The 576,716-nt window shown below is 48.4% G+C and overlaps 1 protein-coding gene and 1 long non-coding RNA gene across 9 annotated transcripts in view; both read right to left on the bottom strand.

The window, feature by feature from the left end:
* Positions 1-88,360: 88,360 nt before the first annotated feature.
* On the bottom strand, positions 88,361-429,054 carry SLTM (SAFB like transcription modulator). 8 transcript variants are annotated; one of them, XM_078685169.1, is made up of 21 exons: positions 428,858-429,054; positions 409,683-409,770; positions 399,510-399,565; positions 394,449-394,580; positions 391,613-391,678; positions 375,226-375,262; positions 373,182-373,653; positions 372,646-372,692; positions 332,731-332,840; positions 314,123-314,272; positions 313,524-314,044; positions 313,284-313,435; positions 312,141-312,229; positions 285,379-285,530; positions 281,964-282,132; positions 232,474-232,598; positions 200,711-200,881; positions 176,942-177,283; positions 176,558-176,702; positions 145,348-145,496; positions 88,361-89,059 (listed from the first exon to the last, which is right to left on the bottom strand). In XM_078685169.1, the coding sequence occupies exons 1-21, from the start codon at positions 428,984-428,986 to the stop codon at positions 88,954-88,956; spliced, it is 3,408 nt and encodes a 1,135-aa protein (XP_078541295.1). In that variant the 5' UTR covers positions 428,987-429,054; the 3' UTR covers positions 88,361-88,953. The 8 variants fall into 8 exon arrangements, with proteins under 8 accessions (XP_078541295.1, XP_078541298.1, XP_078541296.1 ...); XM_078685172.1 differs by having other exon boundaries at positions 428,965-429,043; XM_078685170.1 differs by lacking the exon at positions 391,613-391,678 and having other exon boundaries at positions 428,858-429,049.
* A 119,632-nt stretch (positions 429,055-548,686) lies between these two features.
* The window catches only part of LOC144826291 (uncharacterized), a 255,383-nt gene continuing 227,353 nt past the window's right edge, over positions 548,687-576,716 (bottom strand). The window contains exon 4 of the long non-coding RNA XR_013609764.1: positions 548,687-549,270. This is a non-coding gene — a long non-coding RNA (uncharacterized LOC144826291). The remainder of the gene's footprint in view (positions 549,271-576,716) is intronic.

A 576,716-nucleotide genomic window follows, 5' to 3' on the forward strand; every position in this document is an offset into this window, starting at 1 on the left:
CCCCTTATACCCCTTCCCAACGTTGTTTGTCCGCCATTTTCTGTCTTAAACACAAAATGGAGGACTCCTGTAGCGCTGCCGGTACGTGTACCGGGGCGCGCACTGGGAAGCGCTCCCTAAAAATGTTAAAAGTTAATTTACATAAAAACCACTGGAGACACTTTCAGCAAATATAGAATAGCTCATACTACATACCAGTCCCTACCATTTTCCCAAATAAAGTGGAATTCCATTGAGCTATTTGGCCTGTAGCCCTGTCTAAATATCCGGAGGTAAATTACATAACAAAAACACATCTGAAGTGTTAGAATTGACAACCAAGTTAAATGTTACTTTCATTTTCTATTTTTTTTTCCTGACATTTGATTGGTTATGTACATGAATATAAATGAAAAATGAGAGGGAAACACGGCCATTTTGACTACAACTACCTGAGGTACATCTTGAAAGGATTTTCGCATTTTGTCTTCTTCACCTCTCTGTAAAGTAAGTTGATAATTTGTAAGGGGCACTTTAAGTTATTTTTTAAAAACGTTTTCTGATAGTTATTTACTGTCCCTCTGCTATAGTTATAGATAGAGATAGGCTCCTCTGTTATATTTATAAATTGACTTAGGCTTCTCTGCTATAATTAAGAATTTACTTACACTTCTTCACAGGCACTTTTTAATATTTCTACTTCCTGCCTGTTACCATACATTGCCCAAAGTTAACTTCACTATTAAAAAATCAAAACTACCTGTCTGAACTTAAACCCAACAGTGCCATATTTCTACTGACTTTTTTTAATGCAAATTTCAGCACAAAAATGGAAGGAGAACAGAACATTTCCTTTGAAATTGTCCTAGAGATGCCATTGACTTGGAATTCATGGATGAATCACTGGACCATGAACTTCTACAATGTGTAGAATCTGTGGATTTGTTAATTCAATATGAGGACGTTTCTGACAGTCAAATGTTGGAAGTTATGTTCAGTCAAAAAGAAGACATTTCGGACAGTCAAATGTTAGATGTTCTATTAAATTTTGAAAAAGAATCAGAAAAATAAATGTATATTTAATGATCAAAAATTGTTCGAGACATTAGTCATTATTATATGTAATTCATAAACTAGTACCAAATTGATTATAATATAAACTCAGACTTATAGTATACTGTGCAACGTATTTCTGTTACATAATAATTTTGCTCATAGTTACTTCCTTTCTCCCACTATATTATCTCCAATGTGTATTTGACATCTCTTTTTCATCTCCTGCCTCCATGTTGTTTCTGCTTCCCTGACAGACTATGGTATAGATTCCATATACCACAATAACTTCTGTAACAACATGCAAATTATCTACAGAGGAGACGGTGTACATTGACTTTAAGACTCAGCATTGGTACCTACATGTTGGTACTTAAAACACCCAAACAACACAACAACTCTATTCAGAGATACCCTACCTCTAATCACTTTAAATTATTATTTTAGTGTTTCACTTAGTTTTCCCCATGTGTAGACGTGGGGGAGGTGTGTGTGGGGGATGTGCGGGAGTGTCTGTGAGGTGTGTATGTGTGTGTGTGTGTGTGTCTAGGGGGATGAGGTGTATAGGTGTGTGGGGTATATGGATGTGGGTGGGGATATGGGTATGTAAGGTGTGTGTGTGGTTGTGAGTGTGTGGGGTGTTTGAGTGTAGGTGGGAGTGTGGGTGTGTGAGGTGTGTGTGGGATAGGTGTGGGAGGTATGTGTGTAGGATGTGTATGTATGTATGAGATGTGTGGATGTGTCTGTGAGTTGTCTCTGTGTGTGTGTGTGGGGGGGGGAGATGTGTGTGTGGGATGTGTGGGGTGTGTCTGTGAGATATTTGTGTGTATGTGCATGTGTGTGTGTATGTGGTGGAAGGGGGGTGAGGTGTGTGTTTGAGTGCGGGTGTGTGGGATGTGGGTGTGGATGTGTAAGGTGTCGATGTGGGGGTGTGGGGTGTTTGACTGTGGGTGGAAGTGTGCATGTGTGAAGTGTGTGTGGGGAGTGTGTGGGTGTGTGGGTGTGGGGTTGTGTGCATGTGGGTGTGTGTGGGACACTTGTAGGTACCTAAAACAGCCACAGAACCCAAAAGCTCTTTTCAGAGCTACCCTACCTGTAATCACTCAAAATGATTATTTAACACTATTATTTTCACCTGAGTATGCTCCCTGATACGCTGCCCGGTGCGCGTACCGGGCGCTCCCCGCGCGAAAATCGAAAAAAATATTTTATTTTTTTTTGTCCCACGGGACCCTTTTATGGCCCCCACATCAAACCTAGGGGGTCGGGGGGGGTGTACCCTGCCCCCTTTTGCTCATTTCCCCCTTTGATTTTTGCCACCTCTTGTATCTCAATCCTACCGAGACACAAGATGGCGGCCGCTGCTGACTGTTTCGAATGTTTACAGACACCCGAGAACCAATCAGCTTGCCGTGCGCAAGTCGCGTTGCGCGCCCGGAGCGCTTCCCGGTACGCGTACCGGGGCGCGCTTACATATATATACATTTTTTTAAACCTAAATTACTCAAAATCCACTGGAGCACATATCTTGAGACATAGCAAAGGCACATCGGGCTACCAGTCCCTACAATTTTGCCAAGTTTGGTGCAAATCCATTCAGCCGTTCGAGCTAAAACTGCGACAGACAGCCCTATGGAAATCAACATGGGGAAAACACGTTTTGGGACCCCCCTTTTCTCTCAGCCCCCGCTTGACGAATCCCCCCCAAACTTTCAGGGAAGGAGCGGAGAGCCGCGAGGCAAAGTTGCTGAAAAATTCAGCCTGATTGCTCAACCGGCGCCAAAGTTATTCCAAATAGAATGTTACGATTTCCCTATGGAAATCGATCCTAACTATATATACCTACTGGCGACCGCCAGTAGGTAATATATATATATATATATATATATATATATATATATATATATATATATATATATATATATATATATATAAAAATAAGCAATTGCAGCCTAATAACTAATAAACACTAGAGCTGAATCATGCTGTAAAGAATTTCCACTATACATGAATAACATGCATTAGAAACATGAGAAACAACAATAAAGTTTGTTTTGGAACTGTTTTAATGCTCAGAAAACAGTAGAAATTCTTCTAAAACACTGAAAGCATAGGAAGCTCCCAGGCTGCATTGCAAACACACAGTCTAAAAAGACTGAAAAGCTAACCTGTAGCTGCATGCAATAAACTGACACCGTGCCTTTAAGGCACTCCTGACCCCCAGCTTCCCATCATGCCTCAGGGGTGACAGTTAGGTCAGTTCTTTGCGGAGACTGAAAAAACCATGAAACTAAGAGGTTAATAATATCTCCAACTTAAAATAGTCCTTTGCCCGGGGAGGCGGAAGGGTTGCTTATGACTGATGAGGATAACCCTGGAAGAGAACTAGGATTACAGGTAAGTAACTAATCCTTCTCTTATTTATTATTTATTTATTTATTTAAAACATTTATATAGCGCGACTGTCACCTTACAGGCATCCTGGCGCTGAGATGACCCCAGAGGGGGGAGCACGGGGAAGAGGCAGCAGTTCAATGGCCAGCAATTTTAACATTTAGGAAACAGCCAAGTTTTGACACGTTTCCTAAAGGGAAGAAGTTCTTTTGTTTGACGGATATCGAGGGGCATACTATTCCAGAGTTTAGCAGCCGCAACTCTGAAAGCTCTGCCTCCGGTCCAAACTTTTTTTAAATCTCGGCAGTTTACCAGGGATGCTGTTGTGGAGCGAAGTGCTCTGGTTGGAGAGTACCAGTCAAACATGGCTTGCAGAGAGCTGGGCCCGAGTCCATGCAGGGCCTTGAAAATGAGACAGAGGGACTTAAAGGCCACTCGCTGTTTCAACGGGAGCCAGTGGAGTTCGGCCATCGCTGCTGTGGCCGAGGATCTTCTTGGCCAGCCAAGGGCCAGTTTAGCAGCGGCAGATTGTACTCTTTGAAGTCTGTCTAACAGAAAGGCTGGGGACTCGAGTAGCAGCGCATTACAATAGTCCAGGCGACTAAGAATAGTACACCTGACTATTAACGCCCGGGCCTGTAAAGGAAGTAGTGGCAGGATCTTACGTAGGGATCGAGTGAGGGCTGAACAGGTGGACACTATTTTTGCGACCTGGGCTTCCATACTGAGTTTGTTGTTCATCATAACACCCAGGTTGCGAACAGTAGTCACCGGCTGGGGTTTTTCCGAGGATTCTGGGGGCCAAAAATCCATCGGGAAAGGGCGAGGGATCCGACTTCCTGCACAGTACAAGACCTCAGTTTTGCAGGCGTTAAACTGCAGTGAGTTGTTGTGTAGCCAGCCCGCCGTATCACGCAGACAATCATGAAAGGAATCCAAAGGAATCGATTTCTCACCCTCCCAAGAGGATGAGTTGAGTGTCGTCTGCGTAATTGATGGCCTTCAGCCGGTAGGATTTTATCAACGTGATCAAAGGTTTGAGATACACGTTAAATAGAATCGGGCTGCTGGACGATCCTTGAGGCACCTCATGAGATACCGGGGAGAAGGCCGATTGGAACGGAGGAAGGGATACAGCCTGCTTCCTATCACACAGGAAGGAACAAAACCAGTGCAAGGCAATGCCGCCCACCCCGGCTTCCCTCAGTCTCTCCAATAGAATCCCATGGTTAACCGTATCGAATGCGGCAGACAGGTCCAGCAGAATCAAAGCTACTGCCTGACCCCTGTCTGCACGCAATCGAAGGTCCTCCATAGCGTTGAGAAGGGCTGTTTCGGTGCCGTGGGCTGGGCGAAAACCGAATTGTATTTCGCCCAGAAATTGATGCTGCTCCAAATGTTTGGAGAGACATGAGCTCACCCAACGCTCAGCGATTTTTACAGGGAACGGTAGCAGGGAGATGGGTCTGTAATTCTGTAGACACTCTGGATTAAGGGAGGGTTTTTTTTAGGAGTGGCGAGACAAGAGCCTGCTTCCAAGAAGCAGGAACAGTGCCACTGCGCAGAGATTGATTACAGATCCTACAGAGGGTAGGAAAGAGTTCCTCTCCGGAAGCCTTCCAGATTTTATGGGGGATAGGGTCTAGAGGAGATCCAGATGAGATACCGCGAGCCAGTCTGTCGAAGTCCACCTCAGTAATAGGGGGGAGCTCCAGTAGACAATCCGCAGGAAGCCAACCTGGGTTCCCCGCTCCGATGTCTATAATACCTACCCCAAAGTGAGGGGGACAGACCAGAGTAGGGGTAGTACTCAAACTGCGAATAATGGATTCTATCTTCTCATTGAAAAACAGAGCTAGATTATCGCAGAGGGCCTGTGTGGGGAGGGTCGATTTTTTTGAGCAGTCAGGATGGGTAAGGCTGTTCAGAATCTGAAAGATGCTTTTGGAGCTGTTAGCGGCTGTGCATATTGTTGAGCAAACAATATCCTCATCAATAGTCATAAGCATTAGAATAGAATAGCGAGCCTCACCTCATCTCCCTGCGGGCAAAGGAAAAATACAGTAAATATATTTAGTAAGCTTAGTTAAAAACACCAAGCTAGGATAGAGTAAAAAAAACACTATCCAAACAGATTCCTCAAGGAGGCCTGTCCTACTTGAGCATCAGCCCTGGAATCAGACTCTAGGCAGTAGTGCCTCGTAAAAGTATGAACTGATTTCCAGGTTTCAGCCTTGCAAATTTCTGACACAGGAACATCATGCAAGAATGCAACAGTGCCGCTTTCCCCCTGGTGGAATGAGCCTTGCGAGGTAAAGGTAAGGGCCTTTTCGCCAGCTGATAAGCTAAGGTAATGCATAAAACAATCCATCTAGAAATGGATCTCTTAGCGGCTGGGAAGCCATTTCTCATGGCGCCATAATTAACAAACAATTGATCTGTCTTCCTTATCTCTTTTGTACTCTGTAAGTAGAACTGGAGTACTCTTTTAAGATCTAAGGAATGAAGCGACCGCTCAGCTGGAGTCGCCGGATCAAGGAAGAAAGATGGCAGGGAAATGGACTAATTGATGTGAAAATCAGACACCACCTTAGGGAGAAAAGAAGGATGCGCCCTCAAGACTACTCTGTTATGGTGGAAAACAGTGTAAGGCTCATTGGAACAAAGCGCTTGTATCTCGCTTACTCTGCGCGCTGATGTAATCGCTACTAGAAAAGCGGCCTTCCAAGATAGGGGCTGCAAGGAAGCTCTGTGGATGGGCTCAAAGGGAGGGCCCATCAACTTAGATAACACCAGGTTCAACTCCCACGGAGGCGAAGGGTTCTAACAGGGGGATACACTTTCTTTAGCCCCTGTAAGAAGTCCTTAACCACCTGCATTTGGAAAAAGGAGGGGTGACTAGGTGACTTCCTGTAAGCTGTAATGGCAGACAAATGCACTCTGATCGAAGCATACTTAAGACCAGATCTTGCTAGGTACAGAAGGTAAGGGAGAATAACATCCTCCTGTCCCTTCGTGGGATCAAAGTGATGCTCTCTACATCAAAGAAAAAACCTCTTCCATTTAAACGCATATGACGTTCTTGAGGTGGTCTTTTCGCTTCCTTTAAAATATGCATACAATCAGGAGGCAGATTTAAATGTCCGTATTGTAGGACTTCAGGAGCCATGCTGTCAAGCTCAGTGAGGGAAGGTTGGGATGAAGAATCCTCCCTCCCATCTTAGACAGCAGGTCCGGCCTGCAAGGTAGTCTCCTGTGCGGGCGTACTGACAGATGTAGAAGGTCCGGGTACCACCACTACCGTGGCCAGTCCGGAGCTATCAGAATCATGGTCATGTTGGATCCGAGTATCTTGGACACCACCTTCGGGATCAGGGGCAGCGGAGGAAAGGCGTAGGCAAATGTCCCCGACCAGTCCATCAAAAGAGCATTCCCTCTTGTCCCTGGACGGTGGAATCTGGACGCGAAGGCGAGGCATTTTGTGTTTTCGTCATCCGCGAAGAGATCTATTTCCGGACAACCCCAAAGATGGAAAAGGTCTGCCACCACCTCGTCGTGCAGCACCCAGTCTGGCTGATCTTCGAAGTGCCTGCTGAGAGCGTCTGCCTTGACGTTTAGCTCTCCTGGAAGATGCACCGCCACCACCGAGAGGTTCCAGGCGAGCAGCCAGTGCCAGATGGTCTGAGACTCCAGGGAGAGCGGACGTGACAGAGTTACACCTTGCTTGTTCAGGTAGAACATGGTCGTCGTGTTGTCTGTCTGGGCCAGAACTGAATCGGACTCGATCACAGGCAGGAAAGCTTTCAGAGCTAGATGGACTGCCCGGAGTTCCAGCATGTTGATGTGGTAGGTCTGTTCTTTTGCCGACCACCGTCCTTGAATCTGGAGGCATCCCATGTGCACGCCCCAGCCTTGCAGAGATGCGTCTGTCACTACCGATTGCACTGGTAGCGGTTGGTGAAAAGGGACTCCCAGCATCAGATTCCGCTGCTGAGTCCACCATGAGAGTGAGGATCTGGCCGCCTGAGAGAGAGAGATCAGATCCTCCCAGCAACCGGTCGACTGATCCCACTCGCCCTCCAGAGTCTGCTACAGAGGCCGCATCCTCAGCCTGGCGTTGGGAATTAGGAAGATGCAGGACGCCATGGATCCTAGCAGGGATGCCACCTGCCTGACTGTCTGATTCTGCGCTTGGAGCAGAAGCCTGCATCTGTGCTTCATGGAAGACAGTCTCTCCTCCGAAGGATACGCTCTTCCCACGCCTGTGTCCAGAACGGAGCCGAGATAGTGAATGGTCTGGGTGGGCTGCCGCACAGACTTGTCCCTGTTGACATGCAGCCCGAGGTCGTGCAACTGCTGCAGGCAGAACTGGAGGTTGTGACTCACTTGCAGTGGGGAAGGACCTTTTAGCAGCCAGTCGTCCAAGTATGGATATACGAAAAGCCCTTTTCTGTGAAGAAAAGCTGCCACCACTGCCATGCATTTGGTGAAGACTCGCGGAACGGACTTCAGACCAAAGGGCAGAACCTTGTACTGGTAATGTTTGTGACCGACCACAAACTTCAGGTACTTCCGATGTCTTTTTGCGATGGAGATGTGGAAGTACGCATCTTGGAGGTCCACCGAACACATCCACTCTCCTACTTGCAGATGTGGACATATTTGGTGAAGGGCCAACATGCGAAACTTTTCCTTCACTATGACTTTGTTCAGTAGTCGAAGGTCCAGAATTGGTCGAAACTTGCCCTCCTGATCTTTTTTTGGGACAAGAAAGTATCTCCTTTTCCTCTTTGGGAGGGTGGAACCTCCTCTATCGCACAAGTTACTACTTGTGTAACGATATATCTGTAAGAGGCATTAGTTAGTATTAGATTCCTTACCTTAGAATATCCCCAGGCGTCAGACTGGATCCGGAAATTTTTGCGTAGCAGTACCCTTGCGCGTCGGTAGGCGTCGTCTGCGGCTCCGCGTCCGTCGTCGGCGTCGTGGGCACCGTGATGATGTTGTCGGAGTACTTAGACGCCGCCTCCACGTGCTGACGTCAGTTCTTAGACACAGCTTTTCCGCGCCAGAAACGCAGAGCCATGTTAAAAAACCAACACTGGTGCCATTGAAACTAGGGCCCTGAAAGGGGACAACCCTAACCCTAGATATTGGTTCGCAGAACGGGGAGGATGGGTGGGTCGGTAAGGAATCTAATACTAACTAATGTCTCTTACAGATATATCGTTACACAAGTAGTAACTTGTGCATCTGAAAGAGACACGTTAGTATTAGATTCCTTACCTTAGAATAGATACCCCAGCAATACCAACCCCGGTGGTAGGTCTGCGAACCAATAATCACACCAGAAAGTCCTGGAGGACGGAACGGCCAAAGAAGCCATCCCTCCGGACTTGACTGTCCAGGCAGTAGTGTCTTGCAAACGTGTGCAGCGATGCCCACGTAGCTGCCTGACAGATATCCTGTAAGGGCACACCCCGGCCCAGGGCAGTTGTAGTCGCCGTGGCTCGGGTGGAATGAGCCCGTAATCCAACAAGGAGCTCCTTTCTAGCCAAGGAGTAGCATGCCTGGATACACAAGATGATCCACCGGGAGATGGTCCTCTTGTGCACCGCTTTTCCCTTCTTAGCGCCCACGTAACCAACAAAGAGTTGGTCATCCACCCGGAACTGGCGTGTGCGATCCAAGTAAAATGAGAGCGCACGTTTTGGGCCCAGACGGTGGAGCCGCTCTTCCTCTTTAGAGGGATGCGGTGGCGGGAAGAAGGTTGGCAAGGTGATAGACTGCCCGATGTGGAAGGCCGTGACAACCTTGGGCAGGAAAGATGGTTTGGTACGCAGCACCACTTTGTACGGATGGACAGAAAGGAAAGGTGGAGTACAAGAAAGGGCCTGGAGCTCACTCACTCTCCTGGCAGAGGTGATGGCAAACAGGAAAGCAGTCTTCAAGGTCAGAAGGCGAAGAGGACAGTTGTGAAGTGGCTCAAAGGGAGCGCACATCAGAAACGTAAGAACCAGGTTCAAGTCCCACTGAGGCATCACAAACGGAGGAAACGTGTGAGTGATGCCCTTTAGAAATCTATTTACAATAGGGGACTTGAACAAAGAAGGTTGATCAGGCAGCCTCAGAAAGGCCAAAAGGGCAGAAAGGTAGCCCTTGATAGTGCCCAGAGCAGAGCCCTGCTGGGCAAGAGAAAGAAGGAAGAGAAGAACCTCAGTAAGAGGGGCAGCAAGAGGATCCACAGCCTTTGCTGTGCACCATGCCACAAATCTGTTCCACCTGCAGGCGTATACCGACTTTGTGGAGGGACGCCTGGCTGCCAGAATGACGTTACAGACTTCAGGAGGCAAGTCAAATGGCCTTAACTGTCGCCGCTCAATCTCCAAGCATGGAGGTGGAGACTGGACAGGTTCGGGTGGAGGACCGTCCCCTGCTGCTGCGACAGAAGGTCCTCCCGAAGAGGCAGACGAACCGGGGGATCGACTGACATACTGAGTAGCTCTGGATACCAGTACCTTCGTGCCCAGACCGGAGCCACAAGGATGACTTGGGCCCGGTTGCGCTTGATCTTCTTCAGCACTCTGGGCAGAAGTGGTATATGCGGAAAGGCGTACAGTAGACCGCAACTCCACTCGCGACGAAAAGTGTCTCCGAGCGAGTGCCGCCTTGGAAATTCCAACGCGCAGAACTGATGACATTGCGCGTTCTCTTCGGTGGCGAATAGATCTAACCAAGGCTCTCCCCATTGCTGAAAGAGGCCTTGCGCCACGTCCGAGTTCAGACGCCATTCGTGATCCATCATGCACCGACGGCTGAGCTCGTCCGCCCTGGCGTTCAAAGAACCTGCCAGGTGTTGAGCCACCAGGGTCACGCCCTGGCGTTCCAGCCATTGCCAGAGGCGCAGAGCCTCTTGCAAAGGGTCCACGACCCCACCCCTCCCTGTTTGTTTGTTGCAGTACCACATGGCGGTGGTGTTGTCCGTGAACACCTGCACTACACTCCCCCGGACAGAGGGGAGGAATGCCTTCAATGCTAGACGAATCGCCCGTAGCTCCAACAGGTTGATGTGGAGCCGGGCCTCCGTCGGAGACCAGAGTCCTCTGATCTCCGCCTCTCCCATGTGGCCTCCCCAGCCCTGGAGGGACGCGTCGTCACAACTACGTGCTCCGGTTGGGGAAGGGAGAGGGATCTGCCGCTGACCCAATCGCGGTCCGTGAGTCACCACTGCAGCTGTCTCGCAGTGCCCTCCGAGATAAGGACGTGGTCAGACAGGTTGCCCTGATGCTGGGCCCACTGAAACTTCAGGTCCCACTGCAGAGCCCGCATCCGCCACCTGGCGTGATGCACCTAAGGATGCAGGAGGCCATCAGCCCCAGAAGCCGCAGCGTCAACCTGACCGAGACAACGGCTGAAAGATGGGAATGAGAGCCTGAATATCCCGGACCCGCTGCTCGGTTGGAGAAACCCGAAACCGCGCCGAGTCCAGAACCGCTCCGATGAAGAGGAGCCTTCGAAAGGGGCACAGGTGTGACTTTGGCACATTGATGGAGAACCCCAACTGGTGCAGGAGATATGCCGTAGTCTGGAGGTGGCTGACGACTGTCTGGTGCGAGCTAGGGGAAGACTGAAACCCCCAACCTGCGCAGATGAGCTGTGACCACCGCCATCACCTTTGTGAACACCCGTGGGGCGCTGGTAAAGCCGAAGGGGAGCACGGTAAACTGAAAGTGCTCGTGACCAGCCATGAACCGCAGTTAGCGCCGATGGGCCGGCAGGACGGGGATGTGGAAATAAGCGTCCTGCAAGTCCAACGCTACCATTCAGTCTCCTGGGTCCAGGGCAGCCAAGACCTGAGCCAGTGTCAGCAATCTGAACTTCTCTTTCCGGAGGAAGCCGTTGACGTTCCGTAGATCCAAGATAGGGCGTAGGCCCCCCTTGCCCTTCTTGGGTACCAGAAAGTAGTGGGAGTAGCAACCACACCCTACTTCTGGCCCAGGAACGCGCTCGATGGCCCCCTTGGCCAAGAGGGCCATAACTTCCTCCTGCAGAAGTCGCAAATGATCCCCCGATACACGGTGGTTCTGTGGTGGCATGGCTGGAGGAGTCGCCTCGAAGGGGAGGGAGTAGCCCCTTCGGACGATTTGCAGCACCCACCTGTCCGAAGTGACGGTGCGCCAGTGGAGGTGGTGATGGCGAACCCTGCCCCCCACTGGTGTCACATGGGCCTGAAAGCACGGACTAGGAGGGTTTTGAGGTGGATGCTGTGGGGGAAGGTGTGGACTGACCTCGCCGTTGACCCCTACTGCCAGGACGGCGGTTCCCACGGCCGCCACCGCGTTGGGTATTGCCCTGCGGAGCGTGAATGGCAGCACGTGTGGGTACACCCCTTCCGTGGCCACGAAAGGAGTGAAAAGCAGCCGATTGCTGTCGCGGGGCCGAGAGGCCCAATGACTTGGCCGTAGCCCTGGAGTCCTTAAAGCGCTCAAGCGCATGGTCTGCTTTGTCGCCAAAGAGGCGACGGCCATCGAACGGCATGTCCATCAATGTATTCTGGACATCTGCCGAAAAGTTGGCGGACCTCAGCCAGGCGTGGCGTCTGACCGCCACCGTCGTTGCCATCGCTCTACCTAGCGAGTCGGTGGTATCCAGCCCACACCGGAAGGAATATTTGGCTGCATCCCGGCCCTCCACAAGGGCTTGGCCGAGTTTGGCCCATACCTCCAACGGACACTCTGGCAGCACTTCCACGACCGTATCCCACAGAGAGTGGGTGTAACGGCCCAAGAGGCATGCGGTGTTGGAAGACCGCAGACCCAGACTAAGGGATGAGAAGATCTTTTTACCATACTGCTCATACCTCTTGGATTCTCTGTCTGGCGGGGCTGCCGGGAACGCGGTCTGGGAATTGGAGGCCTGGATGACCAGGCTCTCGGGGGTGGGGTGGGTGGACAGGAAACATGGGTCGCCAGGGGCTGGGCGGTGGCGTCTGGCCACGTTCCTATCTACGGGTGAACCCGTAGCGGGCTTGGACCAAGTGCCCAGAAGAACGTCGGTCAAGGCCTCATTAAAGGGCAGCAGAGGCTCGGCCGAGCTTGACTGCGGTTTAAGGACCTCAGTGAGGAGATTAGTCCTTACGGCCGCGACGGGGAGCTCAAGGCCCAAGTCCTTGGCAGCCCTCATCAGCACCACACTGTAGGTTGCCCCCTCCTCCGAAGCCACAGTAGGAGGGGAGACAAAACCAGTGTCTGGAGAGGTGTCCAGGCCATTGGCCTCCCCAAGGTCTCCTGCCCAGTCCTCATGAGACTGACACTCTCTGGTCAGAGGGTCCTCAGACCCCTCCCAGTCCTCTTCATCACCCATTTCCTGAAACTCAGGGTTCTCAACCAATAGGGCCTGTTCATAGAAATGAAACTCTCCAAATGACGTCTGGAGCGGCGCCCATCGGGGCCGTCCCGGCGCATGAACAGGAACGAAGGTGGAACCGGGGACGGCGCCACCCGAGGACGGAGCCGCATGGGTGGTGTCACCCGAACCCCCGGCGGGGGGGAGTCTGAAGAGCGATGACGCCGCTTGGACTTCTTGTGCTTCTTACCTGATGACGACTTCGACCCGGAGGAGTGCGGCCTACTCTCGGAGCTGTGACCTGTCCCTCGACCTCCCATGGGACCGAGACCTCTCGCGGCGCGGGACCGACTGCAGGAGTTCGTGTAGCCTGCGGGACCGCTCCCGCCTGGCTTTCGAAGAGAGGGCCCGGCAGTCGGAGCAGGCCTTGTCGTCGTGATCGACGCCTAGACAAGTTAAACACAGGTGGTGAGGATCCGTGACCGACATCAGGCGGTCGCAATCCTCGCAGTGCTTAAAGCCGGGCATCCCTACGGCACCAATCGGAGTCGAAAGACTTCGAGAAATGATCAAAATCGATCAAAAAAATTAGTCAAAAATGACTAGGGTTACTGCTTTTTCCAGATCTGCGCTTGCTGGCGCGGAAAAAAGAAGAACTGACGTCAGTGTGAGAAGTTGGCCTGATATATAGTGCTCACTATTCTAGTGATCACTTTGTATCATACTAAACAACCCTTATTGATGATTGGTTGTAAGTCAACCTGATAGACCAGCTATCCTAGTAGCATGGACAAGAGCAGTCTTTAGGCTAAACTCTAGAGGGCGTGTTAAGCCAGCTGTTTTACAATCACATTTACCCCTTGAACACCAAGTGAAAGGACACCACACAAGTTGTTATGAAAATAAAGTATATTTATTTATAACAAGACTACCCTGAACTCTTTATGAGTCAGCGAGCTAAGCACAATACAAAACTCTTAAGAAAACACTTTAAGTTGCACAATTTACACAAATGCCTGAGGGGCACGAAAAACCATATACTACAAAAGTGGAATGCGAAATACTAGCAGGTAAGTAACAAGATCCAGAGGCTTCAGGATCGCTAGGACTACACTACTGAACCCTAAGGTTAGGAGCAGGAGGCCTAGGGAGATCGGGTGCAGAGTGTGCACTCTCACGCGGGATGCGGGAAGAAGTCTATGGATGCTAGCGTTTCTAAAGTTACTGTTTCTGCACGAATCCGGCTAGATAGACTGAAAACGAAAAAGGATCTGGACACTTGGATAGTGAACCTGTCCTGGAGCACCGAAATACTCAAGTTACCTAGCCCAGGGGCTGCGGCTGCATAGGGTTCAAAAGACGTCGGGATTCCTCGTTGAAATCTATGGAGCCTGAAAGAAGAAGTTGCTGGCAGGCGACCAGTGAAGAAGTTCGAGGTGATCCAAGCCTGGATCGGAGGTGAAGACGACCTGAAAGCAGAGGGGACTTAGTTCTTAATCACTAGCCAGTGATTATGTGGGCACCAGGATGGCACCGGACGGAGTCACCGCAGTCAGGTGAGTAGGCGACGCTGGACTTGGTAGCCACACGGGCCAGGAGGCGTTGTCGGTGACCAGGCTGGAGGTGCGAGCTGTCCCACGAAGGTGTCGGCGATGCTGGATCCAAGATTGGAGCAACAAGCCTTGGCAAAGGCAAGCCCACGCGGTGGAGTCAAGATGGCGTCTGGAGTGGACCAGGAGGGTCCGGGGTGCTCCTCTTCTGGAAGGGAGCAAGGGCCAGTCTGGAGCAACCAGACCAGCAGTGTAGAACGTCGGGGTGCGTCGTTAGGAGGGCCACTAGCCAACGGGCAAGTGACCGGACAACGCGGTTAGCAGCAAAGAGCAGAAGGGCCCCACGCAGATCTCGTGGATGCTGGGGGGCTGGACTTCGGTGCTGGAGCTGCTCAGGGTTGGGGCTTCTCAAACCCCAGGGCACTCACTTGAGGATCCCTCGGCGGTCGTGCTGGATAAGCGTCGTGCAGGTCTTGATGATAGCCGGTCCCTCAGGTCTCGTCACACCCACGAATCTCAGCTGAGTTGTAGAGGCAGGTAGAGGTCAGAGATGGCGGGGAATCCGGGTCTCATCGAGTTGGGCAGTCTTGATCCGGAGGATAGACGTGCAACAGACCGCAAGCGCTTAGGTGGTGCCTGCTGGTGCAGGGTGGCTACTCCTTAGCCACAAGGGAGAGTCTTCAGAAAAGTCAAGAGTTCCTTTCGTGGAAAGTAGTTCAAGATTTAGAATGATCTAATTTGGGAAGGGGGCCTGCTCCTACCTTTATCCTGCGAAAAGGGGATGGCACGCGACTAGGTCCTGCCCATGGGTGGGACCAGGAGGGGGGTGGTTACACCCCTCTCCTTTGTCCGGTCTCTCCCCAGCTCAGGGGCTGGTGTGCCCCTGGAACTGGTTTGAGCCGGCATACGCACAGTGAGCACCGGGGTGCCACTTGCAGTCACCTTCCTTTCAGCCCTGCCTACCTGGGATACACAAAATCCTGTCTGGGATGGTGCTGGCACCGCCCCTGACAGGAAACCCTTTGTCCAGGCCTCCCTCGCTGAAAGGACATCCCAGCAGCAGGAGGGCAGACTTGTGTCTCGGTGGCAGCATCCATTTTGTGGAGCTGAGGCTGTGTTCAACTTTAACCGGGGTTACAGCTACCAACATGTCTTCTCCCTCTAGAGGGGCGGAATGCTAATCCCCGTCGCCAGAACTGGCGAGGGGGTAGTATTCCAAAGCATATGACACCTTACACGACATGTTTAGATAATGTCAGACCAAAGTTACCATAACCACGAGGATTATAAGGCACTTAAGAGTATATGGTCTGACGCTATCATGGAAACGGCTAAGGGATTGATCCCGAAGGCCGCAGACAGGCTTAGCTCATGCCAGAGCACTATCTCACACGATTCCAAGCACTCTGCCTCCAGGATTGTTAAGGCCTGCCATAGGAGTGACTGATAGGAGATCTGTGTGCCCATTTTAGGTTTAGATATAGGTATACTATATCTAAAGCAAAGGGTGATTACACCACCTTGCTCCCAGCTGTCAAGCAGCCAGTTGTGTCTGTTTAGTTAGTCAGCCCAGGGGTGGCATAATACATGCTGCAGCCCCTGGGAGACCTCTGGGTGCACCTCTGCCCTGGGTACAGGGACTCAAGAGAGGGCCCAGTGCCAATTCAGTACCTGGGTACAATTTGGAACAGAGAGAACAGCTAGGCTGTGGATCTGATTAGAAAGTCGTAAACCAGTGAAGCAAAAATCGGGGTGATCATAGGATTGCAGACCCTGCTCTCCTACATGACCCCCCCCCCAAACTTTGGGACAATAAGCTAACCTTGACCAGGTGAGTCTTCTTGCTCTAAGTGGAAATACCTGGAGAGCCCAGCAGCATTGCCATGATCAGTACCAGGTCTATGCTCCACTGTAAAATCCATCCCCTGTAGGGAAATGGACCACCTAAGTAGTTTGGGGTTTTCACCCTTCATCTGATTTAGCCACAAGAGGGGCTTATGGTCGGTCTGAATCTTGAAGTGAGTGCCAAACAAGTATGACCTCAACTTCTTCAGGGCCCAAACCACAGCAAAGGCCTCCCTCTCAATAGCTGACCAATTTTTCTCTCTGGGGGTCAGCCTCCTGCTAATAAAATTCAGCTGAGATAGAACAGCTCCCACACCCAACTCAGAAGCATCTGTTTGGACAATGAATGTTTTGGAGTAGTCTGGACTCTTTAGGATAGGTGCTGTGCACATGGCCTGCTTTAGGTCATCAAATGCTTTTTGACAGCTTGCTGTCCACTGAACTTTCTTTGGCATTTTTTTACTTGTCAGGTCATTAAGTGGAGTCACAATGGATCCATAATTTCTGACAAATTTCCTGTAATAACCAGTCAGACCCAATAAAGCTCGAACCTGAGTCTGGGTGATTGGAGGAGCCCAGTCCTTGATGGCCTGTATCTTGCTCTCCAATGGCTGAACCTGGCCTCCACCTACAAGGTGGCCCAGGTATACAACCTGTGTCTGCCCTATCTGGCACTTAGTGGCCTTGATAGTGAGACCTGCCTTTTGCAGTGCCTCTAACACTTTCCTCAGGTGGACCAGGTGATCCTCCCAGGTGGAGCTAAAGACAGCTATATCATCAAGATATGCTGCACAGAAGTCATCCAACCCAGTGAGAACTTGATTCACCAGCCTTTGGAAGGTGGCAGGTGCATTTTTCAAACCAAAGGGCATTACCACAAACTGATAATGCCCACCAGGGGTAGAAAATGCTGTTTTGGGCTTGGCCTCCTCAGCTAACCTGATTTGCCAATACCCAGCTGTCAGGTCAAATGTACTTAAGTAGTTGGCAGAAGCCAATCTATCTATAAGTTCATCTGCTCTTGGTATTGGGTGGGCATCAGTCTTAATGACTGCATTGAGGCCTCTGTAGTCTACGCAAAACCTCATCTCTTTCTTACCACCCTGGGTGTGAGGCTTTGGCACTAGAGCTACTGGACTAGCCCAAGGGCTATCTGAGGGCTCAATGACTCCCAGCTCCAACATTTTCTGCACTTCAGTCTTGATGCAGTCTCTGACATGATCAGGCTGTCTGTAGATTTTACTCTTGACAGGCAGACTGTCTCCAGTGTCAACCTCATGGGTACACCAATTGGTTTGACTGGGTGTCAGAGAGAACATATGTCTAAAGGATTGAAGAACCTGTTTACAATCCTTTTGTTGATGTTCAGAGAGACTGCCACAAAAGACAACACCTTCTACTGACCCATCATCAGGGTTCTGAGTGAGCAGGTCTGGGAGAGGGTCACTCTCCTCCTCCTGTCCCTCATCTGTGGCCATGAGCAAGCCCATGTCCTTCCTGTTGACATATGCCTTGAGCCTGTTTACATGGAGTACCCTGAGGGGGGCTCCTGGGAGTTCCAAGGTCCACCAGGTAGGTGACCTCTCCCTTTTGCTCAATGATTGTGTGGGGCCCAGACCATTTGTCTTTGAGTGCTGCTGGGGCCACTGGCTCCAGCACCCACACCTTCTGTCCAGGCTTGTACACAGTCAGGACAGCCTTTTGGTCATGCCAAGCTTTTTGTAATTCTTGGCTTGCCTCAAGGTTTTTAGATGCCTTTTCCATGTACTCAGTCATCCTGGAGCGGAGACCAAGTACATAGTCCACAATGTTTGTTCCAGGCTTTTTGAGAGGTCTCTCCCATCCTTCCTTTACCAAACAAAGGGGTCCTCTTACAGGATGCCCAAACAGAAGTTCAAAAGGGCTGTAGCCAACCCCCTTCTGTGGGACCTCTCTGTAAGCAAACAAGAGGCAGGGTATCATGACATCCCATCTCCGCCTGAGTGGTTCAGGTAGTCCATGAATCATCCCTTTGAGGGTCCTGTTGAATCTCTCAACAAGCCCATTGCACTGTGGGTGATAGGGTGTGGCGAACTTGTAGTTGACACCACATTCCTTCCACATTGCAGTCAGATATCCTGACATGAAGTTTGCACCTCTGTCAGAGACGACCTCCTTAGGGAAGCCCACTCTGGAGAACACTCCAATTAGGGCTCTTGCCACAACAGGTGCTGTAGTGGTCCTAAGGGGTATAGCTTCAGGATACCTGGTGGCATGATCCACTACCACCAGTATAAACTTGTGCCCTGATGCTGTCTGGGGTTCCATTGGACCAACAATGTCAATCCCCACTCTCTCAAAGGGTACCCCCACCACAGGTAGTGGTATGAGGGGGGCCTTTGTTGTGCCACCTGACTTACCACTGGCTTGGCAAGTGACACAGGAGCGACAAAACTCCTTGGTATCTTCATTCATGTGAGGCCAGTGAAAGTGTGTGACAAGCCTGTCCCACGTCTTGTTCTGGCCTAAGTGTCCTGCAAGGGGAATCTCATGGGCCAAGGTAAGAAGGAAACCTCTCTGATACAAGGGGATGACCAGCCTCCTGGTTGCACCAGGCTTGGGGTCTCTTGACTCAGAGTACAGGAGTCCATCATCCCAGTATACCTTGAGGGTACCTGTGGCGTTCCCTGCAGCCTCAGCAGCAGCCTGCTGTCTGAGGGGTTCAAGTGAGGGGCAGTCTAACTGTGCCTTCCCCAGGTCTTCCCTGGAGGGTCCCCCTGAGCCCAGAAACTCAACCTGATCGGGTTCAAGCTCTTTAGGCTCAGTTTCCCTCAGTTCTTTGAGATCAGCCTCCTCAGAGACTTGATCCACAACCTGGGGCAAGGGGGAAGGCAATGCCTTAACCCTGCTGCTCCTCTTCTTGGGAGGTGTCTGGTCCATTGTCCCAGGATCCAGCACCTGTTCAGTGGGGCATCTTTTGGCCTGTGACCTAGTCACAGCAAGGACATGTGCTGGCAAGCCTAACATTTCCATGTGAGTCCTCTGCTCCATTTCTGACCATAGGGATGTTTCCAAATCATTGCCCAACAGACATTCTACTGGGAGGTCTGAACTAACCACAACCTTCTTTGGGCCACTTACCCCTCCCCAGGAGAAATCAACAACTGCCATACTATGATTGGTAGTGACGTTGCTGGCATTGGTCACCAGGTAATCTGCACCTGGCATGATCTGTCCAGGGAACACAAAGTTAGGTGTCACCATTGTGACACTGGCACAAGTGTCCCTGTAAGCCTGAGCCATTTTTCCATTAATTAAAGGTGTCTGCCTGTATTTGCCCAAAGTATTGGGACTGGCATCAGAGGATATATCCACATCCCCTGTACAGACAAGGACAGCCTGGGTGAGTGTGCCAACTAAGTTGTCATACCCCTCAGTTCCCAAGGTTAACCCAACTATTCCCTTGGGAGGTGCACTACCACTACTGACTGTACTAGGGGGTGCAGGTGCCTTAGGGGCTGTAGTGGTAGGAGTTTGCCCTCCTCTCTTGGTGCACTCACTAAACCAGTGAGTCTTACTTTTACAGTATTGGCACCACCTTTTTGACTGGCCTTCTTGAGTCTTCTTTTTCTGCTGTGAAGCCTGGCCCCCACCCTCTTTGGTTTGTTGGGGACCTGTTGAAGACTTCTGGTCATGTTGTTCACTCTTGTTACTACCCTTTTGGTCTGCTTTCTTCTGACCACCCTGGTTCTGAGTCTGGTTCTGCTTGACCCTTGTTCTGACCCATCTGTCTGCCTTCTTTCCCAATTCTTGGGGAGAGGTCAGATCCGAATCAACAAGGTGCTGGTGCAACAACTGGTTCTGACAGTTATTTAACATCTGTTCTCTCATGATAATATTATACAACCCTGTGTAATCAGTAACCTTGCTACCCAGTAACCAGCCTTCCAAAGCCTTAGTAGCACAATCAACAAAGTCAGCCCAATCCTGACACTGAATTTTCTGGGTGTCTCTGAACAGCAACCTGTACTGCTCAGTGGTTAAGCCAAACCCATCAATCAGTGTATTCTTCAGGACTTGGTAGTTGTTAGCATCCTCAACTCTAGTAGTGAGGAGCTTATCTCTACCTTTGCCTTCAAAGGAGAGACACAATATAGCTGCCCACTGACTCTGGGGGATGCACTGGACAGTGTGGACCCTCTCCAAAGCAGTCATCCATTTGTGGATGTCATCCCCTTGTCTAAAGGGGGGCACTTTCTTACTCAGGTGTTTAGTGTCTAAACTCCTTTCTTTATCTCTAGGGATATTGCTGCCACCAGTGGGGACTACCCCACCCAACTGCTGCTCTCTAGCAAAGGCAAGCTTCTCTTTGGCAAGGGCAAGTTCTTCCCTCTGGATCCTCAGATTAGCCTGTTTCATCCTTGCTTCATGTTCTCTTCTCTGAGGAGAAGTCAGTCTCCTCTGGGGAGAAATCATTCTCCTCTGGGAAGAGGCATGAGAGTGCACAGATCTATTGGAGTCCCTAGAAGGAGATCTATCTCTTCTAACTCCAAGGTTAGGCCTCATTAGGGTCAGTAATGGGGGTCCCCCAGATCCTTCCCTAAGTAGGTCTAAGTTGGCCCTAGTAAGGGGTGCCACTTGCAGTCACCTTCCTTTCAGCCCTGCCTACCTGGGATACACAAAATACTGTCTGGGATGGTGCTGGCACCGCCCCTGACAGGAAACCCTTTGTCCAGGCCTCCCTCGCTGAAAGGACATCCCAGCAGCAGGAGGGCAGACTTGTGTCTCGGTGGCAGCATCCATTTTGTGGAGCTGAGGCTGTGTTCAACTTTAACCGGGGTTACAGCTACCAACATGTCTTCTCCCTCTAGAGGGGCGGAATGCTACCCCCGTCGCCAGAACTGGCGAGGGGGTAGTATTCCAAAGCGTATGAAACCTTACACGACATGTTTAGATAATGTCAGACCAAAGTTACCATAACCACGAGGATTATAAGGCACTTAAGAGTATATGGTCTGACGCTATCATGGAAACGGCTAAGGGATTGATCCCGAAGGCCGCAGACAGGCTCAGCTCATGCCAGAGCACTATCTCACACGATTCCAAGCACTCTGCCTCCAGGATTGTTAAGGCCTGCCATAGGAGTGACTGATAGGAGATCTGTGTGCCCATTTTAGGTTTAGATATAGGTATACTATATCTAAAGCAAAGGGTGATTACACCACCTTGCTCCCAGCTGTCAAGCAGCCAGTTGTGTCTGTTTAGTTAGTCAGCCCAGGGGTGGCATAATACATGCTGCAGCCCCTGGGAGACCTCTGGGTGCACCTCTGCCCTGGGTACAGGGACTCAAGAGAGGGCCCAGTGCCAATTCAGTACCTGGGTACAATTTGGAATAGAGAGAACAGCTAGGCTGTGGATCTGATTAGAAAGTCGTAAACCAGTGAAGCAAAAAGCAAAAATCTGGGTGATCATAGGATTGCAGACCCTGCTCTCCTACATGACCCCCCCCCCCCAAACTTTGGGACAATAAGCTAACCTTGACCAGGTGAGTCTTTTGCTCTAAGTGGAAATACCTGGAGAGCCCAGCAGCATTGCCATGATCAGTACCAGGTCTATGCTCCACTGTAAAATCCATCCCCTGTAGGGAAATGGACCACCTAAGTAGTTTGGGGTTTTCACCCTTCATCTGATTTAGCCACAAGAGGGGCTTATGGTCGGTCTGAATCTTGAAGTGAGTGCCAAACAAGTATGACCTCAACTTCTTCAGGGCCCAAACCACAGCAAAGGCCTCCCTCTCAATAGCTGACCAATTTTTCTCTCTGGGGGTCAGCCTCCTGCTAATAAAATTCAGCTGAGATAGAACAGCTCCCACACCCAACTCAGAAGCATCTGTTTGGACAATGAATTTTTTGGAGTAGTCTGGACTCTTTAGGATAGGTGCTGTGCACATGGCCTGCTTTAGGTCATCAAATGCTTTTTGACAGCTTGCTGTCCACTGAACTTTCTTTGGCATTTTTTTACTTGTCAGGTCATTAAGTGGAGTCACAATGGATCCATAATTTCTGACAAATTTCCTGTAATAACCAGTCAGACCCAATAAAGCTCGAACCTGAGTCTGGGTGATTGGAGGAGCCCAGTCCTTGATGGCCTGTATCTTGCTCTCCAATGGCTGAACCTGGCCTCCACCTACAAGGTGGCCCAGGTATACAACCTGTGTCTGCCCTATCTGGCACTTAGTGGCCTTGATAGTGAGACCTGCCTTTTGCAGTGCCTCTAACACTTTCCTCAGGTGGACCAGGTGATCCTCCCAGGTGGAGCTAAAGACAGCTATATCATCAAGATATGCTGCACAGAAGTCATCCAACCCAGTGAGAACTTGATTCACCAGCCTTTGGAAGGTGGCAGGTGCATTTTTCAAACCAAAGGGCATTACCACAAACTGATAATGCCCACCAGGGGTAGAAAATGCTGTTTTGGGCTTGGCCTCCTCAGCTAACCTGATTAGCCAATACCCAGCTGTCAGGTCAAATGTACTTAAGTAGTTGGCAGAAGCCAATCTATCTATAAGTTCATCTGCTCTTGGTATTGGGTGGGCATCAGTCTTAATGACTGCATTGAGGCCTCTGTAGTCTACGCAAAACCTCATCTCTTTCTTACCACCCTGGGTGTGAGGCTTTGGCACTAGAGCTACTGGACTAGCCCAAGGGCTATCTGAGGGCTCAATGACTCCCAGCTCCAACATTTTCTGCACTTCAGTCTTGATGCAGTCTCTGACATGATCAGGCTGTCTGTAGATTTTACTCTTGACAGGCAGACTGTCTCCAGTGTCAACCTCATGGGTACACCAATTGGTTTGACTGGGTGTCAGAGAGAACATATGTCTAAAGGATTGAAGAACCTGTTTACAATCCTTTTGTTGATGTTCAGAGAGACTGCCACAAGAGACAACACCTTCTACTGACCCATCATCAGGGTTCTGAGTGAGCAGGTCTGGGAGAGGGTCACTCTCCTCCTCCTGTCCCTCATCTGTGGCCATGAGCAAACCCATGTCCTTCCTGTTGACATATGCCTTGAGCCTGTTTACATGGAGTACCCTGAGGGGGCTCCTGGGAGTTCCAAGGTCCACCAGGTAGGTGACCTCTCCCTTTTGCTCAATGATTGTGTGGGGCCCAGACCATTTGTCTTTGAGTGCTGCTGGGGCCACTGGCTCCAGCACCCACACCTTCTGTCCAGGCTTGTACACAGTCAGGACAGCCTTTTGGTCATGCCAAGCTTTTTGTAATTCTTGGCTTGCCTCAAGGTTTTTAGATGCCTTTTCCATGTACTCAGCCATCCTGGAGCGGAGACCAAGTACATAGTCCACAATGTTTGTTCCAGGCTTTTTGAGAGGTCTCTCCCATCCTTCCTTTACCAAACAAAGGGGTCCTCTTACAGGATGCCCAAACAGAAGTTCAAAAGGGCTGTAGCCAACCCCCTTCTGTGGGACCTCTCTGTAAGCAAACAAGAGGCAGGGTATCATGACATCCCATCTCCGCCTGAGTGGTTCAGGTAGTCCATGAATCATCCCTTTGAGGGTCCTGTTGAATCTCTCAACAAGCCCATTGCACTGTGGGTGATAGGGTGTGGCGAACTTGTAGTTGACACCACATTCCTTCCACATTGCAGTCAGATATCCTGACATGAAGTTTGCACCTCTGTCAGAGACGACCTCCTTAGGGAAGCCCACTCTGGAGAACACTCCAATTAGGGCTCTTGCCACAACAGGTGCTGTAGTGGTCCTAAGGGGTATAGCTTCAGGATACCTGGTGGCATGATCCACTACCACCAGTATAAACTTGTGCCCTGATGCTGTCTGGGGTTCCATTGGACCAACAATGTCAATCCCCACTCTCTCAAAGGGTACCCCCACCACAGGTAGTGGTATGAGGGGGGCCTTTGTTGTGCCACCTGACTTACCACTGGCTTGGCAAGTGACACAGGAGCGACAAAACTCCTTGGTATCTTCATTCATGTGAGGCCAGTGAAAGTGTGTGACAAGCCTGTCCCACGTCTTGTTCTGGCCTAAGTGTCCTGCAAGGGGAATCTCATGGGCCAAGGTAAGAAGGAAACCTCTCTGATACAAGGGGATGACCAGCCTCCTGGTTGCACCAGGCTTGGGGTCTCTTGACTCAGAGTACAGGAGTCCATCATCCCAGTATACCTTGAGGGTACCTGTGGCGTTCCCTGCAGCCTCAGCAGCAGCCTGCTGTCTGAGGGGTTCAAGTGAGGGGCAGTCTAACTGTGCCTTCCCCAGGTCTTCCCTGGAGGGTCCCCCTGAGCCCAGAAACTCAACCTGATCGGGTTCAAGCTCTTTAGGCTCAGTTTCCCTCAGTTCTTTGAGATCAGCCTCCTCAGAGACTTGATCCACAACCTGGGGCAAGGGGGAAGGCAATGCCTTAACCCTGCTGCTCCTCTTCTTGGGAGGTGTCTGGTCCATTGTCCCAGGATCCAGCACCTGTTCAGTGGGGCATCTTTTGGCCTGTGACCTAGTCACAGCAAGGACATGTGCTGGCAAGCCTAACATTTCCATGTGAGTCCTCTGCTCCATTTCTGACCATAGGGATGTTTCCAAATCATTGCCCAACAGACATTCTACTGGGAGGTCTGAACTAACCACAACCTTCTTTGGGCCACTTACCCCTCCCCAGGAGAAATCAACAACTGCCATACTATGATTGGTAGTGACGTTGCTGGCATTGGTCACCAGGTAATCTGCACCTGGCATGATCTGTCCAGGGAACACAAAGTTAGGTGTCACCATTGTGACACTGGCACAAGTGTCCCTGTAAGCCTGAGCCATTTTTCCATTAATTAAAGGTGTCTGCCTGTATTTGCCCAAAGTATTGGGACTGGCATCAGAGGATATATCCACATCCCCTGTACAGACAAGGACAGCCTGGGTGAGTGTGCCAACTAAGTTGTCATACCCCTCAGTTCCCAAGGTTAACCCAACTATTCCCTTGGGAGGTGCACTACCACTACTGACTGTACTAGGGGGTGCAGGTGCCTTAGGGGCTGTAGTGGTAGGAGTTTGCCCTCCTCTCTTGGTGCACTCACTAAACCAGTGAGTCTTACTTTTACAGTATTGGCACCACCTTTTTGACTGGCCTTCTTGAGTCTTCTTTTTCTGCTGTGAAGCCTGACCCCCACCCTCTTTGGTTTGTTGGGGACCTGTTGAAGACTTCTGGTCATTTTGTTCACTCTTGTTACTACCCTTTTGGTCTGCTTTCTTCTGACCACCCTGGTTCTGAGTCTGGTTCTGCTTGACCCTTGTTCTGACCCATCTGTCTGCCTTCTTTCCCAATTCTTGGGGAGAGGTCAGATCCGAATCAACAAGGTGCTGGTTCTGACAGTTATTTAACATCTGTTCTCTCATGATAATATTATACAACCCTGTGTAATCAGTAACCTTGCTACCCAGTAACCAGCCTTCCAAAGCCTTAGTAGCACAATCAACAAAGTCAGCCCAATCCTGAGACTGAATTTTCTGGGTGTCTCTGAACAGCAACCTGTACTGCTCAGTGGTTAAGCCAAACCCATCAATCAGTGTATTCTTCAGGACTTGGTAGTTGTTAGCATCCTCAACTCTAGTAGTGAGGAGCTTATCTATACCTTTGCCTTCAAAGGAGAGACACAATATAGCTGCCCACTGACTCTGGGGGATGCACTGGACAGTGTGGGCCCTCTCCAAAGCAGTCATCCATTTGTGGATGTCATCCCCTTGTCTAAAGGGGGGCACTTTCTTACTCAGGTGTTTAGTGTCTAAACTCCTTTCTTTATCTCTAGGGATATTGCTGCCACCAGTGGGGACTACCCCACTCAACTGCTGCTCTCTAGCAAAGGCAAGCTTCTCTTTGGCAAGGGCAAGTTCTTCCCTCTGGATCCTCAGATTAGCCTGTTTCATCCTTGCTTCATGTTCTCTTCTCTGAGGAGAAGTCAGTCTCCTCTGGGGAGAAATCATTCTCCTCTGGGAAGAGGCATGAGAGTGCACAGATCTATTGGAGTCCCTAGAAGGAGATCTATCTCTTCTAACTCCAAGGTTAGGCCTCATTAGGGTCAGTAATGGGGGTCCCCCAGATCCTTCCCTAAGTAGGTCTAAGTTGGCCCTAGTAAGTCTGCTGACTAGCTCAGGCCTGTTGTCTGCCTCATCCCCAGAGAGTTCCTCTTCTTCCTCCTCCTCAACTACATTTTCAGTGTCAAGGAGGTCTGGATCACCTAGGGTACCCTCTAAGGCTGGCATGCTCCCATCTGTATGAGAAGCTTTCCTAGCATCATATGTTAGCATCATATGTCTCTAAGAGACCTAACAGAAAGGGAGTGGTGGGGTTAGACCCCTGTTTCAATTTCCTGGAGGTACACAATTGTCTCATCTCCTGGAAACTGAGAGCTGCATATCTTGAGATGACCTGTGGAGGGTCACTAACCACTAGGGGAGTCTCTGAAGACTCTTCATGGGTAGACATGCTTCTAGTGTGGTGTTAGTGATGCACCTACCTACACTATGGGTTTACCTACTGATCCCTTGCTAGAGTTGTAGTTTAGGGCGTGCTAAGCCCTATTACACTACAACAGCTGGTTCAGTAGAACTCAGAGTATTCTAAGTTAAGTTATATGTACCTATGTACCCATGTGATCTTTCAAATGATATTCTTAGGATACGTGTGTGGTAAAACAACAGCAAGCTCAAATCCCAACCGCTGCTCACCAATGTGAGAAGTTGGCCTGACATATAGTGCTCACTATTCTAGTGATCACTTTGTATCATACCAAACAACCCTTATTGATGATTGGCTGTAAGTCAACCTGATAGACCAGCTATCCTAGTAGCATGGACAAGAGCAGTCTTTAGGCTAAACTCTAGAGGGCGTGTTAAGCCAGCTGTTTTACCATCACATTTACCCCTTGAACACCAAGTGAAAGGACACCACACAAGTTGTTATGAAAATAAAGTATATTTATTTATAACAAGACTACCCTGAACTCTTTATGAGTCAGGGAGCTAAGCACAATACAAAACTCTTAAGAAAACACTTTAAGTTGCACAATTTACACAAATGCCCGAGGGGCACGAAAAACCATATACTACAAAAGTGGAATGCGAAATACTAGCAGGTAAGTAACAAGATCCAGAGGCTTCAGGATCGCTAGGACTACACTACTGAACCCTAAGGTTAGGAGCAGGAGGCCTAGGGAGATCGGGTGCAGAGTGTGCACTCTCACGCGGGATGCGGGAAGAAGTCTATGGATGCTAGCGTTTCTAAAGTTACTGTTTCTGCACGAATCCGGCTAGATAGACTGAAAACGAAAAAGGATCTGGACACTTGGATAGTGAACCTGTGCTGGAGCACCAAAATACTCAAGTTACCTAGCCCAGGGGCTGCGGCTGCATAGGGTTCAAAAGACGTCGGGATTCCTCGTTGAAGTCTATGGAGCCTGAAAGAAGAAGTTGCTGGCAGGCGACCAGTGAAGAAGTTCGAGGTGATCCGAGCCTGGATCGGAGGTGAAGACTACCTGAAAGCAGAGGGGACTTAGTTCTTAATCACTAGCCAGTGATTATGTGGGCACCAGGATGGCACCGGACGGAGTCACCGCAGTCAGGTGAGTAGGCGACCCTGGACTTGGAAGCCACACGGGCCAGGAGGCGTTGTCGGCGACCAGGCTGGAGGTGCGAGCTGTCCCACGAAGGTGTCGGCTGTCGGCGATGCTGGATCCAAGATTGGAGCAACAAGCCTTGGCAAAGGCAAGCCCACGCGGTGGAGTCAAGATGGCGTCTGGAGTGGACCAGGAGGGTCCGGGGTGCTCCTCTTCTGGAAGGGAGCAAGGGCCAGTCTGGAGCAACCAGACCAGCAGTGTAGAACGTCGGGGTGCGTCGTTAGGAGGGCCACTAGCCAACGGGCAAGTGACCGGACAACGTGATTAGCAGCAAAGAGCAGAAGGGCCCCACGCAGATCTCGTGGATGCTGGGGGGCTGGACTTCGGTGCTGGAGCTGCTCAGGGTTGGGGCTTCTCAAACCCCAGGGCACTCACTCGAGGATCCCTCGGCGGTCGTGCTGGATAAGCGTTGTGCAGGTCTTGATAGCCGGTCCCTCAGGTCTCGTCACACCCACGAATCTCAGCTGAGCTGTAGAGGCAGGTAGAGGTCAGAGATGGCGGGGAATCCGGGTCTCGTCGAGTTGGGCAGTCTTGATCTGGAGGATAGACGTGCAACAGACCGCAAGCGCTTAGGTGGTGCCTGCTCGTGCAGGGTGGCTACTTTTTAGCCACAAGGGAGAGTCTTCAGAAAAGTCAAGAGTTCCTTTCGTGGAAAGTAGTTCAAGATTTAGAATGATCTAATTTGGGAAGGGGGCCTGCTCCTACCTTTATCCTGAGAAAAGGGGCTGGCACGCGACTAGGTCCTGCCCATGGGTGGGACCAGGAGGGGGGTGGTTACACCCCTCTCCTTTGTCCGGTCTCTCCCCAGCTCAGGGGCTGGTGTGCCCCTGGATCTGGTTTGAGCCGGCATATGCACAGTGAGCACCGGGGTGCCACTTGCAGTCACCTTCCTTTCAGCCCTGCCTACCTGGGATACACAAAATCCTGTCTGGGATGGTGCTGGCACCGCCCCTGACAGGAAACCCTTTGTCCAGGCCTCCCTCGCTGGAAGGACTCCCAGCAGCAAGAGGGCAGACTTGTGTCTCGGTGGCAGCATCCATTTTGTGGAGCTGAGGCTGTGTTCAACTTTAACCGGGGTTACAGCTACCAACATGTCTTCTCCCTCTAGAGGGGTGGAATGCTACCCCCGTCGCCAGAACTGGCGAGGGGGTAGTATTCCAAAGCGTATAACACCTTACACGACATGTTTAGATAATGTCAGACCAAAGTTACCATAACCGCGAGGATTATAAGGCACTTAAGAGTATATGGTCTGACGCTATCATGGAAACGGCTAAGGGATTGATCCCGAAGGCCGCAGACAGGCTCAGCTCATGCCAGAGCACTATCTCACACGATTCCAAGCACTCTGCCTCCAGGATTGTTAAGGCCTGCCATAGGAGTGACTGATAGGAGATCTGTGTGCCCATTTTAGGTTTAGATATAGGTATACTATATCTAAAGCAAAGGGTGATTACACCACCTTGCTCCCAGCTGTTAAGCAGCCAGTTGTGTCTGTTTAGTTAGTCAGCCCAGGGGTGGCATAATACATGCTGCAGCCCCTGGGAGACCTCTGGGTGCACCTCTGCCCTGGGTACAGGGACTCAAGAGAGGGCCCAGTGCCAATTCAGTACCTGGGTACAATTTGGAATAGAGAGAACAGCTAGGCTGTGGGTCTGATTAGCAGGCCCACAGCCAGGGAAAGTCGTAAACCAGTGAAGCAAAAAGCAAAAATCTGGGTAATCATAGGATTGCAGACCCTACTCTCCTACAGTCAGCACGAGGAGGCGGCGTCTAAGTACTCCGACGACGTCATCACGGCGCCCACGACGCCGACGACGGACGCGGAGCCGCAGACGACGCCTACCGACGCGCAAGGGTACTGCTACGCAAAAATTTCCGGATCCAGTCTGACGCCTGGGGATATTCTAAGGTAAGGAATCTAATACTAACGTGTCTCTTTCAGATGCCTGCTTTTGGAGAAGAGCTCTCGCCTCTTTTCGAAGCAGCTGCAATTGATGGGGACGAGACTTTTTTGGTGGAATGTCCTTCGGAAGCGCTCGGAAACGTAGCGCATATCCATTGCTCAGTATATTCAGCACCCAGCGATCTTTTGTGATGCTGGCCCACTCTGCTAGATGTTGAGAAGCACTTCCTCCCACTGTAGTGGGCAACGGAGGCGGAGGAAGCCACTGCTCAGGACTTCCCTCCTCTCGTCGTGGTAGAGGACTGCTGCTGGTGACCACCTCTACCTCTGTTGGACTTTCCTCCACGAAACTGGGTCTTCCCCTGGTTCTTATTTTGAGACCACTGAGGGGTTTGAACCCTCTGTTGAGGCGCTTTGCCACGGTTGGATTTGTAGCGGCGCTTAAATTCTTTTTTCTTCTCCAGCCCAACTGCCTTGACCGTGTCCAACTCGGTCTTCATCCTAGTCATGTCTTCGTCAGCGTGGGAGCCGAAGAGAGAAGAGCCGGAGAACGGGAGGTTCATGATCCGTTGCTGCGCGTCTGGCTTAAGCCCTGTTAGCCGCAACCAGGAGGATCTTCTGGCGCATACACCATGCGCGTAAGAGTGCGCTGATAACACCGCACCATCTGCCGCTGTGCTGATTGCTTGGTTAGCCACTAGAGATCCCTCTGTGACTATCTCTGCGAAATCTTTCTGGTCTTCCTTTAGGAGCTTGGTTTGGAAACGCTACAAAGGGTCCCAAAGAGATCTGTCATACCTGCCAAGCAACGCAGCCGCGCTGGAGACCTTAAGAGAAGCTGCAGCAGAAGTGCAGACCGTGCGACCCCACGAGTCCTGGGTCCTGCTGTCTGTCAGGCGGAACAGAAGAAGTGGCCGAAACAGCATGTGTCTTTTTCGCTGCTGCCACAATGACAGTCTGCAAGAGGGTCTGTCTTGACGAAGACTGCATCTGAGGTAGCCGGCTTGTATTTTTTCCAGAGACGAGCCGGAACCGCCCTAATGGTTGCCGGTGTTAAAACACGTGTCCATGACTGGGTCAAGGATCCCAGGAACCGGTGGCAGCAGAGGTCGAGATTCTGACTTCTTATGAAGAGTTTCGAAAATCACTGTTGTCGTGACTTGCGGGACAGACATCTCAATATTAAGCTTTTGTGCATCTCTTTGTAAAACCTCATGGTAGGTGGCAATATCGTCTATGGGAGAGACCCTGGTAGAGGGGCAGTCCGATAGTGTGGGAGAGTAATCCCTCTTGGAGGATCGGTTGGAGGAAGACGAGGACATAGATGGTGTTCTCCTACGCCGTCGATGCTTAGAAATCCTCACTTCTCTCGATCTCCCAGTGCGGTCCTCGCGTCTCGGAGAGCGAGACCTGTGGCGCCTGGCCTCCGGAGACCTCTCCTGTCTTTGTCTAGGAGGGCTCGCTCTGTCTGCTTCGTCCACTAGTCTCTGCAAAGGAGACCTATGCACAGAGCTGGCATAGTCCTGCATTCGTCTTGTTGCCCCAGAATCCTTTCAGTGACTTGCAGGGAGGTTCCACCTTGGAGACAGCTGAGTCGCAGCAGGGGCTTCCTTGGATCGTGAAGGGGACTTGCGAACGCAGGAAGCAGGTTCCGGAGTGGGCGACTTTGAAGAAGCCCTCCTGGAAGATTGAGGAGACGAATGTCGTGAAGCCGACTGTCAGCAGGACCACTGAGCCTCCAGATCTCTCTGAGGCCTGCCTCGACGTCGAACGCCTTCTGGACGCCGAACTAGGCTTCTGCCGTCCTCTCGACGTCTAGGGTGCGGCGAGACGCAGGTAAGTGCTCTCTCGACGTCGAACGGCGATGAGACACCGACGGAGGATGTCTCTCACTCGACGCCGAATGTCTTCTAGACGGTGGCGGAGGGGTTTGTCTCGCCCTCGACGCCGAACGTATCGACGGAGACTTCAACCTCGACGCCAATCGTCACCCAGTTGACGACGGCAGAGGTGTCCTCGTTCTCGACGTCGGTCGCTGGTGGACTTGCGATGACAGAAGAGAACCTGCCCTCGACGTTGAACGCTTTACCGGCGTCGGCTTATGGCCTTGGTACCTTGACGCCGAACGTCGTCGAGATGACGACTGTGAAGGGTCTCTACTCCTCGACGCCGATCGTCGCCGGGTTGACGACGGCGGAGGGTCTCTGCTCCTCGACGCCGATCGTCGCCGGGTTGACGATGGCGGAGGAGTCCTGTCTCTCGACGCCGATCGCCGCTGGGTTGACGACGGCGGAGGATGAATCTTCGACGTCAACGACATACCTTTTCTCGACGGCGAGCCCGCTGTCGAGGGTCTCTTCTTCGATAAATGACCCATTTGAAGATCTTTTTTCAGCGCAGAGCCTGACGCTGAAGCTGAAGGACGCAAGGACTTACTTCTAGATGTTCTAGCCCTCTTGGAGCCCTTCTTGACTGGTGATCTTCCTCTTGACAGGCCATGAATACGAATTTGCTCTGTATTTCAAAGTTCTGCTGGTGAGAAGCTGACAGTGAGAGCAGGCCTTTGGGTCATGGTCTTCAGGGAGACAGGATACAGACCTCATGAGAGTCTGTTTTGGCCTTCTTATGACCACAAGAAGGACAAGAGTCAAAAAGAGAAGGCATTTTAAGGTTTTAAAAATGCCCTAATCTGTCAAAAAAGACAGTGTCTTACTTCTACAGCTGTAAAACGTCGAAGTAAAGAGAAAAAGTTGTTAAAAGTGAAAAGATTTTTCTGAAGAAATCAGAAAAGAGTGGCGCTGTGTTGCCAGGATCCTTCCAGAAGGAGCCGGAAAGAACAACTGACCTAACTGTCACCCCTGAGGCATGTAGGGAAACTGGGGGTCAGGAGTGCCTTAAAGGCACGGTGTCAGTTTATTGCATGCAGCTACAAGTTAGCTTTTCAGTCTTTTTAGACTGTGTGTTTGCAATGCAGCCTGGGAGCTTCCTATGCTTTCAGTGTTTTAGAAGAATTTCTACTGTTTTCTGAGCATTAAAACAGTTCCAAAACAAACTTTATTGTGGTTTCTCATGTTTCTAATGCATGTTATTCATGTATGGTGGAAATTCTTTACAGCATGATTCAGCTCTAGTGTTTATTAGGCTGCAATTGCATATATATATAGTCCCTATATAACTCAGTATTGCGCAGCACTTATAACTGTATAGCCCATTGTAGATTATACAAAGAAAATTGTATAAAATTAGTACTTACTAAATGTATCTCACTTAGAGATCACATATCAAAGGGGTGTACAAGCGCAAAATAATATATGTCTTATTTGTACATGCACATACTGACCAATAGTAGTAAGAAATTGCTAACAAACTGTGCTTTTGCCGAGATTGAGTAAATGTGAAAAGAAAAATAACTACCAGAACCATAATGCATCATGACAATGCTAGTATGAATCTCCTGGTAAAGATAATTGTAAAAAATACCAGAACCACAATGCATCATTGAAATACAAGTATAAATAAGGAAAGTAAAAAGGGACAAATGTTTTAAACCGTGAGCAAGATCGAAAGATTGAAACGCGTTGGTTGGCATTAAAATCTGCTTAAAAAAGTATCCTGGTGGAGTGCGAGTATTATTTTGCTTGGTGGATTATTAATGACAGGGAACGCCCGTCCCTGACTCTCGCACCAGCTGTGTAAAGTGTGCCCTCGGTAACGGGCTTACATTGGTGACAAGAATAATAATATTGAGGAGCACCCGACGAGCCTTTGGACAATCCATCATCTGGACTGACACGAGTGTAAACAGCGGATCGCCGAGAGACGTGACATCCAGCGTTAACGGGAACCGCAGACTTGTGGAAAAATAACTCCAGAGCTACATGAATCCTTGGAAACAGTCGGCACAAAAAGTGGAAACCGCGGAGACCGGTAAACACGTGTGTGTGATAACGGACTCCGCGGGCTGTGAGCTTGTAGAAAATCTTGCCGTACTTCAAGGTCTCCCGACGTGCTGGGGAAACAATTAAAAGCCGCGGAGGAAAATCTGAACACGGCAATGTGGAAATAATTGAAGTATACTATCCCCCGGGTTGGGAGCGGATTACAGAAATCCAAAGGAAGTGCTCGGCGAATTGAATTAGAGTGGCACACACGACGAAGTAAGACGCAAGCCTACATTGAGGTGAGAGCGCGACGCTTGTATTGTGCCAATGCTTGTTCTGCCTTGCATATAGTCGCAGCGAGTTTTCCTGGGCAAGTGAGGCGAAAGTACAGACTATAAATGACCGCGAGAACTGCCCAGAGGTATATAAACTAACCAGGATACAGCAGAAAACATTTGTGTGAAGACCAAAAGTAAACGTGTTGTCTCTGAGTTAATTTGTACAAGAGAATCCGGCACAAGAAAGTTTTCAGCAAAAACACAATGGAAGAAAGAGCCCTTAAACGTGCGCAGAGAGCAGAAGCAATGTTTATGAAAACGACATCGAATCAAATTGAAGAAAAAAATGGCAATGAGGTATCAAAAACAACTGGGGAAATGACACAGAAACAGTTATTTTCTCAATTAGAAAAGCTTTTAAAAAAAGACATAACAAAAAGCTGGGAAATAATTACAATGGAAAAGTACCTAGAAGAAAAAATGGTGCCAAGGGGATTGAGGATTTTTACTCTCCCCAACCATCCTGACACACGACCTGAAATGCTGATAGACTGGGGGAATAACAATATGCAGTGCTCTTACAACATGATGATGATAATTGTCAAGCACGCAAAAATAGATATTGATGAAATAAAGCAAAAAGTGGAAGATATTGAAGCAAAAATCTTGGAAATTAACAAGGAAGATGAAACAAAAAAATTACGTAAAATAATGGAAACCAATCTAGATAAACATGAGAAAGAGGTGGAGGAGAGAAAGGAAAGAAAATACAGAAGAGATAAACATGACTATGCTTCAGGGACTATCCTCACATTTGCAAAACGCTTTATTAACCTTAAACAGCAACTACAAGCAAACAAGAAATCTCCATCAGTAATGATGAGTGAAACCCCGAGCGAATCAGACACGGATTTTAGTGACAACGAAGCACCGATACCACAAGGGCAAAAACCATCTTTTTTTAGAGGAAATGGAGTTGGTATACTACGACCAACAATTACCACGGGGAAGAGGCCAAGGCAGAGGAAGGGGCTTTGTGAGGGGACGAGGAAGAGGGAATGCATCCCAAGCATTGGGGGTAAAAAACGCAAAACCAGACGAAGTCAAAGGAAGAAACCTAGGATACAACCTGAGAAAAAGAACAACGAACATATAAATGAACCAAAAAGAAAGGAACCGTACTTGATCATTAATCTTTCTAAGCACGTACTTACGAGAGCAGAGGAAACACTTCTAAACAAAGGCTTGGCCTTCTGCCCCGAAAAACATTGGGATCCAGTGGAAACTAAAATAGACTTCTATAAGTATGTGAGAAAGATTAAACTGGCTAAGTATTTCAAAAAGCGAGGGCAACAGAACATGGACTCTACAAGTGAGAACACAGGAAGTAACGAACACTCAGGATGGAGCATACAAGATGCACCATCACTAATAATTGCCCACCAATTAGCGCATGAGATAACGGAAGATAATGTCTCAGGAACACAAATATTAGAGGAAATGGGACAAACAACGAGCAGTCATCCTTGCACAAATTTTAAAAAGCAATCAAAATTTTGTCCCGTGCTATATCCTGGAAACAAAATTGACACTTTCTATGAAATGGTAAATGAGGAATTGGACAAAATGAGTAACAACAACAAGAAACAAAAGGAAAATTTAACAATTGAAGAACGAAAAGCACTGGAAGATCTGATGGCAGCTGAAAATCTTGAAATCAAACCCGCGGACAAAGGCGGAAATATAGTAATTCAAAATAAATCTGATTACATCGAGGAGGCTATGCGCCAATTAATGGATACAAACAACTATAAAAAGCTAAAGGAAAATCCAATGAATGAAATGACATTAGATCTGGAAATGCGACTGAAACATTGGCAGGGCCTAGGTTTATTGAATGAAAATGAAGTGCAGTTCCTCAACAATCAAACCCCAATAACTCCAACAATATACTTTCTTCCGAAAGTCCATAAGACATTAAACAAACCTCCTGGGAGACCAATAATTTCCAGCTGTGGGTCTCTGTATGAGAATGTCGCAATCTACGTTGACCACTTTTTAGCCCCAATTGTGCCTACCTTATCATATATAAGACGGGGGATTTCCTCAGGAATCTGATGAATATTGAATGGATGGATGGTTACCGGCTGGTAACCATTGATGTTGTTTCGCTTTATACCTCCATCAATCACAAACTGGGACTAACAGCAGTACAATATTTTTTGAAACAAAAACCTCTAGATCAATTAAAACATTGTAACATGTTGCTTGAAATGGTAGAGATGTGCCTTACAAATAATGTTTTTCTATCCAATAAGGTACACTATACCCAGATCTGCGGAACAGCGATGGGAGTTTCCTTCTCTCCAAGCTACGCCAACCTAGTAACGGGATGGTGGGAAAAACTGGTAGCTTGGAGAGAGGGCAACGATCAATTTACAGCCAGAGTAGTTCTCTGGCTGCGTTTCATTGACGATTTATTCCTGATATGGAATGGCCCCAAGGAGGAATTTCTGACCTACATGGAAATTTTGAATGAGAACGAGATTGGGTTGAAATTCACTCATAACATAAGTACAAAGGAAGTTGTATTTTTGGATACAAAGGTCTATGTCCATAAAGGTAAATTGGAAACGACTGTCTACAGAAAAATAACCGCTACGAACAGCATGCTACACGGACAAAGTTTTCATCCTGAGGTATTAAAAAAGAATATACTGTATGGCGAATTTATCAGGATGAAGAGGAATTGTTCCAATCAGATTGAAATGAACAAGAAATTCAAGGAAACTGCCAAAAGATTCAGTAATAGAGGATATAGAAAATGTGATATAGACCGAGGAGAATTAAGAGCGAGGAAAAAGGATCGAATTGAGACATTGATACCGCAAAAAGAAAGAAAAACTGAAAATGACCAAAAGGAACCAATCAGAATGATATTGACCTACTCAAAAGAAAGTAAAAAAATACGCAAAACGCTACAGAAATATTGGCATGTCTTGCAAAAAGATCCCGATATAGGAAAAGACCTGGGCCAGTTTCCTAAAATGACATTCAGAAAGGCACCATCATTACATGATAAACTGGTCAACAGCCACTTTGAGGAAAAGAAAAAGACCAAAAATTGGCTGGATGAGAAGCGTCATGTATTCACAAAATGCATGCAATGCAAAGCTTGTAAGGTGGGACGAAACCTGTCCAAAATACAGGATCCGAAAGGCAAAACCTTTACAGTAGAAAGCAAAATCACATGTAAGACAACACATGTGGTATACTTATTGCAATGCTATTGTGGAAAAAGGTATATCGGGAGTACCATCTGTCCCTTACACAAAAGGATTTTGGAACACATCCGGGCCATAGAAAATCATGACTCAAGCTATGCTATGGCCAAACACATGTTAACACGTGCCAAAGAGAAAAAGACTTGGAAGGACATTACATATTCGGGACTAGCAACAATTCCTGTAAAAGAAAGAGGGGGAAATAGACTGATGACTCTACGCAGATTAGAGTCAAGACTAATCATTCGATTCAAGACTAAAATTCCTGGAGGACTAAATGGCGATGAAGAACTTTATGTGCACCTTTAATGAATTCCTACCCGAACAGACAATTTGAACGGGAATTAGAAAGAGGAAGGTCAAACATGTGGAAGATACAAATATGTTTTTTGAATGAGGGCACTTAGTCCCTATATAACTCAGTATTGCGCAGCACTTATAACTGTATAGCCCATTGTAGATTATACAAAGAAAATTGTATAAAATTAGTACTTACTAAATGTATCTCACTTAGAGATCACATATCAAAGGGGTGTACAAGCGCAAAATAATATATGTCTTATTTGTACATGCACATATTGACCAATAGTAGTAAGAAATTGCTAACAAACTGTGCTTTTGCCGAGATTGAGTAAATGTGAAAAGAAAAATAACTACCAGAACCATAATGCATCATGACAATGCTAGTATGAATCTCCTGGTAAAGATAATTGTAAAAAATACCAGAACCACAATGCATCATTGAAATACAAGTATAAATAAGGAAAGTAAAAAGGGACAAATGTTTTAAACCGTGAGCAAGATCGAAAGATTGAAACGCGTTGGTTGGCATTAAAATCTGCTTAAAAAAGTATCCTGGTGGAGTGCGAGTATTATTTTGCTTGGTGGATAATTAATGACAGGGAACGCCCGTCCCTGACTCTCGCACCAGCTGTGTAAAGTGTGCCCTCGGTAACGGGCTTACATTGGTGACAAGAATATATATATAGTTATATATATAGTTATATATGTGGGGCACATATAATATAGTGTTTCCGGGGTCCCGCGCATGGGCGGGAATATTCTAATGCTTATGACTATTGATGAGGATCCCCTGGAAGAGAAGAACAATTGTTACTTACCTGTAAACAGGTGGTTCTCCAGTATTGGTGTCTTTCATAGATTCACATGCTTGAATATTCCGCGTCGAAGTGGGAGTCCCACGGTAAATAAAATAGCAATAATGCTAAATATATGTATATATATATATGAAAACATAGTACATAATAAAAGAAGAGGAAATACAACTGAAAACCTCCAAAATGATTCCTACATAGGAATGCATGGAAAGAGAAAAAACAACTTGTAACACTTTAGTGTCATTATGTTAGTCCAATTTGCAGCCAATCAGGCGCCAGCACCCTCTAGAACCTTCTCAGAAGCTCAAGCCCTCAGATTTTCATAGCACCAAAGTGATCATGAGGAGAAGAGAGCCTCTGAGGGGAGGAGGGTGGGTCGCATGTGAATCTATGAAAGACACCAATACTGGAGGAACCACCTGTTTACAGGTAAGTAACAATTGTTCTTCTCCAGTATTAGGGGTGTCTTTCATAGATTCACATGCTTGAATAGAATAGAAAGCAGTAACCTCCGAGAGCTGAGATTGCTAGGCACATATGGAAAACCAAGACAGTAATAATAATACAGTCATGTAAAACATCATTAGCAATCACAGCAAAAACAGCAAGGGGGGGGGGGGGGGGGAACAGAGGCTCACCTTATTTGAAAAGATGACGAAGCACTGCCTGTCCCACTGCGGTATCCGCTTCATTGATTTTTTTTAAACAAGAATTTTTATTGTTTACATCGTTCAACATACACTTCGTTCCAATAATCCACTACGGACCATTTTCATAAATGGTCTCATATACAACTGAGTGCCAGGATAAATCAGTTCTCAACATTCTTTTCCTAGTATTCCCATCCCCCTCCCTCTCTACCCCCACCCCACCCGTCAGTGTGCCCTTGCCTACTCATTTGGCACGTTTATTTTTAGATACGTCAGAAGGTTCTTGGAAATCAGACTGTTCAACACATTATGACAGCGTCATTCACATGAACAATTGTTGAACTTCACTAAATATTTGTTTATATATGGGTGTTCAGGGAAGTCAGTCTTACGAACACTTACAATGCCATGTATAAAGGTTACGGGAGGAGCAAGGTATTTTATGGTGCAATATGGGAGTTTGAGTACCGGGGGAGGCCCGGTCCGATTGCAGTCACACACATGCTAATTAGATCGCGTTAATGGGAGGTTTGAAGTTAGAGGAGGGGCGGAGGAGGTGTTTAAATGCAAGGCGCGCAGCGCACCAAGGGTCAGTCTCACTATGGCTAGTTAAGAGGTAGACAGTTTTGCAGCAGGTACGTGATTTGGGAAAGCGATGAAAGTATCGGAGGGAGGGAATAATGAATGATTTATGAGTGCTCAGCCGTTCGATTCATAGAGTTTCACCGAGTTTTAGACTTAGACTATTAGTAGTGAGAAACTGTTAAGTAAAGAAAAGTATAAACGATAATGAAATCACCCGTTTGCATGTAACGAAGTGAAATGAAAAGGCGGCAGGTGTGGGTTTTGTTCATCACAGTTGTTTTGGCGATTCTCCCTAACAATAGAGTAGCAGGATAGCATGAAGACCGGTAACGACATCTAGGGGAAGAGAGACGACATGGGAAGTTAGATGAGGTGAATACCTTAGTTTATAAGCGATCATGTGACTGCATGTAATGAGAATTTGCCATAAAATTGATACAAAAGAACAATTTATATTCTATGGATAGAGTGTATAATGCTCATGAATTAGATGTTCGCTGTTCCTAAACTAGTATAACGTGATAATGTGACAATTGTTTAGCTTATCCAGTAGTGTATTATATTTTAATATGTGTTTAAATTAATTTCAGTTACCCCTGACGAAGGGCCCTTGGAGGCCTGAAATGCATTGGGTTTTTAATAAACTGCTTTTGATGAAATACGCCTCCAGTACGTATTTTTGAATGACGAGGCTCGGATGGCCCATCAAGAATATGAGAAATTCAAGTAAATTGGCATTTCCTTGCCCGTGGATGAATCATGATTACTGTCGGGTGAAGAACAGTATTAATGGTATATAACTGATTCAAGTGGAAGAAGAGAAAAAGTTAAAAATAGGTTGCATTATCACTAGCTACAGTGCCATGGTTTGGGACACCGACACAGTGCCCCATCTCAGTGACTTGCCTACTTAGTGCCATCTCACAAATCAAACCTCCCACTGCGCAAAATCATCCAACATAGATGTACCGGATAAGACCGCATAAACGATCTCGAATCTGCAGGGAATGCCAGAGTCCGACCCTGCTTGTCTCGTGCCTCTGCTCTACATTCACAGCTTTTCCTAGCCCAGAACGTGCAGGCTGATTCCTCTAAGTGCGCGCTTGGGTGTCCCCATCTTCATTGTTCTCCTCAGTGTTCCCCATTTCAGCTCCCTCCCTGTGTGTTATTCCTGTGTCACCATTGTCCTATTCCTGTTCATCTACCGGAGCCTGGAGCTCTGCTACTAAGGCACCCCACGACCTCACTGCCTCCATTGCTTTGTCATTAGCAGTACGCCTAGCTAGTTGCAGTTGAAGCGTCCCTTCACTACCCGCCCAATTAAAAAAACTCGCCCTCCATCTCTGGAAACTAGGCCCCGTCCTTGATTTCCAATGCATAGTAGGCTCCCTCTTTGCCATTATCAGCCCCAGGTCGTAGAACTTGCTTGTAAATTTAGTATTGGGAGTGTGCGGGAACCAAAGCAAAAGACAAGTGCCCATTTCCACCTCCAGTGTACGCTCCGTCACCCGGTTCAAACACTTCACCACTTCTGTCCAGTAAGGCCCTAGTCCCGTACAAGACCAAAACATGTGACCGAAATCTGCACCATCTGCGTTACATCTAGGGCAGTGGTTCCCAAACTTTTGACTCCTGAGGACCCCCATTGAGTCACCACTGGAAGCCCGGGACCCCCAAGCAATTTGTAGGATTTAAATTTCAAACATTAACACGTTATTTAATATCTACGTGGCACCCCTAGCTAACATCATGAGATCCCACGGGTTCATTCCAGTATCATACGCGGATGACAGCCAACTCCGCTTCCCTTTCAAAATAATGACTCCCGAGGTGTGTGACTCCTTTGCCCGGGGGATGAAGGAGGTGGCACGTTGGATGGCAGCTAACTTCCTGCAGTGCAACGTCTCCAAGACCGAGGTTATGCTCTTCGGAGAGGCCAAACGCTTATGGACTCCGGACTGGTGGCCCCAAGATCTTGGCCCCGTCCCTGAGCCCAAAACAGTGGTAAAAGATCTGGGAGTGAAACTGGACCATGAGCTTACCCTAACACGACAAACTAATCAAGTGGTGGGCTCATGTTTTCATGTTATTGGGCTTCTCAGGAGAGTATTCCCTCTACTACCGGATACCACCAGGAGAACGTTGGTCCAGTCACTAGTGTTAAGCAGGCTGGACTACTGCAACGGTTTAATGCTGGCTGCCAATGAGGGCATCTTTGCTAGATTGCAGGTTGTGCAAAACACGGCTGCACGACTAGTTCTAAATGTCCCGCCTCGTACTCCCTCAAAACCGTTGCTGGCCAAACTGCACTGGCTTCCAGTAAAGCAGAGGGTGATGTTTAAGATCTGCTGTGTCATCCACAAATGCCTGATTGGAAAAGGTCCTGGTTACCTCACTGAAAAATTCATCCCTTATGTGCCGTCTAGATACCTGAGATCAGGAGATCAGGAATTGCTATGTGTTCCCAGGGCCATGAAGGCAAGAAAGGGGGGAAAGGCCCTATCGGTAGCTGGCCCAAAGTTGTGGAACCAACTCCCGAAGGAAATTAGAGTATGTAGGGAACATTTCCCTTTTAGAAAAAAACTCAAAACGTTCCTCTTTAATTTCTAGTGGGATTCTCGCCTACTTACTAAATTATGACTAGTTTCTGTTCTTTAGTTGCTGCCAAAGGCGCGGAGATACTCCTTCGGGAGTCGATTCACAGCGCCATACAAACATGCAAATAAATAAATAAATAAAATAAAACAGTAATTCGGAAACAAATTAACACACATGTGCACACAAAACAAATACTCAAATTACTAATGATTTTAGGGGCATATTTACAAGCCCCTATTACCATGGGAACATCACTTTTTGAGAAGTTCCCGTGGCGATAGGGGCTTTGCCTTATTTACAAGGCAACGTTAAGCCACTGAACGTGGCTTAACAGTTCCTTATAAATAGGACCCCCTTTAACACAATGCTTAGCGTGAAAGGGGTGGGCAGTGGGTGTTGCGGTGTGCTTTTCCCCTGCAACACCCATTGATTTTGACGCTGCCCCCTATTTACAAGAGCAGCGTAAATGCGAAGCAGCGCCAAAATAAAGACCAGGTAAAAACCTGGTCTTAACTTGGTGAAACAAGAAGAAATGCTTCATTTCTCCTCGTTTTTGCAAAACGCCTTGGATTGTTTATGTTCAGGAAGGCACATCAACAATCTTTAAAACAATACATTTTGTAACTTCCATGTGTGATGCATTAAGCAGCACACATAGAAGTGACAAAATGACATTTCAAGATTGTTTATGTGCTGGAAGGGGGACCTTTCTGTACATAAACAATCTTCCCCTGTGTAGCACCAGCGCAGGGGAAATGCAGGGCTGCACCATATTCTTGTAAATATGGTGCAGCCCTGCGTTTCTGAAGTAGTGGAGTGTGTTGTTGCGCCAAGAAGGCTGGTCTGGAGAAGTACAAACTCAGGATTCAGAACATAACACAGTGGTTAGCATTGACTTTAATAAAAATGTATTTCCACCCAAATAAACTTTTTTAGAAGCAACAGGATACTGAAAGACTGAGAAAAAACATAAGTCACTAACTTGTACCTTGCAGTTTGCAAGCAGCTGTTTGATGACAGTTTTTTTATCACTGTGCTAGATTACGATTGTCACTTATGAACAGCACTGTAACAAAAGAATCTCTGACAAAAGCAGTAACCCACTGACCTATGCATATCAAATACTGTTTTTTAAAATGCATGGTACAGGTTTGTTTAGCGATTTCTAAAGCGCCTGGTGACCCAAGGGCATCCCCGCGCTATGTAACTTGAAGTCCTATTGAGAGGGAAAGCGGTCGAAGGGAGTTATTTGGGAAACAGATGGGTCTTTAGTTTTTTGCGGAAAGCAAGGTAGTTGGATTCCAGTCTGAGGGCGCGAGGGAGTGCGTTCCAGCCCTTAGCCGCCTGAACGGAGAATTGTCGACCTCCTGTGCGGGCTTTTTTGAATCTGGGGATGCAGACTAGATTCTCATTTTGAGATCGTAGTGATCTGGTTGCTGTGTAAGGTGTGATCATTTTACTGAGGATCGCTGGACCAGATCCGTTGTAAAGCTTGTGTGTTGTACACATTGCTTTAAAGTGCACCCTTTGGCGCACGGGGAGCCAATGCAGGGTTTTGAGGGCTGGCTTGGCAGATATTCTGGAGGGGGTGTTGGTAATCAGGCGTGCTGCCGCGTTCTGTGTCCGCTGGAGTTTCGTGATGGTAGCCTCGGGGGCTCCCAGATAGACCAGATTGCTGTAGTCCAGACGGGACAACACTAGACCCTGGATAAGAAGCTTTCTGGACATAGGTGGGAGTAAGGGCAGGATTTTACGGGTCGTGCGCATGAGTCCAAAACATATGCCCGAGGTTTTGGTTGCATGGGTTTTCATCGTAAGCTGTGGCTCAAGCCACACCCCGAGTGTCTTGATTTCAGATTTAGGGGGGGGAATTTCTCCGAACACATCGGGCCATAGTGTAGGAGGGATAGTTGTCCATTGCTTGCCGAGTAGCATTACCTCTGTCTTAGTCCCATTCAATTTCAGTGATGAGTCATTCATCCAGTTGTGGATATCTATGAGGCAGTTAGTTAGATTTTCAGGATGGTCAATCAGCTGGGACAAGGAGACGACTAGTTGGGTGTCGTCAGCGTAACTCACCATTTTGATGTTAAATGGTGTTACCACATCCTCGAGGGGGGCCATATAGACATTAAAAAGCGTCGGGGTTCTTTGCAGTAGGCATATTAACCCTCTGTGCTACATTAGTTCAGTCACAGAAGCCACTGGACACAACTCATGCCTCTCCAGCAGGGAAATTAATCACTGTCGTTATCTTGACACTTTTATTGTTCTTTGAAAACTGCTAATTAAACAAGATACTTTGCAGTGCTTTTAAAACTGCTGCCTGCGGACCCCCTGGGAATGTGTCAGGGACCCCTGGGGGTCCGCGGACCACAGTTTGGGATAACTGATCTAGGGCATCTCGATTGAGTTCCCCCGAAATACTGTAAGATTTTTACCGGTGTTAAATAAGCCCTATGCAAAGTAAAAAATTGGACCAGTTGAAACCTGGCATTGCGCGTACCCTTCCAAGTCCTTATCAACAACTGAGGCCACATGGTCTCCGGTATGGGTTTGCCAAGGTCCTCCTCCCATTTATCTCTCAACGTGGCCTGGGGCGGTAGCCTCTCCGTCGATAATCGCCTATATAAACAGATTATCGCTTTAAACGTGCCCGCCGCCATAGTGACATATTGGCAGCCCAGCGAGGTCGGGGGCTCCGATAGCCCCATCGTTTCTGAATCCCTGCAACAAGGGCAGAGTGTAATAAATAATACCCCCTTGGCAACTCAAAGGCACTCTGCAACTCCCGGAACGGCAAGGGGGCTCCATCCCTGTATAAATCTCCTATCATGTGGACCCCATGGTCCACCCAACCGGCCAACGCTGACCAATCCCCTCCATGCGGGAGGGCCGTGCACATGCCCAGGGGGATCTCCGGGGCATATGGACTAGTAAAACCCGCTCGCTTCTGGCTTTGATTCCAACATAGACGGAGAGTGCGTTCCTCAAGAGTGAGCTGATCCATCCTAATTTTCTGTTGGAGAACTATAAAGGACAATACATGACGGGGAATTACCCTTCCCTGCGGGCTGTCTGGGCCTCTGAATTCCCGAGCTACGGCCTGTGTAAGCCACTGCAACTGTGCTGCTAAGTAGTACCATTCAAAATCAGGAACTGCCAGTCCTCCCTCCTCTCGAGGTCTCATTAGGGTATTCAACGCTACTCTCCTTCTGCCTGAGCCCCAAATAAACCCTGTCGTCAGCGCTCGCAGCGACTTAAAGAAAGACACCGGATCCATACTGGCAATGTACGAAAGAAATAGAGCAACCGTGGGAGCGCCACCATCTACAATAGCGCTACTCCCAGTCACCGATATGGGGAGGGTCCGCCAAAACTCCATACTACCTTTAATCCCCCTCAGCGCTCCTCCTATATTGCCCTCCACCAAGTCGGAATGATCGTGGTATATGCGGACCCCCAAATATGGTAAGCATCTAGGTTCCCACCTTAGGCCTTCCACCGCCAGGGGCTGCCGACAACCCGGCACCAAAGTAAACAGACAAGTCTTACTCCAATTCACCTGAAACCCTGACATACGGTCAAATTCCTGGAGAAGCACTCTGGCGCCCCGCAGGGATTCTCCTGCATCAGCTAGATACAACAACAGATCATCCGCATACAGGGATATGTAATGGATCGCCCCACGTAACACCACTTCTTCATATGATCGTCCCTGTCTAGCATGGGCCGCCAACGGTTCGATCGCTAACGCGAACAATAATGGAGACAACGAACAGCCCTGACGAGTACCCCTTCCCACCTGAAATGCCGCTGAAATGGTGTGTCTCGTGCGAACTCTAGCTGTGGCAGAGCTATATACCAGTGTGGTCCAGCGTATAAAATGTTCGCCTAGACCAAACGCCCGCAGCACCTGAAACAGATAAGGCCATTCCACACTGTCGAATGCTTTCTCTATGTCAACCGACAACACTACCGCTACCAGTGACCCCTCACTCCCGTTTCCCATAATCCAGATCAGCCGGCGAATGCACGTCGCAGTATTCCTGGCGGGAATAAAGCCCGCCTGATCCGAGTGCTCCAAAGTACTCCTATGTTCCAAGAGCCGCGTGGCCAGGATCTTTCTCAGAACCTTGTAGTCAACCGTAAGCATCGAAAGCGGTCGATACGCTGACCTAGAGGAGGGGTCACCACCCCTTTTCAACAGCGGCACTATAATCGCCTCCCTGGTAGAAGGTGGCAGTCTACCCAACTCCCATGCCTCTCTATACACCAAATGCAATTGCGGTGCCAGGAGGTCCATATACATTGCATAAAACTCCACTGGGAGGCCATCTGCCCCAGGTGTCTTCCTCCTGGCCATATGTTTCACCGCCGTCCTTATCTCTCCGAGCAAGATACCTCCTCCCAGCTTATCGGCCTGTTCAGGATCCAATTGTGGCAGCTGTGCTTCTCCTAAGAATTCCAGCAGGCCATCGGCAATTCCTCCATCTTGCTCTGATAGAGCAACGTGTAGTATTCCAGGAATTGATCATTAATCTCTTTCTGCGAGTAGACCAGGACCCCCTCCGCCACAGCTAGCGACTCTATTGGGGAGCCCCTGGCAGCCGGATTGGCCAATCAGGCCAATAGCGACCCCACCTTATCCCTTTCTGCGTGTGCACGTGTCATATATTCTCTATAGTCAAAACAGCGGAGCCGCGCAACCTGAACAGCCACCTTCTCCCGCGCTGCCAGTACATCCCCCTGTCCTTCCGCACTCGAGTGACTAACCCTCTCAGCTTGACACAGGCTAGCCTCCTCCCGTTCCAACTCTTGCAGTAGAGACTTACGAGTTCCTGCAGTGGACGAGATGCACACTCCTCTCACCACTGCTTTCAAAGCATCCCATTCCTGGGTTCAGCTCGTCGCCGTCCCTGAGTTTTCCGAAAAATAATGTTCAATGCCCTCTGCACTGAAAACTGGATCTTCCAATGTCATTAGGTTTAAACGCCATGTCGGGACCACCTGTCTCTGTCTCGACCAAAGCACTGTTATAAGGCAAGGATTGTGGTCTGAGAGTGTCGTCGCCAAGTAGTCACTGTGACGAATAAGCTCCTGAACCCCTGGGGAGCATAAAATACTATCTAGCCGTACGTGCAAGTCATGTGGCACCGAGTAGAACGAGTAATCCCTCTCTGTGGGATGGTGTACCCGCCAGGCATCCACCAAGTCCCAAGCTTCCTGCCATTCCTACCTCACCTTAGCCATCCTATGTACCGCCGACTGCGCCAAAGGGGGGGTGGGATCTATCCAACTCCATATCTGTAACGGAGTTAAAATCTCCCCCCAACAGCACCATACCTGTCAAGAATGAAGCCAGACTCCCCGACAGCCGCGAAAAGAATGCAGTCTGTTCCAAGTTCGGAGCGTACACACTACAAAAGGTCACATCCCTACCATCTAAGCGCCCCATCACTGCCACAAACCTCCCCTCTGAGTCCACCACGGTATGCAAAGGTTGGAAGGGAACTCCTGCCCGTACCCAAATTAAGGCTCCCCTGGCAAATGCTGAATAGGTGGTGTAAAATAATTGCCCTCTCCACCGTCGCTGCAGCGCCCGCCCCTCTGTCTGATCAATGTGCGGTTCCTGTAAAAAGCCCACCTGGATTCCCCTGCGGACTAAATAAGCATGCACTTTATAACGTTTCCTCATGGAATTCAGCCCTCGCACATTCCAGGTAATACATTTCAACTCAAATCGGGTCGCCATAAGAAAGCATACAACCAAATACAACCCCTTTCAGCCTAACAGGCACACTGACAAACCCCCCAAAACCCTGAACATCCCCAACCAACCCCGATCCCACCCCTCCCCAGATAAGGTGCTAAACCACAATTGCCCATCCAAACCCCAATCCCAACTAACGGGATTACTCTGGTAGCAACCAGAGTCTCACAAGTTAGTGTGAGGTAGAAGAGGTGACCTTACACCAAAACAAGCTGGACAACAAGCTCTCCGTACCTACATATGCACAGCCTCCTGTGAACCAGTTCCCCCCTCACCCCCCCCCTCCCTGACTGCGTCTCAGGCCCCACCCGGGCCCCCCTTAATGTGAACCCCCACCCACCAGTTTCACCCCACCTCACCGCAATAAAGAACAAAAACCTCATAACACCTCCATTGAGACCACCGCCATCTCCCCATCTCTACTGGACTTCAGTAGTAGTGCACCCCCTTACTGTACATAGCCTGGAGTCCAATTAAGTCACTCATCCAAGAGGCCGTCGGCCGTCCCAGGGGTAACCGGAGGCAGGCTCCCCGAGTCCACTCCAGAGCTTCCCGATGCCACCTCCTTCGACCCTTGTCGGGATCCTGAATTCATCAGCGGAGCTGCTGCCGCCACACCCGATATGGCGGATACCGCCTGCAAGGCCGCCTGTCTTTCCAGCTCCGTCTGCGAAGTCGGTGGTGTCTGTTTAGCCAGAGTGCGTTTCCTAATGCAACGGCCCCTGCAGGGTTTCGGCCGGGTCTCGATCGTCTTCTCCCAGTCCTTGGCGCCATCCGTACCTGCACGATACTCTGGCATCCAGTGCCATGCATCCTCCGGCGAGTCAAAGAAGGACGTCTTTCCGTCTACCATCACCTTCAAGCGTGCCGGAAACAGGAGAGAATATTGTATGCCTTTCTCACGGAGGGCCCTTTTTGCCGCCAAAAATGAGAAGCGACTACGTTGGACCTCATATGAATAGTCTGGGTAGATAGAAACAGAGTCATTGTCTACTCGGTAGGGGCCCGTTGTGCGGGCATTTTGTAGAATCACGTCGTGGTCCCTGAAGTGCAACAGGCGTGCCACCACCGGCCGGGGCGGTCGACCCATCGCCGGTGGGCGGGCCGGTACTCTATGAGCCCTTTCCAACGTATAGAACTGAGTCAGACCTTCAGGGGCGACCACATCTCGTAACCAGGCTTCTAAATAGGAGACCATACAGTCCCCCTCAACTTTCTCGGGAAGGCCCACCACCCTTATGTTATTGCGCCGATTGCGCCCTTTCGCATCCTCCGCCCTCTTCTCCAGCTGCTGCACCCTACGCAATAGGCCCCCCCATCGTCGCATGTGTCGCTTTTTGGGCCGGTTCTAATAACTCGACTGACAGTTCCGTGGTTTTGACGCGGTCCGCTAGCTTGCCATGGTCTGCGCGCAGTAGCCCCAGACTCGACACCTGCGCTATATCGTGGCGCAATGCCTCTTTTGTGTCTGAGATGGCCTTAAGAATCTGGTCCATTTGTTGTTGCTGTAGTCCCGGGGCCCGGGGTCCGGTCGTGTTCTGGTCCTGACTCTCGGTCGGGTCATCAATGGGGTCAGAGGGCGTCGCCCCAGTCTTCTGCCGCGTCTTCCCCATGGTCCAGCAAACGTCGCTTCCGCTCCTCAGGGGACCAACGTCGATATAGGAGGTCCCCACTGTCCAGCAAGCATTGGTGGGGCGCAAAAGATACACGTTACCACCAACCCGGCGGTACTTAGTCTACGCGCCGTTCCCTGGGCCTGCCTGGAGTAGGCCACCCCTCTCGCACGGACTGCTTGGCCACTATGCTCGCCCCTTCTCCAGCCAGGACAAGTCGGTTCCTGCCCTCGCCGCTGTCCTCCTTGTCGCCACTCTTGACGCGCAGTGGGCGGTCCTGCCGCAGCCCCCGGCCCGCTGAAAGGGGACTCCCCCAACACCACCTCTTAGCAGCAGGGTCCCTCGTCAGGGTGGAGGTCTCTCTCCCCACAGCCACGCTGCACTCCGGGGTTCCCACTGTCCAGGCGTGTATGCGATGAGGTGGGCGAAAGGGGGGTGGTAAATTAGAGCCCCCACAGACCCCCCTCTGCTCACGCACCACCACAGCTGTGCACCAGTGTAAGCTCCGGCGCCTTCCACAACTCCGCGGATGTCTTGCCGCTTCTGTGCGCCACTAATGGACTTTCGGCCCCCAAAGCCATCTCCGCATGTCGGCGCTTTCCTAATCTGCTGCGGCGTCCTGCACCGCCAATACCATGCTGCCGCTCTCCCGGAGGTCCGGCCGGCGTCCATGGCCGATTGCTGCAAGCCCCCAGCAGGCCTCAATTCCAAAATGGCCGATCGCCACCAACAGGAGCGGCCGAGACCCCCGCAACCCGCTCTTGGCTCCCCACCGCTCACACGCGCAGGGGAGGAGGTGGGCGGGGGAAGACACAAGCCGCTGCGCTCCTGCCGTCTGGGCGCAACCACCGCCTCTGTTCTTTACCGGCACTCGGGCCGCCGCCGGATCACCCCCTTCTGTCCAGGCGCGGGTGCTCGCCGCGCCCGTAGCAAGTCCTCACCACCTGTTCTGTGGCTCCCGCGCTGGCCGGCACCTCAGGACTCCGCTAGTGCTGGTGTCCGCCGCCCACGTCGGTGCTCCCGCGCCACTCTCGGGCCCCTGCGTCCCCTTGTGCCGGGGGCTCCAGATTTCAGGGCGCGTCCCCAGTCTCCGTGGCTGCTCGGTGCCGATTGCCCCCACTCGCGGGTCCACTGTGGCTGCCGCACTCCACTGCTCCCCACTGCGGCACTGCACCCAGGGAGCCCAGGCCACTCCTCCCTCGGCAACCCCCCCCCCCCCCCCCCCCGACTACTCGAGGCCGGGGATGCCCGCTTTGCCGCAGGCCTCAGCACAAAGTGGCCGGCCCCCTCCGAGGGGAGCTGCCAAGAACGCCCCGCAGACAGCTTCCAAGGCTCTCCTCTCGTTTCGGCCGGAGCGTGGCCACTCCACGGCCTTGTGGAGCCCCTTCGGGACCGCGAGCATCGCCAGAAGGGTCAATTTGTCAGGATAACTGCCGAGGCTGGCACGGAGCTCTTAGCTCACACGTCCATGCCGGATGGTGGTCAAGCCTGTAGGAGTGGGGTCTGCAATCCCATGGCCACTGCAGATGGTCTCTCCAGGTATTTCCACTTCGAACAGGAAGACTCACCTGGTCAAGGTTAGTTTAATGTCCCTAAGTTTGGGGGGGGGGGGGTTACGTAGCAGAGTGGGGTCTGCAATCCTATGGTCACCCCAGATTTTTGCTTTTTGCTTCACTGATTTACGACTTTCCCTGGCTGTGGGCCTGCTAATCAGACCCACAGCCTAGCTGTTCTCTCTCTAAATTGACAAGCATGTACCTTAGGTGCATTTACCAATTGGTACTGGGCCACCTTATCAGTCCCTGTACAGTATACCTTAGGTATCCAGGGCATAGGTGTACCCAGGGCCTACCAGGGGCTGCAGCATGTATTATGCCACCCCTGGCTGGCCACCCAAATCTGACACAACTGGCTGCACGACAGCTGGGGCAAGGTGGTGTAATCACCCTTTGCTTTAGATATAATATTCCTATATCTAACCCTAAAATGGACACATGTATTCCTATCAGTCACTCCTATGGCAGGCCTTATCAATCCTGAAGGCAGAGTGCTTGGAATTATGTGAGATGGTGCTCTGGCATGAGCTGAGCCCGTTTGCAGCTTGCGGAACCAAGTCCTTATAGCTGTTCCATGATAACGCTATACCATATACTCTTAAGTGCCTTATAATCCTCGCGGTTGTAGGAGAGTAGGGTCTGCAGTCCTATGATCACCCCAGATTTTTGCTTTTTGCTTCACTGGTTTACGACTTTCCCTGGCTGTGGGCCTGCTAATCATACCCACAGCCTAGCTGTTCTCTCTGCTCCAAATTGTACCCAGGTACTGAATTGGCACTGGGCCCTCTCTTGTGTCCCTGTAACCAGGGCAGAGGTGTACCCAGAAGTCTTCCAGGGGCTGCAGCATGTATTATGCCACCCCTGGGTTGACTAACTAAACCAGACACAACTGGGTGCTTGACAGCTGGGGCAAGGTTGTGTACACACCCTTTGCTTTAGATATAGTATTCCTATATCTAACCCTAAAATGGACACATATATTCCTATCAGTCACTCCTATGGCAGGCCTTAACAATCCTGAAGGCAGAGTGCTTGGAATAATGTGAAATGGTGCTCTGGCATGAGCTGAGCCCGTTTGCAGCTTGCGGAACGAAGTCCTAATAGCTGTTCCATGATAACGCTATACCATATACTCTTAAGTGCACTATGTACCTCGCGGTCATATGCTAACTTTGGTATAGCATTATCAAAACATGTCGAGTAAGGTGTCATACGAATTGGAATACTAACCCCTCGCCAATTCTGGCGACGGGGTTAGCATTCCACCCTTCTAGAGGGACACGACATGGATGTAACCTGTAACCCCGGTTAAAGTCAGACATAGCCTCAGCCTCCACAAAATGGATGCTGCCACCGAGACACAAGTCTGCCCTCCTGCTGCTGGGAGTCCTTCCAGCAACGGAGGCCAGGACAAAGGGTTTCCTGTCAGGGGCGGTGCCAGCACCATCCCAGACAGGATTTTGTGTATCCCAGGTAGGCAGGGCTATAGAGGAAGGTGACTGCAAGTGGCACCCCGGTGCTCACTGTGCATAGGCCGGCTCAAACCAGTTCTGGGGGCACACCAGCCCCTGAGCTGGGGGAGACCGGACAAAGGAGAGGGGTGTAACCACCCCCCTCCTTGTCCCACCCATAGGGCAGGACTTAGTCGAGTGCCAGCCCCCTTTTGCAGGATAAAGGTAGGAGCGGGCCCCCTTCCAAATTAGATCATCTTTGAACCCTGAAACTACTTTCCACGAAAGGAACTCAAGACTTCTTCTCAAGATTTCTCCCTTGTGACTAAGGAGTAGTCACCCTGCAGCAGCAGGCACCAACCAAGCATCGCGGTTTGCTGTAAGTCTCTCCTCCGGATCAAGACTGCCCAGCTCGACGAGAACCGGCTTCCCTGGCACCTCTGACCTCAACCTGCATCATCAGCCCAGCTGAGATTCGTGGGTGTGACGAGACCTCGAGGGACCGGCCATCTTCAAGACTGCACAACGCTTGCCCAGCACGACTACTGAGGGATCCTCACGTGAGTGCTTTGGGGTTCGAGAAGCCCCGACCCTGAGCAGCTCCAGCACCGAAGTCCAGCCCCCTTGCATCCACGAGATCTGCGTGGGGCCCTTCTGCTCTTTGCTGCTCACCTCGTTGTCCAGGTCGCTTGCCCGTTGGCTAGTGGCCCTTCTGACGACGAAACATGACGACAACACCGCTGGTCTGGTTGCTTCAGACTGGCCCTTGCTCCCCTCCAACAGAGGAGCACCCCGGACCCTCCTGGTCCACTCCAGACGCCATTTTGAGTCCACCGCGTGGGCTTGCATTTACCAAGAGTTGTTGCCCCAATCCTGGGTCCAGCGACGTCGACAGCAGATACCTCCGTGGGACAGCTCGCACCTCCATCCTGGTCGCCGACAACGCCTCCTGGTCCGAGAGACTGCAGAGCCCAGCGTCGCCCACTCACCTGGTCGAGGGGACTTCGTCCGGTGCCATCCTGGTGCCCACCTAATCACTGGCTAGTGATTCAGAACTTGGTCCCCTCTGCTTACAGGTCTCCTTCTTCCCTGATCCAGGCTTGGATCCCTCCGAATCTCTTCACTGGTCGCCTGCCAGCAACTTCTTCTTTCAGGCTCCATAGACTGCAACAAGGATTCCCGACGTCTTTTCAGACCTATGCAGCCGCAGCCCCTGGGCTAGGTAACCTGAGCATTTCGGTGCTCCAGCATAGCTTAACTATCTAAGTGTCCAGATCCTTTTTCGTTTCAGCTGTATCTAGTCGGATTCGTCCGATAACACTAACTTTGCATTTTACTAGGATCCATAGACTTTGTTCCGCATTACGCGTGAGAGTTCCCACTCTGCACACGACGTCCCTAGGCCTCCTGCTTGTAATCTAAAGGTTCAGTAGAGTAGTCCTAGCATCCCAAAGCCTATGAGAGTAGTACTTATCTGCTAGTAATTTCGCATTCCACTTTTGTAATATATGGTTTTTCGTGCCCCTCGGGCATTTGTGTAAATTGTGCGACTTGAAGTATTTTCTTAAGAGTTTTGTTATGTGCTTAGCTCCCTGACTCATAAAGAGATCAGGGTAGACTTGTTATAAATAAATATCCTTTTATTTTCATAACAACTTGTGTGGTGTCCTTTCACTTGGTGTTCAAGGGGTAAATGTGATGGTAAAACAGCTGGCTTAACACGCCCTCTAGAGTCTAGCCTTAGACTGCTCTTGTCCATGCTACTAGGATAGCTGGTCTATCAGGTTGACTTACAACCAATCATCAATAAGGGTTGTTTGGACTAATACATAGTGATCACTAGAATAGTGAGCACTGCATATCAGGCCAACTTCTCACAGTGGTTAAATGCTAACTTTGGCATAGCATTATCAAAACATGTCGAGTAAGGTGTCATACGAATTGGGATACTAACCCCTCGCCAATTCTGGCGACAGGGTTAGCATTCCACCCTTCTAGAGGGACACGACATGCCTGTAACTGTAAACCCCGGTTAAAGTTAAAGTTAACTCAAGCCTCAGCATCACAAAATGGATGCTGCCACCACAGACACAAGTCTGACCTCTTGCTGCTGGGAGTCCTTCCAGCGAGGGAGATTCAGACAAAGGGTTTCCTGCCTTGGGAGGTGCTAGCACCACCCCAGACAGGATTTTGTGTATTAGGTAGGCTCAGGCTGAAAGGAATGAGACATGCCTGGGGCACACAAGGTGCCCTGTGCATACACCGGTTCCAACCAGTTGCTGGGGCACTCCAGCCCCAGCTCTGGCGGGAAACTGGACAAAGGATAGGGGGTGTAACCACCCCCCTTCCTGGTCCCACCCAGGGGAGGGACCTAGTCGTAGTGCAGCCCCCTTTAGCCGAATAAAGGTAGGAGCTGGTCCCATTCCAAATTAGATTAATCTTGACAACCTTCCACGAAGAAACTCTTGACCTTCGACCTCCTGATATCCAGAAGACTGAAGAATCTCCCCTATGGTCAGGGAGTGACCATCCTGCTTCGCGGGCACCATCAAGCTCCTGTGCGGTTTGCTGCAGAGTCCTTCCATCCCGGAATCCGACGACCCAGCTCGACAAGACCCGGACCTCCAGACCTCTCTGACCTCTACCCACATCATAGCTGGGACCCGTGGGTGCGACGAGCAACGTGGAGACGGCCATCTTGAAGAAACCTGCACAGCGCTTCCTGCACGACCCCTGAGGGTTCCTCAAGTGAGTGCATTGGGGACTGAGAAGCCCCACACCGACGCAGCTCCTGCACCAAAGACCAGCCCCCAGCATCCCCGTGATCTGCGTGGGGCCCTTTTGCCTGGTTGCTGCACTTCCTGTTGTCTGGTCACTTGCCGGCTGGCTTGTGCCCTCCGAGACGACGACCCGAAGATTTCAACACTGCTAGTCTGGTCCCCCAGGCTGGCCCTTGCTTCCTTGTAAAAGAGGAGCACCCCGGACCCTCCTGGTCCACTCAAGACGCCATCTTTGTTTCACCGCGTAGCTTGCATTAGCCAAGGCCTGTTGTCCAGATCGACGATCCGACACCGCCGACAGCAGCAGACTACGTGGGACAGCTCGTGCCTCCAGCCTGGTCGTGAAGAGCAGCTCCTGGTCCACGCAGCTACAGAGAGAAGCGACCCTTCCATCACCTGACTGCGGCGACAGCATCTGGTTCCCTCCTGGTTCCAGCACCGTCACTGGCTAGTGACCGAGACTCTGTCCCCTTCCCTTTCAGGACTTCCTTCCTTTAAGTTCCATCCGTGGAACCACCGGACTCCTCCATCTGGCTGCCTGCCAGCAACTCCTTGTTTCAGGCATCACCGGGATCAATGCAGCAAACCCGACGCAACTTCAGCCCTATGCACCCGCAGCCTGTGGGTTAGGTAGCTAAAGCTTCTAGGTGCTGAAGTCTGTGTCCACTATCCTAGTGTCCAGGTCCACTGTTTTCCCTCCATCCAGCAGGGTTCGTCAGGAATCCGTAACTTTCCAAACTGTACGATCCATAGACGTTGGTACGCATCCCGCGTGAGAGTTCCCACTCTGCACGCGAGTCCCGTGGGCCTCCTGCTCCTTACTTACCTAGTTTGTAGCGTAGTCCCAGCGATCCTCCAACCTCTGGATCTCCTTACAGTATTTTTCTTCCTCACATTCCATTGTTTTGAGTATATGGTTTGTCGTGCCCCTAAGGTAAATATTGTGCAAACTCGTATTTCCTTTGTAGTATTGTCATGTGCTTAGCCCTCTGATCGCATAAAGAGTTCAGAGGTGTTGTTATTAATAAATAGATTGTTTATTTTCATAACAACCTGTGTGGTGTCCTTTCATCTGGTATTCAAGGGGTTATATTGTGGTAAAACAGCTGGCTTCACATGCCAAAAGAGATTAGCCTAAAAGACTGCTTTTGTCCACGCTACTAGAATAGCTGGTCTATACGGTTGACTTTACAACCAATCACCATAAGGGTTGTTTGGACTGATACAAGGTGATCACTAGAACTAGTGAACATCATATATCAGGCCAACTTCTCACAAAGCCACGCCCCCATCCGCTTCATTGATGGCATCCAAACAGTAATGCTTGGTGAAGGTGTGCCTGCTGGACCATGTCGCTGCACGGCAAATCTGATGAAGAGGCACACCAGCAAACAAGGCGGTGGATGAAGACATCGCCCTCGTAGAATGAGCCCTCACTGAAGACTGCAATGGTTTGCCAGCTTGTAGATGGCAGAAGGTAATGGCTGAAGAAAGCCAACGGGCAATTGTTGGTTTGGAAACTGGATGCCCCTTACGCAGTCGTCCGTAAGCAATGAAAAGTTGATCGGACTTGCGAAAAGAGGCAGTTCTGGCAATGTAGAATTTAAGGCATCGTTTGATGTCCAAAGAATGCAAGCGCTGCTCCGCCGGAGAGCTTGGGTCCGGAAAGAAAGTTCGTAGGAACACAGGCTCATTCAGATGAAAATCCGTAGGCACTTTAGGTAGGAACAAGGGGTTGGTGCGAAGCGCCACTCCGTTAGGTTTGAACTGTAGATAAGGCGGCTGGACAGTAAAAGCGTGAAGGTCGCTCAGCCGACGAGATGAAGTCAAAGCCAAAAGCAGCGCAACTTTCCAGGTGAGGAATTTGATATCCGCCTTATGGATAGGCTCAAATGGTGACTTCATAAGTTGAGATAGGACAACATTGAGGTGCCAAGGTGGAGGAGGGCGCCGAACAGGTGGGAACTTGCGGAAGAGCCCTTTGAAGAATTGACGTATGATTCTGGATGAACAGAGGGAAGAAGAGCCATCGTGTCGAAAACGAGAGATTGCAGCTAGGAAAACTCTCAGGGTAGCAAGAGAAAGTCCTGACTGAGCGAGGCTTAAGAAGAACGGAAGAAGCTGCTCCAGAGTGGAATGGATGGGATGGACATTCGCTGCCACGCACCAATGACAGAATCTCTTCCACTTAAAGTTTGTAAGTTTTGATGGTAGACGGAGCCCTAGCCTGAGCAAGGATGTCTCTGCATTCCTGAGATATGTTAAAGTCTGCGAATTCAAGGTGCTCAGGTTCCATGCCGACAATTGTAGCGTGGAGGGGTCCGGATGGCACATTTGGCCCCTGTCCATCGTTAGGAGGTCTGGACGGGGTCGCAGAGGTATGGGCTCGCACTGGGACAGCAGAAGCAGTTCCGAAAACCATGCCTGTCTGGGCCAACAAGGTGCGATCAATATGATGTGGCAGGGCTGTCTCCGCATCTTCCACAGCACCCGCAGTACTGGCGGAATCGGCAGAAAATCGTAAGCGAATAGATCGCACCAATCGATCAAAAGGGCATTCCCGCACGACCCGGGTGGGGATGCCAACTTGCGTAAGACGGGTATTTTCGATTCTCTGGTGTTGCAAAGAGGTCTAGAGCTGGGCGACCCCATCGGTGGAACAAAAAGTCTAGAGTCGGCTAGTGCAGTTCCCATTCGTGTATTGAGGAAGTGGACCTGCTCACAGAGTCCGCCAGGATGTTGGAAACGCCCGGCAGATGGACAGCTGTCAAGGTGATCTGATGACGGAGAGCCCAATCCCAGATCGACTGAGCCAAGCGAGACAGATGTGGAGACTTGGTTCCTCCCTGTTTGTTCACGTAGTGCATGCTCGCGGTGTTGTCCGTTTGGATAAGCACCGATTCCCCGTGAACTACAGGTAGGAATGAGTTGAGCGCTAGGAAGATCGCCATCAACTCTAGCCTGTTGATATGCCACATGCGTTGGGGCGGAGTCCACTTGCCTTTGATGGATAGGCCTTGGAGATGAGCGCCCCACCCCTCCAGAGAGGCGTCCGTTGTGAGTGTGAGATCTGGTGCGTGAACGAAGAACGACGTTCCCGTCTCCAAATTGGTTGGCTGCGCCCACCAAAGCAAGATTTTTCTCATGCGGGCCGTGATAGCAACTAGGTCGTTGAAAGACCCGGAGACCTGACGCCACTGTAAGTCCAGTTCCTCGTGGATGGGACGGGTGCGCAATCTGCAATTTGGGATCAGTGCGATACAAGATGATGCCATCCCCAAAAATGACTTTAACGTCCGAACAGAAACGGACTGTCTTTTTTGAATGAGGGAGACCAGACGAAGGATCTTCTGTCGCCGCTCGTGCGAGACAAACGTTTTTGAAAGTTTGGTGTCTAGGATCGCTCCCAAGAAGTTTCTGCAGAGGCGCAAACTGTGACTTTGACGTTGATGGTCAACCCCAGGGATTGAAACACCTGCTGGCAAAGACTAGTGTCCTGACATACATAATGGTGGGATTGAGACTTGAGGAGGCAATCGTCCAAATATGGAAAGATTTGAACGCCTTGGAGACGCAGGTGAGCCACCACAGGGGCAGTACTTTCGTGAACACACGAGGAGCTGATCGCAGCCCGAAGGGCAGGACCTTGAACTGATAGTGCATTTGTCCCACTTTGAAACGCAGGTACTGGCGATGTTTTTGAATAATTGGGACATGAAAGTACGCGTCCTGAAGGTTTATGGTAGTCATGAAATCCTCGCTGGATAGAAGACGCAGGATTTCCAGTAATGTCAGCATGCGGAAAGATTGGCACTTTAGGAACTGGTTGAGAGCCCTCAAATCCAGAATGGGTTGCTGTGAGAAGTTGGCCTGATGTGCAGTGTTCACTATTCTAGTGATCACTAAATATCAGTCCAAACAACCCTTATTGATGATTGGTTGTAAGTCAACCTTATAGACCAGCTATCCTAGTAGCATGGATACGAGCAGTCTAAGGCTAAGACTCTAGAGGGCGTGTTAAGCCAGCTGTTTTACCATCACATTACCCCTTGAACACCCAGTGAAAGGACACCACACAAGTGTTATGAAAATAAACAATGTATTTATTAGAATCACAACAACCCTGTACTCTTTATGAGGACCGGGTGCTAAGCACACAACAAAACTCTTATGAAAATACTTAAGTTAGCACGTTATACACAAATGCCCGAGGGGCACGAAAAACCATATACTTAAAAAGTGGAATGCGAAATTACTAGCAGGTAAGTACAGTACTAATAGGCTTTGGACTCGCTAGGACTTGACTATAGAATCGTTAGATTACTTCTAGGAGACCTAGGGGACTCGGGTGCAGAGTGTGCACTCTCACGCGGGATGCGGGACAAAGTCTATGGAGGCTAGTAAAGGCAAAGTTAGTGTTCACGGGCGAACCCGACCTGGTAGGGAGAAAACGACAGTGGATCCTGACCCTAGGATAGTGAGGCTATGCTGGGACACCGAAGTGCCGAAGTTACCTAGCCCAGGGGCTGCAGCTGCATAGGTCTGAAAAGACGTCGGGAATCTCGTGCCGGACCAGGAGCCTGGAAGAAGGAAGTTGCTGGCAGGCGACCAGTGAAGAAAAGTTCGATGGATCCAAGCCTGGATCAAGGAAGAAGAAAACCTGAAAGCAGAGGGGACCAAGTTCTTGAATCACTAGCCAGTGATTAAGTGGGCACCAGGATGGCACCGGGCGAAGTCACCTCGACTAGGTGAGTGGGCGACGCTGGCTCTGCAGATCTCACGGACCAGGAGGCGTTGTCGGCGACCAGGATGGAGAGGCGAGCTGTCCCACGATGGATGAAGCTGTCGGCGTCGAAGTTACCCAGGATTGGGCAACAAGCCTTGGCTAATTCAAGCCCACGCGGTGGACTCAAAATGGCGTCTTGAGTGGACCAGGAGGGTCCGGGGTGCTCCTCTTTTGGAAGGGAGCAAGGGCCAGCCTGGAGCAACCAGACCAGCAGCAGAAATGTCGTCGGGCGTCGTTCAGAAGGCCACAAGCCAGCGGGCTAGTAGCCAAACAACGCGGTGAGCAGCAAAAAGCAGAAGGGCCCCACGCAGATCGTGGAGATGCTGGGAGGCTGCACTTCGGTGCTGGAGCTGCTCAGGGTCGGGGCTTCTCGGACCCCAAAGCACTCACCAGGAGATTACTCGGCGGGCTTGCTGGAAAGAAGTCGTGCAGTCTTGAAGATGGCCGGTCCCTCGAGGTCTCGTCACACCCACGAATCTCAGCGTGACTGATGATGTAGGTAGAGGTCAGAGGTGCCAGGGAAGCCGGTTCTCGTCAAGCTGGGCAGTCTTGATCCGGAGGAGAGACTTGCAACAGACCGCAGTGTTCTTAAGATGGTGCCTGCAGATGCAGGGTGACTACTCCTTAGTCACAAGGGAGAAATCTTAGGAAGAAGTCTTGAGTTCCTTTCGTGGAAAGTAGTTTCAGGATTCAAAGATGATCTGATTTGGAAGGGGGCCAGTTCCTACCTTTATCCTGTAAAAAGGGGCTGGCACGCGACTAAGTCCTGCCCTATGGGTGGGACTAGGAGGGGGGTGGTTACACCCACTTCCTTGGCGGGCTTTTCCCCAGCACAGGGTCTGGAGTGACCCTGGAACTGGTTCCAGCCAGCCTATGCACAGTGAGCACCGGGGTGCCACATGCAGTCACCTTCCTCTAAAGCCCTGCCTACCTACAATACACAAAACCCTGTCTGGGACGGTGCTGGCACCGCCCCTGGCAGGAAACCCTTTGTCCTTATCTCCTGCTCTGGGAGGACTCCCAGCAGCAGGAGGGCAGACTTGTGTCTCGGTGGCAGCATCCATTTTGTGGAGCTGAGGCCCTGTTTGACTTTAACCGGGGTTAGGGGTTACATACATGTCGTGTCCCTCTAGAAGGGTGGAATGCTAACCCCGTCGCCAGAATTGGCGAGGGGTTAGTATTCCAATTCGAATGACACCTTACTCGACATGTTTTGATAAAGCGATACCAGAGTTGGCATTTAACCGCGAGGATTATAATGCACTTAAGAGTATATGGTATGCGATATCATGGAAACGGCCAAGGGATGGATCCCGAAAGCCGCAGACAGGCTCAGCTCATGCCAGAGCACCATCTCACACGATTCCAAGCACTCTGCCTTCAGGATTGTTAAGGCCTGCCATAGGAGTGACTGATAGGAGATCTGTGTGTCCATTTTAGGGTTAGATATAGGTATGCTATATCTAAAGCAAAGGGTGAGTACACCACCTTGCCCCAGCTGTCGTGCAGCCAGTTGTGTCAGTTTAGTTAGTCAGCCCAGGGGTGGCATAATACATGCTTCAGCCCCTGGGAGACTTCTGGGTACACCTCAGCCCTGGGTACAGGGACTTGGAGAGGGCCCAGTGCCAATTCAGTACCTGAGTACAATTTGGATAGAGAGAACAGCTAGGCTGTGGGTCTGATTAGCAGGCCCACAGCCAGGGAAAGTCGTAAACCAGTGCAGCAAAAAGCAAAAATCTGGGTGATCATAGGATTGCAGACCCTACTCTCCTACATGACCCCCCCCCAAACTTTGGGACAATAAACTAACCTTGACCAGGTGAGTCTTCTTGCTCTAAGTGGAAATACCTGGAGAGCCCATCAGCATTGCTGTGATCAGTACCAGGTCTATGCTCCACTGTAAAATCCATCTCCTGTAGGGAAATGGACCACCTAAGCAGTTTGGGGTTTTCACCCTTCATCTGATTTAGCCACAAGAGGGGCTTATGGTCTGTCTGAATGGTGAAGTGAGTGCCAAACAAGTAGGCCCTCAGCTTCTTCAGGGCCCAGACCACAGCAAAGGCCTCCCTCTCAATAGCTGACCAATTTTTCTCTCTGGGTGTCAACCTCCTACTAATGAAAGCAATAGGCTGATCATTACCATCAAAATTCAGTTGAGACAGAACAGCCCCCACACCCAACTCAGAAGCATCTGTTTGGACAATGAATGGCTTGGAGTAATCTGGACTCTTTAGGATAGGTGCTGTGCACATGGCCTGCTTTAGGTCATTGAATGCTTTCTGACAGCTTGCTGTCCACTGAACTTTCTTTGGCATCTTTTTGCTTGTCAGGTCATTAAGAGGGGTCACTATGGACCCATAATTTCTGACAAACTTCCTATAGTACCCAGTCAGGCCCAAGAAAGCTCGAACCTGAGTCTGGGTGATTGGAGGAGTCCAGTCCTTGATGGCCTGTATCTTACTCTCCAGTGGCTGAACCTGGCCTCCACCTACAAGGTGGCCCAGGTATACAACCTGTGTCTGCCCTATCTGGCACTTTGTGGCCTTGATAGTGAGGCCTGCCTTTTGCAGGGCCTCTAACACTTTCCTCAGGTGGACCAGGTGATCCTCCCAGGTGGAGCTAAAGACAGCAATATCGTCTAGATATGCTGCACAGAAGTCATCCAGCCCAGTGAGGACTTGATTCACCAACCTTTGGAAGGTGGCAGGTGCATTTTTCAGTCCAAAGGGCATTACCACAAATTGATAATGCCCTCCAGGGGTAGAAAATGCTGTCTTGGGTTTGGCCTCCTCAGCTAACCTGATTTGCCAATACCCAGCTGTCAAATCAAATGTACTTAAGAAGTTGGCAGAAGCCAATTTATCTATATGTTCATCTGCTCTTGGTATTGGGTGGGCATCAGTCTTAGTGACTGCATTGAGGCCTCTGTAGTCTACGCAAAACCTCATCTCTTTCTTACCACCCTGGGTGTGAGGCTTTGGCACTAGAACTACTGGGCTAGCCCAAGGGCTATCTGAGGGCTCAATGACTCCCAACTCCAACATTTTCTGCACTTCAGTTTTGATGCAGTCTCTAACATGATCAGGCTGTCTGTAGATTTTACCCTTGACAGGCAGACTGTCTCCAGTGTCAACATCATGGGTACACCAATCAGTTTGGCTGGGTGTCAGAGAGAACATATGTCTGAAGGATTGCAGAACTTGCCTGCAATCCTGTTGCTGATGTTCAGAGAGGCTGCCACAAAAGACAACACCATCAACTGATCCATCATCAGGATTCTGAGTGAGCAGGTCTGGGAGAGGGTCACTCTCTTCCTCCTGTCCCTCATCTGTGGCCATGAGCAAGCTCATGTCCTTCCTGTCAACATATGCCTTGAGCCTGTTAACATGGAGCACTCTGAGAGGGCTCCTGGGAGTTCCAAGGTCCACCAAGTAGGTAACCTCTCCCTTTTGCTCAATGATGGTGTGGGGCCCAGACCATTTGTCTTTCAGAGCTGCTGGGGCCACTGGCTCCAGCACCCACACCTTCTGTCCTGGCTGGTACACAGTCAGAACAGCCTTTTGGTCATGCCAAGCTTTTTGAAGTTCCTGGCTGGCCTCAAGGTTTTTAGATGCCTTTTCCATGTACTCAGCCATCCTGGAGCGGAGACCAAGTACATAGTCCACTATGTTGGTTGCAGGCTTTTTGAGAGGTCTCTCCCATCCTTCCTTCACCAAACACAGGGGTCCTCTCACAGGATGCCCATACAGAAGCTCAAAAGGGCTGTAGCCAACCCCCTTCTGTGGGACCTCTCTGTAAGCAAACAAGAGGCAGGGGATCAGGACATCCCATCTTCTCCTAAGAGGTTCAGGTAGTCCATGAATCATCCCTTTGAGGGTCCTGTTGAATCTCTCAACAAGCCCATTGCATTGTGGATGATAGGGTGTGGTGAACTTGTAGTTCACACCACACTCTTTCCACATTGCAGTCAGATATCCTGACATGAAGTTTGTACCTCTGTCAGAAACAACCTCCTTTGGAAAACCCACTCTGGAGAACACTCCAACTAGGGCTCTTGCCACCACAGGGGCTGTGGTGGTCCTCAGGGGAATAGCTTCAGGATACCTGGTGGCATGGTCCACCACCACCAGTATAAACTTGTGCCCTGATGCTGTCTGGGGTTCCATTGGACCAACAATGTCAATCCCCACTCTTTCAAAGGGGACCCCCCACCACAGGTAGTGGTATGAGGGGGGCCTTTGTTGTGCCACCTGACTTACCACTGGCTTGGCAAGTGACACAGGAGCGACAAAACTCCTTGGTATTCTCATTCATATGGGGCCAGTGAAAGTGTGAGACAAGCCTGTCCCAAGTCTTTGTCTGACCTAAGTGACCTGCAAGGGGAATCTCATGGGCCAAGGTGAGAAGGAAACCTCTCAGAGACAAGGGGATGACCAGCCTCCTGGTTGCACCAGGCTTGGGGTCTCTTGACTCAGAGTACAGGAGTCCATCTTCCCAGTATACCCTGTGGCCACCTGTGGCATTCCCTGCAGCCTCAGCAGCAGCCTGCTGTCTGAGGGGTTCAAGGGAAGGGCAGCTCAACTGTTCCTTCCCCAGGTCTGCTCTGGAGGGTCCCCCTGAGCCCAGAAACTCAACTTGATCAAGTTCAAGCTCTTTAGGCTCAGTTTCCCTCAGTTCTTCCAGATCAGCCTCCTCAGAGACTTGATCCTCAACCTGGGGCAAGGGGGAAGGCAAAGCCTTACCCTTACTGCTCTTCTTCTTGGAAGGTGTCTGGTCCATCATTTCAGGATCCAGCACCTGTTCAGTGGGGCATTTTCTGGCCTGTGACCTAGTCACAGCAAGCACATGTGCTGGCAAGCCTAACATTTCCATGTGAGTCCTCTGCTCCACTTCTGACCACTGTGATGACTCCAAATCATTGCCCAACAAACAATCAACTGGGAGGTCTGAACTGACTACAACTTTCTTTTGTCCCTTCACTCCACCCCAGGAGAAAGCCACAATTGCCACACTATGACTAGTAGTGACATTGCTGGCATTGGTCACCAGGAAATCAGTACCTGGCATGATCTGTCCAGGGTCCACAAAGTTAGGTGTCACCATGGTGACACTGGCACAAGTGTCCCTATAGGCCTGAGCCATTTTGCCATTAATCAAAGGTGTCTGCCTGTATTTGCCCAAAGTATTGGGACTTATTTCAGGGGACATATCCATATCCCCTGTACAGACAAGGACAGCCTGAGTGAGTGTGCCAACTAAGTTGTCAGACCCCTCAGTACCCAAGGTTAACCCAACTAATGCCTTGGGAGGTACACTACCACTACTGACTGTACTAGGGGGTGCAGTTGCCTTAGGGGCTGTAGTGGCAGGAGTTTGTCCTCCTCTTTTGGTGCACTCACTAAACCAGTGAGATTTACTTTTACAGTACTGGCACCACCTTTTTGACTGGCCTTCTTGAGTCTTCTTCTTCTGGGAAGCCTGACCCCCACCCTCTTTGGTTTGTTGGGGACCTGGTGAAGACTTCTGGTCATTTTGCTCATTCTTAACGTTACCCTTCTGGTCTGCTTTCTTCTGACCACCCTGGTTCTGGTTCTGCTTGATCCTTGTCCTGACCCATTTGTCTGCCTTCTTTCCCAATTCTTGGGGAGAGGTCAGATCTGAATCAACAAGGTGCTGGTGCAGCAACTGGTTCTGACAATTGTTTAAAATTTGTTCTCTCATCATTAGATTATACAATCCTGTGTAATCTGTAACCTTGCTACCCAGCAACCAGCCCTCCAAAGCCTTAGTGGCACAATCCACAAAGTCAGACCAGTCCTGAGACTGAGTTTTCTGGGTTTCTCTGAACAGCAACCTGTACTGCTCAGTGGTTAAACCAAACCCATCAACCAGTGTATTCTTCAGGACCTGGTAATTGTTAGCATCCTCTACTCTTGTAGTGAGGAGCTTATCTCTACCTTTACCATCAAAGGAGAGCCACAGTATAGCTGCCCACTGACTCTGGGGAATGCACTGCACAGTGCAGGCCCTCTCCAGAGCAGCCATCCATTTCTGGATATCATCCCCTTGCTTAAAGGGGGGCACTATTTTAGTCAGGTGTTTAGTATCTAAACCCTTCTCTCTATCTCTTGGGAGATTGCTGCCACCAGTGGGAGCTAACCCACTCATCTGCTGCTCTCTTGCCAGGGCAAGCTTCTCTTTGGCCAGGGCAATTTCTTCCCTTTCAATCCTCAGTTCAGCTTGTCTCATCCTAGCTTCATGCTCCCTTCTCTGAGGGGAAGTAAATCTCCTCTGTGGAGGATTCCTTCTCCCCTGAGAAGAGGCATTAGAGTGCAGAGATCTATTGGAGTCCCTAGAAAGAGATCTATCTCTCCTAACTCCAAGGTTAGGCCCACTTCGGGTTAGTACTGGGGGTCCCCCAGATCCTAGCCCAAGTAAGTCTAAGTTGGCCCTGGTTAGCCTTCTGACTACCTCAAGACCTTTGTCTACCTCATCCCCAGAGAGTTCCTCTTGATCCCCCTCCTCAACTGCAGTAGCAATGTTGGGGAGGTCTGGATCCCCAGAGGTTCCCTCTAAGGCTGGCATGAAGAAGGAAGTTGCTGGCAGGCGACCAGTGAAGAAAAGTTCGATGGATCCAAGCCTGGATCAAGGAAGAAGAAAACCTGAAAGCAGAGGGGACCAAGTTCTTGAATCACTAGCCAGTGATTAAGTGGGCACCAGGATGGCACCGGGCGAAGTCACCTCGACTAGGTGAGTGGGCGACGCTGGCTCTGCAGATCTCACGGACCAGGAGGCGTTGTCGGCGACCAGGATGGAGAGGCGAGCTGTCCCACGATGGATGAAGCTGTCGGCGTCGAAGTTACCCAGGATTGGGCAACAAGCCTTGGCTAATTCAAGCCCACGCGGTGGACTCAAAATGGCGTCTTGAGTGGACCAGGAGGGTCCGGGGTGCTCCTCTTTTGGAAGGGAGCAAGGGCCAGCCTGGAGCAACCAGACCAGCAGCAGAAATGTCGTCGGGCGTCGTTCAGAAGGCCACAAGCCAGCGGGCTAGTAGCCAAACAACGCGGTGAGCAGCAAAAAGCAGAAGGGCCCCACGCAGATCGTGGAGATGCTGGGAGGCTGCACTTCGGTGCTGGAGCTGCTCAGGGTCGGGGCTTCTCGGACCCCAAAGCACTCACCAGGAGATTACTCGGCGGGCTTGCTGGAAAGAAGTCGTGCAGTCTTGAAGATGGCCGGTCCCTCGAGGTCTCGTCACACCCACGAATCTCAGCATGACTGATGATGTAGGTAGAGGTCAGAGGTGCCAGGGAAGCCGGTTCTCGTCAAGCTGGGCAGTCTTGATCCGGAGGAGAGACTTGCAGCAGACCGCAGTGTTCTTAAGATGGTGCCTGCAGATGCAGGGTGACTACTCCTTAGTCACAAGGGAGAAATCTTAGGAAGAAGTCTTGAGTTCCTTTCGTGGAAAGTAGTTTCAGGATTCAAAGATGATCTGATTTGGAAGGGGGCCAGTTCCTACCTTTATCCTGTAAAAAGGGGCTGGCACGCGACTAAGTCCTGCCCTATGGGTGGGACTAGGAGGGGGGTGGTTACACCCACTTCCTTGGCGGGCTTTTCCCCAGCACAGGGTCTGGAGTGACCCTGGAACTGGTTCCAGCCAGCCTATGCACAGTGAGCACCGGGGTGCCACGTGCAGTCACCTTCCTCTAAAGCCCTGCCTACCTACAATACACAAAACCCTGTCTGGGACGGTGCTGGCACCGCCCCTGGCAGGAAACCCTTTGTCCTTATCTCCTGCTCTGGGAGGACTCCCAGCAGCAGGAGGGCAGACTTGTGTCTCGGTGGCAGCATCCATTTTGTGGAGCTGAGGCCCTGTTTGACTTTAACCGGGGTTAGGGGTTACATACATGTCGTGTCCCTCTAGAAGGGTGGAATGCTAACCCCGTCGCCAGAATTGGCGAGGGGTTAGTATTCCAATTCGTATGACACCTTACTCGACATGTTTTGATAAAGCGATACCAGAGTTGGCATTTAACCGCGAGGATTATAATGCACTTAAGAGTATATGATATGCGATATCATGGAAACGGCCAAGGGATGGATCCCGAAAGCCGCAGACAGGCTCAGCTCATGCCAGAGCACCATCTCACACGATTCCAAGCACTCTGCCTTCAGGATTGTTAAGGCCTGCCATAGGAGTGACTGATAGGAGATCTGTGTGTCCATTTTAGGGTTAGATATAGGTATGCTATATCTAAAGCAAAGGGTGAGTACACCACCTTGCCCCAGCTGTCGTGCAGCCAGTTGTGTCAGTTTAGTTTGTCAGCCCAGGGGTGGCATAATACATGCTTCAGCCCCTGGGAGACTTCTGGGTACACCTCAGCCCTGGGTACAGGGACTTGGAGAGGGCCCAGTGCCAATTCAGTACCTGAGTACAATTTGGATAGAGAGAACAGCTAGGCTGTGGGTCTGATTAGCAGGCCCACAGCCAGGGAAAGTCGTAAACCAGTGCAGCAAAAAGCAAAAATCTGGGTGATCATAGGATTGCAGACCCTACTCTCCTACAGTTGCCAATCTCCGGTCTTCTTGAGTATGAGGAAGAATCGAGAGTAAAACCCTTCTCCCCTTTGATGTTTCGGGACCACTTCGACTGCACCCTTTAAAACAAGAAGACGGACTTCATGGTAAAGCTCCTCGAGGTGTGGAGGAGGAGGGCCAAAAGGTGGAGTACGAGGAGGAATCCCGACGAATTCTAAGGTATGACCCGCCGTACAATGTCCAAAACCCAGCGGTTCGAGGTGATGGAGGACCACTGAGAATAAAACAGAGAATCGACCTCCAACACTTTGGGGATGACAAAAGTCATTGGCGCTTAGGAGTGGAGCCGCGATAGGAGGACTTTCCCCTATAGGGTCTGGAGGGCTGCTGACGAGTCTGCTGTGTGGATGTGCAACGCTGGTTGCCCTGATTGTAGGAGCGATATTGTTGCCCTCCTCGAAAATTGGAAGAAGTGCTGCGTCCGCGCGCACCTCAAAAGGACTGCTTCCGGAATTGCAATGAGCCCAAGGACTTTGCCGTATCAGTGTCTTTCTTAATAGACTCCAGGGCGTCATCGATGTGAGAAACGAAGAGTGATTCACCATCATACAGCATATCAAGTATCTTGGATTGGACTTCCTGCCGGAAAGAGGTGGATTTTAACCAACCCTGGCGTCGGGGGGGGGACAGCTGCACTTGCAAGCAGACGGAAACCTGTACTAGCAATATCGACTGCACAGTCGATCATTTCTTCCGAAGCTCTCTGCCCATCTTGAAGAATCTGCTGAGCGTCCGCCTTGGAAGCTTCAGGTATAAGATCTATTAATGCAGATATGTCCGACCACATCTGCCGGTCAAAGCGTCCCAAAATGGCCAAGGCATTGGCCGCATGGACAGAAGTGGAAGCCATGGTTGAAAACTTGCGGCCAATAGCGTCAAGGCGTGGACCCTTTCTCTGGAGGTGCGGTGATTGGAGACGCTGGGTTCCGTGCTCGACGCTGTGCAGCTTGAGTTACTAGTGAGTCTGGCTTTGGGTGAGAAATCAAGATTGCCGGAGAACCAGTTGGGGCCTTGTATTTTTTCTCAAGGCGCGGTATTTGAGCAGGTAACGAGTTTGGATGAGTTTAATTCCTTCCTTCCAAACAAAAATCGATAATCTGAATCGTGTGGACCTGCTTATAAGGCTTATCTTTAAAATCATAGAGGAAACAGTCCTCCTCACGTTGCGATCTAGGCAATTTGAAACGCTGAGCCGCTTTATCCATTAGAAGATGAAAACTGGCGATATCTACAGGAGGTGATTCACCAGAGTGTCCTGGTTGAGGAGAGGGCGTCTGCGCTCGGTAATAGTCCCACTCCGCCATATCCTGCTCGCCTGCATCTTCGTCCGAATTGTCAAGGACCTCTCCGTCCTCACGTTCTGGGACCGCCTCATCATCTGCATCGTGCGGATAAACCGTAGTATGGATTCTGATTGACGTCTGAACCTGAGACGAAGTTGTAGGTGGTAACGTTGGCGGAAGAGACGGTGAAGGCAGTGCAACGGCAGCAGGAGATGGTGCAGGAGTACCTTGTGGCGTTGCTGGGAAACGACGGTTCTAATCATCCAGCATATGTTGGAGATTTGAGATCAAGGTTAACGGTATCGTAGCCATAGGCACTTGGACCAACTGTTCCTCAGGTTGAGACTCTTGGTCTCCGCCATCTCCGTCAGTGTCCGATTCCTGACATTTGATAATCAAGTCAGAGGGGCTATGGGCTGCCCCAAACGTGTCACCTTCATTTTCAGTCAGTTTCGTGCTCGGATGTAGTGGCAAACATTGGAGTAGGTGGTTGCGGCTCTGGAGCGGAGATCTGTTGGCACGGAGCCTTATTGCGATGATGGGAGGAATCAACAGAGGATCCTGAAGTCTTCAAAGGCACTAACGGCAATGAGGCAAAGGAAGCCGGTGCCACCGTCTACGGTATCGTCGACGGTACTGATTTGGCTATCGACGAGGATGATTTTGAAGAACTCTTCGTCGACTGAGTCGTCGTCGGGGTCCCCGTCGACGGACGATCCATCATAGACGAATTAGTCGACGGTGCAGTCGTCGACGGCACGGGTGTCGACGGATCAGTCGTCGACGCAGGTAGAGCCTCCGTAGACTGAGTCTTAGTCGACGGGGTCTTCGTCGACGAGACCTTAGTCGACGGAGTCGTCGACTAAGACTTCTTAGAAACTTTCGTCGACGAGGATTCCTACTTCGTCAACGAGGTGATGGGAATAGTCGACAGGACAGGCTTGGATGGCAAAGAAACTCTCGTCGACGTGTAAGCTGTCGACGAGACCGTCGTCGACGAAGTAAAAGCTGATGCCGTCGTCAGCGTCGTCGTTGAGGATGCAGACAATGCGGTCCCGTCGACGACGGAACTCTAAGAGGCGTGGAAACACCCCGAGAGGCAGTAGAAGATGCCTGAGAGCCAGGTCTCGTGGGCGTAGTGGTAGGAGACACCACAGAAGCCAAAGGCAGGGCTAATTTCTTCCTTTTGAGGACAGGAGATGGAAAATCCTGTACACTCCCACGCTTAGAGGCTGAAGAAGGACCAGATTGAAAACTCTCTGCATCTGACAGGGCAGAATCCTTGTCCTTTAGACGAAGCCAAATGAGAAGCCGGCCTTCTCTGTCCTTAAGAGTCTTAGTAGAAAAAGTTCTACAGAACTTGCAACTGCCAGCCTCATGATCAGGGTATAAACAATAAATACACTTCTGGTGGGGGTCCTTCTCAAAAAGGCGCAGCTTCCCACAAGAAGAGCAAGGTCTGAATAAAGACTTCTTACATGCCATGTTGAGAAAAGACTGGAACTAGAAGATTTGAGGTGAAAAACGAATAGTTTCTTACCTGTCGGTGTAGTTTTGCAGCTTGAAGATCTTTCTGGATTCACTATGCTGTGCATATTCCGCAATCTGGTGGTTGGGTCCGGAATCGTAGTCTTTTCTCTTTTTCTTTTGTCGTAGTCCAGGTGGGCGTCGACGTCCCACCATTTGGTGTCCCTTCGGTGATGTCGGCGTGCTTCCGGCGGGAGCTACCACCCTTGGGCGTCATCTTCGGATTCTTTTTTTCTGTCTTTTTTGTGTTTGTAGTGAATCCATGGCTATGTTTGTTAATCCTTTTTTCAACGTAATTCTTTTCACGTATCTTGTAAGCTTGAACTTGCTTTCTTTTCTAAGTGTTTCTACCTTCTTCTCCAGCCTCATCTTTCTGGCGGAGGCGGGTGGGTTCGCTAGTGAATCCAGAAAGATCTTCAAGCTGCAAAACTACACCGACAGGTAAGAAACTATTAGTTTTGCAGCGTGAATCTTTCTGGATTCACTATGCTGTGTATAGATTTTGTAGCGGTTTTCGTTACTTTTGTGGGGGTTGGGTGGAAGATGAGCGTTGGTTGTTGAATATATGTTGAAGCACCTTTTGTCCTACTTGTGCTTCTTTGTTCATTTGTACATCCACGCAATCGTGCTAAGTGAAAGTGTGCACTGAAGCCCATGTTGCCGCCAGGCATATGTCCTCAATTGGTGTGTTGGCCAGAAAGGCAATTGTTGCTCCTTTCTTCCTGGTGGAGTGGGCCTGTGCCCCTCCTGTTAGCTCCTGGCCAGCTTGTTTGTGGCAGAATTGTATTGACTGTGCGATCCATCGAGCTATGGTGTTCTTAGTCACTGGTTTGCCCATGTAACCTTTTGCGAAGGATACAAAGAACTGTTTTGTTTTCCTGTGTCCCTTCGTCTTTTCAATGTAGTGCATCACAGCCCTTCTTGCGTCCAGGGTGTGGAGAGACCTCTCAGCGCTTGTAGTGGGGTTTTGGAAGAAGCTAGGAATCTGAATACTCTGATTCATGTGGAACCTTGACACCACCTTTGGCACGAAATGTGGGTCTGTTCTCATCACGACCCTGTCACTGTGTATCTGGATGTAGTGTGAGAAGTTGGCCTGATATATGATGTTCACTAGTTCTAGTGACCACCTTGTATCAGTCCAAACAACCCTTATGGTGATTGGTTGTAAGTCAACCTTATAGACCAGCTATCCTAATGGTAGCATGGACAAAGCAGTCTTAGGCTAAACTTTTTGGCATGTGAAGCCAGCTGTTTTACCACAATATAACCCCTTGAATACCAGATGAAAGGACACCACACAGGTTGTTATGAAAATAAACAGTCTATTTCTTAATAACAACACCTCTGAACTCTTTATGAGGTCAGAGGGCTAAGCACATGACAATCTTTTATGAAAAATACGTTAAGTTGCACAAAATCACAATGGTGCCTTAGAGGCACGACAAACCATATACTAAGTAAGTGGAATGTGAGAGTCGATAAAAGGAATGGAGCTGTCCAGAGGCTGTAGGATCGATGGGACCACGCTACACTAACTTCAGGTAAGTAATAGGAGGCCCACGGAACGCGTGTGCAGAGTGTGAACTCACACGCGAGATGCGCAACAAAGTCTATGGTCAGTTCAAGTTAAAGGTGAGTACGGACAATTCTGACTAGATAGGACTAAAACGACTGTGGAACTGGACACTAGGACAGTTAAACTACCCTTGAGCACCGAAGTGCCCTTGTTACCTCACCCACGGGTGCATAGGGTTCAAAGTGCGTCGGATTCTCGCGTTGAAGTCGATGGAGCCTGAAAGAAAAGATGCTGCAGGCGACCAGGAGGAAGATGTCCGGTGCAATCCAAGGGTGGATTGTTGAAGAAGAAGACCTGAAAGCAGAGGGGACAATGTTCACAGTCACTAGCCAGTGACTGGAGTGGAACCAGGAAGGAACCAGATGTCGTCGCGATCAGGTGAAGAGTGGACGCTTGACTCTGCAGCCACGTGGACCAGGAGGTGTCTTCGACGACCAGGATGGAGGCACGAGCTGTCCCACGCAGGCTCTCGCTGTCGGCGGTGTTGGATCCGGAATCGGCGTCAACAGGCCTTGGCAAAGGCAACCCACGCGGTGAGTGGAGAAAACGTCTGGTGCGGACTAGGCGAGTCCGGGGTGCCCCTCTTTTGGAAGGGAGCAAGGGCCAGTCTGGAGCAACCAGACCAGCAGCAAAGATTCGTCGTCTAGGAGACCACTAGCCAGCCGGCAAGTGACCAGACAACGCGTCGAGCAGCAACAAAGCAGAAGGGCCCCCACGCAGATCTCGTGGATGCTGGAGAGCTGATCTTCGGTGCAGGAGCTGCTCGGGGATGGGGCTTCTCAGTCCCCAAAGCACTTGGTCAAGTTTACCTCGGGAGTCGTGCTGGTAGCGAAGTGCAGTTTCTTCCGAGATGGCCGGTCCCACGTGTCTCGTCGCACCCACGGGTCTCAGCTTTGCTGCAGATGTGGGTTGAGGTCGGAGAGGTCTGGGAATCCGGGTCTCGTCGGGCTCTGAAGTCTGGATCCTGGAAGGAAGACGACAAAGGGAAGCCGCTGGACGCTTGATGGTGCCTGCTTGTGCAGGGTGGACACTCCTTGCCCACAAGGGAGATTCTTCAGTCTTCTGTGGAGCAGAACGTCGAAGTCAGAGTTTCTTCTTGTAGAATATGTTCAGGATAATCTGATTTGGAATGGGACCAGCTCCTACCTTTATCCTGCTAAAGGGGGCTGCACTACTGACTAGGTCCCTCCCCTGGGTGGGACCAGGAAGGAGAGTGGTTACACCCCCTATCCTTTGTCCGGTTTCCCGCCAGAGCTGGGGCTGGAGTGTCCCAGCAACTGGTTTGAACCGGTGTATGCACAGGGCACCTTGTGTGCCCCGGGCATGTCTCATTCCTTTCAAGCCTACCCTACCCAATACACAAAGTCCTCTCTGGGGTGGTGCTAGCACCTCCCAAGGCAGGAAACCCTTTGTCCAAGCCATCCTCGCTGGAAGGACTCCCAGCAGCAGGAGGGACTCCCAGCAGCAGGAGGTCAGACTTGTGTCTGTGGTGGCAGCATCCATTTTGTGATGCCAAGGCTCGAGTTAACTTTAACCAGGGTTCACAGTTACATACATGTCGTGTCCCTCTAGAAGGGTGGAATGCTACCCCCGTCGCCAGAATTGGCGAGGGGGTAGTATTCCAATTCGTATGACACCTTACTCGACATGTTTTGATAACGTTATACCAGTTAGCATTTAACCGCGAATATAATGCACTTAAGAGTATATGGTATAGCGTTATCATGGAACAGCTATTAGGACTTGGTTCCGCAAGCTGCAAACGGGCTCAGCTCATGCCAGAGCACCGTCTCCCATAATTCCAAGCACTCTGCCTTCAGGATTGATAAGGCCTTCCATAGGAGTGACTGATAGGAATATATGTGTCCATTTTAGGTTTAGATATAGGTATACTATATCTATAGCAAAGGTTGATTACACCACCTTGCCCCAGCTGTCGTGCAGCCAGTTGTGTCAGTTTTGGATGGCCAGCCAGGGGTGGCATAATACATGCTTCAGCCCCTGGTAGGCCCTGGATACCCAAGGTATACTGTACAGGGACTGATGCACAAGTTACTACTTGTGTAACGATATATCTGTAAGAGACATTAGTTAGTATTAGATTCCTTACCATAGAATATCCCCAGGCGTCAGACTGGATCCGGAAACTTTTGCGTAGCAGTACCCTTGCACGTCGGTAGACGTCGTCTGGGGCTCCGCGTCCGTCGTCGGCGTCGTGATGACGTCGGAGTACTTAGACGCCGCCTCCGCGTGCTGACGTCAGTTCTTAGACACAGCTTTTCTGCGCCAGAAACGCAGAGCCATGTTAAAAACCAACACTGGTGCCATTGAAACTAGGGCCCTGAAAGGGGACAACCCTAACCCTAGATATTGGTTCGCAGAACGGGGAGGATGGGTGGGTCGGTAAGGAATCTAATACTAACTAATGTCTCTTACAGATATATCGTTACACAAGTAGTAACTTGTGCATCTGAATGAGACACGTTAGTATTAGATTCCTTACCTTAGAATAGATACCCCAGCAATACCAACCCCGGTGGTGGGTCTGCGAACCAATAAATCACACCAGAAAGTCCTGGAGGACGGATCGGCCAAAGAAGCCATCCCTCCGGACTTGGCTGTCCAGGCAGTAGTGTCTCGCAAACGTGTGCAGCGATGCCCACATAGCTGCCTGACCGATGTCTTGTAAGGGCACACCCCTGCCCAGGGCAGTGGTAGTCGCCGTGGCTCGGGTGGAATGAGCCCGCAATCCAGCCGGGGGCTCCTTCCTAGCCAAAGAGTAGCATGCCTGGATACACAAGATGATCCACCGGGAGATGGTCCTCTTGTGCACCGCTTTCCCCTTCTTAGCGCCCACGTAACCAACAAAGAGTTGGTCATCCACCCGGAACTGGCGTGTGCGACTCAAATAAAATGAGAGCGCACGTTTTGGGTCCAGACAGTGGAGCCGCTCTTCCTCTTTAGAGGGATGCGGTGGCGGGAAGAAGGTTGGCAAGGTGATAGACTGCCCAATGTGGAAGGCCGTGACAACCTTGGGCAGGAAAGAAGGTTTGGTACGTAGCACCACTTTGTCCGGATGGACAGAAAGGAAAGGTGGAGTACAAGAAAGAGCCTGGAGCTCACTCACTCTCCTGGCAGAGGTGATGGCAACCAGGAAAGCCGTCTTCAAGGTCAGAAGGCGAAGAGGACAGTTGTGAAGTGGCTCAAAGGGAGCGCACATCAGAAAGGTAAGAACCAGGTTCAAGTCCCACTGAGGCATCACAAACGGAACAGGAGGAAATGTGTGTGTGTGTGTGATGCCCTTAAGAAATCTGTTTACAATAGGGGACTTGAACAAAGAAGGCTGATCAGGTAGCCTGAGAAAGGCTGAAAGGGCAGAAAGATAGCCCTTGATAGTGCCCAGAGCAGAGCCCTGCTGGGCAAGAGAAAGAAGGAAGAGAAGAACCTCAGAAAGAGGGGCAGCAAGAGGATCCACAGCCTTTGCTGTGCACCATGCCACAAATCTGTTCCACCTGCAGGCGTATACCGACTTTGTGGAGGGACGCCTGGCTGCCAGAATGACGTTACAGACTTCAGGAGGCAAGTCAAATGGCCTCAACTGTCGCCGCTCAATCTCCAAGAAAGGAGGTGGAGACTGGACAGGCTCGGGTGGAGGACCGTCCCCTGCTGCTGCGACAGAAGGTCCTCCTGAAGAGGCAGACGAACCGGGGGATCGACTGACATATTGAGTAGCTCTGGATACCAGTACCTTCTCGCCCAGTCCGGAGCCACAAGGATGACTTGGGCCCGGTCGCGCTTGATTTTCTCCAGCACTCTGGGCAGAAGTGGTATAGGCGGAAAGGTGTACAACAGACCGCAACTCCACTTGCGACGAAAAGCGTCTCCGAGCGAGTGCCGCCTTGGAAATTCCAACGCGCAGAACTGATGACATTGCGAGTTCTCTTCGGTGGCGAATAGATCTAACCAAGGCTCTCCCCATCGCTGAAAGAGGCCTTGCGCCACGTACGAGTTCAGACGCCATTCGTGATCAATCATGCACCGACAGCTGAGCTCGTCCGCCCTGGCGTTCAGAGAACCTGCCAGGTGTTGAGCCACCAGGGTCACGCCCTGGCGTTCCAGCCATTGCCAAAGGCGAAGAGCCTCCTGGCAAAGGGTCCACGACCCGACCCCGCCCTGTTTGTTGCAGTACCACATGGCGGTGGTGTTGTCCGTGAACACCTGCACTACACTCCCCCGGACAGAGGGGAGGAATGCCTTCAGTGCTAGACGAATCGCCCGTAGCTCCAACAGGTTGATGTGGAGCCGGGCCTCCGCCGGAGACCAAAGGCCTCTGATCTCCGCCTCTCCCAAGTGGCCTCCCCAGCCCTGGAGGGACGCGTCCGTCACAACTACGTGCTCCGGTTGGCGAAGGGAGAGGGATCTGCCGCTGACCCAATCGCGGTCTGTGAGCCATCACTGCAGCTGTCTCGCAGTGCCCTCCGAGATCAGGACGTGGTCGGACAGATTGCCCTGATGCTGGGCCCACTGAAACTTCAGGTCCCACTGCAGAGCCCGCATCCGCCACCTGGCATGATGCACCAGAAGGATGCAGGAGGCCATCAGCCCCAGAAGCCGCAGCGTCAACCTGACCGAGACCCGGGATAACGGCTGAAAGATGGGAATCAGAGCCTGAATATCCCGGACCCGCTGTTCGGGTGGATAAACCCGAAACTGCGCCGAGTCCAGAACCACTCCAATGAAGAGGAGCTTCTGAGAGGGACACAGGTGTGACTTTGGCACATTGATGGAAAACCCCAGCTGGTGCAGGAGATCTGCCGTAGTCTGGAGGTGGCTGACGACTGTCAGGGGCGAGCCCGCCTTCAACAGCCAGTCGTCTAGGTAGGGGAAGACTGAAACCCCGAACCTGCGCAGATGAGCTGCGACCACCGCCATCACCTTTGTGAACACCCGTGGGGCGCTGGTAAGGCCGAAGGGGAGCACGGTAAACTGAAAGTGCTCGTGGCCAACCGTGAACCGCAGGTAGCGTCGGTGGGCCGGCAGGACGGGGATGTGGAAATAAGCGTCCTGCAAGTCCAACGCTACCATCCAGTCTCCTGGGTCCAGGGCAGCTAGGACCTGAGCCAATGTCAGCATCTTGAACTTCTCCTTCCGGAGGAAGCCGTTGACGTTCTGTAGATCCAAGATAGGCCGTAGGCCCCCTTTGCCCTTCTTGGGTACCAGAAAGTAGTGGGAGTAGCAACCACACCCTACTTCTGGCCCAGGAGCGCGCTCTATGGCCCCCTTGGCCAAGAGGGCCGTAACTTCCTCCTGCAGAAGTCGCAAGTTATCCCCCGATACACGGTGGTTCTGCGGTGGCATGGCTGGAGTCGCCTCGAAGGGGAGGGAATAGCCCCTTCGGACGATTTGCGGGCACCCACCTGTCCGAAGTGACAGTGCGCCAGTGGAGGTGCTGATGGCAAACCCTGCCCCCCACTGGCGTCACATGGGCCTGAAAGCACGGACTAGGAGGGTTTTGAGGCGGATGCTGCGGGGGAAGGTGTGGACTGACCTCTCCGCTGCCCCCGACCGCCCAGACGGCGGTTCCCACGGCCGCCACCACGTTGGGTATTGCCCTGCGGAGCGTGGCTGGCGGCACGTGTGGGCGTACCCCTTCCGTGGCCATGAAAGGAGTGAAAGGCAGCCGATTGCTGGCCCGAGAGGCCCAAGGACTTGGCCGTAGCCCTGGAGTCCTTAAAGCGCTCAAGCGCATGGTCTGCCTTGTCGCCAAAGAGGCGACGGCCATCGAACGGCATGTCCATGAATGTGCTCTGGACATCAGCCGAGAAGTTGGCAGACCGTCATTGCCATCGCTCTACCCAGCGAGTCGGTGGTATCCAGCCCACACCTGATGGAATACTTGGCTGCATCCCGGCCCTCCACAAGGGCTTGGCCGAGTTCGACCCATACCTCCAACGGACACTGGCAGCACTTCCGCGACCTTATCCCACACAGAGTGTGTGTAACGTCCCAAGAGGCAGGCAGTGTTGGAAGACCGCAGGCCTAGACTAAGGGATGAGAAGATCTTCTTCCCATACTGGTCATACCTCTTGGATTTCCTGTCCGGCGGGGCCGACGGGAATGCGGTCTGGGAATTGGAGGCCTAGATGACTAGGCTCTCGGGGGTAGGGTGGGAGGACAGGAAACATGGGTCGCCCGGGGCTGGGCGGTGGCGTCTGGCCACGTTCCTATCTACGGGTGAACCCGTAGCGGGCTTGGACCAAGTGCCCAGAAGAACGTCGGTCAAGGCCTCATTAAAGGGCAGCAGAGGCTCGGCCGACCTTGACTGCGGTTTAAGGACCTCAGTGAGGAGGTTAGTCATTACGGCCGCGACGGGGAGCTCAAGGCCCAAGGCCTTGGCAGCCCTCATCAGCACCACACTATAGGTTGCCCCCTCCACCGAAGCCACGTTAGGAGGGGAGACAAAACCAGTGTCTGGAGAGGTGTCCAGGCCACTGGCCTCCCCAAGGTCTCCTGTCCAGTCCTCATGAGACTGACACTCCCTGGTCAGAGGGTCCTCAGACCCCTCCCAGTCCTCTTCATCACCCATCTCCTGAAACTCAGGGTTCTCAACTAATGGGGCCTGTTCATAAAAGTGAAAATCACCCAACGGCGTCTGGAGCGGCGCCCATCGGGGCCGTCCCGACGGCTGAACAGGAACGAAGGTGGAACCGGGGACGGCGCCGCCGGAGGCGACACCTGCGGGTCCGACGCCGGGGAGGTCGTAAGATCCACCGGCGACGAACCAGATCCCGAAGGAGGTCCAGCGGAGTCCTGCGGCGCCGGGACAACTGAACCCCCCCGGCGCCGGGCACGAAGGCGTCGGCGGCATCGGGGCCGAAGCACCCGACGGCGTCTGGGCCGGAGCCGCCGTCCCGCTAGGGGCCCCAGACTTGTCCGCTGGGCCCGAAGGCGCCGCGGAGCCCGCCGGAGGAGAGAGTTTCCTCATAGCCATGAGGAAGCGCTCGATCTCCTCCTGCGACGCGTTCAGCCCAGGGACCGGAGAGTGTGGAGCTGCACGCGGCGCCCGCGACTCCGACGGAGCCGCGTGGGTGGTGTCACCCGAACCCCCGGCCGCATCGTGCGAGCGTCGGGGGGGGGGTGGGAGTCCGAAGAGCGATGACGCCGCTTGGACTTCTTGTGCCTCTTACCTGACGACGACTTCGACCCGGAGGAGTGCGGCCTACCCTCGGAACTGTGGTGGCTCCGAGCCCGCGACCTGTCCCTCGACCTCTCCATGGGATCGGGACCTCTCGCGGCGCGGGACCGACTGCCGGAGTTCGAGTCGCTTGCGGGACCGCTCCCGTCTGGCTTTCGAAGAGAGGGCCCGGCAGTCGGAGCAGGCCTTGTCGTCGTGGTCGACGCCCAGACAAGATAAACCGACGCGGTGAGGATCCGTGACCGACAGCAGGCGGTCGCAATCGTCACAGTGCTTGAAGCAGGGCATCCCTACGGCACCTTCCGGAGTCGAGACTCGAAATACAATCAAAAAGTGATCAAAAAAGTTCGTAAAAAATTGACTAGGGTTACTGCTTTTTCCAGATCTGCGCTTGCTGGCGCGGAAAAAAGAAGAACTGACGTCAGCACGCGGAGGCGGCGTCTAAGTACTCCGACTACGTCATCACGGAACCCACGACGCCGGACGCGGAGCCGCAGACGACGCCTACCGACGCGCAAGGGTACTGCTACGCAAAAGTTTCCGGATCCAGTCTGACGCCTGGGGATATTCTATGGTAAGGAATCTAATACGAACGTGTCTCTTTCAGATAAGGTGACTCAGTATCCAATTAGATATGTACCTAGGGTACATGGAGTCCATTTTAACAGAGAGCAGAGGGCCTGGGGTCCTGAATAGCAGGATCCCAGGCCAACTAAGTCAAAAACCAGCAAAACACCAGGCAAAAAGTTGGGGGTAATCATAGTCAGATATCCACCTTCCTACAGTAGGGTTCCTGCAGTGTGAGTGCCTGCAGTTCGCTCACCCTTCGTAGCGAGGTGATTGCTACCAGAAAGGCCGTCTTCATCGTTAGCATTTGCAGTGATGCTTTGTGGATGGGTTCGAAAGGTGCTTTCATGAGCTCCGTCAGTACCACATTTAGGTTCAAGGCCGGCGGCGGCATTCTCTTTGGTGGCGCTGTTCTTTTAGCCCCTTCTAGGAATCTTTTTACGACTTGGGATATAAAAAAGCTTCTCCCGGTTTCTCCTCTTGTGTATGCCACAATCGCTGGCAGGTGCACCCTCGGCGAGGATGAGCTTAGCTTAGCCTTAATTAGGTGCGTGAGGTATCTTAGCACTGTGGATTCCCTGGTCAGTTTCCTATGGAGTTTTTTCTTGCAACACCATTGAGTGAATCTTTTCCATTTCTCCCCATAGCACTTGCGTGTGCTGGGCCTTCTTGCCTCTCGCAGCACCCGCAGGGTGCTCTTTGGTAGTTTTAGGTGTGCAAACTCCAAGTCCTCAGGAGCAAGGCTGAGAGGTTGAGGCTCTCCGGTTCTGGGTGTAGAACTTCTCCGCTTTCCATGGAGAGTAGGTCTCTTCTTTTTGAAAACTTGTGGGGTGGCCCCTGCACCATCTCCATTATCTGAGAATACCAGGTCTGTCTGGCCCATTGTGGTGCCACCAGGATGAGCGTCATGTTGCTCTTAATGTATTTGTTGAGAACCCTGGGGATCAGTGGTATCGGGGGGAAAAGCGTAGGCAAATGTTTTTGACCAGCTTATCCATAGGGCATTCCCATGTGACAGTGCCTCTGGTTGCCTGGATGCAAAGTATTGGCATTTTGCATTCCGCGTGTTGCAAACAGGTCTATTGTTGGCGTGCCCCATTTCCTGAATAGTCTCTCTGTTTCCTGAATGTTGAGTTCCCACTCGTGGGACGCTGAAGTCTGCCTGCTGAGCCAATCCGCTTCTACATTGTCCTTTCCTGGCAGGTGTATGGCTAGGAGGTCTATTTAGTGGTATAGCCCATTTCCAGATTTCCTGTGCCAAGCTCGACAGAGGGAACTATTGAGTTCCCCCCTGTTTGTTTATGTAAAACATCGTTGTGGTGTTGTCTGTATTAGCACCTTCTGGTTGTACAGGTGTTTCTGAAAAGCCTTGAGGGCTAGCAAAACCGTTTTCAGTTCCAGGTAATTGGTGTGTCTGACTGCATCTGTAGGGCTCCACAGACCCCTCACTCTGAGCCTGTTCATGTGTGCGCCCCACCCCTTCTGGGATGAGTCTGTGGTGATGGTCACTGTTGGGTCCGGTGGTGTTAGAGGTTTCCCTTCTGTTATTCTCTCCTTTGTCCACCACCTTATTTCTTCCTGCACCCTGTGCGTTACAACCACTAGATCCTCCCAACTTCCTGTAGCTTGTGACCATTGCTGTTGCAGCCACTCTTGGAGTGGTCTCATTGGTAGGCGTACATTGGGGACCAGGTGTATGCATGACGCCATCATCCCCAAGATCTTGCTCACAGTCCTCACTGTCAGAGCTCGCCCCTTCTGGCAGTGACGTTTCTCCCTCAGTAGGCTGAGGGTTCTCTTTTCGCTGGGTAACACCCTGCATTGGACGGTGTCGATCTGAGCTCCCAGGAAGCTCTTCACTTGCTCTGGTTCCATCGAGCATTTTCCCCAGTGTATGGAGAAACCCAGGCTTGCCAGCAATCTTGTCACCTGTTCTGCATGATCTTTGCATGTCCTGTAAGAGCTTGCCTTTACTAGCCAGTCGTCGAGGCAGGGGTACACGTGTATCCCCTTTCTTCTTAGATGTGCGGCCACTGCCGCGAGGCATTTGGTGAACACCCTTGGTGCGGACTTTAGGCCGAATGCCAGGGTCGTGAATTGGTAGTGATCCTTGTTCACTGTGAATCTTAGCATGTGCTTGTGCTGCCTGTTCATGGGGATGTGCATGTACGCATCTTTGAGGTCTATGGTTGACAAGAAGTCCCCGGCCTTTATCTGTGGAATGACCTCTTGTAGGGATGTCATCTTGAATTTTTGAGTTTTGACGTATTTGTTTAGGAACCGTAGGTCCAGGATGGGTCTTAGACTTTCGTCCACTTTTGGCACCAGGAAGTAGTTGGAGTAGACTCCCCTGTTTCGTTCTTTGAATGGAACCCTTTCGATGGCCGCTTTGAAAGAGGAGTTCTTGACTTCCTCTTGCAGTAATTGCAGCTCTCTTCCCGAGTGCTGTCTTTTCTTTGGTTTTCTGTTTGGTGGTCTCTTTTCCAACTCTATGCAGTATCCGAACTGCATAACGTTAAGTATCCACTTGTCTTATTTTTTGCCACTCCTGGAGAAAAAATCTCAATCTTCCTCCTACCGGCGTCACATGTTCCTTTGTGTCTTGTCCGTGTAGCCCTCTTTGTTTTCCCGTGCTCCTCCCCGGAGGGTTTGGGTGGGAGAGCACCTTCTTCCGTGTGAAGTCACTTAGAGGGGGTTGTTCACCACCTCTCCTTCTCTGGCCCCGTCCATTTCCTCTTGACCGAAAGAACTGGCCCCTGCTCTGGTAGTTCCAGTTTTGCCTCTGCTGGCCCAGTCACTGTTGCCCCTGGTGGAAACTCTGGTGAGAATCTCCTCGCTGACTTCCACCTCTGCCGTTCGGCCTCCGTGTAGAGTGCCCCTTCTCATCCCCCTGAATTGCACGGCCCCCATGGACCTTGCGGTCTTAGTTGTCCTTCAGTTGGGTGAGCTTATCAAATGGGGCTCCGAACAGTTTCACCGTTGAAGGGTGTGTTCAGGATGTTGTTCTGAACCTCAGCCTTGAAGCCTGAGATCCTGAGCCAGGCTTGCCTTCTCTCTGCGATGCCTATAGCCATCAGTCTGCTGGATGTTTCTGCCCCATCCAAGGCGGTCTTCAGGCACGAGTTGGCGATGTTTTTCCCCTCTTCCACAAGGTGTGATACCCTCTCACGGTATTGTTCCGGGAGGTGCTTCAGCAATTGGCCCATCTCATCCCAGTGCTGGTATTGATGTCTATTCAGGAGGGCATTGGAGTTCGCAATCCGCCAGTGCGTTGCGGCGTTGCTCTCAATTTTCCTGCCCGTTAGATCCATCCTCCTGCATTCCTTGTCAGGTGGCGGTCCAGATGTTGTGGGGACGTTTGCCCTTTTCCTGGCCGTTGCAGCGATTATTGAATCTGCTGTGACGGATCCCTTGATGTAAGCTGGGTCTTGGGAGGAGAATTTGTACTTCTTCTCTGTCCTCGGCGTTACTGATCTGCATGTAGCCGGGTCCTTGAAGGCTTCCTTCCCCTGGTCTGTGATACTCTTGAGCATGGGCAAGAACTGGCTTCTTGTCTGTATGGGGAGCAATGTCTCGAGCAGGAAGTCTGCTTTTGGCTTCTCCTCTGCCAGCTTAACTCCATAAGCTGCTGCCGCCTTCCTGACCACCTCATTGTATGCCCCAATGTCATCCGGTGGCGAAGGCCTCGAGGGGTATGTTTCCACAGCCTCCTCCGAGTTTTCGGCCTCGATGTCCTGCCATTCCTGGTCTTGGGCCGTCGAGGAACCTGAGCCGTAGCTAGACTGCTGCTCCCCATAATCCCCTTCTGTGTAGTAGAGGTCTTCCTGCTCTTCTTGCTCCGAGGGTTCCGGCGTCTCTTTGACGTCGAACTCCTCGAGCTCCTGTACCTCAGCGACGGTCGGTGCCGGCTTCGAGGGGATCTTGTAACTTCTAATTTTTTCATCGAAGTCTTTCTTTCTCTGAAGGATGTTCTCCATTTCGGCCTCGAGCCTTCTTCTCTTTCTCTGCATCTCTGCGGCCTGCTTGTCGTCGAGCGTTTCCGCCGCTCTTTTCGGCGGCGTCGTCGAAGTCGAAACTTTCTTCGGCTCCTTTTCTTTCAAAGTCGAAGGCCCTTTTTTGGGGGCTTGCTTCGATGACCTTTGCTTTTCGCTGGTCTTCGGCCTCCGGGAGTCCTTCTGAGGATCCGCTGGGCTCTTTTTCGGAGGATGCAGCTTCGGTCGTCGATTTTTTCGCCGCCGGTGCTCCTTTCGAGGCTCTGGACTCAGACTTTCGGGAGTTTGCCTCTGGCTTTCGAGACCCTGTGGGTGTTTTCGGGGTCGTAGACTCTCCTACCTTGTCAGGCGTTTTCTTAATCGGTCTCTGCGACCGTGAAGTCATCTGGGCCTTCGGCGATGTTGTCCTAGTCATCGGTGGAGAGGCCCAGTTCATAAAGCGTCGGGGCTTGGCCCTTGCCCTGCATCGTGTGGTGAGCTGTCCTCTGTCTCTCTCGAACTCGGAGTGTCTTCTGCTTGAAGACGGAGCAGGCGTTGCAGTCTCTGCTCTCGTGGTCGATTGGCAGGCAGATGTTGCAGACCAGGTGCTCGTCCTTCTGTGCGAACTTGTGGTGGCAGTTCTTGCAGAATTTAAAGGGTGTCTTGTACATCCCTGCGCTCAGGGGGCCCCCTGTGTGCGCATTCCTCCAAGGACGTCGAAGATTTCGAAGTTTTCTCCTTTCTTCGTCGTCTCTTCTCTAATGGTCCTCTTCTCCCGATCTTCTCAGGTCTTCACCGTTGAAGAGTTGCTGTATTTCCTCCTTTTCTCCTCCAAAACTTCTGGAGCTTCACGCGACGATCCAGACCCAACGGCGGAAAAAAGAATCTGAAGATAGCGCCAAAGGGTGGTAGCTTCCGCCGGAAGCACGCCGACGTCACCGAAGGGACACCAAATGGTGGGACGTCGACGCCCACCTGGGCTACTACAAAAAAAAACAAAAAAAAACCGACTACGATTCCGGACCCAACCACAAGATTGCGGAATATGCACAGCATAGTGAATCCAGAAAGATTCACGCTGCAAAACTGAGCAGAGCTCAGGGAGACTCCCATCACACGACGTGCGGTAGAAAATCTGAGGGCTTGAGCTTTTGAGGAGAAGGTTCTAGAGGGTGCTGGCGCCCGATTGGCTGCAAATTGGACTAACATATTGACACTAATGTGTTACAAGTAGTTTTTTCTCTTTCCATGCATTCCTATGTAGGAATCATTTGAGGTTTTCAGTTGTATTTCCTCTTCTTTTATTATGTACTATGTTTTCATATATATACATATATTTAGCATTATTGCTATTTTATTTACCGTGGGACTCCCACTTCGACGACAGGGAATATTCAAGCATGTGAATCTATGAAAGACACCATTAATACTGGAGAACTATTATTTTCACTCACTTTTTTACGCACTGCTTTGCAGTTCTCAGTCCATGGTTACCTTCCTGAAAACAATCTACACACTGGGGCACCCACTTTATACATCATAAGTGGCTGTAAGAATACTCTCCTTGGTGTGAGGAGGCCCAGATGATGACAAGGGCAGTACCGGACGTTAACTGATGGGTACTTTTCAAAACATGGGAGTATCCGATTGTACTTAAGTCACGTTTTGTTAAATTGTACAATTTAATTTAGAATAGAGCTACACCACAGATACTGTCATGGATTATGTTGTCTAGACCCCCCAGTTACTCTTTGTTGTTCAGATTGCTAGAGCACTACCTGGACTCTGCATAATATACGTTTTTGGTACATCATATAAAAAGGTAGCTTCCTACAACTATTAAACCATATAATACACCCCTTTTCCTCAGTTCCCCATCTCAGTCTTGGGAATGTAGGATTATGCTTTCACTGTATGGTAATATAATCTCATCATGTGCACACGAACAGGCCATGTGCTTCCAAAATGGACTGTTTATATCGGTGCCATGACATCATTTGGTGTGTAACATGCTTATCACATGCCGCATGTATAGACCACACACTTGGGATCTCAGCGCTAGGATCCAAAAATTGACTTGCATTAGTATAAGTTTACATGAGATGGGCAGTAGGCCCCCATTTGTGTGACCACAATGTTGATCACGCTATGCTGTCACTACCGTGTTATAACCATGAACCCATAAGAGGGACAGTAGTCTATTGTCAATATAGAGGAAGTGCTTGGTGCATCGCATGAAGTATAGGACTGGTTCCTGTCAAAGGGAAGGCCTTCCGATGCCTTTGAGCAAATGTTGATTACTGAAAGAACACCAGCTTATCATGCCATCGATCCTCAATCATTGCCATCAATTCAGGATGGCACTAAAAATTGGCCTCTTCCAAAGCAACCACTGCGATAATCAACCCAATAATGGGCATCCACAGTCTTTCAGAACTATATTAATACACACTTAACACTACAATGCATGTGCCTGCTATATGCTTTAATCTGTGGGCACATGTTCTTCGAATGTGAACAAGACATTTTTGTGATGAAATTTATCAAAATTGATATTTCGGGAGGTCAACACTATATGAAGCATGCAGTCCTACACAGTTTGCTTTCAGGAGTATGATTTCTAGAGTGTTAGCAGGTGGCTGGAAGTATTACTTTAAAGCAGAGTGCAGTCTGTGTGAGATTGCGGGAATTGGCATGGATGACTGAGACAAGGTCCATGCTAAAGTGTCACCCGGTGTCTGCTAGATGCGGTTTCTGAAGCTTACGTTTTCTGATCTTACTCCCCTCAATTCTTTTACATGCCTAACCAGGTGATAATAATAATAATCCACATTTGTAAAGCGCACAATCACCCGTAAGGGTCTCTAGGCGCTGGGGGCCGTCGGGAAGATTAAGCGAGCTATTGCCCAGAGTCACATGGTGCTGGGCTAACCTGCCGCCGGAGCCGGGGATCGAACCCCTGATCCCGGCGTCAGTCGCCCTGGCCCGCGGCGCCACACCTCTCCCGATGCCTTCGTCTTACATGCCCTTTGCTTTGGAAGTCCAGATGAAGATTTTTAATTTCCTTTCTTGCTTACAAAGTTTGCGGTTGGTGAGGGTTTTGGAGTACCAGGGTGTCAACCAGTTCCATCTGGCATTTTCACACTTTCAACAGCACCAAATTGCCAATGGTGCTTTGCAGGAAAGTGTTGAAATTGAAGTAAGTGTTCAAAGAACCTGTAACCGTCCAGAAAAGCAACTGAACTGGAACTAATTGATCAAGTGCAGCAGTGGCTAATGGTCAACTGTAAGTGACAAATTCTTTCCTCCCTTCTCTAGACATTTCCCCTTTCTCTGTATTGACCCAGACAGTGGTCTATTACTTCCAAGCATAGTTCATGCTACAGTAATATCAACCCACAAAGTAATATGCAAATCTTAATGCTAAACACCAAACATCTATACTGCAAAGAAAAAATAAAAGTTGCAGCCATCAAGACAAGGCTACAGTTAACTAGAATTAGTGATTTTTAACTTAAAATGTGAAAAACCATCAAATGAAAACTAGATCATATGTACAAATGGTAATTTACCAGTTTTATTGTTTCCCCTACAAAGTTCAAAAACGAGTTAAATAGTCACTGTACAGAAGCTCAAAAAATCAACAAAAAAAAAGGACAATGTGCAAGTACTTCATGTAGCGGCCTTATAAACATTTAGACTAAACTGTCATTCGTATCAGAAAAATGAAAGAATGAATTCTCTAAAATGTACGCAGTTTATTCAAAAGCTTGTCGTTATAACAAACCCATTAAGGTTTGTTTACAAGTAGAGACCTAAAGACAGAAGAGATTGTTAAGTGTGGCTACCAAAATACATCTTGCCTACAACATTGCATTTAGTATCGCAGTATTAAAACAAAATCTCAATGGTGTATAGAGCAGGGCTAGACTTATGCCAACAATACAAAACCAGAGAATACAACATAACCATTAAAATGCCTCTGAACCAAAGAGGAAAAATGATCATCATGTTAAAATATTAAAAAAGCAAAACAAAAGGACAAAGCAGGATTTCCATTCAATTCCTGATGCAGGCATGGAGAGGTGACTAGATTCCAATAAATTATCTTGAAACCCAAGCACAGCTGCTGCTTAGCCTTTTAAAATCTTCGTTGTAGCCCACTCTTAAATGAAGGTTTGAATCCGGAGCCACTTGCTCGCTGCATTGAGTTTGCGACTTGTACAGCTCTATTAAGCGACGAAGTGCTAATAAAAATAGAAAAATAAATGTTACTAAACACTTACTGTAGCAAGTATATACAAAATGAAAATGCACTTCGCAACTTGTATATGATGTGCAGTCCCTATTTATCAAGAACACATCTATTTTTAAAATGGACCACAACTGCTGGATGCGAAACGCTTGTCAATGTGACAATTATTCAATCATACATGAATCTGCATAAGAATGACTAATAAGCAAACAGGAGTATAATAAGTGAGCAGTGCCTAAATCAGGGCCTTATGAATTGGTCACACAAAGTCTAAACTGTCACGCATCAATTTTTAAATAAATTAAATACAGTAACGTCTTAACTTGCATGTATCAGTAGTTTTCATACTCTAAGCTGTTCTAGATTTCACATGCCATGTATTATTCTGCCATAAGTGGCTAGGCTTGCCAAACTTCTTTTTAAATAAAATGGTTACTTACCAGTAGTAGTTTTGCAGGTTGAAGAGTTTTCTGGATTCACATGCTGTGCATTATTCAGCCATCCAGTGGTTGGGTCTGGAATTGTCTCCACCATTTGGTGCTATGTACGTCCCCTGTGTGACGTCAGGTGGCACCCTGGAAGTGGTTGCGTGTAGTAGCCATTTTCACATTTTATTTTGTGTTGTAGTATTATAGTCTATTAGAAGGTACTTCAGAGAATTGTTAGTTATGGCTCCTCACCTGTTAATATTCCTTGTAGGGGAGGCTGGGCGGGTCACATGTGAATCCAGAACACTCTTCAAGCTGCAAAACTACTCTTGGTAAGTAACCATTTTGTTTTGCAGCGTGAATCCTGTTCTGGATTCACATGCTATTCATTAGATTAAGTAGCGGTTTCTCCATTCTTGTGGAGGTTGCGGTAATGGGCTATTAGTTTTGCAGCATGAATCTTTCTGGATTCACTATGCTGTGCATAGACTTTGTAGTGGTTTGTTACGTTTGTGGCGGCTGGGTGGAAGATGAGCGTTGGTTGTTGAATACATGTTGAAGCACTTTGTCCTTCTTGTGCTTCCTTGTTCCTTAGTATATCTACGCAGTAGCGCTTAGTGAACGTGTGCACTGAAGACCATGTTGCTGCCAGGCGCATGTCCTGAATGGGTGTGTTAGCCAGGAAGGCTATCGTTGCTCCTTTTTTTCTGGTGGAGTGGGCTCGTGCCCCCTGTGTTAGTTCTTGACCTGCCTGTTTGTGTCAGAATTGTATCGTTTGTGCGATCCACCGTGCGATGGTGGCCTTAGTAACTGGTCTACCCAGGAAACTGCTTGCGAAGGACACAAAGAACTGCTTTGTTTTCCTGTGCTCTTTAGTTCTTTGCATGTAATGCATTACTGCCCTTCTAGCGTCCGGAGTGTGCAGTTCCCTCTGCGCTTGTGGATGGTTTCTGAAAGAAGCTTGGTATTCCTATCGTCTAGTTCATGTGAAACCTTGACACCACCTTTGGCATAAGTGTGGGTCCGTTGTCATCACCACCCCATCATTGTGTATTTGGATGTAAGATTCTTGCAGCGTTAGTGCTTGCAGTTCGCTTACCCTGCTTAGCAAGGTGATTGCCACTAGAAAGGGGGTCTTCATTGTGAGCATTTGTAGTGAGGCTTAATGGATGGGCTCAAAGGGCGCCTTCATAAGTTCTGTTAGGACTAGATTAAGGTTCCATTCCGGTGGCAGCATCCTCTTTGGCGGTGCAATCCTTTTAGCCCCTTCCAGGAATCTCTTTACTACTTGTGATGTAAAGACGCTCTTTCTGGTCTCTCCTCTCGTGTAGGCTACTATCGCTGCTAGGTGCACCCTCAGTGAGGAGGAACTTAGGTTTGATTTTAGCAGGTGTTTTAAATGCACCGTTGATTCCCTGGTCATCTTGTGCAGTTTCTTCTTGATGCACCATTGTGTGAATCTTTTCCATTTTGCTACATAGCACCTCCGTGTGGTAGGTCTCCTTGCCTATTGTAGCACCCGCAGTGTGCTCTCCGGCAGTTTCAGATGTGCAAACTAGGTCTTCAGGAGCCATGCCGCTAGGCAGAGGCTCTATGGCTGGAGTACCTCTCCATTTTACATGGAGTAAGTCTTTCCTTTCCCCGAACTTGTGAGGTGGCCCCTAAGCCATTTCCACTATTAATGAAAACCATGACTGTGTGGCCCACTGCGGTGCCACCAGAATCAGCGTCAAGTTACTGGTTCTGCATTTGCAGAGTACCCTGTGCATCAGTGGTATCGTGGAGGCGAAAGAAGCGTAGGCACATTTTTTCGACCAGCTTATCCATATGGCATTCCCCTGGGATTGTTCCCCTGGTTGCGAAGTATCAGCATTTTGCATTCTGGTGTGTTGCAAATAGGTCCATTGTTGGTGTCCCCCACTTCTTGAATAGCCTTTGTGTTTCTTGTGCATTGAGCTCCCACTCGTGGGATGCCGATGTCCGTCTGCTGAGCCAGTCCACCTCCACGTTGTCCATTCCGGGTAGGTGTATTGCCAGGAGGTCTATTTCTAGTGGGATTGCCCATCTCCATATGTCCTGCGCTAGGTTGGATAGCGCTACCGATTGTGTTCCTCCCAGTTTGTTGATGTAGAACATCGTTGTGGTGTTGTCGGTTTGTATCAGCACTCTTTGCCCGTACAGTTGTTTCTGGAAGGTTTTTAGTGCGAGGAACACAGTTCTTCAGCTCCAGATTATTGATGTGTTTGATTGCATCTGCTGGGGTCCACAGGCCCCGCACCTTCAGCTGGTTCATGTGGGCTCCCCATCCTTTCTGAGATGAGTCTGTGGTAATGGTCACTGTTGGGTTTCGTGGTGTCAGAGGCTTCCCCTTTGTTATGATCTCCTTGGTCCACCACGCCATCTCCTCCTGTACTGCGTGCGTTACAACCACTTGATCTTCCCAACTCCCTATAGCTTGTGACCATTGTTGTTGCAGCCATTCCTGGAATTGTCTCATGTGGAGCCGTATATTGGAGACTAGGTGTATGCAGGACGCCATCATCCCCATGATCTTGCTCACTGTCAGAACTTGCCCCTTCTGGTACGGACGTGTCTCCCTCAGTAGGGCAAGTGTCCTCTTGTCGCTGGGGAACACTTTGCTCTTTATGGTGTTGATCTGTGCGCCTAGGAAGATCTTCACCTGTTCTGATTCCATCGAGGATTTCCCCCAGTGTATTGAGAATCCCAGTTCTGTTAGCGTCCCTGTGACCCGCTGTGCATGTTCTTTGCATTGTTTGAAGGAACTTGCTTTTATGAGCCAGTCGTCGAGGTAGGGGTATACATGGATCCCTTCCCTCATTAGGTGCGCTGCCACGGCTGCGAGGCACTTGGTGAAGACCCTTGGCACGGATTTCAGTCCGAAGGCCAGGGCAGTGACAAATAATTTCTTACCAGTTGGTGTAGTTTTGCAGCTTGAAGATCTTTCTGGATTCACCATGCTATGCATTATTCCGCAGTCTAGTGGTTGGGTCCGGAATCGTAGTATTTTCTTTGTTTTTTCGTAGCCCAGGTGGTCCTACCTTTTGGTGTCCTTCCTGTGACGTAGGCATGCTTCCTGCGGAAGCTCCCACCCTTGGGCGCCATCTTTGGATTCTTTTTTTCCCATTTGTGTTTTGTTTCCGAATAGTATGGCAATGTTTGAATATTTGTTTCACCACTTTTTTCTTCAAGTATGTTCAAGTCTTTGCCCCGTTTTTACCACCTCTTATTCCAGTTTTATCTTTCTGGCAGAGGTGGGTGGGTTCGCTAGTGAATCCAGAAAGATCTTCAAGCTGCAAAACTACACCAACAGGTAAGAAACTATTCGTTTTGCAGCGTGAATCTTTCTGGATTCACTATGCTGTGCATCGACTTTGTAGCGGTTTGTCATCATTGTGGCAGCTGGGTGGAAGATGAGCTTTGATTTTTGAATATGTGTTGAAGCACCTTCTGTCCTACTTGTGCTTCTTTGTTCATTTGTATGTCCACACAGTAGTGTTTAGTGAACGTGTGCACTGAAGCCCATGTAGCTGCCAGGCATATGTCCTGAATGGGAGTGTTAGCCAGGAAGGCTATTGTTGCTCCCTTTTTCCTGGTTGAATGGGCCCGTGGCCCCTCTGCCAGTTCTTGCCCAGCTTGTTTGTGGCAGAATTGTATTGCTTGCGCGATCCATCGTGCAAATGTCCACATAGTAACTGCTTTTCCCATGAAACTGTCTGCGAATGACACAAAAAAAAAAAAGTGTTTTGTTTTTCTGTGATCCTTAGTTCTCTATGTAGTGCATGACAGCTCGTCTGGCGTCCAGAGAGTGCAGTGCTCTTTCTGCGTTTGTCGTTGGCTTTTGGAAGAAACTAGGTATTTGAATAGTTTGGTTGCTGTGGAACTTAGACACCACCTTTGGCATAAAGTATGGGTCCGTTCTCATCACCACCCTATCGTTGTGAATTTGTATGTAGGGTTCTTGTAGCGTTAACGCCTGTAGCTCGCTCACCCTGCGCAGCGAGGTTATGGCCACAAGGAAGGCTGTCTTCAAGGTTAGCATTTGTAGAGAGGCTTTATGGATCGGTTCAAAGGGCACTTTCATGAGTTCCGTCCGTACTAGGTTGAGGTTCCACGCTGGTGCTGGTAACCTCTTTGGCGGTGCGATCCTTTTTGCCCCTTCCAAGAATCTTTTTACAATTTGTGAAGTAAAAAAGCTTTTCCCGGTCTCTCCTCTAGTGTAAGAGACTATGGCTGCCAGGTGTAGCATTAGCGAGGATGAGCTCAGATTAGCCTCTAGCAGGTGCGTGAGGTATTTAAGCACTGTTGAGTCTCTTGTCATCTTGTTGTGCAGCTTTTCCTCTCTGCACCATAGTGTGAACCTCTTCCATTTGGCCAAGTAGCACTTTCGCGTGCTAGGTCTTTTTGCCTCTCGAAGTACCTTAAGGGTGCTCTCAGGTAATTTAAGGTGTGCGAATTCTATGTCCTCAGGAGCCAGGCTGAGGCTTTCTGGTTCTGGAAGCAACACCTCTCCGTTTTGCATGGAGTAGGTCTTTCCTTCTCCCAAATATGTGTGGTGCACTCGGTCATCTCCATAATCTGCGAGTACCAGGTCTGCCAGGCCCACTGTGGTGCCACCAGTATCAGGGTCATGTTGCTCGTTCTGCACTTGCTGAGTACCTTGTGTATCAAGGGGATAGTCGGAAAAGCGTAAGCAAATGTCTTTGACCAGCTTATCCATAGGGCATTTCCCAGTGACCCCTCCCCTGGTTGCGAAGTGCTGGCACTTTGCATTCTGGTGTGTTGCAAACAGGTCTATTGATGGTGTTCCTCACCTGCTCAACAGTCCTCGTCTCTTGGGCATTGTGCTCCCATTCGTGTGAAGCCGATGTCGGTCTGCTGAGCCAGTCCGCTTCCACGTTGTCCTTCCCGGGCAGTTGAATCTCCAGTAGATCTATTTTTAGTGGGAAGGCCCATTTCCATATTTCCTGCGCTAGTTCTGACAGCGGGGCTGATGGTGTTCCTCCCTGCTTGTTTATGTAGAACCTCGCTGTTGTGTTGTCTGTCTGGATCAACACTGTTTGGTTGTACAGCTTCGTCTGGAATGCCTTTAGTGCGAGGAACCATGTCTTTAGTTCCAGGTAATTGATATGTTTGACCGCATCCGCTGGTGTCCACAGACCCCTCAGATTTTTTTCATGTGTACTCCCCATCCCTTCTGGGATGCGTCTGTAGTGATGGTCACAGTTGGTGTTGGTGGTGTTAGAGGCTTGCCTTTTGTTATGTTTCCTTTGTTCCACCAGGATAGCTCCTCGTGCACTGCGTGCGTTACAACCACTAGATCTTCCCAAACAACCTGTAGCTTGTGACCATTAGTCCTGTAGCGGTCTCATGTGGAGTCGTACATTCTGCACTATGTGTATGCATGAGGCCATCATGCCCATCATCTTGCTCGCCGTCCTCACTGTCAGGATGCCCCTTCTGGTAGAGGCGCGCCTCCTTCACCAGTGCCAGCGTTCTCTTCTCGCTGGGGAACACCTTCTCCTGTACGGTGTTGATCTGCGCACCCAGGAAGATTCTCACTTGTTCTGGGTTCATTGAGGATTTTCCCCAGTGGATGGAGAAACCCAGGGCCATTAGTGTATCTGTCACTCGCCGTGCGTGCCGTTTGCATGTCTTGTATGATCTTGCCTTTACTAGCCAGTCATCCAGGTAAGGGTATACGTGGATCCCTTCCCTCCTTAAGTGTGCTGCGACTGCTGCAAGGCACTTTGTAAATACCCTTGGTGCGGATTTTAGTCCGAATGGCAGTGCCGTGAATTGATAGTGATTTGTGTTGATGACAAATCTTAGCAGATGTTTGTGCCGCCTGTTCATTGGGATGTGCAGGTAGGCATCTTTGAGGTCTATGGTGACCATGAAGTCCCCGCCTTGTATCTGTGGAAGGACCTCTTGCAGGGACGTCATTATGGATTTTTGGGTTTTTATGTATTTGTTGAGGAACCTTAGGTCCAGGACGGGTCTCATTGTTTCGTCTACCTTTGGTACCAGGAAGTACGTGGAGTACACCCCCTTGTTCCTCTCTACGGGAGGTACAGGCTCGATAGCATCCTTCAACATGAGTTCTTGTGCTTCCCTTTGAAGTAGCACTAGTTCCTTCTTTGCTAGTGCTCTTCTTTTTGGTTTTCTGTTTGGTGGTGTTTTTTCCCCACTCTATGCAGTATCCGTACTGTATGGTGTTGAGAATCCATCTGTCTGTAGTTATTTTCTTCCACTCCTGGAAGAAACGGTTCAATCTTCCTCTCACCGGTGTTACGTGCTCTTGCATGTGTAGTCCGAGCCACTCCTCTTTGTTGTATATGTGCTCCACCCCTGGAGTTGAGAGGGTGTGCACTAGTAGTGTGGCAGAGTCACTTGGAGGTGGGTTGTTGTCCACCTCTTCTGTTTCCCCGGCCATTCCCCTTCCAGCGAAAGGACTGGCCCCTCTGTTGGTATTGCCAGTGTTGTTTTTGCTGGCCCTGTTACGTCCGAGTGTTGCCCTGGTGTGACTGGTGGAAGGTCTGGTGCGACGTTCCCGGCTGGTTTCCCCCTCTCCAGTTTGGTCTTTGTTCCTCTGAATTGCAAGGCCCCCATGGATCTTGCGGTGTCGTTGTCCTTTTTCAGCTGGGTGAGCTTTTCGTTCACTGGAGCTCCGAACAGTGTTTCGCCGTTGAACGGGGTGTTCAGGATAGTGTGTTGCACTTCCGGTTTAAAGCCCGATATTCTGAGCCAGGTTGGTCTCCTTTCCGTGATGCCCAGCATCATAAGTCTGCTGGCTGTGTCTGCACCGTCCAGTGCTGTTTTTAGGCAAGAATTTACCACGTTCTTACCCTCCTCTACCAGGTGCGTAGCTCTTTGCTGGTATTCTTGTGGGAGGCGTTTGACTAACTGGCCCAGGATCTGGTGTTGGTGTCTGTTCAGCAGGGCATTGGAATTGGCCATGCGCCAGTGCGTTGCGGCATTTCTCGCGATCTTTCTCCCAGTCCGGTCCATCCTTCTGCTCCCCTTGTCTGGAGGTGGTGACGTTGTCGGGACATTGGTTATTTTCCTTGCTGTTGCCGCAATGATTGAGTATGCAATGACCGTTCCCTGGATGTAGGGTGGGTCCTTGGGCGAGTGCTTGTACTTCTTCTCCGTCCTGGGTGTGACGGGTTTACAAGTCGCAGGCTCTTTGAATGCCTCTCTCCCTTGACCTTTACTGCTTTCGAGCATTGGCAGGTACTGGCTCCTAGTTTGTATTGGGAGCAGTGTTTCCACAAGGAAATCCGCCTTCGGCTGTTCCTCCTCCAGTTTCACTTTGAACGCTGCTGCTGCGTTCTTGACTACTTCATTGTAAAGTACAATGTCGTCGGGCGGCGAGGGCCTCGCCGGATATGTGTCCACTCCCTCTTCTGGACTCTCGGCTGCGAGGTCCTGCCACTCTAGTTCCTGTGTGTCCGAGTATGACGAGCCCTGAAAGGTCCTCTGGACGTCATCTTCATCCTCCTCGTAGTAGGGGGTCTCTTCTCGATATTCCAGATCTTCCTGGCTTTCCGACGGTCCTACGACCTTGAACTCCCCTTCCTCGACCACTGGTGGCTTTGGCTTCGACGGGATTGTATACGCTTTCATCCTTTCATCGAAATCTTTTTCGCTGCAGGATGTTCTCCATCTCTGCCTCGAGTCTGCTCTACTTTCTTTCCATCTCGGCCGCCTGTTCGGCATCGACTGGTTGTGCCGGTCTCTTTGTCTGGCTTGATGGCCCGAGACGGGTTTCGGCGTCGAGACTGGTCTTGCGTCCTTCGTCGACGAGGTCTTCGGCGTCGAGTGTTCCTTTTCTTGGGACGCTTAGACGACATTGGTTGGTCGCCGCCCTTCGGCGCCTGGGAGTCCTGTGAGGATCCGCTGGCTCTGGGTGTTGCTGCGGACGCCGGAGCTTTCAGTGTCGGCGCTTTTGGGGTCTTGCCCTCGTTTTTTCGAGAGTCTTGGGCAGACTGTCAAGAGTCTTTTGGGCCTTTTTGGGGCGTCGAGTCTCCTACCTTTTCTGGAGTCTTCATATTATCGGTCTCTACGACCGCCTAGCCGTCGTCTTCTTCGGCGACGTAATCCTCCTCGTCGGTCGATAGTCCCAGGTCTCGAAGGGACGGAGGTTGGCCCTTGCCCTGCATGGCGAAGTTAGCTCTTCTTTGCCTCTCTCTCACTAGAAGGGTCTTCGGCATGAAGGCGGAGCAGGCGTGGCAGTCCCTGCTTTCGTGGTCGACCGGCAGGCTGAGGTTGCAAACTGGGTGCTGGTCTTTCTGCCCGTACTTGTGGTGGCAGTTCCGGCAGAATTTGAATGGTGTGTTGTTCATCTCTTGCGTTCAGGGGGCCCCCCGATTACGCATTCTCTTCTGGACGTCGAAGTTCCTCGAAGATCTTCTTCCTTAGTCGTCCTTCGATGCTGTAGTCTCGCCGTGTTTTAAGAAGGCACCCTTTGTAAGCATTTCCACAAACGATCAAAATCTGTATTGTGTAGAAATTGAAACTGTGCCCCGGATTACCTATTGGACACCCGATCCGTCACGGCTTGTGCCGCTAGCACGGCGGGGTCTTTCCTCCCACAACAGCTCTTCCGGTAGCCCACTCCGGTCAGCGCTCTAGACTCCCCGGAAGGCGGTCCCGCCCACTCCTGCATATAGCGGAGTGCGTAGAGCGGACTCGCGCAGCGACGCTAGACTTTGACTCCGCAATCAGTTAGACTCTGGATTTCATAGCCCCCAAACACCTAATAAACTGCCTAAAAATGAAATCACCCTGGTTCACTGATGAATTAAAAACTACTAAACAACATACTAGGAAAGCTGAACGACAATGGCGCAAATCAAAAAACACCGACGACAAATTACACTACAAAATCGCACATTAAGAATACATGAGAAAATAGCCACTGCTAAGAAAACCTATCTTGGGGGAAAAATTAAAGCAGCCGGAAATTCACAGAAAGAACTCTATTCTATTGTAAAAGATTTTTCAAACCCCCTGGCCTGCCGAAAGGCCGTTCAGGAATCTCAGGACTGGGCTGATAAATTAGCTATCTATTCCAAAGACAAAATAAATATAATCCATGAATCATTTCCCACAGAAACAGGCACAACTAGTGAAGTATGCCATGCAGACCTCCCTACCATAAACCCCATAAAGCAAAACCTAGCTGACTTTGGAACAATCACTGAGGACGAGGTAACGGACATACTAAAAAAGGCCAAATCAGGATCTCCCAAAGACCCAGCGTCCGCCCAGATTTTTAGCAAAACTAGCACCCGCCCTGGCTCCCACACTGACATCTATTTTTAAAGCATCCCTAACACGTGCCACCTTCCCTACTCCCAGGAAAGAAGCCATTGTGAGCCAATCCTGAAGAAAAATAACGCAGACCCTAAGCAACCGATGAATTACCGCCCTATATCTCTATTACCACTTTTTGGAAAATCAATGGAATCCATTATCAACGCGAATGAATATGCTACTTACCAGTATGCATCTGTTCTTGGCATGTAGGGCTGCTAACATTCATATCTTAGCATTAGATCGCCGCCTAGTGTTGGGCTCGGATGATTGCACATTGTTGTCCTGGAAGAGTCTTCGAAGTATCCTGAGATAGGTGGCTCCTCCCCTGGACTACAGTGCGCATGGGCATCGGCTCCATCCCCAGATTGTTTTTCGCCATTGTGGCAGAAGATGGAGTGAGGATGTCCATGCTAATGAATAAATACAATAGTATATCTGCAGCTGCGACAGGCACCGGGGAGGAGGGCGGGCGATATGAATGTTAGCAGCCCTACATGCCAAGAACAGATGCATACTGGTAAGTAGCATATTCAGTTCGAGGCATGTGGGCTGCTAAATTCATATCTTAGCATAGAATACATAGCAGTCCCTCCATCAGCGGCGGTTGCCCGTGCCAGCTGCAGAAACCTGAAAAAGTGTCTTGAGAACAGCCTGTCCTACAGCTGCTTGCTGCTTGGAATGCACATCAACACAGTAGTGTTTTGTGAAGGTATGTGGTGTGACCCACGTGGCTGCTCTGCAAATATCCTCTAAAGGAATGTTCCCTAGGAAAGCCATGGATGCCCCCAGTTTGCGTGTGGAGTGCGCTCTGGAGGGTATTGTTAAAGTGCGCTTGGCTTTTTGATAACATATCTGGATGCACTTAACAATCCACCTGGCTATCCCTGCTTTGGAAATTGGGTTGCCTTTGTGTTGTGGTGCGAAGGCAACAAAGAGTTGTTTTGTCTTTCTAAAGGGTTGTGTTCTGTCTATGTAGTACATCAACGCCCTCCGTACATCTAAGGTATGGAGCATTCTTTCCGCCACCGTTTGCGGGTTTTGAAAGAATGCTGGTAAGTCAATAGTTTGGTTTAGATGAAACTGTGACACCACCTTCGGAAGGAATTTGGGGTTAGTGCGTAGCACTACCCTATTTGGATGAATTTGAATGAATGGCTCTTGGATTGTGAGCGCCTGCAGCTCACTGACACGCCTCAGAGACGTAATAGCTATAAGGAAAGCTACTTTCCACGTAAGGAACTGGAGTTCACACGAGTGCAGTGGCTCAAATGGTGGTCCCATCAGTCTGGTGAGGACGACATTGAGGTTCCACACTGGAGCTGGTGGTGTCCTTGGGGGAATGACTCTTTTCAGACCTTCAAGGAAGGCTTTAATGGCGGGCACTCTGAAGACAGAGAGGTGCTGCCTGTTCTGAAGATAAGCCGCTATGGCGGATAGATGTATCCGAATGGAAGTGTACGCCAGATTGCACTTGTAAAGATGCAACAGATAGCAGATGATGTTGGGGATAGATGCATCAAGCGGGTTGATGTCATTGGCTGTACAGTAGATGACAAAACGCTTCCACTTTGCAGCATAGCATGCTCTAGTAGTTGGTTTCCTCGCCTCCTTGATGATGCTCATGCATTCTGGAGGCAGGTTAAGGTACCCAAACTCTAGGACCTCAGGAGCCAGATCGCCAGGTTGAGCTGTTGCGGATCTGGATGCTGAATTTCTCCATGGTTCTGCGTCAAAAGACTGGGCGTGAGACGCAGTCTTTGATGCGGCACCACTGAGAGTTCGAGGAACGTGGTGTACCATGCTTGGCGCGCCCACGTTGGAGCAACTAGGATGAGAGTCATCTCGTGCTGCCTTAGCTTTCTTGCCACCAGCGGTATCAGAGGGGCTGGCGGAAAAGCGTACGCAAATTTGCCTGACCAGTTCATCCATATCGCATTCCCCTGCGACTGTGGGTGAGGGAACCTGGCGGCAAAGTGTTGGCATTTTGCGTTCTCTTTTGTGGCAAACAGGTCTATCTCCGGATGACACCACTGCTGGAAGTACGGGTGGAGGACAGATGGGTGTAACTCCCACTCGTGCATTTGATGGCTGTACCTGCTGAGCAGATCCGCCATCTGATTGTCCTTTCCTGGGAGGTGTTCTGCCATGAGGAAAATGTTCCTCTGAATGGCCCACTTCCACATGCTCTGAGCCAGATGAGACAGCTGTGGCGAGTGGGTGCCTCCCTGCTTTTGAATGTAGTACATCGCGGTCATGTTGTCCGTCCGGACTAGCACGACCTTGTTGCACAGATGTACAATGAAGGACTTGAGCGCCATGAAGATTGCCATCAGTTCCAGATAGTTGATGTGCATCTTCTGTTGCTGCGTTGACCATAGTCCCTGCACTGTGTAAGTGAGCACATGAGCTCCCCATCCCTGGAGAGATGCGTCCGTTGTCAGGACAATCTGCGGCACAGGCTCTTGGAACAGTCGGCCCTTGCAAAGGTTGTGTGGAGTCCACCAATGCAGAGAGTCGTATGCCCGACTGGTAACCAACACTAGGTCTGTCAATTGTCCACGAGCCTGTGTCCACTGATTCGCTAAGCACTCCTGGAGCGGGCGCATGTGTAGCCGTGCGTGAGGGACTATGAAGATGCAGGAGGCCATCATGCCTATCAACTGCATGAACACTCTCGCTGGAAGCGAGTGTTGTGGCCTGAACCTTTGGATCAGGGCCTGCATGCTGTCTATCCTGACTTGGTTTGGCTGAGCCATGGCCGTCAGGGTGTTGATCGTTGCACCTAGGAACTGCCGGACATGTGCCGGCTGAAGATGCGATTTTGGGTAGTTTAGGGAGAAACCCAGATCGTGAAGAAGGTGAATTGTAGGTGACATGTCCGCGGCACACTGCTGCTCTGACTTGGCTTGTACGAGCCAGTCGTCTAGGTAGGGGTAGACATGGATGTTCTGCCTCCTGAGGTGCGCCGCTACTGTCGCCAGACACTTGGTGAACACCCTCGGGGCTGTTGTGACTCCGAAGGGTAGGACCTTGAACTGGTAGTGCCTGCCTTGAATAGTGAACCTGAGGTATTTCCTGTGTGACGGGAGTAGTGGAATGTGGAAATACGCATCCTTGAGATCTAAGGTTGCTAAGAAGTCTCCTTGGTTTAGCAAGGGAAGAATCTGTTGCAGTGTAAGCATGTGGAAATGTTCCGATAGTATGTACAGGTTGAGGGGGCGTAGATCTAGAATGGGTCTGAGATCCGTCCTTCTTTGGAATAAGGAAGTACAGGGAATATACCCCTGTGCCTTCCTCTCCCACCGGCACTTGCTCGATTGCTCCCTTTTGCAGCATCACCACTACTTCCTGCTGCAATAAGAGCAAGTGCTCTGCGGACATAGGCCTTTGCCTTGGCGGGATGTTGGGTGGAGTGGACTTTAATTCTAGGCAATAACCATACTGGACTAGTTGTCGCACCCACCTGTCTGTGGTGATGTTTTTCCAGACGGGCAGGAACTGCTGCAGTCTCCCCCCGACAGGTGTTAGGTGGTCGGGGGGGCAGTGACAGAGAGTCACTGTTTGCTTGGAGTAGAGGAGCGGGGGTTGTTGTTTCCTCTGCCGCGACCTCTGTTGCTGTTATTCCTGTAACCTCCCTTGTTCTGTTTCGTGAACGAGGATTGTGCCCCACCTTTTGAGAACTGGGATTGTTGACCCATTTGTCCTCTGGTGACCCCACGTGCACCTGAGCGACGAAAATTGCTGCCACGAAACTGTTGAGACTGCAGGGCCCCCATGGATTTAGCAGTTTCCGTGTCCTTTTTTATTTTCTCTAGGGTGGTGTCAACATCTGGACCAAACAGACTATCAGGATTGACGGGTTGATTAAGAATTGTTGTCTGAATATCCGGTTTAAAGCCTGAGATGCGTAGCCACGCCTGTCGTCTCAGCATAACGCTAGTGTTGACAGCCCTAGCAGCTGTATCTGCAGCGTCATGCGCACACTTGATGGCTGCGTTTGAGATTAGCTTCCCTTCGTTAATGAGCAGTTGTGTAGCTTCTTGGAACTGTGGAGGCAGGTGTTGTACAACCTGTTCTAGGGTGTCGTAGTGTGCCCTATCGATGTTTGAGGACTCCTTTTAGCATTGGAAGTGTCTTTACTGTCCTTTCAGAGACTGAAAAGGTGTCGAAAAGGAAGTCTTCCTCAACCGGGTCGGCATGCATGTCCACATCATGATTGGCTGCCGCCCTTTCAAGTAGTGCATGAAAGCCTGCTGAGTCCTCAGTCGGGGATGCACGTGCATTAAAGAGCTGCGGGTCCTGCCCCACACCCTGGGTGTTCTGGTCACCAGTGTCATCGTATGAATCCGGTTGTGCATCAGGTTCATCGATAGGGAAATTGTACTGCTCGTCCTCATCATACCCCTCACCCGCAGAGTGTTCTGGGGAGGGAGTAGGGCTCCGTCTTGGAGGAGGCTGGATTGGCTCCGTGAGGCCTGAGGCGTCAAGGGGCACCCTCTTCTTTTTCAGTGGGATGACATAGGAGTCCACTGGCTCCGAAGTGATTTTCCTCTTATAGAGGGTCAGCTTGCCTGTGTCAGCGTCGATGAAATGCTCTGAATCGTCTTCTGATTCGAGTACCCGACGTGGAAGCGGGTCAGCCGGCGAAGAAACTTGTTTCGGAGCCGATTTGGTTGAAAACGCTTTCGGCGCCTCCTTAGGTGGCAAAAGAAAGAGAAGTTTCCCAGAAGGCTTTGCTGGAGTGTCCTTTTGCGGCTGCGGCGATGGTATCGGAGCCGACGGGGCAAAGGCCTTCTCCCTGATTCTTTGCAGTGAGTCTGCGATGAGGGACGTCTCACTCACAGTGGGTTTCGTCGCTGACGAGGATGGTCTGATCGGTCCCTCGGATCCGACGTCCTTGTGGGCCTTGTGCGCTTTGGGCGCGGAACCCGTCTTCACCGCCTCCGATTCCTGAGTCCGGGGCGCAGACTTCTTGTGCGTAGCCTCCTTGGAGCCGACTTTGGCGGGCTTGGACGGCGTCGTAGCCGCTGACCCGTGCCGACCATCTTTCTTGGAGGACCCCTCCTCAGGCGTCGGTTTCGATTTTGCAGCATCGGAATCGACGGACTTCTTCGGCTTCTGCGGACCGGAGGTCGACGGAGCCGATGGGGTAGCGGGCACCGTCTTTTTCACCGGCACGGCAGCCATCTTAGGGACACTCGAGTCCTTAAGTTTCGGTTTCGTTTTCGGGTCGGCCATTTTAGGTGTCGTCGATCCCGATGGTTTCAGTTTCGTTTTCGAAACAGTCTGCTCTGCAAGTGAGTCCGTAGCCGGGCCCGAAGGCGGGGCTGTGGCTTGCGGCAACGGGTCTTGGGTAAGGCCGACAGGCGATCCCGTGTCCCGGTCGGTATCTTCGTAACCTTCGGGGCAGAGCTCGTCCCCCGAGCTGTCTGCCGCGGCCCCATAAATCTCATCGTCGTCTCCTACCTCTTCGACGTATTCAAGGCCTTGACCCGCGACTCCGTCGTCGTCTCCCGGATCCGCCTCGACCTCCGTCTCTGGTGGGGAGATTTGTAGATGGTGACCCTGGTCCTCTTCGTCCTGGTCGCCGAAGATGTTCTCCGGATCCGCTTGCTTAGCTTCCAAGCGCACCGCGCGCCGAAGCTTGAGAGTTTTCTTTGAGCGGAACTGCGCACACAATTTGCACTTTCCGTCGTCGTGGTCAGGCGAAAGGCACTTGTTACAGACGGGGTGTAGATCGATGTGTGGGTACTTGGACCCACAGAGCGGGCAGTACTTAAACGGGCTCCGCTCCATGTCCGAAAAGGCTTGCAGTCGTGTCGCGATGAGAAGGCCTCAAAGTTCAGAGAGCGAAGAAAACTCCGCTTATTCCGGCTCCAAGAGACGGAAGACTCGAGACCGTGCGCAGACAATACCGACGCAATAAAATCGAGGCCTTTTGGCCGCTAAAAGTTAGTTTTACTTGGTTCCGACAGTAAGACGTCGAGACCACATCCGAACCCAATGGCGGAAAAAAACAATCTGGGGATGGAGCCGATGCCCATGCGCACTGTAGTCCAGGGGAGGAGCCACCTATCTCAGGATACTTCGAAGACTCTTCCAGGACAACAATGTGCAATCATCCGAGCCCAACACTAGGCGGCGATCTAATGCTAAGATATGAATTTAGCAGCCCACATGCCTCGAACATTGGTCAAATACCTTGAAAGACACACGCTATTGGATTCCTCGCAGTCAGGATTCAGAGCTTCCCATAGCACTGAGACTACACTGATAGAGGTGGTTGACAACATTCGGCTGGCACTAGACTCCAAACAATCGGCTATCATCTTGCTAGATCTTTCGGCGGCCTTCGACACCATATCCCACAGAGTCCTATTAAAGCGACTAGCGGGGATGGGTGTCGAAGGCCAAGCCCTAGGTTGGATCCAGAGCGATCTTGCAGGGCGCAGCTCTAGGGTCAAATCAGGACCTTTTTCCATCTGAGGCGATGGACAACGACAAGAGAGTGCCCCAGGGCTCAATCCTAAGCCCAACCTTATTCAACGTCTACGTATCACCTCTGGCCAAAAAAATTAGGGACTTCTGCACATTGTCGTACGCCGACGATACTCAAATTCTCATAACCCTCGGCTCTGAGCCATCAGAGACAAAAGTGCGATTCAGGAACTGCATGTTCGAGATAAAGGGCTGGATGACTAATAATTTCCTGATGCTCAATGCAGGCAAATCCGAAATAATGCTTTTCGGCGCAGCCAAATCCATCTGGTCTCAAGAGTGGTGGCGGAACTTGGACCCTGCCCATCTCCAAAAAGTACTGTTCAGAATTTGGGCTTCACCCTAGACAAGCTGACCATGGCCCCCCACATAGACAAAGTAGTGCACACCTGCATAGGTCTCATGAGGAGCCTAAGGAAAATTTTCAAATGGCTACCCCTGCTTCACTGTAAACCACTGATACAAGGCCTAATCACCAGCCGCCTTGATTATGGTAACGCACTTCTGGCTGATGCGAATGAAGGCACACTAACTAAACTGCAGACACTCCAAAATGCAGCAGCCAGACTGACTCTCGACCTGCCCCCACGCTCTCCATCTGCCCCGTGCCTGAAGAAACTGCACTGGCTTCCAGTCAGAAAGCGCATAAGGTTTAAGATCTATTGTCTAGTGCATAAAGTATTAAACGGACAAGGCCCCCAAATATCTAAAAAACAAACTTCAGGTATACTGCCCAGGAAGAACACTGCGCTCTTCAAATAAAAATCTCCTAAAAATACCAAGAGTTCGTACTGTCAGAAATGGAGATAGGAGCTTCTCGAAGGTTGGCCCTATGGCATGGAACTCCCTGCCTACGGCCTTAAGATCAAACCCGAATCATAAAATCTTCCGGAGAGAACTCAAAACATTACTATTCAAAGCAACGGCATAAGAACCCTTCTTTTTCGCATCCCCCACACCCTGTCAGCGCTATGAGACCTAATGGTGAAATGTGCGCTTTATAAAAATAAATACATACATACATACATACATACTTAGTCGTCTTAAGTCTTTTCTTCCCAAAAACTTGGTTTTTGGCTTCTCTTTTCTCTAAATCTCTGGAGCCCTCTCGGGAACGATCCAGACCCAACGGCGGAAAAAATAATCTGAAGATGGCGCCCAAGGGTGGGAAGCTTCCGCAGGAAGCATGCCGACATCACAGGAAGGACACCAAAAGGTGGGACGTCGACACCCACCTGGGCTACGCAACAAAACAAAAAAAAGACTACGATTCCGGACCCAACCACTAGACCGCGGAATAATGCACAGCATAGTGAATCCAGAAAGATTCACGCTGCAAAACTGGTAGTGTTCTTTGTCGATGGCAAATCTCAGTAGATGTTTGTGCTGCCTGTTCATGGGAATGTGTAGGTAGGCGTCTTCGGTCTATGGTGGACATAAACTCTCCGTCCCTTATTTGAGGGATGACTTCTTGAAGAGACGTCATTTTGACTTTTTGCATTTTTATGTATTGGTTCAGGAACCGTAGGTCCAGGATGGGTCTTAACGTTCCGTCCACCTTTGGCACGAGAAAGTAGTTGGAGTACACCCCCTTGTTTCTTACTTTGAATGGTACTGTTTCTATGGCCTCTTTTTGGAGAAGTTCCTGTGCTTCCTCTATGAGTATCGCTAGTTCTTTTCCTGAGCGCACTTTATTTTTTGGTTTCCTGTCTGGTGGTTTATGTTCCAGTTCTATGCAGTATCCGAACTGTATGATGTTCGGTATCCATTTGTCTGTTACTTTCTTCCATTCCTGGAAGAAGTGTTTTAGTCTGCCTTCTACTGGTGTTACATGTTTGTTGACCTTTATTCTGTGTAACCCTTTTTTCTTGGCTCTGTTGTGCCCCTCCCATGGAGGTGTTGTGGGGGTGGGCACTCTTGGTGGTGCGGAGTCACTTTGAGGTGGGTTGCTGGACCCCTCTTGTTTGCCCTCGTCCATTCGCCCTACCGCAAAAGGACTGGCCCTGAGGCTGGTATTGACAGGTTTTCTTCTGCTGGCCCTGCTGTGCTTGGCTGTCACCCTGGTAGCTCTGCTGGAATGTCTGATGGGACGTTCCCGGCTGGTTTCCCCCTCTTCCGTTTGGCCTTCGTGTCGGGGTGCCTCTTCATTCCTCTGAATTGCAAGGCCCCCATGGATCTTGCATTTTTATTTTCCTTTTTCAGTTGGGCGAGTTGCTCATCCACTGGTGCTTCGAACAGGGTTTCACCATTGAAGGGGGTGTTCAGGACGTTATTCTGTACTTCTGGCTTGGAGCCCGATATTCTAAGCAAGGCATGCCTTCTCTCTGTGACCCCGATCATCATGAGCCTGCTGGACGTGTCTGCCGCATCCAGGGCTGATTTTAGGCATGAGCTGGCTATATTCTTGCCTCCCTCCACCAGGTGTGTTGCCCTCTGTTGGTATTGCTCAGGTAGGTGTTTGAGCAGTTGTCCGACCTCGTCCCAATGCTGGTAAGTATGCTGGTTGAGGAGGGCATTAGAGTTGGCAATGCGCCAGTGTACTGCTGCATTCCTCTATCTTCCTTACAGTGAGGTCTATCCTCTTACTCTGTCAGGTGGTGGGCCTGAGTTTGTGGGAACGTTGGCCCTTTTTCTGGCTGTTGCTGCAATGGAGTCAGCTGTGACGAATCCCTGGATGTATAGAGGATCCTTAGAGGAGTGTTTGTATTTTTTCTCGGTCCTGGGTGCGACAGACCGGCAGCTTGCTGGTTCTTTGAAGGTCTCGCTCCCCTGGTCCAGAACACTTGGTAGCATGGGGAGGAATTGACACCTGGTTTGAGTGGAGAGCAGAGTCTCTAGGAGGAAGCAGGCTTTTGGTTTTTCTTCCTCCAGTTTCACTCTATAAGCGGTTGCCGCGTTCCTGATGACCATGTTGTAGCACCCAATGTCATCTGGCAGCTAAGGCCTCGAAGGGTACGTCTCCATTGCCTCTTCCAGGCTTTCGGCATAGAGGTCCTGCGCCACCGAGGATGCAGAGTCCATACACGTGCACTGGTCTTCGCCTTCCTCAAAATAGTATAGGCCCTCATCCTCTTGGTGTTCCAGGGGCTTGGAGGTTTCGGTGGCTCTCCGGCATCGAACTCCACCTCGTCTTAGACCTAGACGATATTTGTCGCCACTTCGACGAGGTGGTAAACCTCTTCATCCACTCGTTGAATTCTCTTTCCCTTTGCAGGATGTTATCCATTTTTTCCTCGAGCCTTCGCTTTTTCCTTTCCATCTCAGCGGCCTGTTCGGCGTCGAATGTTTCGGACGATCTCTTCGAGTTCGATTTCGAAGAATTCTTCGGGTCCTTTTCCTTCGGAGTAGAGTGCTCCTTTTCGGGGGCGTGCTTCGACGACCTAGGCTTTCCTTGAGTTTTCGCCACCTGGGAGTCCTTTTCGAAGGATCCGCTGGACTGTTTGTCCCAGGATGCAGCTGTGGCAGTCGAAATTCTCAGCGCCAGTGCTCCTTTCGTGGACTTAGACTGTTTTTCGAGAGTCTGACTCAGGTTTGAGAGTCTTGTCAGGGCTTTAGGGGGTCGACGTCTCGCCTACCTCTTTTGTAGTTTTCTTATCGGTCTCTACGACCGTGAAGTTATCTTGTCCCTCGGCGATGTTGTCCTCTTAGTCACTGGAGAGGCCCAAGGCCCGAAGCGACACGTTGGCCTTTTCCTTGCATGCTGTGGTTGGCTATCTTCCGCCTATCTCTAAACCAGAGAGTCTTCGACGTGAGGACGGAGCAGGCGTTGCAACACTTGCTTTCGTGGTCGACCGGCAGGCAGAGGTTGCAAACCGGATGCTGGTCCTTCTGCGCGTACTTGTGGTGGCAATTGCGGCAGAATTTGAACGAGGTCTTGTCCGTTCCTGCGCTCAGGGGGCCCCCTGTGTGCGCATTCTCAGTTGGACGTCTAAGTATTCAAAGTTATCCTCCTTCAACGCCCCGGCGGTCTTGTTCCTGGATGTATTCTCCAAACTTTCGGTAGATTTTAGCTTTTTCCTTCTTTTCTCCAAAAACTCTGGAACCTCTCGGTGACGATCCAGACCCAATGGCGGAAAAAAATAATCTGAAGATGGCGCCCAAAGGTGGGAGCTTCTGGAGGAAGCGGGCAGACGTCACAGAAAGTACACCAGAAGGTGGGACGTAGACGCCCACCTGGGCCACGAATAAAGAAAAGACTAAGATTCCGGACCCAGCCACTAGACCACGGAATAATGCACAGCATAGTGAATGCAGAAAGATTCCTTCTGCAAAACTGTATTTAATAAACTCCACACAGGCTGGACCTGTTCTTGGGGCAGCAACTTTGAGACCTTTCTAGGAATCTTTATGACAAGTCTGCTGAAGAAGATTTTGCATGATCTTCCTCTGGTTTTAGCTACGATGGCAACGATGTGTACTTTTAGGCTCGAGTACTTGATGTGACTGTCTAGGAGGCCAGCTAGGTATATGATCACTATCTCTTGTTGTGATTGAGTCCATTAGGTTGTTTGCTGTGTACCGCTTTTAAAGCATAGCATTGCGGTTTGCTTTCTTCCTTTTCTTAGGATCATTGTTCTTGGAGTCAAGTTTAGGTGACCAAATAAGACTTATTCAGGTGCCATGCTGCTAGGTGTAGCGTCGCTGGCTCGAGGGTTTGACCTTGTTAGAAGGTCTTTGTCCGCTTTGAGTCAGATTTGTCCCTTGGACAGTTCTAGCAGACTCGAGCACCATGTTTGTCTGGCCCATTGTGGAGCAATGGGGATTAGGTTTGTCCCTGGTTGTCTTCCTTTTTCTAGGAATCTTTGTATTCAAGGTATTGGTGGAAGAGCGTATGCAAATGTCCTAGACCAATCTAGCGACAGGGCATTCACTTTTGACAGGTGGTGATTAAACAGAGGCAAAGAACTGGCAATTCTTGTTCGGTATAGTAGCAAATAGGTCTATCTGTGGGGTCCCCAGAGTTTGAAGATGTATTGCTTTGTCTTGTGCTTAAATTCCCACTTGTGGAAGCAGTTCTGCCTGCTCAGTTGATCTGCTGTGTTGTATATTCCCAGTGGGTGTATTGTTTGGAGATTGATTTCTTGTGAAATTGCCCATTGCCAGATCTGTTGTGCTAACTTGCTTAGTGGGAATGACTTCATACCTCCCTGCTTGTTGAGGTAAAACATTGTGGTGATGTTTGTTTGAAGTTCTCTTGCAAATGTGTTTCTGGAAGGCCTTCAATGCTAGGAGTACGGTTTTCATCTCTAGGTATGAATATGCTACTTACCAGTATGCATCTGTTCTTGGCATGTAGGGCTGCTAACATTCATATCTTAGCATTAGATCGCCGCCTAGTGTTGGGTCCGGATGATCGCACATTGTTGTCCTGGAAGAGTCTTCGAAGTATCCTGAGATGGGTGGCTCCTCCCCTGGACTACAGTGCGCATGGGCATCGGCTCCATCCCCAGATTGTTTTTCGCCATTGTGGCAGAAGATGGAGTGAAAAGTGTAAAGGATGTCCATGCTAATGACTGAATACAATAGTACATCTGCAGCTGCGACAGGCACCGGGGAGGAGGGTGGGCGATATGAATGTTAGCAGCCCTACATGCCAAGAACAGATGAATACTGGTAAGTAGCATATTCAGTTCGAGGCATGTGGGCTGCTAAATTCATATCTTAGCATAGAATACATAGCAGTCCCTCCATCAGCGGCGGTTGCCCGTGCCAGCTGCAGAAACCTGAAAAAGTGTCTTGAGAACAGCCTGCCCTACAGCAGCTTGCTGCTTGGAATGCACCTCAACACAGTAGTGTTTTGTAAAGGTATGTGGTGTAACCCACGTGGCTGCTCTGCAAATGTCCTCTAAAGGAATGTTCCCTAGGAAAGCCATGGATGCCCCCAATTTGCGTGTGGAGTGCGCCCTTGGGGGTATCGTTAAAGTGCGCTTGGCCTTTTGATAACAGATTTGGATGCACTTAACAATCCACCTGGCTATTCCTGCTTTGGAAATAGGGTTGCCTTTGTGTTGTGGTGCGAAGGCAACAAAAAGTTGTTTTGTTTTCCTAAAGGGTTGTGTCCTGTCTATGTAGTACATCAACGCCCTCCGTACATCTAAGGTATGGAGCATTCTTTCCGCCACCGTTTGTGGGTTTTGGAAGAATGCCGGCAAGTCAATAGTTTGGGTGAGATGAAACTGTGACACCACCTTCGGAAGGAATTTGGGGTTAGTGCGTAGCACTACCCTATTTGGATGAATTTGAATGAAAGGCGCTTGGATTGTGAGCGCTTGTAGCTCACTAACACGCCTCAGTGACGTAATAGCTATCAGGAAAGCTACTTTCCAAGTTAGGAACTGGAGTTCACACGAGTGCAGTGGCTCAAATGGTGGTCCCATCAGTCTGGTGAGGACCACATTGAGGTTCCACACCGGAGCTGGTGGTGTTCTTGGGGGAATGACTCGTTTCAGACCTTCAAGGAAAGCTTTAATGGCAGGCACCCTGAAGACAGAGATGCTGCCTGTTCTGAAGATAAGCTGCTATGGCGGATAGATGTATCCGAATGGAAGTGTACGCTAGATTGCACTTGTAAAGATGCAACAGATAGCAAATGATGTTAGGGATAGATGCATCTAGCGGGTTGATGTCATTGGCTGTACAATAAATGACAAAGCGCTTCCATTTTGCAGCATAGCATGCTCTGGTAGTTGGCCTCCTTGCCTCCTTGATGATGTTCATGCATTCTGGAGGCAGGTTAAGGTATCCAAACTCTAGGACTTCAGGAGCCAGATCGCCAGGTTGAGCTGTTGCGGATCTGGATGCTGAATTTCTCCATGGTTCTGCGTCAAAAGTCTGGGCGTGAGGCGCAGTCTCTGATGCGGCACCACTGAGAGTTCGCGGAACGTGGTTGTGAGAAGTTGGCCTGATGTGCAGTGCTCACTATTCTAGTGATCACTATATATCAGTCCAAACAACCCTTATTGATGATTGGTTGTAAGTCAACCTTATAGACCAGCTATCCTAGTAGCATGGATACGAGCAGTCTAAGGCTAAGACTCTAGAGGGCGTGTTAAGCCAGCTGTTTTACCATCACATTACCCCTTGAACACCCAGTGAAAGGACACCACACAAGTGTTATGAAAATAAACAATGTATTTATTAGAATCACAACAACCCTGTACTCTTTATGAGGACAGGGTGCTAGGCACACAACAAAACTCTTACGAAAATACTTTTAAGTTAGCACGTTACACAAATGCCCGAGGGGCACGAAAAACCATATACACTAAAAGTGGAATGCGAATTACTAGCAGGTAAGTAACAGTTCTAATAGGCTTTGGAATCGCTAGGACTGGACTAGGGAATCGTTAGATTACTACTAGGAGGCCCAGGGGACTCGGGTGCAGAGTGTGCACTCTCACGCGGGATGCGGGACAAAGTCTATGGGGGCTAGTAAAGGCAAAGTTAGTGTTCACGGGCGAACCCGACCTGGTAGGAAGAAAACGACAGTGGATCCTGACCCTTGGATAGTGAGGCTATGCTGGGACACCGGAGTGCCGAAGTTACCTAGCCCAGGGGCTGCAGCTGCATAGGCCTGAAAAGACGTCGGGGATCTCGTTGCCGGACCGGGAGCCTGGAAGGAAGAAGTTGCTGGCAGGCGACCAGTGAAGGAAAGTTCTATGGATCCAAGCCTGGATCAAGGAAGAAGAAAACCTGAAAGCAGAGGGGACCAAGTTCTTGAATCACTAGCCAGTGATTAAGTGGGCACCAGGATGGCACCGGGCGAAGTCACCGCAGTCAGGTGAGTGGGCGCTGCTGGGCTCTGCAGTCTCTCGGACCAGGAGGCGTTGTCGGCGACCAGGATGGAGGTGCGAGCTGTCCCACGAAGGATGAAGTCGTTGGCGTCGAAGTTACCCAGGATTGGGCAACAAGCCTTGGCTAATTCAAGCCCACGCGGTGGACTCAAAATGGCGTCTTGAGTGGACCAGGAGGGTCCAGGGTGCTCCTCTTCTGGGAGGGAGCAAGGGCCAGTCTGGAGCAACCAGACCAGCAGCAGAAATGTCGTCGGGCGTCGTCAGGAAGGCCACAAGCCAACGGGCTAGTAGCCAAACAACGCGGTGAGCAGCGGAAAGCAGAAGGGCCCCACGCAGATCGTGGAGATGCTGGGGGGCTGCACTTCGGAGCTGGAGCTGCTCAGAGTCGGGGCTTCTCGGACCCCAAAGCACTCACCAGTGGAATACTCGGCGGGCTTGCTGTGCAGAAGTCGTGCAGTCTTGGCGATGGCCGGTCCCTCGAGGTCTCGTCGCACCCACGGTTCTCAGCTGTGCTGTAGAGGTGGGTAGAGGTCAGAGGTGCCAGGGAAGCCGGGTCTCGTCGAGCTGGGCAGTCGGATTCCGGAGGAAGGACGTGCAGCAGACCGCAGTGTTCTGTAGATGGTGCCTGCGGGTGCAGGGTGACTACTCCTTAGTCACAAGGGAGAAATCTTAGGAAGAAGTCTTGAGTTCCTTTCGCAGAAAGTAGTTTCAGGATTCAAAGATGATCTGATTTGGAAGGGGGCCAGTCTCTACCTTTATCCTGTAAAAAGGGGCTGGCACGCGACTAAGTCCTGCCCTATGGGTGGGACTAGGAGGGGGGTGGTTACACCCACTTCCTTGGCGGGCTTTTCCCCAGCACAGGGTCTGGAGTGACCCTGGAACTGGTTCAAGCCGGCCTATGCACAGTGAGCACCGGGGTGCTACTTGCAGTCACCTTCCTCTAAAGCCCTGCCTACCTACAATACACAAAACCCTGTCTGGGACGGTGCTGGCACCGCCCCTGGCAGGAAACCCTTTGTCCTTATCTCCTGCTCTGGGAGGACTCCCAGCAGCAGGAGGGCAGACTTGTGTCTCGGTGGCAGCATCCATTTTGTGGATGCTAAGGCTCTGTCTGACTTTTAACCGGGTTATAGGTTACAGGCATGTCGTGTCCCTCTAGAAGGGTGGAATGCTAACCCCGTCGCCAGAATTGGCGAGGGGTTAGTATTCCAATTCGTATGACACCTTACTCGACATGTTTTGATAAAGCGATACCAGAGTTGGCACATAACCGCGAGGATTATAATGCACTTAAGAGTATATGGTATGCGATATCATGGAAACGGCTAAGGGATAGATCCCGAAAGCCGCAGACAGGCTCAGCTCATGCCAGAGCACCATCTCACACGATTCCAAGCACTCTGCCTTCAGGATTGTTAAGGCCTGCCATAGGAGTGACTGATAGGAGATCTGTGTGTCCATTTTAGGGTTAGATATAGGTATACTATATCTAAAGCAAAGGGTGAGTACACCACCTTGCCCCAGCTGTCGTGCAGCCAGTTGTGTCAGTTTTAGTTAGTCAATCCAGGGGTGGCATAATACATGCTTCAGCCCCTGGGAGACTTCTGGGTACACCTCAGCCCTGGGTACAGGGACTTGGAGAGGGCCCAGTGCCAATTCAGTACCTGAGTACAATTTGGATAGAGAGAACAGCTAGGCTGTGGGTCTGATTAGCAGGCCCACAGCCAGGGAAAGTCGTAAACCAGTGCAGCAAAAAGCAAAAATCTGGGTGATCATAGGATTGCAGACCCTACTCTCCTACATGACCCCCCCCCAAACTTTGGGACAATAAACTAACCTTGACCAGGTGAGTCTTCTTGCTCTAAGTGGAAATACCTGGAGAGCCCATCAGCATTGCTGTGATCAGTCCCAGGTCTATGCTCCACTGTAAAATCCATCCCCTGTAGGGAAATGGACCACCTAAGCAGTTTGGGGTTTTCACCCTTCATCTGATTTAGCCACAAGAGGGGCTTATGGTCTGTCTGAATGGTGAAGTGAGTGCCAAACAAGTAGGCCCTCAGCTTCTTCAGGGCCCAGACCACAGCAAAGGCCTCCCTCTCAATAGCTGACCAATTTTTCTCTCTGGGTGTCAACCTCCTGCTAATGAAAGCAATAGGCTGATCATTACCATCAAAATTCAGTTGAGACAGAACAGCTCCCACACCCAACTCAGAAGCATCTGTTTGGACAATGAATGGCTTGGAGTAATCTGGACTCTTGAGGATAGGTGCTGTGCACATGGCCTGCTTTAGGTCATTGAATGCTTTCTGACAGCTTGCTGTCCACTGAACTTTCTTTGGCATCTTCTTGCTTGTCAGGTCATTAAGGGGGGTCACTATGGACCCATAATTTCTGACAAACTTCCTATAGTACCCAGTCAGGCCCAAGAAAGCTCGAACCTGAGTCTGGGTGATTGGAGGAGTCCAGTCCTTGATGGCCTGTATCTTACTCTCCAGTGGCTGAACCTGGCCTCCACCTACCAGGTGGCCCAGGTATACAACCTGTGTCTGCCCTATCTGGCACTTTGTGGCCTTGATAGTGAGGCCTGCCTTTTGCAGGGCCTCTAACACTTTCCTCAGGTGGACCAGGTGATCCTCCCAGGTGGAGCTAAAGACAGCAATATCGTCAAGATAAGCTGCACAGAAGTCATCCAGCCCAGTGAGGACTTGATTCACCAACCTTTGGAAGGTGGCAGGTGCATTTTTCAGTCCAAAGGGCATTACCACAAATTGATAATGCCCTCCAGGGGTAGAAAATGCTGTCTTAGGTTTGGCTTCCTCAGCTAACCTGATTTGCCAATACCCAGCTGTCAAATCAAATGTGCTTAAGAAGTTGGCAGAAGCCAATCTATCTATAAGCTCATCTGCTCTTGGTATTGGGTGGGCATCAGTCTTAGTGACTGCATTGAGGCCTCTGTAGTCTACGCAAAACCTCATCTCTCTCTTACCACCCTGGGTGTGAGGCTTTGGCACTAGAACTACTGGGCTAGCCCAAGGGCTATCTGAGGGCTCAATGACTCCCAGTTCCAACATTTTCTGCACTTCAGTTTTGATGCAGTCTCTAACATGATCAGGCTGTCTGTAGATTTTACTCTTGACAGGCAGACTGTCTCCAGTGTCAACATCATGGGTACACCAATCAGTTTGGCTGGGTGTCAGAGAGAACATATGTCGAAAGGATTGCAGAACTTGCCTGCAATCCTGTTGCTGATGTTCAGTGAGGCTGCCACAAAAGACAACACCATCAACTGACCCATCATCAGGATTCTGAGTGAGCAGGTCTGGGAGAGGGTCACTCTCTTCCTCCTGTCCCTCATCTGTGGCCATGAGCAAGCTCATGTCCTTCCTGTCAACATATGCTTTGAGCCTGTTAACATGGAGCACTCTGAGAGGGCTCCTGGGAGTTCCAAGGTCCACCAAGTAGGTAACCTCTCCCTTTTGCTCAATGATGGTGTGGGGCCCAGACCATTTGTCTTTCAGAGCTGCTGGGGCCACTGGCTCCAGCACCCACACCTTCTGTCCTGGCTGGTACACAGTCAGTACAGCCTTTTGGTCATGCCAAGCTTTTTGAAGTTCCTGGCTGGCCTCAAGGTTTTTAGATGCCTTTTCCATATACTCAGCCATCCTGGAGCGGAGACCAAGTACATAGTCCACTATGTTGGTTGCAGGCTTTTTGAGAGGTCTCTCCCATCCTTCCTTCACCAAACACAGGGGTCCCCTTACAGGATGCCCATACAGAAGCTCAAAAGGGCTGTAGCCAACCCCCTTCTGTGGGACCTCTCTGTAAGCAAACAAGAGGCAGGGGATCAGGACATCCCATCTTCTCCTAAGAGGTTCAGGTAGTCCATGAATCATCCCTTTCAGGGTCCTGTTGAATCTCTCAACAAGCCCATTGCATTGTGGATGATAGGGTGTGGTGAACTTGTAGTTCACACCACACTCCTTCCACATGGCAGTCAGATATCCTGACATGAAGTTTGTACCTCTGTCAGAAACGACCTCCTTAGGGAAACCCACTCTGGAGAACACTCCAACTAGGGCTCTTGCCACTACAGGGGCTGTAGTGGTCCTAAGGGGAATAGCCTCAGGATACCTGGTGGCATGGTCCACCACCACCAGTATAAACTTGTGTCCTGATGCTGTCTGGGGTTCCATTGGACCAACAATGTCAATCCCCACTCTTTCAAAGGGAACCCCCACCACAGGTAGTGGTATGAGGGGGGCCTTTGTTGTGCCACCTGACTTGCCACTGGCTTGGCAAGTGACACATGAGCGACAAAACTCCTTGGTATTCTCATTCATATGGGGCCAGTGAAAGTGTGAGACAAGCCTGTCCCAAGTCTTTGTCTGACCTAAATGACCTGCAAGGGGAATCTCATGGGCCAAGGTGAGAAGGAAACCTCTCAGAGACAAGGGGATGACCAGCCTCCTGGTTGCACCAGGCTTGGGGTCTCTTGACTCAGAGTACAGGAGTCCATCTTCCCAGTATACCCTGTGGGCACCTGTGGCATTCCCTGCAGCCTCAGCAGCAGCCTGCTGTCTGAGGGGTTCAAGGGAAGGGCAGCTCAACTGTTCCTTCCCCAGGTCTGCTCTGGAGGGTCCCCCTGAGCCCAGAAACTCAACTTGATCAAGTTCAAGCTCTTTAGGCTCAGTTTCCCTCAGCTCTGCTAGATCAGCCTCCTCAGAGACTTGATCCTCAACCTGGGGCAAGGGGGAAGGCAAAGCCTTACCCTTACTGCTCTTCTTCTTGGGAGGTGTCTGGTCCATAATTTCAGGATCCAGCACCTGTTCAGTGGGGCATCTTCTGGCCTGTGACCTAGTCACAGCAAGCACATGTGCTGGCAAGCCTAACATCTCCATGTGAGTCCTCTGCTCCACTTCTGACCATTGTGATGACTCCAAATCATTGCCCAACAAACAATCAACTGGGAGGTCTGAACTGACTACAACTTTCTTTTGTCCCTTCACTCCACCCCAGGAGAAAGCTACAATTGCCACACTATGACTAGTAGTGACATTGCTGGCATTGGTCACCAGGAAATCAGTACCTGGCATGATCTGTCCAGGGTCCACAAAGTTAGGTGTCACCATGGTGACACTGGCACAAGTGTCCCTATAGGCCTGAGCCATTTTGCCATTAATCAAAGGTGTCTGCCTGTATTTGCCCAAAGTATTGGGACTTATTTCAGGGGACATATCCATATCCCCTGTACAGACAAGGACAGCCTGAGTGAGTGTGCCAACTAAGTTGTCAGACCCCTCAGTACCCAAGGTTAACCCAACTAATGCCTTGGGAGTGACACTACCACTACTGACTGTACTAGGGGGTGCAGTTGCTTTAGGAGCTGTAGTGGCAGGAGTTTGTCCTCCTCCTCTTTTGGTGCACTCACTAAACCAGTGAGATTTACTTTTGCAGTACTGGCACCACCTTTTGGACTGGCCTTCTTGAGTCTTCTTCTTCTGGGAAGCCTGACCCCCACCCTCTTTGGTTTGTTGGGGACCTGGTGAAGACTTCTGGTCATTTTGCTCATTCTTAACATTACCCTTCTGGTCTGCTTTCTTCTGACCACCCTGGTTCTGGTTCTGCTTGATCCTTGTCCTGACCCATTTGTCTGCCTTCTTTCCCAATTCTTGGGGAGAGGTCAGATCTGAATCAACAAGGTGCTGGTGCAGCAACTGGTTCTGACAATTGTTCAAAATTTGTTCTCTCATCATTAGATTATACAATCCTGTGTAATCTGTAACCTTGCTACCCAGCAACCAGCCCTCCAAAGCCTTAGTGGCACAATCCACAAAATCAGACCAGTCCTGAGACTGAGTTTTCTGGGTGTCTCTGAACAGCAACCTGTACTGCTCAGTGGTTAAACCAAACCCATCAACCAGTGTATTCTTCAGGACCTGGTAATTGTTAGCATCCTCCACTCTTGTAGTGAGGAGCTTATCTCTACCTTTACCATCAAAGGAGAGCCACAGTATAGCTGCCCACTGACTCTGGGGAATGTTCTGCACAGTGCAGGCCCTCTCCAGAGCAGCCATCCATTTCTGGATGTCATCCCCTTGCTTAAAGGGGGGCACTATTTTAGTCAGGTGTTTAGTATCTAAACCCTTCTCTCTATCTCTTGGGAGATTGCTGCCACCAGTGGGAGCTAGCCCACTCATCTGCTGCTCTCTTGCCAGGGCAAGCTTCTCTTTGGCCAGGGCAATTTCTTCCCTTTCAATCCTCAGTTCAGCTTGTCTCATCCTAGCTTCATGCTCCTTTCTCTGAGGGGAAGTAAATCTCCTCTGTGGAGGATTCCTTCTCCCCTGAGAAGAGGCATTAGAGTGCAGAGATCTATTGGAGTCCCTAGAAAGAGATCTATCTCTCCTAACTCCAAGGTTAGGCCCACTTCGGGTTAGTACTGGGGGGCCCCCAGATCCTAGCCCAAGTAAGTCTAAGTTGGTCCTAGTTAGCCTTCTGACTACCTCAAGACCCTTGTCTACCTCATCCCCAGAGAGTACCTCCTCATCCTCCTCCTCAACTGCTGAATCAGTGTTGGGGAGGTCTGGATCCCCAGAGGTTCCCTCTAAGGCTGGCATGCTCTCATGTAACTGAGAGAGCTTTCTGGCATCATATGTCTCTAAGAGACCTATCAGAAAGGGTAGGGTGGGGTTAGACCCCTGTTTCAGTTTCCTGGAGACACAGAGTTGCCTCATCTCCTGAAAATTGAGAGCTGCATATCTTGAAGTGACCTGTGGAGGGTCAACACTGACCAGGGGAGTCTCAGCAGAGTCCCCCTGAGTCGACATGCTTTTCTAGTGAGGTGTAAGTGGTGCACTTACCTACACTATATGTTTGCCTACTGATCCCTTGCTAGAGTTGTAGTTTAGGGTGTGCTAGGCCCTAGGAGCTACAACAGCTGGTTCAGTAGAACTCAGAGTATTCTAAGCTAAGTTATATGTACCTTTAGTACTTATGTGATCTTTCACAAGATATTCTTAGGGCATGTGTGGTAAAACAACAGCAAGCTCAAATCCCACCGCTGCTCACCAATGTGAGAAGTTGGCCTGATGTGCAGTGCTCACTATTCTAGTGATCACTATATATCAGTCCAAACAACCCTTATTGATGATTGGTTGTAAGTCAACCTTATAGACCAGCTATCCTAGTAGCATGGATACGAGCAGTCTAAGGCTAAGACTCTAGAGGGCGTGTTAAGCCAGCTGTTTTACCATCACATTACCCCTTGAACACCCAGTGAAAGGACACCACACAAGTGTTATGAAAATAAACAATGTATTTATTAGAATCACAACAACCCTGTACTCTTTATGAGGACAGGGTGCTAGGCACACAACAAAACTCTTACGAAAATACTTTTAAGTTAGCACGTTACACAAATGCCCGAGGGGCACGAAAAACCATATACACTAAAAGTGGAATGTGAATTACTAGCAGGTAAGTAACAGTTCTAATAGGCTTTGGAATCGCTAGGACTGGACTAGGGAATCGTTAGATTACTACTAGGAGGCCCAGGGGACTCGGGTGCAGAGTGTGCACTCTCACGCGGGATGCGGGACAAAGTCTATGGGGGCTAGTAAAGGCAAAGTTAGTGTTCACGGGCGAACCCGACCTGGTAGGAAGAAAACGACAGTGGATCCTGACCCTTGGATAGTGAGGCTATGCTGGGACACCGGAGTGCCGAAGTTACCTAGCCCAGGGGCTGCAGCTGCATAGGCCTGAAAAGACGTCGGGGATCTCGTTGCCGGACCGGGAGCCTGGAAGGAAGAAGTTGCTGGCAGGCGACCAGTGAAGGAAAGTTCGATGGATCCAAGCCTGGATCAAGGAAGAAGAAAACCTGAAAGCAGAGGGGACCAAGTTCTTGAATCACTAGCCAGTGATTAAGTGGGCACCAGGATGGCACCGGGCGAAGTCACCGCAGTCAGGTGAGTGGGCGCTGCTGGGCTCTGCAGTCTCTCGGACCAGGAGGCGTTGTCGGCGACCAGGATGGAGGTGCGAGCTGTCCCACGAAGGATGAAGTCGTTGGCGTCGAAGTTACCCAGGATTGGGCAACAAGCCTTGGCTAATTCAAGCCCACGCGGTGGACTCAAAATGGCGTCTTGAGTGGACCAGGAGGGTCCAGGGTGCTCCTCTTCTGGGAGGGAGCAAGGGCCAGTCTGGAGCAACCAGACCAGCAGCAGAAATGTCGTCGGGCGTCGTCAGGAAGGCCACAAGCCAACGGGCTAGTAGCCAAACAACGCGGTGAGCAGCGGAAAGCAGAAGGGCCCCACGCAGATCGTGGAGATGCTGGGGGGCTGCACTTCGGAGCTGGAGCTGCTCAGAGTCGGGGCTTCTCGGACCCCAAAGCACTCACCAGTGGAATACTCGGCGGGCTTGCTGTGCAGAAGTCGTGCAGTCTTGGCGATGGCCGGTCCCTCGAGGTCTCGTCGCACCCACGGTTCTCAGCTGTGCTGTAGAGGTGGGTAGAGGTCAGAGGTGCCAGGGAAGCCGGGTCTCGTCGAGCTGGGCAGTCGGATTCCGGAGGAAGGACGTGCAGCAGACCGCAGTGTTCTGTAGATGGTGCCTGCGGATGCAGGGTGACTACTCCTTAGTCACAAGGGAGAAATCTTAGGAAGAAGTCTTGAGTTCCTTTCGCAGAAAGTAGTTTCAGGATTCAAAGATGATCTGATTTGGAAGGGGGCCAGTCTCTACCTTTATCCTGTAAAAAGGGGCTGGCACGCGACTAAGTCCTGCCCTATGGGTGGGACTAGGAGGGGGGTGGTTACACCCACTTCCTTGGCGGGCTTTTCCCCAGCACAGGGTCTGGAGTGACCCTGGAACTGGTTCAAGCCGGCCTATGCACAGTGAGCACCGGGGTGCTACTTGCAGTCACCTTCCTCTAAAGCCCTGCCTACCTACAATACACAAAACCCTGTCTGGGACGGTGCTGGCACCGCCCCTGGCAGGAAACCCTTTGTCCTTATCTCCTGCTCTGGGAGGACTCCCAGCAGCAGGAGGGCAGACTTGTGTCTCGGTGGCAGCATCCATTTTGTGGATGCTAAGGCTCTGTCTGACTTTTAACCGGGTTATAGGTTACAGGCATGTCGTGTCCCTCTAGAAGGGTGGAATGCTAACCCCGTCGCCAGAATTGGCGAGGGGTTAGTATTCCAATTCGTATGACACCTTACTCGACATGTTTTGATAAAGCGATACCAGAGTTGGCACATAACCGCGAGGATTATAATGCACTTAAGAGTATATGGTATGCGATATCATGGAAACGGCTAAGGGATAGATCCCGAAAGCCGCAGACAGGCTCAGCTCATGCCAGAGCACCATCTCACACGATTCCAAGCACTCTGCCTTCAGGATTGTTAAGGCCTGCCATAGGAGTGACTGATAGGAGATCTGTGTGTCCATTTTAGGGTTAGATATAGGTATACTATATCTAAAGCTAAGGGTGAGTACACCACCTTGCCCCAGCTGTCGTGCAGCCAGTTGTGTCAGTTTTAGTTAGTCAATCCAGGGGTGGCATAATACATGCTTCAGCCCCTGGGAGACTTCTGGGTACACCTCAGCCCTGGGTACAGGGACTTGGAGAGGGCCCAGTGCCAATTCAGTACCTGAGTACAATTTGGATAGAGAGAACAGCTAGGCTGTGGGTCTGATTAGCAGGCCCACAGCCAGGGAAAGTCGTAAACCAGTGCAGCAAAAAGCAAAACTCTGGGTGATCATAGGATTGCAGACCCTACTCTCCTACAGTGGTGTACCACGCTTGGCGCGCCCACGTTGGAGCAACCAGGATGAGAGTCATCGCGTGCTGCCTTAGCTTTCTTGCCACCAGCGGTATCAGAGGGGCTGGCGGAAAAGCGTACGCAAATTTGCCTGACCAGTTCATCCATATCGCATTCCCCTGCGACTGTGGGTGAGGAAACCTGGCGGCAAAGTGTTGGCATTTTGCGTTTTCTTTTGTGGCAAACAGGTCTATCTCCGGATGACCCCACTGCTGGAAGTACGGGTGGAGTACAGATGGGTGTAACTCCCACTCGTGCATTTGATGGCTGTATCTGCTGAGCAGATCCGCCATCTGATTGTCCTTGCCCGGGAGGTGTTCTGCCATGAGGAAGATGTTCCTCTGAATGGCCCACCGCCACATGCCCTGAGCCAGATGAGACAGCTGTGGCGAGTGGGTGCCCCCCTGCTTTTGAATGTAGTACATCGCGGTCATGTTGTCCGTCCGGACTAACACTACCTTGTTGCACAGATGTACAATGAAGGACTTGAGCGCCATGAAGATTGCCATCAGTTCCAGATAGTTGATGTGCATCTTCTGTTGCTGCGTCGTCCATAGTCCCTGCACTGTGTAAGTGAGCAGATGAGCTCCCCATCCCTGGAGAGATGCGTCCGTTGTCAGGGTAATCTGTGGCACTGGCTCCTGGAACAGTCGGCCCTTGCAAAGGTTGTGTGGAGTCCACCAATGCAGAGAGTCGTATGCCCGACTGGTAACCAACACTAGGTCTGTTAATTGTCCTTGAGCTTGTGTCCACTGATTTGCTAAGCACTCCTGGAGCGGGCGCATATGTAACCGTGCGTGAGGGACTATGAAGATGCAGGAGGCCATCATGCCTATCAACTGCATGAACACTCTCGCTGGAAGCGAGTGTTGTGGTCTGAATTTCTGGATTAGAGCCAGCATGCTGTCTATCCTGACTTGGTTTGGTTGAGCCATGGCCGTCAGGGTATTGATCGTCGCACCTAGAAACTGCCGGACATCTGCCGGCTGAAGATGCGACTTTGGGTAGTTCAACGAGAAACCTAGATTGTGAAGGAGGTGAATGGTAGTCGACATGTCCGCGGCGCACTGTTGTTCCGACTTGGCTTGAACGAGCCAGTCGTCCAGGTAGGGGTAGACATGGATGTTCTGCCTCCTGAGGTGCGCTGCTACTGTCGCCAGACACTTGGTAAACACCCTTGGGGCTGTGGTGACTCCAAAGGGTAGGACCTTGAACTGGTAATGCTTGTCTTGGATAGTGAACCTGAGGTATTTCCTGTGGGACGGGTGTAGTGGAATGTGGAAATAAGCATCCTTGAGATCTAAGGTTGCTAAGAAGTCCCCTTGGTTTAACAAGGGAAGAATCTGTTGCAGTGTAAGCATATGGAAATGTTCTGACAGTATATACAGGTTGAGGGGACGTAGATCTAGAATCGGTCTGAGAGATCCGTCCTTCTTTGGAATAAGGAAGTACAGGGAATATACCCCTGTGCCTTCCTGTCCCACTGGCACGAGCTCGATTGCGCCTTTTTGCAGCATCGCCACGACTTCCTGCTGCAATAAGTGCAAGTGCTCTGCGGACATAGGCCTTTGCCTTGGTGGAATGTTGGGTGGAGTGGATTTCAACTCTAGACAATAACCGTACTGGACTAGTTGTCGCACCCACCTGTCTGTGGTGATGTTTCTCCAGACGGGCAGGAACTGCTGCAGTCTCCCCCCGACAGGTGTCAAGTGGTCGGGGGGTAGTGACAGAGAGTCACTGTTTGCTTGGGGTAGAGGAGCGGGAGTTGTTGTTCCCTCTGCCGCGTCCTCTGGTGCTGTTTCCTCGGTAACCCCCCTTGTTCTGTTTGGTGTACGAGGATTGTGCTCCACCTCTAGAGAATTGCGATTGTTGACCCATCTGTCCTCTGGTGACTCCACGCGCACCTGAGCGACGAAAATTAGTGCCACGAAACTGTTGTGACTGTAGGGCCCCCATTGACTTAGCAGTTTCGGTGTCTTTTTTAATTTTTTCTAGGGTGGTGTCAACATCTGGACCAAACAGTCTATCAGGATTGACTGGCTGATTAAGTATGGTTGTCTGGATATCTGGTTTAAACCCCGATATGCGGAGCCAAGCTTGTCGTCTTAGCATGACGCTAGTGTTGATAGCCCTAGCTGCTGTGTCTGCGGAGTCAAGTGCACACTTGATGGCTGCGTTGGAGATCAGTTTTCCCTCCTCTATAAGCAGTTTGGTGGCCTCTTGAAACTTACGGAGGCATGTGTTGTATAATCTGCTCTAGGGTGTCGTAATGCGCCCTATCGTAACGTGCTAAGAGTGCTTGTGTATTTGCAATACGCCAAAAATTGGCAGCTTGTGCAGCTACTCTTTTGCCTCCTGCCTCTAGCACCTTGGACTCTTTGTCCGGGGGAGGAGCTTCACCCGTCGTCTGGGAGTTGGCCCGTTTCCTGGCATTTGCGACCACAAGAGAGTCCAGTGGCAACTGTCCCCGAATGTATGCAGGGTCTGCAGGTGCTGGTCTGTACTTTTTTTCGATACGTGGATTGACCGCTCTGGTAGGCTCTTTAAAGATGTCCGCAGCATGCTTGAGGACCCCTTTGAGCATAGGCAGCGTCTTCACTGATCTTTCAGAGACTGAAAAAGTGTCAAATAGAAAGTCTTCAACTGGGTCAGCATGCATGTCCACATCATGATTAGCAGCTGCCCTCTCAATGAGTGCATGAAAACCTGCAGAGTCCTCTGTTGGGGATGCACGTGCACTGAAAGGCTGTGGGTCTTGCCCCACACTTTGGGTGCCTTGGTCACCAATGTCATCATATGAATCTGGCTGTGCATCTGGTTCATTGATGGGGAAGGTGTATTGGTCATCCTCATCATATCCCTCACCCTCAGAGTGATCTGGTGAGGGAGTAGGGCTCCTCCTTGGAGGAGGCTGGATAGGTTCTATGAGGCTTGAAGCGTCTTGAGGAAGCCTTTTCTTCTTCAGGGGGATGACATAGGAGTCCACTGGCTCTGAAGTGATCCTCCTCTTGTAAAGGGTCAATTTGCCTGTGTCGGCGTCGATAAAACGCTCAGAATCCTCTTCTGAGTCGAGTACCCGACTTGAAAGTGCCCCTGCCGTTGAAGAATCTGACTTCTTTGGCGTCGATTTCGTTGAAAAGGCCTTCGGCGCCTCTTTTGGTGGCAGAAGGAAAAGAAGTTTACTCGCAGGCTTTGCCGGAGTGTCCCTCTGTGTCTGCGGCGATGGCATCGGAGCCGACGTAGCAGCGGCCTTCTCCCTGATTCTCTGTAGTGAAGAGGCGATGAGGGACGCTTCACTTGCAGTGGCCTTTTGCGCCGACGAGGATGGCTTGACTTTCCCCTCGGATCCGACGTCTTGGCCCTTCTGAGTCTTGGACGAAGATGCTGCCGCCGCCGACCCAGAGTCCTTGGACCGATGCGCAGATGTGCTAGCCTTCGATCCGTGTGCTTGTGTCGCCTCCGTGTCCACCACGCGTCCGACTAACGAAGTCCCAGTCGGAACCGGAGCCGTGCCGCTGGCTTTGGCGTGCTTGGACGGTGTCGCAGCGGTTGACCCGTGCCGACCACCCTTCTTAGAGGATCCCTCCTCTGGCGCCGACTTCGACCCTGTGGAATCGACCGATTTCTTCGACTTCTGTGGACCGGAGGCCGACGGAGTCGATGAAGTAGCCGGTGCGTTAGCTTTCATTGGTACGGCCGCCATCTTAGGGACGCTCGAGTCCATAAGTTTCGGTTTCGTTTTCGGGTCGGCCATTTTAGGTGTTGTCGATACCGTAGGTTTCGGTTTCGAAACGGGCTGCGCAGCAAGTGTGTCCGTGGCCGGGCCTGAAGGCGGGGCCGTGGCTTGCGGTACGGGGTCTTGGGTAAGGCCAACAGGCGATCCCGTGACCCGATCGTGATCTTCGTAACCTTCGGGGCATAGCTCGTCCCCTGAGCTATCTTCCGCGGCCCCATAAATTTCTTCGACGTCCCCTACCTCGTCGACGTATTCAAGGCCTTGACCCACGACTCCGTCGTCGTCTACCGGATCCGCCTCGACCTCCGTCTCGGGCGGGGAGATTTGGAGATGATGACTCTGGTCCTCCTCTTCTTGGTCGCCGAAAATGTTTTCCGGGGCCGCTTGTCTGGCCTCCAGGCACACCGCGCGCCGAAGCTTGAGAGTCTTCTTAGACCTGAATTGTGCGCAGGCCTTGCACTTTCCGTCGTCATGGTCTGGTGAAAGGCATTTGTTACAGACGGGGTGCAAATCTATATGTGGGTATTTGGACCCACAGAGCGGACAGAACTTAAACGGACTCCGCTCCATGTTGGAAAGTTGCAGTCGTGTCGCGATGAGAAGGCCTCGATGTCCGAAGAGTGAAAAAACTCCGCTGAATCCGACTCCAAGAGACGGAAGAACTCGAGACCGTGCGCAAACAATACCGACGCTATGAAAACAAGGCCTTTTGGCCTTAAAAAGTTAGTTTTTCTCGGTTCCGACAGAGAGAGGTCGAGACCGCATCCGAACCCAATGGCGGAAAAAAACAATCTGGGGATGGAGCCGATGCCCATGCGCACTGTAGTCCAGGGGAGGAGCCACCCATCTCAGGATACTTCGAAGACTCTTCCAGGACAACAATGTGCGATCATCCGGACCCAACACTAGGCGGCGATCTAATGCTAAGATATGAATTTAGCAGCCCACATGCCTCGAACATTGTTTTATGGAGTCGAGGTCGTTCCACTGGCCTTGTATCTTCAGCTGTTGGAAGTGCGTTCACCATCCATTGAGGGATGCATCTGTTGCAATTGTCACAGGAGGAGTTAGATTCTTAAAAGGTCTGCCATTGGTTATGTTTTTGGATGCCCACCATTGAATTCCTGATTGCACTTTCTGTATAACAACCACTAGATCCCCCCCCCTCGACCAATTGTTGGACACTCCTCGAAGGGGTACACATGGATGCGGGCATGAAAAATGAATGGGATGCATGATGCCATGCCCATAAGTTTCATGACTACACACTCAGAGAAAGACCCCTCTGGTAGAGAGAAGTTTGATTGATGGCTTGTATCCTCTTGTGTGGGATAAGCTTGTGCGGGTTTTGAGTAGAGTCTTGCACCCAAGAATGTTTGTTTTTCTGGCCATGGTGAGGATTTGTGATTTGAGAATCTCAATCCTTGGAGTGTGTGGATGACAGTCCGACGATGGGTGAGATATTTTTATCTGCCTTTATAAGCCAGTCAATGCTAGGAGTACGGTTTTCATCTCTAGGTAATTGATGTGTTTTATGGAGTCGAGGTCGTTCCACTGGCCTTGTATCTTCAGCTGTTGGAAGTGCGTTCACCATCTATTGAGGGATGCATCTGTTGCAACTGTCACAGAAGGAGTTCGATTCTTTAAAGGTCCGCCATTTATGTTTTTGGATGCCCACCATTGATTTCCCGATTGCACTTTCTGTATAACAACCTATACCATATAGTTCCAAGATAGCCGCCTGGTAGGAGCTCCTGTTAACAGCTCCCAGTGCTTGGGATCCCAGTTAGGGCTTTTATCCCTGCTAGCACCCATCAGTCCTACGGAACGGAAACACTGAAAGTAACTGGAAAAATCTACAAAAGTAACTGGATTGAAAGTAACTGGAAAAGCTACAAAAGTAACTGGATTGCCCGCTTACCTGATCCTGGAACCTGCATAGCCCCGTGATCGGCTACTGGACACTCGCCTTCAGGCTCCCCCATCGCGCTGCTGGACTGTGCAGCTGAAGCCCCGGGAACCTGCTGAGCTGATCCTGGAACCTGCGATCGGCTACTGGACACTCGCCTTCAGGCTCCTCCATCGCGCTGCTGGACTGTGCAGCTGAAGCCCCGGGAGCCTGCCGAGCCTGCACTTCCCCGCGGATCATCGCTGCGACCGGCTCGTGCCATAACTGAAGAGCCCCTGCGGCGTCGGAGGGCTGAGAGAGGCCCCCCTCCCCGCTTCATGGCAGAGGACGCAGGCTGCGATGCCGGGAGCCCGACCGCTCCGCTGCACCGGAGCACATACGAGCTGATACTGTGCTGAGCGGCCGAGGCTTTCCAGGAGCCTGCCTGCAGGTCGCTGGTTGTGTTGCCTGGCCGGGACAAGGCCACGACGACGGACCCTCCCCCCTCCTCCCACCCGCTCCACAGCACCGGAGGGTTGAGAGAGGCCCCCCTCCCGCCCGCTTCAAGGTGCTGGTCGCGGAGTACTTTGCCTGGCCGGGACGAGGCTACAACGACGGACGGACCCCCCCCCCCACCCCCGCATGCTCCACAGCATCGGAGGGCTGAGAGAGGCCCCCCCCTCCCGTCCGCATCAAGGCGCTGGTCGTTCTGTCGGATCGGCCGGGACGAGGCCACGACAGGCGAGGGGAGCTGTAGCGGACCACTGGAGGGTCCCTCGCCTAAAAGCACCGCTGCATACGCCGGTCTGACTGGGTGGTGGTAGACCCGGTGGCCGACTCACGACGGGAGTGATCTCCCTGCCCTGCCGGGTGAGCCGTTTGCCTGGCTGCTCGTCCTCTGCCTGCAGCCACCGTCAGGACACCAGAGGAAGCTGGCGCCTTGCTGTGGGGTGGCTGGTCGTTCCCCCCCCTCTGCAAACGCTGGCAAAGATAGTCTTTGCCCCTGAGGCTGGGACTACAGAACACATACTGAAGCAAAAGCTGAAAAAGGTATTTACTCTGCCCCATGCGTTTTTGCGGGAAAAGGTACGCACTTTGCCCCACTCGTCTTTGTTTTACAAAAACCTCTGCTGCTAAAAATGGCGGGGGTCATAAACTGAGCACCTAATCCCCTCCTGTACCGCCTGAGCCCACGAGGCCCCTCAGCAGCCCCACTTAAGAGAACAAAAAAACTGAGATAAGACTCCCCATGGCATGCAAGATCCTGAGCCAGCCGGAATAGAAACTGAAACTGCTCTTCCCTGCTCTGAAAACAGTAACAACCAAAAGAGGACTAATGATCCCCTCACTTAGCGGCCATATTTAGACCACCCTTTTTCATTGGCGGCCATCATGGACTAGTCTTTCTGACTACTCTTGACTATCGGTACCACAGACTCTACATAGCTCTGTACTTAAATCTTTATGCGATTAAGTGTTTGCCTTTTATTGCAGTATTATATTATTATATTACTATTGGTACTTTACACCTATGTAACTTACGTAACTTTATGTAACTTTTATTGCAGTATTATATTATTATATTACTATTGGTACTTTTACACTTTATGTAACTTACTCCCATTTCCACTTTTCCTCACCGACAGTGCACTGATTGCTACCTCATATTCTACAGGTTGCTTATTAATGTCATATCTGTTTATTGTAGTTACCTGTTTGCACCTATATTGGCTCCAGTAATTCACTAGTCTTTTATTCAAATTTGTATACTGTCTATGTTGTAAGCTGCACCCATCTCACTTTTATCCCTATTATTCAGTGATCGCTACCTCACTCAGTTGTTTCAGTCTGGTGAGCTGCTCCCATCTCACGTTTATCACTATGATGCACTGATTATTAACTCATATTTCGTTAGTCTTGTAAGCTGCACCCAGCCACTTTCTACACCTGGATTACACCGTTGCTACCTCTTACATTATGATGTGTCAATTTGGCTCCACCTATCTGGTTGCTACCTCTTATATATTGTACATGGTGTAAGCTGATTGCTACATCTCATATATTGTACATTGTGTAAGCTGCACCTACGCACTATCTGTTCCTGGATTGCACCGATTGCTACCTCTTATATTTTTGGCCACTCACTAGTGTCACTCCTGTGCCCTGTAACCAACGGCTGACAGTTTTATTGTCGTCTTTCCTCCCACACCCAACGTTACAGCCATCCTAACATGGATCTCATCGGTAAGCACACATATAGAATCAACTACCCTTCCACTCTCACTAAAAAAGCCGCTAAACGCTTTAAACATAACTTCTTGAGGTCGCACCCTGAAACACCCTTTGCCGACACCTACTTCTCATCAGGCAATGGAGCCCTGAACATTGATATCATCTTCCACACCTCACGCAGAGCCCATTGGAGAAAAGCGTTCCTAACCCTACTCACCGTCTCCACCACCAGGCAAACAGCTCATGGCCTAACTCTCTCTATCACACCTTCCCAACTCTTCCCTGGCAGAACCACCATTACTATCTACAACAACGGGATTGTCCTAATTCAATCCACGGACAAGAACCTGGAACTACTAGACAACCTGTTCCCCAAGTTCATAGAGCACCTTTCGAAGCTGCGGACCCCCACCCAGAACTCCACCAGCATTATCACCCCTGACGTCGCAGCCCCCATCCACAACACTTCTAACATAGCTCAGCGTCGGATCCACATGCACCTCACCTCTACCCCCAGCACCCTAGTCAATCGCCCACCTGCTGTTACCGCCCCACACTCCCCAAGCGCAGTCACAAATCTCTCCCCCTCATACACTAGCCGCCCCTCATACACTAGCCGCCCCTCTAACACTACCCCTTTGACCCCCACTCATACCACTCCCATCCCTCTCTCCCCTGACATAACTCCCACCCACAACACCTCCTACCTAGATCAGCATCAGAACGGCACGCACAATGACAAATCCCACCCTTTGTTCCCCCCCACTCAGTCCCCACGTGAGTACACTCCCCCCATACATCCTCGATACACCCACATCCTAGATACCCCCACGCCCCCTTCCCCCCACGAACGCTTCTGAACACACCACCGTCCGGAGTTTATCCCCCCCCCCCCTTCCTTCCCCCCCCGCGGCAGACCCCTCTCCAGCTCCCTCCCCACTCACGACACCCCCACCCTCCCAACCAGTCCCACAGAACATACCGCCTCCCTTACCTTAGCATCCCCCCTCTCTCCCCTCCCATTCTCAGCCCCCACTACCTTCCTGCCACCCCCATTGTCTTCAGCCTTCACTCACTCTTCAACTCACCGGCACCGCCCCCCACTGACGTCACTACCTATGCCTCCCACCCTCCCCCTACCTCACCCACACCCCTCGCCCACAAATCCGCCCACACATCGAATGCCATCCCACTCATTATCACCGTAGAACCTTCCAACAACGCTAGCATATCCCCCCCTCGATAGCCTGCTCGCTTTCCAGCTCACTACTCAACCACTCACCAATGGCTCCCACCACCAACCCCTTCTCCAATCCACCTCTTGACTCGACTTTATCCACCCTCCACAAGTCAAAGAGGATCTCCCACAAGTCAAAAAAGATCTCTTCGCAATCAAAGACCTTCTCTTCTTACAGCCCAGTCTACCTCCCACGACCCTACAAACGACGCACCCTCCCTACATACCCTCGCCTCAAACTACCCCCGCGCTGGCCGACTATCCCCGCTCGCAATAACTCCCACCGCCCCAGTCGTGTCCTCAACTCACTGTCGGACCGCGACCTATGCTCCCTCCTTCGCTCTTATGGCCCAGGTCCGGTAAAACACATATCCAACACACACATCCCCATACCCACAATTCTCTCAAATCCTCTGAGGCTCCCAACCCTTAGCAACAGAGGTTCCGTCCCTAACAACCTCAGAAAAGTCCCCCTCTCTCTAGAAGGCTCGACCACCCTTCTCACTCCCAAACTCAAATGCATCCAACTCAATTGCAGATCGGCCCAGAGACACTCCTCCGACATCGCTGATCTAGTCTCAGCAATGGACCCGGACCTAGCCATTCTGACTGAAACGTGGCTTACTGAAGCCTCTACCCCGATAATGGACATACTAGTCCCCCCCCCCCCCAATTATCTCATCATTAGACTGGACAGGCCTGGCAAGACGGGCGGGGGAATTGCATGCATTTTTAGGAGCAACCTCTCCGTTACTAAAGCCACCTCCCCCTCCCTTACTTCCTGTGAACTCCTCTGCCTCGATATCACCAGCGAGGGCAAACAAGTTTGTGCTTTACATCTCATCTATCACCCGCCTGGTGACAACCTCATTCACCCAACAAACTCATGGACACGATCACATCCAATGCCGGTCGGCAGACCACCCAAGTCTACCTGGGTGACTTTAATCTCCATTGGAACAATCAGAAAGACAGTGGTGAATAGTCTCAAAACTTTCCTTAATGCGCTTGACCTCACCCAAATATGCGATAGACCAACACACGACAAAGGCTCGATACTCGATCTCATCATCGCCAAAGAGGACTCTACCCAACTGGAGGCGATCCAACCCTGCGACTGGTCAGACCACCACATTATCACCTTCTTAATCAACGAAAAAGTTAAACCTAACCCGGCTCAACCCACCAAATCCAAAACCTGGAAATGGGACATGAAGAATCTTAACCCCACTGCCCTGCCTCCCCACATCGGCAGTCTCCTCCTTCCCCCTTCAGGTGCCTCGGATGTTCAATCACTGACCGATCACTACCATGACTATGAATTCAATAGTCAATGAAGTCGCCCCACTGCAACTGAAGAGTCTCCACCAAAATCTCTAACCCTTGGTATGACGGCAGACTCAATGAGGACAGGCGTACTATGCGAATGGCAGAGCGCACCTGGAGATCTGACCCCTCATCACTGCATCTCAAAACGCTTAAGAACAAGAGAAATGCCTACTTTAGGAAAATAAAGCGCGCAAAGTCGGACTTCTTTAGCCGTCAGTTGGACCAAGCAAAAAACAGGCCAAGAAAGCTGTTCGAACTAATCAAGACTCAAACAAAGACACAACCCTTACAATCAAACAGCGCAACAAGCGACACCCCACACTGTGAAGCCTTCTCTGCCTTCTTTAAGCTTAAGACCGACAACATAAGAAATGACCTCATCATGGATGTAAACCGATTCCCCAACCACACCAGAATGTCTAACATTCAACCTAAAAATGAATATGCTACTTACCAGTATGCATCTGTTCTTGGCATGTAGGGCTGCTAACATTCATATCTTTTGCATTAGATCGCCGCCTAGTGTTGGGTCCGGATGATCGCACATTGTTGTCCTGGAAGAGTCTTCGAAGCATCCTGAGATAGGTGGCTCCTCCCCTGGACTACAGTGCGCATGGGCATCGGCTCCATCCCCAGATTGTTTTAAGCCATTGTGGCAGAGATGGAGTGTAAAGTGTAAAGGATGTCCATGCTAATGATTGAATGCAAGAGTATGTCTGCAGCTGCGACAGGCACCGGGGAGGAGGGTGGGCGATATGAATGTTAGCAGCCCTACATGCCAAGAACAGATGCATACTGGTAAGTAGCATATTCAGTTCGAGGCATGTGGGCTGCTAAATTCATATCTTTTGCATAGATTATATAGCAGTCCCTCCATTAGCGGCGGTTGCCCGTGCCAGCTGCAGAAACTTGAAAAAGTGTTTTGAGAACAGCCTGTCCTACAGCTGCTTGCTGCTTGGAATGCACATCAACACAGTAGTGTTTTGTAAAGGTATGTGGTGTAACCCACGTGGCTGCTCTGCAAATGTCCTCTAAAGGAATGTTCCCCAGGAAAGCCATGGATGCCCCCAATTTGCGTGTGAGTGCGCCCTTGGGGGTATTGTTAAGGTACGTTTAGCCTTTTGATAACAGATTTGGATGCACTTAACAATCCACCTGGCTATTCCTGCTTTGGAAATAGGGTTGCCCTTGTGCTGTGGCGAGAAGGCAACAAAAAGTTGTTTTGTTTTCCTAAAGTGTTGTGTCCTGTCAATATAGTACATCAATGCCCTCCTGACATCCAAAGTATGGAGCATTCTTTCCGCCACCGTTTGTGGGTTTTGGAAGAATGCAGGCAAGTCAATAGTTTGGTTGAGATGAAACTGTGACACCACCTTCGGAAGGAATTTGGGGTTAGTACGCAGTACCACCCTATTTGGATGAATCTGAATGAATGGCTCTTGGATTGTGAGCGCTTGCAGCTCACTAACCCGCCTCAGTGACGTAATAGCTATTAGGAAAGCTACTTTCCACGTTAGGAACTGGAGTTCACACGAGTGTAGTGGCTCAAAAGGTGGTCCCATCAGCCTGGTGAGGACCACATTGAGGTTCCACACCGGAGCTGGCGGTGTTCTTGGGGGAATGACTCGTTTCAGACCTTCAAGAAAAGCCTTTATGGCAGTCACTCTGAAGACAGAGAGATGCTGTCTGTTCTGAAGATAAGCTGCTATGGCGGATAGATGTATCCGAATGGAAGTGTACGCTAGATTGCACTTGTAAAGATGCAACAGATAGCAAATGATGTTAGGGATAGATGCATCTAGCGGGTTTATGTTATTGGCCGTACAGTGAAGGACGAAACGCTTCCATTTTGCAGCATAGCATGCTCTGGTAGTCGGCATTCTTGCCTCCTTGATGATGTCCATGCATTCTGGAGGTAGGTGAAGGTATCCAAACTCTAGGACTTCAGAAGCCAGATCGCCAGGTTGAGCTGTTGCGGATCTGGATGCTGAATTTCTCCATGGTTCTGCGTCAAATGCCTGGGCGTGAGGCGCAGCCTTTGATGCGGCACCACCGAGAGTTCCAGAAACGTGGTGTACCATGCTTGGCGCGCCCACGTTGGGAGCAACTAGGATGAGTGTCATCGAGTGCTGCTTTAGTTTTCTTGCCACCAGCGGTATCAGAGGGGCTGGCGGAAAAGCGTACACAAATCTGCCTGACCAGTTCATCCATATCGCATTCCCCTGCGACTGTGGGTGAGGGAACCTGGCGGCAAAGTGTTGGCATTTTGCGTTTTCGTTTGTGGCAAAGAGGTCTATCTCCGGATGACCCCACTGCTGGAAGTACGGGAGGAGTACTGACGGATGTAACTCCCACTCGTGCATTTGATGGCTGTATCTGCTGAGCAGATCCGCCATCTGATTGTCCTTGCCCGGGAGGTGTTCTGCCATGAGGAAAATGTTCCTCTGAATGGCCCACTTCCACATGCTCTGAGCCAGATGAGACAGCTGTGGCGAGTGGGTGCCCCCCTGCTTTTGAATGTAGTACATCGCGGTCATGTTGTCCGTCCGGACTAACACTACCTTGTTGCACAGATGTACATTGAAGGACTTGAGCGCCATGAAGATTGCCATCAGTTCCAGATAGTTGATGTGCATCTTCTGTTGCTGCGTCGTCCATAGTCCCTGCACTGTGTAAGTGAGCAGATGAGCTCCCCATCCCTGGAGAGACGCGTCCGTTGTCAGGATAATCTGTGGCACTGGCTCCTGGAACAGTCGGCCCTTGCAAAGGTTGTGTGGATTCCACCAATGCAGAGAGTCGTACGCCCGACTGGTAACCAACACTAGGTCTGTCAATTGTCCCTGAGCCTGTGTCCACTGATTTGCTAAGCACTCCTGGAGCGGACGCATATGTAAACGTGCGTGAGGGACTATGAAGATGCAGGAGGCCATCATGCCAATCAACTGCATGAACACTCTCGCTGGAAGAGAGTGTTGTGGTCTGAACTTTTGGATTAGAGACTGCATGCTGTCTATCCTGACTTGGTTTGGCTGAGCCATGGCCGTCAGGGTATTGATCGTCGCACCTAGAAACTGCCGGACATGTGCCGGCTGAAGATGCGACTTTGGGTAGTTCAACGAGAAGCCCAGATCGTGAAGGAGGTGAATGGTAGTGGACATGTCCGCGGCGCACTGTTGTTCCGACTTGGCTTGAACGAGCCAGTCGTCTAGGTAGGGGTAGACATGGATGTTCTGCCTTCTGAGGTGCGCCGCTACTGTCGCCAGACACTTGGTAAACACTCTTGGGGCTGTGGTCACCCCGAAGGGCAGGACCTTGAACTGATAATGCTTGCCGTGGATAGTGAACCTGAGGTATTGTCTGTGGGACGGGTGTAGTGGAATGTGGAAATAAGCATCCTTGAGGTCTAAGGTTGCTAAGAAGTCCCCTTGGTTTAACAAGGGAAGAATCTGTTGCAGTGTAAGCATATGGAAATGTTCTGACAGTATATACAGGTTGAGGGGACGCAGATCCAGAATGGGTCTGAGAGATCCGTCCTTCTTTGGAATAAGGAAGTACAGGGAATATACCCCTGTGCCTTCCTCCTCCACTGGCACGAGCTCGATTGCGCCTTTTTGCAGCATCACCACTACTTCTTGCTGCAATAAGTGCAAATGCTCTGCGGACATAGGCCGTTGCCTTGGTGGAATGTTGGGTGGAGTGGACTTTAACTCTAGACAATAACCGTACTGGACAAGTTGTCGTACCCACCTGTCTGTGGTGATGTTTGTCCAGACTGGCAGGAACTGCTGGAGTCTCCCCCCGACAGGTGTTAAGTGGTCGGGGGGGCAGTGACAGAGAGTCACTGTTTGTTTGGGGCAGAGGAACGGGAATTGTTGTTTCCTCTGCCACGTCCTCTGGTGCCGTTTCCTCGATAACCCCCTTTGTTCTGCTGGGGTACGAGGACTGTGCTCCACCTCTAGAGAATTGTGACTGTTGACCCATCTGTCCTCTGGTGACTCCACGTGCACCTGAGCGACGAAAAGTGTTGCCCCGGAACTGTTGTGATTGTAGGGCACCCATAGACTTAGCTGTTTCGTTGTCTTTCTTAATCTTTGAGGGTGGTGTCAACATCAGGACCAAACAGTCTATCAGGATTGACGGGCTGATTGAGTATGGTTGTCTGAATGTCCGGTTTAAACCCCGATATGCGGAGCCACGCTTGTCGTCTCAGCAAGACGCTAGTGTTAATAGCCCTAGCTGCTGTGTCTGCGGCATCAAGTGCACACTTTATGGCTGCATTGGAGATTAGTTTGCCCTCCTCTATAAGCAGTTTGGTACCCTCTTGAAACTGCGGAGGCAGGTGTTGTAAAACTTGCTCTAGGGTGTCGTAATGCGCCCTATCATAATGTGCCAATAGTGCCTGTGTATTCGCAATACGCCAGAAATTGGCAGCCTGCGCAGCTACCCTTTTGCCCCCTGCCTCCAGCACTTTTGACTCCTTGTCCGAGGGGAGGAGCTTCACCCGTCGTTTGGGAGTTCGCCCGTTTGCGGGCATTTGCGACCACAAGGGAGTCAAGTGGCAACTGTCCCCGAATGTATGCAGGGTCTGCAGGTGCTGGTCTGTACTTCTTCTCGATGCGTGGATTGACCACCCTCTCCCTGGTAGGTTCTTTAAAGATGTCCGCAGCATGCTTAAGGACCCCTTTGAGCATAGGCAGTGTCTTTACTGTCCTTTCAGAGACTGAAAAAGTGTCAAATAGAAAGTCTTCTTCTACTGGGTCAGCATGCATGTCCACATCATGATTAGCAGCTGCCCGTTCAATGAGTGCATGAAAACCTGCAGAATCTTCTGTTGGGGATGCACGTGCACTGAAAGGCTGTGGGTCCTGCCCCACATTCTGGGTGCCTTGGTCACCTATGTCGTCATAGGAATCTTGCTGTGCATCGGGTTCATTGATGGGGAAAGTGTATTGGTCATCTTCTCCATATCCCTCACCCTCAGAGTGTTCTGGGGAAGGTGTTGGGCTCCTTCTAGGAGGAAGCTGTATAGGTTCCATCAGGGCTGAAGCGTCCTGAGCAAGCCTTTTCTTCTTCAGTGGGATTACATAGGAGTCCACTGGTTGTGAAGGGATCTTTCTTTTGTAAAGGGTCAATTTGCCCGTGTCTGCGTCGATAAAACGCTCAGAATCTTCTCCTGAGTCGAGTAGTCGACCGGAAAGTGCTTCAGACGTTGATGATTCCGACGTCTTTGGCGCCGTCTTTGGCGTAAAGGCCTTCGGTGCCTCCTTTGGCGGCAGAAGGAAGATAAGTTTACCAGCAGGCTTTGCCGGCAAGTCCATCGGCTTCTGGTGCGACGGCGTCAGAGCCGACGTCACAGAGGCCTTCTCCCGAATTCTCTGTAGTGAAGAGGCGATGGGGGACGCGTCACTCACAGCGGCACTTGGCGCCGACGAGGCCTTCACCTTGCCTTCGGATCCGACGTCTTGTTGGCCCTTCTGAGTCTTAGACGTTGATGCTGCAGCCGTAGACACAGAGTCCTTGGACCGATGTGTTGAGCTTCCAGCTTTCGATCCGTGTGATTTTGCAGGCTCCGTCTCCACCACGCGTCCGACTAACGACGTTCCAGTCGGCACCGGAGTCTTGTCGCTGGCTTTGGCGGGCTTAGACGGCGTCGCACCGGTCGACCTGTGCCGAACTCCCTTCTTAGAGGAAACCTCTTCTGCCGACGATTTCGATACTGTCGAATCGACAGTTTTCTTCGACTTCTGTGGACCGGAGGCCGACGGAGTCGATGAGGCAGCAGGTTTTGGTGTTTTTGGTGGAACGGCCGCCATTTTAGGGACGCTCGAATCCGTAAGTTTCGGTTTCGGGTCGGCCATTTTAGGTGTAGTCGATACCGTTGGTTTCAGTTTCGGTTTCGATACGGGCTGCGCAGCAAGTATGTCCGTGGCCGGGCCTGAAGGCGGGGCCGTGGCTTGCGGTACGGGGTCTTGGGTAAGGCCGACTGGCGATCCCGTGACCCGAGCCTGATCCGCGTAACCTTCGGGGCATAGCTCATCCCCTGAGCTATCTTCCGCGGCCCCATAAACTTCTTAGACGTCCCCTACCTCGTCGACGTATTCAAGGCCTTGACCCACGACTCCGTCGTCGTCTTCCGGATCCGCCTCGATGTCCGTCGCGGGCGGTGAGATTTGAAGATGATGGCTCTGGCCCTCTTCTTCTTGGTTGCCGAAGATGTTTTCCGGATCCAGGGCCGCTTGTCTGGCCTCAAGGCGCACCGCGCGCCGAAGCTGGAGTGTCTTCTTTGACCTGAATCTGGAGCAGGCCATGCAGGTATCCTCGTTATGGTCTGGCGAAAGGCATTTGTTACAGACCGGGTGCACGTCGATATGTGGGTATTTGGACCCACAGAGGGGACAGTATTTAAACGGGCTCCGCTCCATGCTGAAAAGTTGCGGTCGTGTTGCGATGAGAAGGCCTCGATGTCCGAAGAGTGATACGACTCCGTTGATTCCGACTCAAAGAGACGGAAGAACTCGAGACCGTACGCAAACAATACCGACGCAATGAATCCAAGGCCTTTTGGCCGTAAAAAAGCTAGTTTCCTCGGTTCCGACAGACGTCGAGACCGCATCCGAACCCAATGGCGGAAAAAAACAATCTGGGGATGGAGCCGATGCCCATGCGCACTGTAGTCCAGGGGAGGAGCCACCTATCTCAGGATACTTCGAAGACTCTTCCAGGACAACAATGTGCGATCATCCGGACCCAACACTAGGCGGCGATCTAATGCAAAAGATATGAATTTAGCAGCCCACATGCCTCGAACCAAGGCATCCTGGCTGTACTTCGACACCTACTCGGAAGAAGCAATACACAAACTGCTCTGCACCTTGAAGCCCTCTAGTCATCTCACAGACCCCCTACCTGCTAATGCTGTAAAAGACTTCATCCCCCTGCTCCTCCCACTTTGGACCCAAATCATCAACAGCTCCCTTCAACAAGGTCTCATTCCAGACTCCCTCAAGGTGGGGCAAGTCACGCCTATACTCAAGAACCTACAGCTGACCCGTCTGACCTGAACAATTACCGCCCTATCACCAATATCCCCACCCTGGCCAAACTGCTGGAAAAATGTGTCCAACTCCAACTAACAAAACACATTGACCAATTTGACCTCCTCAACCCTCATCAATCAGGCTTCCGAGCGAAACATAGCACGGAAACAGCTATGACACATAATTGATGACGCCCTCCAAATCCTTGATCGCAATGAGTCCTGCCTCCTCATCCTTCTTGACCTCTCTTCAGCATTTGACACGGTCAAACATGAGAACTTACTGGAGCTGCTAAGCACTAGAATGGGTCTATCGGGAACTGTTCTCAAATGGTTTTCTTCCTTCCTTCATAACCGATCTCAGAAGTTCAAGATCAACAATGTGCTATCTACACCTGTGCCTGCAGATCTAGGTGTTCCACAAGGATCCTCCCTCTCCCCCACACTGTTCAACCTCGTCATGGAACCGCTCGCCACCTTGCTCCAAGCATCCAATGTTCAATTCTATATGTACGCCGATGACACACAACTACAATCCCCGGAAGATATCAAACATCTGAATTCCACACATAGTAACACCCAATCTTGGTTGGCCGATAATCACCTCAAACTAAATGCTCTGAAAACTGAGTTCCTACTCATCTGATCTCCGGCGAAAATTTCCACCACCCAAACCTGGTTCAATAACCTAACAGCACTCAATGTCCAACCTACCATCGTGGATTCTGCGAAATCCCTAGGCATCACACTCGACGCCAAGCTCAACATGCAACAGCACGTTAGCAAAGCCACAAAAGGAGCTAATTTCCAAATCAACACACTGAGGAAACTTAAACCCTTCCTCCCTGCCAAAGACTTCCAAACTGCTGTACAAGCTTTAGTCATCCCTCGCATAGACTACGGAATTGTGGCCCTCAGCGGACTCCCGCTATCCACAACAGCACCCCCACGAGCCTCCCTGAACGCTGCCGCGAGACTCATTACTGGCTCAAGAAAACATTCGCATATATCCCCAGACTTAAAGGCTCTAAAATGGCTGCCTTTTGAAGCCAGAATACAGCTAAAAATTGCAGTTATGACACTCGGCCGTGCACCACAAGGCACCCAACTACCTCGCTCAAAAGTTGTCTATATCAGGAGGTTCGAGATCCAATAGAAGTACAAAAAATCTACTCCTGAAACCTCGTAGATTCCGGAAGGAAAAAACTTACAAGCGCTCCTTCTCAGGAATGGCACCCAGGATCTGGAATGCACTCCCTCCTGAAATCAGGCTTATCTCCTCCACTGCACTCTTCAAGAAAGAGGTGAAAACCATCCTTCTGGCCAAGATCTCCTGAACTTAATAGGTGCTGAATCAGAGACTCTGCATCGCTTTGTATCATTGATCACCTTGTCTTTTGGCACTATACTCTTACTTGATTGTGACACTACCATGCTACTCTCTTACTACCGACCAATATATGATACACTCTAGTTTATTGAATAACCCTCCCGATGCCCCCACCCCGTGTTCTCTCTATCCTAAGAAATTGGTATAAGCCATCCACACATCCAAGGTTTACCTGAACCCTACTGTAGTGGGATCAATGACCTGTGCCTTCTTATATTATTTGTTACCTGATTGTATATTGATATGTTTTCTGTACCTTACTGTTATCCTATTATGTTAGTGACTATTATACTGCTCCCATTAACTCTGTTCACTCCTGCTGCCCCTACCCCTGTCTCTGAAGCGCTCGGATATCTGTAAGGATCTTGTTCGCGCTATATAAAACTTTGAATAAATAAAATAAATAAATAACCACTAGATCCCCCGCCCGACCAATTGTTGGCAAGACACTCTTTGAAAGGGCGCATATGGAGGCGGGCATGAAGACTGAGTGGGATGCATGATGCCATGCCCATAAGTTTCATGGCTACACACTCCGAGATGGACCCCTCTGGAAGAGAGAAGTCTCCTCTGGTAGAGAGAAGTCTCTTGATTGATGGCTTGTATCCTCTTGTGAGGGATAAGCTCGTGTGGGTTTTGAGTGGAGTCTTTTACCCAAGTGGCCTTGGTGAGGATTTCTTGTGATTTGAGGATCCCAAACCTTGCAGTGTGTGGATGGCAGTCTGAAGATGGGTGAGATATATTGGGGTTTGTATCTACCTTTATAAGCCAGTCGTCTAGGTAAAGGTAGCAGTGTATTCCATTTTTCCACAGATGTTCCGTAACTGGGGCTATGCACTTGGAGAAACATTCTGATTTTATTCAGAAAGTGAGCACCTTGAACTGGTAGTGTGCTCCTTCGTGCAGAAATCAGATCTTTTCTGTGGCGTTTTTTCATGGGCTTGTGTAAATAGGCGTGCTTAAGATCTATGGTTGCCATGTAATCTCCCTTTTGAATTTGCGGTATTTCTTGGAGAGTAGCCATTTTGAAAAGTTGTCAAAATGAATTTATGAACCTTATGCCCAGGATGGGCCTTAGTTAAGGGTCTTGTTTGGGAACTAGGAAACAAGGGGTTTCTATTGCTGGTTTCAGAAGAAGCTCCTCGATTTCTGAATTTAACTGTCAGTTCTAATTTGAGGAACTTAATCCTTGGGGATGGGGTGGTTTGCTGGTGGTGTCTGTCAGTTCTATGCAATATCCGCAAATTACCAAATTTAATATCCAATTGTCTATAGTGATTTTTTGCCACGGTTGTAGATATCCTGCCTCCCACTGATGAGGTGCGTGGGTCCTTTTCCATGCAGGAGTCAATCTATTTCCTCTTCCTCTGGGGGGCTGGCCTCTGCATCAAAAAAGCCGCTTTGGCTGTTGCCAGTTCTAATATCCTGCCTGCTGACTCGTTTGTTGGCCGTTACATTGTCCCCGTTGCTTACATTTGCTGCCCTTGAGCAGAGGCCCCTCTTCCAGTGGGTTTTCTTCTATTAAACCCTTCTCTTTTGCAGGCACCTCTGTTGCAGGGCTCCCATGGCTCTTGCAGTCTCGTTGTCCTTTTTCATTAGCTGGAGGGATTAGTCTACCTTCTTTCAAAATAGTGAGTCTCGTAAATGGTACGTTAATGATGGATATTTGAACCTCCGGTTTAAATCCGTATATTCGAAGCCAGGCATGCCTTAATAGTGTGGTGCCTGAACACATTTGTCTTCTGGCTGGGTCTGTTGCGTCAAGCGCTGATTCAAGGCATGTATTTGCTAGGTTTTTGCCTTCAGGGCATTTGAGTTTGCGATGTGCTAGCGCGTTGCATTTTTCTGCCCACCATATCCATTTGTTTGCTTTCCTTCTCTGGAGGTGGTCCACTGTTAGAGAGGACATTTGCAGTGACAATAATGGAGTAATGCACTGTATTTCCTTGTATACAATTAGTGTCCTTGGAAGCGGGTTTGAATTTCTTTGACCCTTTGTGTCACTCCCTATGCCGAGGCGGGCTCTTTGAATACTTACTTTCCTTGATCTAGAATGCTTGATAGCATTGGAAGGTATTGTGTGCCCTTGTTGGCAGGGGCAAATGTTTTTAAGAGGAATCAGGTTTCCTCCTTTTCCTCTTCGAAGGCAACCCCAAAAGCATTGGCTGCTCTCTTCACTAGGTCGTTGTAGAAGGCTATGTCATCCAGAGGGGAAGTCTTCTAGGGATAACAGTATATCTCCTCTGGGCTTTGTGTCTAGGTCGTTTTATTGATCCTCAAAGGTTTCAGAGGCTGCTTCTTCTGGTGCCTCGATGTACTCCTCATGGTAGTCAGAGTGATTCGGGGGCTGGATGCGATTCAAGGATCTCTTTGGCATCCTCCGTCACTTTGGTGTGATTGTTGGTGTCTGACGGGAATCGTGGGGATACGAAATCCCTTGAACACTACGTCGAACTGTCCCTTCTGGAGGAGTGCCGCAATTTCTGCCTTGAGGTGTTTTTCTTTTCTACCTCAAGGGCTCTGTCAGATTGGAGATTGAGTACTGGCCTCTGTCTTAGGTTCATTCTCGACCCTCAGTTTTGGAACCCTGAGCGATCTTCCCCACTTGGCATCCCTTGGTAGGGTTTTGTGGGGTTCTTTGGATCGTGGGTGGCCTTCAATCGCCTTTTTCTTCGGGAAGGTTCATTCTGTGCCTGGGACATTGTTGCGTAGTGGGTCTCTTTCGCCATGTCCTGAGGGTCTTTGGCAGGTACACCTCACAGTCCTTGGGCAGGCACAGGTTGCGCACGTGTACTGCGTTGTGCGAATTTGTGGTGGCACTCACTGGGCAGAATTTTGAAGGGTATTTTCCATGGCCCCTACATCGCCATTTGTCCAACAGTGTGCACAATGGAGGTGTTCGGTATTGGATGGGTCGTCCCTGGAGGAAGTGGTGTTCTCCGGTTGAGAGTTTGATGTCCAATGCAGATTTTTTAGATGAAAGCTTAATTTTCTTTATGATTGTTAATCTTCGGAGCATCCCCTTTGGCTTCCAGACCCAACGCAGAAAAAAAAAGGTAAAAAAATAAAATAAAAAAAATCAGGAGATGGCTACTACGCACAACAACCTCCAGGGCACCGTCTGACGTAACTCAGGGGACTTACCTGGCACCAAATGGTGGTCGACGACTCCCAGAAACAGAAGAAAAACAGACTATTCCAGACCCAACCACTGTGTAGCGGAATATTGCCCAGCAAGTGAATTCATGCTGAAAAAGAAAGCTCTATTAACCCTGCACACACCCCAGGCCGTTGGACGTCACAATGGGTGTGTGCAGACGACGGCCGGGGCCACTCAATAAAACCACAGCACGGAAGGGGTTTAAAAAAAAACAAACTGAAATAGTTTCTCAGCTGTATACATGCATGGTGAAGAATTACCCAAGAATATAAAGTTCAGCTGCTGAAGGACTTTCGTGGAGGCCTATCACAGCAAGTTTTACTTAATGCTAGACAAAAATTGAAACACTAGGATAATAGCTTATAATTATAGGCATGTCTTGAAATCTTGAAACTACTGTACCTTGCATGTTGAGGCATCAGACCACTACGACCATCTCCCATTCTCCTTGCATCAGGAAAAACTGCCTGTACTGTTGGTGCATGCCATTCCTTTCTTGGCCCTACAACTTCCTGAGCATGGCGCTCAACAACATGTCTAGCATCAAAATGCTGTGAAGACAAAATGCAATTATTGCAGATTACCAGCTCAATGTCCACAAAATAAAGCTGGATACTGTATTTCATGAATTCACACCCATAACTATGCCAATGAGGGTATACTTTTAAGAGAATAGTCAACATAGTTAATCCAACAAAAAAAAATATATACTCTTTAAATTTACCACTGAAAAAGCTGGTAAACAAAATACAATGGAATATAGTATCAAACGAAATCTCAACTTCAACAGGTATGAATGCAATAATTTTGTTAAGAATGGATAATACTGGCGACCTACAGTCCAGGGCTTAAGGATCGATTAAACTAGTGAAACTGTTTTGAGGTCGAAGATCTACATTCACATGCTGTACATAATCCCATAATCTAGCAACTGGATATTAAAGTATTAGATAAAGCTTTTCCTACTGTTAGTGGGTGTTGATGCAGAGCAGGACATTGACTGTGAGAGCAGAATAACTACTTTTTTTTTTGCAGAGTTTTATATAGCGCGAACTAGAACCGAACCGAATCAGTTAGAGCGCTTTACATAGCACCAGTTACGTTACATGAGGACAGACACATTCATTTTAGGCACGGGGAGATTAAGTGATTTGCCCAGAATCACAGGGGGTTTTTGGCGTAGTTACCGAGACTCGAACCGAGTTCCCCAGGTCCGAGGTCGAGCGCCTTAGCCGTTAGGCCTGAAGCTTGATATGGTAGTCCTCCCCACTTTTCGCTTGGTTTCGATTGTAGTGCACAGGGTCCCTGCCAACCAGATACCCAGTTCCTCTTCCCGAACACCTCTCCACAACTGGGACTTCTGCCCCCTCTAAGTCCCTGGTAAGTGGAACCTGGGCACCTGGGAGCTGAAGAGGGTCACCTACTACCCCACCTCACTAAGATCAGGCCTCTGTTAGGGGAATAGCTACAGTTGACATGGCACCCTGCCTGGGCTGTGAACTCTAGAATACAAGTTCCATGATGGCTTGGTACCAAACGAATCCTTATAATAAAAACAGACTGATACCAGTGAGATATTACACCATGCACTCAGAGGGCATCCTAGAGGTGCCCCTTGAAAACCTATCCACCCTGGTGTGGTTACTGACTTGTGTTAGGCAGCCTGTCATACATGTTTCTGGTCCCCTGGCTGGAGAGCCTCTGCTTTCTGGGACCAGAAACAATGCACTTACGGGGCAGAGGTGTCACACCTTCTCCCCCAGGCGATGGTGTTGTCTGTTAACACCTGCACTACACTCCCCCCGGACAGAGGGGAGGAATGCCTTCAGTGCTAGCCGGATCGCCCGCAGCTCCAAAACGTTGATATGGAGCCGGGACTCCGCTGGAGACCAGAGGCCTCTGATCTCCGCCTCTCCCATGTCGCCTCCCCAACCCTGGAGGGACGCGTCCGTCAATCACGTGCTCCGGTTGGGGTAGGGGGGAGGGATCTGCCGCTGACCCAATCGGGGTCCGTGAGCCACCACTACAACTGTCTTGCAGTGCCCTCCGAGATCAAGACTTGGTCGGACAAGTTGCCCTGATGCTGGGCCCACTGAAACTTAGGTCCCACTGCAGAGCCCGCATCCGCCACCGGGCGTGATGCACTAGAAGGATGCAGGGGGCCATCGCCCCCAGGTCAACCTGACCGAGACTCTGGATAACGGCCCGAAAGATCAGATTCAGAGCCTGAATATCCCGAACCCGCTGTTCGGAAGGATAAACCCGAAACTGCGCCGAGTCTAGAACCGCTCCGATGAAGAGGAGCTTCTGAGAGGGACACAGGTGCGACTACGGCACATTGATGGAGAACCCCAGCAGGTGCAGGAGGTCGGCCGTAGTCTGGAGGTGGCTGACGACTGTCTGGGGCGAGCACGCCTTTAACAACCAGTCGTCGAGGTAGGGGAAGACTGAAACCCCTAACCAGCGCAGATGAGCTGCGACCACCGCCATCACTTTCATGAACACCCGTGGGGCGCTGGTAAGGCCAAAGGGGAGCACGGTAAACTGAAAGTGCTCGTGGCCTACCGTGAACCGCAGGTAACGCCGGTGAGCCGGCAGGACGGGGATGTGGAAATAGGCGTCATGCAAGTCCAACGCTACCATCCAGTCTCCTGGGTCTAGGGCAGCTAAGACCTGAGCCAAAGTCAGCATCTTGAACTTCTCCTTCCGGAGGAAGCCGTTGACGTTCCGTAGGTCCAAGATAGGGTGTAGGCCCCCTTTGCCCTTCTTGGGTACCAGAAAGTAGTGGGAGTATCAACCACACCTTACTTATGGCCCAGGAATGCGCTTGATGGCCCCCTTGGCCAAGAGGGCCGTAACTACCTTTTGTAGAAGTTTCAAGTGATCCCCCGACACGCGGTGGTACTGAGGTGGCATGGCTGGAGGAGCTGCCTCGAAGGGGAGGGAGTAGCACCTTCGGACGATTTGCAGCACCCACCTGTCCGATAGGACAGTGCACCAGTGGAAGAGGTGATGGCGAACCCTGCCCCCCACTGGCGTCACATGGGCCTGAAAACACGGACTAGGAAGGAGGTGTGGACTGGCCTCGCCGTTGTCCCCGACCGCTGCCACGGCGGTTTCCACGGCCGCCACCGCACTGTTGAACATTCTGCGGGGCGTGGCTGGCAGCATGCGTGGGGGCGCCCCTTCTGTGGCCACGAAAATAGCGAAAGGCACCCGATTGCTGGCATGTGGCCGAGAGGCCCAAGGACTTGGCCGTAGCTCAAACGCTAAAGCACATGGTCTGCCTTGTTGCCAAAGAGGCGACGGCCATCGAACGGCATGTCCAGAAGAGTGGCCTGGACATCGGCCGCAAAGTTGGCGGACCTCAACCAGGCGTGGTGTCGAACCGCCACCGTCGTGGAATGCTGGGACAGTCGGTTGGGCCACCCCAAGGCCATGGTACTTAGGGTGAAGGGTGTCTTTAGGCGTCTGGTTTTCTTACCAGCTCCGGTCGGGGGAATCCTCCAGACAGGAGCGGCATGCTTCGCTGGAAGATTCGAGGCAGGTCAGAGATCCCCAGATCTCTGGTCAGGATAGCCAGGTGGTGTTGGGCCACTTGAACTCAGGCCGTGGGCGTCAGGGAGATAATGGTGCAGACTCGTAGATTCAGCAGGAGCCAGAGACTAGTTGAGAAAATCCAGTGCTAACGGGTGACAGTATTTTCTGTGGAAGGCAGGGCAGGTCCTCTGGGTTCTTGAGGTTCCTGTCTGCATGACACACCCGCTTCTGCAGGTTCAAGGTGCAGACAGGCTGGTAGGGCTGTTGCCCAAGTCAGTGGGCGTACTCCTCTTAGCTTCGGCACAGCTCTTCGATCCTTTTCGTGTTCGGTTGTTATCGAAGGCGGCAAGGTTCAGGGTGGCCCATAAATACTAGATTTAGGGGTGTTACAGGTAGGGATCAATGGGCCTCTTCGTTGGGGGTGGGTACACCCCCTATTGTATTGTAATTGCATTTGTATAGCGCTTACTACCCCAGACGAGGCGTCTAAGCGATTTTTCGACAAGTAGCACGCTACTCCGGGACCCATAGATTATTAGCGGGAGGGAGGCATATGCCTCACTCTGGTTGGCTGGGTCCCCCAATATGCAAGATGGCGGGGACTGAGCTGTGCTCCACCTCGCCTCCCCCATCTGAGGGTTGGAGTTCGCAAAGGTGGGCACACCTCACTTTGTTTTCCCACCCAATGTGGGGGTTAGTTACTGGAAGCAGCAAAAGGCCTGTGGAAGCTCGCAAAGGCAGCAAGCATTTGAAGCTTTCCCCTCATGGACCCTGCACATCCTGGGGGAGGAGGCTTGGCACCTCGTCCCAGGATGTGCATCATTTCAGGCCCCCAAGAGCAGCTCGCTCTTGACCTAGGGGTCCCGAAATATGTCTGGTGGTGGCAGTTGAAAGCAGCCACTTAGCCTGGACACTAGTGGTCGGTCGTTATTCAGGGGCATCTCTAAGATGCCCTCTGTGTGCGTTTTGTTTTTATTAAATCCGAAACTGACATTAGTGGGTTTAATGTGCTGAGAACTTTGGTACCAAACCTCAGTTTTCAGTGTAGCCATTATGGTGCTGTGGAGTTCGTAATGACAAACTCCCTGCACCACATACTCTTAATGGCAGCACTGCACTTACAAGGTCTAAGAATGGACTTTGACGCTGTAGGGGTAAAGGGCTTATGCACCTTACCTCATGACTCGAAAGACTTCAAAGATCAACTAGCAAACATTCATGCAAAGTATGTGTGCCTACAGCCACAAATGCCTCATACAGATTATTGCGGTTTTAGGCCATGGTTATAACTGGTGAAGCATGCTATGACACCACACTTCCATGAGGAATGTTTCCGTTCCTTTCAAGTTCTTACCTTTGAGACCTCCGGTTGGTGACCAGAACAGCATGTAGCTGCCTCTATCTTTTTAAACATCTGGTCATTCTGAGGCAAATACTTTAACATTCCCCCATAGGTCACCTTGAAATGTGTTGTCTGCTAACTCTTTCCAAATTTAGTGCTGCTACCCCAAATTAGGAAAGAGCTTAAGTCATTACCTCATGATGCAGCAATAGTCTATCCCTCTAATCGCACGTCGACAGTATCTGACCCTATGCAGTGCTCTGTTGCCTTCTGGCTACTTCACTCTATACTATAGTACATGCATACATTCTTGTATTGACTAGTAGCCAGAAACAGACCTAGTTGTGTTTTCTTTGTAATTGTTATTCCAGATAGGTTACTGAATTTGAGGACATCTTTAGAACTTTGAAGTGAAAACAGAATGTCAACTTGTTTCTCACTATTGCATTAGTCTTCAAAACTCCTCGGTGCACCATTTTCCAATGCTTCCACAGCTGTACCTCAGTCTAACACACAGCAGGCACATGCTAGCACTACCATGGACTGTAAGACAAGGGTTTTCTCTCAGCACAGCTACCAAATCCCAGCCTACTGACACAAAGCAGGGACCTGTTAAAAGTGCTTTATGACCAATTCCTACCATGGGAATGCTTCTAGGGCGATCACTTCAAACATTTCAGCTATATTATTTGTGCATGACTTCACAGTCTAACAGCAGCTGAACTTTACTTTTTAACAAACTATTTGATATACTGTTCTCACCTGTAAAGAATGCCAAATCCCCTGCAACGCTTCTAATAAAACGATTGATATGCACAGTATGCCTTATTTAGTCTGTAAGCGATATTTTACGAGTTTCTCCTACTGCAGGCATGACATGCTTACCTGAAACATTCAGCACGCCATGCACGCTCTCACTTTCCAAGTAGCTTGGGAAAACAGCAGCTGCTTCTTTGAAAAGAACTAGTGCTGGCATTTACAAGAGTTTGAGCTATTGGCATTATAAATGTCAATGCCTTTTATTTATGCGTTAATTATCAAAACAGATAAAAGGCATTGTCATTTACAATGTCAATAGCTTAAAATCTCGTAAATACAAGAGCTATTGCATTGTAAATGCTTTGTGTTTGTGGGTGGGCATAGACGTACCTCCATTTGGTGCACCTTGTGACGTATTCGTGCTTCCTCCAGAAACTCCCCTTTAGTCGCCATCTTCAGATTTTATGTTCTCCCTAATCTTCGGAGGGTGGGTTCGCTATGAATCCAGAAATTCTTCAAGTGGCAAAACTACACCAATAGGTAATAAACTATACGTTTTGCAGTGTGAATCTTTTCTGGATTCACAAGCTGTGCACTGATTTTGTAGCAGGTTTTAATAGTGTTCATCCGATTGGCCACAGTAGGGTTTTGTAAATATGTGCACTGAAGACCATGTTGCTGCCATACAAAGGTCTAGCAGAAGGGTGTTAGCTAAGAAAGCTATAGTGGCTTTCTTCTTTCTGACCAAGTGTGCACCAAGACTCAGTGTCACACCCGCCTGCTTGTGGCACAACTATTGTATGTGCAATCCATCTTGCAATTGATTTCTTTGTGATCGGTCTTCCTAGAAACCTGCTGGCAAATTACATTAAGTTGCTTTGCCTTTCTACAAGGCTTTGTCCTTAATTTAGTACATTATAGTACATTACTACTCACCTTGCGGCTAGGGTGTGTAATGTTCTTTGACTGTGTCCTTGAATTTTGAAAGAAACTTGGTCTCTAAATAGTTTGATGTGAAACCAAGATTCCGTTTGGCAAGAACTGTGGGTAAGTCCTCATGACAATCCTACCCTGGTGTATATAAAATTACAGTTCCAGTAATGTGAATGCTTGCAAGTAGCGGACTCTTCGTAAAGAAGTAATGGCTACTTGAAACGCAGTCTTTAGAGTGAACATTTCTAGGGAGCATTTATGAAATGGTTCAAAGAGTCACCTCATTAATTGTGTAAGTACAATAGATTCAATGCTGGAGCAGGAATCCTCCTTCATGGCGCAATTGTTTTTGCTCCTTCCAAGAACTGCTTGAAAACAAATAGTTTATCTGTGTCTTTTCTGTTTATTTTTTTTCCGTACCTCTGGTGGGCGTCGACGTGGCACCTCTTGGTGTCCTTCCTGTAACGTCGGCACACTTTCTGCAGAAGCTCCCACCTTTGGACGCCATCTTCAGATTCTTTTTTTCTTGTTTGTGTTGTGTTCGTGAATCCTTTTGCGAATTTTAAGTTCTTCCTTGAAAGTAAATTAATTTCCACTTTGTCTCTTAACCCCTTCGGTGCTCATGACTGAACGGTTCCGTCACGAGCCCGTTGGCTCATTAGAACCTTCAGCACAGCGCGAGAATTCACGCCGCGCTGAAGAGGTTAAGGTGTCTGTTTGTATATTGTCCTTGTATTTCCACCTTACTCTCCTGCCTCATCTTTCTGGCGGAGGTGGGTGGGTTCGCTAGTGAATCCAGAAAGATCTTCAAGCTGCAAAACTACACCGACAGGTAAGAAACTATTCATTTTGCAGCATGAATCTATCTGGATTCACTATGCTGTGCATAGACTTTGTAGCGGTTTGTTGCGGCTGAGTGGAAGATGGCCGTTGGTTGTTGAAGCACTTTGTCCTACTCGTGCTTCCTTGTTCATTTGTATATCCACGCAGTAGTGCTTAGTGAAAGTGTGCACTGAAGCCCATGTTGCTGCCAGGCATAGGTCTTGAATGGGTGTGTTAGCCAGGAAGGCTATTGTTGCTCCCTTTTTCCTGGTAGAGTTGGCTTGTGCCCCGTGTTAGTTCTTGACCTGCCTGCTTGTGGCAGAATTGTATCGTTTGTGCGATCCATCGTGCAATGGTGCCATTTGTTACTGGTCTACCCAGGAAACTGCTTGCAAAGGACACAAAGAACTGCTTTGTTTTCCTGTGCTCTTTAGTTCTTTCCATGTAATGCATCACTGCCCTTCTGGCGTCCAGAGTGTGCAGTGCCCTCTCTGCGCTTGTGGATGGTTTCTGAAATAAGCTAGGCACTTGTATTGTCTGGTTCATGTGAAACCTTGACACCACCTTTGGCATAAAGTGTGGGTCCGTTCTCATCACCACCCTGTCATTGTGTATTTGGATGCAAGATTCTTGTAACGTTAGTGCTTTGTTTGCTTACCCTAGTGAGGAGATTGCCGCTGGAAAGGCTGTCTTTACTGTGAGCATTTGTAGTGATGGGTTCGAAGGGCGCCTTCATAAGCTCTGTTAAGACTAAATTAAGGTTCCATGCCGGTGGGATTGTTCCCCTAGTTGCGAAGTATCGGAATTTTGCATTCTGGTGTGTTGCAAATCGGTCCATTGTCGGAGTCCCCCACTTGAATAGCCTTTATGTTTCTTGTGCAATGAACTCCCACTCGTGGGATGCCGATGTCGGTCTGCTGAGCCAGTATGCCTCCATGTTGTCCTTCCCTGGTAGGTGTATAGCTAGGGGGTCTATTTTGAGTGGGATGGCCCATCTCCATATGTCCTGCGCTAGGTTGGATAGTGCGACTGTGTTCCTCCTATTTATGTATAACATAGTTGTGGTGTTGTCGGTTTGTATCAACACTTTGCTCATACAGTTGTTTCTGGAAGGCTTTTAGGGCGAGGAACACAGTCTTTAGTTTCAGATAGTTGATGTGCATGATCGCATCTGTTGGAGTCAAAAGGCCCCGCACCTTGAGTTGGTTCATGTGTGCTCCCCATCCCTTTTGGGATGCTTCTGTGGTGATGGTCACTGTTGGGTTTCGTGGTGTCAAAGGCTTCCCCTTTGTTATGTTCTCCTTGTTTCACCACGCTATCTCCTCTTGCACTGCGTGCGTTATAACCACTAGATCATCCCAACTCTGTTGCTTGTGACCATTGTTGTTGCAGCCTTTCCCTGGAATGGTCTTGTGTAGCTGTATATTGGGGACTAGGTGTATACAGGACGCCACCATCCCCAAGATCTTGCTCGCTGTCCTCACTGTCGGAGCTCGCCCCTTCTGGTACAGACAAGTCTCCTTCAGCAGGGCAAGTGTTCTCTTGTCGCTGGGGAAGACATTGCTCTGTATGGTGTTGATCTGTGCGCCTAAGATGATCTTCACTTGTTCTGGTTCCATTGAGGATTTCCCCCAGTATTGAGAATCCCAGTTCTGTTAGTGTCTTTGTGACCCGCTGTGCATGTTCTTTGCATTGTTTGAAGGAACTTGCTTTTATGAGCCAGTTGTCTAGGGGGATACATGGATCCCTTCCATCCTTAGGTGCGCTGCCACAGCGAGGCACTTGGTGAGGACCCTTGGTGCGGATTTTAGTCCAAAGGCCAGGGCGGTGAACTGGTAGTGTGCTTTCTCGATGGCAAATCTCAGTAGATATTTATGCTGTCTGTTCATGGGAATGTGTAGTAGGGGTCTTTTAGGTCTATGGTGGACGTAAAGTCTCCGTCCCTTATCTGAGGAATGACTTCTTGAAGAGATGTCATCTTGAATGTTTGTGTTCTTATGTATTGGTTTAGGGAACCGTAGGTTGAGGATGGGTCTTAACGTTTCGTCCACCTTTGGTACGAGGAAGTAGAGTACACTCCTTTGCTTCTTTCTTTGAATGGTACTGTTTCTATAGCTTCTTTGTGGAGGAGATCTTGTGCTTCCTCTATGAGTAGCGCTAGTTCTTTCGCTGAGCGCGCTTTACTTTTAATTTCCTTTTTGGCAGTTTCTTTTCCAGTTCTATGCAGTATCCGAACTGTATGATGTTCAGTATCCATTGGTCTGTTATTTTCTTCCATTCCTGGAAGAAGCGTTTTAGTCTGCCTCCTACTGGTGTTACACGTTCGTTGATTTTTAGTCCGTGTAACCCTATTTTGTGGATTCTGTTGTGCCTCTCCCGTAGAGGTATCGTGTGGGTGGGCACGCTTGGTGGTGCGGAGTCACTTTGAGGTGGGTTGCTGCCGCCCCCCTCCCCCTTCTTGTTTGCCCTTGTCCGTTAGCCCTCCCGCGAAAGGACTGGCCCGGAGGCTGGTATTGCCAGTTTTGTTTTTGCTGGCCCTGCTGTGCTTGATTGTCGCCCTGGTAGCCCTGCTGGAATGTCATTTGACGTTCCTGGCTGGTTTCCCCCTCTTCCGTTTGGCCTCCGTGTCGGTGTGCCTCTTCTCATTCCTCTGAATTGCAAGGCCCCACGCACCTTGCAGTTTCATTTTCCTTTTTGAGTTGGGTGAGTTTCTCATCCACTGGTGCTCCGAAACGAATATGCTACTTACCAGTATGCATCTGTTCTTGGCATGTAGGGCTGCTGACATTCATATCTTTAGCATAGATCGCCGCCTAGAGTTGGGTCCGGATGATTGCACATTGTTGTCCTGGAAGAGTCTTCGAAGTATCACGAGATAGGTGGCTCCTCCCCTGGACTACAGTGCGCATGGGCATCGACTCCATACCCAGATTGTTTTTAGCCATTGTGGCGAAGATGGAGTGTAACAGTGTGAGCGATGACCATGCTAAGAGTAAGTGTAAGTGCTGCAGCCGCTACAGGCGCCGGGGAGGAGGGTGGGCGATATGAATGTCAGCAGCCCTACATGCCAAGAACAGATGCATACTGGTAAGTAGCATATTCGGTTCGAGGCATGTGGGCTTTTGAATTCATATATATAGCAGTCCCTCCATTAGCGGCGGCCGCCTGTGCCAGCTGCAGCAGTTTGAAAAATTGTTTTGAGAACAGCCTGCCCTACAGCTGCTTGGAGTGCACATCTACACAGTAGTGTTTTGTAAATGTGTGTGGGGTAGACCATGTGGCTGCTCTACAAATGTCCTCTAAAGGGATATTTCCAAGGAAAGCCATGGAGGCCCCCACCTTGCGGGTGGAGTGGGCTCTTGGTGGGATTGTTAAAGTGCGCTTAGCTTTTTGATAGCAAATTTGAATACACTTAACGATCCACCTGGCTATACCTGCTTTGGAAATGGGGTTGCCTTTGTGTTGGGCAGAAAAGGCAACAAAGAGTTGTTATGTCTTCCTAAAATCTTTGGTCCTATCAATGTAATACATCAAAGCTCTTTTGATGTCAAGAGTGTGGAGCATTCTTTCTGCCACTGTCTCAGGATTTTGGAAGAACACAGGCAGTTCAATAGTCTGATTGATATGGAACTGTGAAACCACCTTTGGAAGAAATTTAGGGTTAGTGCGCAGCACCACCCGGTTGAAGTGAATCTGCTTAAATGGCTCTTGTACAGTTAGTGCCTGGAGCTCACTAACACGTCGCAGTGACGTAATGGCTATCGGGAAAGCCACTTTCCATGTTAAGAACTGAATTTCTCATGAATGTAGACGCTCAAAAGGTGGTCCCATCAGTCAGGTGAGGACCACATTAAGATTCCATTCAGGAGCAGGTGGGGACCTGGGAGGAATGACTCGTTTGAGTCCCTCTAGAAAGGCTTTAATGGCAGGCACTCTGAAAAGGGAGAGATGCTGCCTGTTTTGGAGATAAGCCGCTATGGCGGATAAATGAATTTGAATGGAAGCATACGCTAGATTGCATTTGTAGAGATGTAACAGATAACACATGATGTTGTGCGTGGACGAGTCAAGCGGGTCTATGTCGTGGTCTACGCAATAAATGACAAACCGCTTCCATTTTGCTGCATAGCATGCTCTGGTGGTGGGCTTTCTTGCCTCCCGTATAATATCCATGCAGTCTGGAGGCAAGTTGAGGTAGCAAAACTAAGACCTCAGGATCCACATCGCCAGGTTGAGCTGTTGCAGATCTGGGTGCTGAATGTCTCTGCGTTAAAAGTCTGGGTGTGAGGTGCAGCCTTCAATGCGGTACCACGGCTGGCGTGCCCACGTTGGAGCAACCAGGATGAGTGTCATCGAGTGTTGCTTCAGCTTGCGGGCCACCAGCGGTATTAGAGGTGCTGGGGGAAAAGCGTACGCAAATCTGCCTGACCAGTTCATCCATATCGCATTGCCCTGAGACTGTGGGAACCTGGCGGCAAAGCTTTGGCATTTGGCGTTTTCCCTTGTGGCGAACAGGTCTATCTCTGGATGACCCCACTGCTGGAAGTACAGGTGGAGTACTGATTGATGTAGCTCCCACTCATGCATTTGGTGGCTGTACCTGCTGAGCAAATCCGCCATCTGATTGTCCTTGCCCGGGAGGTGTTCCGCCATGAGGAAGATGTTCCTCTGAATGGCCCACTTCCACATGCTCTGAGCCAGATGAGACAACTGTGGAGAGTGCGTACCTCCCTGCTTCTGAATGTAGTACATTGCTGTCATGTTGTCCGTCCGGATCAACACAACCTTGTTGCATAGATGTACCTTGAATGCCTTCATTGCCATGAAGATTGCCATCAGCTCTAGGAGGTTGATGTGCATCTTCTTTTGCTGCGTTGTCCATAGTCCCTGCACCGTGTAGTGGAGTACATGAGCTCCCCATCCCTGGAGAGATGCGTCCGTTGTTAGGATGATTTGTGGCACAGGCTCCTGGAACCCTTGCAAAGGTTGTGGGGAGTCCACCAATGCAGAGAGTTGTATGCACGACCGGTCACCAACACTAGGTCTTTCAACTGTCCGTGAGCCTGAGTCCACTGATGTGCTAAGCACTCTTGAAGCAGACGCATATGTAGTCTCGCATGTGGGACTATGAAGATGCAGGAGGCCATCATGCCTATCAACTGCATGAAAGCTCGTGCAAGAGTGTTGTGGTCTGAATCTCTGTATTAGCAATTGAATGCTGTTGATTCTCACCGAATTTGGCTGTGCTGTGGCTGCCAGAGTGTTAATCGTTGCGCCCAGATACTCCGATACATGGGCGGGCTGAAGGTGTGATTTTGGGTAATTAAGTGAGAATCCCAGATCGTGAAGAAGGTGAATGGTGTGGGACATGTTGGCGGCGCACTGCTGGGCCGACTTTGCTTGGACAAGCCAGTCGTCCAGATAAGGGTAGACGTGAACGTTTTGTCTCCTGAGGTGTGCAGCCACTGTCGCCAGGCACTTCTTGAACACCCTGGGAGCTGTAGTCACTCCGAAAGGGAGGACTTTGAATTGGTAATGCTGATTCTGAATGGTGAATCGGAGGTATTTTCTGTGTGACGGATGTAGCGGAATGTGAAAATATGCATCCTTTAGATCTAATGTGGCGAGGAAATCCCCTTGATTGTGCAACTGAAGAACCTGCTGCAGTGTGAGCATGTGAAAGTGTTCTGATAGAATGTACTGGTTTAGGGGTCTGAGGTCCAGTATGGGTCTGAGGGACCCGTTCTTTTTTGGGATTAAGAAGTACAGGGAGTAAACTCCTGTGCCTCTTTCTTACACCGGCACGAGCTCGATTGCCCCTTTTTGCAGCAGGACGAGCACCTCTTGCTGCAATAAGTGCAAATGCTCTGTGGACATAGGACGGTATTTTGGGGGTATGTTGGGTGGAGTGGATATTAACTCCAGACAATAACCGTACTGGATAAGCTTTCTGACCCACCTGTCTGTGGTGATGGATTTCCAGACTGGCAGGAACTGCTGGAGTCTCCCCCCGACTGGTGTTGTATGGTCGGGGGGCAGTGACAAGGCGTCACTGTTTGTTGGTGGTGGAGGATCGGGAGCTGTTGTTTCCACGGCCTCTGCCTTTTGCGCTGTTTCCACAATAGCCACCTCTACTCTGCTTGTTGTACGTGGTTTGCGCGCCACTTTCATTGTACTGTGTTTGCTGGGGCAGCTGGCCTCTGGAAACACCTCTATTGCCTGAGCGACGAAAAGTACTACCCCTGAACTGCTGGGACTGGAGAGCCCCCATAGACTTTGCAGTCAGTGTCCTTTTTTATTTTTTCCAGGGTGGTGTTCACCTCTGGTCCAAATAAGTGATCAGGGTTCACAGGCTGATTTAGGATGGTGGTTTGTATCTCCGTCTTGAACCCAGAGATTCTGAGCCAGGCCTGACGCCGCAGCATTACACTTGTGTTGATGGCCCTGGTCGCGGTGTCTGCTGCGTCCAGTGCACACTTAATAGAAGCATTGGAGAGGAGTTTCCCTTCTTGAATGAGCATCTCTGCTGCCTCTTTATATTCATCTGGCAAGTGTTGTAACAGGGTTTCCGGGGTATCGTAATGTGCCCTGTCATATCTGGCCAAGAGTGCCTGAGTGTTAGAAATGCGCCAGATATTGGCTGCCTGAGCAGCCACCCTCCTCCCTGATGCTTCTAGCACTTTAGATTCCTTGTCAGGGGGAGGAGCATCACCAGTAGTCTGAATTTGCCCTCTTCCGGGCATTAGAAACAACTAGAGAGTCCAACGGCAACTGGCCCTTGATGTAGGTAGGGTCGCCAGGCGCAGGCTTGTACTTTTTTTCAATTCTTGGGTTTATAACTCTGGCACGTGTGGGTTCTTTAAAAATGTCTGCAGCATGCTTCAAGACCCCCTTCAACATAGGTAGAGTCTTTACGGTCTTTTCAGAGGTGGAAAAGGTGTCAAATAGAAAGTCCACTTCAATAGGGTCAGCATGGAGCGGGACGTCATGATTTTTGGCTGCCCTCTCAAGCGCATTAAATGCCGCAGAGTCCTCAGTAGGTGAGGTTTTGACAGTATAAACTTGTGTCTGGGGCAGTTTGTGGATCCCCTGGGTCTGCAGCATCTGCCCATGTGTCATGTTGATCTTCAGGATCAGTATCGGCAGGGTAGTTGTACTCATCATAGTCAGCTTCCCCAGCCTCCACATCTGAGTAATTAGGCGAGATCGGGGCAGTGTCCTGACCACGTTGAGTTATTAGTTCAACAAGAACGGGGGAATCCGTGGAATCCTTCTTTAAAGGAATTGTGTAGGACTCCATAGGTTGTGCTGGTGTGATCTTTCGCTTGTAAATGGAAAATTTACCGGTGTCGGCGCGATAAATTGTTGCGACTGCTCCTCCAGCAGGGGTTGTCGATGCTTTGTGCCTACAACTGCAGGGGTAGGCTTTGGCCCTGTGGACACCTTCTTGGACGCCTCAACGACCTTCATAGGCGCGAACGCCTTCAGCGGCATCGACTTTTGCGGTTTGGCAGCAGGCTTCGGCGTGGAAGTATTTTTCGGATCGACAGCGGAAGCCTGGTCTCTGATGCGCTTCAATGAGTCCGACACCTGCTTTGTGAAGGATGCGGACGGCTGCGTCTACTCAACAGGTGCCTTCGAGCCACCACCATGCGCGGACTCTAGGGTCGCAGTACTTTTGGCCTTGTCTGGCCGACGCGCAGGATCGACAACCTTTGTAGGTCAGAGTCCTTTGACTGTGTCGAAGGCCCTGAGCGCCGAAGTCTTCGGGTCGACGACCTTGACAAGCGCTTTCGGTGTCCCAGTCTTCGGCTCGACGCTCTTGAGCGACTTCACCGGCTCGACAACCTTCTTTGGCTTTGTATGCACCGACAGGTCAGAAGACTTGGAGCCGACCAGGGCGACAGGCGCTTTCGGTTTCGACAGCGCCTCTATCACTTTCGGTTTTGTCGAGACCGAAGCGTTCTCTTTCGGTTTCGATTTGACCAATGGCGGCTCCTCAGAAGTGTCCGTAGCCGGGCCCGGAGGAGAGACCGTGGAACTGAGTGCAAGATCTTGGGTAAGGCCATGTGGCGATCCCTCGACCTGAGCCGTAGCAATTGTCTGGACGGGGCATAGCTCCTCGCTTGAGCTATCTTCCGGGGCCGCATAGGCCTCATCGTCGTCTCCTACCTCGTCGACGATGTCTTCTGCATCGAGCATTTCAACGTCTGCGTCGTAGTTGGAGTCGATCTCTGCCGCTGGATGGGAAATCGGCTCTTGATCGTCCTGCACGTTTGCCTCTTCCTCCTCGGTATCGAAAATGTTCACTGGGTCAGGCGCCGTCTGCTGGGCCTCCTGGCGCGCCATGCGCCGAAGTCTAATCGTCTTCTTGGAGCGGAAACGAGAACAAGCCATACAGTTGGCTTCATCGTGATCCTGCAACAGGTACTTGTTGCACACCGGGTGGACGTCGATGTGGGGATACTTTGAGTTGCACATGGGGCACCTTTTGAACGGGCTCTGTTCCATGATGTTTCGCCAAATTAGTCTGGTTGCGTCGACTGGGCCTCGAGCACCGAAGAGCCACGTGACTCCTCTGGACGTCCGACTCAGGAACGGAGCCGGAACAGAGCTGGGCACCGATCGCAAGACAATACAGACGATATAGGAAGGCCCTCGGGCCGAAAAGAAAGTTTCTATTGAATCTGAACTAGAGTGATCCAATATGCATCCTAACCCAATGGCATCTGGTGATGGAGTCGATGCCCATGCGCACTGTAGTCCAGGGGAGGAGCCACCTATCTCGTGATACTTCAAAGACTCTTCCAGGACAACAATGTGCAATCATCCGGACCCAACACTAGGCGGCGATCTATGCTATAGATATGAATTCAGCAGCCCACATGCCTCGAACAGGGTTTCTACATTGAAGGGGGTGTTGAGAAAGTTCTTCTGTACTTCCGGCTTGAAGCCGGAGATCCTCAGCCAGGCATTCCTTCTCTGTGACCCCGATCATCATGAGCCTGCTGGACGTGTCTTCCGCAAACAGGGCGGATTTCAGGCATGAGTTAGCTATATTCTTGCCTTCCCCCACCAGTTGTGTTGCCCTCTGTTGGTATTGCTCAAGGAGATGTTTGAGCAGTTAGACCTCGTCCCAATGCAGGTACGCATGTCTGTTGAGTAGGGCATTAGAGTTGGCAATGCGCCAGTGTACGGCTGCATTCCGCTCTATTTTCCTTCCAGTGAGGTCTATACTCTTACTCTCCTTGTCTGGTGATGGGCCAGAGTTTGTAGGGATGCTGGCCCTTTTTTTGGCTGTTGCTGCAATGATGGAGTCAGCTGTGACAGGTCCCTGGATGTAGGGAGGATCCTTAGAGGAGTGTTTGAATTTCTTCTCTGTCCTATGTGCATCAGACCGCAAGCTTGCTGGTTCTTTGAATGCCTCCCTCCCCTGGTCCAGGACACTTGGTAGCATGGGGAGGAATTGACTCCTGGTTTGAGTGGGGAGCGGGGTCTCTAAGAGGAAGCAGGCTTTTGTTTTTTCTTCCTCCAGTTTCACTCCATAAGCTGTTGCTGTGTTCCTGATGACCATGCTGTAGATACCAATGTCATCTGGCGACGAAGGCCTCGAAGGATATGTCTCCACAGCCTCTTCCGGGCTTTCGGCGTAGAGGTCCTGCGCCACCGAGGATGCCGAGCCTAAACTTGTGAGCTGGTCTTCCTCGTCATAGTATAGGCCCTCTTCCTCTTGGTGTTCTTGGGGCTCGGGGGTTTGGCAGCTCTTCGGTGTCGAATTCCCCTTTGTCCTCTACGATAGACATCACCAGCTTCGACAGGATGGTGAACCTCTTTATCCGCTGGTCAAATTTTTTTTCCTTCGCAGGATGTTATCTATTTCGGCCTCGAGCCTTCTTTTTCCTTTCCATCTTGGCAGCCTGTTTGGCGTGGAGTGTTTTGATGAGGTCTTCGACGTAGACGTCGAAGTCGCCTTCGGTTCCTTTCTTTCGGCGTCGAGCGTGCCTTTTCGGGGACGTGCTTCGACGACCTAGGTTTTTCGCAGTCCTCTTGATGTTTTCTAATCAGTCTCTACGACCGTGGAGGATGTTGTCCTCTTCCTCACTGGAGAGGCCCAAGTCTCGAAGCGACGGAGGTTGACCTTCGCCTTGCATGCTGTAGTTGGCTCTCCTCTGTCTCTCTCTCTCACCCTTGAGGGTCTTCGGGGTTAAGACTGAGCAGGCGTTGCAATCCGTGCTCTCGTGGTCGACCAGCAGGCAGAGGTTGCAAACCGGGTGTTGGTCCTTCTGCGCATGTTTGTGGTGGCAATTGTGGCAGAATTTGAACAGGGTCTTGTCCATTCCTGCACTCAGGGGGGCCCCTGTGTGTGTATTCTCTGTTTGACATCGAAGTCTTCGAAGTTCTCCTCCGTCATCCCAGCTCAGTGGTCTTGTTTCTGGATGTATTCTCCAAACATTTTCAGTAGATTTCAGTCTTTTCCCTCTTTTCTCCAAAAACTCTGGAACCTCTCGGTGACGATCCAGACCCAATGGTGGAAAAAAGAATCTGAAGATGGCGCCCAAAGGTGGGAGCTTCCACAGGAAGGACACCAAGAGGTGCGACGTCTAAGCTCACCTGGGCTATACAAAAAAAAAACAGAAAAGACTACGATTCCTGACCCAACCACTAGACTGCGAATAATGCCCAGCATAGTGAATCTAGAAAGATTCACGCTGCAAAACTGGTGAAGTGAAAAAGCTTCCAATGTGGCCTCTAGCATATGCCGTGATTGCTGCCAAGTGTAACGTTAGTGATGAATAGGTTGGTTTACGTTCTAGCCAGTGTGCTAAGTAACTTAAGGTTGTTTTTCCCTGTATAATCTTTTCAGGAATCCTTATTCAAAGTTTTTTATATAGCGCGAACAAGATCCTTACAGATATCAGAGCGCTTCACATAGACAAGGTAGGGGCAGTAGGAGTGAACAGGGATAATGGGAGCAGTGTAATAGTCATTAACATGATAATAATGAATATGCTACTTACCAGTATGCATCTGTTCTTGGCATGTAGGGCTGCTAACATTCATATCTTAGCATTAGATCGCCGCCTAGTGTTGGGCTCGGATGATTGCACATTGTTGTCCTGGAAGAGTCTTCGAAGTATCCTGAGATAGGTGGCTCCTCCCCTGGACTACAGTGCGCATGGGCATCGGCTCCATCCCCAGATTGTTTTTCGCCATTGTGGCAGGAGATGGAGTGAAAGTGTAAAGGATGTCCATGCTAATGAAATAAATACAATAGTATATCTGCAGCTGCGACAGGCACCGGGGAGGAGGGCGGGCGATATGAATGTTAGCAGCCCTACATGCCAAGAACAGATGCATACTGGTAAGTAGCATATTCAGTTCGAGGCATGTGGGCTGCTAAATTCATATCTTAGCATAGAATACATAGCAGTCCCTCCATCAGCGGCGGTTGCCCGTGCCAGCTGCAGAAACCTGAAAAAGTGTCTTGAGAACAGCCTGTCCTACAGCTGCTTGCTGCTTGGAATGCACATCAACACAGTAGTGTTTTGTGAAGGTATGTGGTGTGACCCACGTGGCTGCTCTGCAAATATCCTCTAAAGGAATGTTCCCTAGGAAAGCCATGGATGCCCCCAGTTTGCGTGTGGAGTGTGCTCTGGGGGGTACTGTTAAAGTGCGTTTGGCTTTTTGATAACATATCTGGATGCACTTAACAATCCACCTGGCTATCCCTGCCTTGGAAATTGGGTTGCCTTTGTGTTGTGGTGCGAAGGCAACAAAGAGTTGTTTTGTCTTTCTAAAGGGTTGTGTTCTGTCTATGTAGTACATCAACGCCCTCCGTACATCTAAGGTATGGAGCATTCTTTCCGCCACCGTTTGCGGGTTTTGAAAGAATGCTGGTAAGTCGATAGTTTGGTTAAGATGAAACTGTGACACCACCTTAGGGAGGAATTTAGGGTTAGTGCGTAGCACTACCCTATTTGGGTGAATTTGAATGAATGGCTCTTGTATGGTGAGCGCTTGCAGCTCACTGACACGCCTCAGAGACGTAATAGCTATCAGAAAGGCCACTTTCCACGTAAGGAATTGGAGCTCACACGAGTGCAGTGGCTCAAATGGTGGCCCCATCAGTCTGGTGAGAACGACGTTGAGGTTCCACACCGGAGCTGGTGGAGTTCTTGGGGGAATGACTCTCTTCAGACCTTCAAGGAAGGCTTTAATGGCGGGCACTCTGAAGACAGAGAGGTGCTGCCTGTTCTGAAGATAAGCCGCTATGGCTGAGAGATGTATCCTAATGGAAGTGTACGCCAGATTGCACTTGTAGAGATGTAACAGATAACAGATGATGTTGGGAATAGATGCATCTAGCGGGTTGATGTCATTGGACGTACAATAGATGACAAAACGCTTCCACTTAGCAGCATAGCATGCTCTAGTAGTAGGTTTCCTCGCCTCCTTGATGATACTCATGCATTCTGGAGGTAGGTTAAGGTATCCAAACTCTAGGACTTCAGGAGCCAGATCGCCAGGTTGAGCTGTCGTGGATCTGGATGCTGAATGTCTCCATGGTTCTGCGTCAAAAGACTGGGCGTGAGGCGCAGTCTTTGATGCGGCACCACTGAGAGTTCGAGGAACGTGGTGTACCAAGCTTGACGTGCCCACGTTGGAGCAACCAGGACGAGAGTCATGGAGTGCTGCCTTAGCTTTCTTGCGACCAGCGGTATTAGAGGGGCTGGCGGAAAAGCGTATGCAAATTTGCCTGACCAGTTCATCCATATCGCATTCCCCTGCGACTGTGGGTGAGGGAACCTGGCGGCAAAGAGTCGGCATTTTGCGTTCTCCTTTGTTGCGAACAGGTCTATCTCCGGATGACCCCACTGCTGGAAGTACGGGTGGAGAACAGAAGGGTGTATCTCCCACTCGTGCATCTGATGGCTGTATCTGCTGAGCAGATCCGCCATCTGATTGTCCTTGCCCGGGAGGTGTTCTGCCATGAGGAAAATGTTCCTCTGAATGGCCCACTTCCACATGCTCTGAGCCAGATGAGACAGCTGTGGCGAGTGGGTGCCCCCCTGTTTCTGAATGTAGTACATCGCGGTCATGTTGTCCGTCCGGACTAGCACGACCTTGTTGCTCAGATGTACAATGAAGGACTTGAGCGCCATGAAGATTGCCATCAGTTCCAGATAGTTGATGTGCATCTTCTGTTGCTGCGTCGTCCATAGTCCCTGCACCGTGTAAGTGAGCACATGTGCTCCCCATCCCTGGAGGGATGCGTCCGTCGTCAGGACAATCTGCGGCACGGGCTCGTGGAACAGTCGGCCCTTGCAAAGGTTGTGTGGAGTCCACCAATGCAGAGAGTCGTATGCCCGACTGGTAACCAACACTAGGTCTGTCAATTGCCCACGAGCCTGTGTCCACTGATTCGCTAAGCACTCCTGGAGCGGGCGCATATGTAACCGTGCGTGAGGGACTATGAAGATGCAGGAGGCCATCATGCCGATCAACTGCATGAACACTCTCGCTGGCAGGGAGTGTCTCGGTCGGAATCGTTGGATCAGTGACTGAATGCTGTCGATTCTGACTTGGTTTGGCTGAGCCATGGCTGTCAGGGTGTTGATCGTAGCACCCAGGAACTGCCGGACATGTGCCGGCTGAAGATGCGATTTTGGGTAATTTAGGGAGAAACCCAGATCGTGAAGAAGGTGAATTGTAGTCGACATGTCTGCGGCGCACTGTTGCTCTGACTTGGCTTGTACGAGCCAGTCGTCTAGGTAGGGGTAGACATGGATATTCTGCCTCCTGAGGTGCGCCGCCACTGTCGCTAGACACTTGGTGAACACCCTCGGGGCCGTAGTGACTCCGAAGGGTAGGACCTTGAACTGGTAGTGCCTGCCTTGAATAGTGAATCTCAGGTATTTCCTGTGTGACGGGTGTAGTGGAATGTGGAAATAAGCATCCTTGAGATCTAAGGTCGCTAAGAAGTCTCCCTGGTTTAGCAAGGGAAGAATCTGCTGCAGTGTAAGCATATGGAAATGCTCTGACAGTATGTACAGGTTGAGGGGACGTAGATCGAGAATGGGCCTGAGAGAACCGTCCTTCTTTGGAATAAGGAAGTACAGGGAGTATACCCCTGTGCCTTCCTCCCCCACCGGCACGAGCTCGATTGCGCCTTTTTGCAGCATCGCCACTACTTCCTGCTGCAATAAGTGCAAATGCTCTGCGGACATAGGCCTTTGCCTCGGTGGGATGTTGGGTGGAGTGGATTTCAGCTCTAGGCAATAACCATTTTGGATCAGTTGACGCACCCACCTGTCTGTGGTGATGTTTCTCCAGACGGGCAGGAACTGCTGCAGTCTCCCCCCGACAGGTGTTAGGTGGTCGGGGGGCAGTGACAGAAAGTCACTGTTTGCTTGGAGTCGAGGTGCGGGAGCTGTTGTTTCCTCTGCCGCGACCTCTGTTGCTGTTATTCCTATAACCTCCCTTGTTCTGCTTAGTGAACGAGGATTGCGCCCCACCTTTGGAGAACTGGGATTGTTGACCCATCTGTCCTCTGGTGACTCCACGTGCACCTGAGCGACGAAAATTGCTGCCACGAAACTGTTGGGACTGCAGGGCCCCCATAGACTTAGCAGTTTCCGTGTCCTTCTTTATCTTCTCTAGGGTGGTGTCAACATCCGGACCAAACAGACTATCAGGATTGACTGGCTGATTCAGAATTGTTGTCTGAATATCCTGCTTGAACCCTGAGATGCGGAGCCAGGCTTGTCTTCTCAGCATAACGCTAGTGTTGATAGCCCTAGCAGCTGTGTCCGCAGCGTCAAGTGCACACTTGATGGCTGCGTTTGATATTAGCTTTCCTTCCTCAATAAGCATTTTGGTGCCTTCTTGGAACTGTGGGGGCAGGTGTTGTATAATCTGTTCTAGGGTGTCGTAGTGCGCCCTATCATAACGCGCCAGGAGCGCCTGTGTATTTGCGATGCGCCAAAAGTTTGCCGCCTGTGCAGCCACTCTTTTGCCTCCTGCCTCAAGCACTTTGGACTCCTTATCCGGGGGAGGAGCTTCACCCGTTGTCTGGGAGTTGGCACGTTTCCTGGCATTGGCAACCACAAGAGAGTCCAGTGGCAATTGTCCCCGGATGTAGACGGGGTCCGCAGGAGCAGGCCTGTACTTCTTTTCAATGCGAGGGTTGACCACTCTAGCCCTCGTAGGCTCCTTAAAAATGTCTCCAGCATGTTTGAGAACACCTTTCAGCATAGGAAGTGTCTTTACTGTCCTTTCAGATATGGCAAAGGTGTCAAAAAGGAAGTCTTCCTCAACCGGGTCGGCATGCATGTCCACATCATGATTGGCCGCCGCCCGTTCAATTAGTGCATGAAATCCTGCTGAGTCCTCAGTCGGGGATGCACGTGCATTAAAGGTCTGCGGGTCTTGGCCCGCACCTTGGGTGTTCTGGTCACCAGTGTCGTCGTATGAATCTGGTTGTACATCAGGTTCATCGATGGGGAAATTGTACTGTTCATCCTCATCATATTCCTCACCCACAGAGTGTTCTGGGGAGGGAGTAGGGCTCCGTCTAGGAGGAGGCTGAATCGGTTCCGTGAGGCCTAAGGCGTCAAGGGGCACCCTCTTCTTCAACGGGATGACGTAGGGGTCCACCGGCTCCGAAGTGATCTTCCGTTTATAGAGTGTCAGCTTGCCGGTGGCAGCATCGATGAAATGCTCTGAATCGTCTTCCGATTCGAGTACACGACGTGGAAGAGGGTCAGGCAGCGAGGAACCCTGTTTCGGAGCCGATTTCGTCGAAAACGCTTTCGGCGCCTCCTTAGGTGGCAAGAGAAAAAGGAGTTTCCCAGAAGGCTTAGCCGGAGCGTCCTTTTGCGGCTGCGGTGATGGCATCGGAGCCGATGGAGCAAAGGCTTTCTCCCTGATTCTCTGCAGTGACTCCGCAATGGGGGACGGGACACTGCCAGTGGGTTTCGTCGCCGACAAGGATGCTTTGAGCGGTCCCTCGGATCCGACGTCCTCGCGGGCCTTGTGCGGTTTGGGCGCGGAAACCTTCTTCGGCTCCTCCGAATCTTGAGGCCGGGGCGCAGACTTCTTGGGCGTAGCCTCTTTGGAGCCGACCTTGGCGGGCTTGGACGGCGCCGGAGCCGCAGATCCGTGCCGACCATCTTTCTTGGGGGCCCCTTCCTCGGGCGTCGGCTTCGATTTCGGAGCATCGGAATCGACAGACTTCCTCGGCTTCTGCGGACCGGAGGTCGACGGAGCCGACGGGGTGACGGGCACCGACTTCTTCACAGGCACGGCAGCCATCTTAGGGACACTCGAGTCCTTTGGTTTCAGTTTCGATTTCGGGTCGGCCATTTTAGGTGTTGACGACCCCGACGGTTTCAGTTTCGGTTTCGAAACATCGTGCCCAGCAAGTGAGTCCGTAGCCGGGCCCGAAGGCGGGGCTGTGGCTTGCGGCAACGGGTCCAGGGTAAGGCCGACAGGCGATCCCGTGTCCCGGTCGGTATCCTCGAAACTTTCGGGGCAGAGCTCGTCCGCAGAGCTGTCCGCCGCGGCCCCATAAATCTCATCGTCGTCTCCTACCTCTTCGACGTATTCGAGGACCTGACCCGCGACTCCGTCGTCGTCTCCCGGATCCGCCTCGACCTCCGTCTGTGATGGGGAGATTTGTAGAAGGTGACCCTGGACCTCTTCTTCCGGGTCGCCGAAGATGTTCTCCGGATCTGGGGCCGCTTGCCTAGCTTCCAAGCGCACCGCGCGCCGAAGCTTGAGAGTTTTCTTGGAGCGGAACTGTGCACAGGCCTTGCACTTGCCGTCGTCGTGGTCCGGTGAAAGGCACTTGTTACACACAGGGTGTAGATCGATGTGTGGGTACTTGGACCCACAGAGCGGGCAGTACTTGAACGGGCTCCGCTCCATGTCCGTAAAGGCTTGCTGTCGTGTCGCGATGAGAAGGCCTCAAAGTTTAGAAAGCGAAGAAAACTCCGCTTATTCCGGCTTCAAGAGACGGAAGACTCGAGACCGAGCGCAGACAATACCGACGCAAGAAAATCGAGGCCTTTTGGCCGGTAAAAGATAGTTTTACTTGGTTCCGACAGTAAGACGTCGAGACCACATCCGAACCCAATGGCGGAAAAAAACAATCTGGGGATGGAGCCGATGCCCATGCGCACTGTAGTCCAGGGGAGGAGCCACCTATCTCAGGATACTTCGAAGACTCTTCCAGGACAACAATGTGCAATCATCCGAGCCCAACACTAGGCGGCGATCTAATGCTAAGATATGAATTTAGCAGCCCACATGCCTCGAACTAATAGCATACATAAAACATGTCAATATACAATCAGGTAAACAAGTAATATAGGACAGCACAAGTCGATCCCAATACAAGGGTGTTCAGGTACACCTTGGGTGTGTGGATGGCTTATACCAGTGTTATAGTATATAGAGAACACTGAGTGAGGGCAACGGGAGAGTGGATCAGTAAACCAGCGTGTATCCTATATTGGTCCGTAGACGAGAGTAGCGTAGTAGTGTCCCCATCAAGTAGAAGTATAGTGCCAAAGGACAATGTGGACAGTGGTACAAAGCCATGCAGAGTCTCTGATCCAGCACCTATGAGGTTCAGGAGATCTTGGCCAGAAGGATGGTTTTCACCTCTTTCTTGAAGAGTGCAGTGGAGGAGATAAGCCTGGTTTCAGGGGGGAGCGCATTCCAGATCCTGGGTGCCATTCCTGAAAAGGAGCGCTTGTATGTTTTCTCTTTCCGGAATCTACGAGGTTTCAGGAGTAGATTTTTTGTACTTCTATTGGATCTCGAACCTCCTGATATAGACAACTTTTGAGCGAGGTAGTTGGGTGCATTGTGGTGTACGGCCGCGTGTGTCATAATTGCAATTTTTAGCTGTATTCTGGCTTCAAAAGGCAGCCATTTCAGAGACTTTAAGTCTGGGGATATATGCGAATGCTTTCTTGATCCAGTAATGAGTCTCGCGGCAGCGTTCAGGGAGGCTCTTAAGGGTGCTGTTGTGGATAGCGGGAGTCCGCTGAGGGCCACAATTCCGTAGTCTATGTGAGGGATGACTAAAGCTTGTACAGCAGTTTGGAAGTCTTCAGCGGGGAGGAAGGGTTTAATTTTCCTCAGTGTGTTGATTTGGAAATTAGCTGCTTTTGTGGCTTTGCTAACATGCTGCTGCATGTTGAGCTTGGCGTCGAGAGTGACACCTAGGGATTTCGCAGAGTCCACGATTGTAGGTTGGACATTGAGTGCTGTTAAGTTATTGAGCCAGGTTTGGGTGATGGAAATTTTCGCCGGGGGTGAGATGAGTAGGAACTCAGTTTTCAGAGCATTTAATTTGAGGTGGTTATCGGCCAGCCAAGATGGAGTGTTAATAAGCGTGGAATTCAGATGTTTGATATCTTCCGGGGATTGTAGTTTTAGGTAAAGTTGTGTGTCGTCGGCATACATATGGAATTGGACATTGGAAGCTTGGAGCAAGGTGGCGAGCGGTTCCATGACGAGGTTGAACAATGTGGGGGAGAGGGAGGATCCTTGTGGAACCCCTAGATCTGCAGGCACAGGTGTAGATAGCACATTGTCGATCTTGAACTTCTGAGACCGGTTGTGAAGGAAGGACGGAAACCATTTGAGAACAGTTCCCGATAGACCCATTCTAGTGCTTAGCAGCTCCAGCAAGTTCTCATGTTTGACCGTGTCAAATGCTGACGAGAGGTCAAGAAGGATGAGGAGGCAGGACTCATTGCGGTCAAGAATTTGGAGGGCATCAATTATGTGTGTCATAGCTGTTTCCGTACTATGTTTCACTCGGAAGCCTGATTGATGAGGGTTGAGGAGGTCAAATTGGTCAATGTGTTTTGTTAGTTGGAGTTGGACACATTTCTCCAGCAGTTTGGCCAGGGTGGGGATATTGGTGATGGGCCGATAATTGTTTAGGTCAGACGGATCAGCTGTAGGTTTCTTGAGTATAGGCGTGACTTGCCCCACCTTGAGGGAGTCTGGAATGAGGCCTTGTTGCAGAGAGCTGTTGACGATTTTGGTCCAGAGAGGGAGGAGCAAGGGGATGAAGTCTTTTACAGCACTAGCAGGTAGAGTGTCTGTGAGGTGATTAGAAGGCTTTAAGGTGCAGAGCAGTTTGTGTATTGCTTCTTCCGAATAGGTATGGAAGTGCATCCAAGTTGCCTTATTTTTAGGTTGAGTGTTAGCCATTCTGGTGTGGTTGGGGAATCGGCTTACATCCATGATCAGGTCATTTCTTATGTTGTCAGTCTTTAGCTTAAAGAAAGCAGAGAAGGCTTCACAGTGTGGGGTGTCGCTTGTTGTGCTGTTTGATTGTAAGGGTTGTGTCTTTGTTTGGGTCTTGATTAGTTCAAACAGCTTTCTTGGCCTGTTTTTTGCTTGGTCCAACTGGCTGCTAAAGAAGTCCGACTTTGTGCGTTTTATTTTCCTGAAGTAGGCATTTCTCTTGTTCTTAAGCCTTTTGAGGTGCAGTGCTGAAGGGTCAGATCTCCAGGTGCGCTCTGCCAATCGCATAGTACGCCTGTAGTCATTGAGTCCATCATCGAACCAGGGGTTAGAAGTTTTGGTGGAGACTCTCTTCAGTTGCAGGGGGGCGACTTCATTGACTATTGTATTCATAGAGTCAAGGTAGTGGTCGATCAGTGATTGAACATCCGAGGCACCTGAAGGGGGATGGAGGAGATTGCCGATGTGGGGAGGCAGGGTAGAGGGGTTAAGATTCTTCATGTCTCTTTTCCAAGTTTTGGATTTGATTGGTTGGGCCGGGTTAGGTTTAACTATTTCATTGATAAAGAAGGTGATAATGTGGTGATCTGACCAATCGCATGGTAGAATCGCCTCCAGTTGTGTAGAGTTCTCTTTGGCAATGATGAGATCGAGCCTTTGTCGTGTGTTGGTCTATCGCATATTTGGGTGAGGTCAAGCGCATTAAGGAGAGTTTTGAGACTATTCACCACTGTGTCTTTCTAATCGTTCCAGCGGAGATTGAAGTCACCCAGGTAGACTTGGGTGGTCTGCCGACCGGCATTGGAAGTGATCATGTCCATGAGTTGTTGGGTGAATATGAGATTGTCACCAGGCGGGTGATAGATGAGATGTAAAGCACAGACTTGTTTGCCTTCGCTGGTGATGTCGAGGCAGAGGAGTTCACAGGAGGAAAGGGAGGGGGCAGTGCCTTTAGTAACGGAGAGGTTGCTCCTAAAGATGCAAGCAATTCCCCCCCCCGCCCGTCTTGCCAGGAGACCTGTCCAGCCTAATGATGTGATAATTGGGGGGGGGACTAGTATGTCCATAATCGGGGTAGACGTTTCAGTAAGCCACGTTTCCGTTAGAAAGGCTAGGTCCAGATCCCTAGCTGAGACGAGATCAGCGATGTCGGAGGAGTGTCTCTGGGCTGATCTGCAGTTGAGTAGGATGCATTTGAGTTTGGGAGAGAGAAGGGTGGTCGAGCTTTCTGGTGTGAGGGGAACTTTTTTGAGGTTGTTAGGGACGGAACTGTTGTTGAGTGTTGGGAGCCTCAGAGGATTTGTAAGAATTGTGGGTATGGGGATGTGTGTGCTGGATATGTGTTTTACCGGACCTGTGCCATAAGAGCGTAGGAGAGAGCATAGGTCGCGGTCCGACAATGGGTTGAGGACACGACGGGGGCGGTGGGAGTTGTTGCGAACGGGGATAGTCGGCCAGCGCGGGTGTCGTCGGAGGCGAGGGTATGTAGGGAGGGTGCGTCGTTTGTAGGGTAGAGGGATGGTGGGAGGTAGGCTGGGCTGTGAGGAGAGAAGGTCTTTGATTGCGTGGATATCTTTTTTGATTTGTAGAATATCCTCTTTGACTTGTTGGAGGGTGGATAAAGTCAGGTCGGGAGGTGCAATGGGGATGGGGTTGGTGGTGAGAGCCATTGGTGAATGATTGAGTAGTGCGCTGGAAAGCGGGCAGGGTATCAAGGGGGGGGATATATTAGCGTTGTTGGAAGGTTCTGCGGTGCCAATGCGTGGTATGGCATGCAAAGTGTGGCCGTGTTTGTGGGCGAGGGGTGTGGGTGAAGTAGGTGAAGCAGGCGGTGGGTGGGAGGCATAGGTAGTGAAGTCAGTGGGAGACGGTGCCGGAGAGTAGAAGAGTGAGTGAAGGCTGAAGACAGTGGGGGAGACGGGAGGGTAGTGAGGGCTGAGAATAGGAGGCGGGAGAGAGGGGGATGCTAAGGTAAGGGAGGCGGTGTGTTCTGTATCTTTTGTTGGAGGGGTGAGAATGTCGTGGATGGGGGTGGGGAGGGAGCTGGGGAGGGAGAGGTGTCTGCCGTGGGGGGGATGGGAGGGGGGGTGGATAAACTCCGAATGGTGGTGTGTTCACATGGTGGCGTGTTGTGGGTGAGAGTTGTTGTGTCAGGTGTGAGAGACTCTAGGGTGGGAGTGGGGAGGGAGAGGGGTCTGCCGTGGGGGGGAAGGGAGGATGGGGTGGATAGACTCCGAGCGGTGGCGTGTTCAGATGGTGGCGTGTTGTGGGTGGGGGTTGTTATGTCAGGGGGGAGAGGGATGAAGGGGGTGTGAGTGGGAGTAAGAGGGGTCATGTTGGAGGGGAGGCTAGTATATGAGGTGGAGATATTTGTGACTGTCCTTGGGGAGTGTGGGGCGTTAACAGCGGGTGGGCCATTTACTGGGGTACTGGGGGTAGAGGTGTTGTAGGTGGGGGCTGCGACGTCAGGGGTGATAGTGCTGGTGGAGTTCTGGGTGGGGGTCCGCAGCTTGGAAAGGTGCTCTTTGAACTTGGGGAACAGGTTGTCTAGTAGTTCCAAGTTCTTGTCCGTGGATTGAATTAGGACAATCCCGTTATTGTAGATGGTAATGGTAGTCCTGCCAGGGAAGAGGTGGGATGGTGAGAGAGGGTTAGGCCATGAGTTGTTTTCCTGGTGGAGGAGAAGGCGAGTAGGGATTGGAACGTTTTTCTCCATTGGGCTCTGCGTGAGGTGTGGAAGATGATATCAGTATTCAGGGCTCCATTGCCCGATGAGAAGTAGGTGTCGGCAAAGGGTGTTTCAGGGTGAATCCTTCCTTCACCACAGTAAATCTCTTCCATTTTACTGAACAACATTTTATAGTTTTAGGTTTGATCACTCCTTGGAGAATGGGCAATTTTTTGGGTAGCTTTAAATAGCCAAACTCTACGTCATCAGGAGTCTGTTATGGTCAATGTATGAGTTGGCTTTATACATTTCCTTACATGTATTATAGGTCTTCTCCACCAAGCTATTTTTCTCTATTTTATGCATGACAACCACCCGGATCTTCCCAACTCCCTGTTGACTGACCATTGATTTTGCAACCATTCCTGAAGTGGTCTCATACAGCCTTGTGTACTGTATTAACAGGATGCCATCATTCCCACCAGCTTCCCCACTGTGAGAGCTTGCTCTTTCTGGTAGAGTTGTGTCTCCTTCAGGGAGCACCTTTACATGTCCCGCTCTGGAAAGTTTTCCAGTTTATAGTATTTAGGCTTGCCCCAGGAAAATCTTTTCTTGTTTTGGTTCTGGTGCAGTGCTCGAAAAAATAAAAATAAAAATCACTTGCATTGTCGACACCCTGTACAAGTTAAAAACGAGCATGTGTAGAGCAGTATCAAATCATCGCACATTCAGAAAGCATTTGATAAATCTAATCAAGAGAATCTAAAAGTGGGACAGTTACTGCTGGTTACATTCCATCTTTCTATTACGCCACAGCTGGTAGATAATCTGTTAACGCCTACATAATGGATGCACAGCATGTGAAGTTAGAGATCCATGCTGCGAAAGAAACCTGTTACATGTAACAATAGGTTAATTACACGAGGCAGGGAGGCTGCTTTAGATCAGATCTAAAGACATCTGCCACCAGTATTAGCTATAGAGTAAACTAGCAGATGATGCTTCAATTTAAGGTGAATTTGTAGCTTCACAGAGCCAGACTGCCTGGCTTTCATGCCTTCATATTCTACTCGTCAAAAGGAACGCTTTTGGAACAAATCACCTTTTATGTGCTCAATTTATTTTTGAGGAAAACTTATAGTAAACCGGTCGGGGTCGTTTTGCAGCTTGAAAAATGTTTGGATTCATGTGCTGTGCATTATTCCTTCTAGTGGTTGGTTCCAGAATCTTCTCTAAAAACTTTTGTCCTACTATTTGTGTTTATTAGTGGGCATCGACGTACCTCTATTTGGGCCACCTTGTGAGGAAGTCGTACTTCCCAAGAAGCTGCCGCCTTTTGACGCCATCTTCAGTTTTCTTTTTTAAAAGAAAGACTGAAATTTTCGTCCGGAGTGAAGGAGTTAGAGGGACGTTACCAAGAGTAGTTCTGGGAGCAGAACAAAGTATTTTAAATCGAACATGGAAAATGAGTGCAAGGGGCACACTGTACTCTGATGGATAAGACACCATAACAGTTATGCAAGAACTGCCATCACAAGTTCGCAAAGAAGGACCAACACCCAGTCTGCAATCTCGGCCTACTGGTGGATCATAGCAGCGACTATTGTAACGCCTGCGCTGTTTGTGTCAAAGTCCCTGGAGGGAAAAACAGCCAGAGTAACCCACCATACCATGCAGGGCCAAAATACACCATCCCTGAGACATTTGGGCTGGTCTAGCAACGAGGAGGAGAACGTTGCAGAGGGCCAGAAGGAGATATCGAAAGAGAAGTCAAAATTGTAGATGCCGTGTAGAAGTCCAAGAAGACTTCAAAAAACGAGGTAAACAGAGCCTTAGACCTCAAAGACTACAGTGGCATCGAAACCCTATGCAACTGCAAGCAAGTCTAAAGAAAGACCATCAGATCCTTCGTAAAGTACACCGCAGCAGTACAGACTCCTGAACGATCCATGATATCCAAGGATGGTAGAGGATAAAAGGCTTCTGTGTCGAAATCAAAACAGCTCAACGAGTGTGATGTCTATTCAAGAGTCGGAGAAATGACAGAGCGAAGAGATAGACAGCCAACACCAAGAGGAGGAGAAAAATGAAGAAAAGGGCTGAGGCCAAAATGGCTATCAGCATACACAAATGTTAGCAATGGTTTAGAAGTAGTATATCAAGTGTTCTATGACCTCACAGTCAAAACTATTTAGATTTTATGACTATCAATTAAGTTCTGCGGGTGGAATTGAAACTGCCAAAGTATAAAATGCAGGTAAGGGAAAGTACCTTACCTGATTACCACTTCCTCGATCTAGCACCATTACGCCTCGTTCCACATCTCTGCTCCCAAACGCAGATGCGCTGCTACGGCTAATCGGAACAGACCTCATGTTGTTTGCATTAACATCTCTTCCTGATCGTTCAGTCCTCTCTCCTCTGTAAAATACATGAGTAAATAAAATAAGTGACCAACTGATCAAAGAAAATAGACCTATTTCACACACACTTGATCACCAATTTGAAGTCTAGTGGTGGCTTAGTGCTCACTTTCATGCGTCGTTTTAATTTTGCTTAAGTCAGATCTAAAAATAGTGCATGTGGTTTCATGGTCAATCGAGCTAGGGGTTTGAAGAGCTGGCAGCCACATGAAATACATATCAGACGCCAAATTTTACCTGAGGTCTCGCTTCTCTACAGAAATGGCAGCTTCAGTCTTCCAACTTTTTCTTTGCTGTTGAGAGGAGCCTGTATCCCTGGGGTGTCTTCCATGAATAGCTGCGCTGTTTATTCTATTGTCACTTCTAGTCACAACAGGTCGATCAAGCACCACGGTTCTCCTTTCGTCTTTGTCTCTCACTTCCCTTCTGTCAGTGTCACGAATATCATTTCTCTGAGGTGCACCATCATTTCTTCTTGAATCAGTGAAGGCTTTGGTATATCGCTCAAATCCAGCCTCCTCTCTTCTGACACTCGAAAGTGTTTTCTTGGGCTCATTTTGAGCAACAAAACGTTCGTGTCTATTAGGGTTCAAACATCGTACAATAAAGAAATTGTATTAGCACAGCATACATTACTCAATTTATAAGAATTGTTGTGGAGGTTCTTGTTGCAGTGCTCCACAACTTTTTAATGCCACTTTGAGGTTTACTGGGTCCTTGCTAACCAGATTCCCTGTACCAGTGTTTCCCCAAAATAGTACCACTATTGCAAGCTCCAGTTCCCATGAGCTACGTACTGAGATATCTTATACTATGGACTTACAGGAACTGAAGAGTCCCCTAGAGACCCCATCAAAGGCCATGCTACTGCAGCTTGCATGCCTTGGTGCAGTGAAAAAAAAGTTGACTAAGCACACTTCCTGTGTGCCATGCTGTTGGAAAGTTGTTTTTTGGTAGGGGCAAATGTAGGTCTGCCACTGGCAATAAGGCCACTAACACAGGATAGGACTCAGCATAGGTCTTAGATAATTATTCCTTTGCTCAACCCTTGGTAACGTGGCTGTGATCAGACAGGCTTAACTTTAAAGACAGGTATGTAAAGCATTTAACCCCTTCCAATGCGATGACGAACCCCAGCCGTCACGCTCCACGGTGCTCATGTGCGGATGACGGCTGGGGTTCGTCACGGCCCCGCCCTGTTCTTTTGTTTACCGCACAGCGGCGGAATCGGCCCAGCATGGAAGGGGTTAAAAACACCATTTCAGTAAATAATTAAGACAACACAAAATAAAAATCCAACACCAATTTATAAAAATAGGTAATATTTTTATCTTTTAAACGACACAAAAACGAAAATAATCCACTGTATGGAACCAGAGATATGAATTTTTAAAGATTAGTCACTTTCTAGTGCTTAGAAACCAACAGTGCCCCTTTAAGTCATTTCGTTTTCTCTGTCCGGGACACACCTTTATAAATTGTTCTGAAGAATTCTCACCACAGTAGTGGGCCGCCTTCTTCAGCAAGCGGGGTTCAGTTAGAACACTTCCCTGGAGTTCTGCTTGCGGGTCCCAAAGTATCCAACACACAATCCAAGGTTCTGGAATCTCCAAGAGGGTCCTTGAAAGTGTGAAAGGAATATGCTACTTACCAGTATGCATCTGTTCTTGGCATGTCGGGCTGCTGATATTCATATCTGTGCATAGATCGCCGCCGTATCTGAGTGGGGCAAAGCTCTCCAGATTTGCTGCTTGAAACTTACTGAAGCAAGAAGTGCACTGCTGAGAAGTTTTGCTGTGCAAAGATTTCTAAGGCCTGACCTCTTAAGACTGCACCAAGTGAAACTGCAGCCCTGTGGACTACCTTGCTGCCAAAGGACTCGAGAGTTGAACTCCCTGCAAGCTACAGGTTAACAGAGCTCACCTGGACAACACCAAAAAGAATTCAAAGCCTGGAGTACCCGTGGATTTGTAAGGGTTTTGTTCAAGTGGTTTCGGAATTGAAGGTTCGAGGCATGTGGGCTACTGAATTCATATCAGTGCATAGATCGCCACCTAGTGTTGGGTCCGGATGATTGCACCTTGTTGTCCTGGAAGAGTCTTCAAAGTATCACGAGATAGGTGACTCGTCTCCTGAACTACAGGGCGCATGGGCATCCTCTCCATCTTCAGATTGTTTTTCGCCGTTGTGGCAAAGATGGAGTATAGAAAAGTAAGAGTTGACCATGTAAATGTATGTAGAAAAGTACTGCAGCTGTCTCAGGCACCGGGGAGGAGGGTGGGCGATATGAATGTCAGCAGCCCTACATGCCAAGAACAGATGCATACTGCTAAGTAGGCATGTGGGCTGCTGAATTCATATCTGTGCATAGACTGTATAGCAGTATCTCCTCTAGCTGTGTTCACCTGTATCAGTTGCAGCAGTTTGAAAAAGTTTTTAGGACAGCCTAGCCTACAGCAGCTTGTTGCTTTGCTTGCACGTCTAGACAGTAGTGTATAGTGAAAGTGTGTATGGTAGACCATGTAGCCGCCTTACACATGTCTTCCAGGGGAATATTTCCTAGGAATGCCATGGATGCCCCCATTTTGGGCGTTGAGTGGGCTTTTGGGGGTACTGTTAAGAGTGCGTTTAGCTTTTTGATTGCATATTTGAATGCATTTAACTATCCATCTGACTATTCCGGATTTTGAAATTCCCTTATGTTGTGGAGTGAAAGCAACAAATAGTTGGTTCTGTCAACGTAATATAGGAGAGCCCTTCTTACATCTAGTGTGTGTAGGGCTCTTTCAGCCACTGACTGCAGGTTTTGAAAGAAAGCTGGCAATTCTATTGACTGATTGATATGGAAAGTGGATATAACTTTTGGCATAAACTTAGGGTTAGTACGAAGCACTACCTTTTTGTGGTGTATGTGCTTGAAAGGTTCTTCAATGGTTAATGCCTGTAGCTCACGCACTCTCCTGAGGGAGGTAATGGCAATCAGAAAGGCCACCTTCCATGTTAAGAATTATAATTCACATGAATGGAGTGGATCGAAAGGTGGCCCCATAAGTCTGGTAAGTACTACATTTAAGTTCCAGACTGGCGAAGGTGGATGTTTTGGAGGGATGATTGTTTTCAGACCTTCCATAAAAGCTGTAATAGGTGTTATCCTGAACAGGGACACATGTTGTCTGTTTTGGAGATATGCTGCTATAGCAGCAAGGTGCAGCCTTATGGAAGAGCATGCGACATTGCATCTTTGAAGATGTAATAAGTAAATGTAATAACAGATTATGTCTTGGATAGAGGCATCTAATGGATTGATTTGGTTTTTATTACAATAAATTACAAATCTTTTCCATTTAGCTGCGTAGCATGCTCTAGTAGTTGGGCGCCTTGCTTCCTTGTTAATGTTCATACAGTCTGGAGGCAAGTTAAGATATTCGAACTCTAAGACCTCAGGAGCCAGATCGCTAGGTTCATCTGATTGGGATCTGGGTGCCTGATTTCGCCATGGTTCTGAGTTAATAGCTGTGGCGATAGGCGCAGTCTTTGATGGGGAACTATTGAGAGTTCTAGGAGCGTCGTGTACCATGGCTGTCTCGCCCATGTGGGAGCAACCAGGATCATTGTGAGAGATTCTTGCCTTGCCTTAGTTTGCGTGCCACTAATGGAATCAGTGGTGTTGGCGGAAAAGCGTACGCAAATCTGCCTGACCAGTTCATCCATATCGCATTGCCTTGTGACAACGGGTGTGGGTACCTGGCGGCAAAGGACTGGCATTTTGAGTTTTCTTTTGAGGCAAACAGATTCATCTCTGGATGTCGCCACTTTTGGAAGAATGGTTGGGGAACTGGAGGGTGAATCTCGCCTTTTGTGAATTTGTTGGCTGTGTGTGCTTAGTAGATCAGCTATTTGATGGTCTTTCCCTGGCTGGTGTTCTGCGAGGAGAAAGATGTTTTTTGGAATTGCCCACCTCCATATGCTCTGTGCTAGGTGGGACAGCTGCGGGGAGTGTGTCCCTCCTTGTTTCTGGATGTAGTACATGGCTGTCATGTTGTCTGTCCGGATCAACACAGCTTTGTTGTTAAAGTATTTCTGGAAAGCTTTCATTGCTAGAAATACTGCTAGCAATTCTAAGTGATTTATATGCAGTGTCTTTTGCTTGACTGTCCAGAGCCCTTGGACTGTGTATTGAAGTAGGTGGGCTCCCCAACCTATCAGTGATGAGTCCGCTGTTAATATTACTTGTGGAACTGGCTCTTGGAAAAGTCTCCCTTTGGAAAGGCTTTGTGGGTTCCACCACTGCAGAGAGTTGTAAGTGCGACTGATGACCAACACTAGGTCTTTCAGCTGTCCTTGAGCTTGGTTCCACTGTTGCGCTAAGCATCTTGTAATGGACGCATATGAAGTCTAGTATGAGGGACAATGAATATGCAGGAGGCCATCATGCCTATAAGCTGCATGAACTCTCGAGCTGGCAAGGAGTGTTGTGGTCGAAATCTTAGAATGAGGGCCTGTATGCTGGCTATCCTGGCTGGATTTGGATATGCCTTCGTCACCAGGGTATTTAATGTTGCTCCCAGATATTGTTGTATGTGGGAGGGTTGCAGATGTGATTTTGGGTAATTTATAGAGAATCCTAGACTGGGCAGCAATGGGATTGTCTGAGACGTATGGTTTGCAAACTGAGCGTATGATTTGGCTTTTATGAGCCAATCGTCCAGGTATGGAAACACGTGGATGTGTTGCCTTCTGAGGTGTGCTGCTACTACTGCTAGGCATTTTGTAAAAACCCTTGGTGCTGTAGTTACCCCGAAGGGGAGAACTTTGAATTGGTAGTGTTGGCCCTCTATTGTAAACCTCAGATATTTCCTGTGTGCTGGGTGTAGGCCAATGTAGGAAGCTGGCTTTTTATTTACTATACCAAAATGAGGTATAGGGGCACAGAGTCCGGTGGAACCCCAAAGGTAAGCAGAGGTTTAAAGTAGATTGCACCTTACTGCTCGCCCACACTACCACAAATGGAGAGTAAGGCATTATCAGGGCATTATCAGGGTGTAATGTTAAGCATTTGTTGTACTCACTCAGGCAAGAAGAACAATTGTTACTTACCTGTAAACAGGTGTCTTTCATAGATTCACATGCTTGAATATTCCCAGTCGTCGAAGTGGGAGTCACACGGTAAATAAAATAGCAATAATGCTAAATATTACAACAAATTACAAAAAATACAACTGAAAACCTCCAAAAGGATTCCTACATAGGAATGTATGGAAAGAGAAAGACTACTTGTAACATTCCTACTTGTAAGATTCCGGAAAGAGAAAACATACAAGCGCTCCTTCTCTGGAATGGCACCCAGGATTTGGAACGCGCTCCCGCCTGAAACTAGGCTGATCTCCTCCACTGCACTCTTCAAGAAAGAGGTGAAAACCATCCTTCTGGCCAAGATCTCCTGAACATGATTGATGCTGGATCAGAGACTCTGCATTGCTTTGTATCACTGTTCACCTTGTCCTCTGGCACTATACTTCTAACTTTATGTTGTCACTACCAATATATGACACACGTTGATTCACTCTCCAGATGCCCCCACTCAGTGTTCTCGCTACACTAAGAATTGGGTATAAGCCATCCACACACCCAAGGTGCACCTGAACACCCCTGTAGTGGGATCAATGACTTGTACCGTCTTATATTATTTGTTTACCTGATTGTATATTGATATGTTTTATGTATGTTACTATTATCCCACCATGTTAGTGACTACTATACTGCTCCCATTATCTCTGTTCACTCCTACTGCCCCTACCCTGTCTTTGTGAAGCGCTCTGATATCTGTACGGATCTTGTTCGCGCTATATAAGACTTTGAATAAATAAATAAATAAATAAACACATTAGTGTCATTATGTTAGTCAAATTTGCAGCCAATCAGGCGCCAGCACCCTCTAGAACCTTCTCCTCAGAAGCTCAAGCCCTCAGATTTTCGTAGCACCAAAGTGACCAAGAGTCCATGAGGAGAAGAGAGCCTCTGAGGGGAGGAGGGTGGGTCGCATGTGAATCTATGAAAGACACCAATACTGGAGGAACCACCTGTTTACAGGTAAGTAACAATTGTTCTTCTCCAGTATTAGGGGTGTCTTTGATAGATTCACATGCTTGAATAGAATAGAAAGCAGTAACCTCCGAGAGCTGAGATTGCTAGGCACATATGGAAAACCAAGACAGTAATAATAATACAGTCATGTAAAACATCATTAGCAATCACAGCAAAAACAGCAAGGAGGGGGGGGGAACAGAGGCTCACCTTATTGGAAAAGATGACGAAGCACTGCGGTATCCGCTTCATTGATGGCATCCAAACAGTAATGCTTGGTGCAGGTGTGCCTGCTGGACCATGTCGCTGCACGGCAAATCTGATGAAGAGGTACACAAGCAAACAAGGCGGTGGATGAAGACATCGCCCTCGTAGAATGAGCCCTTACTGAAGACTGCAATGGTTTGCCAGCTTGTAGATGGCAGAAGGTAATGGCTGAAGAAAGCCAACGGGCAATTGTTGGTTTGGAAACTGGATGCCCCTTACGCAGTCGTCCGTAAGTAATGAACAGTTGATCGGACTTGCGGAAAGAGGCAGTTCTGGCAATGTAGAATTTAAGGCATTGTTTGCTGTCCAAAGAATGCAAGCGCTGCTCCGCCGGAGAGCTTGGGTCCGGAAAGAATGTTCGTAGGAACACAGGCTCATTCAGATGAAAATCAGTTAGCACTTTAGGTAGGAACGAGGGGTTGGTGCGAAGCGCCACTCCGTTAGGTTTGAAGTGTAGATAAGGCGGCTTGACAGTAAAAGCGTGAAGGTCGCTCACGCGACGAGATTAAGTCAAAGCCAAAAGCAGCGCAACTTTCCAGGTGAGGAATTTGATATCCGCCTTATGGATAGGCTCAAATGGTGACTTCATAAGTTGAGATAGGACAACATTGAGGTGCCAAGGTGGAGGAGGGCGCCGAACAGGTGGGAACTTGCGGAAGAGCCCTTTGAAGAATTGACGTATGCTTCTGGATGAACAGAGGGAAGAAGAACCATCGTGTCGAAAACGAGAGATTGCAGCTAGGAAAACTCTCAGGGTAGCATGAGAAAGTCCTGACTGAGCGAGGCTTAAGAAGAACGGAAGAGGCTGCTCCGGAGTGAAATGGATGGGATGGACATTCGCTGCCACGCACCAATGACAGAATCTCTTCCACTTGAGTTTGTAAGTTTTGATGGTAGACGGAGCCCTAGCCTGAGCAAGGATGTCTCTGCATTCCTGAGATATGTTAAAGTCTGCGAATTCAAGGTGCTCAGGTTCCATGCCGACAATTGTAGCGTGGAGGGGTCCGGATGGCACATTTGGCCCCTGTCCATCGTTAGGAGGTCTGGACGGGGTCGCAGAGGTATGGGCTCGCACTGGGACAGCAGAAGCAGTTCCGAAAACCATGCCCGTCTGGGCCAACGAGGTGCGATCAATATGATGTGGCAGGGCTGTCTCCCCATCTTCCACAGCACCCGCGGTACTAGCGGAAAAGCAAAAGCGAATAGATCGCACCAATCGATCAAAAGGGTATTCCCGCACGACCCGGGATGGGGATGCCAACTTGCGTAAGACGGGTATTTTCGATTCTCTGGTGTTGCAAAGAGGTCTAGAGCTGGGCGACCCCATCGGTGGAACACAGTCTAGAGTCGGCTGGTGCTGTTCCCATTTGTGTGTTGAAGAAGAGGACCTGCTCAGAGAGTCCGCCAGGATGTTGGACACGCCGGGCAGATTGACAGCTGTCAAGGTGATCTGATGACGGAGAGCCCAATCCAAAATCGACTGAGCCAAGCGAGACAGATGTGGAGACTTGGTTCCTCCCTGTTTGTTCACGTAGTGCATGCTGGTGGTGTTGTCAGTTTGGATAAGCACTGACTCCCCGTGAACTACAGGTAGGAATGACTTGAGCGCTAGGAAGATCGCCATCAACTCTAGCCTGTTGATATGCCACATGCGGTGGGGCGGAGTCCACTTGCCTTTGATGGATAGGCCTTGGAGATGAGTGCCCCACCCCTCCAGAGAGGCGTCCGTCGTGAGCGTGAGATCTGGTGCGTGAACGAGGAACGACGTTCCCGTCTCCAAATTGGTTGGCTGCGCCCACCAAAGCAAGCTTTTTCTCATGCGGGCCGTGACAGCAACTAGGTCGTTGAAAGACCCGGAGACCGGACACCAATGTAAGTCCAGTTCCTCCTGGATGGGACGGGTGCGCAATCTGCAATTTGGGATCAGTGCGATAAAAGATGATGCCATCCCCAAAAATGACTTTAACGTCCGAACAGAAACGGACTGTCTTTTTCGAATGAGGGAGACCAGACGAAGGATCTTCTGTCGCCGCTCGTGCGAGACGAACGCTTTTGAAAGTTTCGTGTCTAGGATCGCTCCCAAGAAGTTTCTTATTTGCAGAGGCGCAAACTGTGACTTTGACGTTGATGGTCAACCCCAGGATTGAGACTTGGAGGCAATCGTCCAAATATGGAAAGATTTGAACGCCTTGGAGACGCAGGTGAGCCACCACAGGGGCAGTACTTTCGTGAACACACGAGGAGCTGATCGCAGCCCAAAGGGCAGGACCTTGAACTGATAGCGCATTTGTCCCACTTTGAAACGCAGGTACTGGCGATGTTGGATAATTGGGACATGAAAGTACGCGTCCTGAAGGTCTATGGTAGTCATGAAATCCTCGCTGGATACAAGACGCAGGATTTCCAGTGATGTCAGCATGCGGAAAGATTGGCACTTTAGGAACTGGTTGAGAGCCCTCAAATCCATAATGGGTCGCCAATCTCCGGTCTTCTGGAGTATGAGGAAGAATCTAGAGTAAAACCCTTCTCCCCTTTGATGTTTCGGAACCACTTCGACTGCACCCTTTAAAACAAGAAGACGGACTTGATGGTAAAGCTCCTCGAGGTGTGGAGGAGGGCCAAAAGGTGGAGTATGAGGAGGAATCCCGACGAATTCTAAGGTATGACCCGCCGTACAATGTCCAAAACCTAGCGGTTCGAGGTGATGGAGGACCACTGAGAATAAAACAGAGAGAATCGACCTCCAACACTTTGGGGATGACAAAAGTCATAGGCGCTTAGGAGTGGAGCCGCGATAGGAGGACTTTCCCCTATAGCGTCTGGAGGGCTGCGGACGAGTCTGCTGAGTGGATGTGTAACGCTGGTTGCCCTGATTGTAGGAGCGATATTGTTGCCCTCCTCGAAAATTGGAAGAAATGCCGCGTCCGCGAGCACCGTGAAAGGACTGCTTCCGGAACTGCAATGAGCCCAAGGACTTTGCCGTATCAGTGTCTTTCTTAATAGACTCCAGGGCGTCATCGATGTGAGAACCGAAAAAAGATTCACCATCATACGGCATATCAAGTATCTTGGATTGGACTTCCTGCCGGAAAGAGGTGGATTTTAACCAACCCTGGCGTCTGAGGGCAGCTGCACTTGCAAGCAGACGGAAACCTGTACTAGCAATATCGACTGCACAGTCGATCATTTCTTCCGAAGCGCTCTGCCCATCAAGGAATCTGCTGAGCGTCCGCCTTGGAAGCTTCAGGTATAAGATCTATTAATGCTGATATGTCCGACCACACTTGCCAGTCATAGCGTCCCAAAACGGCCAAGGCATTGGCCGCACGGACAGAAGTGGAAGCCATGGTTGAAAACTTGCGGCCAATAGTGTCTAGGCGTCGACACTCTCTATCTGGAGGTGCGGTGATTGGAGACGCTGGGTTCCTGGCTCGACGCTGTGCAGCTTGAGTTACTACGGAGTCCAGCTTAGGGTGAGAAATCAAGCATGCCGGAGAACCAGTTGGGGCCTTGCATTTCTCAAGGCGCGGTATTTGAGCAGATAACGAGTTTGGAGTTTGCATGAGTTTAATTCCTTCCTGCCAAACAAAATCGATGATCGGAATCGTGTGGACCTGCTTATAAGGCTTATCTTTAAAATCAGAGGAAACAGTCCTCCTCACGTTGCGATCTAGGCAATTTGAAATGCTGAGCCGCTTTATCCATTAGAAGATGAAAACTGGCGATATCTACAGGAGGTGATTCACCAGAGTGTCCTGGTTGAGGAGAGGGCGTCTGCGCTCGGTAATAGTCCCACTCCGCCATATCCTGGTCGCCTGCATCTGCAATTGTCAGGCACCTCTCCGTCCTCACGTTCTGGGACCGCCTCATCATCTGCATCGTGCAGATAAACCGTAGTATGGATTCTGATTGACGTCTGAACCTGAGACGAAGTTGTAGGTTGTAACGTTGGCGGAAGAGACGGTGGAGGCAGTGCAACGGCAGCAGGACATGGTACAGGAGTACCTTGTGGCGTTGCTGGGAAACGACGGTTGTAATCATCCAGCATATGTTGGAGATTTGAGATCAAGGTTAACGGTATCATAGCCATAGGCACTTGGAATAAATATTCCTCAGGTTGAGACTCTTGGTCTCCGCCATCGCCGTGTCAGATTCCTGACATTTGATAATCAAGTCAGAGGGGCTATGGGCTGCCCCAAACGTGTCACCTTCATTTTCAGAGTCAGTTTCGTGCTCGGATGTAGTGGCAAACATTGGAGAAGGTGGTTGCGGCTCTGGAGCAGAGATCTGTTGGCACGGAGCCTTATTGCGACGATGGGAGGAATCTGCAGAGGATCCTGAAGTCTTCAAAGGCACCAACGGCAATGAGGCAAAGGAAGCCGGTGCCACCGTCGACGGTACTGATTTGGCTATCGACGAGTATGATTTTTAAGAACTCTTCGTCGACGGAGTCGTCGTTGGGGTCCCCGTCGACGGACAATCCATCGTAGACGAAGTCGTCGACGGTGAAGTCGTCGACGGAACAGTCGTAGACGGCGCGGGTGTCGACGGATCAGTCGACGCAGGTAGAGCCTCCGTAGACTGAGTCTTCGTCGACGGGGCTTTGGTCGACTGAGTCGTCGATGACGACGAAGATTTCTTAGAAACTTTCGTCGACGAGGATTCCTTCTTTGTCGACGAGGTGATGGGAATAGTCTACGGGAAAGGCTTGGATGGCAAAGAAACTCTCGTTGACGTGTAAGCTGTTGACGAGACAGTCGTCGACGAAGTAAAAGCTGATGTCGTCGTCTAGGATGCAGACAATGCGGTTCTCGTCGTCGGAATGCTCGTAGACGGTCCCGTCGACGACGGAACTCTAAGAGGCGTGGAAACACCCCGAGAGGCAGTAGAAGACGCCTGAGAGCCAGGTCTCGTGGGCGTAGTGGTAGGAGACCCCACAGAAGCCAAAGGCAGGGCTAATTTCTTCTTTTTGAGGAAAGGAGATGGAAAATCCTGTACACTACCACGCTTAGAGGGTGGAGAAGGACCAGATTGAAAACTCTCTGCATCTGACAGAGCAGAATCCTTGTCCTTTAGACGCTGAAGCCAAAGGAGAAGACTGCCTTCTCTGTCCTTAAGAGTCTTAGTAGAAAAAGTTCTACAGAACTTGCAAATGCCAGACTCATGATCAGGGTATAAACAATAAATACACTTCTGGTGGGGGTCCTTCTCAAAAAGGCGCAGCTTCCCACAAGAAGAGCAAGGTCTGAATAAAGACTTCTTTCCTTGACATGTTGAGAAAAGACTGGAACTAGAAGATTTGAGGTGAAAAACTGCAGAGCTCAGGGAGACTCCCTTCACACGACGTGCGGTAGAAAATCTGAGGGCTTGAGCTTCTGAGGAGAAGGTTCTAGAGCACAGCTTTCCAAACTTTTAATGTTGGTGACACTTTTTAGACACGCATCTGTTTGCGACACAGTAATTCAGTTTCACTAGCAAATAACGAAATGTATGGGGACGCAACATCTCACGAAAGCCTTTCATTGGTATTTTTTTTAAATATATGATTTGTAAGAACACACACATTGGGTCTGCAGAAATTTGGCAAGCAAAGGGGTAGATACAGATAGGGATGCAATGAGTGTCTCATTAAAAGTATGTGTAAAAGATTCCCAACTATTGCGGTTTTATTTTTTTTAATGTTTCTTTTTAATGTTTTAGTCAGGCCAGAGAGCTTATATTTGTATCTCCACTGTTCAGGGACGCCCCATGCACAGCACTGAACAAGCTGCAATTTTATAAAAGTCAGGCCGGCAGTTCGTTTTATTTATTTTGTATGCATTTTTATATAGTGCAGACTTTACCGAAGGCGTCAGAGCGCTTCACAGTAGGAACAGAACTGATATATGAGGAGAAACATTACACGTGAACAAATTACAAGAGCAAACGTTAAGTTACATGAGGCAAAAATGACAATTGTGAGCAGACAAAATACATGAGGTGGAAAACGGTGCATTACAGGAGGAAAAAGTGACAGGTGCCCCACAATGGTGCAGACATTAGGTACCGCAGTTTACAGGGCTCTCTTAGGGGGGGGGGGGGTCTCCTCTATAGCTCCCGCTCTGTGGGTCACTCCTGCAGCCCAGGCCACGGATCTCTACAGCAGCAGTGCTCTTCCCTCTTCGACCACAGCGACGTGCCCTGTGGTATGGCAGGCGATGGCTGATCATGCCCACACCTCCATCAGGCGCGCAACGCCACTTGGACTCAAAAGGCTTCAGCCCCCCCTCTCCCACTCCCTCCCCCCTCGTGTGTGGAAGACCTTTTGCTAGTTAATGAGGCTTTGATGTCGCCCCCTCCTGCTTAGCGCCCCTGCAGCTCCACTCTGCCTTTTGTTTGAAACTTGACTCTAGTTGCGCCTCTGACCTCCACGCACCATGTGGCGCAGTACGTCCTGCATAATTAGTCTCGTCGTCCTAATTTGAAATAATACAAAAGAATGGACACAAGCGCGACACACCCACACATGGCAAGCGACAGTGGAGTGTCGCGACACATAGTTTGGAAAGCTCTGTTCTAGAGGGTGCTGGCTCCTGATTGGCTGCAAATTGGACTAACATAATGACACTAATGTGTTACAAGTAGTTTTTTCTCTTTCCATACATTCCTATGTAGGAATCATTTTGGAGGTTTTCAGTTGTATTTCCTCTTCTTTTATTATGTACTATGTTTCCATATATATATATATACACATATATTTAGCATTATTGCTATTTTATTTACCATGGGACTCCCACTTCGACTGGGAATATTCAAGCATGTGAATCTATGAAAGACACCCCTAATACTGGAGAAATTGTCTCAAAGAATGATATCAGACCAGTTTGTTTGTATAACAAAATATTTTGTTATTGGATTTCTAGAACCAAGCCAAGCTAGGTACAACAGGTTTAATACTTTGCAAAATCTTATGCAGTGATTTACAGTGGAATGCAGGTACAAAAGCAGTTGGTTGATTTACAGTCAAGTCAACATCTCGAAGTTACTTTGCAGTTACTCTACAGATTACGGAGTACATTACTTTAAGTTACTTTTGCTAATCAGTTTGATATGTCTATATATCACAGATACTTAGACAATTGGTAAGTAATTCCCTTTTAGTACATTTGCAGTTTTTCAATGTTTCCTACAAACTCCACACGAAGAATTGAAAGGAAAACAGTCAATGCAATCCTATCGAAGGAATTAAAGTTGATGGTTTGCAGGTAAGTACTTGTGGAAGTTGGTATTCTGGGGTTAGAACCAGGGTTACCCCAGGGTCGATGATGCACTCTCAGAACAGCAGCACTGGGGCAGCTGGGTGCAGAGTGCGGAGGCCCTCTGTTAACCCATGGGGGACAGGGAGACTCCGGTTGGTGGCTGCAAAGCTCCTGGTGTTAGGCTCAGGGTAAATAGGGATCCGGCTTAGCACACAAGATGCACCCACAGCAGCACAGGGGTGGCGAGGTGCAGGGTGCTGCTTGGACGTCTGGTGCCCTGTTTTCAATGGGAGTTGCCAGTTTTGGATTTTGACTGCAGACTGTCCAGGAAGTATTCTGGGAGGAACCAACAGCTGTGCAGGAAAGTTGGAGGGCGCAGGGACTTAAGTGCACCTCTGGTTCTCTTCTCGAGGGTGCAGGGTAGCTGGATGCAGGGATGCCCTTTGAGGTAGGATTTCACCTTACCGGGCCACACGGTGGTGGGTGCCCATGCGGAGGCTGCAGGAGACGTCCGGGAGTACACCCACGGTGGACTCATACTCTGGAGCGGAGGGGCCCACTGACTCAAGCCGTAGATGTCCGGTGCAGTGGTGGTTCCGGTCATTTCTCTTTTTTGTCCTCAGCAGGTTCAGAGTGTCTTGGGAGATTTTTGAACCGCGCTGCTGTTCACAGGAGATCTGGTCTTTGTTGAAGGCGATCAGTCTTCCCAGGGGTTCTGGAGGTCGCTGGATGCAGGAGAAAGGCAACTTTTAACGACAGGGCTGAGGCCAAGTCACTTCTTCTCTGCAGTCTCCCCTGCTGGGCGTATTTTGCTCTTCGTAGGTTGCAGGAATATGTCTTCTTGGTTCAGGGCTGCCCCCCAAATACTGTATCCGAGGGCGTTTTAGGTGTCTCTAGCCTATTGGCTACCGACCTTAGGCTGACTACACCCATAGTGTTCTCACCCTCGTGAGGAGGGTAAGCACAATCCCTAAGCCCCGATTGGAGTGTGCCTGCCATCTGCAAGATGGCAGACACTAAGAAGTGGGCTTCACCTAGCCTCTCCCATCTGATGGGTGGGGTTGTCAGAGTTGGGAACACCTGGGCTGTGCTAATGTTTCCCGCCAAAAAGGAGGAGACACATGAAGGGGGGCCTGCTCCTGATAGCAGCAGAGGCTGGCGGGTCGCATTACAAAGGCTGCTAGGCATTTGACGCTCCCCTGCCACAGATGGTCCTTCCTGGCCTGGAAGAGGCAAGACCACCTCTGCCCAGGAAAGGCTTTGTTTCAGGGATGAGGGAGCGAAGGCTTCCAACCCAAGGGTCAAGAAGCATCTCATTGTGACAGGTTGGTGTCTATCCGTCAGGGAACCCACCAGAGGCTGGACATTTTTCAGGGGGCATCTCAAACATTGTATTGTAATTGCATTTATATAGCGCTTACTACCCCATACGAGGCGTCAAAGCGCTTTTTCGGCGGGTAGCACACTACTCCGGGACCCATAGAGTATTAGTGTTGAATTAGTATAGTGATATATGCAAGTACATTTTAAGTGGTGGATAGGTTAGTCAGTTATTTGGATTTGGAATGATACCAGAAGGATAGAGGAGGACAAAGGATTGTATTTATTTATCGCTCGCTTGTTGACGCATGCTATTCAGGAAGCCTATAAAGGATTAGTGGTGAATTACTATGGTGAAATATGAGGTAATTTCATTGGTGGATATTAGTCTGTTACTTGGAGTGAGAAGGATAGCGGATGGATAAAAATATAAATCCTGCACTGGCGTCGGTATGGGTTCGATATGCTGAGAAGTTGGATATCAAGCTTTACAGAATTCAGTAAAGCCATTATGGTGAGGTGGAGACCATATACTTTTTATGGCTTTACTGCACTCATTATGTCCGAGAATGGACTTAAACAGTGTAGGGGTACAGAGCTCATGCACTTGTAACCTCACCAGTAGAATAGTGCACCCAACTAGAGGAGTATCTTACTGATACCATATGCAGAGGGTTGCAGGCATGGCACCCAGGTATGTGTGCAATGTCCACTCCAACTTTCTCTGCAACAAAACAAGCAGCCTGTAATGAGTGTGTGTGCTTCGGCCCTTAGAGGCCTTCCCTGATCACAGTGCCCCTGGGACCCATGGTACCTTTAACCCCCAGTTGGCCAGAGAGGTGCCAACTGGGGGGTACATGGTACAGTCCTGGGAAAGTACACAGGCCCTGGGAATCTGATTGGCAGGGGCCCAGTGCACATCAAAAGTGCATCAGAAATCTGGCAAAAAGTGTGGGGGTGGTGGTTACTGCAACAGAAACCAACTTCCTACAGCCAGCTGGCAGAGTCCAGTCAGCCAATACACTAGAATGAATATGCTACTTACCAGTATGCATCTGTTCTTGGCATGTAGGGCTGCTAACATTCATATCTTAGCATTAGATCGCCGCCTAGTGTTGGGCTCGGATGATTGCACATTGTTGTCCTGGAAGAGTCTTCGAAGTATCCTGAGATAGGTGGCTCCTCCCCTGGACTACAGTGCGCATGGGCATCGGCTCCATCCCCAGATTGTTTTTCGCCATTGTGGCAGGAGATGGAGTGAAAGTGTAAAGGATGTCCATGCTAATGAATAAATACAATAGTATGTCTGCAGCCGCGACAGGCACCGGGGAGGAGGGCGGGCGATATGAATGTTAGCAGCCCTACATGCCAAGAACAGATGCATACTGGTAAGTAGCATATTCAGTTCGAGGCATGTGGGCTGCTAAATTCATATCTTAGCATAGAATACATAGCAGTCCCTCCATCAGCGGCGGTTGCCTGTGCCGGCTGCAGAAACCTGAAAAAGTGTCTTGAGAACAGCCTGTCCTACAGCTGCTTGCTGCTTGGAATGCACATCAACACAGTAGTGTTTTGTGAAGGTATGTGGTGTGACCCACGTGGCTGCTCTGCAAATATCCTCTAAAGGAATGTTCCCTAGGAAAGCCATGGATGCCCCCAGTTTGCGTGTGGAGTGCGCTCTGGGGGGTATTGTTAAAGTGCGCTTGGCTTTCTGATAACATATCTGGATGCACTTAACAATCCACCTGGCTATCCCTGCTTTAGAAATTGGGTTGCCTTTGTGTTGTGGTGCGAAGGCAACAAAGAGTTGTTTTGTCTTTCTAAAGGGTTGTGTTCTGTCTATGTAGTACATCAACGCCCTCCGCACATCTAAGGTATGGAGCATTCTTTCCGCCACCGTTTGCGGGTTTTGAAAGAATGCTGGCAAGTCAATAGTTTGATTAAGATGAAACTGTGACACCACCTTAGGAAGGAATTTAGGGTTAGTGCGTAGCACCACCCTATTTGGGTGAATTTGAATGAACGGCTCTTGTATGGTGAGCGCTTGCAGCTCACTGACACGCCTCAGAGACGTAATAGCTATCAGAAAGGCCACTTTCCACGTAAGGAATTGGAGCTCACACGAGTGCAGTGGCTCAAATGGTGGCCCCATCAGTCTGGTGAGAACGACGTTGAGGTTCCACACCGGAGCTGGTGGAGTTCTTGGGGGAATGACTCTCTTCAGACCTTCAAGGAAGGCTTTAATGGCGGGCACCCTGAAGACAGAGAGGTGCTGCCTGTTCTGAAGATAAGCCGCTATGGCCGAGAGATGTATCCTAATGGAAGTGTACGCCAGATTGCACTTGTAGAGATGTAACAGATAACAGATGATGTTGGGAATAGATGCATCTAGCGGGTTGATGTCATTGGACGTACAGTAGATGACAAAACGCTTCCACTTAGCAGCATAGCATGCTCTAGTAGTAGGTTTCCTCGCCTCCTTGATGATACTCATGCATTCTGGAGGTAGGTTAAGGTATCCAAACTCTAGGACTTCAGGAGCCAGATCGCCAGGTTGAGCTGTCGTGGATCTGGATGCTGAATGTCTCCATGGTTCTGCGTCAAAAGACTGGGTGTGAGGCGCAGTCTTTGATGCGGCACCACCGAGAGTTCGAGGAACGTGGTGTACCAAGCTTGGCGCGCCCACGTTGGAGCAACCAGGACGAGAGTCATGGAGTGCTGCCTTAGCTTTCTTGCGACCAGCGGTATTAGAGGGGCTGGCGGAAAAGCGTATGCAAATTTGCCTGACCAGTTCATCCATATCGCATTCCCCTGCGACTGTGGGTGAGGGAACCTGGCGGCAAAGAGTCGGCATTTTGCGTTCTCCTTTGTTGCGAACAGGTCTATCTCCGGATGACCCCACTTTTGGAAGAACGGGTGGAGAACAGAAGGGTGTATCTCCCACTCGTGCATCTGATGGCTGTATCTGCTGAGCAGATCCGCCATCTGATTGTCCTTGCCCGGGAGGTGTTCTGCCATGAGGAAGATGTTCCTCTGAATGGCCCACTTCCACATGCTCTGAGCCAGATGAGACAGCTGTGGCGAGTGGGTGCCTCCCTGCTTTTGAATGTAGTACATCGCGGTCATGTTGTCCGTCCGGACTAGCACGACCTTGTTGCTCAGATGTACAATGAAGGACTTGAGCGCCATGAAGATTGCCATCAGTTCCAGATAGTTGATGTGCATCTTCTGTTGCTGCGTCGTCCATAGTCCCTGCACTGTGTAAGTGAGCACATGAGCTCCCCATCCCTGGAGAGATGCGTCCGTTGTCAGGATAATCTGCGGCACAGGCTCTTGGAACAGTCGGCCCTTGCAAAGGTTGTGTGGAGTCCACCAATGCAGAGAGTCGTATGCCCGACTGGTAACCAACACTAGGTCTGTCAATTGCCCACGAGCCTGTGTCCACTGATTCGCTAAGCACTCCTGGAGCGGGCGCATATGCAACCGTGCGTGAGGGACTATGAAGATGCAGGAGGCCATCATGCCTATCAACTGCATGAACACTCTCGCTGGCAGGGAGTGTTGTGGTCTGAATCGTTGGATCAGCGACTGAATGCTGTCGATTCTGACTTGGTTTGGCTGAGCCATGGCTGTCAGGGTGTTGATCGTAGCACCCAGGAACTGCCGGACATGTGCCGGCTGGAGATGCGATTTTGGGTAGTTCAGGGAGAAACCCAGATCGTGAAGCAGGCGAATTGTAGTCGACATGTCTGCGGCGCACTGTTGCTCTGACTTGGCTTGTACGAGCCAGTCGTCTAGGTAGGGGTAGACATGGATATTCCGCCTCCTGAGGTGCGCCGCCACTGTCGCTAGACACTTGGTGAACACCCTCGGGGCTGTTGTGACTCCGAAGGGTAGGACTTTGAACTGGTAGTGCCTGCCTTGAATAGTGAACCTGAGGTATTTCCTGTGTGACGGGTGTAGTGGAATATGGAAATAAGCATCCTTGAGATCTAAGGTTGCTAAGAAGTCTCCCTGGTTTAGCAAGGGAAGAATCTGCTGCAGTGTAAGCATGTGGAAATGTTCCGATAGTATGTACAGGTTGAGGGGACGTAGATCGAGAATGGGCCTGAGAGAACCGTCCTTTTTTGGAATAAGGAAGTACAGGGAATATACCCCTGTGCCTTCCTCCCCCACCGGCACGAGCTCGATTGCGCCTTTTTGCAGCATCGCCACTACTTCCTGCTGCAATAAGTGCAAGTGCTCTGCGGACATAGGCCTTTGCCTTGGTGGGATGTTGGGTGGAGTGGACTTCAACTCTAGGCAATAACCATACTGAACTAATTGTCGCACCCACCTGTCTGTGGTGATGTTTCTCCAGACGGGCAGGAACTGCTGCAGTCTCCCCCCGACAGGTGTTAGGTGGTCGGGGGGCAGTGACAGAGAGTCACTGTTTGCTCGGAGTAGAGGTGCGGGAGCTGTTGTTTCCTCTGCCGCGACCTCTGTTGCTGTTGTTCCTATAACCTCCCTTGGTCTGCTTAGTGAACGAGGCTTGCGCCCCACCCTTGGAGAACTGGGATTGTTGACCCATCTGTCCTCTGGTGACTCCACGTGCACCTGAGCGACGAAAATTGCCGCCACGAAACTGTTGGGACTGCAGAGCCCCCATAGATTTAGCAGTTTCCGTGTCCTTTTTTATCTTCTCTAAGGTGGTGTCAACATCCGGACCAAACAGACTATCAGGATTGACCGGCTGATTCAGAATCGTCGTCTGAATATCCTGCTTGAACCCTGAGATGCGGAGCCAGGCTTGTCTTCTCAGCATAACGCTAGTGTTGATAGCCCTAGCAGCTGTGTCCGCAGCGTCAAGTGCACACTTGATGGCTGCGTTTGATATTAGCTTCCCTTCCTCAATAAGCATCTTGGTGCCTTCTTGGAACTGTGGGGGCAGGTGTTGTATAATTTGTTCTAGGGTGTCGTAGTGCGCCCTATCATAACGCGCCAGGAGCGCCTGTGTATTTGCGATGCGCCAAAAGTTTGCCGCCTGTGCAGCCACTCTTTTGCCTCCTGCCTCAAGCACTTTGGACTCCTTGTCCGGGGGAGGAGCTTCACCCGTTGTCTGGGAGTTGGCACGTTTCCTGGCATTGGCAACCACAAGAGAGTCCAGTGGCAACTGTCCCCGGATGTAGACGGGGTCCGCAGGAGCAGGCCTGTACTTCTTTTCAATGCGAGGGTTGACCACTCTAGCCCTCGTAGGCTCCTTAAAAATGTCTCCAGCATGTTTGAGAACACCTTTCAGCATAGGAAGTGTTTTTACTGTCCTCTCAGATATGGCAAAGGTGTCAAAAAGGAAGTCTTCCTCAACCGGGTCGGCATGCATGTCCACATCATGATTGGCCGCCGCCCGTTCAATTAGTGCATGAAATCCTGCTGAGTCCTCAGTCGGGGATGCACGTGCATTAAAGGTCTGCGGGTCTTGGCCCGCCCCCTGGGTGTTTTGGTCACCAGAGTCGTCGTATGAATCTGGTTGTACATCAGGGTCATCGATGGGGAAATTGTACTGTTCATCCTCATCATCTTCCTCACCCACAGAGTGTTCTGGGGAGGGAGTAGGGCTCCGTCTTGGAGGAGGCTGAATCGGCTCCGTGAGGCCTACAGCGTCAAGGGGCACCCTCTTCTTCTTCAACGGGATGACGTAGGGGTCCACCGGCTCCGAAGTGATCTTCCGTTTATAGAGGGTCAGCTTGCCGGTGGCAGCATCGATGAAATGCTCTGAATCGTCCACCGATTCGAGTACACGACGTGGAAGAGGGTCTGGCAGTGAGGAAACCTGATTCGGAGCCGATTTCGTCGAAAACGCTTTCGGCGCCTCCTTAGGTGGCAAGAGAAAAAGGAGTTTCCCCGAAGGCTTAGCCGGAGCGTCCTTTTGCGGCTGCGGTGATGGCATCGGAGCCGATGGAGCAAGGGCCTTCTCCCTGATTCTCTGCAGTGACTCCGCAATAGGGGACGGTACACTGCCAGTTGGTTTTGTCGCCGACAAGGATGCTTTGAGCGGTCCCGCGGATCCGACGCCCTCGCGGGCCTTGTGCGGTTTGGGCGCGGAAACCTTCTTCGGGTCCTCCGAATCTTGAGGCCGGGGCGCCGACTTCTTGGGCGTAGCCTCTTTGGAGCCGACCTTGGCGGGCTTGGACGGCGCCGGAGCCGTTGATCCGAGCCGACTATCTTTCTTGGGGGGCCCTCCATCGGGCGTCGGCTTCGATTTCGGAGCGTCGGAATCGACCGACTTCCTCGGCTTCTGCGGACCGGAGGTCGACGGAGCCGACGGGGTGACGGGCACCGACTTCTTCACAGGCACGGCAGCCATCTTAGGATCACTCGAGTCCTTTGGTTTCAGTTTCGATTTCGGGTCGGCCATTTTAGGTGTTGACGACCCCGACGGTTTCAGTTTCGGTTTCGAAACATCGTGCCCAGCAAGTGAGTCCGAAGCCGGGCCTGAAGGCGGGGCTGTGGCTTGCGGCAACGGGTCCAGGGTAAGGCCGACAGGCGATCCCGTGTCCCGGTCGTCCTCGAAACTTTCGGGGCAGAGCTCGTCCGCAGAGCTGTCCGCCGCGGCCCCATAAATTTCATCGTCGTCTCCTACCTCTTCGACGTACTCGAGGACCGGACCCGCGACTCCGTCGTCGTCACCCGGATCCGCCTCGACCTCCGACTGTGAGGGGGAGATTTGTAGAAGGTGACCCTGGACCTCTTCTTCCGGGTCGCCGAAGATGTTCTCCGGATCCGGGGCCGCTTGCCTAGCTTCCAAGCGCACCGCGCGCCGAAGCTTGAGAGTTTTCTTGGAGCGGAACTGTGCACAGGCCTTGCACTTGCCGTCGTCGTGGTCCGGTGAAAGGCACTTGTTACACACAGGGTGTAGATCGATGTGTGGGTACTTAGACCCACAGAGCGGGCAGTACTTGAACGGGCTCCGCTCCATGTCCGTAAAGGCTTGCTGTCGTGTCGCGATGAGAAGGCCTCAAAGTTTAGAAAGCGAAGAAAACTCCGCTTATTCCGGCTTCAAGAGACGGAAGACTCGAGACCGAGCGCAGACAATACCGACGCAAGAAAATCGAGGCCTTTTGGCCGGTAAAAGATAGTTTTACTTGGTTCCGACAGTAAGACGTCGAAACCACATCCGAACCCAATGGCGGAAAAAAACAATCTGGGGATGGAGCCGATGCCCATGCGCACTGTAGTCCAGGGGAGGAGCCACCTATCTCAGGATACTTCGAAGACTCTTCCAGGACAACAATGTGCAATCATCCGAGCCCAACACTAGGCGGCGATCTAATGCTAAGATATGAATTTAGCAGCCCACATGCCTCGAACGCTAGTTTTTCAGGGGGCATCTCTAAGATGCCCTCTGAGTGCATTTAAAATAATGTATCTAACTCTGGCATCAGTGTGGGTTTATTCTTAGAAGTTTATTTATTTATTTATTCAAAGTTTTATATAGCGCGAACAGGATCCTTACAGATATCAGAGCGCTTCACAAAGACAGGGTAGGGGCAGTAGGAGTCAACAGAGATAATGGGAACAGTATAATAGTCAATAGCATGGTAATAACATGGATAATAAAAACATACATAAAACCAATCCATATACAATCAGGTAAGGAGGTAACATAGGACAGCACAAGACATTGATCCCACTACAGAGGTGTTCAGGTGGATCAGTAAACCAGCGTGTATCATTTCTTGGTCGGTAGTAAGAGAGTAGCGTAGTAGTGCCCCCAGCAAGTATAGTATAGTGCCAAGGGATAGGGTGAGCAGTGATACAAAGCAATGCAGAGACTCTGAACCAACATCTATAACGATCAGGAGATCTTGGCCAGAAGGATTGTTTTCACCTCTTTCTTAGTTAGATACTAAACTTCAGTCAAGCCATAATGGAGCTGTGTAGTTTGTGTTGACAAACTCCCAGCCCATACTCAAAATGGCTTCACTGCACTTAGTGTCCAAGAATGGACACACACTGTAGGGGTATATTCCTCATGCAGCTATGCACTCAACTGGGGTAATAGTGCAAACTGCCTTAGGGCTGTAAGGTTTACTAGCGGGATGACTTTCCTATGCCACAGGCAGTGGTGTGCAGGCATGACACCCAGGAATGAGTGCCATGCAGTGTCTAAGTTAGACTACACCATATCCTGCTTTGGCAGTGTATGTGTTGTGAGGAGTTGCTGCAGTTGGTACAATGCATGCAGCAGCCCTCAAAGACCCTCTTTGGTCACAAGGCCATTTGTACCATTAGAACCTTTTACAAGTGACTTATATGGGTTAGAGGTGTGCCAATTATGAAAAACAAAGGTACAGTTTTGGGAAAGCACAGGTACCGAGAACCTGATTAGCAGGGACCTAGTCCACATTCAATAATAGTGCATCAGATATCAGGCAAGTGGGGGTATCCATATAAAAACAGGCACTTCAACAGGCACACCTACTTTACCCTTTCTTGCCACGCTACACTGGCTCCCAATCACCAAACAAATTACCTTTAAAGCTCACCCAAGCACATAGAGCCTTGCACAATATTGGACCCCAGTTATCTGAACAAAAGAATCAAAGACTATCAAACTAGCAGAAACCTACATTCCAGCAAGGCTCACCTAGCAATACTCAGTTTAAAAAAATCCAAGCATGGTGGACTTCCAGAACTGGGCAGTGCATATTGCCAAGGCACAGCCTCCTCCTTCAGCTCGGAATATGAATCTGGCTGAACGGGTACATTTCTGGGCTTTAAGAAAGGCAATAATTAACCCTATCTAGGTCTTCCACACCATGTCACTTATGTTGGCAGCCCCGCACACTCAATTCGGAGTAGCTGTTTGTGCTATACAAATCACATCACTCATTATGGATATGAGATGCATCTACGGTCGCAACCCTGGATGAATGCTATTCTGTATCTATATTTTCAAGGCAAAGACTCAACAATCCCCATATATCCAAACTATCATTCTGCCAGACATAGAAATAAAGTCTTACCATATCACCCCAAAGAGCACTTCAGGGACAACAACTATAGGACACTGCATAAATACCATGCAACTGAAATGAGAATAAAGAAATGTATTCACCTTTCAAAAGCGGTTGTTACAGAGGGTGCGTCTGGATATCTGACCCTCTCTCCTCTGTGATCAAAATCACTAAATCTATTTTGTTGACTGCTGAAGTCAGAGTTGCGGCTGAAGCGGGAATCCGCATCAAGGGCTACTTTCTTGTTTTCACTCCAGAATGGATCCTCACGCCTTTAAAAACAACGTAATGAGAGAAATTTAGAAGTTAAAAAATAAGGTCAACGTGAAGGGCAGGTAGGATTTGTTTTGAAAATTGTTTTGCAGACTGGCTTCTATAATAAAAATAATTTATAAGGAAAAATGCTACTTACCAGTATACATCTGTTCTTGGCATGTAGAGCTGCAGAGTTACACACAGTGCATAGATCGCCACCTAGTGTTGGGCCGGGAGGTTTGCAGTTTGTTGTTGTCCTGAAAAGTTCTTTGGAAGTCACGAGACAGGCGGCGACTCCTTTGGATCACATTGCGCATGGGCATCAGCTCTATCCTCAGATTGTTTTTCGCCATTAGGGAAATGATGGGAGCTTTGCAAGAAAGGGAAGAATGCCCATGTAATCAGTATCCAATTAAGATAATACTGGAACAGACAAGGGTAGCCAGGAAGGCGGGTGGGCGTGTGTAACTCTGCAGCTCTACATGCCAAGAACAGATGCATACTGGTAAGCAGCATTTTCCACTCAAGACATACAAGCTGCAGATTACACACTGTGCATAGATTGTATAGCAGTACCCACTCTTAGCGGCGACCACCCCTATCTGTTGTAATAGTTTGAAATAATGTTTTGAGAACAGCCTGGCCCACATTAGCTTATTGTTTGGTTTGCACATCTACACAATAGTGTTTTGTGAATGTGTGCAGTGTAGGCCATGTAGCTGCTCTGCAGATGTCATCTAGGGGAATGCTCCCTAAAAATGCCATTGAAGCCCTTATTTTTCTTGTAGAATGGGCTTTAGGAGGAACAGATAACGTACGTTTAGCTTTGTGGCAACACATCTGTATGCATTTGACAATCCATCTAGCTATCCCGGATTTTGAAATGGGATTACCCTTGTGTGGTGGTGAGAGACAAAAAGTTGTTTGGTCTTACAAAAGGGTTGTGTTCTCTCGATGTAGTATAGCAATGCTCTTTTGACATCTAGAGTATGAAGAGCTCTTTCTGCTACTGTCTGTGGCTGCACGAAGAAAACTGGCAGTTCCACATATTGATTGAGGAAGGGAGAAATGACTTTGGGCAGGCATTTTGGATTAGTACGTAGAGCAACCTTATTATGATGCATTTGCAAAAAGGGTTCTTGAATGGTTAGTGCTTGTAGTTCACCAACTCTTTGCAGAGAAGTAATAGCTACTAGGAACGCAACCTTCCATGTTAAAAATAGTAGTTCACATTTATGTAATGGTTCGAAGGGAGGTCCCATTAGCCGTGTGAGGACAATGTTTAAATTCCACACAGGTGAAGGTGACACTCTGGGAGGAATTATTCTCTTAAGACCTTCCATAAAGGCGTTAATAGCAGGCACTCTGAACAGAGATAAGATGCTGTCTGTTTTGCAGATATGCTGCTATTGCAGCAAGATGTTGTCTAATAGACGTGTAGGCTAAGTTACATCTTTGGAGGTGCAGTATCTTATGATGTGTTGAATAGACACCACTAAGGGATTAATATTATTGTTGTGACAATATATTACTAAGCGTTTCCACTTGGCTGCATAACATGCTCTAGTGGTTGGGCGTCCATCTTATTTTATGACGTTCATGTAGTCTGGAGGAAGGTTCAGATGTCCAAATTCTAAGACGTCAGGAGCCAAATGGCTAGGTTGAGCGGAGCTGGGTCCGGGTGCCTGATCTCGCCATGGTTCTGTGTTAAAAGGTGTGGAGACAGGTATAATTTACCACAGTACCACAGACAGTTGTAGCAGTGTTGTGTACCACGGCTATCGGGCCCACGTTGGAGCAACTAGGATGAGGGTTAGAGAATTCTGCTGTAGTTTCCGTACTACTAGTGGCATGAGTGGTAGAGGTGGAAAAGCGTACGCAAATCTGTTTGACCAGTTCATCCATACCTTTCAAAAGGTCGTCACAGAGGGTGCATCTGGATATCTGACCCTCTCTCCTCTGATCAAAATCTCTAAATCTATTTTGTTAACTGCTGAAGTCAGATACAGTTGGTACACACTCAGCGGCACAGGGGCAGGCGGGTGCTGAGGTAGTTTGGCCCAATGTTATCCAATGGAGGGGAGGGGGGCCTTCGGTTGGTGGCTGCAAGCAAGCAGGCCACGCGGTTGTGGGAGCTGAGCTCCTGGTTACTTACTCAGGGCAAGTGGGGAAGTATAGTAGGGTAGTAGCTCCACTTCCAGCGGCACTTGGGCGGCTGGGTGCAGGGTGCTTTTGAGCCGTCGGGCGCTCAATGTTATTCAATGGAAAAAGTAAAAAGGGAACAAAGGCTGCAGAATCGGAGATTCTTCAGGTGCCAACACCACTTAGAGAGGTAAGTTGGGATCTTGGATAAGAGGTAGGTACCCCAAAGGAAGGTACAGGGGGCTGCAGGGTGCAGGGGCGTCTTTGGGTGTCGGGAATCTTACCCTCTGCTGGTCGCGATTGGTGGGGTCCCTGGTTCGTCGATGAGGGTCTTTGGGCACTGGACTTCGGGTCCCAGTTGCCAGGGAGACGTCCTCATTGTCTTGGATCACTCAGGCACGGTCCGGGCTAGGCGGGTGCAGAGTGGGTTGGTCTTGTGCTTCCTGGCTGGCACCAGAGGTATGGTTGTTGAAGCAGAGCCTCTGCTTCCGTGAGTCCCAGTCTTTAAGAGGGTCAAGGCAGGCCGGTCCTCCGGGGGTCCCAAGGTTGCTGTCTGCAGGAATTGAGCAGGTTAAACGGATCGACAGGCCAGTAGGGCTGGGGCCAAGTCAGTTGGGGTCGTCATGTTAGCAGCTTCATGGCGGGTCTTCTTGATTTTTTCTTATCGGGATCTGAGGAAGGAAGGTTCAGGGAGCCCCTAAATACTGAATTTAGGGGAGTTACAGGTAGGGCAAGGGCAGGGATCAATAGGTCCCTGTCCTGGGGTGGGTACACCCCCAAGTCTGCTACTCTCCTGTGAGAGGGGATAGGAGCCTAGCTGTGATTGGGCAGGGGTTCCCATCTTAACAAGCATTTGCAATGCAATAGGTCTCGCATTTGCGAAGGTTTGAGCTATTGGCATTGTAAATGACAATGCCTTTTATTTATGCGTTTGAAAACCTGCAAGCTGTGCGTAAACAAGCACGTTGTACTTGTAGTCCATGCTTATGAGAAGGAAGGCTAGCAGTCGTTTACTGCCAGCCTTGCTTCTCGTAAGCAAGGACGACACGTTCATAGTGCATGTCTACGCACCGCTTGCAGGTTTTAAAAACAAATTAATAAAAGGCATTGTCATTTACAATGCCAATAGCTCCAACTCTCGCAAATGTGAGACCTATTGCATTGCAAATGCTTGTTGTTATGGTGTGCATATTATTTTACGAGTTTACAGATGCACCGTCCGGTATTTGATTGAACATATTGTTTGTCAAGGACATATTAACTATTCATGTACATAGTAATGTTTATGTGGGGCATTTTACTCCGTGTATTTTTTTTCATGCGCCTTGAAGTGAATATGCTACTTACCAGTATGCATCTGTTCTTGGCATGTAGGGCTGCTAACATTCATATCTTAGCATTAGATCGCCGCCTAGTGTTGGGCTCGGATGATTGCACATTGTTGTCCTGGAAGAGTCTTCGAAGTATCCTGAGATAGGTGGCTCCTCCCCTGGACTACAGTGCGCATGGGCATCGGCTCCATCCCCAGATTGTTTTTCGCCATTGTGGCAGGAGATGGAGTGAAAGTGTAAAGGATGTCCATGCTAATGAATAAATACAATAGTATGTCTGCAGCTGCGACAGGCACCGGGGAGGAGGGCGGGCGATATGAATGTTAGCAGCCCTACATGCCAAGAACAGATGCATACTGGTAAGTAGCATATTCAGTTCGAGGCATGTGGGCTGCTAAATTCATATCTTAGCATAGAATACATAGCAGTCCCTCCATCAGCGGCGGTTGCCCGTGCCAGCTGCAGAAACCTGAAAAAGTGTCTTGAGAACAGCCTGTCCTACAGCTGCTTGCTGCTTGGAATGCACATCAACACAGTAGTGTTTTGTGAAGGTATGTGGTGTGACCCACGTGGCTGCTCTGCAAATATCCTCTAAAGGAATGTTCCCTAGGAAAGCCATGGATGCCCCCAGTTTGCGTGTGGAGTGCGCTCTGGGGGGTATTGTTAAAGTGCGCTTGGCTTTCTGATAACATATCTGGATGCACTTAACAATCCACCTGGCTATCCCTGCTTTAGAAATTGGGTTGCCTTTGTGTTGTGGTGCGAAGGCAACAAAGAGTTGTTTTGTCTTTCTAAAGGGTTGTGTTCTGTCTATGTAGTACATCAACGCCCTCCGTACATCTAAGGTATGGAGCATTCTTTCCGCCACCGTTTGCGGGTTTTGAAAGAATGCTGGCAAGTCAATAGTTTGATTAAGATGAAACTGTGACACCACCTTAGGAAGGAATTTAGGGTTAGTGCGTAGCACCACCCTATTTGGGTGAATTTGAATGAACGGCTCTTGTATGGTGAGCGCTTGCAGCTCACTGACACGCCTCAGAGACGTAATAGCTATCAGAAAGGCCACTTTCCACGTAAGGAATTGGAGCTCACACGAGTGCAGTGGCTCAAATGGTGGCCCCATCAGTCTGGTGAGAACGACGTTGAGGTTCCACACCGGAGCTGGTGGAGTTCTTGGGGGAATGACTCTCTTCAGACCTTCAAGGAAGGCTTTAATGGCGGGCACCCTGAAGACAGAGAGGTGCTGCCTGTTCTGAAGATAAGCCGCTATGGCCGAGAGATGTATCCTAATGGAAGTGTACGCCAGATTGCACTTGTAGAGATGTAACAGATAACAGATGATGTTGGGAATAGATGCATCTAGCGGGTTGATGTCATTGGACGTACAGTAGATGACAAAACGCTTCCACTTAGCAGCATAGCATGCTCTAGTAGTAGGTTTCCTCGCCTCCTTGATGATACTCATGCATTCTGGAGGTAGGTTAAGGTATCCAAACTCTAGGACTTCAGGAGCCAGATCGCCAGGTTGAGCTGTCGTGGATCTGGATGCTGAATGTCTCCATGGTTCTGCGTCAAAAGACTGGGTGTGAGGCGCAGTCTTTGATGCGGCACCACCGAGAGTTCGAGGAACGTGGTGTACCAAGCTTGGCGCGCCCACGTTGGAGCAACCAGGACGAGAGTCATGGAGTGCTGCCTTAGCTTTCTTGCGACCAGCGGTATTAGAGGGGCTGGCGGAAAAGCGTATGCAAATTTGCCTGACCAGTTCATCCATATCGCATTCCCCTGCGACTGTGGGTGAGGGAACCTGGCGGCAAAGAGTCGGCATTTTGCGTTCTCCTTTGTTGCGAACAGGTCTATCTCCGGATGACCCCACTTTTGGAAGAACGGGTGGAGAACAGAAGGGTGTATCTCCCACTCGTGCATCTGATGGCTGTATCTGCTGAGCAGATCCGCCATCTGATTGTCCTTGCCCGGGAGGTGTTCTGCCATGAGGAAGATGTTCCTCTGAATGGCCCACTTCCACATGCTCTGAGCCAGATGAGACAGCTGTGGCGAGTGGGTGCCTCCCTGCTTTTGAATGTAGTACATCGCGGTCATGTTGTCCGTCCGGACTAGCACGACCTTGTTGCTCAGATGTACAATGAAGGACTTGAGCGCCATGAAGATTGCCATCAGTTCCAGATAGTTGATGTGCATCTTCTGTTGCTGCGTCGTCCATAGTCCCTGCACTGTGTAAGTGAGCACATGAGCTCCCCATCCCTGGAGAGATGCGTCCGTTGTCAGGATAATCTGCGGCACAGGCTCTTGGAACAGTCGGCCCTTGCAAAGGTTGTGTGGAGTCCACCAATGCAGAGAGTCGTATGCCCGACTGGTAACCAACACTAGGTCTGTCAATTGCCCACGAGCCTGTGTCCACTGATTCGCTAAGCACTCCTGGAGCGGGCGCATATGCAACCGTGCGTGAGGGACTATGAAGATGCAGGAGGCCATCATGCCTATCAACTGCATGAACACTCTCGCTGGCAGGGAGTGTTGTGGTCTGAATCGTTGGATCAGCGACTGAATGCTGTCGATTCTGACTTGGTTTGGCTGAGCCATGGCTGTCAGGGTGTTGATCGTAGCACCCAGGAACTGCCGGACATGTGCCGGCTGGAGATGCGATTTTGGGTAGTTCAGGGAGAAACCCAGATCGTGAAGCAGGCGAATTGTAGTCGACATGTCTGCGGCGCACTGTTGCTCCGACTTGGCTTGTACGAGCCAGTCGTCTAGGTAGGGGTAGACATGGATATTCCGCCTCCTGAGGTGCGCCGCCACTGTCGCTAGACACTTGGTGAACACCCTCGGGGCTGTTGTGACTCCGAAGGGTAGGACTTTGAACTGGTAGTGCCTGCCTTGAATAGTGAACCTGAGGTATTTCCTGTGTGACGGGTGTAGTGGAATATGGAAATAAGCATCCTTGAGATCTAAGGTTGCTAAGAAGTCTCCCTGGTTTAGCAAGGGAAGAATCTGCTGCAGTGTAAGCATGTGGAAATGTTCCGATAGTATGTACAGGTTGAGGGGACGTAGATCGAGAATGGGCCTGAGAGAACCGTCCTTCTTTGGAATAAGGAAGTACAGGGAATATACCCCTGTGCCTTCCTCCCCCACCGGCACGAGCTCGATTGCGCCTTTTTGCAGCATCGCCACTACTTCCTGCTGCAATAAGTGCAAGTGCTCTGCGGACATAGGCCTTTGCCTTGGTGGGATGTTGGGTGGAGTGGACTTCAACTCTAGGCAATAACCATACTGAACTAATTGTCGCACCCACCTGTCTGTGGTGATGTTTCTCCAGACGGGCAGGAACTGCTGCAGTCTCCCCCCGACAGGTGTTAGGTGGTCGGGGGGCAGTGACAGAGAGTCACTGTTTGCTCGGAGTAGAGGTGCGGGAGCTGTTGTTTCCTCTGCCGCGACCTCTGTTGCTGTTGTTCCTATAACCTCCCTTGGTCTGCTTAGTGAACGAGGCTTGCGCCCCACCCTTGGAGAACTGGGATTGTTGACCCATCTGTCCTCTGGTGACTCCACGTGCACCTGAGCGACGAAAATTGCCGCCACGAAACTGTTGGGACTGCAGAGCCCCCATAGATTTAGCAGTTTCCGTGTCCTTCTTTATCTTCTCTAAGGTGGTGTCAACATCCGGACCAAACAGACTATCAGGATTGACCGGCTGATTCAGAATCGTCGTCTGAATATCCTGCTGGAACCCTGAGATGCGGAGCCAGGCTTGTCTTCTCAGCATAACGCTAGTGTTGATAGCCCTAGCAGCTGTGTCCGCAGCGTCAAGTGCACACTTGATGGCTGCGTTTGATATTAGCTTCCCTTCCTCAATAAGCATCTTGGTGCCTTCTTGGAACTGTGGGGGCAGGTGTTGTATAATTTGTTCTAGGGTGTCGTAGTGCGCCCTATCATAACGCGCCAGGAGCGCCTGTGTATTTGCGATGCGCCAAAAGTTTGCCGCCTGTGCAGCCACTCTTTTGCCTCCTGCCTCAAGCACTTTGGACTCCTTGTCCGGGGGAGGAGCTTCACCCGTTGTCTGGGAGTTGGCACGTTTCCTGGCATTGGCAACCACAAGAGAGTCCAGTGGCAACTGTCCCCGGATGTAGACGGGGTCCGCAGGAGCAGGCCTGTACTTCTTTTCAATGCGAGGGTTGACCACTCTAGCCCTCGTAGGCTCCTTAAAAATGTCTCCAGCATGTTTGAGAACACCTTTCAGCATAGGAAGTGTTTTTACTGTCCTCTCAGATATGGCAAAGGTGTCAAAAAGGAAGTCTTCCTCAACCGGGTCGGCATGCATGTCCACATCATGATTGGCCGCCGCCCGTTCAATTAGTGCATGAAATCCTGCTGAGTCCTCAGTCGGGGATGCACGTGCATTAAAGGTCTGCGGGTCTTGGCCCGCCCCCTGGGTGTTTTGGTCACCAGAGTCGTCGTATGAATCTGGTTGTACATCAGGGTCATCGATGGGGAAATTGTACTGTTCATCCTCATCATCTTCCTCACCCACAGAGTGTTCTGGGGAGGGAGTAGGGCTCCGTCTTGGAGGAGGCTGAATCGGCTCCGTGAGGCCTACGGCGTCAAGGGGCACCCTCTTCTTCTTCAACGGGATGACGTAGGGGTCCACCGGCTCCGAAGTGATCTTCCGTTTATAGAGGGTCAGCTTGCCGGTGGCAGCATCGATGAAATGCTCTGAATCGTCCACCGATTCGAGTACACGACGTGGAAGAGGGTCTGGCAGTGAGGAAACCTGCTTCGGAGCCGATTTCGTCGAAAACGCTTTCGGCGCCTCCTTAGGTGGCAAGAGAAAAAGGAGTTTCCCCGAAGGCTTAGCCGGAGCGTCCTTTTGCGGCTGCGGTGATGGCATCGGAGCCGATGGAGCAAGGGCCTTCTCCCTGATTCTCTGCAGTGACTCCGCAATAGGGGACGGTACACTGCCAGTTGGTTTTGTCGCCGACAAGGATGCTTTGAGCGGTCCCTCGGATCCGACGCCCTCGCGGGCCTTGTGCGGTTTGGGCGCGGAAACCTTCTTCGGGTCCTCCGAATCTTGAGGCCGGGGCGCCGACTTCTTGGGCGTAGCCTCTTTGGAGCCGACCTTGGCGGGCTTGGACGGCGCCGGAGCCGTTGATCCGAGCCGACTATCTTTCTTGGGGGGCCCTCCATCGGGCGTCGGCTTCGATTTCGGAGCGTCGGAATCGACCGACTTCCTCGGCTTCTGCGGACCGGAGGTCGACGGAGCCGACGGGGTGACGGGCACCGACTTCTTCACAGGCACGGCAGCCATCTTAGGATCACTCGAGTCCTTTGGTTTCAGTTTCGATTTCGGGTCGGCCATTTTAGGTGTTGACGACCCCGACGGTTTCAGTTTCGGTTTCGAAACATCGTGCCCAGCAAGTGAGTCCGAAGCCGGGCCTGAAGGCGGGGCTGTGGCTTGCGGCAACGGGTCCAGGGTAAGGCCGACAGGCGATCCCGTGTCCCGGTCGTCCTCGAAACTTTCGGGGCAGAGCTCGTCCGCAGAGCTGTCCGCCCCGGCCCCATAAATTTCATCGTCGTCTCCTACCTCTTCGACGTACTCGAGGACCGGACCCGCGACTCCGTCGTCGTCACCCGGATCCGCCTCGACCTCCGACTGTGAGGGGGAGATTTGTAGAAGGTGACCCTGGACCTCTTCTTCCGGGTCGCCGAAGATGTTCTCCGGATCCGGGGCCGCTTGCCTAGCTTCCAAGCGCACCGCGCGCCGAAGCTTGAGAGTTTTCTTGGAGCGGAACTGTGCACAGGCCTTGCACTTGCCGTCGTCGTGGTCCGGTGAAAGGCACTTGTTACACACAGGGTGTAGATCGATGTGTGGGTACTTAGACCCACAGAGCGGGCAGTACTTGAACGGGCTCCGCTCCATGTCCGTAAAGGCTTGCTGTCGTGTCGCGATGAGAAGGCCTCAAAGTTTAGAAAGCGAAGAAAACTCCGCTTATTCCGGCTTCAAGAGACGGAAGACTCGAGACCGAGCGCAGACAATACCGACGCAAGAAAATCGAGGCCTTTTGGCCGGTAAAAGATAGTTTTACTTGGTTCCGACAGTAAGACGTCGAAACCACATCCGAACCCAATGGCGGAAAAAAACAATCTGGGGATGGAGCCGATGCCCATGCGCACTGTAGTCCAGGGGAGGAGCCACCTATCTCAGGATACTTCGAAGACTCTTCCAGGACAACAATGTGCAATCATCCGAGCCCAACACTAGGCGGCGATCTAATGCTAAGATATGAATTTAGCAGCCCACATGCCTCGAACCTGGTATTATTGGCACAGTTAAGAAACAAACAAGCACTGAAAGTGTATTACATTTATTTCTCTTCCTTCCATTTGGGAGAGACCATGAATCCTCAAGGTACGTGGAGTTGTAAATTCTCTAAGCTAAGCTATTAAAATGCTGTTCATTTTTATTATGTAACAGAGAGTGCATTAATTAGCTGTTAATGGAACCTCGTTCCCATAAGACTGTCCAAAGATATCGCAGACTATTTCGACTCCAGCTTGTGCAGTAATTTGTAAATAATGCCTTGGTAAGAGAGGGGGGTGTAGCAGGTACCCCTGCTGTTTGTTTTTCATATGGATATCTGACTGCAATATGAAAGAGTAAAGAGGCATAACTGCATCTACCATGCGCACTGTAGTCCAGGGCAGTAGCCACCTATCTCGTGTTACTTCGAAGACTCTTCCAGGACAACAATGTGCAATCATCCGGACCCAACACTAGGCGGCGATCTATGCTATAGATATGAATTCAGCAGCCCACATGCCTCGAACCTGCATCTACTTCATTTACTTTTAGATTGTAATCGCATAGTCATGAATAGGCCACGTTTACTAGCATCACTCAAGACAAACGGCCATATTAGCGGTTGTATGGGTAGGAAGGTCATGTCCTCTAAGATCAGTCAATGAAATGTTAAGTACCGCAGATTAATAAAGCGCACCTCCTCAGGGAGGGGGCCAGGGTTGGATTGAGCATTTTCCAGGACTGCTGTGCCACAGCGACCCCTCCCAGCCCTCTCCTTAAGGAGCCAACCCCCCTGCTCACAACGAAGGGACCCAGCCTACTCCGTGCTTCTTTATCCGCCCTTGCTGCCGGGCCATCTCTTACAATTCAGCCCAGCAGCTCGGAAGCAGGGGGCTCTCTGCCGCAGTAAAAATCTACCCCCGGCATTGAAGCCCGGTGCTACACCCCTCTGACTCACAGGGAGCTGCTCTCACACCCAGCCAAGGATCCCTACGTCTCTGCACCTCCGGTGGAGATAAACGTGGGACACGTTTTTAGGATTTACGTGGGAGGACGTACAACTGCAGGCACGACTGATGCGGTCCTGCGGTTGGTTCCCCAGACTGCGTGGGCGGATGGATGAGCCCTGCGCAGCCGGCGTGGGTAGGAGCAGGGCGCGAGCTTGGGACTGAGCTGGAGGGAGGCAGGTGACGGCGCCCGGTTCATGAATGGCCGCTTCCTGCAGCCAGGGGAGCAACTCGAGGAAATCTGATAACAGGGATTGTATTTAATAAAATATGCACCTCACGCCTAGTCTACGACAAAGATCTCCATTGCTTAAAAAAACCAGAAGCTTCGCCTGTGAGCTAGCGGGGCTCCTGTGCTCCCGGAGAGCCCCGCCTGCTGCCGAGGGAGAGAGGGACACGCCGAAAGAGCCCGGTGAGTGGGTGGGTTGGGGGGGGGGGGGGGGGGGGAGATGTGTGTGTGTGTGTGTGCGAGTGTGTCTGCATTTCATTTCTAATTGAGCGCGTTAACCGAAAGCGCGCCCACACAGCAAGCAGCCAGCAGCAAAAGCGCGCTCACAAGGGCAAAATCTGAGACACAAAAAGCGCGTGGCCGACTCGTATCTCACATTCCCAGAAGTCGGCAACATAAGTGGTCGAGCTTGTGCATGCTTTTCAAGCTCGACCTAAAAATGGCTGCAGCCCGGCGTCGTGCTTCACCTCTCCTCTCCCTGGAGGGTTGGGGTCCTGAATGTCCACTCGATAATCCTATGCGCCGAGACACCTTCGGGTATTTGCGCGCAATACAAATCCAATAAACAAACAAACACAGGCTGGCGGCAGGGTTGACGTAGTGTTTCCTGCCAGAGTGGGGGGGTCAGAACCGGTGGGGGTCAGTTGCTGGGTACAGCAAATGGTCTGGAGAAGCTCAGAGGCGGTAGGCCTTTGAAGCTTCCTCCTGCCCATCCTGGGGGAGGAGACCTAGCACCTTGCCCAGGATGTGCATTGTTGCAGGCCCAGGAGAGCGAGGGGCTCTCCACCCAGGTGTCCAGCAACATATCTGCTGTGGGGCAGCCTAGGCAGCCTCTCAGTCCAGACATGGATTGTAGGTTTAGGTTTCATGTGGCATCTTTAAGATGCCCTGTGGTGCATTTTACATTAAATCTCACACTGGCATCGGTGCGGGTTTACTGTGCTGAGAAGTTTGATACCAAACTTTTCAGTCTTCAGTGGGGCCATCATGGTGCTGTGGAATTTGTAATGTCGACCTCCCAGCACCACTTACTCTTAATGGCAGCACTGCACTCAGTATCCAGGCACGGCCCTGGGTACTGTAGGGGCACAGGGCTCATGCACCTGTGCCCACACCACTGGCATAGGGCACCCAGCTAGAGGGGTGACTGAGGTATGTCCGGGGGCGTGGGTCTGTGGGCATGACACACAGGAAGTGCGCCATGTCGACTTTGTTTAGTTTTGTACTTAACCAATCAACCTGCAAAGGCAGGGTGTGGAATTCAGGGTACAGGGCCCCTAAGGGTGGCACAATAAGTGCTGCAGCCCTTAGAGGTCTTCTCTGCTCACCATGCCCTGGGTACCATTGACTAGGGGCAGACAGGTGGCCAGCGATGGCAATTGGGTTTTAGGTTCAACAGTTTTAGGGAAGGGACACAGGCCCTGGGTACCTGGTTGGCAGGAGCTCAGGGCACAGTCAAAGCACATCAGCAGTTTAGCAAAAAGTGGGGGCATACCAATGCAATAAAGATGGCACTCACACAGACCCAACCACTAGACCGCGGATTAATGCACAGCATAGTGAATCCAGAAAGATTTAGGCTGCAAAACGAATAGTTTCTTACCTGTCGGTGTAGTTTTGCAGCTTGAAGATCTTTCTGGATTCACTATGCTGTGCATATTCCGCAATCTAGTGGTTGGGTCCGGAATCGTAGTCTTTTTTTCTCTCTTTTTTTTTTCCGTAGCCCAGGTGGGCGTCGACGTCCCACCATTTGGTGTCCCTTCGGTGACGTCGGCATGCTTCCGGCCGAAGCTACCACCCTTGGGCGCCATCTTCGGATTCTTTTTTTCTGTCTCTTTTTTTCTTTTCTGTGTTTGTAGTGAATCCATGGCTATGTTTGTTAATCCTTTTTTCAACGTAATTCTTTTCACGTATCTTGTAATCTTGAACTTGCTTTCTTTTCTATGTGTTTCCACCTTCTTCTCCAGCCTCATCTTTCTGGCGGAGGCGGGTGGGTTCGCTAATGAATCCAGAAAGATCTTCAAGCTGCAAAACTACACCGACAGGTAAGAAACTATTCGTTTTGCAGCGTGAATCTTTCTGGATTCACTATGCTGTACATAGATTTTGTAGCGGTTTTCGTTACTTTTGTGGCGGCTGGGTGGAAAATGAGCGTTGGTTGTTGAATATATATTGAAGCACCTTTTGTCCTACTTGTGCTTCTTTTTTCATTTGTACATCCACGCAATAGTGCTTAGTGAACGTGTGCACTGAAGCCCATGTTGCCGCCAGGCATATATCCTCAATTGGTGTGTTGGCCAGAAAGGCAATTGTTGCTCCTTTCTTCCTGGCGGAGTGGGCCTGCGCCCCTCCTGTTAGCTCCTGGCCCGCTTGTTTGTGGCAGAATTGTCTTGTCTGTGCGATCCATCGGGCTATGGTGTTTTTAGTCACTGGTTTGCCCATGTAACTGTTTGCCAAGGATACGAAAAACTGTTTTGTTTTCCTGCGTCCCTTCGTCCTTTCAATGTAGTGCATCACAGCCCTTCTTTCGTCTAGAGTGTGGAGCAACCTCTCAGCGCTTGTAGTGGGGTTTTGGAAGAAGCTAGGGATCTAAATTGAATATGCTACTTATCAGTATGCATCTGTTCTTGGCATGTAGGGCTGCAGACATTCATATCTATAGCATAGATCGCCGCCTAGTGTTGGGTCCGGATGATTGCACATTGTTGTCCGGGAAGAGTCTTCGAAGTATCACGAGATAGGTGGCTCCTCCCCAGGAATACAGTGCGCATGGGCATCGACTCCATCCCCAGATTGTTTTTAGCCATTGTGGCAGAGATGGAGTGTAACAGTGTGAGCGATGGCCATGCTAAGAGTAAGTGTAAAATTCTGCAGCCGCTCCAGACGCCGCGGAGGAGGGCGGGCGATATGAATGTCAGCAGCCCTACATGCCAAGAACAGATGCATACTGGTAAGTAGCATATTCAGTTCGAGGCATGTGGGCTGCTGAATTCATATCTATAGCATAGAATATATAGCAGTCCCTCCATTATTGGCGGCCGCCTGTGCCAGCTGCAGAAGTTTGAAAAAGTGTTTTTTAGAACAGCCTGCCCTACAGCCGCTTGGAGTGCACATCTACACAGTAGTGTTTAGTAAATGTGTGTGGGGTAGACCATGTGGCTGCTCTACAAATGTCTTCCAAAGGGATATTACCCAGGAAAGCCATGGAGGCCCCCAACTTGCGGGTGGAGTGGGCTCTCGGGGGGATCGTTAAAGTGCGCTTAGCCTTTTGATAGCAAATTAGAATACACTTAACGATCCACCTGGCTATACCTGCCTTGGAAATGGGGTTGCCTTTGTGTTGGGCAGAAAAGGCAACAAAGAGTTGTTTCGTCTCCCTAAAATCTTTGGTCCTATCAATGTAGTACATCAAAGCTCGTTTAACGTCAAGAGTGTGGAGCATTCTTTCAGCCACTGTCTCTGGATTTTGAAAGAACACAGGCAGTTCAATAGTCTGATTGACATGGAACTGTGAAACCACCTTAGGAAGAAATTTAGGGTTAGTGCGCAACACCACCCTGTTGGAGTGAACCTATATGAATGGCTCTTGTACCTGACCCGTTTGACTCGCCGCCCGACCTCCGGGTTGAGGGCTAAATGGCTGTGTATCCTATTGTGTTGGGACGTGAACATGCAATTACGCTGTATAAGATGCTACTGCAACTGCTCTGTAAAGTTCTGCAATAAAAACTGTTTTACAAAAAAAAAAAAATGAATGGCTCTTGTACGGTGAGCGCCTGGAGCTCACCAACACGTCGCAGTGACGTAATGGCTATCAGGAAAGCCACTTTCCATGTTAAGAACTGAATCTCGCATGAATGTAGAGGCTCAAAGGGTGGACCCATCAGTCTGGTGAAGACCACATTAAGGTTCCATACAGGAGCTGGCGGGGTTCTGTGAGGAATGACTCCTTCTAGAAAGGCTTTAATGGCAGGCACTCTGGAAACGGAGAGATGCTGCCTGTTTTGGAGATAAGCCGCTATGGTGGATAAGTGTATCCGAATGGAAGCATATGCTAGATTACATTTGTAAAGATGTAACAAATAACAAATGATGTCGTGAGTAGATGCGTCTAGCGGGTTGATGTGGTCTGCACAGTAAAAGACAAAACGCTTCCATTTTGCTGCATAGCATGCTCTGGTGGTGGGCTTTCTTGCCTCCCGTATGATATCCATGCAGTCGGGAGGCAAGTTAAGGTAGCCAAATTCTAAGAATCAGGAGCCAGATCGCCAGGTTGAGCTGTTGCGGATCTGGATGCTGAATGTCGCTATGGCTCTGCGTCAAAAGTCTGGGTGTGAGGTGCAGCCTTTGATGCAGTACCACGGAGAGTTCTAGAAACGTGGTGTACCATGGTTAGCGTGCCCACGTTGGAGCAACCAGGATGAGCGTCAGAGCGTTGCTTTAGCTTTCGTGCCACCAGCGGTATTAGAGGTGCTGGGGGAAAAGCGTACGCAAATTTGCCGGACCAGTTCATCCATATCGCATTGCCCTGCGCCTGTGGGTGCGGGAACCTGGCGGCAAAGCTTCGGCATTTTGAATTTTCCCTTGTGGCGAACAGGTCTATCTCTGGATGACCCCACTGCTGGAAGTACGGGTGGAGTACTGATGGATGTATCTCCCACTCGTGCATTTGGTGGGTGTACCTGCTGAGCAGATCCCCCCCATCTGATTGTCCTTGCCCAACTGTGGAGAGTGCGTACCTCCCTGCTTCTGAATGTAGTACATGGCTGTCATGTTGTCGTCTGGATCAACACGACTGTTGCATAGATGTATTTTGAATGCTTTCATTGCCATGAAGATTGCCATCAGCTCTAGGAGGTTGATGTGCATCTTCTTTTGCTGCGTTGTCCATAGTCCCTGCACTGTGTAGTGGAGTACATGAGCTCCCCAACCCTGGAGAGAAGCGTCCGTTGTTAGGATGATCTGTGGAACAGGGTCCTGGAACGGTCGGTGTAGGAAGGTAGATCCCTGACTATGGTTGCCCCCAACTTTTTGCCTGGTGTTTTGCTGGTTTTCTGACTTAGTTGACCTGGGACCCTGCTATTCAGGGCCCCAGGCCTACTGCTCTCTCTGTAAAATGGATTCCATGTACCTTAGGTACATATCTAAATTGGATACTGAGTCACCTTATCAGTCCCTGTACAGTGTACCTTAGGTACCCAGGGCATAGGTGTACCCAGGGCCTACCAGGGGCTGCAGCATGTATTATGCCACCCCTGGCTGGCCATCCAAATCTGACACAACTGGCTGCTTGACAGCTGGGGCAAGGTGGTGTAATCACCCTTTGCTTTAGATATAGTATACCTATATCTAACCCTAAAAATGGACACACAGATCTCCTATCAGTCACTCCTATGGCAGGCCTTAACAATCCTGAAGGCAGAGTGCTTGGAATCGTGTGAGATGGTGCTCTGGCATGAGCTGAGCCTGTCTGCGGCTTTCGGGATCTATCCCTTAGCCGTTTCCATGATATCGCATACCATATACTCTTAAGTGCATTATAATCCTCGCGGTTATGTGCCAACTCTGGTATCGCTTTATCAAAACATGTCGAGTAAGGTGTCATACGAATTGGAATACTAACCCCTCGCCAATTCTGGCGACGGGGTTAGCATTCCACCCTTCTAGAGGGACACGACATGTATGTAACCCCTAACCCCGGTTAAAGTCAGACAGAGCCTTAGCATCCACAAAATGGATGCTGCCACCGAGACACAAGTCTGCCCTCCTGCTGCTGGGAGTCCTCCCAGAGCAGGAGATAAGGACAAAGGGTTTCCTGCCAGGGGCGGTGCCAGCACCGTCCCAGACAGGGTTTTGTGTATTGTTGGTAGGCAGGGCTTTAGAGGAAGGTGACTGCACGTGGCACCCCGGTGCTCACTGTGCATAGGCTGGCTGGAACCAGTTCCAGGGTCACTCCAGACCCTGTGCTGGGGAAAAGCCCGCCAAGGAAGTGGGTGTAACCACCCCCCTCCTAGTCCCACCCCTAGGGCAGGACTTAGTCGCGTGCCAGCCCCTTTTTACAGGATAAAGGTAGGAACTGGCCCCCTTCCAAATCAGATCATCTTTGAATCCTGAAACTACTTTCCACGAAAGGAACTCAAGACTTCTTCCTAAGATTTCTCCCTTGTGACTAAGGAGTAGTCACCCTGCATCCGCAGGCACCATCTTAAGAACACTGCGGTCTGCTGCAAGTCTCTCCTCCGGATCAAGACTGCCCAGCTCGACGAGAACCGGCTTCCCTGGCACCTCTGACCTCTACCTGCATCATCAGTCACGCTGAGATTCGTGGGTGTGACGAGACCTCGAGGGACCGGCCATCTTCAAGACTGCACGACTTCTTTCCAGCAAGCCCGCCGAGTAATTTCCTGGTGAGTGCTTTGGGGTCCGAGAAGCCCCGACCCTGAGCAGCTCCAGCACCGAAGTGCAGCCCCCCAGCATCTCCACGATCTGTGTGGGGCCCTTCTGCTTTTTACTGCTCATCGCGTTGTTTGGCTACTAGCCCGCTGGCTTGTGGCCCTCCTGACGACGCCCGACGACATTTCTGCTGCTGGTCTGGTTGCTCCAGACTGGCCCTTGCTTCCCTCCATCGGAGAAGTACCCTGGACCCTCCTGGTCCGCCCAAGACGCCATTTTAGGTCCACCGCGTGGGCCTTGCATTTGCCAAGACTTGTTGCCCAATCCTGGGTCCCGCGACGTCGACAGCAAGAACCTTCGTGGGACAGCTCGCACCTCCATCCTGGTCGCCGACAACGCCTCCTGGTCCGAGAGACTGCAGAGCCCAGCAGCGCCCACTCACCTGACTGCGGTGACTTCGCCCGGTGCCATCCTGGTGCCCACTTAATCACTGGCTAGTGATTCAAGAACTTGGTCCCCTCTGCTTTCAGGTTCTCTTCTTCCTTGATCCAGGCTTGGATCCATCGAACTTTCCTTCACTGGTCGCCTGCCAGCAACTTCTTCCTTCCAGGCTCCTGGTCCGGCAACGAGATCCCCGACGTCTTTTCAGACCTATGCAGCTGCAGCCCCTGGGCTAGGTAACTTCGGCACTTCGGTGTCCCAGCATAGCCTCACTATCCTAGGGTCAGGATCCACTGTCGTTTTCTTCCTACCAGGTCGGGTTCGCCCGTGAACACTAACTTTGCCTTTACTAGCCTCCATAGACTTTGTCCCGCATCCCGCGTGAGTGCACACTCTGCACCCGAGTCACCTAGGTCTCCTAGAAGTAATCTAACGATTCCCTAGTTAAGTCCTAGCGATTCCAAAGCCTATTAGAACTGTTACTTACCTGCTAGTAATTCGCATTCCACTTTTTAAGTATATGGTTTTTCGTGCCCCTCGGGCATTTGTGTATAACGTGCTAACTTAAGTATTTTCGTAAGAGTTTTGTTGTGTGCCTAGCACCCTGTCCTCATAAAGAGTACAGGGTTGTTGTGATTCTAATAAATACACTGTTTATTTTCATAACACTTGTGTGGTGTCCTTTCACTGGGTGTTCAAGGGGTAATGTGATGGTAAAACAGCTGGCTTAACACGCCCTCTAGAGTCTTAGCCTTGGACTGCTCGTATCCATGCTACTAGGATAGCTGGTCTATAAGGTTGACTTACAACCAATCATCAATAAGGGTTGTTTGGACTGATATATAGTGATCACTAGAATAGTGAACACTGCACATCAGGCCAACTTCTCACAGTCGGCCCTTGCAAAGGTTGTGTGTATTCCACCAATGCAGAGAGTTGTATGCCCGACCGGTCACCAACACTAGGTCTTTCAACTGTCCGTGAGCCTGAGTCCACTGATGTGCTAAGCACTCTTAAAACGGACGCATATGTAGTCTCGCGTGCGGGACTATGAAGATGCAGGAGGCCATCATGCCTATCAACTGCACGAACACTCGTGCCGGAAGCGAGTGTTGCGGTCTGAATTTCTGTATCAGCGACTGAATGCTGTTGATCCTCACAGAATTTGGCTGAGCTGTGGCTGCCAGAGTATCTATTGTCGCGCCCAGATACTGCCGTACATGGGCTGGCTGAAGGTGCGACTTTGGATAGTTCAGTGAGAATCCCAGACTGTGAAGAAGGTGAATGGTGTGGGACATGTCGGCAGCGCACTGCTTGGCCGACTTGGCTTGGACAAGCCAGTCGTCCAGGTAAGGGTAGACGTGAACGTTTTGTCTCCTGAGGTGCGCAGCTACCGTCGCCAGGCATTTTGTGAACACCCTGGGCGCTGTGGTCACTCCGAAAGGGAGGACTTAGAATTGGTAATGCTGATTCTGAATGGTGAATCTGAGGTATTTTCTGTGTGATGGATGTAGTGGAATGTGAAAATATGCGTCTGAGATCCAACGTTGCGAGGAAATCCCCTTGATTGAGCAACGGAAGAACCTGCTGCAGCGTGAGCATGTGAAAGTGTTCTGAGAGAATGCACTGGTTTAAGGGCCTGAGGTCCAGGATGGGTCTGAGGGACCCGTCCTTTTTTGGGATTAAGAAGTACAGGGAGTACACTCCTGTGCCTCTGTCTTCCACCGGCACGAGCTCGATTGCCCCTTTTTGCAGCATGACGAGCACCTCTTGCTGCAATAAGTGCAAATGCTCTGGTGACATAGGACGGTGCCTTGGTGGGATGTTGGGTGGAGTGGACGTTAACTCCAGACAATAACCGTACTGGATAAGTTTTTTGACCCACCTGTCTGTGGTGATGGATTTCCAGACTGGCAGGAACTGCTGGAGTCTCCCCGACAGGTGTTGTATGGTCGGGGGGCAGTGACAAGGCGTCACTGTTTGTTGGTGGCGGAGGATCTGGAGTTGTTGTTTCCACGACCTCTGCCCTTGGCGCTGTTGCCACGATAGCCTCCTCTACTCTGCTTGTTGTAAGAGGTCTGCGCCCCACCTTTAGTGTACTGTGTTTGCTGGGACATCTGGCCTCTGGAAACACCTCTATTGCTTGAGCGACGAAAAGTACTACCCCTGAACTGCTGGGACTGGAGAGCCCCCATGGACATTGCAGTCTCGGTGTCTTTCTTTATTTTTTCCAGGGTGGTATCCACCTCAGGGCCAAATAAGTGATCAGGGTTTACAGGCTGATTGAGGATGGTGGTTTGTATCTCTGGTTTGAACCCGGAGATTCTGAGCCAGGCCTGACGCCGCAACATCACACTTGTTTTAATGGCCCTGGCCGCTGCGTCCATTGCACATTTAATAGAAGCGTTTGAGATGAGCTTCCCTTCCTGAATGAGCATCTCCGCTGCCTCTTTATACACATCTGGCAAGTGTTGTAACAGGGTCTCAAGTGTATCATGGTGTGCCCTGTCATATCTGGCCAAAAGTGCTTGAGTGTTTGAAATGCACCAGATATTGGCCGCTTGAGCCGCCACCCTCTTCCCTGATGCTTCTAGCACTTTAGATTCCTTGTCAGGGGGAGGAGCATCACCAGTAGTTTGTGAATTTGCCCTCTTCCGGGCATTAGAAACAACGAGAGTCCAACGGCAACTGGCCCTTGATGTAGGTAGGGTCGCCAGGAGCCGGCTTATACTTCTTTTCAATCCTGGGGTTTATAACCCTGGCACGTGTGGGTTCTTTAAAAATGTCTGCAGCATGTTTTAAAACACCCTTCAGCATTGGCAGTGTCATGACAGTCTTTTCAGAGGTGGAAAAGGTATCAAACAAAGTCCACTTCAATGGGGTCAGAATGCAGCTGGACATCGTGATTTTTAGCTGCCCTCTCAATTAGAGCATTAGATGCTGCAGAGTCCTCAGTAGGAGAGGTTTTGACAGTATATAGTTGAGTGTCCAGGGCAGTTTGCGGATCCCCTGGGTCCCCAGCATCTGCCCATGAGTCATGGTGATCCTCAGGATCAGTGTCGGCAGGGCAGTTGTACTCCTCATCGTCCCCTTCTCCAGCCTCCACATCTGAGTAAGTGGGTGAGGTTGGAGCAATGTCCTGAGGCCGTGGAGTAAGTGGTTCAACCAGAACTGGTGATTCCGTAGAAGCCTTTTTCCTCTTTAAAGGAATTGTGTAGGACTCCATAGGCTGTGCCGGCGTAATCTTTCGCTTGTAAAAGGAAAGTTTACCGGTGTCAGCGTCGATAAATTGTTCCGACTGCTCCTCCAGCAGTGGTTGTCGACGTTTAGTGCTCACAACTGCAGGGGTTGGCTTCGGCCCGAGGGCACTTTCGTCGACGTCTCGACGACCGTCCTGGGCGCGAACGCCTTCGGCGCCACTTTCGGCGGCAGCGTGAACTGGATCGGCGACGTTGACTTTGGCAGCGGGCTTCTTGGTGGAAGTATCCTTCGGATCGACCGCGGAAGCCTAGTTTCTGATGCGTTGCAAGGAGTCCGACACCTGCTTTGTGAACGATGCGGACGGTTCATGTCCACCAGCATGTGTTGACTCTAGAGTAACGGTACTCTTGGCCTTTTCAGGCCGACGTGCTGGATCGACAGCTTTTGGAGCTCCGATTCCCTGGTCTGTGTCGACGGCCTTCGGCGCCGACTGTTTCGGGTCGGCGGCCTTGACAATTGGTTTCGGTGTCCCAGCCTTCGGCTCGACGCCCTTGAGCGACTTCGGCTCGACGCCCTTGAGCGACTTCACTGGATCGACTACCTTCTTCGGCTTTGGCTGCCCCGACATGTCCGAAGACGAGGAGGCGACCAAAGCGACAGGCGTCTTCTGCTTCGACGGCGTCTATCACTTTCGGGTTTGTCGAGACCGAAGCTTTCACTTTCGGTTTCGATTTGACCAATGGCGGCTCCGTAGAAGTGTTTGTAGCCGGGCCCGGAGGCGAGACCGTGGATCCAGGTGTAAGATCTTGGGTAAGGCCATGTGGCGATCCCTCGACCTGAGCCTTAGTGATTGTTCGAACGGGGCATAGCTCTTCGCCTGAGCTATCTTCCGTGGCCCCATAGGCCTCATTGTCGTCTCCTACCTAGTCGACGACGTCTTCTGTGTCGAGCATTTCGACGTCTGCGTAGTTGGTAGATTTCTGCCGCTGGAGTTGAAATCGGCTCTCGATCTTCCTGCTCGTCTGCTTCTTCCCCCTCGAAAATGTTCACCAGGTCAGGGGCCGACTGCTGGGCCTCGTGGCGCGCCACGCGCCGAATCGTCTTCTTGGAGCGAAAACGGGAGCAAGCCATACAGTTGGCTTCGTCTTGATCCGGCGACAGGCACTTGTTGCACACCGGGTGGACGTCGATGTGGGGATACTTCGAGTTGCACACGGGGCAACTTTTGAACGGGCTCCGTTCCATGATGTGCCGTCGAATAAGTCTGGTTGCGTTGACTGGGCCTCGAGCACCGAAGAGCCACTCTACTCCTCTGGATGTCCGACTCGGGAACTGAGCCGGAACAGAGCTGGGCACCGAACGCAAGACAATACCGACGCTAAGGGGAAGGCCTTCGGGCCTAAAGGAAAGTTTCTATCGATTCCGATCTTGAGTGTTTTTTTCCGCCATTGGGTTCGGATGCATATTTGATCAATCTGGGGATGGAGTCGATGCCCATGCACACTGTAGTCCAGGGGAGGAGCCACCTATCTCGTGATACTTCGAAGACTCTTCCAGGACAACAATGTGCAACCATCCGGACCCTACACTAGGCGGCGATCTATGCTATAGATATGAATTCAGCAGCCCACATGCCTCGAACACTCTGGTTCATGTGGAACCTCGACACCACCTTTGGCATGAAGTGTCGGTCTGTTCTCATCACGACCCTGTCACCGTGTATCTGGATTTAGGGTTCCTGCAGTGTGAGTGCCTGCAGTTCGCTCACCCTATGTAGCGAGGGGATTGCTACTAGAAAAGCCGTTTTCATTGTTAGCATTTGCAGTGATGCTTTGTGGATGGGTTCGAAAGGTGCTTTCATGAGCTCCGTTAGTACCACATTTAGGTTCCAGGCCGGTGGCGGCATTCTCTTTGGTGGCGCTATTCTTTTTGCCCCTTCCAGGAATCTTTTTACGACTTGGGATGTAAATAAGCTTCTCCCCGTTTCTCCTCTTGTGTATGCCACAATCGCTGCCAGGTGTACCCTCAGCGAGAATGAGCTTAGCTTTAATTAGGTGCGTGAGGTACCTTAGCACCGTAGATTCCCTGGTCAGTTTTCTATGGAGTTTTTTCTTGCAACACCATTGAGTGAATCTTTTCCATTTTTCCCCATAGCACTTGCGTGTGCTGGGCCTTCTTGCCTCACGCAGCACCCGCAGGGTGCTCTCTGGTAGCTTTAGATAGGCGAACTCTAAGTCCTCAGGAGCAAGGCTGAGAGGTTGAGGCTCTCCGGCTCTGGGTGTAGAACTTCTCTGTTTTCCATGGAGAGTAGGTCTCTTCTTTGAGAACTTGTGGGGGGGGGCCCTGCGCCATCTCAATTATCTGAGAGTACCAGGTCTGCTTGGCCCATTGTGGTACCACCAGGATGAGCGTCATGTTGCTAGTCATGCATTTGTTGAGAACCCTGGGGATCAGAGGTATCGGGGGGAAAAGAGTAGGCAAATGTTTTTGACCAGCTTATCCATAGGGCATTCCCCTGTGATAGTGCCTCTGGTTGCCTGGATGCAAAGTATTGGCATTTTGCATTCCGGCGTGTTGCAAACAGGTCTATTGTTGGTGTGCCCCATCTCCTGAATAGTCTGTTTCCTGAATATTGAGTTCCCACTCGTGGGACGCTGAAGTTTGCCTGCTGAGCCAATCCGCTTCCACATTGTCCTCCCCTTGCAGGTGTATGGCTAGCAGGTCTATTTTGAGTGGTATTGCCCATCTCCAGATTTCTTGTGCCAAGCTTGACAGAGGGACTGATTGAGTTTCCCCCCTGTTTGTGATTGAGTTTCCCCCCGGTTTGTTTATGTAAAACATTGTTGTGGTGTTGTCTGTTTGTATCAGCACCTTCTGGCTGTACAGAAAGGCCTTGAGGGCTAGCAACACTGTTTTCAGTTCCAGGTAATTGATGTGTCTGACCGCATCTGTAGGGCTCCACAGACCCCTCACTGAGCCTGTTCATGTGTGCGCCCCATCCCTTCTGGGATGCGTCTGTGGTGATGGTCACTGTTGGGTCCGGTGGTGTTAGAGGCTTCCCTACTGTTGATCTTTCCTTGGTCCACCACCTTATTTCTTCCTGCACCCTGTGCGTTACAACCACTAGATCCTCCCAACTTCCTGTAGCTTGTGACCATTGCTGTTGCAGCCACTCTTGGAGTGGTCTCATCCGTAGGCGTACATTGGGGACCATGTGTATGCATGGCGCCATCACCCCCAAAATCTTGCTCACAGTCCTCACTGTCAGAGCTCGCACCTTGTGGTAGTGACGTTTCTCCCTCAGTAGGCTGAGTGTTCTCTTCTCGCTGGGTAACACCCTGCATTGGACGGTGTCGATTTGAGCTCCCAGGAAGATTTTCACTTGCTCTAGTTCCATTGAGCATTTTCCCCAGTGTATGAAGAATCTCAGGCTTGCTAGCGTTCTTGTCACCTGTTCTGCATGATCTTTGCATGTCCTGTAAGAGCTTGCCTTTACGAGCCAGTCGTCGAGGTAGGGGTACACGTGTATCCACTTTCTTCTTAGATGTGCGGCCACTGCAGCGAGGCATTTGGTGAACACCCTTGGTGCGGACTTTAAGCCGAACGCCAGGGTGGTGAATTGGTAGTGATCCTTGTTTACTGTGAATCTTAGCATGTGCTTGTGCTGCCTGTTCATGGGGATGTGCAGGTACCCATCTTTGAGGTCTATCGTGGACAAGAAGTCCCCGGCCTTTATCTGCGGGATGACCTCTTGTAGGGACGTCGTCTTGAATTTTTGAGTCTTTACGTATTTGTTTAGGAACCGAAGGTCCAGGATGGGTCTTAGACTTTCGTCCACTTTTGGAACCAGGAAGTAGTTGTAGTAGACTCCCCTGTTTCGTTCTTTGAATGGAACCCGCTCGATGGCCGCTTTGAGGTGGAGTTCTTGAGCTTCCTCTTGGAGAAATCGCAGCTCTCTTCCAGAGTGCTCTCTTTTTTTTGGCTTTGTTTGGTGGTCTCTTTTCCAACTATGCAGTATCCGAACTGCATGATGTTGAGTATCCACTTGTCAGTTGTTATTATTCTCCACTCCTGGAGAAAAAATCTCAATCTTCCTCCTACTGGCGTCACATGTTCCTTTGTGTCTTGTCCGTGTAGCCCTCTCCTGTTTGTTTTCCCGTGCTCCTCCCCCAGAGGGTTCGAGTGGGAGAGCACCTTTTTCCGTGTGAAGTCACTTAGAGGGGGGTTGCTCACCGCCTCTCCTTCTCTGGCCCCGTACATTTCCTCTTGATCGAAAGGACTGGCCCCTGCCCTGGTAGTTCCAGTTTTGCCTCGGCTGGCCCTGGTGACTTTGGTTGTCACTCTGTTGTCCCTGGTGGAATGTCTGGTGCGATTGCCCTTGCTGGCTTCCACCCCTGCCGTTAGGCCTCGGTGTAGGAGTGCCCCTTCTCATCCCCCTGAATTGCAGGGCCCTCATGGACCTTGCCGTCTCGTTGTCCTTCAGTTGGGTGAGCTTCTCATCAACTGGGGCTCCGAACAGTGATTCACCGTTGAAGGGTGTGCTCAGGATGTTGTTCTGAACCTCAGCCTTGAAGCCTGAGATCCTGAGCCAGGCTTGCCTTCTCTCTGATGCCTATAGCCATCAGTCTGCTGGCTGTTTCTGCCCCATCCAAGGCTGTCTTGATGCACGAGTTAGCGATGCTTTTCCCCTCTTCCACAAGGTGTGATGCCCTCTCACAGTATTGTTCCGGGAGGTGCTTGAGTAATTGGCTCATCTCATCCCAATGCTGGTATTGATGTCTGTTCAGGAGGGCTTTGGAGTTCGCCATCCACCAGTGCGTTGCGGCGTTCCTCTCTATTTTCCTGCCTGTTAAATCCATCCTCCTGCTTTCTTTGTCAGGTGGAGGTCCAGATGTTGTTGGGACGTTTGCCCTTTTTCTGGCCGTTGCAGCGATTATTGAGTCTGCTGTGACGGATCCCTTGATGTAAGCTGGGTCCTGGGAGGAGAATTTGTACTTCTCCGTCCTCGGCGTTACTGATCTGCATGTAGCCGGTTCCTTGAAGGCTTCCTTCCCTTGGTCTGTGACACTAGAGCATGGGCAAGAACTGGCTTCTTGTCCGTGTGGGGAGCAATGTCTCCAGCAGGAAATCTGCTTTTGGCTTCTCCTCCTTTAGCTTAACTCCATAGGCTGCCGCCGCCTTCCGGACCACCTCATTGTATGCCCCAATGTTGTCCGGTGGCGAAGGCCTCGAGGGGTATGTTTCCACAGCCTCCTCCGGGTTTTCGGCCTCGATGTCCTGCCATTCCTGGTCTTGGGCTGTCGAGGAACCTGAGCCGTAGCTTGACTGCTGCTCCCCGTAATCCCCTTCTGTGTAGTAGAGGTCTTCTTCCTCTTCGTGCTCCGAGGGTTCCGGAGTTTTCGGCGTCGAACTCCTCGTGCTCCTGTACCTCAGCGACGGTCGGTGCCGGCTTCGAGGGGATCCTGTAACTTTTCATTTTTTCGTCGAAGTCCTTTCTCTGAAGGATATTCTCCATTTCGGCCTCGAGCATTCTTTACTTTCTCTGCATCTCTGCGGCCTGCTCGTCGTCGAGCGTTTCGGCTGCTCTTTTCGGCGGCGTCGTCGACGTAGAAACTTTCTTCGCCTTCTTTTCCTTCGAAGTCGAAGTCCCTTTTTCAGGGGCTTGCTTCGATGACCTATGCTTTTCGCTGGTCTTCGGCCTCCGGGAGTCCTTTTCGAAGGATCCGCTGGGCTCTTTTTCGGAGGATGCAGCTTCGGTCGTTGAAGTTTTCGGAGCCGGTGCTCCTTTCGAGGCTCTAGGCTCTGACTTTCAAGAGTCTGCCTCTGGCTTTCGAGACCCTGTGGGGGTTTTCGGGGTCGTAGACTCTCCTACCTTGTCAGGCGTTTTCTTATCGGTCTCTGCGACCGTGAAGTTATCTGGACCTTCGGCGATGTTGTCCTCGTCGGTGGAGAGGGCCAGTTCGTAAAGCGTCGGTGTGAGAAGTTGGCCTGATATGCAGTGCTCACTATTCTAGTGATCACTATGTATCAGTCCAAACAACCCTATTGATGATTGGTTGTAAGTCAACCTTATAGACCAGCTATCCTAGTAGCATGGATACGAGCAGTCTAAGGCTAAGAATCTAGAGGGCGTGTTAAGCCAGCTGTTTTACCATCACATTACCCCTTGAACACCCAGTGAAAGGACACCACACAAGTGTTATGAAAATAAACAGTGTATTTATTAGAATCACAACAACCCTGTACTCTTTATGAGGACAGGGTGCTAGGCACACAACAAAACTTACGAAAATACTTAAGTTAGCACAGTATATACAAATGCCCGAGGGGCACGAAAAACCATATACTCTAAAAGTGGAATGCGAAATTACTAGCAGGTAAGTACAGTACTAATAGGCTTTGGAATCGCTAGGACTTGACTAGGGAATCGTTAGATTACTTCTAGGAGGCCTAGGGGACTCGGGTGCAGAGTGTGCACTCTCACGCGGGATGCGGGACAAAGTCTATGGTAGCTAGTAACGTTAAAGTTAGTGTTCACGGGCGAACCCGACCTGGTAGGGAGAAAACGAAAGTGGATCCTGACCCTTGGATAGTGAGGCTATGCTGGGGCACCGAAATGCCGAAGTTACATAGCCCAGGGGCTGCAGCTGCATATGTCTCAAAAGACGTCGGGAATCCTCGTTGCCGGACCAGGAGCCTGGAAGAAAGATGCTGGCAGGCGACCAGTGAAGATAGTTCGAGTTGATCCAAGCCTGGATCTGGAAGATGGATGACACCTGAAAGCAGAGGGGACCAAGTTCGTGACTACTAGCCAGTAGTCAGTGGGCACCAGGAGGGCACCGGATGGTAGTCACCTCGACTAGGTGAGTGGGCAACGCTGGCTCTGCAGATCTCACGGACCAGGAGGCGTTGTCGGCGACCAGGATGGAGAGGCGAGCTGTCCCACGATGGATGAAGCTGTCGGCGTCGAAGAACCCAGGATTGGGCAACAAAGCCTAGGCTAATTCAAGCCCACGCGGTGGACTCAAAATGGCGTCTTGAGTGGACCAGGAGGGTCCGGGGTGCTCCTCTTCTGGAAGGGAGCAAGGGCCAGTCTGGAGCAACCAGACCAGCAGCAGTGATGTCGTCGGGCGTCGTTCAGAAGGCCACAAGCCAGCGGCTAGTAGCCAAACAACGCGGTGAGCAGCAAAAAGCAGAAGGGCCCCACGCCGATCGTGGAGATGCTGGGGGGCTGCTCTTCGGTGCTGGAGCTGCTCAGGGTCGGGGCTTCTCGGACCCCAAAGCACTCGCCAGGAAATTACTCGGCGGGCTTGCTGTGCAGAAGTCGTGCAGTCTTGGCAATAGTCGGTCCCTTGAGGTCTCGTCGCACTCACGGTTCTCAGCTTTGCTGTAGAGGTGAGTAAAGGTCGGAGGTGCAAGGGAAGCCGGGTCTTGTCGAGCTGGGCAGTCGGATTCCGGAGGAAGGACTTACAGCAGACCGCAGTGTTCTTGCGATGGTGCCTGCGGATGCAGGGTGACTACTCCTTAGTCACAAGGGAGAATCTTGAAGAAGGAAATCTTGAAGTCCTTTCGCAGAAAGTCGTGTCTTGATTCCAAAGATGATCTAATTTGGAAGGGGGCCTGCTCCTACCTTTATCTGGGAAAAGGGGGCTGGCACGCGACTAGGTCCTGCCCTATGGGTGAGACCAGGAGGGGGGTGGTTACACCCACTTCCCTGGCGGGCTTTTCCCCAGCTCAGGGTCTGGAGTGTCCCTGGAACTGGTTCAAGCCGGCCTATGCATAGTGAGCACCGGGGTGCCACTTGCAGTCACCTTCCTCTGAAGCCCTGCCTACCTAGGATACACAAAATCCTGTCTGGAAACCCTTTGTCCTTATCTCCTGCTCTGGGAGGACTCCCAGCAGCAGGAGGGCAGACTTGTGTCTCGGTGGCAGCATCCATTTTGTGGAGCTGAGGCTCTGTTTGACTTTAACCGGGGTTAGGGGTTACATACATGTCGTGTCCCTCTAGAAGGGTGGAATGCTAACCCCGTCGCCAGAATTGGCGAGGGGTTAGTATTCCAATTCGTATGACACCTTACTCGACATGTTTTGATAAAGCGATACCAGAGTTGGCATATAACCGCGAGGATTATAATGCACTTAAGAGTATATGGTATGCGATATCATGGAAACGGCTAAGGGATAGATCCCGAAAGCCGCAGACAGGCTCAGCTCATGCCAGAGCACCATCTCACACGATTCCAAGCACTCTGCCTTCAGGATTGTTAAGGCCTGCCATAGGAGTGACTGATAGGAGATCTGTGTGTCCATTTCAGGGTTAGATATAGGTATACTATATCTAAAGCAAAGGGTGAGTACGCCACCTTGCCCCAGCTGTCTTGCAGCCAGTTGTGTCAGTTTAGTTAGTCAGTCCAGGGGTGGCACAATACATGCTTCAGCCCCTGGGAGACTTCTGGGTGCACCTCAGCCCTGGGTACAGGGACTTGGAGGGCCCAGTGCCAATTCAGTACCTGAGTACAATTTGGATAGAGAGAACAGCTAGGCTGTGGGTCTGATTAGCAGGCCCACAGCCAGGGAAAGTCGTAAACCAGTGCAGCAAAAAGCAAAAATCTGGGTGATCATAGGATTGCAGACCCTACTCTCCTACAGTCGGGACCTGGCCCTTGCCCTGCATCATGTGGTGAGCAGTCCTCTCTCTCGAACACGAAGTGTCTTCGGCTTGAAGACGGAGCAGGCGTTGCAGTCTCTGCTCTCGTGGTCGATTGGCAGGCAGAGGTTGCAGACCGGGTGCTGGTCCTTCTGTGCGAACTTGTGGTGGCATTTTTTGCAGAATTTAAAGGGTGTCTTGTACATCCCTGCGCTCAGGGTGCCCCCTGTGTGCGCATTCCTCCAAGGACGTCGAAGATCTCGAAGTTCTTTCCTTTCTTCGTCGTCTCTTCTCTGATGGTCCTCTTCTCCCGATCTTCTCCGATCTTTACAGAGTTGCTGTATTTCCTTCTCTCCTCCAAAACTTCTGGAGCTTCACGCGACGATCCAGACCCAACGGCGGAAAAAAGAATCTGAAGATGGCGCCCAAGAGTGGTAGCTTCCGCCGGAAGCATGCCGACGTCACCGAAGGGACACCAAATGGTGGGACGTCAACGCCCACCTGGGCTACGGAAAAAAAAAAAAAAGAGAGAAAAAGACTACGATTCCGGACCCAACCACCAGATTGCGGAATATGCACAGCATAGTGAATCCAGAAAGATTCACGCTGCAAAACTCTTAACACTCGTCGCTCCATCCATATGACGGGACCCGTGTAAGTGGCGCGCGCGCTGGCAGAGCATACCGCAATAAATATCCTCAATATGTCACCATCAATGCGTTCTCCGATTCAACAATCCAGTCCGTAAATAGTGACAGATGTTTTAATGCACTAAAACAACTGCTACTATTAACGTACTTGATTGTGGACTCAGAGCGCGTTGATGGCGACATATTGAGGATAGATATACATATATACATACATATATATATATACACATACATATACACACACACAAAGACATACATACATGCTGCGGGGTCCACGTGGGCGGGACTATTCAGGAGTATACCCTGAAGAGAAGAAGAGTTGCTGGACACCAGGACAGTTGATCAGGCACCTCAGGAGCAGCAAGTGCCCTTTTGTGTCTGGTTCTTCTCACCGGTTTCGGTCTAAGTAGGGGGCCCCTACAGGATGAGGATGCTGGTGTGAAGGTCAGTGCAGATCAATCAACGCTGGAACACAGGTATGGCTAGCCGGGGGACCTTGAAGGCGTGTTAGGCCACTCTTGACTCAGGCTTTGGGCGTCGGGTACAGAGTGGTGAGGACTCCAGGATCTGGAGACACGGTTTGGGTTACTGTTTGACAAATCCAGTGTCCACTGGAGATAGGACAGGCCCCTGGGGTTCTTGGAGGCTGATAGCTAAAGGACACACCAGTTTCGGCTCGCAGGGGTTCAGAGCAGGAGACAGGCTAGTAGGGCTGGGGCCAAAGCAGTTTTCTTCTGCAGCACAGCTCTTCAGATTGGACATGACTAGGACTGAAGAGGCAAGATTCAGGGGTACCCTAAATACTAGATTTAGGAGAGTTACAGAAGTGTGCAGGTAAGGACCAATGGGTCCCTTTCCTGGGGTATCTACACCATCTAGTTTGAGAGGGGGCATAAGTCTTCCTGATTTCAACCCTCAGAGGGCTCTCTAGTCACAAGGCACTTGGTACCAGGGGTACTTTTAACAAGTGACTTAAAGTGGCCCAGAGGTGTGCCAATTTTGGATACAAATGTACAGTTTTAGGAAAGAACAGGTTCTGGAGCCTGGTTAGCAGGATCACAGCACACTCAGTCAAGTTGGCAAGTTGGCATCGGGCAAAAATGTTAGGGGGTAAAAGGTAAGAGTGATACCCCTCTGGGAAAAGCCAAAGTCATATGAACATTTTAAAGAATTAGTAACAATAGGTATGCAAACAACTGCACCACCAAGCAAGACCTATAAAAATAAATAAAGCCGCTCCCAAAAAGTATATGGGACATACCTGTGGTCTACATCACGAGGACGTTTTAAAGAATTTCTCTTCGCCTGCTCAAAACGAAGCTGTTCCTGCTGACGGCGAAGTTCTGCACGTTCACGAGCTATACGCTCTGCTTCTTTGCGGCGTTCCTTCAAGAAATTAATAACATTTATCAGATTCTTCAAAGCCTCCGCTATCTAAGCTACCGGTAAATATTTTCAATGCTTTGATATTTACAACAAAGTAGATCTCTTAAGGGGATTATCGCAAAAGTGAATAAACTTGACTTAAAATGCTAAGCAAATTAAAATCCAGTTTCTATAGTTGCCTAGCACTGCATATTTCAAAAGTGTGTGTGTCCAGTAGGTGCCAACTAATTGAGTACATGAACTGGAACACAAAAGCTACAATAATCTTTCTAGCAGACAGATGAGAATCCATTACCACTACCGTGTCTGAACAGCACCTGCTCATTCAGAGGCAGTCCATGACAGGTCCTAGATTGCAGGATAACAACATGTTAAAGTACATCAGCAGTACAGAAAAAAGTGGGGCATAACAGTGCAAGCAAGATGGCACTTTCTAACACAACACCCACCCCCCCTCCCCCCAAAAAAGGTGATGAGACTAACCTTGCCTTTATTGTCTAAGTGGAAGAACCTGGAAAGTCCATCTGCACGGGCAGTCCCTGGTCGGTGTTCCACTTCAAAGTCTATACCCTGTAGGGAGATGGGCCATCTCAATAGTTTTGGATTTTTCCCTTTCATCTGTATTAGCCATCTGAGAGGTCTGCGGTCAAGGGTGAGCATCTTCAACTTCTCTTGTTCCAGAAAAAGATTCAAGATCCTGAGATCCAGATTGGATGTAACCGGCCATCCTTCTTGGGAATCAGGAAATACCGGGAGTAACACCACTGACCACTTTCCTGCTCGGGAACCACCTCTATTGCACCTTTCTTTAATAATGTTAGAACTTCCTTCTGCGGGAGAAGGAAATGTTCTTCCGAGCAAGCCCCTTGGCAAGGAGGGTAATTTGGAAGGAATTCCCGAAAGGGAAGAGCATACCCAATCTCTACAAGATTGAGAACCCAAAGGTCTGGAGTGACAGATTCCCAATCTTGCAGAAAATGAGTAAGCCGACCTGCTACAGGACCAACATGATCCGGAATGGGAATCTAGGACTGCTTTGCTGCGGTGATAGGAGGGGAGGAAGAGGAGGAGGAGGGTTTATCGTCTCGGGGATGACCTCTACTTTTACCTCTATACGATTTGTACAGAGTATTCTGTTGCTGCTGCTGAAGAGGCTGGCCATATGAACGAAAGGACGACCTCCCAAATTCTCTGTACTTTCGGTAAGAGCCTCTAGATTGAGCCTGCAAACCAAGAGATTAAAGTGTTGCCTTTAAATCTCTCTAAAGCAGTGTCCGCTTTCTTACCAAAGAGTCCCAAACCATCAAAAGGTAGGTCCAACAGAGTAGCTTGAACATCTGTTGAAAAATCCGTAGACTTCAACCAAGCACACCTAGTAGCCACTAAATAACCCATGATCCTTGCCACTGAGTCAGCTGTGTCTAGCCCACTCCGAATGACTTTACGTGCAGCAGCCTGTGTATCGTGTAAAACCTCCTCAAAATTCTTCCTGTCTTTCTCAGACAGCTTAGGCAGCAACTGTTTAGATGAGTCCATCAAAGCATGGATGTATCTACAAATCAAACATGTAGCATTCGTAGATTTCAATTCCATGCTTGCAGAGGAGAATGCCTTCTTGACCGAATGATCAATCCTCTTCGATTCCCTGGCAGCAGGAACTTGAGGGAATGCTCCCGAAGATCTCGGAGCATGCAGCCTGAACTATTAAGCTCTTTGGAGAAGGATGAGCCGATAAAAACTCTGGGTCACCCCTAGCCACCCTATATCTTCTGGCTATAGACCTGGAAACTGCAGGCGCAGAATGAGGCTTTCGCCAAACCTCCAGTACAGGCTCAAGGATAGCCTCATTGAAAGGCCAAAGAGGCTAAACTGAGGAAGGTGAATGGAGAACTTCCGTTAATGAATTCGTACGGGCAGGAAGGAAGGTGCTCTGGGACCGAACGGCATTCCGCCAGCCCTATTCAAGGAAAAGATCACAGAATGGGCTATCAACATGCAACCGCTATTTTCGGAAGTCAGACTCTTAAATAAAATCCCAGAATCCTGGAGAGGGTCAACCATTGTCCCTATATTCAAAAAAGGTGACAAAATGGACCCTAACAACTACCGACTACTAGCCCTCCTCGACAATGATGCAAAATACTTTGCGGGAACCCTCTTAGAGGAGATCGTGCTTTGGGCGGATTCAAATCAAATCATACCACTGAACTAGACCGGATTCCGAAAAAATACCGGAACAGCTACCAATATTCTGGCCATCTCTCTAATGATCGATGCAGCAAAAATAAAAAAAAAAGCCGCTGCACATGTGCTACATCGATTTTAGTGCAGCGTTTGATAACATTGAGAGAAGCAGACTTTGGGGGAAACTGGCTCAATGGGGATTACCGCAGCCGATTCTAAGCATGCTGAAGCTTCTACGCTCGGATACCTGGGTGCAGGTGAAGCTAGGAGGCGGCACACATCTGTCATCTAAAGTCCGCACCACCAAAGGCCTCAAGCAAGGGTGCGTGCTTGCCCCGATATTGTTCAATCTGTTCATGGCGGATCTATCAGGTTTACTCAACACATGCAACTCGCATTCCCCGAGGCTGGGAGGGGAAAATCTTGAGCAACCTGTTGTATGCGGATGACGTCGTGTTACTCAGCCAAACTTCCATCGCCCTCCAGCATCTTCTGACCCAAATGAACAGCTATGCTACGGAAAATAAACTTAAAATAAATTTGAGCAAGACACGCACCATGTCGATCAACACCAAGAAGAAGATTCAGAAATCATGGGCCCTAGGCGGCCAAAAAATAGAGTCTGCACTCGTTTACAAATACCTGGGAGTCCTCTTTGATAGATGGCACTTATGCACAGCAAAAGCAGGAAGCGAAAAGGAGAGGGGCGTGCATTGCCGTCACACTAAAAAACATAGCCAATCAATTGATGGGGCCAATCCTAACCCCCTATCTGAGAGCTATTCAGGCTAAGCTACTCCCTTCTATCTGCTATGGCAGTGAGGCGCTTTGTGGGAGAGACTCCAAGAACCTGGACATAATCCAGACAAAAGCTTATAGAATAATGTTTTCGCTCCCGTCCTACACATCGCCTGCCCAACTCAGGCTGGAATTTGGTTTGCAAAAGCAAGTTGTTGCCAGACAGGGAGCATACATCATCTGCTGCCACAAACTTCGCTCGGCTACCACCAACACTCGCTGCTATGGCAAGATATTCAAAACAGGGACACATCTCAGGCAAGATCCTACCTGCAGGAAGCCCTGGGGGCAACCAATCTAACTGCGATCTGGGACATGCAACTTGGGCACAACCAGTTCAAAAAACTAGTCTGGAAAACGGTCAAAACTCTATCCTTACTAGAGGATAAGGCCACATTCGCCAAAAGAAAACACGCTTGGATGACATTAAATTCGTACAAATCGTTGTCATCACAACCATACTTCAGTCAGGGCTATCCTAAGACCACAAAACTGAAATTCTTGAAATACAGACTAGGGGTCTTGCCAAGCAGCGAGCATCTACCACCAAGGCTAAGGAGCAATGGCCACGAGGTTTATCCGCTATGTAACAGACAAGGGCGACATACTCCATCTGACCTGTCTTTGTGAAGAGTTACAGCCAGCCCTTCAACCGCTTTTAAAGGGCCAGTTCAAGCAGCTAGGGATTCACATGAGAAGGCAAGCAGTGCTAGCTTGCCTGAACCCTTTGAACACTAAACTGAATTGTAGATATGTTAAGTTCCTTGCAATAATCGAGCAAAAACTGCCAAAAACAAAAACTTATGATCATTGATATAGGCAACAAACAGGCGGCCTACAGGATGTAAGGGAACACGCTGCCCCGCCACAAGATAAATAATTTGCTCAACCAGACTAGGTTTTCTAGTGGAAGCTCATTTTTTAAGGGAACATGCTGCCCCCACCATAAGACAAATACTTTCGGTCATTCAGACTGGGTTTAGTGCAAGCTCATTATTGATGATTACAATGTACAAATTATGATATTTTAAAGTCATTTTCTACTGTTTTGTATAATGTTTTTGCACTGGTTTTAATTAACTATGCATAATAATAATAAAAATATAAACACTAGCCACCCTATATCTTCTTGCTATAGACCTGGGAACTGCAGGCACAGAATGAGGCTTTCGCCAAACCTCCAGTACAGGCTCAAGAATAGCCTCATTGAAAGGCCAAAGAGGCTAAACTGAGGAAGGTGAATGGAGAACTTCCGTTAATAAATTTGACTTAAACTCAATAGTAGGGAGTTGAATGTCCAATAATTCAGCCGTCTTTACAACCACATGATACGGTGCTACATCTTTTGAAGGGGTACAAAAGGAAGCGGTGATGGACGGAGCATCTGAACCAATCAAAACATTCACACCTAGTCAACAGATCTGGTTTTAATCCATCACTGTTCTTTAGCCCACTCTGCCACCCCAGTTCAGACATGGCCATATGCAAATCAGTCTGACCCTGTGCCTCATGGGAACAGTCAAGCCCGAACTGCCAAGCCATGCCTTCCCTATACCGGTAAGAAGCTTCCTAGGACCGGTTTCTGGCATTTCAGCCGTCTTCAGCCAGGCTTGCTTAACCCCTTCGCTGCTCATGACGAGCTCAGCTCGTCATGCAGTACACTGGTCGTGTGCTTATGACGAGCTGAGCTCGTCATGAACAATGGGATTCCTAAAATATGAGCACAGAGGGGGAATTGCTGTAGCAGTCAAGGTGTTAAACCCAGTGGCATCTTTTGAAGGAGCATCAGAATCAGGAGAGAACTCCCATTCAGGAGAAATGTTCAGGCCGCTGGCCTCTCCCAATTCAGCAAAGCACTCATCTGAATCATGCAGTTCACTTCTTCCCTCACAATATCTTTTCTCTTCTAAAACCCTCTGGGCCTCTCCTGGATCTTATCCGCAGCACAGGTGTCTATGGATCCACAATCTGATTCGGAGCCGGCGTCGTGCATGGATCAGACGGCGCCGCTTGCACCGAACGAGGCCGAACAGAAGGCGCCAGTGAAGATGGAAACGGCGTCAGAACACTCGGCGCCGGGAAACTCCAAGACAGCGCCGTCAGAAGGAACGGCATGAAAGGGGCCAGGGCATAGGCTGAGGAGCCCCCAAATTGAAAGCTAATGGGACCCGCAGGTGCACCAGAGGGGTACATAGCCCTGTGAAAGACTCCATAAATGGCATTAAGGTAATGCTATGGGTCTTGTCCTGAAGCTGGAAATGGAGGGTAAGCTCCCGGGACCTGCTCCGAAGCAGGTGTTCCTGAATTTAGGCCAGCCGGCACCGAAACTTCTTTTGGAGTAACCTGCTCTTCTGGCACAGGGATTTCTTGAGCCAGAGAATGGACCGAATCCGGTGACTGAGCCGGCGTTCGATGTGGAGAGGCTTCAGGCGAAGCCAACTTCTTCGGTGAAGCCGGAATCGATCTGGGCGCCTATTCTTTTTCAAATCGTTGTCTTGAAGAGTGCTTCTTTTTCTTATGTTTCTTCGGCTTCGAGTGTCCAGACGTCGATTTCGAGCCAGACGTCGACTCGGAACGAGACCTTGATCTCCTCCTACCTCTCCTCTCTCATTTTGGCCATAAAGAGCTTCGCCTCTCTCTTTCAACGCCTTTGGATTCATTTTCCTGCAGCATGGACATCCTTCGACGTCGTGATCGGCAGACAAGCACCAAACACAATCTTCGTGCGGGTCAGTGATGGACATCTGTTTACCGCACTCCCAGCAGGGCTTAAAACCAGATTTTTTCACAGACATCTTTGAAGGAAACAAGAGAAACACAGCAAAATAGCTAGATATTGAATATGCTACTTACCAGTAACTGGTGGGGGAAGGCAAGAATATAGCTAAATCATGCCTGAAATCCGCCCTGTTTGCGGAAGACACGTCCAGCAGGCTCACGATGATCGGGGTCACAGAGTAGGAATGCCTGGCTGAGGATCTCCGGCTTCAAGCCGGAAGTACAGAATAACTTTCTCAACACCCCCTTCAATGTAGAAACCCTGTTCGAGGCATGTGGGCTGCTGAATTCATATCTATAGCATAGATCGCCGCCTAGTGTTGGGTCCGGATGATTGCACATTGTTGTCCTCGAAGAGTCTTCGAAGTATCACGAGATAGGTGGCTCCTCCCTTGGACTACAGTGCGCATGGGCATTGACTCCATCCTCAGATTGTTTTTAGCCATTGTGGCAAAGATGGAGTGTAAACAGTGTAAGCGATGGCCATGCTAAGAGTAAGTGTAAAAAGTCTGCAGCCGCTACAGGCGCCGGGGAGGAGGGCGGGCAATATGAATGTCAGCAGCCCTACATGCCAAGAACAGATGCATACTGGCAAGTAGCATATTCAGTTCGAGGCATGTGGGCTGCTGAATTCATATCTATAGCATAGAATACATAGCAGTCCCTCCATTAACGGCGGCCGCCTGTGCCAGCTGCAGAAGTCTGAAAAAGTGTTTTAAGAACAGCCTGCCCTACAGCTGCCTGCTGCTTGGAGTGCACATCTACACAGTAATGTTTAGTAAATGTGTGTGGTGTAGACCATGTGGCTGCTCTACAAATATCTTCCAAAGGGATGTTACCAAGGAAAGCCATAGAGGCCCCTAACTTGCGGGTGGAGTGGGCTCTGGGAGGGACCGTTAAAGTGCGCTTGGCCTTGTGATAGCAAATCTGAATGCACTTAACGATCCACCTGGCTATACCTGCTTTGGAAATGGGGTTGCCTTTGTGCTGGGCTGAAAAGGCAACAAAGAGTTGTTGTGTCTTCCTAAATTCTTTGGTCCTATTGATGTAGTACATCAAAGCTCGTTTGACATCAAGAGTGTGGAGCATCCTTTCTCTGGGTTTTGAAAGAACGCGGGCAGTTCAATGGTCTGATTGACATGGAACTGCGAAACCACTTTAGGAAGAAATTTAGAGTTAGTGCGCAGCACCACCCTGGCTCTTGTACAGTGAGCGCCTGCAGCTCACTAACACATCGTAGAGACGTAATGGCAACGTGAAAAGCCACTTTCCACGTTAAGAACTGAATCCCACATGAATGTAGAGGCTCAAAAGGCGGGCCCATCAACCTGGTGAGGACCACATTGAGGTTCCATACAGGAGCTGGCGGGGTCCTCGGAGGGATGACCCGCTTTAGTCCTTCCAGGAAGGCTTTAATGGCAGGCACTCTGAAAACGGAGAGATGCTGCCTGTTTTGGAGATAAGCCGCTATGGCGGATAAGTGTGTCCGAATGGAAGCATATGCAAGATTGCATTTGTAAAGATGTAACAAATAACATATTATTATTATTATTTAACGATTTATAGAGCGCCTGGTGACCCGGAGGCATCCCCGCGCTGTAAGGACTTGAGTTAGCCGGAAGGGAAAGGAAAAAAAAGCTTATTTGGGAAACAGCAGAGTTTTAATTTGTTTGCGGAAGCGTAAGTATACAGGCTCCAACCGTAGGCAACGGGGGAGCGAGTTCCAGCAGGAGGATGCTTTTACTGAGAAACGGCGGCCTCCGGTGCGTACCCTCCTGAACTTGGGGACGTTAGCTAGTCGTTCATTGTCCGAGCGCAGGGATCTCGAGGCTTTGGAAGGAGTGACCATGTCTCTCAGAATGGAAGGACCTTGTCCATTGAGGAGTTTGTGCGCGATGCACATTGCCTTGAACTCTATCCTTTCTCGTACTGGCAACCAGTGGAGAGCCTTGAGCGCTGGTCTGGCTGAGGCTCTTGAGGGGAGATTCATTAGCATCCGGGCAGCCGCATTTTGAGTTCGTTGTAGCTTGCCCAGGGTGGATACAGGGGCTCCTAAGTAGACGGAGTTGCTATAGTTTAATCGGGCAAGGATAAGTCCTTGCATCAGGAGTTTCCTGGAATGGGGAGGGAGCATCGGCAGGATCTTACGATATGATGTTGGGAATGGATGCATCTAGCGGGTTGATGTGGTGTTCAGTACCGTAAATGACAAACCGCTTCCATTTCGCTGCATAGCAGGCTCTAGTGGTGGGCTTTCTCGCCTCCCGAATGATATCCATGCATTCTGGAGGCAAGTCAAGGTAGCCAAATTCTAAGGCCTCAGGAGCCAGATCGCCAGGTTGAGCTGTTGCGGATCTGGATGCTGAATGTCGCCATGGTTCTGCGTCAAAAGCCTGGGTGTGAGGTGCAGCCGTTGATGCGGTACCACGGAGAGTTCTAGAAACGTGGTGTACCATGGCTGGCGTGCCCACGTTGGAGCAACCAGGATGAGTGTCATCGAGTGTTGCTTTAGCTTTCTTGCCACCAGCGGTATGAGAGGCGCTGGGGGAAAAGCGTACGCAAATCTGCCTGACCAGTTCATCCATATCGCATTGCCTTGCGACTGTGGGTGAGGGAACCTGGCGGCAAAGCTTGGGCATTTTGCGTTTTCCCTTGTGGCGAACAGGTCTATCTCTGGATGACCCCACTGCTGGAAGTACGGGCGGAGTACTGATGGATGTATCTCCCACTCGTGCATTTGGTGGCTGTACCTGCTGAGCAGGTCCGCCATCTGATTGTCCTTGCCCGGGAGGTGTTCCGCCATGAGTAAGATGTTCCTCTGAATGGCCCACTTCCACATGCTCCGAGCCAGATGAGACAACTGTGGAGAGTGTGTACCTCCCTGCTTTTGGATGTAGTACATGGCCGTCATGTTGTCCGACCGGATCAACACGACCTTGTGGCACAGATGTACTTTGAATGCCTTCAACGCCATGAAGATTGCCATCAGTTCTAGGTAGTTGATGTGCATCTTCCTTTGTTGCGTCGTCCATAGTCCCTGCACCGTGTAGTGGAGTACATGAGCTCCCCATCCCTGGAGAGATGCGTCCGTCGTCAGGATAATCTGTGGCACAGGCTCCTGGAACGGTCGGCCCTTGCAAAGGTTGTGTGGATTCCACCAATGCAGAGAGGTGTATGCCCGACCGGTCACCAACACTAGGTCGTTCAACTGTCCTTGAGCCCGAGTCCACTGATGCGCCAAGCATTCTTGGAGCGGACGCATATGTAACCTCGCGTGCGGGACTATGAAGATGCAGGAGGCCATCATGCCTATCAACTGCATGAACACTCTCGCAGGAAGGATTAGTTACTTACCTGTAACGAATAGTTTTCTTACCTGTCGGTGTAGTTTTGCAGCTTGAAGATCTTTCTGGATTCACTATGCTGTGCATTATTCCGCGGTCTTGTGGTTGGGTCCGGATTCGTAGTCTTTTCTTTGTTTTTTTTTTTTTTTCTCTTTGCCCAGGTGGGCGTCGGCGTCACACCCCCTTTGGGTGTATTTCCGGTGACGTCGGCATGCTTCCTGCGGAAGCTCCCACTCTTGGGCGCCATCTTCGGGTTCTTTTTTTCCGTGTTTCTTTCGTTTCCGAAGTAATGGCAATGTTCTTCTTAGTTTGTATTTACCGCTTTGTATTTTCAAAGTCTATTCTTTAGTTAACCACCTCTTCTCTCTCCAGCCTCATCTTTCTGGCGGAGGTGGGTGGGTTCGCTAGTGAATCCAGAAAGATCTTCAAGCTGCAAAACTACACCGACAGGTAAGAAAACTATTCGTTTTGCAGCGTGAATCTTTCTGGATTCACTATGCTGTGCATAGATTTTGTAGCGGTTTCTCATCTCTGTGGCGGCTGGGTGGAAGATGAGCGTTGGGTGTTGAATATGTGCTGTAGCACCTTCTGTCCCACTTGAGCTTCCTTGTTCATTTGTATGTCCACACAGTAGTGCTTCGTGAACGTGTGCACCGAAGCCCATGTTGCCGCCAGGCATATGTCCTCTATGGGTGTGTTAGCCAGGAAGGCTATTGTAGCGCCCTTCTTCCTGGTGGAGTGGGCACGTGTCCCCTCAGCCAGTTCCTGTCCTGCCCGTTTGTGGCAGAGTTGGATTGTTTGTGCGATCCATCGTGCAATGGTCCTTTTGGTTACTGCTTTGCCCATGAAGCTGTTTGCGAAGGACACAAAAAACTGTTTCGTTTTCCTGTGCCCCTTTGTCCTTTCAATGTAGTGCATGACTGCCCTTCTGGCGTCCAGGGTGTGCAGAGCTCTCTCTGCGCTGGTTGTGGGTTTTTGGAAAAAACTCGGTATCTGTATAGACTGGTTCATGTGAAAATTGGATACCACCTTCGGCATGAAGTGTGGGTCAGTCCTCATCACAACTCTATCGTTGTGTATTTGTATGTATGGTTCTTGTAGCGTCAGCGCTTGAAGCTCGCTTACTCTGCGTAAGGACGTTATCGCAACCAGGAAGGCTGTTTTCATAGTTAGCATCTTTAGGGAGGCCTTGTGAAGTGGTTCAAAGGGCTCTTTCATGAGTTCCGTTAGGACTGTGTTCAAGTTCCATGCAGGTGGCGGCACCCGCTTGGGTGGTGCGATCCTTTTCGCTCCTTCTAGGAATCTCTTCACCACCTGTGATGTGAAGAAGCTCCTGCACGTTTCTCCCCTTGTGTAGGCTACTATCGCTGCCAAGTGAACTCTTAACGAGGATGAGCTAAGGTTCTTCTCCAGTAAGTGCGTCAGGTACCTTAGCACTGTGGAGTCCCTCTTCATCTTATTGTGGAGTCTTTCCTGTCTGCACCATATTGTGAATCTTTTCCATTTCGCAACGTAGCACTTTCGAGTGCTGGGCCTTCGTGCCTCCCGAAGTACCCTCAGGGTGCTTTCTGGTAGTCTCAAATGTGCGAACTCTATGTCCTCAGGAGCCACGCTACTAGGCTCATGCTCTCTGGCTCTGGATGCAGTACCTCTCCGTTCTGCATGGACAGTAGATCTTTCCTCCTGCTGAATCTGTGGGGTGCACACTGTGTCATCTCCATGATCTGCGAGTACCAGGTCTGCCTCGCCCACTGCGGTGCGACCAGTATCAGTGTCATGTTGCTCGCTCTGCACTTGCTCAGTACTCTGTGCATCAGTGGTATCGGGGGAAAGGCGTAGGCAAATGTCCTTGACCAATCTATCCATAGGGCATTCCCCAGTGTCCCCTCCTCGGGCTGCCTGGATGCGAAGTTTTGGCATTTTGCATTCTGGCGTGTGGCAAACAGGTCCACCGATGGTGTCCCCCACCTGTCGAACAGGTATCTTGTCTCCTGAGCATTGAGCTCCCACTCGTGGGATGCCGATGTCTGCCTGCTGAGCCAATCGGCTTGTATGTTGTCCTTCCCTGGTAGGTGTATGGCTAGCAGGTCTTTTTTGAGAGGGATGGCCCATCTCCATATCTCCTGCGCCAGCGTTGAAAGCGGTGCGGACTGTGTGCCCCCCTGCTTGTTGATGTAGAACATCGCAGTGGTGTTGTCTGTTTGTATCAATACCCTGTGCTTGTACAGTCTTGTTTGAAAGGCCTTCAGTGCAAGGAAGATTGTCTTCAATTCTAAGTAATTGATGTGCTTTGTGGCATCCGTCGGTGTCCACAGTCCCCTCACCTTGAGCTCCTCCATGTGAGCGCCCCATCCCTTCAGGGATGCGTCTGTGGTGATGGTCACTGTTGGCGTTGGGGGCGTTAGAGGCTTTCCCCTTGCTATGTTCTCCATGGTCCACCATGTCATCTCCTTCTGCACTGCGTGCGTTACAACCACTAGATCCTCCCAACTGCCTGTAGCTTGTGACCATTGCTCCTGTAGCCATTCTTGAATGGGTCTCATGTGGAGTCGTACATTCGGTACCAGGTGGATGCATGATGCCATCATCCCCATGATCTTGCTCGCCGTCCTCACTGTCCGAGCTTGTCCCTTCCGGTAGAGGCGAGTTTCCTTCACCAGCGCCCTCGCCCTCTTCTCGCTGGGGAACACCTTGCCCTGTAAGGTGTTGATCTGTGCTCCCAGGAAGATCTTCACTTGTTCCGGCTCCATTGATGATTTCTTCCAATGGATGGAGAACCCCAGGTTTATGAGCGTGCTGGTCACTGTATGTGCGTGCAGCTTGCATTTCTGGTATGAGTTTGCTTTCACCAGCCAGTCGTCCAGGTAAGGGTATACATGTATTCCCTGCCTTCTTAGGTGCGCTGCGACTGCTGCGAGGCACTTTGTGAAAACTCTTGGTGCCGATTTTAGACCGAAGGCCAGTGTCGTGAACTGGTAGTGGCTTTCTCCGACGGTGAACCTGAGCATGTGCTTGTGCTTCCTGTTCATTGGGATGTGCAGGTATGCGTCTTTGAGGTCTATAGTGACCATGAAGTCCCCGGTCTGCAACTGTGGGAGCACCTCTTGCAGGGAGGTCATTTTGAATTTTTGCGTTCTTATGAATTTGTTCACGAACCGTAAATCGAGAATGGGCCTCATTGTCTCGTCTACTTTTGGTACCAGGAAGTATGTTGAGTATACTCCTGTGTTTCTTTCCTTGAAGGGTACCCTTTCTATGGCCTGCTTCTGCAGGAGTTCTTTTGCTTCTTCCTGAAGGCACTGCAGCTGCTTGCTTGCTAGCGGCTTTCTTCTTGGTTTTCTGTTTGTTGGCCTCGCCTCCAACTCTATGCAGTATCCGAATTGGATAATGTTGAGGATCCATTTGTCTGATGTGATTCCTCTCCACTCCTGGAGGTGGAATCTTAATCTTCCTCCCACTGGTGTCCTGTGGTCGTAGGTGTCTAGTTTGTCTTGACCCATCTGTACGTGCTGCCCCCTGGGATCTTTTTTGTGGGTGGGCACACGGATTTTTTTGAAGTCACTTGGAGGTGGGCTGCTGGCCCCCTCTTCTATTTTGTCCCCGTCCATTTCTCCCTCGAAAGGACTGGCCTCTTTGTTGGTACTGCCAGGGCTGTTTCTGATGGCCCTGCTGACCCTGCGAGTCTGCCTGGTGCGTTTGCTGGAAAGCCTGGTGTGATGTACCTGGCTGGTTTCCGCCTCTTCCGCCGGGCCTCCGTGACGGGGTGCCCCTCTTGTTCCCTCTGAACTGCAATGCTCCCATGGATCTTGCTGTTTCGTTATCCTTCTTAAGTTGGCTGAGTTGCTCATCAACTGTTTGTCCGAAAAGCGTACTGCCGTTGAATGGTGTGTTCAGGATGCTGTGTTGCACCTCCGGTTTGAAACCGGATATCCTGAGCCAGGCGTGTCTCCTTTCCGTGACGCCCATCATCATGAGCCTGCTGGCGGTGTCTGCCCCATCCAGGGCCGTCTTAAGGCAAGAATTTGCAGCATTCTTCCCCTCTTCAATTAGCTTTTCGGCTTTCTGCTTGGCATCCTGGGGCAAGTCCTTCACCAACTGCCCCAGTCCCTCCATGATTTGGTACATGTGTCTGTTTACCAGGGCGTTGGAATTAGCCATGCGCCAGTGGGTCGCGGCATTCCGTTCGATCCTTCTGCCCACCAGATCCATCCTTTTGCTCTCTTTATCCGGTGGCGGGCCCGAGGTAGTGGGTACGTTAGCCCTCCTCCTTGCTGTGGCCGTGATAATGGAGTCTGCGGAGACCGTGCCCTGAATGTAGGCCGGGTCCTTTGCGGCATGCTTGTACTTCTTCTCAGTTCTGGGAGTTACTGCCTTGCATGTTGCGGGCTCCCTGAAAGCTTCCTTCCCCTGAGCCAAGACGCTCTCGAGCATCGGGAGGAACTGGCTCCTCGTTTGTGTTGGGAGCAATGTTTCCAGAAGGAAGTCTGCTTTCTGCTTCTCTTCGTCGAGCTTGAGCTTGAAAGCTGCTGCGGCAGATTGTATCACCGCGTTGTAGGCCCCGATGTCGTCCGGCGGCGAGGGCCTCGAGGGGTAGGTGTCGACCACCTCCTCCGGGCTGTCGGTGTCGACATCGATGTAATCTACCTCCTGAAGGTCATAGGGCGCCGACTCTGTGTCTGTCCTGCCCTCATCTTCCTCCCCATAGCTGTAGCTCTCGTGGGGATTCTCGTACTCCTCCTGGTCGTCGAACACCTCGACGTCCTGGTCTTGCTCGGTGACTTCGGCGACCTCTTCTTCTTCCTCCTCGACCGCCTCCAGCACTGGTGGCTTGGTCTTGTGAGGGATCGTGAAGGCCTTCATCCTTGCGTCGAAATCTTTTTTCCGCTGCATGAAGTTCTCCATTTCTGCCTCGAGGCGCCTTCTTTTCTTTTCCATCTCGGCCGCGTGTTCCGCGTCGGATGGTTCCGCCGCTCTCTTCGACGGATGGCTCGTCGCCGTGCCTCTCGGAGTCGAAGTTTTCGACGTCGAACCGGATATCGGGTCTCTGGTCGTCGTCGACAGTTTCGGGTCTTTCTCCCTCGTCGATCGATCCTTTTCGGGGACGATTTTCGACGTCTTCTGCTGATCAGCAGCTCTCGGCGCCGGGGACTCCTTCTCTGAGGATCCGCTGGGCCTGGGAGTAGTCGCGGACGCCGCCTTTTTTGGCGTCGGCGCTTTCGGGGTCTTGCCCTCGATTTTTCGAGACTCAGAGTCTCTCGGGTTCTTGGGGGCCGAAGAGTCTCCTACCTTGTCAGAAGTCTTCGTGTAATCGGTCTCTACGACCGTGTAGCTGTCGTCTTCGGCGGCAGCGTTGTCTTCTTCCTCGGAGGACATCCCCAGCTCGTAGAGCGACGGGGTCGGGGCCTTCCCCTGCAGGGCGGCGTGTGCTACCCTCTGCCTCTCTCTCACACGAAGGGTCTTCGGGGTGAAGGCGGAACAGGCGTTGCAGTCTCCGCTTTCGTGGTCCACCGGTAGGCAAAGGTTGCATACCGGGTGCTGGTCCTTCTGCGCGTACTTGTGGTGGCAGTTACGGCAGAACTTGAACGGCGTGTTGTCCATCCTCGAGCGTCCAGGGCCTCTCTGGTCGCGTGTTCGTCGACGGTCGTCGAAGATCTGGATGGAAAACGCCTTATCTTTGCTTGTCTTTCGTCGGTGAAGTCCCCTGGAGTCTTCAGATGACTTCTCCTCGTCTTTTCTGTATTTTCTTTCTTCTTTCTCCAAAAATGTCTGGAGCCCAAACGGGAACGATCCAGACCCGACCGCGGAAAAAAAGAATCTGAAGATGGCGCCCAAGAGTGGGAGCTTCCGCAGGAAGCATGCCGACGTCACCGGAAATACACCCAAAGGGGGTGTGACGCCGACGCCCACCTGGGCAAAGAGAAAAAAAAAAAAAAACAAAGAAAAGACTACGAATCCGGACCCAACCACAAGACCGCGGAATAATGCACAGCATAGTGAATCCAGAAAGATTCACGCTGCAAAATCCTAGTTCTCTTCCAGGGGTATCCTCATCAAAGTCATTAGAATATTCCCGCCCATGTGCGGGACCCCGGAAACACTATATTATATGTGCCCCACATATATATATATATATATATATATACACTCATATATAATATATACATATATATATATATATATATATATATATATATATATATATATATATATATATACACACACACACACACATATATATATATACATACATACATACATACATATATATACATATACATATATAAACATGCAATAGCAGCCAAATAAAAACAGCTGAAATATGCTGTAAAGAATTTCCACCATACATGAGTTATAAGCATTATAAACATGAGAAAACAACACAAGGTTTGTTTCAGAAACTGTTTTAATGCTCAGAAAGCAGTAGAAATTCTCATAACTCACTGGAAGCATAGAAAGCTCCCAGGCTGCATTGCAAACACAGTCTAAAAAGACTGAAAAGCTAACCTGTAGCTGCATAGCAATAAACTGACACCGTGCCTTTAAGGCACCCATGACCCCCAGTATCCCATCATGCCTCAGGGGTGACAGTTAGGTCAGTTGTTCTTTTCGGAGACTGAAAATAAACCCAGTAACAAATAGGTTAACAATATCTCCTTATTAAAGAATGTCCTTTGCCCGGGGAGGCGGGAGGGTTGCTTATGACTTTGATGAGGATACCCCTGGAAGAGAACTAGGATTACAGGTAAGTAACTAATCCTTCTCTTCCATGGGATTCTCATCAATAGTCATAAGCATTAGAATAGAATAGCGAGCCTCACCTCATCTCCCTGCGGGCAAAGGAGTAACAATACAGTAATAACCATATGAAGCCTAGTAACTACTAAGCTTGTACAGGCCGTAGGCTACCCAAATAGATTCCTCAAAGAGGCTTGTCCTACTTGAGTATCGGCCCTGGAATCAGACTCGAGACAGTAATGTCTCGTAAAGGTATGAACTGATTTTCCAAGTTGCAGCATTGCAAATCTCCGACATTGGAATGTCGTGCAAGTAGGCTACTGTAGCGGCCTTCCCTCTAGTGGAATGCGCGTTGGGTGACTGCAACAAAGGCTTGCCTGCAAGCTGATAAGCCAATTTAATGCAAGAGACAATCCATCTCGCGATGGACCTCTTGGCCGCTGGAAAACCTGTTCGCATTAAACCATAGTTCACAAACAGTTGATCCGTTTTCCTAATCCCTTTGGTCATTTCCAAATAGAACTTGAGCACTCTCTTAAGATCTAAGGAGTGAAGTGACCGCTCGGCTGGGGTCGTAGGATTTGGAAAAAACGAAGGGAGGGAAATGGACTGATTTATATGAAAATCAGAAATGACTTTAGGCAAGAAAGCTGGATGAGCCCTTAGGACTACCCTATTGTGATGAAAGACAGTATAAGGTTATTTCGCACAGAGAGCTTGAATCTCGCTGACTCTGCGAGCAGAGGTAATAGCCACCAAAAAGGCCACCTTCCAAGAGAGATGTTGCAAAGAGGCCTTGTGGATGGGCTCAAAAGGAGGTGACATTAACCTGGATAGAACCAGGTTCAATTCCCAAGGAGGAGAAGGATTTCGCACAGGGGGATACACTTTTTTCAACCCCTGGAGGAAGTCCTTAACCACTGGAACCTGAAAGAAAGAAACCTGATCAGGTGATTTTCTGTATGCTACTATGGCTGACAAATGCACCCTAATAGAAGCGTATTTTAAACCAGCAGTCGCTAGGGAAAGAAGGTATGGCAAGATGACGTCCTCCTGTCCTTTAGTCGGATCAAGGTGATGATCCCTACACCATAAGAAAAACCTCTTCCACTTGAACGCATAGGACGCTCTCGTGGAAGGTCTCTTAGCCTCTTTTAAAATGTTCATGCACTCAGGAGGCAAGTTCAAATGTCCGTATTGCAGGACCTCAGGAGCCATGCTGTTCGGTTCAGTGAAGGGAGGTTGGGATGCATTATCCTCCCGTTCATCTTGCTCAACAGGTCCGGCCTGTAAGGGAGTCGTCTGTGTGGACACAGACAGATGTAGAAGATCCGGGTACCACCACTGCCGCGGCCAATCCGGAGCTATCAGGATCATTTCCATGTTCGACCTGCAGAGCTTGGAATGAATATGCTACTTACCAGTATGCATCTGTTCTTGGCATGTAGGGCTGCTAACATTCATATCTTAGCATTAGATCGCCGCCTAGTGTTGGGCTCGGATGATTGCACATTGTTGTCCTGGAAGAGTCTTCGAAGTATCCTGAGATAGGTGGCTCCTCCCCTGGACTACAGTGCGCATGGGCATCGGCTCCATCCCCAGATTGTTTTTCGCCATTGTGGCAGAAGATGGAGTGAAAAGTGTAAAGGATGTCCATGCTAATGAATAAATACAATAGTATATCTGCAGCTGCGACGGGCACCGGGGAGGAGGGCGGGCGATATGAATGTTAGCAGCCCTACATGCCAAGAACAGATGCATACTGGTAAGTAGCATATTCAGTTCGAGGCATGTGGGCTGCTAAATTCATATCTTAGCATAGAATACATAGCAGTCCCTCCATGAGCGGCGGTTGCCCGTGCCAGCTGCAGAAACCTGAAAAAGTGTTTTGAGAACAGCCTGTCCTACAGCAGCTTGCTGCTTGGAATGTACATCAACACAGTAGTGTTTTGTAAAGGTATGTGGTGTGACCCACGTGGCTGCTCTGCAAATGTCCTCTAAAGGAATGTTCCCCAGGAAAGCCATGGATGCCCCTAGTTTGCGTGTGGAGTGCGCTCTGGGGGGTATTGTTAAAGTGCGCTTTGCTTTTTGATAACATATCTGGATGCACTTAACAATCCACCTGGCTATCCCTGCCTTGGAAATTGGGTTGCCTTTGTGTTGTGGTGCGAAGGCAACAAAGAGTTGTTTTGTTTTTCGAAAGTGTTGTGTTCTGTCTATGTAGTACATCAACGCCCTCCGTACATCTAAGGTATGGAGCATCCTTTCCGCCACCGTTTGCGGGTTTTGAAAGAATGCTGGTAAGTCAATAGTCTGGTTTAGATGAAACTGTGACACCACCTTAGGAAGGAATTTAGGGTTAGTGCGTAGCACTACCCTATTTGGGTGAATTTGAATGAATGGCTCTTGGATTGTGAGCGCTTGCAGCTCACTGACACGCCTCAGAGACGTAATAGCTATAAGAAAAGCCACTTTCCACGTAAGGAATTGGAGTTCACACGAGTGCAGTGGCTCAAATGGTGGTCCCATCAGTCTGGTGAGAACGACGTTGAGGTTCCACACCGGAGCTGGCGGTGTCCTTGGGGGAATGACTCTTTTCAGACCTTCAAGGAAGGCTTTAATGGCGGGCACTCTGAAGACAGAGAAGTGCTGCCTGTTCTGAAGATAAGCCGCTATGGCGGATAGATGTATCCGAATGGAAGTGTACGCCAGATTGCACTTGTAAAGATGCAACAGATAGCAGATGATGTTGGGGATAGATGCATCTAGTGGGTTGATGTCATTGGATGTACAGTAGATGACAAAACGCTTCCATTTTGCAGCATAGCATGCTCTAGTAGTTGGTTTCCTCGCCTCCTTGATGATGCTCATGCATTCTGGAGGTAGGTTAAGGTACCCAAACTCTAGGACTTCAGGAGCCAGATCGCCAGGTTGAGCTGTTGCGGATCTGGATGCTGAATTTCTCCATGGTTCTGCGTCAAAAGACTGGGCGTGAGGCGCAGTCTTTGATGCGGTACCACTGAGAGTTCGAGGAACGTGGTGTACCAAGCTTGGCGCGCCCACGTTGGAGCAACTAGGATGAGGGTCATCTCGTGTTGCCTTAGCTTTCTTGCGACCAGCGGTATTAGAGGGGCTGGCGGAAAAGCGTACGCAAATTTGCCTGACCAGTTCATCCATATCGCATTCCCCTGCGACTGTGGGTGAGGGAACCTGGCGGCAAAGTGTTGGCATTTTGCGTTTTCGTTTGTGGCAAAGAGGTCTATCTCCGGATGACCCCACTGCTGGAAGTACGGGAGGAGGACAGATGGGTGTAACTCCCACTCGTGCATTTGATGGCTGTACCTGCTGAGCAGATCCGCCATCTGATTGTCCTTTCCTGGGAGGTGTTCTGCCATGAGGAAAATGTTCCTCTGAATGGCCCACTTCCACATGCTCTGAGCCAGATGAGACAGCTGTGGCGAGTGGGTGCCTCCCTGCTTTTGAATGTAGTACATCGCGGTCATGTTGTCCGTCCGGACTAGCACGACCTTGTTGCACAGATGTACAATGAAGGACTTGAGCGCCATGAAGATTGCCATCAGTTCCAGATAGTTGATGTGCATCTTCTGTTGCTGCGTTGTCCATAGTCCCTGCACCGTGTAGTCGAGCACATGAGCTCCCCATCCCTGGAGAGATGCGTCCGTTGTCAGGACAATCTGCGGCACGGGCTCTTGGAACAGTCGGCCCTTGCAAAGGTTGTGTGGAGTCCACCAATGCAGAGAGTCGTATGCCCGACTGGTAACCAACACTAGGTCTGTCAATTGGCCACGAGCCTGTGTCCACTGATTCGCTAAGCACTCCTGGAGCGGGCGCATGTGTAGCCGTGCGTGAGGGACAATGAAGATGCAGGAGGCCATCATGCCTATCAACTGCATGAACACCCTCGCTGGAAGCGAGTGTTGTGGCCTGAACCTTTGGATCAGGGCCTGCATGCTGTCTATCCTGACTTTGTTTGGCTGAGCCATGGCCGTCAGGGTGTTGATCGTTGCACCTAGGAACTGCCGGACATGTGCCGGCTGAAGATGCGATTTTGGGTAGTTTAGTGAGAAACCCAGATCGTGAAGAAGGTGAATTGTAGTTGACATGTCCGCGGCGCACTGCTGCTCTGACTTGGCTTGTACGAGCCAGTCGTCTAGGTAGGGGTAGACATGGATGTTCTGCCTCCTGAGGTGCGCCGCTACTGTCGCCAGACACTTGGTGAACACCCTCGGGGCTGTTGTGACTCCGAAGGGTAGGACCTTGAACTGGTAGTGTCTGCCTTGAATAGTGAACCTGAGGTATTTCCTGTGTGACGGGTGTAGTGGAATGTGGAAATACGCATCCTTGAGATCCAAGGTTGCTAGGAAGTCCCCTTGGTTTAGCAAGGGAAGAATTTGTTGCAGCGTAAGCATGTGGAAATGTTCTGATAGTATGTACAGGTTGAGGGGGCGTAGATCTAGAATGGGTCTGAGAGATCCGTCCTTTGGAATAAGGAAGTACAGGGAATATACCCCTGTGCCTTCCTCTCCCACCGGCACTTGCTCGATTGCTCCCTTTTGCAGCATCACCACTACTTCCTGCTGCAATAAGAGCAAGTGCTCTGCGGACATAGGCCTTTGCCTTGGCGGGATGTTGGGTGGAGTGGACTTCAATTCTAGGCAATAGCCATACTGGACTAGTTGTCGCACCCACCTGTCTGTGGTGATGTTTTTCCAGACGGGCAGGAACTGCTGCAGTCTCCCCCCGACAGGTGTTAGGTGGTCGGGGGGTAGTGACAGAGAGTCACTGTTTGCTTGGAGTAGAGGAGCGGGGGTTGTTGTTACCTCTGCCGCGACCTCTGTTGCTGTTATTCCTGTAACCTCCCTTGTTCTGTTTCGTGAACGAGGATTGTGCCCCACCTTTTGAGAACTGGGACTGTTGACCCATTTGTCCTCTGGTGACCCCACGTGCACCTGAGCGACGAAAATTGCTGCCACGAAACTGTTGTGACTGCAGGGCCCCCATGGATTTAGCAGTTTCCGTGTCCTTTTTTATTTTCTCTAGGGTGGTGTCAACATCTGGACCAAACAGACTATCAGGATTGACCGGCTGATTAAGAATTGTTGTCTGAATATCCGGTTTAAAGCCTGAGATGCGTAGCCACGCCTGTCGTCTCAGCATAACGCTAGTGTTGACAGCCCTAGCAGCTGTATCTGCAGCGTCAAGCGCACATTTGATGGCTGCGTTTGAGATTAGCTTCCCCTCGTTAATGAGCAGTTGTGTGGCTTCTTGGAACTGTGGAGGCAGGTGTTGTACAACCTGTTCTAGGGTGTCGTAGTGCGCCCTATCGTAACGCGCCAAGAGCGCCTGTGTATTGGCGATGCGCCAAAAGTTTGATGCCTGTGCAGCTACTCTTTTGCCCCCTGCCTCTAGCACTTTGGACTCCTTATCCGGGGGAGGAGCTTCACCCGTTGTCTGGGAGTTGGCACGTTTCCTGGCATTGGCGACCACAAGAGAGTCCAGTGGCAATTGTCCCCGGATGTAGGCGGGGTCCGCAGGTGCAGGCCTGTACTTTTTCAATGCGAGGGTTGACCACTCTCGCTCTTGTAGGCTCCTTAAAAATGTCCCCAGCATGTTTGAGGACTCCTTTTAGCATGGGAAGTGTCTTTACTGTCCTTTCAGAGACTGAAAAGGTGTCGAAAAGGAAGTCTTCCTCAACCGGGTCGGCATGCATGTCCACATCATGATTGGCTGTCGCCCTTTCAAGTAGTGCATGAAAGCCTGCTGAGTCCTCAGTCGGGGATGCACGTGCATTAAAGAGCTGCGGGTCCTGGCCCACACCCTGGGTGTTCTGGTCACCAGTGTCATCGTATGAATCCGGTTGTACATCAGGTTCATCGATAGGGAAATTGTACTGCTCGTCCTCATCATACCCCTCACCCGCAGAGTGTTCTGGGGAGGGAGTAGGGCTCCGTCTTGGAGGAGGCTGGAGTGGTTCCGTGAGGCCTGAGGCGTCAAGGGGCACCCTCTTCTTTTTCAGTGGGATGACATAGGAGTCCACTGGCTCCGAAGTGATTTTCCTCTTATAGAGGGTCAGCTTGCCTGTTGCAGCGTCGATGAAATGCTCTGAATCGTCTTCTGATTCGAGTACCCGACGTGGAAGCGGGCCAGCCGGCGAAGAAACCTGTTTCGGAGCCGATTTCGTTGAAAACGCTTTCGGCGCCTCCTTAGGTGGCAAGAGAAAGAGGAGTTTCCCAGAAGGCTTTGCCGGAGTGTCCTTTTGCGGCTGCGGCGATGGTATCGGAGCCGACGGGGCAAAGGCTTTCTCCCTGATTCTGTGCAGTGACTCTGCAATGAGGGACGGCTCAATCCCAGTGGGTTTCGTCGCTGACGAGGATGGTCCGCTCGGTCCCTCGGATCCGACGTCCTTGTGGGCCTTGTGCGCTTCGGCGCCTCCGATTCTTGAGGCCGGGGCGCAGACTTCTTGTGCGTAGCCTCCTTGGAGCCGACCTTGGCGGGCTTGGATGGCGTCGTAGCCGCTGACCTGTGCCGACCATCTTTCTTGAAGGACCCCTCCTCGGGCGTCGGTTTCGATTTTGCAGCATCGGAATCGACAGACTTCTTCGGCTTCTGCGGACCGGAGGTCGACGGAGCCGATGGGGTAGCGGGCACCGTCTTTTTCACCGGCACGGCAGCCATCTTAGGGACACTCGAGTCCTTAGGTTTCAGTTTCGTTTTCGGGTCGGCCATTTTAGGTGTCGTCGATCCCGATGGTTTCAGTTTCGATTTCGAAACAGTGTGCTCAGCAAGTGAGTCCGTAGCCGGGCCTGAAGGCGGGGCTGTGGCTTGCGGCAACGGGTCTTGGGTAAGGCCGACAGGCGATCCCGTGTCCCGGTCGGCATCTTCGTAACCTTCGGGGCAGAGCTCGTCCCCCGAGCTGTCTGCCGCGGCCCCATAAATCTCTTCGTCGTCTCCTACCTCTTCGACGTATTCAAGGCCTTGACCCGCGACTCCGTCGTCGTCTCCCGGATCCGCCTCGACCTCCGTCTCAGGTGGGGAGATTTGTAGATGGTGACCCTGGACCTCTTCGTCCTGGTCGCCGAAGATGTTCTCCGGATCCGGGGCCGCTTGCCTAGCTTCCAAGCGCACCGCGCGCCGAAGCTTGAGAGTTTTCTTTGAGCGGAACTGTGCACAGGCCTTGCACTTGCCGTCGTCGTGGTCAGGCGAAAGGCACTTGTTACAGACGGGGTGTAGATCAATGTGTGGGTACTTGGACCGACAGAGCGGGCAGTACTTAAACGGGCTCCGCTCCATGTCCGAAAAGGCTTGCAGTCGTGTCGCGATGAGAAGGCCTCAAAGTTCAGAGAGCGAAGAAAACTCCGCTTATTCCGACTCCAAGAGACGGAAGACTCGAGACCGTGCGCAGACAATACCGACGCAAGAAAATCGAGGCCTTTTGGCCGCTAAAAGTTAGTCTTTCTTGGTTCCGACAGTAAGACGTCGAGACCACATCCGAACCCAATGGCGGAAAAAAACAATCTGGGGATGGAGCCGATGCCCATGCGCACTGTAGTCCAGGGGAGGAGCCACCTATCTCAGGATACTTCGAAGACTCTTCCAGGACAACAATGTGCAATCATCCGAGCCCAACACTAGGCGGCGATCTAATGCTAAGATATGAATTTAGCAGCCCACATGCCTCGAACACTACTCTCGGAATCAGAGCCAGGGGAGGAAACGCGTAAGCGAACGTCCCTGACCAATCCATCAGTAGAGCATTCCCCTGAGTCCCTGGCCGGTGGAACCTGGACGCGAAGGCGTGGCATTTGGAGTTTGTCGTCTGCAAACAAATCTATGGTTGGACGACCCCAGCAACGAAAAAGCTCTTCTACTACTTCGTCGTTTAGCACCCAGTCTGGCTGATCTTCGAAGTGCCTGCTGAGTGCGTCTGCTTTTACGTTCAACTCGCCTGGAAGGTGTACTGCCACTACCGTAAGGCCTCGAGAGAGGAGCCAAAGCCAGATTGCCTGAGCCTCTCGAGACAGAGGGCGAGACCTTGTGCCTCCTTGTTTGTTCAGATAGAACATGGTGGTCGTATTGTCCGTCTGAACTAGGACTGAGTTGGACTATCGCTGGGAAAAAAGCTTTGAGAGCCAGGAATACCGCTCCGAGTTCCAGCATTGATGTGGTTTATGTCTGCTCCTGCGCAGACCACTGGCCTTGAATTTGAAGCGGACCCATGTGCGCTCCCCAACCTTGCAGAGAGGCATCCGTCACTATAGACTGGGTTGGAAGAGGCTGGTGAAAACGAACCCCCACCATCAAATTCTTTCTCCGTGTCCACCATTTGATGGCATCTTTCGTCGCTTGGGAGAGCTTGATGCGATCCTCCTAAAGACCTGTCGCCTGGTCCCATTGATCCTCCAGAGCCTGCTGTAGAGGACGCATTCTCAGCCTGGCGTTTGGGATGAGAAAGATGCAGGATGCCATGGAACCCAGCAGGGATGCTACTTGTCGGGCTGTTGGAAGCCGAGATTCTAGCAGGATTCCACATTTCTGGTTCATGGAAAAAAGTCTCTCCTCTGAAGGAAACGCTTTTCCCACTTGTGTCCAGAACGCAGCCTAGGTAGTGAATTGACTGTGTAGGCCGCTGGACTGATTTCTCCAGATTCACATGGAGGCCGAGCCTGCGCAACTGGAGTAGACACAGATGTAGATCGTGTTTTACCTGCACTGGAGATGGGCCTTTTAGGAGCCAGTCGTCCAGGTATGGGTAGATGAAGAGCCCCTTCTTGTAAAGAAAAGCCGCCACCACTGCCATGCATTTGGTGAAGACTCGTGGTGCGGACTTGAGACCTAAGGGTAGCATTGTGTACGGATAGTGTTGGTTCCCTACGACAAACCTCAAGTACTTGCGATGTTGTAGAGCAATAGGGATGTGAAAGTACGCATCTTGCAGGTCCACCGAACACATCCAATCCCCGACTTGAAGATGTGGGCATATTTATTGAAGCGCCAACATGCGGAACTTTTCTCTGATGATGACCTTGTTTAGAAGTCGGAGATAGAGTATTGGTCTGAAATTGTCCTCCTGATCTTTTTTGGGGACAAGAAAGTACCTGGAGTAAACTCCCTTTCCTCTTTGAGCGAGAGGAACCTCCTCTATCGCTCTTTTTTGTAGTAAGACTTTGACCTCTCTTCGGAGCAAGCTTAGTTGGTGAGGGTAAGCGCTCTTTGGAGGGATGTTCTTTGGAGGCGCACGGAAACGTAGTTTGTATCCATTGCGCAGTATATTCAGCACCCACTGATCCTTTGTGATGCTGACCCACTCTGCCAGGTGTTGTGAAGCACTTCCTCCCACTGGAGTGGGTAACGGCGCCAGAGGAAGCCACTGCTCAGGCTTTCCCTCCTCTTGTGGTGTTAGAGGATTGTTGATGACCTCCTCTACCTCTGCCAGGTTTACCTCGAAACTGGGGTTTCCCTTGGCTCTTATTTTGGGACCACTGAGGGGTTTGAACCCTCTGTTGAGCCCCTCTCCCCCTGTTGGTCTTGAAGCGGCGCTTGAATTCTCTCTTCTTCTCCAAGCCCACCGCTTTCACTGTGTCCAGCTCCGTCTTCATTCGGGTCATTTGCTAGTCAGCATGCTCCCCGAAGAGAGCGGAACCCGAAAAGGGGAGATTAAGGATGCGATGCTGAGCATCCGGCTTCAGGCCTGTAAGGCGCAACCATGCCGACCTCCTGGCACAAACCCCATGTGAATAGGAATGCGCCGCAAGGACAGCACCATCCGCAGCCGTGCTCATCATCTGATTCGCCACCAGACATCCTTCAGTCACGGTCTCTTCAAAATCCTGCTGGTCTTCTTTTGGCAGCTTGGCTTTGAACCTTTCCATAGAGTCCCATAAGGCTCTGTCGTATCGACCCAGAAGCGCAGCCACACTAGAAACCTTAAGAGTCGAAGCAGCGGAGTTGCAAACTTTGCGACCCCAGGAGTCTTGAGTCTTGCTGTCCTTGTCTGGTGGGACTGAAGAAGAACCGGCAACTGCGTGTGTCTTCCTCGCTGCTGCCACAATTACAGAGTCTGCTGGAGGGTCAGATCGTACAAAAACCGGGTCAGAAGAGGCCGGTTTGTATTTCTTCTGAATGCGGGCTGGCACCGCTCTGATAGCCGCCGGAGTTAGGAATACCTCCTTGACAGGATCCATAATCCCCGGGACTAATGGCAGTAGAGGACGGGAGATCGCTTTTTTGTGTAAAGTCTCAAAAATGACTGTCGTTGTAACCTGGAGGGACAGACATTTCAATGTTCAGCTTCTGAGCTCCTCTTTGCAAGACATCCAGATACGTGCCAATGTCATCCACTGGGGAGGATCTGGACGTAGGACTGTCCGTCAACGTAGGGGAGTAGACCCTCTTGGAGGACTTGGTAGAAGAGGTAGATGAAGTAGACGGAGTTCGTCGACGTCTAAGGTGAACACTGTGCCTCCTCTCTTTTGATCTCTTCGAACGCTCTTCCCGTCTAGGAGAGCGAGACCTGACTCGATCCTCCGGTTCTTTTCTGGGAGATCGGGGCCTTCTGGGAGATCTGGTTGGTGTTCTCACAGGAGATTTGCGCCTGGGAGGACTATGCTTGTCCATCTCCTCTACCAGGTCCTGAAGAGGAGATCTGTGCTGTGAGCTGGCATAGTCCTGCATACGTTTTGCAGCCCCAAAATCTCTCCAATGGTCCAAAGATCTGTACCATCTAGGTGACAGTCTGACTTCATCCGCCCAAGGGTCTGTCCGACGCTCAGGAGATTTGCGCACAGGACTTCTGGACTTCGAAGAAGCAGTTGAGGAGCCAGAGGACCTTGAAGTGGAATGACAGGAAGCGGACTCCGTTACCATAACCACATCTGAACACCTCGACGTCGAGCGATCTTCCCTCGTCGTCGAGTGCTTTTGGGGAGTCGGCGGATCAAACAATCTTGTCTTTGATTGTCTATGCGAGGATGTATGGTCTCTCGACGTCGAGCGGCGATGATCAGCCGCCGACGGAGTCCCCTGTCTCGACGTCGAACGGCGAGTACCGGCCGTCGACGGAAGTCTTTTTCTCGACGTCGAACGGCGAAGTCCAGTCGTCGACGGAAGTCTTTCTCTCGACGTCGAACGACGATGTCCTGTCGTCGACGGAAGTCTTTCTCTCGACGTCGAACGACGATGTCCTGTCGTCGACGGAGTTCTCTGCCTCGACGTCGAATGTCTGTGCGACGACGGCGGAGGGGTATTGGGCACCCTCGACGCCAAGAGCTGCCGAGACACCGACGGAGACTGCCTCCTCGACGCCGATCGACTTTTCCCTGTCGACGGCGGAGGGGTCTTGGTCCTCGTCGCCGAACGCCGTTTCTTTGACGACGGCGGAGGAGTCACACTTCGACGCCGGTCGTCGTCTGGATGACGTCGGCGGAGGGGTGACCTCCCTCGACGCCAGTCGTCGCCTGGTTGACGACGGCAGAGGGGTCTTGGATCTCGACGCCGACCGTCGCCCGGTTGACGGCGGCGGAGTTCCCTTCCTCGACGTCGGACGTCGCCCGGTTGACGCCGGCGGAGGGGATTTCGACGACGGAACTGGATCCTTAGACGTCGTCGACGTACCTGGTCTTCTCTTCGACGGCGAGCCCACCGTCGACGGTAGTTTAGACGATGAATGATCCACCGGTGGTTCTTTTCTCAGCGCCGAGCCCGACGCTGAAGGTGAAGGGTGTGAAGACTTCTTTCTGGAAGATGTAGGAGTCTTCTTGGAGCCCTTCTTCACCGGAGATCTTCCTCTTGATGACCTACGAGCTAGGCCATAAATGCGAATCCTCTCCCTGTCCTTTAGAGTTCTTCCTGACAGGTGTTCACAATGAGGACAGGTGCCTGGATCATGATCTTCAGGCAGACACAGGATACAGACGTCGTGGTTGTCCGATTTGGCCTTCTTGTTGCCACAAGAAGGACATTTGTCAAAGAGTGAAGGCATTCTCAGGAGAAAATGTTCACCAAAAAGACAGTATCTTACTTGACTAGATGTTAAATGTCAAGTAAGAACAAAAAAATTGTTAAAAGTGAAGAGTTTTTCTGTCAAAAAACAGAAAAAATAGTGGAGCTGTGTAACCAGGGTCCTTCTCTGAAGGAGCCGGAAAGAACAACAGACCTAACTGTCACCCCTGAGGCATGATGGGATACTGGGGGTCATGGGTGCCTTAAAGGCACGGTGTCAGTTTATTGCTATGCAGCTACAGGTTAGCTTTTCAGTCTTTTTAGACAGACCCCCCAGGATATTGCGGCATAGATTTGCAAATTTAGCGGCACAAAAATGGAAATTTAGCGGCATTTTTGCAGCCCTTCATTTTACTTGAAATAATTCCTTTTCAGCCTTAAATCAATGCCAACTGATTTAGCAGAGTTTTCCACTGTGAAATAGGCATGTTTAAAATCTTTGTTGCTCTACAGAAGCACAGCTCCAATCTGCACCTCGTGAGAGAGGTCCCTATTTCTCCCTGGGGTGTTCCAGCACCCTTGTATTCACCCCTGCCGAGGCACCGCTGCCTCCTGGACCTTTCCAGAATGTGCTACACCTGTGGGCCAAGAGGAGTGTTTGCCTCAGGGACAGAGTGAGTTTTCTTCTATACCAATCTGCACGTCTCCATCTACACATGACTTAGGTTTGGAATGAAGTCCACAATTAAGTAACAGCAGAGGGGTGTGTGCAGGGTTTTAAGTAGGATGAAAAAACTGGGGGTCTCCCACAGGGGCGTGGCCGATGTAATTAAGGGCCTGGCTTAAAACACTTATGCTAAAAATCTGAACTTAGTATAGTGTGCTGCCCCAAATGGTATTTTGCTGCTTCTGTCCATTCATCCAGATTTATAACACAAAGTGGCCATGTAATTGATGAACTTCATATGTCTGCACTCCAGCGCTCCCTTCTGATAGTTATTCTGCCGCAGAAGGCTCCCATGGCTGGAAACTGACTTGCTCTCTCATTAATCGAAATGGGAATTTGTAATACAAACGTCGCTTGGCCAGAAGGAAGCAGAAATTGGACGGCGGCAAGTAGTGACGTGTGCGCGCACAGCCAATTAAAGGGCATTGTTTGTTTTGCTGTCTCCTGGCAGACACTTTTTTGTAATTATCGCATCCAAAATTGTATATATTGCGGCCATTGTGCTAGTCAGATGATTTCGCAATTTTTGCCTGAATCGTGTAATGTTGGAGGGTCTGATAAATATATGAGAAAGAGGCAACCCGACCATGTGAGCTGTGGTATGCAACCCTGACACCCAGCTCTACCCATGCAGCTGAAAAGTATTCAAGTCGCTCACCCCAACTATGATGGGAAAGGGAGAACCCCTCACCTGTTCCAGTTACAGTGCCAACATCGTCCCCAAAGCAAGGGTTTACGTGGGGGTGGGAGAGAGGTATTTCTCCCTGTGCCTAAAAATGAATGTGTCTTTCTGTAATGCAACATGTGCTCATGTAAAGGGCTTGGATACCTTCGTGTTGAGTTTGCCCTATATAAAATTGCAATAACAAAAAAAAGAGTCAATGAAATTCAAACAAAACAGGAAAAAAATGTTTAGTTGTTATAGATATCCTAGTAATTTAGCTTGCAAGATGCCAATTAATTTTTAAACGCATGGATACTATCCACGTTTTGTTACATAGCCTTTGATAGGGGCATGAATATTCAAGGGCATTTATTAGCAGGTTTGAGAAGTCACATCAAACGAACTTATGAACTATTTAGCATTCATCTTTTTTGGCTCTACTGATTTATTTGGTTTGACTTGAAGTATACGTTTTTGTGCACGTGAAAAAGTGCAGCTGCCAAAATATTAACCAGCTGAGGACTAGTATCAGCGTTAATTTCACTCTAATAAACGACTCCCCGATGCTCTTTAGAAGTCTGTAATCTAGAAAGGGAGCTGATGACCTATGACGGATAGAACAGGATTGTGTTTGCAAGCATGGACTATAACTGCCAAATTAATTTTCTGCAGGTCAGATGACCGGATTAGTTAAAGGCCGCAATGTGGGAGAGAATCGAGACAGGGGAGTGACAGCTTAGAGCGGTTTCTAAGAACTCCAGTGGCCTATGTAGGTGAATCAGCAGGATGGCTGCGCCACCGCCCCCATTACCCCCGCAGTTCAAGAGTTTAAAACATCGTCACCTACGGACAGCGCAGGAACACGAGAAGCGCGACCCGGTGTTAGCCTATTACGGTCGTCGCCGATAACCTCCAAAGCAGCAGGGATCGAAAAAGTACACATTTTTCATGTTGGCAACATTATTTACAGGTGTAAAGAATTGTTAATATCCCCTTTCAGCACTGACAAAATAAAATTAATAATTCTGTTAAAAAAAAAAAAAAAAAAAAAAAAAAAGGGGCCGCAATGTGGTTTCAATAAAAATAGCTTCAGAAGGGCCCACTGACAAGACTGTATTTTCCGCGTATTCCCTAATGCCGGCCGCAGTAAGAAGCAGGCAAGCATTACAGTGTAGGAGCCACGTAGTGACGTATGCGCTATGCAGCGTACAGCCAATAAGATGTTATCATTTCTTTTGCTGTCTGTCGGAGACCTTTTTCGCGGCCAAAAGGGTAAATATCGCGGGAATCGCGCTCCTCTGCTGATTTCGCGATTATTTTGCAAATCGCGAAATGCTGGAGGGTCTGTTTAGACTGTTTGCAATGCAGCCTGGGAGCTTTCTATGCTTCCAGTGAGTTATGAGAATTTCTACTGCTTTCTGAGCATTAAAACAGTTTCTGAAACAAACCTTGTGTTGTTTTCTCATGTTTATATTGCTTATAACTCATGTATGGTGGAAATTCTTTACAGCGTATTTCAGCTCTGTTTTTATTTGGCTGCTATTGTGTGTATTATATATATATATATATATATATATATATATATATATATATATATATATATATAGGGCACATATAATTGAATATGCTACTTACCAGTATGCATCTGTTCTTGGCATGTAGGGCTGCTAACATTCATATCTTTTGCATTAGATCGCCGCCTAGTGTTGGGTCCGGATGATCGCACATTGTTGTCCTGGAAGAGTCTTCGAAGTATCCTGAGATAGGTGGCTCCTCCCCTGGACTACAGTGCGCATGGGCATCGGCTCCATCCCCAGATTGTTTTGAGCCATTGTGGCAGAGATGGAGTGTAAAGTGTAAAGGATGTCCATGCTAATGATTGAATGCAAGAGTATGTCTGCAGCTGCGACAGGCACCGGGGAGGAGGGTGGGCGATATGAATGTTAGCAGCCCTACATGCCAAAAACAGATGCATACTGGTAAGTAGCATATTCAGTTCGAGGCATGTGGGCTGCTAAATTCATATCTTTTGCATAGAATATATAGCAGTCCCTCCGTTAGCGGCGGTTGCCCGTGCCAGCTGCAGAAACTTGAAAGTGTTTTGAGAACAGCCTGTCCTACAGCTGCTTGCTGCTTGGAATGCACATCAACACAGTAGTGTTTTGTAAAGGTATGTGGTGTAACCCACGTGGCTGCTCTGCAAATGTCTTCTAAAGGAATGTTCCCCAGGAAAGCCATAGATGCCCCCAATTTGCGTGTGGAGTGCGCCCTTGGGGGTATTGTCAAGGTACGTTTAGCCTTTTGATAACAGATTTGGATGCACTTAACAATCCACCTGGCTATTCCTGCTGTGGAAATAGGGTTGCCCTTGTGCTGTGGCGAGAAGGCAACAAAAAGTTGTTTTGTTTTCCTAAAGTGTTGTGTCCTGTCAATATAGTACATCAACGCCCTCCTGACATCCAAAGTATGCAGCATTCTTTCCGCCACCGTTTGTGGGTTTTGGAAGAATGCAGGCAAGTCAATAGTTTGGTTGAGATGAAAGTGTGACACCACCTTCGGAAGGAATTTGGGGTTAGTACGCAGTACCACCCTATTTGGATGAATCTGAAGGAATGGCTCTTGGATTGTGAGCGCTTGCAGCTCACTAACCCGCCTCAGTGACGTAATAGCTATTAGGAAAGCTACTTTCCACGTTAGGAACTGGAGTTCACACGAGTGTAGTGGCTCAAAAGGTGGTCCCATCAGCCTGGTGAGGACCACATTGAGGTTCCACACCGGAGCTGGCGGTGTTCTTGGGGGAATGACTAGTTTCAGACCTTCAAGAAAAGCCTTAATGGCAGGCACTCTGAAGACAGAGAGATGCTGTCTGTTCTGAAGATAAGCTGCTATGGCGGATAGATGTATCCGAATGGAAGTGTACGCTAGATTGCACTTGTAAAGATGTAATAGATAGCAAATGATGTTAGGGATAGATGCATCTAGCGGGTTGATGTTATTGGCCGTACAGTAAATGACAAAACGCTTCCATTTTGCAGCATAGCATGCCCTGGTAGTAGGCTTTCTTGCCTCCTTGATGATGTCCATGCATTCTGGAGGTAGGTGAAGGTATCCAAACTCTAGGACTTCAGGAGCCAGATCGCCAGGTTGAGCTGTTGCGGATCTGGATGCTGAATGTCTCCATGGTTCTGCGTCAAAAGCCTGGGCGTGAGGCGCAGCCTTTGATGCGGCACCACCGAGAGTTCCAGAAACGTGGTGTACCATGCTTGGCGCGCCCACGTTGGAGCAACTAGGATGAGTGTCATCGAGTGCTGCCTTAGTTTTCTTGCCACCAGCGGTATCAGGGGGGCTGGCGGAAAAGCGTACGCAAATCTGCCTGACCAGTTCATCCATATCGCATTCCCCTGCGACTGCGGGTGTGGGAACCTGGCGGCAAAGTGTTGGCATTTTGCGTTTTCGTTTGTGGCAAACAGGTCTATCTCCGGATGACCCCACTGCTGGAAGTACGGGCGGAGTACTGATGGGTGTAACTCCCACTCGTGCATTTGATGGCTGTATCTGCTGAGCAGATCTGCCATCTGATTGTCCTTGCCCGGGAGGTGTTCTGCCATGAGGAAAATGTTCCTCTGAATGGCCCACTTCCACATGCTCTGAGCAAGATGAGACAGCTGTGGCGAGTGGGTGCCCCCCTGCTTTTGAATGTAGTACATCGCGGTCATGTTGTCCGTCCGGACTAACACTACCTTGTTGCACAGATGTACATTGAAGGACTTGAGCGCCATGAAGATTGCCATCAGTTCCAGATAGTTGATGTGCATCTTCTGTTGCTGCGTCGTCCATAGTCCCTGCACTGTGTAAGTGAGCAGATGAGCTCCCCATCCCTGGAGAGACGCGTCCGTTGTCAGGATAATCTGTGGCACTGGCTCCTGGAACAGTCGGCCCTTGCAAAGGTTGTGTGGATTCCACCAATGCAGAGAGTTGTACGCCCGACTGGTAACCAACACTAGGTCTGTCAATTGTCCCTGAGCCTGTGTCCACTGATTTGCTAAGCACTCCTGGAGCGGACGCATATGTAAACGTGCGTGAGGGACTATGAAGATGCAGGAGGCCATCATGCCAATCAACTGCATGAACACTCGCTGGAAGCGAGTGTTGTGGTCTGAACTTTTGGATCAGAGACTGCATGCTGTCTATCCTGACTTGGTTTGGCTGAGCCATGGCCGTCAGTGTATTGATCGTCGCACCTAGAAACTGCCGGACATGTGCCGGCTGAAGATGCGACTTTTGGTAGTTCAACGAGAAGCCCAGGTCGTGAAGGAGGTGAATGGTAGTCGACATGTCCGCGGCGCACTGTTGTTCCGACTTGGCTTGAACGAGCCAGTCGTCTAGGTAGGGGTAGACATGGATGTTCTGCCTCCTGAGGTGCGCCGCTACTGTCGCCAGACACTTGGTAAACACTCTTGGGGCTGTGGTCACTCCGAAGGGCAGGACCTTGAACTGATAATGCTTGCCTTGGATAGTGAACCTGAGGTATTTTCTGTGGGACGGGTGTAGTGGAATGTGGAAATAAGCATCCTTGAGGTCTAAGGTTGCTAAGAAGTACCCTTTGTTCAACAAGGGAAGAATCTGTTGCAGTGTAAGCATATGGAAATGTTCTGACAGTATGTACAGGTTGAGGGGACGCAGATCCAGAATGGGTCTGAGAGATCCGTCCTTCTTTGGAATAAGGAAGTACAGGGAATATACCCCTGTTCCTTCCTCCTCCACTGGCACGAGCTCGATTGCGCCTTTTTGCAGCATCACCACTACTTCTTGCTGCAATAAGTGCAAATGCTCTGCGGACATAGGCCGTTGCCTTGGTGGAATGTTGGGTGGAGTGGACTTTAACTCTAGACAATAACCGTACTGGACAAGTTTTCGTACCCACCTGTCTGTGGTGATGTTTGTCCAGACTGGCAGGAACTGCTGGAGTCTCCCCCCGACAGGTGTTAAATGGTCGGGGGGCAGTGACAGAGAGTCACTGTTTGTTCGGGGCAGAGGAACGGGAATTGTTGTTTCCTCTGCCACGTCCTCTGGTGTTTCCTCGATTACCCCCTTTGTTCTGCTTGGGGTACGAGGACTGTGCTCCACCTCTAGAGAACTGCGACTGTTGACCCATCTGTCCTCTGGTGACTCCACGCGCACCTGAGCGACGAAAAGTGTTGCCCCGGAACTGTTGTGATTGTAGGGCCCCCATAGACTTAGCTGTTTCGTTGTCTTTCTTAATCTTTGAGGGTGGTGTCAACATCAGGACCAAACAGTCTATCAGGATTGACTGGCTGATTGAGTATGGTTGTCTGAATGTCCGGTTTAAACCCCGATATGCGGAGCCACGCTTGTCGTCTCAGCATAACGCTAGTGTTAATAGCCCTAGCTGCTGTGTCTGCGGCATCAAGTGCACACTTTATGGCTGCATTGGAGATTAGTTTGCCCTCTTCTATAAGCAGTTTGGTACCCTCTTGAAACTGCGGAGGCAGGTGTTGTAAAACTTGCTCTAGGGTGTCGTAATGCGCCCTATCATAACGTGCCAATAGTGCCTGTGTATTTGCAATACGCCAGAAATTGGCAGCCTGCGCAGCTACCCTTTTGCCCCCTGCCTCTAGCACTTTTGACTCCTTGTCCGGGGGAGGAGCTTCACCCGTCGTTTGGGAGTTCCCTTTTGCGGGCATTTGCAACCACAAGGGAGTCAAGTGGCAATTGTCCCCGAATGTATGCAGGGTCTGCAGGTGCTGGTCTGTACTTTTTTTCGATGCGTGGATTGACCACCCTCGCCCTGGTAGGTTCTTTAAAGATGTCCGCAGCATGCTTAAGGACCCCTTTGAGCATAGGCAGTGTCTTTACTGTCCTTTCAGAGACTGAAAAAGTGTCAAATAGAAAGTCTTCTTCTACTGGGTCAGCATGCATGTCCACATCATGATTAGCAGCTGCCCGTTCAATGAGTGCATGAAAACCTGCAGAATCTTCTGTTGGGGATGCACGTGCACTGAAAGGCTGTGGGTCCTGCCCCACATTCTGGGTGCCTTGGTCACCTATGTCGTCATAGGAATCTTGCTGTGCATCGGGTTCATTGATGGGGAAAGTGTATTGGTCATCTTCTCCATATCCCTCACCCTCAGAGTGTTCTGGGGAAGGTGTTGGGCTCCTTCTAGGAGGAAGCTGTATAGGTTCCATCAGGGCTGAAGCGTCCTGAGCAAGCCTTTTCTTCTTCAGTGGGATTACATAGGAGTCCACTGGTTGTGAAGGGATCTTTCTTTTGTAAAGGGTCAATTTGCCCGTGTCTGCGTCGATAAAACGCTCAGAATCTTCTCCTGAGTCGAGTAGTCGACCGGAAAGTGCTTCAGACGTTGATGATTCCGACGTCTTTGGCGCCGTCTTTGGCGTAAAGGCCTTCGGTGCCTCCTTTGGCGGCAGAAGGAAGATAAGTTTACCAGCAGGCTTTGCCGGCAAGTCCATCGGCTTCTGGTGCGACGGCGTCAGAGCCGACGTCACAGAGGCCTTCTCCCGAATTCTCTGTAGTGAAGAGACGATGGGGGACGCGTCACTCACAGCGGCACTTGGCGCCGCCGAGGAGGCCTTCACCCTGCCTTCGGATCCGACGTCTTGTTGGCCCTTTTGAGTCTTAGACGTTGATGCTGCAGCCGTGGACACAGAGTCCTTGGACCGATGTGTTGAGCTTTCCGCTTTCGATCCGTGTGATTTTGCAGTCGGCACCGGAGTGTTGTCGCTGGGTTTGGCGGGCTTAGACGGCGTCCCACCGGTCGACCCGTGCCGAACTCCCTTCTTAGAGGAAACCTCCTCCGCCGACGATTTCGACACGGTCAAATCGACAGTTTTCTTCGACTTCGGTGGACCGGAGGCCGACGGAGTCGATGAGGCAGCAGGCTTTGGTGTTTTTGGTGGAGCGGCCGCCATCTTAGGGACGCTTGAGTCCGTAAGTTTCGGTTCGGCCATTTTAGGTGTAGTCGATACCGTTTGTTTCAGTTTCGGTTTCGATACGGGCTGCGCAGCAAGTATGTCCGTGGCCGGGCCTGAAGGCGGGGCCGTGGCTTCCGGTGCGGGGTCTTGGGTAAGGCCGACTGGCGATCCCGTGACCCGAGCCTGATCCGTGTAACCTTCGGGGCATAGCTCATCCCCTGAGCTATCTTCCGCGCCCCATAAACTTCTTAGACGTCCCCTACCTCGTCGACGTATTCAAGGCCTTGACCCACGACTCCGTCGTCTTCTTCCGGATCCGCCTCGATGTCCGTCGCGGGCGGTGAAATTTGAAGATGATGGCTCTGGCCCTCCTCTCCTTGGTCGCCGAAGATGTTTTCTGGATCCGGGGCCGCTTGTCTGGCCTCAAGGCGCACCGCGCGCCGAAGTTTGAGTGTCTTTTTTGACCTGAATCTGGAGCAGGCCATGCAGTTGTCCTTGTTGTGGTCCGGCGAGAGGCACTTGTTACAGACCGGGTGCACATCGATATGTGGGTATTTTGACCCACAGACGGGACAGTATTTAAACGGGCTCCGCTCCATGCTAAGAAGTTGCGGTCGTGTTGCGATGAGAAGGCCTCGATGTCCGAAGAGTGATACGACTCTGTAGATTCCGACTCAAAGAGACGGAAGAACTCGAGACCGTACGCAAACAATACCGGCGCAATGAATTTAAGGGCTTTTGGCCTGAAAAAAGCTAGTTTTCTCGGTTCCGACAGACGTCGAGACCGCATCCGAACCCAATGGCGGAAAAAAACAATCTGGGGATGGAGCCGATGCCCATGCGCACTGTAGTCCAGGGGAGGAGCCACCTATCTCAGGATACTTCGAAGACTCTTCCAGGACAACAATGTGCGATCATCCGGACCCAACACTAGGCTGCGATCTAATGCAAAAGATATGAATTTAGCAGCCCACATGCCTCGAACATAGTGTTTCCGGGGTCCCGCACATGGGCGGGAATATTCTAATGCTTATGACTATTGATGAGGATCCCCTGGAAGAGAAGCGAGTGTTGCTGTCTGAACTTTTGGATTAGCAACTGGATGTTGTTGATACTCACTGAATTTGGCTGAGCCGTGGCCGCCAGGGTATCTATCGTCGTGCCCAGATACTGCCGCACATGGGCCGGCTGAAGGTGCGACTTCGGATAGTTTATTGAGAAGCCCAGACCGTGAAGAAGGTGAATGGTGTGGGACATATCGGAGGCGCACTGCTGGGCTGACTTTGCCTGAACCAGCCAGTCGTCCAGATCAGGGTAGACATGTACGTTCTGTCTCCTGAGGTGCGCCGCCACTGTCGCCAGACATTTGGTGAACACTCTGGGGGCCGTGGTCACTCCGAAAGGAAGGACCCTGAATTGATAATGGCGATTTTGAATGGTGAATCTGAGGTATTTCCTGTGTGATGGATGGAGTGGAATGTGGAAGTAAGCATCCTTGAGGTCCAAGGTTGCAAGGAAGTCTCCCTGATTGAGCAACGGAAGAACTTGCTGCAGCGTTAGCATGTGGAAGTGTTCTGAGAGAATGTACTGGTTTAGGGGCCTGAGGTCCAGAATAGGTCTGAGGGACCCGTCCTTCAGGATTAAGTACAGGGAGTACACTCCTGTGCCTTCCTCCTCCACTGGCACGAGCTCTATAGCGCCTTTTTGCAGCATGACAAGAACCTCCTGCTGCAATAAGTGCAAATGCTCTGTGGACATAGGACGGTGTTTTGGTGGTATGTTGAGGTGAGTGGATGTGACCTCCAAACAATAGCCGCACTGGATAAGTTTCCTGACCCACCTGTCTGTGGTGATGGATTTCCAGACTGGCAGGAACTGCTGGAGTCTCCCCCCGACAGCTGTGGAATGGGGCAGTGACAGGGCGTCACTGTTTGTTGGAGGAACGGGAGTTGTTGTTGCCCCTGCCCCTGCCTCTGCCTCTGCCCTTGGTGCTGTTGCTCCGGTAACCTCCTCTACTTTGCTTGGTGTAAGAGGATTGCGCCCCACCTTTATTGAATTGTGTTTGCTGGGACATCTGGCAACTGGAAACACCCCTACTGCCTGAGCGACGAAAAGTGCTCCCTCTAAACTGTTGGGACTGGAGAGCTCCCATGGACTTAGCAGTCTCGGTATCCTTTATTTTTTCCAGGGTGGTATCCACCTCAGGACCAAATAATCTGTCAGGGTTTACCGGCTGGTTGAGGATGGTAGTTTGCATCTCCGGCTTAAACCCGGAGATTCTGAGCCATGCCTGACGTCTCAACATCACACTGGTGTTAATCACCCTGGCTGCAGTGTCCGCAACGTCTAGTGCACACTTAATGGAAGCGTTGGAGATGAGCTTCCCTTCTTGGATAAGCATCTCCGCTGCCTCTTTATATTGGTCTGGTAGATGTTGCAACAGGGTCTCTAATGTGTCGTAGTGTGCCCTGTCGTATCTAGCCAGGAGTGCCTGCGTGTTAGAAATACGCCAGATATTGGCCGCCTGAGCTGCTACTCTCTTTCCTGATGCCTCCAGCACTTTGGATTCTTTGTCCCGGGGAGGAGCTTCACCAGTGGTCTGTGAATTCGCCCGTTTGCGGGCATTAGAAACGACCAGAGAGTCCAATGGCAACTGGCCCTTGATGTAGGTTGGATCGCCAGGTGCCGGTCTGTATTTTTTTTCAATTCTAGGGTTGACTACCCTTGACCGCTTGGGTTCCTTAAAGATGTCCGCAGCATGTTTCAGGACCCCCTTTAGCATTGGGAGAGTTTTCACAGTTTTTTCAGCTGCCGAAAGTGTCAAAGAGGAAGTCCACCTCAACAGGGTCAGCTTGCAGCTCAACGTCGTGGTTTTTTGCCGCCCTCTCAATCAAGGCATTGAAAGCCGCAGAATCCTCAGTGGGAGAGGTCTTGACGTTGTAGACCTGAGGGTCATGGACGGGTTGCTGATCCCCTTGGTCTCCTGCCTCAACCCAAGAGTCCTGTTCATCAGGATCTGTGTTGGCAGGAAAGTTGTATTCCTCGTCCTCATCCCCAGCATCCTCCACATCTGAATAAGTTGGTGAGGGTGTGGCGATTCTTGGAGTCCGAGAAGTCAGTGGCTCGACCAAGACTGGTGAATCCGAAGCAGGCTTCTTGCGCTTTAGAGGAATTGTGTATGACTCCAAAGGCTTTGTCGCCGTAATTTTCCTTTTGTAAAGAGTAAGCTTCCCGGTGTCGGCATCGATGAAGCGTTCCGACTGCTCCTCTACCAATGGTGGTCGATGCTTCAGGCCCCCAGCCGGGTGAGTAGGCTTCGACCCCGCAAGTTTGCTTCGGGCACCGACCGTGGTGCGAAGGCCTTTGGCGCCACATTCGGCGGCAACGTGAAGAGGATTGGCGTCGTTGACTTTGACGTCGGGACAGATAGCTTCGGGGCGGAGGGTGCCTTGGGATCTTCCGCCTAAGCCTTGTCCCCGATACGTTTTAGGGAGTCCGAGACCTGCTTCGTAAAGGAAGTGGACGGCTTCGTCGACACGACAGACGATCTCGGTCCACCACCGTGTGAAGACTCGAGCGTCGATGACTTGGGCTGTTCCGGCCGAGGCTTAGGAGCATTCTTCTTAGGCATGCTACGCCCTCCTTCCGCGACAGCCGACGTAGACGCCGACTGTTTCGGGTCGGCGGCCTGGGTAACTGTTTTTGGGGCCCCAGTCTTAGGCTCGACGCCCTTCTTGGACTTCGGCTCGACGCCTTTGCTTGACTCCGGCTCGACGCCCTTCTTGGACTTCGGCTCGACGTCCTTGGTCAACTTTGGCTAGACGCTTTTGCCCGACTTCACTGGGTCAACAGCTTTCTTTGGCCTGGGTCGTCCCGACACCTCCGACAGGGGAGGAGAAGTCTTCGGTTTCGATGGCGTTTCAACCACTTTCGGTTGTGTCGATACCGAAGGTTTCACTTTCGGTTTCATTATCGACAATGGCGGCTCTACCGAAGTGTCCGTAGCCGGGCCTGGAGGCGGGGCCGTGGATCCTGGAAGAAGGTCTTGGGTAAGGCAGAGTGGCGATCCCTCGACCTGAGCCTTTGTAATTGTTCGAACGGGGCATAGCTCTTCCTCTGAGCTATCTTCCATGGCCCCATAGGTCTCATTGTCGTCTCCTACCTAGTCGACGACTTCTACGTCTAGGCCTTCGACATCCGCTTGATAGTCGTAGTCGATTTCCTCCGCCGGAGGTGAAATCTGCAACTGAACGTCGTGTTCGTCTGCTTCTTCGCTGTTGAAGATGTCCACCGGTGCCGGGGCCGACTGCCGGGCCTCCATGCGCGCCACGCGCCGAAGCCGAATCGCGATCACCGAAGAGTCACGCGACTCCCTGGATGTCCAACTCGGGAACCGAGTCGGAACGGAACTGGGCACCGCACGCAAAACAATACCGACGGTTCGAAAAAGGCCTTTTGGCCTCGAAAAAGTGTAGGTTGATTCCGAACAGGAGATAACAAAATTACATCCGAACCCAATGGCGGAAAAAAACTGAGGATGGAGTCGATGCCCATGCGCACTGTAGTCCAGGGGAGGAGCCACCTATCTCGTGATACTTCGAAGACTCTTCCAGGACAACAATGTGCAATCATCCGGACCCAACACTAGGCGGCGATCTATGCTATAGATATGAATTCAGCAGCCCACATGCCTCGAACACAAAGTAACTACTGAGAGTCCCAAAAAACCGTTGGCGTCGACGGCATGGAAAAAAGTGTACTGACGTCATCACGTAGACGAGGCCCCATTATGGATCCAGTGACGTCAGCGGGGTGGTGAACGGAGTCGTACCCTCTGTGACGTCGGCCATGACCCAGTCGGCGTAGAGAGCTACAAAATATTTCCGAATGGCTGCTGCGCAGGGGATATTCACAAGGTGAGGAATCCACTGGCAGATGTATCCATCAGAAAAGTAGGGACTCCGCTTCTTCAGGGACCAAACCACAGCAAAGGGCTCCCTCTCAATAACACTCCAACGCTGCTCTCTGGGGAGTAGACTCCTGCTTATGAATGCACCGGTTGGTCTTGGCCTTTCTCATTGATCTGGGAGAGGACTGCTCCTATCCCCAGCTGAGGCATCAGTCTGCACTATGATGAACTGCTTGGAGTAGTCTGGTGCTTTTAGAATGGGTGCTGAGCCCATTGCTTCTGTCCGGGTGTCAAAAGCCTTTTGGCAGCTAACAGTCCAGATTACTTTCTTGGGCATTTTATTGGATGTGAGTTCTGTGAGGGGAATCAATGGACCCATACCCCTTCACAAACTTCCTGTAGCATCCAGTCAAGCCAAGGAATGCACCGAGTTGGGTCTGGGTGGTTGGAGCTGCCCAGTCCAGGATGCTCTGTATCTTGGGCTGTAAGGGTTGGACCAGGCCTCCACCAACAAGGTGGCCCAAGTACTCCACAGTGCCCTGCCCTATCTGGCATTTGGATGCCTCGATAGTCCTGCAGATTGCAGGGCTTGTAGAACATTCCCAAGGTGGATCAGGTGAGGCTAAAGACCGCAATATCATCAAGATAAGCTGTACTTAAGGACTCCAATCCAGTCAGGACTTGGTTCACCAACCTCTGGAAGGTGGCAGGGGCATTCTTTAACCAAAGGCATTATAGTGAACTGATCGTGTCCATCAGGGTTGGAGAATGTTGTCTTTTCTTTGGCTCCTGGGGCGTTGCCAATCTGCCAGTACCCTGCAGTTAAGTTAAAGGTACTGAGGAACTTGGCTGCTCCTAGCTTGTCTATCAACTCATCTGCTCTTGGAATGGGGCGAGCATCTGTCTTGGTGACAGAGTTGAGCCCTCTATAGTCCACACAGAAGCTCATCTCTCTTTCCACCCAGTTGATGAGGTTTGGTGACCAGAACCACTGGGCTAGCCTAGGGGCTCTCAGTGGGTTCAATCACCCCTAGCTCCAGCATCTTGCTGACGTCAGCTTTGATGCTTTCCTTGTCTTGGTCGGATTGTCGATAGATTTTGTTTTTTACAGGGTTACTGTCACAAGTGTTGTGAGAAGTTGGCCTGATATGCAGTGCTCACTATTCTAGTGATCACTATGTATCAGTCCAAACAACCCTTATTGATGATTGGTTGTAAGCCAACCTTATAGACCAGCTATCCTAGTAGCATGGATACGAGCAGTCTAAGGCTAAGACTCTAGAGGGCGTGTTAAGCCAGCTGTTTTACCATCACATTACCCCTTGAACACCCAGTGAAAGGACACCACACAAGTGTTGTGAAAATAAACAATGTATTTATTAGAATCACAACAACCCTGTACTCTTTATGAGGACAGGGTGCTAAGCTCACAACAAAACTCTTATGAAAATACTTAAGTTAGCACGTTATACACAAATGCCCGAGGGGCACGAAAAACCATATACTCTAAGAGTGGAATGCGAATTACTAGCAGGTAAGTAACAGTACTAATAGGCTTTGGAATCGCTAGGACTTGACTACTGAACCTTTAGATTACTAGCAGGAGGCCTAGGGAACTCGGGTGCAGAGTGTGCACTCTCACGCGGGATGCGGGACAAAGTCTATGGAAGCTAGAATTCACAAAGTTAGTGTTCACGGGCGAACCCGACCTGGTAGGGAGAAAATGACAGTGGATCCTGACCCTTGGATAGTGAGGCTATGCTGGGACACCGAAGTGCCGAAGTTACCTAGCCCAGGGGCTGCAGCTGCATAGGTCTGAAAAGACGTCGGGAATCCTCGTGCCGGACCAGGAGCCTGGAAGGAAGAAGTTGCTGGCAGGCGACCAGTGAAGAAAAGTTCGAAGGATCCAAGCCTGGATCAAGGAAGAAGGAAACCTGAAAGCAGAGGGGACCAAGTTCTTGAATCACTAGCCAGTGATTAAGTGGGCACCAGGATGGCACCGGGCGAAGTCACCGCAGTCAGGTGAGTGGGCGCTGCTGGGCTCTGCAGTCTCTCGGACCAGCAGGCGTTGTCGGCGACCAGGATGGAGGTGCGAGCTGTCCCACGAAGTTTCTTGCTGTCGACGTCGCGGGACCCAGGATTGGGCAACAAGTCTTGGCAAATGCAAGGCCCACGCGGTGGACCTAAAATGGCGTCTCAGCCGGACCAGGAGGGTCCAGGGTACTTCTCCGATGGAGGGAAGCAAGGGCCAGTCTGGAGCAACCAGACCAGCAGCAGTGTTGTCGTCGGGCGTCGTTCGGAAGGCCACAAGCCAGCGGGCTAGTAGCCAAACAACGCGGTGAGCAGCAAAAAGCAGAAGGGCCCCACGCCGATCGTGGAGATGCTGGGGGGCTACTCTTCGGTGCTGGAGCTGCTCAGGGTTGGGGCTTCTCGGACCCCAAAGCACTCACCAGGAAATTACTCGGTGGGCTTGCTGTGCAGAAGTCGTGCAGTCTTGGCGATGGCCGGTCCCTCGAGGTCTCGTCGCACCCACGGTTCTCAGCTGTGCTGTAGAGGTGGGTAGAGGTCAGATGTGCCAGGGAAGCCGGGTCTCGTCGAGCTGGGCAGTCGGGTTCCGGAGGAAGGACGTGCAGCAGACCGCAGTGTTCTTAGATGGTGCCTGCGGATGCAGGGTGACTACTCCTTAGCCACAAGGGAGAATCTTGAGGAAGAAATCGTGAAGTCCTTTCGGGGAAGGTGGTATCTTGATTCCAAAGATGATCTGATTTGGAAGGGGGCCAGTCTCTACCTTTATCTGGGAAAAGGGGGCTGGCACGCGACTAAGTCCTGCCCTAGGGGTGGGACCAGGAGGGGGGTGGTTACACCCACTTCCTTGGCGGGCTTTTCCCCAGCACAGGGTCTGGAGTGTCCCTGGAACTGGTTCAAGCCAGCCTATGCACAGTGAGCACCGGGGTGCCACGTGCAGTCACCTTCCTCTGAAGCCCTGCCTACCTACAATACACAAAATCCTGTCTGGGACGGTGCTGGCACCGCCCCTGGCAGGAAACCCTTTGTCCTTATCTCCTGCTCTGGGAGGACTCCCAGCAGCAGGAGGGCAGACTTGTGTCTCGGTGGCAGCTTCCATTTTGTGGATGCTAAGGCTCTGTCTGACTTTTAACCGGGTTATAGGTTACATGCATGTCGTGTCCCTCTAGAAGGGTGGAATGCTAACCCCGTCGCCAGAATTGGCGAGGGGTTAGTATTCCAATTCGTATGACACCTTACTCGACATGTTTTGATAAAGCGATACCAGAGTTGGCATTTAACCGCGAGGATTATAATGCACTTAAGAGTATATGGTATGCGATATCGTGGAAACGGCTAAGGGATGGATCCCGAAAGCCGCAGACAGGCTCAGCTCATGCCAGAGCACCATCTCACACGATTCCAAGCACTCTGCCTTCAGGATTGTTAAGGCCTGCCATAGGAGTGACTGATAGGAGATCTGGGTGTCCATTTTAGGGTTAGATATAGGTATACTATATCTAAAGCAAAGGGTGATTACACCACCTTGCCCCAGCTGTCAAGCAGCCAGTTGTGTCAGATTTGGATAGCCATCCAGGGGTGGCAGAATACATGCTGCAGCCCCTGGTAGGCCCTGAGTGCACCTATGCCCTGGGTACCTAAGGTACACTGTACAGGGACTGATAAGGTGACTCAGTATCCAATTAGATATGTACCTAGGGTACATGGAATCCATTTTACAGAGAGAGCAGTAGGCCTGGGGTCCTGAATAGCAGGGCCCCAGGTCAACTAAGTCAGAAAACCAGCAAAACACCAGGCAAAAAGTTGGGGGCAACCATAGTCAGGGATCTACCTTCCTACAAGTGTCCACCTCATGGGTACACCAGCTGGTCAGAGCACGGGTCAAAAAAAAGAAGCTAGCAAACTGTTGCAAGACTTGCTTGCAGTCAGTCTGCTGTTGGGGAGAGAGGGTGTCTGAAAAGACTACTCCATCCACGGATCCATCTTTTGGGCTGGAAGAGAGGAGGTCAGGGAGAGGTTCACTCTGCTTCCTGTTCCTCATTAGTCACCATCAGCATGGTGAGGTCAGCCCTGTCATTGTAGATCTTAAGGCGGTTCACATGGATAACCCTTTTGGGTGTCCTGCTGGTGCCTAGTGGTGCTGGTGAGGTCACTAAGTGACCTCACTTTTTCTCCAGGATAGGGTAAGGGCCACTCCATCTGTCTTGGAGAGCCCTTGGTGTCACTGGCTCCAAAACCCACACCTGTTGTCCAAGTTGAAATTCAACCATGGCAGCTTTTTGGTCATACCAGTGCTTCTGCAGCTCCTGGCTGGCCTCAAGATTCTTGGATGCCATATCCGTGTGGCAAGAGGTCTAGGCGAGAGGCTCAAAGGTTGCTGGAAGAGCAGAAGTATCGAGCAGAGGAAATGGAGGAAGGAGAGTTGCAAGATACCGATAACTTGTTTGATGAGCTTAAAGAAACAAGTGGCTTGGAGTTCTCTCCGGAGTGGCAGCTTTGCTCTGCTCCTGATGTTCCATCAAAGGATGTAGCAACATATCACATGGTTATTAGAAAAGCTGCAGAATTTTTAGACTTGGAACTGCCGACTGCGGAGTTTAACTTTAACATTTTACCGGAGGTTCTCCATTCTCCCTCTTCAGTGGTGGTGCCTATGCTACCTTTTAATGAGGCAATCACAGAGCCAATGATGGAAGTGTGGCGTAAGCCTTTATCGTCTCCTGCAGTTTCAAGGGCAGTTCTTGCGGATACGCAAGATGCTGCTGGCCAGGTGATCCAGAGCGGATTGGATACGGCAGACTGTGGCAAGAGTCCTGGGGTCATCTGTTGCCACTAGGAGGGCTGCTTGGCTGAAAACATCTGAATTTTTACCTGATGTACAGGCTACTTTAATCTATCTCGCTTTCGATGGTTCCAGCCTTTTTGGAAAGAAGGCGGATGCAGCCTTGGAAAGGTTCAAGTAGAGTAAGGCGACGGCTAGGTCTCTAGGCCTACAATCTAGAGGTTCCTCGAACAAAAGATTGAGAGAGATTGAGAGCGATTGAGAGGTTTTGGAAGATCGTCCTTTCGTTCGTACAAGCAGCCACAGCAACAGAATACCTGGTTTAAATCTTCCAGGGGCAGAAACAGTGTAAGAGGCCGTCAAGTCTCCTCCTCTTCCTCTTCCCACCCTCCTCCTGCCACAGCAAAGCAGCCCTAGACTATGTTGGTCCTGTAGGGGGTCGGCTTACTCATTTTCTACAAGATTGGGAATCGGTACATCAGACCTTTGGGTTCTCAATCTTGTAGAAAATGGGTATGCTCTTCCCTTTCGGGAATTTCCCCCAAGGATCCTGCAACAAAGACCACCTACTTCTCCTGCAGGAGGAAGCCCTGACGTTACTGAGAAAAGGTGCGATAGAGGTGGTCCCGGAGCAGGAAAGGGGTCAGGATGCTACTCCCGGGATTTCTTGATACCCAAGAAGGATGGCAGGCTTCGTCTGATCCTGGACCTCAGGATCTTGAACCTCTTTTTGAAACAAGAGAAGTTCAAGATGCTCACCCATGCGCAGGTTTTTAAAGCGCTGCAACAAGTGGACTGGAAGGTGTCGATCGACTTCCAGGATGCGTATTTCCACATCCCAATCTTGAAGTCGCACAGGAAGTATCTCTATTTTAGGGTAGGGTCGCAACATTACCAGTTTGCGGTTCTTCCGTTTGGTCTTACTACTGCACCTCGAGTCTTCACCAAGGTGATGGCGGTGGTGGAAGCCCATCTCAGAAGGTCAGGGATACCAGTATTCCCTTATCTGGACGACTGGCTGATCAAAGCAGAGTCTCCAGAGAAGCTGCTCGATCAGCTGCAGGTTACAACTCAGTTGTTGTACAGGTTGGGTTTCTCGATAAACGTGCCTAAGTCTTACCTGGTGCCCTCTCAGCGCAACCGGTTCATAGTTGCGGTACTGGATACCGCTGTGTCGGGCATTCCCTCCTCCACAAAGGATTCTCGACATACAGGTAATGATTCCTTTATTTTACAATGGAGCGGCCGTTCCTGTCCTGAAGGTCCTTCGTCTGCTTGGTCTGATGGCTTCCTGTATTCTGTTGGTCAACCATGCATGCTGGCACATGAGGACACTCCAGTGGTGTCTCCGGGAGTCAGTGAGGATCTCCAGAGAAGCTGCGGCGGATCTATCTTGGTGGAGCGTGGAAGGCAATCTGTCTCAAGGAAAGCCCTTTCATCTGCCTCCATCGGTGGCCACAGTGATAACGGATGCATCCACCTTAGGGTGGGGTGCTCATCTGGGGGACCTGGAGATCAAGGGTCCTTGGTCTCTAGAGGAAAGGTTGCTTCACATCGACATTCTAGAGTTGCAGGCGATACGTTTAGCGCTCAAAGCCTTCGTCCCTTCCCGGTCAGTCGGTTCAAGTCCTAACGGACAACACTACCGCTATGTGGTATGTCAACAAACGGGGAAGAGTGGGGTCGCATTGTCTGACGGCAAATCATTTGGATCACCTCCCTCACCGGCAGAACCGATAGAGACCGCCTCCCCCTGTTCCGATCCAAAGCCACTGCGATCACCTGCGACGTACCCCAAGTATCATCCTTCAGCCAGACCCTTTTCAACATCTACATGGCACCGCTCGCCAGCACCGTCCGAGTACACCACCTCAACATCATCTCATAAGCCGACACCCAGCTGATCCTCTCCCTCACCAAGGACCCAGCCACCACCAAATCCAACCTCCACGAAGGAATGAAGGTAGTCGCAGATTGGATGAAGACCAGCTGACTGAAACTGGACTCCGACAAGACGGAGGTCCTCATCCTCGGCTCCACACCCTCCACACCCACTAACCATGCACGCAATCTGGGGTTCATCCTGGACTCAACGCCCTCTATGACCCAGCAGGTCAACACCATTTCCTCCTGCTTCAACACCCTCCGCATGCTCTGCAGAATCTACAGATGGAACCCCACCGAAACCAGGAAAACGGTCACCCAAGCACTTGTCAGCAGCAGGCTGGACTACGGCAACGCCCTCTACGCAGGAACCACGGCTACACTCCAGAAGAGACTCCAACGCATACAAAACGCCTCCGCACACCTCATCCTCGGGCTCCCTCGCCACAGCCGGATCACCTTCAAACTCCTCACCCACAAAGCACTCCAACGCCAGACCAGCATACAAACGACTGTCCTTCTACACCCCGAACCGCCAGCTTCGCTCTGCCGATCTTTCCCTCGCCACCGTCCCGAGCATCCGAACTACCACCGGCGACAGATAATTCTCCCACCCCGCCACAAAGGCATGAAACACCCTCCCCTGCCACCTGCGACCCAAGACCTGCTGACCTTCAGGAGACTCCTCAAGACTTGGCTGTTCGACCAGTAGCTGCCCCCCACGCCCCCAAGCATCTTGAGGCCCTCATGGGTGATTAGTGCGCTCCACAAATGCTTGATTGAGGACACTCAAGAGGACTAGTTTCCAGACTATATACCAAGGATGGCTTTACTGGGCACTAATATTATGGAATAGACCCCAATACTGTAGGAGCACATATGCTCATGCATATATGCCCACACCTGGAATATAGTGCACCCTGCCTTAGGGCTGGTAAAGCCTGCTAGAGTGGCGGCTTACATATATCTTAGGCAGTGCTAGCTGGTGTGGCACACAGGCAGTTTGCAATGTCGACTTATTAAACTTTTCCATCTCACAGGGGCATGCCAGATGCATGGGCAGTGGCATGGTCCACGTGAGGGGGGGTCCCAGGGGACCCTCTTCAGCCTCCAGACCCTAGATACCTAAGGTAGCACTTGTTAGGGTCTTGAAGGAGGGTAGCGGCTAGGGCGACTGACTCCAGAATCTGGGGATCACGGTTCGATCCCTGGCACTGGCGGTAGATTAGCCCAGCACCATGTGACTCTGGGCAATAACTTACTTAATCTTCCCGATGGCCCCAAGCGCCTAGAGACCCTTAAGGGTGATTGTGCGCTTTACAAATGTGGATTATTATTATTATTATTATAGTAGTACCAATTGTGGACAGGTTTCTAAGGAAAAACACTGGTACTGGGAATCTGGACAGCAGAACCCAGTACTCTACAAAGTAGCATCAAAATGTAGGCAAAAAGTGCAAGGAAGGGGGTACTGCAACAGAATCCCATTTTCTGAGTGTGCTTTTGCAAGTGTCGCACTCAAGGCGGCTTAACCACACTACCCCAACAGCACTTTGGGATTGTAAATCGCCATATACAAGCAGAGATATTGTACTGTTTATGGAAACAAAGTAACAAGATTCATACCTGTTCAATACGAATACGTTCACGTTCTAAGCGCTCTCGTTCCATTCGTTCCCTCTCCAATTTTTGTCTTTCTATCTCAAGTCGTTCTCTCTCTCTCTGCAAGTGGGCATGGATTTCTTGCTCACGCATTATTCGCTCACGTCGCTCTCGCTCAGCCATCTCTCTACGCCTGTTAAAAGAAATATTCAGATTAAACAAATTGACACAACAGAGGTCTTATGAATAAAGAAATTTCAAATGATTTAACACATATGTAACCGTAGTCGGTCATCTCTAATCAGAAGACACCTTACAAGTGTATTTTTAATGAGTAGTTGTCCAGCTTAGACAATTGTCGAAAAAGGGATAACTTTGCTAGATCAGACCAACGTCAACAATTTGACTCCTTCAAATCAGTCTCTTCCACTGAACCAGATACTGTTAACATGGGACAGAGACATAGCTGTTTGAACAAGCGTAGGAAGCTGGATCTGTAAATACTATTCCAACGTAAGGTATACTGTGCACAGAGTCCATTGGATCCCCAGAAGTAAGGCAGAGGCTACAGTAGATAACTTACTCTTGTGTGGTTGAGCAGTCAGGCTTATCGGAGGGTAGTTTTAAGCATTTGTTGTACACAGGCAAGAAATGTCGCACACAGACGGAATCCAGACCAATTGTTTGATTAAAAAGTTGTTATTTGTTATTCCTAGAACCAAGATTTACTTAGTAGCAGATAAGTGATACTCTCCAAATAATACTTTTCAAAATACGGTGTGCATCGATTGGTTTTGTATAAGTAGTTACTTTGGAGTTTAGGAAACACTTAGCAAACTTTTGAATACTGGTAATTACATCAGCTTACTTTCTGGAATAATTTGTGAGTACATTTTCAATACTGTTCAGTTACTTTCACAGTGCAAGCTTAAAAATGGTACTGCAATACTTTGGGGGAGGCAATATAATACTTTTGCACAAATTCATGCACTTTAGATATGCAAGGTAAGTAACAGTGACACTTTGCACTTTAGCAGAAAAAGCATTCAATACAATCCTATGGATGAAAAGGCAGTGTTAAGTCTGCAGGTAAATAAACTGTTTCAGTAACAGAGTTTGGGAGGCTAGAAGCTAGGTTCCCCAAGGTTCAGGTTAGCACTGCAGGTGCATCACCAGCAGCATTAGGGCAGCTGGGTACAGATAGAATGGTGCCAAGGTTAGCCAAGGGGATTGGTGCACCTTGGTTGGTGGCTGCTCAGACGGGCCACTGTTTTGGGAGACCAGTTCCTAGGGTTAAGGTGGGGGCAAACAGGTCTCAGGTTAGCACCAAAACTACACCACCAGCATCACAGGAGGTGCAGGGTGCATAAACTGTCGGGAGCTCAAGCAATCCTATGGTGGTTGTCTTTGGATTTCGGCTGCAGGGTGGTCCCAGGAAGTCAGCCAGGAGGAGCCAACCGCTGGGCAGGTAAGTAGAGATGTCCCTTGACATCAGGACACTTCGGGATCGGGTCACCAGGATGCAGGGGTGCCCATCTACTTCAGGAATCCCCTTACCGGTCCTGTCACGGTGGAGGGGATCCTGGTGTGGAGGTTGCAAGCATCGCCACAGGGGCTTGGAGTGGTCACCCCTTGTCAGATTAGAGCTCAGGGGCACTGGTGGTGGTGGGTTTGAAGTTCCCCTGCTACAGATTGCTCTTACTGACCGCCTAGAAAAGGCTTTATTTCTGGCAGTGAAGGCTCCCAATCCCAGGGGTCCAGAAACCAGTTTTGGGGTGGCAGGCTGATGTTCAGTCAGGAACCCGCCAGTGGTTGGTTAGGTTCAAGGGTCCCAGCAAGAAGGTACAGTTTTAGTGGATGGAATAAAATCAGACACTGGAATCAGTGCGGGCTTATTATTCCGAGATGTTTTATACCAAAATATCTCAGGATTCAGCAAAGCCATTATGGTACTAGGAAACTTTTACTGGCTAGTTTCTAGACCATAAAACTCAGGCTGGCTTTCCCGGGCACTTGACAAGAATGGCATTAGACATTATAGGGACCCATCTGTTCATGCAGTTGGGTCCACACATGCGGTATAGGGCAACCTGCCTTAAGGGTGACTTACCTAGGCCTCATGCAGTGAAGCACAGGCATGGCACACAGATGTGTGCCGTGTTGACTTTACTTTTAGCTGCATCACAACACGCAGGATGCAATGGCAGCTGTGCATGTTTGTGGTGAGAGGTCTCTGTGGTGGCACAATACATGCTGCAGCCTTCAGAGGCTCTTCCCTGGCCTTAATGCCATTGGTACCATAGGTACCCCTTACAAGGGACCTGCAGGTAGACCACAGTTGTGCCAATTGTAGAAAAATGTTGGGCCTTCATATACTAACGAATACACTGTTCCCATCAGCGCATACCTTTCCCACTAGATAGAGGCCTGCTCCCACTAGTCCAGCGGTAGGCACAGGCAGAGCGACCTTGACAAAGAGATAGTGTTTTCGGTCTCAGGATCAAAACGTATCCTTCTGAACCTTCTTTGTGTAGTTGCCTCCATCTGGAAATTTCCAGTCTGGTCGTGCCTTCATTGGTTCTGAATCGTACGTAATGTATCACCATTTTTGCTGATGTCAGTCCCTGTTCAATAATCCATCAAATGGGCTCAGCTGTAACGTATCTTAATATACTTGGTTTGTATTCGCCTGACCAACTATTTTTATGGAAGGCTGAGAGGTGGTCACGAGTGACCCGGGTGGCCCTAATCTGGTCACTTCCTTCAACCTGTCCCAAGATCAAAAGCATCTTGGCATAAGACGCTTGATTATTTCTCAAATGTTTATTTTCCACCCGTCCTTCCCTGATAGGAGCTATCTGGGCCAGGACTCCTGACCTGGATTGAGATTGGCACCACTTCTTTTGTTCAGGGATTTACAGTTCGGCTATCTCCTTCCTAATGACACTTGATGTGTTAGTGGCCATTTGTCAAGACAGTCAGGTTTGCTGTAGAGACTTCTGCTAATCCATATTAGATGGTACGAGCAGTATGATTTGAAGCGAGTACTCACTCTTCAAGGGTTGCATACTGTCATAATTAGCAAAACCTAAAAGGCTTTGTGAAAAGTACTGAATCGGTAGCAAATCTCCAGGTTTGTATGGGAGGGTGTAGGAAAAAAGAATGGATATCAGCACATAAATGTGGCACTTATAGGAGTCTGTCTCATTTTTGGAGGCGGAAAAGTCACAGGAGTCCCGATGGCACCACCAGACGCTGTGCAGGAGTTATTTCAACATTTTTCAGATCAAGGCGAATACCTAAGGAGAATCACATGGTGATGAATGTGCTTTTCACAAGTAACATCATTGGCAACTTTGACTATTTGGAATGCCATAAATCGAGTACCTACACAAAGCTCAGACAAAAATAAAATCGAAATGTGCGTTCAGAAACATACCTTCTCAGTTCTACAGCACGGCGAAGTCTATCAACACGGTCCAAGTGTTCTCTGATACGATATGCTTTCAGCCTTTCAAATGGCATGATCATTTTTTTACCTTGGTACTCGTACTTCATATTGCTTGAATAGGACTTATTCCTAATTGGCTCCTAGGGAGAAAAAAGACATTTGTAAAAGACCACTAAATGAAAATTATTCGCCGAAGAGTACATTGGTGAATACATCTGTAGTTCTAGGTTACCCTTCGTCCTTAAATACATGACTGGCATTTGCACCTCCTTGTGCTAAAAATGGAAACTGCTATATACGCAGCAGCATTACTTAACAGTGAAGATTCACAACTGATTTACAAGAGGGCAATGACCAACAATAGGGACCAAGTCTTGGCTACCATAGACAGCTGAGCAGGATAGACTTGTGTCACAACCTACAGCCCCATGTCAAATAAGCAATGGAAAATCATAAATGCGAACTGGGGAGATTCCACAAGAAGGAAGCCTTAGTCTAAAAAACAAATTTTTTTTTAATTTAAAACCACCTATGGATTCATTTAAGAATGCCAGAAACAGATATCCTGGTCCATACCAACCAAACTCAACCGGAAAAAAAACCCGTGTTCAAGAAAATAACAGATGGACCTGGGTCTCAAAAACAAGGCTGCAACTCAAAAAATGTGATCTAGGTGATCATATGCTCCTGCAACTTTAAATATGTACGGGTGACAAATGCGCTGACGAGAATTACAGAACATTAAATCGTCATTGGATGCCAATGAGAAACCATTGTATTAACCAAACACTATTGCGAGAGAGCACAGATCGGGACTTGGTGTGGCATGGTATGGAGAAACTGAAGACTTTCCACAATGATATGACAAAACCAGTTACATTTAACAATATTGGGTGCATAAACTCAGATCTGATGCCACAGGATTAAATAATTATATTCCCTGGGGCAATATTAATACTTAAATACACCACTGAAATTATCTCCTCTATTCTCAACAAGGACAATAGGCTCAGCATCACTTTACAGTTCACTTTGAGCAATATATCCAAATGACTAATATACACAAGGCCAGTGTAAGCACATTTAATCTGTTGAAGGATACTATAAGGGTACATCGACATTATTACTATTTCTGTACGTAGATGGCAAGTTAGACACATACCAGCGGCTAGGTCTAGAAGCACGGTTGGGTGTACCAGTGTGGTTAGGACCCCATGCAATGCATTATTTTAAGGTAAGGGTCTCAGGTGGGGTAAGAAGGAACTGTAGAAAGCAGCACACTCGGGCCTTGTGGAGAAAACATACTGCACCAATTGTTTTTCGGACTGCACTTCATATATTTGAGAGTCCATCAAGACGTATGATGCTTTTTGGAATGTTGGCTATTTTTAAACATCAGTCTCTTACTAGAAATATTAGCATACTTAGTTGGTAACATGCAACAGTTAGTGACATGCAATGGGTACCATTAGTCTGTGGTATCATTGCTGCAGGAGAGTGCCCCTTTTGGACATGGTCACCCCTACTTTGACTAGTAATGGATACCATTTTGACAAATGGATTCCTGCTATCCAGGTACCCAGTGCCAGATCTTTCCCTAATACTGTACAATTGTTCCCCCAATAGGCAATACCTTTAGCACCTCCTGCAAGTCCCTAGTAAATCAGCACCACTGGTAACCACTGCTGATAGACTAAAGAGCAAGTATAGTGCCACATTTAGGGAACTCTTCACCACACTTATGTAAACTGCCATTGCAGGCTGCGTTGGAAGGTGCAAACAAAAGTGAAGACACGACATGGCACACCTTGTGTGCCATGGCTATAGACATTGCATACAATATATGTAAGTCACCCATACAGCACTAAGGCAGGGTGCATTATATTACATGTCTACAAGAGCAGATATGCTCTGATGTCGATTCTTGGACATTGCCAGTAAACAGGGAAGCCATCTTGAGTATATGCATTGGGTACTGGGGATTACAAGTTCCCCAGCTACATGATTGCTTCACTCAAACCAAAGATGTTGGATATCAAACATCTCGTATTAAGCTCACACAGATTCCATTAGTGTATTTATTAATATGTGCACCCAGTGGGTACCTTAGAAGTACCCCCTGACAACCTACCAACCTCTATTGTGCAGGCGGACTGCCATCACAAACTAGGTCCTGACAGACCATCCACCCCTGAGGGTGAGAGCCAATGAAAAGAGGGCATAAACACTGGCTGCTCCAGCCAGAGGTGATGTGTTCACGAAGCAGGGTGGCTAATGCGAGAAAGTGTATTTTAGCATTTAGCCCCCACTTTGCCTAGTTTTGATGTGGCTTCGATTGTAGTGCACAGGGTCCAGTCATCCAGGTAGCTTGTGCAAGGCTTCTTCCTTAAAAACATACACAATTGGTATTTATGCCCCCTGTAAGTCCCCAGTAAGTTGTACCCTGGGTATCTAGGGCAAGGGAGCTAAAGAGGGGCCCCCTCGGATCCAGTTACTGGGACCATGCCACTGCCCTTGCATGCCCCTGTGAGGAGAAAAATTACAATCGACTTGGCACCCGGGCTGGGTGTCATGCCACCTAGCACTCCTCTAGGAGGGCTTACGGTCTTAAGGCAGGGTGCACTATACTGGGTAAATGAGCAGCTATGCCTCTACAATATTAGGGTCCATTCCTTAATATTGTAAGTGCCAGTGAGCCATGAGAGTATATGGGTTTGGAAACTCGACAACTTGAGTTTCACAGCGTTTCACTGAACAAACGTGTTTGGTACCAAGCTCCTCCTCAATACAACCACACTGATGCCAGTGTGGGATTTATTGTACCATGTACTCAAAGGGCACACCAGAGGTGCCCCCTGAAAAGCTACCAACCCTGGTGTGATCTCACCTGTTGTAGGCAGCAACACCAGGCCGGTTTCTGGACCCCTGGGTGGAGAGCCCCTGCTTTCTGGGACTAGAAACAATGCACACTCTTGGCAGAGCCGTCATGCCTCCTGCCCCAGGAAGGGCCAATACTCGAAGAGGGAAGCTTCAAGGGGCTCACACCTTTGTAATGTGACCCTCCGCCTCAGGTGCAAGCAGAAGATAGAAGCCCCTGGTTTACACCCCCACTTTAGGCAGGAAAACTAGTTGGAAAAACTTAGAATAGATGGTGTCTACCTCTGCCAACTGAGGTGAAGCACATCTTTCAGTCCCCGCCAACTTGAAGATGAGACCTCTCCAATCAGGGTTAGGTCTATGCCCCCCCCCTCCCACATGATGGTGGCACAATAGTGGGTGTAGTCACCAAGGTAAGGTGTCTATTGGCCCACCTACTCCTCCCCTAAAACGCTCCCTGAATTTAGAAGGCTCCCACAGAGCTAAAATCTAGATCTGTGACAACCCTCGAAGAAAGAAGACAAACTGCAGCAGAAGTCAACTGCCTTGTCTCCAACCCGACCAGCCTGTCTCCAGCTTGGACTAAACCTACGACCCATCTCCAAAACCCCTGGGAGGACGGTTGCTTCTGATAAAGACTAATATCCCGGGACAGCGGACCTGACCAGAAGAAAACTACTCCAAAGACTCTGGATCCAGGACAATCTGCGACCCCAGCCCACTTTGCACCAAACGCCCGCGGCCAGTCTCTGTGGTTCACCTATGCGGTGAAGGTTCCCCGGCAATCCTGACCAAGTTTCCAGCGTTGGCTGACCTCTTCTGCCCTCCATGACAGCGCCTGAAGTGAACCCAGAGTCTCCACCCGACTGAGACATGCTCCGGTAATAAGAATGCGATATACTAAAGGCACCCCGACATCCAAAACCCCTGGGCCTTGGTGAGCTGAAGGATTAGTTACTTACCTGTAATCCTAGTTCTCATCCCGGGGTATACAAAAGTCATAATCTATGAATAATACCCACCTATGTGTGGGATCCCGGAGCCATATAGAAAATACACACACACACACACATATATATATATATATATATATATATATATACACACACACATACACCCACCCACCCACATATACACATATATACACACACACACATATACACATATATATATATATACATATACATATACATACATATACATATACATATATACACACATACAGGCATACTTACGATACATATACAGACAGATACATATACACCAACGTGTGGCCTGCACCCGTGAACTGCCCATATGCCTCCCAAAAAAATCACAGACTATGTTCACATTTGTGTGCATGGCTGAGTGTGTGATTGTGTGGACATGCACTTGGGTGTTTTTGTATTAGAGCATGTGATACAATGTGTGCATGTGTTTGTGCAGGCAGATGTTGTGCGCGTGATGGTGTGTGCATGTATTTGAGTGTTTTTATATTAGAGCATGGGACTGTATGTGTGCTCATGCGTGTGGATGTTTCTGTATGTGTGCGCCCTCTGTTCGCGTATGAGAGTGAGCGCACATCTGTGTGTGCGTGTGCATTTCTGTGCGTGTGATGGTATGTGTGTGTGCATGTACCCGTGTGTACGTCCTTGGATATTTTTGTTCTGGAGCATGTGATTGTATGTGTGCTTGTGTTTTTTTTGGGTAGTTGCTATATGTGTGCGCGTCTGTGCGTGTATGAGTGTGAGCGCATTTGTGTGTGCTTGTGCATGTGATGGTGTTTGCGTGTGCATGTACGTGGGTGCTTTTGTACCCCTTTGTTCTTTAAATGCTTTTCTTGATACTTGTGTAACTTTTAACTGATGTAAAGTGCAACATTATTGAACCTCATGTAAAGCGCTGTTTCCTTCGGGTCTAGCCAGCGCTATATAATAACTCATTAATTAAATATATTCCCATTTAGTGCTCTCTCTCTCTTTGTCTACTTCCCTAGCTCCTATTACCTCTCCCCTGAATCTCTCCCCTACCTGCTACTCTGCCTAGCCCCCTGTCCTTTGTGCCCTTTGACTAAGCACTCCTTCTCCCCTTGTTGGGGAAAGATCCAGTATTTATACTCTGGAGTCTCAATAAACCCGCTGAGAGAGTCCACTGCGCCAAGTGAGCCACTCAAAGCGGAGGTATGGTATGGCACCCCCTGCCAAAGCACTCCCTCTCCCCATTTTGGGGAAGGATCCAGTATATAGGCCTTGGAGTCTCAGACCCCTCTGAGAGAGTCCACTGCGTAAAGGGAGTCTCCCGCAACAGACAGAGAAGTGATACCACTTCCCCTGGGATCACAGCTTACTGGACTTTGGACGTTGCTTTGACTCGTCTACCGGTTTGTGTCCCAGTCGCCCTTCCCCTCCTCCTTCCATGCTGTGTCCTTCACCCTCCCTTTTCCCGCCTTCCATTACCTGTCTACTTCCCCAGCGCCTCCCTCCTTCCCCTGAATCTTTCTCCTTGCCTGCTTTTCCCCTTACGTATTTGTGCTAATTGTTTCTCGACCTTACCAGTATCTATGTTGCCATGCTCTAATAACTGTGTAACCTTTGTAACAATGTAACCTGTAACTATTGATCTGATGTTCATGTAAAGCGCTCTGATACCTCCGGGTCTAGCCAGCGCTATATAAAACCTTTAAAATAAAGTAAATAAAACAGATATATATATATATATATATATATATATATATACACACACACACACATAGATACATATACATATACACACAGATACACATACAAACAGATACATATACACAGATACATATACGCACACAGATACATATACGCACAGATACATATACGCACACAGATACATATACGCACACAGATACATATACGCACACAGATACATATACGCACACACAGAGATACATATACACACACACACAGATACATATACACACACACACAGATACATATACACACACACACAGATACATATATGTGAAAACATTTGCAGCCTAAAACATTTCCCAACTGGCAAATCTGCCGCAAAATTACATGAATTAGCATACACACAGTAGTACTCTCCCAACCCCTAAGGAAGCAAGAGAGCAGTAAACATTTGCATACAACAATGCTTTATTGCCATAGGAAAACCTGTAATTGCAGGCATTTGCCAGTAGGCTACAGTAGAGTATAAAGAAACAAAGAAAGACGGACACCTTGCCTTTAAGGCTTTAGAGTAGGGGTACCATGCCTTTAAGACCTGAAGGAGACCCCCTGCTCCCATGATGCACCATAGGTGGCAGTTGGGTCAGTTCTTTTTGGAGGTGCAAGACACCCGAGTAGATCCGTAGTAACTTTCCATAACATTATGATCATGCTCGTCCGGGGAGGAGGGCGGGAGCTTATGACTTTGATGAGTATACCTCTGGATGAGAACTAGGATTACAGGTAAGTAACTAATCATGCTCATCCAGGGGATACTCATCAATAGTCATAATCTATGAATAGATTAGCAAGCTCATACCCAAAGTTTCGCGGACGAGCAAATAAGTATGCATAGATACATTAGTAAACTTACATTTCACATACAACTTATGCAAATAAATTTCTCAAGGAGGCCTGTCCCACTCATGCATCGGCCTGTGTATCTGAATCCAGGCAATAATGGCGGGTAAAGGTATGCACCGACCGCCATGTAGCAGCCTTGCAAATTTCAGAGATTGGAACATTACAAAGGAGAGCCGTAGTAGAAGCTTTCACTAGTAGAGTGTGCATGAGGTCTACCCTGTAAAGTCTTGTTAGCTAATTGATAAGAGAGCTTAACAGGAGACAATCCAGCGAGAAATCTACCTTTTTGAGGCTGACAGACCACTATTAGTGCTGTAGGAGAGTAGGGTCTGCAATCCTATGATCACCCCAGATTTTTGCTTTTTGCTTCACTGGTTTACGACTTTCCCTGGCTGTGGGCCTGCTAATCAGACCCACAGCCTAGCTGTTCTCTCTACTCCAAATTGTACCCAGGTACTGAATTGGCACTGGGCCCTCTCTTGTGTCCCTGTAACCAGGGCAGAGGTGTACCCAGAAGTCTCCCAGGGGCTGCAGCATGTATTATGCCACCCCTGGGTTGACTAACTAAATCAGACACAACTGGCTGCTTGACAGCTGGGGCAAGGGAGTGTACAGACCCTTTGCTTTAGATATAGTATTCCTATATCTAACCCTAAAATGGACACATATATTCCTATCAGTCACTCCTATGGCAGGCCTTAACAATCCTGAAGGCAGAGTGCTTGGAATAATGTGAAATGGTGCTCTGGCATGAGCTGAGCCCGTTTGCAGCTTGCGGAACGAAGTCCTAATAGCTGTTCCATGATAACGCTATACCATATACTCTTAAGTGCACTATGTACCTCGCGGTCATATGCTAACTTTGGTATAACATTATCAAAACATGTAGAGTAAGGTGTCATACGAATTGGAATACGAACCCCTCGCCAAGTCTGGCGACGGGGTTAGCATTCCACCCTTCTAGAGGGACACGACATGTTGGTAACCTGTAACCCCGGTTAAAATCAGACATAGCCTCAGCTCCACAAGATGGATGCTGCCACCGAGACACAAGTGAGTCCTCCCAGCGCGGGAGGCAAGGACAAAGGGTTTCCTGCCAGGGGCGGTGCCAGCACCGTCCCAGACAGGATTTTGTGTATCCTAGGTAGGCAGGGCTTTAGAGGAAGGTGACTGCAAGTGGCACCCCGGTGCTCACTGTGCATATGCCGGCTAGAACCAGTTCCAGTGGCACACCAGCCCCTGAGCTGGGGAAAGCCCGGCATGGGAGAGGGGTGTAACCACCCCCCTTCCTAGTCCCACCCATAGGGCAGGACTTAGTCGCGTGCCAGCCCCCTTTTGCAGGATAAAGGTAGGAGCAGGCCCCCTTCCAAATTAGATCATCTTTGAATCCTGAACCAACTTTCCACGAAAGGAACTCAAGACTCTTCTCAAGCTTTCTCCCTTGTGACTAAGGAGTAGTCACCCTGCAGCAGCAGGCACCATCCAAGCATCGCGGTCTGCTGTAAGTCTCTCCTCCGGATCAAGACTGCCCAGCTCGACGAGAACCGGCTTCCCTGGCACCTCTGACCTCTACCTACATCATCAGCCCAGCTGAGACCCGTGGGTGCGACGAGACCGAGGGACCGGCCATCTTTAAGACTGCACGACGCTTGCCCAGCACGACTACTGAGGGATCCTCACGTGAGTGCTTTGGGGTCCGAGAAGCCCCAACCCGGAGCAGCTCCAGCACCGAAGTGCAGCCCCCTTGCATCCACGAGATCTGCGTGGGGCCCTTCTGCTCTTTGCTACTCACCGCGTTGTCCAGGTCGCTTGCCCGTTGGCTAGTGGCCCTCCTGACGACGAACTACGACGACAACACCGCCGGTCTGGTTGCTCCAGACTGGCCCTTGCTCCCCTCCAACAGAGGAGCACCCCGGACCCTCCTGGTCCACTCAAGACGCCATTTTTAAGTCCACCGCGTGGGCTTGCATTTGCCAAGACTTGTTGCCCCAATCCTGGGTCCAGCGACGTCGACAGCAGATATCTTCGTGGGACAGCTCGCACCTCCATCCTGGTCGCCGACAACGCCTCCTGGTCCGAGAGACTGTAGAGCCCAGAAGCGCCCACTCACCTGGTCGAGGTGACTTCGTCCGGTGCCATCCTGGTGCCCACCTAATCACTGGCTAGTGATTCAGAACTTGGTCCCCTCTGCTTACAGGTCTCCTTCATCGATCCAGGCTTGGATCACCACGAACTTCTTCACTGGTCGCCTGCCAGCAACTTCTTCCTTCAGGCTCCTGGTTCATCAACGAAGAAACCCGACGACATTTGAACCCTATGCAGCCGCAGCCCCTGGCCTAGGTAAACCGAGTACTCCGGTGCTCCAGCGTAGACCAACTCTTTAAGTGTCTAGATCCACTTTCGTTTTTGACCTACCTAGTCGGGTTCGCCCGAAAACACTAACTTTGCTTTTACTAGCCTCCATAGACTTTTTCCCGCCTTACGCGTGAGAGTTCCCACTCTGCACACGACGTCCCTAGGCCTCCTGCTTGTAATCTAAAGTTTCAGTAGTCCAGTCCTAGCGATCCTAAAGCCTATGAAAATAGTTACTTACCTGCTAGTAATTCGCATTCCACTTTTGTAATATATGGCTTTTCGTGCCCCTCGGGCATTTGTTTAAATTGTGCGACTTTAAGTATTTTCTTAAGAGTTTTGTTGTGTGCTTAGCTCCCTGGCTCATAAAGAGTTCAGGGTAGTCTTGTTATAAATAAATACACTGTTTATTTTCATAACAACTTGTGTGGTGTCCTTTCACTGGGTGTTCAAGGGGTAATGTGATGGTAAAACAGCTGGCTTAACACGCCCTCTAGAGTCTTAGCCTTAGACTGCTCGTATCCATGCTACTAGGATAGCTGGTCTATAAGGTTGACTTACAACCAATCATCAATAAGGGTTGTCTGGACTGATACATAGTGATCACTAGAATAGTGAGCACTGCATATCAGGCCAACTTCCCACAGTACGTTAGCCCTCTTCCTTGCTGTGGCCGTGATAATGGAGTCTGCGGAGACCGTGCCCTGAATGTAGGCTGGGTACTTTGAGGAATGTTTGTACTTCTCTGTTCTGGGAGTTACTGCCTTGCATGTTGCGGGTTCCATGAATGCTTCCTTCCCCTGAGCCAAGACGCTGTCGAGCATTGGAAGGAACTGGCTCCTTGTTTGTGTTGGGAGCAAAGTCTCTAGAAGGAAGTCTGCTTTCTGCTTCTCTTCGTCGAGCTTGAGCTTGAATGCTGCTGCGGCAGATTGTATCACCGAGTTGTAGGCCCCGATGTCGTCCGGCGGCGAGGGCCTCGAGGGGTATGTGTCGACCACCTCCTCCGGGCTGTCGGTGTCGACATCTATGTAATCTACCTCCTGTAGGTCAGAGGGTGCCGACTCTGCGTCCGTCCTGCTGTCCTCTTCCTCCCCATAGTTGTAACTATCGTAGGGATTGTCGTACTTTTAGGAAGGTAGATCCCCGACTATGGTTGCCCCCAACTTTTTGCCTGGTGTTTTGCTGGTTTTCTGACTTAGTTGACCTGGGGCCCTGCTATTCAGGACCCCAGGCCCACTGCTCTCTGTTAAAATGGATTCCATGTACCCTAGGTACATATCTGATTGGATACTGAGTCACCTTATCAGTCCCTGTACAGTGTACCTTAGGTACCCAGGGCATAGGTGTACCCAGGGCCTACCAGGGGCTGAAGCATGTATTATGCCACCCCTGGCTGGCCATCCAAAACTGACACAACTGGCTGCTTGACAGCTGGGAGCAAGGTGGTGTAACCACCCTTTGCTTTAGATATAGCATACCTATATCTAACCCTAAAATGGACACATATATTCCTATCAGTCACTCCTATGGCAGGCCTTATCAATCCTGAAGGCAGAGTGCTTGGAATAATGTGAAATGGTGCTCTGGCATGAGCTGAGCCAGTTTGCAGCTTGCGGAACCAAGTCCTAATAGCTGTTCCATGATAACGCTATACCATATACTGTTAAGTGCATTATGTACCCCGCGGTCAAATGCTAACTTTGGTATAACATTGTCAAAACATGTCGAGTAAGGTGTCATACGAATTGGAATACTAACCCCTCGCCAATTCTGGCGACGGGGTTAGCATTCCACCCTTCTAGAGGGACACGACATGTTGGTAACCTGTAACCCCGGTTAAAGTCAGACATAGCCTCAGCCTCCACAAAATGGATGCTGCCACCGAGACACAAGTCTGCCCTCCTGCTGCTGGGAGTCCTTCCAGCAACGGCGGCCAGGACAAAGGGTTTCCTGTCAGGGGCGGTGCCAGCACAATCCCAGACAGGATTTTGTGTATCCCAGGTAGGCAGGGCTTTAGAGGAAGGTGACTGCAAGTGGCACCCCGGTGCTCACTGCATAGGCTGGCTCAAACCAGTTCTGGGGGCACACCAGCCCCTGAGCTGGGGAGAGACCGGACAAAGGAGAGGGGTGTAACCACCCCCCTCCTAGTCCCACCCATAGGGCAGGACTTAGTCGCGTGCCAGCCCCCTTTTGCAGGATAAAGGTAGGAGCAGGCCCCCTTCCAAATTAGATCATCTTTGAATCCTGAAACTACTTTCCACGAAAGGAACTCAAGACTCTTCTCAAGATTTCTCCCTTGTGACTAAGGAGTAGTCACCCTGCAAGATGGCGCCCAAGAGTGGGAGCTTCTGCAGGAAGCATGCCGACGTCACCGGAAATACACCCAAGGGGTGTGACGCCGACGCCCACCTGGGCTACAAAAAAACAAAGAAAAGACTACGAATCCGGACCCAACCACAAGACCGCGGAATAATGCACAGCATAGTGAATCCAGAAAGATTCACGCTGCAAAATTAATTTTATGTGTGCTTGCCCGTGAGTTCCATGTTAGGAGTGGAGGTGTAGGTGGGTGAAGGAGGTTGTGTGGGTAGGAGTAGGTAAAGAGCTATGGTAAGGGAGAGAAGGTGTGGGTGTTTAGGCTGAAAAGTGTGCATGAAGGATTAGACAATGTGACTAGTCTAAAATGGGCGCTTCATTAGGCAGGGTAAGGTAGAGAGAATTGACTAGTCTAAGATGACCGCCAAGATGGGGAGGTAGAGAAAAGTATTGTAGTCCTTCTTTGATGTTTTGAGACCAGTTTCACTTTCTAATTCAGGGCAGACAGAGGAAGACCAGTTTCAAGCTTGCTGAGTGGGGAGTCCTGTGTCTGTTTTGATCGTCTCAGAGACAGACAAAGATTTAAGCTTAGCGAGAGTCAGGTGAAAATGGAGGCCGATTTATTGTAGCAGGTTTATGACCCCAGCCATTTTAGGCAACAGATTTAAGAGGGGTAAATTGTAGGAAATCTGAAATAAAAGTAGATCAAAGACAATACCTTGCCAGAGTCTTGTGAATCAGATGGGTTGGTAATCTCGGCAGTTTTCTACATTTATCATGGGAGGCAACGTCGTGTGCAGCGTCTTCTGGAGCGATTAGCAGGTCTGCTAACGATCTCAGGAGCTGCAGGGGGGCCTCGTGAAAGCCACGCGGAGAAGGAGAGGAACAGGAGCGGAAGAATAATTAGCGAGCGACCTGTGTTTCGAGCATCAGGATCATAGATACAGGCGATCGGTGCAGGCGACACGGTCTTTGTCGATGTGGGGCAGGAGCTGCCGTGTAATCACCGGCGGGAGCAGGGGCCGCCGTACGGTAGTCAGGAGGGTACGCTGGGACAGGAGCACAGCTCGCCTCGGTGGCTGCCGTCGTGTGCTGCTTTAGGATGCTCCGTGGGGCACCACGGGGCGCCGTGCAACATCCAGGGGAACAGGTGAACAGGTCGGGAGCCCAACCGATGTCGGGAGCCCAACCGATGCCGCGAGCAAACTTGATCACTCGCTCCGTGACGAGCTGCCTAGTCTGCCCCCGGGCTCCACATCAGCCGCACTGCTCCGGGCGTGGATGCAGTCCTCAGCAGTACGTGGGGGCAGTCGCAAACGAGCCAGACACCTTCGATGGCTGGAGCAGATCACCGGAATACACTCCTAGCAGGATGTCCTTCGCGGTCTCCACTGGAATCAGGTAAGATTACGATCCGGTTACTTGTTGATGTTCAGTTTCTTACAAGAGTCGGTGCCAACAGGGATTAATCCAGAATTGGGATCCCAAGAACTAGGAGTTCTTAACAGGAGCCCCCTACCCTGCGGCCATCTTGATATTGTACAGATAGAACAAAGTTGTGGTGTTGTCCGTCTGAACTTTGAGGTAGTTGGTGCGCAGAGAAGGATAAAGAGATTTGAGCGCCAGATAAACGGTTTGCAGCGCTAGGAAGTGGATGTGGTAGCCTTGCTCTACTTCAGACCAGAGGCCTTGGACTTGAAGCTGGTCCATATGAGCACCCCAGCCTTGAAGAGCGGCATCCGTGACCACTGACAGATGGAGGAGGGCGATGGAAAGGAACTCCCCGGAGAAGATTGGCAAGTTTCCTCCACCATCTGATTGAGTCTCTGGCACCTTGATGAAGCGAAACACGGTCCTCCCAGTGACCTGACCTCTGAGAGCATTGGTCCTCGAGAGCCTGCTGCAGAGGCCTCATGTGAAGGCGTACATGGTTATGTTATGTTAAAAGCACTTTTATAGCGCACAGCTGCCCCAGCCAAGGGGCGTCCCGGCGCTTCATAGAGAATAACAAACACAGCAGCTACGGATAAAAGTGCACAGAAAGGAGGATAAGCTGAATGAGGGAAGAGATGAGTTTTAATAGCCCTCCTAAACTTCAGGAGCTCATCCATTTCACGGATATGGAGCGGAAGTGAATTCCACAATTTTGCGTCCAACACCCCGAAGGACCGACCTCTAGCTCTGCACAACCTAAACCGAGGAACAGCTACCAGATTCTGTCCCATGGATCTCAAGGTTCGGGCAGGCACAGAAGGCACCAAAAGATTGTAAAGATTCTGGGGGGAGGCCAGCTTGAGGATCTTTAAAGAGAGGCACAGGGTCTTAAGTGAATCCTCTGTGCCATAGGCAACCAGTGCAGCGAACGGATGGTACTTTCCGCAGAGCAGAATCTAGGTAAGCCCACCAGGGCTCTGGCTGCGGCGTTCGACACATTGCAACCGAGCAATCTTTGCCTGATTGGCTCCCAATAGGAGCGAGCTGGCATAATCAAGCCGAGATAAAATGGAAGCCTGTATGACCAGCTGCCTGTTGGAAGGATCAAAGAACCTCAGAATAGGTCTTAACCCTCGTAAGATGCCAAAACAGGTGGCCGCCACTTTTTTAGTGTGACCACAAAAACTAAGGGCAAGATCAAACCATACCCCCAAGTTTTTTTTAACTCCAGGATAGGCATGGGAGTCACACCCAACTCAGGGGGCCACCATATATCACCCCAGAGGTCAGTCCGCTTGCCCACAATCATGACCTCAGTTTTTTGGGCATTTAACTGGAGACAGTTGGCATTCATCCAGCTGGCCACTGCAGAGTCCATTCCGGAATCTGGGGGCGTCAAGGTCGGAGTCACCACTCAGGACGACCGCCAGCTGAGTGTCGTCAGCATACGAGACCATAGTGATGCCCCATTGCTTGACGACACCCGCCAGCGGTCTCACATGAAGATTAAATAATGTGGGACTCAACGACGAACCCTGCGGCACACCCAGCTGCAACGGATGGGACTTGGACTTTAAAGGTCCGGTCAGCAAGAAAGGATCTGAACCAGTCGAATGCAGTTCCCGATACACCTGCCTCAACAAGACGTTGAAGTAAAATCCTATGTGGGACCGCGGCACTCAGATCCAGTAGGATCAGTGGCGCAGTCTGACCAGAATCAAGTACGGAACGAAGGTGTTCTGTCATAGAGAGTAGTGCAGTCTCAGTGCTGTGACCAGCACGGAAACCGTTCTGGATGGATCCAGAATACCTGCCCTGGTAAGATGTTCAGACAGCACCCCGTTCACAAAGGCCTCAGTGATTTTAGCAGCCCAGGGAAGAAGTGAAATCGGGCGGTAGCTCTCATGTTTGAGAGGGTCCAAGGTGGCCTTCTTCAGTATAGGTGTCGCCACAGCCCGTTTCCATTTAATAGGAACGACACCAGAGGCAAGGGAAAGATTTATAAGGTGGCGCAAAGGAGGAAGACAGATCCGCAGAGCCTTTGAACTGAGCTGGACGCAGAGGGTCAGTAGGCGAGCCAGATTTTACCTTGCTGACCAGCGTAAGAAATGTCTCAGAGGATAGATTAGGAAGGGAGACTAGGACATGACCACTGGTCGGTAGAAGTTAGTGGGCTCAACAACCGGCTCTGTGCTAGGGAAAGCACGGTAAATAGCTTGGACCTTTTCATTAAAGAACACGGCCAAGTCTTCGCAGTGGGCCGCTGAGCAAATTTCTGCCACAGCGGCTCTATTGCCGTCAGGTCCTTAGGGACCTTAAAAATAAGTTTGGACGGGTTGGAACTGTTACTAAATTCCTGAGCGTAGTAGGCAGCACGAGCTCTACACACTGCTCTGTGGTAGATTGGCATTGGGCATGATGTAGCTGCACAAGGCCATCGATCCCAGGAAAAAGGACACTTGCCTGGCTGTGGGATTGTGACTGTCCAGGAGAAGACGACCCTTTAGGAGCATGGATTACAACCTCTCCTCCGAAGGACACACGCTTGCCTGCACTGAGTCCAGGGAAGCGCCCAGGTAATGAATCCGTTGGGAAGGAGTGAGTACTGAGTTTTTGAAGTTGACCTGCAACCCCAATGAGCTCATCAGTTTGAGACAGAACGAAAGAAGGTTCTGAAGCAGAGCCGGAATTGAGCTTTTTAACAGCCAATCGTCTAGATAGGGATAGACAAAGACCTTTCTCCTGCGGAGAAAAGCAGCCACCACCACCATGCACTTGGAGAACTTCCGTGGTGCAGATTTCAGGTCTAACGGAAGCACTCTATACTGGTAGTGATGGCGTCCGATCTGAAACCTGAGAAACTTTCGGTGCTTTACTGAGACGGGTATGTGAAAGTAAGCGTCCTGCAGGTCGATCGCACACATCCAGTCTCCTTGATGAAGATGCGGGAAGATCTGGCACAGGCCAAGCATGCAGAATTTTTCTTTTTGATGAATCTGTTCAGCAGTCGTAGGTCTAGAATAGGCCTGTAATCTGACTGGGCCTTTTTTTGCACCAGAAAAGAGCGGGAGTAGACTCCTTGATTTTTCTGCATGAAGGGAACCTCCTCTAAGGCCTTCTTTTTGAGGAGAACAGAGACCTAGTCCTGCAGCAGTGGACTGTGGAATCGGGGCAGGCGCTTTGTTGGAAGGTAGACTTGCGGAGGGGGGGACTTGAACCTCAGCAAGTAACCATGCTGCACAATATTCAGCACCCATCTGTCCTTTGTTATGGATCTCCACTCTTCCAGATGATGAGAAAAACTCCCTCCCACCACCGGAGTGGCGAACAGTTGCGGAGGAAGCAACAGCTCAGTGCTTGGGAGGCTGCTTCGAGGTAGACTGTTTGTTATTGTTCCCTCTGCCAGGGCGTCTCTGCTGGAACTGGGTTTTCTGCTGTGGCTGGGATGACCATTGAGGGGTTAGAACCCTCTGCTGGCAAGACCGCTTGTCCCCCTGGTGAAAGCGTTTTTAAAATTCTTTACGCTTCTGCAAACCCACAGCTTTAACAGTGTCTGTTGGAAAGTGGGTTATTGGTAGGGGCAAATGTAGGTCTGCCACTGGCAATAAGGCCACTAACACATGATAGGACTCAGCATAGGTCTTAGAAAATTATTCCTTTGCTCAACCCTTGGTAACGTGGCTGCGAGCAGACCGGCTTAACTTCAAAGACAGGTATGTAAAGCATTCAAAAACACCATTTCAGTAAATAATTAAGACAACACAAAGTAAAAATCCAACACCAATTTATAAAAATAAGTAATATTTTTATCTTTTAAATGACACCAAAACGAAAATAATCCACTGTAGTAAACCAGAGATGATTTTTTTTTAAAGATTAGTCACTTTCTAGTGCTTAGAAACCAACAGTGCCCCTTAAGTCATTTTGTTTTCTCTATCAGGAACACACCTTTATAAATTGTTCTGAAGAATTCTCACCACTGTAGTGGGCCGCCTTCTTCAGCAAGCAGGGTCCAGTTAGAACACCTTCCTGGCGTTCTGCTTGCGGGTCCCAAAGTATCCAACACGCAATCCAAAGTTCTGGAATCTCCAAGAGGGTCCTTAAAGTGTGAAACTTCAATTCCGCAATCCACTTGAACAAAACCCTTACAAATCCACTGGTACTCCAGGCTTTAAATTCTTTGTGGGGCTGTCCAGGTGAGGTCTGTTAGCCTGTAGCTTGCAGGGAGTTTCCACTCTTGAGTCTTTTGCCAGCAAGGTAATCCACAGGGCTGTAGTTTCAGATGATGCAGTCTTCATAGGTCAGGCCTTAGAGTTCCTTGCACCCAGCAAAATCTTCAGCAGGGCACTTCTTGCTTCATTCAGTTTCAAGCAGCAGATCTGGAGGGCTCTGCCCCTCTCAGATACTTATTCAAAATTCTCTGGGTCAAGCACCAGGTCAATGCTGACCAATGAGAGCAGGGAAACTCCTCATAGTTATGACCACATCCTGTGGAGTGTGGCATTAGTTTGTCCCAGAGTGCATCATCCTTCCAAATCCATAACGGCTGATTTTCCAGCAAGGAGGTAGAGCTGGCTAAACACACGCCCTGGGATATCTCATATCCATGGACCATCCCCGTACCATCTATGATATGAATATCAGCAGCCCTACATGCCAAGAACAGATGCATACTGGTAAGTAGCATATTCCGTTCGAGGCATGTGGGCTGCTGAATTCATATCTGTGTATTGAATGTATAGCAGTATCTCCCCTAGCAGTGGCTACCTGTGTCAGCTGCAGCAGTCTGGAAAAGAGTTTTGAGAACAGCCTGTCCTACAGCAGCTTGCTGTTTGGAATGTACATCTACACAATAGTGTTTTGTAAATGTATGTGTGGTTGACCATGTGGCTGCTCTACAAATTTCATGTAAAGGAATATTTTAAAGGAAAGCCATGGATGCCCCTAGCTTGCGTGTGGAATGCGCCCTAGGGGGAACTGTTAAGGTGCGTTTTGCTTTTAAATAACATATCTGGATGCACTTAACGATCCATCTGGCTATACCCGAGTTTGAGATAGGGTTGCCTTTCTGTTGTGGTGAGAAAGCAACAAACAACTGTTTTGTCTTTCGAAATGCCTTAGTTCTATCTATATAATATAGCAGAGCTCTCTTGACATCTAGAGTATGCAAGGCCCTTTCAGCTACTGTTTGTGGGTTTTGAAAGAACACTGGCAGTTCTATGGTTTGATTTATATGGAAATGGGATACCACCTTTGGCATGAATTTAGTGTTTGTTCTGAGAACTACTCTATTTGCATGTACTTGAATGAATGGCTCTTGAATAGTTAGGGCTTGCAGCTCGCTAACTCTTCGAAGTGAAGTAATGGCAATAAGAAAAGCCACCTTCCAAGTAAGAAATATCGCATGTGTAGTGGTTCAAAAGGTGGTCCCATAAGTCTGGTTAAAACAATGTTCAGATTCCAGACTGGTGAAGGTGGGTGTCTTGGAGCAATTATGTGTTTAAGTCCTTCCATAAACGCTTTAATTGCTGGCACCCTAAATAGTGAAAGGTGTTGCCTGTTTTGAAGATATGCTGCTAACGCATCCAAATGTATCCTGATGGATGAGTAGGCTAAATTGCAACGTTGTAGGTGCAAAAGATAGAAAATGATGTCTTGAGTAGAAGCATCAAGTGGGTTTATATTGTTGTTACTACAGTAAATGACGAAACGTTTCCACTTAGCTGCATAGCATGCTCTGGTAGTGGGTTTTCTTGCCTCTTTGATAATATTCATGCAGTCTGGGGGCAAGTTTAGGTATCCAAACTCTAGGATTTCAGGAGCCAGATCGCGCCAGGTTCAGCTGTTGCGGGTCTGGGTGTTGGATTTCTCCATGGCTCTGAGTTAGAAGATTGGGTGTGAGTCGCAGTCTTGGATGAGGCACCACTGATAGTTCTAGGAACGTTGTGTACCATGGTTGCCTCGCCCAAGTGGGAGCAACTAGGATCAGCGTCAGCGAATGTTGGGGCATTTTGCGTGCCACTAGCGGTATTAATGGAGCTGGGGGGGAAAGCGTATGCAAATTTGCCTGACCAGTTCATCCATATCGCATTGCCCTGCGACTGCGGATGTGGGAAACTGGAGGCAAAGTACTGGCATTTTGCGTTTTCGCTTGTGGCAAACAGATCTCCGGGTGTCCCCACTTCCGGAAGAATGGTTGGAGCACTTTGGGGTGAATTTCTCATTCGTGCATTTGCTGGCTGTGCCTGCTGAGCAGGTCGGCTTCTTGATTGTCCTTGCCGGGGAGGTGCTCTGCCATGAGAAACATGTTCCTCTGAATGGCCCATTTCCACATTGTTTGAGCTAGGTGCGACAGCTGTGGTGAGTGTGTTCCTCCCAGTTTTTGAATGTAATAAATGCGGTCATGTTGTCCGCCTGGATCAACACAGCTTTGTTGCATAAGTGTGTCTTGAACGCTTTTAGGGCTAGAAAGATTGCCATCAACTCCAGAAGGTTGATGTGCATCCTCTTTTGTTGTACAGTCCAGAGTCCCTGTACTGTGTAATTTAGGACATGGGCTCCCCATCCTAGCAGGGATGCGTCCGCGGTTAACACTATTTGTAGGACAGGCTCTTGGAACAGTCGCCCTTTGCAAAGGTTTTGTGGATTCCACCAATGCAGAGAGTTGTATGCACGACTGGTCAGTCTTTTAATTGTCCTTGAGCCTGGTTCCACTGCCCTGCTAGGCACTCCTGGAGTGGACGCATGTGTAGCCTGGCATGAGGGACTATGAATATGCACAAGGCCATCATGCCTATTAGTTGCATAAACACTCGAGCTGGTAATGAGTGTTGGGGTCTGAACTTTTGGATCAATGTTTGCATTCCGTTGATCCGTGCTGCGTTGGGATATGCTTTCGCTGCCAGTGTATCTATGGTTGCTCCCAGGCACTGTTGGACGTGGGAGGGTTGCAGATGTGATTTTGGGTAGTTTAGCGAGAAACCTAAACTGTGCAGGAGATGGATGGTCTTTGACATGTGGCTGGCACATTGTTGGGCTGATGGCACGTGTATTAGCCAATCGTCCAGATATGGGTACACATGGATGTGTTTCCTCCTGAGATGTGCCGCCACTGTAGCTAGCCTTTTTTTTTTGTAGAGTTTTATATAGCGCGAACTAGACCCGAACCGAATCAGGTATCAGAGCGCTTTACATAGCACAAGTTACGTTTTTACATGAGAACACACGCTTTCATTTATGAGAACACACGCTTTCATTTTTAGGCACGGGGAGATTAAGTGATTTGCCCAGAATCACAGGAGGTTTTGGCGTCGTTACCGAGTCTCGAACCCAGATCCCCAGGTCCGAGGTCGAGCGCCTTAGCAGTTAGGCCAACTCCTCTCCCAGGCATTTGGTGAACACTCGTGGAGCTGTTGTGACACCAAATGGTAGGACTTTGAACTGGTAATGCTGTCCTTGAATGGTGAACCTTAGATACTTTCTGTGAGCAGGGTGAATTGGTATATGAAAGTATGCGTCCTTGAGGTCTAGAGTTGCTAGGAAGTCTCCCTGGCGAAGCAAAGGCAAGACTTGCTGGAGAGTGAGCATATGAAAATGCTCCGACAAAATGTACAGGTTGAGGGGCCTGAGGTCCAATATTGGTCTGAGAGACCCGTCCTTTGGAATAAGGAAGTATAGGGAGTATACACCTGTTCCTTGATGTTGTAGTGGGACTGGTTCTATGGCCCCCTTTTGCAGCATACTGATGACCTCTTGCTGTAGTAGCGTTATATGTTCCTGTGACATTGGACGGTGCACGGGTGGTATGTTGGGTGGTGTTGAGGTGAGTTCTAGGCAATAGCCATGTTGGATAATTTGCCTGACCCACTTGTCTGTATGTAGTGATGTTTAACCAGACTGGCAGGAACTGTTGTGGTCTTCCCCCAGACCGGTGTTATATGGTCTGGGGGTAGTGCCAAGAAGTCACTGTTTGGTGTTAGTGGAGGATCTATTTGCATTGCCTCCACGACCTCTTCCCTTGGTATTATTACCTCTGTATCCACCCCTGTTTGTGTTCTCGTTGTATGTGGATTGCGTGTTACTTTTGTAGGAGGATTGCTGTGATGTACTACTTTGCGCTCCTCCTCTATAATTGGAGCGACGAAAGGAACCCCGGTGTTGTTGGGACTGTAGAGCTCCCATGGACTTCGCTGTTTCAGCATCCTTTTTCATTTTGTCCAGAATTGAGTCAACTGCTGGACCAAACAGAAAGTCTGGGTTTATGGGCTGATTAAGAATAGTAGATTGTACTTCATTCTTAAAGCCTGACATGCAAAGCCATGCGTGTCGCCTCAGCAGCACGCTTGTGTTGATGGATCTGGCAGCTGTGTCCGAGGCATCTAGGGCACATTTAATTGAGGCACAATGAGCTTTCCCTCTTGTATAAGTACATCTGCCTGATTTTTGTATGGCTCAGGTAAGTGTTGGAGAATTTCCTCTAAACGGTCATAGTGCGCCCGGTCATATCTGGCCAGCAAGGCCTGTGTATTGGCTATTCTCCATGTGTTTGCTGCATGAGCTGCTACTCTCTTGCCTGATGCCTCAAAGATCTTTTGACTCCTTGTCTGGAGGAGCAGCCTCTCCAGTAGTATGTGAATTTGCACGCTTTCGTGCGTTTGATACCACTAGGGAGTCTAGGGGTAGTTGCCCCCTGATGTATGTGGGATCTATAGGTGCAGCCCTATATTTCTTTTCAATTCTAGGGTTTATGACACGTGACCTAGCAGTGTCCTTAAAAATGTCACTTGCGTGCTTTAAGGCGCCCTTCAACATGGGGAGTGTTTTTACATGTCTTTCCGATGTTAATGTATCAAAGAGAAAGTCCTCTTCAATAGCATCAGAATGCATATCTACATTATGGTAGCTTGCTGCTCTATCTAGTAGAGAGTTAAAGGCTACTGTATCTTCTGTGGGTGATGGCTTGGTTGGGTATACTGCAGGGTCTGTAATGGGCAGAGTCCCTTCATTGTCTGGTTCACCTCCCCCACCGCATGGTTGTGAGTTGGGGTCTCCATACGGGTTTTGAAGGTAACCAAACCCCACATCTGCATCCTGATCTTCAACTGGGTTGTAGTCAGAGCGTGCAGGTTGAGTTTGTGGGATGTGCAGTGGTAGGCATAGCTGGAGTGATAGGCTCAAAAAGTATTAGAGAGGTAGCACAGTCTTTCTTGAGTGGAATTCTAGAATAGTCTTCCGTAGGCAAAGGTCTTTTCTTTTTTGTGTAAACAGTCACTAAAGGGCGTACCTTATAAATAACTGACCCCCCACCCCTGGGATAACTAGGGGTGACCCTGGGGGTCCCTAATATGCAAAAACATGGTAGGTTTTTCATTTTTAAGTGTCCCTACCCCCAAAGTAGAGTGTGGGCACAATGAGGTTTAAAAGCTGTCCTGGCCACCAGTTCTGCTTTTAAACTGACCACAGGCTTCAGCAGTGCACACATGCAAGTGCAGAAAATCTGCTTAAGATCTTCTGAGCATCCGGCTTGAGGCCTGTAAGGCGGAGCCAAGCCAAACGCCATGAGCAGATTCCATGGGAGTAGCCATGGGCCGCGAGATCAGAAGCATCCGCTGCGGCACTGATGACCTGGTTGGCAATGAGCCCTCCCTCCTGCAGGATTTCGACAAAGTCCTGACGATGTTCCTTAAGCAGCTTTTCTGTGAAGCGAGTGAGGGAGTCCCAAAGGGACCTATCATATCTTCCGAGTAGGGCAGAGGCACTGGCCGCCTTCATATAGGAAGCCGAGGTGTTGCATACCTTTCTGCCAAACGAATCCATTAGCTTGCTGTCCTTTTCTGGGGTACCAAGGATGAGGTAGAAGCCGAATGGGACTTTATGGCAGACGCCACGATAATGGTGTCAGCTGGTGGACCGGCTCTGAGGAACAAGGGGTCCTCAGTGGGAGCCTTGTACTTCCTGGCGATTCTAGATGGAACAGAACCTACCACCGCAGGTGTGAGAAAGGTTGCCATAGATGGTTCAATGAAGCCAGGCACCAGAGGTAGTAGGGGTCTGGGCGATGTCAGATGAAGGGTATCAAAAATCACAGAGGTGGATACCACGGGGTTATGCAGAGAGATATTAAGTTTCTTTGCTCCCCTGCCCAGCACGTCTGTAAACGTTGCGATGTCAATCTGTGAGACTCGAGAGGGAGGAGTAGAAGAGAAGGTCGGAGAATAGTCTCGGACCGTAGACCTCGTGGAAGATGACCAAGATGGAGATCTTGTGCGTCGTCTTATGGGGCCTGTCGCGATGATGGCTGTGCCGACCCCTGGATCTAGACCGATGCCTAGACGGAGATCTTGGTCTAGGGGGAGATCTTGGCCTGGCAGGTGTTCTTGGCCGTGCTGGAGAGCGTGATCTGGCAGGAGATCCCGGTCTGGGTGAGGGCCGATGCCTCCGAGGTGGAGACTTAGATGGTCTGGCCGGAGTACTTGTCCTTGGAGCAGACGGTGAGAATGTGCAGGAGTAATCAGAGCCCGGACTACTGCGACCGCCCGATACAGCCCCCTGAGGACGGTGAGATGACCCACTGCATGATCGGTCTGCAGATCTGGGGGAAGCCTCCGGAGAGATTTCCACAATGTTCAACCCAGGAGATGACGATCTGTCTCCTGATGACCTGGATCCAGATGACTCCACAATGACCGTGACCTGTTCCCTCGACGGCGAAAGCTTCGACGTCGAAGAAGTCTATGTGACAAATGGCGTCGAGCGAGGTCTTGATGCTCTCGACGTCGATCACCCACGCCGTGGGTACCTCGACTGCGATAGTCGGCATCGAGCTGGTGACCTCGACGTGGAGTTGGAGGTTTCATGACGTCGTGGCGACGACGACCTCCTTAGACGTCATGTCGACGGTGACCCTTCCTGACGTCGCCTCGACGTCAACCTCCTAGACGTCGAATGGTGGGATCTTTAATGCCCTCTCGACGGTGGCACGCCAGCCGGCGGCGATCTGGAAGCAGTCATAGCTCTGGACACTGACCCCCTCGGGGGCGGCGGAGAGTTGTCTAGAAGTCGACGGAAGCCTCGACGTCGACTTGGACATGCAAGCAGCCACAGACTTCGAGCCCGAAGTGTGGCGTCTCGACGCAGACTTACGTGGATGCGGCGGAGACTCTCGACATCGCAACGGTGATCCAGAAGAGCGCCTGGGCCTCTTCGACTGCAGCTTCGACAGAGATCTTCCTTCTTCTTTCTGGGGGCAGGAGTGGCGGAACGTCGCAGTTTTTGGCCCTGCTTGCTTGAAGAAGACGACTTGGGACGCCATGGCCACCCACCCGATGACTTTTGTCTTTCTCCAATATGGCATGAAGTCTGATCCGTTCTCTGTCACAAAGAGTCCGCCTTGAGAACTTCTGACAGTGGTAGCACTGGTCTGGGTTGTCAGTGCCATCTTCTTGTCACAAGGACACTTCCGGCATAAAGCAGGCATTCCGACAGGAAATTTCCATGGAATACCACAAAAAAAACCTAAGTAGAAGCCTTAATAAGCCAGAATGTCGAATTTTCTGAAGAAATTCACTCAAAGTAACAGTTTCAGTCAAAAACTGAAGAGCTCAAGCTCCAGGATCCAAACTTAATGCTGCGGTCCTTTGTCTTCCTCCTGCAACCTCCGGTACCACGCCTGCAGCCTCTTAGCCATCAGGAAAATCTGCATTGAAAAGCATTGGGCGCCTGAAGTCTGATTTGCACCCTGCACCCAGTCGCATCTGTTCTTCTGGTGAGGTATGCTTGGTGCTGCTTTGTGCCACCTCAGCCCCGACCCCCTGTGCTAGTGCCACCTCAGCCCCGACCTCCTGTGCTAGTGCTAACCCCTAAAGCTTAACCCCTGCAACAAATTTACTTACCTGCAAGCAGTGTTGCTCCAGGCACCAATGATCTCCAAGCATTGAGTCGAACTCCAATTTGAACCTCTGCTACCAGATGGTTTGGTACCGCTGGTGGGGCAGTTTTGATACCTACCTGAACCTTGGCCCTTCCCAATGTCGCTCAAAAGACTGAAATTGTAAATTCGATACTCACCTGTTATACCACAAAAAAAATTTCCCCATAGGAACACACTGGACAATGTGAAAAAGTTACTAAGTGTCAATTTTTGAAAGTGAAAAGTTTGAAGTTTTAATTACAAAGACCTGGGTTTTAAAATAAAGTACAAAGTATAATTTTATAAAATTGGTCTGATCTCGTTGAGTCGTGTGTCTTATTTATCATGTATGTGCAATAAATGTCTTACACTCCTCTATATTAGGACTAAGGCTGCTTGCCCACACTACTACTAATAGAGCACTTTGGGTATTGCACTGAGCCCTGTATACTTTTGGGGAACCCCTCGTCTCTGTGAAAGTATCACCACCTAGTGGCAATATATAAAGAGCTAGCTTCCTACTGTACTAAAATGAGGTGCACTATGCGGAGTCCGGGTATCCATTACTAGTGCACAGAAGCTTGCTTTAATAATGCCATGGCACTCAATTTGTGGTTGTGCCGGAGACTGCTCGACCACACAGTCAAAAAACTCAATAAAGAAATCTGACACAAAATTCGATAACCATTTTTAATTTAAATGTATACACCAAGATCTATGAGACTAAGTACTAGTTCCTGATTTTCAGGAAAGATAGCCGTCAGATTTAAGGTATGAGTCTCAAACGTGGTTATGTCCTCCTATGGGAGAAACGTACACTGTATAGGGTCATTGTGTGCATTTACAATTGTCTTGCACTCCACTGTGTTAAGTCTAAGGCTGCTTGGCCACTCTACCCGCTAATAGAACACTTTAGAATTGAATAGCAATCCTCTGTCCATTCCTAAGGAACCCCTGGACTCTTCAAACAGTTAATCAACCTATTGATATACAATATTAAGAGCTAGCTTCCTACAGTACCCATGCCCTGGGTACCATGGCTACCAATTAGTAGGAACTTCTATGGGTGCTAAAGTACTTGCCAATTGGGTTAAAATTCGACTTGGGTTATTGAAAAGCACTGGCTCAGAGATCTGGTTAGCAGGCCTCAGTGCACGGTCAGTCGAACACCAGCATCTAGCAGTTCTAACAGGAGCAGAGTGGGGGCCAGCTGAAACGAAATTCCAATTTTTTACAACAAGTTCTGACCAGCTGTTTGTCCCCTTTGGCCATCCAGAAGAGACCTAGCCCTGCCTAAACATGAAATCGCGCTCTGGCTGGAAGCCTGAATCACCTTCATCATGCAGCTAATCAGAGAGCTATGTTGGCCTATAGGAGTAAGAGGGCTCAACTCACTGGTCAAATTTCATATTGTTTGAAATAAGATGGATGGATGTGCTATTTATGTTGAGGCCTATGCCCATTTTCAATACCTTAATGCTATTTAACATTAGCACTCAAAGGATGGTGCAAACCTTAATATTTAGTCTGCGTCATGGGGTAAGGCCTGTCCAGTAACATTTTGTTATGATGGCACTTGCAGCCCAGGCATTTACACCTTTGACAAGTTAATTCTGCATCACTATGATGCAAATATTTACATCTCACTTGTAGGTTTAACAGTAAGTTTAATTCTAGCAAAAATGGAGTTTAGCCAAATTATAGACACAGGACCAACTTACTTACACCCATAGCTTTCACATTTTGCGAATCACCACCACAACGGTCTACAGTGCATATTGCTTTTGTAAAAGGTTTCTCAATGAAATGTTACTGATGCTTACTTCGTACTGCCCGGTGAATGCATGAACATTTACAAAACTACCACAATCTTGAAAAAATGTGTTTAAACCAGCAAAAGGTTTTTTATCTGCATGGAGTAGTGAAGGGCTTGAAAAGGTGAAAGCAGCTATAAGTCAATGTTGACTTTGTCAAATATCAAAAAAAGTTGTATTGCTGTCTAAAAACTATGCTTTTAAAGTCAGTCTGAAATGTCTGCTTTAAACTATACAACAATGTTGGGATGCCTACAAAGGGCGAAAAGTACGTAGGTTGTGAAGAGCTGTAATGTTCTGTACTTGGTGAGCAGGAAATGTAGCCTAATGAAAAAGTTAGTGACTAGGTGAATTTATACTGTGTAACCTTGAGCCCTTCACATTTTCGTTCATCCTCAAAAGGCATCCTAACTCTTTGAAAGTGCAGTACAATCCCATTTACTGAACAGCCCATTTTTGTACGCCCCAAATAAAAGTCCAACTGCCTCATGATTTAAAGGAACTAACCCGTTCAAATCGTCGTCTTGTTGGTCTCTTCACAGGCTTCTCTCTTCTTGTTTGGTCTATAATAACCAACTCTTCAGGAGTAAGAGTATCTGGAAAAAAGAAAGGCTCTTAGCTACTTCAAGTAACTGAAATATAGCAGCAGACAAAACTAATAGAATGATTTTTTGTTGGTTCCAGTTGAGAAGTCATTTTTTTCTAACTGGTTTAGAATTTTCTACTGCCACAGGTAGGGTTTAAAAAAGAAATCACCAAAATACTAGCTCATTTCCAAATACATTTGGCCACTACACCCAGGTTCTACATCAGTAGAAGTATATGCTAATAAAGGATGGATGAGTGGTTCCAAAGATGCGACCGCAAGGACCAATATCTGAATCCATTAGGAAGCAGATTCTACAATCAATTAACTGGAGAAAAGATACAGCATGCGTCAGCAACAGGCAAAAAGAATAGTAGACGGTTTGTGCCGGAATGAGCACACTTGGCACACTCATGGAATAGTATTTAAAAAACAAGCCTGATAAAAATCCCCATGCTTCTGCCCTACCAATTTTTATCAAGTTTATTTCGAGTCACATGCCCATTAAACTTGCATGGAACGGTTTACAGTGAATTGAAGATGCTTAATACAGAAATATATTTTGGGGCCAGGCACAATCTTGTATTAAACTCAAACAATTATCCGCTTCTAACTGAAAAGATGGTGATGGGCTAATGCCTGAAATAATCTCACTGTTAATCAATTGCCCTGCCCCTATGACCAACCATTGCTTTTATGCCCACTTTGCATGAGGCAAGTCCTTGTGTGGAGGAGCAATCAACCTTTTTTCTGCCCCAATAACTACCAAGCCACATACATTCTGAACATGATCAAAAGCAACTCTAGCCCATTCCCAGACTTAAGGACGCAACAGTGAAGTGCACCAAAAGTTCTAATTCCAAGCAAGCAGAGGACCCACGTCTGGGCATCATTAAAACTCAGGAAATCTCACTGAGTAAACGAAAGTGATGGTGTAATCTTTGAAGTGATCTCACTCACTTTTAATCACTTGAACTTATCTTATGTTGGGGCACGACGATGTCTAATTTGAATATGGCAAAGACAGAAGTCCATGGTTACTACACCCATTATATTTCACATACTTCTTCGCTTTCTTTCTTCGTTCTTTGACCCTTCAGTAGTAGCACTAGATGTCCCTTCTTTTTGTTCCTTAAGATCAGTTTTCTTTTCTTTGCCTTCTTTTTCAGATTTGTCGGACTTGTTAATTTCCTCTTTTTTGGTTGAAGTTTGATCTCTTGAAAGAAAAACAAAAAAAGTATTAACCTCTAATGCTTTCAATTCACATGAAAACATCCTTGAAATAAATGCACAAGAACAATTACCCATCTGTCTTATCGTTGGGCTTCTTGTCACTGTTAGTAGTCTTCTTGAAAGCCCTGGCAGGCTTCTTTTCAACCTTGTCACCCCCAGCAGCCTTCTTGTCAGCCCTGGCAGGCTTTTTTTCCACCTTGTCCCCTCCGGCAGGCTTCTTGTCAGCCCCTGCAGTTTTCTTTTCCACCTTGTTTCCCCCGGCCACCTTCTTGTCAGCCCCAACAGGCTTCTTTTCCACCTTGTTGCCCCCGGCAGCCTTCTTGTCAGTCCCAGCAGGCTTTTTCTCCACCTTATTGCTCCCGGCAGCCTTCTTGTCAACCCCAGTGGGCTTCTTTTCCACCTTGTCGCCCCCAGCAGCCTTCTGGTCAGCCCCAGGAGACTTCTTTTCCACCTTGTCGCCGGCGGCAGCCTTCTTGTCTCCACCCGCAGCCTTCTTGTCTCCACCCACAGCCTTCTTGTCTCTCACAAATCTGCTTGAACCAACCCTTTCATCAACTTGACTCTTTATATTTCTGAAAGTGTCATTTTTCAACTGTCAAAAGAAAAAAAAAAAGTTATAGAAAGGAAAGACAAAAATCACTCGCACACATTTCTTAAAAAGTAAACTTGCCTTTTCAACTGAAATCTGTTGACCATGCAATTCTGTGTGATGAAGGTGTGAGATGCACCTAGGCACATCTCCACTGGACAACATGGTAACTATTCCGTAACATTTTGCTCCAGGGCTTCGCGCACTTGTAACTATCTTCGCAATAAGAACCTGCAAAAAAAGTTAAAATTAAAATGTTTAGAAACCTGCAGAAAGTGTAAATGTGACAGATGCTTACAGCTATGTAATGCAATACTGAAGCTTAAGCCAACAATGAGCAGATTCCTTGCAAGTTAATCATTGCAAATATCTCCATAGGCTCTGTACATTTTAGGCTCTAGATAACCGCGAACATCTCAAAAAACATTTGAGGCTTTTCTTTTGCGGTTCTATGGTTACTAGCCAGCAACTTGGGAGGGGGCGAAGATGGGAGGGGGCGAAGATGCGAATTAAACTGGTGTTAAACCCCATCAAAATTAGTGTACTGAAATAGGATAACAAAGTTACTCTTTGGTCCCTAGATTCTCCATGGTGAGTGAAGTAGAGCAGAATAGGTTTAATGTAGAACACTGGGTCTTGCCCTTTAGTCTGGTAGGGTACACGCAAAGCGCACAAAGAACTACAGCTCAATTTATTTTTTATACATCATCAAGTTGATGTTGCTATTTGATCATATTAGGACGTGCCTGACTGCAGACATCAAGCATGTAAATGTCAAGTCCTTACTGGCGTGAACCATCAAATAAATAACCAAAACATGCAACCTTAATCTTTATACTTCAAGAACTGCACTATAAGTTTGCATGATGCACACTGAAAAGTCCTTTCCCTCTAGGAGAGAGGCCATGGATGAGTTTTGTATTACTAGTCCATCATTAAACATTGTTCAGTATCAACAGCATGTGGATAGATCTGGTCTAGTCTTTAAAGTTATAAAACACTTGTTTTAGGACAACATTTCTTATCCTTCAAATATAGGGCAATGATACGACCCTGGCAAGTCTAGGCACAGACAAACCGGTCAACCATGTGGAAGCCAATCCAAATAAGATACATCAGGACTTTGTAGACATGACTGTGGCCCCAGGTCTCGACTGCATTTTGCCCATTTAAATGGTTGCAAGAAACTGCAAACAATGTAGGTCATAATTAATAACGTTAACCCAGCTCTGAACTATGGAATAGCTGTGAAGCAAGAATTAAAACAAATGAAAGTTTAGCATTAAAAATACATCTACATATTACTCTTCAGGAATGTGACACCTACTTATTTCAAAAGTCATTTTTATGTAGAGTACCAAAATGAGATACACTCTGCAGAAAGTCCATACGACCGTTATTGGTTTATAGTGCTTTATTTAATAATCGCAAATGCGCTCTTCTATGGTAGTGTTGGCAAGCAGTTTATGTTCAAAGGGTAGTGTTAAGCATTTATTGCACACAATCAAATGACTCAGGTTTTAGAGGATCTTCCTTTCAGTGTCGACCTGGAGACGGGGAAAAAAACAGGAAATCAGGGCTGCTCAGTGCGGACCTTGGATGCTCACGTCCTGCGTCAGCTGGTTTATCTTGGCAGCGTTTGAGTTCAGATTGGACCACAAACAAACCTTGACTGCTGCAAGGTGTCCGGTACCCCAGGTATTGGTCCTGGATGGCTCCTGGCTTCGCCAAACTTGGTGGGGAGATAGATCCCACCTCCTGGAGTACAGCCACTTCCTCCGGAGTGGCTGCTGCGCCAGACAAGTTGGTCAGCAGAACGGTGAGCATGACATTGCGGTGCGGTCGTTGGGATGGGACTTCTCCACTTTAAGAGATGCTGGCTGGTTGAGAAAGTGCTGGCAGCCCTCCAAGGCATTTGAAGGATAAACAGCTGCAGGACTAGACTGGTTGGAATATTGTCGAGAAAGGAACAAGCAGGTTTGGCGCAAAAGTCCAGTTAGTCCACAGTTTGCTTCTTTGGCTCTTTGTCCTTTAGTCAGGCAAATGAGGGGGGCAGTCAGGCATTTAAATACTGAATTTAGGGGCGTTAAGCAGATTGAAGGACAAGTGGCCCATTGGCTAATACCCTTAGGGTCACTGCACTCCCTATGAGGATTTCCTGTAGTGAGTTAGCATAACTGCCCCAGAGTTTCTAATTCCATCAAAATCAAGATAGAGCCCTTTCATGAAGCAATTCAGGCAGCCCACCTTAGGGGCTTGACTAGCCTGGTGGTACAACACCTTGCATAGTTAATTTGCTGCTTGTCCTGGTGCCAAATGGCCCTCAGGGCAGCTGTTGGCATCTTCTAGGTCTGAGGGAAGCCAGGGCTGCATCTCAAAGGTAGCAGGGGATTTGAAGCCCCCGGCCTTTATATGCTAAATCACTAGCCATAATGCTGGAGGTGTGAGCACCTTTCTCCGGAGCAGGCATTGTTTCAGGCCTCATAGTATGGGGCTCATACCTACAGGGTTCAGAAACTGGTATGGTAGGTATTCAGGGGGGAACCTTAAGTGCCCTCTGGGTACATGTTGTAATAAATCCACTTAAAGGTATCAGTATGGATTTATTAAGATAAGGTGTTCAATATCAAAAACACCATAGATTTCAGTAGAGCCATCACATAGCTGGGGAACTAGCAATGAGCAGTACCCAGTAAATATACTTAAGATGGTTTCCCTGTTCACTTGTAGCATCTAGTAATTTAACTAGACAGAACAGGGACTATCTACTCAGGCATATCTGTCTTCATACCTAATATAATGCACCCGGCATATAAGGCCTGCAGTAGGGGGTGACTTACAAATATTGCATGCTGTGTCTGTGGACAGAAGGATTAGTAACTTACCTGTAATCCTAGTTCTCCTCCAGGGGTATCCTCATCTAATTCATAAGCACTAGAACATTCCCGCCCATGCATGGGACCCGCTAGGCTGTTTGTCTCTGGATGCAGCTGCGGCCGTCGAGATTTGGCGCCAGTGCTCCTTTCGTGGACTTAGACAAAACCCAAAGCGGAAGGTGCACTCAAATCAAAGTCAGTAAGGCAGATAAAGTTTTTAGATGGTTATTTCTTCTTTATTCAGTTCAAACAGGTATTTTCATAGAGCACAGGCACAGCCAACGCGTTTCGTTCCCTACGTGCCGTGGGAACTTCATGAGGGCATCAATCGAAATTACAACAAATAGGATGGCTGGAATAGCAAATGGCGACGTTGTGGGAGTTTAAGAAAATGCTAGAAAGGACATCCCACGTGCCAAGGAGTGTAAATCCGTTGCGACGTATCAGGTGGACCCAAATGCGAGCAGAAATATACAGAAAGCTGAATTTGTGAGGATACAATTTAAATTCTAAAACTGCGTGCCCCAAAACCGCTCTATTACAAGCTCGTATCAATGTAAGTGATACGTGAGAAGTAACATCAAAGTATATTAAGAATTAAGCAAGACGTATCAAGGGTCCAAGTGCAATCAATTCCTTGTGTAAGCCAAAGGTACGGCACCTATATTAGGGCACCCAGTACGGAAAAAAACAGCGAGTCGGAGCAGCAACTGCTTTCGTGGACTTAGACTGTTTTTCGAGAGTGACTCAGGCTTTCGAGAGTGTCGGGTTTTAGGGGTCGACGTCTCTCCTACCTCTTTTGTAGTTTTCTTATCGGTCTCTACGACCGTGAAGTCATCTGGTCCCTCTGCGATGTTGTCCTCTTCATCACTGGAGAGGCCCAAGTCACGAAGCGACAGAGGTTGGCCTTTTCCTTGCATGCTGTGGTTGGCTATCCTCTGCATCTCTAATCCAGAGAGTCTTCGGGGTGAAGACAGAGCAGACGTTGCAATCCTTGCTTTCGTGGTCGACTGGCAGGCAGAGGGTGCAAACCGGGTGCTGGTTCTTCTGAACGTACTTGTGGTGCCATTTGCGGCAGAATTTGAGCGGACTCTTGTCCATTCCTGCGCTCAGGGGGGTCCGCTGTGTGCGCATTCTCCGTTGGACGTCGAAGTATTCGAAGACCTCCTCCTTAGTCGTCCTGGCGGTCTTGTTCCTGGATGTATTCTCCAAACTTTCGGTAGATTTCAGCTTTTTCCTTCTTTTCTCCAAAAATTCTGGATCCCCTCGGTGACGATCCAGACCCAACGGCGGAAAAAAGAATCTGAAGATGGCGCCCAAAGGTGGGTGCTTCCGCAGGAAGCGTGCCGACGTCACAGAATTACACCAGAAGGTTGGTCGTGGACGCCCACATGGGCTACGAATTTTTTTTTTTTAAAAGCAAGAAAAGACCACGATTCCACACCCAACACCTAGACCGCGGAATAATGCACAGCATAGTAAATCCAGAAAGATTCACGCAGCAATACTGTTCTGTTACAACAGACGGCAACAGCAGGCAATTTTAGTAAAAAGGTTTCAGAATGCCTAAAGTCGAAATGCCTCCATAGTTTCTCCAGTACCTTAATTTATCAGCCAAGAAATTAAGAGTCCTGCAAGGATCAATTTTATCAACAATCATGTATAATCTATTATACTTTAGCACAGCTGATAAAATCGTTCAACGTCAAACTGCTTACATATGCTGGTGACAGCAAACTACTCCTTAAAGAAGATTACAATCCTGATTGAGAATATCAAGAACTGCCTTAAAGCAGTTGTATGTGTCAGAATAAGTTAAAACTGTGCAGTACTGTACTACTAATAGACCTTTGCGATAATAATGGTTGACGACACTCCAGGTAAGGAGTGTAACGGTCCTTACATGTTAATACCTTGTTACGCCTCTAAATATATTTTGGTGGTTGCCCCCAGATTCTGAAATTAAATTGACAACCTACTAAAAGTCATACAGCAGCGAAGAGAGCAACTTACTTGGAGACTGCCCGTGACTGCGCCCTGCCCGGTACGTTTTTCCAACATCCAAGGACACCCTTGCACCCGAAGTCCCTGGCTTTAGGAGTTCAACCTCTGGTGTGCCCATGTCTCCTAGCATCTATACTTGTCAGCTTTGGGTTTATCGCCCGGCCGGATCATGCAGCCTTCTCTTAAAGACCAATCTCTTCCATTGGTCAACATAGGGAGTCCAACACGGTTGGCACTGCAACCAACCGCTGCTGAGGATGTGCTCCCCGTACTCAACTCCAGAATATTGACCCATGAAACTGCTTTCCTCACCTGTGAGCAGGGCAACATTACTCTATCTCCATTGGTTAATATTGGGCACCCAACTTCTAATTTGACCTCTGCACCTGGCTGCTGCAAAGCCACTGCACTGTTGGAATGGATTTGAACCCTGCCTGGCGTTGACCAAAGTCCCAGAAGACTGACAGTAAATCAAGTACTTGGCTGCAAATCCTGCATTCTGGTTTTACTCCCATGGGTTAACATTGCAAAGCTCGAAAATTGTACCAAGTACTCACTTTTTAAATATAAAGTATTTTGCAACGTCTTACAGTCCTCTGTATAAGGCCAAAGGCTGCTCGCTCACACTACCATAAAAAGAGCACTTTGGGGTAACATTGAGCCCTTTATACTCGGGCGGAACCCTATTTTCGCACAGGCTACAATGGGATCACTCACAAGGCTAAGTCTGTCTTGCGTACGCAAGAGTATCAAAGAGACCAAAAAGTGTTCCGGATATGCAACCTCTACCACCTCCAGAAAACCAGAGAATTATCTCCCGATCCATAGTTTCTATAATCCTATCTACCGCTAATTTCCCTAAAGAATGGTCAATTCCAGTCTTGGGCATTAATTACGGCTAGATATGGCACTAGGTAAATAATGCCTTATATATCCACACTGGCACCCCTCCCCCCCCCCACATCACTTGTGCATGCGTGCATTGAATAATTTTTTTTATGTCACTTGTGTCACTGTTTTTACAATGTTGATTTCAATGTGGAGAATGAATATGCTACTTACCAGTATGCATCTGTTCTTGGCATGTAGGGCTGCTGACATTCATATCTATAGCATAGATCGCCGCCTAGTGTTGGGTCCGGATGATTGCACATTGTTGTCCGGGAAGAGTCTTCGAAGTATCACGAGATAGGTGGCTCCTCCCCTGGACTACAGTGCGCATGGGCATCGACTCCTTCCTCAAAATTATTTTTAGCCATTGTGGCAAAGATGGAGTGTAATAGTGCAAGCGATGGCCATGCCTAAGAGTAAATGCAAGAAAAGTCTGCAGCCGCTACAGGCGCCGGGGAGGAGGGCGGGCGATATGAATGTCAGCAGCCCTACATGCCAAGAACAGATGCATACTGGTAAGTAGCATATTCAGTTCGAGGCATGTGGGCTGCTGAATTCATATCTATAGCATAGAATGAATATGCTACTTACCAGTATGCATCTGTTCTTGGCATGTAGGGCTGCTAATATTCATATCTATTGCATAGATCGCCGCCTAGTGTTGGGTCCGGATGATTGCACATTGTTGTCCTGGAAGAGTCTTCGAAGTATCACGAGATAGGTGGCTCCTCCCCTGGACTACAGTGCGCATGGGCATCGACTCCATCCCCAGATTGTTTTTAGCCATTGTGGCAGAGATGGAGTGAAATAGTGTAAAGGATGTCCATGCTAATGATTGAATGCAAGAGAGTATCTGCAGCTGCTACGGGCACCGGGGAGGAGGGTGGGCGATATGAATGTTAGCAGCCCTACATGCCAAGAACAGATGCATACTGGTAAGTAGCATATTCAGTTCGAGGCATGTGGGCTGCTAAATTCATATCTATTGCATAGAATACATAGCAGTCCCTCCATTAACGGCGGTTGCCTGTGCCAGCTGCAGAAGTCTGAAAAAGTGTCTTGAGAACAGCCTGTCCTACAGCTGCTTGCTGCTTGGAATGCACATCGACACAGTAATGTTTGGTAAATGTGTGCGGTGTAGCCCACGTGGCTGCTCTACAAATGTCTTCCAAAGGAATGTTCCCCAGGAAAGCCATGGAGGCCCCCAACTTGCGTGTGGAGTGCGCCCTTGGGGGTATTGTTAAGGTACGTTTAGCTTTTTGATAACAGATTTGAATGCACTTAACAATCCATCTGGCTATTCCTGCTTTGGAAATAGGGTTGCCTTTGTGCTGTGCTGAGAAGGCAACAAAAAGTTGTTGTGTTTTCCTAAAGTGTTGTGTTCTGTCAATGTAGTACATCAACGCCCTCCTAACGTCCAATGTATGGAGCATTCTTTCCGCTACGGTTTGTGGGTTTTGAAGGAATGCGGGCAGGTCAATAGTTCGGTTGATATGAAACTGTGACACCACCTTCGGAAGGAATTTTGGGTTAGTGCGTAGTACTACCCTGTTTGAATGAATTTGTATGAATGGCTCTTGGATTGTGAGCGCTTGCAGCTCACTAACACGCCTGAGCGATGTAATAGCAATGAGAAAAGCCACTTTCCATGTCAGGAACTGAATTTCGCAGGAGTGCAGTGGCTCAAACGGTGGGCCCATCAGCCTAGTGAGGACCACATTGAGGTTCCACACTGGAGCTGGTGGTGTTCTCGGAGGAATGACTCGTTTCAGTCCCTCCAGGAAGGCTTTAATGGCAGGCACTCTGAAGACAGAGATGTTGCCTGTTCTGGAGATAAGCCGCTATGGCGGATAAGTGTATCCGAATGGAAGCGTACGCTAGATTGCATTTGTAAAGATGTAACAAATAGCAGATGTTAGGAATGGATGCATCTAGCGGGTTGATATTGTTATCTGTACAGTAAATGACAAATCGCTTCCATTTTGCTGCATAGCAAGCTCTGGTAGTGGGCTTCCTTGCCTCCCGTATGATATCCATGCATTCAGGAGGCAGGTTGAGGTAGCCAAACTCTAGGACCTCAGGAGCCAGATCTCCAGGTTGAGCTGTTGCGGATCTGGATGCTGAATGTCGCCATGGTTCTGCGTCAAGAGGCTTGGAGATAGATGCAGCCTCTGATGCGGTACCACGGAAAGTTCTAGAAACGTGGTGTACCATGGTTGGCGTGCCCACGTTGGAGCAACCAGGATGAGTGTCATCGAGTGTTGCTTTAGCTTTCTTGCCACCAGCGGGATGAGAGGCGCTGGGGGAAACGCGTACGCAAATCTGCCTGACCAGTTCATCCATATCGCATTCCCCTGCGATTCCGGGTGAGGGAACCTGGCGGCAAAGCTTTGGCATTTTGCGTTTTCCCTTGTGGCAAAGAGGTCTATCTCCGGATGACCCCACCGTTGGAAGTACGGGTGGAGTACTGATAGATGTATCTCCCACTCGTGCATTTGATGGCTGTACCTGCTGAGCAGATCCGCCATCTGATTGTCCTTGCCTGGGAGGTGTTCCGCCATGAGGAAGATGTTCCTCTGAATGGCCCACTTCCACATGCTCTGAGCCAGATGAGACAGCTCAGCTGTGGAGTGTGAGTACCTCCCTGCTTCTGGATGTAGTACATGGCTGTCATGTTGTCCGTCCGGATCAACACGACCTTGTTGCACAGATGTACTTTGAAGGACTTGAGCGCCATGAAGATTGCCATCAATTCTAGGTAGTTGATGTGCAACCTCTGTTGCTGCGTTGACCACAGTCCCTGCACCGTGTAGTGGAGCACATGAGCTCCCCACCCTTGGAGAGATGCGTCCGTTGTTAGGGTAATATGTGGCACAGGCTCCTGGAACGGTCGTTCCTTGCAATGGTTGTGTGGAGTCCACCAATGCAGAGAGTTGTATGCCCGACCGGTCACCAACACTAGGTCTGTCAGTTGTCCCTGAGCCTGTGTCCACTGATTTGCCAAGCATTCTTGGAGCGGGCACATGTGCAACCTTGCGTGCGGGACTATGAAGATGCAGGAGGCCATCATGCCTATTAACTGCATGAACACTCTCGCTGGTAGTGAGTGTTGCGGCCTGAACTTCTGGATCAGCGACTGGATGTTGTCGATCCTGACCGGGTTTGGCTGAGCCATAGCGGTCAGGGTATTTATTGTCGCGCCCAGGTACTGCCGCACATGGGCTGGTTGAAGGTGCGACTTTGGGTAGTTTAGCGAGAACCCCAGACTGTGAAGGAGGCGAATGGTGTGGGACATGTCTGCGGCGCACTATTGTTCTGACTTTGCTTGAACGAGCCAGTCGTCTAGGTAAGGGTAGACATGTATGTTCTGCCTCCTGAGGTGTTGCCGCAACTGTCGCCAGACACTTTGTAAACACCCTGGGGGCAGTGGTTACTCCGAAGGGTAGGACTTTGAACTGATAGTGCCTGTTTTGGATGGTGAACCGGAGGTATTTTTTGTGGGATGGGTGGAGTGGTATGTGAAAATAAGCCTCCTTGAGGTCCAAGGTTGCTAGGAAGTCCCCTTGGTTCAGCAGGGGAAGAATCTGCTGCAGTGTAAGCATGTGAAAGTGTTCTGACAGGATATACAGGTTGAGGGGGCGTAGATCCAGAATGGGTCTGAGGGATCCGTCCTTCTTTGGGATAAGGAAGTACAGGGAATAGACCCCTGTGCCTTCCTCCTCCACTGGCACGAGCTCGATTGCGCCTTTTTGCAGCATTACCACTACTTCCTGCTGCAATAAGTGCAAGTGCTCTGCTGACATAGGACGTTGTTTTGGGGGAATGTTGGGTGGAGTGGATGTTAACTCCAAACAATAACCGTACTGGATAAGCGGTCTTACCCACCTGTCTGTGGTGATGGATGTCCAGACTGGCAGGAACTGCTGGAGTCTCCCCCCGACAGGTGTTGTATGGTCGGGGGGCAGTGACAGTCACTGTTTGTTGGTGGCAGAGGAACGGGAGTTGTTGTTTCCTCTGCCTCTGCCCTTGGCACTATTACCTCTGTAACCCCCTCTACCCTGCTTGGGGTAGGAGGATTGTGCGCCACCCTTTGTGAATTGTGTCTGTTGACCCAAGTGTCCTCTGGTAACACCACGTGCACCTGAGCGACGAAAAGTGCTCCCCCTGAATTGTTGAGACTGAAGCGCCCCCATGGACTTAGCTGTCTCATTGTCCTTTTTAATTTTCTCGAGGGTGGTGTCAACATCTGGGCCAAACAGTCTGTCAAGATTAACGGGCTGGTTGAGTATTATTGTCTGAATGTCAGGTTTAAACCCAGATATGCGAAGCCACGCTTGTCACCTTAACATGACGCTAGTGTTAATCGCCCTAGCCGCTGTATCAGCCACATCAAGTGCACACTTTATTGCAGCGTTTCAGATGAGCTTTCCCTCTTGTATGAGCATTTCGGCTCCCTCCTTAAACTGATCAGGTAGGTGTTGAAGGAGCTGTTCTAGGGTGTCATAATGCGCCCTATCATATCGTGCCAATAGTGCCTGTGTGTTTGATATACGCCAGATATTGGCAGCCTGCGCAGCCACCCTTTAGCCCGATGCCTCAAGCACTTTCGACTCCTTGTCTGGGGGAGGAGCTTCACCCGTTGTTTGGGAGTTCGCCCTCTTTCGGGCATTGGCGACGACCAACGAGTCCAGAGGCAACTGTCCCCGAATATATGCAGGGTCCCCAGGTGCTGGTCTGTATTTTTTTCCGATACGTGGGTTCACCACTCTCGCCCTGGTCTGTTCCTTAAAGATCTCTGGGGCATGCTTAAGGACACCTTTCAGCATAGGAAGTATCTTAACTGTTCTTTCTGAGACAGAGAAAGTGTCAAACAAGAAATCTTCTTCCACTGGGTCAGCATGCATGTCCACATCATGATTTGCAGCTGCCCGCTCTATTAAGGCATTGAATGCCGCAGAATCTTCAGTTGGGGATGTACGTGCACCAAAAACCTGTGGGTCCTGTACCCCCTGATGTCCTCCCTGGTCACCAGTGTCGTCATATGACTCCTGTTGTACATCAGGGTCATTGTTGTCTGGGAAATTGTACTGGTCATCCTGGTTATCATCCTCTCCCCCTGACTGGTTGGGGGAAGGTGACGGACTCCCCCTTGGTGTAGGTTGAATAGGTTCCACAAGGGCAGGAATGTCATGTGCTGGCCTTTTCTTTTTTAGTGGAATGACATAGGATTGCAATGGTTGGGAAGTGATCTTTCTTTTATAGAGGGTCAATTTCCCCGTTTCTGCATCGATGTAATGCTCAGATTGTTCTTCTGAGGCTTGATGTCGATCCAATCGGCCACTTTGCGTCGAAGGTTCTGACGTTTCAGATCTCGTCGGCCCCGATTTGGGTGCAAATGCCTTCGGTGCCACCTTCGGCGGCAGTGTGTACAGAAGCTTGGTGGAAGTCTTGGCAGGTGCGTCCAGTTGTTTGACCCGACGGCGTAAGAGTCGTCGACGCGGAAGCCTTCTCCCGAATACGTTTGAGGGAGTCAGCGACCTGCTTTGGGAAGGAAGCGGAGGGTTTGGTAACCGATGCTTCTTGTCTGGCACCATCGGAGGCCTTTGGCGTTGAAGCGGAGGCCGCCGACGAATCTTTGGTAGCGACGGTCCGTGCTTCCGGTACAGGCTTAGGCGCCGATGCCGTTGCTTTAGATGTTTTGTCTTTGTGCCGATGCGTAGTGCCTCCGGACTCTGTCGAGGGCCTGTGCAGACTTTGGAGCGACGGCTTTAGTGGATATTGCCGGTGTAATCGTGCCCGACCCATGATGGACGACCGTCTTCGAGGACATGTCCTTGGGCACCTTCTGCGGCGCCGTTGACTCAACAGCCTTTTTCGACTTCAGATGGCCCGAGGGCGACGGAGTCTATGGTGGAGCAGGTTTTGTGATTTTTGATGGGACGTCGGCCATTTTAGGCATTGTCAAAGCCGTAGGTTTCGGTTTCGATGGGACGTCGGCCATCTTAGGTGTTGTCGATTCCGAAGGTTTCGGTTTCGATACGCGCAATGGCGTCTCCGCTGTTGTGGGCGGGGCCGGGGATAGCGGGGCAGGGTCGTGGGTAAGGCCGAGTGGCGATCCCGTGACCTGAGCCTGAATCATGTAACTTTTGGGGCATAGCTCTTCCTCCGAGCTATCTTCCGCGGCCCCATAAACTTCTTTGTCGTCCCCTACCTCCTCGACGTATTCAAGGTCTTGGCCCAGTCCTTCGACATCTTCCTCGGGATCGGCCTCGACCTCCGTCGACGGTGGTGAAATCTGAAGATGATGGCTGCGGCCTTCTTCTGCGGGGTCGTCGAATATGTCGTCGAGTGCCGGAGCTGCTCGCCGGGCCTCGAGGCGCGCCGAAGCTTGAGCGTTTTCTTGGACCTGAATTTTGAGCAGGCCATGCAGTTGTCCTCGTTGTGGTCCGGCGAGAGGCATCTGTTACAGACTGGATGCACGTCGATATGTGGGTACTTGGACCCACAGACGGGGCAGAACTTGAACGGACTCCGTTCCATTTTAAGATCGTCGGGGTCTTGCTGCGATGAGAGGGCCTCGATGTCCGAAGAGTTACTCGACTCCACAGAATTCCGACTCGAAGAGTGGGATGATGCTCGAGACCGCACGCTAACAATACCGACGCAGGTAACGAAGGCCTTTTGGAACAGCCTGCCCTACAACTGCCTGGAGTGCACATCTACACAGTAATGTTTAGTAAAGGTATGTGGTGTAGACCATGTGGCTGCTCTACAAATATCTTCCAAAGGGATATTACCAAGGAAAGCCATAGAGGCCCCCAACTTGCGGGTGGAGTGGGCTCCAAACAATAGCCGAACTGGATAAGTTTCCTGACCCACCTGTCTGTGGTGATGGATTTCCAGACTGGCAGGAACCGCTGGAGTCTCCCCCGACAGGTGTTGGATGGTCGGGGGGCAGTGACAGGGAGTCACTGTTTGCTGGTGGCAGAGGAACGGGAGTTGTTGTTGCCTCTGCCTCTACCCATGGCGCTGTTGCCCCGGTATCCTCCTCTACTCTGCTTGGTGTACGAGGATTGCGCCCCACCTTTATTGAACTGTGTCTGCTGTGATATCTGGCCTCTGGTAACACCTCGATTGCCTGAGCGACGAAAAGTGTTCCCTCTAAACTGTTGGGACTGGAGAGCTCCCATGGATCTTTCTTTATTTTTTACAGGGTGGTATCCACCTCTGGACCAAATAACCTGTCAGGGTTCACTGGCTGGTTGAGGATGGTCGTTTGGATTTCTGGTTTAAAACCTGAGATTCTGAGCCATGCTTGCCGTCTGAGCATTACACTGGTATTAATCGCTCTGGCTGCAGTGTCCGCAACGTCTAGTGCGCACTTAATGGAAGCGTTAGAGATAAACTTCCCTTCCTGGATAAGCATCTCCCCTGCCTCTTTATATTGGTCTGGTAGATGCTGCAACAGGGTCTCAATTGAGTCGTGTGCCCCCTTTAGCACAGGAAGAGTTTTGACAGTTTTTTCAGCAGTTGAGAAAGTGTCAAAGAGGAAGTCCACGTCCACATGGTCAGCATGTAGTTCCACGCCGTGGTTATTGGCTGCCCTTTCAATTAAGGCATTAAATGCCGCAGAATCCTCGGTGGGAGAGGTGTTAACATTGTACACCTGAGGGTCATGGACGGTGTGCTGATCCCCTTGGTCACCTGCCCCTATCCAGGAGTCCTGTTCATCAGGCTCTGTGTTGGCTGGAAAATTGTATTCCTCGTCCTGCTCCCCTGCATCCTCTCCATCAGAGTAAGTGGGTGAGGGTGTTGCAAGTCCAGTAGGAAGTATGGGTTCGACCAAGACTTGGGTTTCTGGAGCAGGCCTTTTGCGCTTCATAGGAATAGTATACGAGTCCAAGGGCTGCGATGCCGTGATTTTCCTCTTGTAAAGCAGGAGCTTTCCGGTGTCGGCATCGATGAAATGCTCCGACTGCTCCTCCATTAAGGGTGGTCGATGCGTCAAACTCCCAGCCGGGTGAGATGGCTTCGATACCAGAGTCCTTGGGCACCGACCGAGGTGCGAAGGCTTTTGGCGCCACTTTTGGCGGCAACGTTAAGAGTATCGTCGCTGAAGTCTTTGGCGTTGGTACAGCATGCCTAGGGGTGGAAGGCGTTTTCGGTTCCGACGCTGAAGCTTTGTCCCTAATTCGCTTGAGGGAGTCAGAGACTTGCTTCGTAAAGGAAGCGGACGGTTTCGTCGACCCGACAGTCGACCTCTGACCACCCCCAGGGGAAGACCCGAGCGTCGATGACTTCGGCTTCTCTGAGCGGGGCGTAGGAGCATCCTCCTTAGGTGCGCCACGATCCTTGTCTTTGGCCGCAGACGCGGACTGCTTCGGATCGGCGGCCTTGACTACCGGCGTCGGGGTTCTGGTCTTCGGCTCGACGCCCTTGCCTGATGTCGGCTCGACGACAGCCTTCTTGGACTTCGGCTCGACGGTCTTACTCGACTCAGATTCGGCGGCCTTCTTTGGCTTCGGCTCAACGACCTTGACCACTTTTGGCACCTTGACCGGGTCGACAGCTTTCTTTGGCGTCGACCGCTTCGACCCCTCGGAAGACAATGGCATCAATGGGGGAGCAGACTTCTTCGGTTTCGATGGCGCCTCGGCCATTTTTGCCTTAGTCGACACCGATGGTTTCAGTTTCGGTTTCGTTTCACAATGGCGGCTCCGCCGATGTGTGCGGGGCCGTGGATGCTGGTATAAGGTCTTGGGTAAGGCCGCGTGGCGATCCCTCGACCTGAGCCTTTGTAAATGTTCGAACGGGGCATAGCTCTTCCTCTGAGCTATCTTCCATGGCCCCATAGGCCTCATAGTCGTCCCCTACCTCATCGACGACTTCTTCTACATCGAAGCCTTCGACATCCGCGTCGTATTCGCATTCGATGTCCACCGTTGGAGGTGAAATCTGCAGTCGAACCTCTTGTTCGTCCGCTTCTTCGTCGTCGAAGATGTCCACCGGTGCTGGGGCCGACTGCTGGGCCACCATGCGCGCCACGTGCCGAAGCCGAAGAGTCTTCGTGGAACAAAACTTTGAACAAGCCATACAGCTGGCTTCATTGTGGTCCGGCGACAGGCACTTGTTGCACACCGGGTGGACGTCGATGTGTGGGTACTTCGATCCACACACGGGACACTTCTTGAACGGGCTCCGTTCCATGTTGCGTTGTCGAGGGTCTTTGTGAGAAGTTGGCCTGATATGCAGTGCTCACTATTCTAGTGATCACTATGTATCAGTCCAAACAACCCTTATTGATGATTGGTTGTAAGTCAACCTTATAGACCAGCTATCCTAGTAGCATGGATACGAGCAGTCTAAGGCTAAGACTCTAGAGGGCGTGTTAAGCCAGCTGTTTTACCATCACATTACCCCTTGAACACCCAGTGAAAGGACACCACACAAGTGGTTATGAAAATAAAGTGTATTTATTTATAACAAGTCTACCCTGAACTCTTTATGAGTCAGGGAGCTAAGCACACAACAAAACTCTTACGAAAATACTTTAAGTCGCACAATTTACACAAATGCCCTAGGGGCACGAAAAACCATATACTACAAAAGTGGAATGCGAATTACTAGCAGGTAAGTAACGATTCTCAGAGGCTTTTGAAACGCTAGGCCTACAATACTGAACACTCAGGTTAGGAGTAGGAGGCCTAGGGACGCCACGTGCAGAGTGGGAACTCTCACGCGTAAGGCGGGAAAAAGTCTATGGAAGCTAGAATTCACAAAGTTACTGTTCTCCGGCGAACACGACTAGCTGGGACGAAAACGGGAGTGGATCCGAACACTTGGAGTGTTGGACTATGCTGAGGCACCGGAGTGCTGGATTTACCTAGCCCAGGGGCTGCGGCTGCATAGGGTTCAAGTTGCGTCGGAAACCCACGTTGACGGACCAGGAGCCCGAAGAAGAAGTTGCTGGCAGGCGGCCAGTGAAGAAAAGTTCGAAGAGATCCAAGCCTGGATCAGGGAAGAAGAAAACCTGAAAGCAGAGGGGACCAAGTTCTGAATCACTAGCCAGTGATTAAGTGGGCACCAGGATGGCACCGGGCGAAGTCACCGCAGTCAGGTGAGTGGGCGCTGCTGGGCTCTGCAGTCTCTCGGACCAGGAGGTGTGGTCGGCGACCAGGATGGAGGTGCGAGCTGTCCCACGAAGGTTCTTGCTGTCGACGTCGCTGGACCCAGGATTGGGCAACAAGTCTTGGCAAATGCAAGGCCCACGCGGTGGACCTAAAATGGCGTCTTGAGTGGACCAGGAGGGTCCAGGGTGCTCCTCTTTTGGAGGGGAGCACGGGCTAGTCTGGAGCAACCAGACCAGCAGTGTTAGTTGTCGTGGAGCGTCGTGAGGGGGCCACTAGCCAACGGGCAAGCGACCTGGACAACGCGGTGAGCAGCAAAAAGCAGAAGGGCCCCACGCCGATCTCGTGGATGCAGGGGGGCTGGACTTCGGTGCTGGAGCTGCTCAGGGTCGGGGCTTCTCTTACCCCAAGGCACTCAGTCGAGGGTCACTCGGGCGTCGTGCTGGACAAGCGTCGTGCAGTTCTGAAGATGGCCGGTCCCTCGAGGTCTCGTCACACCCACGGATCACAGCTGGGCTGATGATGTAGGTTGAGGTCAGAGGTGCCAGGGAAGCCGGTTCTCGTCGTGCTGGAGCAGTCTTGATCCGAAGGAGAGACTGGCAACAACCCGCGATGCTTGGTTGGTGCCTGCTGCTGCAGGGTGACTACTCCTTAGTCACAAGGGAGAAATCTTAGGAAGAGTCTTGAGTTCCTTCTTGAAGAAAGTAGTTTCAGGATTCAAAGATGATCTGATTTGGAAGGGGGCCAGTTCCTACCTTTATCCTGCAAAAAGGGGCTGGCACGCGACTAAGTCCTGCCCTATGGGTGGGACCAGGAGGGGGGTGGTTACACCCCTCTCCCTTGGCGGGCTTTCTCCAGCCCAGGGTCTGGTGTGCCCCTGGAACTGGTTCAAGCCGGCCTATGCACAGTGAGCACCGGGGTGCCACTTGCAGTCACCTTCCTCTAAAGCCCTGCCTACCTAGAATACACAAAACCCTGTCTGGGACGGTGCTGGCACCGCCCCTGGCAGGAAACCCTTTGTCCTTGCCTCCTGCTCTGGGAGGACTCCCAGCAGCAGGAGGGCAGACTTGTGTCTCGGTGGCAGCATCCATTTTGTGGAGCTAAGGCTCTGTTTGACTTTAACCGGGGTTATAGGTTACATACATGTCGTGTCCCTCGAGAAGGGTGGAATGCTAACCCCGTCGCGAGAATTGGCGAGGGGTTAGTATATCAATTCGTATGACACCTTACTCAACATGTTTTGATAAAGCGATACTAGAGTTGGCATATAACCGCGAGGATTATAATGCACTTAAGGGTATATGGTATGCGATATCATGGAAACGGCTAAGGGATAGATCCCGAAAGCCGCAGACAGGCTCAGCTCATGCCAGAGCACTATCTCACACGATTCCAAGCACTCTGCCTTCAGGATTGTCAAGGCCTGCCATAGGAGTGACTGATAGGAGATCTGTGTGCCCATTTTAGGGTTAGATATAGGTATACTATATCTAAAGCAAAGGGTGATTACACCACCTTGCCCCAGCTGGCGTGCAGCCAGTTGTGTCAGATTTGGATGGCCAGCCAGGGGTGGCATAATACATGCTGCAGCCCCTGGTAGGCCCTGGGTACACCTATGCCCTGGGTACCTAAGGTACACTGTACAGGGACTGATAAGGTGACTCAGTATCCAATTAGATATGTACCTAAGGTACATGGAATCCATTTTACAGAGAGCAGTAGGCCTGGGGCCCTGAATAGCAGGGTCCCAGGTCAACTAAGTCAGAAAACCAGCAAAACACCAGGCAAAAAGTTGGGGGCAACCATAGTCAGGGATCTACCTTCCTACAGTCTTGCTGCGTCAACTGGGCCTCGATCACCGACTCTCTGGAAATCCAACTCGGGAACTGAGTCGGAATAGGACCGGGGCACCGAACGCAAACAATACCGAATAGAAAAAGGTCTTTGGGCCTCGAAAAAGTTTAAGTTGATTCCGAACTGGAGATAACGAAATTACATCCGAACCCAATGGCGGAAAAAAACAATCTGAGGATGGAGTCTATGCCCATGCGCACTGTAGTCCAGGGGAGGAGCCACCTATCTCGTGATACTTCGAAGACTCTTCCAGGACAACAATGTGCAATCATCCGGACCCAACACTAGGCGGCGATCTATGCTATAGATATGAATTCAGCAGCCCACATGCCTCGAACTTGTTATACTGAGCAAATGCATAATACCACCGTAATGAAAACCGAGAACGTTGTGGCTAGCAATACTACTTTTCCTACTACTGCTATATATTTGTTTTTCTCCAGGGAGTGTAACTGGTCTGACCCAGCGTCTCATGGTCTTTTCCGAAGTAAACCTGTACCGCGGTCCAGCGAAGAAGTGGCCGTAATGCTGGGGATGCAGTTGAAGATGCAGAGAATGCTTTAGAGATTGGTTGAGTTTTCCAAGTAATGACATCGAAATAGAAACCTGCAGTAGAAAACCTTCATATGTTAGCCCCAAAAGGAGTGGTGTTTGAATGTTAGTTTCATGCTGGTTGAAATCAGTTTTTTCACTTTGTGATATTTTTTGGTTATTATTGTGGCAGTGTGTAAAGCCGTTCAGGTCAGAATTAATGTTCAAAGTTTACCATGGCACTCTCCGGCCCGCAAATGGGAATTACTTAACCATGTGAATATATTAAAGACACAAATTTAACCACAAAGAATCTCATTTTGTGCTCTAGAACAAACTAAAAAAAAAACAGGACGTTACTTGGCCAAGAAACATTTTTAAACTTTAAAGTACAACAAAAAGTTACCTTGCCATATTTCGCAAAGAGAGTTTTGAGATCAGCCGCTTTAGTGTTTTTAGATAGTCCACTGACCCAAAGGTTTTTGGTAGAGAGTCCACTTGAACCAAGCACACTTCCTGAAATAACAAGTTTACCACATTAATGATTTAGCAAAATAAAGGCTCACAGCATGTGCTAGAAAGGTGAACAGTCCGTATTAACAAGCAGACACGTACAACTGACAGCTTAAGTAGTTAATATATCAAGGTCTCCAAGTAATCTGTATGCAACATGCGGCCACTGGAGCAGTGACAAAGCACCAAAACAAGCACAAATAGTTTAATTAAAAGAAAAATTAGAATAAGAGTACAACTCCGGTATTACAAGTAAGACGCGCCATAAAAACAGGTTAATATTGGAACATATTACAAGTTTTAAAGAAATATGAGAAGTAAACTGCAAAGATGGCAAATTTCGTACAGGTGCATTTAATGGTAATCATACCCGCAAAAGGAAAGCCTGGATGGGGATAGAAACAAACGTAAAAAGAGTACCCCCATTAGACTTTTAAAAGTTTACTCTTGCATTATTTAATGTATTCAAGCAAAATTAGGTTTGATAACTCAGCATGATATAAGGCAAAGTTACTAACCAATAACGAGCTCATCACATGCAACATTTACATTTTTAAATAGTATTCATGGGAGAGAAGTTCTCAATTTAAATGTCTAAAGGCAGCAGTCACTTTAGTGGTACAAAGTAAGAAAACTAATGTAAAATTAAATTTTTTAGATGAAAATGGTGTGGTAAAGAACTGTAAACATGTATGCAGTATGGGTTGGCTTAATGTTTGCTATGCACCAATGCATTCCACATAATTTTTGTTTTGCAACAAGTGGCTCCAGAATAGACTATACATCAAAGTGTAATTGATCCTGGGCAATCAATGCATGAGTAGGCTAAACAACTCTGCTTCCACTATTAGCGCAGATAACCATTATAGAGAACTGGTGTTGAAGCAAAGTACATTTTCCCGTCTTGCCATGTTGATGCTAGAAATGTTTTACAGCATCACCAAATTTGTCAGCCTAAATTGACAGCGAACAGACAATGGGCATGATTCAAAAACCAAGAAAACAAGCACTCGAATAGCCAATAGGTCTCGGCTTTGGGACCTTTAAAAGTGTTTAGCCATGCAGCACATTATCCTCACTCACATGTCCACACACTCCATCAACACATAAGATTGGCCCAACTGGTCCCAATGTGCTAAGAAGAAAAGTGAACAGACGAGGCCTACTGTTGGTTACAAATAGAACTGGAAGAAGCACAGATATGGCTCAACTTCAAATCTAAGCAGTCTTTAGATGAACAAAATTCTAAAACTGTCAATAGCTACAGATGCGAATTGCCCTGTTGTTGCGAGTGTGATGCAGTGAGGGGCAAAGATGCCCGAAGGGTGGTTAAATAGCCATTGTAGTGTCAGTAGATGAAGGTTCAGGTTATCCCTACAGATGATGGCATTCCAAGCCCCAACTGGTTCCCAGTGGAGACCATACATGTTTTAGTACAGTAGTGCACTACCTTCAAGAACATGCAGCCTCAAAAGCAGCGTGGGTCAATCTGATCACACATGGCATTAGTACGTGTGCTTAAGTGTGGAAATCTTTATTATCTCTGGGGCCGGATTGCAGGGCTGCCCTTCTTGGTGAAGGATTCACAGGAGCTAGTAGCCAGTGACTCAATGGCTACATTTTCCTTCTCGGTTATCAGCATTGGCTAATGCGCTATGTACATACCACACATACATTTTCAGAACTCACTGAAATCAAAGAGGAGACAGACTTCAGTGATGGCCCCAATATCCCCCAGCACACTCACAAAGCCCCTGCTTATTCTGGTCAAACCAAAGAACCCGCCTTTTCAGGTAGACATTGTCAACATGGGGAACTACATAGCATTGTAGCCCAGCTACACCAGGCCCAGCAGACAGGTAGTAAATGCCCAAACAAAAGATCCTCAATGCTGGAACCAAATAAAACGCCATTACGTCTGCCAACAGGCTGCAAATGCCTTGCACACCAAAACTAAATATGGTCATAATGATTTATGGTGATTCATTATGTGATAATCAGTGGGAGAGGAGTGGAAGTAACCAGAACGGCGAGGGACGCACCTTGAGGCAAGTGTGACTACATGGGGTCCTTTTGACCCTCTTCCATGGGTCAATTGGGACCCAGCCTTGGGGTTTAAAGGAAACCCCAAATTAGGTAGAGGATAACACAGGTTTCCCTACAGAGTGGTAATATCTAATCAGAAATGGTAAAATAGCCCAATCCTTCGTCCTGATGAAGGACACAGACCTTCGGGCCAATATGGCAAACATGACGACGACACTGATGGTGATGGGGTACTAGTACATCAATCCCCACACTGATTATTAATACCAAGTAAATGCCTAGCAAATCAATGTATTTTGGTGTCTACTTTGGTTTAAGCATTTACTTTCTCACAGGCTCCACTTCGATTTTAGAAGTGCCTCACTGTCTCCAGATCTAGGCTTGCTCTCTACCAACGTAGTTTCTAGAAAGCGAGGACTGCCAATGAGGAAGCATGAAACCTGGCGGTCTGGGAGGACAGTCCTTTACACTTTGAGATTCCAACCACCCCACTAATTAGCGCCTAGTGCTCGTCAGAATTCAGTCACCTTTCCTGAAGGAAAATGCTACTTACCCAGTATGCATCTGTTCTTGGCATGTAGAGCTGTATATTTACATGCTTTGCATAGCCTGCCATCTAGTGTTTGGTCCGGATATTTACACTTTGTTTTTCTTCGAAGAAGTCTTTCCCAGTCACGAGGTAGGTCTTTCAGTGATAGTGTGCCAGAAGGTGGATGTGAAGCCCAGACTCCGCCGGAGTACAGAGGCCTCTGATATCCGCCTCTCTCATCTGGCTGCCCTCTCCCCCTGACCACCCCCCTCCGCCCCCCCCCCCACCGAAGTGATGCATCTGTCACCACTGTGAACTCTGGCTGGGGAAGTGAGAGGGAACGGCCGTTGATCCAATCCTGGTTCGTTAGCCACCACTGCAATTGATGTGCAGTGCCCTCCGAGATCTGGACACAATCAGAATGATTCCCCTGATGCTGTGCCCACTCGAACTTCAGGTCCCAATTCAGAGCCCGCATATGCCACCTGGCATAGTCCACCAGCAAGATGCAGGAGGCCACGAGGCCCAGTAGCCTCAGGGTCAATCTGACCGAAACCCAGGAATGAAGCTCACAGATCGGAATCATAGGCCAGACTATCCCGAGCAGGAGGGCTTTGCTGTATGCTTCGGTATCGTGCTGGAGGGCGGGGCGTTCAAAACTTTCTCAGTGCTGACCTTGGCCCAAGGGCAGATGAAGGACTGGAGCCTTTTTCTTCAGTAAGGTGCATGAACACTCGAGCTGGTAAGGAGTGTTGTGGCTGGAACTTTTGAATGAGAGTCTGCATGTTGGCTATCCTGGCTGGATTTGGATATGCCTTTGCTACTGATGTATCTATTGTAGCTCGGAGATATTGTATGTGGGAGGGTTGTAGATTGGATTTTGGGTAATTTATGGAAAAACCCAGACTGTGCAGCAGCTGGAGTGTTTGAGACGTATGGCTTGCACACTGCGCGTACGATTTGGCCTTTATGAGCCAATCGTTGAGGTATTTGAAACACGTGGATGTGTAGCCTCTTGAGGTGTGCTGCCACTACCGCTAGACATTTTGTGAACGCTCTTGGGGCTGTGGTTACTCCAAAGGGAAGAACTTTGAACTGATAGTGTTGACCTTCTATCGTGAACCGGAGGTATTTCCTGTGAGCTGGATGTATAGGTGTTGGAAAACAAGGCAGCATCTGTGAGGCCTGCACAAATAACATGACACATTTGTCCTTTACTGGGAACCAAACACCCTAGGGCAGCGCCTGACTCGGAGGGTAGCGTTGCAGAGCAGTCAGAGGCTTACTCAAGGGAGGTGGTGTGGGCTAGTAATCGCCATTTGCAGGTGCGCAAAAATAACTCAATTGATTGTCCAGTCTGTACTTTGCTTTATAAAAGTAAGAGTACATTTATTAAACACACACACCACTCGATACTATACACCAATTTACAAATATACATAAGCTGTTGGAATTACTTTGTGACATTGCATAACATCTCCACCCCTCCCGCGGGGGTGGGGGGGGGGGGGGGGGCTGGAGGCCTAGTACCACCTCTCCCATGTATGCACATCATCTTGCCCCCAATGCAATTAGTTGAACTTATCCTGGAGCGAGGGCCCTGCGCACTGGCACCATCCCAGTGGCGTCCCCCCTCCCATTACCTCAACAAGCATTAAACAGGGATACACCTGCCTTGGTGACATATGACCCTGACCAAGCATCTCCTACTGACCCTAAAGTATACACCTCTACATCTTAAGGGCTAACAGTCTGGGGTCTTCACCTAAGCGGGAGAGGAGTTGGCCTAACGGCTAGGGCGCTCGACCTCGGACCTGGGGATCTGGGTTCGAGTCTCGGTAACAACGCCAAAACCTCCTGTGATTCTGGGCAAATCACTTAATCTCCCCGTGCCTAAAATGAAAGTGTAACGTAACTCATGTAACGTAACTGGAAAAAATATGTCAAGCGCTCCGATACCCGATTCGGTTCGGGTCTAGTTCGCGCTATATAAAACTCTGCAAAAAATAAAAAATAAAAGCGCAGCAGCAACACTACATGTTTACGCACATTTTAGAATGACAGTACTCGGCACATTTGGATATCATTAAAAATGCATTGCAATTACAGCCCCTAAAGGCATCACAGATGATCACAGGATTAAGTTGCAAATACCGTCAGACACCCTAGCAGGAGTGTCTAGCCACTTAAATCCACTTTGCTTGTGACATCACCTTACACCAGTACTTCACATTGAACATCAGTCCCTCTAAAAGAAATAACCATTAATAAATGCATTTCAATGCAATTACGCCATTTCACCTCCAGGGGATGCCCTTCGAGACATCTCCAACTCAGCCCTTCAATCTTAGATGCACTTCTCAATGTACCCCCAGCTGTAGAAAAAACGTTCCAGCCTAGGAGGTGATGCAATCTTCGCTGAGAGTTGAGGGGTTATTCTTTTTAAATCCTCAAGAAACTTAGGGTGGGACTTAGCTTTGTGCTGGGGGCGAGACTGCGCTGCTCCAGCAGCTCCCCGCCGGCACCTTTTCACACTCAAGGGTGACTCTTCTCCTCTGGGGGCCACCAAAACGCCAACAACAATCCATTCGTCATGCCTTGCAAGGCATCATGGGGTGCTTCAAGCTCCTGCCGCTTTCTAGGGCCTCAGTGGGGGGGCCCGGTCCCACCCGGACCCCCGGGTAAGGGTATGCCATGCGGGGAGCCCACACCCGGCCGCTCCGCGCTTTGGTCGGGGGCCCGATCCCACCTGGGCCCCTGGTTCCTCCTTCCTTGTCCGGGCCCCGGTCCCACCGGGACCCCTGCAGGCTCTCCACATTGGAGGGCAGGCCCCGGGACCTGACCCACCCCGGGGGCCTTTCCTGGGCCAGCGGCAGAGCCTCATGCACTTCGCCGCCAGTGGGCCACAGGTCCAAGGTCGCTCACCTTCTGGGGGCCATATCTCAGCCCCTGGAGGTCCGATCTGCCCCATTTTCGCATCTTCTTGCTCCTGGCGGCGCCCCCAGCCACTGGGAGCACTCTCCTTCACTATCCAGTCTCCAAGAGGGTGCACTCTGCAGGGAGCGGTCTGCACTGGCTCCCTGCGCCAGCCTTTCGCCTGGCTCTCCTCCTGCGCAGAGGCCCCTGCTTCTGCGCACCGGTCCTGGGCGCTTCTTCTGGTGCTGTTAGGGGCCTGGGTGACAATCAGGTGGTCTCTCCTTCCAACTGCCCCTTGCCAGGCTCCAGCACCTTCCACCTCAGCAGACCACACCCCAGATAGAGCTTCTCTTCCTGTGCAAGTACTTTTTAAAAGTTGAGTAGGGGGCTGGCAGAAAGTCTCTGTGGGTCCTATCACACAGCGACATCACTTCCCTGCCCCTGCTCCCTCCTTGTCCAGCCTCTGGGTTTGTTCAAAATGGAGTCCTCCAGTGTCTCTGGCCACATGGCCTCTGAAACCCAACTCTTTCCTTCTTGGTGCAGCCTGGTGCCTGGCACCCAGTGACAGCTGCTAATGGATGAGCCTGTAGCCCAACCCATCTTCTTTGTGGAGAGGAGGCCCTAGCTTGTGGAAGAAAGGTTATCAATCCATCCAGCTGAGGTCAACCCTTAGCCTGGGTCTGGTCATGGCTGGCTCAGAGAAATACGACCGTTCTGAATGACCCAAAAGCAGTATATATGACTTTGGACTCTGCAGAATACTTATTTTCACCTACTCTACAATGGACTTTAGTGCGTGTCTGGAATCTGTAGGCCTTGTGGAAGTCATTTTAGCCATGGGCCCCACATCCCCATAGGGGAATAATGAAGTGTAAACACAGTAAAACACACTGACTTTCCCTGGCATGTTCCTTCCCAGGGTATAAAGCCTATTCCATGTCACCACCCAATTCTGCATAAGTCCTGCCACACCATTCACTCTGTAGCTGCTTCTGGACTGCGCATGCTCGGACTCTCCCCTGCGCAGCTCCTACACGTGTGCACACGCATGTCCACCCTTGTCTGCATGTAACCAGCACGTTTTCCCATACTCCAGCTGCTGCGCAGCGGCCTTGTCAAGCCAGGCGGACACCAGTAAAATCTCCATGCAGTCTCCTTCGGACACCAGTAAAATCTCCATGCAGTCTCCTTTATGAGTTCTGTGAGAAGTTGGCCTGATGTGCAGTGCTCACTATTCTAGTGATCACTATATATCAGTCCAAACAACCCTTATTGATGATTGGTTGTAAGTCAACCTTATAGACCAGCTATCCTAGTAGCATGGATACGAGCAGTCTAAGGCTAAGACTCTAGAGGGCGTGTTAAGCCAGCTGTTTTACCATCACATTACCCCTTGAACACCCAGTGAAAGGACACCACACAAGTGTTATGAAAATAAACAATGTATTTATTAGAATCACAACAACCCTGTACTCTTTATGAGGACAGGGTGCTAAGCACACAACAAAACTCTTACGAAAATACTTTTAAGTTAGCACGTTACACAAATGCCCGAGGGGCACGAAAAACCATATACTTTCAAAGTGGAATGCGAATTACTAGCAGGTAAGTAACGATTCTCAGAGGCTTTGGGATCGCTAGGACTGGACTACTGAACCTTTAGATTACTAGCAGGAGGCCTAGGGAACTCAGGGTGCAGAGTGTGCACTCTCACGCGGGATGCGGGACAAAGTCTATGGAAGCTAGAAAAGGCAAAGTTAGTGTTCACGGGCAAACCCGACCTGGTAGGAAGAAAACGACAGTGGATCCTGACCCTAGGATAGTGAGGCTATGCTGGGACACCGAAGTGCCGAAGTTACCTAGCCCAGGGGCTGCAGCTGCATAGGTCTGAAAAGACGTCGGGGATCTCGTTGCCGGACCAGGAGCCTGGAAGGAAGAAGTTGCTGGCAGGCGACCAGTGAAGGAAAGTTCGATGGATCCAAGCCTGGATCAAGGAAGAAGAAACCTGAAAGCAGAGGGGACCAAGTTCTTGAATCACTAGCCAGTGATTAAGTGGGCACCAGGATGGCACCGGGCGAAGTCACCGCAGTCAGGTGAGTGGGCGCTGCTGGGCTCTGCAGTCTCTCGGACCAGGAGGCGTTGTCGGCGACCAGGATGGAGGTGCGAGCTGTCCCACGGAGGATGAAGTCGTTGGCGTCGAAGTTACCCAGGATTGGGCAACAAGCCTTGGCTAATTCAAGCCCGCGCGGTGGACTCAAAATGGCGTCTTGAGTGGACCAGGAGGGTCCGGGGTGCTCCTCTTCTGGGAGGGAGCAAGGGCCAGTCTGGAGCAACCAGACCAGCAGCAGAAATGTCGTCGGGCGTCGTCAGGGAGGCCACAAGCCAACGGGCTAGTAGCCAAACAACGCGGTGAGCAGCGGAAAGCAGAAGGGCCCCACGCAGATCGTGGAGATGCTGGGGGGCTGCTCTTCGGTGCTGGAGCTGCTCAGGGTGGGGGCTTCTCGGACCCCAAAGCACTCACCAGGAATTCACTCGGCGGGCTTGCTGGAAAGAAGTCGTGCAGTCTTGCAGATGGCCGGTCCCTTGAGGTCTCGTCGCACCCACGGTTCTCAGCTGGGCTGTAGAGGTGGGTAGAGGTCAGAGGTGCCAGGGAAGCCGGTTCTCGTCGAGCTGGGCAGTCGGATTCCGGAGGAAGGACTTACAGCAGACCGCAGTGTTCTTAGATGGTGCCTGCGGATGCAGGGTGACTACTCCTTAGTCACAAGGGAGAAATCTTAGGAAGAAGTCTTGAGTTCCTTTCGCAGAAAGTAGTTTCAGGATTCAAAGATGATCTGATTTGGAAGGGGGCCAGTCTCTACCTTTATCCTGTAAAAAGGGGCTGGCACGCGACTAAGTCCTGCCCTATGGGTGGGACTAGGAGGGGGGTGGTTACACCCACTTCCTTGGCGGGCTTTTCCCCAGCACAGGGTCTGGAGTGACCCTGGAACTGGTTCCAGCCAGCCTATGCACAGTGAGCACCGGGGTGCCACGTGCAGTCACCTTCCTCTAAAGCCCTGCCTACCTACAATACACAAAACCCTGTCTGGGACGGTGCTGGCACCGCCCCTGGCAGGAAACCCTTTGTCCTTGTCTCCTGCTCTGGGAGGACTCCCAGCAGCAGGAGGGCAGACTTGTGTCTCGGTGGCAGCATCCATTTTGTGGATGCTAAGGCTCTGTCTGACTTTTAACCGGGTTATAGGTTACAGGCATGTCGTGTCCCTCTAGAAGGGTGGAATGCTAACCCCGTCGCCAGAATTGGCGAGGGGTTAGTATTCCAATTCGTATGACACCTTACTCGACATGTTTTGATAAAGCGATACCAGAGTTGGCACATAACCGCGAGGATTATAATGCACTTAAGAGTATATGGTATGCGATATCATGGAAACGGCTAAGGGATAGATCCCGAAAGCCGCAGACAGGCTCAGCTCATGCCAGAGCACCCTCTCACACGATTCCAAGCACTCTGCCTTCAGGATTGTTAAGGCCTGCCATAGGAGTGACTGATAGGAGATCTGTGTGTCCATTTTAGGGTTAGATATAGGTATACTATATCTAAAGCAAAGGGTGATTACACCACCTTGCCCCAGCTGTCAAGCAGCCAGTTGTGTCAGATTTGGATGGCCAGCCAGGGGTGGCATAATACATGCTGCAGCCCCTGGTAGGCCCTGGGTACACCTATGCCCTGGGTACCTAAGGTACACTGTACAGGGACTGATAAGGTGACTCAGTATCCAATTTAGATATGTACCTAAGGTACATGGAATCCATTTTACAGAGAGAGCAGTAGGCCTGGGGCCCTGAATAGCAGGGTCCCAGGTCAACTAAGTCAGAAAACCAGCAAAACACCAGGCAAAAAAAGTTGGGGGCAACCATAGTCAGGGATCAACCTTCCTACAAGTTCACTGTGGCCGAGTCCCAGATTATGAGGCTCCCCCACAGTAAAAGCTCAATTAGGTGCTCAAAAAGCGAAAAATCCGGGCGGCCCCTAATGTCATAACCACCGTCTAACAATAGGTATGTGGAAGTATGAATCTTTGAGGTCTAATGTGGCAAGGAAGTCGCCTTGCTGAAGTAACAGGAGTACTTGTTGTAGAGTAATCATATGGAAGTGCTCTGACAGTATGTATTGGTTCAGAGGTCTAGTATGGGTCTGAGCGATCCATCCTTTTTTGGAATTAGGAAGTATAGGGAGTATACTCCTGTTCCTTGGTGTTGAAAAGGAACTGGCTCTATGGCGCCCTTTTGTAACATGGATGTGACCTCTTGTAACAGTGTTATGTGTTCTTCGGACATAGGATGGTGTTTGGGTGGTATGTTGGGTGGAGTAGAAGTGAGTTCCAGGCAATAACCATACTGGATAATTTGTCTCACCCACCTGTCTGTGGTAATTGCGTTCCAGACTGGTAGGAATCGGTTTATTCTGCCTCCGACCGGTGTTAGGTGGTCTGGAGGGAGTGTCATGAAGTCACTGTTTGGTGGCAGTGGAGGCACTGGTGTTATTCTTAGTAAACAAAGAAAATTCCTTTGTGTACTCAATTAGATATCCCTAAGTGACAGGTTTTGTATTAGAATGACCATCCCTGATTTTAATAACTTAAAAGTTCAGAGCGAATAAAAGTCAGGAGGCTGTAGACTTTTTAGACATTAAGATCAGGGCGAATGAAGGAATACTGTGTGTGGAACTATTTGTTAAACCATCTGACAGAAATCCATTACTCCACCACACTAGCTACCACCCGAAGTGCCAAAAAGATGGGATCCCGTTTAGTCAGTTCCTGAGAATTCGCCGCAATTGCAGTGATAGGAAAACTTTCGAGGTCCATGCAGTGACCCTAAAACAGAAACTGACTCAATGTGGATATCCCAAAAGACTCAAAGGAAGCCTATAAAAGGGCCAAATATTTTAACAGAGAGCCTATTTGAATCGAGAGAAAAGGTACCCCGACAAGGAATTGTGATGGTGTCAAACTTTAATAGGATGAGCAATAAACTTAATTTGATCAATAAGAATTGGTCAATACTAAATAAAACAGGTTTGACACGTTTACAAAAACCGACATTTGCATATAGGCGAAATAAAACCATCCGAAATCATCTGGTGCAAACCTATAGAGAACCCAAACAGGGGTACCAAAGGAGCATTAATGAGGCAGGAGCCATTCGAGGGAATGTGCCGTGCGGCACATGTACCCACTGTAAGAGCATTGTAAAATCAGACAAAATAGAGCTAGATGGTATCTCCCATTGGATGAACGAACATGTCAACTGCAGGACATCCAATGTAGTATATTTGTTAGTGTGACCCTGTCAGAAGGGATACATAGGAGAGACTGGACGCGAAATGCGCCTGCGTCTGACTGAACATCGATCCGCTTTGAAAAACCAGAAAAAGAATGCACCATTAGTGGAATATTGGATCTCTGAAAAACAATTTTGCAACAATATTAAAGATACAGTTCACATCTTATTCTTCTGCCCAGCCTATTAGTATAATAAGGAGATGCTGGCTGGTACCGTTATGCAGAAGTCTCGGCCTAAGGCAATGTGTACAAGCTGTTAGAATTTTAAGATATGACACCTCCCCTCTTATTGTGTTTGCGGTTTCAACATGGTATGTGGCACAGTAGGCTCGCTTTAATGAATTGTGATGTTTGCTACCTCTCCCGTGATAACTTACTGTTTAATAATTTTTAAACCATGTATTTTTAATTATTTATTTATTTTATCTTGTGTATGTACACATTTTATCTGTGCTTTTATGGTCTATGACCGCAATAAAGTTATCAATGGAAAAACAGAGAGGATGAGTTAAAATGGTTCATCTTAGAAAAAAAAAATCTCCAGCAGGGGAGGGAATACGGACAAAAAACGCAAACATGAACAATTCTTTGTCTAAGTTCATAACATATACCCATGGATTGAACAGTAGGAAAAAATGGGAAAGGATGATTATCCAGGCTTAGAAAAACATCTGAAATGAAACAATGGACTGATAAGATTGTAGGATTGCTAAAGAAATTGTTGTACATTGAATTGTGTTTGTAATGCTTACTGCTATGTGTGTAATAAGGATTAGTTACTTACCTGTAATCTTAGTTCTCTTCCAGGGGTATACTCATTAAAGTCATAAGCAGTGAATTATCTCCGCCCATGAGCGGGAACCCGGAACACATAACAATATACATATATATGTGTAAATATATCAAAAAAGTACATAGTACTAAACTAATTATACACATATACATGTATAATAACCATAATATGCAGCCTAACATATATACATAGGCTAATAAAGCCAACCTTACACACGTTCTGAAGCATGAAAATATGCTAAACATAAATGCAATAAACAGGCATGAGCCCAAAATGCATTTCATAACCATGAAAAACTTTTATTTTCATCAAAGAACCTGTTGTAAACAGTTAATAGCCTAAAAGGCTGCATATGAAAAATTGTCTGTGTACAGAAAATCAGACTGGCACCCTGCCTTTAAGGCCCCAGAGAATCTGCATACTTTGCCTTTAAGGCCTCTAGGAAAACTCTGTTCCCATCATGCACCACAGGTGACAGTTAGGTCAGTTCTTTTGTACGGTACAGTAAACTTTTAGCAGGAATCTGCACTTAAAAACTTCATAATACATATTGAAAAAACTTCAATGCTACTGCTCGCCCGGGGAGGCGGGAGGGTGCTTATGACTTTAATGAGTATACCCCTGGAAGAACTAGGATTACAGGTAAGTAACTAATCCTTCTCTTCCAGGGGATACTCATTAATAGTCATAAGCACTGAATAGAGTAGCAAGCTCATACCCACTAGAAGTGGGCGAACAGATAAATGCATAGCTGCACTTTTAAAAATACAGTGTTTAACTAGAAAAAGCAAACAAATTTCTGAGTGATGCTTGTCCCACTTGTGCATCAGTCTGCACATCAGAATCCAAGCAGTAATGGCGTGTAAACGTATGCACTGAACGCCAAGTAGCTGCTTTACATATCTCTGACATAGCCACATTCCTAAGAAGAGCTGTAGTAGCAGCTTTCCCTCTCGTAGAATGTGCCCTAGGTCTACCTGATAAAGACTTGTGGGCTAGCTGATAAGCCAGTAAGATACATGACACTATCCATCTAGAAATGGATCTCTTGGATGCTGCCAAACCAGTATTCGTAGGACCATAGTTCACAAACAAACGGTCCGTGTGTCTCAAAGACTTCGTTTTATCTAAGTAAAATTTCAAAACCCTCTTTAGATCCAATGAATGCAAAGTCCGCTCAGCCGGACTCGAAGGGTTTGGAAAGAAAGTAGGCAATGTTATGGATTGGTTAACATGAAAATCCGACATCACCTTTGGTAGAAAAGCAGGATGAGTCCTAAGCACCACTCTGTTTCCATGAAAAACTGTGAACGGTTCCTTGCAACACAGAGCCTGAATTTCGCTCACTCTACGAGCAGAAGTGATGGCTACCAAGAATGCTACTTTCCAAGATAAGTGTAGCAAAGAAGCTTTATGTATGGGCTCAAATGGTGGACCCATCAACTTAGTCAATACCACATTAAGCTCCCAAGGTGGAGAAGGAGACCTGACTGGAGGAAACACCTTCCTTAACCCCTCTAGAAAATCCTTCACCACAGGCATCCGAAAAAAACAATATCTGTGTTGGCGATTTTCTATAAGCAGTTATTGCAGCAAGCTGGACCTTGATAGAACTAAACTGCAAACCAGACTCAGCAAGGTAAAGAAGATAAGGCAAGATCACCTGTTCTTGACCATGAATAGGGTCAAGACCTTTACTCTGACACCAGAGGTAAAAGCGTTTCCACTTAAATCCGTAGGATTGTCTTGTAGAAGGCCGCTTTGCCTCCTTAAGAATGTTCATACACTCCGGATTCAGCTGTAAATGTCCGTACTGGATGACTTCAGGAGCCATGCTGCCAAGCGCAGGAGGGCAGATTGGGGTGAAACACTCGCCCCTCCTGCTTGGACAGAAGATCCGGGCGACAAGGCAATATCCTGTGTGGCCTGATTGACAACCGTGCAAGTAACCAATGCCAGATGGTCTGGGCTTCTATGGACAGAGTCCTGGATCTGGTACCCCCCTGCTTGTTTAGATAATACATTGTTGTTGTATTGTCTGTTTGCACCAGAAGGGACCAAGTCTGTAGAGATGGAGCCAGAGACTTGAGAGCAAGATGGACCGCTCTGAGTTAGAGTAGATTGATGTGATATCCTCTCTCGAAGTCTGACCATAGCCCTTGTACCTGAAGAGGGCCCATATGTGCCCCCCAACCAAGGAGAGAGGCATCTGTGATTAGAGTCTGCGTTGGTGGGTCCTGATAAAAAGGAACTCCCTTCATCAAGTGTGCCTTCTTCATCCACCACCGAATGGAATCTCTTGCCGACTGTTGAGATGAATTCGATCCTCCCAGCGTCCCGTCGTCTGTTTCCACTGATCTTCCAGACACTGCAGCAGAGGACGCATCTGCAAAGCTTGCGAGCTACCGAAACTTTACGGATTGGTGCAGATGAAGGGCACACAATGGCTCTTATTATGCTGGACCTCAGCGCTGCGTTTGACACTGTGGCTCATTCCATCTTGCTACAGTGTCTGAGCAGTGCTGGGGTCACCAAGGCGGCTTTGGGATGGCTCAAGGCCTTCCTCTCTGACCGCAGTTTTCAGGTTCAGAGAGGCATGTTTCTCTCTGACAGCATAGCCTTAGAACAGGGGGTGCCCCAGGGCTCTGCCCTGAGCCCCACCCTGTTCAACCTTTACATGGCTCCATTGGCAGAGGTGGTTCAATCATACGGCATAGAATTAGTATCCTATGCCGATGATACTCAACTGCTCATCTCCCTATCACAGGCACCCACTTTAGCAGCAGCCAATTTTAAAACATGCATGCAGGCGCTTGCAGGGTGGATGAACCAACACTGCCTGAAGCTCAATGGCTCAAAAACGAATAGTTTTCTTACCTGTCGGTGTAGTTTTGCAGCTTGAAGATCTTTCTGGATTCACTATGCTGTGCATTATTCCGCGGTCTTGTGGTTGGGTCCGGATTCGTAGTCTTTTCTTTGTTTTTTTTTTTTTTTTTTCTCTTTGCCCAGGTGGGCGTCGGCGTCACACCCCCTTTGGGTGTATTTCCGGTGACGTCGGCATGCTTCCTGCGGAAGCTCCCACTCTTGGGCGCCATCTTCGGGTTCTTTTTTTCCGTGTTTCTTTCGTTTCCGAAGTAATGGCAATGTTCTTCTTAGTTTGTATTTACCGCTTTGTATTTTCAAAGTCTATTCTTTAGTTAACCACCTCTTCTCTCTCCAGCCTCATCTTTCTGGCGGAGGTGGGTGGGTTCGCTAGTGAATCCAGAAAGATCTTCAAGCTGCAAAACTACACCGACAGGTAAGAAAACTATTCGTTTTGCAGCGTGAATCTTTCTGGATTCACTATGCTGTGCATAGATTTTGTAGCGGTTTCTCATCTCTGTGGCGGCTGGGTGGAAGATGAGCGTTGGGTGTTGAATATGTGCTGTAGCACCTTCTGTCCCACTTGAGCTTCCTTGTTCATTTGTATGTCCACACAGTAGTGCTTCGTGAACGTGTGCACCGAAGCCCATGTTGCCGCCAGGCATATGTCCTCTATGGGTGTGTTAGCCAGGAAGGCTATTGTAGCGCCCTTCTTCCTGGTGGAGTGGGCACGTGTCCCCTCAGCCAGTTCCTGTCCTGCCCGTTTGTGGCAGAGTTGGATTGTTTGTGCGATCCATCGTGCAATGGTCCTTTTGGTTACTGCTTTGCCCATGAAGCTGTTTGCGAAGGACACAAAAAACTGTTTCGTTTTCCTGTGCCCCTTTGTCCTTTCAATGTAGTGCATGACTGCCCTTCTGGCGTCCAGGGTGTGCAGAGCTCTCTCTGCGCTGGTTGTGGGTTTTTGGAAAAACTCGGTATCTGTATAGACTGGTTCATGTGAAAATTGGATACCACCTTCGGCATGAAGTGTGGGTCAGTCCTCATCACAACTCTATCGTTGTGTATTTGTATGTATGGTTCTTGTAGCGTCAGCGCTTGAAGCTCGCTTACTCTGCGTAAGGACGTTATCGCAACCAGGAAGGCTGTTTTCATAGTTAGCATCTTTAGGGAGGCCTTGTGAAGTGGTTCAAAGGGCTCTTTCATGAGTTCCGTTAGGACTGTGTTCAAGTTCCATGCAGGTGGCGGCACCCGCTTGGGTGGTGCGATCCTTTTCGCTCCTTCTAGGAATCTCTTCACCACCTGTGATGTGAAGAAGCTCCTGCACGTTTCTCCCCTTGTGTAGGCTACTATCGCTGCCAAGTGAACTCTTAACGAGGATGAGCTAAGGTTCTTCTCCAGTAAGTGCGTCAGGTACCTTAGCACTGTGGAGTCCCTCTTCATCTTATTGTGGAGTCTTTCCTGTCTGCACCATATTGTGAATCTTTTCCATTTCGCAACGTAGCACTTTCGAGTGCTGGGCCTTCGTGCCTCCCGAAGTACCCTCAGGGTGCTTTCTGGTAGTCTCAAATGTGCGAACTCTATGTCCTCAGGAGCCACGCTACTAGGCTCATGCTCTCTGGCTCTGGATGCAGTACCTCTCCGTTCTGCATGGACAGTAGATCTTTCCTCCTGCTGAATCTGTGGGGTGCACACTGTGTCATCTCCATGATCTGCGAGTACCAGGTCTGCCTCGCCCACTGCGGTGCGACCAGTATCAGTGTCATGTTGCTCGCTCTGCACTTGCTCAGTACTCTGTGCATCAGTGGTATCGGGGGAAAGGCGTAGGCAAATGTCCTTGACCAATCTATCCATAGGGCATTCCCCAGTGTCCCCTCCTCGGGCTGCCTGGATGCGAAGTTTTGGCATTTTGCATTCTGGCGTGTGGCAAACAGGTCCACCGATGGTGTCCCCCACCTGTCGAACAGGTATCTTGTCTCCTGAGCATTGAGCTCCCACTCGTGGGATGCCGATGTCTGCCTGCTGAGCCAATCGGCTTGTATGTTGTCCTTCCCTGGTAGGTGTATGGCTAGCAGGTCTATCTTGAGAGGGATGGCCCATCTCCATATCTCCTGCGCCAGCGTTGAAAGCGGTGCGGACTGTGTGCCCCCCTGCTTGTTGATGTAGAACATCGCAGTGGTGTTGTCTGTTTGTATCAATACCCTGTGCTTGTACAGTCTTGTTTGAAAGGCCTTCAGTGCAAGGAAGATTGTCTTCAATTCTAAGTAATTGATGTGCTTTGTGGCATCCGTCGGTGCCCACAGTCCCCTCACCTTGAGCTCCTCCATGTGAGCGCCCCATCCCTTCAGGGATGCGTCTGTGGTGATGGTCACTGTTGGCGTTGGGGGCGTTAGAGGCTTTCCCCTTGCTATGTTCTCCATGGTCCACCATGTCATCTCCTTCTGCACTGCGTGCGTTACAACCACTAGATCCTCCCAACTGCCTGTAGCTTGTGACCATTGCTCCTGTAGCCATTCTTGAATGGGTCTCATGTGGAGTCGTACATTCGGTACCAGGTGGATGCATGATGCCATCATCCCCATGATCTTGCTCGCCGTCCTCACTGTCCGAGCTTGTCCCTTCCGGTAGAGGCGAGTTTCCTTCACCAGCGCCCTCGCCCTCTTCTCGCTGGGGAACACCTTGCCCTGTAAGGTGTTGATCTGTGCTCCCAGGAAGATCTTCACTTGTTCCGGCTCCATTGATGATTTCTTCCAATGGATGGAGAACCCCAGGTTTATGAGCGTGCTGGTCACTGTATGTGCGTGCAGCTTGCATTTCTGGTATGAGTTTGCTTTCACCAGCCAGTCGTCCAGGTAAGGGTATACATGTATTCCCTGCCTTCTTAGGTGCGCTGCGACTGCTGCGAGGCACTTTGTGAAAACTCTTGGTGCCGATTTTAGACCGAAGGCCAGTGTCGTGAACTGGTAGTGGCTTTCTCCGACGGTGAACCTGAGCATGTGCTTGTGCTTCCTGTTCATTGGGATGTGCAGGTATGCGTCTTTGAGGTCTATAGTGACCATGAAGTCCCCGGTCTGCAACTGTGGGAGCACCTCTTGCAGGGAGGTCATTTTGAATTTTTGCGTTCTTATGAATTTGTTCACGAACCGTAAATCGAGAATGGGCCTCATTGTCTCGTCTACTTTTGGTACCAGGAAGTATGTTGAGTATACTCCTGTGTTTCTTTCCTTGAAGGGTACCCTTTCTATGGCCTGCTTCTGCAGGAGTTCTTTTGCTTCTTCCTGAAGGCACTGCAGCTGCTTGCTTGCTAGCGGCTTTCTTCTTGGTTTTCTGTTTGTTGGCCTCGCCTCCAACTCTATGCAGTATCCGAATTGGATAATGTTGAGGATCCATTTGTCTGATGTGATTCCTCTCCACTCCTGGAGGTGGAATCTTAATCTTCCTCCCACTGGTGTCCTGTGGTCGTAGGTGTCTAGTTTGTCTTGACCCATCTGTACGTGCTGCCCCCTGGGATCTTTTTTGTGGGTGGGCACACGGATTTTTTTTGAAGTCACTTGGAGGTGGGCTGCTGGCCCCCTCTTCTATTTTGTCCCCGTCCATTTCTCCCTCGAAAGGACTGGCCTCTTTGTTGGTACTGCCAGGGCTGTTTCTGATGGCCCTGCTGACCCTGCGAGTCTGCCTGGTGCGTTTGCTGGAAAGCCTGGTGTGATGTACCTGGCTGGTTTCCGCCTCTTCCGCCGGGCCTCCGTGACGGGGTGCCCCTCTTGTTCCCTCTGAACTGCAATGCTCCCATGGATCTTGCTGTTTCGTTATCCTTCTTAAGTTGGCTGAGTTGCTCATCAACTGTTTGTCCGAAAAGCGTACTGCCGTTGAATGGTGTGTTCAGGATGCTGTGTTGCACCTCCGGTTTGAAACCGGATATCCTGAGCCAGGCGTGTCTCCTTTCCGTGACGCCCATCATCATGAGCCTGCTGGCGGTGTCTGCCCCATCCAGGGCCGTCTTAAGGCAAGAATTTGCAGCATTCTTCCCCTCTTCAATTAGCTTTTCGGCTTTCTGCTTGGCATCCTGGGGCAAGTCCTTCACCAACTGCCCCAGTCCCTCCATGATTTGGTACATGTGTCTGTTTACCAGGGCGTTGGAATTAGCCATGCGCCAGTGGGTCGCGGCATTCCGTTCGATCCTTCTGCCCACCAGATCCATCCTTTTGCTCTCTTTATCCGGTGGCGGGCCCGAGGTAGTGGGTACGTTAGCCCTCCTCCTTGCTGTGGCCGTGATAATGGAGTCTGCGGAGACCGTGCCCTGAATGTAGGCCGGGTCCTTTGCGGCATGCTTGTACTTCTTCTCAGTTCTGGGAGTTACTGCCTTGCATGTTGCGGGCTCCCTGAAAGCTTCCTTCCCCTGAGCCAAGACGCTCTCGAGCATCGGGAGGAACTGGCTCCTCGTTTGTGTTGGGAGCAATGTTTCCAGAAGGAAGTCTGCTTTCTGCTTCTCTTCGTCGAGCTTGAGCTTGAAAGCTGCTGCGGCAGATTGTATCACCGCGTTGTAGGCCCCGATGTCGTCCGGCGGCGAGGGCCTCGAGGGGTAGGTGTCGACCACCTCCTCCGGGCTGTCGGTGTCGACATCGATGTAATCTACCTCCTGAAGGTCATAGGGCGCCGACTCTGTGTCTGTCCTGCCCTCATCTTCCTCCCCATAGCTGTAGCTCTCGTGGGGATTCTCGTACTCCTCCTGGTCGTCGAACACCTCGACGTCCTGGTCTTGCTCGGTGACTTCGGCGACCTCTTCTTCTTCCTCCTCGACCGCCTCCAGCACTGGTGGCTTGGTCTTGTGAGGGATCGTGAAGGCCTTCATCCTTGCGTCGAAATCTTTTTTCCGCTGCATGAAGTTCTCCATTTCTGCCTCGAGGCGCCTTCTTTTCTTTTCCATCTCGGCCGCGTGTTCCGCGTCGGATGGTTCCGCCGCTCTCTTCGACGGATGGCTCGTCGCCGTGCCTCTCGGAGTCGAAGTTTTCGACGTCGAACCGGATATCGGGTCTCTGGTCGTCGTCGACAGTTTCGGGTCTTTCTCCCTCGTCGATCGATCCTTTTCGGGGACGATTTTCGACGTCTTCTGCTGATCAGCAGCTCTCGGCGCCGGGGACTCCTTCTCTGAGGATCCGCTGGGCCTGGGAGTAGTCGCGGACGCCGCCTTTTTTGGCGTCGGCGCTTTCGGGGTCTTGCCCTCGATTTTTCGAGACTCAGAGTCTCTCGGGTTCTTGGGGGCCGAAGAGTCTCCTACCTTGTCAGAAGTCTTCGTGTAATCGGTCTCTACGACCGTGTAGCTGTCGTCTTCGGCGGCAGCGTTGTCTTCTTCCTCGGAGGACATCCCCAGCTCGTAGAGCGACGGGGTCGGGGCCTTCCCCTGCAGGGCGGCGTGTGCTACCCTCTGCCTCTCTCTCACACGAAGGGTCTTCGGGGTGAAGGCGGAACAGGCGTTGCAGTCTCCGCTTTCGTGGTCCACCGGTAGGCAAAGGTTGCATACCGGGTGCTGGTCCTTCTGCGCGTACTTGTGGTGGCAGTTACGGCAGAACTTGAACGGCGTGTTGTCCATCCTCGAGCGTCCAGGGCCTCTCTGGTCGCGTGTTCGTCGACGGTCGTCGAAGATCTGGATGGAAAACGCCTTATCTTTGCTTGTCTTTCGTCGGTGAAGTCCCCTGGAGTCTTCAGATGACTTCTCCTCGTCTTTTCTGTATTTTCTTTCTTCTTTCTCCAAAAATGTCTGGAGCCCAAACGGGAACGATCCAGACCCGACCGCGGAAAAAAAGAATCTGAAGATGGCGCCCAAGAGTGGGAGCTTCCGCAGGAAGCATGCCGACGTCACCGGAAATACACCCAAAGGGGGTGTGACGCCGACGCCCACCTGGGCAAAGAGAAAAAAAAAAAAAAAAACAAAGAAAAGACTACGAATCCGGACCCAACCACAAGACCGCGGAATAATGCACAGCATAGTGAATCCAGAAAGATTCACGCTGCAAAACTGAGGTTCTAGTGATAGGGGGAAAGGATGCCAGTTGGACTCAGGAATGGTGGCCTCCTTGCCTTGGCCCTACACCTATCCCTGGCAGGGAGGCAAAAAATCTGGGAGTCTGGGTGGATCCCAAACTTTCTTTTGAGAGCCATGTCAACAAAGTAGCAGGGAAATGCTTTGGGATAATGAAGACCCTTAATCGTACGCTGGACCTTCTGCCCCTGGAGGCTAGACGGACCATGACCCAAGCATTAGTTACCTCCCGCATAGATTATGCTAATGTACTGCTACTAGGGACAACTGAAAAAAACATAAGACGGCTCCATGTGCTACAAAACACGGCAGCACGGCTAGTTCTCAGACTCCCCAAAAGAACGGCATCTAAACCCACTCTGTCTGCCCTTCATTGGCTTCCTATAAAAAAAAGGATCCTATTTAAGGCACTTTTAATTTGCTACAGGATAACCGTTTCAACAGCCCCTGAATATCTGAAGGATCTAGCTATCCCCTATCAGCCCACGAGAGCACTTCGCTCCATGGGCATGGGCCTTCTGAAAGTACCCCGTATAAAGAAGGCTAGAATGGGTGGTCGCTCCTTCCGAGTGATGGCAGCCAACCAATGGAACACTCTCCCCACCGAAATAAGGCTGGCCAAGACTGAAACTGTATTTAGGAAGCTCTTAAAAACACATCTGTTCACCCAGTAGACCTGTCACTGCCTGTCTATCACTCTCTCCACAGCGCGGGGACACGCCGGGATGGCGTCACCAATGCGCTTTATAAGCCCCTTTATTATTATTATTATTATTATTATATGCATGATGCCATGGACCCCAGGAGAGAGGATACTTGCCGAACTGTTGGACGTGCATACTGGAGGAGAAGCACGCACTTCGCCTTGATAGATCATCTCTCCTCCGAAGGACACACGTTTTCTTTTTCTGTGTCCAGCTGTGCACCCAGGTAGTGGATCTTCTGGGTGGGATTCATCATGGACTTCTTGTAGTTGACTTGCAGACCCAACTTGCACATGAGTTGGAGGCATATCGATAGATGTTCTTCTAGTAGCGATGGGGATGAACTCTTCAGAAGCCAGTCGTCTAAGTACGGATATATGAAAATCCGTCTTTCGAAGACAAGCTGCCACTACCGCCATACATTTTGAAAATCTTCTGGGAGCTGATCTCAGGCCAAAAGGGAGTACTGAGTACTGGTAATGATGAGCCCCAACTTGGAACCTGAGGAACTTGCGTTGCTTTCTGGATACCGGAATATGAAAGTACGCATCTTTCAGATCGATGGAGCACATCCAATCCCCTTGGTGTAATTGAGGAAAAATCTGATGAAGGCCAGCATTCGAAATTTCTCCTTCCGAATGAATTTGTTCAATCTTCTCAGATCCAGAATGGGTCTGAACTCCGTAGCTGGACCTTTTTTCTTTACGAGAAAAAACCGAGAGTACAGGCCTTGACCTCTCTGTTGAGATGGTACTGGTTCTATGGCGTTCTTCTTTAGAAGGACGTTCGCTTCCTGTTGCAAGCGCCTTATATTCCACTGAACCATCTTTAGGGGGCGAATGACAGGAGGAGCCTCCTTGAATCTCAAAAAGGTACCAGCTCTGAATGATACTCAGAACCCATCTGTCCTTTGTGATTTGCTGCCACTCGTCCAGATACCACACAATACTTCCTCCAACCGGAGTGGCACACGGTTGTGGAGGAAGCATCTGTTCATTGTTTTTGAGGCTGCTTGGTAGCAGAGGATTGCTGCCCGTTTCCATTGCCTCTGCCTCGTCCAGGTCGTCGCTGTTGAAAATGCGACCTCTGCTGATTCTGGCCTTGATTTTGCGAGGACCAATTAGACTGTTGGCCCCTCTGCTGAAAAGATCTTTTGTCAAAGGGACTAAAACTACCCCGACGTCTAAATTATTTTTTCTTTTCAAGACCGACGGCCTTCAGAGTGTCCAACTCCACCTTCATTTTAGACATTTCGTCGTCAGCGTGGGAGCCAAACAGAGTCGAACCATTAAAAGGTAAATTTACCATTTTTCTCTGCGCCTCTGGCTTTAGTCCCGTAAGGCGAAGCCAAGCCGTACGTCTAGCACAAACACCATGTGCATAGCCATGAGCTGACAGATCCGCCGCATCAGCAGCTGCACTTATACTCTGGTTAGCCACCAATCCTCCTTCTTCCACTATTTCCAGGAAGTCTCTGATCCTCCTTAGGGAGTTTATCTGCAAAACGAGCCAGAGTCCCAGAGCAGACGATCATAGCAGCCCAATAAGGCTGACGCACTGGCCACTCATGACCGAACCTGAGGTGTTGCACATTCTTCTCCCCAAGGAATCCATACTCTTACTATCCTTTTCAGGTGGAGCAGAAGAGGTAGATGCCGCAGAATGTGCTTTTCTGACTGCCGCCACAATAAGTGAATCTGGAGGAGGGTCAGAACGCAAAAATAAAGGATCCTCTGCTGGAGCCCTGTACTTCTTAGCAATCCTAGAAGGACCAGAACCCACCGTGGCCGGAGTTAAGAATGTTCTCATTGCTGGTTCTAACAACCCGGGCACTAACGGCAGAAGAGGCCTACCAGTCGTCTTGTGATGTAGGGTTTCAAAGATGACTGACGTTGCTATTTGAGGAACTGCCATCTTGATCTTGAACTTATTCGCCCCACGACACAACACATCATTAAATGTGCCCAAATCATCCACTGGAGACCCTCTGGATGGAGGAGTAGATGAGATTGTGGGAGAATAGTCTCTATATGAAGATCTTAAAGAAGACTTAGATGACGTAGAAGATGATGAAGGACTCCTACTCCGCCTCTGAGGAGTTGCCGATCGCTGCCTCCTTCGTTTCCTTGAACGCGATTTCTCTCTAACTAAGGACCTCGAGCGTGATCTTCTATGCAGCTCCGTCTGAGGGACCGGAGCCCTCATCCCCATCAGTCCTGCATCTGGACACATCTTCCAATGTCTCAGGCTTTCCAGCCACCTCGGAGACAAATTAATAGGCCGCCCTACACGCTCAGGTGAAGCCTCAGGTGACACCTGCACAATATTCAGTCCAGTTGAAGACTTGGAGGCTCTGGAAACTACACTGTGCTCAGAAACCAATGAGCCAGATGGAGTACGTTGTATGGGCACCAATTGTCTGTCATCCGACACCTGCCCTGAGGTTGAGCCCGAATGAGCCACCACAGACGAGTCCTGGTGCACTACCTCTTGCCCCACAGCAGACCTGTCGTCTTGCTGGTCTCGCGGAGAAGACAAATGTTCTGGACTGATGTCTGACCTCGACAAAGACCTAATTGAGGTCCGAGAGGCCGGTCTGGATAGTCTCGACGCCGACCCGTGTTCAGGTGGGGGAGACCTAGACATTCCATGCTTCGAGCCCGAAGCAAACTTCGACATCGACTTATGTCGCGATGGAGACCTTGATCTTCTCTTTTTAGGTCTCGACGTCGACTCCTTCGACGTCGTCCTTTCCGTCGACGTCGACACCATCCTTCGACGTCGACACACCATCCTTCGACGTCGAACACCTCTCTTCCCTCAACGTCGACTTCTCACCAGTCTTCGACTTCGAACGTGGCAACCCCGACGTCGTCTTTACAGCAATCGACACCAGATGTCTCGACGTCGAGAGATTTCGACGTCGAGAGATTTCGACGGCGACTGTCTAGACGCTGAACCTTGCCTCACCGGCGAAGTCCTCGACGGAGCCCTCTTCGACGCCGACAATGCTGACGGCGATCTGGATCTCGACGTCGACCGCACCTTTTTTGACGGCGACGCTCCCTGGAGTCGAGTTTTCTTAGTTCTACCTTCTGGAGACGCTGATCTTCGACATTTAGGATGAGAAGATGGCTTAACAGATGATAATAAGCCCTTGGAACTCTTCTCGCCACGGTGTTCTCTCTCCAGGAGGCCCAGCAGCCTCATTTTCTCCCTTTCTCTTAAAGTTCTACTAGAAAGGTTGAGGCAGTGATCGCAATCTTCCACCTTATGATAAGCTGGAAGACACACCACACAAACAGAGTGTGGATCCGTTTTTGACATCATCTTCCCACAGGAAGGACATTTGTAAAATGAAAGTGGCATTCTGACTAAAAAATACCAACAGTTAGTCAGAACAAGATAGAAAACACCACCAAAATAATCTTTTGTCAAAAAAAGGTAAGAAAAAACCAACTTCTGACAGAAACATACTACAAATGAGCAGAGCTCAAGTTCCAGGTTCCTCACAGAACAAGCCGGAAAAAAGAACTGACCTAACTGTCACCTGTGGTGCATGATGGGAACAGAGTTCTCCTAGAGGCCTTAAAGGCAAAGTGTGCAGATTCTCTGGGGCCTTAAAGGCAGGGTGCCAGTCTGATTTTCTGTACACAGACAATTTTTCATATGCAGCCTTTTAGGCTAATAACTGTTTACAACAGGTTCTTTGATGAAAATAAAAGTTTTTCATGGTTATGAAATGCATTTTGGGCTCATGCCTGTTTATTGCATTTATGTTTAGCATATTTTCATGCTTCAGAACGTGTGTAAGGTTGGCTTTATTAGCCTATGTATATGTGTTAGGCTGCATATTATGGTTATTATACATGTATATGTGTATAATCAGTTTAGTACTATGTACTTTTTGATATATTTACACATATATATGTATATTGTTATGTGTTTCGGGTTCCCGCTCATGGGCGGAGATAATTCAGTGCTTATGACTATTAATGAGTATCCCCTGGAAGAGAAATGAGTATGATCATGTATTATGTTAACAAAGATATTATAACACGCTAATTAAAATGGGTTGTATCTTTCTGATACGTTATATAATACGTCACTTGACATCTGAAATATCGCTTGATGATTTTTAAGAGGATACGAGTGCGCAAATGTATATACTGTATAGAAAGATTCATATCTATGAACATTGATTACTGTTGCGATTCATAGCGATGTATATTAGAAATGGGTGGACAAACCATAAATATGATCAGGCAATGACTGTCTTTCCCGAGGTAGATCATAGAAAGAGTAAAAACAAGCAAACTGCAATAGCTATGTCCTTCGTATAACGACAATCACGAGCACATAAATTGCGTATGAAAAACTACAAATATGGCGTCCTTTTTTCTTTAGCCGTCTGAAACGGATGTATCCGTGAATCCAATTACCAATTGGTAGCGGTGCAGATCTAGTGCGCTAAATTTTAGACTTTATTGAAAGCACCCTACTTACCGTAGATAAATAAGGGGATGGTGATTCCTTTTTATGTACCAATATACTGAGTGGCCACATATTCTTGTTTGAAAGTAGTTGGCCGCTGGAAACTCAGTTAGAGCCGAGCGGCAGATACCCTAAAATAATCTAGAGGAACTGGAACTCCAGAGCGACTGGCCGCGTAATAATTAGGAATACAAAAGGGAGGTTGCTGCACTGTTCCAATGGAGAGTGAGAGAAGAGTTAACTGGCATGACCACAGATGTCAGAGTAACATCCTGGGGCACCCATTTTGTTGGATGTAATTGCCTCACACACCCCGAAGGATGTCATGCTTCATCATCGGCGGTTACTCCTACCCTTCTCCACTCGAGCTCGGCGGAGAAGGGTAGGTCTGACTACGCAGACACAGGAATATGGAGCTAAAACCCTGGGCTCTTCCTTGATGTTCAGTCCCGCCGACCCCTCATGTGGCATTCAATCCTTAACCATTAGGCATAGGAGTACCCACAGAGGTAACGATTGACACACATGACACTAGCATGTTTTCCCTTGCACTTTATTAAGGTCCTGATGAATCGCGGGTGACTAGACCAACAGCGAGAAACATGTCGACCAGCATCACCTTTAGTCTCATCAAGGGTCACTCGACCTAACCTGCTGACACCTAGTGAGCTAACCCCACTTTTTTAACTGCAGCCAGGGGACCCCCAGAATAAATTGAATTCCGGTACCCCTTGCTACATTTTAATATCCCTCACACCATTACACCTAGCCCAGCCCACACACCCCCACCTCACCATAAGGCTGTTGGAAAAAAGATATCCGCCAAATAGCCCCTCTTTGAGGTGAGCCCGTCGGGGATTGCACCGCCTCCCCGACGAGGAGCAACCGCCGATGATGAAGCATGACATCCTTCGGGGTGTGTGAGGCAATTACATCCAAGAAAATGGATGCCCCAGGATGTTACTCTGACATCTGTGGTCATGCCAGTTAACTCTTCTCTCACTCTCCATTGGAACAGTGCAGCAACCTCCCTTTTGTATTCCTAGTGCAATATACGGACACAAGCTGTAACTGGACCTTCCACCACCCTGTGTGGTAAACCGTGTCCGCTGATCCATTGATCAACTACCTTAACTCCCCCCCTTTTTGATATAGACGCGTAATAATTAGGGAATACTCTGAACTATTCCGTTTATTATGCAAAATCGGGGCTGAATTACCAATATTTATTTATTTATTTATTTATTCAAAGTTTTATATAGCGCGAACAGGATCCTTACAGATATCAGAGCGCTTCACAAAGACAGGGAAGGGGCAATAGGAGTAAACAGAGATAATGGGAACAGTATAATAGTCAATGACATGGTAACAACATGGATGATAAAAACAAACATAAAACCAATCCATATATGATCAGGTAAGGGAGTAGTATAGAGCAGCACAAGTCATTGATCCCACTACAATGGTGTACAGGTGGATCAGTAAACCAACGTGTATCATATCTTGGTCGGTAGTAAGAGAGTAGCGTAATAGTGCCCCCAACAAGTCGAGTATAGTGCCAGGGGATAGGCAGAGCAGCGGTACAAAGCAATGCAGAGTCTCTGACCCAACATCTGTAGCGATCAGGAAATCTTGGCCAGAAGGATTGTTTTCACCTCTTTCTTGAAGAGTGCAGTGGAGGTGATTAGCCTTGTTTCAGGAGGGAGCGCATTCCAGATCCTGGGTGCCATTCCTGAGAAGGAGCGTTTGTAAGTTTTCGCTTTCCGAAATCTACGAGGTTTCAGGAGTAGATTTTTAGTACTCCTATTGGATCTCGAACCTCCTGATATAGACAGCTTTTGAGCAAGGTAGTTGGGTGCCTTGTGGTGCACGGCCGCGTGTGTCATAGTTGCAATTTTTAGCTGTATTCTGGCTTCAAAAGGCAGCCATTTTAGAGTCTTTAGGTCTGGGGATATGTGCGAGTGCTTTCTAGAGCCAGTAATGAGTCTCGCGGCAGCGTTCAGGGAGGCTCTTAAGGGTGCTGTTGTGGATAGTGGGAGACCGCTGAGGGTCGCAATTCCGTAGTCTATTCGAGGGATGACTAGAGCTTGTACAGCAGTTTGGAAGTCTTTGGTCGGGAGGAAGGGTTTAATTTTCCTCAGCGTGTTAATTTGGAAATTAGCTGCTTTTGTGGCTTTGCTGACGTGCTGCTGCATGTCGAGCTTGGCGTCGAGTGTGATGCCTAGGGATTTCGCCGAGTCCACGATGGTAGGTTGGACATTGAGTGCTGTTAGGTTGTTGAGCCAGGTTTGGGTGGTGGAGATTTTCGCCGGAGGTGAGATGAGTAGGAACTCAGTTTTTAGAGCATTTAGTTTGAGGTGATTATCGGCCAGCCAGGATTGGGTGTTAATAAGCGTGGAATTCAGCTGTTTGATATCTTCCGGGGACTGTAACTTTAGGTAGAGTTGTGTGTCATCAGCGTACATATGGAATTGAACATTGGATGCTTGAAGCAAGGTGGCGAGGGGTTCCATAACGAGGTTGAACAGTGTAGGAGAGAGGGTGGATCCTTGTGGAACCCCAAGATCTGCAGGCACAGGTGTAGATAGTACATTGTCGATCTTGAACCTCTGAGACCGGTTGTGAAGGAAAGACGAAAACCATTTGAGAACAGTTCCCGATAGCCCCATCCTAGTACTTAGCAGCTCCAACAAGTTCTCATGTTTGACCGTGTCAAATGCTGACGAGAGATCAAGAAGGATGAGGAGGCAGGACTCATTGCGATCCAGAATTTGGAGGGCGTCATCAATTATGTGTGTCATAGCTGTTTCCGTGCTATGTTTCGCTCTGAAGCCTGATTGATGAGGGTTGAGGAGGTCAAATTGAACAATGTGTTTTGTTAGTTGGAGTTGGACACATTTCTCCAACAGTTTGGCCAGGGTGGGGATATTGGTGATGGGCCGATAATTGTTTAGGTCAGACGGATCAGCTGTAGGTTTCTTGAGTATAGGCGTGACTTGCCCCACCTTAAGGGAGTCTGGAATGTGTCCTTGTTGCAAAGAGCTGTTGATGATCTTGGTCCAGAGAGGGAGGAGCAAGGGGATAAAGTCTTTTACAGCATTAGCAGGTAGAGGGTCTGTGAGGTGATTAGAGGGCTTCAAAGTGCAGAGCAGTTTGTGTATAGCTTCTTCCGAGTAGGTGTCAAAGTACTGCCAGGATGCCTTGTTTTTAGGTTTAGTGTCAGCCATTCTGGTGTAGTTGGAGTATCAATTTACATCCATGATGAGGTCATTTCTTATGTTGTCAGTCTTATGTTTAAAGAAAGCAGAGAAGGCTTCACAGTGTGGGGTGTCATTTGTTGTGCTATTTGATTGTGTGGGTTGTGCCTTTGTTTGGGTCTTGATTAGCTCGAACAGTTTTCTTGGCCTATTCTTCGCTTGGTCCAACTGGCGGCTGAAGAAGTCCGACTTTGTGCGCTTTATTTTCCTAAAGTAGGCATTTCTCTTGGTCTTGAGCTTTTTGAGATGCAGCGCTGAAGGGTCCGATCTCCAGGTGCGCTCTGCCATTCGCATATTACGCCTTTCGTCATTGAGACTGTCATCATACCAGGGGTTAGAAATTTTGGTGGAGACTCTTCAGTTGCAGAGGGGCTACTTCATTGACTATTGTATTCATAGAGTCAAGGTAGTGGTCAGTCAGTGATTGAACATCTGAGGCACCTGAAGGGGGAAGGAGGAGGTTGCCGATGTGGGGAGGTAGGGTGGAGGGGTTAAGATTCTTCAAATCCCTTTTCCATGTTTTGGATTTGATTGGTTGAGTAGGGTTAGGTTTAACTTTTTCGTTGATAAAGAAGGTGATAATGTGGTGATCTGACCAATCGCAGGGTAGAATCGCTTCCAGTTGAATAGCGTTCTCTTTGGCAATGATGAGATCGAGTATCGCGCCTTTGTCGTGTGTTGGTTTATCGCATAATTGGGTGAGGTCAAGCGCATTGAGGAAAGTTTAGACTATTCACCGCAGTGTCTTTCTGATCGTTCCAGTGGAGATTGAAGTCACCCAGGTAGACTTGAGTGATCTGCCGACCGGCGTTGGAAGTGATCAGGTCCATGACTTGTTGGGTGAATATGAGATTGTCACCAGGCGGGTGATAAATGAGATGTAAAGTACATACTTGTTTGCCCTCACTGATGATGTCTAGGCAAAGGAGTTCACAGGAGGAAAGGGAGGGGGAGGTGACTTGAGTAACGGAGAGGTTGCTCTTAAAAATGCATGCAATTCCCCCGCCCGTCTTGCCAGGAGACCTGTCCAGCCTAATGATGTGATAATTGGGGGGGACTAGTATGTCCATAATCGGGGTAGAGGCTTCAGTGAGCCACGTTTCCGTTAGAAAGGCTAGGTCTAGCTCCCTATTTGAGACAAGATCCGCGATGTCGGAGGAATGTCTCTGGGCCGATCTGCAGTTTAGTAGGATGCATTTGAGTTTGGGAGAGAGAAGGGTGGTCGAGCTTTCTAGTGTGAGGGGAACTTTCCTGAGGTTGTTAGGGACGGAGCCTCTGTTGTTGAGTGTTGGGAGCCTCAGAGCGTTTGTGGGAATTGTGGGTATGGGGATGTGCGAATTGGAAAAATCTTTTACCGGACCTGGGCCATAAGAGCGTAGGAGAGAGCAAAGGTCGAGGTCCGACAAGGGGCTGAGAACACGACGGGGGCGGTGGGAGTTATTGCGAACGGGGATAGTGGACCATTGCTGGTGTCGTCGGGGGCGAGTGTATGTAGGAAGGGTGCGTCGTTTGTAGGGTAATGGGATGGTGGGAGGTAGACTGGGCTGTGAGGAGAGAAGGTCTTTGATTGCGTGGATGTCTTTTTTGATTTGTAAAATTTCCTCCTTGACTTGTTGGAGCGTGGATAAGGTCAAGTCAGGAGGGTTGCTGAGGTGTTCCGCGGTGCTAATGGGTGGGATGGTATTCAAGGTGTGGACGTGTTTGTGGGCGAGGGGTGTGAGTGGTGAAGGTGAGGCAGGCGGTGGGTGGGAAGCATAGATAGTGACTTCAGTGGGAGACGGTACAGGTGAGTAGAAGAGTGAGTGAAGGTTGAAGACAGTGGGGGAGACAGGAGGGTAGTGAGGGCTAAGAATAGGAGGTGGGAGAGAGGGGGGTGCTAGGGTAAGGGAGGAGGTATGTTCTGTATCTTGTGTTGGGAGGGGGATGACGTTATGAGTGGGAGTGGGGAGGGAGCGGGGAAGGGAGAGGTGTCTGCCGTGGGGGGGATGGGGTGGATGGGTGGATAAACTCCGAGTGATGGTGTGTGCAGATGTAGGCGTGTTGTGGGTGGGAGTTGTTGTGTCGGGTGTGAGAGACACGTGGGTGTGAGTGGAGAGGGAGATGGGGAGGGAGAGGTGTCTGTCGAGGGGGGGATGGGAGGGGGTGGATAAACTTTGGGCGGTGGCTTGTTCAAATGGTGGAGTGTTGTGGGTGGGGGATGTTCTGTCCGAGGGGAGAGGGATGGAGGGGGTGTGGGTGGGGATAAGAAGTGTCATGTTGGAGGGGCTACTAGTATGTGCGGTGGAGAAATTCGTGACTGTCCTTGGGGAGTGGCGTGCGTTAACTGCAGGTGGGCCATTTACTGGGGTGCTGGGGGTAGAGGTGTAGTAGGTGGTGGCTGCGAGGTCAGGGGGGATAGTGCTGGCGGACTTCTTGGTTCGGGTCCGCAGCTTGAAGAGGTGCTCTTTGAACTTGGGGAACAGGTTGTCTAGTAGTTCCAGGTTCTTGTCCGTGGCTTGGATCAGGACAATCCCGGTATTATAGATTGTAATGGTAGACCTGCCAGGGAAGAGGTGGGAAGGTGTGATGGTGAGAGTTAAGCCATGGGTTGTTTTCTTGGTGATGGAGACTGTGAGTAGAGATAGGAAAGTTTTTCTCCATTGGGCTCTGCGTGAGGTGTGGAAGATGAAATCAGTATTCAGGGCTCCATTGCCCGATGAGAAGTAGGTGTCAGCAAAGGGTGTTTCCGGGTGCACCCTCAAGAAGTTGTGTTTAAAACGTTTAGTGGCATTTTTGGAGAGAGGGGTGGAGGGGTAGTTAATTCTAAAAGTGTGCTTGCCGTTGAGCTCCATTTTAGAGAGGCTGTGGTGTTAGGTGTCTGAACTAGGGCGATAGTACACGCTGTCAGCCGCTAGTTACAGGGCCAAGGAAGACACTAGTGAGTGAGCACAGATATATGCCGCTGTATGTAACTGAAATCGCGAGACACTTACATGAGTCCTATTTCGGTTAGAAGGATCAGAGCTACTAATCTAAACTACAAATATGGCGGACATGTTCACTAATTACCCAATTCAGAGGATAACATACGCTAATTAATCAATTAGTAAATGTACGCGAGAGTATAAATAGAGTCGGCCGAACTAGTGTCTTCATACCATCGGAGACTGCTGAGACTATCGGGACTCGTAACTGCACACACATTTAGGTAAGGGGAATCTCTGAATGGGATATGTTAACAGTTAAGCTTACTCGATCACAGCTTATTTTAAATTGAGGAAAGGCGATAGTATGATCGTAGCATTTAGTTACTTCAACAGCATGCCGATTTGTGATGACAAATAAAGGGGGTATAACTATATTTCCTTTGAGTCCTATGGGGACAATGTTAGTCAACACTATGTAACGAACGTGATAAGGGAAGGGGCGATTTATTTGTGGGCCTCGCACTTGTTGGACAAAACAAATTACCGATGACATGGGGTAAAGAGCAGGGGTTAGATCGATTACAGCATTTTGCCGCCAATGCTGCTGTATTTAAATCTTGACGGCGGGGTATGAATACGCTGTCTGTTTACATAGTAGGTAAAATGGGACCTTTGGAAAGGCCATGATGAGTTGACCTTGCACATATATCTGGCTAAGAAAATGACTTCTGGCTCGAGCTGAAGATCAGCTTACTAGATTAATTTCAGCATTTGAGCTGTACTAGCAGTAATATTACGAGTCTGTACGACGTTAATGAGCAACAGACTATATCTGTAATGCCATGCATCCTTATGCGCTCCGAATATTATGATTTTTTGTTCATTATAGGTGCTATATACCCCTTAAATGATAAATAAGGGCACAACACACATATAGGAAGGTTAATCCTCCGAGTAAATTGGTCGCATCAAGAACGCCTGGGGATTAGAGAAAAACATAACCCAGAGTGACACAAATAAATCCATCAAGTGTCTAAACCTACGAATAGAAATACATGACCTTTAATTAACATCCCTGTGGGCACTATAGTAACACCATGCTCCCGTTATCCTATGTTATTCTCTAGACATAGAAGAGGGCTCAAGTAAGGGCACCTAACCAGACGAATCCAATTTATTGAAGGTCCGGCATCTGAAGAGTGGAAAAGATTACATACACACTCTATGTAAGAACTCGCAATGACCACAATTATAGATAAATATAGCCTCGAAAAATGTAGTGATCACGTAGATATATTTGATACTAATTGTATGTATTTATTTTTAGAAAGATTTGATGTTTAACTGTTCTGTCCTGAAGAAAGTGCTTTATAGAAAAAAGGCACCGAAAGGCGTCGACATAAGGACTTTATTGTGCATAGATTTGATAGTGTATATTTAGATAATTATGTATGTGTTTGACCAATGTATGCAAAAGAAGGAAATGATAGAACAACTTTCTGTACTGTAAGCAACATTGGAAACTAATGTGATTTTAATCTAGCTCAAAAAAATGTTTTTAAGTCATGTGTTTTTATAAAATAAAATCAAGAATAGTACATATATCTACGTGTGTGGCTATAATATATGAATGGTTTATTAAAATCAGGGATGGTCATTGTAATACAAAACCTGTCACTTAGGGATATCTAATTGAGTACACAGAAAGGAATTTTCTTTGTTTACTATTTGTATTACCCGGTCCTTTCTGGGTGTTCTGGGAAACTTTTTGGAGGCTCTGGTGTTATTGCTTCCACGACCTCTGCCTTTGTTATTGTTGCCCCTATAACCTCCTCTATTGGAGTCTTATTAAAAGAGCTCTGGGTATTCGACTTGAATGTAGAGGAGCTTTGTGATGTGTTGCCTCTTCCTGAGCCTCTATAAGGAGAGCGACGAAAGGAACTTCTATGTTGTTGAAACTGAAGTGCGCCCATTGACTTGGCAGTTTCAGTATCTTTCTTCATTTTGCCTAAAATGGTGCCTACCGCAGGGCCAAACAGGAAATCCTGGTTAACTGGTTGGTTGAGGATGGTAGATTGCACCTCATTTTTAAAACTAGATATGCGTAGCCACGCATGCCTACGCAGTAGAACGCTAGTATTAATAGACCTGGCCGATGTATCGGCTGCGTCGAGCGCACATTTAATGGAAGCATTAGTTATAAATTTGCCTTCCTGTATGAGGTCATTAGCCTGTGCCTTAAAAGGTTCTGGCAAGTGTTCCATTAAACTCTCAAGTTGGTCGTAATGTGCTCTATCGTAGCGTGCTAGTAGAGCTTGTGTGTTCACAATTCTCCATGAACTTGCGGCCTGTGAGGCTACTCTTTTGCCTGAGGCTTCCAGTATTTTAGACTCTTTATCAGGAGGGGGAGCATCTCCTGTTGTCTGTAAGTTTGCCCTTTTACAAGCATTTGCTACTACCAACGAATCTAAAAGCAACTGTTGGATTGAGTACTCACGCCCTAGCAGAATCTTTAAATATGTCTGGCGCGTGTTTTAGCATCCCCTTAAGCATAGGAAGTGTTCTGGCATTCTTTTCTGAAGTGGGGAAAGTGTCGAATAAAAAGTCCTCTTCTATAGGGTCAGTGTGCATGTCAACATTATGCTATTTTGCTGCCCTATCTAGAAGTTGGTTAAAGACAATAGTGTAATCTGTAGGTGACTGTTTTGAAGGATATGCGGAAGTGTCAGGGATGGGTTGTGGTCCATAAGGATCATTTGGTCATCCCATGTGTCATCCTATGGATCAGGATCCCTGGTTCATCATAAGTGTATTGAGGATCTTCCCCCATGTTATCTCCCTCATTATAATCAGAATGTGTAGGAGAGTAAGGCACAAAAGGCATATTAGGAAGAAAAGGAGGACTAAAAGGCCTTGAGGGAGATGTCCCGAAGTCTTTTCTCTTTGGAGAAACAGGGGAAGGAGTGTGTTTCTAAAGGCCTCTTCTTTCGGTGATAAACTTCAACATGTCCTGTTTGAGGGTCTATGTAAAGTTTTGGTTGTTCCTCAGTCACTGGATCAGGATGGAAGAGTTCTTCCTCGACTGTCCGTGGCTTTGGCGCCGAATTCTTTGGCTTAGAGACTTGTTTTGGAGTCTTTGGCTCGAGGGCCTGTGGTGGTGGAGCTTTCTTGGGCTCGACTGCCGATTTCAGGTCAGTGACCTTGTTTGGTTCGACGCTGACGTCCTTTCCTGGTTTAATGTCTTTTTTGGATCGGTGACCTTTCTAGGTTAGACGACCTGTTTAGGATCGACCGGAGTTTTTGGTTCGATACGTTTCTTGTCCGAATCAAGGGCTTTTTTCGGGTCGATTATCTTCTTAGTGTGATCCTGTGGTTTGGGATCGGCACTCTTTAGGTTAGACTACCTTCTTCGGTTCCGAGCTCTTCGGTTCAGAGGTATTTTTTAGCTCGACGACCTTCTTTGGTTGTACGACCTTCGGTTTGACGACCTTTTTCGGTTCTATGACCTTTGGCTCAAGAGCCTTCTTCGGTTCGACGCCCTTCGGGTCGACCACCCTCTTCGGTTCGACGACCGTTGGCTCGATAACGGTTTTCGGCTCTACGCCATTTTAGGGCTTGGGCTACTGGAAGGCCTGTGTTTGGGCTTCCGAGCCGGTAGGCGGGGTCTCTGAAGGAGTAGATCAATCTTGGCTAAGGCCTTTAGGCGATGCTTCGACCGGAGCCCTGTCCTTTGGGATAAGCGGAGTCGGGATCTGGGTACTCACTTTTTGCCCCGGCGTCATCTGATCATCGGAATCAGATTGGTCCTCAACGGTTACGATTTCTAGAACGGAGTCGGCCGCTTCGGGGAGGTCTTGCTAGTCATCGAAGATGTTCTCCGGTTCCAGTGCATACCGCTGCATCTCTTGCCTGGCAGCCCGTCGATTCCGGATTGTTTTCTTCTAGCGGAATTGGGCACACGCTGGGCAATCTTTGTGCTCAGGTGACAAGCACTTGTTGCATACTGTATGTTTGTCAGTATGCGGGAATTTGGAGTGGCATTGTGGGCACCTTTTAAATGGACTCCTTTCCATCGACAAATCCCACGTGGCGTCGATAAGGCCCAACTGCCCACGTCGACGACCGGATCTAGATGGAAAGTTTGATCGAGTCAAGGGGTACCGAGCGAGAATACTGTCGAGTTAGAAGGCCTTTTGGCCTTAGAAAGTTGTTTGTTTCGGTTCCGAAGTTAGAGTATAGGAAATAACACCCGAACCCAATGGCGGAAAAAAACAATCTAAGGATGGAGTGGATGCCCATGCGCACTGTAGTCCAAGGGAGGAGTCGCCTATCTTGTGATACTTCGAAGACTCTTCCAAGACAACAAGGTGCAATGATCAGGACCCAACACTAGGCGGCGATCTATGCTAACATATAAATTCAGCAGCCCACATGCCTCGAACATATTCTTTCTATCCCATCAACTGTGTGCCGAGTCGTTTTGTTACTCATGAGATCGTAGTCAAGATGTAAACTGTGAACGAGCTCACATGCAAGTGTAGATAAGGTGCACAAACAACGTCTGGTGAATGTCCATTCATGTTCTTGGTGCGTATGTTGGATGTGTGCTTATTAATTTTTTTTATTTTTCGTTCGGTCTACCCAACGTATGCTTGGCCGCCAGGACATTTTAGTAGATAAATTGCATTCATTGTGTCGTATGTAGCTGTGACACGCAACATTATGCTGTTTCCCTGTGTCCTGACGACAGAACAGCACCCTGCGCCCGGCCGCCCTAGTGCTGCTGAAGGGTGTCTTTGGTGCTACCTTGAACCCCCCCCCCCCCACCCCCCCCCATTTACCCTGAGCTCAAGTCCAGAAGCTTTGCTCCCACAACCATGAGACCTGCTTATAAGCAGCCACTAACCGGAGGCCCCCTATCCCCCCAATTGGATAACATTGGTCCTCAGCACTCTGCACATGGCCGCTCTAGTGCCGCTGAGGGTGCTTTGAGTGTGCATCCTCAACGCTGAGGTGGAACCCCCGCTCTGAGTCTAACCCCAGAAACCCAACTCCCACAACAATGTACTTAGATTTTCCAACTCAACACTTAATAGTGTTATTAGTTCAGAGCCAAGTCTCCAGAACTGTAACCAAATAACCAAAAAGCTTTAACTAACCTGTGCAGTACCCAGGTATACTGCACTATGTAAGAAAAGTCATCTGTAAAGTAATTTACTTGACATCCTATTGATAAGCCAATACAAAGTGTATGTACAATATTTCAAAGTATTGCATTACCAGTACTGTAACCATATCAAAGTATATATACACACAACTGAAATTCAAAACTGTATTACTGCAAAGTATAAAATCATTACCTGTGCCAGGCCTGTTTGGTTCTAGGAAATAAAATAACTAAGAATATTTTTTGCAGAAAACCAATTGGTCTGAAGTTAAGTCTGAGTGTGTGACATCATTTGCTGATTGTGTGTGTACAGCAAATGCTTAACACTACCCTCTGATAAAGCCTTACTGCTTGCCCGCACTACCAGAAATAGAGAGTAAGGTACCATCTGCTTTTTCCCCTGCCTACCTCGGTGGTTCCGCTGGAATCTATATACTAAACCAAAATGAGGCATGGGTACAGCAAATGCTTAACACTACACTCTGATAAAGCCTTACTGCTTGCCCGCACTACCAGAAATAATAAACCAGAAATAATAAGGTACCATCTGCTTTTTCCTCTGCCTACCTCGGGGGTTCCGCTGGAATCTATATACTATAGCAAAATGAGGCATAGTGTGCACAGAGCCAGCTTCCTACAGTTGTATACTTCCCTGCAAAACTGCATTCTTATTTTCCTCCCATAGGCTAACAATGTTGAACTGAAAAGTTGCGCTTTTCAAAGTGAAATGTATATATTTTTTTTAAACGTATTCACCTTTTAACGTAAATTTTGGTCTTGAAGTAAATCTAGAAAAACACATTTTCTAAAATTGGAGTCGATCTCCCTTTTGAGTCTTCTGTAATTTACTATTCACACTCCTCTGGGCAAGGCCCAAGGCAGCGGGACCACACTACCACAAATAGAACACTTTGGATTATCACAGCCCTGTACACTTCTGGGGGAATCTCTGGACTCTTGATATACCAATACTTGGTTATTGAGTAAAGAGCCTGCTTCTTATAGGGCCTAAGTGCAGAGGCTGCAGGCAATGTAGGGGAGTCTAGGAGGGGTGGAACCACAATGGACTTAATCTCTGGAGAACCATGTTGGCACGGTTGGCCCACTCAGGCCGGAGGAGACTGGTGCAGCGGTTGCTTCAGGAGTTTGTTTTTGTAGGGTTTCTGGCATCTCAAGAGCGAATATCCTCACCCTGGGAAGACAGAAAGGGAGGGGGGGGGGGGGGTCGAGGGGGTCAGGTATTCATCTCTGGTGTCAGGTTGGCTAAAACCAGTCAGCTCAGCAGCAGTTATTGTTTCAGGGGCAACTGAGGTGCCTTCTGGGTGCATGTCTTGATCAATCAAACACTGAAATCAGTGTATTCATAAATACAAGATGTTTGATAGCAAACATCTCTATTTTCAATAAAGCCACCATATAGCTGGGTAACTTGTTTTCACACTTGTCCAGCCCATGTTCTATAATGGCTTCCCTTTCACCTGCACTGGCAGTAATGGAAGTGACCAGTAAAGGGACACATCTGCTCATGAAGGTATGAACTCACATTTAATATTAAGCAACTAGCCATAAAGCTGCAAGGACCGATGCAAGGGTGATTTGCATACTACATGCACCGTTAGGGGAACCCGGCACACAGGTGTCAGGTAGTGTTTTCACTTCTGTCTGCACATAAACATACATCCTGCAATGTCAGACCTCCTGAGTTAGGAGAGGGGTCCTTTAGGGTGGCACAATTCGTGCTGCAGCCATTGGGGGACCTTTTTAGTGCCTCAGGCACCAGGGGTACCATTTACTAGGGACTTTTAGAGGGTGCTAAAGGCTTTGCCAAATCGGGGGAATAATTGTACAGTTTTGTAAAGATCTATCGCAGAAGACCTGGTTAGCAGGATCAGACCACACTTCGTCGAGATCACATCATGTACCAGGCAAAAAGTGGAGGTGACCATGTCAAAAAGGAGTACTTTCCTACAAGCCCCAAATAAATAGAAAAGGCTTCCCACAAGAGGGTATAGTGGATCATGTTACTATTGCGACGCTGTAGTATTTTTAATAGGTAAAACATTTTTTAACCATTTAAAAATCTTTAATTGAGATCGAACTCGTTTTTTGTAAGCTTGCATGGTCTAACTCCGGTTCAGGTTGCACTCATACGACCCTGATGTAGAGAAGTGTTGCAGAGTCCCCACAGCATGGTAGGAACATTCTACGTGTATGAATTATATGATAATTCATACAGTGCAGAAGATCCAGTACCCACAGGTGATTAAAAGATAAGCAGGCAAAACAGGGTACTAGAGGAGAGAGCCAAGTCACATGATCTGCAGGAAAAGAGAAAGGAAGTCAAAGAGGTGCTAGAGATACAAAAGAGCTATTTCTGTAGACCAAACCGTGATCACCGACAGGGATGCTACAATCCTAAAAACATGGTGTTGAATAAAATCAATAAAACTGCGAACCTCAAGCGAGGTCTCTTCTTAGAATATTGCTGAAAATGTATCAGGAGTTGTTCATCTGGATGTATGGTACCTGTAAACCTGACCAGAGTGCCGTGACATAATGAACTAAGTTGGATGATAAGGTTCTACATTTCCTGACAAAGTGGATAAAATGGCTTTCACACAGAAGTGATAGTCCTCAGAAAATCTTGCACTCAAATTTTATATGAAAACCATAACACTAGCACAGTGAGAGAGGCCAATACCTATATATTAATATATATGGCATCAGATTGAAAAGGTGAAATAAGCTAGAAACCTACCTCTGTCGTTCTTAGATGTCCTGTTCTCTTTTGAGTCCTTAGATGAACTACAAAAAGGTAAAAGTCATAGTAATTGACTACACATTGAATCGAGCATAACAAGTTATTTGACAAATTAAAATTCTGACTAGCTGTATTTAACCAAATAATTCTCTACAGGAATATCAAACTTGTTTTTCTCTAAGATGCCCAAAGAGCTAGCTTGGAAACTATTCAGCAGAGAAGGCACTTTCCTTTAGATTTCAAGACTGGGCCTTGCTTACATGATTTTCTTAGAGCGTTCTCTTCACCATATTGTTCAAAGAAAAATAAACCTAATTAAACAATAAAAACAACCAAAAGGCACCAATGCAAAATTCAACCAGGATACTGCACACATACGAAGTTCTTGAATTTTCCTAATGTAACTTAGGGTGCAGAGTAATAGGCAGGTTCATAAGGCAAATACCCGTTCTTGATGCTAACCCCTTAATGTAGAGTGATCTTATTGAATGCTGGTATTCTGTATCGTAAAGAACGGACATAGAAAAACAAACCTCTTTGCTTGACCTGAGACCCCAGTAGAGGTGGTCTTCTTCCCAGAATCCTTTTCTTTGTCTCCAGATTCTGCTTTCCTGGATGAACCTTCTCTGGCTTCTTTCTTTACTGAATCACCTTTTGCGCCAGCATCCTTCTTCTTGACGTCTTTAAGACTCTCCGTCACACCAGCATCCTTTTTTCCCCCCAGGCTCTCCTTCGCAGCCGCACCTGGTTCTTCTCTGGCCTTGCGTGCTTCGGAATCTGCAATTTTCACATTTTTACCTGTTTCTAGGAGGTCATCACCATCACAATCCAGTGTGATGGCATCTTCAGCCTGGATTGTGACAGATAGATTATCATCCTCTGCTTCAGTCACAGATTTGCTCGTTTCCATGTCTTCATGAGCTGCAGGCTCAGTGTCATCCACGCTTTCTTCTGAAGGAACAGGTTTAGATACTTCTTGTGTACCATCACCAGAACCTGCTATATCTAAGAGGATGTAACAGGAACAAACATGGCAAAACAATTTTAAACATTTCAAAGGCTTGCATATGACCTAGAAAATAAAGGCAATTATCAGGGATGGACGGTTAGAAAACCTCTAGATGCATATACATTCTAACAATCCTCATAACTAGGGTGACACTCCAAGGTAAATCATGCTTCTGGTACTGCATGAAAAACTGCTGCATACATCTGTCCATGTTTAAGATATCCAATTCATCAGACGTCTCGCATCCACTGCAAGGTCAATTATAGGACTGTTCCACTGCCAAAGTACACTTAAGTTACTTGAAAGCATATTCTGTGTTTCATCTGCTTGAGAGCAAGGGGTAGCAAGTGTAGAACCGAAGATTCTGCAAACCACTCCACTTAAGAGTTCAGATCCACCATCCATTGGCTGGCACTGGAGTAAGCAGAGATGCTTCTGATGGTCCATTCAGCTTGGGGGTAAGTTACTCTTACCTATGTAAGAATCAACAGCAAACCGTTCAGTCCAAGGAGCAGTATGTAGGAAGGTGAACGAATATCAGCTCCCCATCCAGTGGTGACAGTCTAGCTTTAATTGCGAGTCCCAAGCTTGAACTTGAAGAACTTTTTTCTTCGACTACTTCAAAAGACGCTTCTATTAAATATATCCTCTCCCATTCTGAAGTAGACATGAACGTTCAAATTGCTATAATTTCTTTAAGTGCTCCATACTCAAGCCCATAGTGAAGCAGGATGAAGCTCCACGCTCTTCCCATTTACACACACGATACAGCATTTTCTTTCATGACAGCCCGTGTTCTTTTCAGCTCAGCATTACTTGGCAAACGGTGTGATGCCAATACCTCAAAGCAGAATGTTTGCATATGTTTTCTGAAAAGCCTATCCATTCTTGGTGGTCCATTTGAGCCATGAGCAAACATTTGATGGAATGTCCAACAGAAGCCTGCGTAATCATACTGTCCAACTGAAGTAGGATCCATGTTCTTTAATATCCCACAGAAGGTTCTCTATTCATTTTTCACTGTTAAAATGAGCCAAGATCAATTTCCATGCTTTGATATTTGCTATTCTTTGAGTTATGATCCAACATTGGTATTAATTCCTCAGTCATTCTGGTTCCGACAACAAAGCAGTGCCACAGATTCAGCCACAATGATGCTCAATTTGTTCAGCTGCAAGAATAAATTCCAACTGCAGGCACGGAGTCTTTTGCAGAGGATATTTTAAAAAACATTCAAGATTCACATCCTGAAAAGTAATCTTTCCTGCACTTCCTGCTGTAGTACTCTTGCCTGATGCTGGACTAAGAATTCCTTTCTTCGGAACACTACGCTTATGCGGCTGACCAAGACGAAAAATGACATTCGAACGTTTACAGAATGCCTTGTACATTAAACCCCGTACAAATGAAACTTGGCAGGGATCAGACTAAATGTAAGGCAAATCCATGGGCAACAAACAAATACACCCTTAGAAAAAAACAAAAATACACCAACTAGGGAATCTACTCTTTTTTTACAATCTTTAATTTTTTTTAAATAGAATATTAAAACTTCAAATCCAACTTACCGTTTTCCTCTTCCTCCTCATCATCATCATCAGCTTCCTACCAAAAAAAAAAAAGTGTCAAGTTCAATAAAACATGTACTAAAACTAATTAGGCATAGCTAAAATATAATTTGTAGCGAGGATATAGAACTCTTCATGCAGATTACACTACATAGCCCACCAGAATGCAGCCCATTTCAGTTTCAAAACATTAGTCCTAATTATCTGGAGGTAAATGCAAACTATCCCAGCAGATTTGACAATTTGTAGATTTTTTGTATATTTTGAGAGTTTAGGAAAGACCAACAGATTTCAATCTTTAAGTGAATTTCATTGCAAAGAACGTGTAGAACCATCATAAAGGAAGGCAAGGGAGGACTGGGGACTAATAAAGAACGTAGCACAAGCTATTGACCAACAATATTAACAACTAAGGGAGTCAGCCAACTGACCTCCAGCTCAATGAAATTTAAAAGTAGACGTCTACACAGTACCTTTACAGAAAAGCTACCCAGGCCAAGTCACTCCAGCACATAAGTTATAACCCACATAAATAAAGGAAGTTTAAGTGCAGTCTTACTTTTTGAAACCAAAAAGGATCAAGAGGAATTCTACCTGCATCAAGGAACACAAAGAAAGTGGAGGTACTGAATTCTTGATACCAGCAACTAGTAACTAACTAAACAGACATGACGTTGGTGGGGAGGGAGGAGATATTACAGATGTACAGTTTCTAAACATTAAAATCATGAAAATGTAATACTTTCTAGGGGATGTACTGCTCATTGTTGATACTGGTCTAAGAAGGAAAAGTTACTGCTCTATAACCCTTGTTGCAAATCAAGGGTAACCTCTGAATTCATGAATAGTATACTACAGCATATGCTTTGGATCCCAGGAATTGCATTTAATTATAAACATATCTGTAGGATGCTTTAATTTTAAAATGTAAAGCCAATTAGCAAAACATCACCAAACATAATCTTGAAATACACGATACAATCCATTTTAGAACTCCTAAATTTGTAGAAAAATTTAGCCTCTAAGAGGCGGAGCACAAAAGTTAAAAACTATACTTTCAGACCGCTTGGTTGCCAGACCTCCCATCATGCAATGCAGAGTGAGGTAGTTCATTATCCAGCTCTCCAGATAAGTATCTGAGCACGCTTGCCTTTCTAATGGTGTTATTTCCTGCCACAGTCCAATGGCTGAAGAGGAGCAACAACCACAGGAAGGTGAGGAGGACTGGGAGGGGTCTGTTGACCCTTTGGCAGACCAGCTTGAGGAGATGGACGAGGCCAGTGGTCTGGATTACGTCCCCAGACCTTAGTATGCTTCCTCCCCCTACTGTGGCCACAGAGAAGGGAGCCTCCTACGCTGTGGTGTTGCGTAGGGCGGCTGAGGCCTTTGGCCTTGAGCTTCCTACGGTGGCAGTCAGGACTAATCTCCTGAGATACTTCAACCGGCAGCGGCCACTTCGGAGACAGTGCTGCCGTTGAATGAGGCCCTCACAGACATCCTTCTGGGCACTTGGTCGAAGCCCAGCACAGGGGCTCCTGTAGATAGGATGATTGCCAGACGCCACTGCCCGGCTCCCCAATTTTTAGATCCTAATGTACCCAGGTCAGATTCATCTTCGGGTACCCAGGTCAGATTCATCTTCGGGAATGTAAAGCTGCTCTTTGATTGCACTAGCATTCTCACCTGATGAGGCGGTTCATTTTGAGTTGCTTTTCAACTTCCGAATTGGAGACCGGTGGTTGTTACTCGGCGAGATTAATCTGAATTGATCTAGTACTACAAGCCAATCTGTGAAACCTACAAAGTAAAGAGGCTAGAGGCCAACATTCAATGGAAAGGAGGGAACCTGGAAGAACACAGTTGATGTTCCATCTACAGAAGAGTTTCTACCGGTGCCCCCAGGGTTGAGGACGACTCATATCAAGAGTTCTAGGAAATCCATCTGTGCTAGTCATAGCCTGTGGATAATACCATTCCAACACCCTCCATCGGTTCTGCTGAAGCATACCCATACCGAAGAGGCATGGCCTTGAGAACGCTATGGAAAACGAGAAGAAAAACAGTCAGTCTAGAGCAAGACCCTCAAACTGGTCCTACAGATCAGGTGCTTACATAGCTTGAAGAATGGTCTCTGACATGAGTGGGTTCTTAACATTCCAGAGTATTTCATGTCGATGTTGTCTCTTCATGAGAATACAAACAGGGAAACTCGTAAATTTAACATTTAAGGTACTGCTGCTATTATTTATAGATTCCTTACCTTAGAATTACCCATAGGCGTCAAACTAGAACCGGAGTTTCTCAGTGGTACCTCTGTGTGTCGGTAGGTGGCGTTGTTTGACTCAGTGTTCGGCGTGATCGCCAGGATGACCCCGACCCAGCAAGCAGATAGTTCTTTCTCTTTCTACGCCAGCCAGCGCAGAGCCGGCGAGAAAGGTACCCAGTCATTTTTTGACTAGTTGATTTTTTTTTCTTTTGTTGACATTTTTTTCAAGTTGTTCAACTCTAGGTGCACATAGGGGTGTCCCATTGTCGAACCAGCTAAGCCTGGTGACTCCTGTCACAGGTTGGTGTCAGTCATGTACCCACACCGCGTGTGCCTTTGGGGCATGGAGGGTGACCACAAGTCGTGCTGCGACTGTCGGGCCATGAACCCAAAGGGAGCGGTCTTGAAAGCTTCTGGAGGCCGGGCAGTCAGCTCCTCGCCACTAGAGGTCCTGGTCGCGAGTGAGGTCGAGGAGTCACAACCATCACTCCTCACCGAAGTCTTCAGGTACATCGAAGCACAACAAGGCGGCGAAGAAGCACTGTCGGTCTCTGCCTTTTTCCTGTCTGTCGGCCATTGCGGGAGGTAGTCGTCCTTTGGCTCCACCCACAGAACCTACTGGGGAGGCTCAAAGCTTCCCTCTTTGCAAACCAGAGCATTCCCTGCCCAGCTTCGTGCATTTTACGAAGTTCGCCATTCCATCTTTGGGCAGCCCAACCCAGCAGGTGCGCCGCAGGGCCCCCAGGAAGCTAGGCCTGGTTCCGGATCGGTGCTGGTCGCCCTCACGACACCTCCGGCACAGATACCGCTGCCAACACCTCCACCACTTCCTGAGCAACAACCACAGGAAGGTGAGGACTGGGAGGGGTCTGTTGACCCTTTGGCAGACTAGCTTGAGGAGTTAGACTGGAGTGAGGAGTGTCAGGCCAGTGGTCTGGATACATCCCCAGACCTTGGTGTGCTTCTTCCCCCTACTGTGGCCACAGAGAAGGGAACCTCCTACGCTGTGGTGTTGCATAGGGCGGCTGAGGCCTTTGGCCTTGAGCTTTCTACGGTGGCAGTCAGGACTAATCTCCTGAGATACTTCAACCGGCAGCGGCTTCTTCAGAGACCCTGTTGCTGTTCAATGAGGCCCTCACAGACATCGTTCTGGGCACTTGGTCCAAGCCCAGCACAGGGGCTCCTGTGAATAGGAAGCTTGTTTCCTTTCCAGTAAAGAATTGGCTTGGTAGTTTGGTCTGCCCTGTTCCCATGATGCACTGGGCCAGGGACAGACTAATTTGCATGTAGCCAGGTTCTGAACTGGGATGGTGCAGTGAGCTAAAAAACGGTGATGGATCAAGCCCTGATCTCTTGACTGGGTAGGAGTGTTCTGATTAACTCAGATACTCTGTCCATCACCACCCCCTTTTTGAAATTATAGGAGGATTGCTAGACGCCACCGCCTGCCTCACCAATTCTCCTCTTCCAACACCCCCACCCCTGAGAGCTTGGCGGTCCAAGCCTCAACATCCAAATGTGCTTTCCTTTCTGCTCCTCCAGATAGGGAATCCAAGAAGCTGAACTATCCTGGGAAGAGGAGATTTTCTTCTGCCAGCTTAGGACTGCAGTCAGTGAACACTGCACGTCTCTTGGGAAGTTACACCCACTCTGTGCGGGATACGGTTGTGCAAGTGCTGCCACAGTGCCCAGAGGAGGCCCGGGTCACAGTCTCCTGTGTGGTTGCAGAGGGGAGAGACGCAGTGAAGTTCACATCTGCTGGGTGCTTGACACCAGACTCGCTGAGTAGAACGATTTCTACGTCAGTAGCCCTAAGGTGCTACGCCGGGCTGAGATCCACTGCCTTTTTTGGGGATGGCGACTTTTGGATATGCCCTTTGCCTGTTTGGCAACAAGGCAGACTGTGTGTTCAAGCGCTTCAAGCATTCTAAAGCTACGGCCAGATCCGTAGGCTATGCCGGCACCTCTCGTCCTTTGCAGTCTGCTTTTCGCCTCTTCCGTGGCTTCGGGAGGGGTGCCCCACCACGTTCCACCCAGGGCCACAGGCAGGCACAAGCTACCCAGACTGAGCAGGGTGACGTGGGACCCATATAAGTGGGGCTGGGTGCAAGTCCACCAGTGCCCCCTTGGCAGCAGCCTCTAAGCCTTCCTAGTCTGATCTTTCAGGGCCACCAGTTGATAGTGGTTTGAAGGATCCACCATCACCTCCCACATTGGCACATCACGTCAGGCAGGTGGGTTTTGCAGATAGCCCATGGGGCTCCCTCCATGCCACCAACACTATTGCATGATGGAGGATCACTTGGCTCTCCTCGGTCAGGAAGTTACGGAGCTCTTGGCCAAGGGAGCGATCGAGCGAGTACCTGTCCCTGAAGTAGATTGTGGTTGTTACCACTACTTTCTGGTGCCCAAGAAGGACAGAGGCCTGGGAATTGGCTTGCAAGGTATGTTTAACGGGCTATTGTATTTTACATAGCACACTTGGTTATGAAGTTATGGGCTGCTGTATACAAGCCCGAAAAGTTAACTTATTTTGTAAATGTCATATGAAAGTCTCCAGATTGAGTCTTATAATTCCAACCAGCACAAGCTAGATTTCTCCTGCTTGAGATAGTACTGTGATATGCTGACTTATTAAAACTGTTGTCTGTCCTCAACCATTTTCGACTGGATGGAAACGTTGACTTGCAGGAAGCATACTTCCATAGCCCTGTCCTGCCAGCCACCAGGCATTACCTACGGTTCACGGTAGGCCACAAGTATTTTCAGTTTACCGTGCTCCCCTTTGGCCTTACCAGCGCCCCTCGGTTGTTCACGAAAGTGATGGCGGTAATTGCAGCTCATCTGCGCAGATCAGGGGTTCCAGTCTTCCCAGGTGTTTCAGCCTCTACCCCAGGTTTTGGTGAGATTGACATGGAGGTTGCTGGGCCTCATGGCTTCTTGCATCCTGCTGGTGGGTCATGCCAGTTGGCATATATGGGCTCTGTAGTGAGACCTGAAGTTCCAGTAGGCAAAGCATCCGGAAAATCTTTCCGATATCATCCAGATCTCGGAGGGCACTGCACACCAACTACATTGGTGGCTAAGCAGGATTGGGTCAACAGCAGATCCTTCTCCCTTCTGAAACCAGACTTCACAGTAGTGACACATGCGTCTCTTCTGGGATGAGCAGGCCACATGAGAGGTGGAGATCAGATGCCTCTGGTCTCCACATCAACCTTCTGGAAACTCCGGGTGATTAGTCTTGCATCGAAAGCATTCCTTCCTTTGGTCAAAGGGAGAGTAGTGCAGGTGTTCATGGACAACACAACCACCATGTGGTACAGCAACAAAAGGGGTGGGGTCGTGGACCATATGTCAAGAGGCTCTTTGCCTCTGGACATTGCTGGAACATCAGGGCATGTTCCTGGTGGTTCAGCACCTGGCTGGTTCCTTGAATGCCGGGGGGGCGGACGAACTCAGCCGCAGGTGCATGATGGATCACGAATGGCGTCTTCACTCTGAGGTAGTGCAAAGTCTCATTCAGCAGTGGGGAGAGCCATGGTTGGATCTGTTCGTCACCAAAAAACATGCAATGTCAGCATTTCTGAGTGTTGGAATTTCCAAGGCAGCACTCGCTCTGCAACGCTTTTCGTCGCAAATGGAATTGCGGTCTTCTTTACATCTTTCCGCCCATAGCACTTCTGCCCAGAGCGGTGAAGATCAAACGCGACTGGGCCCAAGTCATTCTTGTGGCTCTGGATTGGCCGCGAAGAGTCTGGTATCCGGAGCTCTTGAACATGGCCATGGATCCACGGTGGAGAAGCGTGGCTCAATGGTTAGAGGCGGCAGACCCGGAAGCTGAGATCGACCGTGGACCAGGGTTCGATTCCCCGCCTCGGCGGGTCTCGGGCTCAAAAATTCCACGGACTCAACAATTCTCGCTCTGGTGCCTACTCAACTCACGGGGGTCACACTCTGCGACTCTGGGCAATAGCTTGCTTAATCTCCACTACGGCCCCTCGCGGCAGGATGCCTGGCTTTCACCTTGTGGACATCCTGCCGGGGTTTCTCACAGGGGAATACCAGGACGGGTTCCCTAAGCAAGCGCCAGGACGCTTACGGGCAGCCGTGCGCTCTACAAATCCAGCACATTTACATCCTCTGATCAGACTACCTCTTCGGGAGGATATTCTGTCGCAGCAACAGGGGAGGGTCCTCCACCAGAACCTGTCCAGCCTCCACTTCCTTGCATAGAGACTGAGCGGCGACAGTTGACCACTGTTGACCTTCCTCTCGAAGTTTGTAATGTCATCTTGGCACCCAGGCATCCCTCCACAAAAGGCTACCTTTTAGGCCATTTCGACCTTTCTTCGGCTTCCTGATCAGCCTTTTCTTTTCAAGTCCCCTATTGCAGATAGATTTCTTAAGGGTATTACTCCCCTATTCCCTCCTCTCCCTTGGGTAATGCCCCAGTGGAACTTGAATCTGATCTTAGCTTACCTTGTGTGCTCCTTTCGAGCCACAAGGCTGCTTTTCTGGTTGCCATCACATCTACTCGCAGGGTGAGTGAGCTTCAGGCTCTTTCTTCCAAACCATTCCTTGCTGCTCATCCGGACAAGGTTGTCCTTCGAACGAGACCTTTTTTCCTAAAGTGGGTTACCTCTTTACACATAGGACATATCACTTTGCCCACCTTCTTTCAACCCCCACACCCTTCCAAGGAGGAGGACAGACTCCACAGTCTGGATCCAAAACGTGCATTATCCTTTTATTTGGATGACAGGACTGCGCAGTCACTACCGCTTTAGGACGTGAAATTCTCCTCCTCGATATCGGCCAGGCAGCCACATGGGCATTACTGCACATGTTCACTAAAAACTGCCTGGATGGTCTAGTCCGGAAAGACTGTTTTTCTGGCCATTCTGTTTGAGGTCTTTCTGGTGTGAACTTAGTGTGCAGACCAACCTCGGAGGTTCATATTACTGCGGTATCTATTGTAAGATGAGTAATATATAACTAATAGTCTTTTATATGAACAAGTTACTTACCATCGGTAACAATGTTTCTGTAAGAGACATATTATAGATTCCTTACCGCTCCACCCATCCTGCCCGTTCTGCGAACGGACTTCTTGAGTATGGTGCGGAATGTCTTTTAAAGACCCGACGTCAGCGCGCAGGGGCAGACTTTAAGTAGATACTGCAACGTCATCCCGGTGATCACAACGCCAACAACTAACACTGAGTCGGCCGACAACACCTACCAACGAGCAGGGGTACTGCTGAGAAAAAAATTCTCTGGATCCAGTTGGACGCCTGGAGGTAATTCTAATGTAAGTAATCTAGAACTAATATATGTCTCTAACAGATGGAATATGCTACTTACCAGTATGCATCTGTTCTTGGCATAGAGGGCTGCAGAGTGGTACATTTATGAATAGATCGCCATCTGGTGTTGGGCTCGGATGATTGCACTTGTTTTTCTCTTGGAGAAGTCTTTAGTCGTCACGAGACCGATGACTCCTCCTTTGGGTGCTAGTGCGCATGGGCATCGGCTCCATCCTTAGATTGTTTTGCCATAGTAGGGTTAGATGGAGTAGTATAATAGAATACAGAAAGAGATGCCCATGTAAGTGTATCTAAATAAGAGTGTTGGAACAGACAGGTTTCCGGGGAGGCAGGGAGGGCATGTACCACTCTGCAGCCCGCTATGCCAAGAACAGATGCATACTGGTAAGTAGCATATTCCGTTCGAGGCATATGGGCTGCAGATGGTACATTTATGAATAGATTTTACAGCAGTTACCTCCCTAGCGGTGGTCACCAGTGTCTGTTGCAACAGTTTGAAATAAAGTTTTTAGTACAGCCTGGCCCACTTTAGCTTGTTGTGTTTCTGCACATCAACACAGTAGTGTTTTGTGAAGGTATGTGGTGTAGACCAAGTTGCTGCTTTGCATATGTCATCTAGGGGAATGTTTCCTAAGAATGCCATAGATGCCCCTAGTTTACGTGTAGAATGAGCACTAGGAGGAAGAGTTCATGTTCTCTTTGCTTTTATGTAACATATTTGTATACATTTTACAATCCACCTGGCAATGCCTGCTTTAGAGATAGGATTGCCCTTATGTGTTGGGGAAAACGCTACAAATAGTTGTTTGGTTTTTCTGAAAGTTTGTGTTCTCTCTATGTAATACAATATTGCCCTTTTGACATCTAATGTATGTAGGGCCCTCTCTGCTACCGTCTGGTTTTGGGGAAAAAGACTGGTAGTTCCACTGGTTGATTGATGTGGAATGCTGAAATTACTTTAGGCAAGAATTTTGGGTTTGTTCTAAGAACAACTTTATTCTGGTGTAACTGTAGAAATGGTTCTTGTATTGTCAATGCCTGTAATTCGCTCACTCTCCTGAGGAGGTAATGGCTATAAGGAAGGCCACCTTCCATTTAAGGAATTGTATTTCACACCTATGCATAGGTTCGAAAGGTGGTCCCATTAGTCTGGTGAGTACTATGTTGAGATTCCAGACCGGGGAAGGTGGTAGTCTTGGCGGAATGACTCTTTTGAGGCCTTCCATGAAGGCTTTAATTGCTGGCACTCTAAACAGGGATAGATGTTTCCTGTTTTGCAGGTACGCAGCTATAGCTGCAAGATGTACTCTACTGGAGGTGTAAGCAAGGTTACATTGCTGTAAGTGTAGTAAGTAGCAAATTATATTTTTTGTTGATGCGTCCAGAGGGTTGATGTGGTTACTGTTACAGTATACAGCAAACCTTTTCCACTTTGCTGCATAGCATGCTCTGGTGGTGGGACGTCTCGCTTGCTTAATGATCCCCATACAGTTTGAAGGTAAATTCAAGTATCCAAATTCTAAGACCTCAGGAGCCAGATTGCTAGGTTCAGTTGTTTGGGATCTGGGTGCATTATTTCTCCATGGTTCTGTGTAAGGTGCATGGGTAAGATTCTTAATTTTTGATGTGGCACCTGTGAGAGTTATTTTATTATTTATTCAAAGTTTTATATAGCGCGAACAAGATCCTTACAGATATCAGAGCGCTTCACAGAGACAGGGGTAGGGGCAGCAGGAATGAACAGAGATAATGGGAGCAGTATAATAGTCACTAACATAATAGGATAACAGTAACATACAGAAAACATCAATATACAATCATGTAAACAAGTAATATAAGACGGCACAAGTCATTGATCCCACTACAGAAGGGTTCAGGTAAACCTTGGATGTGTGGATGGCTTATACCAATTTCTTAGGATAGAGAGAACACTGGGTGGGGGCATCGGGAGGGTGATTCAATAAACCAAAGTGTATCATATATTGGTCGGTAGTAAGAGAGTAGCGTAGTGTGCAGGAGCGTGGTGAACCACGGCTGTCGTGCCCACGTGGGTGCTACTAGTATCATGGTCATTGAATGTTGTTGCAGTTTTCGAACCACTAATGGAATTAGTGGGAGACGGGGAAAAGCGTATGCAAATTTGTTGGACCAATTTATCCATAATGCATCGCCCTGCGACAGGTGGTGTGGGTACCTGGATGCGAAGCTTTTGCATTTTGCGTTCTGATGAGTGGCAAAGAGATCGATCTCCGGTTGTCCCCATCTTTGGAAGAATGGCTGCAGTATTTGGTCGTGCAGTTCCCATTCGTGTATTTGTTCTGACTCTCTGCTTAAGATGTCTGCTATCTGATTTTGAACTCCTGGTAGGTGTTCGGCTAACAGACAGATGTTTTGAGGAATGGCCCATCTCCTAATTTCCTGCACTAGTCTGGATAGTTGGGAGAGAGTGCGTCCCCCCCTGTTTTTGAATATAATACATTGCTGTCACGTTGTCTGTTCTGATCAGGACTGCTTTGTTGAGAATCTGCATTTGAAAGGCTTTTAATGCTAGAGACACTGCTAGTAGTTCTAGATGATTGATGTGCAGTCTTTTTTGCCGTTTACTCCATCTTCCCTGTACTGTATATTTCTCCATATGCGCTCCCCATCTGGTGAGCGATGCATCCGCTGTTAGTATCACTTGTGGAATTGGTTCTAGGAACGACCGCCCCTTGAAAAGGTTTGTTGTGTTCCACCACTTCAGAGAGCGATGTGTGCGGTCGTCTACCAACACCAGATCTGTAATCTGACCTTGAGCCTGATTCCACTGTGTTGCTAAACATTCTTGCAGCGGACGCATTTGTAGTCTGGCATATGGTATTAGCAGTATGCAAGAGGACAACATCCCTAATAGCTGCATGAACACTCGAGCTGTTAGTGAGTGTTGTGGTTGAAATCTTTTAATCAATGTGAGCATTGTTTGAATCCTGACTGGATTGGAGTATACTTTGGCTTTTTCTGTGTCTATAGTAGCCCCTAGATATTGTTGAACCTTGTTTGGTTGCAGGTGGGATTTTGTGTAGTTCACCGTAAACCCTAGCTGGTGCAGCAACTGAATTGTCTTGTGTGTTTTGAAGACATCCTTTTTGTGACTTGGCCTTTATTAGCCAGTCGTCCAAGTAAGGGAAGAAATCCATTTGTTGTCTTCTTAGGTGAGCTGCAACCACTGCTAGGCATTTTGTGAACACCGTTGGTGCTGTTGTGACCCCAAACGGAAGGACTTTGAACTGATAATGTTGTCCTTCTACAACAAACCTGAGGTATTTCCTGTGGGCTTTGTGAATTGGGATATGAAAGTAAGCGTCTTTTAGATCCAGTATAGAATGAAAGTCCCCTTTCTTCAGTAAAGGAAGTACTTGGAGCGTGACCATGTGGAAATGTTCCCAATTTATATATGCATTGAGAGGTCTGAGGTCTAGTATTGGCCTTAGAGACCCTTCTTTTTTGGGAATTAGGAAGTATAGAGAGTATACTCCTGTTCCCTGTTGATGTTGTGGAACCTTCTCTATGGCATGCTTTTGTAGCAGTGATAGTACTTCCTGTTTTAACAATGTTAGATGATCTTGACTCATTGGACACTGTTTGGGGGGGATGTTTGGTGGGGTAGCTGTGAGTTCTAGGCAATAACCATGTTGGATAATTTGTCTCACCCACCTGTCTGATGTGATGTTTTCCCAGACAGGTAGGAACTGTGATAGGCGTCCCCCGACCGGTGTTATATGGTCTGGGGGGAGCTGTATGAAGTCACTGTTTTGGGGTAGGAGAGTTGCGGTTGTTGTAATTTCCACGACCTCTACCTTTGTTGTTGTTACCTCTGTAACTGCCTCTAGAATTACCTATGGGTGATGTTGGTGTAAAGAGGTTGATTGCTGGCTTGTGCCTGTATTCTTTGATCCGCCTCTATAGGTGGACCTACGAAAGGAACCCCTTTGAGTTGGCTGTTGCAATGCTCCCATGGACTTAGCCGTTTCTGTATCTTTTTTCATCTTTTCTAACGCCTCATCTGTACCTTAGCCGAAAAGTTTTCCCATCAAAAGGCTGGTTCAATAAGGATGTTTGTACCTCTTGTTTGAACACTGAGACTGAGCCATGCATGTCTTCTTAACCTGATACTGGTGTTTATGGATCTTGCTGCAGTGTCAGCTGCGTCGAAGGCGCACTTAATGGAAGTGTTAGTTATTATCTTCCCTTCTTGTATGAGCTGATCTGCCCTTTTTTGATGTTTCTTAGGGATATGTGTAATGAGTTTTTCTAACTCATCATAATGAGCTCTATCATAACGTGCAAGTAGCGCTTGCGTATTAGCTATGCGCCAGCTGTTTGCCGCTTGGGATGCTACTCTTTTGCCAGAGGCATCTATTAACAGGAGGAGGAGCTTCTCCTGTAGTTAATGAGTTTGCTCTCTTACTAGCGTTTGTGACTACTAGCGAGTCCAGAGGTATTTGTCCCTTGATAAATATTGGGTCCTTTGGGGCTGCCTTATATTTTTTATCAATTCTTGAGTTTAATACCCTAGCCCTCACAGGGTCTTTGAATACGTCTGATGTGTGATTGAGGAGACCCTTAAGCATTGATAGTGTTCCTGATGTTTTGTGCAGCAGGTTGCGTTTCTAAAAGGAAATCCTCTATTTGAGGTTCCGCATGTAAGTCTACCTTGTGGTATTTTGCTGCCCTATTAATTAACTGTGCAAAACCTGTATTATCATCAGGTGGTGAGGGTTTTGAGGGATACAGTTCAGGGTCATTATCATTATCTGACACTGCGTTATAATCTTCCCAAGGGTCTGTGTCTTCTGGGACAGGGTTATCATCCCTAGGAAGTTCCCCCTCCCCTGTGTCACATTCTACATCTGTTTGAGGTGTAGATGGCCGTGGAGTGTGAGGAAGAGGAGAAGAGGGTGTGTCTTTAGGTTGTGGAGAGAGGGGATGAGTTTTATTTGTCCCCATTGATCTCTTGTTAGGAGGAGGAGCTTTGTCGTCCAACTGTTCATTCTTCCTCTTTTTAGGCAGTTTTGTCACCACCTTGCCAGTTTGCGGATCAATAAACAAAGTCTTTTGTTTTGGATCTGTTTGATGCTCCTGTGTCGGTGCCGAAGTTTTTGGTTCCGAAAGGTGCTTTTGCTTCTGACTGTCAGTGTTTTGTGTTTTCAGCACCGAGAGTTTGCTCGAATCAGATTTTTTCGGTGTCGAGGAAGTCTTCGATGTCGAAGCATGTTTCGGTTTCGACATGGAATATTTCGACTGCGAGCTTTCCTTGGTATGGAGCTTCGGTGTCAATGTCGAGGTCGACCGCTTCTCGGATCCAACATGGTGGGAGGCCGAGTGTTTCGGTTTCGTTGCCGAGCCCGAAGGCGGGGCGGCGGAAACTTTTTCGGGTTGTCTGACCGGGCTCGAAGGCGGGGTCGACACCAAACAGGGTTGGTTTTTTGGTAAAGGGACGTCGTCACTCATGGTTTGATGAACGTCGATTTCTTCGACGTCAGACTCGTCCGCTTCCGACCAAGACTAGTCATCTTCTTCTTCCTCCTCTTCGGGGTGCTGGGCCTCGAACAGCTCCGGGATTGCCTCTGCATTCTCGACGCCTTATGTCTTCGGGCTCGACGGTTTCTAATCGCCGACTTGGAGGAGAATGCCGCGCAGGCTTCACAGTCCCTGGATTCGTGTTCAGGTGATAAACAGAGGTTGCACACCTCGTGTAGGTCCTTGTGTGGGAACTTAGCACCACATGTTGGACATTTTTTGAATGGAGTCCTTTCCATGGACTCCGGCGAGATAGGCCTCCCGGTCTCGTCGACGTTGGAAAATTTTGTTGTGGACGGCGAAGCGCGTCGAAATGGAAATGTACTCGCGCTCGATAACAATACCGTCTAATTGGAAATGGAATACGCGCCGAAATATAACTTTTTTTCTCAAAGTCGATCCGGAGCGCTTCGATCCTCATCCGAACCCGATGGCGGAAAAAAACAATCCAAGGATGGAGCCGATGCCCATGCGCACTAGCACCCAAAGGAGGAGTCATCGGTCTCGTGACAACAAAAGACTTCTCCAAGAGAAAAACAAGTGCAAACATCCGAGCCCAACACCAGATGGCGATCTATTCATAAATGTACCATCTGCAGCCCATATGCCTCGAACATATAGTTGCTGAAGTTAAGTAACTGGTTCATGTAGGAAGCTGGCAAAGTGAGGTATAGTGTGCACAGAGTCCAGTGGAACCCCCCAATGTAGGCAGAGGTAAAGTAGATCGCACCATACCATCTGTGGTAGTGTGGTCGAGCGGTAAGGCTGTATCAGAGGACAGTGTTAAGCATTTGTTGTACACACTCAGTCAGCAAATGAATTCACACACTCAAAGACTGAACTTCAGACCAATTGTTTATGTATGAAAATATTCTTTGTCATTTTATTTTCTAGAACCAAGAGTGCCGAGGCCCAATGTTATCCAAAGGGGGATATGGGACCTCTGGTTAGTGGCTGATGACAAGCAGGACAATGGGTTGTGGGAGCAAAGCTCCTGGACTGAAGCTCAGGTCAAATGGAGGTTTAGGCCAGCACAAATGATGCACCCTCAGTGCACCAGGGCGGCCGGATGGAGTGCTGTTTGGGTGTCGGAAGCCCTGTAACTTTCAATGGGGAATCTACGGTTTGCACAAACCCAGAAGGCTCGGGGACAGAGGTCTTCTGGGTGCGACCATTTGGAGCAGTACGTTGGGATCTTGGGGGCTGGTTAGGCGCTGTCACGTGCAGTGGTGCCTTTTTGGGTCAGATCTTACCAGCTCCTCGTCGCAGTTGGGGGGAGACCTGATTTGAGGCGGCAGGCCTCAGCTTGAGGCAGGTATGGGGGTTGCCAGAACTGAGGTTAAGATCACCGGAGAGCCCTACGCTTGGTGTTGGGCCACTCGCAGTCGGGCCGTGGGCGTCTGGTGCAGACTCACGGATCCTGCCTGAGCTGCTGGAGATTGTTGGTGAACAAATCCAGTGTTCAATGGAGGCAGTCTTCTTTTGAAGGCGGGGCAGGTCCTTGGGGTTCTTTCGGCTGCAGGACACAGTGGGAAGGAGTCATAAGCCTTTCCCTAGTTGGCTGGGTCGCCCCTATCTGCAAGATGGCAGGGACTGAGTTCTGCTTCACCTCGCCTCCCCACGAGGGGTGGAGTTGGCAAGAGTAAGCACACCTCTCTTCCACACTTGTTTTTCCCGCTGGTTGTCCCAACCGAAGTGGGGGTCTGAACCAGTGGGGACCAGTTGCTGAAAGCAGCAAGTGGCCTGGAGAAGCTCACAAAAGCGGCAAGTCTTTGAAGCATCCCATTCGCGGACCCTGCCCATGCTGGGGGAGGAGGCGTAGCACTGCGTCCCAGGATGTGCATTTTGTCATGCCCCCAAGAGCAGCAGGCTCTTGACCCAGGGTCCAGAAACATGTCTGGTGGTGGTAGCTGAAAGCAGCCCTCAGCCTGGACACTAGTGGTAGGTCATTTAAGGGGGAATCTCCAAGATGCCCTTTGTGCGCATTTTTCATTAAATCCTACACTGGCATCACTGTGGGTTTAATTTGCTGAGAGGTTGGATACCAAACTTCAGTTTTCAGTGAAGCCATTATAGGGCTGTGGATTTCATAATGATAACTCCCAGCACGATATACTCTTAATGGCAGCACTGCACTCACAATGTCTAAGAATGGACATACACACTGTAGGGGTACAGGGTCATGCACCTGTACCCTCACCACTGGTATAGGATACCCAGCTAGAGGGGTGACTGAACTATGCCAGGAAAGTGGGTTGCAGGCATGCCACACAGGGATGTGTGCCATGTCGACTTCACTTTGTTCTGCACCAAGCCACGCAGGGTGCAAAGGCAGTGTGAGTGTGAAGGTACAGAACCTTCAAGGGTGGCACAATAAGTTCTGCAGCCCTTAGAGGCCTTCCCTGGTCACAGTGCCCTGGGTGCCTGTGGTACCATTTAGCAGGGGCTGACCTGTGGCCAGAGATGCCAATTGGGTTTTTCTTTTCAATGCAATTTTAGGGAAGGAGCATAGACCCTGGGTACCCGATTGGCAGGAGCCCAGGGAACACTCAGTCAAAGCACAGCAGTTCTGCAAAAAAGTGGGGCAACCATGCAGAAAGAGGGCACTTTCTCACAAAGACACCACTGATTCTGAAAATTGCACCAAGTGTCGACTTTTTAAATCCAAAAGTATTTCTTTTGAAAAATACTTACCTCAACAAATTCCTGCTGGTGTCTAAAATATATAAAGATATAGGTTATTTATTATAAATTGGTGAGGATCTCCTTATTGAGCTGTGTGTCACACATGACTATTGTGTGCATTTGTGAATGTCAAACAATTCTCTGATAAGCCTGCTCGGCCACACTACCCTCTAGAAGACCACTTTGGGAATGCTGGAGCAAGCCCCTGTCCACTAGTAAGGGAACCCCTGGGCTCTTTGCACAATATATCTCATTTTATTTTCATTTTATATATCTGCTTTCCAGCTGTTGGAGCTCCTTCTCCAACAAAGAAAGTTTAGACTTACAAACGCAGTATACCCATAAAGGTGTCCTTTATACCATCCACCAGTAGGGAAGGAGCAGAAACGTAATTTGTCAAATATTTTATGAAGGAGAGTTTAAATATGTTGCAACGTTGCTCACACGTTGATATATGTTAATGTACATCAACTATAACTACATGAACTGTATGATCCAGGCAGACTTCCTTTATGGAAGCACTGTCCGAAACAAACATACAACTTACATCAGCAGTAAGGAAGCTCTCATCTACTGTTTCATTTACTCCATTCAGGTCGTCAGTTTCGTTTTCCTGAAGTAAAGAAAAACAGCTTATTCAAAGATGGAAGAGAATCGGCAGGGTAAATATTCAATCCACTGGAAGATCAGATACCACCACACTCCAAAGCATTGCTGATCCAGCTGTAAGTGATTCTAGCGCCTCTGCGCAAAGATTTCAGTCAAGGATGCACAGTAGAGGCACCAGATAAAAACGGAAAGAAAAACTTTCTTCTAGTGCAAGTCTGAAATGGACCCGTACTCCTGCATTGCAGCAGGGCTGGAATTACATGGGGGAAAGAAAATAGGAGTCTTCGACTCCTGGCTCCCAAATCTACCTCAAGAGAGGCACAATTAAAGCACAAGGAGGCTTAAGAACAAAGCCCTGAACAGATTAAAGCAACATTTTCAAACACTGCTAGGACAAACTGATCGAGGTCTTCAAAGAAGAATTTGGTCTGCTTTACACAGAGGTTGCCATAGCCTGCTCTAGAAACACATGCAGGTGTCCCAACTTAACATTTTCTGTACCTAAGAATTGCCTATATTCTACCCCACAAGGTGTCTGGCCAGTGTAGACGATAGAACAGACACTGTTCTAAGACAAACAATGTAGTTTGCAAGCATATCCTCCTCTTGTGGAGGGCACTGGGGGACAATCTTTCAAGTTCATGCTTGTTGGGAAAGGATAGCACTTATCGGGTCATCTAGTTAAATAAGGTAATGTGAAACGGGCCAAGGAACACGATCAGTCTATCCTTAGTTAGACTTAATCGCTTGTTTGGATTTCTGTTAAAATGGTTTGTTGAAATAATCTGACCGGGTCCCAGTTATTACTAAGTGTGGGTAAACTAGACAGGAAAATATGGGTTTTTATTTAAGTTTCCTGCATACAAACATGAAGCCCCTCAAAAAGTAATTTCTGCTCATCTACTTCCTATAAAGGTGCAAAAGTCAAATCAGCAGCACACTATACAAGACCAGAAAAATGGCCACAGCATCTAAAGAATCCCTGAAAAAATATGTTTTAGAACTACGCCTCCACAACAATCTAGCAGACCATCAACATGGGCATCTCATGCGTTGCAATCAAAGGCGTGGCCATTATATGGAACTCTACATTGAGTGGGGATTCTAGGATTTAAGAGTCAAAGTGGCAACAAAGGAAAAGAAAAATCAATGTTAAGATGTTACAGGAGTGTAAAATAGCAGAAATTGTACTTCATAACATTAGGACTAATAGTAGTATCAAAATTCTATCCATAATCGATACAAGTCACTGACTAGTGTTGTGTGAATGAGTTCGCCTAAGGCCAGAAGATGTACTCCACGACCCACATCTGGCAGATGGAGTATTCAAATTAAGCATATGAAAAGGATCTACCAAAACTACAAGCCATTACATAAATGATCACGATTTACAACATAAGTATTCATTATACAACGCAAAAAAGAGCAGCAGAGTAACTAAAATGTAAGAGTTAACAAGATTCCAGAACAAACAAAATTGAGAAACTGATCAAATGTGTGGGGGTAGTTGTGCACTCCTTTGTTATTTAATATACACTAACGTTCAAGACAATTAAGCTCATGTGCGTGAAACCTTGAATGGATGTAGCCACTCCCCCGGTATTATCAGAATATATGAACGAGTCAACCTGCACTCAGATTGCACAGCTTAAATCAACTTTTCATACTATTAACAATTTATTCATGTCCATAAACAAACTAGTAATCCGTGTCAACATTTTGGTGATTTGGTTTCGTTAATTAGAAGGCACGAATTCACAGAACTTTTTTTATTTAAAGTTCTTTTTGCCATAATTGGTTCCATCGGGAGATGGGTTTGTCCCAGTGCGCTGATTTTAAAATACAGGTTACGGATATTTTGTGTTACAAAAAAGATATGTTTTGTTACTTTCGCAGAGGCCCCTGAAGGGATTGTCAAAATCCCGAAATGCATTGGGCAGGGCTATGACACAAAGATAAAAGCAGGAACTGTGGATGAATCCTTTGTTTACATTTTGGACTTTCGTCATTAACTCATGTAACAGGATATTGTTCACTAATATATATGATAACACATTTTTGTTGCATGTACCATGGACAATATGAAAAAATGAAATTAATTTTTGCAGTTTATTTATGGACATGAATAATTTGTTAATAGTATGAAACTGGTGGAGGGCAAGTTGGCTCGTTCATATAAACTGTGTGATTACTCATACTGGAGAAATATGCATCTGGTCCAAACATTCTTGCTTTGCACAGTTCACTTTAATAGTAATGATTTCATCACCCATTCAACTTACACCAGGCGATTACTCTAAGTGGAGTAAAGCCAATTTTACTTGCATTCCGCTTATCGGGAGACTGACACCAGGTAGCATACATGAATAAACTGCTTTAGAGTGTAAACTAGTCTGAGTGACAGCATTTTCTAGACTTATCGGACCTCTGCAAAAATTACAATTAACAAAATTAGAATCAGTTTTCTTGAACTGCTTTTTCACTCTCTGAATACGCATACCTACTAAACAAGGACAAACTCGACAGCATAGCAGCACATATCAGGACTGACTGACTGACTACAATCTTACTTGCCATTCACAATATACCGACAATGGCAAACCATCTTTATGAGTGTCTGGGGTGTGTGGGAAGGAGGATGTTTAACAGTATAGCAACAATAGGCTTAAAGATGCCTGAAAAGAGTGCAATATACAAAGGCTGTTTCATAGCTTTAATGGCCAACAAGTTTTGCTTGCAGATGTCCCCGGGCCACCTATTGTTTAGTAAAATACCTGTAATTCCGGTTCATCAGAAGATTCCTCATTAACTTCCTGATCCTCTTCATTTTCAGCAGAATCTTCAAGATCCTTTATTTCATCACTGCCTTCCTGATCACTTGTGTCTTGACTCTCCAATTCATCTTCCTTTTAGTGTTAGAAACATTTGGGAATGTTGATGTGACATCAAATCTCATTTAAATCCTATACACTTTGCAACAGTTACTATAAATGCAAACTTTTCCTCCACCACCATTTTCCGATTTACAGCCTGGAAACTAAGCAGTTCACAGACAAACAAAAGTCAGCGTACAGAGGTTGCTTCAGTGTCCAAGAGAAAGAAAAAAGCTTGATGGTTGTACAAAAAAAACGGGAGAATAAATAAGAAAAATGAAACTGCTTTTGCAACTCCAATATTGTGTTGCACGTTTACAAATTCTACATCTTGATATTGGCAAATCAAACTGCGGTACTTCTTTCAAGAAAGGCAAGATGACTGCAAAGCAGAGAACCTACTGGTTTTTCATTTTCCAATTTTTAGATCTGTGCTCTTGTATGAATAATGGATAATTAAGGTTTACCAAAAATCAGTATGCTTTAAAAACTTCAATTACGTTGGCAATATGAAAGCAATTAAGGATACCTTCCTCGAAATCAAAATTCAGAGGCTTCAAAAGCTGCAAGCAACTGGAGAACAAAATGTTTAAAATAAGAACTAAACTGACAAATGACTTCATCCTAGTTATCCAAATCCATCAAAAGTATTCCCTCCAAATTCATAAACTGAAAGTCTTCATACACCAAAGCAAATTCGAGCAAAATAAAGCAAGCTCAAGAAAACGGTTTCCTTCTATACAGATCGAATATCACTAATCCCGATCAAGTTACACTTAATATACTAGCAGAAAAACCTGCCCCTGTACTTTTAAGAATCTCAGGATGCGAACTGTGCCATCATGTACAGCAGGAACTGGGGCAGTTAGTTTCCGATGTTCAGATAGGACCTGCAAAGTACCAACATCTACGGTCTTGGTTCGCCGGAGAGAAAAAAAATGGTGATGTTATGTCAGGACTGGAGGCATGGTATATGCAACTTTCATTTTACTACTCTAGCAGTTCATAACATCTGAACAATCATAAGATTGTTTACAACTGTCCAGCCAACCATCCACTTATCAACCCCTGAAGCATGGTTCCTTCTGATGCCCCTCATTCTGCACCGCTACAGCAGGATAAGCACCTATGTATTGGGAGGTATTTACAGTGAATACTGACATTATCGGATTGCTCGTTTTCTTTGCGATAGCAGCTTTGTATTGTGACCATAGTTAGCCTGAACACGAAAACAGTCAATCTGCAGGCTTCGACACCCAGTGAGACCATGTCATTAACTCTCAGAAGCCGACTTGCCACCACTTTTAATCAAACAGCAATGTCTACCTCATTTGTATCATATGCGATTCCCTTATGTTTTGGCTAAATCAGGACGGTGATTTTTTTTTTATATCTAGCCATTAGGGAGAACGCCAAGTTGTGAATAGTTTAATGCCTAATGGTCTATGAGAAGTTAGGCCACCAGAAGAACACCACCATACAGCTCTCCATGAACCTTATAAGGCTGTCTCCTCTCCCATTGTATCCAAGAGGTTGTGCTGGCTTGTGCAAGAGGCAGGGATAGACATCTCCATGTTTGGGGCTCATTCTACAAGGCAGTGCCATTCTAAAGCCTTCACATTCAGGGCGAGATACGACATTCCCAATGAGGCAGATTGGTCCTCAGATTCCACATTTAACGGGTTGCACTTCAAACCGGTTATGATCTGGCCTCTTAGGTGGTAAGCAAGCTTTAAACATGCATAATTGTCGCCTCCATTCCCAACATACAATGAGAGGTTTTCCAGCAATCGTCAAAGAAAATCTCAATTCTATTTACACAAGGCGAGGATTATCCTACCCATATGACATTTCTATTGCCAGTATTTCCTCCCCCACCATGACCACAAGGGGAAATGGTCGGTCTACAACAGTTTAAATCAGAGTTTGGATGGCTTGAAGAAAAACAAAATCATGACTTTTCCTATTATAAAGAAGTTATGTTATTCATTAGGGAATGAGCAGAGGACAGAATGCAATTAAGGATTTCAGTAGGACAATGCCTGTCACACGAAAAAAGAAACAGGAAGGAACAATGCATAGTCATGGATTGAACACAGGATGATTACATGAACAGTTTGTTCTTCCTAAGGACTGTGGGGAAATGTGGTTCATATTAGTTATACAGTTATGAGCCTATTGAGAAACAAAATGAATGAAATGCATTGTCCTCGCCTCAGTGTCCTTCATAAAATCAAAACTCTCCTTTATGACGGCTAGGAAAATTCATTCAGATAGCAGAAACCAGTTACTCAACTGTAACAATAGTTTGCAATTTAATGTCCCAACCTTTACTGCTCTGACATCACAGAAGCAGTAATAAGTGGCAAGAACTCTCATAATAGATGCTAATTATAACTCCGATTTAGTGATGAAAACCCAGGTAAAACTTTTTTTCTTGATGTGATTGACAATCACACCCTCTCCAAATTCAGAGCCTGTTCCACTTAAACACACAAAAGGGCCTAGTAATATGGGTATGGTTTCCTTCAGGGTGGTTCATGCAGTCATCTAGAAGATACTCTGGTGCCAGGGTATCAATGTCGAGAGAGTGAAGTCTTGCCCGACATGCTCAAAAGAGGAGCTGATCTGCACGCAAGTCTGTGTGGAAAAATGTTACGTTGTAGACTACACGGTAGCACCATTATTTGCGCCATCTGAAGCAGTAAGCATTTTTGCCTTTCAAACCTAGATATCACCTTATGGGGTAACTGGTGAAAAGGTGTAGCAAAAAGCTCTTTAACAGTTTATCAAAAGGACATTTACCTTTGATTGAGGCTCAAGAACATGATCGCACAGTCAATTTGTCACCTTTTCTTCTACTACAAGATCTGCGTCTCGAATGTCCATTCAAAAAAGGTATTGGACTGTCATTTAGAATCACTTGTGGTTTCTAGGATGTCTGCTGAGCTACTCTGAGATCTGTTAGCCAAGGGAATGGACTACAATGAAAAGTCAATTTTTAGGACTGGATTGACCGCTCCAAATTCTTAACTTGATGTGGTACAACCACCTCGAGAGATCAAGTCTGATCAATGGGTAACAACCCCGTAACCAGAAATCCATAACTATTGCCTGATCCACTGTGGGTTGGAGGACTACTTGCAAACTAAACTGTCTGCTGCTCCACCAGGGAAGGGTCTGGAATGCAAGGATGGTGAGGAAGACCTCCTTCCGGTCCCCTTGGCTCTACCTTTGTTTCCAGAATTCTTGAAGCCGCCTCATGCAAGTCTAGAATTCGGAATCCAACAGATCAGCAAAGCAATCAACTTCATGAGAAGGGAGGGCAGATTATATACCAAGAGGAGGGATAGGATACTTGGGAGACTAAAACACTGTCTGGATTTTGTTCCCTGTTACAAAGCATGGAGTGGTTTGCACAGGAAAATACACCATTTGTCATATCCGTGTGGAACAGGTTCCCTGTTACAAAGCATGGAGTGGTTTGCACAGGAAAATACACCATTTGTCATATCCGTGTGGAACAGGTGCAGTAGGTTTAACACTCCTGAAGATGATTTTACCATTAGCCTTTAATAGCCAGTTGCCAACAGACGCCTGGATGAAGATTCCCTTACAACACAGGAATCTTACCACAAGTCATGCAGTTGGAAAAATTATTAAAGTTGTTAAAGACCAAAATAAAGTATTTTATATTGGTAATGATTCCTGCCAATCTGCTGCATACAGATTGGAACTTGTAAATATGCAACATGCAAATCAATAGCCTATATTCAAGGCCATGAGGCTGTAGGAATGATATGGATAAGTGCCAACTGAAACTTCCATTTGATCTATTCGTTCATAGTTTTTAGATACACGATGAGAAGCAGTATAATTAAAGCTCTGAGAAGGAAGTGTTAAATACAACAGACTAAAAGTTCTCCAGCAGAATGCGTGCTTACCAATCCAAAATGAAAAGTTGCTACACCTAGATTGGGATTTGGCAGAGTAAGCGGGTGACTTTTCTTTCATCATTTACAATGCAGCGATTCACAGTGTTCACTCCATCCCTTGCTCCTGGATGCTTACAAGTAGGGGCATTCAAGCAGCCATTGCTAGGTGTTCAGCAGGGTTTTCTCTGCAAAAGCAAATAGTTACTTGTTTACTACACCAGCTTCTGTGCAAGAGGAGAGCTTCCATTACTTCTGAAATTGCCTTTTGCAGTAGAACAGGAGTCTATAGGTGATGGCCACTTGTACATGCTTTAGATGGACTCTTCGGAAAATTCCTTTGCTTTAACCACAGATCTGAGCATCTGGATCACAGCTGAAATTTTAAAATCTGCTTGGTAGCTGAAGAGTAAAGATCTTGTGGAAAACTAAATAAATTATTTTCCATTAGCCTCTAGAGTGGAATCATGACGCCATGGCACTAGCCCACAACATTTTGCTACAATAACATGAAGTTCATCATCCCTTCCATGAAGATTTCCAAGTAGTCGTCTTCGCCATTAGTAGGGTTTTAATGAAAGGTTTCCTATGGTACCCATTGTTCTGAAAAGTGTAGCATTGTATCTGTACTCCGAAAGTCACCACCTGCGAAACTGAACAGGATTTTAATTGAGGAATTTTGGATCAGAAATCGAGGTTCTAAATCTGGCCAGCCAAAGAGACGGTATTAAGCAGTGAAGGAGTCTAAAAGCTTTTTGCCATGATAGACCTTCAGGTTGGTCTGCCACTGCCCCCTTTAAAGTCCAATAGACAGAAGCAACTGCTCTTGAAAACGCTAGCATATGGACTAGTTTTGCTGTCTGGAAAAGTTGCTCTGATTCTAGAACTGTTTGAACCATCTTTCTAAGCTATCATGTGCTCCAAAGATTGTTGCTAATAAGGAGAGTCCGGAAATGGAAAATATTTCAGGTACCACAATGCATATACATGTTACATTAAGCATTAAAAAAAACACCAAAAAAACCCTTACCTTTGCGGATGCATCATCTTCCATTGTTGCATCACAATCTTCATCCAGTTTTTTACCTACAATCAAAATTAACATTTAAAAACTTACATAAGACACAATCGAAACCCCACATGAATGCGATACCATCATATTTATAAACCAACTCATTACGAAAATGCAGTGGAAGTTGTATCAAGATATAATACTTGTTTGTAGGAAGCGGCCTCTGTATTGTTAACCACTTAGTGGCATACCGTATACAGAGTCCAGAGATTCTGCAAAAGCGTACAGGGCTCAATGTAAACCCAAAGTGCTCCATAAGTGGTAGTGTGGGCAAGCAACCTTAGGCCTAACACAGAGAAGTGCAAGACATTTATGGCACAACATTAACCAACCTATGGAGTAAACTAAATCAGTTATACAGGTAACTATACAACTTACAGTTCCAGTCTTCGGGACCAAAGGTCCACAGGGGTCAGGTGGGTACTGCACCACCAGTGGCACTCGGGCAGCCGGGCCCAGAGGTCAAGATCGGGGTTCGGCCAACGAATTTTAATGGACACTGGGGTGCTCAAAGCAACACTGCTTGCAGGGGTCAAGCTTTAGGGCTTAAATCAAGCCCAGGGGAGAGGGGGGTCACAAGTCGGCACCAACAGCGGGGGCCAGGTGCAAATACAGCACCAGGCGCCCAATGCTTTTGAATGGAGACTTTGCTTCGGGCAAACAGTCTGCAGGCATCGCACCGGAGGTTGCAAATGGGAGACCAGCAACCGCAGAGGCAAATTGAGATGTAGGGCGTAGTAGCGGCACAGTCGGTTCAGCTCACAAAGGCCCAGGGGTTTCCCGTGCAGGGTTGTCCTTGGACATCGGATTCTTCTTACCAGAGCCTATGGATTTAAGCAGCAGGCATCGTTGAGTCGTCAACCAACACTGGATTTGAATTCAGAATTGCTGGGAAATGTGTTCTGGGTCGGTGGTCCAACTGGACAAGGCCCAGGAGTCAGGTGCCGAGTGGGCAGGACTTGCGGATCCAGATGTCACCAGATTAGTTTGTGTGGGTTTCTTTGGGACAGAGCAGTTGTCCTCAGAAGTGTCTGGTCTTTGTTTGAGTACAGGAAGTCTTCCTCTAGTTCTGGAAAATGCTGGCTGCAGGACAGGCGACTTAGTCTTCACAGGGTCCTTTAAGCTGGAGACAAACCGATAGGGCTGGGCCAAGTCAGTAGTCCTGGTCAGGCTTCGATGCATGGAGTTTTCTTTGCCCTTCTTAGGTAAGCAGTAATCTAGTTTCCGGGTCTGGGAGAGCCACCTAAATATTACATTTAGGGGTGCTTTAGAGAGTATGAGGTAGGGCCAATGGGCAAGGATTACACCCTCACTTATGACACCCTCCTGATGGGAGGGGAATTCAGCTTAGCCCTGATTGGCGGGTCAAGATGGCAGAGACTGAAAGATGTGCTTCACCTCTCCTCTCCAGCTTTAAGGGTGCAGTTGGCAGAGGTGGCATACCTCATTCTTCTAGATGTTCCAGCCAGTTTGCCACCAGAAAGTGGGGGAGGGAATAAACCGGGGCGGTCATCTCATACCAGCAGAGGCCGGGGGTTGCATTACAAAGGCAGCAGGCCTTTGGAGCTTCCCCTCTCTAGAACTGTGCCTATCCTGGGAGAGTTGGTAGGACACTCCCGCCCGGGATGTGTATGGTTTCTGGTCTAGGAGCACAAAGGCTCTTGATCCAGGGGCCCAGAAAAACGTCTTGTGGTAGCAGGCTGCTTACAACCAGTCTGGGACCTCACCAGAGATGGTAGGTTTTCAGGGGGCACCCGAGGTGCCAAGAGTACATGGTCAAATAAATCCCACACTGGCATCAGTTTATTGAGAGTAGTTTGGTACTAAACACTCCTGTATTCAGTGAAGCCATCATGGTGCTGTGGAACTAGAGTTGTCGAGTTTCTAGCTCATGTACTCTACGGCTTACCTTGCACTTGCAACATTAAGGAATATACCCCAATATTGTAGGAGCATATCTGCTCATGCAGATATGCCCATACCTGGGATACAGTAGTAAAGCCTGCTAGAGGGGTGACTTGTCTTATCTGAGAAAGTGCTAGTTTGCATGGCACACAAACAGTGCCATGGCACACAGGCTGTGAGCCATTTCGACTCATTTTGATCTGCAACAGGCCATGCATGCGGCAGTGGCAGTCTGCATGGCCTAGGTGATTGGTACCTAGGAGACCCTCTTAAGTCCCAATGCCCCAGATACCTAGGTACCATTCGCTCTGGACTTGCAGGGGGCCTGAAGGGTCAATTGTGGAACAGTATAGGGGAAAAAACACTTGTACTGGGAACCTGGAAAGCAGGGAGCCAGTACTCTACAGTAAAAGATGAATCAAAAGCCAGGGAAAAAGTTTTTTTTTTTTGAGGGGGTGGGGGGTGATACAGCAACAGAGCCTCATTTTTTTCACATAGTTCCAAAGCAGGTAGGTGAAATTGACTGGAAAAGGTATTCACTGCATTTAACCAGTTTTCGGTTGTGTTAAAGCTCAGTGTGCGGGGTCCAGAGCAAATAGCTTGGAGCGCTCACACAACTTACAGATCTACTGGAGACAGTGGCATGGCTCTACAGCCTAGCTTAATCAGTTTCTCAAAAGAAAGGGCAGGTGCCCTGGAAAAGGAGAGCACCCAGGAAGTAAAGGAGGAACAATTAAGGAGAAACACAGTTTGAATGGCCTAAAAGCAAAGTATTTTGACTAACAGTCAAAAACAAAGAAGTGGGAGGGGGAAGCCAGGTCTACTGAATCCTTTTATAAACTCCCTCCTTCCTAAGTCAGTGGTTACATTTGCATGGATAGCTTCAGCCCTTGCTATTTAGTTTGGGTTGGAAGGAGAAGGAACGAGAAAGGAGGACTGCAAGGAGAATGAGCACTTGAACCTTTGTTGCAATATACCAGCAAGTGCAGCGAGATCAAAACATAAGCCAGATAGCAAAACAGTACAGGAGGGAAAATATGCCACCAGCACATGCTAGAAGTAGTGCTTAACGAATTTAATAATACAGGCTGTTAGAATCTAGGAGATACCAAAGACTATATGCTACCAAATAAAACATTCTGCAAAACGCTTACTACACAGCACTTACATTTTCCACATCCAGGCTTCCACACAAGGTATATAGCCTGATCACGCGCATGTTATCAGCAGGGAAGGGGAGGACCCAGGGCGTGATAGCGGAGGTTCGAGGCGAAGCCCATTTATCAAGGTGTAGAATATGTTCATCAGCACATGGATTTCTCACTCCGCAAATGGCATGGTAGATGAAACCATGAAACATTAAATCCCAACCCTGAGCACTTTCCCCTGCTAACAAGTCGTAAAGTGCTTGTGCTCCCCTTTCCAACATGATAAAATTGATACACCTACCAATAGACTGACTTGGATGGGCATAGAGGATGCATCTGAACAGGACAGATTATGCATGGGGTACTGTGATGCTCGTTTTGACATTAAAGGAGCAATTCTTGCCTGAAAGTCATATCCTGCTTCAGTGGTATGCTGACATTTTTTATGACACTTAGGGCATACTTTAAAGTGCATCTCCTCTCAATTGGACATGGGCCTTCTTTCGTTGAACAAGGCTGACCTCCTACTAAAGATACAGGGACGACAAGCTACAATATGATTTTGCTTGCAACTGCCCAGATGATTGGTGGCACTGGACATGGACTCCTGCCGACCACATTGTAAGCACTCTTGTGAGGTTCTTGGGGGTCTCTGGATTAGAGGATTGGGTCTTCAAGGACTAAAAAAGCCAGAAGATAAAACCTTGGACCAGGACAAACCTTGTCAGTGTATCTGACCCACGCTCCATTAAGGTAAGCCTCAAATTGTGCCTAGTTCCTGTTGTACTGCAACCATTGACTGATTGGCATCTTGACACCATTTCTACTTGAAAATTTCAAAATGCATATCTAATGGTTCCCCATACTGGATTTTTGCATTTTGGTGTCAGTTGTTTTATTAAACATTACTCTAATTTGTTTTTGTATTTTTATGATTTTGCATTTTGACTATTATTTTTAGTACTGCATAAATGTTCACACACTGCCTCTCAGTTAAAACTGGCTCCTCTGCGCCATAGCTACACGAGGGTTATTCTTAAGTTTATTTAGTTACCTTAGTGGTTTGACGTGGGTACTTACAACCCCTTACAGGCCGTTTTAATGTCTACTTTGAGATACAGCCAGTCACCTTTTACTCAAACGCAATGAATAATTAAGCTAGTAATTTCCATGGACTGTCAAGCCATTAATGATGAAAGTTGTGAAAGGAATGGCCGAGGTGGTACCCAGCTAAAAGGGTTGGCTCATGACAGACTGGCAAAAGGGGTCATGAAAGAAGGCCAAAACTAGCAGGATTGGTACTTGTATACTATGGCCAACGTGGTGATTTCACATGTTTTAATGACAGTCAAACATTGAGAATCTCCAGGGGCGTGGCCAACTGCATGGCCGAGTAAGACGTGCCTCAGCGTAGCTCCCGCAAGGCTGCACTAGATCCGATGCAAATAACTGCTTAAAACCACTGAAACCCACTGAAATCCGACTACTGGAGCAGCGGGCAGAGGACTGCACCAGCGGAGACCAACAGCGCCGAGATAACCGCTGGAGGAGAGCTAGATTCGGCGGTGAAATTTCGCTGGCGCGAAACACCCATTCCCAAGATGGCGGCTCGCGGCGCTCCGCCGGCCTGAAAACTGTGACCTCCCGGCGCGGGAACGAGTTGCGTCTGGAGCGGCCCCCCATCGGAGGTGGGAGAAGACTCCGGCTGACGGCGAAAGCACGCCTGCGACCCTTCCCCTCCAGCTGCCACCCGGGGGTGCGGTCACCGGTGCCGTCGGCGAGCGCTGGAAGGAGGAGAGCGCTGTACGGAGCCCTGCGCCCTGCCCGGGTCTGGCAACGGACGAGATACAGGCCGGGGGAGCCCCGCGGCTGCGGGAGCTGCAGAGCTGAATACAGGGAAGCGGCTGACCGGCGGAGGCGCACAGACAGATCGAGCGGTGAGGCCCCCCCCCTCCCACGCGCGGTGCCGCGTAACACTGAGGCGGCTTGGGCAGGTGGGGCCGGCCACCGGGTCAGAGATCCCCTCCGAGCCGGCTGAGACTCCGACTGGGATCGGGGTGCGGTGCAATCCGAGAGCTGGAGCAAGGAGCGACTGGCAACTAGGAAGAGCAAGATGTAGAAACGCAAGACTCCCACTCCTGAGGACCTGTGGAGCTGATATTCGAAACAGCAGTTCTTCGCTCTGGGGCACGCAAGTGGCAAACACTTTTTCTTTTGGGTAGACTCATACCATTTTTTTCTGTTGAATAAGTTGGCACCTGTAGTGGTCCCCGCGGCTTGGATTGGCCCACCCCCGCGGTCAGCTGGACTGCTGACTCCCGAAGGGCCATTTGGGAGCTCTAGTTAGAGCACTTGAAATAACCTAGTTGGGGTTGTTCATGGGTGGGCGACAGACCTTCGTCACCTGGCAGTTCTATGCGTCAATGGTTGCACGGGTGGGATGGCCAGGAGGTGGAGAGGGGGAGGTGGGGAAGGGGGATATTCGAACAGTTCTGTTGAAGGGTGGTGGGGAGGGGACACAGTTGATCACAGTCATGGGCATTGGTGCGGCATGTTAATCTCCTGTACAAGCAACCGCCCACACCACTTAGACTTTACTTCAATATGGCAAGTGCATTAGCGACACAACCTATAGAATACGGGAAACTCAGCGTCCTGACATGGAACGTGAATGGACTTGGTAGCAAGATTAAAAGGGGGCTAGTAAACAATTACCTCAAAAGAATAGGCCCAGACATAATTTTCCTGCAGGAAACGCACCGCAAGGGCACCAAATGCCCCTTTATAGCCAGGGGAAGGTACAAGGTACTAGCACATGCAGGCTACACAACTGACTCTAGAGGAGTAGCAATCATTGTAAAGAATTCCTCCCCGTTCAGCATCACACGCACCTGGGGGGGCCCTCTGGGGACCTGTGTGGGGGTTCTGGGGACATGGCGTAGACGCACAGACACCCTGGTATCAGTGTACGCACCGCCCAAACTGCAGGCAAATACATTTAGGGTACTAGCCAACATACTCCTTGACACTGCAGACCCCATTCAAATAGTGGGAGGAGATTCAACGACGTGATGGATAAGGGAATGGACAGATCAGGAACGTCACACCCAGGGAAGCCAGACCCCCCTAGCCCAGATGATCACCACTATAGGACTCACTGATGTCTGGAGGCAGACGCACCCTGACCAGACAGCCTATTCGTTCTACTCTGCCGCGCATAAAGTGTTCTCCAGATTAGATTACATATTCATGTCCAGACAGGATCTAAGCATAGATGTCGCGGCGGAATACAAGGCGAGGGGACTCTCTGACCACTCACCGTTACTCGCCTTGACGCCCATTGGGCTTAGTTGCGCCATAGAAATTGCCTTTAATAACTGGTGGAGATGGGACAGACTCGGGGCGCTGACAGGGCCTCCTGGCGTCTCGCTGCATGGGACCTTAAAAATGAGACGATACTCAAAGGCGTGAGGGCAGATGCACGGGTATACCTGGCTGAAAATTAAGGGACAGTGGACTCGGGTGTAACCCTGTGGGAAGCCCTAAAACCGGTGATGAGAGACAGAATACAAAGCAGACTGGGGATGGAGAGGAGAATACAGGATGAGGTAGCAGCGGTGGAGCGCGCCATAGTGGTGTTAGGAAGATCATGTAACTACAGGAAGCTCCGAAACTATGCGGAAACTGCGACACGCAGCGCAAATATAGAGAACTGGTAACTGGGGAGGCGAGAACTCAGAACCTGGCCACCCTTCACTGACTATATGACGTTGGGGATAAGTCAGGCAAACTTCTGGCGTGGCTTAGCCGAAAGGAACGGGCAGCGAGATGGGTGGAACATGTCCGGAACGCGGAGGGGGTGCTTGTCAACACAGACCCACATATTGCAGAGACATTCGCTGCCTACTATGAGCGCTTCTACACAGCCAGAGACTTGGGCACGCGCGAGGATGATCTCCAGTATATGGAACAGACCGATCTCCCTGCACTAGATTCCGAGACCCTCAAGGCTGACATTACGATAGAGGAGGTCACTTTGGCCATTGCTGGACTAAAAGCTGGGAAGACACCGGGACCGAATGGTTTCTCTGCGGAATTTTTCAAGTGCACGGCAGATATATTGGCCCCGCACTTGAGGAACCTCTTCCTGGGATCATATCAGGAGGGATGGCTCCACGCTGACCTCTCACTGGCGACAATCATCCCAATTTATAAAGAGGGCAAACCACGGGAGGACTGCTCGTCCTACCGATCCATTTCTCTTTTAAATACGAAGTGAAACTTCTCGCGACTGTACTGGCGCAGCGGCTGAGATCGGTAATCCCAGACCTAATACACCTGGACCAAACCTGTTTCCTGCCCGACAGGGCCACGAAACTCAACCTTAAGCGCACTCATAACTGGCTGCAGGAGGTGAGAGATAGGGAGCCACAGCACTGGTTTATCTCACTCGACGCCGAGAAGGCCTTTGACTCTGTGCACTGGCCGTTCCTGGAAGGCGTTCTACAAAGATTTGGTTTTGGCCCAAAGTTTCAGACATGGGTCCGTCTCCTCTACACCAACCCGCGTGCTAAAGGGAGGGTGAACGGGAGACTGTCTCACGAAAATTCAAATTCAGAGAGGCACACGCCAAGGCTGCCCTTTGTCACCCCTTCTGTTCACACTTACCATCGAGATACGGGCAGCTAGGGTCCGACAGAATCAACTGATCACTGGATTCCGCATAACTGACACGGACCTGGCACAGAAGAAACTGTCCCTCTACGCGGACGATGTACTCCTATACATCACCAACCCGGACACCACTGTCCCGGAGCTGTTCCTGGAACGTTATGGCCGATACTCCGGCTATGCTATAAACTGGCATAAGTCTATCCTATATGACCCCAGAGGGTGCGACCGGGGGACGACATTGCCAGACCAATTGATTGTTACCACTGAGGGCTTCCAATATCTTGGCATCTACATCACCCTGGATCAGAAACTCTCGCTGCAAAAAAACTTAGAGAGGATAATGCTAAAGTCCATTGCTGACATGGATCGCTGGCGGCTGCTACCTCTGACACTCTTGGGTAGAGCGGCCATGTACAAAATGATCATACTACCCAAATACTTATATGTCCTGCAAAATGAATATTACTTAATCCTAGACATGATACTGAATAAAATCCACTCAGACCTCAGGACCTTTCTATGGTTCGGCAAACAGCCAAGGGTAGCACTGACCACTCTCCAACGCCACCAATATAGCGGAGGGATCTCACTCCCCAACCTCGAAGCCTACTACTGGGCGGAACACATGGCCCCAATCAATGAATGGCTGCATACACAGGCAGATCACCCCACATATGCCCTGGAGCGACATAAATTGTCCCCACACAACCTGCTGTTCTACTTGTACGGCGGCTACGCAAGGAAGCCACTGCTTCCTGCTACGGCCATCACACTACGGGCCTGGAATAAGGCTACTAAGCGCACAGGCTGGGAAGAGACACCCACCCGGCAGACACCACTATGGCATTGCAAGTGGTTAACGGAACTTCATAAACTTCAAGGCTTCAAACGGTGGGATGATATTGGAATCTCCACAATAGGGGACGTGATCGCTAAAGGGGAACTGAAACCCTTCCAGACCCTGAAATCAGAGTTTGGGCTCCAGCACACTCAGCTCTTCAAATACACCCAGCTGCGCCATGCTTGGAGGGCGCAAAACATACACTTAGCGGGTCTTCCAGAATACGCTCCACTCGAGGGTAGGCTTCTCCAGGAACAGATACAAAGTAAGGCAGTCTCACTCATTTACAAGACACCAACCAATAATATGTTGGGGGACCTGGCGAAGCTTAGAGATACCTGGGAGAAGGAGGTCGGAGCACTTGAAGACAGACTGGGACGTAGTGTTAATGCACACGCGTGAGGTGGCGATTAAGTCTAGGCTCCGTCTCATCCAATACAACGTGTTACTCAGGACCTACTTTGACAGGGTGAGATTACACAAAATGGGGAAAGCAACGGACACTAATTGCCTCCGATGCCACGGAGAAGGGGGGGGGGGATTTCTATCACATAATATGGGCTTGTGAAGTGATACAAATCTACTGGAAACACGTCTTTACGGAGCTTAGTGAGGTATTAGCTGTACCAATTGCACAAGAGCCCAAACTGGCCCTATTAGGGATGACCAACGATGTTGACCTGCCACGCCCCCTCCTGGTGTTCTTGGTTCTGGCCCTAGTTGTGGCAAAGCGAGACATCGCAAAACACTGGGGGATCTTCGACCCCCCCCCGAACGTGGAGGAGTGGAGAAGAGGGTTAGACCTCTACATGGCGGCTGGGAGGGTGACCTATAAATCACGGGGTTGTCCCAGGAAGTTTAAAAAGGTTTGGTCCAAGTGGAGACACTATCATGGGCTGGGAGGGGGAGGTACACAATAACAATATACGAACTGACTTGGACGAAAGGGAGGGGTAGGGAGAGAATGCTGAGTATTACCTGTTCACTAGGATGGATGGACAGAGCACCTGTACAATATGAAGACGTAAAAGCAGAGTACCATTGGGGAGGGGCGGGAGAGGGACATGGGGATTTTATGCTGCCAAAGACATGACTGTAATGTTGAGTTATTAACAAAATGCAAATAAATATATTTTTTTTAAAACAAACATTGAGAATCTCCATTTTGAAATCTCATACAATTCCCAAGCAGCTATTTCAATGTAATTTCATAGTTTTGCAGGATTCACTTGTGAAATCAATTGTAGAGCTTTCATTGAATGCTCTGTTCCAGTAATAAGCACAGTACGGCCCAGGGGCCGCTTGATCTTTACATGCGCCCCCCAGCAAATAAATGCTTGCCCGTTTAACATTGTTTTAGACCTCCTTGCACAATCAGTAACTCACACAGACCCACTACCGCCACCCTGCAGCCATCGGTCACACCACAAACTGCAGTTTGTGGCCCCTGGGCAAAGGGTTGAAAGCATGCATGCTCAGTTATCTTTAAAGAAGTACAAACAAAACAATTGTGACCTTTAATTTACCTATGAACATGCCTTAGAGCTTCTACATCCAACTTACCTTTGACTTTAGTCATTTTCTTTGTCGAATTATCTGCAGTGGCAACTACTTCCATATTATCAGGATCACCTCCTTCGTCTTCAACAGCCTAAACAAAATTAAAAGTTCTTTAACACATGGCACAAATTTCACAGGGCACTGAAACGAAGTATTTGTGTTTATACTTTAATAGAAATGGACTAAGAATAGACAGGGGTGTCAAGTCAACACCATACTGCGATAAATACATGTTTGCCTGCACCCAAAGCATGATCATTCACTACTCTTGCTTTGGCTGGACTTATGGAGCCGAGCTCGGGTTGACAATGGGGACCTTGAACCGGCGACCTGTAAGCTAATGGAGATAATCAAGAGTGATGGACCAGTCGATCCTTGCTTGTGACCGCTTAGAGGGGAACATGTCTTACTGCAAATCTAGAACAGCAGCCTAAGCTCCTTCTTCAAATACGCATAACAAAAACATAGGAGCTCGACAATGTAAATGAAGCAACGCCTACCACAAGAACGCCACCAGACAGAAATTAAATTGCCAGGAAAATGGACACTTCAAACAATTGCGCCAACATAATGACGAGTTAAATAAATAACCCAGGGAGGCCTAGTGGTAGTGAGCACACTGGCTCCCTGGCCTCCACCTTTAGGGGCAAAGGTAAATCGCATAATAGCTACGCTACTAAACTACCATGATATGGACTCAGAATTGCGCCTGACATACTTTAAACAAGCACTTTAAACCAAGGTGCGCATGAAAATTCTCTACATGAGGCCAACTGCTCTGCCAAACTCAGACTTCAATCTTGTTTGGGCCTATCAAGAGGACTTAATTTAATGCATGTTGTGCAATTACCGCAAATAATCCTGGTTCCACCTGTTGTGCTGTTATCCCAAACGGACCAAGGATCGACACCACATGCTCCTCCTGCTGTTTGAGTCAAAAGGTGTTAAACGCTATAAGGAGGGAGACATGCGCTTTACTGAAAATAGACCAAACACCCTAGCTAGACTGGGGAAATTTACGAGCCTCATCCGCCACTCTCATTGAAGCCATGATAACAATCACTGGCAACATAACCTAGGCAAAGCACTTGACAGAGACACTTACTGGTACTGATAATCTCAAGGGATTTATGCAGCACCCTACACAGTGATACGGCTGTGTTAAGGTGACAGAATACATCTTCTACTGACCCTCACTCGTTGAGGGTAGGGACGCCCCAGCGGTCATGATAAAACACCATATGGTGCAGTTATTAGCAATCCAAGCCTTCAAAGCAGGGTGACTTACTAGTTTGCACATGGCACCATACCTCTATCTTCAAAAACATCGGATACTGCTTTTATCTGAATTATTCTTGCCATTTTTCTCTGTTTTACACCAATGAAACATTACAGTTGTCATTGGTTTTAATTCCCTGCAATTCTATTTCGGCTGTATTGGCCGTTTTATTTGAAGTGCAAATGCAATACATAGCTCTTAGACATGTAATGGTTTTAATTAATTGAACATTAAGAATAAACTAAAAAAGTATAGAAAATTAAAAAAGTATAGAAAATTAAAAAAGTATAGAAAATTAAAAAAAGTATAGAAAATTAAAAAAAGTATAGAAAATTAAAAAAGTATAGAAAATTAAAAAAATTGACTGTACGTAAGCAACCCAATTGGCAATAGAAATACCCATCAAAAAATTGCTTCCAAGACATGAAATAGTTTCTGCCAAGCTATATCCCGCACACTTACGGATTGGCTACAAAGAGCAGATCTTCACACCACAGAAACTAGTATCAACATTCACGAAAATAGGTGGAACATCAGCACCAAATTATTAAGTTAACAAAGACCTGAACAGCGACACCAACTGATAAAATAGTGTTGTGGCACCCGATTATAGAATTAAAAAAAAAAAAAAAAAAAAAAAAAAAAAGGATCCTGCGTCAAATTGTTGCAGATCCTCTGCACTAACCCCACAGTGCATATTAAATGAAAGCAGTGTCGGAGAACCTATACAAATAAGGAGAAACAAGATCAGGCTTCCCACTATCCTCACTCTGGTTTGTCCGTATATTGGAGCCATATGCGGCACATAAAGGTCTGTGCTACTATGCCTTTACGCAGGCATGACTAAATAAACATCTGAGAGTCAAATCTTAATCCCATTCGGAGGGAAATTCTCATGTGGTGGCCTAGCTGGGTTCACTATAAATCGTTTCTAGTCAGTCCATTTTTTGTCCTACGACTAGTGACATGCACAAAATTCACATCAAGAGTCCACCCTCGAACGGCGCATTAGTTAAGTTAAATAGCTGTATCAATACGGTGTACAGGCGCATTATGCTTTTTAGGTGTCGCTGAGCCAGCGCATGCGCTGTCGGAGAGACATTTAGTAGGTGAGTTTTCAATGTGCTACTGGCTGGCCTAGCGATTGCGTTCACTCTAGCAGCCGCCATCTGTGTCCTCCGTCACGGGTCATTAAGTTGCTTGTTTTTATTTTCCGTGCTTGCCCCTCTGCCTCCGTCCGATCACTTTCACAGCGATCACTCACTTTTGCCACTTGCCTCCCTTCTCCCTCCCTCACATTGCACATCACTGGCCAGCATCGATCTAGTATGCGGGTAGGACAGGTGTTACATCGTTTTGATCTCCCCATAGGAATGCTCCCCCCCTTCGCATCTGGGCAGGCGTATTAAGCTCCCCTCTGGTGTAGGGGGAGACCAAACCGACGGGGGAGATCAAGTTAGAACACCGGCATTACATGTTGAGCCTTCTTCCCTTTGAAGCATCCACCGATCACTTTCACTTTTGCCGCTTGCCTACCTTCTCCCCCTCCCTCCCTTTTTATACGACAATTGAACCACAAAAACAGACTGTAATTCACCTCACTACGGGTTTGTTACCTGATGAGTTGTGTTCCATGCCTCGTACATCTTTCCATCCCAAACTACTGCCTAAATTATTTAGTACATTTTCCACATAAAAAAAAAAAAAAAAAAACACACAATTTACCACTCTGTGTGCCAGCAGAATTTGTTTCCATGGTCTCATACCAAACATCGAATTAAGATGCGGGTTTATGTTTACAACAATAAAAATGTTCCTCGCATGTGTGTGTCCTGCCAGGAGTTAATCAAAGTCACATCGCTCTCCAGACATATTTTCCCGAAGAAATTGAAAATTAATATGTTTAACACATTTGCATTTACATCCGAGGCCTACGGCCTGGCAAGAGAGTATAAAAGCATTTCCTTGTTTCTTCTTTTAGTGCTCTCCTCTCACGCTCGATTGCTAGAAGACACCTCATTGATGGGCCCGTTAAAAGCAACCTTTCAGGAATGGCAGTTTAGAAGAATTAGAGGGACGTATTTTCACTCTCTCGTACACACACACACAAACACTTCTTCCCACACATACACTTATAAAGTGAAGTAAGAGTCACATTGGACAACACTTAATGCAGAGGTTTTGTCATGCTCCAAGACCCCCAAATGCACATTGTTCTAGACTTTAAGGAGCCATTACCATGTAAGTCACCTAAAAAGGCTGTGTTACTTTCCGTCCATAGCAGGCACCACATTTGTCTTGCTCAGTAATAAATCCGAGTTATGTCCAATCCGTGCCAAAGAGGATAGCTGGTTAACACTGCTCTAATTCGGTATACTAAGGGCCATTATAATTATGCATTTACCACATAACCCATGATGTGCAGATTTTAACAATTATTTTTTTCTAGCGCGAATGGTTCAAAAGTTAGAACCATGGTGCTAAAGGTTCCTGTGCACTAGAAGGCTCTTTGCAAAGCTAATCTCAACTTGAAAATTTCAGTGGTTTTTCCATTTTAATTCCCAACTTTAAAAAACACTTTATAGGAATTTAAAGTGGATTTGAGGTTTTAAAAAATGTTACAGTGGTACACAAACCTCTTCTCCAGCGATAGATGTTCAACATTCACGATTATGGGTCCAATTATCAAAGCTATTTAGGAGTGCAAGTTTGTCTCAGTCTGCAAAGTTGTGCAGATTTGACATTAGTGGATTTAAACGCAGTATGTTTGTATAAACTGACAAATGTGTAGTCCTACTCGTTTCTAACCCTGGAAAAAATAAAAAACGGGCTGACGTGTATAAAAAGTATCTCTAAGGTGGGAGGGTAAGGCCACACCAGCAAAAAGGGTAAATAGATTTGTGGCAAAGAAAGATTCAGAGAAATGCACAAGTTTCCCATCTACTTTCATTATCCTTAGACCTACTCAGTCTAAACAGTCAACACTTTCGAAGTGATCTTGGTTACCTTACCTATAACTGTAAAGCGCTCCGATATCCTTCGGGATCTAGTCCGCGCTATATAAAAGCTTATAAATAAATAAATCTCCATCACTGACATCAGGAAATAACTGAACTAAAGTAAAAAAATAAAACTAACCCCGCCAGCTCTATCGACCTCACCCCGTCCCCCGCATCCGAAGAGCAACCACTGGCGGCAGATCCCTCTCCCACCTCGCCGCTAAGACCTGGAACACCCTCCCAATCCTCCTAAGGCAGACCCATGACCTACTAACCTTCAGGAGGCTAACAAAGACCTGGCTATTCGAGCAGTTGCAGCACCCCCCCCCCGCCCCCCCCAAACAGCGCGTGGAGTCCCTCACGGGTGAGTAGTGTGCTTTACAAATGTTCTGATTGATTGAAGGAACCATAACTAATAACTCAGCCGTAGTACTTTCTGCTTTATACTATGACACTGAAGGAGAGCAAAAATGAATATGACGAATTAGGTTTACCGGAACTGGACAGTACACCTACGGCCCAAGTCATTATTTTGAGGTCTGCCACAGCTTGGCTAGACATTTATTTATCTAGAACCAAACTCAAAACATTGTGACCAAAGAGGAAGGTAAAAAATGAAAATAATCCACAAAAGTTGTAATACTGATTGAGTAATAGTCCGAAATATATTCAATATTGAAATGTGACAGGTTATCAGAGTAATTTGTTGTGAAGAAACTGAATGCAACACTCCTGGTAATACTCCTTGTATTGTTAAAAAAAAAAGTTTTAAAAAAAAAACAAGAACTCTACAGCCTTCATTCAGTGAAACCTCCTGAAACTCTGCCCTTGAAAGAGGTTCTCCTCCATCTCTCAAATTTGTTCTGGAAAAGGAATATTAAGAAAGAATGAGCCATGCATATAGTAGCTAACTAAATTGTTTAATGTCTGATGACCTTGATCATTTAATCCAAATGCTATAAATTCTCTTATTTGCCAAAGGCATTATGTAGCACCCTGGCTCTGTATATGCTATACCAAAATGAGGTATAGTGTGCTCAGAGTCCAGTGGTAGTTTGGGCGAGCAGCAAGGCAGATGGTAGTGTAAGCATTTGTTGTACACAGTCAGGCAAGAAAAGATATGTCAACATGAACTCAGACCAATTTTTTTGTATAAAAATTATATTTAGTCATTTTATTTCTAGAACCAAGCCAAGCCTGGTGCAGGCAAGTGAAATACTTTGCAAAATCATATGCAGAGATTTACAGTTGAATGCAGGTTCAAATTCAGTTGATTGAATTACTAGTAAGTCAACATTTGGAATTGTTGTTACTTTACAGTTTACTGTGCATATAACTTTTTAGATTACTTTAAGTTACTTTTGCTAATCAGTGCGATAGGCCTAAATATCACACAGACATTTCCTAGATAAAAAGGTAATTAATTCACTTTTAGTAAATTTGCAGTTTTTCAATGTTTAATACAAACCAACTCCACACTGAAAGAATTCAAGGGAAAGCATTCAGTGCAATCCTTTAGAAGGAAATGAAGTTAACGGTTTGCAGGTAAGTACTGGTTTGTGGGAGTTGGTATTCTGTGGTTAGAACCAGGGTTCCCCCAGAGTCAAAGATGCACTCAGAACACCTTCAGCAGCACTGGGGCGGCAGGGTGCAGAGTGATGAGGCCCAATGTTATCCAGTGGGGGATATGGGGCTTCCGGTTGGTGGCAGCTCACAAGCAGGCCACAAGGTTGTGGTAGCAAAGCTCCTGGTGTTAGGCTCAAGGCAAACTGGGATCAGAGTTAGCACCCAATGCACACCCAAAGCGGCATGGGGTGGCTGGGTGCAGGGTGCTTTGACAACAGGTGCCCCGTTGACTTCAATGGGGATTCTCTGGTTGCATCAGACTGCAGTCTCAAAGATCTTCTGGACGTGACCACCGGTTGGAAAGGATGCTGGTACACCGTCTGGTGGCTCACCAAAGACTGTGGGACATCGGGTGCAGGGGTGGCTTTAGGTGTGAGTTTTCTTACCGGCTCCAGACGCGTTCAGAGGGTCCCTCCAGACATCCTGCAGGCATGGATTGGAGATTCGAGGCAGGTCAGGATAGCCGGGGAGACCCCCTCGTGGTGTTGAAACACTCCACTTGGGTCGTGGGCGTCTGGTGCAGACTTGGCCAGAGCCAGGGTCTGTGGGCGAGTAAATCCAGTGCTCACGGGAGAAAGTCTTGGTTTTGAAAGGCGTGGCAGGACCTTTGGGTTCTTGAAGGCTGCCGGACACCTGGAATTCGCTGGGGCAGGTTCAAGGTGAGAACAGGCCGGTAGGGCTAGGGCAAAGCCAGTGGGCATAGTCGTCTTAGTTCAGCACAGCTGTCCTTTTTCTCTTCTGGTCCGTTCTTGTCTGAAGAGGTATGGTTCAGGGTTGCTCCTAAATACTAGATTTAGGGGGTTACAGGTAAATAAAGGTCAGGACTATTGGGTCCCTTGCTTGGGGTGGGTACACCCCCCCTATTGAAAAAACAAGGCTTATTTTGGTTTATTGGATAGTAATTACCACTTGGAAACAAATAATCTACTGATATTCGCTTGAAAAACACATTTGGGAATCTAGTTGCAGACCCAAGGCCAAAAGAGGAAAATATGTCTATTATTAAAAACAGGTGCAAAAGGGTACAACATCAATTGTTAATTAAAAACAGGATAAAAAGTTGCACATGAAAATATTAAGAATTTCAAATTAATACATAGATTAAACAAAAGTATTCTAAGTTGTACCTCAAAAAGCCGCACTGATATCTATAGATAACTCAGAGAAGCAAATAATAAAAACAAGAAAAATACAAAGCCAAAAACAGAACAATTTGTTGTGGAGAGTAAACAAAAAACAATTACAATTAGTCATGAAAGAACAGATCTGTATTAGAAACAAATAAAAACTGGAACCCGATACACTGCGCTTTATTCAATATCTGTAGTTCCAGCCACTACACGGATTATATATTCGAGCGTCAACGCATTTCGATGGTGGATTCCAATTAGACTATATTTTTCCAAGACTCAAATGACTCCCACAACACAAGAATGTTGCCAAAATTAGATCAGACACCTCTTATTCTGTATTTAGGGTATTCAACTGCTACTTGTGACCAAAAGACTAGTGAGTGCTAAATGGTCCCTTCAGCTGTCTTGGTCATAGAGTAAAATACAGGACCTGTCTGTCATGCATGCCGATAGCCCAATGTAGTATTGATACCTGGCATATAGCTTGTATTCTGAATGTGCTACGAAGGCTGCCACCCTCCTGTACACAACTTTTTATAGTTTGAAATCTTATCTAGGGGCCTGTGGCATACACTGATAAGTGAGTTGCCCATACACCTTAATATATAGCAGTACCCTTCATAAATTGGGTCTAATTCTCAGACGAGGTACGTAGGACGCTCCGTGCGTGGGAAGGGGCATATGCCTCTCCAGTTGGCTATGTCCCTCCATCTGCAAGATGGCGGAACTGAGTTGTGCTTCACCTCGCCTCACCCACCTGAGGGGCGGGGTTGGCAAAGGTGGGCACTCCTCCCTCACTAGGTTTTCGCACCAATTCTCCAACCCATAGTGGGGTTAGAACTGGCGGGGGACAGTTGCTGGAAGCAGCAAATGGCTGGGGTATCTCACAAAGGTGGCAAGCCTTTGTAGCTCCCCCTTCGAGTAGCCTGCTCATCCTGGGGGAGAGGGTTGGCACCTCGTCCCAGGATTTGCTTTGTCCAGAAACAGGTCTGGTGGTGGCAGCTGGAGAGCAGCCAATAAGCAAGGACACTAGTTAGTTTGTAGTGCATTTTTCATTAAATTCCACACTGGCATCAGTGTGGGTTTAATCTGCAGAAAAGTTTGATAGCAAGCTTACAAGTTTTCAGTAAAGCCATTATGGTGCTTTGGAGTTCATAACTCCCAATACCATATACTCATAATAGCATTACTGCACTTGCGTCTAATTGGCTTAGACACTGTAGGGGCACAGGGCTCATGCACCTATACCCTCACCACCGCTAGAGGGCACCCAGCTATAGGGGTGGCTGAACAATGACAGGGCAGGGGGTTGTAGGCATGGCACACAGGGATGTGTGCCATTTTGACTCTTCCCTTTGTTCTGCCCCAAAACCCTCAGCCTGTAACGGTAGTGTGTGTATATAAAGGTACAGGGCCTCGAAGGGTGGCACAATAAGGCTGCAGCACTTAGAGGCCTTCCCTAGCCACAGTGCCCTTGGTACCAATGGTTTAAAGAGTGCCAATTAGGTTTCGTATAAATCCAGTTTTAGGGAAAGAACATAGGCCCTGGGTACCTGGTAGGCAGGAACCCAGGGCATACTCAAGGTACATCAACAAGTTTGGCAAAACGTGGGGGAAACCATGCAAAAAGAGGGCATTTTTTTACACATCAGATCTCTCCAAGTAACTTTAAAACTGCCCTTTTTTATATCAAGTGAATGCCACAATTTTGCTACCTTGGAGGACGGATTAAGAACGTTTTAAACATAATTCACCGTTCCTTCACAATTAGGTTTTAACACAAACCAACACCCAACATTCTCAAAGACATTCACACAGTAAACGTTTTAAGTCCACCAATACTTCTAGTCTGGTATTGCTACCAAGACGATCACCTTCATAAAACGTGTCTTCTAGGATGTTTACTGTAGGAAGCTGGATCTGTATATAATATATCTAAAAGATATGGTGTGCACAGAATCCAATAAATCCCCAAAGGTCTAAGAGAGGATAAAGTAGATAATAACTTAGTCTCAATTGAATCGTTGCTGGGCTGAGCAGTTAGGCTTATCAAAGTGTAGCTGTATAATGCATTTGTTGCACACTCTCATACAAGGTAGAAATACACCTAATGACTATCTCTAGGCCAATGTCTTTAAAAATATTACTTTAGTTACCGTTTAGGTCTCGCCGCCTGGTGGTGCACTCCACAGCAGTGCTCGCGCAACAAGAGACATTTTGTATGTGAAAAACAGGGAATGTGCGCTGACGTAGGACTAGCACACGCGTTTCCTTTTGAGCTACCTCATTGGCCTTTGTGTGCGTCTTATTCTAAAAGACTGCAGGCAATTGGCCCGAGGCGCCCGCATAGCTCCTCCCATGGTTTATTGGTGTCTATTATGCGCACCAAACGCGTAATAGACACCAATAGGCCGTGGGAGGAGCAATGATCATGCCCAGACACGGGTGTGACACGCGCACCACTTTGCTTAACTGAGCTAGCCTCAGGTTACATCTCGCCCACTCCTTCCACAGCACCAGCACGGGCATCTGGAGTCACTGCACCCCTGCCGAGGGATTTATATCCCGAACTTTTATGGTGCGGAGTGTGATTTATCAGTGCCCGCGAAAACAAACACGGCTTCCTGCAGGGAGGTCCCGCGCTATCAGTGGCTTTTGAAAACTTCATTTATAGTATGTTTTCCAAAGAGAGAAGGGAAAAGGAGGTTTCGGGAGCGCAATTTGTTATTTTTATCAAAGAGCATATTCTGGCTTCATCTAAACAAAACCCGTACACCCAAAAGCGACCTATAGTGTGTGTTCTATGCGGTTAGACGCCATGGCTACTATGTACTTGGTAGGGTTGTCAAGCGTGGCTGTCAGCTCTCCATCTGGAAGTTGGCCAGCGCGGACGGGGTTATGCCATAATCGTGGAGAAGGGTACGTGGCGGTAAGCCTTGTTTAAGAGGCCTCTGCAGATCAAGTGTTTGTGTCGTGAGATAAAAGCTCCCGTTTGCCATTACTGTAGATATCGCTTTAAAAGCAGATCCGCCGGCCTCACTGCGTTAAGATCTTTACCACAGCTTTAGTGGACTTGCGTCATGTGGCACTTTCACACAGGCCTCCCTTGTTGGGACTTGCGACTGGCTCTCCTTGTTTCATTACAAGCACTCGCACAGTCCCCTTGAACACCAGTGTTACGCGCTGTTATTGCGTCAGTCAGTGAGTGCCTTGTTGTCTAATGTGCCTCTTTGAGGGAGTGTGTTTTTGTGGGGTACAAAATATGTTATCTAAATGGAACTGGCTAATCTATGTTGTGCTGAAATTCTGGATTGGAAATAAACCTTAAAGCACTGTATTAATCGGAGTGAATCAATTTCACTGTTCTCAAGAAGCGCTGCCTCGGACGTCAAATGGTTTAGAGGAGAACCAAACATATACAATTTAAAAAGAAAGGAAAATGTGTGAACGAAACCAAGAGGTTTCACCTAAAACTCTACCACGCAAAGGGCTGGCAAATAAGAAGATCCCCTTAGACAAGCCTTCCGAACTCCCCCAATGCGCTGGTATTGTATACTGCTATCAGGAAGGGCCAGGCTGACACTTATTTTCTCGGTGGGTTGCAGACCAAGTGGGTCCTTTCAAAGCTGGATGGGTTGCTATCACCCAACTATGCTCCTGTTACCCTATTTTGAATGCAGTGTTGATTTAAGATTCCAGTCAGGCCCCGCTATCAGAGATGGATTCATAATTGCCTGTAAAAAAAACAACCTTAACTTCGGTCAAAGGTAACGACTAAAAAGCAAACTAGAGATTCCCTGTATCCCTGTACAAGATATGCAAATGTTTGCAAAACATTTTAAGTTGTTTAAATATTTAAATTGCATTTATAATTTGTTTACTCCCCCTGGTGAGGCGTCAAAACGCTTTATGGTGAGTAACATGCTACCCAGGAGCCCAAAGTTAGCAGTCAGTCCATTAGTTAGTTTTTCATACTTATTCCATGCATTCATACCAGTTTGTTTGTAGCACATTATTGACATATGTGATCATTAGAGGGGAATACGCAAGATGCAATTGATAAGATAGTTATGGTTTCCCAAAAGCGCTTAAGATGGATAGGCATGAGATTGAGAGTAATAGAAGAGGCAGGCAGAAGGAAGAAGGGACACAGTGGCAAACTTAAACAAGCATTTGCAATGCAATAGGTCTCGTATTATTAAACTGTGAGCTATTGGCATTGCTAAATAATGCAACACCAATAGTTCAAACGTTAATAATGCGAGACCTATTGCATTGCAAATGCTTGTTTGGTAATGCCAGGTCACCATTAGTTAGTCACTGCCAAGGCCTGGGGGATGCAGGTGCCAGGGTGTTTGGTTCCTCACTGGATCCGGTTGCAGCCGGGGGACATTTGAAGAGGATGCTGCAGGCATTGTGGGCAAGCTCAGGAGAGGAAGTCCTCGCTAGATTCCAGGCAAGGATCGCTAGGGGGACATCACTGGGTCATTGGGCAACCTGGACACAGGCAAAAGGCGGGGTGGTTTCTTTCTGGACAAATCCAGTGTCCACCGGAAAAAAGTCTTAGAAGGGAGCTCAGGTCTCCAGGGCTCTTCGAGGTTGCTAGCTGCTGGACACGCTGGTTTGTGTGAGCATGTACCTTGAAGCGGGGGACAGGCCGGTAGGGCTGGGGAAAAGTCAGTTTTCGCCTTCCTCCTTCGCTGCTGCATGGGTCTTCGGTCCTTCTTAGGTCATCGAATCTGAGGAACAAGATTCGAAGGAACCCTTAAATACTAAATGTATGGGCATTACTGAGGTCAGTGGCCAACACAATCTAGATGTTCAGGGATGTTGTAGGAGTATTAGCATGGTTGACACTAAAGTTCAGTATTGCACTAGCAAATCCACCAGTTCTTACTGTAACCAAAGGTATGTTAGTCTGTAAAGTCCCATTTGTCAAGCTGTGATTGGTGGTAACCTGCTTCAAATCATGTCGGGCAGACCCTAGTGCATCGGTCCCTATCTTGTCAGATAATACCTTCTTCTCTTTGTGGCCTGCTTTCTTTAAACTGGAAGCTCCAGATATTTCTCCAAAGGCTTTTGGGGACAGATAGTGACCAGGGTTTTTTTCACTGTGGAGATTTTCCTTAAGGATTATTCGTACAAAAGTATACGCAGCCATCAATTGTAGGAATTAAGTTGGATTAATCTATGCAGGTTTAGGATCTATTTAAAACCTGGACACAAAAATCCTGTACTTTGAGAACTGAGTCCTCAACGGTTTGATACCTTACAAATATTCCAATACTTCTCGAAATAGCATTATGTGCAACCCTCTAACCGGTGTTTGCACGGTAAGAATTGTAGCTCCCATTCCAACTCCTATGTCTTGTGAACCATGCCGCACTATCGCTCTAGATTTTTCCAACCTATTTGAATTACTATCTTTCTGCAACAAGTGTTTGTTGCTATTGATCAATTGCCACTCTAAGTGGATCATCATCATCTTGTTAAACCTATTTATATTCAGTCGGTTGTTTTTAGGTCTCGCGACCTATCGATGCGCGCATGCGCATCGAGCGGAGCGAGAATTCAAGCGACGAAAACATCATGAAACCACCAGCTTTTTGCTGGCGTTTTCATGAAGTTCATGTGAACCACGTGTTCAAACATGAACGCGCATCAGCCTCCCTCCATTTGCCGCACAGCACATCAAAGGGCTTCGCCCAGCGTGCGCTCTGCTGCTTCTCCTCCCCTAATTACAGCCTTCCTTGCATTTCTCCTCCCCCTCCCCAGCCAGCTTCCCCCAGGCCATGTTCCCTCATCCCTCGCACCCCCTCCTCCTTCAGCTTGAGCTGCGTGAACACGAGGGGCACTATATTGTTTTGACTGGTTGGTGAAATTGGTGAAAACTAAAACTTGTTACTTGCTCGTCACTCCCGTGGGCCGTGCTGTGAGTACTCTGCAGCTTATCCCCTTTCACAACAAAATATCCCTTTCTCACCAGTCTGTTTCTCCCCCACTCCACCTGTGTTGCCGTCTCACTCATGTGCTTTCTTTCTCAGCAGAAAGACATTACATGTCAGACAAATACTCCATAGCCGCCGTCTCACTCATGTGCTTTCTTTCTCAGCAGAAAGACATTACATGTCAGACAAATACTCCATAGCCAGGGTTTCAATTAGCTGTTGATGTTTGGAACAGCATGGCATCACAAGACAGCAGCTTTCTCTTTTCACAAAAACGTACTTGGCTGCAGCAAGAGTACAAACGTTTTGCATTTTTAAACGTTCCTTGGTGGATCACTTCCCCCTCCTTCGCTCCCCTTCTCAATGAACCCCTCCTATCCCTGCATCCTTCTCTGACTCCGTCTCCCCATTCGATCACACTCATCTCTGTCCTTCCTCCCCTTTTTGACCAGCCCTTTCCGTCATCAGCCAGGGTAGCAGCCGGGTACAATATGTCCTCTTTGACACCCTGCCGTGCAAGTCGTAGGGACTTGCATAACATACGTTACTTTGCTGCACATATATTGTCAAACTCCTAGAAGAAGATAGTGCAGTATCATTTAATTTTTATATATTGCTGATAACCATATAGACAGTGCAGCACACAAGGACTAAACTATTTAGCAGATATCAAGGCAAACGTATTTTAAATTATTTTTAAAAAGCAGCACAAAAAAAACAAGCATTGGCATTGCCAATAGGTCTCGCTTGTGGGACCTTATAAGTATTTAGTTTTGCAGCACAATATCCGATTATGCAACAAGGATATTGTGCTGCAAAACTAAATACTTCGAAGGTCCCACAAGCGAGACCTATTGGCAATGCCAATGCTTGTTTCTTAATGATGTGTTTAGCCTAGAAGGAACTCCTAAAGAAATATTAACCCCTTGGGTGCTCATGACGAGGTCAGCTCGTCGTGACCGCGCCCGTTACATGGAACACTCGCATGCTGGGCTGATTCCCCTGCTGTGCTGAGCGTTCCATTGGAACGGGCGTGGCCATGACTAGCTCAGCTCGTCATGAGCACTGTAGCGCCGTGGCTCATGACGAGCTGACCTCGTCATGAGCACCGGGGCACTGTACGCGCCCCCAGCACAGCGGAGGAATGTGCCCCGCACGGAAGGGGTTAAGAGCAAAGCACTGATCTTGTTTCCAGGGAGATTATTAATTTTCTACCCAAACATGACATTAAACAGTCAGTTAAGTATGCATGATCACTTAGTCAATGGCTTGGTAAAGAGGGCAAACAGTTCTCAAGGAAGGGATTCAGCCTGCTCTTTCTGCTGGGATTGATACAACGTTTTTTTTTTTAAGACAGGTTAATATCTTATCAATACTCTCCGTATTCTAAGTCAGGATTCACTCCTTTTGAGATGTTAAGAGGGAGGAAAAGTAAATCTAGTGTTTTTTCTATATCATCTGGATGTTTGTTACAAAAAAGTGTAAAGGTGAAGAAGAACAACTACAATTTGGTGGTTTGAGACATTTCACAGAATATTTTGCTACTGGAAACTGGGTTCACATTAAGAAGCCTTTTGGTGTTTAAAAAGGGTTATCTATTTTCACAATTGAGCGCGAGTAGGAAAGCCGGTTTGTTGCATGGAAGGGGTTGATGGAGTAAGAGCAGGTCGGTTCCCATTTCTAAAACTAGGACGCACCGCGCACTTAATGGTAAACCTAATCCTCATGAGTCACAATTACATAAAGGATGTGATGTAGCTATGCAATGTTTTCCCAACTATTTCTCTCAAATTCACTCAAAGTATAAGATTCTGAAGGAAAGAGTTGTCGTAATATTTGATGGCGTTCCAACACAATGTCATTTTAATACCAATGTCTTCTCTATAAGTTTCCAGGGCACAGGAACCCGAATGCACTCCGGAGGTACTGTGTTTTTCTATTGTTTTGTTAGTACAGGTTACTGTGAATAAACTCATAGGATTTCTCAAATTTGAGGGTGGGGCTGTCAAATCTAATACAGATTGTTCAACCAACAGTGCGAAAGTGCAGAATAATGAACCCCTTCAAGGAATGCAACAGGCATTTTTTAACCCCTTCGACGCTCATGACGAGCTGGGCTCGTCATGAGGTAGCCTCCTCGCACGCTCATGACGAGCCCAGCTCGTCATGAATAATGGGTTTTTGCATATTCCAGCACAGCAGGGGAAGATGTGCCGCAACGATGCGGTTAATGCATTAGTGATTCTATTGTTCCTGCATGTTCAGCTGGTGTTTCCAGGGACAGGTTACATAAGTACTCAAGTATGTTTTTCTTTTCTACTACTTAGAGTGTGTTGAATAGGTTTCTGAAAGTGTATTCACATTTTCGGTTCAGTTTAGAGATTATTATTAACTTTTTCTTTATTGGTGGGGGTGATGGTGTATGTGGGTATGTTGCATGTCCCTCCATTTCCTTAAAGCAAGCATTAGAATCTATATGCATCATTGGAGGTTCCGAGTCTTTTGGAACTCTTTGGTTGCCAGTTGAGGGTCAGCTGTACTGTCCCTTCGTCTCAGTAGCTCGTCCCTAGCCATGGGTTCTAGCATCTGGACTTAAAGTTAATACATTCTACACAAGTCTACTTTGCTGTTCTGGTCTCTGGTCATTTCAGCTACACCCCAATACTATAGATTGTCAGCAGATTATACTCTTGCAAATAAACATGCGTTAACAGTGTAAACTGGCATCCAATGGGGGTTCAGGACACACGTGGATCAATGGACAATCATTTGGCTTATCCATTAACACAAACCATGTGCAGCAACCAACATGAGACATCTGGAGGGGGGGTGGGGTAGCATATGAAGCAACAACCAACTTGATCAACAAATGAGGCAACTAGAAGCAGAGAAAGCAAAAGGAACTCATGAATCACGATATTAAACGTAAAAGTCCGACTATTCAGCAACTCGGTACACTAGCACACTACACTTAGTTAGTGAATCCTTGCCTTTGGGCAAAGTGCACATTCCAACTGCTATCTTTTGCTTTTAAGTTGCTCTATATATAATACAACCAGCAACCAATATTACATATGCACTGTTCAGCACATTACCGTCACTTTTAAAAGTCCTCCAAAAAAGAAAATTCCTCCTTATCACCTCTATGCCTAGGAATAGTCAGCACTCTGATGAGCCCCATAACGTTGGGGAGTGCATCTCAAACCAAATCTGTTTGCTCTTTGTAGCAGGTGATATCCCCAGTGTACTCTGAACGAAAGGAAGATGGCGCAGCTTGCAAACAAGACAACAAGCGAGTCACATCTGTAACTTATGTTCCGGGCCCAACAGAACAAACATGTATGTGGCTCGTAAATAACTGAATTACTAGCGGTGTTCACGTGTAATCAAGCTTCCATTACCATGAAAAGATATACATTGTATTTTACCATTTAAAATCATTACACATCTCGTCCACTCCTAACTGCAAGATAAAAAATTAAAATGCAATCAAATATAAAACATTCCTATCGTCACTTAATACGCTTGTCTTCAAGGAAGATCATGTAAAAATGATATTGTGGATTTTGATTTTCTGAGGCTATTGCAGTTGTTTGCACGTCGTTCAGTTCCTTGACCGCCGCATTCATAAACTTAAATAAAACTGAGCCGGTAATCGGGTAGATTCCCTCGGACAAAACTCGACAGCGTCTCCACAGGTTATGATTTTAAAAGCCAGACACCGCTAAAATGTCTTTAGTGCCTGCAGTTTCGTACAAATACATATATTTGCATAATGATTATGGAGATGAGCTGCATAATCTGGTGTACCAATAGGCTTTCAAGGGTATCGTTCAGAAATAGTCGTATAAATTGCAATTTCAGTTCCCTTGCTAATGATTATTTTAAACCAAGTAGTAAATTCGGGGGAGTCGCACAAAGTAACTACCCACCACAAATTCTTAATGTAGAAATCTGCGGGTATGATTTTAGCTTGCTTCACCAAAATGTTTGTCAAGTGTTTAGGAGGGAAATGTGTTCCCCAAATGTCATGCGCCAAGTTGTCTATGGGAGTTGCGGGAGCAGTAGTTCGATTACGATTTCTCGAATATAAATAGCTGCCACGGATAGTGTACCATCGGTTGCCCGTTTTAATACAGCACAAAAAAATCGTTTTGTACTAATTGCTGTCTAATGAATTTAATTTCCAGGCCAGAAGACCATTTCTGAAGGCGATTTCATCAGTGAAAGTCAGTGTTGGCATCAATATATAATCAATTACCTGTGCGGGAGCAGGTTGCGTCTGGATAGTTCAGATTCTTTAATCGACCTCTCATCCACCCGAACCCCTAAAACTTTGTAGAAAGTATCCCTCTACAGTTTGAAAACAAATTGTTTTAGTTTACTGGTAAACCAAAACAATGCCCTTAGTTTTAGACCCAATAATTTGGATAGTGTTCATTTCGTTGTAACAGGCAAAGGCCTCCAAAGATATCTGAAACCCTATGTCTGTCTGATCTAACAAGATTGTATCATCCCAACATTGTAATACTTGAAACTTAGTATCAGCTTGCGGTAATGGAAAAGATATTGCTTAATTATCAGTTTAATGTCGCCCAGATTTATATGAAATAGGAGATAAGCTAGAATGCAACCAGTTTTGAAGTTCAGAATATTATGTAGCGTGTCAATTTTGCCGTTACCTTATGTATCCGACTACAAGTTATTTCTGGCGTTTACAAGGGGCGGTGGAATTCCCTACTTAGAAGAACTGGCCCGCAGATGGCCTCTGACATTATGATATCTTGTAAAAACAAATGCGTCGTATGAATAATGGTTTCATAAAATGAAAAGTCCAGTGTGTATTAAGAGTTTTAAGTAAAAGGCTTGCTTTAAAATTCTGTGAAGCCGTTATGTTAGCTGACCGTACTCCAAGTTTAGGAGGGATGCAGCGTTTCATTAGAGATTATGTGGCACACAGTGTCTTGCAGAATGAAGTTACGGCATGCTGTATTGACGTTTAGTATGTCACGTCAATGTTTGACAATACGTTTACCTTGCACATAAACGGCTGCTGCCTGTCCAAACTATGAATAATAGTATTTCTCGCTAACCTGATGAATGTATTCTCTCAAAACTGAGATCATGCCACCACAGACTCCTCTCGTAGTAGGCCCTGCTGCAGCCTCGCTGGAGAACCGCCCTGCTCAATTAGCGTCGCACCCAACCCCGTTCCGAAGTACTAACATTACCCACATCATGCCGACTGTAAGCAAACAAAAGAGTTGCAACTGGAGCCCTTCAACACACTTTTTAGAACCAGTCTCAGATCCACGTACTCAGGTCGCAGTTATATGGCTACAAATGTAGAGTAGCAATGGCGCTTTAGTTGTAGACTACAAAAACGAATCAAATCAAATCCCAGGCACCATCTCATTCTCAACCCGGGGGAAACTAATTTAAAAGCTGCGTTTTGAAGGCCCCTTGGTTCGGCCCCCCAATCCCCAGGGGGAGGGGGATAGTGGCTGGACCGGGGGTCTCAGTGGAGGCCACTACCGGGAAGCAGAGCCCGAACACCAATGGAGAGGATTGGCAGGAGATAAGGGAAGGGAGACAAGGAAGGAGAAAGAGCGGGCCCACCAGATAATAGGGCTGGGCCAGCATAGTCGTAAATCTAGGATTCTTTAAGACTACCGTTGCAATTCGACCGCCTTATGTATTCAAGAAAGTCACTGTCCCGTAGCGCCTGCCTCAAGGGAACCCGGCAGCGTCTCTGAGAATAGGTAGTCCATTGCACCGCACCAGCAACGAACGCTGTACACGGTTAGGTCAATGGGAACCTGCCCCCGAAAAATCTAGATACCACGGTCTCAGTCATGATTAGGCAGCGGGCACCGCCTCCGTCTATAAAGTCTACGCACACAACATGGCGGCCGGTGGAGCGAGATACGAGATTGCCCTAGAGGATCAGCGCCATCACTCGCGGTGGCGGTCATGCCCGAGAGACCATGAGGGTGAGAGGGCTGCAACAAAACTGCAAGAACCAACCGAACTCAAATGGAAATCCGGACTATAGCCGCCTCAGGGACAGAACGCACCACGAAGTAACACGTAGCATGCAACTCTTACAAAAACCCATATGGTACCGCTATTCGAGGTGAACGCGCGGCCTCACCCTTTGTAGAATGGCATAAGGACTGTAACAGTGCCTCACCTGTTTAAGGCGAGAAATGAGTACGGTCTTGACTCCCGTGATGTCCAGCCCACGACGCTTTAGCTCGGACTTAAGGTCGATGACGCGCAGCTCGGTGATCTTCTTACCCTCGGAGACAGCGGCCGCCATTTTGCAGATGTGCGAGAAGGAGAGAACGGAGCAAGCCACCGAAGAGCGCGAGTATGAAAAGCGGCGTCGCAATGCGCATGCGCCTGCTACGTAGCCAACCAGCTAGAAGCTGAGGAGAAAAAAAAAGAAGAATCGAGTGGGCGGATAGGAGAGTAACTTTACGTAACAGTTGACGTCAAGAAGATCCGAGTGCGTTCGTATGCGTCCTAGTATGTTTCTCTCCCTTCCATTTTAGAATCAGGAGACGAAAGGATGAAACCAATACACATTGCGTGGTGCATTTCTTTAGCGATTGCTGTATTACTCTACCATGGCTAAGCGTATTATCCAAACGTGTTAGAGCGCTTAACATTAAAAAGGAGTAATAAGTAAGCTGCATGATTATAATTATAAAGCATATAGAATTAAATAAGGCAACAATTATGGTGATAGTAATACAGTAATAGTACACCAGCGAGACTTAGCGCAACATGATTTAGACTCGAGTCGAATGCGTGTTGGAGTCTATTGAAAGTGAGGTAGAACAATAAGTGTTAGAATAACAAATAACAAAGCGTTTCTCTTTTGAAGACATTTCAGCTACCCCCTCTCCAGTTTCAAGTCTACTGTTTTTATTTATTTATTTATGTATGCGGTTTTTATATAGCGCGGACTTTACCCGAAGGTGTCAGAGCGCTTCACAATAGGAACAGAACTGATACATGAGAACATTACAAGTGAACAAATTACAAAAGCAAACGTTACATTACATGAGGCAAAAGTGACAATCGTGAGCCAACAAAATACAAGAGGTAGCAAACGGTGCATTACAGAGGAAAAAGTGACTTGTGTGCAGGTTACAAAAGCGTACAAAGTACACATAGAGGTATAATACTGCAATAAATGGAGGACACTCAAACACAAGAACAAATGTTACGTAGGCAATGGTGGCCCTTGTGCAAGTATCGAAAGCAAACAAAATGTAAGAGGTAGCAAACAGTGTGTTACAAGAGAAAAGTGACGTGTGCATGTTACAAACGAGTACCAAACACAGGTAGAAGGATAATACTGCAATAAATGGCAGACTCAAACCACAAGAACACACTGGGAAGGCACTTCCATAGTCATGGAAAGTAGAATTTTCTATAATGGAAGGTCTTCCTTCAGGTAATAGAGAGGGCGTGAATTAAGTTTGGAAGTGTCTTTGAAGGAGGAGAACTTTGAGGTCAGTTTTGAAGGCCTGGGAGGAGGTGGTGGTCTGGAGCTGAGGCGGAAGTGAGTTCCAGATTCTCACTGCGTTGCCTGAAAAGGATTGGGCCATCGATCTTTCCTTCTTGGAAGTGGGAGGTTCAAGCAGTAGATTTTCCGCATTTCGTGATGGTCTAGTGCCTCCAGAGAGTTTCAGTTTATTCGCCAGGTAGCGAGGAGAGGAGGAGTGCAAGGCTTTGTGGGTAATGCAGGCAGTCTTGTAGATAGATCTTGCCTCCATGGGAAGCCAACGGAGGGTGGATAACATGGGTGTGATGTGGTCGCTTCTTTTGGCCCCATAAATGAAACGAGCTGCTGAATGGAGAACAGACTTAAGGGGGGACAGGTGGGATTTGGGAAGGCCAGTAAGAAGAGAATTGCAGTAGTCCAGTCTGGAGAGGACCAGCGATTGAACCAGCGTTTTAAGGTCATGCTAGGGGAGAAGCGACAAATCCCCCAAAGAAGGCGCAGTTGGTATCGAGCAGACTTTGCAATTGAATTAATGTGGGAGAGTAGATTGAGTTTTGTGTCGAGTATGACACCAAGGGATTTTGCGCTGTCGACAATGATGGGTTTATTGTTCAGTAGATTCATCTGGTCCATCCATGATTGAACAGGGGGAGGAGAAAGTGAGGAGGAGAGGAGGAGGAATTCAGTTTTGGAGGGATTCAGAATCAGTTGATGTGTTGACATCCAGTTTTGAATGGAGTCCAAAGTAGAGCTTAGGACGGAGAGATGAGTGGAGGCAACCTAGAGGTAGATTTGAGTGTTGTCTGCGTAAAGATGATAGTGGACCCCAGATTATCTTAGGAGATTTCCCAGTGGTTCCATATAGAGATTGAACAATGTGGGTGCAAGTATAGAGCCTTGACGAACACCTTGACCCACCGCCAAAGGAGATGAAAGACTGTCCACTATTTTGATAATTTGGGATCTATCAGAGAGGAAGGAAGCAAACCATTTACGCACAGTGCCCTCTATGCCCATTCTCTGTTGAAGAGTGTTGAGGAGGGTGTTGTGATTGACAGTGTCAAAGGCTGCAGAAAGGTCAAGGAGAATTAGAAGACAAGATCTCCCCGAATCGAGTATCCGCAGCGCGTCATCAATCACTTGCAGCAGGGCTGTTTCAGTGCTGCAGTTTTGGAAGAAGCTGGACTGAAAATTGTCAAAAAGATCATTGTCCTTGATATGACGAGAGAGTTGTTTCGCAACACATCTTTATAATTGACAAAAACCGAATAAAGACATTTAAAACTAAAACACATCTTTCTGTGATCTTCGCAAGAAAGGAGATGTTAGTGATGGGGCGGAAGTTGTTGAGGTCATTCGCATCAGCAGTGGGTTTTTTAAGCAGAGGGGTGACCTGCTCAGTTTTGAAGGGAACAGGAAGGGAGCCTTGACAGAGGGACAGGTTGACCAGAGTGGTCCAATAGGGAAGAGAATGGGTATAGAAGTCAATGGCAATGGCACTAGGGATTGGGTCAAGAGAATGATTGGAGGGCTTTGTTTCGAGAATGCACTTGAGGAGAACATCTTCAGAGATGGGATTGAAGTTCTGCCAAATGGCTAGTGATTTGCGCTCCTCTGGAGGGGTAGGATGAGCGACCTGCTCCACAAGTGATTTCACTTTTTCGTCAAAGAATGCAGCGAAATCCGCAGCTTTCTTTGTAGAATCATCCAACTTAGAGGTTGGGGGAGAGCAGTTAGTATTCTTGATGAGATCAAATAGTTTTTTGGGTCTGTTTTTGGCTGAGTCAAGGAGGGTTCTGAAGTGTGATGCTTTCCCAAGGAAGATGTGCTTGTCGTACTTGGATCTTGCTGAACGAAGCGTGGCCAATTTATCGGTGGAGGGTGCTTGCCTCCATTGTTTCTCCAGGAGTCTTGGGTGCTTCCTTTCTTCATAGAGGGATTTGTTGAACCAAGGTGCTGAGGGAATGGGCCTTTTCTTTTTGCTTTGGAGAGGAGCGACTTTATTGATTTCGACTGCAAGGACTGAGAGGCATTGGGAGGTGAGATCGTCAACATCTAGGTTCGGGTATAGCCATGGAAGTGACATCAAAGCTGATTCACAGAGGGAAACTGTGTCAATATTTTTAGTGTCACGGAACCAGGAGGTAGCCCTCTTAGGTTGGCCAAGAGTTATAGAGTGTGCTAGGTGAAGAGAGAATGGAATGAGGAGGTGGTCTGACCAGTCTACGTGAATAGGGGTAGCAATAGAAAGCATGCCTGCTTTAGAAATAACAAGGTCCAGGATTAAGCCCTTAGAGTGTGTTGATTCTGTGCAGTGTTGGATAAGATAGTTTGTAGAGAGGAAGGTGGCCAGACCCACGAAGGTCTGATTGTCACTTTGCAAGTATTGGTCGCTGATGAAGTCAGTGAGTTCCTCCATAAACGAAGGGCTGCTGCCAGGTGGGCGGTATATAACGTGGAATGTGAGGGGTGAGCGGTGAGCGGTGGTGTAGTTGTAGCTCAAGAGATAGACATTCAAAAGTGCGGAAGGTGCTGATGGGAAAAGCCTTAATTTGAAGGGAGTTTCTAAAGATGACTGCAACGCCTCCCTCAACTTTGATAGGTCTGTCATTCCTGAAAATAGAATAGCCTGTGGGTAATAGGAGATTAAACATAGAGTGAGAGGTATCGTTGAACCAGGTCTCTGTTAGAAAGAACATATCAATATTGTGAAGGGTGATGGTATCAGAGATTTCGAGTTTGTGTTTTATTGCAGATCTGCAGTTGTGGAGCAGGCAGCGCAGCTCTGTCGAGACTGTTTTGGTGACTGGGGCACTCGGACTAAAAAGGGTGATAGGGATATTGTACCTATACGGGGGTGCACGGGAGGGTTTAGGTGGATGCTTGGTTCTGACAGAAGAGATGGTCGGAATAGTGTAGATAGTTGGATTACTCGGAGATGACGGTTGAAGGAGGGTGGCTTTCAAGGGCTTGTGTGAGTGAGCGATGTTTGCAGACAACAGGTTATGCTTGGCTATGATGGGGTGAGGGGGCGAGGTGCATCTCGTGGACAGGTGAGAGTTTTCCAAAGGAGTTGAGGTGAATGGGAACGTGGAAATCTTAGAGCTTAAAAGTGAAATGGAAGCTACAAGTTGGGAGATGGAGGTGATAAGAGAGCCTAGCTTATTTTCCAGAGAGAGTAGGGCAGAGCACGGAAGGTTGGGTGTCTCGCTGGCAAAAGGAGTGGGTGAAATTGGTGGTGGAAGGCAGGGAGAGGTGGAGGGACAGGAGGAGAGTTGGGGTATAGGGTTCATAGGTGAGGGAAGGTGGAGGTTGAGAGCGGGGGTTGGTGTTTCAGAGGTGAAGGGAGAGTTGTCTTTGTTGGCGTTGCACGAAGGAAAGGAATTAAGGACATATTTAGGGGGAGATGGGTACGGATCAAGGAGGTGGGGTAGAAGGAGAGGGGGGACTGTGAGGTGTCACAGGGGTGTAGGAGGTTTGGGAGGAAAAGAGGGGAGGTGGTTGGAGAGGTCCTGTTGGCTAGGAGAGGTGGCTGTGAGGGAACGGGCATCTGGCAGAGTGAGGGGGGTTGGGAGACGGGGAAGTTGAAGAAAGGGAATGGTTCTGCTGGGTCCGATGGAGGGAGATGGAAAGGGTTACCAGGGGGGGAAAGGGGGCAGCACAGCATTGCTATTGCTGGCGGAGTGGTGGGAAGGAGAGAGATGCAATGGACTTGTGAAGAAATCGGGGTAAGAAGCGAGGGGAGGAGGGGGTAGAGAAGAGGGGGAGAGGGAGGGATGAGGGAAGGATAAGGAAAGTTAGCTGGGGAGGAGGTTGGCGTAGGGGTGGACTAAAAAAGGGAGTAGCAGGTAGGAATAGCGGGGAGGAGATGAGATTGGAGTACCGGGACGGTACAGATTGGACGAGGAGCGTATTAGCTAGTGGTAAGGCTGACGTGATGAGGCGGGGAGGCATACTGTGAAGTGGGAGGAAAGGGAGAGGAGGGCACAAGGGAGGGGGAGGGAAGAGGACCGACCTGTGCCTCCAGAGGGTGCAGCCTATTGGAGTGTAGGGGGGTCAGGGGAGGAGAAAGGGAGTAATGGGTGGAGCTAGAAGGAGAGTCAGGGGAAAACCTGGTCGCAGAGGAGGGGAGTAAGGAGGGGAAGAGGTGGTCAAAGAGAGAGAGACAGGTGTCTTTGCCTTGGATCATGACAGTACCGTTGTTATAGATTGAGATGGTGAGGGAGCCATTGAAATACGCAGAGGGGGAAATCTTTAGTTGTTTCCCATGAGGGATAGAGGAGGAGGAGGTGACGTTAAGGGAATTCTATAAGCTGGAGGACCAAGAGGGGGTGTCGTGAGTGAAGAAAATGAAATCGTTTTTGCGCCTCCCAAAACGCCCATTGTAAAATTGGTCAACAAAAAGGGAATCAGGGAAACGTTCAATAGTGTTATGCTTCAATCGTTTTACTGAAGCTTTAGTCTGGCTGGGAGGATAAATGATTTTGTAGCAGTTAATTCCAGCTATGACTCGAGTGGTGGCCATGTTGGGGAAATGATGAGAGGGAGTGCGTGGGGGATATGAGACGGGTGTTACTAAGAAAGCGGTGGTGATGAGAAGTATAAGGACTAAAAGGGGGCACATATTCCAGACGTCGGGTGAGGAAATCTGAACTAATGTGTTGTCCGGGGAGAGAGGTGGGTATTTGTTGGGCCCTTCATCTAGGTGTACATGAAGCCAACTGGCACAATATAATATTTACAAGGGAAATGTTTACATAAGAAAGGACCAACTGGATCACTTGACAAAACCATCACAAAGCATAGTTAGTCAAAGTAAAACAGATCACACACGAACACCCAGTGACCACTGGTGATCACTGTACTAAGCATCAGCCTGTAACAGAGGCACATTCGGCACCAACCGCATTGTACGCCCATAATCTCAACAGACCACTATTGGACCCTAATCTGAAACCATAATGTCAAGGTTGCTGCCAATGCAGCAAGAGTCCTAACTCAATCAGAAATGTCCCCACGGATAAAGGTGTCCTAAACGGTGCAGCTGGCACTACTTGCAGCACAGCTGTAAAAGGCCTAAATGGAGCAGCTGGCTCTACTTGCTGCGCAGCTGTAAAAGGCCTAAACGGTGCAGCTGGCACTACTTGCTGCGCAGCTATAAAAGGCCTAAATGGTGCAGCTGGCACTACTAGCTGCGCAGCTGTAAAAGGCCTAAACGATGCAGCTGGCACTACTTGCTGCGCAGCTGGAAAAGGCCTAAACGATGTATCCTGCACTACCTGCTACACAGCTGTAAAAGGCCTAAACGATGCAGCTGGCACTACCTGCAACACAGCTGTTAATCCCTGAACAGTGCAGCTGGCACTGCTTGCTGCTCTTAAGAGAGCGTGAGCCTTCCTGCCAGCCTATGGCGCTCAGCAATTAACGGGCTCAATCACCGCTTTGTAGGGCAGAAGGCGTCAGGGCCCCCACAGGGTGGAGGAGAGGGTGGGGGGAAGGCGTCAGTCCCCGCACTGAAGGGTGCCCACGCCGGACAGTTGCTGCCGAAGCCTCTAGGTGGCCGCAATTCTGCGAGGACCGGTAAGGTGTATCGGCAGTAATTAAACAGTTTCACTGGAGTTGGATACCGAATGTATGGGCCTTTTCGTTTCTGCTGGTAGATCTGTGGGCGCTAGTGTCTGCTCCAGATATACAATCACAGAAACGCCACAATCCAAAGAACAAAGGCTGGTCTGGTTTGGGTTCGGTTATACCACCGCTATCTCACGGTTCCGGAGGCTGCTTTCAGGGACTGTTGGCGATTTTCCACAGTAGTTTCCCACAGTAGGGCAGTTTAATCAATGGACCACTCAAAGGTCTGATGCACTTTTCCTCTTTCCTTTGCAGCTAGTGATGCAGGTGCGAGGGCTCGCAGAGGTGCTGAGAGTGTGCTTGTGATGTGCAAGAGTTTTGGTGCGTGTAAATCCAGTAGATCTAGTGACCTGTGGGCAGACCTCCTGGAACTGACTGATGCGTGCCCTACTTACTGTAGCATTGCAAATGGTACTTGGAGGGTTACATTGGAGGTAGTGCAGAGGCTGCGTGGGTAGTGCGTGGGACCTCAGAGGTACAGGTGCCCTCAGTGGTTTGGCTGTGGCGCACTATTTAACGGCTGTTGTGCCCGTAACCTTTATTCTTTATACAGCCCTCAGCAGGTACTGTCAGTGAGTGGTCAATGGGTGGGCAAGGGGCCTCAAAGACCTTTAGGAGGCAGTTCTGTTGTGTGGTTCAGTTCTGTTGTGAGATTCAGCCCTCGGGGGGGGGGGGGCTACTGTCAACGGAATTGAATAGGATGATTGGGTTATTGTTAAAATTCCTGCCAAAGTGCTCAAAGGCGAATCCAAATATACAAAACCATACAAAGTTTTGAACTCTTCTAAAGGTTCCGATTTCTTAGGTAGTAAGGGTTGGTGGAGTAAAAGTGACGTAATCAAACTTAAACCAGGCCTAAAAGAAATCATAATGTCAAATAAGAAACGTGTTTCTGAATATGATGGTCAATATGTCAGAAAAATATTGGAGAGAAGTGTGTAAAAGATATAAATGATACTAACTTACCTGATAATGAGAAATAATATTTAAATTTAACTCAACAACATTCTGAGTTTATCAATCCTAATTGTTTATCTGATGCAGATGATTTGCTTATGTCTAAAAATCAGTGGTTGAAGTGGGTTCAGTTCCCCTACTTTTTCTTTTCAAAACCGTGTTCCAGCACGGCAGTTAACAGACAAGGCCTTCAGATAAGGCTCTGCTTTTGTGGCCTTCGGGGACGGGCAGGACTGGCAGAGAAGGAAAATCACTCTGTCCCCTTCCTGCCCAGAGAAGACACTGACAATATCCACTTCTGCTCTGCCCTGGCAACTGCCCTCCTCCCCACTCTCTCTTCCTCTTATCCCCTCTCTTTCTGTGTAGCAGCCCCTCTACACTTACTGAAAACCGTGACTTGAAGAAACGGTTCTCAACCTCTCTTTCCTTCTTTCATTTATTTGCCTCCCTGTGAATTGGATCCCAGAAAGAAAAAAATACTTTTGATGGAAATGCCCTCTTTTTCTCACATTTTACTATTCCAAAGTGCAGCCTTGGGACAGAGAGAAATAAAAGGTTTAAAATATGACAATAAGGGGCCTCCCCGCTGGAGGATCGCCTGCTTGACGGTCTCTTACCGACCAAAGCGATCTCCCTCACGTACCGTAAATTGGTCAACCATACGGACGACCCACTGGTGCGCCTTCGCGAGCAGTGGGTTGCCGACGGCCTTGTCCTGGATGAGGAGGACTGGAGGGAGGCGGTGGCATCCCCTAAGGAAGTGGCAGTTCCCATGAGGCTCCGCTTGGTTCAGCTTCGGATCTTGCATCGCTCTTATGTAACGGGCCTTGGCCTGCAGAGGATGAGACTGACTGAATCGCCTGATTGCCGCAGGGGGTGTGGGCTGCCGGAGTCAATTATACATATTCTTTGGGAGGTCCGGGAGTTCTGGACCCGTATACATGCAAAGATGAGTGAAGTGTGGGGGCTGCGAGTTGATCCCGAGGCAAGGCGCTGCTTGTTAAATGTGTGGGAACCCACGGACCTGCCGACTCATGGTAGGGTGTGGGTGACTCTAGCGTGTGCGATTGCTAAACGCAACATTGCGCAGCTTTGGGGGGCGGCTCGGGCACCCGGGGTTGGGAAATGGATGGAAGATCTAGATTGGTGCATGTTTCGGGAGAAGTCTGTGTATGTTTCGAGGGGGCGACCCCAGAAGTGGGTCAGGATATGGAGCGCTTGGAATACATATCGTGGGGATATCTGTGAACCCCCTGCACTGGAATCAACGACTGTGGACTTGGAGAGTTCTTAGGCCTGGCCTTTCTACTATCTGTTAAGCACTGTATAACGCTTAGAAGTCAATTTTGGAACTTTGCTATTGTGGTCTCTGTATTCCGGTCACTGTTTATGTGTGTTTTTTGATTCAATAAAAAGAATTAAAAAAAAAATATGACAATAAATGCATAACTAAAGAAAACAAGACAGAGTGGTTGCAAAGTGACCAGATTGATTTTATTCACACCCAAACACATCAGCCTCACTTTTAAGAGTTTGTCAGTGAAGCGCTACTTTTGTTTTCTTGTCTTTCTTTGAAAAATATTGTTTTCCCTGGGTGGGGAAGTGCACCATTACTGGAGGCACTGCAATACCTGGTTCATGGGTGAATTTGGAAAACAAAATGTGTACCATGGCTCTGTGTTTATAGAAGTGGTCTTTTAAAACCAGACTGCTTACGTTTTTTAGGATGTAAGCAATGAACATTGAAACAGGTCCTTTCTGGGCCCTGTAGTCATGTCCTTATCTTTTTAGGTAAAAGCACTATTTCTAAGTAGTGAGTGAGAAATCGTTAAGGTAACCATGTTGTTTCTGCTTACATTTCAAATGCTTTACTTAATCTTGCAAATCCCTATGAGTGTTTGCTTTTTCCGGGATTTTTTTTTTAAGCAGCATATTACTCTTGTCTGGTGCGTAATTTGAATTGAGCCACATCCAGGTGTTTATAGCGGGGCTCAATTACGTTGTAGCTAAAGGCAGTGAGAGTTTCTCTCAGTGGGGCAGTATGGTGTTCATTGGGGGTGAGGATGTGGCACTATGGCCAGAGCTGCTGAATTTGTAACTGGGGAATCAAGGTTCAGCCTTCATGACCAGTCCACCAGACCACTTTCCTGAAGGTGCATATTCGCATGCTAGACCTTAGAATCCCTGGTGTCTTTGCACCAGCAAGTTGACCCTTGTGGTGGCAACTGTGGGTTAACCTTGAAGGCTTGTCCACCACAATCAATACTGAAGTTCATCTCCTGTCTTGCGGGCAGGCCTACAAAGCAGCACACCCTAGAGCAACAGTGATCCAGTCACTGTGACTCTGTCACTGAGATCACAGGAACTTTGAGCAGGCTAGGGCGGTGCGAACAGTGTGACCGCACTGGGCACCTATTTCGGGTGGGGGCGTAGTGTTTGAAAATATATTATGGTTTTTAAAAAACTTGCTGGCTTCTGCCTGGCTGCCAGCAATTTTCAGCAACAATAAAAATGTCATGATAACTCCCGTGATTAATGTTCTTCCTAGAAAGAGATTGGAGTTTTGTCTAGTGGAAGGGTTGACTCCTAGAAAGGTAGCGCAGAGGGTGAATGTGACTGCTGCAAAGAACATGTAACGTGCAGATCATAAAGTGCTCATTATGTTAACTAGGTGAGTTCGTTACTGCTTTTGTCAGAGAGGTCCTTTTGTTTCTTGCAGTTTATAAGTTAAAATCCTAACAGAGAACAGTGAGCTATTAAACTATACTGCCTACTAGTATGGTTGTCATGTGACTTCTACACCCTGTAGTCCTTTGTCTTATGGAACATTTCCTATACAGAGATTTACACACATATAAATGATTGTCTCTGAGTAGTGTGTGTGATGTAAAGTGCTCTGACACCGTACACTGGTATGAGTGGCACTGTAAATCAAATTAAATGCATCTAAGAAAGAGTGTGGTTGTGGAGCCTTGAGGGAAACTCTTACAGCATGGTAGTGAGGGAGTCCGAGGCGTAGGTGGTCATTGGGGGGCACCAACAAACATTGTTGCACATGGCACCACCAGTACTAAAGCCGGCTCTGCCCGCGAGGCCAGTCCACCTCACCCACTGGTACCTCCATTGGCCTTGTTTCAGCTGTAGTAGCTGCAACTCACCATGGATCAGCAATGCAGGATTTGTAAGCATACCAAACTAAGTTTGCAAACTTCACAGTTTCTCTGTTTCATGCAAAAGCACTTTTAACATGGGCTACCTGCACTGGGGCCACTTGAATTATGCAGCAGTGTTGACTTAATTATGCAGCAAAAAAAGGCTGCAGCATAATGCAATATATTTTCTTATACTTTATTATTTTAATATTTTTACACGTTAAGTCTCTGCAAAGATTTTGCCTCATTAGTACCGGTGTAACATACAAATGCAGCTGTGAGAAAGGTTATCAGTCAACCTTTGCAACGGGCCGTCCACTTTGCAGCAACACAAGTCACGTTTTTTAGTAACTTTTTATCCGTTTGAGCTACAAAAATGATTAGCTAAAACTGTAAGATTATGCAGTGGATGATATAATATGTGGCAAATATGGCAGAGCCATAATTATATAGAAAACATTTGCAAACTAGGATATTTTGCCATCATGTTTGAACTGCTCTTGTGGAAGAAGGTGGAGAAGTGCTGCTGACAGAAACTGAATGGCTCGGAGAGAATTTGCTTGCGATTCCACTTTTAAGTGTATTTTGAACATTGTGTGATTGGAAATATATCCCACTTTGTGAATTTATTTAAATGGCAATAACTCATATTAAACCTTAAATGAACAAGTGTATCCATTGGTTTAATTAAATAACACAATAAACTGTAACTGGTCAGTGAAATGCCAAACAAATACTAAAAATTGGTGTATTTTGCACATACTGGCCACACCTCTGACTCCTCCCACTGATCAAATCCTTGGGTTATCCCCCCCCCGGAGTTTCCGCCCACAGTTCCCCTAATTTTTTTAACCCACTTCGACCACTGCTAATAATGATAAACTATCTGAGACTTGTGTGAAATTGATGGTGAACATTTACATGTAGAAGTTTCTAGAACTTCTCGTAGAAATGCAGGAATGCCAAAACTTTTAAAGATTATTTAATGTTTTAATCTTGTTTTTGTTTTGAAAAGGAGGGGGATGTTGTACAGGTATTAGCTTGCATTTTCTATACTTGTTATATTAACTCTTCGCTTATTTTCTATTTTGCATATTCCTATCTTAATTGGTTATACCCCAGATTGTGATGTATTATTTGGAATGTTGTTTTCTTATTTATATGATGTTTTGGAATGTTGGTAGTTTATTGCTTGTCTTCTTCGTCCTTGGTATGGCGCGTCCTGCATTCAAGTGTGGGTGGAATAATATGTATGTCATATCATTTGAATATGGAATGAAGGGTGTTCATGTTGAGGTAATGTAGATTGTTGTTGTAGAGATGGTTGTGTGCTGCTGGTTATTTTTTAATAAGAAGAAGAGAATGTTGTACCTTGTTGACTCCTTTTGAGAATTCCTGAGTCTACAAAATATGCAAGTAGCATTTGAGAATGTTAGAGGGAATTTGAATGAAGTGCACTTTATAGGAAAGAAATATAATGATGAAGCAATAAGGCAAGCCATACATTTATCAATGCAAGATATTGAGTGCAGACAGTTACACCTGGTTTGCACCGTAAGGACATTTTGAAGTTCTCTGAACCTGTTCAAGTTGAAAGAGCCAGTAAAAGGGCAGTACTACTGTGAGATAAAGGATGGTGGAACCAGAGCTATGTTGTAGCTCTTAAACCTGGGCAACAGAGAATGTTTTTGGGGTTGGATAAAGGCAATTCATTCTTTTATCATTATAGGGAGTTTATGCATGAGCAGGAGCGTCAGTCTCAGAAGAATTTTAATGTGCAAGGGCTATGTCTAGAATTATCAGGCATGCTTCTGACCCAGACACCGTAGGATACTAGTGCACAGGGGTGACATTCAAAGTCATCTGGTTTCCTCCTCTGATCAAAAAGCAGGTTGCACAGATATGGTGTTTGATTTGTCACAGCCAAAAAGTGTGATCCAATTGCCTAAGAAGTTGGAGGATTTTATTTTAGAATAAATTCATGTATTTTTTTTAAGAGACATGTTTTATAGAATTATAGGTTTTGTCATGTGGAATAGTATGTATGTCCTATCATTTGAATATGGAATGAAGGGTGCTCATGTTGAGTTAATGTGCAATGTTGTCCTAGTCGTGGAAGGACGCAATTCACTTTTGTCACCAGTGGGCCGTATTTATGACACTTTAAATAAACCTTCGTTTATTTTCCACAACCTGCCTCACCTTGTCTTGTCATTTCACTTTCAAATCGGAGGCTCCAGCAGTAGTGTAATGCATGGCATTCTGTGATGGTCGAGTACCCCTGGATAATTTGAGTTTGTCCGCCAGGTTATGTGAAGTAGATTTGTGTAGGGCTTTGTGAATGATGCAGGCTGTCTCTGGCTTCAATGGACAGCCTGTGCAAAGTGGTCACTATTGGTGAAATATGGTTGTTCCTTTTGGCTCCATAGATGAAGCATGCTGCAGTAGGTAATGATTAAAGGGTGGTGAGATTAAATTTGGGGGGAGAGAATGTTAGTAATCGATTCTGTATAGCACCTGGGGTTGGACAAGAATATTTAGAACATGTTCTGGAATTTAGCAGCGCATTCCCCAGGGAAGACAAATTTCTGGCCATACAGTAGATCTGTGATTGTAGGTGGGGGCGTGGCTAGCAAGCCATCATGGCGGACGGAGGCTGTTAGAGCTCCGGTGCCGCCGGGAGGAAACCACATCCTGCATGCCGTGCGGGGGGCCGGCCTACGCCATAAACGGAGGGATCCTGGTAATAAAGTACCCAGCTCGACTCGACGGAGGTTTGGAGACTCCAGGACCTGCGGCTGTCCGACAAATCGCGCCGAGGCACCTGTGGCCGGGTCCCACGTTACGAGCCGGGGCCTCGACTGCGGGCGGTGCCCGGGACTCGGACCGCTGCCTGCCGGGGGAGATCAGGGGCTGCCCTGAAACGATCGGCTGACGCATTGCCTGCTTGCTGGCGGAGCCGGGGGTGTGGGCTGTGACCACCCCGCCCCCCCTCGTTACCCCTGGTGAGCGACTTGGTGGGTCTGGAGGCGACCGCTCGGAGGAGGGGTCCGGCGCATGGACGAAAGCCCTACCTGCGTGGAGCCTGGAGCTGCACCGCGCCGATGTCCGGGACAAAAGTCCGAAGGAACAACCACTGAGTGAGGGACACACGAAGACGCTGTGGAGGACGCTGCATCGCCCCGTCTGCTTCTCCCCACCTCCCTCCCCTCCCCCACCCCCGCCGCCATTGCTGATACTGGAGAGTCGCGGAGGAGGGTTCCTGTGAGTGCCGACGACCTGGAACGGGGCCGGAGGAGCGGGGAGAACCACTGACAGTGCCCTATGTGAGGTGAGAGGTGGTGTGCGAGGGGGAACAATCGGCCTGGGACTGCGCTACGCTGGAGGGGTGAGGATCCGATGGGCCCAGTGAAGACGTGGATACGGGCCCGGGGGACAAGTGGAGAAACCGGGAAAGTCGCTGTTGTTGCCCTGGACGGAGAGTGCGGGGCTGCCCACCCCGGGAGTGGGCGGAAGCGGGTGCCCGCCCCGCGGACTGACCCCATATACCCCTTTCGAGTGACCGAAGGCGGGATCGGCCTGCGACATTCCAAGCACCGGTGCCCTACGTAGTGCCCTGTTGAAAACTCGGTTGCTCACCGAGACCTGGAGGGACTGCAGGGTTGGAACTGGGAGACCGAGTGGAATAAGCACGGGTGGTGAAGAGTGTCTGTCCTGCGACATGACCTCAGCCACTGAAAGGGCCTCTGAGCGGCCGACATGGTGCGGAAGGGTGCAAAGGCCACGGATGGCAGGGAAGGGACATCCGTCGGACCTACCCCGGACGCGGGTCTGAGTGGCCCCGCACCTTTAAAACTGAACTCTACCCTCTCGGAAGACCAACAGGGGGACAAGCTGGACCTAATATTCAAGGAAATCAGGGACTCTAGAGCCGCGATGGAGATGCAAATGGGCACCCTCACCACTAATCTCTCACTGCTTAAAGCCGACCATGGTAAACTGATGGACAAAGTCAAAGACCAAGGGGCGACGCTGGCGGACCTTGCCCCGACGGTGGCGGAACACTCCAATTCCATCCAACAAATCCAGCGCCAGGTGAAAACTCTCATGGAACTTGTGGAGGGTGCAGAAGGCCGCAATCGCCGCAATAACTTACGCTTCATTGGCCTTCCAGAACGCAGCGAAGGGCCCCACGCGACGGAATTCATGGAACAATGGTTCCGAGATCACGTAGCTGCAGAGGGACTGTCACCGTTCTTCTGTGTGGAGAGAGCACACAGGATCCCCACTGGTCAACCGAGACCGGGACAGCCACCACGGCCACTGATTGTGAAGATCCTTAACTACCGTGATAGGGACACATTGCTTAGACAGGCCCGGTTGAAATCCATCATAGAGTACGAAAATAGGCGTATCTCACTATACCCGGATTATACCAACCAGGTGCAGAAACAGAGGTCATCATACTACGAGGTGAAAAAGAGACTGCAGAGAGCCACACTCCGCTACGCCCTGTTATTCCCTGCGCGCCTCAAGGTGATTCACGACAATAAAACACACTTCTTTGAAAGCCCCATGGACGTGGAGGAGTGGCTGGAGATGATGGATATTGGAGAGAGCCCGGACCCAACCCAGAGTTCGTCGGCCGGCGGATTCAGAGACGGATCGGGTCATGCAGAGGACAGATCAGGTCCGGGGGGGCACAGAACCGAAACGGCGCAAACCTACTCTCCATCAACAAAAGCAAGGACAGGAAGATGCTGTCGTACTGGTGGGCTCGTTCAGGGAAGACCGTGGGGCTATAAATACGGACACCGAGGACAGCACTGTCCACTCGGACTCGGAGAACAGTGTGGTGTTATTCCCGACTGTAACACCTAGAGCGGCAGATGAACTTTTGGACAACGACCAGGAGTAATTTCTAACACGGAAGGGACCTGGAACTTCAGGTCGCATTGGTATCCTTTTCCTTCAGTATACTCGAAATGCACAGCTACGTCTTGGCGGGAGGAGGGGATCCACGAATGGGGTACATGAGTGTGAGTCTGCAGTGATATGTTGACCCTGGTAGTGGCCGGGTTGGGCTTTCTAATCATTGTCTTTGCCACGCGGGTCTTACGCACCCCACGCTCAAGTGCTACACAGGTACATTACGCTGTATAATTGGGACACATGTGCCCCCCCCCCCAAAACGCGGCTAACAATAATTGACGATTATATGCTATCTCTCCCGGCGGCGCTGTTGAGCCGACAGCGCAGACAAGTATGGCCCTTTGGACACAGCCCAAGCCTAGCCAACCCCCCAGAAGCGTATGCAACGTTGATTGTTTGGTTATGTACTACAGTTTCATGTTCGGCACAGCAGAGTTCCGAAGCTGCGCCTCCAGAGTTTGTGTTTGGGGAGGGGAGGGAACCGTCTCCGGGCTAGCACCGATAATGTACATGTTGCAATGTGAAATGTTATTTACTGTGATACCTGTATCGGGATATGGCTGAGGAGAAAGGGAAATATAGGCTGGTTACTTGGAATGTGCGGGGATTAGGAGCGGTACAGAAGCGACACAGAGTACATGCCTTCTTGCTACGCCAGCGTGCTCACATAGTATTCCTGCAGGAGTCCCACCTAACGCAGTCCGAAGCGCACACGTTACGGAAAAAATGGAGAGGAACAATCTTTTCCACTACGTACTCTGCCTTCTCCAGGGGGGCCACGATATTGTGGTAAATAAATAAATAATACCTCTATTTTTGAATGGATAAATGAATAACAGATAGCTCAATAAATAAGAGTCAAGATTCGAGGTAGTAGGAGTTTGCAGGTTTAATACAGCATAAAGGACAGGAACAGGACAACCTGCATAGGAATAGGATGGCAGGGCCCGGCAGCTGCCGGGGCTGGATATGGGATGAGCGCGCTAACTTTAATAACAGTACACAAGCATATATACTAAAACAGTTGCATTACAGTGAATACAATAGGCGGAGCAGTGGGTGTAACAAGAGGCGTGTACATAGACATGTGATGTAAACGTAACAGAATATGTCATAAATGGGGCGGAAACATGGAGGGGGCTACCTAAGGAGCCGGGACCTCTGACCTAATGGTGCGCGCAAACTGACAATGACGTGTTACTAGGAGAAGCTGGGGGCTATGAACTAGGTGCTAGGAGCAGAGACTGAAGTCTGGAGAATCAGGGCAACATGTACCTACCACTATCTAGTATCTGATGTTTAGAGAACATGTTGATAGAATCCAAAAGTTATCGGGGTAAAGGCTAACAGACTCTAAGACTGGTGCATGCACTATTCTACATGTAGTGCGTGATGAAGAATATTAAATGACCATAAATACAGTATTTCTCTTACATGGAGACGTAAAGGCTAGACAATGACGGAAACTATTGATGCGATTCAGTAGCTTAGGAATGCAGAGAAGGAGGGCTGGACTGATAACTAGAATCATAACATACTCTTGGCAGACTCGTAGGCAGAGCCAGGCTGAACCGGGCACTGTGAGGCAGGAAGTAAGTGAAGGGTCGAGGATACAGGTGGGGGCTGTATCGCTCCTCAGCGAGGGTTCAGGAGACAGAAGCTGAATCTGGTGTCCGGGCCCATTTGAGGCCTAGAAAACGGGGACTTTACAATGAAATAACGTGCACACTGAGAAACGTGGCAACGTAACTTTACATAGGCCTAATATTCGTAGTATTCACGAGAACTGGAAACTGGCATACTAGAGATGGACACAACTATAATTGCATCTTAAATCGAACAGGGGGAATACATATGCATATTAATCATGCACACATAACATAAGATGGAGGACACGTAGGGACACAGAACATGGCAAAATTTACTTTTCCACATTCCCTCCTTGTCACTACGTTTCCCTCAGGAAACATCAATATTCATGATACCATCTATCATTTCATACAGTATCATTTGTTCGTCTCGAATTTTCTTGGAACTGGATTTAGAACGGGACTTAGGACTAGGAATACAAGAGGTAGCACAAATGCCGCAAATCGCGGGGCCACAGTGTATACAGAGGCAGCAACTGAATATGATCGCTACTGCAATACCCAGAAATGACAATACTTTCCATCCCCAGGCGGAAATTATATTCCAGAACCAACCGGACCATGTCCAGGTGCCTGGATCTTGGTGTAACATATGGGCAATTTTATGGAGTCTGGTTATGGCTGAATAAACAGACGGCGCGTTATTAGGAATGAAAATGCAGCAACTAGATCCGATGACTCTACAGGCCCCGCCCCTATCGGCCAGTATGACGTCAAGGACGAGACGATTCTGGAGCACGACAATTCTCATAAAGGATTGCTCTTCGGTTAAGTTACCTAGAGCAGAAGTAGTCTCAATCACTACTGCTTCAAGTGTTCTGGTTAATCCACGTATCAGTTTACTATTTACAACAGTACCTAAATAGGGGAAGACACCTTTATTGATATCTATGTATTGTTCTAGAGCAGTTTCAGTATAATTGACAATCGGGAGGTCTCTTTTGTGTCTAGTATGTACTAGGTGGGAATTCCTATGGTAGTCAGGTGGGGCTAGAAAAACTGGTGGCAGTAGGAAGGCAATGTAACAGGTTCCCTCCCAATCGAGGGGTAGACGAACATATGCGGTCTGACCACAAACAAAATAAGAATGACGTGAAGCTTTGAAAATAGATTTCCTACTGTCACTATACTTGACAATAGTAGTACAATCACTATGGCCTACATGTACGGAACCATTATTTCGGACACATAATTCACCTTTGACTGGTAATACTGATATAGTAGGTAGGTCTGGAGTAGAATTAGACTGAACATTCAGGACCATGAAATTCGAAGAATAATTACCTAAATTATAAACTTCATTTTCTAGATCTAACCCTGTTCTGTGGGGAAGACCTTGCTTGTCTGGAAAACATGTACTGTTAAGAAAAGACATATCTGTTGAGGATGACGTTAACGTGGACCATGCTCCACACGAACCATTATGTGAAAATGGATAAGGAAAGAGTGGCAGAACTCCCTTCGGTGTCTGGAAAGGGGGGAGTCGACCACACACCCAACAATTAGTGGCATTGCTGGTCTGGTGTGAATAATGTAATATGCGGATAAAAGAATTATTTCGCATAGCGAGACGATATGAGAGTTCATGAGGAGGCAGATCACTAAACGTGTGTTCTACTGTAGCATTAGCAGACTTATTTACATGAGAAACTGGAAAATACAAATAAAATGCATAACATGTGCAGGTAATCATAAGGCTGAAAAACAATATGAAACTTAGAAAAACGATACATCGGATTGAGTTTTGACTAACTCTCTCACTATGGGGGTCTATTTTATACATGTCAGAAACCGGTCTAACCGTTTCACCTAGGGGAGGACTTAGACAATCAAACTGGCTGACTTATTTTACTAGACCTTAATTTGAGCTTATACTCCTGTTGCGGAGTTTTCTCTAACGGGGAGGGTTCAGTATCATTGTCTTTTGCGGGACAGTCCTTAAGAATAGTACTTTGGCAGTCTTTAAGATCCTCGGAAATGTTCTTTGAAACAGGCTTTAGTCCAAAAAATCTTTTCACATGTGACAGGTGGACCCAGCCCTTCCTGCCTTCCAGCTTGACGGCAGTACGGGTGGCCAGGAGGACCTGTCGGGGTTCCTTCCAGCGAGGCTCCAGCGGACTTGAACGATCAAAGTTCCTCACGAGAACCATGCATCCGGGAACGATGTCATGCGGTGCCACCTCGGTATTGTCTGGAAATGCGGCAGCAACCTGTGAACGACAAGAGTTGAGGGCAGACATCAAGGAAGCTAGGTAATCTGTCAGCATATTACTTGAAACATCGGTAATACTTCGAGGTCTAGGTGTACCCCACATGTTAGGGGGGCGGCCGAATACGACCTCATACGGGGACAGACCTGATCTGGAATGTGCGACCATGCGCATGTAAAACAGAGCGACTGGCAGAGCTACTAGCCAGTCCACACCTTTTTCTTGACAGATCTTGGCAATACGGATTTTCAGGGTCTGATTATGTCTCTCTACTAGACCAGCTGCTTCAGGATGGCGTACACAATGGAACTTCCACTGGTACCCTAACAACAGGGAAATGTGTTTCATAAGCTCGGATGAGAATGGCTGGCCGTTATCAGAATATACGACTCTAGGGAGTCCATAACGGGGGAAGAATTCACGAACCAACTGCTTGGCAGTGGTCGCGGCTGTGTAATCTGGGACTGGATATGCTTCTGTCCACCTGGACAAAGCGCATACAACTACAAGGACATACTTGAAACCTCGACATCGCTCCATCTGAATGTAATCCATTTGGAGGACTTCAAAAGGGTGGTCAGGGGGCTGGAATCCACCTTGTTCCACCGGGACACTTTTACCTGGATTAAACTGACAACATATCATACAGGTACTGACCTTCTGCTTGGCTGCAGCTCGTAAATGCTTGTTGAACCAAATGTTCTGGATACTGTCTAACATAGCTTTTTCTCCTAGATGTGCTGGACTATGCGCGGTATTGATAATGACTTGAACCATAGAGTCGGGGAGAAACCATGTGGCTTTACCCTTCGTTACCCATCCCTGATCTGTCTGGACCCCTCCTTGTTCGGACCATTTCTTGATTTCATCGGGAGTAGCATGTAACTGAATATCTATGACATCTTGAGTGGGGTCCTTAACTGTCATACATGTAGTCTGATCTGGAGTATGTGTCTGTGTCGGATTAACTGAAATATCTGGAGTCTGTGCTGTAAGCTTGGCTGTGCGATCTGCTAGATCATTACCTTGAGAAATAGTGTCAGTAACTTTCGTATGTGCTTTGCACTTCATGATAGCAATAGATGTCGGTAAATGTATGGCATCTAACAGAGCTTGAATAAGGAGACCATGCTGAATCTTGGTTCCATGAGAAGTCATGAAACCTCTCTCCTGCCAGAGCACTCCAAAGTCGTGTACGACTCCAAATGCGTAACGTGAATCTGTGTAAACATTAACTTTCAGGTTCTTAGCGTGTATGCAGGCTTGAGTCAGAGCAACTAGCTCTGCTGCTTGAGCAGACAGGGTGTCAATACGGTGTGTTTCTATAACTTCAGTGTCTGTAGTCACTGCATACGCGGCTACTAGTTCTCCTGTACTTGTTCTCATACATGAACCATCCACATAAAGTGTCAGGTCGGGATCTGGTAATGGAATATCTGTCAGATCTTGTCTTGGCTTAGTCATAATGTTAACTACTTCCACACAGTCGTGTGTGGCAGGATTTGAATTAACTGATGGTAACAGTGTAGCAGGATTTAGAACGTTGCAGCGTCTGATTTCTATGTGTGGCTGGAACAGTGTCAATTCATAACCTGTTAAACGTGCAATTGTCAAGTGCTGAGTTTGTGTTCGGTTTAAAAGAACTTCCACAGAGTGTGGAACTTGTACTGTCAGGGAGTGTCCTAATACTATGGAATCACTTTGTCTGATAGCTAGTGCTGTGGCTGCAACTGACTTGAGGCACGCAGGCAGAGCCTGGGCTACAGGATCTAGTGTGCTCGAAAAATAAGCACATGGCTTGTATCGTCCTGCTTGATCTTGTGTGAGAACAGATAATGCTGTACCTTCACGTTCAGTGACGAAAAGTGTAAAAGGCTTACTGTAGTTCGGTGTAGCTAGAACAGGAGCTTGGCATAAAGCTTTCTTTAACTCATTGAAACTAAGTGTATGTTCAGATGTCCAAGGGAGGACAGTCGATACGGCTGCCTCCTGTGTCGTTAACTGTATCAGTGGCTTGGCTAGGAATGCATACTGAGGAATCCATTGTCTGCAGTAAGAAGTAAGGCCGATAAAAGCACGTACCTCCTTCTGGGTCTTGGGCTGAGGAAGACTCGCTATTAACTGGATACGGCCAGGTGTCAACTGCCTACCCCTCTTGGACAGCAAGTGGCCTAAGTAGATCACTTGCTGGACACAGAATTGAAGCTTTGAAGGAGACACCTTGTGCCCCATCTCGGCAAGGAAATACAAGACTGTAAGGGATGCTCGCTCGCAAGCACGTTCAGAACGGGCTGTGATCAGTAGATCATCGACATACTGGAGCAGGGCAGTGTCAGTTGGCATGTGAATGTTGTCTAGTTGTCTCTTAAGTGCTTGACTGTAAATACTAGGACTTTCTGTGAAACCTTGAGGAGCTCGTGTGAACATATAGCTCCTTCCATTTAAACAAAATCCGAAAAGAAACTGGCTGTCTGGATGAATGGGGACACTGAAAAACGCGTTCTTGAGGTCTATGACTGTGAAAAATGACGCTTCAGAATCAATGGCTGTCAATAGGGAAGAGATATCTGGGACAACTGGGTACTGGGGAATAATACATTTATTAAGTTCTCGAAGATCAATCACTAATCGATATACTGGGGGTGCATTTGGATCAGTACGTTTCATGACTGGAATGATCGGAGAATTACATACATTGGAGTCAGTTTCTACAACTACTCCTTGAGCGATGAGCTCGTCAATAATTTTGGATAAGGCTGCTACAGCCTCAGGTGGCAGTCTGTACTGTCTGATTCGTGGCAGGACTACACCTGGCTTGAGAGTCACACGATGGGGTGTGATTTGCATATAACCAACATCAGTTGGACCTTGCGCCCATAGATGCTGCGGAACATTAGACAATCTCGGATCAAAATCTCGTAACACATAGTGACCCTTGAAGTCACGTAGAAACAGTCGTATTCCCTCGGGGGAACAGCAAATAACTGCACCTAATTCTTTCAGTGTTTTAATACCTAACAGATTTTCTGGACATGACTTCGTAAGTAATAGATCAGTAGTGCGGGACAATGGACCTACTTCTAGAGTAACTGGCTTAGATATCTCGTTTACAATAGGCTTTCCTGAAAATCCAAGGGAAACATTTCTAGAGCCTGAGAGCGGAGCCCCTGGAACTTCGGCGTGGCTGATGGTGGTCCTACTTGCCCCTGTATCAATCAGAAACTTTCTGTCTTTCCCTAGTACTTGACTATGAACATAGGGACCCTCTTGATCTACAGGAATCTCGATGAGAGGCAAGCCTACCTCCCTCTCTAGGCTGTTTCATGAATATGGCTGATACTCTGGATACTCGGACTGTGCATACTGGTACATCTGCTGTGTAACATGCTGTGTTGCAGCGATAGGCTGCGGTGCTGGAACTGTCTGTTGTGCATTCTGTGGCTGAGAAGTCTGTGAAACTTGTTCTTGTCTAGGCGGACGTGGTCTTTCTTTAGTCTTACCAGTAGCTATATTGTGTTTCAGAACTGCACACTCGTTTATATAATGACCTGGCTGTTTACAATAATTGCATGTCCCTTTAACGGGAACTGCAGGATGACTTGCTTGATTCGTACCCCTCTTCTGACTGTCTTGAGGAACAGATTGTGCAACTAGTACTTTCATTTTCGTGTCTTTCATACGTTTTCTTTCATGATCTTGCTCTTCTCTGATTCTATTCTGGTGGTACTGGAGCATCTGTAACATTTGGGACGGAGTATTAGCTTGCCAGGTACTTTCGACTTTCAAAACTCGATTCTTTACTTGGGGACTTGAATTCTCGACTAATTTAGTAACAAAAAGATGAGGGTATGACTCGCTACTCGTTTTCAATCCACTGTTTATAATAAAACACTTTTCAAATCTAGAATAAAAATCACTAGTGTCTTCGTCTTGTTTCTGTTTACAGGCTGAGATTGCATCCCAGTCTTCCTTTTTAGTGGCTAATAATCTAGGCAAAACTTGTATTAACAGTTCTGGTAATTCTTTACATTTCTCTCCTAGACCGGTACCTGGTACTCGTATCTTATCTTCAGCTTCGAGAACTGCCCAATCGATCTTTTTCTCTCCCACCTCCCATTCTTTTTCCTTGAGTTTCTCGTATACCCCTGCGGGCAACAGGACCTTTAACATTTTAATTATATCTGGATACGTGTATTCTCCCATACGGAGCATGTCTTTTAATTCTCGGTGGAACCCTGCTGGATCTTTGTCGTGACAAGGAATTAATTTCTTCATCTCTAAGAGTTCCATCTTTGTAATCGGGGTGTAAACAAATACTCGTTGCATTTCACCATCTGCTGTCCTGACTGGGTGTACTTCTCGTAACGGGTTCTGTCTATCTATGTAAAAGGGTTTACTTTCTGGGGGTGAGACATGAACAAAATGCGGGTTCAAAAACGTTCTATATTTGTGGCGCTGTTCTAGAATGACGCTAATTAAATCGGTACCTAGACCTTTCCATCTATACTGGAGTAACTCGTTCAGGACATCGTGTAACGGACCTGGATCAGAGTGTTGACCCTCATACAGAGTAATGAGGTGCTGGATCATATACATACCCACCAGTCGTTGCTCGGCTGGGGGCAATTTCAGAAACATTTGTGCCACTATTTCGTCTGGAAAAGTGGTAGAATCAGTAATCTATCGGACTGCTGATCGGACTAGTTCTTGTTCATGCATAGTACTTAACTCACTATAACCGATTCGTGACTTCAAAATGTGATCGGTAGCTTGAAATACTTGTTCTAGAGAACCTTGTTCTGGTGCTGGATGATGAAAAACTGTCTTGTGTTCTAGGCATAAATGGCGAACTGGAAATCTAGATTTTCCTACATACGCTATTCTAGTGGGATTCTCGTCGTCTACCTCTTCGGTAGAGTCATTTTCTTTCTCGCTTACTTGTGCTGCTTTACGTTGTTCGTGTAACTTTAGTATTTCTTTACGAATTTTCTTGTACATACTCTCTATACTACTGATAGTCTTGTGCTTACCCTCGGCTATATTATCACTCCACCTTGTCAGGATTCTCATTTCGGCCGGATCTTTAGTCGGGTAGTCTTGTTCTCTTATTAGACAATTAATCAGAAACTTTAATATCATGAGCTGGATCTCAGCTTTCCTTTGAGACATGGCTTCGCCAATACTTTCTGGATCATCCCCTGTACGGATGAAACGATATATTCTGTCTAGATCTCCTTTCATATCTGGTAGGGTGTCTAAATACCCGGTCACCCGTCTTACACGGATGGAATATATTACTGTACTATCATCACCTGCAACCGGATCATAGCGGCATTCAGTAAGAGCTCGTCGGATATCTGCAACGGACTTAAATTTGGGCGTACGTTGTAACGCACATTCATGTAACTCGGCCAACGTTCTACGTTGGTGTGGTGGCGGGGTACCAGGAGGACCTCCTCCTGCGGCCCCTAAACTGGAATCGTCGACTGATACTCGTCGTACCGGTGCGGTGGGAAATTGTAATGTAGGCTGGACCGGGGGTACCGTAGCGGGTACTGCAAAGGGTGCCCCGGTGTCTGGGGGAGCAGGAATTGCCTGATTTACAGGGACTGGCGGAACAGGATTTGCATATTCCGGGACTGTGTCGTCCAAATAGGACGAGATGAAAATATCAGCTGCGGTCGGTTTGTGACGTAGCTTAGTCGGAACTAATGGTGGCGGAAAATTACTGGATGCCTCCGGGGTCGCTTTTGGCAAGCCCTCGGCAAGAAGAGGATACATACCCTTAATAAGGGCATGCCTCTGTCTGTCTGACTGTTCGGTTTTGACTCGTTCACCTATCTCGATTAATTCCCTTTCTTGGGCTCGTTCTAAAGATTCTCTACTTAATTCTGACTTTCTGATTTCTTTTTCGGTTCTCTTATGAGATTCTTTGCGCCATAACTCGATGGCATCTTTCTGTGACTGTCTGGCTTTCTTTTTCCATAATGCTTCTTCTACTCGCATGATGCACTCGGCATCCCATGTGCCTGATACAGGCCATCTATACTTTTCCTCTAACTGCTTGGTATACTCTACCCATAAATCTAGATATAATATGGCACTTATGCCATGCTTTTGATACATAAAATGACCTGGACTGTCCCTAGGCGGGACAGGAACTGCTGCTTCTAGCAGACCTTTTCTGGTTTTTAACTGACGTAGTTTAGAAAATAAGGGCATGACTGAACTGTAACCTAGACACAATACGCAATTACAATACACAATGAACACGATAAATACTCCACATTCATACCACGACATTACAATACATGAAAAACATTTAAAATAACAGTTCGAACAGAATACTACCTGGAATACTGAAAACAGAATACATGAATTTTCTCGAGAAACAGAACTGACTAGAACAGAAACTAGATGTACTGCTAAAACAGTACGAAACTCACCGGTCTCATAAAGAGACACGTTAGGACCCGCATCCACCAAAGTGGACACTTCGTTTTGGGTCTGTGTACCACCAACCCACGGACCAGAGTCAATTTAGATTGACCCTGTCTAGATACTACCCCAGCAATGGTACTCACCGGGCAGCAAGAACGGAAGGCCTCGGACTGGACTGGACTGCTTCGACGCCGGACGGACGAACTTCGGACTTCTGTTACAGGTGGGCCTCCGGATACCTCGGACCTTGGACTCTCGGCTTGGGCTCTGGTCGGGACTCGCCGCGTTCCTCCACCGCCTCGTCTGGATGCTGGACCGCCACCTCCGTCTCCTCCGTGGGCCTGAGGGATACTTGAAGCAGAAATATCTGCCGGTGCGCAGAAGAGTTCCGTCACGGCTGCAGAGGGTCAGGGGGCCGGCGTGGCTTCGCCGGCGCGTGGGGAAAGGGCAAGTCCCTATTCGGGCGCCATTATGTGGTAAATAAATAAATAATACCTCTATTTTTGAATGGATAAATGAATAACAGATAGCTCAATAAATAAGAGTCAAGATTCGAGGTAGTAGGAGTTTGCAGGTTTAATACAGCATAAAGGACAGGAACAGGACAACCTGCATAGGAATAGGATGGCAGGGCCCGGCAGCTGCCGGGGCTGGATATGGGATGAGCGCGCTAACTTTAATAACAGTACACAAGCATATATACTAAAACAGTTGCATTACAGCGAATACAATAGGCGGAGCAGTGGGTGTAACAAGAGGCGTGTACATAGACATGTGATGTAAATGTGACAGAATATGTCATAAATGGGGCGGAAACATGGAGGGGGCTACCTAAGGAGCCGGGACCTCTGACCTAATGGTGCGCGCAAACTGACAATGACGTGTTACTAGGAGAAGCTGGGGGCTATGAACTAGGTGCTAGGAGCAGAGACTGAAGTCTGGAGAATCAGGGCAACATGTACCTACCACTATCTAGTATCTGATGTTTAGAGAACATGTTGATAGAATCCAAAAGTTATCGGGGTAAAGGCTAACAGACTCTAAGACTGGTGCATGCACTATTCTACATGTAGTGCGTGATGAAGAATATTAAATGACCATAAATACAGTATTTCTCTTACATGGAGACGTAAAGGCTAGACAATGACGGAAACTATTGATGCGATTCAGTAGCTTAGGAATGCAGAGAAGGAGGGCTGGACTGATAACTAGAATCATAACATACTCTTGGCAGACTCGTAGGCAGAGCCAGGCTGAACCGGGCACTGTGAGGCAGGAAGTAAGTGAAGGGTCGAGGATACAGGTGGGGGCTGTATCGCTCCTCAGCGAGGGTTCAGGAGACAGAAGCTGAATCTGGTGTCCGGGCCCATTTGAGGCCTAGAAAACGGGGACTTTACAATGAAATAACGTGCACACTGAGAAACGTGGCAACGTAACTTTACATAGGCCTAATATTCGTAGTATTCACGAGAACTGGAAACTGGCATACTAGAGATGGACACAACTATAATTGCATCTTAAATCGAACAGGGGGAATACATATGCATATTAATCATGCACACATAACATAAGATGGAGGACACGTAGGGACACAGAACATGGCAAAATTTACTTTTCCACAATATGGGTGAGATACGGTACCCCTTTCGTAGAAATGGAGAGGAGGGTGGATGAACAGGGACGCTACATACTGGTAAAGGGCACACTAGATGGTACAATGGTGGTCTTGGGTAGCATCAGTAACTTTGAGCAAGACAGATTTCTTACAACTGTCGGCCGGGCCCTGGCAGACTGGATAGATATCCCCTGGATCCTGGGGGGTGACTGGAACATGATACTAGATGTGGACCTGGACAGGTCACACCCCCCCCCCCTCCAGGCGACAGGAGTACATAAACTGTCTGACACATTTCGGACATGGATTCAGGGATGGGGCATGAGGGATGTATGGCGTATGCTATACCCGGCACACAAAGAATATTCGTACTATTCCCCATTGCATAACCTACATACCCGGCTAGATAGATTCCTCTGCACCAACTCCTTACTGACAAAATGTACGTCCTCAGCCTATCTCGACAAAACCATTTCGGACCATAGGCCGCAAACACTAGACCTACACTGGGGTAGGATACCCTCACCGGTCCCCACCTGGAGACTCAACCCCTCCCTACTTGAAGATGGCCCGTTCCGTGCACACCTTGCTGACACACTGACCATTTACTTCCAGGAAAATTGGGACTCTACGTCCTCGAACCTGGTGGTATGGGACGCAATGAAGGCTGTGCTCAGGGGCGCTGCGATAGGCAGACTGGTGGGAGCCAGACAGGAAATTCATGGCAAACTATGTGACGTGGAGGACCGCTTGAAAAAGCTTGAGACTGAGGCAGGGAATGACCCAGAGCGCTGGGGTGACTTGCAATTGTGTAACATGGAGCATGCAGAAACCCTTGAAACCTTACGGGTCATAGACTATGGGGACTATCTGAGACGACAGCAGGCAGACGCGGATAGATCCGGGGCACTACTAGCTCGTCTGATCCGAGACACCCCTGAGGTCCCGGTAATCACGAGCATCCGGGATGGAACAGGCAGACAGGTGCATACACAACTAGAGATCAACACTGTGTTCAAGACCCATCTGGAGGGACTCTATGCTCCTCCCCCTGCAGATACTAGAGATGATATGTTAGATTTCCTAGGAGACTTGACATTTCCGACCCTGACCCACGACATTCAAACGGCCCTAGCCGGACCCATAACGCAACAGGAAATAAAAGTAGCTATCCACACACTTAATCGGGGTAAGACTCCGGGCATAGATGGGCTGCCGGGGGAGTTCTACCAAACCTACTCCGAGACCCTGGTACCTATCTTAGAACGAATTTACAAAACTGCTTTTGAGGTCGGTATCTGCCGGTCACGACCATGCAGGCCTTGGTGATATCTATTCCGAAACCCGGCAGAGACACCCTTGACGTGACCAACTATAGACCCCTCTTCATGCTCTCCTCGGAGTATAAAATACTCATATGACCCGATTCCTGAGCAACTCAACTCAACACACAAAAAGACATTTTGAGTGTGCCGCACCTCTCTACAGGCCTTAGGCCCACCCGTCTCAATTGTGCGTCCGATGCAGAGCTATTAGCTCCTATGGTGTGCACCCCCACCGCCCCTGTTGCTCCCAAGAGGCAATTGTTAACAAAAACAATAAACTTTCCACCCGCTGTGGGTTGCACCACCAGAGATCAAAATACAAGTGTCAATAAAGAATATCCAAGAACTGTTATGTCTTGTTTAATTTCTTCTTTATTCAATTTTCTTTTAGGCAGCCAACGCGTTTCGTTCAAAGAACTTCATCAGTGCGTGCTGGCTGTGTCCAATGTGCACAGTCCTCACATCTTGTGTCTACGAATTCTGTGTCCACATCAAAGTAAACGGCCACTGTGCCGAACGAGAAGTAGCGTCCTCTCCTGAGGAAAAGAGTCTCCGTTTGAAAGTTGTAAAATACTCAGCAAAGCTATTGCCTTACGAACACAAGCCCATCTACCTGGCCTGATCCACACTGACCAATGTGGCTTCCTCCCAGAGAGAAGCACCTCTCAAAATACGCGACGGCTACACGCCCTTATGACGACCACCCCACAAGAACTGCCGCACGCGGTCTGCATAGCCCTAGATCTCCGACAGGCGTTTGATTCCCTGTCATGGAACTTTATGTTTGAAGTTCTAGGCTGATTCGGCTTCCTGGATGCCCTGATAAACTGGATTCGGCTGTTATATACGAACCCAACGGCTAGAGCACGAACTGGCGGACACACCTCGGACAGTTATAACGTTCACAGGGGCACCCAACATGGATGCCCGCTATCGCCATTGCTGTTCGTACTTACATTAGAACCCCTAGCGATTGCACTCCGAAATTGCGCAGCGGAGACGGGCATACCAGTTGGGGATACCCATAACTTGCTCTCCATATATGCCGACGATATACTGGTGTTCCTCCGTAATTTACAAGGTGATCATTCCCAACTAGCGACCATCTTTGAACGATTTGAGAAAATCTCTGGCCTGGCCATAAACCCAAGTAAATCCCTGGGCTTCTTTTTCCGGGATGGACAGCAGCCTACCCATGTACAGTTTGGACCCTATGAGATCCAGGTAGCGCCCACCACGTTCAAATATCTTGGTATCAACGTATATCGGAGTCCCGAAGACCAGATTGAGGGTAATGTGCGGAGAGCAATTAATGGCCTTCGAGGTAGCGTGAACTTTTGGACATCCCTGCCCCTCTCTGTAAATGGCCGGGTGGTGATCTCAAAGATGGTCCTGCTCCCCCGGATGTTGTACTACTTCGTAAACCTGCCGGTGCTACTCCCACAACAAATTTTTACCATGTTGAACACGCTACTCATCAATCTCATATGGGGGTCAGGAAGACGGCGTATCAGCCTCAAGAAACTACAACTGAATACCAGACAAGGGGGTCTGGGAGTACCAGACCTGCGTAGCTACTACTACGCAAGCCAACTCCAATGGTTGACACGCTGGGTGGCGGGTAGGAACCTACATGAGATTGCTTATACAGCAGACGGACTGGCACGCGGAGATCTCCACTCCCTTTTACTGCCTGCTGCCAAGATCCCCAGAGACTGCCACCCCCTCCTACGCGTAGCTCTGAGATGTTGGCAAAAAGCACTATTGTAGATGGCGGGGATCACCCCCTACGCGGACAACATTCCCCTTCTAGGACTCCCAACACCACAAGGGAACTTGTCACGAAGCAGATTGCAGCCCTGGACGGCGGCCGGGGTGGACAGGGTAGGAGACCTGTTTGGGGACGACATTTTACTGGATCATGCCTCTTTCGCGCAATACTCAGATGCCCCACAACGACTGTACCTTCTACACGCCTCGGTGACCTCCTATGTGAGACGCACCTGGGCCCCACAACGCACCAAACCAGTCCAGCACTAACTGGTTCATCTCCTCCACTATATGGGAACGGGTGGACACCTAGTACGACGGCTCTATGTGGGCATTAGGGAACATGCAGCTCTGCCCCTTACCACCCTTAAGGAGATTTGGGCTACAGATACAGGGGAGGCCATAACAGATGGGGAAAGGAAGATTATCCTGGGTCATCATAGGAGGGTGTCCAGAAATGTTAAATTCAAATTTATACAAGCCATGGTCCTACATAGAGCATATCTCACCCCCCCCCCCAAAGGCTCCACAGGATATTCCCTGCCACCCCCCACAACTGCCCTAGATGTCAGGAGGACGAGGCAAACATTCTCCACATGTTATGGTCATGCCCGAGAATACGCAACTACTGGGGGACGATCAGACATACACTATACTCAGTAACAGCCCTGCAGATCCCCGAAGGGGCGCTACCCTGCCTGATAGGCCATAGGAAGAGAACTAAGACCTGTAAGGCGCAACTGAAATTTCTGGACTTAGCCCTCTTGTTGGCACTTAGAGTTCTCACTATGAGGTGGAAGTCACCCAGATCCCCAAATGTAGAAATGTGGCGGTCAGATGTGTTGAAATGGGGCAAAGCGGAAGCTGCGGCGCTGCGTAGAGAGGAAGAGAAGGGCCTTCGTAAATTTCCTGTTGCGCAGGAATGGAACCAAATGCTGATGGAGCTGGAGAATGTGGACCTAGAGTTGTCACAGTGATATCCAGTCTGTTGTATGCCAGACCCATGGACTCCCCGCACAAGTAGATACTTAGACAGGATGTATTAATTAACCAGGCCTGACGATTGTAATATCCTCTAAGAAACACTGAAAGCAAATGTATCCCAACTAAGGAATGTGTACAAAGGAATAGCCGGGAGACAGGGTGGGGGAGGGAATGGTTTGAGGGACAGTTTATGGGCAGGCGATACTGCAATTTGATTGTTACTACTTATTGATGTGATGACACCATATCTGGCAAAAATGTAAAACGTGATGAACACTTGGATACGGTTATAATATGCCTAAGTTAAAGAAAACGGAAAAGACTGATGCAATGTAACCTGTATACATGTAACTTGAAATAACTGTCACAGTCACGAATAAAGAGTTTAAAAAGAAAAAAATCTGTGATTGTAGGTCTAGCCTTTTCTGTAGGATGTTTTTTTTAGGGTGTTTAGTGCATCCAGTATTGTACAAGCAGCGGTTATTTCGAAGAAGAGATAAGGAGGAATTTGGTGTGGGGTTCATATTTAAGTGATGGGCATACATCTAGTATTGGATGGCGTTTAGTGTATTGGCAAGGCTCAGGAAGTCGTTTTAGTACAGTTGAGTGTCAACGTAATGAGGATAGACTATACCCGAATTTTCTCCGTAAGACTTCAAGATGCTCGATATATAGAGTGAATAGGGTCAGAGTTAGGGTTCATCCTTCAGGCACCTCTTGATCTACAGCAGAGGTCTTCAAACTTGTGTAGGCTGAGCCCCCCAGCTGAATTTTTTTAGATGTTGGGCCCCCCACCGCCTGACGGAAATGTCTGGAATCGACCCCCACGCGTATATTCCGGGCATATCCAGCAACAAATGTTCAATACAATGAGAGTGTTTAGTAAACTGCATGTTTGTGAGTGGGTGTGGTGTAATGACCGAGGCTTATTACACAGCTCAAAACACCACTTTCCAAGAAAAATTGTGCGAAATTGTTTTTACTAGACAGTTGAAAGTCAGCAGAGAGGGCGCTGAACGAACACCTAATTGAGAATTCCTTAGTGGTATGATAAGTTGGTTGCCTGAAGCAATGGGGGTTTAGGACACATCAGGCTTATGTTTAAAAAAAATAAAACTAATAATAAATTAATGATGTTTGTAGTATTATCTTTATGTTCATTATTTGTACATTCCATGGCCATGGAATGTTCTTGTGAGCCAATTCTATTATTGGCAGTGGTCTCCTGATAGCTGATGGTTAAGGTGTTAACTAATAAACCTGACCTAAGGACAAATCCTTCCTGTGTGTTTATTAGAAACTTTTCATTGGCAACGAGGACGGGATCGAAAATAAGTTGATGGAAGCACCTTAATGTCAAGCTAAGTGCTCAGTGTGATTTGAATGAGCATCCTTACGTGTTATTAACTTTGTGCTGGAAGAGGAGTTGTGAATCTCCATACTTGCGTAGAACCAGGGAGTTTATACACCTTGTTTGAAACTTCCCCAGCGGCAGTGTGTTTGAAAGGGAGTTTGTGTATTCCCCAGCGGCTGTGGAATATATTTAATGAGGGAAGGACTCCTTAATCTGTTCCCTGGATCGCGTTGCAATTTTTTTAAATTTCTGCGTGAAGACTGCTCCTGTGTTGTGTTTGGCACTTCCCCAGCGGCAGTGCGTGTGGAAAGGGAGTTTAAGTATTCCCCAGCGGCTGCGTTAATTGGTTAAATCAAGGGAAGCTGTCCAAACGTGTTTTTGTTTTTAAAAGAAAAAAAATGCTCGCGCTTCAAGGAGAATTCTTCTTTGAGTAAAGAATTAATGTCGAAGTTACTGTTTCCTGACAAGTGAGGAAGAGGCGAGACGCACGAAAACGGCTAAGAATAGTTTTGGCAGTTACCGTTTAATGTTGACAGCGTGATCCTTCCTCTTCGAGCCTTTTCATCGTATGGTGACGTAGTAGAATCTGCCGAAGGCATTTGGTGAAGGTTTCCCTAGCAACGTCTTGGGCGTCTGACGTGATTGACTGCTCGCACGTTGAATAAGACGTTGTTTATCTGCGCAACAGCGAGGTTTACTGAGCGAGGTTTTCCTTGCATGAAAGACATCGCGTGAAGGAAAGGCTGTGTTTTGACATTATTTAAGAAAATAACATGTTCATTATTTCGAAGTCAAAGAGAATGTAATGTGGGTTAAGAGAAAAACGGATGAGGTGTGGTTTTGGGTGAAGGTTGTAGAATCTATGTAGGTTATAAGGAGGAGGACGGTGGCAGTGTCTCCCAAGCCGCTGACGCCTAAGCTGCGAGCAAATGTCTGATGCATATGAATTGTAAAACTTTATTGCATTTAATCTGGTAATTGACTGATTTTAAAAGCGCCGGATTTTAACATTTTAACATTGTTTCCTGCTCAGTGTTATTTGCTGTGTGTTATAGCGCTGCTATAGCACCGCTAATAGAGACAACATCCCTCAGGGCAAAACTCTAAAGCAACCTAGCCTGGGCTCGATCACCTGTCCTGCCCGCCCCGGTCCGACTCGGCAACCAGTGCCGTTGAGCGGAGGGTGGGTCAGGCAGAGCCAGGCCACTTCCTGCATCGAGCGGTCAGCGCTCTAGTTGATGCGCGCTGAGGAGTACTTAGGCAGCGAGGAGCAGGCGGGAATCGCGGTAAGGAGGACGGTGGCAGTGTCTCCCAAGCCGCTGACGCCTAAGCTGCGAGCAAATGTCTGATGCATATGAATTGTAAAACTTTATTGCATTTAATCTGGTAATTGACTGATTTTAAAAGCGCCGGATTTTAACATTTTAACATTGTTTCCTGCTCAGTGTTATTTGCTGTGTGTTATAGCGCTGCTATAGCGCCGCTAATAGAGACAACATCCCTCAGGGCAAAACACTAAAGCAACCTAGACTGGGCTCGATCACCTGTCCTGCCCGCCCCGGTCCGACTCGGCAACCAGTGCCGTTGAGCGGAGGGCGGGTCAGGCAGAGCCAGGCCACTTCCTGCATCGAGCGGTCAGCGCTCTAGTTGATGCGCGCTGAGGAGTACTTAGGCAGCGAGGAGCAGGCGGGAATCGCGGTAAGGAGGACGGTGGCAGTGTCTCCCAAGCCGCTGACGCCTAAGCTGCGAGCAAATGTCTGATGCATATGAATTGTAAAACTTTATTGCATTTAATCTGGTAATTGACTGATTTTAAAAGCGCCGGATTTTAACATTTTAACATTGTTTCCTGCTCAGTGTTATTTGCTGTGTGTTATAGCGCTGCTATAGCGCCGCTAATAGTGACAACATCCCTCAGGGCAAAACTCTAAAGCAACCTAGCCTGGGCTCGATCACCTGTCCTGCCCGCCCCGGTCCGACTCGGCAACCAGTGCCGTTGAGCGGAGGGCGGGTCAGGCAGAGCCAGGCCACTTCCTGCATCGAGCGGTCAGCGCTCTAGTTGATGCGCGCTGAGGAGTACTTAGCCCCCTCGTCACAGAAAGCGCGCAGCGGTCGCGCGCAGCGAAGCGCCTGAGAAGCGCCAGAGAGAAGCCCGTCTGCGCCCGTCCGCGACAGGACGGGACCAGGGGCCATGGCAGACCTTGCTAGTACACATAAGGTAAATAGATTAAGTTATACCTCACGGGCTTTAACAACTGTGCGTGATAACCTATGTGTCTCGATCTGTCCTAATCTCCATCGCTGTAGTCCTGAAGGACCTTTTACATGTAGACATTGCCACCATCAGTTTACGCTATACATAGATACTTCCTCCATACAACATATCAATAAACACCATCCTGTTGTACTCCAAGGAGGAAATAACTTATTATGTAATGTACGGTCTTTGGCCAAGCACTACATTGAAGTCTGGGATCTTATTTCTACTTATAGGCCAGACATGTGTTTTTTAACGGAGACATGGCTCAAACCCCACTCTACTCCAGCTATTACGCTTGGTATACCGGATGGCTATAAAATAGCAAGATTAGATAGACCCTTAAAAACCGGTGGGGGTATAGCAATTGTATTTAAGGACAGTATTTTAGTATCTGTTCTTGATGAAATTTGTAATATAGATTTTGAAATGCTGATTTTTAGGTTCGGCTCATTGGCCAAACACTGTATGAAAGGTGCTCTGGTCTATCGCCCCCCTGGCCTCATGAAGAACATATCTAAACAGTTAATGGAAGCACTAACTCCCCATGTATGTTCAGATAAAGATTTTCTGCTGGTTGGAGACTTCAATATTCATAGCGAAGATACCAACAACAGTGAGGTACAATCCTTTTTGGCCGATTTATCCATAATGGGATTAAAACAGTGTAATTCTGGACCGACTCACCAAGCAGGACACACTTTAGACATGATTATATCTAACTTTTCTGGAATCGAATGTCAGCCTCCCTTGCCATGCCTATGGACAGACCATTATTTGCTCGAATTCTTTATGCCTGTGAGGGCTATTTGTTCCATTCCCACGGTGCAGATTCCATCTAAACGGAGGCAATGGCATAAAATTTCTAATACCAATTTTCAAAGGGAATATTGCCCCCCTGTTATTCAGCCCACAGATTATATAGATTCTGCTCTCACACAGTGGAACTCAGCCATTAAAACCACAGTACACCTAATAGCCCCGTTAAAAACCTTTAAACAACGTTTAGCGAGGAAACAAGAGGTCTGGTTCTCGGAAGAACTACGTAACCTCAAACAGAGGGCTCGAAAGATAGAAAAAACATGGAGGAAGTCCCATCTGGACACTGATAAAATTAATTATCAACAGGCTCTGAGGGCATATCACAAAGCTATAAGATCTGCACGCAAGAATCATGTGACCACCCAGTTAGAGGCAGCTGGTAACGACTCCAAAGTTTTATATCAGATTGTTAATACTTTCTTAAAACCTTCAGCATGCGAGAGCACAGATATGGCGTCCCAACATCTTTGTGACAGTATATCACACTTTTTCACTGAAAAAATTGACGCCATTTATGATAAAATAAAGGCACACACTCTCGTTAGGACTGATCCAGGAAACACAGCCTCGGTGCCTATTACGCCTACCAGATTGCATTCATTTATGGATTTCCCTGAAATTACTCTACAAGAGGTCCTGAAACTGTCCACGGACATCAAAAGTGGGAGTCCGGTAGATCTTCTTCCAGCTAGGCTCATGGGGCTTCTGGGGACAATCCTCGGTTCTGATATCCAGAAACTTGTAAATCTCTCACTTAACACTGCTAAAGTCCCCCAGGAATGGAAAATGGCCTTGGTTAGACCGATCCGGAAAAATACATCACTTCCTTGGACCAATATGTCCAATCTGAGACCAATTTCCTTGTTACCTTTTTTGGGGAAAATTATTGAGAAACATACAAACAAACATCTCTCAACTTATTTGGAACATTCCAACAGCCTCGATCCATCACAGTCAGGTTTCAGGCCAAAATACAGCACTGAAACGGCCTTGCTGTCGATAACGGACGATCTACGTATGTACCAGGACAATGTTTTTTCAGTTGTCCTGGTGCTACTTGATTTATCGGCAGCGTTCGACACTATATCTCATAACATCTTGATTGAACGCCTGTCTGAGAGTGGAATTGGTGGTAAGGCATTGGACTGGATCAAAAGCTTCCTCTTGAATCGCACCCAACATGTCACCATGGGTGATTTTAGATCTGAAGAGGTTAAAATCACCAAGGGGGTTCCACAAGGATCATGCCTAAGTCCGACCCTATTCAACACCTACGTGGCCCCCTTGGCAGAAATAACTAGAGCTTTTGGTTTCAGTCCAGTGTCATATGCTGATGATACGCAGCTACTTTTCCCTTTTAAACATCTTACCCCTGAGATCATACAATCTTTCTCAGATGGGATGAAGGCAGTAGCACGTTGGATGTCCTGTAATTTTCTACAATGTAATGTTGGGAAAACAGAGGTGATGCTCTTTGGGAAAGCCAAAATCCTATGGTCACCTGATTGGTGGCCTCTGGACCTAGGCCCAGTCCCTGAACCCAAATCTATAATTAAGAATTTGGGAGTACGGCTGGAACCTGAGCTGACTATGAAACAGAATGTTAATGTAACAGTGGGATCATGTTTCCACATGATAGGTCTCCTACGTAGGATATTTCCTTTTCTGCCTGATTCTTATAGAAGAACCTTAGTCCAGGCTCTGGTGATCAGTCGTCTAGATTACTGCAACGGTCTTTTAGCAGGAGCTAATGAAGAGGTTCTTGACCGTTTGCAGGTAATACAGAATACTGCAGCCAGATTGGTGCTTAACGCACCCCCAAGATCCCCATCTAAGCCTTTATTATGCAAACTCCATTGGCTGCCCATACGTCTGCGAGTCAAGTTTAAGACTTGTTGTATCATTCATAAAAGTCTCCATGATTTAGGACCTGAATATCTGTCTACCAAATTTGCTCCATATAACCCCATTCGCACCCTCAGATCCAGCCAACAGCTGTTGCTAAAAGTACCTAAAATCAACAAGACCAGACTGGGCGGCAGGGCCTTGTCGGTAGTGGGTCCTACATATTGGAACATGCTCCCACTATCATTAAGGCAATGTTCTGACCATCTGAATTTCAGAAAAAATCTGAAAACTTTCCTGTTTAGTTTAATTAGCTAATTTAGCTTATTGTTCTCTAGATCCACAGTTTTAATTCTACTGCTATTGCTATTGCTCCATCAGATTTGACGTCAGAAGCGCGGAGATACTCCTCCGGGAGTCGATTCATAGCGCTATACAAACCTGCAATAAATAAATAAATAAATAAATAAGCCAACTTGAATTGCAATTTTTTTTGTTTTTGTTTTGGGTCGAAATTTGAAACCTTAAAAAAAAAAGAATATATAAAAACATATATTGTTTAGAAGATCTGACGGTACTTGGCTACAAACGTATTATATGGTATTACATTTTAATTTTTTTTACAAATTGGAAAATATTGTTGGAAAAGTTATTTTTTTTTAAAAGAGATTTGCATTTTGTGTGGTTTTAACAAAAGACCAAATAATGCAGAATGTGACTACACCTCCATTTTTTTGAGTGATCCTGGTGAACCAAAGGTGAAATGGAGTAAATGGAAAAAAATATTTGCGCATTATGCAAAAGTATGTGGTTCTAATTTAAGCGCGGAAAGGAAGCATTCCTTACTCATGCATTGTCTGGGTGGGGAGGGGCAGGAGGTGCTTGAAAATTTACCAGAGTTGACACATCAAGAACAAAGGGGTTTGGATGACTACGAGGTGTGTTTGCTACAATTAGATAAACATTATCTACCGCGCATGAGTACCATTATGGAGAGATATAATTTTGGGAAACGTGAGCAAGGAAAAGATGAATCTGTAGAAGAGTATATTACTGCTCTAAGGAAATTATCTTCTACATGCAAGTATGGTGCAGTGAATGAGGAACGTATTAGGGATCAATTTGTTTTGAAGTGTAGGGAAGATAAGATCAGGGAAGAGTTATGGCTCAAGGATGAACCACCTTTGGAAGAGGTAATTGGGATAGCAAAAAGGGTTGAACACAGGTTGAAATGTGTGAAGGAATTAAAAAACGATAAAGGAAAGGTTGAGGAAAAGATTGAAGAGGTGAAGGTTGATGTAACACAGGTTAAAGAGGTGAAACCTGTGGTGAGGGAAATGGGTAAAGAGGAAACTAATGCTACTGGTTTTACCTGTTATAGGTGTGGGAAGTCAGGTCATAAGGCTAATTCTAAGTTTGTCCGGCTATGAATTTTGTTTGTCATGGCTGTGGTAAAAAAGGACATTTTGTGAAATTTTGTAAAACGAAGGAAAAGAAGGTAGTTAGCAAGGAAATTAAGGAGGTCATCTGTCAGATTAAGGTCAGAGAAGAGTGTGATCATCCCCTGGGTGTGATCAAGATAGATGACATAGAGGTAGAAGTGAAGTTTGACTCTTGTGCACGCATTACTATTATTTCAAGGGAAATTTATGAGACATTTTTTAAGGACAGGAATAAGTTGAGGAAAATGGATGTGTGTCCAGGTGGATATGGGGGTGCTCCCATTACTATGATGGGATATTTTGATGCTTCCATTGAATTTGGAAAGAGAATAACTGTGGGAAAAATGTATGTTTCTAAAGTTGGGGATTCCTTGATAGGTTGGCCTCATCAGCGTGCTTTGGGGGTGGTTTTGAATCCAAACTCTGATTATCAGGTGCAGGTTCAAGAGGTGGAATCAAAAACAAATGCATTTATGGAAGAATTTCCTAAGCTTTTTCGTTCGGAATTAGGATGTTTAAAAGGTTACAAGCATTCTATTAAATTGAGAAAAGAGGCTTTACCCGTGATTGCTAAGGTTAGAAGAATTCCTGTTGCAGTTCAAGAAAAAGTGGAACAAGAACTTAAAAAATTACAAGAACAGGATATTATAACTACGGTGGAGGCAACTGAATGGTTGGCGCCTGTATTTGTCGCCAACAAGCCCAATGGTGAGATAAGACTTTGCTGTGATTTAAGATCATTGAACAAGGAAGTAGTAGTGGACAAATTTCCCCTGCCCAATATTGATGAACTATTGGCAACTTTAGGGGATTCCAAAGTGTTCACTACTCTTGATTTAACACAGGCATATCATCAAATTGAATTAACTCATGAATCACAAGATCTTACAGCTTTTATAACACCAATGGGAGCTTTTAAATATAAACGCATGCCGTTTGGTCTTGTTTCGGCTGCGTCAGTCTTTCAACGAGTAATGCATTTCATTCTAAAGGGGATAAAATCTGTGAAATGTTATCAGGATGATTTGTTGATATACGGTGTGAACCAACTTGAACATGATAAGACTTTAAGGATGGTTCTGAAGAGGTTAGAAGATGCAGGTCTAACTTTGAAATATGAAAAATGTAGATTCTCAGTAAATGAAGTGAATTATTTAGGACATCACATCTCATCTGAAGGCATTGCCCCTAAAAGAGATTTGGTTGACACAATTGAGAAGTTGTCATCTCCGAAAAGTAAGGAAGATGTAGTTTCGTTTCTTGGTATGGTTGAATACTATGGGAAATTTATAAACAATCTGGCGGGAAAAAGTGGATATTTGAGGAATTTGTTAGGAAAAAATAAGGAGTTTAAATGGTGTGATGAATGTGAAAGGGAATTTTGTGACATTAAGAAGGATTTGTTGCATGCTCCAGATTTACAATCTTTTATACCCTTTGAAGAGACTTTTGTGGTGACAGATGCTAGTTCTAAAGGCGTGGGTGCTGTATTGAAACAAAAGAGGAATGGAGAGGAGAAACTCATTGCTTGTGCTTCTAGAAGTCTGAGAGGGGCAGAGTTAAATTACTCTGTCATAGAAAAAGAGGCTTTAGCCATTTATTGGGCTTTGAGAAAGTTCAAGAATTTTCTTTGGGGAATGAAATTTATGGTCTGCACCGATCATAAGCCTTTGAAAGAGATATTTATGATGAAAGGTTTGGATAGTGTTTCTTTCAGGATTCGTAAATGGGTGATTGGTCTTCAGGAGTTTAATTTCGGGGTTGAGTATATTCCTGGAGTTGAGAATGTCTTTGCGGATTGTTTGTCACGTCTGGTGGATGAAGTTCAGGGTGTTGATTTTGATGATGAAATCTTTGAAAACGAGGTAAATGTGTGTGAGATTACCTCGGGAGCCATACTTGAAGAGGAGTGGTTGGAGGAAATTGGTAAGGATTCAGAAATTGTAGGTGTGATTGCCAAAGTTGAAAGGAATGGTAACTGGGACAACTCACTTGGTAAAGTATGGCGTTTGGTTGAGAATGAACTTTCAGTGGAGAATGGTATCCTTTTGAGGGGAGCTAAGTTGATTCCTCCTAGTTCTTTAAGGAAAAGGTTGGTTGAGGAAGCACATCAGGGGCACCTAGGGATTGTTAAGACCAAGGAAAGAATTAGATGTTCATTTTAGTGGCCGGGAATGGATCAGGAAATTGAAAGAGAGGTTAGGGAGTGTTTACAATGTAGGGTGAGTGATAAAATCTTGACATCACGCACGTCTCCCATGGTTTGTCGTAATCTTCCCTCTGGACCTTGGGAAGATATTGCCATAGATATTGTGGGACCTCTTTCTGGAGAGCATCGCACACCATATCTGATAGTTTTGATTGATCTTTATTCCAGGTGGGTGGAAGTGTCTTCTGTTTCTGAGGTGACTTCTTCTTGTGTTATATCTTTTCTAAAAGACATTTTTAGAAGGGAAGGTCTTCCGAAATCTCTTTTATCGGATAATGGTCCTCAGTTTTGTTCAACTTTGATGTCTGAATTTTTAATTTCTTGTGGTGTGAAGCATAAAAGATCATCGGTTTATCATCCAGAAACTAATGGAACTGTGGAAAGGTTCAACCGAGTGATTAAGGAAAATGTACAACTTTCAAGAGTTAATTTGTTGGATTGGAGGGAGGAATTACAAAAATGTATCTTAGCACACAGATTTTCTCCACAAATGACAACGAAGAGAACTCCTTTTGAGTTATTTAAAGGGAGAATTCCAAATACGTCTTTGAGCCCTGCTTGGATGAGTTGGGGGAAAGGTATAATAAACAATGGGATTGGTGATTGGAGAGCAAGGGAGGAGAAGGTTCAGTTGAGGAACAAAGAGTGTTATGATGAAAGGAAAAGAGTGAAAGAAGGTACAGTTAAAGTTGGTGATTTAGTTAGAGTCAGGGCTCCAGTAGGAGCTTTGGCTTGGTCAAAATACTCTGCTCCTTTGCATGTTATAAATTTGTTTCAAAAATTCTGTTAAATTGGAAAATGGTAAGATATGGAATCTGAATAGGGTGGCTTTAGTAAAGGACCACACAGACTCTGATAAATCCAAAGTGCAGGATCCGGTTAATTGTGAAGAAGCAAAGTTAACACACCAAAGGTGTAGCTCACGAGTTAAGAGGGCTCCTTTTTATCTTAAAGATTATACAAACTAAGGACTTTATGTACTTGATTTGGGTGAGAGTCCTTGCGTTATATGCTGTACTTCACTTTTATGTGCTACTATAATTTTGTTGTTTATTAATATTGTTCAATTTGAATTCTGTCTTTGTTATAAGAAAGAGGATGTGTAGTATTATCTTTATGTTCATTATTTGTACATTCCATGGCCATGGAATGTTCTTGTGAGCCAATTCTATTATTGGCAGTGGTCTCCTGATAGCTGATGGTTAAGGTGTTAACTAATAAACCTGACCTAAGGACAAATCCTTCCTGTGTGTTTATTAGCAACTTTTCAATGTTGTCTATTTTACTTCAGAGCAATGTTGTCTGACAGACTTTGTGATGTCATGGACATGTTGGGGATTTTGGGTGCCCTTGGCAAAAACTATGTTGGGGGCCCCTGTTCAGTACAGATTTGAGTTTAAATAATTTACTTTCAGCTCTGTCATACCCTATTTAGCCAGGCTAATAACGGTGCACAGGCGCTGTAGTCGAAATTCTAAAAGCGTTTACATCTATTATTCAGAGATAGTGATGTGTTTTCACTGTTGTAACAAAGCAGCAGCCCACTAATTTTACAAAGAATAATATCTGTTATATCCTCCAATTTCTCCTATGTGAGGACCCGCTTGGATCTAACTTTTTTATAGTTAACTTTTTTATGGTTGTTGCATGAAACAAACACATTTCTCTACAAATAGTACTAGATTCCCTCACATCAAACACATTAAAAAATAAATAAACAAAACAGTATTTGCAAGAATCTGTTTAGGAATTATTCCAGGCCATCAGGGCAAAAACAGAACTGTCTCTATCAAGGGACCCCTGGAAGGCTGGATTGAATTGCATTTAGATGTCTCCTTTTGTAATTTAGGACAAAAACCTTGATGGGGCAGGACATTCCCATACTTGTGTACAGGGGTGAGTGAGGTGACCATATAAATTTGGGTGCACATGTTAGTGCAGAGTGGAACTAATGAATGTATGGTTAGTAGGGGGCTTATTTGAGTGAGATTGCAGATTAAGCAGTGAAGGGGATAGGTGAGTGAAGTGTCACGAGTGCAGGTTGAGTAGAGTGCTTGTGTGACTGCAGGGTGAGGTATAGGGTGAATAGCGCAAGTGCATTGTGAGTGCAGAGTGATCACTGTGAGTGGAGGGTAAGTGGGTGAATGGTGTGAGTGCATGGTGATCATTGTGAGTGCAGGGTGAGCGGATGAATGGTGTGAGTGCATTGTGATCAGTGTGGGCGCATTGTGATCGCTGTGAGTGCAGAGTGATCACTGAGTGGAGGGTAAGTGGGTGAATGGTGTGAGTGTATCAGGATCAGTGTGAGTGCAGGGTGAGGGTGAAAGTGAAGGGCGAGAATGAGGAGCGAATTGTCTGAATGCAAGGTGCAATCCCAGACATTTGAAATTACTCAGCATGTTATTGACGGCAGTGTAGGGTTTCAAATGTGTTAAACTATTGCTATTATTGCAGTAACCAGGGATCAGGGTGGTGGAAGAAAATAATGTGCTCATCCCTCAACAAACTTCCAATATTATGATTAGGGTTGCCAGCTTATTATTTTGATGTCACAGATGATATAAATATAAGCAGTCACCTAAAGCTGAATTATCAGCACTTGTCTGTGCATATTCTGAACAGCAAATATAAATAGAAAGAACTTTTAATTGTTTTCTAGAGCTGCCTGAATAATCCATGACTAATAATAAAAGGGAATAAAGACAGAAAAGTCCCATTACAAATTAATACGTACAGGGCCGGCTTTAGGGCAGTGCAACAGGTGCGGCCGCACTGGGCGCTGACCTATGGAGGAGGGGCCGACCTCATGGGGAGGTGCTGTGTTTAGCAATAACTTATGAATGGCACATATGCCTGGTGGTAGTGAGAGAATCAGAGGAGGCAGTCATTGGATGTGGGGGCACCAAAAACGATTCTCGCACCAGGCGCCACCAGCGCTAAAGCCGGCCATGAATACATACTATTTAGTGTCAAGACAGGCAATTTGCAGGCTGTTTAAACAACACATGGCTGGTTGGCATTTTGTCTGTGTAATTTTAAAAGAAACTTTCAGGGACGTTTTAAGGATTTTGGGGGCCCTGGGCCAAATGTATTTGGGGGTCCCAGTTCGGACTAACTTTGATTTTATGATCCAGTCTCAGCTCTTTCATACCTTCTTTGGTCAAATACTAAATGTGTGTACATCTGATATTCAGGGATAGTGATGTGTGTTTTCAGTATGTAACACAATAGCAGTTCAGTAATATTACTGCAAATAATCTCTGTCACACCCTCCATTTCTCATATGTGAGGTCCTGTATTGTTCTAAAATAATTTTTTTATATGGATGTTGCATGACCCATAAACACATTTTGTCTGCAAAGTGTCTGTAATAGACTCAAACACATTAAAAATTAATGATAGAAAAACGCTATTTATAACATTGGGTTTAAAAAAATGTCAAGGTCATGAGGACAAGACTCTGTAGAACAGACCTGGCTCTTTCAGTCACCCCCCCCCAAACCCACCCCTCCCCCTTTGAAAGGCTGGGGCCCTGAGCCAGAGCCCACCTTGCCCAGAGCCCACTTCGCCCATGCCTTGAAACGTCCCTGGAAAATGTGTCTCCTCTCTGGGAAGAGCTAACTCTCCCAGGAGGGGGTTCATTCATAAGAGCTGAAATGCTTCAGCTGCAATGGGAGGCAGGGGTCTCCTCTGCTAAAACCGAAAGCGTGTCTGTTGGTTTGCTTTCGGTTTTAGCAGAGGAGTCATCCTGCCTCCCACTGCAGCTGAAGCTGTCCGCTCGTGAATTAACCCCCTCCTGGGAGGGTTAACATAACAAAAGCATGGGCACTTCCTGCCCTGTCGATTTCCCCTCCCACCTCCCTCCAGCCATACCGGAGTTCTCCAAGGGATTACAGTGGAGTGTGCACCCCCCCTGAGATGGTGTCGCGCCCCCCCCCCCCCGGGGGGCGCGCCCCACAGATTGAAGAACTCTGATCTACAGTTATCAGTATTGAGAAATAGTCATCAATTTTTAACCTTTCTGACCTGCCCTTGAGGAATGACTCAAACCATGTCAGTACCAATCCATGAATTGCCATTCAATATTTAACAGTGTTGAAGAGCAGATTGTGAATTATTGTATCAAAGGCTGCCGATAGGTCCTTTGACCAGATGAATCAGAGGCAGGAATTATCGCAGTCTAGGAATTAAAGCATGTCATCCTTCACCTGCAGAAGTGCTGTTTCGGTGCTGCAGCCTTGACTGAAGCCAGACTGGTATTTATCTAGGAGGTTGTTGTCTTTGATATGTTGGGTGAGTTGATCCAATACACATCTTTCAATGATTTTTGCCAGGAAAGGAGGTTGGATACAGGGCGATAATTGAAGAGGTCGTTCATATCTGCAGAGGGTATTTTGAGGAGTAGGGTAACTTGTACAATTTGAAGGCAGTCTGGAAATATTATTTGGCTGAGTGAGAGATTTACCATTTTAGTCCAGAAAGGGAGTACATGTGTGTAAAGACCTTTGGTAACGTTACTCGGAATTGGGTCCACAAAGTGGTTAGGTGATTTGGTTTACTTGATGGTTTTCAGTAAATCTTTTTTTTTTTTTAATTAGGTTTCAAGTATACAAAACAAGTGCTACTTCTGTATCAACAAGGCATCATTACATTTTACATCTGACAATGACATATATATTAACGCAAGCATATTGTTGCTATGTTACCATTTTTTTAAAGCGATAATGGCTAAATCATTTTAGGTCTTGGTTGGTGCTGACAAAGGGTATGCTGTAAACCGACTCCATTTGTCTTTTGGTCTCAAGGGCTAAGGGATCTTCTCAGCGTAAGTGTCCAGCTGGTTTCTGCAGTACTCCAGGTCTTTTATCCACTGATCCAGCCTAGGGGAGGCTCTCCCTCCTCAGTGAATAGCCACCCTCCTTTTTGTTAATAATATGGCTACAGCCACTAGCCTACGATTGTGTGGCTTTAGAGGCTGAACTAGGCCTAGGAGACACATTTGAAAAGTGCATGCTCCCTGCTCCATCACCATTTCCAAAAGGGCCTGCGTCCCCCACAACCAGAACCGATGAATGGGGTCACACGCCCAGGCCAAGTGGATAAAGTTCACCTCTATAGCTTGGCAGCCAACACATTGTGCATCCGTGCAAAACCCATATTTGTGTAATAGAAGAGGGGTATGATACATTTGTTGTAAGTACTAAAAATGCATAATCCTTAAATTACAGTTAGATGTGAGTCTATTCATTAGCGCGCAGCAAAAACCCCAATCCTCGAGTGAGTGGGACCTCCAGAAAGTTGTTCCATTTGTCTAATGGAATGTTCAGGTCTATAGTGTTGTTCTTTTGACAGGCAGTGTATAATCCAGAAGAACGGTCAATAAGGTGCTCATCAACGGCAGACTCAACTACGGCAACACACTCTACGCCGGCACCACCCAGGAGCTCCAAAAGAAATTGCAAAGAATCCAGAACGACGCTGCAAGACTTATACTGGGCATCCCCCGTCACAGCCACATTCCGGTCACCTGAGAACCCCACTGGCTTCAGATCAACAAAAGAATCACATTCAAGTTCTTTACACACACCCTCCATAACATTGGACCTACATACCTCAACCACCGCCTCTCTTTCTATACTCCCATCAGACACCTCCGCTACGCCAACCTGGCCCCGGCCACGATAAACCGGATCAGCAAGACCACTGCCGGTGGAAGATCCTTCTCCTACCTAGCCGCGAAGACTTGGAACTCAATACCTCTACAACTCATGCAATCACCCTCACTGGCTCAATTCAGGAAGGACATTAAGACCTGGCTCTTATACTAAACTGGCTCTGGGTATGCCCAGACGTGGGTCTCTTGCTCACTTTGCCACTGGATTTAAGCTAGCCTGGCTGATGACGGATAATTAGTCAGAAACTGGTCCAAGGATGTTTGTTTCCGGTCCAGATAAGACATGGCTTGGCAGTACGGGCTGGACTGTGCCTATGAGGCACAGGGTCAGACTGATTTGCATATGGCCATGTCTGAACTGGGGTGGTGGAGTGAGCTAAAGAACGATTGTTAGACCCGGCTTCCTGGGCACCAGGGCATTCAGGGGTAACTGCGCTCCAATCGCATCAACTGGAGTGTTCCCTCACTGATGTCCTGGGGCCTCAGTACTAAGGGACCCAAAACTGGATAACCAAGTACTCCTCTCCAGCACTTGACTCTCTCAGGGTAGCGAGACAGAGCAGTCCAAGGCTTACTCAAGGAGGTGAGGTGGGGTTAGACATTCAGAATACAGTGTAAACCGTACCACCAGCTGATAAACTCAATGTCCAGTCAGTGCTTTACTTTTTATAAAAGAAAAGTACTTTAATACACATAAGATAATTATTCTACACATAAAACTAGGATAAACAGTGAAAACCAGAAGTCTCTACAACCCTCTGGGGCAGAGTTCTGACCCCAAAGAGTATTATAGCGCCTAGACACCAAGCACTATAAAAACACAGTTAACATGAAAACACACAGTAAGCATTGCATATTACAGATCATGTTACACAGGGCTGTTCTCATTCACTAGAGCCTTGATACCAAACTTTGTATTGAAAGGATATAGTTTCAGCATATGATGTGAACTCAAATGTTTGTGATCAGCCCCATAACCCCCCACCCAAAGCAACAGAAGTGCCCTCCCATTGTGAGTGAGGACACCGCTCTAGTGGTGTCAGGGATCTGATCAGAGGTGCCGGATGTCTTGGCACAGTTTACTGGAGTCCCACTAGTCACTGGCTAGCTGTAGGAGGGTAGTGGCTGGACAGAGTGCCAGTTCACCCTGATACCCTCAGAGTTCACAAAAAGAAAGGTGGGGGCCTGCTTCACTGGCCTCTATTCCCAGTTACTGCTTGTACAGGCTCCCACAGCGCAAGGGAGGAGCCTAGAGGGGACGCTGACAAGGAGCGTACCGCTGCTGGAGCGCTGTGCGCGCATTTATGCGCTCTGTAGCGATTTTTAAAAACGAAGCCTGTTCTTTATTTGCTTTATCTTACTTTATTATTCCCTGTTTTTATCCCCTTACTTACACCATAATCGGTTCCTCACCGCCGCTTGAGCGGGTCCGGTTCTTGGGGTGGGCTGCCGGTTTTGGGCGCCATCTTTGAGTGGGGTGAGTGTTGCTGCAGTTACTATCAGCTGCCTGCGCTTCAGTGCGCAGTAGCCAGCGAGGAACGCCTACTTAAGGCGAGTCCTTTCTGTGGCTCGCCCTGACAAGGAGCGTACCGCTGCTGGAGCGCTGCGCGCGCATTTATGCGCTCTATAGCGATTTTTAAAAACGAAGCCTGTTCTTTATTTGCCTTATCTTACTTTATTATTCCCTGTTTTTATCCCCTTACTTACACCATAATCGGTTCCTCACCGCCGCTTGAGCGGGTCCGGTTCTTGGGGTGGGCTGCCGGTTTTGGGCGCCATCTTTGAGTGGGGTGAGTGTTGCTGCAGTTACTATCAGCTGCCTGCGCTTCAGTGCGCAGTAGCCAGCGAGGAACGCCTACTTAAGGCGAGTCCTTTCTGTGGCTCGCCCTGACAAGGAGCGTACCGCTGTTGGAGCGCTGCGCGCGCATTTATGCGCTCTATAGCGACTTTTAAAAACGAAGCCTGTTCTTTATTTGCTTTATCTTACTTTATTATTCCCTGTTTTTATCCCCTTACTTACACCATAATCGGTTCCTCACCGCCGCTTGAGCGGGTCTGGTTCTTGGGGTGGGCTGCCGGTTTTGGGCGCCATCTTTGAGTGGGGTGAGTGTTGCTGCAGTTACTATCAGCTGCCTGCGCTTCAGTGCGCAGTAGCCAGCGAGGAACGCCTACTTAAGGCGAGTCCTTTCTGTGGCTCGCCCTGACAAGGAGTGTACCGCTGCTGGAGCGCTGCGCGCGCATTTATGCGCTCTATAGCGATTTTTAAAAACGAAGCCTGTTCTTTATTTGCTTTATCTTACTTTATTATTCCCTGTTTTTATCCCCCTACTTACACCATAATCGGTTCCTCACCGCCGCTTGAGCGGGTCCGGTTCTTGGGGTGGGCTGCCGGTTTTGGGCGCCATCTTTGAGTGGAGTGAGTGTTGCTGCAGTTACTATCAGCTGCCTGCGCTTCAGTGCGCAGTAGCCAGCGAGGAACGCCTACTTAAAGCTCCTCCCCTAGCGTAGCGGGATCGCGTAGCGGGCGCGCCTCCGCGTGGCCGGAGTCGTGCCAGAGTCCTGCCCGTCTGCGCCCGTCCGCTCTAAGGCCGTGCGGGACGCTGCGGTTGCTGGGTTGCGACAAGTACTTCATCTTTCTGCGTCGCAATGCTGACATACTCCAGAGAGAGCTTATATTCCATCGGTCAGGTGAGCCATAGATGTAATCTTCCGCCTGTCCATCCGCTCTGCGGTCCGTACCGCTGCCCATGCAACGGTTGGGTACTTGACCTTCCGGGGTCCATCCTCCGGAAAAACTGTTCGGATGTTCACCGCATTAGGGGTTCTCTTTCCTCTTTGCGGATCCTAAACCTGAATGTTAGATCGGCATTGAAACATCACCAGAACATCTACGATCTTATTGAGGATGAAGCCCCCGATATTCTTGCCATCACTGAAACCTGGCTCCAGGAAGCGGACGCTGCTATTTTTAATCTTGCATGCCCCCTGGCTATTCTATGTTCACCTTGAATAGATCTTCTAGAGGTGGGGGTATAGCTCTTATAGTCAGGTCCAGTTTTTCCTGTGTGTGGAGTGCCCTTAATATTGCCGGGTGTGAAAGTGCTTCCTTTAAGGTCTCTGTGAGCCCTGAGTTTACACTCTCCGGGATGGTTGTGTATCGTCCGCCGGGTAGCGATGTGGTGTTCAGAAATGCTTTCCCCGACACTGTTGGCACTTTGGTCACTGACTGTGCCAACATTTCCATCATGGGTGACCTGAACCTTCATTTCGACACCCCTTCCAATCTGACGGTACGCAGCATTTCCTCAGACTTAGAGGCCTTTCAACTCTCCCAGCTGGTTTCTCAGTCTACCCATATTGGGGGACATATTCTTGACCCCTTCTTCACCAATCTGCCGGAGACTAAAATTACATCTATTTCTCCGGTAGAGTGGACTGACCATTTCCTGGTGTCCATTCTTTGTCCTATATCGGTTACTCCCTCTACCTCTTCAGCGAGACGGGTACCTAGAAGGTCTTGGAACAAACTCAGGCTAGAAGACTTCCATCGTCTTCTGTTAGAGGAGCCGCTGGGTCCATTGAATGGCGTAGAAGAGGGATATGACCTCTTCTGCTCTTGGCTTACTAGGGCTCTGGACACTCTGATACCTATCGTATCGACTAAAATCAATACTAGAGAGTCGAGTCCCTGGTACGATGGTGCCTTACGTGCCCTGAAGGGAGCCTGTAGACGGGCGGAGAGGGCATGGCGGAAGACGTATGGGGCTGATTTAAAAACTGCATACACCACGTCCGTCAAGCTCTATCATCGGGCTATTTGTCGAGCTCGAGCGGCATTTTATGCCGCAGAATTTCGAAACAGCACTAACCCGTCGAAGGCCATTTTCAAGGCCGTGAAAGATCTCATGGCGAAGCGGACTACCTCTATGAGCGTGAGCTCCATCTCCCACTGCGAATCCCTTGCTTCTTATTTCTTGGGAAAAGTCCAAGCAATTTATCGGACATTCCCTAGCATAGGGATCGGTCTGGGAAGTTCCGACGGGACACCTCATCAAATCACCCTGCTCTCATTCCCTCCTCTCACCTCGGATGGATTTGACAAACTTGCGTTGCAAGTTAAAAACTGGATCTCCATCTGATCCAGTAAGACCTGCTCTCTTCCGAGATCAGACCTTTATGGGGCGCTCTGCTGTGCGTTCCCTTGTCAACCTCTCCCTGGAGTCGGGTGTAGTTCCAACTAAGTGGAAGCAGGCGGTGGTGTCCCCAATTATCAAAAAACCTTCCTTGGACCCGTCTAAGCCTGAAAGCTACCGTCCCATCTCGTTGCTACCCTGGCCGGCAAAGATTACAGAGGCCCATGTCAATCTGGCCCTGTCAGAACATCTAGCCCGGACCAACGCCCTCGACCCCACACAGAATGGCTTCCGTGCTGGACACAGCACGGAGACCGCTCTTCTTGTGATGGCGGAACATCTCCGTGCGAGGTTGGATGCTGGTCAAACGGCGGCGCTGATATTGTTAGATCTCAGCGCCGCCTTTGACACGGTATCCCACAGCATCCTCCTGCATCGGCTCGAGGAGATCGGTATTGGTGGCCAGGTGTTGCAATGGTTCCGCTCCTTCCTCGACAATCGTTCCTTCTGTGTTTCCATCCCTCCCTTCAGGTCCAACTTCCAGCCTCTGGCCATGGGGGTTCCGCAGGGGTCCTCGCTGAGTCCCACGCTGTTTAACCTTTATGTGAGACCGCTGGCTGATGTCGCTAGGCAGTGGGGCCTTACTCTGGTCTCATATGCCGACGACACACAGCTGGCGGTCACTCTCAGCGGGGACGCGGAACAAGATGCCCCCAGGTTTCAGGCTGGACTGAAGGCGGTGGCAAGCTGGTTGACAGGAAATTGTCTCCAGCTCAATGCCACTAAAACGGAGGTAATGATTGTCGGAAGGGGAGTGGAGCTGTGGGGTGACCAATGGTGGCCTCCAGAGCTGGGACCTACTCCGACCCCGGTGTCGGAGGTGAAAAATCTGGGGGTTTGGCTGGATGCGGGCCTTACCTTTGTAGGACATACCAAAAAAACAGCAGCCTGTTGTTTTGGTCTGCTGAGAGGCTTAAGACCAGTACTTAAATTCTTCGATGCCCCAACCAGACAGCTGGTGATCCAGGCAACTATCATCTCTCGCCTGGATTACGCTAGCTCTCTTCTGGTCGGGGCCAACCAGGCTGAGTTAACTCGCCTGCAACGGGTTCAAAATGCTGCGGCTAGAGCGATTGTCGGCCTGCCCAGATTTTGCCCGGTGGCGAGTGTCCTTCGCTCCCTACATTGGCTCCCAGTGAGGAAGCGCATTCTCTTTAAGGTCCTCTGTTTGACCTTTAAGATTTTGAGAGGTATAGGCCCTGAAATCTTGTCCAGCTGTCTTTCTTTCTATGTCCCCACTCGCACCCTCCGCTCTCAAGGCCAGGCCCTTGCTGTAGTCCCTAGATTCAGACTCAGCCGCATGGGGGGTCGCTCCTTCAGCGTAAAAGCTGCACTAACCTGGAATTCTCTCCCGGTTGAAATCCGTTTGTTAGAGGACCTTATGACCTTCCGGAGAGCAATAAAAACTTTTTTGTTTTAGCTGCCCCCATTATGTCTTATCTTTTCCTGTTGTGTTATGTTTCTCCTTGTCTATGCGCCGGGACGCTCCTTGGCTGGAGTAGCTGTGCGCAGAATAAATTATAATAACATAACATAACATAACATTTGATCTCACCTTCAAAGACTAGAATCAAGCATCCTCCTCTCTGGCTCTCGTCATGTGCTGCAAGCTTCTTTCCACCAGCCTCTGTGATGCGCTGTAAGCTTCCTTTCCACACGGGGTGATGTGCCGCAAGCTTCCTTTCCACAACTTGGGCAGATGTCTGTAATTTCCTTGGTCCAAAGCAAATGCACCTCCAAGCCTCACAAAAACAGCTGGTCCTTAATGTTGCTGATGCCTTCCTTCCAGACCGTAGTGAACAGTCGTATCTCCTGTCTTCACACTGCGGGGTCCGTGCCTGGCTATCTTCTCTGTCATAGACCAGTCTTTGAACCACAGCTGACCACTCAGGCCAGACTTTTATCACCTCTGATTGATAGGCTCATCCAATCAGAGGGTCTGCTACTTTTTGCATCCTGAATACACCTCCAATCACAAACCATTCACTGCGTGTTCAATGCATGGGTAAAGCATGTAGCAGGTCCTGTTCTGGTATCAGGCTGTGCAACTCCATAGAGAGGAATTTTAATTAACTCCAGCCCAGGAGGCCCTGACCAGTGGGGGAGGGTCCTCTCCACACAGTTAGTGCAGCTAAACCCAGATAAGAGCTGAGTGTCTCCCCCAGCCCACCAGGCCTTTCCAAGGAAATAGGGAGGGGGACGGGGGAGCTGGGATGTCCAGCAGGACAGCTCGCATTCCTCACACTGGCTTAAATCCCCATTCTTCCCCTGTACACCCACGGGCTCTCAAACACACATCAGTCAGACAAAGGCAACAGGCCCACAGGCATGGCAAACTGCACAGACTTGGTCAGGAGGGTGCCTAGGGACTCACCCCTCCTGACTATAGATTTATTGCTGCCACCACTGTCCGTCTACCACAGCCTTAATAGAGAGGGCAGTAGCCACTCTCTGAAAAATAGGGGTGAACTAGGCATGCCCCCTCGACCTCAGAGCCAAGCTCTAGGGTCTCAATCCATGTAAACAGGGAGACCCTCAGTGGACATGTATGATTGTCATGCTCACTGAGGTAGGGATATAGAAACTATACAGTAGCTTTGGAGCAACTTGCCTGGAGATTAGCATAAGGCAGGGGAAGCACTCTCTCCAGAGACATGCAGGAGACTTCCCGTCCCAACATATGCCCTCCCCAGATCAGAATGGCCGGTACTTACTTCCCAGTGGGAGAAGACCGATCATCTGATTGGATAAACCGGCGGGAAAGTCCATCTGCATTACCGTGCTGTAAGCCTGCTTTATGTTCCACTGTAAAATCTAGTCCCTGCAGAGATATGGACCACCTGAGCAACTTTGGGTTCTCCAGTTCATTGCCATAAGCCACTTGAGGGGCTTGTGATCTGTCTGAACCACAAATCTTGCACCAAACAAGTAAGGCTTGAATCTTCGAAGGGCCAACACTATGGCAAAGCATTCTTTTTCAACTGCAGACCAGTTCTGCTCCCTGGGGAGCAGTCGGCGGCTGATAAAGGCCACCGGATGCTCCCTTCCCTTTTCATTGAGCTGGGCAAGAACTGCCCCAACTCCCTTGTCTGAAGCATCTGTCTGCACAATGAAGGTCTGGCTGTAATCAGGGGCCTTCAACACAGGTGCATTGCATAGTGCAGCCTTCAATCCATCAAATGCCTTCTGACACTCTTCAGTCCAGATCACCTTCCTGGGCTGCTTCTTAGCAGCAGGGTGTTCCCTGTGTCTGTGTCAAGCGCACAGTCAGGCGTCAGCCCAGGGGCAAGTGAAAAGAGACGGGACAATCTCCCCAGCAGCTCTTTACACTCCACCTGCGGTTCAGGTGTCAGTTCAGAGGCAAGCTCAACTCCCTCAAATGAACCATCCTTCTCATCACCTTGCAATAAGTCAGGGAGGGACTCATCTCCTCTTCTAACTCTTCAGCCATTGCAAGTAAAGAAACCGTGTCATTCCTTGGAAGACACACCACCCTCTCTAAGTGTACCTCCGCGACTGGTAGAGGAACCAAGGGTGCCTTCATCGGGCCACCAGACATGCTGCTGGCCTGACAGACCAAACAGGTATGGCAAAACATCTCCACCTCCTGACCATCTCCTGGCCAGTAGAACTGAGGTGCTAACCTGTCCTTTGTCTTTTTGATGCCCAAGTGACCAGCTAGGGGTACATCATGGGCTAGCTGCAGCAGGAAATTCCTGTGCACCTTAGTAACCACCAACCTTTTGCTGGTTCCTGACTCTGGGTCAGGGGGCTCACTGTAAAGGAGTCCCTCTTCCCTAGCCACCTTGTGCTTTCCAACTACTCCAGTGGAGACCCGCTCCTGAGCAGCCGCCCGCAGGCCAATAAGTGTAGGACACTCAGCCTGTGCCTTACAAAACTCCTCACGGGACGGTCCTCCTGCCACGAGCAGCTCCTGCAGCTCTGGCAGGGACCCAGACTCCAACACCTTATCCGCCTCTGGATGCTCACCCTCCTCTCCAACTGGAGCAGGCGGTGCAGACACCAGGACAGGTGCCTTCTCAGAATCTGCCCTTAGTTCTTGTTCTGGCCTGTTCCCCTCTAGTGTCTCTTCCACTAAAGTGGTCCCCACTTCACTAGGAAGCAGTTTTTCAGACTGTGCCCTAGTGAGCACAGCTGATGAAATCCAGGCCATATAGGCCTCAGGGCCTGGTAATAACCCGGGTTCAACAAGATCATTCCCCAGAAAGCACCCAGCACCCTGCTTCTCTCGCACCCCGACATTGACCATGGCCTTCTTGCCATTCACCCCTACCTGCACTCTAGCAAGAGGGTACTCATGTCATCACCACTAGCTACAAGTCCATACTCCTTGGAACCAGGAATGATCTCTTCGGGTTTGAGATATTTGCGTTCAACCATAGTCCTGTGGGCACCAGTATCCCTCATGGCAGGAACCTTCCTTCCATTGATACTTGCCACACTCATATACCCTATTGAGTTAGGGTGAATATGCTTAAGGGCTTCTGGGTCAAGTTCCCAGATGTCCCTGGTGACCAAGTTAAACTCACTTGGGCCTCCCTTCATGTCTGCCCCCACTGAAAGCACACTTGCTATCACGGGTGCCACTGGCACCACGTCCTTCACTGGGCAGTCTGGAGACGCTCTGCAATCATCACCTGATTTAGGGACTGGTAATCATTTGCTTCCATCCCTCTCACCCACTCATTCCAGTCTCTCACCATGTCATGGACCCAATTCTCAAAAGGAACCCCCTCTGCCTTCTTGTTCTCACGGAACCTCTGCAAGTACTGGGCTGGTTTCAACCCAAACCGCCTAATCAAAGCATCCTTCATGCACTCATATGTCAGACTGTCTTTCTCAGGCATCCTTTCAATCACTTCAGCGCCCTTCCCGTGGGAGGCGACTTAGTAAAGTCGCTGCTTTGGACTGACCATTAAGACCTTGAGCCTTACATGCTAGATGAAAGGCACGCATCCAACTGAGAATATCAGTGCAAGGGACATACATGTGTATCAATTCTTTTGGTACCTTGGTGGTATTTTCCTTTCCCTGGGACTTTGAAGTGGATGCACCATCCACAGAGCTAAGCTCTCTATCACTGCTAACTTAAGCTTCTCTTTCTCTAGGGATATCCGCTCTTTCTCCAATTCTCTATCCTTCTCTTTCACCTGTCTTTCCCTTTCTTTTTCCAGTATCTCCGTTTTCCTCTCCTTCTCTTTCTCCTGTCTCTCCCTTTCTTTCTCTTTCTCCTTCCAAGCCCACTCTTCCTTCCCTGACCCTTCGCTGCTCCTCTTCTGCCTGGCGGACCATCCTTAGCTTCTCCCTTTCAAACTCCCTTGCTTTCTCCTCTGCTAAATCCTTAGCTTCCTGGAGTTTCAGCAGAAGTTTAAGGGTCTCTGCTAGCTCAGTCCCTCCTAAGGATGCGAATCCTGGGACAGGAGAAAAGGTAGCCCTGGAGATAGGGGGAGGTGAAAGTCTAGGGGCAAGTCTAGGGGAATACCTAGGAAAAGCATAGGGGAAAGCCTTGGGGAATGCCTTGGGGCTGGTACAGGAGAAGCCTGCACTGACTGACTTGGCAGGCTTGTGGTAACAGTGCTCTCCAACTCTTGCACAACAGTGACCTCTTGCTCATAGCATTTTGTCATGTGGCTAATCAAGTGCTCCCTGTACTTAGACCTTGGGACCTTCCACCCCCTTTCAGCACACATTTGCTTTAATTGCTCCACAGTCAAGTTCTGCAATTCCAATTCCTCTCCAATGTTATCTGCCATTTTACATATAGCTTATGGATATCTGCTGGAATTATCAACTGGCCTCAGTGTCCACTGAGTCTGAAGTGTAGTGATCCCTCACCTCTTGCCACCAATGTTAGACCCGGCTTCCTGGCACCAGGGCACTCAGGGGTAACTGCGCTCCAAACGCATCAACTGGAGTGTTCCCTCACTGATGTCCTGGGGCCTCAGTACTAAGGGACCCAAAACTGGATAACCAAGTACTCCTCTCCAGCACTTGACTCTCTCAGGGTAGCGAGACAGAGCAGTCCAAGGCTTACTCAAGGAGGTGAGGTGGGGTTAGACATTCAGAATACAGTGTAAACCGTAACACCAGCTGATAAACTCAATGTCCAGTCAGTGCTTTACTTTTTATAAAAGAAAAGTACTTTAATACACATAAGATAATTATTCTACACATAAAACTAGGATAAACAGTGAAAACCAGAAGTCTCTACAGCCCTCTGTGGCAGAGTTCTGACCCCAAACAGTATTATAGCGCCTAGACACCAAGCACTATAAAAACACAGTTAACATGAAAACACACAGTAAGCATTGCATATTACAGATCATGTTACACAGGGCTGTTCTCATTCACTAGAGCCTTGATACCAAACTTTGTATTGAAAGGATATAGTTTCAGCATACGATGTGAAGTCAAATGTTCGTGATCAGCCCCATAACCCCCCACTCAAAGCAACAGAAGTTCCCTCCCATTGTGAGTGAGGACACCGCTCTAGTGGTGTCAGGGTTCTGATCAGAGGTGCCGGATGTCTTGGCACAGTTTACTGGAGTACCACTAGTCACTGGCTAGCTGTAGGAGGGTAGTGGCTGGACAGAGTGCCGGTTCACCCTGATACCCTCAGAGTTCACAAAAAGAAAGGTGGGGGCCTGCTTCACTGGCCTCTATTCCCATTTACTGCTTGTACAGGCTCCCACAGCGCAAGGGAGGAGCCTGGAGGGGATTTGATCTCACCTTCAAAGACTAGAATCAAGCATCCTCCTCTCTGGCTCTCGTCATGTGCTGCAGCCTCTGTGATGTGCTGTAAGCTTCCTTTCCACACGGGGTGATGTGCCGCAAGCTTCCTTTCCACACCTTGGGCAGCTGTCTGTAATTTCCTTGGTCCAAAGCGAATGCACCTCCAAGCCTCACAAAAACAGCTGGTCCTTAATGTTGCTGATGCCTTCCTTCCAGACCGTAGTGAACAGTCTTATCTCCTGTCTTCACACTGCGGGGTCCGTGCCTGGCTATCTACTCTGTCATAGACCAGTCTTTGAACCACAGCTGACTGCTCAGGCCAGACTTTTATCACCTCTGATTGATAGGCTCATCCAATCAGAGGGTCTGCTACTTTTTGCATCCTGAATACACCTCCAATCACAAACCATTCACCGCGTGTTCAATGCATGGGTAAAGCATGTAGCAGGTCCTGCTCTGGTATCAGGCTGTGCAACTCCCTAGAGAGGAATTTTAATTAACTCCAGCCCAGGAGGCCCTGACCAGTGGGGGAGGGTCCTCTTCACACAGTTAGTGCAGCTAAACCCAGATAAGAGCTGAGTGTCTCCCCCAGCCCACCAGGCCTTTCCAAGGAAATAGGGAGGGGGACAGGGGAGCTGGGATGTCCAGGTGGACAGCTCGCATTCCTCACACTGGCTCAAATCCCCATTCTTCCCCTGTACACCCACGGGCTCTCAAACACACATCAGTCAGACAAAGGCAACAGGCCCACAGGCTTGGCAAACTGCACAGACTTGGTCAGGAGGGTGCCTAGGGACTCACCCCTCCTGACTATAGATTTATTGCTGCCACCACTGTCAGTCTACCACAGCCTTAATAGAGAGGGCAGTAGCCACTCTCTGAAAAATAGGGGTGAACTAGGCATGCCCCCTCGACCTCAGAGCCAAGCTCTAGGGTCTCAATCCATGTAAACAGGGAGACCCTCAGTGGACATGTATGATTGTCATGCTCACTGAGGTAGGGATATAGAAACTATACAGTAGCTTTGGAGCGACTTGCCTGGAGATTAGCATAAGGCAGGGGAAGCACTCTCTCCAGAGACATGCAGGAGACTTCCTGTCCCAACAATGATGATGGATTAAACCCAGATCAGTTGACTGGGGGTGAGTGCTTGCAATGTTCAACACTCTGTCCATCATCCCCTTTGGTTTTGCTTGTTCGCCCTAAGTTGGCAGGGTATGCCCAGACGTGGGTCCCTTGCTCACTTTGCCACTGGATTCAAGCTAGTCTGGCTAATGACAGCTGATTAGCCAGAAACCGGTCCCGGGATGCTTGTTTCCGGTCCAGGGAAGACATGGCTTGGCAGTACGGGCTGGACTGTTCCCATGAGGCACAGGGTCAGACTGATTTGCATATGGCCATGTTTGAACTGGGGTGGTGGAGTGAGCTAAATAATGATGATGGATTAATCCCAGAACAGTTGACTGGGGGTGAGTGCTTGCAATATTCAACACTCTGTCCGTCATCCCCCTTGGTTTTGCTTTGTTTGCCCTAAGTTGGCAGGGTATGCCCAGACATGGGTCCCATGCTCACTTTGCCACTGGATTCAAGCTAGCCTGACTGATGACAGCTGATTAGCCAGAAACCAGTCCCTGGATGCTTGTTTCCGGTCAAGGGAAGACATGGCCTGGCAGTTCGGGCTGGACTGTTCCCATGAGGCACAGGGTCAGACTGATTTGCATATGGCCATGTCTGAACTGGGGCGGCGGAGTGAGCTAAAGAATGATGATGGATTAAACCCAGATCAGTTGACTGGGGGTGAGTGCTTGCAATGTTCAACACTCCGTCCATCATCCCCTTTGGTTTTCCTTTAACTGGCTCTTCGGCTGAGCTGCAGACCCCCATATCCTTATGCCTTGCGGCCCTAACGGGTGAACAGCTGCGCTCTATAAGAACCCTGATTGATTCATTCATTGAATCTGGTGATGCAGCTTTTATGTGTGTACAACACCAATTGACAACAGTTTCAGGGAGTGCACAGCAAGTTTAGGAAACGTAAATTACAAAGTAGGTTGGTGCTCAAGGTAGATGAGAGTCTGTTGCCTTGACTCAAAACAAAACCGCCACAGGTAGTTCGACCAATTAGAGTTAATCCACCAAGCACTCAAATTATCAAATACAGTCCACAAGTTAAATTGTCCTTTTTTCCAGTTTTCTTTCTTTTTATTCTTTTTCTTTTCTTTTTCCAAATTAAATTCCAACAAAACAGCCACAGCCAACACGTGTTTCGTCTTGGTCAGTCTTTGACTTACAGACTTCTTCAGGGCTGTAAACAATTTACAATAATCATAATTGTAACCTTAATACAATATATGACATAATAATAAGCTAGTCTTGTCTTTAAGAAACCACTGAGTTACTGTGTAGTATAGTAAAGTCATTATTATAGACCCTAATGCCAAGTAAGAAAGTAGCGTCACCATAGTGAGATTGAAAGTTAAATAAATATAGAGTTGCCAGGTAGGTAGATCCCAGATATACCATAACATCCAATGAGTTATCATCCTCTTCATGGGGCGGTTCGAGGCGGAGAGAATCTGGGGCCCATCTGGAGAAAAGTGGATACAGAATATCCATTACTGGGGAAGGTATATAGACGACTGTCTACTAATTTGGACAGGTACAGAATATGAACTCAATGAATTCTTTGCGTACATTAATGACAACAGACTAAATTTTAAGTTTACTACTAACTATAACAGTTATAATATCACCTTTTTGGATATAGAACTTTTTGTAGACAATGGGAAATTGTGCAGCCGTATGTATAGGAAACCAACTAGCTGTAATGCTATACTGCACGCTAAAAGTTGCCACCCGAACAGTCAGAAGAACGCCATCCCCTATGGAGAGATGGTGAGGGCGAGACGAAATTGTACGAATGAGTCAGACTTTGAAGATAACCTGTAGACCTCTCAAGGAGATTTACGAAATGGGGCTACCAAAGTATGGTAGTGAACAAAGCAATTGAGAGGGTAAAGAACTTAAAAAGGAGTAAAACGTTAAGTAGTAAAACGTACAGCAATACTACTTAACAAACCAGACTAAGACTAATCACATACAATAGCTCTGGCAGTGCATACCTGTTTAATATCTTGAAACAGCACTGGCACCTACTTAGTATGGATAAAGATCTTTTTCCATTTGTTGGTCACTCACCAGGAGTAACATTTAGAAAAGGACGTACTATTTCTAATTATGTCAGCCCAAGCTACCCTGTAAAAAGGATAGAACCAGATTGGCTTACAACTAGCACGAGAGGATTCCACAAATGTGGCAAGTGTAGTTCATGTAGATGGGCACTAAAGAAGGTAAAGACCTTTAACTACAACAACACAGGAGATTATATCATTGATCATTTTATAAATTGTGATACCACACATGTGGTTTATGTAATTGTGTCCACCTGTAAAAAGATCTACGTGGGTAGCACAATAAGGAGACTAAAAGACAGAATGGTTGAGCACTTTAGGGCGCTAAAGACAGGGGATACACGCTACCCAGTAGCATCAAATCTGATAAGGAATCATGAAGAGAAGGACAAACACATATTCAGTTATCATGGTATTGATCATGTCAAAAGGGACCCGAGAGGTGGTAACAGAATGTTACAGCTACGACGTAGAGAAGTTATGTGGTTGATGAGACTTAAAGCTGTTGAACTTGGCTTAAACATTGATCACGAATTTGAATACTATTTAGGCCAAGAGTAAATGTGTTTTCTGAATATTTTTGAAGCTGTATTATTGATGTAACCTTATTCCATGCTATCCTGCCTGTACCCTTCCCTCTCTATACCTCTCTAATACTATTTTAAATCTAACTAATTAATATACAGTACAACATCCCTATCGCTAGCCTCGACCGGCGGTATTAGAAAAGTAATATAGTGGTGACAATTATTGGTAGCTAAAACTAAAATGGTAACGAGTGAATACTGGAATTTTTAGACTGATCATCAATAGATAATAGTCGTTACTCCTATACGAATAATAAAGTAAAGAGTTATAATACTAGATTCTGAATAATGAATTTAAGTTACAACTAATGGATGACGAATTGAGATTAAAAGAGCATATATAATAATGCTATACTTAAGAAAACATAATCTCTCCCGAGTACATAATGTGCGGAGTAACACTTGAAATATTAGCCTGATTAAATAAATTGATACTATACTAGAAAATATAATCTCTCCCGAATATATAAATTACGCTTGAAATTTCAGCCCAATCCAAAATGGCTGAATCTTAGTTCGCCGAGTGTATAAACAACTAATAATAAAGATAAACATTAGACCTATAATTACGTTATTAGGCAAAGATATACTAAAAGTACAAACTACTACGAAGTCTATGACTCTTGGTGAGTACGGTTAGTATTGGAACGAACAAAATGAAAATACTAGCTTAAAATGGCACCCGCGACTAAAGACTACAAAAAGCCATTACAAGATGGCGCTGATGTAGCACGCGAGGACTTTCGGAGGCGAGTTTGAGATATACAGTGAGAAGGATAGGATGTTTCTTTGACTAACACGATAAATCAGTAACTGGTAATGAATGATTCTAAGTCTAGCTATATTTAACTTACAGAATTACTGATCAAGATTGCTACTAAGAGAATAGAATAGCGTAAAGACGGAATACTGCAGGTAATATTCAAATTAATAGTTTAATGTAATAACAGTAAACTCCCCCGTTTAATAAGTTAAATCTATGGGGGTAACAATACGTTTAGACGTATTGGGATGAGATTACTGATGACCCTATTAAATGTATTGCTTTAGAATAACGACTACAGAAAAGGGATATTGAATGATACAACCATAATATGAGAAGCCTGCTATGGAGCTGCACATTTATAAATACGAGGTGAGCTAAGCAAAGATATTAGTACGTGGTAAAATATTAGATCGATTAAATGGTCTCTGGCTTGTGATAGGGGGTATGTTGTTTGTGTTTTCAGCTAAAATTTTGAATTGGAACTAGTGAATTGGACTTTACATTTCAACCTGAGTTTATAATGGTAGGTTGAATGATAACTCATTGGATGTTATGGTATATCTGGGATCTACCTACCTGGCAACTCTATATTTATTTAACTTTCAATCTCACTATGTTGACGCTGGTTTCTTACTTGGCATTAGGGTCTATAATAATGACTTTACTATACTACACAGTAACTTGGTGGTTTCTTAAAGACAAGACTAGCTTATTATTATTTCATATATTGTATTAAGGTTACAATTATGATTATTGTAAATTGTTTACAGCCCTGAAGAAGTCTGTAAGTCAAAGACTGACCAAGACGAAACACGTGTTGGCTGTGGCTGTTTTGTTGGAATTTAGCTTTTATGTGTGCTGCTTGTGAGTAGTGATTGCAGTGCCCCCAATGTTGGCAGTTCGAATGGTAATTGTAGGATCAGTGTCCTCATGACTGCCCGCTGTCGATGGTAAGTAAAACTCAGTCCCGGGTCTGACGCTGTGTTTGTAAAATGTCATTAAGTTCTATAAAACTCCCACCCAGTTGACATCTTCCATTGTCCTGCCTCTGTAAGTATGGCAAGTGCCTTGGGTTCCTGTGTAACAGTGATGGCTGGATGGTAGAGCAAAGGCGATGCTGGTGCGTTTAGGGGGGACTTATTTGCTCTAATAATTAGTGCACGCCAGGCTCTCAGGGTGCCATGTATAGTGTCCATTTCTGCCTGTTATGTCCATGCGTGTATGCTGAAGAATGGTTTTTATAGGTATTGGATAGCTATCATTTCTTTCTATGGCTAGATGTGGCATGTATTTTGTGGGGTAATACCAGTAATGGCAAATTGCGCTTGCATGCTGCGAGAAATGAGGTGTAGATCTGGGGAACCAAACCCACCATGTTTATGCGGGCGAGTGAGTGTGCTCCAGCAAATTCTAGGCTACTTCCCGGCCCAGGCTAAAGTTATCAAGTAGGATCTGAGAGCTTAAAAGAAGGCCTGCGTAAACGTGAGAGGAATATTTATTAACATGCACAAAAAACATAGACCACACTTTCATTTTCATATCCGCCACTCTGTCGGCAAGTGACAGGGGCAGGCATGCCCATCGGGACTGTTAATCTTCTAGTTTCGAGACCGCTCTGCCATAGTCCTGTGTGATGACTATCTCCGGGTCTCTATGTACCCAAACACTAAATATTTAACGGTCTCCGTACACCAGTCCACTCCAGGGAAGTCCGATGGGTGGGGCTCAATACACGCAGTGAAGGGAAAAATTGTTGACTTGGATCAATTGTTACTGAGTATGAAAAGAGAGAGGTACCCCTTAGTTATATCAAGGGAATTGAAGTTCAACCACCTATGTAAGAAAAAGTCCCCTTGATACCAATCCACATTTAAGAAATATAAAAACAATACAAAATAGAACTATATATAGAAGATATATCTTTGTGTTTTTTTATTACAAATATAAATTCATACACAAAAAATTAAAAATTCAAATAATGTATGTCCTAAAATCAAATCACAAATAGAGTATAAAAATCGCAACTAAAATAAAACTAATACATCATAAATTATGACCCGCATAATCGGAGCGACAGACAGAAACATGTACAACATAAAATTTGTTCAATACAATCTGTACATTCGAAATCCTATGTATACACTTAGTCATATACAAATATAAAATTTGTATTTCAACACAAGTGCTGGAATCTTTAATTGTACTTTTAAAGTGCGTCAACGCGTTTCGATGGATACAGCAGTTTATACCATCTTTGGCAAGACTTGTAATATTCTGTCATGTCAAGAGGGTCAACAGAAAATACACACCCTACAATAAATACATATACAATTAGTACATTACAATTATACAGGAAGTCAATTTAATCATTCCCTAGGCTATGATTCATATAATAGTTGCCTCTGGTTATTGTTCTAATGTGGGCGAGGTCATCTTCTCCATCTATACCAAGTTATTAAAGTATCCCTTCTGCTCACTTCTTTATTCAATCCTTAACCGAACTATAAAAACAGCCAGCGATGGGCTACTATATACCCTGGTTGCCATACCTTTGAACATTTGCAACCATAGTTATATTTGGAGACCTTGTAAGGTACTACACCCTCTAATCGAAATTGTACATGGAGTATTGGGCACCTGTTGGCAGTGTTTTAGGAATTCTCACCAAAAATCTAACAAGACTGGCTAGGTTGATGTTATATCAAGTGTTATATCCTTTACCTAATAATAGTACTTAAAAATCGTACTGAGTTGATTTCTTACCCTTGCTAATAATCACTTCTGTATAGATGAGGGCAAAATCTTGAGAAAGTCCTTTATAGCTTGAGGTGAAGTCTGGCTATCCGCATGCCTCTCAAAACCCTGTGGAAGGCTGAGGAAGATATAAGACGCTCGTTTATAACAGGCCCTCATATAAGACATAACAAGTTATCCTTTTTGAGCTTTTTGATGCTAAGTGGCGAAAAAGGCGAGCGAATCAAGGTATAAATAGAAGCATATGTCCAAAAGTAGGGGAAGGTGGTGGATCAGAGTCTGATCCAAGGGCTCAAATTACCATTCACGGAAACGTGAGAATGGGAGGTCCAGCCACAGTCAAGGCCCCAAAGACAGCAACTAACAAAAGTGACTGGGCCGTTCCTAAAGGGGAGAGAAGAAGAAAAAAACGGAGAAAACTGTCACGGGAATGGTAGGGATAGTGCTCAGTGGAGGACTACCCTGTGTATCCAATTTGTTGGATATAATGGCCATACACACCCTTGCGAGTGTCATGCTTCATCATCGGCAATGCTCCTCGTTGGGCAGGCGCTGCAATGTCCAACGGGCTCACCTCAAAGAGGGGCTCTTTAGCAGAGATCTTTTATCCAACTGCCTATGGGTGAAGTGTGGGTGAGGGGCCAGGAGAGAGTGGATAGTGTGAGTGAAGCTAAAATGTGGCACAAGGTACCGGAGATCAATTTATTCTGGTGGTTCTCTGCCACAAGTAAAATCAAGAGGTAGCCTGTGATCGCTGGAAATTAGGATTCCACGTCACGATACAGGACTAGAGTGCATTTCGTCTGGTCAACATGTTTCTCGCCTAAGCACATTGGCTGCGATTCTTCAGGACCTATTCAGTAACTACTATCTCAAAAACATGACCTATCAAAGTATCAGTTTATGTTATGTATCATCAGTTGTACTACCTGTATGGCACTGCTCTTGCCTAGGGGAGACAAAAGAGATCGTTTCCATAGATTAGTGACAACAAGTGACCCTTTCGTGACCGTGAGCACACAGTGCTGATGTGAACAAAGTGACATACTAGTGGTAATTTGTGACCAGTATGCAATTTCATAAATTACATTTTAAAAACATACATACAACATATATATATATATACACAACAGCAGCTTGTCAAGAACCCCCGATATTCATCCTATGGCTCGGGTAGACTGTTACTCACCTAATGCTCAGAGTGTGTAGGTGTCAACAGTACCCGGTAGGTTCTGACATCAAGGGGGAACCATAGGGGTTTAAGGCTAAGGTGTCACGGCTCGCGGCGTTGCCGCGGCCGGCCATCCCGCAAACACACACGGGAGGCCGGGATACTCACTTCCGGCGGAAGTCGAGTACCCGGTCTAGCCACTGGGAAACCAGGCACAGAAGCACTTCCGGGGGAAAACGCATAAACTGCGCGTTTCCCGCCGGCTGAGTGCTTCGGATTCCGGATTCTAGTTGAACCTCACGTTCCCTGAGACCTGCATGCCCGGAGAAGAGCCGGGCAGGAGTGTTTTGACTTCCAGTCACGTTAGCTGCCCTGCGGAGCTCTCTTCAGCTGACTCGAAGAGCCGCGCTGAAGAGCAACATTGTTTCCGTGGCTTTCACGGGAGCCGCGCTGGAGTGCTACATTGTTTCAGCGGCATTCACAGAAAGTCGCGCTGAAGTGCTACATTGTTTCAGCGGCATTCACGGAGAGCCGCGCTGATATGCAACTTTGTTTCAACGTCTAGGAGGCAAGCCGCGCTGAAGCGCTTCCTTGTCTTAGACAGCGCCATCCAGGAGCGCTTGTGTACTTCTTCACCTGGGGGTTCCAGGAAAAGCCCTTTTTGATTTCATGACCCTTGGTGCGCAGGAGCGCCCTAAGGGTATTAATTGAACCTAAGATTGTGTTTTGGGGGTTTTACTTTGTTTTCCCATCGCGCAGGAGCGCTATAAGGGAATAACTCCGCCTACAGATCCTTTCACCTTACCAGGGATACCACAAGCTGGGTGGTTGTTTCCCGTTTCCAGCTACCCGCGCAGGAGCGCTTTCCTTTTTGTTTTAGCTTGGGTGAACGCGCAGGAGCGCTTTCTTTAGTTTGTACTTGGCGATAACGCGCAGGAGCGCCTTCCTCGCTATTCACAACCGGAGCTGCACTCATCGGGGACTCTTCGTTTCGGGAGCCTTGGTAAGTCCTCAAGGGGTACCTGGTTCCGTGTGTGTACGTGGGGTGGTTCCTTTCGGGTCTGCTTCACTTTCTGATCTTTCTTATTCTGGTTTCCAGTGACACCGAGACGCCCCACCAGCTCCACGCCATCCTTAACCCTACACCCTGGCTACCATCCCTGCGTCCATCTCATCCCTGCTGGGTTTTGTCGTCCACGAGGGTTAGGTGGGTACAGGGACGGGTGCTCTTGTCGTCTCTGCGGAATCGCGCCACAAGCAAAGGTGAGTCTTGTGGGGCAAACCTGACAGAATCCGAAGCCCACGAAAATCATTCCGCCCAGACGACATGAGTGATCAGGAAGTCACCCTGCAAGACATCGCAGTCATGCTGGCTGCCATGCAAACAGAGAACCTCGCCCTCCGCCAGGACATAACGACCCTACAGGGTCAAATGGCAGCCAGGGTCTCAAATCCTTGGGGTTCTACTCCCAGCCCCAGAGCCAGACAAGACGGCCTGTTGAGACAACCCACGTTCACCTTTGGGGGTCCTTCCACCACCACGAACCAAGACACAGCCATCCAGGTCGTCACTCCCCATCCGGTGCAGTTGGCACCACCTGAACGGTTCTACGGAGATAGTACTAAGTATGGAATATTCATCCATCAATGCCAACTACATTTCATGGCTAGAATTGCGGCCTTTCCCGATGATGCTTCCAAGGTCGCCTACATACTATCTTACGTGGGCGGAGATGCGGCTCAGTGGTCCATCTCTTTGGTAGAGAACGACGATCCCATGCTTAACCACCTGCCTACGTTTAAAGAAACTATGCGGCGTATGTTCGCTCGCCATACCTTCGTGCAGGCTGCAGACAACGAGTTGCTCGGCCTCAAGCAAGGCAACCAGGACTTGCTCCATTACATCACCATGTTCAACCGGCTGGTCATCGAAGCCCACTGGCCAGAGGACAAGAAGGTATCCGTGTTCTATCGGGGGTTACGGGATGACCTTAAGGATCTCATCTCGCAGTATCCCGATCTGCCCGAAGCTATAGGCCCTTTCATAGACATGGTGGTGAAAATGAACTTCCGACTACAGGAAAGAAAAACGGACAGAGGAAAAGGGAACGACAACCGTCCCTTGCCCATCGGTGACAAGGGCGTCGAGAAAGCCAAAGAAGCACCTGCTCCCCAGGGAGAAGCGTCCGAACCCATGCAGATCGGAGGCGTCAGAGGACCCCTGACCAGTCAAGAACGGGAAAAAAGGAGGAAGCAGAACCAGTGCCTGTATTGTGGCAAAAGCGGCCACTTCGTACGGGAATGCCCTGCTAAGCCCTCAAGACCACGAGGCAGAAGGCCGTTTGTGTTGCCCATCAGCAAGGGAGACAAGACGGGAAACGAGGAAACCCAGTAGACACAGGGATCCGTCTTCTGGGTTCTTCGTCATGCACATCTGCGATCCCTGTGGTATACGACGGTAGTCATCACGTCGGCATGGACGTGTCCTTACGGAATCTGGCGGGCAGAACCTGGGTGGTGACCGCCATGTTGGATTCCGGGGCGACAGGCTGCTTCATCGATACTGCGTTTTCCCGCGCATTGGGCATCGACACTGTGACGAAGGCCCAACCTGAACCCGTCAAGGCCGTTGACGGAACGGACCTTACTTCCGGCCCCATCCGACACCGAACCGAAAACTTGACCATGGTCTTCTCAAACAACCACACCGAGTCCATATGTTTCGACGTCATAGACGCCCCTCAGTTCAAGGTGATCCTGGGTTTGCCTTGGTTGGTGAAGCACAATCCCCGCATCGATTGGGTGACCAGAACCGTCCATCTAGAATCAGAGCACTGTACCAGCGCCTGTTACGCAGATATCGACCTGACAGGTCCTCGGGTCATACAGGCACACTCGTTACCTGTGGTTGGGATGGGAATGGTTTCCCAAGGAACCATACCGAAAGAATACCAGGACCTAGCGGGGGTATTCGATAAGAAGGGAGCCAACACGTTGCCACCCCATCGATCCTTTGACTGCCGCATAGACCTGATTCCCGGCTCCACGTTGCCATGCAGCAGGATCTACTCGCTCACAGAAAAAGAGAACATCCACCTCCGCTCCTATCTGGACGAATACCTGGACAACGGCTTCATACGTCACTCCAGATCTCCGGTTTCCTCTCCTCTTTTCTTCGTGTCGAAGAAGGAAGGGGATTTAAGGACCTGCATCGACTTTCGTGCGATGAATACCATCACGATTAAAAAACGGTACCCGCTACCGTTGATAACCAACCTCTTGGACCAGGTCAAAAACGCCACCATATACACCAAACTAGACCTTCGGGGGGCTTACCATCTTGTCAGGGTCCGGAAGGGCGACGAATGGAAGACCGCCTTCCGAACGAAGTTCGGCCTGTTCGAATACCAAGTCATGCCGTTCGAACTCTGCAACGCCCCCGCCGCATTCCAGTTTTTCATTGATGAGGTGTTGAGGGACTTCATCGACGTCTTTTGTATCGTCTACATCGACGACATCCTGATATATTCGCAAACCAACGAAGAGCACGTCCATCATGTTCGTTCAGTCCTACAGCAACTGGAGAAACACCGTCTGTACGTGAAGTTAGAAAAAAGCCTGTTCCACGTCACCTCGGTTGAGTTCCTGGGGCACATCATCACACCGGCAGGCATTCAAATGGACAACAAAAAAGTGGAAGCCATCCTGTCTTGGCCTACCCCAGAGACGGTGAAGGGCGTCCAACGATTCCTCGGCTTTTCCAACTATTATCGTCGTTTTATCACAGGCTTCTCTGAGATGGTGGCTCCCATTACACGCTTGCTGCGCAAGGGAGTACGTTTTGATTGGGACCAAAAAGCTGACAATGCCTTCCAGGAATTGAAGAGACGGTTTACCGTGGCCCCGGTTCTGGTGCACCCTGACACCGAGCAGCCTTTCATCGTAGAGGCTGATGCTTCTAAGGACGCCATAGGCGGTGTGCTCTCACAACGGGACTGCGAGACGGGCCGACTGCATCCCGTGGCCTTTTACTCCAAGAAACTCCAACCCGCCGAGCGAAACTACACCGTGTCTGATCGGGAACTACTAGCCATCAAGACCGCCTTCGAGGAATGGCGACACTTCCTGAAGGACTCGAAACATAAAGTGACCATCTATACAGACCACAGAAACCTGCAGTTTCTACGATCAGCACGTGCCCTCACAGCCCGACAGCTCCGATGGACCTTATTCTTCAACGAGTACGACTTCTTGATTACATTCCGGCCCGGGAAAGACAACGCCAAAGCAGATGCACTATCGCGGCTGGCTGAAACGGAAGAAAACGCTGAAGACCATGAGCCTGGCCTGATCTTACCGGACAAACATTTCCAAGGCATCATCGCTCCTGTTCGTTCCGATCCCGTTGTCTCGGAAGGGGACGAAGAAGGAGGGACAAGAAACCAAACGCATCTAACCGGGGTACCCGAACAAACAAAAGCCCTATACATGTGTCACAATCATGTACTCTCCGGCCATCCTGGTTACCACAAAACGCTCGACCTTGTGCGGAGGCAGTATTGGTGGCCAACGATGGTGACGGATACAAAGGCACACGTGACGAACTGCGCCGTCTGCCTGCTTGGCAAGAACAGATCCGAACCATCGGTTGGTCGTTTACAGCCCATTCCTGTGCCTCCTTCTCCCTGGCATACCATCTCCATGGATTTCGTGGTTGAGCTCCCACTCACCAAAACAGGGCACACCACGGTTCTCACCATCGTGGACCACCTCACCAAGATGGCACATTTCGTTCCCTTGACGAAGCTTCCCACGGCGGCCGAGCTGGCCTTGATATTCGTACAAGAGGTGGTTCGTCTCCATGGCATTCCATCCGTGGTCATAACGGATAGGGGATCGCAGTTTGTGTCCCGATTTTGGAAGGAGACATGTAGGATACTCGAGATGGACGTACGTCTCTCCTCAGCGTACCACCCCCAGACCGACGGGCAGGCCGAAAGAACAAACCACACCATGGAACAGTACCTCCGTTGCCTACTACTGACAGTCGAGAAGGAATGGTCCGAAGTGCTATGGATGGCAGAGTATGCGTACAACAACAGCAAGCATTCGGCCATCGGCATGTCCCCTTTCTTCTGCCTCCATGGACGCCATCCTCGCACGTCGGCATGGGAAGAGCCTCGGGACAGCCTCCTACCCACCGTGCGTTCTTACCATGGAACACTGCGCGACCTGTGGCAAAAGGCACGGTTCGAGTTGGCCAAAGCAAAAGACAACTACAAGGTGCGGGCAGACGCCCATCGACAACGAGAACCCGCGTATCGCGAAGGCGACAGCGTATGGCTGTCTATTCGGCACCTAAACGTGCATGGGCCCAAAAAACTGCTGCCACGTTATGTGGGTCCCTTTCCTGTGGAGAAAGTAATCAACCCAGTGGCCGTGAAGCTGTCCCTGACTTCGCACATGAAAATCCATCCGGTCTTCCACGTCTCCCTGCTGCGGGCATTTCAGTCTGGCGGTTCTCTTCCGTCACCCCCTTCTCCGGTGGTGGTGGAGGGCCATGAGGAATATGAAGTCAGGGCTATCTTGGGGTCCCGTCGTACCAGGGGCAAGCTGTTCTACCTTGTGGACTGGAAGGGGTACGGTCCCGATGAACGATCCTGGGAGCCCTCATCCCATGTACGCCATGCTCCTGTTCTGGTCCGTGCTTTCCACCTACGTCATCCCCTGTGTCCTCGCCCTGTCTCTCTTTTCTGACTTCGGGGGTGGCTTTGGAGGGGTTCTGTTCTGGGGGTGGGTACTGTCACGGCTTGCGGCGTTGCCGCGGCCGGCCATCCCGCAAACACACACGGGAGGCCGGGATACTCACTTCCGGCGGAAGTCGAGTACCCGGTCTAGCCACTGGGAAACCAGGCACAGAAGCACTTCCGGGGGAAAACGCATAAACTGCGCGTTTCCCGCCGGCTGAGTGCTTCGGATTCCGGATTCTAGTTGAACCTCACGTTCCCTGAGACCTGCATGCCCGGAGAAGAGCCGGGCAGGAGTGTTTTGACTTCCAGTCACGTTAGCTGCCCTGCGGAGCTCTCTTCAGCTGACTCGAAGAGCCGCGCTGAAGAGCAACATTGTTTCCGTGGCTTTCACGGGAGCCGCGCTGGAGTGCTACATTGTTTCAGCGGCATTCACAGAAAGTCGCGCTGAAGTGCTACATTGTTTCAGCGGCATTCACGGAGAGCCGCGCTGATATGCAACTTTGTTTCAACGTCTAGGAGGCAAGCCGCGCTGAAGCGCTTCCTTGTCTTAGACAGCGCCATCCAGGAGCGCTTGTGTACTTCTTCACCTGGGGGTTCCAGGAAAAGCCCTTTTTGATTTCATGACCCTTGGTGCGCAGGAGCGCCCTAAGGGTATTAATTGAACCTAAGATTGTGTTTTGGGGGTTTTACTTTGTTTTCCCATCGCGCAGGAGCGCTATAAGGGAATAACTCCGCCTACAGATCCTTTCACCTTACCAGGGATACCACAAGCTGGGTGGTTGTTTCCCGTTTCCAGCTACCCGCGCAGGAGCGCTTTCCTTTTTGTTTTAGCTTGGGTGAACGCGCAGGAGCGCTTTCTTTAGTTTGTACTTGGCGATAACGCGCAGGAGCGCCTTCCTCGCTATTCACAACCGGAGCTGCACTCATCGGGGACTCTTCGTTTCGGGAGCCTTGGTAAGTCCTCAAGGGGTACCTGGTTCCGTGTGTGTACGTGGGGTGGTTCCTTTCGGGTCTGCTTCACTTTCTGATCTTTCTTATTCTGGTTTCCAGTGACACCGAGACGCCCCACCAGCTCCACGCCATCCTTAACCCTACACCCTGGCTACCATCCCTGCGTCCATCTCATCCCTGCTGGGTTTTGTCGTCCACGAGGGTTAGGTGGGTACAGGGACGGGTGCTCTTGTCGTCTCTGCGGAATCGCGCCACAAGCAAAGGTGAGTCTTGTGGGGCAAACCTGACATAAGGAGGGAACAATCAGAGTGGCTTAGTTAGAGAAGAACTCTATATCAAGTAGTTGGAACAATCGCCTGCTAGTGTCTTATGAGCAGGGACCCGGTATCTGGTGATTGAGCGGTATATAAGTTAGGGTGATTATACCGTACGTGATCATTCTAAATAATCCAAATATGCTGTGTAACAGTCGCGCTCAGGCTCTGCCCCCCTTCGTCTAATAGTGCAAAACGGTAGTGTGGTGACTTAGATATGTGACCCCATGAGGGCTTTAACGTAGGCGGCTGTAGTGTGAATACTCGATGGGGTAGTATCGTATTGCGCCCCCTCGAGTACAGTGCCCGTGAGCGGTTCATTTATGGGAAATTTGCAAGGAGCAATAGTTAACGTTACTTCCCAAAGGTAGTTGCCGCTTGGTAGCCCGGTCAATGGGAGGTGCCAGTGGTCACGCCCCCAGGGTGCATCAGATTATGCTTGTAGTGTGATTATTCGATGGGGTAGTATGGTATGCCGCTCCCTCTAGTTTAGTGCCCAGTGAGCGGATCGTTTAAGGGAAGTAGGATGTTGCAAGAAGCAAAAGTTTTAGTAAAAGTGCACGTTACTTCCCAAAAACAGTTGTCGCTTGGGAGCCCGGTTAATGGGAGGTGCCAGTAGTCGCGCCCCATGGATACACCAGATTATGCTCGAGAAGTGGCGTCTTAGCTAATGCGGTGCGGGAGGAGAGAACGGTACCACGTCCCCCTCGTGTCGCTGATTTTGCGCAAGGAAACCCAAGGTATCAAAACTTACTTCAGTCTGCCTCAGTCAGCGCCCGTTGTGCCTACCCATCACTACCGGGTCCGGATAGTGGTGAATTCTGGGGTGTTGCCAGGTTTACTAATGTTGGGGGCGTGGCCAGTGTAGGGCGTAGGTCAGCCCCGCGTGTCACGTGGTTACAGCTGTGACTGTGGTGGCCATCTTGGAAAGTGGTAAAGAGCAAATATAGTGATAGACAAGTAGATGTAAATGTCAATTCAATCTGTATTGGAAATATTAGATCGTACACTAGTATCGTGGAATACCGGGTAATGGTGTACTGGCGGTTATTACCTATTTCGCTAAGGTGGGGGGCGTGGCAAGTGTAGGTAGAAGTACAGCCCCGGGTGTCACGTGATTATAGCCGTGACTGAGGCAGCCATCTTGGAACTGGATATATGTGATGATGGACAAGTGGATATTAATGTCACATCAATCTATATCCGTAGTACAGCATTGTACTGTAGGTTCATAAGGAGGGTTAAAGGACCATAATTACAGGGCGCTCCACGGGATGTCCTCATTGAGCTCCCGTCTATCAGAGGACAGACGGTGTATCCACCTCTGTTCTTTTTGAAACAGGTTCTGCTTAGATTTGTTGCTTGGGTTCTCAAAGACTAGCCAGTTCATTGAATCAGCAGTGTGGTTTTGCTCTAAAAAGTGTCTGCACATCTTTGTGTTTGTTTTTTTGCAACGAAAGTTGCTTCTGTGTTCCGAAATGCGGATCTTAATGGGGCGGGTGGTCATGCCCACGTATTGTAGATCACATGGGCATCTGAGTAAGTAAATGCAATTAGGTGTGTTGCAATTAGTGTGGGCCCGGAGTTCCCACAGGAAGGAATCCGTCAGTTGGATTGTCTTGAACACGTTAGTAAAAGGGCATGCACTGCAGTATCCACATGGGTAGTGTCCCCGTACTGGTGGTAGTTGCCAGAGTGTAGTTTGTTTGTGGGTTACAACCTGCTTAGGCCTGGTGTGGACCAGAATATCCTTGATATTCCTCGACCTCTTGAAGGCGAATCTGGGGGTCGCCAAATTAAGTTCACCTGTGTTCAAGATCTGCCAGTGTCTCTTTATAATTTTTTAATTTAATTTGAGGCTGGTGAAAAAGTGGTGACGCAGGTCAAGAGATCTGTGTCTTGAGAGGTATGAGTATTATACTCCAGGAGGCCCCCTCTGTGGTTGTTTTGTGCCCGTTTCCGGGCCCTGTAGATTTCCCTTGTGGGGTATCCTCTCTCTCTCAGATTGCGGGATAGTATGGATGATTCAGTCCTGTAGTCGGTTAGGTTGGTGCAGTTGCGCCTAACCCGCAGGAACTGACCAAAGGGAAGATTCAGTGTCAAGGCCCTGGGGTGGTGACTTGTAAAGAGGAGCAAGCTGTTGCGGTCAGTTGGTTTACGATACATAGTGTTATCGATCTTACCACCCTCCAGCCTTATGGTGAGATCCAGAAATGCTATTTTGGATGTAGAAGCAGTAATGGTAAAGGTAAGGTAGTTGTTAAGTGTGTTGAGCCAGTTGAAGAACTCCTTGTAGAGATCTTCAGTCCCTGACCAGAGTATGGGGATGTCATCAAAGAACCTCCTCCAGAGTTTGATGTTAGGGTGGTAGGGGTTCATTGGTCCATTGATGTGTCTTTCCTCAAAGTCGGCCATGTACAGGCAGGCCACCGAGGGGGCAAAAGTGCTGCCCATAGAAGTTCCCTGGGTTTGATGGTAATGTTGCCCTTGAAATTCAAAAAAGTTTTCAGTGAGAGCAAGGCTCGCACACTCCATAATGAAGGAGGGTGGCGTTGGAGAGGTCCATTCCTCAGTGTTTAGGATCCTCTCAATCACCCCTAGTGTGGCCCTCTGTGGGATGTTGGTATAGAGGGCCTCCACGTCTAGGGTGATGAGGAAGTCAATTTTGGGTGTCTTCCTGTAGGTTGTCCAGGAGACGAAGGACATCAGTGGTGTCTTGAACATAAGAAGGGATTCTTTTTACCAAAGGTTGTAAAAAGTGGTCGCAAAATTGCGACAAGGGCTCCAGTACGGAGATGATGCCCGATACGATCGGACGTCCAGGTACTGGGGTGGTCCCCTTGTGAATCTTTGGAAGGGTGTAAAAATAGGGCACCCTAGGTTCTTTTTTCACAAGGAACTCAGCCTCCATTTTAGAAATTCCTGACATTCGGCCGACTCGACCAATCCTGTAATGGATATCTTTAGGCGTTCAGTGGGGTTCGACGGAATAGGGGTGTAGTAGCGCCTATCCCCTAGTTGTCTCAGACATTCTGTATCATAATCAGTAGTGTCCATTATGACTGTTGCCCCGCCCTTGTCGGCTTGTTTGATTGTGATGGTCCCATCGTTGGCTAAGGAATCCAACACCTGCATTTCTGAGTTAGACAGATTATTATTATTATTTTTTTTGCAAATATTTTTTTATTGCAGCAAGATCAGAGAAGCATACAGTATATTCAACCCTCACTCCTTGGTTCTCAGTTGATGTGTCGCCCCCTCACCCCAGTATCACACAGCCATTCAGCTCACATCCCGGAGGTTGAGCGGCAATATCACGGTGGGAATAGAAATTGCGCCGGAGCATTCTGCTTATGTCCATAGCCACCAAGCGGGGGAGGAATGACAGGGCTGCTTTTTGTCCTAACATTCCCTTCTCCCTGTCCCAAGTCCAGTTAAACCAGGAGTCACTTTTCACCCAACTTGAACAAACCCCCCCCCCTTCCCCCGCAACACCCTCATCCCCACCTACCCCTCCACCCTCGTCCAGGACCACCCCTATCCGCCCTCCCGCCCCCGCCCAGGCCCCCCTCCCCCCCAGGCGTGCCAGAGTATCACCTAATCAAAATCTCAATCCCATCAACAAGACCAGATCCGGAACATAGCACCAGGATATATCAGCGACCATTCGTAAGTCCTCACAATGGAACGCAAAGGTAGGGAAGCAGCAAATCAGGCCTAAGCCGTCCCTCCGTCTGGTGGGCCTGAGTTAGACAGATTATGATGTCTTTTACATGGTCCCAATGATCCAATGTCCTTGAGCACAGCCTGCTCATATGTCAGAATCTCATTGGGAACCATTCGCTGTGTGGAGTGAAGTTGGAAGGGTTATGGAGGCCTGAGTCAGTGGGGGTCTCATGTGGTCTCCCGTCGAAAAAGGCTCTCAATCTCATCTTCCTGAAGAATTTATGGATTTCGCAACTCTGTTGGAAGTTGTCTATTTTAGGAGTTGGGACGAATCCGAGACCCTTCTGTAAGACTTTTTCTTCACAATCATTGAGTTGGCGCGAAGAAAGATTCACTACACGACTTACTTTCGTCCTGTCTTGCTCCTGGTTTCCATCCCTTGAGCCTGTGTGTCTTCCCACTGTACCCTCTTGTCTGGACCGTTTCCTCGCCTGCGCCCGCGCCCTCTGCCCCAACCTCTGTCTAAAAAAGGCTGCTGATTGGTGCCATGGGGGGCGAAATGAGGGGGGTATTGGGGTGCAAAAGGTATCATAGGGTGTTGGAATTGTGGAAATTGCCACATAGGAGGCCCCTGGTAGGGAGGGTGTGGGTAGAATGATTGCCCACGTCTGCCTCCTCTTTTCCCCCTGTGGGGCTCTGGTTGCCAATCGTCCCCGCTCGAATTACTGTCACTGTTGGATCCTCGCCTGGAGGAGGTGGCACTGGAGTCAGAAAGGTATCCTGTCCCGGGGGGGGGGGGGCCTAGTTATATTTAAGGTACGGGTAGACCTTTTCTTTAGAAAAACGTTGGATATCATTCTGTAGCTTGGTGACCTTCTGTTTCATTAAGAATTCTTTATGCTCTGAAATTTCTTTATTTAATTCGGCCAGTTTGGTTTTGAAGCCTGGGTTCTGGCCGGCGCTCTTAAGGGCACTCTCTGCGATCTGGATTTTGGTGAGTAGTTCATCAGCCAATCGTTTAGCAGTGTTGACCAATAGGATGAGAAGGTCATGTGTACACTTCCATGAGATAAGAGACTATTCTACCTTGAATTGGCCGTCCTCCCAGAAAATTCTGGGGAAATTTTTTACGATCAGGCCATTGGGCGCTATTTTAGCCTTAAAGTACTTAGCCATGAGTGCTCCATGTAAGGTAATCCTAACCCACTCCCTCTTCATGTCAGAGAGTGATTTCCAATCTGCCAAGTTGCTCCCTGTGGAGGTGTCTATATCAATGCCCAAGATGGACAGAAGTCTATGAATAGCTGCTGCGTCATCGTCACCGAAACTCAGCCCTTGTCCATCCATCTTTGGGTAACAAGGGTAAAGGGGTGAGATGAAGGTAAACTAAAAAGGTTAAAGTAAAGGAGGTCAGGACACTGGAGAGGGAAAAGCAGTGTCTGTCCAGTTCTCGGTGCAATAGCCGGGAACTAAGAGATGGGGGATAGAGCAAATCTTACCCGCCTAGAGAGTCATTCCCCACGGTGGTTAGCCGTGCAAGGTATATGTCCAAAAGTAGGGGAAGGTGGTGGATCAGAGTCTGGTCCAAGGGCTCAAATTACCATTCACGGAAACGTGAGAATGGGAGGTCCAGCCACAGTCACGGCCCCAAAGACAGCAACTAACAAAAGTGACTGGGCCGTTCCTAAAGGGGAGAGAAGAAGAAAAAAACGAAGAAAACTGTCACGGGAATGGTAGGGATAGTGCTCAGTAGAGGACTACCCTGGGTATCCAATTTGTTGGATATAATGGCCTCACACACCATTGAGAGTGTCATGCTTCATCATCGGCAATGCTCCTCGTTGGGCAGGCGGTGCAATGTCCAACGGGCTCATCTCAAAGAGGGGCTCTTTAGCGGAGATCTTTTATCCAACTGCCTATGGGTGAAGTGTGGGTGAGGGGCCAGGAGAGAGTGGATAGTGTGAGTGAAGCTAAGATGTGCCACAAGGTACCGGAGATCAATTTATTCTGGTGGTTCTCTGCCACAAGTAAAATCAAGGGGTAGCCTGTGATCGCTGGAAATTAGGATTCCACGTCACGATACAGGACTAGAGTGCATTTCGTCTGGTCAACATGTTTCTCGCCTAAGCACATTGGCTGCGATTCTTCAGGACCTATTCAGTAACTACTATCTCAAAAACATGACCTATCAAAGTATCAGTTTATGTTATGTATCATCAGTTGTACTACCTGTATGGCACTGCTCTTGCCTAGGGGAGACAAAAGAGATCGTTAGCATAGATTAGTGACAACAAGTGACCCTTTCGTGACCATGAGCACACAGTGCTGATGTGAACAGAGTGACATACTAGTGGTAATTTGTGACCAGTATGCAATTTCATAAATCACATTTTAAAAAAATAGAAGCATACCTTTAAAATTTAATACTGGTGGGCACACCTATGCTTCCGCAGGAATCAATACATTTGTATGGTTCCCCTGTGCTATGTTATATTCATGGCATCCAAAAATTACAAAGGGATCTGTTAAGACATGATTTAATTACATGATATTAGAATTAAAGCTTACCCTATTTATGTTAAGCAACTAAAAAACGTAATTATTTCTAGCATCATACCTGAAAGTCGGCAGTGTGCTGATAGCATTACCCATTATGAACGAGGTAAATTGAGCCGTTATGTTCACGGGAAGACAGCAGGCTGTTGTGAAAATACAAGAAGAAGAGCACTTAGTTCCTAACTTTACCTGTTTAAATTAAGACACGGAAAGGCTAAGCTTGCGCACCACGATTCTATTACGGGACCGGAGGCTTCGGATTATGCTTCTCTTTCTTATATTTGCTACTCACAGCAGCCAATGAAAAACGTTTTGTATGCAAATAAAACTACATTTCCCATGATGCTTGTACATACATCACATCCTGTATAGCCCCATAAGAGCTGCTGTATCCTGTGTCTCCTCCTCTTTCTTTGCTGCTCACGCAGACAGTTAAGTGCTCAGAACATTATGCCATGATTAATGTCTTAGTTGACTGATGGATTTTTCTTTGATGTTATTGTCAGTAGTTTTGCGCTCATAGCGCGATATATTACATGCCTTGCGTTTAGATCGCACGTTGTTAAAATGCTTTGCGCTTATATCGCGCTATGTTTCATACTTGTGGCGAGATGGTGGTTTGTATGGGAGCCAGTAGCGCACGTGTTACGTGCAGCCATGAATCTTAGCAAACGGCACTTCCCTAGGTTCAAGACTGCTTGCAGCAGCACTCTGGAGATAACAAATTGTCTAAGTTGTCCTTCTTTTTAAAAAGAGTACTAGGAGTATGTGTTCTCGACTTACGCTACATTGCCATGCTTTCTTGTGTCGGCGCTCGCAGGCGCCATTGGTTGTTTTTTACCGTGAAGGAGGGCGGAGCGGCTCCCGCTGGGAGCAGCGTACTCCGTGGACGCTTTGCTTCTTACCGGTTCGGTCTCCCCGGCCAGGCGTTACGTTTCCCGATGGCCTGCGGGCATTGCAGTGTTATTGCGGGGGCACTGTGCGGCGCACGGTTGTGGCGCCTCCTCCTGCAGCGGAGTCTGTAGCCTTACCTGTTGGCCCGTTCGGGCGCGGTTTCGGCCCCCTTTTTACCGCAGAGCTTCATGGCTCGCTTCACTAAAGGCAGGCGCGCGTCGCCTCATCCTGGGACTGTGGGTACGGTGATGTATCCTCTACGCGGGTGGCCTTATCAGGCGCTCTGTACTCCCGCTGATCAGCACATGCCGCGCTTCCCTGCCGGTGTCTTCAGGCTTTATCAGCTTCGTGTTGATTGGTCTACACGTGGCCTCGGGGCAAGGCTGTTGCCTTTTATCTCCATGGTGCAGGGTTCGATCCCAGGTGCCCCCAGTCATGGCCAATTATCAATAATGTTTGTCATTTATGTTTTCCTACAATTTAAGTTTAATATTCTCCTGAGATATGTTTCACTATTTATACTGGACGGCAATGTGCGCTTGGTAGCGTTTTTGGTAGCGCCTATGCAACTTTCAGATGGCTCCTGCGGGAGTGGTGAGGTCGCTCTGCTTATGCCGGCGACGTTAATCCTCATGTGAGGCCTAGGCTCGGCCGCAAATTGACTCAAACGCTCCCTCTGGAGCTGAAATTCGGTGCTAGCGTTGCGCAATGATGAATTGGGTGACTGTGTTTGTGTCTTGAATTGTTGCTCCTAGATTGCGTTCCAACGATGCTGTTTACACATTGCAAAAGTTTTTCTGTCACTTCCATAGGGTTGTTTGAATTATTGCGCGGTCTCGCGCTTTCTCCGCCAAAGGCTTTCCCTAGTAGCCGAGTGCGGTTATGGAGTCATAACGCTCCGGTGTGCGTAACCCACTTGGGCGCAATTTTGGATTTAATTTTGGGCACACTGGCCTACGCACGTCGCAGGCATCCCCTGTTTGTTTTGTTTGAGGTCTTGTTGCCTCCTGCTTACCTGAGCAGATTCCTGGTAGCCTCCAGGCTTTAACAATAGGCTGGCCCTCGGAGTGCGCACACGCTCCTTGTATTTTACAAAGACTCCCGACGCCCTCTGGGCTGGTATTATGACTACAGCTTTGCTGAGGAGCCGATACATTATTCATTTCTCTGTTATTAGTGTGCACAGGGTTGGCTCCCCCTCGACTCCTCCGTTGCACTGTGCTTTGCACTTCCATATATATATTGAATACGGATGTCCCTTGAGGATGATGTTGGAATATATTTATGTATATATATATATTTCTATATTGGAGGATGGCAATTACCGATAGGAGCGCAAGAGCCTCCTGAACTAATTATGTTGACACCCAGGTTCTCCCGTTCTTGTGTGGTCAACAGGACCTCGTGTGTGACGTTACCTAACTCAGGGTGACAGGGCTTGATTGACGCCCATTTTCGTTCTGCTACCACAACTCCTTCGGCAGGAGTTCGTTTTTTGTCTATTTACTTATTATTTTATTTTTACGTTGTTATTTATTATCTTTATTTCGTATTTGCTCTTTTTCCTAGTCGTCTCAGAATGGGATTCCCAGATTTGACAGGCTGCAAATCAATGTCGTAGTCAGCCACGCTCGGCGATAGGCGTTGGTGTGACGCCTTTGCGCCAGATCGCCCGAGAGGCGCAAAGCCTTTCATAAGGTTGGACGCCAGGACACCAGAGGCCCCTATGGGACAGATTTATTTATCGTTGAGTGTATAAAGGGTAGAAGTTCTTTGCTTGTGGTCGCATTCATACTAGTTGGTCGGTTTTTTTCCATCACGTTTTCGCAGCTTCTGGCATATAGCGTTCAGGAGAGAGTCTGGTTATCTCCTTCCCTACAATGGCAGTTGTTCCGATGGTGGTTCTAATGGTTGATGCGAGGTATAGGCTACCCCAAGCCTCAGCTCCCTAGTACCCTCCGAGTACCGTGTTGTTTTATCTCTCAGGTTAATTGGATACATATAGGTATGGTTGGTCTATCTTAACAGGCCTTGGCCTCATAGTTCCAGACATCGGATTGATGTGCTGGAATAGCTCGATTATAACCATCATGTATTTGGGGCTTTTAGTTTAGGTTTCCAGGTTTATCTCAATCCTACGCGACTCAGTGGTTGTACGACCCAATCTACAATGCGAGGATGACTTTCCGATGGTATCAGTGCGAGGGTTTCTCTTCGTGTGAGTGCCTCGGTAGTGGTGTGTTGGGCACCGTCATTCAAACAGTTTTTTCCGATCCCTCAAGTTATTCGGGCTCTTTATCGTGCACGCCTCTGGAGGCTTACTGTTCAGCATGCACAATATCTCGACTGCGAGAACGATCAGCGGATATGGGCATATAGGTCATCTTCTTAGTGGACTAGTTCCAGGACTCAGGTCATTCTGCCGATGATTTCATTTTAGGTTTTTGCGGTATACCTCCTTAGCCTACATGACAGTAAAGGTTTGTTCCATCCGGTTTCCTTGTATTTCTGGCGACTGGTCGCAACTTTCGTGCAGGGTGGACTCCATTTTGAAATTCCAATGCCCCTTGGGTCGGCGGCGGCAGGCGCGGTTTACCGCCTTACCTTACAATTTGCCCTTTTCTCATGTAGTAGCACTCATGTAGATCAAGGCAGATGCCTTATGGTTCACCAGGGAGCTACGGCCCGCAGATTCATCGTTGCTGTTTAGTCAGCACGGGTCTGGGTTTGACACATGGCAATGTGGTAAGTACAGTTTTCCCATGATGTATGTATTCCGATTTTGCTTTATTTACGATCAAGTTTCTGGTATCTACAATACTTTCTTGGTTTCGCCGCGTTCTTTTCGTATTTCTGGGTCCTTCCATTCCCGACATACGTTTCGGCGATAGAAGGTCACTTTGTGGATGTGTACGCCATTTGGCGGCTTGGTGAGGACTAATTTCTATTCTTGTGAATTATTTACCAAATAATATACGGGGACTTCAGTAACGTTCACCTTATAGCGTCCATTGGGCCATTTTTTCTGCGGCTCATTCTCGGTTCAGGGCAGGTTGCTGAACTTGCGTCGGGTTTTCTTTCGAATTCTTTTTGGTGGCGTAAATATTCCGAACAGGACATTAAATATTGTCAGGCTGTGTTACGAAACATTCCACCTTCGGGTATTCCTATGGCAAGGCAAGCCCGCGTTTTACAGGTATTGTATATACTATAGGAAGTTGCTCTGTCAGCGAGGTCTGAACTGCATGTGGTCAGGGTCTTTAGTGATCTCCCGGCTGGATTATGCCAATGCCCTGTACAACGGCATTCCAGCCTACAGCTTACGAAAGCTTCAGCTGGTGCAAAACCAGGCGGCCCGGCTAGTGTACGGCCTCCCCCGCTCCCATCATTCAACTCCGCTATTGAAGGCTCTCCACTGGCTGCCTGTCAGGGAACGTTCCCTCTTTAAAACTGGCTGCATGGTGTTTCAGGCACGCCAGGGAACAGCCCCTGCCTTTATCATCTCCTTGATAAAGGAATATGTCCCTGCCAGAGAGCTTCGCTCTTCTTCTCAATCCCTGCTAAAGGTACCCCGCTATAAGCGGAAAAAGTGGGGAGGGGCCAATTTTTCATTTTTGGCACCCACCTTTTGGAACTCCCTCCCCGACCATCTGCGGTCGACTAAACACTATTTCTCTTCCGTAAGGGCTTGAAAACTTTTTTGTTCAATCAGGCTTTCCCGCACTAATCCATTCATTGCTTCGCTTCTGCTTACTGTGCCTTCAAAGCGCCAAGAAACCGTCTGGTGAACGCTGCGCTCTATAAGTATTTTAAATTCAAATTCAATTCAATTCGAGATAATGCACTTTATGGGTGTTTCTTCACATGCCTCATGGCTTACAACGATGATTCTCGGAATTACTATCTGAGGTTTTCCCATATATATGTTCATATGATTGTTGATGATTATTGACATTTTAGATGTAAGTCCGAGGCTATTACAGCCGATGGTTGAGGGCCTTTGGCCGGAATGGGTGTTAGAACCAATTGTGAGACGCAGTTTGCTCAAGTACAATACTTATCATTCTTGTTTTGATAATTCCCATTGTTGTGCACGTTTTACTTCTTCTGATGGTGTTTCTCAGACTCTATTTAAACAGTGTATTATGTACCGGTGGGAGATTTAAGACTGTAGTTGTGTTAATAAGCGTTAAACTAGCATAATCCGAAGCCTCCGGTCCTGTAATAGAATCAAAAATTAGCTAGCATTCGCGCCAAGAATTTTCAATTCTATTAAGGACACGGAGGCGAGGATTATCCCACCCGGTTTATTACAGTATTGGTAATAATTACCCACCCGCATGTACTTGATATTCTGTATCAGCAGAAGTTACGGGTTTTTCCTGTCTCATTCCTTTCAGCTTCGAGTAAAGACGAAGGAGCAGGTGTTCTTCTGGCTTAGAAGACGTGATCTTTCCAGTTGACGATGGTTCTCCATGTTGAAGGATGTTTATTGAGACTCATTCCATGAAAGGGACTGGATTTATTAATATTGGTTCTCCACGTTGAAGGGTGTTTATTGAGACTCATATTCGGTGAAAAGGACTGGGTTTATTAATGTGTGGACTGTATATGTTCGAGCAAAGAAAGAGGAGGAGACACAGGATACAGCAGCTCTTATGGGGCTATACAGGATGTGATGTATGTACAAGCATCATGGGAAATGTAGTTTTATTTGCATACAAAACGTTTTTCATTGGCTGCTGTGAGTAGCAAATATAAGAAAGAGAAGCATAATCCTCGCCTCCGTGTCCTTAATAGAATTGAAAATTCTTGGCGCGAATGCTAGCTAATTTTTGATTCCCTAGTTACCTTCAAGTTTCTTGCGCACTGCCTTACACCGGGGTTCCGCATAGAATAGCAGTTGTAACGCTCAATGTGATGGGTTAAATACGATGTACTAGACAATCTCATTGGTCAAAATCAGTGTTAGCTGCCCAATCACTCATCATCTACCACAAGGCTCTATGTAAATATTGCTAGGATCGAGCTCACGTATCATTGGATGCGAGGCAAATCGGAAACGGAAACACTTGGGAACAGTTACCTATCTAGTCCTCATGGCCTGTTTACTCGCTAAGATTGTTCTATTGGCCCGTACTGAGTCACGTGGCATATGCGGCTTGCAGTGTGATAGGCTGGTTCTTCTGAATACAAAGAAGCAAGCTGATGTAATGTCTAATAACGTGGTGTGCGTGCAATATCTAGAGAACTTGTCCGCAAATCACGTAATCATGCCCTATTGCTGGGGAAGCACCAAAGGTACACAAAGGACTTTTAATGTGCAACGGATATTACTGGAATGACAAAAGTAAACAAACTCAAACAGCCTGGATAGACACATGTATCAGTAGGATAGGGTGGCATATGCAGTCTTTCCTGATCTGTAAATTACAGTACATGTGTGCAGAGAAAGGGGAAAAGTCATCTCCTAGAGAACTTGTAGTCACCCGATGCTCTTTAAATTGGTGAAAGGCGGCAAGTCAAGGACTGCTACATTAGTTGGCGCTAATCAGTGGGAGGAAGTCTGTGTTACACATAAAGTAAAGGTCCAAACTGAAAAGTCTGACCTTGTAAAGTACCTAAGGATTAAAATTAAATACACTTAGCGCAGTCTTCTCTGGAATTCAGTCCCTTATTAACTGTATTGAAATGACACATGTACCACTGTTCTCGGATTTTCCTAAGAGAATCTACATCGCCACCACGTCTGTTTACTCTGATTTTTTCTAAGATGAACCATTTAAGATCCTCACAACTATGGTTCTTATTGTTATAGTGTTCTGTCAGTGGGGCGTTGATCTTGTTAGTACGGATGGCTGACTTGTGTTCAAGAACACGTGTACGAAGTTCCCTACTCGTCTCGCCAACATATCCTAAGTCGCAGGGACATATCAGAAGATACGCCACATTTTTGCTGCGACAATTATTGAGGGTCTTAGGTGTGAGGGTTTTACCAGAGAATTTCTATTCTATGCTAACTATGCAGTGGACGCAGATGGAACATGTGCCACATCTGTGGTTCCCACTTGCTACAGTTCCTCCCATTGTTGTTTGAGTTTCTCTTGGAGTATTGTAGGTTCTCACTAACAAATTCCTAAATGTTTTATTCCTTCTAAAGGAAAAAAGGGGTTTACTTAACTGGGTTTCTGTGTTATAGTTTAGGATCTTCCAGTACCTGTTTACAATATTTTTGATTTGGTTGCTAATGTGGGAATATTGCGTCACAAAGACTACTCTATCCATTTAATTATTTTTCTTATCTTTGTTTTGGTCTAATAGGCTATCTCTATTGTAAAAACGCGCTCTTTTTAATGAATGTTTAACTAATTTATTAGGGTATCCTCTAGCTTTGAGTTTCTTTTTAGTATTCTCTGCATGCTTGTAGAAGTCCTTTAAAGCAGTACAATTTCTCCTAAGTCTGAGAAATTCGTCGAAAGGAATATTATTCTTTTGAGCTTTGGGATGGTTACTCGTATATAATAGTAAAGAATTTTTATCGGTTGGTTTGGTGTACAACTCGACTTTTAATGCCTCATCATCACTCTTGATGATGATATCTAGAAATTCTACCTGCTCATTACTGTAATGACCAGTGAACTTAAGGTTGGGGTCTCCTAGGTTAAGCCATTCGAGAAACATCTCAAGGTCACTGCTGGCACCACTGCAGATGAATATGATGTCATCTATGTAGCGGTGCCAGCTAGTGATGTTCTCGAAGAACGGAGCGACCTCATTGAATATATGTTGGTTTTCAAAGTTCCCTACATAGAGGCAAGCCAGGCTGGGGGCACAAGTGGCCCCCATATTGGTCCCCTTTGTTTGCAAATACAGTTCATCCTTGAACAGAAAAAAGTTTCTTTTCAAGATAAGATGAATACATGACAGAATGAAGCCCTTATTACCCCCTTCTAGATCTTCAGTGTCTAAAATGGAGGAGATGACATCAATGGTACTATTTTGAGGTATATTCGTGTACAGAGCTTCAATGTCCAGGGTGACCAAGAACTGGGTCACCCTGTTGAAGTACTGTCCCTCAAATGTAGCTATGGCATCCGAGGTATCTTTTAAATATGACCTTTGTTTTTTTACGGTTTAAGAAAGAAATCCACGTAGCGACTCAATGGCTCCAACATGGAACCTATGCTACTTATGATGGGACTCATAGGTGGGTCGGCCAAGCTTTTGTGAATTTTTGGAAGGCCGTATATCGCTGGGATAACAGGGTGTGTATTTAGCAAAAAAATAAATTCGTTATCGCAGATCCAGCCTTCATCTTTTCCTAGATTTAAAAGGGCATTGACTTCCGTTTTAAGTTTACTAATCTCAGTGAATTTGGATCGTTGATAATGTTCTTTCACATTTAGGAGAGCTCTTATTTTTTCTTCATACTGAGGGGTGTCGAACACGACCACTCCCCCCCTTGTCGGCGGGTTTAATATTTAAATCATTACAGTTTTGTAGGGTGGTAAGAGCTATTCTTTGTTCCCTTGATAGGTTATTGTTATATTTGTTCTTGTCCGTATCTATGTAAAGGGTTTTTATTTAAACCTCAACTACCCTCTCAAAAATTTTATGTTGTACATGTTTCTGTCTGTCGCTCTGATTATGCGGGTCATCATTTATGATGTATTAGTTTTATTTTAGTTGCGATTTTTATACTCTGTATTTGTGATTTGAGTTTAGGACATACATTATTTGTATTTTTAATTTTTTGTGTATGAATTTGTATTTGTAATAAAAAAATACAAAGATATATCTTCTATATATAGTTCTATTTTGTATTGTTTTTATATTTCTGAACTGTGGATTGGTATCAAGGGGACTTTTTCTTACATAGTCAATTGTTCCTGAGTCCATAGTACCACTCATACCTAAAATACTCACGATAACTGGCACTACATGCGTAGCAGGGTCGCGTACATACAGTGCCATCTCATAGGCAAATAACAATATAGCTAGAGGTCGTTGGTGTAACTATAGGGCTGTGCCTGCACGTCTCAGTTGTATCTTACACCCTAGGGCAGAGGTCTTCAAACTTTTGTAGGTTGAGCCCCCCAGCTGATTTTTTTTAGATGTTGGGCCCCCGCCACCACCTGACAGAAATTTCTGGACTCGACCGCTACGCGCACATTACGGGCATATTCAGCGAATAACATTCAATACAATAAGAGTGTTTAGTAAACTGCAGGTTTGTGAGTGGGTGTGGTGAAATGACAGAGGCTTATTACACAGCACAAAATACCACTTTCCAAGATAAAATGTGTGCAAATAGTTTTTACTAGGATGCTTTGTTTTACACATGACCTGGATTGATAATAACACCACCAACATAAATGTGACAGGTGTGCCTGTTTTTCAGAGACGGTCAAACTGTGGATGGATTTTTTCTACTGCCATCCTCAGGTTGTGCTCCACTCCCAGTCTTGAACGGTACTTGGTCTTTAATACCGCAAGTGCTGAGAACCCAATCTCACATAAATAGGACGAGCTGTAAGGCAAGAGAGTTTCTCCCAAAGCTGAATATTCTGCAGACATTTTCAGCCAAGACAGGGACTGTAAGGGAGACAGTGTTGTCAGATGTTTCGAGCACTCCCTTGCTCAGAGCTGGTACACGAGAAACAAATCTTCTCTAGAAATCATTAACAAACGTTTTAGGCAGCATAATAATGGGATCATTGCCCACCAACCAGTTATGGATCCGAAGACAGTTGAAAGTCCACAGAGAAGGCGCTGAACAAACACCTCATTGAGAATTCCTTACTGGTACGATAAGTTGCTTGCCTGAAGTAGTTGGGTTTTGGGACCCGTCAGGCTTATGTTTAAAAAAAAAAATAGAACTAATAATAAATTAATGATGTTGTCTAGTTTACTTCAGAGTAATGTTGTCTGGCAGACTTTGTGATGGCAGGGACATGTTAGGGATTTTGGGTGCCCTGGGAAAAACTATTTTGGGGGGCTCTGTTCAGTACAGGTTTGAGTTTAAATGATTTATTTTCAGCTCTGCCATACCCTATTTAGCCAGGCTACTGACGGTGCACAGGCACTGTAGTCGAAATTCTAAAAGCGTTTACATCTAATATTCAGAGATAATGATGTGTTTTCACTGTTGCAATAAAGCAGCGATCCACTAATTTTACAGTGCATAATATCTGTGATATCCTCCAATTTTTCATATATGAGGACCCGCTTGGATCTAACTTTTTTATGGTTAACTTTTTTATGGTTGTTGCATGAAACAAACACATTTCTCTACAAATAGTAATAGACTCCCTCACATCAATTACATTAAAAAGAAATTACACAAAACAGTATTTGCAAGAATCTGTTTAGGAATTATTCCAGTCCATCAGGGCAAAAACAGAACTGTCTCTATCAAGGGGCCCCTGGAAGGCTGGATAGTAGTGCGTTTAGATGTCTCCTTTTGTAATTTAGGACGAAAACCTTAATGGGGCACGACATGCCCATACTTGTGTACATATGGGCACCCATATGAATTTGGGTGCCCATGTTAGTGCAGAGTGGGACAAATGAATGTATGGTTATTGGTGGGCTTATTGGAGTGAGATAGCAGATTGAGCAGTGAGGGGGACAGGTCAGTGAAGTGTCACGAGTGCCGGCTGAGTAGTGTGCTCGTGTGACTGCAGGGTGAGGTACAGGGTGAACAGAGCAAGTGCATTGTGAGTGCAGAGTAATCACTGTGAGTGGAGGGTAGGTGGGTGAGTGGTGTGAGTGCATAGTGATCAGTGTGAGTGCAGGGTGAGCGGGTGAATGGTGTGAGTGCATGGTAATCAGGGTGACCGCATTGTGATCGCTGTGAGTGCAGAGTGATCACTGTGAATGGAGGGTACGTGGGTGAATGGTGTGAGTGCATCAGGTTCAGTGTGAGTGCTGGGTGAGAGTGAAAGTGAAGGGCGAGAATGAGGAGTGAGTGGTCTGAATGCAGGGTGCATTCCCAGACACTTGAAGTAACTCAGCATGTTATTGACAGCAGCGTAGGGTTTCAAATGTGTTAAACTATTGCTATTGCTATTATGGCAGTAACCAGGGATCAGGGTGGAGGAAATAAATAATGTGCTGATCCCTCAACAAACTTCTAGTCTTATGATTAGGGTTGCCAGCTCATTATTTTGATATCACAGATGGTATAAAAATAAGCAGTCACCTAAAGCTGTATTTTCAGCACTTGAGCCTTATATCACGTCCAGTTAGACTAGTTCTGTTTGATTAGACATATTACCTCAGGGGATAAGGACTAGTTCTCTAATCCTCCCTCTCTTTTTGATTTTGAATACTAATGGGAGAGATGTGTCATCTACCCCCAAAGCTGGCCAGGGGCTGCTGTGAGAAGACGCAGGGGTGACTGACGGTCAGGACATAGACAAGGCAGGGCCGGAGATGCAGAGACCCGATGTACACAGGCACATGACCGAAAGGAGGACCTGAGTTAGGGGCAATTTCCATGACCCCCAAGGCTGGAAAGGAGACATGAGACAAACACAGTGCTGGGCAGGAGCATTGTCGAAGGCTCGCGGGTGGGAGGAGACCATCTGCACACCACAGCTGGATAAGAGACCTGTTGGAGCGTAACAGTCGTGGGGGCTGTGGGCAGTGGGAGCAAGGCTGCCATGGGCCCTAATGCAAGGAGAGGAAATGGCAGTCCAGGGTGCCCAGTTGGATATCAAAAGCTTGTTCTAATTGGTGTACAGTGCACCCACATCTCCGGTGCCACTCTACCCGCTGTACCATTCGCTTGCTGCGCAGGAGGGGGGGGGGAGGGATGCAGTGCAGCAGGCCTCGAGACCTGAGGGACCCATTGAGCTCGGATTATTGTTGTCATTTATCATTGAAACAGCAGAGCGGGACCATTCCCTTCCGTGTACTAGGGCTTTTGACTAACCCTGGGCGTAGTTCGCGGAGCCGCACTCCGCGGAGCTACGCGAAGACGCAGTTGCACTCCGCGACCTTCACGTAGCTCCGCGGACATGCGTAGTAGCTTGCTAGACCCGTTCGCGCGCCGTTTTTCATCTTCGGGTGCGCGTGTTCGGGGCGCTGCCTGCATGCTCGAGATAGCTGTGTGTTAGACATGTTGGGGAACTCATCTTCTCGTTCGCACTGCCAAAGTGCGTGATCGCGTCAAATATCGCGCGAACTTACCCCGGCGCACGCGATAATGTTATTCAGCGCGCGAGAACTACGCTACGCACCGGATCGCGGAGTAATCGACAGCTTCGCGTTCTCCGTAGAACGCGGAGTTGCCAAAACTCCGCAAGCTCCGCGAACGGAGCGTAGTTCTTCGCCCAGGGTTACTTTTGACACGCTGGCTACGCCACTGGCTGGTAGGTCAACAAGCAGGGCACCTACGGCTGTGGAGGAGGCCAAAGGCTGGAGGAAAACTGCGGTGCACCCAGAGCTGGGTGGTGGCGGAGACCTGCATCAGACTCGTGGTTGGCCTGAGGGAGACCTGCACAGGGTCTGTGTAAGAAGTGTGCAGGAGGGAAACTGCATGAGAGGGGGCCTGCGAAACACCCGAGGTTAGGCAAGATGCCCAGGGCGAGCAGGCAAACCTAGGGGATGTTGGGCTATGGTGCGTCCACATGGTAGCTTATGTCTTTCATCTGTGTGTACACAGTAGTCCCGGATGCGTGCATGCAGCCATTTTATTTCACAATCGAAGCAGAAAGCATTTCCACCTCTAAGCTGTCTGTGAGCGGCACTAAGTCAAACAACAGTTGTGTCTGCAGTCTCCGCAGAGAGGCCAAAGACTGAATGGGCATAGAACACGATTAGCAAACCTTCCTGTGGGATTCAGTGAGTTGACAACGTATCTCCCCCAATCTCTGCTCTGGACTCCCTGGCTCTCATGGGCAATTTAAAATCGGGTTCTCCCCTTGACCCATGTCCTGCTAAATTTCTAGCGAAAGTCGCGGAGGTGATCAACCCGCTGGCTAATCCACTCTTAAATCTTTCGCTGAGGCTCGGTGTGGTCCCGCGAACCTGGAAGCAGGCGATGGTGATTCCCTTGCTCAAAAAACCTGGTCTAGACCCGAAGGCCCCTGTTAATTATAGGCCTATCTCTCTGCTGCCGGCCCTCACGAAGATTCTGGAAAAGCACGTCCATGGCGTGCTCTCCAACTTTCTTGAATCTAATGAGATCCTGCATGCCACCCAATCGGGCTTTCGTCCCCATCTCAGTACTGAGACAGCGCTCCTGGAGGTCTCGGAAACCATTAAAGGGGTTCTGGACTCTGGGGGCAAAGTCATGCTGGTGATGTTAGACCTGTCGGCGGCGTTCGACACCGTTCCACATGATGGTCTTCTCGCTAGACTTTTCGAGATAGGCTTACGGGGGACGGTGTTCGACTGGTTTTCCTCTTTCCTAGCCGGCCGCCGGCAATCGATCTGGGCCCCGCCTGATTCCGCCGTGATGCCGCCTCTGGGAGTCGGGGTCCCTCAGGGCTCTATTTTGAGCCCGACCCTCTTTAACATCATTATGACCCCTTTGGCGGCGTTGGTGGAGTCGCATGGTGCCCAGATCGTATCCTACGCGGACGACACCCAGCTCCTCTTCTCTTGTAAGAGAGGAGGCGACTTTGATGGGGAGAGTATTCGGGATTGCCTTGGGGCTGTTTTTCATTGGTTCCATCTAAACAGCCTTAAGTGCAATTCCGACAAGTCCGAAGTACTTTTCTTTGGGTGCGACACAGAGCCAGATTGGCAGACCTGGTGGCCACTGGATATGTTCCCTCCGTCCTGCTCCTCTCAGGTTGCTAAGAATCTGGGGGTGAAGATGGATAACAGGCTTACCTTGAAATCCCAGATCCTGGGGGTGTCGGGCATTTGCTTTGGCATCCTCAGGATGCTCCGGAGGTTCCTTCCTCTGTTATCCGTGGAACATAGGACGCTGACAGTCCAGGCTCTGATTGGGTCCAGGTTGGATTATTCCAACGTTCTTTACCTGGGCCTTCCAGAGTACTTGCTGCAGCGGCTTCAAGTGGTACAGAACGCCGCTGCCAGGGCAATCTTTGGCCTTGGTAGGCGCTCCAGGGCCTCGGGCTTGCTGGCAACTTTACATTGGCTTCCTATCCGCAAGAGGATCGCCTTTAAGGCGCTGACCTTGGCCTACAAAGCTCTGCACAAGGAGGGAGCCAAGTACCTCCAAAAGAGGCTGGTCTTTTATCATCCGACCAGGTCTCTGAGGTCGGAAGCCCTGTACCTTGCTGTTGTCCCCCGGGTAAAGAAAGCGCGCCTCGGAGGCCGCTCTTTTGGACTGTTGGCATCTCAGTCGTGGAACTCTTTACCACTGGCCCTGCGGGGAGCCACCAGTCTACTGGCTTTTAGGAAAGGCCTTAAAACTTGGCTGTTCACTCAGTAGCCGGTCTTCCGTGAATCTTTGGCCCACTCTTCTGTTAGTTTTTTTGTCTGGTGTTATGTTAGTATGCTGCAGTTTTGTTTCTTTCTCCAATAAAGCGCCGGGACACTCTCTTTGAGTAGCCGCGCGCTATAGAAATAAACAATTAACATAACATAACATAACATCTGTACTGTTCCAGGGCAAGGTGGAGGTATTTTGGCTTCGTTGTACTTGGGCTTGTTTTCTTCTGAGAAGTGAAGGTACTCTACAAGTGGAAGTATTGTACCTCTGCTGACAAGTGCAGGTTCTCTCCCTCTCAAAATGAAGATCTGCGGGTACAGTACAGGGCCGGTCCATTTAAAACACTCCGGCTCTAGGGCTGTACCATCCGAGGGCTCCGTAGGTCAGATCTTACCAATGACGCTGGTGTGTGTTCTGGGGTCCAAGTCCTGAGACAGGAAGTACTTCTTAAGGTCGGACTAGAGGCAGGCAGTGTAGGTAGATGCTAAACGGCGATGAGTCCGAGTCCTGAAACCCATCTAACATGTGATATTTACATGTGGACGGACGGGTGGGGGGGCAGTCTTGCTCTCTCCTGGTACAGATCCCTTCACACATAAACCGTGCTGAGTGGGTCGCGCGGGGACTCATGAACCACGCAGGTGGTCCTGGGAATGAGCGCTTCAGGCACCAGCCCCCCTCTCTGCTCTGCACGTGGTAGCACCCGAGCCATCTCCGGTGACCCATGAGAGCCTGGAGAAAGGACTAAGTGGCTTTAGAAGAGAATAGCACAGCCCTCTCCGCGGGGACCGTCAAGTGAGTAATGAGAGGAGGAAGTCGCATTGAGAGGGAAGGTGCAGAGGAACCAAGAAGGAGTAGAGTATTTTTCTCCCTGCTCTTTAGAACCCCTCTCCCTAAACACGCATTCAGTCGGAGAGAAATGTCCACTCAACAAGCCCTGCAAATGTAACTGAAGTCTGACAGCATATCATGGAAAAAGAAAGATGGTCATCTGACAAAGCAGGACCTTCGCTCCCTTCTGCAGGGCTGTCAGGTTCCACACGATACTCCTCGGGGCTGTGCTGAAAGACCTTACTCCACACCCCCGCGAACACCCCGCGGCCCGGTAGTTATATCACAGACCAACAGGATGATCACGTGAGCGCTGGAAAGGAAGGGGACAGCGGGGAGGGAGATCTGAAACGACAAAGACAAGGCGTTTAGCTTCACACCCCTCCCTATCTTCTCTATCACTTTGAATTACTATTAGTGTCAGAACATCCCTTTCTGTTCACATCACTATCATACCTGTAAAGAAAAATACATAGTCTTGATATACAGGAGAGGGAGGTGAGGTCCTATCAGTGGCAGCAATCAGCTAGAAGGAACGAGAATGAACATAAGAATTTATAGCATTTGCACCAAGTGCATAAAGTACTCCAACTCCTCACCTACCACTTAGTGTCAATGCTCTGCCTTACGCCACTTCTTCCGTTTACATAGGTACCCCCCGTTGAGTTCTCTCCTGCACCGTAAAATAAAGCACAAACAGGTTGTCTTCAAAAACAAATGATGAGCAATATGCTACAGGTTCAATTCACCTTCTTGTCCAGTTTTGTATTTGCATCCACAAAAGGTCATATAGTACATAGAGAAGAGTTTATACCCCTCAGGCTTGAGTTAGCACCGCACTCTCCAAAAATCATAAAGTGCTCTCAAATTGGTGAGACTTTGGTAGTGATTCCAAACCCACCAAGGCAAAAACGTTCCAACTCGCACAATTGTTTATTTGAATGAGGTTAGTTCACACACGGCGAGTTTCAACACCGTTTTCCCCGCAAGAGAAAGCGGCTGCTTTTCTCCACCAAAAACGGGGAAAACAAACACAGGTTTTCTAAGGATTCAAGAGATTCTAACACATACCGTCGTGTGTGAATCTAGCAAGACACCACGCTAGTTCGGCGTGTCCCAGGTCCGTGTGCCTCCAGCCGGCAAACACACAGAACTACTTTACTCACGGTAGCTCCGATATCCAATGTCCGCTCCAAGACGTGACTCACCCTCGGCAAAATTATCGGCTCCGTTCTTTGTGGTTTCCGGGTTTATGTTCCTGGACTGCGCGTCTGACGTCATGCGCGACGTCCCCCTTGGCCTTCTGGGGGTTGTGGTCCAAATGAACGTGGTTGCCGTTTACCACGCATTGCGCGGACAGCGGCCCCCGAAGCCTGATTCCTGACAAGGGCTGAGCAAAGAATACCAATCAGACTTGTCAGACCCATTTTGGGGCCCGGCCGAAAGCTGGGGTTACTGGGCCACAAGGAAGGTGGGCGAGACCTTTTATGACTGATGCACTGGGGACTGAAAACAGCACTAAATATACTTTTAAGTACTTGACTGACTCTTCGGGTTGCAAGGCAGGTAGCTCAAGGCTTCTCAGGGAGGAAGTGGTGGGTTAGAGACTCAGAATTTAATAATCAAATAATGCAATTCAATAAGGACAGTGCAGCCCAGTGCTTTAGCTTTATGAGAAAGGAAACTTACTTTATTATACTATGACAACAATAGATTATGCAAGAGAACACATAGTTCTAATGAGTTGCTACAGCTAAGGCGCTAATGATCTATGAAGGTAAATTATTATAGGTGCATCCTAATGTGAATGCTTTGGAAGGAACAATCAGACATAGTGCTGCTATAAAGTCACTGACACATTTCTATAGGAAGCTCTGTCTCAATCCTCCCACACCTCAATGCATGGTGCTTCAAAAAAGCTACCCTGCCTCTACCTTGTGTCACACTTTACTTGGAAGAATACAAAATAGATTCCTCTTATATCATGAACAAACTCTCATGACATATAAATTCACAATACCATTCTCCTTCTGCTCCTTACATGCATACTACCGCATCATAATGTCAGCAAAGGGCCTGTTCATGGCACTTTAGCAGAATTTTGGAGAACGAGTAGGGTTCGCATTCTTTACCAGGCACATGTAAAAGGCAGCAACTAGAGATTAGCAGACAACATCATGCCACCACCTCCAAGGGGCCCATTATGATGGCGGGCGGAGGCACCTCTGCAGTGCTGGCAGTGGTGTAAAATGCCGTTTTACGCACGCGAGCAGCGGTCCTCACGCCTGCCATATTAGTATGGACAAACATAGCCCGTTTCCCGTCCGCCGCGGTGCGACGCGAACCGCCATCCAAATGCGCCCACCACCGCAGTAGTGGGAGCCAATAGAGACCCACCGCCGTGTGTAATGACGTCCCGACCGCTGTACGAATCAGGATGCCCCAAACAGCCAGTCACACTGCAGCGGAGAAACCGCCCAACCAGAGACGGCGGAAGCACGACTGCGGAGCGCCAAACCAGATTCCCGGTCCAGACCACCCGGTCCGGACCGCAGTGGAACCAGCTCTACACGTCTTCCTGGTGCTGTACCTCATACACTATCAGCATGTGATGCACCGTCGCAGACTACGCCGCAGGTACGGAAACACCCAAATCCACACACAACCACAACACATAACTCATGGGCTGACATACGGTTCCTGTCCACACCAGACACCCTGGTGGGGACAGGAACACATCCACAAGTGTACACACACATGTCCTACCTGTCACTAAATCACCCCACCGCATCCAGGTCACCCATCAACCGCGATATCAATGCAATGTTCCGGTCACGTCACCGCAGCGGTGAAGATGTGGGAAAACATGTGCATAATGTAGAAGGCAGGGCCAGCGCCAGGCATGGTCAGTCCACAAAGATCATAGGGCCACCCCTCCATCCTCCACACACCAGGCCCCCCACACCCATTAAGGGACATGTTATGTGCCCCTCTTGTGCACCCCCATGCACAATAACCAGCCAGGTGAATCCACACCCTGGACCACACACCAAACAACCAGGAAGACAGTCATAGCAGGTGGTCCTGCACAGGAACACACATCACATAACCTTATGGCCAGGGCAACCCTCACACCACACCCACACTACACTCATGCAAACTGAGTCCAATCACAAAATTAACACTCACAATGAATAAGAACAATCACTCAACTAGAAACAGATGTCAGATGTCAGCAGCAATGGAGGACTAGAAATAGGAAAGCTAAAATGAGGTGGACACAAATTTAAGGCCAAGGAGCTAGCCACTAAGCATGTATACATCACATGCAAGAGAAGGAACATATAACAACACCCTTGGCCCATCAAATCACACATGGCTGCCACAGTGTGTGAAATGAAACCACAGTGACCTCTGTGCAACAACTCAGGGAGACAGCAAGACAACCCATGCATAGGCACAGGGATGAAATTAAGTCTCTGAAGTCAAACAGTGTTCAGCCACACATCTGTATCCAACTACTTGACAGGTGTAGGTCAGCAACACAGCACACAGGGCCCATTGTTACACTCCATGACTGTCAAACACAAGTTGGATCCTTCACACATAACCCCCTCAACCTCACACCTGCAGCACTCAACACCAGTGTGAAACACACAGAATGGTGCCAATAATGTCCAGTCAATACACTGACAAACCATCCCACTACCTGGGGGGCATCCACAAACATCACACACACACTCAGGGATGCCTGAACTAATGCTGGCTCAAAAACAACAGCCAAACACAAAACTCACTAACAACATCCACAGAAGTACAACAAGCACAGGCCTGTGCAGTAAAACTGGGGAAAGGCAATGTGAGCCCAGGCAGAACAGGAGAACACAACATCACACTCGGGAAGGGAAGAAGTACCTCAGCAAACACAAATACAGCTCACCCATCACCCACAGATGCACAAGTCTGGGACACCCAGGTGAAAACAACATGACCAGAGGACTGTGCAGCACAAACAGTTGAACTGCATATAAGCAACCATGACTGCAAAACAGTACAAGAAAATCACATATAACCAACTGGGAAACTGTTCTGAGTGGCACATTGGTCCTGTGCACAGATCAGCACCACAAAGCAAAGTGTAACAAATAAAGTGGTGGGGAGCCACACACACTGGCCAACCAAGGGGACAGCTGACATGAGAGTGAAGTGTTGTGTACGTCAGTAGTGGACATGTCTGGAGTGCCCATACACAAATAGATGGAGTGCACACTCACAATGGGTAGGCATCATAAGCACAGATAGGGGATGTTATGACTCCACAACCCACATGCCATACTGGAGCCAAAAAAGCCTCAAGTGACAGCAATGCATGAGAAGAAAACACCCACAATGTCAGTGTGTAGGAAGGTAGATCCCTGACTATGGTTACCCCCAACTTTTTGCCTGGTGTTTTGCTGGTTTTCTGACTTAGTTGACCTGGGGCCCTGCTATTCAGGACCCCAGGCCTACTGCTCTCTCTGTAAAATGGATTCCATGTACCTTAGGTACATATCTAATTGGATACTGAGTCACCTTATCAGTCCCTGTACAGTGTACCTTAGGTACCCAGGGCATAGGTGTACCCAGGGCCTACCAGGGGCTGCAGCATGTATTATGCCACCCCTGGCTGGCCATCCAAATCTGACACAACTGGCTGCTTGACAGCTGGGGCAAAGTGGTGTAATCACCCTTTGCTTTAGATATAGTATTCCTATATCTAACCCTAAAATGGACACATATATTCCTATCAGTCACTCCTATGGCAGGCCTTAACAATCCTGAAGGCAGAGTGCTTGGAATAATGTGAAATGGTGCTCTGGCATGAGCTGAGCCCGTTTGCAGCTTGCGGACCCAAGTCCTAATAGCTGTTCCATGATAACGCGTACCATATACTCTTAAGTGCATTATAATCCTCGCGGTTATATGCCAACTCTGGTATCGCTTTATCAAAACATGTCGAGTAAGGTGTCATACGAATTGGAATACTAACCCCTCGCCAATTCTGGCGACGGGGTTAGCATTCCACCCTTCTAGAGGGACACGACATGTTGGTAACCTGTAACCCCGGTTAAAGTCAGACATAGCCTCAGCTCCACAAGATGGATGCTGCCACCGAGACACAAGTCTGCCCTCCTGTTGCTGGGAGTCCTCCCAGCGCAGGAGGCAAGGACAAAGGGTTTCCTGTCAGGGGGCGGTGCCAGCACCGTCCCAGACAGGATTTTGTGTATCCTAGGTAGGCAGGGCTTTAGAGGAAGGTGACTGCAAGTGGCACCCCGGTGCTCACTATGCATAGGCCGGCTTGAACCAGTTCCAGGGGCACACCAGCCCCTGAGCTGGGAAAAAGCCCGCCAAAGAAGAGGGGTGTAACCACCCCCCTCCTAGTCCCACCCATAGGGCAGGACTTAGTCGCGTGCCAGCCCCCTTTTTCAGGATAAAGGTAGGAGCAGGCCCCCTTCCAAATTAGATCAATCTTTGAATCCTGAACCCACTTTCTACGAGAGGAACTCAAGACTCTTCCTAAGATTTCTCCCTTGTGACTAAGGAGTAGTCACCCTGCAGCAGCAGGCACCAACCAAGCATCGCGGTCTGCTGTAAGTCTCTCCTCCGGATCAAGACTGCCCAGCTCGACGAGAACCGGCTTCCCTGGCACCTCTGACCTCAACCTACATCTTCAGCCCAGCTGAGACCCGTAGGTGCGACGAGACCTCGAGGGACCGGCCATCATCAAGACTGCACGACGCTTGTCCAGCACGACCACCGAGTGACCCTCGACTGAGTGCTTTGGGGTAAGAGAAGCCCCGATCCTGAGCAGCCCCAGCACCGAAGTTCAGCCCCCCTGCATCCACGAGATCTGCGTGGGGCCCTTCTGCTCTTTGCTGCTCACCGCGTTGTCCAGGTCACTTGCCCGTTGGCTAGTGACCCTTTTACGACGCTTCACGACGACAAACCCCGCTGGTCTGGTTGCTCCAGACTAGCCCTTGCTCCCCTCCAACAGAGGAGCACCCTGGACCCTCCTGGTCCACTCCAGACTCCATTTTAAGTCCACCGCGTGGGCTTGCATTTGCCAATACTTGTTGCCCCAATCCTGGGTCCAGCGACGTCGACAGCAGAGACCTTCGTGGGACAGCTCGCACCTCCATCCTGGTCGCCGACAACGCCTCCTGGTCCGAGACTGCAGAGCCCAGCAGCGCCCACTCACCTGGTCGAGGTGACTTCGTCCGGTGCCATCCTGGTGCCCACCTAAATCACTGGCTAGTGATTCAGAACTTGGTCCCCTCTGCTTACAGGTCTTCTTCTTCCCTGATCCAGGCTTGGATCACCACGAACTTCTTCACTGGCCGCCTGCCAGCAACTTCTTTCTTCAGGCTCCTGGTTCGTCAACGCAACTTGAACCCTATGCAGCCGCAGCCCCTGGGCTAGGTAAACTGAGTACTCCGGTGCTCCAGCATAGTCCAACACTCCAAGTGTTCGGATCCACTCTTGTTTTCGACCCACCTAGTCGGGTTCGCCCGAGAACAGTAACTTTGTCTTTACTAGCCTCCATAGACTTTTTCCCGCCTTACGCGTGAGAGTTCCCACTCTGCATACGACGTCCACAGGCCTCCTGCTTGTAATCTAAGGGTTTAGCATTGTAGGCCTAGCGTTTCTAAAGTCTATGAGAATAGTACTTACCTGCTAGTAATTTCGCATTCCACTTTTTGTGTATATGGTTTTGCGTGCCCCTCGGGCACTTGTGTAAATTGTGCGACTTTAAGTATTTTCGTAAGAGTTTTGTTGTGTGCTTAGCTCCCTGTCTCATAAAGAGCCAGGGTAGTCTTGTTAGAAATAAATATACATTTATTTTCATAACAACTTGTGTGGTGTCCTTTCACTTGGTGTTCAAGGGGTATATGTGATGGTAAAACAGCTGGCTTAACACGCCCTCTAGAGTCTTAGCCTTAGACTGCTCGTATCCATGCTACTAGGATAGCTGGTCTATAAGGTTGACTTACAACCAATCATCAATAAGGGTTGTCTGGACTGATACATAGTGATCACTAGAATAGTGAGCACTGCATATCAGGCCAACTTCTCACATTGGTGAGCAGCGGTTGGGATTTGAGCTTGCTGTTGTTTTACCACATGTATCCTAAGAATATCATTTGAAAGATCACATAAGTACTGAGGTACATATAACTTAGCTTAGAATACTCTGAGTTCTACTGAACCAGCTGTTGTAGCTCCTAGGGCCTAGCACACCCTAAACTACAACTCTAGCAAGGGATCAGTAGGTAAACATATAGTGTAGGTAAGTGCACCACTTACACCACACTAGAAAAGCATGTCTACCCATGGAGAGTCTACTGAGACTCCCCTTGTGGTTATTGACCCTCCACAGGTCAAATCAAGATATGCAGCTCTCAGTTTCCAGGAGATGAGACAGGTGTGTACCTCCAGGAAACTGAAACAGGGGGTCTAACCCCACCATTCCCTTTCTGATAGGTCTCTTAGAGACTTATGATGCTAGGAAAGCATCCCAGGGAGATGGGAATATGCCAGCCTTAGAGGGACACCTTGGTGATCCAGACCTCCTTGACACTGACAAAGTAGTTGAGGAGGAGGAAGAAGAGGAGACCTCTGGAGATGAGGCAGACAAGGGTCCTGAGCCAGTCAGCAGACTTACTAGGGCCAACTTAGACCTGCTTGGGAGAGGAGCTGGGGGCCCCCCAGTACTGACCCTGATCAGGCCTAACATTGGAGTTAGAAGGGATAGATCTCCTTCTAGGGAATCCAATAGATCTCTGCACTCTAATGCCTCTTCTCAGAGGAGAAGGAACTCTCCCCAGAGGAGATTGACTTCCCCTCAGAGAATAGAGCATGAAGCCAGAATGAGACAGGCTACTCTGAGGATTGAAAGGGAAGAACTTGCCCTGGCCAAAGAAAAGCTTGCCTTTGCTAGAGAGCAGCAGATGAGTGGGATAGTTCCCATTGGTGGCAGCAATCTCCCAAGAGATAAAGAGAAGGGTTTAGATACTAAACACCTGACAAGGATAGTGCCCCCCTTTAAACAAGGGGATGACATCCAGAAATGGATGGCTTCTTTGGAGAGGGCCTGCACTATGCAGTACATTCCCCAGAGTCAGTGGGCAGCTATACTGTGGCTCTCCTTTGATGGCAAAGGTAGAGATAAGCTCCTCACTACTAGAGTTGAGGATGCTAACAATTACCAAGTCCTGAAAAATACACTGGTTGATGGGTTTGGCTTAACCACTGAGCAGTACAGGTTGCTGTTCAGGGATACCCAGAAAACTCAGTCTCAGGATTGGTCTGACTTCGTGGATTGTGCCACTAAGGCTTTGGAAGGCTGGCTACTGGGTAGTAAGGTTACTGATTTCAAAGGATTGTATAATCTAATTATGAGAGAGCAAGTCTTAAATAATTGTCAGAACCAGTTATTACACCAGCACCTGGTAGACTCTGATCTGACCTCTCCACAGGAATTGGGTAAGAGGGCAGACAAATGGGTCAGAACCAGGATTAGGCCCAAGAACCAAGGTGTTGACCAGAAGAAGGAATCAACCAAGCCTCAAGAGAAGGGTGGGAATAAATCTCCAGATCAAACCACATCAGGGCCCCAAAAATCCTCTGAGGGGGGTGGGTCCCAGAGTCCTTCCAATAACCAGAAGAAACCTTATTGTTATCCCTGCAAACAGGTGGGTCATTTGAAAACTGACAGCAGTTGCCCAAAGAACCACAATAAGGAGAACATACCCCCAAGTAACATTCCCAAACCTCCTGTTACTACTAGTAGTAATCCCCCAGGTGGTGGGAGTGCCCCCAAGAATTTGGGTGCATTTACTTTGGGAGTTCCTGGGGACTCTGGCCTAACCAGATCCCCTGACTTAGATACTCTTGTCTGTGAAAATGGCATGGGGTTTGCCAACTTCACCACTTGTCCCAACACTTTGGGCAAATACAGACAAGAGCCCCTCATCAATGGAATGAAAGTTGAGGCCTACAGAGACACAGGGGCTAGCATCACCATGGTGACTGAGAGTCTAGTCCCCTCAAGGCAACTTTTACCTGGTGCCACATACCAGGTGACAAACATTGATGGAGTGAAGAAAACTCATCCCATGGCAGTGGTAAATCTCAGCTGGGGAAGTGTCACTGGCCCCAAGAGAGTGGCAGTGTCATCCAAGTTGCCTGTAGATTGCCTACTGGGGAATGATTTAGAGACCTCAGCCTTGGCTGAGGTAGAGCAAGAAACCCATTTGAAAATGGTGAACCTCCATGGTAAGGTTAGTGGGGCAGTGATAGCCACAGCCCCAGTCCAAGATGTCCTCCCTGAACAGGTCAGGAGGGCTGTGCCAGTCACAGCCCAATCTCAGACAGCTTCCTTCCCAGAAAAGGTTAGCAGGGCTGTGATGGTCACAGCCCATACCCAAACTGAGTCCCCTCCTGAAAAGGTTGGTGGAGTTGTGATGGCCACAGCTCAAACTCAGACAGATAATAGTGTTGTGAAGCCTGAAACTATGGATCACTCCACTCAGACAGAGAGCATTGAGGAGGAAGAGAAATCTGACCCCTTGTGAAGAAACTGCCCCAGAGGTAGTCAGGCCTAGCCTGGCAGAACCCCTGATGTCAGTGGACCCTTCCAAGGTGGGACCCAGTCTGGAGCACGTAACCTGCCCCTCTCTACCCTGCCTCAGTCAGCCCAGGGCTGTAGAGGTCAGGGAGGCCAGTGTTGGACCCCAAAGGGCCCCCTGTCCAAAAGAATTCCCCATCAGCAGATTAAGGGCACTGAAGCTAGCAGTCCTAGCCAAGTGAAAATAAAACAAACTCCTGAGGGACCCCCCTTAAATTTAGTTAGGGACCTCCCACAGATGGACACTGTTGGGCACAGCCAAACCTGGGACCTAAGGGCCCCAAACCTGACCTGTCCCTCCAGTAAGCCAAACAGAGGGACTCAACCTCCAGCTGTAGGTAGCCAGAGGTTGACCCTGAGAGCCCAAAACAACTCAGTCTTGGAAAGAAAGGCCTCTATGGTGGATAATGATTGGAGGAAGCTGAGCCCAAAATTAGTGGGGCCTCACTTCAGTACTCCATTTCAGCACCAGCCTTTTACTTTGCCAAAACACACCACAGGTAGAGATTCCCTATGGTGGAGACCCTCAGACACCCTTAGGGTGAGGGATTGCTTAGTGGACCATGAGATAGGGGGTAACCATGCCAGTGCTGGTACTTCCTTATATGGCCACTCAGGCAATATAGGCTTACCTGGCAAGGATAGCCTTATCTCCTTTCGTTTGGGGGGGGGGTTATGTAGGAAGGTAGATCCTTGACTATGGTTACCCCCAACTTTTTGCCTGGTGTTTTGCTGGTTTTCTGACTTAGTTGACCTGGGGCCCTGCTATTCAGGACCCCAGGCCTACTGCTCTCTCTGTAAAATGGATTCCATGTACCTTAGGTACATATCTAATTGGATACTGAGTCACCTTATCAGTCCCTGTACAGTGTACCTTAGGCTGCAGCATGTATTATGCCACCCCTGGCTGGCCATCCAAATCTGACACAACTGGCTGCTTGACAGCTGGGGCAAAGTGGTGTAATCACCCTTTGCTTTAGATATAGTATTCCTATATCTAACCCTAAAATGGACACATATATTCCTATCAGTCACTCCTATGGCAGGCCTTAACAATCCTGAAGGCAGAGTGCTTGGAATAATGTGAAATGGTGCTCTGGCATGAGCTGAGCCCGTTTGCAGCTTGCGGACCCAAGTCCTAATAGCTGTTCCATGATAACGCGTACCATATACTCTTAAGTGCATTATAATCCTCGCGGTTAAATGCCAACTCTGGTATCGCTTTATCAAAACATGTCGAGTAAGGTGTCATACGAATTGGAATACTAACCCCTCGCCAATTCTGGCGACGGGGTTAGCATTCCACCCTTCTAGAGGGACACGACATGTTGGTAACCTGTAACCCCGGTTAAAGTCAGACATAGCCTCAGCTCCACAAGATGGATGCTGCCACCGAGACACAAGTCTGCCCTCCTGTTGCTGGGAGTCCTCCCAGCGCAGGAGGCAAGGACAAAGGGTTTCCTGTCAGGGGCGGTGCCAGCACCGTCCCAGACAGGATTTTGTGTATCCTAGGTAGGCAGGGCTTTAGAGGAAGGTGACTGCAAGTGGCACCCCGGTGCTCACTATGCATAGGCCGGCTTGAACCAGTTCCAGGGGCACACCAGCCCCTGAGCTGGGAAAAAGCCCGCCAAAGGAGAGGGGTGTAACCACCCCCCTCCTAGTCCCACCCATAGGGCAGGACTTAGTCGCGTGCCAGCCCCCTTTTTCAGGATAAAGGTAGGAGCAGGCCCCCTTCCAAATTAGATCAATCTTTGAATTTTGAACCGACTTTCTACGAGAGGAACTCAAGACTCTTCCTAAGATTTCTCCCTTGTGACTAAGGAGTAGTCACCCTGCAGCAGCAGGCACCAACCAAGCATCGCGGTCTGCTGTAAGTCTCTCCTCCGGATCAAGACTGCCCAGCTCGACGAGAACCGGCTTCCCTGGCACCTCTGACCTCAACCTACATCTTCAGCCCAGCTGAGACCCGTGGGTGCGACGAGACCTCGAGGGACCGGCCATCATCAAGACTGCACGACGCTTGTCCAGCACGACCACCGAGTGACCCTCGACTGAGTGCTTTGGGGTAAGAGAAGCCCCGACCCTGAGCAGCCCCAGCACCGAAGTTCAGCCCCCCTGCATCCACGAGATCTGCGTGGGGCCCTTCTGCTCTTTGCTGCTCACCGCGTTGTCCAGGTCACTTGCCCGTTGGCTAGTGGCCCTTTTACGACGCTTCACGACGACAAACCCCGCTGGTCTGGTTGCTCCAGACTAGCCCTTGCTCCCCTCCAACAGAGGAGCACCCTGGACCCTCCTGGTCCACTCCAGACTCCATTTTAAGTCCACCGCATGGACTTGCATTTGCCAAGACTTGTTGCCCCAATCCTGGGTCCAGCGACGTCGACAGCAGAGACCTTCGTGGGACAGCTCGCACCTCCATCCTGGTCGCCGACAACGCCTCCTGGTCCGAGACTGCAGAGCCCAGCAGCGCCCACTCACCTGGTCGAGGTGACTTCGTCCGGTGCCATCCTGGTGCCCACCTAAATCACTGGCTAGTGATTCAGAACTTGGTCCCCTCTGCTTACAGGTCTTCTTCTTCCCTGATCCAGGCTTGGATCACCACGAACTTCTTCACTGGCCGCCTGCCAGCAACTTCTTTCTTCAGGCTCCTGGTTCGTCAACGAGGGTTTCCGACGCAACTTGAACCCTATGCAGCCGCAGCCCCTGGGCTAGGTAAACCGAGTACTCCGGTGCTCCAGCATAGTCCAACACTCCAAGTGTTCGGATCCACTCTTGTTTTCGACCCACCTAGTCGGGTTTGCCCGAGAACAGTAACTTTGTCTTTACTAGCCTCCATAGACTTTTTCCCGCCTTACGCGTGAGAGTTCCCACTCTGCATACGACGTCCACAGGCCTCCTGCTTGTAATCTAAGGGTTTAGCATTGTAGGCCTAGCGTTTCTAAAGTCTATGAGAATAGTACTTACCTGCTAGTAATTTCGCATTCCACTTTTTGTGTATATGGTTTTGCGTGCCCCTCGGGCACTTGTGTAAATTGTGCGACTTTAAGTATTTTCGTAAGAGTTTTGTTGTGTGCTTAGCTCCCTGTCTCATAAAAAGCCAGGGTAGTCTTGTTAGAAATAAATATACATTTATTTTCATAACAACTTGTGTGGTGTCCTTTCACTTGGTGTTCAAGGGGTATATGTGATGGTAAAACAGCTGGCTTAACACGCCCTCTAGAGTCTTAGCCTTAGACTGCTCGTATCCATGCTACTAGGATAGCTGGTCTATAAGGTTGACTTACAACCAATCATCAATAAGGGTTGTCTGGACTGATACATAGTGATCACTAGAATAGTGAGCACTGCATATCAGGCCAACTTCTCACACAGTGTGGCTGAGCAGATCTGCACAGTGAAAACAAATAGTATCAAGACACATGGCTGATCAACAAAACACAACACTGACTTGCCATTCACTCACTCTGCATACTCAGAATTGCCACCAACAACAAGTAGGTGTCCTCCAGAAGTGCAAGGACACACCACCACACTGTGCAGTGCACAACCTACAACTCCCACATGCGCACACAATCACAAGCACAGGGCTGACTAATCAAACTAACATGCACTCAACTCCTGGGTGACACATGTATGCAGTTGCCATTGCAGGGTCACATAATTAATTAATGAATTAATTAATTAATTGTGGGTTTATATAGCGCTAGAATCAACTCCCGGAGGAGTATCTCCGCGCTTCGACCGCTGGGGAACCCGTCCTGGCTCACCCTGAGAGATGGTCCCTAATGGGTATCTCTAAGGTGCGACCAAGCATCCCCGGCGGTCTGGAGGGCCGTTGTGATGATAAGGCAAGCTAATGCCCAGAGTTGCCGAGTGTGGTCCCTGACTGGAGTAGGCACTGAGGCGAGAATTATCGAGCCCGCTGACCCTGGTTCACGACCCTGCCGCGTCGGGAATCGAACCCTGGTCCCGGGCCGTCCTCTGCTTACGGGTCTGCCGCCTCTAACCAGTGAGCCACACCACTCCACTCCACATACACATCAACACTACTGACAAAGTCACCCCATTCACACTGCACACTTCTTGACCACCCAAGTGCACACATTGAAAGTTACCCATGTGACTAGGTTGATTGGCCATCACACGATGACCATACACCAACACTGCTGTTCACACAACAAGAAAGATCACACAGACATGATGGCCCTGTCCAGCCTGCCTGCAATCCTGTGGATAGAATCCCACTTTGTGCTGGCAGTGCATCCAAACTTGACATGTGTACAATTTAGCTAACCTGACCAAAGAATGATTATGACAACAGTAGTTCATCACAAACCACCATCATTGCACCCCCAAGCCTCAGAGTCAAGAAGAACTGAAGTGTCTGTCACCTCTGCAAAACCCTGAAAAAGTGGAACAAGCCATTGGCAATGTTGAAGTGGCATACAGAGTATGTGTCAAATTAAACCATACCCACACAGAAAACCCTTTATTTAGCAAGGACACTGACAAAGTAGACAACAGGAGTAACTGTCTTTATTTACATATTACACAGACAGGCACCAAAAGTAGACAAGAGCAAGGCAAGTGGCCAGTACAACGTGCAGAGTAGGTGCACGAGAAGCTGCATAGGGAATGGGCAAACATCAGTGAACATCAAGGCCAGTGGTCAGTCCAAAGTGCAGTGTAAGAACATGAAAAGCTGCACAGGCAATGGGCACACAGCAAGGCCAGTGGCCAGTAGAAAGTGCAGAGTAGGTACATGAGATCCTGCACATGGAATGGGCAAACAGCAGTGAACAGCAAGGCCAGTGGGCAGTCCAAGGTGCAGAGTAAGTACATGAGCAGCTGTACAGGCAATGGCCAAACAGCAGGGCCAGTGGCCAGTACAAAGTGCAGAGTAGGTGCATGAGAAGCTGCACATGGAATAGGCAAACAGTACTGAACATCAAGGCCAGTGGCCAGTCCAAAGTGCAGTCTAAGTACATGAGAAGCTGCACAGGCAATGGGAAAACAGCAAGGCCAGTGGCCAGTACAAAGTACAGAGTATGTACATGAGATACTGCACAGGGAATGGGCAAACAGCAGTGAACAGCAAGGCCAATGGGCAGTCCATGGTGCAGATTAAGTACATGAGCAGCTGCACAGGCAATGGGCAAACAGCAAGGCCAGTGGCCAGTATAAAGTGCAGAGTAGGTACATGAGAAGCTGCACAGGGAATGGGCAAACAGCAGTGAACATCAAGGCCAGTGGCCAGTCCAAGATGCAGAGTAAGTACATGAGCAGCTGAACAGGCAATGGGCAAACAGCACGGCTAGTGGCCAGTACAAAGTGCAGAGTAATTACATGAGATCCTGCACATGGAATGGGCAAACAGCAGTGAACAGCAAGGCCAATGGCCAGTACAAAGTGCAGATTAGGTACATGAGAAGCTGCACAGGGAATGGGCAAACAGCAGTGAACAGCAAGGCCACTGGCCAGTGCAAAGTGCAGATTAGGTACATGAGAAGCTGCACAGGGAATGGGCAAACATCAGTGAAAATCAAGGCCAGTGGCCAGTCCAAGGTGCAGAGTAAGTACATGTGAAGCTGCACGGCAATGGGCAAACAGCAATGCCAGTGGCCAGTACAAAGTGCAGAGTAGGTACATGAGATCCTGCACAGGGAATGGGCAAACAGCAGTGAACAGCAAGGCCAGTGGCCAGTGCAAAGTGCAGAGTAGGTACATAAGATCCTGCACAGGGAATGGTCAAACAGCAGTGAACAGCAAGGCCAGTTGCCAGTCCAAGGTGCAGAGTAGGTACATGATCCTGCACAGGGAATGGGTAAGACTGTACCCTGTCATGGTCAGTAACACAGTTAGGGAGATAACAATGGGCAGTCCAGGAACCGCTGTGGGAGAGACAGGTGTGTGAGGGCAACTTTGACTCAGACTTGGCTGTCAGTCGGACTGGGAGGTGGCTGAGTGTCGGGGTCAGATGGAGGCCTGGACAGGGGAGAGAGAGGCCCAGCTGAGGTAGAGGTATCAGTGGCTTTGGAAGTTAGAGGGCTGCTTGGACCGGGTGGTGTGGTGGGACGTGGAGGTGGAGTCATGCTGCCATGTGATACAGTGTGGGTGGGAGAATGTGGAAGGGTGCCTTTCCACTTCTTGGGGATTTGAAATGGCTTTTCTGTCTTGGTAGGAGTGGGAGGTGGGGCGGACACAACAGGCACAATCTCCACCAAAGCTGCATCAGGTGCAGTCGGTGGCACTCCCTCTGGGCACATGCTGGATCCAGCGGTACGCTTGGCCTGGCCTTGCCTTTGCCCCTTTATCCCCTGTTTACCAGGTGTACCCCCTACAGTGCCGTCCTTTCCATGCTTCACATGGGTATGGATGGGAGCTGAGGTTGTGGGTGAATCTGACTTGGAGCTCCTGTTATGTGGACTCTTAGCAGGCATCAGCTTCTAAGCGGGAACCGCAACTCTCTGCTTGTCTTTGCGAGACACTTTTGGGACAGGAGAGTCCTTGGCTGGGGATGCCTCTGAGGCATGTGAACCTGAGGCCTGCTTCTTGGCTTTATGCCCTGGGTGTCACGTGAAGGGCTTTTGCCTTTGAGCTCTGGGATGGCTTTGGTTTTTTGGGGGGATGGTGTCTGCGTTCTGGAACGCTTGGGCTGCTGCTGTTGTGTGCTGTAAAAGTAAAGTAAAGTAAAGTAAAGTCCACATTTGTAAAGTGCACAATCACCCGTAAGGGTCTCTAGGCGCTGGGGGGCCGTCGGGAAGATTAAGCGAGCTATTGCCCAGAGTCACATGGTGCTGGGCTAACCTGCCGCCGGAGCCGGGGATCGAACCGTGGTCCCCAGATTCCAGCGTCAGTCGCCCTGGCCGCGGCGCCACACCTCTCCCACATGTGTGTTGTATCTTGAGCCTGAGGTCTGTGGTGTGTGGTCACTATTGTCAGATGTAGGCACTGGCAGGGGGGTGGCCAAAGGGACTGTAGCTGGACTCTGAGATTGTGCCAGTTGAATGGCTGCCATCACTTTGGAGGACAAAGACTGGACAGTCCGGTGTAGCCCACCCACGTCTAAATGAATGCGCTCCATGAAAGCAAAGACCTGTGCCAACTCTTTGTCGTGGTCTACAAAGGCATTGATGAGAGTTGTCTGGCCCACACACAGCTTGTGCAAAAGGTCCACAGAGCATGGGAGACGGGGCAGGGGCCGCGGTGCCTGGGGTGAAGGACACTCTTCCCTTCTTACTAGTGCGAACATGGCAGCACTAGTGGAAGTAGGTGGGAGGGTAGGCACTGGACGCTGTGTGGTGGAAGATGAGGCAGCTTCCCCACTCCATGTGCCCGCCAATATAGATGCATCACCGCTGGCGTCAGATGATGTTGAAGTTGGTGTCTCTGGCTGTGATTCCTAAAGCAGACTCCTGCTCCCTCCGAGGCGCTGGTCACATCAGTGTCACTGTGCTCGTGTGTAGCAGTCTTGCCTGATTCCTCACCACTGGTGTCTGTCCCCTGTCCTTCTAGTCCCACTGGGGATGCTGCATGAGACAGAGATGTAGGGTCAGTTCAGTGGCATTAACTCAAACATCATATGCAAGCAATGCACATAACAAGATGATGATATACCCATGTTGCACACCACCCTGTGCAGTAACATTGTGCAACCGCAATTAAAAAGTCGAATTTTGCATGTTATCATGCAACCGTGGCATAAGTGACCCATGTGATGACCACACAGCCAAATAGCCTGCTTGTGGCTCCGTGTAACCAGACCCACAGATCCCTCTGAGCACACCTAGGGCCCTGAGGGGAGAAAAGATGTACCTCCCAACATGTTGCCACTGTCACATCTGGAGGCAGCAGAAGTGGACAACACAGATACAGACGCCAAGATAACAGTCCACAATGGCCATGAGCTCATGCCATCCACCATGTCATATTTTAGGGCACAACTACAGTTGCACATTGGTTCCAGATGTGTAGTCCTCACAATTCTGACGTCAGGCAATGCACACATCGATGAAAGCATTCTCAGATGATGCACACTCCAGTTCCCTTCCATGAGATGTCCCTGACTACCCCAATGCAGACGATGCCAGAAGGCCACAAATCAGAATGCAATGTCAAGGGCCATTACCCCAATGACATGGGAAAGTACAGGTAGGGAAAATACATGACAGCTGCACCCAACACAGAGGCCACTTACAAGCCATTACATCACACTAGCAACATTACAGAGCCCAGCGCTGGCCCAGGCTGTGCACACACGCAGCCACTCACAACCAAAGTCACCCTTCCCAGAATACTCACCCCCAGCTTGCTGCTGATGCTCCTTCAAACATGCATCCAGCTCAGGCTGTGTCACAGCTAAGATGCGGGCCATTAGTGGCGTCATGCTCCTGCGCGTTAAACTGCCAGTCCAAGGGAGCAGCCCCAGTATCATATCTGCCACGTTTTTGCTCAGCCGGCAGATGTCATCCCACCTCTTGTGACAGTGTGCGCCATCGGTTGGAGACACCCAGAGCCCTCACCTTACGTGGAATGGCCCTCCACACGGCCTTATGCTGGTTGACTTTGAGCTGCAGGCATGGGAGACAAGAGAGGGAAAAATCAGTGACACTGGGTTATGTAACACTATCTCTCTGTACAGGAGCATGATACTAACTCAGCCAGGAACGCCGGAATGTCTAAAGGACGTACTATCTGTGCCTTTAGGAGACAAAGGAATAGTGGAATGGGGACAGATCTTAACAGGGTCGACAATTGTTGACTGGGACCTTTTATCTGTATTGACCAAAGGAGCTTTGTCCAAGTTTAAATTTTATCAACTAACTAGCTGGGCAAAATCTTTGAATGAGAAAGGCAAAGGAAATCCAGAGTTGGAGTTTAAGATCCAGGGGGAATCTTTTAAGAAAGAGGTAGCACATTGGTATTGGACGCTTAACTCTGAAGGACAGGAAGATTTCACCCTACCCATCGAGATCTGGGGGAAGGCGCTGCCATCGCTGGAAGTATCATCATTATGGCAAGTATCTTCGACTACTTATTTTTACGTCATTAAATCTGCACCACTCAGAAAAAACTATCTATTCACCCTGCATAGAGCATATTGGACGCCAAAGTGAGACGGTGTCCGAAATGTGACGAGGAACGAGCGGACGACATTCATATGTTTTGGCATTGCCCCCGCTTACTGAGCTTCTGGGAAGCAGTGGGTAAGATTCTCTCAGAAGTACTATACCAAGAAATACAGGTAAGCGTTCAGTTAGTTATGTTTGGAGAGGATGTAGCTACGGAAGACAGGGTAGGATTTAATTTATTTAAAAAACAAAGAAATTTGCTTTTTTATTCGTTTTGTTGGCCAGACGGGAGATTTGCATTAAATGGGTCAGGCCAGTAGTGCCTACCAAGGAAGAATGGTTGAATTCAGTGCTTAGGATAAATACTTTGGATAGGACTGGTGCACATAACAAGAGATTACATTTTTGGGATATGTCGGAACAGTATTGGACAGATACTGGGTGATAATTTTAGATCGATGGAAGTCCAATGATTAAGCGCTCATGCAATAAAGAGATGGGAGAGGGCAGTACAGTTCGAGACTCCCTGCAAGAGAGGAGTAGGCAAGGGGCGTAGGGGATGCTTGGTGACCAATAAAACACTCCCATACGTGAAGCTAAATTAAGCCGGGTGTGATGGTAAAGTTCAGAGGGCGGTACATTATGGTACAAAGGCTCCCCTAACGTGATAAGCTTGCTATTGAATATATTCAATCAAGTTATTGCGCAAAGAGGACTAAAAAAAAAAATATGATACTAACTCAGCACTACTTCACAGATATGTCTAGCAGAGACAATACAGCATCTCACATAGTACATTAGCATGGGAGAATAATACGAAAATGCATGCAGGTATGAGGGTGGATACAGTACCTGCACATCTCATACACATGCAGGATGCCAGCACAGAAAGCAATTTGTAGGCTGCCCACATCTACTATCCAGTTTGTGGGTGCGCAAGACATACACTACATAAGAAATTATGTTTCGGGGCAGACTCACTGTGTCCAACACTGCACAGCCATCAATGTCCTTGCCCAGTGAATGGCTCACTCTGTCATGGAGGTCACATTGAGGGACATGATCTAACAATCTCACACCCTCTCACAAGGCCTGTTGTGTGCAATCTACAGGCTGAGATGGCTCTTTGATGGATAGACACACAACACACATGTTTCACTCTGTACATTCAGTGATGTGTCCTTGTCAGATTGGGCAGTGACTGGGCAGGCCAGGTGGGCTCACACTGAGGTCCAACGTGGGGCATCAGAAATGTAACATGAAGGGACAAATTGAGAGCGCAAACAGTGCCTACGCATGCGAGTCAGTACACATGCTGGTGGAAATGGAAGGGGCTGTGCACAAAAGTACTACAATCTGCTGTGTCATACATGATTTACCACCAAGAGTGTCACCCTCTGGTATTAAAGTCCTGAGCATAGTGCTGACCTACACATGATGCAGATTTTGAGTCCTACACAATTCCATCAGTAGCCTCTGGACGTAAACCCTTGCTAAGGCCACAGATGAGCCTGTGAAGAACATCAGGGACCCACACATCCATTCACACAGGCAATTTCTGTCCTGAATCCTGAATTACCAACTTGAGGTGTATGGCTAAAGAAACAATACGTCCCTCCAATTTTGAAGTGCAGGCAGGGAAAGTGTGAAATAGGCTACACACCCATTTCCCCTGGAGACAGCATGCTAGGCAGTGCATGACACAACCCCACACTCTCAGGCACATACTGCTGCTGATCAACGTCATGTGTGCACTCCCTGCACTCTCACTTCCACTCTGAAACACTTACCACAACATTTGGAGCACCATATAGCCTCCTACACTGTGTGAGCACCTCGTCCACCAGGACCTCCAGCTCCTCAGTGGGGAAGGGACGGGCTCGGATCTTCTCAGTCCTCGACATCACTGCGTCCAGGTGGCAGGAGCAGCAGCAGTTGGTGGTGAGGGGTGTCAGGCAGCAGGCTCTGGAGAAAGGAGCAGCAGCAGTTGGTGGTGAGGTATGTCAGGCAGCAGGCTCTGGAGACAGGAGCAGCAGCAGTTGGTGGTGAGGGGTGTCAGGCAGAAGGCTCTGGAAGCTGTGGAAATGTGAGGCTCTCTCCTACACATATGTAGCCCCCCTGGGGCAGTTTCAGTGGTTCTAAGCTGCTGCAATTAGTGTTCCAAGGCAGCCTTTTTCAAATGCATCCAATGACCGGCTCCGCAGTGGCGGAGCACGCCTACTGCGATTTTCAAAATTGCATTAGTCTACCGTGATTGCGGTTCCCATTGGCTGTAAGGGCTTGGGCATCAGCCGTGACACACCGCAGGGGCCAGGCGGTCGCTAGCGTGATCGTACATTTTTCAATTTCATTAAATGACTGGCTCCGCGGTGGTGGAGCACGCCTACCGCTGTAAGGGCTTGGGCATTGGCAGTGACACACCGCAGGGGCCAGGCGGTAGCTACCGCGATATGGGTGCCATACATTGCTAAGAATGACTGTGATTTGGGTGGCAGAGCATGCCAACAGCCATTTGACCATGAGAATGTGCCTATCACTACCGCGAGTGTGGCTTTGACATTGGCAGTGACACACCGCTGGGGCCAGGTGGTAACTACCGCGATACGGGTGCCATACATTGCTAAGAATGACTGTGATTTGGGTGGCGGAGCACTTTGACAGCACCTATGGACACATCATGCTGTGTCATTGGCCAGTTCTCAAATTGCACAGTGGCAACATGATTGATGGCACATGCTTGTGCACACAATGCCAATGTAACATATACCCCACTGCTGACTACACATGCCATGTTTGTGTATATGATTTTCAACATTGGCATGTACTACCTCACATGTCACTTATGATATTGCTGGGCATGTACACAGAATAATGTTGTGATGGACTCTCCAATGGGTACACATGTTAATGTGTGAAAGGGCAGAGCAATTCACATTGATGAATGTCTCACTACCCAATGTGCATATTTGACTGTCTACTTTTCGTGGCTCAGGCACAGACTTGTTGTTTACGCACAGACTGGGCTCATTGTGTTGTTGATGTGTGCCGGTTTGACTTACGCAAGAAGGTGTGGCAGGTACAGAGCTAAGTATGAGACAATAGTGTTGCTGTTTCACACATATGCTGTCTCAGGGCTGCACATGCAAGATGTGGACATATCCCTTTGGGCATTCACAAAGTCAGATATTGTTTGGGAGGTGCTAGCTGTGTGAAAAGTGGACAGGTGTACGGATGGTGTCCCTACATGTAAGTTGGGCTATGAGCTTAACTGTGGTGACAGTCATTGTTGGTGTTGTGTCAGTCAAAACGTAAGATGTCGGACACATCTCCTGGTGGATTGCATTGACATGTGGCCCCTTTCACCTCATCTTAGAGGAGGCCAAATGTGCATCATCCCTACACAGTGCTGGCAGACATGGAGGATGAGGAGGTCATACGGAAATTCCGTCTGGATCAACCCACCCTACAAGACCTATGTGCCATGTTGGAGCCCCACTTGCAGCCGTGCAGGACATATCCAAGTGCTTTCACAACAACGTCTAAGGTGATGGCGGCCCTGCATTTTTTTGCTTCCGGTTCATTCCAGTACACGGTGTCCAGCGCAGGTGGGATGTTGCAACCTATGTTCAGCATGGTGCTACGTGATGTCCTGTCCGCTGTGATCATCTACGAGGACATATATAGCCATTTCCCCAGGAGACATGAATTGGCGGCTGCGAAGGGAGATTTCTATGCACTTGGGCACATCCCCAATGTTGTTGGTGCCATTGACTGCACACATTTTGGCCTGGTTCCACCACAGGCACGTCAGCACCTCTACAGGAAGAGGAAGCATTTCCATTTCATCAATGTGCAAGTGGTGTGCCAGGCAGATATGATCATCTCACATGTCTGTGCCAAATTCCCTGGCTCTGCCCATGACTCGTACATCATGCGTAACAGCATTGTGGCACAGCTGATGGATAACCTGCTTCCAGAGCATGCATGGATTGTGGGTGAGTACAAAGAGTCACTTAGTATGCTGTGTCTGTGACATGCTGTTCTCTGCCACAGTCATATTACAAATTTGGTCTGTGTATCTCCCACCTAGGTGATTCTGCATATTCCAACCGTCCTTGGTTGCTGAGCCCACTGTGCAATCCCAGGACCGCAAGTGAAGTCCGCTATAATGATGCCCATGGGAGGACATATCATGTGGTGGAGCGTACTTTTGGTCTCCGGATGTCACGTTTCCGGTGCTTGGACAAGACCGGAGGTCCACTGGTGTACTCGCCCAAAAAGGTGTGTCAGATTGTATTTGCTTGCTGGATGCTCCACAACCTGGCCTTGTGCAAGGATATCCCCCTGCTCCTGGCTGCTGATGAGCAGCCAAGGCCCCCGCCTGCTAACCAACCCATGTCCAGTGATGAGGATAGTGGAGAGGAGGAAGGTGTCGACCTGCGTCAACAACTCATCAACCGCTACTTCACTTGAAGGTGAGTGACAATGTACAACGGAGCCATTGTCTGCTGATGTTGTTGTTGGTGGAAAGGTGCTTGTGAGCTTTGTGACTAAAGCCTGTTGTTGACTCAGTGCTGGGTGCCAATATTCCTGGGACAGGGTAGTTTGGTACAGATGCAGGATGTTCAGGTCGGTACTGTTGCTCATTGTAATGTGTGCAGATTGGAGTACCCTGATGACTAGTCTTGTGTGATGGCTGTGATGCCACCACCTGACTAGTGAATATTGTTCTGTTCTGTTTTCCTGGGTCCCTTCAGCCTCTCTTTGTCTACGTCCAATCCGTACTTGTGACGAGGTGAAGCGGTCAGACTCGGACGAGAGCCTGAATATGAGCCTTTCATCTCTCTCTGTGCAGCAAGGCGGGGCGTGGAGCAACGAGATCCCGCCGGTGTTCAGAGGCAACGAGGAAACTGGACACTGTTTCTTTAACTAGGCTGACTTTGACCCAATCCCCGCCCCCTCTGATGACGTGGATGACGTGGCTGGCGTGGAGGACGGAAAAGACGCGAGGAAAGAGGAACCGGTGTGTTCTACACCTGGAGGCGACGGAGGATTGAGCGGTGAAGGAGGCGGATCAAGGAGAAGAACCAGACCGGGTTGACGAGAGCGCAGTTAAGCCAGGAGGCCAACGACAAGGCGAATCCCCGAGCCACACTTCAAGGGAAGTGTGGCTTCACCAGGTACGGGCTGGCATCGCGGCGTGGGCCAGAGCCACCGTGATACACTCGACTCGCGTTACCTGCACTCTCCCCTCCCCTGAGCACTGTACCGTCACACAAGGGTCACGCCAATGAGCACCGCGTGTATCCTCACTCCTTTTTCCCTGAACTTTACACGTCAGAGTATTGAAACTTAATCGGGGTATTTCCTTTTCTTTTCTGGGAAACCCTGCACCCGCAAAACTGGAGTGGAGGAGAGGAGGTCCAGACCGACGGAAGCTTTGCTGTTCCCCGAAGAAAAAAGAAGCTGAATTAGCCCTACCATATTATAGATGCACGATAAGAAAGAAAAGGGTGTTTAAGGAAATAAAACCCAGTCTCACCCCACTAAGTGTTCCTGTGAGTTTCTCTGAAAGGCCACAGTACTCCAGGTACATTGTAATCATGGTGAATACTGCACATCCTGTAATAAACCTGGAGCAGACACAATGAAGCATATGTAAGGAGTTTTTATTTAAAATGGGTACATGTGACAGGGGAGTCCCTTAGAACCACCACTAGCTGGCCGAAGAGGTCCACAATTTGGCCCATGCGGGTGTCAATGGACCTCAGCAGCAGGCAGAGCTCATCTGACTCTACCTCAGCCTGGCCCGTTCGTCCCTGGGCCCGTTCATAGGCCCCAAGGACTCTGTTTATGTTGTTCAGGGCTTCGGTCCCAGTGTCCTGTTGGCTTTGACTCCCCCTTGCCCTGCCACCTGCCCTGCTGTCACAGACCTGTTGCCTCATCACTATAGGCACCCGCCTCCTCTCCCTGCCCTCTTCAGTTGGCGGGGAGGGGTGGTCATCCTCTGGGGCAGGGAGAGTGTTGCAGGCAGCACTGCTGGTGGTGGTGGTGTAGGCCGCACAAGTCGTTCCAGCAGGGGTAAGCAAAGTTGTTGTTGGTGCTGCTGAGGTGGTGAGGGGGACAGTGGGGTCCTGGGACCTGTTGCACCCTGGCATACCAGATGGGCCGGCTTCGAGCTCCACATCCTCGAAATCCAGGGAGTCATCACCAGAGAGTCCATGTTACGGGGGTGGAGACTGGTCCTGCAGGTTGATGTTGTCGTTCTCTGCAGTCAGTTGTTGGTCACCTGTGGGACAGAGGGGAAATGGTCATTGACGATCACCCCTAAAGCTTTGTGGTCGATGCATCTTATTTACTGGTTATGCAACACGCAGTTCACTATTTCACACATTGTATGTCTGCACAGTGATGTGCATCATGACATAATTTGGAGTTATACATACATAAAATTTCCATGGTGTGACATGTCGATGGATACCATGCCCCACGTGTAGATTCTGTGATTACGAGGACATGTTGTCATCTGACAACTGGCGTCAATACAACTTGATGTGAGGCATCTTTGCTGATTACTCTGCATGGCAGGCATTACATTTGCGCATGTACTAGGCATTGTCATCCCATGCATACCTTTGTCATGTCCTAGGCTTAGATTTATTGGTTCGACAGACCATGCTTGGTTTGTTTTCATATGGCCCTTCAAGCTCAGCCCCATGCAACTTACATATAGAATTCAGTGCTGTGCATGTTTGTGCCCTGATTTGCTTTGAGATGGGATTGGTTGAGTCACACTTCCGTTTTTGTGACAATTACATACGCTTAGATGTCTGCATGCTTCAAGTGGCAATTTTGGTGGGATATGAGGGCTGGTGTTATCATTTGGCTCCATGCTTTTTGAGAGGAATGGCGGGTGCATGCACCGTCTACTTGCCCGTTCTGTTGTTACATTTGGGTGTATTTTGTGACACATCTTTCTGGGTGTGTGGTTGAGTGCTCCATCCTGCTCAGGGGTGGGACAAGAAAGTGGAACATCCTTTACAACGCAACTGTTACAACGAAGTACCTTTACGACGCAACCATTACAACGCAACTTTTACAACGACTTACGCTGGGGGGCGCTCTAGGATAGGGAATAGTTTCCAACACCTTCCCTACTATCCACGGGGACTGGAGTTGGAATAGTAAATTAAACTATTCACTATCCAGCGCCCCCCAACGCAAGTCGTTGTAACGACTTGCGTTGTAAAGGCATGCGTTGTAATAGCATGCGTTGTAACGTCATACATCCGACAAGAAAGCATAATATGGCTACCTATCTGTTAGTTTGAAGTGAACAATGCAATGGCTGCCACATGCTTCTGGGTGGGAGGGAGTGCTCCATCCTGCTCAGGGGTGGGACAGGGGTGCCTGGTGGGAGTTATAGTGCAGGACTCCCACCCCCAAACAATTCCTAAGATTCAGAGCATTACACTTGTTTGATTAACTGGGGCTAAAGTAACAAATATAATCGATGCAACCCACTTCACAGGCCAGGAAAACTTGACAGAAGTAACTAACGATTTGAGATCATTCACTTTGCACTGCCAGGGTGGTGGGACAGGAAAGATACAGAATGGGTTTGTATGTGATAACCTGGTAAAACATTAAAATCCAAATGTAAAAAAATCAAGAATTGTGATTTCCATATAGCGATTCTTACCGAATGCCAATTATGAAATCGTAACTCCTAATGTAATAAAACTTACATCTATTAAATAGCGATTCCTAGTGTGTCGCAAATCGACATACCTAATGGATAGTAAAGAGGTAGGTCGTAGTTTGCGACCCATTAGGACTGATACCCATCACAGGGATGGTGGCCTGCTGGGGTCAGCAGACCACCATGTCTGTGATTGCTTTTTAATAAAGCACTTTTTTTTTATTCGGCCTACTTTCCTTAAAAGAAAAAAAGGGATGCATTTAAAAAATTGAAAACAAAACTTTTAAGTTTCATTTTATAAGAGTAGGCAGTGGTCCGTCCAACCAATGCCTTCTCTTAAAACATATTTGTGTTTACATTCTCATAGGGAAAGGGTTCAGGGTAAGGTGTTCCTTTGCGACCCCTTCCCATTTGTGAATAGTTACCACTATTTTTTAGTAGTCTGTAAAAAAAATTAATGTTTTGCAACCGTAATTGGGCCACAAAATATAAATACATACAACTGCAATTCAGTAGTTGGCAGGAACACCCTAAACACGTTCCTTCCAAATACCGAATTGCTAAACCAAATTGTGATTCGTTACCAAATCACAATTTGGCATTTGTACCTTAAAAAATGCTTTTTTGCGGTCGAAAACGGGCCAATTCTGCGATTCAGCCTATTTGCGCCCTCCAAAACATTTTGTACATATGGTCCTAACTGTATTAAAAAACAAGTGCGTCAATGCTGGTACAACAAGATGCTGGCTGTTCAATGTGTATGTGTATCTGACCTAAAGTAAAAATCAGCGGTACAGAAAACACTTTATAATAAGAATAAAAGAGTAATTAAAAATAAAATGAGATATATTTACCAGGCCAAAGTGTTGTAATGTGCCTCTTTCCTGAATACATGAGTCTAATTGATATCGTAAATAAGGAAGTGTGAGGGGGAGAAGAAAGGGTAACAGCATCAACCAGGAAATCAAGAAATTAAATGGGGGAGTCAAGCAGTCCTTTCTGGTAGCTGCAATCTGAGAGAGACTGAAGTTTTGGCAACTCAGTTCACCCCACCTATGAGTCACCAACCCAGGAAGAAATGTTGCCCAGGTGTACCTAACATGCAGTGTTCCCCAAAGATTGTGTTTAATGGGGCAAAATGGTTAATTTTACAGCACAGTTTGAAGATGTATCGACTACAAGCCATAGTTTTCTCATGCCCTACTCAACAGAAACTCGTTGAATACGTGGCATGCTATCTGTCTTATTGGGTTTTTACTCAGCCCTAAATATTAACCAGATTTAGCTTAAAACGTCCTAAAGGATGTTCTAGTAGTTTATCTACTGGGTATCAACAGGTGCTGCCGCGTGGGAGACCTGCTTGACTTGAACTACCTGCAAAATTACTTTCTATCGAACAGGTGTACTCAGTAGGGTGGAGTCAACCACTGACAAAGCACTCATTGCTTGACCTTCCTTTTTAAGGAATTTATTGGCAGTGGTGTTTGTTCCAAAAAAAACATCTGCATAGAAATGCTTCTTCTCTGTCATCACGTAAGTAACTCGAGCTTTCTGACAATCCAAGTAGACAGGCACCCTCCCTAACATTAAGCAAAGCCTTACAAACCACACTCACAATGACGTGGTGAGCCTGCCATCCCAGTGTGCACACACCTGAATGCAGAGCCTCCCCCTAGAACAACATCTCATCTACTCTATCTAGACATACAACCAGACACCTACATACTCAAGGTCATACTGGCCTATATGGTAATCCGGTCTTGCCGAACAGTGTGTGGGTTTATTTTGTGGCTGTTTGTGGGCCTGTTTTAGGGTCTGGTGGGCCGATTATGATTGTTGACTTCTATGATATTGGAGCAGCGTAATTTTGGATCCATTCTTACACGTCACAAATATGAAATATAAATGTGTACTTAGCACGACATACTTTGTGTGTTCTAATGTTATTAAATGTAAAGTGTTGCACTTGAACTCCGTACTGAAGTGCACTCGCTGTGGAACTAGAGATTCATAGACACTGTGTGCCTTAATCTTATTCAAATGAAATGTAGTCCTTAGAGACTGGATAAAACCATCCTTACACTATTAAAATGTATTTACTTCAGAAACAAGAAAGATTTATGTAATCGTGTGCACTAATATTTTTACATTCATAATGTAGTTCGCATTTACATTTATACTCATGTATTCACAGTCGCGTCACATTTACCTAAACAGCAACAATGTTTTTATTTAAGTACTGACATTTTCATTTATTTGTAGTTATATGTACACAAATGACGCACATTAAATGTGCACCATTAAATGATACGTTTGAGCTTGATATAAGTAGGCTTGTATTTCTTTCTGCATAGAATACTGCTTTTCCATTTCTGCTTGTGAGTCTTTTTCTTTGCAGATACGTTCAATGGTTTGCTAGTTTGAGAATAGTTGTAACACTGTACTAGTGATAGAGAGCCTGAGAAGAGGCCCTTGACAAAGGATATTGAGCGCCAGAGCGTTAACTGACAGTCCTTATTCAGTAATGTATTGAGGAGCTGCAGGTACCCTAGGTCGATATAGTTCACAGAATTGGTCTGGGAGAATCCACAAATGTTGCAGCTCACAACATGAGAATGGAAAGGACAATAGAGCCCTTGATGGCTTGAATGAGGGGTGTTGCTCAGAAGATTTATATGGTATTAACTAGTGTTGTCACAGGTGGATGTTGGCCACTATACCTTTGGTCTTTGAGAGGTACAGACCTCTATGCTTTCCCCTTTGATTCTTCTGCTGAGTGTGGCTTAGGTTAACACTTATTTCCCTGTCCCAAGAAGGCTCTTGACTGAGCTTCTGCAATGCTGACACTTTCCCGCATACATTTTTCTCTTTTTCTGCATTTCCCCAACTTTATGAGACCCTTTTAGATTTAATCACCTTTGATGATTTTTGCCCTAATTTCGATGACTTTAGACATGACTCAGGTTTAGGAGAGAAGATGGGAGGCTCTTCTCTTAGCACCAGATTCTATTACAAATTTTCTGTGCTGCTATCATTGAAATTCTTGTTTGTGTCATGCTGATTGCGCATTTCGCATATTAGGAGGTTGGATATCCTGTTGTCATTCTATGTCTCTACAGCATGGTATTGAGAAATATTTACATTACCCTGACTGTTAACCAGGGGGAGCTCCTCTGTTGGAGTGGAGGAGCGTCGCCCCACTTAAAATCCAGCCCAAAGCCCCAAAGATAAAAAAATAAAATGGTAGTTCATTATTATTTTATTTTTTATCCACTGAGCCGAGTGTCAGGATGGTGGAAGGGGGGCTGCTGACTGACAGCAGCAGGGAGGATGGTGGGCTGTCTAATGCACTGTTTAAAGTGTGTATGTCTTTTTGGCTGGCCGTCTTGTGACAGCCAGCCACACATGTATACTATAAACCTCTCAATCCAGCTCTCTTAAGACAGTTGGGTTGAGAGTAAGTGCATGCCTCCTGTGTGCTGTGGAGTTCTAAATGAGGCCGCTTGCTCCTATCAGGGCGCTGCATGTTAGCAGCACCAGGATTTGGCAAGGGAGTTCCAGCATCCGGGTCCAGCCCCTGCAAAGAAGAGATCCAGAGCAAGGATGTCGCATTTGGGTTAGTTTTATTTATTTTAAACAATATTTTGCGCGTACCCCCTTTACCCCCTCCCTGTCGATACCAGCCACCACTGCTGTTAACTTGTAATAAAACTTCTTAACTTTATTCCCTGAGTCCTCTTCCTCATTGTGTAGCTAAATAGGTTACACGCTTAATTATATCGTTTGATTAATGCTAGCTCCCCTTTACTAAGTGTAATGGGACAGGGTGGGGGCGCTTTCCAGGGCCAGTCTCTCTCTTTAAATCCTTCCGTGCTCATGACAGCTCCGGGCCGTCATGAGTCAGGGTAGTCGTGTGCTCATGACGGCTGGGAGCCGTCAGAACGTTGCCTTTCCGCCCACGAGCGATTAATTCCACGCCTGTGCGGGCAAATTATTCAGTGGGCGGAGTTCTGACGGCTCCCGGCCATCATGAGTACACGCCCACCGTGATTTATGACAGAAGGGAGCTGTCCTGAGCACCGCGGCGCCACGCAGGACCCCCCCGCACCGTGGCGGGAATCGCGCCGCGGCGAAGGGGTTAAAAATTGTCAACTGCAGACTTTGCGGCTATACATTTCACTCACCTACTGCTCTCCTGCAGGCCAGCCACACACTATTAATGTCACTATTCCTCGCTCACGGAATTAGAACGTGTAATGAGGCCATGAACCTGGTGTTTACTGTCACTGAGCCAGCAGACCTGGCTAAATTCGACAAATATATCAGCCTCACCTAAGCCCACATAAAAGAGGTGAACAATAAATCCAATCATACTCCGGAGATGGATAATCTGGGAACTGTATAGTCACTGTTAGACGGTGGCGACCTGGCAGACTACCTTAGGTTCCTTTTTCAACCAATCGGTTTTCAGGGCTGTCAAAATGAATGCGAACGACTCTGCCTACCCCCAAAATTTGCTAAACATTGTGGTTCACTGCCTCATGCATGAATTACAGTAGCTAGATATCTAAAGTGCACATTACCGTTGATATTAGCACCCAATGTCTGCTAAATACAGTTGCCGTTAGTGTTGTGTATATATTACTGTTGTTAGATAACTAACCTGCACTTTATCTGTTGATACCGGTACACCACAGGATGACCATAAGGATCAAATGCACTTTACCGCCCTGTTTGCCCAAATTCTGATGCTGCTTAATTCGTAGATGTCTCTCTAAGGTTCTTCTTTGTCACACTGATGCTTAACTCCATTTCACACATTTATCTACCTGCGTTAGAATGTACTCCTTGTCTATCATATGGCCGGCAAAGATTTTAACCACTTACACAAGCACTTCACTGTTCCAATATGATGGTTGGCTCTATCTAACTTCTATTTGCACTGTTTGATGCTTAATTTTATTTTGTATGAATTCTGGCTACTAGTGATTTTATGTACTTGTTCTTTCAACACTTAATTCTTGTAAAGATTTTAATTAATCATACAATAAAGGATTTCTGAATTCACTCATCTCTTAGTTGAGTTAGACGAAGAGCAGCAGACTAACTGCACTTCCAAAAGGAAGGGGTCTTGTGCCCCTGATTAGTATTAGACACCAGGTTTACTTACCTGAATATTTATTAATACACTGACACTGTCAGGAGGCTTCGGTGTGACCTGCATACATGTGGTTGTAAGGGTGTGCTTAGCCTTCTACTTGTGTGCGATTTCACACCCAAGGAATAGCATAGCTTCATTCCTTGAGCATCTTCATCACACCAACAGTACTAATTTGGCAATGTAGTGTCATTTCTGAGTAATGCTCTTTTTGATTATTTTTCTTTCTCACTTCTGGCAAGGAGGTGTTGATTATAAGGGCCAGATTTAACATTATTTGACACAGCGCAACGCAGCAAGATAACTTGCTGCTCTGCATCAAATGGTGAGGGCAGCAATGCACTATATTTACAGATATATCGCACATTCTTCCTCTCTCGCTGCGCCGCAGCACTATGTGCTGCGTAGTGCCAATGCAGGCACCCTTGAGCCATGGTGCAAGGATGCCTGTGTTGCAGGTACAATTGTTTTGTGCAGGAAGAGGCAACTTCCTGCACAAATATAATCATTGGAGGAATTTTCCACTTTGTAAATGTGAAAAAACGATGAGACATAAAGATGTTTCTCTTTGTGACACCTCTATTGGAAAGGCGAACAATTCTTATCCATTTCCAGGTTTACTTGTCGTGGGAAATTTAGGAATGTGCCAAAATACATGGATGGATGCGTGGGAACCCCCACGCTCCACCAATGTAACTCCTTCCCGAAGCAGAGTAACTCATGGCAGTGACTAGCACTGCCTTGCGTTACTCCAGAGTTAGCAAGCCACACAAGGTGGCCTTTCACGGCTTGGTAAATCTGACTTAAAGACTGCTTAGCCCTTGAGTCACCCTGTGTGACACAAGAGCAACACAATCCTTGATAAAATTGGGCCTCAATCGTATGGCCTGTCTGCATACTATACTGACATTGTCACTTTCTTACAGTACTTTTTAAAGTAAATATTTTTTATTGTGTTTTATATAGTTAACATAAGAACAACAAAACAAACTGAGACCTCTGTGGCACACACGTTGTTGATCAATGTAATCTGAGTATTCCAGCATAACAGACGCCATGACCACCCCCAACATTTGTTTCAAGTTTCTGAAGTCTCTTCCCTGACCCCATAATTTATCAAATTTTCATGACAACCCCTGGCCTTGTGCACTATACACTCGGCCAGCAAACACCAGTCCACTCCTACTTTCCAAATTGCCATAATTGGAGGCTCCCCACTCCCACACAGCCAGGTTAAATCTCTTAGGGCAATCATGAGGGCCACATTACAGAACAATGATGTGATTTTAGGCAGCGTTTGATCCCCTTAAATACCCAACTTCTGGTCCCTCAACACTGGTCTTTCCATGGCCTCCAAAAGGCATCGGCCCGCTGGTGTCCAAAACGGCTGTAGTAAAGGGAATCCCAAAGGGTGTGTACCAACGTCCCCAATGGTCACATCCCCGGGGACACCTATCATCATCTGCCTTCCCCAGATGTAGAATCCTAGAATAGTATAAACAATGTAATATTTAAAGAGGTACTAGCCGGAACCCTGCCTTAGTGGCAACCTCTTTCAGATGGCGGCATGCCTCACTCCAGACGGCATCTGCCAGAACCCCCAAATCACATTATCCTTTGCCCCTTCATATATCAAGAGACGGTAGGCTGTTCTTTGAGTCTCCTATAGATCTGTGAGATGGCATGCTTATATAGTGGGGCTGCCAATACTTGGAACTCCAGAGGTGATTCGTCTGCCACATCTTTCAGTAATTCCCCATCACCTGCTAGTAAGTATTGTTCTTTCATCTGTGCAAAGGACAGGAGTCCACACGTGCCCCAGATATCACCCAGTTGCATTTATCCCTATCATGTCCCACTGTTTCTTACACTCGAGTCCCTGGAGATCAGCTGGCATGTTGGACTTCTTTGGGGGGTCTCCAGTGTCAGTGCCACCCTTCCCTTCTAGCCCAGCTTCATTGAAGCCCTCTTCCATATATTGACTACCAGCTATGTCGGGGATGTATATCTTGGTGGCCCGTCTCTACTGTATATTTTCTTCAAGTACCCACTTGGCCAAGCAGCTGACTGCCTTCCATCAACGAGGGTTCTTTTGGGAAAATTGATGCCCACTCGTTAACCATGAGCAGCTGTGCCGCCCAGTAATACAGCCGGAGGTCAGGCAGGGCGATTCCTCTCTTGTACAGGTTTCTGGTCAGAGTTTACAACACTACATGCGGGGCACCTCCCATCCTACAGCAGAATCCGAGTCACCGAGTCCACTGCCTTGAAATAACATCTGGGACCTCAGATAGTGTGTTTTATTTATTTATTTATTTATGTATTTTTATTTTTTGTTGAAATTTTTTATTGAATTATGCAATAAAATACATAGTAAATATCAACGTGAATAAGGTAAATAAGAAAACCTTATTTGCAAAATATTTGAAAAGAATAATGAATTGATAGATTATGAAATTTACTCCTAGTAATAGAGATAAGGAAAAAGTTAACAGTACATACTGTACAATCTGTTATAAAATAACAATACAAAAGGTATGAATGTATCTTATATGTAAGTAACGGAATGACTAAATAAATATAATCAAGGTTAAAAGAAAGAAGAAAAAAAAGAAAAATAGAAGAAAGAAAAAAAAAAAAGATAGTGTGTTTTAGAACAAAAAAAAAGATTATGGGCAACAAGATCATCATGTGTAGGTTTGCTCTACCCATCAGAGATATCTGGAGTGTCCTCCAGTGTCCTGTGTCTTGCTCACACTCCTCCAGGACATGCCCCAGGTTATGTATCTGGAATTCACCAGGAGGGGAGAGGAGTTGGCTTAAGGGCTAGGGTGGTCGACCTCGAATCTGGGGAACCGCGCTTGAGTCTCGGCAATGAGTCTGAGCAAATCACTTAATCTCCTCGTGCCTAACAAGAATGAATGTATCCTCATGTAACGCAACTGGTGCTAAGTAAAGCGCTCTGATTCCCGATACCGGGTCAAGTTCGCGCTATATAAAACTCCATAAAAGAATAAAATTAATTCCAGGCAATGTTCCCTCTGATTATTTTTCTCGGTGTGCAGCAATGCGGTGCTTGTGAGCACAATCGTATGAGTGTTGTGCGCTACTAAGACATCAATCAAATCTCTTAGTGAGTGAGAGCAATGTCAGTAGTAGTACTATCCTCTGAGATCAATGTAGGAAAACTGTTATTTCAACATATCTTCTAATAAAAACATGTATCTTAATAATTAGGCATGCCTATTAAGAGATACAGTGCATCGACTGTATTGCGCCTGTCTATAAGTTACACAATTTAGAATGCTTCCAGATACAATACCTCAGGATTCTTGCATTTACTGTGTCTACAGAAGATGACCGGTCAGAGAATAATCCCTGGGTAAAACACTATCTTAGAGATGCACTGTTTTTATGAACCCTATCAATCTAGGCATTCATACTTTCTATCTCCTGTACTCACAGGCCAATCACTCCCAATACTCGTAAATAGTTAATTTCCACACTAAAATTCAACGTTCACAATCTTTTTAATAAAAAATATAAAATATAAATAGAATAACTTAAAAATTCAAAGAAAAATCTTTGAATACATACAGTAAAAACACAGAATTTCATAAAAATTAATGAATGATTTGTTGTAGACAATTAGACAAATACTATAACATGTGCCGAACTTAATACATCAGAAGCATAAACATATTGAAAGACTAATATAGCAGACAAAAATATACAACAACCCCCTGTACACTATGGCCTTCAGATTCCTTCGCCACACTAGTTGTTTAGATCCAATGGTCCTCTCTCTATATTTCAATGGTGCAGTCAATAGTATCATTCATGTATGAGTATCTATCGCTCCCCAGACCCTACTTGGATTCTACAAAAGAACATAAATGCGTCGAAGCGTTTCGGTGCTGTGAGCACTTGATATTGTAGCACCTTCTTCAAGACTGCCGTTTCTTTGGGGTCACCGGCTTCAAGGACTAATGCTTTACACCCTCTCCATTTGGTATAGGTGGACGTATACCCACTGGTGTGTATTTGGTCTATCTTCTCAGTTAGATCTTTTTCTCTTGAGGTAGAGTTCTTCCTTCTTTATCACTATACAGGTGTGGCTTTGATGGCCTTTCCAATTCCCTGTAAGTGTGTGGAGGCGCTTCCACTCTTCTTTCCAAATCTGTATATATATCTTAAAATTATGTAAGATTTTCATGGACGGGCATATGTCAGCCTATTTCCGTGCCGTCAGTAAACTTGATATGTTCTCATTTCTTTAGCAGCCGGGATTCTGCCTCGTCCTTTTTCCTTTCTGAGATCAATGTAGGAAAACTGTTATTTCAACATATCTTCTAATAAAAACATGTATCTTAATAATTAGGCATGCCTATTAAGAGATACAGTGCATCCACTGTATTGCGCCTGTCTATAAGTTACACAATTTAGAATGCTTCCAGATACAATACCTCAGGATTCTTGCATTTACTGTGTCTACAGAAGATGAGCCTAAACATCTGTTATGGATTATCACCATTCGCTCACTCATCAATTTCTCTGTAACATTATTCTTCACTTTCTCACACCTAAGTGTCTCTAGTGCAGCACTTGTGCCGTTAATGTGTTGTCAGATCAGTTAGTGTTAATTGTGACTTTCAGAGAGAGGCGTGTGATGATCGCCCAACGGACAGATTCTGGCTAAAGTCAACAAGCTGCAGTCTCCATGACCTGCAGTTGGGAAACGGCATAAACAATGCGGCCAGAGCCATGTGTGCCGTCCCAAAGCAAGCACAACCACGCTTACCTTAACCACGCATATGCCTGAACCATGCATATGCGTAGTTTAGGCAATACGCTGTTTAGATGCTTAGATGGACGAGCCCAGGAATAGGAAGGATCGGGAGAGGACGCAGTGAGGTAAGCGAGACTGGGTGCATGTTTTGGGGGTGTTGGGGTAGTTTTTAAGGGTTGGGGTAGGTTTAAGGGCTCAAGGTAAGGGCAGGAGGAGCCGGGTAGTTTTTAGGATTTGAGGTTGGGTTGCTTTTAGGGCTCATGGGGGGTGGTGGTAGTAGTTTTTAGAGCTGGAGGGGTCAGGGAAGTTTTTTGGGCTGTGAGGGCTCAGGGTAGTTTTTAGAGCTCGTAGGGGGTCGGAGTAGTTTTTCGGGCTCTCGGTGGGGTTGGGGTACTTTTTAGGGCTCAGGGCGGTCGGGGTATTTCTTAGGGGTTGGGTAGTTTTTAGTGCTCGGGGGTCAGAGAAGATTTGAGGGCTCAGGGGGGTCGGGTTAGTTTTAAGAGCTCAGGGAGAGGCTGGGGTACTTTTTAGGGCTCGGGGGAATACTTTTAGGGCTCATGGGTGCGTCGGGGTAGTTGTGGATAAGGGCAGGTGGCACCAGATGTGATCTTCACCACACATCCTTATACCAGTAATGCCTTTATCACGAAATTGCGTGGTAAAGGCATGCGTGGTTAAGGAATGTGTTCTACGGACGCATTCTTGGTTTAGGCAGCATAGTAGAGGCACGTGTGGTTTAGCCATGCGTGCCTCTCTCATACAAGCATTGCAGTTTCTCTTTTCCCTCTTTGTGCGGATACCTCCAGATTGTCAGCTCAGTTACTTGTGTTCTTATGTGATGAGTCTTCTTCTCACACGCCCTCCACACAAGTCTCTGTGTGCAAACACTTCCGGTGGGGAGTCAGCATTTAACGAATGTGTGACTTTGGTATCTCCAGAGCCGGCTGGAAACCAATATCAGCCCTGGAAAAATAAAATGTTCAACCCAGCCCTGCACTGCAGGGGGCAAAGACTAGAATGGGTCTGTAGGTCTATAGGTACCTTCATGGTGAGACGAAAGCAGCCCATCCAGCCCTAAAATCAGACTTCTAGGCTGCAGCCCACATGGAAAATGGCAGAGTGTCCAGGCCGCCCATGGCTATTGTACCTGTGTGAAACTGTTAGCTTTGCTGTTATTGGGGGCTGCCTATTCTCTCATACTCAGGGACACTCTTTCTGACAGTCCCTCCCTCAAACGCACACGTTCACATATTCTAAGTCACTCTTTCCTGCTTTCCCACTTTTCACTAACACCCCCACTCTCCTCTCTTTATTTCTGGTTTGGTCACCCTTTCACTCAGACACACTCTTATGCACTCATTCTCTCTAAAACTCTTGAGAAATGACCGTGGGCAAGTAGTCTGATCAGACAGTGCTAGGTCCAGGTAGACATGTGCCCTTACAGCACAGTTACACTGCACAGTAAATTCATAACCTGTCCTTCACACCAGCCAAAGAATAACTTTTAGATGATAAAATAGGATGTATATGGTTTGCAAGTCTGTGTGGTCAAAGTCAATGAGATCCAAAAATATGAACAAGCAAAATTCATTTGGTGTTTGCACACTTGCATGGCAAAGTAAATCACCAAAGAGCATAGGAGAATCTTTACAAATGAAAGGAGCACGAATACGAGGGCAAGAGATCTGTGCTGAAAGATAGACATTAAGTATAGGTCAGTCGACCTAACAGGATAGCAGATAGTAAGCATCCTCCAGTTTCTCCTTGGCGTTTAAGCTGAGCGGTCCTGGGCACCAATGAAACAGCAGTTTAATAGCAAAGGTAGGCAGTCCATATGTAAAGAGTGAAGCCAGAGCTGAGGTGGACCAAAATGGCTACACGAGCCAAAGGAGTAGCTCTTGGCTCAGTGAACCTGTCAGTCAAAGCTGGGTGCGGTCACACATCAACTCCAGTAATCTCTTCTGACATCACGATCACAAGTTCCAATCCGTTCATCCTTGTGAGGCTGATAAAATGAGGACCATTGAGTTGGGTAAAAATACAACTCTGTTATTCAGTTCAATATGCACCACAGAGTGAACATGCACTTTCCAAATATACATTATGCTGGGAGTGGGACTGGAGGCTTTGAAATATTAGGCATGGAAAAATGCAACGCATCACCTAAACTTATGATAAATGTATTTCTTTAACATTACTGCTTTATTTATTACATTAGGTTGTATCAACTCCACAATCATATGTATTAAAAACTAATAGTTTAGATTGCACTCCCTTTGCCCACCGTTAGCAAACCAAGTCAGCTTGTAATATGCACTATATGGATGGAGAATAGTATTATATATGCAGTAACATTGCCAATATACGAGTGAGTATTTAGTTTAGCTCACATGTTGTAATAGTTTTTTGGAAGATAATTTCAAATTTGACGTTTTATCGAATATGAGGCACAGATAAGTGAACTCATTTGCCTAGGATCACACAATTAGAACTAGTTACCACGCCAGGATTTGAGCCCACGTTTCTTGATCAGATCACGTACAGATATCTCCATTCTCGTCCCCTTTTAACACATTTAATTGTTTTAGAAGTTATTATACTGTGCCTAATAAAACCATGTATCAAAAGATAAATCAATCTGACACAATCATTCTTTCTGAAAAGAGTAAGTGGTATAATATTGTCAAAGCATTGCCTCACTTAACACTCACCGATTTCACGACAGGTTCAACACACATACCAGTAAAGGTAACAGACTAGTAAAACAGAGGTATGTTAACACCGCAAAGTTTGCTTGTATGTTGTAAGCTGTCAATGAAAGACGTGCCAAGTGGATGAGCAGACTTTAATGTAAGCATTCTGGTTTTTTTAAGGACTATGACCCTATTTCAGCAGTCCCACAATTATCATGTGTAGTGAAAGATCCTAGTGAAAAGGGGTCCTCATAGAAAGTCCTCTGAGCGTGCAACCAAATACTGGCAATACGAGGCTAGCGTTAAAAATAAACCATAAAAGCTTGATTTCCGTGTAATGCTGTCTGGGTTTTTTGTTTTCCCCTATACCTGCTATTGACTTTGCACTTAGAGCTCTCTTACTGACAGTAGAATGGTTGACCCTTTGAGATGCGTGCACCTGATGCCCCCCCCCCCCTATGCGGAGAGCAATACCAGCCTAAGCGGCCACCCCAGGGGGAACAGTGATCCCAGTTGACTTGGATTCCCAAATAATGAATCCCTCAGGGGTCCATTGCATTAGATACCGGCAGGTCACTAGTGGGCTCCAGTGGGTGAACGGGAATGTCACTGATTTTTGCCAATTGATCGGACCCCTGAATGCCTCCCTAATGTGTACAGGATGTCGAGGGCTCTGGGGTCTCCTGCAGTACTTACTCCTCTCCCTTCACTACACCAAACTGACCTCTACCAGACCTCATGACTTACCATGCCATGGACCTTCTACCACTGTCCCTCTGCCACTATCCCATTGTAAGAGTCAATATATTCCATGCAATGCTGAGAACCAGGCATTTGGGAAACACACAGGCAGTATGGACACAGTGAAATATGGGAACCTAGGACAACAGGTCAAGGAGAACACGAGAAGGATTCTGCAGCGAATCCCACATGTAAAGAAAATATCAGTCCACTGTACTAATATACGAACTGTAGCACCAACTGAAGAACAGTTACGCAGGCACTATTACCAACTCGCAACACCCAGCATCCCTAGCAGAGCACCCACCAATTCCTAGAAAAGGCAATCATGCACTATTGGGTCCCGTGAGACCCCAAGCAACAGGCTAGGCTTCCACAGCCAAAGGCTATGAAGGCCTGCACCACCTCATCCCAACCTATGTTTCTGTAGGAGGTGAGGCAGATGGTGCATGTTCCCCATCTCCCTTTGCCCTGTATCTCCTTGGGTTCTACCACTAAAGCTAATAAAAGTCACCCTGTACCTAAAACTGACAGAAAATAACACAGACACCACACCTAGCCGTAAACATTATTATGTCCAACTACCTTTAACACACACATCCTTCACGATTTCCCTTTGCAGCAGCTCCACTAGTTTTAGCATTGACTCATTGTGCCCCCCAAAAAAATCACTTCTAGAGACGTTGCTGGCCCCCCGTTGCGTCATTGAGTCGGGCATGTCCAACCGCACCTCTTCCACAGGGGAAACATCTTTTACAACGCAACTTTTACCACGCAGTGCCTTTACATTGCAACTTTTACAACGCAAACCATTACAACGCATTGCGCTGGGGGGCGCTCTAGGATAGGGAATAGATTTCATTTACTATCCAACACCTTCCCTAGTGTCCACGGGGACTGGAGTTGGAATAGTAAATTAAACTATTCACTATCCAGTACCCCAAAGCGCTATGCTTTGTAATGGTATGCGTTGTAAAAACTGCGATGTAAAAGCATGCGTGGTAAAAGCATGCGTTGTAATGTCATACATCCCTTCCACAGAACCCCCATCCCGTGGCTACCCACAACCACAGGCAAGTTCTGGACCAAATCACTAAGAGGCCAAGTCCTTGTTGAACTTGCACAATGCAAAAAACGATTTACGTTACATTACATTCATTGCAAGCAATGAACGAGTGGGTGGCTTGAGACCAGATCAACGAGAGCCAATTTGCTGGACATGTGGTCTGCTCCCTGTCATATGCTTAGATGCGGGTATTCCAAAAACCATTTGCTGCTGATTTTATATTTGATAAAGTAAATCTGAATCTCCATACATAGGTGAGGAGCTACATAGAATGCATTGTATGAAGGGGACAGTAGTTGAGACATTGGATGGGGCACGCAAAGATTTCCTATAGTCAGAGATTTCCATTTTAGGTTTCTCCTACACATAACTTGTACTGTGCTTGTGAAATTATTGTTTTTAATATAAATCTTAAAAGGGGCTTACATTTTGCCCCCTTGCTCTCCTGGCTTTTCATTGGTTCCTGTGCTTGCCACTTACTGTTACTCCATTTCTTCTGGATGTAGCATATTTCCAATATATATAATGCAACTTATCACCCAGAGAGATTAGGAGCCAGATGTACGACCATTTTATTTTGCGCCTCGCAATCTGCGACACATTGCGAGGAGCAAAATAAAATTTACAACAATGTGTTTAATACTGTTTGCGATTCCAAATAGGGTCACAAATTGCGAGGCTCATTAATATTAATGAGCCTCTCGCCATTTGCGAGCCCATTGGGAATGACAGGCCCTCCCAGGGATGGTGGCCTGCTGGGCTTAGCAGACCACCATGTCTGGGACTGCTTTGAAATAAAGCAGTTCTTTTTTTTTTTAAATGCAGCCCATTTTCCTTAGAGGAAAACAGGCTGCATTGAAAAAAGAAACTTTTCAGTTTAATTTTTTTAAGGGTAGGCAGTGGTCTCTGGGACCACTTCCTGCTCTTAAAAAATATTTCCCCACATACTCACAAAGGGGAATGGGTCCCCTGGGGACCCCTTCCCCTTTGCGAGTGGTTTATCACCTACTTGAAGTAGGTGGTAAAATGCAAGTGTTTTGCGGCCGCAAATGCTGTCGCAAAACTTTAGCACATAGCATGGTGACTCGCTATTAAGAAGGGACGCCCCTTCCTAATAGCGAGAGTCGCAAATGCTATTTTATGAGTCAGCGACCCGCAAAATAGCATTTGTACATGCTATTTACCTTTTTTGCGGCCACACACTGGAGGATCTCCCGTTTGTGGCCGCAAAAAAGGGTTGTACATCTGGCCCTAAGTGATTTGCCCAGCATCAGGGTGTTGCGCTGCTGACTCTCGAACCAGGATCCGCAGCTCTTTAGTCAGCAGCTCTGGCCGCTGCGCCACTTCCTCTCCAATATGATACTTGTTTAAAACTCCCCGTCTCCTGCTTTCTTCAACACTCCTCTCCATATCATAGGTTACCTTCACACACAGTTTGTATAACTCGATCAGCTTGAGCTGTGGGAATCCTACCCATCCTATTGATGTATCCCTGTAACAGTGAAACTGCCACAATCTTTAAACACACACCAAAAATCGGCAAACCACATCTAATGCTCTAACTTACCCCAGTGATTGGATTGTACTTTACGTAACATTGTGGAAGAATATGCGTGCTTAAGTAGTTCGTTCATTTGCCAGTTAAACGTCATCACAGACCTCGTAAGTGTGTTAATTTAAGGAGCTGAGGCTCATGCATGATTCATGCCATGTAGTACCAGGCGAGGTTGGTTGATAAGCACACAGACCACATTATTAGTTAAAAGAGGAATTATCTTGAAACAGTGTGTGTCTGACACTGTAGCAGATGGACAGGTCTTAGAAAGGCATGCCTGCTCAGAATAACCGGCGCGTGTGCGAGTTATCGACTATAAATTCTATCCACTGCATGGTACAATTCAAGGTTGCATACATGATTCTGCCTTTACTCCCCCCCCCACCCCAAGCTTTTCTACATAATAAATGTGTAGAGTATAGAAAAATAGAATAAAATTGCTGAAAAAAATAAGTGACACATTTGTTTGTTTATATTATGTTTACTCTGCCGAGATTCATATTTTTAAATATGTGACCGTCCACGTCATCCCATTTTCTTCAGGAGCCAAAATACTGAATATATCTAAGGTCTTATATTTTTGTGATGTGATCAATTAATTTGCATTCACTGTTAACATGCCCATGTCTTTTATTGACAGAATCCAACTAAGATACAATTAAAACAGAGGCAAAATACCTGCTCTCTTACATTCCGCTCAGCGCCAGGACACTCCTCGGAGTAGCCGTGTGCTTTAGAAATCTCACTATTCATTCATTCATGTGCATCGTACTAACAAGAGAAATACCTGTAATGCACCCACTCATGAAGGCCATTTTGACCTAATCTTGGCAAAAATCTCTTACATCCCTCTCCTTTTTTTCCTGGTCACATGATTTCGTAATGGTGGCCACAGAATTCGGACACTAATATTTCTATTCTTTTCAGGGGCCCTGCGCCTGTGACCCTTTTTGTAGATTATCAATGAGTTCATAAAATTACTTTCATGTTTCACCATACTAATTCAACACTAATCCTTATGGGTTCCAGAGTAGCGTGCTACTCGCTCTTCAAAACCCCATCAGAAGTAGCAAGCGCTATATAAATACGAACCTCTTTCCCTCTTCTATCCCGCCACCCACCCTTCTCTACCCAAATAACTGAATAACACATCCACTACTCAAATTACTTCATATTTCACTATACTAATTTTCAACACTAATCCTTTATGGGTTCCAGAGTAGCGTGCTACTCGCCAGAAAAGCGCTTCAACACCCATCAGGGGTAACAAGTGCTATATGAATGCAAACCTTTCTTCCCCTTTTATCCCGCTGCTGTGCTTCTCACTCCATATAATTGACTAATATCCGCCACTGAAATTACTTTCATGTTTCACCATACTAATTCAACACTAATCCTTATGGGTTCCAGAGTAGCGTGCTACTCGCTCTTCAAAACCCCATCAGAAGTAGCAAGCGCTATATAAATACAAACCTCTTCCCTCTTCTATCCCGCAACCCACCCTTCTCTACCCAAATAACTGAATAACACATCCACTACTCAAATTACTTCATATTTCACTATACTAATTTTCAACACTAATCCTTTATGGGTTCCAGAGTAGCGTGCTACTCGCCGGAAAAGCGCTTCAACACCCATCAGGGGTAACAAGTGTTATATGAATGCAAGCCTTTCTTCCCCTTTTATCCCGCTGCTATGCTTCTCACTCCATATAACTGACTAATATCCACCACTGAAATTACTTTCATATTTCACCATACTAATTCACCACTAATCCTTTATGGGCTTCTGGAGTAGGGTACTTCAACACCCTATCAGGGGTAACAAGCGCTATATAAATACAAACCTTTTTTCCTCCTCTATCCTTCTGCTATCATTCCGAATCCAAATAACTGACTAACCTATCCACCACTTAAAATGTACTTGCATATTTCCGATGCTAATTCAACACTAATCCTCTATGGTTCCCGGAGTAGCGTGCTACTCCCTGAAAAAGCACTTCAACGCCTCGTCAGGGGTAGTAAGTGCTATATAAATTCAATACAATACAATAGTCATATGACAATAATTCAGTGCCTGAGAAACCTCCTTTTTAATTTTCTGCGTCAATGTTTGAGGTAGAATTCCCACCAGCAGCTGGGTCTCGGAAGGTTGTGGTAAACGAGATAAATGCAGTCAAGCTGCATGTTCCCTGAAGACCCTCATCCTCTCTTGTGAGGTGTATTGGAGGTGGCAATATTTTAACAGTAAATGTTCCAGGAGAACAATGATTTAGCAAGAATTACATTGAGGGTGATGTGGAGAAGTCGTGTTCCCATACATTTATTACGTATCGTTTCTATTTTAGTGTTATTTATTGATTCTAGTTTTCAAAATACAAATTTAATAAAAAATATCTATATTTTATTTAAAAAATGTAAAGAACAAAAATGTTTAATGAAATGTGGATTACATGTATTTGGTGAATTGCAAATGTGATCACTATCACCAAAGTGAACTTGTGAGTGATTGCTGCTTTCAGTACTATGTTCCCCTAAAGAAACTGTGTAAATCCAAATTATTTCTTGTTTTAATATTATTTCTCAATGGGTTTAACACCACTATTTCCAATGTTTGTTGGGGTGTTACATAAATCCTATCTGGGGTGTGCTTTCAGCTTCGGAGTAAACCAAGATTGTTAATAAAAAGAACTGGACTGCACATATTATTCTGATGTGCTTTTATAATATATAGTTAGCGTGATTTAGCTCCTTCATTTAATTCGTGCTCCATAGTTGGAGAGACAATGATTGTAATTATTGTGATTCCTTAGAGACCACTCTAACTTTAGGCTGTTGTTCACTCTGTCTTTTGGTTGTTTGTGAAACATGTACCAACCTACCAAACATCAATCAGGTGCATTATTTTGGTTAGAAAGAGATCTGAAGGCTGAGTATTCTCTAATTAGTGTTTTGTTAAGTGTTAATGTTTATAGGTCTGGTTGCAAGAATATGTTGCAATAGTATTTACTGAACATGGTGCTGGAAGGGTGTAAACACAGTCTTCATAAACTGTAGTGTCCCTTTCGTATTTTATTTTATTCCTCGTGCTCCTCCGAGGGTCCCTCGGATATTTCGGTTTATTTCAGTAGTCCAAAATCTCCGGGGAAACAAGACATGCTCGTTAGGCTTGCACAGACTTTGCCATTCCCGCTGGGGTAACTCTGCTACTCGGCCCCACCGGGAATCCCGGGCCACTCCGAACGAAGCACCTAGATGAATTCTCTCCGTAGTCAAGGCTACATTTTTTCCTTGCCACCGCTCTGTTGGGCTGCAAATATCTGGAATTTAAATGGTATGCAAGCTGAAATTTAGTATTACTGCTCTTATCAAGTATTTACATCATATTGCCTGTCTCAGTAAACCAGTCAGAACACTTTTTACGGAGTTTCTTTAACTTATATTACACAATTGCTCACTAAACTACAACTTAGAGAAAAGGTTATTATTAATCACATAGGTGAAACCTAATGCATTTACCAATGCTGGTTTAATGCCAGGTGTCACTCGTTCATCCTGTCTTTTTATTATTTGCATTCTTGGACTACGAGTTTTCCTTTATAAATACGAGATTATAAGCATCATAATAGAAGGGAGACATACAAAACTATTTATTAGAATGAGTAAATTCACAAATATTGCTAAATATTCCTAGCGCAAAGTTGTCTTCCGTAGCTACACATATAGGAAAGCTAACAATCTCTGAATACGCTAGTTTTTAAGTGGCTTTTTTATATTACCTTGAAAATATTTTATTATATTTATTGTATTAATATTTCTTAACTCTAAATGTAGGAAGGAACATAAAAATTGTTAATCTGGGCGCCCAACCAATGTGATGAAATCCAGCTATCGATTAATTGTATGATGGAAATGTTTTGTTCTTTTTTTAATGCACTTTTATGGTCGGAAGGCCGAAATAAAGTATAATTGAATTGAATTGAATACGCTTGTGTTGGTAAGCTTAAAAGAACAACTCCCCAAAGAGTTTGTGTGTTGAAGCCACTGCCTTTAGTCATTGTGTGATGCAGGCATGCAGCGTGTTGTTATGCAGAATGTTAATAAAAGGGCACTGCTCTGGATGAACACGGTCTTTCCTGACGCCAAACAATCAAACTTGCCGGAAATGATGGGCAAAGGACGAGTAGTTAGCTGAGAGCTGTGCAGCCCGTTTGCCTTTGAGATGCAGATGTTCCCATCCCAGGGCTAAGGACAGACACATTAACCTAAAACAGAAACCTGCATGCACTGCCCACTGGCCGCCCTCAGTGTTTATAATCCGTACTCAATCAAAACAAAGGAATTGTAATTGTTGATGAATACCAGGGCAATGTCCGCCATCTGCCTCCACCCTTCTTTAACTGCTGTGTGAGATAAGGACGTATAAAGTGGAGCGTGAGCAGAAAGGGTAACAGCAGCAACCCGGAAGTACAAAGCGAGAAGGGGGAGGGGTTTCTCTCTTACAGTTACAGTCTGAGCCTCTGCTGTGGGGTCTCCCTGCCCTCTTCTCTGAATCGGAACCTCGCGGTCGTGCCTCCCACGGCGCTCCTCCCCCTAGAGTTTTGATTTGAAACGGGGACAAATGGTTAGCTTTACAGCACCATAATCAAAATACACCTTCAACAGAAACTCGTGAAAAATCTGACAGCTTTCCTGCCGATCAGGTTTCACCAAATGTCCGCGTAAATCTCAACCAGGCGTTGTTTCAAAGATCAACACGTTTGTTAGCACAGTCAGTGAAGTAGGCATCTCAGGTGGTGCTTTTTGTGACAACCTGTGTATCCGACTTGTCATCAACATTCTTTTTTACTTAATAGGTATACTCAGTAGGGTGGAGTCGGGTGCTAACCCTGCACAGACAAAATACCCTATTGACACTTTTAAATAATTTAGGTTCAGCGGGGTATGTTTTAATAAAACATCTACGTAGAAGATCACCTTCTCTGTCATCACTTCTTGTATTGAAACTTCCAGCCTATTCACACCATACAAGCAAAGCCTTAAAAATAGCTCACTTATTAAGCTCAAAACAACTTGCTCACCCTGACGCACATACCTAGCTCACAGCTCTCCTCCACAGAACATCTTCCCTCTCTCTCTTCCTACCTTTATATACAAGTATTCACAGATGCACTCATTCACCTTACGCTCACAAGTCTCTTTCCGATATGTTTCTCTACCTCTGCACTTTCGCCTACTGGTATATCTATCACCTTAAAACATAGCTCTGTATATATACTCTCCTATCCTCCATGTGCCCTACTACATGAAATGAGCCTTCTGTCTGCCAACCTGAAAGCCACCCAGTCAGTGGTGTCAACTCTCAAGAGCCCTGTAAATTCATGATCTCCAGCTCTCCGCTCTTTCCACTGTAAGTGGCATAGTGCACCTTCACACCGCATAGCAACAAAGGGCATACACCAAAAAGAGCCTTGTGATACTTTGTGAAGAGACTATAACAGGAAAGTGAGGGGTGCACAGCCGGATTGAGTGAGGAAGATCTTGTAGTTTTTTTAGAACGAAGGATGGGTGCTCTCACAGGAGGCGTTTCCGTCAAACGCCTGTAGATATATGAAACGGGTAGTGTACGCAAGGGCATGCGTGGACATCCCTGAATGAGGCACTCCGGGGTAGGTCAATGAATTGATTCCAAAGTTGTTAGAATAATACTTTTATTCTTAGATGCTTGTCATGAGAAATTTCTTAGTGATATTAACTTCATATCAATAAAGTTCAAGCTTCAATCAGCACGTAAGTAATTACATTAGAACTCCATTAGTACTCCGATGCATTTCGGGCAGAAAGCCCTTTGTCAAGGAGAGCTGAAAAGAAGAGATGGGCCTGCGTCAGAGTGAGCGAAAAAAACTAGTGACAAATTACGTGCCTAAAAACAGTGGTGATAATTAACGTGACTCATTTTAGGGAATTACCCTCTCTGACCCTTCCGGACACCGAGAACCTGGTGATCAAGCTTGACACTGAAAGTGGGGCCCTCATCTTGGTGCTGATATATCGCCCTCCCCAATACATGGCCAAGTATCCATCTCTTTTGGCTGAGCAGTTAGCCTCATATGTAGTCAGCTACTCTAAAATCATCCTAATTGGGGATCTAAACTACTGGTTCGACAGTATAGACACAGATACCCAAGCTGCTGAACTAAAAGACCTGCTCACAGACCTTAATCTAACCCAGCACATTCACTCACCTACCCACCATAAAGGTCACAGCCTTGACCAAATCTGGACATACAACCTACCACTACCCAACCCTGTTATTAGTCCATGCATATGGTCGGATCATTTCATTATTCATTTCACTTTAGAAATACCAGGGAATGTTAAGTCCAGACCAGGCATGGGCAAAGAATTTCGTAAATGGAAATCTATGGACCTTCCGGGATTCATTGATGTTCTAAGCAAATCCGTACCTTTGCCGCATGATGACCTGGACACTGGTGAGAGAGCTTTGTCAAACTGGCTACGCCATGCAGCTGACGTCTCAGCCCCCCTAGTACTGGTCTCTAGCATTAGAGGGAATGATGCCCACAAATGGTTTACCCAAGAACTGAAAAATCTTAAATTAGGGGTACGACAGAAGGAACGGAAATGGAGACAAAATTACTCCCCACAAGACAGGAAAGTGTATTGCGCTGCCAGGAAGGAGTTCCAAAAAATTCTGCACCAACACAAAACCAATTACTTTTCCCAAAATTTTTTAACCTCTTCCAATAAAACTAAAGATGTATTTAATATAGTCAACGAGCTCTGCGACGATCACCGGACAGCTCCCTCAATGGCTCCTACCCAGGAGTTGTGTGACTCTCTGAATGAATATTTCAGAGAGAAAATTATAACTATAAAACGCAACATTGCAAGTTCTCCTATACCATCTCCTTTGGATGATATTTTTAACAATCCCGCTACATTAGATGCCTTCCCTGCCATAGACTCTAAAACATTCTCTGCTCTCCTGGCACGTGTCAAGTCTGGCTCACCCGACGACATCTGCCCACCCTACATCTTCACAGAAATAGGGCATTCCATCCCTCAGGGTATCCTTCCTCTGCTTAATGACTCACTTGATCAGGGAAAGGTACCTGTAGGGTTTAAACACGCTCTACTCATTCCCTTGATTAAAAAACCTGGCTTGGATCTTCATGATCCATCAAATTATCGCCCAATATCCTTGTTGCCATTCCTTTCAAAGATCCTGGAGGCACATGCTGCTAGCTGTCTCTCTAGCTTCGTTGAAACCACTGGATAGCTAGAATTCAATCAAGCTGGGTTTCGACCGGGGCATTCGACCGAGATGGTGACATTGGCGGTACAGAATGTACTTAGATGCAACGCGGACAAGGACATTCATCAAGCACTAGTACTTCTTGACCTATCGGCCGCGTTCGACACGGTCGACCACACCATCTTGGTCGACCGTGTCGAACAGGCGGGCCTTAGAGGCTCGGCCTTGAGATGGCTGAAGTCATTTATCTCGGATCGCACCCAGGCAGTGAGATTAGGAACTTTTACAGCCCCTAAAATTAAAAATGAATGCGGAGTCCCTCAGGGATCGTCCCTGTCCCCTCTTTTATTTAATTTGTATTTACGACCTCTGCTGTTTTCATTAAGAAAGTTTAGAGCTTTAATTTTTAACTATGCAGATGATCTGCAACTGATCTTCCGTTTGGACTCCCCTGGTGCTGCCACCGAATTTCGGGAGGCCATGGTCCACATCCAGAGATGGATGAGCCTAAATCACCTGAAACTCAACCCAGGCAAAACTGAATTGATTTTGCCTGGGAAGAGTGAACTGTACTGGGGGCCACATTTTTGGCCTCCAGAAATGGGAAATCCTCCAACCAAGTCCCAAACAGTAAAAAGCCTAGGGGTTACTTTTAACGAAGATCTTTCGCTTAAAAGTCAGGTAGGGACTGTGGTATCTTCAAGTTTCTTTCAACTTCGTAAGATCAAGAAGATTGCCCACCTATTAACTCACCCTGCTCTGATCCAAGTTATTATCGCTCTTGTGCTGTCCCGTCTGGACTATTCCAACAGTTTGTAATTGGGTCTTCCAGGTGGGCAGCTCAAGAGACTTCAACTGGTTCAGAACCAAGCAGCCAGGCTGATTTGTAAGATTCCCAAATGGCAGTCCATCAGGCCGGGTCTGGCCAGTCTCCACTGGTTGCCAGTAGCGCAGAGAGCAACTTTTAAAGCTGGATGCATTATCTTTAGGACTCTACAAGGTAAGGGCCCTGGATTTATTAGTAGCCTGCTTGTTAGTTACACCCCCTCTCGTGCTCTTCGCTCAGGTCAAAAGAACTTGTTAGTGGTGCCTCGTATTAGGAAACAACGCCAGGGAGGCGGTTCTTTTCACTTCTTGGCCTCCTCCCTGTGGAACTCTCTGCCTCTGACACTGAGACTTCATGAAGACTTGTTGGCTTTCAGACAGGCTTTCAAAACTTGGCTTTTTAGGCAAGCCTACCCATAGTTAAGTTCGGGCCCTCTCTGTTATATGTTATGTCTTTGCAAATCCTCCAACAGCGCCATGAAGCCTGTGGGCGTACGTGCGCTTAATAAATTTAATTTAACATAACATAAATATGGGGTGTGACAGTGGACCGCGTGGTGAGTAGGGTGGGTGAGTAACAGGTAAATCAAGGTTAAGGGTAGTGTGGTGGTGTAATAGAGAGTGAAAGCGAGTGGGTAGGACGTGACGGGATTTAAATGACTAATGTTAACTAAGTCTGAAGTAACGCGGTCCCGGAATGGGGACCTGCTGAGTTAAAGAAAAACTTACTTCTGGGTACGGGCGCACGCTTGTGCTCAATACGATCAAGGTGTGCTGGCGTTCCAAGTGGAACTGGTCGGTGCCGTGTGTGAACGGGCGATAGGAGGAAATGAGGATAGAGAGAGGACTTACATAGGATTTCCCAAGCATGAGTGTGGAAAGCGGTGGCCATCTTAAGATGGGTAAAGGAAAGTGAAGTTAAGCTGAGGTGCAGGAAGGATTTAACCGAGTGGGATGATGAGTGTAAAGAGCAATGCCATAAAATATACTGTATTACGATATCATTATAAATAACAACTATATTCAACACGATCATTGAGTCCATGTGGTTTAAGTGACTGTAGACGGTATATCCATTCGAGTTCTCTTCTGAGAAGGAGTTTACGGTTGTCAGTGCCCTCAGTTTTTGTGATCATTTCCAATACAATGAATTGAAGTTGAGCGATGGTATGATGGAATTCATGGAAGTGTGTGGCTACGTTGGATTTCTCGTGTTTTGTGCGAATGTTGGATTTGTGCTCGTTGATGCGCACTTTAATTTTTCTTTCGGTCTTACCGATGTATAGTTTGCCACATGGGCATTTAAGGGCGTAGATCAGGTTCATAGAGTCGCAAGTGGCGTCAACTTGAAGTTTGATGGGATGACCTTTCATTGGGTGTCTGATAGTGTTTCCCTTAATTATGCAATTACAATTATTGCAGTTCATGCATGGTAGAGTTCCTTTGTGATCTTTGTGGATGGATTGTTTTCTTGTAAGGATTTCCTTCATATTATTGCTACGAGTGTAGGCAAACAGTGGCGGAGTTTGAAAAATGTCCCGAAAATCTGGTTCCAGTTGTAGGATAGGCCAATGTTTGAGAATAATTTTCTTGAAAGTGGCGCTTGATGTGGAAAATTTAGATACCAGTACCATGCGTTGGTCAGTTTGTTTGACTTTTTTGGTTAGGCTTTCCTTTCTGCTGATTGTTGCGACACGGGTTTGGGCTTCCTTAAGGATGTTTTCAGGGTAACCTCTGTCTAAGAAACGATCGTACATTTCCTTAATCCGGGTTTCAAGGATATTTTCGTCAGAAACAATGCGTTTGACACGTAGCATTTGTGAGAACGGAAGGTGCTTTTTGAGAGATCCCTGATGGAAGCTAGTGTAATGTAGCGTGTTGTTACGATCAGTGGTTTTTCGATGTAGATCAGTAGTTATACCTTCATC

Source organism: Lissotriton helveticus, chromosome 3_2 (assembly GCF_964261635.1).
Source record: "Lissotriton helveticus chromosome 3_2, aLisHel1.1, whole genome shotgun sequence".
Taxonomy (NCBI): domain Eukaryota; kingdom Metazoa; phylum Chordata; class Amphibia; order Caudata; family Salamandridae; genus Lissotriton; species Lissotriton helveticus.

Excerpts from the sequence above, each read along its gene's own strand:
- SLTM (XM_078685169.1), bottom strand. The coding sequence starts at position 428,986 with ATGGCGGCCGCTGTCTCCGAGGGTAAGAAGATCACCGAGCTGCGCGTC. Across the intron at positions 373,654-375,225 it reads TGAGGAGGAAGAGGAAAACG|ATATAGCAGGTTCTGGTGAT; the intron begins GTAAGTTGGATT and ends ACATCCTCTTAG. Across the intron at positions 314,273-332,730 it reads TCTTTGCGAAATATGGCAAG|GTTCTTATTGCGAAGATAGT; the intron begins GTAACTTTTTGT and ends CTTTTTTTGCAG.